Consider the following 538,573-nt stretch of genomic DNA (forward strand, 5'->3'; position numbering starts at 1 on the left):
CTCGTGAGTGGTCTAGGACAGTGTCTACTGGAAGACAGGGTCTTTTCTTAGACTAAAGGCTTGGCCAGGGCTCTGGACTCTGAAGCACCTCCCACTTCTCTCTAGCTAGGTCTTTGCCTGTAATACAGAAAGAGATCCATTGCTCCCTATCTCACCAAATGGGGCCCGAGTGAGCTTTTTTCCTAGAAGTGTGTACCTGCAATTTACAAGAGTTATCTGTAAGAAAGAGAACCACTAAGTAGTAATTAGGTTTTCTCTATTTTATTAATAAAACAGATTTTTGCAACAATTTATTAAAAATTGGTTTTCATGCAGTATAAGGGGTATACAAGAAATTCTCCATGTATTCTCTCTTTTTTTTAAAATAATTTTTGACAGTTCCAGTCTAGATTAAAGCATTTTGTGCACTATCATTGTTGGAAAATGCCATTGGGGCATAGCTCGTCATAAATTTTTACAGTACATTTTTGCTGCAGTATAAAAAAAACAGAAACATTAAATAGCTATAGTCACTTTTGTGGGCCTTATTTTCTGCAGGAAATTAAAAAAAAAATGTTGTGGGAGAAACTACAGTTGCATTGGAGACAAAGAATGTACTGCATGATTTAAACCTAAGAAACAGCACACGGTCAGTATTCACAAAGAGTTACAGACACACACTCACCGCCAACAGTCCAATACTTTTTGGAATTATTTTTTTTGATTTGTTTCCTGCTATGTTGGAATAATATTTTCTACAGAAATGTTTGTGTATACATTATATACAGTATTATTGTTCTTTTTTGAAAAGTAATATTTATTTGTATTAAATAAAGTCCTGATGAAGTTTATTAATAAATTAAGAGAATACTGGCAACACACATACATACACGCTCACACACTCACACCAGACGACACCTTCAGTGGTTAGTGCTCAAACCGAGTGATGTGTCCTACTCCCTGTGCGGTAGACTTACTCACTGTTGTCCTAACACTTCCAGGTGCCTCCATGACCTCTCAACGATACGTGTGCAGGGAGAGATTCTGTGATGCCCCCAGTGGATTAAGCGCCATGTGTTTCAAAGGTAATATAATCAGGAAGGAGGGAGCAGGGGCATCCGCAGTGACTCGGTTGATATAATCTCCTCTCTCATGCAGATACTAAAATGCTATATCCTGGGAACACTGATGGGGAAAAGATTCATTCCTATGGCATGAGAGAAGACAGTGCAGTAACAAAAGGACACGCACACACACCCTTCCCTCTCCACACTGCCCTATTGTGCTAGCTTAATTAATACAAGATTTAGAAATGGCAGCTGGCCAGTATCACCAATGTTGCATGCCAAATTGCCATCCAGTTGGAGTGGCCAAGGCTGGAGACAGCCAACACGGTTGGAAAAAAAGTGAAGGCGGCAGTAATTTCATCTCTCTCTCATCATGCTGGGCACACGGGTGTTGCAGAGTTTCGAAGCACTACCCCCCCCCTTAAAAAATAATAATGAACAGAGACAATGGTGCGTACAACACTTGGGGATTTTTTTTTGTCTGTCTCCAGCGCTCAGCCACACTCTGAATGTTGCTTCTGCGCCATTCACAAGATTTGCATATCCTGCTCACAGCTTGCCATGGGAAGGAACAAGAGCTTTACATAAGCACATTTCTTCATGAATAGGCCCGGCTCACTCAATCTAAAGATTGTGTGGGTGAGGCCTTTTCACAGAGCAGTGCTTTTCAACTGGTGGTACTTCACAGTGTGTTTGGTGGGTTGAGTACCAGCAGCTGAAAAGCACACTTGTCGGTGCATGGAAATGCAGGCGCCTTAGCTTGCTCCGAGCGTCCTATACGCAGTAAGGCAATGGGGAAGATTAGGCCTTGCTTCCATGCCGGTCCAGTGCAGAATCCACCGTGCTTGGGGTTATGTGGAAAGTGCCCTATAACTACATAAGCGATAAGAACATCAGAGAATGCAGTATCTTCAATAATGCGAGTGCTGTGCCCACAGCAAGGATCCCACTGAAATTCTCTGTTTCAGGTAATTGTGGAAAAGTTCTTTGGATCACACATGCACAATCTTAATCACTGCAGGCTTGCACAGAACCACTAGCAGACAGGCAGCACATGCTTGTATCAGACCTCTATCAGTTAGTGATGGAATCACTCAAACATTTCATTTGAGCTTCCTGCTGTTACACTCTGATAAGAATTCAGCTGCTCTTTTAGGGAAGGAGTAGATTGAATCATGATTTCTCGGGGGGGGGGGGAGACCATTTTTTAAAAAATAAAAAATGTCTTCTACAAAAAACTTAGTCACTTCTTGCCTTTAGTTTTCTAATTCGAAGGACAAGGGGGATTCCCTAGCCCATATTAGGCGAACTTGGTTCAGACTGTCTTATTCTCAACTACCACTGTCACACACGCAGATATGAAGCAAAGGTTGTGTATATACTATCTGTGCCTCTGCAAAATTCAGCTGCAGCAGCAAAGTGGTGCCTAAACATCCCACCCCCCACCCCGCCTTGCTAAATTAACTGTACTGTAATTATGTTGTGGTTTAAATCAAGCAAACTCTGGGGAGGGGGACAAGCCATCCTGTGACATTAAGACTTCCGAAGCCATTCTCAGCCTTGTGCTGTTGGACCTAGTTTTCAGTATGCAGATGGCCACCTCTGGAACCCTGCATCTCATCAGGGGGAAGGAATGGCTGCAAATAGCATCTTGTTTTCCCTACCTGGTAGCCTTTCTGAGATCCTGGCCCTGGCCCTGCTTCCCCCTTGAAGCATTCTCCATCCCAAGCGTATCTTGAGATGTGTGGGCTAAGTGAAAGTCTCAATGACACCCGAAGAACCGTTTCAAAGTGTCTCCTCCTCCCCACTGAACGTAGTCCCAGAAATGAATGTCGGCCCAACTAGCCGGTGCCTCCAGCACCTGAATGAAATCCCTGCAAAACAAAAGTGTTTCCATTTCAGTTAATATAACTCTCAGTTGATGCAATCAACTTTTTGCACGTGGCTCCACATTTTTCAGTAGCCGTATAAAGTTTAGTGACACTTGAGCGGGGTTCTTTTGTCTTTGTCGAGTCTATGTTTCCCAGCCACCCTGGCCTCTGTAGAAATCTGGGAAGAAACATGGGTTTGGTGACTTTCCTCAGGAAGAAATAAAAACGTCCACAAGTAAGGCTACAGATCAAACCTCCGGGTGACCCTCTCCACTTCACATGCTTTCCCACAGCAGTGGAGCTGGTCTTCCCTTGACGATGGCCTCGTAAAACTAGTTCCTCTGTGCTAAGAGTAAGAGAGTATGTAGAAGGCAAGAGTTTCACACAAGACGTTCGGTCCAGCCATTGAGTACCAAAAGCAAGTTCACGGAGCTCTGGTCCTCCTACAGGCCAGAGACCATCACACGGAAAGATGGCGGCACGTGCCGGTGCCTTGGACTGGCGCTGGGGCTGACGCACGGACTGGCACAGCTGGCATCGACCCCTCCTATTGATGGCAAATAGGCATGATGGAGAATGGGCAGTTGTAAGGAGAGTCGACGCTGTATGCTGCAAAGGCAGAAAGGAGAAAGATGAACAGGAAGGAAATGGAGCGAGGGCTTTGCTAGCAGGCTATTGACAAAGTGTCCCTCGTTTGTGAGATGCCTTACAGCCACAAATAAATCCAGTGGGCGGCCTGACAAAATAGCCCATGGAACGAGCAAAAGCAATACACCCAAGTTATAATACCACTTCTTTCTTAACAAACTACTGTGAGGCCTTGGGTCTTCGCTTTTCTCTTTCTTTGCTCATTTGTAAAGCTAAATGCTTGCTTGCTAGCCACCTAAGCCCAGCATTAATGCTGAGGCAGTATTTTGTACATAACAGAACACAGAAATGTCACCATGCTTGAAAACCAGAACTTCAGGTCTCCAGAGTTGGCTGGGGGCACCGTTAACAAGGCCCTCAAATTACAAAAGATTTTGTTTTACTAAATCTTGCCATAAATATGTATGTGTTCGAATGATTAACATTTTACTCAGAAAGACCAAGGGCACAGCGACAACTGTTAGCTTGTATCTCAAAGGATCCTTTGAGACATAATTTTGTAAGTAAGCGATGCACAGATTTAACAAAAAATGCTAAGGGCTGAGGAAGCAACCTCAGTTCTTGTGACCATGTAACAAGAAAGAACCATGCTACTTACTGTTCTGGGGAATTGATATCTTCTGTAAAGTCTTTGCTCGTTCTGGAGGGCTCTGTCGTATTCCACTGGGCTTGCGGATTTTGATCAAGGTGGTTTTTCAATACAGCCTTTTCACCATCTAGAAAAAGGGAGAAAAGTGTCTTATATTATCATTTTTCCAAAGTAAATTTATTTTTCCAGTGCTGCAGGGATGATTCTGTAATCTACCACAGTGCTTCTAAACTTATTTACTGAATCTACTGAATTCTTGTGATAGCTAAGAAACATACCATTAAAATAATAATAATAATAATAAAATAATAATTCTATTGTTTATACCCTGCCCATCTGGCTGGGTTTCCCCAGACCAATTAGATGTATTAAAATAATGCAAAATATAAAAATATGACCCTGACAACAGATGGTTAGTTTGCAGCATCCAATAATATCCTCAACCATCAATTAGATTTTAAACACATTGAAACATACATGCTTTTACTTGCACCCCCAATTACTAGCAACTCTCTCCGTTGGTGAGAAATTCTGGAGGGACATTGTCACTTCTTTGTTCCCAGTTCCAAAAAGCAGGTAGTCTGTCTGTCCTGCCACCACCCAAAACGAAATTGCTGTTGTACAAGTGACTGGATGAAGATCTGATCCCTTGCACACAGCAATACACAACAGTTCTCCACCTGGCCCAGAAGAGCTCTCTACAAAGCACAGTGAAGGTGGTAGCTGCAACACACACAGTGCAATCCTGTACATATCTATGCAGAACCCTCCACTGCCTTGTGAGGTATCTCTGGGAGAAGAAAAAGCTAAGGAGCAAATCCTACACAAATCTGGAGTGCAGTCCCTAAGACCGTTGGGTGGCATCTTGTACACCTCCTTCCGGCAACTCCTGCCGCCAACCTGTTGCCAAACGTATTGCTCTGCTTTCCTCTGGACCCCATCAGTGAGGCCGAGAGAGGGGTCCTGTTGTCTGGGCAATCCAAGACCTCCATACATACTGCCTAGGCATGCGTGCTGGCAATATCGTTTTGGTGCTGCTAACACAGCTGTTTGACTTCACCCCTGGAAGCACACTCCATTGTCTCTCAAGACAGGCAGATGCCAATTACGCAGAGTATGAGCCATGGAGCTTATTGTGACTTTCTGCTAGGAAGGTGTGTGAAGCCAACCCATCAGTTGCTGAATGGAGGAGATAAATTCTTCCCTGGAACTTTATTTCCTCCCCCCACCTTGTTTTAATGCCTTCCCTCCTCTCTTTGGTGGCAATGGTGGCTGCAGTGCTACCCTCAGGAACCGCTCCATCTCCCAGACCTTAAAGCAAGCAGACAGCTTGAAGACATAAGACCCAAAGTCAAAACAGCACTCTTCCTTCTCTCTTCTAGGAAAACACAGCTGAATTATTCAAGACCTAGACATTTCTATGTTTAGAAATATGTCTCAAATCCTGGGCTTGTTCCAAATGCTGCAAACCAAACACAATCTCACTCTTGGACTCCACTGCTCCCAAAGGGCTATAAGCAACACCTTTGGCAGCTCACTAGGGCCACTTCCTGCTTTGTTCTGTGTGACTCCCAATACCTCTTCTCTACGCCATGCACCCTGATCGTCCTATGGCAATAAAAAAAACAAAGGCATTTGTTTTTCAACCAGCTAGACAGAAAAACAAAATCCCACCAAAGCACCATTAAGCATTTTGTAATTTAGAACAAACCACAGAGCCTAGGGCTTGCTGATCAGAAAGTCGGCGGTTCGAATCCCCGCGATGGGGTGAGCTCCCGTTGCTCGGTCCCTGCTCCTGCCAACCTAGCAGTTCAAAAGCACATCAAAGTGCAAGTAGATAAATAGGTACCGCTCCAGCGGGAAGGTAAACAGTGTTTCCGTGCGCTGCTCTGGTTCGCCAGAAGCGGCTTAGTCATGCTGGCCATATGACCCGGAAGCTGTACGCTGGCTCCCTCGGCCAGTAAAGCGAGATGAGCACCGCAACCCCAGAGTAAGCCACGACTGGACCTAATGGTCAGGGATCCCTTTACCTTTACCTAATTTAGAACAAGGCTGTATTGCTGGAGGCCACTGCATCCTGCAGACAGCAGTCCCACAACTGGAGGCACAATTTGTGAAACCGCACAATTACCCAGGAGCGACCAGGTTCTAAAGTAAAACGGCCTTAATCCTTGCCAACGGACATATGAGTTTCAACTCCCTCCTTTAACAGTGACAGTTCTTCTGATGCCTTGTTATTTACCTACATGTCAGGTTCCTGATCATTCTGTCTGCTGCATGAACCATCACAGTACTACACAGCCCCTTTATCTGAAACCGTGTCACATTAAAATAAAGTTCATTATTCCCTTGTCCCAAAAACCTCAGATCTATTTACAGCGGCATTGTCTATTTTAACACACAAAGTAACTCTGCTAAGATAAACATTCTTTCCTGTCAACAGTTACCCTTTAAAAGATTTCCAAAGTAAACCAGGCTCACTTAAAAAAATATATTTCCCCCCCAATTTACTTTAGCATGGGGGGAGGGAACAAGGCAGGGAGAAGGAGTGCCCCTGTTTCTGGACTTGCCCAGGAGACCTTGGTAATACCCACTGAAAAGAAAGGAAGCTACACAGCAAAGGCTACTTGAATATTTCACCCCCATTCCATAATTCAGGACATTAGATTACTCCTAAAGCATATGCTGAAATGGAGTTGCTATACAGGGAAGAAAAGACGCAAATGCACAGAACAGCCCCAAAATGGCTTCTAGAGGCTGGCTATCTTAGCTAGATACAGACATTCCTTTTCAGAGAACAGAATACTAGAGTCATGTGAGGCCTGTTCAATGAGGCTCACATTTTGCTGTTTCAGATCGGTAGGAGAGAAGAGAAAGTGGCTGCAGATCAGCAATTCCAAACTGTACTCTGCCATTTTCGACTTTCATGCACCAGTAAAACTTTGCCAGTTTGGGAGATTACTATGGCCTGGTTCACATGTAACACTAAGCCAAACCATGGCTTAGTGTGGACACCACACACAATCTTCTGTTCTGAAGTTTTGATTATGGCTCCCACATGCTGCACAGTCCCTACGAAGCTACATCAATGTAGAATCTTATCAAAATACAGGGCGGTTTGGGTTGCGGAATCGATAAAATTCTGATCAATTGGGAAAAAACAATGCTGGTGTGAAGGGTTTGTTTCCTTCTTTTGTAGGGGATGACCAAAATTTCATTTTTGACCTCATTAACTACAATGTTCATATGACTGACAACAGTCTCTCTCTTGTCTATAAAGTGCCTCCAGAGCCTATCAACTTCTTAGTTTCTCTCACCACCAATTCTTCTATACCGTATGGGCCCGAATATAAGCCACACCCAAATGTAAGCTGCACCTTTAAAATTCGGGGGGGGGGGGAGGAAAAAAAAGGCAATACTCGAATATAAGCCACTCCCTTAAAATTCCACAGGCACTCACACCCGTTCCATTTTACCTTATGTCTGTTTCAGCAGCGATATCATAAAAGCCAATTTTTGTAAGGTCACAAATTTAAGCCGCACTTTAACTTTCCACAGTTGGAATTTGGGGAGAAAGTGAGGCTTATATTCAGGCCAATATGGTACTTTCTGCCATTGCTAAGTTACCAGGAAACTATGTACTCTGCAATTCTGCAAAGGCGCAACGCCTGCCCCCCTTCCAAAATGGTGACGGTGCTGTCTAAGAAGCTCAGCTTTCATATTACATGAAGGTGAAGTTAAGTTTTGAGCGTGTGGACAATGTCTGGTGAAAACCTGGTGTTTCCTTCTTAGGTTCTGTGTTAGGTAGGCAGTAACAGGTCACATAGCTATGCTTGTTAATGGAGGTAGTAAATATGAAGTGGTTTATAGAAGAGTTGACAGTGGTTTAAGAGAAACTTAGGTCCGTATGGTTAACATTAGAAAGCTGGAGGGCCAGATTCTCTTCCCCACCCCCAATTAACACTCCTCATGTCTCCTCATGATGCTAACCACCCACTGCCAGTATTTCATTTACTGGAATATATCCTAGACAGGGAAAAAGAAATAGGAGAAATGTGGAAAAAGGAGAAAATGTGGTTTTGACAAAGGATTTGTTGTCAAATCTGCTTCACTCCATCCCAAAATGCCTCGTGCATACAATGCTAGCTGACTGACCCTACCTGCCCACAGACTGTCTCGCCAAAGTGTTGCATGCTCTGGTTATATCCCGCTTGGATTACTGCAATGCGCTCTATGTGGGGCTACCTTTGAAGGTCACCCGGAAACTACAACTAATCCAGAATGCGGCAGCTAGACTGGTGGCTGGGAGTGGGCACAGGGACCACATAACACCGGTCCTAAAGGAACTTCATTGCCTCCCAGTGCATTTCCGAGCACAATTCAAAGTGTTGGTGCTGACCTTTAAAGCCCTAAACAGCCTTGGCCCAGTATACCTGAAGGAGCATCTCCACCCCCATTGTTCTACCCGGACACTGAGGTCCAGCTTCAAGGGCCTTCTGGAAGTTCCCTCACTGTGAGAAGTGAAGTTACAGGGAACCAGGCAGAGGGCCTTCTCGGTAGTGGCACCCACCCTGCGGAAAGCCCTCCCATCAGATGTCAAGGAAATAAACAACTATCTGACTTTTAGAAGGCAGCCCTGTATCGGGAAGTTGTTAATGTCTGATGTTTTAGTATGTTCTGATATATGCTGTGAGCTGCCCAGAGTGGCTGGGGAAACCCAGCCAGATGGGTGGGGTATAAATAATAAAGTTGTTGTTGTTGTTCCCTACCTTTATTTTCTGTAAAGTTCCGTATACTGAGGATGTCATTGAGCTCCTGATAGTGGTTCTGCTTAATATATGTTGTCTTGTCAGGGGTGTCTTGAAGCTGCATAGTGACTTCTTCTAAAGCTTTGTCCAACTGTTAAAAGAAAAACATGTTACAATAGCATTAACATATTTTGTAAGCAGGCTTCATTAACTTTTCTTGCAATCTTATGGACCAAAGTTATTTTTCTCCTCTGTGGGGTTGCCTCCCAGTCATGCATAAAGGTTCTAGTTATTTCTTCTAACACATTCCTGGACACCTAGACAGGCAATAGTGTCCTCTGTAATTCAGTGATACCATAGGTGCCGGCTCCAGGGGGCTGAAGCATTGTGGGGCCCCTTAATTATTATTTTAGGGGGGGGCATTATTGAGGCTGGGCACAGAGCAACGTCAGGACATCATGTGACATCACAAACGTGATGTTGCCATGTTGCATTGGCGTCCCTGATTGATAGGGTATCCACAGATGTGTCACTGGAAAAAATGGACCCATTTGCACATGGTATCCAAATGTAGGGGAAACACAGCACACATGTAACCCCCCATGTATTAAAACACTCATATAACTACACTGAGTGTATGCTTTTATTGTTTGTGCGTAGCTAATTTCCTATTGGTACTAAATGCATCCTCAGCCTGAGCGTGCCAAAAGCAGCAACTCTCAATGATGCCCGCAGATGTTCCTCCCTCCACACTGATGAATTCCTTTTCATCATTTGTCATGTTTATTAGATTGCAAGTCTACTGGTAAGGCCATGCCTTTTAAAAGAATAATAATTGTAGGCGAGTGCCAGTTTGAGCGCTTGTTTGCAGTTGTCATTTTGGTGCCCCCATTGAGATCCCTCTTGCAGTGCTGCTGCCAACCACCCGGTTCATTTGCTCCAATAGCAGCCAACTTCTAGAGGCGTGGGAAGCATCAAGGGTGAGTGGGTGGCTGGTCAATGGCGTTGAGAAAAGGTTGAGAGGATGCTTCATAGGTGACTGTAGCAGCTGTCAGAACTGAGAGCTGCAACAGACAACCAAAGACTTCTCATCGCACAGAGATTCTGTTTGGGAATCCTGTGTCATCTGTCACCCATAGTAAGCCCTTTCCATTCGGAACAGTCATAAGTCTTCAAAAGAAAACGACTTCTTAAGAAATCTCTCAGAGCTCTCTTTTATTCTGCTCTGAGAAATCTTTCTAGGGCACAGGCAGATACTTTTTTTCCTGTGATGCTCCCGAACACCTCTCTCAAATGCTCCTTCGTGTGAGGAACAGAGCACATTTCTCAACTTTTAAAGTGTCACAGCTTTGCTCTGATGCGTTTTGCAGTATTCCACCTCCTCACAAATTTTCAACCATAAAGGGGAGCATGCTCCCTCTGAAGTAAAAATAAAATAGAAATAACGCTCCGAGGTTTGAAATCCTTCAGCACACACAGCCTGTATCGCCAGCTCGTGTTTTTAAAACAGTGTTCACTGGGTTGATTCTAAAGGAAAACGTCAGGCCTGGATTTCCTGTCTCATAAGAAACTTGCTGCACTTTGTTCTCTATCTTCTTTCCTGGCTGTCCTATGAGGAAATGGAACTCCTGTCGCTCACCTCATCCAGAGGCCAGGATTTTGGCAAAGCGTGCATCTCCTGGGGGGTTCGGCCACAATAATGAGTCTATGTTCTGTCCAGGTTCCAAAAATGGAGGAGATAAGGCAGTCATTAAGTCCAGAGATTTCCCCAAAAAAGCATTCCTTCCTTAAAGCACTTTTTCATTCAGAAAAAAAGGTTTTGTGTGCAAATATGATGAGAAGGAACATTCTGCACATCATGTGTAGGTTGACTCTCACTTGCCCTCTCCCTCATCTTGGTGAAAGCGGTGGAAAGAAATGGGAGTAGCAGTCTCTGGCTCTGTCCACAGTAGGGCCTTAATGAGCACATGAGCCACTGCTTGCATGTGCCCATTTATGTGGTTTCATGCACATAAGAGCCCTTTCAGTTTTATGCCTCTGAAATCCATTTCAATGTTTCTTCTCCATATTAGTGGGCAGTGCTTGTTGGAAAGTATTTTTTACAGAGGGTTGTTTTCCACCCTCTTGAATTAGTTATTCCTTGCCCACCAAAAGTTCCAGAAATCTGAGGTCCGCTGTGGGCAAGTAGGCATTTGCTTACCTGTGCACACACACCTTTTTAAACCCTCTTTTTAAATTGTGAAATACAAGTTTTTCAATTACCAAATTTTCACAAAACAGCAGTCAAAAATGTGTGTTTGTGTGCTCCAGGCCAGGAAGCCTGAGATCTGTTTCAGGTATGCAAACAGGTATTTGTATGCAGGTATGTACACACCTTTTTAATTTATTTTTGAAATACAAGCTTTGCACAAAAGAGCACCCTTTTTTTAGTGCTATTTTGTGCAACTCTGGTATATAATCAGGATTTGGAGTTGCACACGTGAAAGGCTGCTGCTTCCTTTCTTTTCCGGCCTCCTGAACCTGTTTTTAATACAGCTGTTTTGTGCAGGAGCAGTTATGTGCAAAAGAGCTGTTTTAGAAAATTAAAGAATCTGCAAATGTGCCTTCAGCAACAACGAAAAAGGCAGACTGCATCCTTTCCTTTGGGTGGATGGAAGCAAATAGGTAGTTTGCACTCATGCCTAGAAACTTGGAGGCAGTGCCGTTGAAACAGCTCACTTCCATAAAGAGATAAATAAAGGAGATAGAATTACGTAACAAGTATACTTTAAAAGGTGGCAGATTTAATTTAAAAAGAATACATGTTCTAATCTAAGATGAAAGGGTCTAGGTGAGCTGAGAAAGCATCATCTTTTTTAAGAGATAAAACAGAAGTTTTCACATCAAACCCACAGGTTCGTAGCAGAGAGATGACAGTAAAACTCATACTATAGCGATCCCCTCTCCCTTTTTCTGTCCTGGGACACCATCTCTGAGTAAAGCCAAATTAGTGTGTAATCTGGCTAGATAGTAATATTTTACATCACACTGAGTTCAGCAAAAGGGATGTAAGAACAGTGGGATCCAAATGTGCTTAACTTTCTGCCCCAATTAATAAGCAGCTATGTGAGAGCAGGTGCTCCAGCTATAACCCAGAATACACTGCCCGAAACTTCGTTCAGCTTCATTGAATGCCCACAAATCCTAGTGTTATGAGACTAGTCACAACTTCTTCTAGTCCACGTCTTTCCATGCCATGCATAATTCTTATAAACTTCTATCTCTTTAACTACACAGTCCCAGATGCTTAAACCTTTCCTCATAGGAGAGTTGTTCCATCCCTTCGATCATTTCGTTTGCCCTTTTCTGAACCTTTCTCAACTCTTCAATAAACTTTTTGAGGTAAGGCGATCAGAACTTCACAGAGCATTCCATATGATTTGTATGGTGCCATTATGATACTGGCAAGTTGATTTCTAATTCCTTTCCCAATGATCCGTAGCATGGAATTAATATTTTTCACAGCCACCTCACACTGGGTCAACATATTCATTGAGCTACAACCACTACAACATCAAGGTGTTGTTCCTGGTCAGCCACTGCCAGTTTGACCCCTCCAGGAGCGTATATGTGAAATTAAGGGTTTTTTTTTGCTGCAAACACAGAGCATTTCACCACCACAGTGAGAGCATCATCGGGGAAGAAGCAGTTTAGATGGGAGAAATGGTCAAACTCCCTCCACACTCCTGCCCCATACTGGATCCAATACGGGTCCACGGTTGCGTCTAAGTGAAAAGCAAAACATCGAGAGATCCAGTCATGTACCTCACCTGTTTTGACACTTGAGTTTCAGATAGCTTGATGGCCTCTCAAATTGAGAATACATGCAGTGCCCGCAAGACAGAACAGTCTAACCCAGAACACACACTTAGCAATACCTCTGTTATTTTCATTCTCAGCTGGTGGTTTTCTGACTGTAGACCTTCCAACCTCGATGTGCTGGCCTGGTTGACACTGGTGACTGACGTGGATGTTTTTGAGTCATCTTTCTTCTGGTTCTGAGTGAACTGGAGTCCTCTGTTTCGGGTGGCAGCATCTGGATTTGTTCTCAGTGTGATTAGCTGAAAGTTGAAGAATATCTCATTTTATTTTAGTGTGCCTGTGCCCCAAAAAATGTTCATTGAACGTGCATTCAAATGTGTAATGCTGGATTTGAGGCATAGTCTTCAGTAGCGCCTTGCCAATTTTATCATCCATGTGAGCTAAAACTATCTAACCACTTCCCATAATTTAGCAAAGGCACCTTAACGTGCTACTTAGCTAATGTCAGAAGCTCAAAATAATGTGTAAGGGGCTGCTGATATGGCTTCTTCCCACACTAGTGTCAAACCTCCAGGAAACTAGACTTCTCCTAGGAATCACAGGTTTCTGACATTACTGATGAAATGAAGAAATGATCCCTGTGGCTTCCAAACCTCCCCTGGAAGGTAATATTTGAAGGATTCTGAAAACAACTTTTAAACACCCCCCCAATTCCATTTCTCCTTTTAGAGTTCCCTTCTTCAGTATTGAGATACCATAATTTACTAAACTTTGGCCAAAGAGATTAGAAAATTCCATTCATATGCCAATGTGGTTAAGTGTTTCAACCCAAAGTAGATGGACTTTGTACATTCATTATTATTTATTGATTAAAGTTTATTACACACCCTTCACTATAAAACCTCACGGCAGGTTACAATAGTGTAAAACGAGAATATTAAAATTAGTTTTAAAAATTTATAATTAAAGAATGGAGTGGGTCTATCTATCAATATTGATATGTATATTAGGGGTACTCCTAAAATATAGACCTTCTTCTTCCAGGGCATGGCCCTGCCCATATTCCCACCTCCCGGAGTCAATATCTTAGAACACATAACATAAGATTTTATTAGGATTCAGCATCAATTTATTGACCCATATCCAGCCTATCACTGTTTTCAGGCTGGTTAGCACCTGAGCCACAACATTAGGAGGATATGAAGTAGTAGTATTCATCTCAGCCTTTAAATAATTTGCCCATGCATGGATAAAATATAATCCAATTTAGTAACCTAACAGCAATGTTAATTGTGAAAACCTGGCCTTTCACAATAATGGGAAATCACCACGGCTCTCTCTAGTGACATTATGTGGTGGGGCAGAGCTGTGGAGCCACCTTCCTAAGGGCTCACCCAGACTTCTTTTTGCACCATGTTTCTAGGCACAGGTCTGTGCTTTAAAGCTCTGTGCTGCGTCTGCTGTCTCTTAGACCTAGCTCTCCCTGAGGTGTGTCCCAGCTGTACCACCAAAGATTACAGGTGGGGGCTTACGACTGAATAACAAACACCAAAAGCCAGCATGTAAAGGATAAGGCCAGGCTAGAAACCTTTCCCTGAAAGGATCAGGACATGATCTTTCATTTACTTCCTGCATCCTGAATAGCTATAGCTCAGGCATGGAAAAATCCAGGAATGGCAAAGATAGAGGAATGATCAATTAAAATCTGGCGTAAAGCCCAAATAGTTAAAGCTACAAATATGGTTAGGGAAGGGAGTCAAAGCAACAATATTTTTAATTGAAGAATGGAATTTGCGTTCCCGCCCATTTTTTTTACTGGAATGGTAAAATGCAGGGTGAAGTAAACCCCTATGTGATATTGGGAAAATATAATTTTTGTATCTATTAATGCTGGCTGTTTCGTTATGTATACTTTTATAAATATTCACATCTATATATTTATATATTGTATTACAGTCATACCTTGGAAATCGAACGAAATACGTTCCAGAAGTCTGTTCGACTTCCAAAATGTTCGGAAACCAAAGCGTGACCTCTGATTGGCTGCAGGAAGCTCCTGCAGCCAGCTGGAAGCCGTGGAAGCTCTGTTGGACATTGAGTTCAAAAGAGCATTTGCAAACTGGAACACTCATTTCTGTGTGTGCGACGTTCAGGAGCCAAAACGTCTGAGTACCAAGGCGTTCGGGATCCAAGGTACTACTGTATTACAAATAAGTAAAGGGACCCCTGACCATTAGGTCCAGTCCTGACCGACTCTGGGGTTGCGGCGCTCATCTCGCTTTATTGGCCGAGGGAGCCGGCGTTTGTCCACAGACCGCTTCCGAGTCATGTGGCCAACATGACTAAGCCGCTTCTGGCGAACCAGAGCAGCGCACGGAAACACCATTTACCTTCCCACCGGAGCTGTACCTATTTATCTACTTGCACTTGACGTGCTTTTGAACTGCTAGGTTGGCAGGAGCTGGGACCGAGCAATGGGAGCTCACCCCATCGAGGGGATTTGAACTGCCGACCTTCTAATCAGCAAATCCTCTGTGGTTTAACCCACTTAGTATTAAAAGAAACTTCTCTCTGACATCTAGATTCTTATGTGTAATTTATTCATAGATAACCAGTCCCCACAAGTGATACTGCCCTAGACAAAGCTTTGCTTTGTCAGTTCTAGACAGAAGTAGCTTTCCATCTAATCAAGATATGGAGGGAACAGGGCAACTACTTGATGGAATAACTGCATATCCTTAGGAAGGTGATATTTCACCTTTCTTTCATGGAATTCAATATGGCAGATGTGGACCCCTTCCCTCATTCTATTCTCACAACCACCCTGAGAGAGGCAGATTATGCTGAGAGATGCAGTGACTGGTGCAAAGCCACCCTATAAGCATCACCCGAGTCTCACCAGTCTTAGTCCAACACTGTAACCACTGAAATCACGCTGGCTCTCAACTTACGCTTTAAGAATCATGGGCACAATCCAGTGAGCAACCATGTCCTTTTGCTGTTCCAGTTCAGTTCAGTGGGGCTTGTGCAGGAGAATTTCCCAGTGCAGGAGTGAATTTAATAGTCCTACAAAAATTATATGCAGATAACAGACCCATAATGAGTCAATGTGCTTACCTTCGGAACAAAGACTAAGCAGAGCGTAATAGTACTACAAAATATAATGACTAGTGCCACAATGCAGAATTGAACATTGGGCTGGTCCCGTGTGAGAAAGGAAACAGCAGCTCCAATAATGCACATGATGCCCACATTGTAAACACTCATGCCAATGTATTTACTGTCGTTCAGAGCAGGAATGCTCACATTTCGAGTCTCCCAAGCCAAAAAGCAACCAAATAGCTGAAATTAGAAAGAGAGAAGGAAGTGATGATTGTTAACACAATAAGCACAGTGATAGGTTTGCATACCAGACATCAAAAGAGTTCTGTTTCTATTTCTATCTGCATTCTGCTTTAAGCAGCTTATCTTGACAAATGCAAGACAGGGCGAGATCCAGGCAAAGTTAAGCACATTTAACTTCCACCGAGTGATCCCATACTCTACCTCTCACTGGAATAACTGAAACTATTTAGCTCTGGCTGGATTTAGCCCACTAGTATTTCATTTAATTGGGGGGGGGGAGGGGCGGTTGCTTGTGAGGTAAATAATTACATGATCCACCCCCTAAGCACTTGGGCATGAATTACAGGTGTGATATTGTGTGATGTGGGTGCAAGCATGGGGCACATAAACTACCACATCTCCTGGGTCTTCTCTTATCGATAGGAAAGATGATATGGGAAATAAACTTGTTTGGTATTGGTAAAAAGACTAATTATGATAAATGGTTAAGAGGCTCATTTATTTTAAAAGAATTGCACTTGCTACTTTAAATATACTGGGGCATTTGTATTAAGCTGGAGCTATTTAAAATATTTATCAATCAGCATTTTTTTTTTGCTAGTAGCCCATTAGAACATGGCATCAACTCTCAGAGGTTACAGCCTACTTCTTCAGCTGGCTGCAGGGACTTAAAAGGCTGCCATCATTTCAAAGCAGACACCAACCCACGCTTATCAATGACACGGGAGAGTATGGAATACGTGATGATAAATGGCTCACTCAACTTCTTCCTCATGAGGGAGGAGTCCGTAGTCTCTATCTACATTACCATTACAACTTTGGGTTTTAATTTCATTTGAGCAAAATAGTAACCTAACATTTTAGCCATTTTAGGGCAACAATAAATAAAACTGAAAGTGTCCCAGTAGGCTTCGCGGCCAAGTGGGGATTTTCATTTAGGTCTCTCCACTCCCTAGTCCATCGTTCTATCATGACACCATACTGGCTCTGAGCTACACTTACCATTAGACTTACCATGAGTAGGCCTTTGTAGGCATAAACAATGCCAAGCCAAATGGTCATGTGAGTGTTTTCACAGTGCTCCAAAATGGGAAGAATAGAAATATCTCGGCCTGCAGGGTCAGGCTGCAAGTAAAGAGAAGAGAAGAGAAGAAAGGATTTTATCCCTGAGCTTATATACATGAAAAATGAATATTGTAGTCAGGCCAGAGACTGTTGGAGGCAGAAATCGTGGGGGGGGGGGGAATGCTAATGAACTGGAAGCAGGTTCTTAGGCCCATGCTACACTGCTCAAGAAAAATACCACACTGAATGGTACATCCGTCAGTCATATTACCGTAAGCTTCTATCCTTGTCATAAATTATATTGTAAAATAAAATATTAGAAGGTCCTCAATGCAGCAATATTATTTAGCATTTATAAGGCACTTTTACAACATTCACAGCACTTCATAGACATTATCCAACAATTTGTACAAGACCCTTGCAAAGTTGGTTTATATTGTTATCCTCTTTTTACAGGTTGGGGTGGTCTGAGAGTGACGGCGGGTGCTTTGCCTAAGGGATCATGGTATAGATGGACTTTCTGATGCAAAACCCAGTTTATAAATTACTATTCTGTACCAGGCATGCAAAGAAGTAAGGGGAATTTCCCAGTGGTTTTTGTATAATGTATTTGTTGTTTTGCAACATTTTAAACCGAAAAGTTTAGAAGATGTTGGCTTCACCAGTACAAAAATCTGGACATTATATTGCATTGGAACGGACATAAAACAAATTAAACTGCAGCTATGGATGTATTAAGCATGATATGATTAATTGCAAGTTTTAATAGGTTTATAACCATGAGTTATAGATGATAAGTTTTCTGATGAAAAGTTAAAATTATGATAAATTTTCTGGTTAAAAGATAAAATTATGATGAATTTTCTGATGAAAAGATATCATTAGCTGCACACCACCTACTCTTCTTTTGTACATTTTGATATTGTTAGAATTAACACCCAGCAGAAAGATGATGATATATTTGAACACCGGCTATTTTTTAAATATACAGCAAGTAAAATGCCCTTTGTGTTTTCTCCTTCAAAACTTAAGGATCTCTTAGCCTCTGCTGAAGATGGAGCTTCGTAAGCGCTTCTGGAACTTGATAGCATCTCTGACACTGGCAGCAGTTTCTGGATCCTGTGTTCAGCAGCTCTGCATGGGACTGAATTCATGTTAGGCTGTCATTCCCAGCTTACTCCAATTACTTCCAAATCTGCTGAGGCTTTTAGCTGTCAGCCCCTGAGGATTTCTCACAGCCCCCCACTCCCCATTAGGATACCTCAAACTTTCTTTTGTAAAGGATTTCCAGATTTCGTGCTTCAAAATGTTCACATTTCCCATCCCGTACAACAATTCTCACAAGCCAGTCAGGGGAAATAGCATCTCCTGCTTCTAGATGCCAAGAACATAACACTGAAGTTTGGGGCAATGCAGAAGGGAAGTAGAAAAAGTTAGAAAATGCAGTCCACTCTCAGTGCCCACCACTCAGACTAAGCTAATAAAAGAAGCGTATGAGAGAGTGAGGAAAGCTTACAGAGGTGCCCAAGGCACAGAACAGACAAGACCAGGGTCACTACTTTTAATATTCCTGCACTTGTGCCTCTAATAGTAGCATCACAGAGATATTTCCCCCCTCCCCATGGATGGAAATAAAAGATGGGGGAGAGCTCCAATGGCTTATCCCCCCCCCCCGCCCTCAGCACATTAGCTTGCAGTGAAAAGCATAACATCAAGTCCTATTCTCCCTGGCGCTCCACAGATTAAGGGTTACTAATTGTTGCAATCCGGAGAATTTTGAATCTCAAATGGATGTAGGCAAAGATAGAAGTCCTGATGACTTTAGCAGGTCAGATATGGTAGTAGCAATGTATCTTACTGTAGTCAAAAAGGAGTTATCTGGGTTGCAACCTGGCAATGCTGTCGTTCCTCAAACTACTGGATTTCAGCACTGAACTCCACCATTGTTCATTTTCCCAGGAAGACTTTGCTCTTTTTTGCTAATCTAAACTGCCAAAACATGAACTTTGGGTTTTCACATTTATCCTGCTCCAGCAAAGCCTTAAAACATTAAATACCTTACAGTTGTCAGTTTCCCAAAGGAAATCCACTTTGCTCAGAACTTTCAAATCCTCACTGCTAAGAAATATTTTTAGCCACTAGCGTTCATCCTCATCCAACAGGGAATCCTGTCCTGTAATACTGAGTTAACGGAAACCATCCTGCAATGAGTTCTGATAGGGTAAACAAGTATGTGCTTAGACCAAATATGTATTCGTCTACCAGGGTGGAGATGGCTTCTTTGGCAGGAGTTTCAGAAACCTTCAAATGCAGAACATGTGGCAAACTCCATTTTAACATCTTAAATAACGACGAGCTCAAACCCGGTGCAGCTTTTCACTTGGCTGACCTAGATATTTCACATCAAAAAAAGGCGGCTGCGAAAAAGCTTAGGGGATCCAACTCATGTTTTTAAAACATCCTAGTAAGAAAGTGTAACGTCATCAACAAGTGTTGTGAAACATGCTTCCAAAACAAAATTCTATACAAGCCACCTCACGTCAGGAACAGTCACACATTATTTATCCTGGAAACATGCCTTCCCTTTCCATTTGTGTCTCTGCTCAAACAGCTTCATAAAGGGACGCCTTTTTTGTTGTACTTACTGAGTTTTAAAGATGAGACAATGCTGTTAGAGCTATTTATAGAGTCATCTCTTGTGGATGCACATTTTCCCCATCGCTGCCGCTAACCAAGAAAATTTCTCAGCAAAATATATCCATAATTTATTATTTTCTCTTGTGTGGGCTTTTCTTTAAAAAGACACTGATTTTTATAAGCGTGACGGATCTGGGCACAAGTGGTGACTTGATTCTGCACTGCTGGTATAACAATCCCAACTTTACCCCGTAGTTACTGAAAACGACATAAAATTCCATCTAATTCCTTATGTTTTGTAATGATGAAAGTGGGTGGCATGTTTTGCTGGAACTCCTGCAACATTCTGCTCAATGCCAGTTCATTCCTACCCAGAGGGCAGGTTTCTACTCCAGCCGCCTCTTCTTTGCCCATCCTGTCTCGCCACCTGAGGCGAAATGGGAATTGACAACCTGTGTCCCACTTCTGTTGCCACACCCTGTCTCTCGCCAAACTTGGTGTGAGCTGGGGCACTCCTCAAAGTTTTGCAGACTGGCTTCCTCTCAGGGGCAGGGAAGATGAATGGCAATTCCAAAGCGCTGGAATGCCTCTCTCTTGGCAGCAGAAGTGGTGGGGCTGGTGTGCTTCACCCCATGTCATGAGCTCTGCCTCTTTAGATCATGGGATCATGCCATTCTTAATTAAAGAAAGGAAGTTCTCTATTTTGGGGTCCCTCTTGCGGCGGAACAAAATCCTGCTCTCCCACCCAAGACCAATATTTTGATTTTCCCAACTGAACTTCATGAAATAAGTTCAATGGGAAAATTAAGAGTAGTCTACCCCTGAACAAGCCAGTCCTGGATGGATGCTTTGTCCATGTGCGCATTCAGGGAGGAGTAGGAACTCAATAGGCAAAGTGGGATGTACAACAAAACATTGCCGTGTGTCCTGTTGATATACAAAGCCCCGAGCCACTTGGGTCTAGGATACCATAAGGACCACCTAAGCAAGGTGGTGAGCCCACTCAAGAAGTAGCAGACAAAACCTGAGCCCCCCTCCCCCAAATTTTGAGCTGATGGCTACACAGATGATGCCTTGAAGGACTTCAATTATTGGTAAGCAACTTGTCTTTTTTGTTTTGTTAAAGTCTTTAGCTCATTTGCCGTAACCAGGGCAGCCCAGAATCCTAACAATACAATAAAAAGTTGTCATACATAAAAAGCAACTGAAGCCTCTATGAAACTGATGTCATGGGCTGGTACCACAGAAGTCAGTACAGTGCACCCTGAGAACATGACAGAAAGAACCTGTTAAGTATGGCAAACAAGCTCTGTGTTACCTGCAAATTTGTAAAATACAGTGTTTCACTCGTATCACTGGCAAAACCAGTTTTTGGCATAACACCTAGAAATAGCCTCCTGCCAATCTGACAGTGAATCACTAATGAGTAATCGGCTGGAGATGACTTTTCGACTGTTTGGGCAATCCCCCAACAGTAATTCTGCCTAGCTCCTAATACGCTATTGTGCTTTTAAGCACAACAACTGCTATTCCATCAAATGCCTTGCTGAAATCAAGATGTATTACACAGACTTTGTCTCCCAGCTCTCGGCTGTGTTATTAAGCAAGGGATGTGCCTCTCTCAAATTGATTCATGATCTGTTCTAGCCACTTGAAGGGTGCTGACAAGCTGCTGGCTGGCCTCTAGTACGATGGAATTACCTTATTCACACCCTTGAAAAATATAATTCTCTTTGCCCTTCTCTGGTCCTCCGGGGCTTTGCCTGTTTTTTTTCCCTATGAATCTGAAGACGAGGTTATTTATTTAATATATCCAACTAGAATTTCATTCAGCCAGGGCCTTCCCTATTTAAAAGCAATTAGGGTTTCCCCCTCAAGCTACTACATTTCTGTTCCGATGGCCAACCCTTCTTCGAGTCTCATTAACATTCAATACATTTACCATCAAGCCCCAATTTGCCTTCTCAAATGAAGGATGAAAGCAATTCTGCTTTCTTATCGTGGACCAGCAACTACTTTCTCACCATCCCATTTGGCCTTTGGAGTAGCATTTGCAGAGGCCTGTTAAGTGAGGGAGTTTCAAGGACTGTGGAAACTGTAGCCGAGGATGAGGTTCAATAAGAAGAAGACAAGGCTCGATTATTCACCAGGGGATTTTTTTCAATACCCCCCCCCCATTCGTCCAAGGAACTCAAACCAACATACATAGTACCCTGCCTCCCTGCACACACCAATTATACTCTCACAACAACCCTGTGGGAGGTAGGTTTAAGCTTAGAAACTACGACTAGCCTAATAATGTCACAAACTCTTTGTGGCATCTGCAGTTCGGCAGAATATTCTTCTTCCCAGGCTGAGAGGAAAAATGAGGAAAACAGGTTATTTATTGGGACAGAGTGACTTTTGCAGCTGTTATTAAAGCTGCAAAACAATGAAGCACGGGACAGAGTGAGGGAGAAATTTCTGGAACAATAGGATATCAGCTCCCCCCAAGGCCTGATGGTTAACAGCAACAACCGGGAAAAGATAGACATACCGTATTTTTTGCTCTATAAGACTCACCTTTTCCCTCCCAAAAAGTAAAGGAAAATGTGTGTGCGTCTTATGGAGTGAATACAGGCTGCATAGCTATCCCAGAAGCCAGAGCAGCACTCCTAGAACATTCTGCGCAGTGATCCCTTTTGCTGTTCTGGCTTCTGAGATTCGAATATTATTTTTTCTTGTTTTCCTCCTCCAAAAACTAGGTGCGTCTTATAGAGCGAAACATACGGTAACATTTTACAAGGACAGAAAGGAACACCACAGACAGAATAATTGCCACACACAGGAAGAACAAGGATATAGTTTGAGTGCCTCACTTGTAGATTTATAAATCATTTAATGTGTCAACACGAATAGAAGTTATTAACATTGCAGTTGTTGTATAAGGGATTATTATGATGACCAGAATGTCATTGAAATTAATAGGATTTTGGAATGTAGAAATAAAGAAAATCATCAAACCATCAATTCTAGCACACCTTATCTAAATTATATAATTTGGTATTTGAATGATTGGTATTAGTAATTGTATTATAAATTGGTATTGTTATAATGAGGCTATTATTGGATTGTAATTGAAAACTAAAAAAAAAATATTATCAAATTATTTATGGCTGCATAGATGGTGCCAGGCAGGCCGTGAGGAGAGCAAGTGGCCCTTAGACAAGTCCCTCACTACTGATTAGCAGACTCGGAGCTTGTCCACACCTGAGTTTAAATGCGTATTTGATGCTGTTTGGGCTCTCATTTGAGTAGTGTCTCCCTCAAGCAGCCCCCATCCTGCTAGTTTCCTCAGTAAATTTGCATCTCTCTGATCCAGAGATAACATAGCATTTTGAAAAATGCAACTCCAAGCCAAGCTTGAAACAGTATATGCATTGCCTTGGGGTTTTGTGTTGTTGTTTTGGAGATGGATCAAACATCCATTTCTGCTACCCACCTCCACTTTCCCACTTGTCTTCCAGTGCAAAGAGTAAGGCCATCATCTTTGTGCTTGTCCTAACAGTAAAATACACATTTGGGTTGATTTGCAGAGTTTAGGGCAGTATTCTCTAACCTAGTGCCCTCCAGATATTTCTGACTACAGCGTAAGTATCATAGCCAAAGAAATTGTTTCCAAATAAAGCAGCGTGCACTGAACCCCCAAATCTGCTCCAGAAAATTACCCAACCCTTTGCAATAGATTTTGGAGGAACAGGAGGCCCTGTTGTGTGACTGGAAGTTCAGTCACACAAAGTTGTATGTCACTCAGTGACAAATATTCTTATGCATAGCTTTTTGGCCTTCCCCTATATGTCATAAGAACCTCTGACTTGTTTCAAGAGTAAACTATGAAGTATTTGATTGGTATGTAGAAAAAACCGCACACAAAAAACCACTGGTAGTTTGATTTTCCTAGGGCTTTTAAATTTTGTATATTAATTTCAGTGGAGCTTTGATTTTTGTTAATGTGAATTTCCCTGTTGCAAACTCAGTATAAAATGGTATTTCAGAAATATCTCAGAAGCGGAATAAAGCAGGTAGCTTAGCCTCTAGTATTTCACTCAGATCAGTGAATCCTTTATGCAGCATTTCCCTTAAATAATTTAGCTTCCCCCCCCCCCCAGCAGATGTCATACCACATTCCCTTTAACATAGTTTTACCGGACATATTTTCACACTGACTGACTACACATAACTCTGTCATATGAAGGAGAATATTCCTAAAGCCACTCTCTGTTCAGACCCACCATTCTTTAAAAAAAGAAATAAAAGTCTAATGAGGCAGTTTCTTATGTTCCAGTGATTGCTAAACGAACAACACAGAGAACAAGGGACGGGAATTACGCTCTGCTTTAAAGCAAACTTGCAACGATTTATTGCAGGAGAGATTTAGTAAGAATAACAAGAAACCCTCAAAGCTTTTAAAGAGGTCTCTTCAAATGTGCCACAATTCTACTGATTTATAGCAATATAGTCAATATTGAAAAATGGTTCACTAAGCACAACAGTACTAGACGTGGCCTGAAAGTTTAAACCCTTTTCTTTCGGCTCCTTGCTGCTTAGCTTTTAAAATTCTACAGTGCCTTGTCGATTATTTTAAAAGTAGACAGTGTGTATTTTAAAAGTAGACTGTGTTCAACAGCGATGCCGAGAAGGGGGTCTTGTCATCTGGGCAGCCCAGGAGGTCATTTCGCTGCTGCTAATGCAGCAGTTTGACTTCACCCCATTGTCTCTTGACAGATGGATGCCAACAATATTCAAGAAAGGACAGTATTTAGGTCCCTTTAATAACGGCACAGAAAAACAGCTGGTTTATAGCGACAGAAGCTATATGTTTCCCTGTCACTGCTATGATCTAAATTCAGCATTTACACAGGAGAGATGGATCACGTGAGATGTAACTGTACCACAGCTGCCACATTTTTATCTGACCCTGCTCCTGTACCTGTGCAATATCAGAAATGCTTCCACTTCCTGAATTTTTGCATGTCAGGTCAGGTTGCAGCCGATCGCAGCTCCCACAGCAGCAAGAAATACGGTTTGAACCTGGACATTTTTAATCTAGCTGTTGCAGCAGCAGTGGTGGTGCAGGTACCACATCTAGAATGCATTGTTCTGAGGAAGGTCAAATACACCCCAGCCCTTTATCAAAACAAGGCAGGGAAGAGAGGGAGGAAGCATTAGGGAAATGACCAATACTGCCACTACTAATGTGACAGCAAAAATAATAACAGGTCAGTTGGTAGAGAATGACTATTAATCTCAGGGTCGTACATTCGAGCTGCACGTTGGGCATAGATGACCCTCTTGGTCTCTTCCAACTCTACAATTCTATGAATAATTATGAATGGAGGAATAGGAATAGGAACTACGGGGGGGGGGGAGAGAAGGACAGTGGTGGTGACAAGAAGAGGAAGGAGGAGGAGCAGCGTTGGAGAAGAGAAGACATCACTGCCTACCCCAGGAATCTTATGGCGGCCTTCCTTGAAAGTAGGAACCCAAGGCTGTGCATTCCCTCCAGCCCCTAACTAAACCGAAGGCAAAATAACAAAAGCTGAAGGGAAAGGAAGAGCAGCCAATCTGATTAGAGTTGAAGTCATGGTTCCAGGAGAGACGCCACAAAGACTGAGCCAGGTTGGAACAATCTTAGGGGAGCAGTGACGAGGGCCTTCTGGCGATTCCCTCACTGCGAGAAGCCAAGTTACAGGGAACCAGGCAGAGGGCCTTCTCGGTAGTGGCACCCGCCCTGTGGAACGCCCTCCCACCAGATGTCAAAGAGAAGAACAACTACCAGACTTTTAGAAGACATCTGAAGGCAGCCATGTTCAGGGAAGCTTTTAATGTTTAATAGGTTCTTGTATTTTAATATTCTGTTGGAAGCTGCCCAGAGTGGCTGGGGAAACCCAGCAGGGTATAAATAATAAATAATAATTATTATTATTATATAGCAAAAAACACATGAGAGAACCAAACACTGCTCTGTTTGAGGGGACAGATCTCCTAAATATTCCATTCCAAGAGATGAGGTTTACCTAGCTGTTCTGAATTGTTTTTGTTACTGTGTTTTAATGCTGTAAGCCACCCTGGGACCTTGCAAGTTAAAGACGGGAAATAACAAGCTAAATAATAGAACGGATGGGTGGGGTCTTTTCTGGAGTACCGCAGAAAACCCAGGTGTGCATACCATTAAAAATTGCACCACAAGCAGCAAGTGCAAAGACATGTAGTCTGCAAACAGAATTTCAGTATGTTGGAAGACACTAACCTTAAGTTATGGCAATGTGTCCTAATGCGGCTACAGCTGGTAGGACATGCAGCTTCTTCTTTCAAGGCTCTAGGATTACCAAATTAGGAAGTTTCTGGGATGACTTAATTAGGCTACAGATCAGACAATGAAAGCACCTGCGTGTTCCAGAATCCTCGCACTGGTATGTATAAATTGTGAGAGTACCTAGCTGATAAATTAAAATCAAGGCCAGCAAATATCAGCTGTAGCTTTCTAGCCCTGTATGCCTAAACTTCTTCATTTTTCCTGGTCAGCATGGAGATTTCTGGAATCTAGGAGTATACTTGAAAAAACAGCATATCTGGAGGGTAGCGTTTGGCTTGGTGGTTATAAATTGGGTAAGCTTGCATTAGCAGAACTTCAGGTTATGGTAAGTGACACTAGCACAGAATTTGGTAATGATCAGATTGAAGGACTGCATTCAGTTATGGGAACCAGATCTTGAGGAATAATCAATATTTCAGAGGAGCTCTGGGCATTTTCAGGGTGGCACCTCTGCTATGGAATTATTTTCCTATAAATGCTTGCCAGTTAGCTCCCTTACAGCTTTTACAAGGTTAGCAGGAAGGTCTTCATAAAGGGATGTTGGTTCTTTGCTGTATTATTTCTGCTTTCTAAATATAGTTTATTTTAACTGTAATTCAGGAGTTTTAATTGTATTTTGGGAGTTCTTAGATACTGAATTCATTTTCTGTTTTGTTTTGTTAGCTGCCCTGGGGATAGGATATGAATGTTAGCAACAATTTTAAAAATAAGCAGTAATATACAGACAGACAGAATAAAACTACAGATACAACACGTAATTTGCTTGGAAATGTGGTCTGAGGGGAAATGTGGTCTGTGTTAATTTGCAATAAGTGAAAGTCTAGTATAAACAGAATGGTATTCTCTCCCCCCCCCCCCAGTGTACCAATTTAAACAATTGTGCAATAAAGTGAGTTATCAAAATTTAAAAACAACTCACCTTTTGTGTCACCTTTCTAATTTATATTTTCAACAATTTTTAATCTCCTACAAAGCAGGAAGCTTATATAGGAAGTTACTGAGTCACACTGGTCCAATGAGCTGAGCACTGTCTATACCAGAGATGGGGGACCGACTTCAGTCAAGGGCCAAATTCAACCTTGGCTAACCTTCTGGGGAATGCATTCCATTAGTGGGTAGAGCACAAAACAAAAAGGAAGAAAAAGGAAGACACGCACGTACCTCTACTCACACATGGTCACAAAGATACAGGCACCAAGCATGCAAGCACAAAGGCATGCACACCCACACACATCCAGCATTTTCAGCCCTGGGGTGGAGGTGAAAGGACAGATCCTTCTGCCTGCTTTTTCTACCCTGCCTGGGCGGATATGTTACCTTTTGATCTTAAAGTTCAAGCAGAAAGGTTTATCTCCCATTCTAGCAGCTGCGGGGTGCTTAGTGCTGAGATCAGAGACCCCTCTGCCTGTTCTGCAATTCTAAAAGAGCAAGCAGAGGACTTATTCCCGATCCTAGTGCACTGGCTTCATCTCAGACCTCCATAAAATTGCATGGGATGATTGGCAGGTGGGAAGGGCTCACTGGGATTGGTCTGTCAGGCTGGACTGAGGGAAGTGGCAAACTGAATTAGGACTGCAGGTGAAGAATTGACTCAGAGTGCCTCTTAATGGTTCCAAGGATGGAACCTGGTGTCTTTGGCTGCAATTAGTCCTTCCCACTATGGTGGAAAATGGGTGTTAAAGTGGGAGGGGAGGGAAAAGAGGAATCTTTGCCTGCCTGAAACCTTCGCAGGCTCCATCACTGGAAGTTACCCCACCAGGAGAAAAATGACTAAATAAAAAGGTGTGGGTGGAAGAAGAGTTTCTATCTTCCTCACTGCTGTAATTTCAATCTCTCCTCCCCACTTCCCTATATTGTAGAGATCTGGGACAATGCAAATCAGGTCATGTTACGTCACATGCCATTCGGCATCGAATACTTAATCCTCACCCCAGTTTTATTAAATTGGTCATTTAAACGCTTGTCCTTTCCCCACTCTTCTGTCGACTTCTACAACAAAATTGCCTTAAGCAGAAATCTCCATCGATAATCTATTTCTAAGAGAGAACTGAGGCAATGGATTCCAGTCACCATCTTTTGCTATGTTCTCTGTGGAAAGATCAGACCACAGACCGGTATTAGTGACACTGATAAATCATTAAACCTTTTTTTGCCAGAGTGGCTGCTGAATGAGTTTTTAAAAGACTATTATCATAAACCAGTCAGTGGCTGTATTCATGTCATTACAAGAGAGAGAGAGAGAGAGAGAGAGAGAGAGAGAGAGAGAGAGAGAGAAGGAATACCACAGGGAGGCAATAAGATATGCTAATATGTTAGAAAGAAAGCTATAAAGAATCCAGCCTCATGATGGATCACAGTTCCTTTTACAAACACTAGATGGCATCAGATTACAAGGTTGGTGATACTTTAACAAATATTCTATCGTTTATTATTACTTGCAAAGTGCCTGTCATGATGGCAAGATCTGTATGGTAGGATGTTCTCTATGTTAGAAGGGCTCCTGGGATGTTTGTGTATGCAGTGCTCTGCAGCTAGCAAGTTCTGAAATATCTAGGGTTTCTCTCTGTGTGTCATTGTTTTCTACCTTCAGTGTGTCTGGGCAATACAGAAGCTTACAGGACTCTTAGCGCTGTGGTTTGCAAACTGATAATACGGTGCCTCTAGTATATGGTAGACTAACTTCCAATTTGTAGACAACTGGCTGAATGAAGAACATGGCAAACCCTTGGTTCAAAATGCTCTGCAAACTGCTAGGCAGATCTATCTTCTATATAAGCTGTAAGTGCAGTTATTTTAAATAGAAGTGAATCTGGGTTTTAAAATTCTTATGCTTAGACACACCTCAGAATGCCTGATACTCTCTAATTAATAAATATCCTTTCCTTAATTTTATGCATTTTACTGTGACTCTTCCTGGCCAGTGACTTTAAATAAACATACAATGTAATACAGCAGTCTTGACATTAATGAAGTTCCCCTCTCTGGTAATCAAAGGGAACACTTCTCAACCTAAATATAAATATAAATCTAACAAACAAACAAACAAGCCTTTTGACAAGATGGGCCTTCCAGTTGATAACTCTCCTTCTGAATAGTGAGGAAACAGACTTCACATGTTGTGTTTCTTATTTTGGAACTGCCACCCGAATATGAAATATATGTGCACACAATCATTAGGGGGAATGTGTGTACACCAAGACATGCCAAGTAGGCAATTGTCAATCAGAAAAGAACGGGTCCCCCACTTGTGAGCACTGTGTTCTATTTTTTACAAACACATTCTTCACACCGTGACTGCATGAGCATGCGTTATAGTCACATGTCTACAACAAACAACACATGTGTGCACAGAGTGACTCTCCTATGTACACTGAATGGAGCTGGATTCTACAAAGTCCTTAACCAAGGTCTGAAACTAGTTTATCTGCACAAATTCCATGACATCATTTTAAAGCTACCTGTCCCAACGATATATTCATAAAATATATCCTGGTAGTCTAGGCCATTTCAACTGGGTTAACTTTCAATGGCAGGAGTTAAACAGGTAAGGGCACTGAAGGAGTTTTGGTAGTAGTTATGTTCAGTGTCATCTATCCTGGGGCAGATGAAGGCTCATCAACTTGAGACGGTAGCCCATCTGATCCTAAACCTCCACTGCTTTGTCGGACACCTTCAGGACAAGAACAAACTAGAGAGTTAACCCTACACAAATCCAGAGTGGAGTCCCTAAGATGGCTGGATGGTATGTCTCCTTCCAGCAACTCCTGCAGACAAGCTGGTGCCAATCGTATTGCTCTGCTTTCCTTGTCATCTGGGCAGCGGTGTAGCGTGGGTTGTCAGCACCCGGGGCAAGGCAAGTAATTTGCGCCCCCTAACCCGGGGCAAGGCAAGTAATTTGTGCCCCCTAACCTGCCGCCGCTGCCAGCTTCTTCTTGCTGCTGCCTGGTCTGGTCTGGTGTGGTTCTCTCCCGCGCTCAGTGCTGCGCTGGGCGGCCGCTGCACTGTCCCTCCCCCAGATAGTCCCTCGCTCTCTCTCCGCACTCCTGGCACCCACCCCCTCCACAGTGGGCGGCGACCCAGCGGCTCAGATTGGATTCGCACAGCCAGCACTGCAGTGAGAGAGAGTGAGTGAGCCAGGTAGGGGCAGAGAGCTGCGAGTGCGAGCGCGCGCCTCCCAGATGTTGTGCCTGGTGCGGCCGCCCCCCCTGCACCCCCCACGCTACGCCACTGCATCTGGGCAGCCCAGGGCCTCCATACACATTGCCCTGGCTTGCACTTCAGGAAGGCCACTTTGGTGCTGCTAATGTGGGTTTAAAATGCATTTTTCTTTTCATCTATGCAGCAAATACCCTTTTGGGGTAATGGTGGTTCCCGTTTGCTTTCAAAGTGACCGCTGTGCTCATTGTGGGAGGAACAAGGAGGAACCTGCAAACGAAATAATGTGGAGTGCTTGTGTCCGGGGCTTCTATACTCCATTCCGTTTCCCTTCCCTGTTGTTTTCTGTTGCCCCTCACCAAGACAATCGGTATCCTGTGCCCACTGACTCAGTCATTATTAGGTTATTTAGGTTCCTTTTCGGGATGGGGAGGAGGCTAGGATGGACGAACAATCTTGGACTGTTTCACTTATTTCTACGGGCAGCACTCGCTTCTCTTCCTAGCAGTGCAGGATTGACATACAAGCTAAACAAGATATAGCTTAGGGCCCCACTCTCTTGGGGGGTCCCCAAAAAATTTAAAGGGGGAAAAAAACCTGGTTGTGCATTTCCAAAATATAAGATAAAAAACAAATAAAATAAAACCCACATACAGTTAGAGCTTAATAATAGTATTTCACTATTAATATACTTCTTCTTAATCGTACAGTGGTACCTCGGGTTAAGTACTTAATTCGTTCCGGAGGTCCGTACTTAACCTGAAACTGTTCTTAACCTGAAGCACCACTTTAGCTAATGAGACCTCCTGCTGCTGCCGCACCGCTGGAGCACAATTTCTGTTCTCAACCTGAAGCAAAGTTCTTAACCTGAAGCACTATTTCTGGGTTAACGGAGTCTGTAACCTAAAGCGTATGTAACCTGAAGTGTATGTAACCCGAGGTACCACTGTATTTCAGTTCAACAATTACTTTGATAAAATACATATTTTGTTAGGTGCAAATGGCTTTAGATACCTATTAGGTCCATAAATAGCATATATTCAACACAAAAAACAGCGACAATTTGTTGTTGACAAAGGACAGCTGGACATATAAAGGTCCCCATTACCTTCAATAGCTTAGGGCCTCATCAAACCTAAATCCAGCCCTGCCCTAGGGACACTTAGAAACAGGTTCTCATTGTGAACCAGGAAATGACAATGTGATGGTCCCCTGTGACGTCCTTTTTATATCTATGGCTGAGTACGCATGCAACCTTTGAAGCACACAGGCTGTTTTCTTTCATACTGAATGTTTGCAATTGTACACACCTTTGTGCGGTAACATCATCTTTAGCGGCATGTTTTCAGACTAGCGCAACAATCCTATTCTCTATTCCCTTCCTCTTAATTAGCATTTCCACAGGCATTCCTCCCCAACCCCACTGTCTTTTGAAAAAGAGGGGCTGGAAACGGGTGCGTTGATATCCAGAGGATATATATTGACATACACAGGTGACTAAGTTACAGTACTGCTTCCTGTTTTGCCTACTTCATTCATACACAGGTTGGACATTGAGTGGCACCGCGCTGCAACAGCAGTAGGTCTGCCCAACAGGAAGGTGCTTGCTTTGTAAACATGTGCAAAACGGATTCTATCAGCTCCAACAGAAAGCGCTTGGGATGGGCAAATAGTGTGGGACAGAGGTGGCATGGGGATGATGCTGTGTGCATAGCAACCCAAAAAGGTGTCTGCATCCAATACTGAATGCATATGATCACACGGCGTAGAAACACCCTTCATATCTCTTCTTCCATCCTCTTCAGTGGGATGTTTTGAGGTTCTGCTTCCTTAGGTTACAGAGAGTCTCCTGATATCTGACCTTTGTACATGGCTGGTGTACGGGCCTGAGCACGAGCCCTCAAAGTCTTGGCATTAGTATATAAATTATGAGCTGATAAGAAAGTGCATCTGAGCATACACACACCCAACCCAAAGCCTCTGACATTAAACCACAGTGGCATACTCTCTAACATTTCAGCCACCGAGTCAGGATGGTGTTACAGAACAGGGAGACTAGGGTTCAAATTCACACTCGGCCAGGAAGCTCACACTGTCTCTTAACCTAACCTACATCACAGCATTGTTCTGGGAATTAAATGAGAAGGGGGAGAACCATGTATATCCTGTTGACCTCCTTGGAGAAAATATGAATATAATAAAATAATCATTAAAAAAAAATCACAGATGAAAAACAGGTTACACTCCCCTTCCTCACACCAAATATCATTGCTCAGCACACCATAGTCTGAATTTCATTCCATCTGCAACAATTTGCCCTGTAATAGTTTCCAAACCACATGTGCTAGTAATCTGATTGTAACAATTAGCCTTTAAAAAAAAAAGTGTGTTTAACACTTTACTAATGCCAATTATTCAATCTAGATTTGTTAAGTCAACCAGCCATAACACATATCAAGCAAGGAACAGGTCGAAGGAAAATGTTTGGTACAAGTGAAGGGGTGACTGACTGGGTATTTTTAGAAACAAACGAACAAAAAGTGATTTTAATGGATGGTACAGTTTGTGCCCTGGTGCCAATTTTTGTGACAATAACTCAAGAGGAAGCCAAAACTATGGTAAAAAAATGGGGTGCAAGCATGCTAAAGCCATGTTTTGATCTGACTTCTTGATTCAAAATGGTGCCTTGTGTCCAAATGGTGATAAAGTCTGTCACCCCAACTTGGAAACCCTCAAGCCAAGTTTGGTGATGATATCTCTAGAGGTATAGAGATGAGACAAGTAGACAGACAAACCACTTTCCAAAATGTATAGTGGATACTGTACACGATATCAAAAACAATTCTACGTATCTAGCATTAAAGAGCTAATGTTGATAACAATGTTTAAGAATTTAGCTTCAACTGCTTCAAGGCAAAAAGCCTGCAGTAATTAATCTGATCTATCAATACAGCAAGCGTTCATTTGTGCCCTTATAAAATTGTAAAAATAAAAAGTTATTTTAAAAAGATATCTGGTTGAACTTGCAGCACTCCAATGCACATTGAGACTGTCCATTTTAAATTGGAAGTTAGAGATTATGATACTATTGCATACACCTAGATTTCCATAAAATTTTAAGGTTTAATCTGAATGTATCTGCAGGATCCATCCTTCCATTTAGACAGTCTCCCTTCAAAGCCTACACCAATTTATTCTAATTTCCAAAGCAGTGACTCTTCACTAATGATCTATACAATCATTTCTGGGAGTCTTAATTTTAAAAGACACTAGCTTGGGAAGAAGGGGAAATCAAATTAGAAGTGAGCAAACAGACACACACAGAGAGAGCAAGATTAATAGCGTGATAAAGCTCTCTCTTCTGAGCACACAATTATTTCAGGGATGTAATCTCTTACGTAAGACCAAAGTTGAAAGCAACATTTTATGAAGTTAATGTGCTTCTGTGGTTAAGATTAGAACACAAAGTGCCTGTTCTTTGGGCTATGTGTTTCAAATGAAGCAAATCTGTTACTCCACCTTTCTGGAAACGACTCAGAATTTTCTAAAATGAATGTTACAATCCATTTTAGAAAATTCTTAACTGCCTTGCCATGTCCGTAACCTGCTTCAATTTCTGGTAACACCATTTAAATTTATTCTGTGGCTTTATGCCCAAACACGTTTTGGTGATGGTAGCCAATCCCAGTATTATCACTTCCATTTTGCTAATTGTTAATTCCAAATCAGTATAGGTGAAATGACTGTTCATGCTATAAAAACTCTCAAAAGCACATATGTATTCCTGAACATAACTATCTGTTGCTTGTTAAACTGTCCCAGGTTGGAAGAAGGCTCAGTAGGATTTCCAGAGTTCAGAAGGTGGAGCTTTGGCACCCTGGATGCCTCCTTGTTCTGCCTAGCAAAACCAGAATAAATAATGAAATAGAACATACCAGGCGAAATAATGGAAATATACTGAATTTGCATAAATTGAAGGATTTAGCCATCAAGGTAGAGAATATGGACTACTTGGGTGCCAAACACCAAAGTATAGCAATCTGAAATCCAAGTAACAGAGCAACTGACATTCACCAGAGAATGCAAATCAAAGAAAAAGCATTTACATTTGCCAATGAAAGGAACATAAACAGAAAGAAAAACAGGCCTGTATTCAGCAAATCATGCCAAATCAAAGGTACCACCACTGAGAAAGTCCTGTTCAACATCTTAAACACTTCCAAAGCTTTCAAATCACCATATGTCATATATGTGTGCACATTGCCCAAAGCCAGAAGCTTCTAGAACTTAAGACTCTAACCACAAATATTGTAGCAAGCCAAACCAAGATATTCCACCCAACAACTTCCATAGAATGTTGTGGCCCTCAGGCTGCCGTGGACTGTAAAAGGGAAAATGACTAGAGCAAGGAATTACCCTCAGCACTAAACAATGACTGCATTCCTCCATAATTCCTATGCATGAGGAGTCCATCTTGCCAGCACAACTCCGGCTGGAGGTCATGCTACCATCACCCTTCGAACCCAAAGACTGCAGCCTAGAAACAATACCAAAGCCACATTTCCCCCAACAGCAGTGGAGCCAATGCTGATAAACCAGGAGGAAGAGGCTTCTTGCAGTGGAGGTGCAACTGGCCACTGAGACTGTGTGTGAGCCTCTGGTACTGAAGCAACATTTGAGCCTATTAAGCAGGCATGTATTTCTTCAACCTGAGCTACACCCCTAACCAGAGTCTTATCTCTGCTGGAATGCCCACTTGAGCTTGAACCATTTGGCTCTCTGGCCATCACCTGAACAGAACCCACCACTCACAGTAACATCCCCAAAATGAAGTTTTTTCCATTTCCCCCATCCAGAAAGAGACCATTTGACAAAACTAGGGCAAGAGCTAGCAATCTGAACCACAGTAAGCTCCATCCCCATACACACACACACACACACACACACACACACACACTGCATACATCAAAAGGAAAAAGAAAAGCTGAAGTCATTGCCAATCAAAATTTTAGAGGAAGAATCATGGTCAATGAGGGTACATGTGACAGGAAGTACATGCAAATTAACCTAAGAGGAAATAAATCTTCATCAGAATCAACCCCAAATCATTGCCTTACTAGAGGTAGCCTACAATGGAGGTTGCAACTGTATGCATACTTTGTCAGGAGCAAGTCCATATCAATACTGGGAATTCCTTCTGAGTAAACATGCAAGCCAGTCACAGCTTTAATACAGAAGTTGTTGCAATGCAATTACATTTCAGTAAAATCAAAGTTAACGTACACATTAATTTAAAAGATACAAAAATCACCTTTAAACCAACGGATTATAAACTAAAAAAAAAAAAAAGTCCAAGATCGTTGGAACTCTAATTTATTTAAAAAAGAAACAAGAGCACAACAACTCTGTGTTGAACAATATTTGAACTGTAGTCTTAATATTCAAGTACAGTATAACAAATTTGTAAAATCTCAACTGCTTCCCTGTAGCAGAAATAGCCTCTAGGAAATGAGGCTGGGAAGATTTTGCAAGCTGGGGAAGAGCTGTTCTTTCTTTTTTCCTTCAGACTGCCAATGTGCCACAAATTACTTACATTGTTATGAGTGGGCAGGCTAGTAGGGATTTTTCTGTGCTAATAACTTTGGTAAGACTTTTATTTGCAGGGCTGCTCAGTTAATTCATATGGAAAAAGAGCTCTAATGTCTCCGTGTGACGTCGTTACTTTCGTTATTGTAGTCTTGGTTTCTGGTCAATACATTCATCTTGTTACAACTTTGCATACAAAAAAATTATAATTGCAGTTGCTAGCTGGCTACACCTGACCCTTTAAAGTATCTGCATTTTTTCCAGTTGTTAGCAACTGATCTGCTTACATGTTTTGCTATACCACAATAGCAAACCTCGAACTCACTTCAGCTTTTGATTTGTTTAAATGTTTAAATATGGACATTAAATAAAAAGGATGCCAACAGGATCAGGAGTTCCTGAGCAATCATATAAGACGGTCCCTTTGAAACTCCCAGTCTTCAGGGAATTCTTTCCCTGTTATCTTGTTTGTCAAGGGAATGTGGGTACATAAAAAAGCCCTAGCCCAGTCCAATAATACAGTTCTGCTATATTCACTTAACAACCATTGGGTTAATTCTACAATATTTGCTGTCTTCAGCTGGCATAGCTAATTCCCCTTTGAAAAGAAACTCTATACAGATCAGCCAAACTCCGTAAATAACAACAGATTACACAGCTCATTGGGAGTATTAATGTATGAGTAGACGATCTCAGTCCTGGAAACTCTGACCCTTTGCAGCAGTGGAGTCAATGTTCCTTGGGGCTTTTAAGATTATCGGCCTAAAGCTTTTTGTTAGTAGGAAACCCAATATTTAGGGGGCCATGACTGATAACAGAACTAGCTATTATAATAAGACCAACTCAAAGACCTGAACTCTGCTTAAAACTATGAATTACTGCTGGTATACTTAGAAATTAAGCCTCTGGCTTAACCAATTAGTTCTCATCCCTAGCTGAAATGAAACTTAAGGGCATGAAGCTGCATTTGCTCCTGTTCATCTCTTGTTAATTTGCCCTTTACTTTCTTATCCATTTCTTGTTACCTGTTGGAGGATGGGATCAGCTTTTTTTAAATAAAAATATTACTATTATCCTGTAAACTACTGTGGACACTGATATGTGTGACTATTTGACTGATTATTTGATTGTTGTTAGCCGCCCTGACCCCGGCTTCGGCTGGGGAGGGCGGGATATAAATAAAATTTAGTATTATTATTATTATTATTATTATTATTATTATTATTGAATAAATGAATATATAATTCTTATGTGCGCATATCCAGTCTCAAAGTAATTGCACACCTAGGGGTTCAGATACGTGGTTTCTAGGTCATCAGAAACGTTTCACTCAGTCAAGCATTAAATGGTAGACTCCAAGGTTCAAAAGCACCTAAAATTTTTTTCATGTAGTTCTTCCTCCTCTGGCGGTCTGGCACTTGCTTCCCCATGGAATTTGAGGGCAGGCAAAGGCACTGGGTGCATGGAGCATTCTGACTGCCACGACCCCCTAATCCTGTTCCTGGAAGAACAGGTTATCCTGCTAATTATTATTATTTTTTAATTGGAGCGAACTACAGGCACGTGCTAGAGACGATGAGATAAGTAACTGCAAAAACAACCCAGCTACGAGGATTTAAAAGGTTTGGATTGAGAGGGGATTTCATTTGGTGAAAGAGATGATGAGGGAAGGGGAGCCCATGGTTTGCTTATATTGAAGTTTTCTTCTACATTTATGATATGGCAACCCTCGCCGGAATGCAAGTTTTTTTTTATTTAAAAAAATCTGTACAAGTGAGGATGGAAGAAATTGGAATATAAATATGGAATTTAACAAAACTGGAACTGCATGTGTAAGAGAAAGGAACAGGGAAGCGGGGAGGGGACGCTACGCTTTGAAAATATGGAGCGAAGTCCTCCCTAAGCTCTGTTATTCACAAACAAATGTGTTTGAGATAAGGACAATTGGCCATAAATCAGTGGCAGGGAGGAAAGGAGTCTGCCAGCTGTAGGAATAGAAGCTTTTGGATTAATTATCTGCAGTCTGGATTCAGACCGTTCTTCCTCGGCTGGAAAAATGGTGAAAACAGCTTGTTTGCTGGAAGCCAAATAATGGGACATAAATGATGCAGTGACTTTGGGAAACTGTGAGATAACAGTTTCTCCCAAGGCATGATGGGAACCACCAACAGTTTTAGGAATGAAAGATATAACTGTTGGAATTCTGCCTGGGTCAGAGGAATGTGCCACAGCGTAGGCACCGGCAGATATTCCTGTCGACCTCCCCGCGTCTCCACTCTGCTGATAAGCAGGCGAGGTCCCGGCGATTCATCTCAGATGTGTGAGAGGAACACACCGTTCACCCTCTCTCCCCTTTGGTGTCCCCCAGAGATGGGAAAGAAGCAGACAGAAAACTATTTACATCTTTTATTTCTGTCTCTCATATCAGTACAGAGAAACACGTCTGCACTCGACAACAGCAAGAAGAAACTCCACCCATGTACTTCCAGTACAGGTCATATGACACACACACTGAGCTAACATCCGGTGCTCAGCACAGAATGTACTGCCCCTTTGTTTCCATGGCAACAGTCACAAACATCCTGTCTGGCTTTCCAGCCACAAGCAGCTGACTGAGCTGCTGGAGCCTTTGCTTGCTGCAGCATTGGTGCTTTATGGTAACATACTCCCCCTAAAGTATCAATGCGTGCTGCGAGCAAAGCGTCATCCAGAGAAGAAAACAAACAGTTGTTATACATATAACATTCCCCTGTTGTTTCAGTTCCACCCTTGGAACTACCCGCCACTGGTTTTACCAATGTACCTCTCTGGTTGTGTGACTTCGCATTTCCTTGGTTAACAACTCTCTGTTGTGCCTTTGTCTCTGACTCAGACACAGCTTCAATCTGTCCTTGATCGTTTACAACAGCAACATATGCAAGGTTAGCAAACTCCTTTGAATACCTCTCGGGTGGTACACCCTTCGTTGCTCTCTCAGACCTTTGTAAGATCTGCTGCTCTTCTCTGCTTTCTGGTTCAGCCTCTGAACTCTCTGGAGAACCAGTACTAAGCTTTATCAGTGGTTTATCCTCCTTTTCTGAGGGTCTAGCCATTATTTGAGATTTCCTCTCAATAACTGTGACAACTGAGCTGTCTGAGCTATCAGTGTCATCATCATCAGTACCACTGAACTCAATAAGGTCAAACTCATCATCATCATCATCAGAATCATCTGTGGAAAAAGTGTGAACAATCACTCTCTCCCGTTCAGGAGCACTCTCTAGAAACTTTGTGAGAATCACCTGACCAGATTCAGACAAAATTACTCTGTAGAGACCTTTTTCATAACCCACAAAGATGCCTCTGGCATTCTTTACCCCACTTGGAGCTTCTGTTCTCACATGAGACCCGAAAACCTTGAAATAGGCAACAGAAGGTTTTCTATTAAACAGCTTCTCAAAAGGAGAACATCCCAACTCTGTTGAGACTTTTCTCAACCACACATGAAGATAGGACGCTAGAGATTCGGCCCAATATTCATGTGGCAAATGTGAACTCAGCAATTGCGCATGCATCCCCTTTTGCAATTCTTTGTTCACCCTCACACAGACACATTTCTTCCATGCTTCTTCGGAACTAGCAAGTTTGTGTCTTATCCCTTTTCCATCCAGGAACCTCTGGAAATCCTGTAAAAGAAAAACTGGCTTGTCATCTGTGAAAAGACAATCAATGTTAGCATCATGCATACTTTTAACCTTGTCACAAAACTCTTGAAACTTTTCTAAAGTTTCCTGCGGTTTCTTCATCATATAAACCCAAGAATAATTAGTGTAACAATCAACACACACAAGGTAATATTTTGCACCGCCTCTAGATGGTTCTAGAGGACCAATCACATCAGCATACACCCGCTGAAAAGCTCTGTGGACCTTTTTAGCCACCTTCTTGGTGCTCACACTGGTCACACCTGCAAGAGAAATTTCGTTAGAATCAGAAGTATTACATTTCATGTAATCACTTTGATCAAAAGTCAACAAATACAGTCCATCTTTCTCTTTGGCAGTAAGAAACAGTTCTCCATCTTTGTAGATCTTGCATCTTTTAGCATCATAGTACAGTTTTAGTCCCTTCTTTGCAATCTGCGAAGCACTAAGCAGACTAAATTTCAGTTCTGGAACCAGGTAAACATCGCTTATAGTCAAGTTCAGACTCTCAAGATACACAGTTCCAATTCCGGTCGCTTCCAGTTCTTGACCGTTGGCTTGTTTCACAGTGAAGCTTTGCTTCTTCAACGTCGAAAACAGTTCTCTGTGTGGGCAGAGATGCTTCGTGGCGCCGGTATCGATTATGAATGCGTTCCCAACATCTGGCGTGGTTCCTTTCGTCATCATCACCTTTGCAGGTTTCACCTTGCACTTGGTACGGCTTTTGCTTGACGCCTCAGGCTTCGTAGAGCTGTTCTTGGCTCCTTTTGACTGTCGCGGCTTCCTACAATTTCGCTGTAGATGCCCAGTCTGTCCACAATTATAGCATCGGACGGCACTCAATGCTATGGCATGCTCTCCAGTAGATGCAGCACCAGTGGGAAGATTTGAACTCTGTTCTTGCCTCCCTCTGTCTTTCACTTCCAGTGCAGCAAGTCTGTCGTGTTCGTTCAGGACCACAGCACACACCCTTTCCGCGGTCAGATCCTGAGCAGGTAGCGAACCAAGCTGACTGGCAACAACCTTGTAGGTCCGGTTCAGGCTGTTTATCATCATGAAGCAAAACACTTCCTCCTGTAGACGGAAATTGCGTTCCACCATCTGTTGACGCAGAAACTTCATTTCTGTCAGGTGCGCTTGAACATCTCCATCAGGCGCTAATCTCAGATTGGTCAACTTCTCAAAATACAGCAACGCTGAAGAACCGGCATCTCTCTGATGCGTTGTACGCAGCGCGTTCCAAACCTCTTGCGCAAATTCCAAATGCTGTATATGCACAAGCTGCTCATCTGAGACACACAGAATTATAGCAGTCCTAGCCTTCACATTCTGTGACTCCCAAGCATGCGTTGGTGCTGCAGGGATGGGATTCTCAATCACCCCAAACAGTCTCTGATTCTGCAGCAGGGCCTTCATCTTTACAGACCAAGATGAATAATTGTCATTGGTCAGGAGGGGTGGAGAAGGCAAGCCTCCCCCCTTCTTGGCATCCATTTTGAGTCCTTGCATTGACTCTAAAACACAAGCCTCTAAAATCCAATAGCTGGCTTGTTTACTCTCTTGACACCTGGCAACTCTGACACTGGCTGCATTGGAAAGTCCCTTCCAGCAGTTCGTGAGGACCTAGTCATAACAAAACTTTGTTTTCGCCTCTCTGAGGCATAGTCTGACTGTCCAGCCCTCTCGAGTAGCTTTCCATTTCTCCTCTCTGAGGCACAGCCTTCTGAAGGACGTTGCTTAGCAACAGCGCATTCCTTTCCTCGGACAGGAAACCACAAAAATGCCTGGTATGCAGGCCTCTTCTAAGTTGGAGCTGCTTTCCCACACTCGCTCTCCGTGAAGCAGAGAATGAATCAATCTGCATTCACTCTTCTAAGAATTCTATGAAGACTTATAACACCTTAAAGAAATGACACCAAAGAAGGATATTCTTCTCATTATAGGGGATTGGAATGCTAAAGTAGGGAGTCAAGAGATAAAAGGAACAACTGGCAAGTTTGGCCTTAGAATTCAAAATGAAGCAGGGCGAAGGCTAATAGAGTTCTGCCAAGAGAACAAGCTGGTCATCACAAACACTCTTTTCCAACAACACAAGAGACGACTCTACACATGGACATCACCAGATGGGCAGCATCTGTCTCCTGAGAAATCTCTATATGGGACAAGAAGCTACAGTTAGAACTGGATATGGAACAACTGATTGGTTCAAAATTGGGAAAGGAGTACGGCAAGGCTGTATATTGTCTCCCTGGTTATTTAACTTATATGCAGAATTCATCATGCGAAAGGCTGGGCTGGATGAATCCCAAGCCGGAATTAAGATCACCAGAAGAAATATCAACAACCTCAGATATGCAGATGACACAACCTTGATGGCAGAAGGTGAGGAGGAATTAAAGAACCTTTTATTGAGGGTGAAAGAGGAGAGCGCAAAATATGGTCTGAAGCTCAACATCAAAAAAACGAAGATCATGGCCACTGGTCCCATCACCTCCTGGCGAATAGAGGGGGAAGAAATGGAGGCAGTGAGAGATTTTACTTTTTTTGGCTCCATGATAACTGCAGATGGAGACAGCAGTCACGAAATTAAAAGACGCCTGCTCCTTGGCAGAAAGGCGATGGCAAACCTAGACAGCATCTTAAAAAGCAGAAACATCACCTTGCCAACAAAGGTCCGTATAGTTAAAGCCATGGTTTTCCCAGTAGTGATATATGGAAGTGAGAGCTGGACCATCAAGAAGGCTGATCGCCGAAGAATTGATGCTTTTGAATTATGGTGCTGGAGGAGACTCTTGAGAGTCCCATGGACTGCAAGAAGCTCAAACCTATCCATTCTGAAGGAAATCCGCCCTGAGTGCTCACTGGAAGGACAGATCCTGAAGCTGAGGCTCCAATACTTTGGCCACCTCATGAGAAGAGAAGACTCCCTGGAAAAGACCCTGATGTTATGAAAGATTGAGGGCACAAGGAGAAGGGCACGACAGAGGACGAGATGGCTGGACAGTGTTCTTGAAGCTACAAACATGAGCCTGACCAAACTGCGGGAGGCAGTAGAAGACAGGAGTGCCTGGCGTGCTCTGGTCCATGGGGTCACGAAGAGTCGGACACGACTATACGACTAAACAACAACAACAACAATAATGAGGCTGCTATTGGAATATTGGAAAATCAATAAAAACGTATTTTAAAAAAAATAGGGAGTTTGGCTGATCCACCCATGAATTTGCCCAATAGAACAATTTCAAACTTCGCAATGGTGACTAGCCAGAGAGGCATTCCAGTGGCTGGCCACCATGTCAAAGTCATTTCATCTTTGAGGATGTGAGGGGCTTCCACGCTGGGCCACAACCACCACCCACTTTCTGACCAGGTAAATGGCCATTTTCCACACATGTGAAAGGGTCATCCTAAGAAAAAGGAACTGTGCCTTTGGCATGTACAGCTGGCATATTCTATAAAGAGTGAGTAAGCCAGAACTATAGATGCTCCTGAGAAACAATTAAGATTTTATCTAAAATAAAGGGAGGGCCTTTCCTCCATTAATTTGTGCCTCTTCCACACTAGAAAAATTCATCCCAATTCACCAAAGTAATATAAAAGCTATTAATGAGACAATGCTTATGCCACACCCACAATTAAGCAAACAGAATATTTGCTTGATGTATTCTGGTTTGCACAAATTGGATTTCTTTATTGCAGAGTCTGAAATCAGGTGAATCGTAACCTGATTCTGCCATCAGCTGTACTGGGGCAGAATCAACATACTGTACTCAGTAGAACCTACGTTGCTACTGAAGTTAAATGCTTTTTTCTGAAAAGAGGCTACAACTACATTGCCTGTTCAAGTTGATCATTGAAATATGCCTCTAGCTGGCTGGAGAGCGTGACTTAACTGGTGATCTTTCAGAGGCAATGGGAAGCAAATGAAGCAGTTATAATTCCTCCTGATTTCCCATTAAGTCAAGAAAGTTAATTATTCCACAGATGGCAGGATGGCAAATGGGATTGATGCAGCCAGCTTGCCTAGAAAGCAGAATTTTTCACAACATATGCAGTGAAATGAGACAGAAAGAAAAAGTTGGCAAAAAAAATACATTTCAGTTTCCGCATCAGCTCTGACGAGGAGGTCAGAAATAAGTCAGTGACCTGCGCGTACCCTGACACATGCCAACAGCTTCATGTAAAACATCTCACCCTGTGGGTTAAGAATATGCATTGTCACATGAAGAATAATACTAAACCTACTGGAGATGGACAGGCAGTGTCCCACGATAATCTCTCTCTTTCTCAACCACTTTAATCAGAATGGATCATTTGAAGCAAGCTCTAGGGTTCTCAGCGTTCACTTTACACTCTAGATGATAACGAAGAACATCATCGTTATCATTATCCATTTAACGTGTTTCGGGGGGCGGGTATACTTTTGAGACATTTTTCTCTTTGCTGCATGCAAAAAGGGAAAGTCTGACGAGGTGGGCAATCTCCAGCTTTGGAAAAGTGCCTCTTTCAGGTGGAAGTTGGGGTAATTTATAACTCCTCCGTCCTTACAGATTGACCTGGAACATTCTCCAGCCACTGAACAGTGAACTTCTGAAACTATAGAGCATAGCCAACTTAAGAGAAGTGCACAGATTTGAGGCCCTGTCTACTTTCCCTGCATGCTCCTCCTATGAGTTTGGCCTTTGCCCAAACACTCAGTTGAGTAGACAGACTGACCCTACAGTAAGACAGAATATCCCTTTCTTGTTGAGGAGGTTAGAGGGAAGCAGTTTTATCCCCTTGGGAGGGCCCTGTAGGCTGACAGCTGTCTCTGAGGCTGTTAATATTCTCTGAAGCTCCCATCCGAAAATGGAGCCTCTACAGAGAAGAGAAGAGCTTTATAGTGCTTCATAAAACTGTTCATCAAAGCTGCCGGAATGATGTCTCTGAGCCATTTGGACAAAGAAGACCCAGGAACTTTCTGGCTCAAAGTAGACACAGAGTGAGCATCTGAGCACCTGAGTCTTATCTGATTATGACATCAGAGGCTACCTGGCATAAAACGTGCGCCACTCCTTCTCCTTGCCATTCATGGGATGAAGACAAAATGTTGGCAGGACTGTCTCCTGTGGAAGACAGCATTATGCTGTAGCAGGAAGGATAGATCTGGCCCTAAGTACAACCTCAGCTCTGATACTCTATGAGCTGATATAACAGCTAACAACAAAATCTTACTTGCTTGTCATGCCATCACACCTTTGCCACACACACCCCTGACTGTTCTGTTGTTTAAGTCTGCATAGAATTGCTTCTCTGGTTACTCCTGAACCCCGCACTTTGCAATGCCAGCTCTGTATTACACAGTGGCAGTTGAGTGCTCTTCCTCACTCGATGTCACACGAAGTTGCTTCAGAAAGGAAAAGCGGCTCTCCGTGTGCCTGGAGGCTCCCGGGTGCCGCACACAGCTTTTGTGACGGCACTTATTATACATTGTGCTTAAATGACAATCTAGCCTAAACAATTATCTCCATCCTCTGATGTTTGTATTTTTAGTACGCGATTTCCCTTAATTAACCATGAAAAGAGGATGTTAATTACTGTTGCCATTTCGTCTTAAGCCAGTCAAATCAATTTCAAAATGGACATCAATTAATGCTGTTTAAAATACATTTCAGAATCTATCAGATGACATAGACGAAAGCATTTCAAAAGGAACACCATTCAAAAAGGCCGTCTTTGAAGCAGGTAGAAGAATAGCTTTGGTCTGCTGCACGCATCTTGTGTGTCATGTTAGCATTTGGCACTGCTTTTGTGGCAAAGAGATTAACATGTGCACAGTTGCTTTAATTTTCCACTTTACTAGTATCTTTTTCCTTTTTTTGCAATAAGACACAGCCACCACGTTGGGAAGGGAAGTCAGGGAAGGGAGGTGTCCTTCTGGCCAGGAGCATGTTCCCTCCAGAATTTCTGAGCCTTTTTTATCCTCCGCAAGCCTGTTCCTTTCGTTATCTGCATTTTGCAGCAGGCTACGAGACATTAATGAGAGATTTCATGTTCATACCAATTACTTGAAATATTTAACATCCCTCTTAAGGTGCATTTACACTTCAAAGAAATGACTCACTCTAAACATTCCACAATGGGGAGGGGGCATCTTATCCTTGTTTGCCACCATTAGAGAAAAGTATTTTCTATTATAGCCAAGGTCCTGTTATCACATTAATTTTTAACCCCTGCTTTTAGCAAAAAGGTATTCTGGACAGTTTCCAGCTTGTGGGTTTGTATCAATACTCCCAGTTGCTGATTGCCAATTAAATTTATCACAAACGTGTGTGGTTGTTCTCCATTGGTGCCTTTCCCTCAGCTAAAACCAATACTGTGGCCCCAGTTTGAACAAGCACAGCTGAAGCTGCAGGGACTGTTGAAAATGCTAATATTTTTAAAAAGTTTGCACTGAGCAGTAGCAATCAAAGAAGCCTAAGGCTGCAAACTCCCTTATCAGGGATTAAGGCCTGATGAACTCAATGGGGTTGATTCTGAGTACACATTTCCAGAATTGCACTGTAAGAAGATAGAACAACGATGGATTTGGATTCTAATGTTTAGAGCAATATTCTGTATTCATCAAGGACCAGTATTGGACCAACTTGCTGGCTTTTAAGAGAATTTGGGCCTCTTCTCTCATTACCTTTTGTAAAAAAGCAGCCCAAGTAAGCAACTTACACCTACTTTGACTTTCTTCACTAGTGCTCATTCAGATTTCATCTATTATTATACATGTGGGTTTGTTAGTGTTCGGAAAGTCCATTTATAAAATTGAACTAATTCAAGTACATCCAGTCCAAGGAGGAACGAGTTCAGTTTAAGTTCATCCAGTTTAACGTCTTAATTCATGAAAAGTTCATCTTTATGAGGAAAAAAGTATTCACAATGTTAAAAGCTACTTTGCTGGGATATAGGCTCCAAAAAATAAATCAGGGAACATAAATAAGTAATAAGATGTCTGACAGACAGATAGTCAACAAGTGAAGATTTATCATAATTGTGGTGTAGTGATTAAGAGCGGTAGCCTCGTAATCTGGTGAACCGGGTTCGCTTCCCCGCTCCTCCACATGCAGCTGCTGGGTGACCTTGGGCCAGTCACACTTCTTTGAAGTCTCTCAGCCTCACTCACCTCACAGAGTGTTGTGGGGGAGGAAGGGAAAGGAGAATGTTAGCCGCTTTGAGACTCCTCACTGATAAAGCGGGATATCAAATCCAAACTCTTCTTCTTCCTAAAAAAGGTTTACCCTGTTTACTTTCTGCCAGTCACACAGCTGTTAAAGGCAAAGGCATCATCATTCACTGTGCTCCTATACTTCTTGCTGCAAACTGCTCATATTAGAAGAGATCAAATATTTTCAGTAAGGAAGAGACAGAAAATGCATCGCATTCCTTCCAACTTTTCCATTCCCCCCCCCATTTTAATTGTTTTCCATGGGATTCCACCCCAACCACCATCAAAACATAAGTCACGCCTGCCTCCATTGACTGAACAGTTTAAAAAAAGTGGATCTGTGCTTTCCAGAGCTTCCTAGCACACAAACATCTATTCAAGAGATCCACCCCCCCCCAAAAAAAACACCAACCATCAAATCACAGGCTATCTCTGTGTCTATCTCTGTGTTATTTAATTTGTTGGTGGTTTTGTTGTCTTTCTGTGCAAAATATCATGGCGATCCATGCCATGTTTTTATGACGCTGGCTTATCTGTGATTTCTATTTTGCAGTCTACCAATGTAAGCTTCAATCCGATGGTGATTTTTAGGTGACCTTGAAGAATGCATATCGCTGAAATTCAAGATGGTCTATTTTAATTCTGCTGGATCTGACTCTTTTGCAGATGCACTGGGAAAGTGTGAGTGTGTGTGTGTGCGTCCTTTCTCTCCTACTGTCTGTTGTGTGGGGTGGGTATTGATTGGCTCAGCGAAGTGTGAAGAAAAGCAGTCAGAAGAAGAAGAAGAAGAGTTTGGATATCCCGCCTTTCACTCCCTTTAAGGAGTCTCAAAGCGGCTAACATTCTCCTTTCCCTTCCTCCCCCACAACAAACACTCTGTGAGGTGAGTGGGGCTGAGAGACTTCAAAGAAGTATGACTAGCCCAAGGTCACCCAGCAGCTGCATGTGGAGGAACGGAGACGCGAACCCGGTTCACCAGATTACGAGTCCACCGCTCTTAACCACTACACCACACTGGCTCTGCCCACAGTACTCTCTCAAAATTCCCAAATATTCCCATAGCTCATAAAGGGTTGGGTATCCCTTGGTATAAACTATCCCAGCCGTGTTTCCTCACCGCTTAAATGCCCTGAGAAAAAGGCTTCTAAGTGGCATAGGATGCTATTTCACCCAACGCTGAATGCAAAACCCATATTCTGTTAGTCGTAGCTAATATTTTATTACACAATGATTTTTCAGGAAAAGAAAGCTATTTTTATTTTTAAAAGTCTGATTTGCATCCCATTAAGAACAAACCCCACCCGCAGCAGCCATCTGTCTGTACGCGTCAGAGCTCTGTTTTCCTTGATCCAAGCTGTCTTAGGAAAAGTTCAATTCCTCTCATTTTTTCGGTTGCTTTAAAAATTTATTTTAGGAGCTCTCATTCTGAAAGAAGTGAGGCACTTTGTGGATGTTTTTCATCCTAGGAAAGCATTTTTGATGGCTGTAAAATGGAAGCTGAAGATGCAAGGCTTGTATGCAGGTGCAAATATAAGGACTGCGGTTCAAATAACTCTTCAGTGGGACTTGAGAAGAAACTCACGATAAATGATCACGTTCTAGTTACTCAGTCATCTGTAAAATTCTGCACCTTTTGTTGCTGTTGTTGGCATCCATCTGACTTGAGACACAATGGAGTGTCAAACTAAATCCAACTAAAGTGACCTTCCTGAAGTACAAGCCTGGGAGGTCTTGGGCTGCCCAGATGACAAGGAAAGCTGAGCAATATGTTTGACACCAGCTTGGCTGCAGGAGTTCCGGAAGGAGGCATACAATGGGAAACTAGGGGCATATAACTGCATATAAAAATTCTCCTCACATCTTGGCAAGGCACTATAGGCAGCAGGCCTAAGAAGCACCTTGGTAAACTACCACTGGTAGCACGTTATGTGTACTGCTTGCAGCCATGTCAGAGGATTTAAAACCATATACAGTGGTACCTCTGCTTACGAATGGGATGCATTCCGGAGGCCCGTTCGCAACCTGAAAAGAATGCAACCCGCGTCTGCGCATGCGCGGGTCGTGATTCGCCGCTTCTGTGCATGCGCGCGTTGTCATTTTGCGTGTCTGCGCATGCACGAGCGGCGAAACCCGGAAGTAACCCTTTCCAGTACTTCCGGGACGCCACGGGACGCAACCTGAAGCAAACGTAACATGAGGTATGACTGTACTCCCAAGCTTAAGGCAGCAGAGAAAGCATTTTCAAGTGAAGGCACGCACCTTATGGAATCCCCTCCCCAAAGAAGCTCACCTTGTGCCTACTTTGCTACCTTTCTGGTAGCAGGGACAATTTTAAAAAATAAATAAATCTGAACTTTAAAAGTTCTGAATGTCTGTCCTTTAATTCTGCTGGTTTTGGTCACTGATTGTTACTACACCATTTTCTCTTGATTTTATTGCATTCTATGTTGTGAACTGCCTTGGAAGGTTGAAGGATGTGCAAAGTAAACAAACAGATTATTATTACCACCATCTAAAGAAGCTTTTTGATTCTGCGGTCACTGTATGCTGCAAGAAGAGAACCTTATTTAAGGAAGCACTTAAGAAAGCCATGTAGTGACTTAGGCAAGTGAAATAAGACACATACTACTTGGAAGGAGTTTCCCTTTTTTCCCTACACTTTCTCCCAGGATTAATGGCCCCTTAACCTGAGGGAGAAGTTCTTTCTCAACTGTAATTCATACGAGCTGCCTCAGTTACTACAAAGAAAATGTCTTCATCAAATGATGACGAAGCAGATGTGGACAGGAAGGCTATTTAAACATTTACAGTGGTGCCATTCTAGCCATAGACAAAAAGGAGGTTTCTGTAGATTCCATCTGGTACGCAAGCTGAGACCCTCCCTGCCCGCGGACTGTCTCGCCAGAGTGGTGCGTGCTCTGGTTATCTCTCACTTGGACTACTGCAATGCGCTCTATGTGGGGCTACCTTTGAAGGTGACCTGGAAACTGCAATTAATCCAGAATGCGGCAACTAGACTGGTGATTGGGAGCGGCCGCCGAGACCACATAACACCGGTCTTGAAAGACCTACACTGGCTCCCAGTACGTTTCCGAGCACAATTCAAAGTGTTGGTGCTGACCTTTAAAGCCCTAAACGGCCTTAGTCCAGTATACCTGAAGGAGCATCTCCACCTCCATCGTTCTGCCCAGACACCGAGGTCCAGCGCCGAGGGCCTTCTAGCGGTTCCCTCTCTGTGAGAAGCCAAGTTACAGGGAATCAGGCAGAGGGCCTTCTCGGTAGTGGCGCCTGCCCTGTGGAATGCCCTCCCACCAGATGTTAAAGAGAAAAATAAGTACCAAACTTTTAGAGGACATCTAAAGGCAGCCCTGTTTAGGGAAGCTTTTAATGTTTAATAGGTTATTGTATTTTAGTGTTTTGTTGGAAGCTGCCCAGAGTGGCTGGGGGGACCCAGCCAGGTGTGCGGGGTATAAATAAATTATTATTATTATTATTATTATTATTATTATTATTATTATTATTATTATTATTATTATTATTATTATTATTATTATTTAATTAATTGTGCATGAGAAGCAGACAACTACCTCCCTTCATGGTCAGACTGGTGTCCCACTAATGGCTGCCATGTGGCTGGTAGACATTGCTTTACACTTACACAATGGGAACGAAGTGGTATCTTAAGTACAACTTGGGGCTGAAATGCTTCATTTTCAGGCCTGTTGTGCTTGCTGAGGGGTGGTTTGCTTTTCCCCCTTTTTCTTTTAGTGGGGAGGATGGCCTAGGAAAAGGCATCTGCTGAATAAGAGGAAGGAGCAGGAAGAGCAGAATATCCTAGTTAAACACAGCAGGTCCCCAACTGCAATTAATTTATCTTGCATGTTATTTTCTAAATTCCTGTGGTTACCAGTCTAAACCCAAGGCTCTAAGGAGGTATGGCAGTTGCTAAGGAAGGCACACGACCTTTCCAGGTTCTGCTGTTGTTATTAGCACCAAGAAGAGAAATTCTTTTTTAAAAAAAGTTATTAGCTGCCTTTCCATATATATATATATATATATATATATATGTTTTGGTGTCTTCGGGTGTCTTCCCGTGTAAGAGTTGGGGTGTCTAGGCGACGTTTCGACGAGGTCTCACTCGTCATCTTCAGGCTGGTGCTTTCGGCTTCTTGTTACTGGAACAGAGCAGGATCTCAGTGTTTGAGTTCCTATAAATACTGTTGAGGGGGTGTGGTGCAGAGAAGAAGTTCCCAGGTTATTGTGCCTTTTCTTCTTTTGTTCCTTAATTACTTGGGGGATATCTTGAGTGATATCTTGAGTGATATTCTGAGTACCACTTAGGTGGGTCATTAAGTGTGGATTAGTTGCTATAGCTTTCGTGTCTTGACCTTTTGAGCTTGTGAAGAGATTTTTCTGAGAAGATGGCTGTACTGCACTGAGTTGTGCTCTGGCTTGGCTTCGTGTATAGGGGCGAGCTGTGGTTTTGTGCCCTGTGCCAGCCAGATCTGTGTAGGGATTGCAGGGGGGTGCAGCATCCGGAGGTGCCACTATGGTTTGGCTACCGGATGGAGTCTGTAATTTATCTGTGGAGAGGGTCTGGGTTTGGGTCTGGTGTGGTTGATAGGTGATGGCGTTCTGTGTGCCTCTGGTCCTGGTGTCGGTTTTTGTGGGGAGGGCTAATTTCCAGATGTCTGGCAGGCGGGACGTGTCGTCACGCTTGTTCATGTTGTGAGGGTGTTTCTCTATCTCGATGGCTTCCATGATTATTCTCTTGTGGTGATGTTCCATGTTAAAGAGCAATTTGGAATCTGCAAAATTAATTTCGTGTCCTGTTTCTTTCATGTGTTGGAAAAGAGAGGAGGTTTTTTCTTCTTTTTTGACGGCATTCTTGTGTTCTGCGATACGTGCATTTATTCGTCTGTTTGTTTGTCCAATGTACGTGGCTGGGCAGACTTTGCAGGGTATTTCATAGACCCCTTGGTTTTCCAACTGGATTTTATCTTTGGGGTTTCTGAGGATATTGGCTATTTTTTGGTTGGTGCAAAAGGCTGTTTTGATATTGTGTTTATGGAGGATTTTGCTGATTTTGTCTGTAGTGCCCTTGATATAAGGAAGGAGGGCCATGCCATTGTTTTCTTCTGTGTCTTGGTTTTTGGGGGGTGTTTCCTTCCTTATATCAAGGGCACTACAGACAAAATCAGCAAAATCCTCCATAAACACAATATCAAAACAGCCTTTTGCACCAACCAAAAAATAGCCAATATCCTCAGAAACCCCAAAGATAAAATCCAGTTGGAAAACCAAGGGGTCTATGAAATACCCTGCAAAGTCTGCCCAGCCACGTACATTGGACAAACAAACAGACGAATAAATGCACGTATCGCAGAACACAAGAATGCCGTCAAAAAAGAAGAAAAAACCTCCTCTCTTTTCCAACACATGAAAGAAACAGGACACGAAATTAATTTTGCAGATTCCAAATTGCTCTTTAACATGGAACATCACCACAAGAGAATAATCATGGAAGCCATCGAGATAGAGAAACACCCTCACAACATGAACAAGCGTGACGACACGTCCCGCCTGCCAGACATCTGGAAATTAGCCCTCCCCACAAAAACCGACACCAGGACCAGAGGCACACAGAACGCCATCACCTATCAACCACACCAGACCCAAACCCAGACCCTCTCCACAGATAAATTACAGACTCCATCCGGTAGCCAAACCATAGTGGCACCTCCGGATGCTGCACCCCCCTGCAATCCCTACACAGATCTGGCTGGCACAGGGCACAAAACCACAGCTCGCCCCTATACACGAAGCCAAGCCAGAGCACAACTCAGTGCAGTACAGCCATCTTCTCAGAAAAATCTCTTCACAAGCTCAAAAGGTCAAGACACGAAAGCTATAGCAACTAATCCACACTTAATGACCCACCTAAGTGGTACTCAGAATATCACTCAAGATATCACTCAAGATATCCCCTAAGTAATTAAGGAACAAAAGAAGAAAAGGCACAATAACCTGGGAACTTCTTCTCTGCACCACACCCCCTCAACAGTATTTATAGGAACTCAAACACTGAGATCCTGCTCTGTTCCAGTAACAAGAAGCCGAAAGCACCAGCCTGAAGATGACGAGTGAGACCTCGTCGAAACGTCGCCTAGACACCCCAACTCTTACACGGGAAGACACCCGAAGACACCAAAACCTACATTCCTGTACCCGTGAAAATCTACGAAAGCAAATATATATATATATATATATATATATATATATATGCTTTCGTAGATTTTCACGGGTACAGGAATGTAGGTTTTGGTGTCTTCGGGTGTCTTCCCGTGTAAGAGTTGGGGTGTCTAGGCGACGTTTCGACGAGGTCTCACTCGTCATCTTCAGGCTGGTGCTTTCGGCTTCTTGTTACTGGAACAGAGCAGGATCTCAGTGTTTGAGTTCCTATAAATACTGTTGAGGGGGTGTGGTGCAGAGAAGAAGTTCCCAGGTTATTGTGCCTTTTCTTCTTTTGTTCCTTAATTACTTGGGGGATATCTTGAGTGATATCTTGAGTGATATTCTGAGTACCACTTAGGTGGGTCATTAAGTGTGGATTAGTTGCTATAGCTTTCGTGTCTTGACCTTTTGAGCTTGTGAAGAGATTTTTCTGAGAAGATGGCTGTACTGCACTGAGTTGTGCTCTGGCTTGGCTTCGTGTATAGGGGCGAGCTGTGGTTTTGTGCCCTGTGCCAGCCAGATCTGTGTAGGGATTGCAGGGGGGTGCAGCATCCGGAGGTGCCACTATGGTTTGGCTACCGGATGGAGTCTGTAATTTATCTGTGGAGAGGGTCTGGGTTTGGGTCTGGTGTGGTTGATAGGTGATGGCGTTCTGTGTGCCTCTGGTCCTGGTGTCGGTTTTTGTGGGGAGGGCTAATTTCCAGATGTCTGGCAGGCGGGACGTGTCGTCACGCTTGTTCATGTTGTGAGGGTGTTTCTCTATCTCGATGGCTTCCATGATTATTCTCTTGTGGTGATGTTCCATGTTAAAGAGCAATTTGGAATCTGCAAAATTAATTTCGTGTCCTGTTTCTTTCATGTGTTGGAAAAGAGAGGAGGTTTTTTCTTCTTTTTTGACGGCATTCTTGTGTTCTGCGATACGTGCATTTATTCGTCTGTTTGTTTGTCCAATGTACGTGGCTGGGCAGACTTTGCAGGGTATTTCATAGACCCCTTGGTTTTCCAACTGGATTTTATCTTTGGGGTTTCTGAGGATATTGGCTATTTTTTGGTTGGTGCAAAAGGCTGTTTTGATATTGTGTTTATGGAGGATTTTGCTGATTTTGAAATTAGCCCTCCCCACAAAAACCGACACCAGGACCAGAGGCACACAGAACGCCATCACCTATCAACCACACCAGACCCAAACCCAGACCCTCTCCACAGATAAATTACAGACTCCATCCGGTAGCCAAACCATAGTGGCACCTCCGGATGCTGCACCCCCCTGCAATCCCTACACAGATCTGGCTGGCACAGGGCACAAAACCACAGCTCGCCCCTATACACGAAGCCAAGCCAGAGCACAACTCAGTGCAGTACAGCCATCTTCTCAGAAAAATCTCTTCACAAGCTCAAAAGGTCAAGACACGAAAGCTATAGCAACTAATCCACACTTAATGACCCACCTAAGTGGTACTCAGAATATCACTCAAGATATCACTCAAGATATCCCCCAAGTAATTAAGGAACAAAAGAAGAAAAGGCACAATAACCTGGGAACTTCTTCTCTGCACCACACCCCCTCAACAGTATTTATAGGAACTCAAACACTGAGATCCTGCTCTGTTCCAGTAACAAGAAGCCGAAAGCACCAGCCTGAAGATGACGAGTGAGACCTCGTCGAAACGTCGCCTAGACACCCCAACTCTTACACGGGAAGACACCCGAAGACACCAAAACCTATATATATATATATATATATATATATTTGCTTTCGTAGATTTTCACGGGTACAGGAATGCAGGTTTTGTTGTCTTCGGGTGTCTTCCCGTGTAAGAGTTGGGGTGTCTAGGCGACGTTTCGACGAGGTCTCACTCGTCATCTTCAGGCTGGTGCTTTCGGCTTCTTGTTACTGGAACAGAGCAGGATCTCAGTGTTTGAGTTCCTATAAATACTGTTGAGGGGTGTGGTGTATAGCCTCTGGGCAGAGAGGAAGTTCCCAGGTTAGTGTGCCTTTTCTTCTTTTGTTCATTAATTACTTGAGGGATATCTTGAGAGATTTCTTGAGTGATATTCTGAGTACCATTTAGGAGGGTCATTAGGTGTGGATTAGTTGCTAAAGCTTTCGTGTCTTGACCTCTTGAGCTTGTGAAGAGTTTTTTCTGAGAAGATGGCTGTACTGCATTTAGTTGTGCTCTGGCTTGGCTTCGTGTATAGGGGCGAGCTGTGGTTTTGTGCCCACGTTTTGTGGTTTTGTGCTTTAGACAAGTCAGAACACAAACCCAAACTTTGGCTCAGATATGTTGACGACACCTTTGTAATTTGGCCACACGGGAAAGAAAAACTAGATAGCTTCCTCACACATCTCAACAGCCTACACCCCAAAATACAATTCACTATGGAAATAGAAGCCAACAACCAACTTCCCTTCCTTGACGTCCTAATCTACAAAAAACCTGATGGCTCCCTAGGACACACTATCTACCGGAAAAAAACACACACCAACCGCTACTTACATGCACAATCACACCACCACCCTGCACAAATAAACTCCGTAGCCAAGACTCTCATCTCCAGAACCAAACGCCTGGCTGACAAAGACCACTTGACAACTGAGTTACAGAATCTCTCAAATGTGTTAATCGCCAACGGATACCAGCAAAACAGGGTTACGAAACTAATCCAAAAAGAAACACCCCCCAAAAACCAAGACACAGAAGAAAACAATGGCATGGCCCTCCTTCCTTATATCAAGGGCACTACAGATAAAATTAGCAAAATCCTCCATAAACACAATATCAAAACAGCCTTTTGCACCAACCAAAAAATAGCCAATATCCTCAGAAACCCCAAAGATAAAATCCAGTTAGAAAACCAAGGGGTCTATGAAATACCCTGCAAAGTCTGCCCAGCCACGTACATTGGACAAACAAACAGACGAATAAATGCACGTATCGCAGAACACAAGAATGCCGTCAAAAAAGAAGAAAAAACTTCCTCTCTTTACCAACACATGAAAGAAACAGGACACGAAATTAATTTTGCAGATTCCAAATTGCTCTTTAACATGGAACATCACCACAAGAGAATAATCATGGAAGCCATCGAGATAGAGAAACACCCTCACAACATGAACAAGCGTGACGACACGTCCCGCCTGCCAGACATCTGGAAATTAGCCCTCCCCACAAAAACCAACACCAGAACCAGAGGCACACAGAACGCCATCTCCAATCAACCTCACCAGACCCAAACCCAGACCCTCTCCACAGATAAATTACAGACACCATCCAGTAGCCAAACCATAGTGGCACCTCCGGATGCTGCACCCCCCTGCAATCCCTACACAGATCTGGCTGGCACAGGGCACAAAACCACAGCTCGCCCCTATACACGAAGCCAAGCCAGAGCACAACTAAATGCAGTACAGCCATCTTCTCAGAAAAAACTCTTCACAAGCTCAAGAGGTCAAGACACGAAAGCTTTAGCAACTAATCCACACCTAATGACCCTCCTAAATGGTACTCAGAATATCACTCAAGAAATCTCTCAAGATATCCCTCAAGTAATTAATGAACAAAAGAAGAAAAGGCACACTAACCTGGGAACTTCCTCTCTGCCCAGAGGCTATACACCACACCCCTCAACAGTATTTATAGGAACTCAAACACTGAGATCCTGCTCTGTTCCAGTAACAAGAAGCCGAAAGCACCAGCCTGAAGATGACGAGTGAGACCTCGTCGAAACGTCGCCTAGACACCCCAACTCTTACACGGGAAGACACCCGAAGACAACAAAACCTGCATATATATATATATATATATATATAACCATTAGGTCCAGTCGTGTGTGTGTGTGTGTGTGTGTGTGTGTGTGTGTGTGTGAAGGTAACATACAATTTAAAATTTAAATTTACAATTTAAAATAAACCAGTACAAATTATAATGATGATGGCATTATAGGTCAGGACATTAATAGGCAAGATGTTAAATTGTTTTTATATGCAACAACTGCGGCAAGAGTATTGTTAGCCCAGAAATGGAAACGAGAAGAAATTCTGACGAAATAATAATGGCAGGCAAAATTAATGGACTATTCAGAATTGGACAAAATGACAGGAAGGATTTGAAACCTGCGGGACCAGAGATTTACAGAAGATTGGAAGAAGCATATGAATTACAGTGGTGCCTCGCAAGACGAAATTAATTCGTTCCGCAAGTTTTGCCGTCTAGCGAATTTTTCGTCTTGCGAAGCACGGTTTTAACGGTTTAACAAAGTCGCAAGACGTTTTCGTCTTGCGAAGCAAGCCCATAGGGAAATTCGTCTTGCGAGGCAAATCGAAAACGGAAAAACATTTCGTCTAGCGAGTTTTTTGTCTTGCGAGGCATTCGTCTTGCGAGGTACCACTGTATTTGAAGGGCAACTGTAATCAACAAATTACGCTAGTAGTTTTGTAAGGAGAAATATACGAAGTGTTACAAAGTAGAAAAAGATAGAGATATTGGTTATGAGTTTGAAATGTAATAGGGAAGATAAGAAATGCATACTGAGAGATTAGATTGGAAAATTTTCAGACAGGATTGATGGAAGTCAAAAATTTGAATAAGATGTAAAAGTATGTTTAATTGCTGTTGAAAATGATATGTTAAAAAAAGTAATAAAAAATTATATATATGGGGGGGGATTATAATGATGATGCAACTTACTGAGCAGGAGTCATATAACCCAGCAGAGCAGAAGAGCAAACATTTCAGCCCAATACCCAAAAAGTAAGCCTAAAAATAAAACTCTTTGAGAGGAACTGAGGTCTGTTGGGAAGCAGTGGCGTAGTGTGGGGGGTGCAGGGGGGGCTGGCCGTACCGGGCGCAACATCTGGGGGTTAGGGGGCGCAAATCCACGGGTTAGGGGGCGCAAATTACTTGCCTTGCCCCGGGTGCTGACAACCCACGCTACGCCACTGTTGGGAAGCACTCAGGCAGCAGCATCTAGGAATAGAACTGGCACATACTCCTTTTCTGGACCAAAACAAAAGATTTCAGCTGGAGAATCTTCTCGTGATTCAAAATCTGTATGCACTTCAGCCAAACACTGCTTTAGCAATTGCTTGACATATATTTGGGCCCTGAGTGATGCATTGCAAGCCTTTTTGCCGAGTGCGGCAGATTTTGCAATCGTATAGTTGTGTGAATAATTCTTCCACATTATGTTTTGCTGAAGGTTGCACTGAACCATGGTTTTGGACTTAAAGCTTCTGCTCTTCATGCTTCAAATAGGACGTAAAGGAAGTGAGGAGTAAATTTCAAAATTATAAATGTGTCTTCTTGGTATGACAACATAATATTCCAGAATCAGAAGAGATTAAAGGAAACAGTTTGCCATTTTAGAGTCAAAACATCACAATACAACTATCAAAACAATTCAGGACGTTTTTGGCTGTGGCATAAAAGCTCTATGACTCTGACAACTCTTAAATTAATGATCCAGTGGATTCCATGAAAACAAGCTGGATTACGATAAAGCTGCCTGAGTTTTGTGAATATTCTGAATTGACAGAACCACAGAATTATTTTGACAGTATTCATCAACCTCTGTTGATTCAGCAGAAAAAAGAATTACCCTGCCTGCCTTCACCTACTAACTGCCTCCCCATCTGAGTAGTGCTTGGACTACTGCAATGCGCTCTATGTGGGGCTACCTTTGAAGGTGACCCGGAAACTGCAATTAATCCAGAGTGCGGCAGCTAGACTGGTGACTGGGACTGGCCGCCGGGACCACATAACACCGGTCCTGAGAGATCTGCATTGGCTCCCAGTATGTTTCCGAGCACAATTCAAAGTGTTGGTGCTGACCTTTAAAGCCCTAAATGGCCTCAGTTCTGTATACCTGAAGGAGCCTCTCCACCCTCATCATTCAGCCCGGACCCTGAGATCCAGCGCCGAGGGCCTTCTGGCGGTTCCCTCATTGCGAGAAGTGAGGTTACAGGGAACCAGACAGAGGGCCTTCTCGGTAGTGGCGCCCACCCTGTGGAACGCCCTCCCTTCAGATGTGAAGGAAATAAGAAGCTATCCTATCTTTAAATGACATCTGAAGGCAGCCCTGTTCAGGGAAGTTTTTAATATTTAATACTATACTGTTTTTAACATTTGATTGGGAGCTGCCCAGAGTGGCTGGGGAAACTCAGCCAGATGGGCGGGGTATAAATAATTAATAATAATAATATTATAACAACAACAACAACATAGGGGCTTCCTTCAAAAAATATAAATCAGTGCTGTAGATCTACAGTGCTATGCTAATTTCATCAGTTTGGGGGCCAGGACCCGAATGGCTGTTGCACAAAATACCCATCTGTTACCATAGTTACACAGTGCTCAGACAGTCTGTGTGAAAATTAGGGACATCTCCATGGCAAAGTTTGAGAAACTCTGATCTAAGCTTTTTCCTCAAAAACCACCTCTCCCCATATGAACTGATCTGGACCCAGCAATCATAATCTGAAGCCCTTTTCTCTGTGTGTCCTCCTGGAAGTTCACAACACAGGAATGGGCCTTTCCTGCAGTGGCCCCCTGTTTGCGCAGTGGTCTCCCTGAGAAGGCTCACCTGCGTGGCACCTTCATTATACACCTTTAGGTGTCAGGTGGGGAAAAATGCTTCTCTTCAACCAGCCATTTAGCGGATTAACATTCTATGGCTTTTTAAATATGTTTGCGGGATGGAAGCTATTGGGTTTTTTAACGTATTTCGTACAGTGGAACCTCTACCTGCGACCATAATCCGTTCTGGAGGTCTGTCTGGAGGTCAAAACGGGTCGCTGGGAGAGGTGCCGTTGTGCGTAAGCGCGGGCAGTGATTGCTCACTTCTGCGCATGCGCAAACAGCGGCAAACCCACCAGTTACGTCCGTGTTTGCCGCAGACGTTGGGTGAAATGGACACAAGCGGAGGCGGACGTAATAGGAGGTTTGACTGTATTATCATTTTGTGAATTGCCCTGGGATCTTTGGATGAAGGACGGTATACAAATTTAATCAACAACAACAACAACTCGCCCCAATGCTGTCACCCCATTGCAAACACAGTGGCCTGTGCTTTCCTGTGTGCTTTGTGTGGACAAGAGGAATTGAGAAGATTTCGTTTTGTCTAACCATTTCCCCAGGCTCTCTTGTCTTAAAATTCTTAGTAAACAGCCTGCCACTAGAGTTTTCCCAAAAGGAGTTGCCTTGCAACACAAAGCCTTAGAGTTCCCATCTTCTGGGAGTATTTTGACATAGACACGACTTCAAAGGATGCCTCCTTCCACCTTCACTGTGTCTCAGATGAATCTAGTATATGTGTGCATACGCACAGAGAAAAAAATTCTACACTAGTCTCTTGATAAAGTCAGAACTACAGGATCTAATGAGTCGGAAGAAATCTAAAATCCATACCTTTACTAGCCTAAAAAAAAAAGTAAATCCATACATTTACTAGCCTACAAAATAGCAAGCAGTATACAAGCTTCTGGATCCCCCAAACTCTACATCAGATAAGTTGGTAAAAAATGCAGTGGGGTGAGGGGAAGAGAGAGAAACGCAGTCGTTCAGATGATGAGTGTATATTATGAAAGTCCCTAACCTACATGGGAATATATCTGCAGGCTTAGTAGATCAGAAATAATGGTGCTAAGAAGAAGAAGAAGAGGAGTTTGGATTTGAGGAGGAGGAGGAGGAGGAGGAGGAGGAGGAGAAGAAGAAGAAGAAGAAGAAGAAGAAGAAGAAGAAGAAGAAGAGGAGGAGGAGGAGGAGGAGGAGGAGGAGTTTGGATTTGATATCCCGCTTTATCACTACCCGAAGGAGTCTCAAAGCGGCTAACATTCTCCTTTCCCTTCCTCCCCCACAACAAACACTCTGTGAGGTAAGTGAGGCTGAGAGACTTCAGAGAAGTGTGACTAGCCCAAGGTCACCCAGCAGTTGCATGTGGAGGAGCGGGGACGCGAACCCGGTTCACCAGATTATGTGTCTACCACTCTTAACCACTATACCACACTGGCTCTCCTGAAAAGGTGACGAACCTGAAAACCTGAAAAGGTGATGAAGAAAAATACTACATCTGAAGTTAGAAGTGTTTTATAGTCAAAGTATGCTGCCTGCTTCCCCCCACATTCAGGCACCCTTCTGTCCTGCACACACTGAACTGAGCTGATAGAGTTGTTTTCCTTTGGTGCTACCCGACACAACTGCAATATGGTTGAAATAGGTAAAGGGACCCCTGTCCGTTAGGTCCAGTTGTGACCAACTCTGGGGTTGCGGCACTCATCTCACTTTATTGGCCGAGGGAGCCAGCGTACAGCTTCTGGGTCATGTGGCAGCATGACTAAGCCACTTCTGGAGAACCAGAGCTGCACACGGAAACACTGTTTACCTTCCCGCTGGAGCGGTACCTATTTATCTACTTGCACTTTGACATGCTTTCGAACTGCTAGGTTGGCAGGAGCAGGGACTGAGCAACAGGAGCTCACCCCGTCGCCTGGATTTGAACTGCCGACCTTCCGATTGGCAAGCCCTAGGCTCTGTGGTTTAGACCACAGCGCCACCCACGTCCCGTGGTTGAAATACTGCAACCCTGTTCCGGGAGGGCTTTCACATGGGGCTTTCCTACTTGACTGACATCCCGCTTGGAGGGAGATTACAGAGCAGAGGTGGGAAAGACCCACAAAATTGTTCAGTTCACCCATATGTGCATGATGGACATGCACTCGCTATCACTCTTCATTGCACGGGATTGCATGCCTCTGGTCTTGTGTTCAAAGGGCCACACATTGCGTAAGTCAGGGGATCAGTCCTGATGACAGGATTGTATCCAAATGATCTTCCCGCCAAATGCAACAGGACTGTTTTGTGTCTTTAAAAAAACCACACAGGCTATCACTACAGGTAAGAAGAAAGAGCAGGTGATAGGTAAGTTTGTTGAAATGGTTGTAAGAAGCTCAAGCTCTGAGGGTTAAGCAGGTGTTGGTGGCTATAATAAATAAATAATAACAATTGTAATGTATAAAATACACAGGAAGAGTTCTGTTTCATGATTCCATATTATATACTCTCCCACAACACACACATTGTCCCCATATTGGCTTTCTGCGAGAATTCAGCTTCCTCTGAATTTCAGTTGATTTTAAATTAAATCACCAAAGGTTTCGCACACGTGTTTTTTCTTGCGGAGACAATGTGGTATGAGTTGATAGTCTCAGTGATAAATTACCTAATACAGGCATGTTTTTTGGGGAAAGTTCTTCCTTGCTGAAGGTAAAAGTGATCTAATTAGAATATTTCCAGATTTCTGCAAGTCTTACCAACCAACCAATTTTTATTATGTGTATATAGTACATAGATCAATCCTACAAAGTGTAAAGAATAATCAGAACATCACACATAATTCAGGTAATTTGCCATTGACTCCGAGTGAATACACCCCCACCCACCTCCACATATAATGGGGCTGCCAAAAAACAGACCATTTTCTGGTACCTGCTAATAGAAAATCGACATAAAAATATTGCTCTTCCCTTAAAAAAAATAATTGTGTTTTTAAACATAAAATTGTAGTTCAGTACGGTATATTGTTGTTCGCTTAGTCTCCTCACAGGCACATTTCATAGGCTTCCTCTACCTTTTTAGCCCTTGATAAATGCTTGCAAACTTTGGAGATTTGGAGACAGAAAGGAATACCAGATTATTCTATTAGACATCTGGCACAAGGCAGGCACTTCACTTAAAAATAATACATAGAATTTATCTAGAATGCAAATTATTTCAATAATCCTTACAACAACCCTGTAAAGACTAGTCATCATTACACTTATCTTGCAGATGTGAGCAATGAGACTGGGTGGTCGTGATTTCACTAAAGCAACCCAGTACGAGTTGAGGCAAAAATTGATGTTTCCTGGCTTAAAGGTTCACTAACCACTGAACCTAGCAGTTCAAAAGTACGTCAAAGTGCAAGTAGATAAATAGGTACCACTCCAGTGGGAAGGTAAACGGCGTTTCCGTGCGCTGCTCTGGTTCGCCAGAAGCGGCTTAGTCATGCTGGCCACATGACCTGGAAGCCGTACGTTGGCTCCCTCAGCCAATAAAGCGAGATGAGCGCCGCAACCCCAGAGTCGGCCACGACTGGTCCTAATGGTCAGGGGTCCCTTTACCTTTACTTTAACCACTGAACTACACCAGCTGAAATCCTCTGTACACTTGTGGGGTGGGGGAAATTAAGCAGTGCACAGAAAGTTCTTAAAGCTGCCCCATGCTTGGGAATATATATCCCTACCATGTGAATGTGTTACAGAGATAACGGCAATGTTGAATTGCCAACAGTTTTATTCTTTACACATCTCATGCTTCTGCTATTCACCACCCAACCACCACCCGCTCAGTGAAGAAGGCAAGTCTCTGTGTTTAACTTACTACCCATTTGCCATACTCAGTTTCTCAGTCCCCTGAGAAACTACTTGTAAGCTTCATTGCTTGCCCCCCCCCCAGCTTCTCTGGCTCCTGCACCATAGCAACAAGTAAAATTATCACTAGGGAAAGGTTTCTAGATAAGCACAAGCTTGTGTCCTTGGGAAAATTACCTTTCCTCCCAAAGAAGAGGGCATTAATGTGGATTTGCGGACTAACAAAATAATGCACTTCGTGTATTATTTGTATTATTATTTGTGGGCGATTTTTGAAAGTTGAATGCTGATAAGCAAGAGTGAAGAAGTTCTTAGTCACACAGTATCTATAAAGCGTCAGCTTCAGGGTTAGCAATGGTTGAAAACACTGAAAATAATTGGAGCACTTCATATACTGGGAAAATAGCTTTATTATCTGAGATAAGACGGGAAGCCAATGTCTAGAAAGGATTTTCTCCTTCGTAAGAGAATGCAATGAAATTAGCCACTGATTCTGCCACTGGAAAAATGTTTTGTGGAGAAATACCAAATAGGAAGCAATTTTAACTCTGTAAATTGCCAGGCTGCTCAAATGCAAGCTTCCCCCCCTTTCTCCCCCCCCTTCAAGTGTAGTTATTCGCACTACGACATCATTCCACCACTGTTACACTTCTACTTTTTTATGTTTTAAGGGCTGTGACTGCTCTGTTAAATTTTCACTTCCCACCTCATCCACAAGAAGGCCTGTATGAACGAGAAGTACGTAACAAAGAAGTGTCGTTAATTTGGCACATTGCACCATAACTGCTGTAGTGCATCAAATGTGGGAAATACCCCCCCCCCATTGGAACATCTGTGGTATGAAAAGTTATTTTTCTGCAAGAGCCTATAGACCATGCACAAACTGCTTCAGTTGCTGACGTGACAGTCTGGAAAGTTCTGAAGTCACAAATCAACTAGAACATGGGTAGGCAAACTAAGGCCCAGGGGCTGGATCCGGCCCAATTGCCTTCTAAATCCAGCCCGTGGACGGTCCGGGAATCAGCATGTTTTTACATGAGTAGAATGTGTCCTTTTATTTATAATGCATCTCTGGGTTACTTGTGGGGCATAGGAATTCGTTCATATATATTTTTCCAAAATATAGTCCGGCCCCCCACAAGGTCTGAGGGACAGTGGACTGGCCCCCTGCTGAAAAAGTTTGCTGACCCCTGAACTAGAAGATGGGAGTATGCATGACTATCCTGATATTGTCAAGAGCACAAGTCACCCTGAATGTGGAATAAAAGTCCCATCTGGAGGGGCCCTAATTCACTTAAAATCTCCCACAAGTTTAGGTCTGCAGTATGTTGGGAAAATCCTAGTCAATTTTAAAAGGGTTAATATTGGAATACATTCATGATCACGTAGCAGTGTTTCCCAACCTTTTTTGGGCAAAGGCACACTTGTTTGATGAAAAAAATCTCGAGGCACACCACCATTACAGCCCCGTGACGTCAGCGCGCAGCGTCACGCCGGGAGGGACGCATGAAAGTGTAAGTTTCAATTTTTTTCCCTCCCCCTTGCCGGGGAACCTCCAAGCTTTGGGGGTGGGGGGGGAGAAGGCAGCAAAGCAAGGCAGGAAGGAGAGCGCGGCTTGGCTGGGTGAGCTTTGGCAGGGAATGAGAGCCGCGAGGCGGGCGCTGCGGACGGAGGCGCTGCCCGCCGAGCTCGCAGGCAGCCAGGCAGGCAGATGGCGAGAGCCCCGTGCTGGGCGGCCTCTCCTCGCCGCCGCCGCCCCGCCTCTCACCGCCCGACTCGCCCGCCTCCCTCCAGGCAACATCTCGCGGCACACCAGGCAACATCTCGCGGCACACTAGTGTGCCACGGAACAGTGGTTGGGAAACACTGCTCTACATCACCCAGCCCCAACACATGGTGATACAAAAGATTTTGGGCAAGAAAACCAATTTAAAAGCAATTATTTGGGGGGGGTCACGGGGGGGGAATCTGTACCCTTTGACATTGGCGTTGGAAGTAATAATGTGATGTAGCCTACCCATGTGACCAAAACTTCTGTATGCTACTTGTATGACTTGGAGCTGGATCAGGGGGTATAACTGCTTGCTTTTTTGGCAGTCAGCTTGCAAATGCAGTAAACACATTGATGGAATCTTAGAGGCTGTATTCCGCTCCACACTGGCGCATCGAAGGTTTATCACGCAATCTAACACCCATTTATCAGCTACTTGCCCACCTCAGTCTTGCTGATGCTTATGTTACTTGTTAGATCCCTCGAAAATTACTTTCCTTTCCTTCTGTAAAAGAGAGAACTGCCAGTTCTGGGAATCTAGGCAAAACATTCCAACAATTCGATCCCTTAAAAGTATTCTGCTCAAGGGACAACGCTGCTGGAAATTTTTGAGTGGGCTCTCTGTAGTGGCAACTCTGTCATACAACTATACATACAGAATTAATTTTCATTATCATTTCAGATCTTTTTTTAAAAATAATTTGAACAGCTCAGAGGATTAGTACGGCAGCTTTTTTCAGATGCCTAAGCATGCTGGTTTAAAACGATTTGCTCACCGCAACCGCCATGTAACATTTTTCTGACTGCATTTGAAAAGATGTCATATATGACATACAAAACAACATTTCTGTTTCCTTTCCAAACACAGGACAGGAATAGTAATCAAGGACAGCCTCTTCTGCATCATCATGTCACCCTTTCCCATTTAATGAGGAAATAGATGGTATTATGGTTTGAATCTCACCTATACTGTACTGCGAATTAATTAGATGCCCTTGGGCAAGTTGCTATCTTCCAAGCCCACCCACCTCCACTCCTTTTGCAACAGGAGGATAATCTTTCCATTCTATCATAGGAAAGGATTCCTAATGCATGCAAAGTATTCTGAACACTCAGAAAAGGACACCAATGCTAAGAAAAATTATAAGCAGTCATTTTCCATGTGCCATCTGAAAACTCAGCCTTTTTTTTTAAAGAAACAATAATCCTGCGGCTGGTGGCAGGTGATTAAGTTAAGTTCAGACAGGGAAGACATATGGTTATGACGCAGTTTAAAGGAGAATGGCAAAAGGTTATACAGTGCTGGGATGTATTCGCAGGCTTTGAGAGCCAATGTGGTGTGGTCTTTAGGGTGGCAAGGCTAGTAGACCCAGGTCTTTGCCTAAACTATGTCACAGGGTAGTTGTGAGCAAAGGTATGACATGCTGTACATAACTGCGGCTGCTATTGCTAAGCAAATGGTGTGCGTTCTTTTCGAGATTTTGTTTCTTGTTCATCCGTTATAATATTAAAATAAAGTATTTAAAAATATTTTGTGTCTGAACACAGATAGATATGGTCTCATTGGCACAGGCCAATTCCATACCGAGAAAGTTCCACAACAATTCAGAGCACAACCACAATTCTCCTATCATTTTTTTTAAAAAATACTGATACACAAGTTGCAACAAAACCACTGCTTCCCTGTCATTATCTCTGTTAAGGAAAAAAATTCCAGGGTGAGAGACTATTCAATAGCCCAGCTCGTCGGGGTGCAAGTCCCCTGTGGGTCTATGCGGTCAGTAAAAGAAGGAAGTTCCAGCCAAGTAAAAAAGGTAAAGGACCCTTGACAGTTAAGTCCAGTCGCGAACGACTCTGGGGTTGCGGCACTCATCTCGTTTTACTGACCGAGGGAGCCAGCGTACAGCTTCCGGGTCATGTGGCCAGCATGACTAAGCCGCTTCTGGAAAAACCAGAGCAGCGCACGGAAACGCTGTTTACCTTCCTGCTGGAGCGGTACCTATTTATCTACTTGCACTTTGGGGCATGCTTTTGAACTGCTAGGTTGGCAGGAGCAGGGACCGAGCAACGGGAGCTCACCCCATTGCGGGGATTCGAACCGCCGAACTTCCGATCGGCAAGCCCTAGGCTCAGTGGTTTAGACCACAGCGCCACTTGGAGTGGTCAGTAGACCATGATCTTTACTCCTCACAGGAGTAAGAACCCCGAGCATGGGGTGACACCCTCTTTTAAAACTTCCCTCTTTTCCCCAGAATACACTTTGAGAGGCATCATTGATACATCATCACCATATCACTAAAAGGTAAAGGTAAAGGGTCCCCTGACCATTAGGTCCAGTCGTGACCGACTCTGGGGTTGTGGCACTCATCTTGCTTTATTGGCCGAGGGAGCCAGCGTACAGCTTCCAGGTCATGTGGCCAGCATGACTAAGCCGCTTCTAGCGAACCAGAGCAGTACTTGGAAATGCCGTTTACCTTCCTGCCAGAGCAATACCTATTTATCTACTTGCACTTTGACGTGCTTTCGAACTGTTAGGTTGGCAGGAGCAGGGACTGAGCAACGGGAGCTCACCCCGTCGCGGGGATTCGAACTGCCGACCTTCTGATCAGCAAGTACTAGGCTCTGTGGTTTAACCCACAGTGCCACCCGCATGTCACAAATGGGGAGGGGTATACAAGGGTTACACAAGTCCAACATTAGGTCACTTTATCAGACACCTTTCCCAACACTTCTTAAGTACCCATCACCGAAAGAACAATAAAACTCTTTACATATCCTTGCCCTCAGGACTTGTCTGGAGATGGGCTTTCAGAACACCTGACTTGCTAAACTGCTTCTGCAGATGTTTATGGTTGCCCTTGGTCACTCCCTTGGTGGGGCGCCGTCTATGTGTTCTCACACTTGGGGAATTATGGCGGAATGCCCTGTTCCTGCTAGCTACAGTGACTTCCTGCTTCTTGGTTCATGGAGGGAGATGGAGCCCAAATTCACCTTTCCTTAAGGGCTAAAATGGCGTTGGAATGAGGGGAGCTGGTTAAAGTATGGATTTTCCACTAATTTCTAAAGCTAGGTATCTTCCCTGAGCTGTCAAGTCGAAAGGATACTTTCAGGCATAATATTTGTAACATTGTAATAACTTTAAAGATGGGGGGGGGCATGCCATTTTCATAACATCTCTATGAACATTTGTTTTGTGATACAAGGGGCAAGCAAAGCAACATTTTATAGTAAAAAAAATAAATACAATATTTTGGGTTGGAAGAAGGGTAAATTAGAATCCACCGATTGAAATCAGTGTGGAATGTTAGTAATGACTAACTTGTCAAGATATTCAGGTCAGTAGGAACTAGGTTCACCTAACTTACTCTGAATCCAAATCATTGCGTTACTTTATATCATTTTTACCCTGCCCTTCTAAAAAAATGCACGTTCTATATCCAGTCCTGGATCAATCGCTCCATTAAAATCTGTCACTAATTCCATTAAATCAGAATATTGATTTAAAAATTCAGGTTATTTGGAACATTCACCAGAGGCAGAAAACACATTCACCAATTCTTTTATAAGTCTCCCTTATAAGTAAATTGTTGCTATTTTGGACTTTCCAAGCATTGTATCCAACTAGGTTTTAATCAGAGTTGGCCCATTGAAATTAATGAACATAAGTTAGTTGTGCTGGTTAATTTCAATGGGTCTCCTCTCAGTAGAACTATAATTGGAGACAACCCTCAGTTGCAGTCTTCCTGGGTTTTGTTGAAAGGGATCTCACACTATTTTGATAACACAGAAAACAAAACATAGTTTCAGTGGGATGTAAATAGGGTTTTTCAAGACGCCGTGGGAGAATGCTGTTAACTAAACATGATTTGCCAGAGCTATTTGTTCCGAACAGAAAGATGAAGCTGAAACAGGGAGAAATGTATAGAAGAAAACAATAAAGCTAGTATAGAATGAAAGTACCATTTAAATAAGATTTCTTGGGCATTCTTGCTTAATGTTTATATTACTTACTTCAAAATGAAATGAAATATGTTACATTATTAATAGTGTTCTTTCTCTCCTCTTCTGACAAAACCATTTACCAATATTAAATCTATGATTAACAACAATAATTGTCAATGTTGTTGTTGCTGTTACTATTATTATTACTTCTATACAGCCCTCCATCCGAGGCTCACAGGGCAGTTTACAATAAGAAAGCACAAAAATGCGTACCATTGCAACAAACAAAAACAGTATTAAAGGATCTCAAGAGTTCTGCACTGTTTAGGGAAGTTTTTAATGTTTGATGTTTTATTCTGCTTTTAATCTGTTGGGAGCCGCCCAGAGCGGCTGGGGAAACCCAGCCGGATGGGTGGGGTATAAATAAATTATTATTATTATTATTATTATTATTATTATTATTATTCACCCAGTAAGTAAGTGGAAGTTACTAAACTTGCTATGGCTTTTCACAACAACTTTATACTATGGATAAGAAATGCATATTAATTAAGAAAGGATTTCCCTGATTTTTCAGGCATTTGATGGCTAAAGGCCTTTTGAAAACTGTGACCTATTTTAAAACAGTGATCTTCAGAATACTTTATTTATCCTGTTATGTTCAAAGTATTGGGCTCTAAGGGTTTGGAATTTCTAAATAATTGATGATCTCCTAACCAAAAGGGATGCACATCAAAGCAAGAAGCTGCAGCTTCTGTTCACTTGATGAAGCTACACAAACAAGCAAAACATGTGGATAAGGATGCAAATAGGAAAGGGGGGAAAAAACACAAACAGATTTCCAAAACATAAGTCTATTATGACATATTTCATGAGTTCCACTGGTTATAAATCCATAAATTATGAATCGGTAGTCAGAATTACACCAAAACCCACAATGAAGCAGCTTTCTCAAGTGTCTCCACTGCAAATACCAATCTTCAGATAACAAAGCCCTTTCCTAGTCTTATTTACTGTATTTTAATAATTAAAGCAGCAAACTGGAGCCTTGACTGTTTTTCAGAATAGATCAGAAACTGTCAATATGGCAAATACGTTGTTCTTCCAGTTACAAAACCCTTTAAGAACCAGTTTTATATGCTTGGATCAGTTTCTGTACCTCTGCACTTCTGAGTTTAATGCTGGCAGTATAATAATTTGGCCCATGCATCAAAATATGCAGGCCGGACGTAAATCATAAGAAAACAAGGCAGAGTTGAGACTAATAGCTTTTTAAAAGAACATTTGCACCCGGGTCAAAAACACCCGGTTCTGGGTGATCTTTTGGCACTTGTTGCAAAAAATTAAAAAAATAAATAAATTGGGGGTGGGGAAAACACCTGGCTCTCACTCTCAGATAGTTTTACTAGCTATCAGTGACATTATGATGCAGCCAAATATGATTAGCTATTTAACATTGTGATGCCACCCTCTTCATTATGTGATCCTTAATTAGCTGTGATCACACGGATGAAAAACTCAGGAAGAAAAAGGAAGCACCAGCCAAGCGGGAAAACATTGCCGAAGTTGAAGCATGAGCCAGAGGAAGCAGTGATGTTGAACAGGGTCAAAAACACAGAATATTTGTATGCTTCTTTTCTGTACGATTTCGATTCAAGCTGATCTTTCCCCCCATACAGAACTTGTCACCTTGGAAAAAACCCTACTCATTTTAAATAAAATATTGATATACAGGCAAATAAAAGCAAGTGATATTGGATGTATTTTTGGTCGTAAACGCAGACTTTGGAAGAAAGGGCCCATTCTACAATGTTAATACAAATAAAATTTCCCTCTTTTGTGGGGCTAAAGACAGTGTGGGAAACGGATATGGGGGAAGAACTGGTGTCAGATCACTGTGTGGCATTTGCAGCCTCTTACCGCAGTCCTTTCTAAATAATCGGGAAAACTCTCTTGCGCTCATTTGTCAGTGGTTTTATACATCAGTTCAAATGGCCCACATTAAGGGTAATGGTGCCAACAAAGGTCCGTATAGTTAAAGCTGTGGTTTTCCCAGGAGTGATGTATGGAAGTGAGAGCTGGACCATAAAGAAGGCTGATCGCCAAAGAATTGATGCTTTTGAATTATGGTGTTGGAGGAGACTCTTGAGAGTCCCATGAACTGCAAGAAGATCAAACCTATCCATTCTGAAGGAAATCAGCCCTGAGTGCTCACTGGAAGGACAGATTGTGAAGCTGAGGCTCCAATACTTGGGCCACCTCATGAGAAGAGAAGACTCCCTGGAAAAGACCCGGATGTTGGGAAAGATGGAGGGCACAAGGAGAAGGGGACGACAGAGGACGGGATGGTTGGACAGTGTTCTCAAAGCTACCAGCATGAGTTTGACTAAACTGTGGAAGGCAGTGGAAGACAGGAGTGCCTGGCGTGCTCTGGTCCATGGGGTTACGAAGAGTCGGACATGACTAAACAACAACAACAATGCTCTGTGTTGGTGGAAATACAATGAAAGAGGCTTTTATTGCACTGCTGGTGGACCTGCCCTGCTCGGCTCGAGCTAGCTGCCCAGGAGGCAGACCCTGCCCACTATCACAACTGGCCCAATCACGAGCAGGCAAAGGAGGTAGGCCGCTCCCAGCAGGTGGGCGTGGGGAGGCCAATTGGCTCCACCCTCTGGGTATATAAGGAGGGCCTGTGGCTTACCTAGGCAGCCATTTCTTCATCAGATCTCCCTCCCTCCCTCTCTACTGTATTTGGCTGACGTGTGTTGCCATGGTAGACCTTGCTATGGACACTTCTGGTCACTGTATTCAGGACCAGGTTGGAATTTTCCCAATTGGCAAATTGGCTCCAGCCCTGTGGTTTTTGCCATCCTCACAGAAATTGTCATAACTTTGGCAGTTTAGCATCAGGTAGGCGTAGTCTTGGATGGAAAGGAGGTATCCCATTAAAGTGATCCAGGGGAGATGCTTCTGTCTGGATGCCCAGGTGGGGGTTCAGGCCACAGCAATCCCCAGGTGTGATCCTGCAGAGGAGCTACTCCTTGATTTAGGTCAATAACTCTCTTGTTTCCAGTTGACCCTGAATTTAAGTCCTTCCAACAGGCTGGCTGAAAATGGTTGGTTCTACCCAATGCCTATGCCAAACTTCTTACATCTGTGGTCTGATTTGACCCGAATACAGTGGTGCCTCGCAAGACGAAAATAATCCGTTCCGCGAGTCTCTTCGTCTAGCGGTTTTTTCGTCTTGCGAAGCAACCCTATTAGCGGTTTAGCGCTATTAGCGGATTAGCGGCTATTAAAGGCTTAGCAGCTTAGCGGCTAAAAGGCTATTAGCGGCTTAGCGGCTTAGAAAAAGGGGGGGGGAGCAGAAAAAAAATCAGAACACTTGCAAGACGTTTTCGTCTTGCGAAGCAAGCCCATAGGGAAATTCGTCTTGCGAAGCAGCTCAAAAACGGAAAACCCTTTCGTCTAGCGGGTTTTCCGTCTTGCGAGGCATTCGTCTTGCGGGGCACCACTGTACTAGTTGTCATGTCTCATTCTTCACTGATTTCAAGGCAGTCCGTAGGGCAGAGGGATGTCTGGGCAGGCAAATGGAAAGATGCTTCATCAATTACTTTAGAGAGCTGGTACAAAGAGCTGTGTTTATAGCTATTTCATTATTTTCACAGAACCAGAAGACCATGTAGCAGTGTAGTGGAATTTAATGCTAAACGTGTATGATCAACCTTTCCAGTTGCTTATACCCACTAAGTATGCAGTTGTTTGTTTGTATATATATATATGTACCGTATTTTTCACCCTATAGTGTGCACCGGCCCATAGGGCGCACTTATTTTTTTTGGGGGGGGGGAAATAAAGGGGGAAAAATTATTCCCCCCCGAGCCCCAAAGAGCAAAGAAGCCATGACAGCAAGTGGGATGGTGTGCACTGACCCCTCTCGCTCTCCAGGCTTCAGCAAAAGCCTGCATTCACCCCATAGGACACACACACATTTCCCCTTCATTTTTGGAGGGGAAAAAGTGCGTCCTATAGGGCGAAAAATACAGTATATTTAATTTTATCTTCTTATTTGATTTTACCCTGACTGTATATATACAGTGGTACCTCGGGTTACATACGCTTCAAGTTACATACGCTTCAGGTTACAGACTCTGCTAACCCAGAAATAGTGCTTCAGGTTAAGAACTTTGCTTCAGAATGAGAACAGAAATCGTGCTCTGGCGGCACGGTGGCAGCAGGAGGCCCCATTAGCTAAAGTGGTGCTTCAGGTTAAGAACAGTTTCAGGTTAAGAACGGACCTCCGGAACGAATTAAGTACTTATCCCGAGGTACCAATGTACCTGCATATATACTGTATATGCATTCAGACTGTATGCTGTGTGAAAATTTTTTAAAGCACAAAACATATGCTACTGAACCTCAAAGAACTGTCACAAGTCAAATTAAGTCAAACTGGCCAGCGATTATTTAACTACTACAGTGGTACCTCCGCTTGCAGACGAGATCCATTCCAGAGCTCCGGTCGGATCCTGAGGTTTCTGCAACCAGAGGAACTGCTTGTGTGCATGCGCACACAGCAAAACACTTCCAGGGGTGCTGCTTTTGCAATCCGAAGTTTATGTTACCCGAGAGTAACGTAAGCCGAGGTGCTACTGTATTCAAATATTGTCAAATGTCCCATGAAGTCAAGAATACGAGTGTGTAGCCTATTTTCATTTCAACATGGAAATTATAACCGAAGAGTAGTTAGTAAAGCCTTTCTGCAAAACCATCTTGTCATAGTAAGTAAGTAAGTAAATAAATAAATAAACAAATAAATAGGTTTCCCCCCAAATGATAATTTTTAGTTCAAACAATGCATAGTCATTGCTCGGTTATTGTGTTGAATCCAAACATTTTAGCTAAGTGTTGTGCAGCTGCTACTCAATGTTTGCAGGGAATCCAGATGGCTTCTATGAATGAAGTAATTCTGTTGCACCTAGCAAAACAAAACTTCTTCAATATTCTGGACATTGGGAAAGCTTTCAAGGCAGACAGTGCATGACCCAACTAAAGACAAGTCCCATTGACTAAGTCAAGTGTAGGGATGGATCGATAAGGCTAATCTGGGTTTGTTCCACTTTTGCAACTTTCCTTTTTAAGGTTCTGTTTCTGTGGTTATGTGAGATTGAAAAATAGAAATCTGCATGAAAAACTGACCCTCCCAGACAAAGGAAATGTTTCTACTGATGATAACGATTCAATTTCTTCCCTGCCTTTCACCAGCAGGGCAGGTTACAACAATATAAAATTCAATATTAAGAACGGCTAAAACAAATGACAGTCACATCCTGTATAGGGTGCATCCTGTAAACACATATCTCAGGTGCCAAAGACTAGGGTAAAGAGAACATCTTCAGCATACAGCAGAACCAATAAATGAAGGCGCCATACACACCTCTATGGAGAGGGAATGCCACAATGCCACAGGCAATGTCCTCTCCCAAGCTGTTACCACATGAACCTCTGAACGTGCTGGATCTATCAAGATGGCCTCTCTGCCAGTTTCAACAGTAAGGGAGGTAGAATTTCAGACATTATTGTTGTTAGCTGCTCTGAGCCCAGCTTTGGCTGGGGAGGGCGGGATATAAATAACATTGTTGTTGTTGTTGTTGTTGTTGTTTGTTGTTGTTGTTGTTGTTGTTGTTGTTGTTATTATTATTATTATTATTATTATTATTTTGGACATCAACGTGAGCACATTGAACTGGGCCCAGAAATACACCAGCAACCAATGAACATTTATGAGGTCATTAAAGAACTGCCTTTTAATCTTCTTTTTCCTTTAATTTTCTTTTCCTTTTTTCTTGGTTTGCCATAGAGCAGTGGAATGGGCAAAGGATTCTGTTTCCAGGAAGAATGTGAGGAGAGAATTACTGTATTTTTCGCTCTATAAGACGCTCCAGACCACAAGACGCACCTAGTTTTTGGAGGAGGAAAACAAGAAAAAAATATATTCTGAATCTCAAAAGCCAGAACAGCAAGAGGGATCGCTGCGCAGTGAAAGCAGCAATCCCTCTTGCCGTTCTGGCTTCTGGGATAGCTGCGCAGGCTGCATTTGCTCCATAAGACGCACACACATTTCCCCTTACTTTTTAGGAGGGAAAAAGTGAGTCTTATAGAGCAAAAAATACGGTACTTCGGGAAAAGGACCACTTAGCCTGGAGATGCAGTTTCATTGTCCAGCTGCTCTTCCCTTTTGCCTCTGCAGTTTGGTGAGTGGCTGGAGTGAGGCACCAAAACAAATCAAAGTTTAGACAGGATCCTGGATTCTGACATAATGACAAACGGTACCTGAAACATGCCAATACAGTGGTACCTCGCAAGACGAATGCCTCGCAAGACGGAAAACCCGCTAGACGAAAGGGTTTTCCGTTTTGGAGGCGCTTCGCAAGACGAATTTCCCTATGGGCTTGCTTCGCAAGACGACAGCCCATAGGGAAATATCCGGGACAGCGGGGAAGCGCAGCGCGTCTTCCCCACTGTCCTCGGACCTCCTCCGAAGCCAGGCGGTGGGGCGGGAACACCTCCTCCCGCCGCCGCCGGGCTTCGGAACGATGCTCCGAAGCCGGGCGGCGGGGAGAGAACACCTGCCCCCGCCGCCCGGCTTTAGAACGGTGCTCCGAAGCCGGGCGGCGGGGAGGGAACACCTTCTGAAGGCGGGCGGGGGGCGAAAGTCTTTGTTCCCCCCTGCCTGCCTTCCCGGGAGAGCGGAGAAACACAGCGCGTTTCTCCGCTGTCCCGGAGGGCTTTTGAAGGCAGGTGGGGGGGAGCAAAGACTTTCGCCCCCCGCCCGCCTTCAGAAGAGGTCCTGGACCTCTTCTGAAGGCGGGCGGGGGGCAAAAGTCTTTGTCCCCCCTGCCTGCCTGTCCCGGAGGGCTTTTGAAGGCAGGCGGGGGGGGAGCAAAGACTTTCGCCCCCCCCGTCCGCCTTCAGAAGAGGTCCAGGACCTCTTCTGAAGGCGGGCGGCGGGCAAAAGTCTTTGTCCCCCCGCCTGCCTTCCCAGGGGCTTTTAAATCGCCCCGGACAGCGGAGAAGTCCTCCGCTGTCCCGGGGTTTTTTAAAATGCTGGGGGTGGGAAGAAAAGCCCTTGTCCCCCCTCCCCAGCCTTCAGAAGAGGTCCGGGGACAGACTGTCCCCGGACCTGGTCTGAAGGCGGTTTTCCTAGGAACGCATTAATTGATTTTCAATGCATTCCTATGGGAAACCGTGCATCGCAAGACGAAAAACTCGCAAGACGAAGAGACTTGTGGAACGAATTAATTTCGTCTTGCGAGGCACCACTGTATATATAAGCCAACAACAAACCACATTTCCACATTAATGGCTGTTGCTCCCAAACGACAACAACAAAACCCACAGGGCTGGTTAGGAGTCCAATATCTTGAGATCACAGGTTCTTCCACCTCTGTGCTGTTCCTCATTCCCACAGATAAAACTGCATAATTGGGACATGATAGGGTTTTTTTTAAAAAAACTGTCTTACATGTTTTCATACTAATTATGCACAGCAAACCTGCAATATTGAAAGTGTCTCACTGAAATCCATCCTTATCTATTTGACAAATTGCCTTCATTAAAATATCCATAATTAAGGAAAATCCCCTGATGTGTAATGGGAATTATTAGTTTAAAAGCTGCAATAACCAAGTCAACCTTCTTGTTTGTGCACTTCCAAGGCACAGCTGTGGGCCTATACTGTGTGTAATTGTGTGTAAGTGGACCCATCCATGAGAACATGAAACTTCAACTGACTGTAAAGGCAAGAGAAATCACTTAGCACAACCCTTCTGATACTCCACTACTTCAGACTGTGGTGTGTGTGTCTGCAAAATGCATGTCTGAATACCCCCACAAACATCAACATCTTTCTGTCCATGAAAATATAGTATGACAAGGAAAGGGCTCTATCCTGAGTCTATATACAGGAAATATTAAATACAGAATCTCCCCCAGTCTGAAACTATTCAGGAACCATTTAGCTGCATGTATAGATAAACTCTGGGATGCGGGTGGCACTGTGGTCTAAACCACTGAGCCTAGGGCTTGCTGATCAGAAGGTCGGCGGTTGGAATCCTCGCGACGGGGTGAGCTCCCATTGCTTGGTCCCAGCTCCTGCCTACCTAGCAGTTCGAAAGCACATCAAAAGTGCAAGTAGATAAATAGGTACTGCTCCGGCGGGAAGGTAAACGGCGTTTCTGTGCACTGCTCTGGTTCACCAGAAGCGGCTTAGTCATGCTGGCTACATAACCCGGAAGCTGTCTGCGGACCAACGCCGGCTCCCTTGGCTGGTAAAGCGAGATGAAAGCCGCAACCCCAGAGTTGCCATTGACTGAGGTCCTTTTCCTTTACCATTCCTTTATAGATAAATTCTAATTTGTATTTGCAGCTGTGGGGGAGAGCAGGGCAGATCTAGGGTTCACCAATGTCTACTAGAGAAATGCCCTTTTGTTTTCACATAAGCTAGTCAACCTCCTTCAGTTTGTGCAACAACCTAGTTTGGCTACAGATCTGGTGGCTGGGAAATGACAGCCAAGCTATAGGCATTAGATTACTACTGCATGATAGAGCCTCTGAAATTTGATCAGACTCCAGTATATAATCATGTCATCTGCAACGCAGCATAGCAGGGTGGGTGGGACTTTGATTTCATCTTTGCCTCTCTACGGCTGCATGAAGGTTAAACATGCTTCCATCAGAACTTTTGCAGCAGAATCAAAATGAAGTTGCTAACAACTTCACAAGAGCTGCCAACACTGCATATGGTAATCTTTCAGAAATATTCTCTGAGCTGTTAAGTACTTATGGAAATAAGGTTCTGACAGGCAGGCATTCTAGTGAGAAAACTAACTCCCCTGGTTGCATTGACGTGAGCCATTTCTGGGTGAAATATTCTTGTCAAGTCTCATGGGGCTCTATGCGTTGATTCGTCTGGGAGGTGACTCCGAGGAAGCTCTCTGGGGAAGCAAAATTAGAATCTGCCTTGGAGAAAAATGCCATATGCTGCATGAAACCTCATGTTACGGCCAGCACTGGAAACAAGATACCAGAAAGAATTCCCATCTTAATTGTCAGCTGTCCTATGGGTGCCCACAAGATGGGGGGAGGAGACATCTAGTTATATTGCACTAGTTCAAGATGTATAGTTGCTAAGAACTTTCCCTCCCTGTTATTTTCAGAGCATCCTCCACCCTAATTTGCCCTGTAGATGAAATGGGAGTTTGGCACTTCAGGAACCGTTAGAGGGAAAATGCCACCGAATTTCCTTAAGCTTAGTGGGCAGGTGGTAAAGTGAAAGCTGGGGGGCAGGTGATTCTATCTGTCAAACACAGGCATGTTCTATCTAATTGGCCAAGGGGAAGGCTTCAGTTTGATAAAAGAAAAGAGAGGTTTGGATAGGCCTTTGTTGGAAGTTTTTCATGGGAACTTCCTTTGATTGCAGGGGTGAGTGCAGAGCTTTGTGAGAAGATGGGAGGAGGGGAGTGAGCTGGTGGAATCTGAGGATAATGTTTTAGTTCTCTCACTTTAAGGCAACCACCAAATCAATATATAAAAGCATAAAAAATTAGACGTATGTCCTGTTCTATTGTACATTTCCTATTGGTCTCATGGTAGATGAAAAAAAAAATATGGGGGCAAGAAATTCTGAACTTGACAAAGGTGCCCTTTCTCTATACAGAGGTTAAACGTATTTCAGTCGCAAATAGCTCTTGCAAATATTTATAGAATACATTCAGCATGTTTGAAACAAAGCGTTAAGAGTTCTCTGGTGTACCGATGGCAAAAGTTTAGTACAAGATTTGCTTAAGCAGAAACCAAAACCTGTTTATAGAAAGCAAAAAGAAGAATTAATAGTGTGAGAAAGCAAACAAAAACCCCCCCAAAACACACACATCCCCCCCAAACACATTTTGGCTTTAAAGGTACCATGTGTGAATGATTATTTACTGAAATTGGCTATTCCTCTGCCTCTCTGTACAGCTTTTGTTCCCAGTGTCAGTCAGAAGCCAGCCACCTGCTCTTTCATATCTTCAAAGTAGGTCAGCTGTGAGCCAATCAATCTTCCATCTTCATTACTATGAAACCCAAAAGCCTAAGGCAAATGAACCATTTGAAGGAAGATGCAATGATAGCTGTGGCATTTCTCTTTCCTGAGTGTTAGCCATTTGCATCTGGACACACCAATCTAGAAGGTAATCTTTCAGTGAGAAACAGTGACAGGCATCGCTATTAATTAGTTTGTACTATTGTGAATAGCAGGCAGAGCTGCTCATAAAGCAACATTTATGCATCATTTATGCACTTGTTTATTGTTCTGGAGCTGTGATCTTAAAAATAAAAAGGGTTTGGTTTTTTTTGTATTACTCCTTTAAAATATTTCATTCCGGTCCTAAGGACCAAACTGGAAGAGACATTGACAGAATAACCTGTAGTTTTAAAAACTCAACAGAAGCCATAAGGGCCCCATTCAGACTGAGACTGTGGTCCTGGGGATATTTAACTATCATATTCTTGAGTTGCTACTTGCATCAAAGGGGGAAGTTTAAAAAATGTCCAGATGCTTGTAAGTTTTTCTCACCACTGCAAAGAGCATCTTCAAGGGATGGGAAATATTTGACCTCCTTCCTTCTGTTTCAAACCCATCCACCACACACAACCCTTTGGCTTTTTTAAAAAAAATAAATTTGTACTGAGAAATTAGTGTTCAGGTCTTTACAGGTGGCAAAGGGAATGATTTCTATCAAAAGCTTCTTTCCCCTCCCATTTTCAGCCCCCTAGATTTTCAATCCCCTAGATTCCCCCCCCCCCATTTTACACAAACTAGCTCTGAAAAGCTCTAGCCAACAGCATGAATAAGGGCTAAAGATAATGCAAGGATTCATGCAGAATTGCTCATATAAGTAACCACCCTTTCTGAAATTACTGCTGGACTCTCCTAACTTTGAAGGAGCCAACACTGCCTGGTACCCTATCCAACCTCCAGTGTACGTTTTGTCCATTGGGGATGGAGTAGCAAACACAGAGGGGTTGGCTTGAGGTGAACTGTGCTGGTAGTTCACCATACCTCAGCCAGTGTCATAATATCAGCAGAATATGCGGAGCCGCAGAATGTAATGAATGTCATGCCCTACAGACTATTATACCTGGTTTCTACATTCCTAGACCAGTGGGAGGCTGAACGACTCAGCAAATCACACACTTGACCTCGCTGGCACCTGGCACCCTTATCTCAGAACATTCAGCAGCAAAGGATGTGCTCCTCAAGACATGAGGAGGAGGAGGAGGAGGAGAAGAAGAAGAAGAAGAGGAGGAGGAGGAGGAGTTTGGATTTGATATCCCACTTTATCACTACCCGAAGGAGTCTCAAAGGAGTCTCATTCTCCTTTCCCTTCCTCCCTTCCTCCCCCACAACAAACACTCTGTGAGGTGAGTGAGGCTGAGAGACTTCAAAGAAGTGTGACTAGCCCAAGGTCACCCAGCAGCTGCATGTGGGGGAGCAGGGAAGCGAACCCGGTTCACCAGATTACGAGTCCACTGCTCTTAACCACTACACCACACTGGCTCTCCAAGCACTGTGTAATTTAGCCCATTGTTCAGATTGCACCAACAAACCGTGCTTACCTTGATTCTGCTAGCAAACAGTCAAGGAGGGATGTTTCCTTCTTGTCTGAATTCTCACAACACCCCTAACTCTAGTGGAAATACTGGAAGGAGCTTTAGGAAGCTTGTTTGTAAGAAAGGTTGTCTTCAAAGAAGCCACTGTCACCTACTACTCTGCTTCATCACACCCCTCCCCACCCTGAAAATCTTTTCCCCTTAGGAAGTGAAGGAGGATGGGACCCTAGAGCATTTGCATGGAATGATGGAGAGGGGAAGCCCTCATGCGCTTTGGAGAATCCAAATGGAACATCTCAATGACACATTCTTTTCAGGGGTCAGCAGTGGGATGTATGTGCATCTCTGGTGAAGTTCCACATGGGGACCCTGGGGGAAATGAGAGCAAGCCCTTTCAGGAACCATTTAACCACGGCATGGAAAGACTGGGACTACCCCCCACTCCCAGCTTGAAAGGATGCTGCCTGAAGCTTAAAATTGCACCACCAGAAAGTTCTGCTAGCACCATCATCGTTTATTAAATGTGTATGACTGCCCATCAACAAATATTATCCAGGCCTCTTAAAGAGTAGAGTGCAGTGGTACCTCAGGTTAAGTACTTAATTCGTTCTGGAGGTTCGTTCTTAACCTGAAACTGTTCTTAACCTGAAGCACCACTTTAGCTAATAGGGCCTCCCACTGCCGCCGCGCCGTCAGAGCACGATTTCTGTTCTCATCCTGAAGCAAAGTTCTTAACCCGAGGTAATATTTCTGGGTTAGTGGAGTCTGTAACCTGAAGCGTCTGTAACCTGAAGCGTCTGTAACCTGAAGCGTATGTAACCTGAAGTACCACTGTATGTTCTTAGAAATAATCACATGGAACCTGCCTTTTGGTATTTTATCACGCCAAGTGTAGCGCAATGGGTCAGTGTGTCCAGCTATTAACCACAAGGTTGCTGGTTCAAGCCCACTCAGGGGTGGCTGTGAGCAAGACTCCTGCACAGCCGGGGGTTAGGCTAGATGACCCTCTGGGTCCCTTCCAACTCTACAATTCTATCATTCTAAGCTGCAGTTGATGGACCACATATCTAAATGCACACTTCTTCTTCTTCGAAACAAAACAAAAGACAACCTTCTTTTGCACAGAAATCTAGATAATCTAAGAACAGGCAAAGTGCTCTGATATGCTGACCTAAGCCCCCGTTTCATTCTGAAGTGATATAACCCCAGAAGAGCTATGACCATGCCACATTTTGAATGTGAAGACTGGCTCTCTGTTTAGTTGCCTGAATGTTTGATGTGAGACAAAATATAGAGGGCATCCAATATATGGGTCAAGGGGTTGACATACCTGAATGCCCTGGTCCTGTCTTTGAGCTGGCCAAATGTCTCCGTACCACCGCCAGTGCCTTTGCCCATTAAAAGCAGGCAAGGGGCAACTAAAGACACAAGAGTCCCCAAACTGCCAGCTGAACATTTGTCAGTTCAACTCAGCTCAAATTAAAGCAACAAGCTGCCAATTTTAGATCGAATTTGTGAAAATAAGCACATTAACATTTCATAGCAAAGGTCAATTAACTAATTGAGTTTTATTTATATAAACATTGCCTATAATTTCATTTACAGAGGTAATTCAAGTGAGACAATAATTACAGAGGTCTATCTGATTAAATATGGTACCACTTTACTATCTAGGGTGTACACAGGCAGAAGATTTCTGTTCTCATCTGGGAGAGGAAATGCAGCAAAAATCCCCATAGATCAGAACTGGAAGCCGCTATACAATATTGTCATCTCAACAGAGTCGACCTGCAAATGCCCCCACCCTCTATATCATGGTCCCAATTTCAACTGCTCAGTGTAGGTCTGGGGAGATGAACAAACCCCCCAATTTCTGTGATGTAAAGGAAAGTTGTGAGTTTGATAGGGATTCAAACCTCACCTAGGTCCTAGGGATGGGAGTGGTTCTGTGGGGCAGGCTGAGGATTGGGTAAAGGACTCAGTTGGTAGGGAACCTGAGGAGTAGGGAACTCATGGGGAAGAAAGCTTGGAACTGAAGCAGAAGAAAGAGAGGCAGCCCCTAAAAGTACTCACATATTTAAAAGACTGGAGGGATTTAATGCTATAGCTTCTGAATCTGATAGAACTCAGACCTATCCCTGTCTTGATGTACCTCCAAACCATCTCCTGCTTCATCTGGCTACAGTCAGAATTCCTTTTTCCACTAACCCAACCAGTGTACCAATTATGGCATTCAAACCAGAAATAAAATTCCCCAATGTGTGCATTCTGCTAAAGATTCCCTCTGGGTTTGTTTGTTTGTTTGTTTGTTTGTCAAGAGACACTGGTCACATAGAAGTTCCCACAGTGAGAGAGTTTCAGTCTCCGTTGTGGCCAAGTCTATTATGCCATAATTGTTATTAGTATTGTTGAGTTTTCGTTGTATGGAAGAAGCTGAGGTTGCCTGGGAGCATATGTATCAGCTTCTAACAAATATGGGTCAACTGAGCAGTTAGCTAAGCTTCCATTAGAGGAATATGTAGCAAAACCTCTTACTTGTGATAAGGCATCTCCAAGCTAATTTCTCACACCCTTTTCATGTAAGGAACCAGGATTGTCCAATACAATATAAATTAATGCATCTTGCTGCAAATGCTTTGCTGTTACCTCCACCTCCCTTGCTCCAACTGCTGATTCACAATAGTCTAGCATAGATTTCTGGATGACTTATCTAAAGCTCTGCGGATCTGTGCTTCCCTTTGGTGGAGATGAGCTTACTTATCAGCTGAGTCAAAACATGTGCTCTCCCAAGCATCTGTCCTCCAATTAAAATATATGGCATTTAAACCCACTTTTTTAAAAAAGTAAAACAGATCCCTATATGTTGTAGTTAACAGTAACAGCTGAGCCAACTGACTTTAAAACTATTCAAAATAAAAACAAATTAAAGCAGAACATGGAGTTCAAGGGCAGGCAGCCTTCCTTGTCGCCATCTCCAACAGGAAGGGATGAACAGTTTTATGCAACATCATTAACTCATATCCAGCAAGGTTTTGCATATTGTAGTGTGTGCATGTACAAGCTTTGAATACAATTCAGGATTTGCAAAAGATTACATGACTTTGCTAAATTACAACCTGTAAGTACACTGAGGAAATCAGTGCTGCAAGCTATGCCTTAAAACAGAACCTTGGTCCATGCACAAGCCAATTTCCAGGTACAAGGGCTCAGCCAATATTGTTCTCAGAGGACAGATTTACTCACAATTGCTGCGGGTGCAATACTCCAACTGTTAACATGAACAACAAAGCTGCCGTTGATTTTAATGGAACAGGACTGCAGCTATTTTACACACACCTTCCTCTAAAATGACCCGGTGCTGGCCATTCTTGGAAAGCATATCCCATGCTAGAAAGAAGATATTAAGCCAATTTCATTAGTGCAATGCCTGCTGAGGGGGAGGAAACCCAGGTAAGTGACTGGGAAACGATGCCTGTCCACCCTTCATATAACTGTCTGTGTTTTGTGAGTTTATTTATGCCTATTTCAAATCTGTTCCCATGGAAACTGAAACAAAACTGGCCACCAGCTGAGTCAGCTTCTACTGCTGCCTTCCAGTTATCACAATGTCATCTGTTTCCCTAGAAACTGATGTGGAAAATGATTTTTTATATATAAAAAAATAAGGGAGAGCGATTATTTTTATAGGAACACGAAACATCTCTTTCAGCTGGTCCCAAGTCAGCTTCTATTTAAGCAACAGTGGGCTTTGAAAGGGCTTTTCGAGGGGGCAGGATGAAACCTTTAATTTCGCCCATCATGGAATAGTGCCAGTAGCCAGCAGGCAGAAGATGCTGAAATGGACAGCTCTCACTTTCAACTTCTGGCTGCCTGCCTCCTGAGTTTCAGAATGGCTGGGTTTGCAAGTGAGTTCTACCACACAGACATGTTTGGCTTCTAAAGATGGGCGTGATTAAAATAAAATAAAATGATGTAATTTAGATAGATAGAGGAAACGGAAGGATGCAGTTGCATTCAGAGCAAACTGAGTAACAAGCTCTGCCTCAGGATGAGGACCCTTAGACATTACCTTGATCAATTACATGTTTTCATAATGTGCACTCCTTCAATAATTTTTGTGTGTGTGTGTATGTGTGTGTGGCTAATTCAAGCTGTTAGTTGATAGAATTGCGTAGCAATTGGAATTCAAATTACATATATTATACATTGTTTTTTATTTAAATTTTGACCTACATATATTGAACTCAAACATGAAGAAAGGATTTGCCAAAGCAAGGCTGGGAAACTATAAAGTAATCTGTATCTGAATACAGCAATGTATGTGTTGCAGTGGCAAAACCTTTGATACTAATTGGCTAAACTGCTGTGATGGTATAGAAAGCTATTTATGATCATTCCAACTACTCAGGAAACAAAGCTGTTGGAACATCTACAGTCCGACTTCTATGAAGGGAAAGTAGTCAGTTTAGCTGAGAGATTTGTGGAAAGCTCTCCCCACCGAGGCTCATCTGGCACCTTCGTTACATAGCTTTAGGAGTAACTGGGAGGGGGCAGGGAAGAGATCATATACAGTAGATAAGCTAAAGGACAAGGAGCCAGAGACAAGTCCTATTTGTGTGCTCAGAATAATTCTGTTGAGCAGGAGAGACCACTCCTCACCTCATCACCAAATTCCCATCAGCCCCCTCCTTCTATATGTTCAGACTCAGAGGAAGGGTCTGAAGAGGGGAGCCCGTTGTATCTGCATACCTTAGGCTTCTCCTGTAATATGGAATCCTAATGGCACAGGCTTCCCTACCACAGGAGAAGCCTATGTGGGCAGAGCAGGATTTACTCTTTAGATCTGAACCTGATTTTAGAAAAGGGTTAATTATGTCTCATAGTGTCTTGCTCTCCATTTTCTGATAAGGGAGTAAATGCATAAAGTCTTGACCTCTATCATCCTCCATTTTTAACTATAGGACCTGGTCTGAGCCTTGTAAAATCAAAAGGATATTGCGAACGTGAACAAAGTCTTTATTCCATTTTAGGTTAGATATCACTATGTTTTCTTATTTCTTGTCCCTATAAAGGGTTTCATGAGGTAGGCATGGCATCTTATTTGTATTAATAAAATTTAGCAAAAAAATTTTTTTGCCAATTATTAACATGAGAGATGGGTATGCCTATTGGTAAGACTCAGAATAAGTAAAGAAGGTGTGATAATGGAATCATTTTTGTTACAGAAGCTCTGCCCATCCGTGAGAATGTTTGCTTTGACCAATTTTTGAGCTTAGCTGTTAAATCTTTTATCAAGGGAGTTCATTTTTTTCTAAGTTTAGATAGATTCTTGTATATTAACTCTCAGGTATTTAAAGTAGGTGTTGCAGAGTTCCAAGCCAGTTGTCTTGTGCCAATGAAGTTGTAGATTTGGTGAGGTGTGTGTACACATTTACTCAGATTTGCTGGAGCATGTCTAAACCAAGAAGTTTTCATTTAGCACCTAAAGAGGGAGCTGGCTGAATTTCCTATAGCAAATTGTTCTATATTCTGGGTGGTACTACAGGAATGCCCTGTCCTTCATACCAGCCAGTCACCCCTCAGGTGGAGGCAGCGTACATTGTTGAATATGTTCAACCTCTTATCTGGCGTTATCAGGCAAACGAGGCAAGACTGATGAGGAGGCTCATAGCTCCATGATCAAATGAATGCTTTACATGCAGAAAGCACCATGTTTCATCCTTGACACCGCCAATTAAAAAGGGATCTCAGCAGGCTTGAGAAATATTTTGCCTAGGACTTTGGTGAACCATTGCCAGTTAAAAGTAGACAGTGCTGGACTAGGTCAACCCGTGGGCTAGATGAATAAGAAAACTTCAAGTCCTGGAAGAGACTTGCAAAGTTCAGATGGCTGCATCCAGCTGTACATTGATTAACTTGGTATGAGAGGCATAAATTGGAGCAAAACAGCCAAGGGCGAAAGTGGATGACGGCAATGTTTGCTCCCCCTGAAGAACAGCTAATTGGGACTCTGGTGGGGATGAGCAATACAAATTGAGAAGCAGAATGAACTATTCCTAAAACAGCTATCTATAATTCATAAACGAGGTCTCGTGTAGCCCTTAATAAAAATATCCTTGGGAGTATCTAAAATTATAAACGGCCATTTTCTAAAACAATGCGTGCCTCTTACACAGGGTAATTATTTCATGTCTCATTTAGATCCCTAAAAATGCATTATTGCAAGTGAAATCTGGCAATGCTTTTGATCATATGGTCACATTAATTCATTGGCTTCGTGCTTCAAAGAGACTCATCTTCCAATGTTGCTACATTGATTGGGAGGGGATATATAGCCATAAGGTGTATAGAATCACTGACAGATCAGTAAGTTATTTGCTAGGCAGTACAAAAAGTCACCATTTTATAGCAATTATGAATAGGGGCTTGTTTTACAAATATCTTTCAATATCTGTTCAGTTATGAAAATGGGTGGCTTCCACGGATGAAAAAGAGCAGAGGCTCACAACCAATCTGCATTTGAAATTGAAAGGCAAAAATTAACTGAAGGAGAAATGGGATAGTTTACAGAAAATAAGAAGGAATATTTTAAAGTATCAGCATCAGCAGCGAAAAAGTAACTAGGACACTTAAATTAGCAAATATAGAAACACAAATGTCTGATGATTTATCTTCTGCAACTGCAAAGCAGCAGAGTGCAATGACCTAGAACCTTCTCCCTGACAGGCTAATTTTATATGAGAAGGAAGTATTTTATATAGGGAGCATTCAAACATTTGTTCCCCGCCCCCACTACAGTCTGAAATGGTACAACTCATCACCAGAGCTATCACATGAGGCCTCCTCTCATCTATTTTAGTTTTCAGGCCAAAATTCTAAGCATGCTTTAGGAAGCATGCGGAAATTGTCAAACTGAATCCATTGGAAACTTATTTTAAGGAGCTGAACTGTCAAAAGATTCCTCCTCCCCCCCCACCCCGCCACCTAATAGATCCCAGTATACTTCAGATCTCTCAAGTTGTGTGAATGGCTGCAGCTAGCCAAGCAGCCCAGATCATCCCGAATAAATGGCCTTTAAAAAGATATATTTTAGAGAGTATGATTAAATGGGCTTGATACAGTAATAACTAAAGGAAATTAAATTTGTGAATGTTATGCAACACATCAGAACAGATTATTTCAATGGCTCCTCCTGACCTTAAAATCTGTGTAGCTAAACCAGGAATACTTCAAAGGACTGAGAGGGGGAATAACTTAGAACATCAACCTTTCACTATTAATTACAATATCTTTTTCTCCAATGTTTCCACCAAGTCCCCTTGTACCATTTAAAACAACAACATGCAAGTTGTGAAAAAAGAAGACGTTTTAAATGATATTGTACCTTTTCACATATGGGTAGCACACTCACGAGAACAAGCGTAACCGCTTCCTCAGCAAATATCAGTAAGAGAGTATCTGATCTGGCCTGAATTGGACTTGTGTGCCTCATTTCTCCACAATGTTAAGACTCCTCTACTTTTTCTCTCCATTGCCCTTCCTTTCCATTGCATGTGGAGGCTGCTTGTAAGCCAGAGAAGATCTGTGTCTCTATTTTGATTAATGTGCAGGGTCTAGTAATCGTATGTACCCTTGGAAAAATCAGTGACCCTTAAAGGATGATTTTGAGAAACACTGCCAATAGCACAGCTGCAGTTGGACTTTGAGGCCAAGGTTCAGAGCCAAAGAGCCAAAGAGATTCCTGAAAGTCTACCTAGAGATCAGCAGAGAATGTAGTCAAGCTTGCAAAAATGTACAGGTGCCAGGATAAACTATGTTGGAAATGTAGGGCAAAGGAAGGGATATAGGGCAAAGGAAGGGAACTTCCTACACATGTGGTGGACCTGTGCTAAAGTTAAGGTTTTTTTTATATTATTTACAATGAATTAAAAAAGATACTAAAATATAATTTTGACAAAAAACCAGAGGCATTCTTATTAGGGATAATTAATGAAGAAATTCATAAAAAAGATGTAAATTTATTTATGTATGCCACAATGGCAGCGAGAATTCTCCTGGCTCAAAGGTGGAAACAGCAAGAACTCCCTACATTGGAAGATTGGAGAACTAAGATGGTAGAATTTGTGGAGTTGGCGAAGCTGACGGGGAGAATTAGGAACCGACCCGAAGAAAAATACCAAAAGGACTGGAGCAAATTTATTTATTATTTGAAAGAAAATTGGATTTGGATTTGATATCCCGCCTTTCACTCCCCTTCAGGAGTCTCAAAGCAGCTAACATTCTCCTTTCCCTTCCTCCCCCACAACAAACACTCTGTGAGGTGAGTGGGGCTGAGAGACTTCAAAGAAGTGTGACTGGCCCAAGGTCACCCAGCAGCTGCATGTGGAGGAGCGGAGACGCGAACCCGGTTCCCCAGATTACGAGACTACCGCTCTTAACCACTACACCACGCTGGCTCTCAAGAAAATTGCATTTATATGAAAATGTTTGTAGCATTAATGTGATATGTTTTGTAAAGAGGAATTATGATGCTGATTTATAAATAAGAATGTGATTTCTTAAGGTTAATATATGATAAAGAAGTGATCATGAGAATGCAATAGATATGTTAAATGTCATAGGGATGTCAGAAAGAGAGACGGAAGGAAGTCAAAGCTCATTTTGAGCAAATAATATAAGTTGTGAATATGTGTATGGAACTAAGATGAAATACAGAAAAAATCAATAAAAATTACGTTACAAAAGAAGAAGAGAGAATGTAGTCAATAACAAACAAGCCCACTGTCAACATCTAGCCTGGCATGGGCATGCTGGGGCCAATTCTGGTCACTGCAACATCCTTTCTTCTTAATAAGAAATGAGAAGCAGTTGCAAAGCATGGATTGGAGCTGTGGGGAAAGGTTAATTGTGTGCTTCAGAATGGAAGTAATACACATGACCATCGAAATGAAGTCTCCCATAAGAACATTAAGTCCGGGATCTAAATTTACCTAGCAGCACCGCTGATTATGGCTAATTGCTATTCATATTATTATCATCCATGACTCCTTTACAGCCATCCTACTCACATTTTTTTCCTAAGACGCACCAAATGTTGTAGCCTTTCCTTATAATAGCATTGCGCTACAAAGCCCTGCATCTAGTTGCGTGGCTTTGTCCATAATTGTGTACACCTGGCTGTAGGATGCAGAGTAATCATTTTTAACGAGTGCTGCTATTATTTGTTCATATCCCATCTATCATCCACTGTGGAACTGAAGACAAGGAATAGCATTAACAGTTGTTCTTCCAACCAGGCACTGACCAGATTCAGACCTGCTCAACTTTAGAAAAAAGGTTGCTGCATCCTAAGTCTTGAGATCATTGTCTGGGGACCAGCTTGCTAACTCCTACAGACAAGCTATCCAGGCAGAGCTTATTTATTTATACCAAGGAAGGGTTGAAAGAAACCAAGGTATGCTAATAGCATATGCGCTTATTTTCCAAGAGAGACATCTTGTGCAGAAGACAGTTGCAGGAACACAAACAGATACACAAATATGTGTGCTGTCAAAGCAAAGCAAGGTGAAAAGAGAAACACTGGAAAGAGGTGGATAAAACAGCAGCTGGGAGGCAGGTAATAAGTGCAGGAAAGACTAAAGAAAAGAGTAATTCTGGAATTTTAAATGCATTTTCTGTTGGCAGAAAGCAGTAGGACCTATAAATGGATCTAAAAAACTACATTAAAAAGAGAGTTTGGTTAATGGTAAATAACATTCCCCAATGTTTTAACACTACATACAGCTGTGAAGAAATGGTTTTGTTTTTTAAATTGTGTGCACTTTCATTAGCACTGAAAAATACCTCTTTTGTTTTTAGACAGATGCAAAAATATTTGCCTATTCACTTCTATCAAATGAATAGGCAAATATTTGCTCCCCGTTACTTGACTTACTCACAGTGATATCACCAAGTAGTTAAAACTGGGTAAACCCCACAGCTCAATGCTACGTGAATTTTAAATTTCCTTACTTGCTTTCACAACTCCAAGTCTGTGCAATGCTTACCTGCAGAATATATTGTGAGTGGATGTACACTGTTGTGTCTATTTGTGGGGGTGGGGTGCGCACATATGGCAAGGATTTTAAACATTGTTTTTCTCACTTCGAGAAGTGGCATGGATAAGAGTCTGCACAAAAGATAGTTTCTTTTGTTATTTATGTATTCATTTATTTTTAGGAGATTTATATACTACCCCCCCATGCCATAAAACCTTCAAGTCAGCAAACAAATTACAGCAAACAATAAAATCCAATATGCCAGAGATAAAATTAAAAACCACTAAATGAAAGAAAAGGAACAACACCGGTCAGTGCCAAATGGGTGACTCTGGGTAGCAAATTCCACACACACAGTACAGTGGTACCTCGAGTTAAGTACTTCATCCGGAGGTCCGTTCTTAACCTGAAACTGTTCTTAACCTTAAGCACCACTTTAGCTAATGGGGCCTCCTGCTTCTGCCGCACCACCGGAGCACGATTTCTGTTCTCATCCTGAAGCAAAGTTCTTAACCCGAGGTAATATTTCTGGGTTAGCGGAGTCTGTAACCTGAAGTGTATGTAACCTGAAGCGTATGTAACCCGAGGTACCACTGTACTACCATATTTATATCAGGGTCAGTAGCAGGGGATGCTGCTGTAGTCTTAAAGTGGTGGGGGGCACGTTACTTTTGGGGGTACCCGTCATTTTCTCTCCTCGCTTGTCATAACACGGAATCACAGAACTGTAGAGCTGGATGTCAAACTTTACACAGTCCTGTGTGTGCAGAATCCGCATATCACAGCAAATATCTATTTGGGCTAATGATATGTGATTATCAGCATTATCAGTATGTTTTGAGTGACGGTGCAGACTTCCACATCCCTCTAATCCTCTTGATTTATGTCCCAAGTTCACGTCACAACGTTTTGCAACGAAAGAGGGGGATTAAACTGGAAACTAATAGCACAGAGACACTGGAGGAGAAGGTCCTTTCCCTCAAGTGACTGGGGAAGATTAGTAAATCATTCACAACCCAGTTCTGTAACTGAGTCAAAATCAACAGAAGCAGCTGGCGACTATGGGTCAGCAACAGATGTAGTTCCTGTCATTCTGTTTTTTCCTGCCTTAAATGATAAGAGAAGGAAATGGCCAGGAACTCTTACTAAAAAAAATAATAATTCCAGAACAAAAGTGAACTAAATTCACTAAAAACACACATGGAAAGATGGCCCTTTTATTGTTAACACAGGTGATAATTCTCACTAGGAATTCTTCAGGGGAGTATTACAGCCACTGCCTTGAGCTGATTAATTGCCCATATCTTTGAATCGTTTTGTTTGTGTTTTTAATTTATCTTGAGTTGCTAATGATTAATGCTTCACCTTGCAATCTAGTGAAAATAATACGCAAACATTGACAGTTTTATGAATATGTACCAGACAGTGGTGGTAAAATAAATTTTTAAAGTGCAACCAACCTCAGTGAAACTTGGATTGGCACCATATTTAAAAGATACTGAATAAAAGTCCCACTTGCCAAGGGACAACTGGGAGGCCATCTTCAGACTCCTGTTTATTCCCTTGCAGTTGTGCCCTTACTTGCCCCACCCATGACATCATATATGACTTCAGGTGTGGGGCAGGTGGGAATGGCTTGGCCTCAGTGTCAAACTAGGAGCCACTGTTAGGCCTAATTTGGCCCAGGGGGCAGAGGTTCCCTATGCCTGTTTTAAACATTTAAAATCTGTTCATTGTCTGTTCATTCCCTTTGTGTCCCTTGACTGTCCAAAATATAGCTAGTGAGAACATTAAGAGTCTCCTTCTCTGTAGCTTTGCCAACTCTGTTTGAACTTCCTTTCCAGGAGGATACATTTGGCCACTCTCTGGCGTTTCTTTGTCATCATTTGAAGACCTTTCCTTCCAGCGAGACTTTGGTCCTCTAGACATACAATGCAACATACTCTCCTGCTTTGTTTCGACTCAGATTTTATTGGGTTCAGCTGACTGAAGTTCATTTATTTTTACCTTGTAAACTGGCTTAGGTAATTTTGTCAGGCGAAAAGGAAGAATATAAATGATTTAAAAAAATAAATAACAACTAAATGGGACACGGGTTGGTGCTGTGGGTTAAACCACAGAGCCTAGGACTTGCTGATCAGAAGGTCGGCGGTTCAAATCCCCGTGGCAGGGTGAGCTCCCATTGCTCGGTCCCTGCTCCTACCAACCTAGCAGTTCAAAAGCACGTCAAAGTGCAAGTAGATAAATAGGTACTGCTCCGGCGGGAAGGTAAATGGTGTTTCCGTGCACTGCTCTGGTTCGCCAGAAGCAGCTTAGTCACGCTGGCCACATGACCCGGAAGCTGTATGCCAGCTCCCTCAGCCAATAAAGCGAGATGAGCGCCGCAACCCCAGAGTTGGTCATGACTGGACCTAATGGTCAGGGGTCCCTTTACTTTTACCTTTAAATAAATGATGTTCCCCCCTACCTATGGGGAGAACTATGTGCACAACTTGGGACCCTTCATCATACTGGATGCTTGCTAAAGCTGCTTGTGTTAGCTGCCTGCCTGGGATTGCAAAAACAAGAGGGCTTTCGAACCCACAGCAGGCCACTATTCATTGGTGGTGAGGTACTGTGTGGGCTTGATGTGCCAAAAGTTCTACAGGCCAGTAGAATTCAAGATGCAAGGATGGATGAAGGATCCTACTCAAGCAGCAGAAACAGCTGCCATGAACAAAAGAAGTCTAATGAGGCAAAGACAGGCATTGGCATATATGTGTGTGTGGCAGGAGCCTGTTTGAACAGGGGCATGCCATGAATTGAACTGACAGCCTGCAAGGCTGGCTGTCAGACAGATATGCATTAGAACATGGGACAGCAAACTAAGGAGCGGGGGGGGGGGGCGCGCGGATCCGGCCCAATTGCCTTCTGGATCTGGACCGCAGACGGTCTGGAAATCGGTGTGTGGATCGGCATGGGGATTCTGATCGTTCGGGCTGCGCCATCCCCCCTCCCTCACACACACCACGGTGACACCTCCTCCCTCCCTCCCCCTGGCTTCTCCCCGTCCTGCCTAGAGGAGGAAGGGGGCTGGGCTTTGTTGAGCCTCAGTTGGCTGAGCACCATTTTAAGCAGCCTCTCTTCGGAGCCAGCCCTTTTGCGCCGCTCATCATCCCTCCATTGCTGCCACCGCCAGCCCCTGCCACTCGCAAGGCACAGGTAAGCAGCCACCAGGGCTCATTCAGTGCTGTGGAGAAGGGAGGGGAGAGTCATGGGGGGGTTTCCCCCTCCAAAATATAGTCCGCCCCCCCCAAGGTCTGAGGGACAGTGGACCGGCCCCCTGTGGATAATTTTTGCTGACCCCTGTATTAGAAGGCTACCTCATCCGGCTATAAAGTCAGATGGGATAAAGGAGTTCTGCCAGTCTAAGGAGATTCAATATTCAGGTGAGGTAAGGCCTACTTTAATATATTAAAGTACCAGATTTCGAAGTGACTAATGTAGGTTGAAATCATTGCACTATTATACAGAAACCTTTATTGACTGCATGTATGAAACAGTTATGGATTCAAAGAAGTTCCCTTAAAGGCTATCTCTCCAGTGAGAACAGAAATCCCACAATACCATTCTGCCAGTAATACAGTAAGTGGTCTTGCACAAATCACTGCAACACATCCATTCATAAGGAAAGGGGGGGATCAAGTTTTAGGAGACAATGAGGTTCCCAAACTCATCATGAACAACTCCCTCATTCTCTTAGAATGGTAATGGCACCCACCTGAGAGGTGCCAGAACTGATTCTGGCGAGTTCCAGATGAAAAAAAAAAATCCTTGGCTGAGTACACATCTTCCATGAATTTGCCATCCTTACTGCTAGCAGATGTCAACTTTATTGTACTATTTATTGTACTGCCCATCTTTGGCAAAGTGATCCAGAAGAACACAGAAGTTAACTATCTCCGGTTTAGAAATATAGCAGCGCGATTGTTGTCAACAGTATGAAGTACAGTTAAGCAAGCACATTTCAAAACAAGTGTCTGGCTACTTCCTCAATCCTAGAAAAATATTTGGAGTGGTCTCTTGCTCATCTCTCACTCAGATTCTATATCGGCAATATAAGTTGTCATTCAGAGAACACTGCATAGATCAGGGATAGGCAACATGGTGCCCTCCAGATTTTGTTGAGATTCCAGCTCTCTCCAGCTCTGACCAGCATGACCAATGGCCAGAGACAGCACTATGTTGGTTACCTCTGCTGCAGATTCTCAGAGAATGTTCATTTATTTATGTCTATCCTACCTTTCCTCCCAAACAAGCCCGGGGTGGCAAGCAACAAAACAATACAAAGTAAAAACACCTGAAAACAGTTTCATATCTTCACAGCCACTAATTTCAAGGTCACCAGGAACACTATATTTCAGCCATAAAATGCATGGGTGAACAAGAATGTTTTAAAATTCCTTCTGAATGTTAATAATGAGAGCGAGAGCATGAGCTAGAGCTAGAGCTAGTGAGAGAAGCTTCACCAGGGAAGGCATTTCATAAACAGGGAACTGCTCCTAAGAAATGAGTGGCCTCTTACATGCATCAAAATAGTCACAATCTCCCACAACTACCAGAGACTCTCCAAACCTACACGGTCACATTTCAAACCTTAGTAAATGCTGCCGCACCAGAACCCTGCTACTTTCGCTACCATGTGATAAGAGTTGTGATATAGTAGAAGATAGGAAGCAGCGAAGTTAGAAAAGGTAACCCTTATGTTGATGCAAAAACTATTTTTGCTCACTTGTAAGCAAACACTGTAACAGAAAAACCATTTTAGATTAATTTTTTTCAACATACTGATGCAACTGTACACAGAGAACCCCTTTCACTAAAGGTTTCCATTTCTCCTGCCTTCAAAACCTTCTACTTTCTGAAGACTTTTCTTCCAGAGAATATATCACATATAACCAGAAAGTCTGACGAGTCAAGTAGCATGCTACCAGGCCTGCCATCCTTGACCTTTATATTTCCAGGGTGACCTTTTGCAGGAGATGACATTAGAGGACCAGACATTATACATAAGTGAACTAGGCCAAGTCAAATAATGGATATTGCAATTACAATACCCAAAGATCCACAATAGCAATGGAAGCTTAGTTCTTCATATAGGGATTTTTTTTTAAGCAGATGACTTTATTTTAAGTCTTCATTTTATGTCTAGCTTGCATTAGTTCCCCATGAATTCTCCTAATGGAGTCTGAAAATCTATTATTTATTGCAACACCGTCTCTTATAGACTCTTAGCAGAGAACTCCCCTGTGTTTACAACATTACTGCATCTAAAACCTCTTAAGCATGGCAGAGATGCAGGACTGTATTTAGAGTGCAGATGCAATTTTCTTCTGTCATGAATTATTATTTTTTTCCTTCCCAGTCCACTCGAAAAATCCATGTCTGACCTCTTTCAATATATTTTCATCCATTGTCTTGCATTGCAACATCAAATGTGAAAATGGTAGAAGTTGTGATGACATACCTCCATGTTGTAATTTTCCACCGTCCTCCTCAAGGGATCAACTACTTGCCAGCAAATCAAGATGCAAAGATCTATCAGCAGCATTCCCCCAACTATTACCAGAAGCTTTTGGTCCTTAATGATCTGGGGAGAAAAAAGCAGAGAGCATAGGAGGGCATTCCCATATAAGTCTGAGATTCCTGTGGCGCCTTTCTTAAGTGCCATAAATAAAAGGTATGTAACAGTGCTAACAAGGCTTTTTAATTATGCACACAAAAAAGGTCTTTGTGATACCGGAATACAAGAAAAGGTCATCTTGCAAGCTACATTTCCTGCTTGCCAGTGCTGTCTGAAGAGCGCAAACATCTAAATCATGCAGAATGAAGATAGTGGAACAGACAACAATACTCAGAATTATATATATATATATATTCTGCATTCACAGACACATGCACACACCAATGCTTTTCATGTTCAAGTTAAGGGAACTCAGAAATACATTCGTTACAGCTTCCAGCAGAAGGTATAGTTATGGACTCAATTCAACTTTTTGAATCCAAAAAGTGAAAGGCAGAAAATATATAGTGGCATCATCCAGTCCCATCTCTAAACACTGAAACAGCATGTCAGTTTTTCAGAAGCAACATAAGGGAATGCTTTCCTTCCCTTTGAGAGGGCTTGGGGAGGGGGCAGAGATGCTCCCTCCCTTGTGCTGGGTGCTTCATACAATGTGAGGCATTATTCAGCCCATCTCCTAAGGGTCTTTTATGACACTCCAACAACTGTCAAGGGTCAAGGACTTGCTTTGTACAATATGCCAGGAAGGTCTGACTGACATAGAGTCATTTCTTGATGTCCTATGCACAAAGCAGAAAATGATTTCTTGTGGCAGGATGGGTCCTTTGCCTGTGTCTGGCCCCAGCAAATGCCCAGCTTCATCAACCTATTGCATCTGGTGGCTCTCCAGATATTGCTGGACTACAGCTCCCATCATCCCTGACCAATGGCTATGCTGGTTGGAGCTGATGGGAGTTGGCATCCAACAACATCTGGAGGGCCACTGGCTCCCCATTCTTATATTAAGGTGAGGCAACAAAGGGAAGACAAAAGAAGGTTGCTGTAATCAAGGCAGGAGAGGTCCAGAGAATGAACCTGAACTTTAGCTGAAGGAGCAAAGAAGAAAATGTCATGCTCCTAAATAAGCCTGTTTAGAATTTGGTTTAAGTTAGTTGTACTTTGTTCATATTGGAATAAATAGGATGAGGTCATGACTAACTTGCCCTATTGGTTTCAACGCCACCCACATGCAGCTAACAGTCTGGACCTGTATCCAATGAAATATTTTCACATAAGAAGTGTGCTGTTTATCTCTGTTTAATTTCCCATGGAATAATTTCCACCTGTGTGCCGCCCTTACATTGTGGCACTGTTTCACCCTTTGCTTAGCACTGCCGCAGTAGAGCCTACTTAATTGGCCTCTTACATTCTTGCCAGCAAATTGGTGATCAAAGGGCTGCTTTTTATGAATCAGGGCTACAACGGCGAACAAATTCTGCTTCTCTTCAATGGGACTTACTCCCTGGTAGGTGTGGATCCAGCGTCAATCTGGCTCCAACCCATTTTATCCTTCTTGTTCACATGTTGACAACCTCTATAAACAGATTATGACATAAAATAAAGAAACTTTATCCTGCTCATTGCTCCTTTAACTAAAATACAAATTTCACTAACTAAGCTGTATAATATCAAACCCAATACACCACAGGGCAGATTTGCTATGAAAATTCAGCTAATATACTACTAATTCCCTCATTATAATTTTAAGCAGGTTTCTATTTTTTTCTTATTTTGAAGTAAGCTACAATGCTAGAAAAAATTGAAATGCAAATCGCCATATGTTGGTTCATTTTCAGCAGATGGTCTCTTAATAGTGCACTTGGTGGTGCTCATTTTATTTAGCATGAAGATTTCTACCTCTGCAAAACACCCCATTTCCCCATTTATTTATTTAGTAGATCAGAAAGAACTACGAAAAATCCAATATTATTCTTAAGAATAAAAGTGATTGGCTTCATAGTGCTAATACATCTTTTGGGGTTGCAATCTTAAATTCAGTCCCACTGAAACCACTGGCAGTTACCTCTGAGTACAACAGTCAGCACAGGCCAAATGTCAAATTAATACAGATGAGTGAACCATGTTAGTTCCAATCCACTAGTAATGTGAATTTATCTGATTAGCTTTCAGGCTATCCATTGGATGTCTGGAACAGAGTCCAATTGTTTTGCTAGGTCCTGGCAGCTGCTTACAGACCCCATGCCTAGTTTCATGCCATTGATTGCTTCCTGCAAACTGATTCTGGAGTCTTATTGCACAGAGCCACTATATCCTCCAGTCCATATGCAGTGAGTGCACCCAGGTAAAATGGTAAAGGAAAAGGACCCCTGGATGGTTAAGTCCAGTCAAAGGCGACTATGCGGTGCGGCATTCATCTTGCTTTACAGGCCAAGGGAGCTGGCATTTGTCCACAGACAGCTTTCCGGGTCATGTGGCCAGCATGACTAAACCGCTACTGGTGCACGGAGGACTGTGACGGAAGCCAGAGCGCATGAAAACATCATTTACCTTCCCACTGCAGCGGTACCTATTTATCTATTTGCACTGGTGTGCTTTTGAACTGCTAGGTTGGCAGAAGCTGGGACACAGCAACAGGAGCTATGCAGATTCAAACAGCTGACCTTCCAATCAGCAAGCCCAAGAGGCTCAGTGGTTTAGACCACAACGCCATCTGCACCCAGGATCACACAGCAACTGTAGTTTCTATGAAAAGCAATCTTGAAGGCCTTGAGATAGGTCAAGGTTTGATGGGGATACCTGCAACAGAACAGGTGAATCCCAATTTTGTTTATGCTTCTATCCCAGGCACTATCCAACTTTCAAGATACAGAAATCTACTCCCACTATAAATAAACTGGTCTACCCACTGGATTGACCAAAGTTGTTGAGCTTCTTTTGGCGATCGATCCACCCCGCGATCGACCAGTAGATCGTGATCGACCGGTAGGGCATCCCTGTTCTATCCCATGCATTCCCAAGGCTTAGGGCAGCTTACAATTACAATTTCACATTTTAAAAACTTCAGAATTAAAGGAAGACAGGAATAGAGTGGGTAAGGCAAACCTATGGCTCTCCAAAAGGTAATAAGACTCTCATCTCCCATCAGCTCCAGCCAGCATAGTCAACAGCCGGGAAGGATAAAGAGGTTGAAATCCAACAACATCTGGAAAACCACAGGTTCCCATCCTTGTGATTGTTTCCCCCTGTGATTCACTGAATTGCAAGAGTGCCCTTCTCATGTTCTTCGGTGACTAGGGTGAGGGAAAGTAGAATAGTGGATTTAAAGAGAATATCTCTTTCCCTCCCCTCCCCTCTTGATTCCAGGGGAAAGAAGCAGGATGTAGGCACCTAGCTGCCCACTTGAGGTGATTGGCTCTGTCTGTGAGACACTAAAAGAAGAGTAAGCTTAGAAGGGGAACCTCGGAAGCTGATACACACACAATCACACCATAAAGTTTTACATTACAGTACAGTGGTGCCTCGCAAGACGAAAAGAATCCGTTCTGTGATTCTCTTCGTCTAGCAGTTTTTTCGTCTTGCGAAGCAAGCCCATTGAAGGATTAGTGGATTAGCACTTTTAGCGGCTATTAGAGGCTTTTAGCGGCTTATCTGCTGATCGGATCAGCTGATAAGCGGCTTAGCGGCTTAGAAAAAGGGGGGGAGGAAAAAAACCAGCAGGAACTCGCAAGACATTGTCGTCTTGCGAAGCAAGCCCATAGGAAATTCGTTTTGCGAAGCACCTCCAAAACAGAAAACTCTTTCGTCTAGCGAGTTTTCCGTCTTGCGAGGCATTCGTCTTGCGGGGCACCACTGTACTCTTTCTTCATAAGGAGAATGATCTACACCAGGGGTTGCCAACCTTTTTATACCTACTGCCCACTAATGCATCTTTCTTGATGGTAAAATTTCCTTACCGCCCACCAGTGCTTGATGGAAGGAGGATTCAGGTTGTGCCATAGAACCCCCTACCGCCCACCTAGAATTCTGAAACGCCCACTAGTGGGCGGTAGGGATCAGGTGGACAACCGCAGACTACACACATAAACTCCAAAACTTGTTCTTGCTTGAGAAAGTCAAGGAACTGCACACAAAAAATCCAACTTGAGTGAACGTCTGCCTTCTTGTGTCTAAACCAGCAAATCTATGTATTGTCAGGACACAACAGCAAGAAACTGTTTCTCCTTGCTGTGCTTCTTGAGCTTTTTGTAACACATCAGGCATTCAAATTTACTAGCAGTCTACTCTTCATTTAACACCTGGTAGATCTTGGACTGATAAAGCCTTTAGATAGTGGAATCTCAGTGCAATGTGAATGTACAAGAAATAAATGTATTATAACAAACAGAAAATGCCTCTGCTGCGGTAGGACATCCTATGTCATCATCACAATATACACTTAATCCTGGACATATGTGAACCACTTGTATATGGTGAATGTTAGGCCAGGAAATGCTGCTTGCTCACTTCTCTATAATTTCCACAATTTTGGCCGCTTCTAGCAATTCAACACATTGCATTACCAGCACCCACCAGAGATGGAATTTACAGTCCCCCAACCTGTGACCTGGCAAGGACACTGACAGCCTCCTTTTTTGGCTAAGGGCCAAATCTTCTCAGTGCCATGCATAACAACAAAAGCAGTGCCAACAAGTGAAATGAAAAGAGACAAAGGCTGTTGGCAATCCATAGATCAGGATTTGCCCCAGAGTAGACTGACAGCTAGATTACATAAAATGAGGACAATGGCAACATGCCCAGGACCAAACTGCACAGCAGCAGTCATATATTATACCCATACTGGCAGAACAAGTTATTTAAAATTCAGAATCTATCACAATTGCACATCACATCCAAACCAACTACCTCTGCACTACAGTGGCACATAACACAACTGGCTTCTCCATCTAAGAACTTACTATTGATATCAACCCAAAGGCAGAACACATATGGATAAAATATCAGAATTCAACCAATAATATTGATAATATCAAGTTGATCCCAATTTCATGGAGCATCATTGGACTGGGCACCTGCAGCAGAACAACAAATGTTCCTGCAATATTCCACTAGGACCTAGGGGGATGAACAGTATCAAAGCACCATCACAAAACACCCCCAAATCATACTTATAATCCCAAGCTAAGTGCCACTCAACATGACAGTTTCTAATCCATGAACTTTCATAGCACAGTTACCTGTGAGAAAACAGGCAACACAGAGATAGAAATTCTTTTTTTAATGCTTTATTGGTTTTAAAAACAAAACAAACCAAAACAAATACAGAACAAAAAAATACAACACAATCAACAAAAGGCAATCCAAAATCAACACTCATTACCAAAAAATAAATAAAACCAACAAAAAAAATAATCTCTTGTTGGAAGCTGCCCAGAGTGGCTGGGGAAACCCAGCCAGATGGGCAGGGTATAAGTAATAAATTATTCTTATTCTTATTCTTATTCTTATTCTTATTAATTTCACACATAACGAATTCCATCAAGACTTCCAATCCCCCCATTGTGATTCCTAAGTTACATTGTTTAGCTGCACACTTTACTTTATCTCTCCAAGGTTGTTCAGTTGTGTTAATTCTGTAAAATTCTTTTATTTCATGCAGAGCTCAATCCAGGCCTGCCAAAGATTTTAGCTTTTTACAACGTTCTTTTAGATATTCTCTGTAAATATTCCACCCTCTATTAAATATTTGATCTGTATGGTCTCAGAATCTTGCTGTCAGTCTTGCTATTAGTCTGAGATGATAGAAATTCTTAGTATGTAAACATCCTGCAAGCACCTACTAGGTTTTCAGTACAGTGTTTCTATCATCAGCTAAAAGGCTAGAAGAGAGAAGGAAAATGTGATATTTTTTTTTTAAAAAAAGACTCACCTTTTTCTTCATTTTTACATTTTTGAATATTGCATGGACTCTCCAGGTTTTTGCAAACATTGCACCAAATGCAGTTGTGTAGCCCACCGTCAGTATCCATGTCCGGACCTGAAACAAATGAATAAAAAAATCCAGTTTTTTTCCTCCCCATATCTGACTTTATTAACAAAACTTTATACATTAGGGTTAGACTAAGGGAAAAAAGAATAACTCCTTTATATCAGGTTTAGGGTTTTAAGCACCAAGCCCACAGTACCCAAATAGGAAAACCGCAGCTCTCCTTTCAAACAAGGTTAAAAACTTTCACGACTGCAGAAAAACAACAACTATGAACCAAGTGTAACGAGAATTGCAAACTCGTAGAGGGAAATAATGGATATTCATGGCAGGGAGCATAAAAATGTAATAAATAAATGTATCTTTTAAAGTAGGAGTTGGGTTGCAATCCAGTGAGGAAGGATAGGGTGTTCCTATGTTCTACTAAAAAAAAAAAAAAGCAGAAACATCACCTTGCCAACAAAGGTCCATATAGTTAAAGCTATGGTTTTCCCAGAAGTGATGTACAGAAGTGAGAGCTGGGCCATAAAGAAGGCTGATCGCCGAAGAATTGATGCTTTTGAATTCTGGTGCTGGAGGAGACTCTTGAGAGTCCCATGGACTGCAAGAAGATTAAACCTATCCATTCTGAAGGAAATCAGCCCTGAGTGCTCACTGGAAGGACAGATCCTGAAGCTGAGACTCCAATACTTTGGCCACCTCATGAGAAGAGAAGACTCCCTGGAAAAGACCCTGATGTTGGGAAAGATGGAGGGCACAAGGAGAAGGGGACGACAGAGGACGAGATGGTTGGACAGTGTTCTCGAAGCTACCAGCATGAGTTTGACCAAACTACGGGAGGCAGTGGAAGACAGGAGTGCCTGGCGTGCTCTGGTCCATGGGGTCACAAAGAGTCAGACACGACTAAACGACTAAACAACAACAACATGTTCTACTAAAATGAAAAGAGCAGAAGTGTAAACCCTTAGGAGAAGTCTTATGGCAAGATCCACCAGGATGAACAACCTGGAACTCCAACTCAACCATTTAATATTGGATAGCTTTAGCATACTCAGGAATCAAAAGTTTTGTGTGTCTTTTGTAGGAAATGTATACAACCCAGTGTTATCTAACCCAAGCTCAGCTCAGTCAAAGTTAACATTTGCTGTAACAGGGAGCATTCCAGGGATGTGGTGGGGCAGGACTAGAGAGCAGAGATTAGGCGCCCCTTCACCTATGTCATGTGACCTGACAACCTAACATTATTTTAAATACTTCTTTTCCCTCTTCCAGGCTTAGGCAGACCAGGAGTAGTAGCCCCACTGCTGAATGGGTTTTGGATCTGGTGTAACTGTGCGCTGGCTTAACTTACACCCGGCTTACTTCGCACCAGCTTTTGGTGCATACGAGCGCTCCCTCAACTGATTTCAAAGAGATTTGTAAATGGCAGGCCTTTACAAAGATAAAATGAAATGGTGGTAAAGAAGAATTATACGAGAGAGAGAGAGAGAGAGAGAGAGAGAGAGAGAGAGAGAGAAGGGGAAGAAAAAGGAAGGACGGAAATCTAAAGCAATGAAAAATTGTATCCTTTTTTGTCCTAGAGATTTTGAATGTGGGACAGAGTGTTCAGCTGGCAATGTTGATGATGCAGTTTAAAAAAACACACAAAAAAACCGCTGCATCATTAGCATTTATGCTGCAGTTTTTGTATTCCACTTTTCACAAGGCAGATCACCACAGACAACTCTATTGTTCCAAGTAGAAAAACTAGGCATCAGACAAATATTAGAATTAAACAGTAAGAGTCAGACATAAGCACACTCTTAACTGGGTTAATAAAAACAAACTCTTCAATCATGAGAAAGGGGTGTCTTCACCAAAGCCAACATTATGCACCCACGTATTTTAAACCTGGCTGAAATATATATTTCTACATGATTTACTTAGGCGTTTACAGTCCCAACATTTCTTTCCTCTTTGAATTTGGCCTATGCTATTGTAATTGCAAAATACAATATGTATTAAAATTAAGGAGTTATAAAACACTGCTTCTTTCTTTGTTCTTGAAATAATTGTAAAGTGTCTGGAAGTGAATTCCAAACATCACAGTCGGTGCCTAAAGAGGGTGGGGGGAAAGAAAAGAAGCCAGGAAGTCATGTGGCAGAAACAATATTTAACCTTACAAACAGCAAAACCACCCCCAACGTGTTTCCCTGCAAAAGTAAGTCGCCTACTATGTTCATTGGGGCTTATTCCCAAGTAAGTGCACGTAGACTGCAGCCTCAATAGATCAATTTCATCTCACGTACCAGAGCTCCTTATTAATAATAATACTAAGTTATGATCACAATATCATTGGAAGAAAGAAAACAATTTATTGAGTGAGATATGCACATCCCCATCTGGGACATCTGGTTGTTAAGAATGACTAACTGGATGCAACTAGAGTTTGCGAAGCAAGCCCATAGGAAATTCGTTTTGTGAAGCACCTCCAAAACGGAAAACTCTTTCGTCTAGCGAGTTTTCCGTCTTGCGAGGCATTCGTCTTGCGGGGCACCACTGTACAAACTGGTGAGTTGGTGATAGTGAGGATGTAAGCATTTGCAGTAACACAGCAAAATGTCAAACTGTGTACACATAATAATGATGATGATGATGATGATGATGATGATTTCTACCCTGTCCATCTGGCTGGGTTTCCCCAGCCACTTTGGGCAGCTTTCAACAGAACATTAAAAACAGAATAAAACTTTATTTTTTTTTAATATAAATTTTTATTGGTTTTACAAAATTTTTTAAAACAATACAAACATATAAAAAGACATACAAACACGTATAGTTTCATGACCTTTTTTTTCATAAACCTTGTTTCTCGGACTCCCCCATACCTCCCCTTTCTGCATCCCAATGTCCAAAATTTTCCAGCAACTTCTAAGTTAGTTCTGTCAAGCATATGTCTTCTTAATCTTTCCCTCAGTCTAATCTTATATCGCTGTAACCCTTTCATTCTCCAAACCTCGACATTCTAACATTCATCAAGTTTATAATAGTCCTTAAGATAGATTTTAAATTTCTTCCATTCTTCTTCCGCCGTCTCCTTCCCCTGGTCGCGGATTCTGCCAGTCATCTCAGTCCATATAGTCCATATAGTCCATCACTTTCATCTGCCATTCTTCCAGAGTAGGTAGATCTTGTGTCTTCCAATACTTTGCGATAAGTATTCTTGCTGCTGTCGTGGCATACATAAAAAAGATTCTATCTTTCTTTGACACCAATTGACCGACAATGCCCAAGAGAAAGGCCTCTGGTTTCTTAGGAAAAATACATTTAAGTACCTTTTTCATTTCATTATATATCATTTCCCAGAAAGCCTTAATCTTCGGGCACTTCCACCAAAGGTGATAGAAAGTACCTTCAGTTTCTTTACACTTCCAACACTTATTATCAGGCAAATGATAATTTTTTGCTAGCTTGACTGGGGTCATGTACCACCTATAGATCATTTTCATAATATTTTCCTTTAAGGCATTACATGCCGTAAATTTTATACCGGTGTTCCACAACCATTCCCAGTCAGCAAACATAATGTTATGACCAATGTCCTGTGCCCACTTAATCATAGCCGATTTAACTGTTTCATCTTGTGTATTCCATTTCAGCAGCAAATTATACATTCTTGACAAATTCTTGGTATTGGGTTCTAACAATTCAGTTTCTAATTTTGATTTCTCCACCTGGAAGCCAATTTTTCTATCTTGTTTGTAAACCTCCATTATTTGATAATAATGGAGCCAATCTCGTACTTTAGGTTTCAATTTCTCATGACTTTGTAATTTCAATTTATCTCCATCTTGTTCCAAGATTTCCCAATACTTTGGCCATTCGGCCTCCATATTGAGTTTCTTCAATGCCTTAGCCTCCAAGGGTGACAACCATCTAGGGCTTTTGTTTTCCAACAAGTCTTTATATCTTATCCAAACATTAAATAGCGCTTTTCTGACAATGTGATTTTTAAAGGCCCTATGCACTTTGATTTTATCATACCATAGATAAGCATGCCAACCAAATGCATTATTGAAACCTTCTAAATCCAAGATATCTGTGTTCTCGAGGAGCATCCACTCTTTCGGCCAGCAAAACGCTGCTGCTTCATAGTACAGTTTTAAGTCCGGCAGGGCAAATCCCCCTCTTTCTTTTGCATCTGTAAGTACTTTAAATTTTATTCTGGGCTTTTTGCCCTGCCAAACAAATTTCGCAATGTCTTTCTGCCACCTCTTGAAACAGTCCATCTTGTCAAGAATCTGCAAAGTTTGAAACAAAAATAACATTCTAGGCAATACATTCATCTTGATAACTGCAATTCGGCCTAACATTGACAATTTCAAATTTGACCATATTTCTAGATCTTTTTTAATTTCTGACCAGCATTTTTCATAGTTGTCTTTATACAAGTTCAAATTTTTAGATGTCAAGTGAACCCCTAGGTATTTCACCTTCTTAACCACTGTCAAACCTGTTTCTTCTTGAAATTTCTCCTTCTCCATGACTGTTAAATTTTTTTCTAAAACTTTAGTCTTTTGTTTGTTCAGTTTGAATCCGGCTACCTGGCCAAATTGTTGAATTATCTCCAACACCCTTTTCGTACTAGTGTCTGGCTCTTGTAAAGTCAATACTAAGTCATCTGCAAAGGCCCTTAACTTGTAATGTTTAGCTCCGACCTGTACACCTTTAACCTGCTGGTCATTTCTAATCATATTTAGCAACACCTCCAGAACAGAAATGAAAAGCAATGGGGAAATTGGGCACCCCTGTCGTGTTCCTTTTTCTATCTTAAGTTCCTCAGTTATCACATTATTTACAATCAGCTTAGCTTTTTGTTCGGAATATATCGCACCCATACCATTCTCAAACCCTTGGCCTACCCCCATCCCATGAAGATTCTTTTTCATAAAACTCCAAGAAATATTGTCGAAGGCTTTCTCCGCGTCCACAAAAATCAGCACTGCTTTGGTGTTTATTTTCACCTCTAGTAGTTCCAAAATGTCTATTATATTCCTTACATTGTCTGATAAGTGCCTTTTTGGGAGAAAGCCTGCTTGGTCCTTATGAATCTTCTCCATCAACACTCTTTTAAATCTTTTTGCCAAAATGTCTGCAAAAATTTTATAATCCACATTAAGTAATGATATTGGGCGGTAGTTCTTAAGTTGAGTCTTTTCAGTCTCTGTCTTTGGTATGAGTGCAATATAAGCTTCTTTCCACGACTCTGGTGCCTTTTCCCCCTCTAAAATCTCGTTGCAGACTTCCTTTAACGGTTGAACCAACCACTCCTTCAAAGCTTTGTAGTATCTGGAAGTCAGTCCATCTGGTCCTGGAGATTTGCCCAGTTGCATGTCCTGAATGGCACCCTCTATCTTTTGCTCTGTTATTCTCTGATTTAAGTCCACCTTGCTTTGATGATTTTTTGTAATCCATATTTATTAAGGAATTCATCTATGTCCTCTTCATTTTGTGGCCCTTGAGAGTATAGTTTTTTTAAAATAGCTCAAGAAACAGTTTCTAATCTCATTGGGTTTAGATATGTTCTTTCCATCCACTTCTAGGCTTGTAACTGTATTTAGTTTCTGCCTTTTCTTCAATTGCCAAGCCAGAAGTTTGCCACATTTATCTGCCGACTCAAATGTCTTTTGTTTCATTTGCTTTATCTTCCACTCAATCTCTTGATTCATCAATTCCATATATTGTGTTTGATATAACTTAATCTCTCTTAAAATCTCCTGGGACTTTGGTTTTGATCTTAATTTTTTCTCTCCTTCTTTTATCTTTTCCAAAATCTTTTCCTTCTTCTCATTCTGCTTTCTCTTTTTTATTGAATTTTGTTGAATCAAAAATCCTCGCATCACAGCTTTGCTTGCGTCCCAAATCACTCTTTTTTTCCACATCAGCCTTTAGATTTATTTCAACATAGTCCTTTAAAGTTTTTGGGGCCTTCATGTGGATCTCCTCATCTCGAAACAGGGTGTCATTCATCCTCCATCTAAATTGACCAGTTGTTGTAAGTTTCATTTCCATCTTCACAGCGTTATGGTCGGAGCAAGTTTTTGGGCAGATTTCTACCTTCTTAATCTTAGGAGCCATCCCACTAGTAATCCAAATTTGATCAATTCTGGTCCAGGTCATCATTGCTTGAGAGAAAAAAGTTCCCTCTCTCTCAAGAGGGTTCCTCGTTCTCCATATATCTATTAAATCCATATTTTCAGTCATTTCAAAGAAGGTCTTCGGAAGTCTCCCTTCCTTGGAGATTGTCAGTCTTTGTGCCTTGTCCATGTTTGTAGAAACCACACCATTCATATCTCCCATAATTATTACATTGTAATCCAAATAATCCATCAGAGTTTCATGCAGCTTCTTAAAGAATTCCGCCTTGCCTTCATTTGGTGCATAAACTCCAACTATTAGGAATTTTTCTCCTTGTGCTTGTATTTCAACTGCCAGGTATCTTCCTTGTTCGTCTTTAAACATCATTTTTGGAACCCATTTCTCTTTTACATAAATCACAACTCCTCTTTTCTTGACTTTGTCCGATGAAATAAATTCTTGTCCTAATCTTTTGTTTATAAGTAATTTCCTGTGTACCCTGGTTACATGGGTTTCTTGTAGGCAAATCAAGTCCAATTGTTCTCTTTTCAAAATATGAAACACTTGGCGTCTCTTCAAAGGCATGTTCAGCCCATTACAATTCCAACTAAGGAATTGCAGGGCCATCTTGTTACTTTTCCGTTACTCCTCCAACCGCTCCAAGTTGTTGCTCTTCCTCTGATGGTGGTGGGTTAAGTCCAAACGGTAGGTTCAGAATATCTAGTGCTCTCCTTTGTTCTGCAATTGGATCCACCGTTCCCTTCTGTAGGTCCTCTTGGTTTCTTTCCAAAAACTTCTCTTTATCTTGGATTGTCTTTATTTTCACCTTCTTTCCCTTGTAGTTAAAGGACAGTCCTTGTGGAAACTCCCACCTGAAGAGGATGTTGTTCTTCTTCAGCAGGTAGACCAGATCCTTGTAGAAGGTTCTCACCTCCAAGATATATTTAGGGATGTCTTTAAAAATTTGTATAGGTGAATTTTCAATTTCCAAGGCCTTTTGGTAATGTAGTTTTAATATTTTGTCTCTTTCTTCCTTGGATCTAAGGGTAATCAGGCAATCCCTCGGGGTCTTTCTGTTCAATCTCCTGCCCAATCTAAATGCTGTTGTTATCTTAAATTCTTCCTCCTCCAAATCTTCCCAAAAGTCAGCAAACTTTTGTGTTAGGAACTCCACCAGGCTGTCCCCTTCGCTCTCAGGAATTAATCTTAATTTCAGGTTTCTTTCCTTTCTCTGTAATTCCATCAAAGACAATGTTGCATCATGTTCATAAACCTTTTTAGCAGAATAAAACTTTAAACATTAAAACTTCCCTAAACAGGGCTGCCTTCAGATGTCTTCTAAAAGTCAGGTAGTTGTTTATTTCCTTGACATCTGATGGGAGGGCGTTCCACAGAGTGGGCGCCACTACAGAGATGGCCCTGTGCCTGGTTCCCTGTAACCTCACTTCTCGCAGTGAGGGAACCGCCAGAAGGCCCTTGGCGCTGGACCTCAGTGAATGATGGGGGTGGAGACGCTCCTTCAGGTATACTGGGTTGAGGCCGTTTAGGGCTTTAAAGGTCAGCACCAACACTTTGAATTGTGCTCAGAAATGTACTCAAAGACCATTCCTAAATCCAACAGGATTAAATAGGACATGAAAATTTGGTTGTCTCCTTACCTGCCTCAAGCATAAGTTGCTCCTGAGTGAGCACTCAACTGGCATATACAGTGGTACCTTGGGTTACATACGCTTCAGGTTACATACGCTTCAGGTTACAGACTTCGCTAACCCAGAAATAGTACCTCAGGTTAAGAACTTCGCTTCAGGATGAGAACAGAAATCATGCTCTGGCGGCGCAGCAGCAGCAGAAGGCCCCATTAGCTAAAGTGGTGCTTCAGGTTAAGAATAATTTCAGGTTAAGTACGGACCTCCAGAACGAATTAAGTATTTAACCTGAGGTACCACTGTATGCAGCACATGGTGGCTCCATGGCAGCAGCTACTTTTTCAACTAGAAGAGACAGTTCTCTTCATCACGAGGATAGATGCTTTAGATTGGTCATTGCCATGCCAGGTTGAATGAACATCTGACTCTTTCTCCTTGAATTATATCAGACCCTTAAGACAGAATTAAAACACCGATCTTCACATGATAGCATTGGGGTTGCTTAGAAGGAAACATGTTGTAATTTCCCAGTATATCATCCCTTGAACACAGGAGCCTCCTGAGTTGAGGGGAAGTAGCAGCAGGGCAGAAGACACACACAAAAGATGGGTACGACTACAATTCCATCTCTGGATCTTGTTGCAGCAGTAAACCCTGTTTAATTCACAAAGCTACTTCATTCCCTCCACCCCCAATGAGGCTCTGCCTGACTGGTGCAAAGGAAGCTTGCACAATGTGAGAACCATCAACTCAAAGGTAGGCCACCAGTGATGGCAAGGAAGCAAAAAGAGTTTTATTGGGAATTCAATGGATGACCATACAAGATGAGCAGGCTCTTCTCCTTAACGCATGCCTGCTGTAATGTACATAGTTAAATTGATTACCCAACAGCAGCCTTAAAGTTTATAATCCAAGACAGAATACATTAACAATGACCACTGAATGCTTATTTATGAAGGACGTGTGGCTAAGCATGATACAGCAGAGGACAAAGACAAACAAATAAGCATTGTTGTGGGCATACTGCTGTTTGCCAGAGCTGCAGAAAGAGCACAGAATTGAGCTTCCTGGGGATCTCAAGTTTCAACTCAAAAGAGAAAAGAAAAGAACAAGCTTCTAGTACTTATAACTGCAAAGATATGCTCAAAAGCCAAATAAGATTTTAGTGGTTGGGCTATGTCTTCTGCGGAATGTTAAATGTTTTGTATTGTGCTGTTCAAACAGCGAAAGAGCTGTACAAAGAAACCAAGTCGTCTTGTTATAATGATTGCCATTATAATCCTAGCTATGCAGGCCGTATTCAGCTGAGAGAGTCATAATATGACCAAATATCTCAATAGACATTGCTTTGCAAAGGCAGATATATCAAGTGTCGTTCATGTACAGTGGTACCTCGGGTTACATACGCTTCAGGTTACAGACTCCGCTAACCCAGAAATAGTACCTCGGGTTAAGAGCTTTGCTTCAGGATGAAGGGGAAATGTGTGTGCGTCCTATGGAGCGAAGACGCCATAGCCCCGCGCACACTCTCCCGTCTGGAGAGGTGACGCGCGGCTATGGCAGGAGCCTCTACAGCCCCGTGTCACCTCTCCAGCCGGGAGAGCGCGTGCGCAGGGCTAAAGCAGCCCCCCGCGACTCTCTCCCGGCTGCAGAGGTGACGCGTGGCTTTAGAGGCTCCTGCCATAGCCGCGCGTCACCTCTCCAGCTGGGAGAGAGCGCGCGGGGCTAAAGCAGCCCCCCCATAAGTAACTTAGGAAGCATTCCTCAGGCAATGTCACCCCCACCATAAAAGGACTCTCAGTTTACTTAGACAAAGTGCAAAGTTTCAAGACATTATTTTGGTGTGGGAAGAAACCATGCCCCACAACTACTACGTGATATGGCTCTATATTTAGCAAATTCTACATTCCTCAACTTTGCTAAAATCACATTTTTCTTTACTTCTGCTGTTTGTCTGAGTTCTGATTAGTGCTAGAGACTGGCTTTTAGCTGGCTTTTAGATTCATAAAAAGGAGAGGAGTCATTACTTCTTAAGACTCTGGCAAAGAGTTATTTGAAACTTAAAAAGCTGATCCACGGCTTTCAAGTTGGTCTTCATGCAGGTATTGTGGTTGAAATTTCAAGCTGTCAGCCATTTCCTATTTTGACCGTAGGTTGATGTACAATGTATTAGTAATATTGAATTGACCAGTTGTCCTTAATTAGACACTGGTTACTGTAAAGTATTCAAATTTCAAAATGCAACAATTATATTTGGTCTTAATGGTGGCTTATCTTAATAAGACAGATTTATCCAACAACATACGTTAGTCACACAATGGAGTCATACTCCAGATTTTCACCAAAATGCATTGATCTACCATATCAAGCCAGTGACAGGACTAGGAGACAGGACATGGAGATAAAGACATACCCTGAACTTCTTATACCTCTGGGCCCATTATATTCGCACACATCCTGAAACTAGGCCGGGTTGAAAGGGGTCAGAAAACGAAAGTCTGAAGCCAAGCTTGTCAGGGTCACATCAGCTTTCTGCTCAATCAAATGATCTGGGGTGTCCAAACTTTTTTCAAAGAGGGCAAGATTTGATGAAGTGAAGGGCCGTGAGGGCCGACCAAAGTTGTTGACCTTTTTTAAAGATTGAAGTTGAGCTTTTTTAATGATTTTACCCCAAATTTGTTGAGCTTTTTTTAGGATTGAACTTGTTGAGGATTTTTTTAGGATATTACCCCAGGAAATAAACTGCCACAGCCGAATTAGGCTCCAAAAACAGACTTTGGACATGCCTGACTTAGACCATTGCTGCACAGAAACATTTCTTGGAGAAAACATCTGATTACCGTCTTCTTGACACAGAATCCTTCCCTCCCTAAATACTACACCTAAACTTCTTCAAGACTGTGAGTTTAAACATTCACTGAAAACTCATGCAAGTGCTCCATATTTCTCAGTGTTGTGGCTGACTGGCCGAAAAGAATCCCGTTTCCTCCCAAGACCGAAAGCCTATTTTGTGCAGATTAACAGTACCGAAACCAGACTATAGTATGTGGGATGCCTTGTGTCATGTAAAGCATGAACAACAGCATCTCTGTTAAAACGTTTCAGAGTGACTTACGGTACAAAGCGTCTCAAACGTCTTTTCGGAGACAAAAGATCCATCAAGGCCAAAAAGGAATATTGATGCATAGGAGAGCATCCCTCCAAGAATTATGAGGTTGTTCATGTAGGGACTGGACATCTTTATCAACCTGTGGAGAGAAGACCGGAAGTCAGTCATGAGAAAGCAACCCAAGACTTCAGGTTCCAAGACCTGTGTCGAGCCACTAGCCAGGTGTGAAACTTCTTGATAGTCAGGAAAGCTAGGATGCCAAGACTAGTCAGAAGTGCAAGATGGTAAGGCCCAAGGCCAGTCTAGTTGCAGGTAGTTCCAAGGGTGGAACGGGTGATGCAGGGGTATACTATGTGTATGATATCTGTATGTTTGTTTCAGTTACAATGATGACTACAACACGGTTCATGAATTGGGAGAGGATGTTAGGATTCTTGCTGCGTGTTTGCAGTCATGAGATTGTTGTCTATCACATGACGGTGTATGTTTTCATTCCACAGAGTGGGAAGTGACGGAGACAGGACGTTTTTTGTTACTGTGTTCTGTGAAGTGGGACTATTGTTCTTTGTTCTTTTTCTCTTTGCTGTCTGATGAGAAAGAGGAAGGAGCTAAGTCAGAATGCTCCGAGTGTATTATATGTAAATAAACGTAGTTTAGCCAACATGCTGAGCTATTGAGTCTGTTACGCAAACCGCCAATACTCTGCAAGATCCTAAGCGTGCTAATGCCTTTTGGTGTCAGTTGCTGTGATGTTTGGACTGAGGAAAGCTTTTGAAGCTCCCAAACGATTGACCAGGAGGGAGAGAAGATGCCAGTCAGTCAGGCATGTGTCTCTACCAGGGTCCTACACGAGTGCAGAAAGATCCTAACAGATGCGACAACAATGACCACCACTATGAAATCCAGTCCTGTAACACTCTATGTAGTTTATTTCATAGCTGTCAGGGACAAGAAAGCTGGGAGGACAAAAACAGAATCAGGGTGGAGGAGATACCCTCCCCACAAAGGGAGATAAATGAGAACAAAAATGAACATAAATACATTGTATTAAAGCTGAATATCGGCAACATGAGAATACGTGTAACCCATAGTCACCAAATGTCAAATAAACAGTCACATGTAAACAAAATTAACCAGTTGTTTCTAAAAACTGTGTATGTTTTCAATTATTCATTTAGAAGACTTAACGTTCAATCATAGACTGGGAACTCAGGCTTATACACGGAGATTGAAATGTATGCCCCATGAGAAACAAATTTGGAAAAAGAAAATGATGTTGGTGGATGGAAAGATGCATGCAAACACAAAATAAAATCAGAAAAGAAAAATACCAAGGGTTGGACAGCCCCTAAGTGATTTGCAGGTGCTGGGTGCACTATTTCAGCACACCTGAATGGCTCTGTCTGGGTGAAACTTAAGAATGAACCATCTTAGGCAAGATAACTGAAGCAGCTTTATGTGCAGAATTGTAGAAATATGCAAATCTCTGTGCTGCTTTATAAATAAGTTTAGATGAGCATTATTATGGTTAAATGTCTTTGATCTCCTTCACTAAAGGAACTCCTTATGTTACACAGTGGTTTAATTAACTGGGGATTATGCTAATAATACACAGTGGAAAACACTAATTTTGATCTAACAGAATAAAAGGATTTAATAAAACGTTCCAACACAAAGATATTGTACAGTAACATCAATTAAGCAGAATTTTTAAAATAAAAAAAATAAAAATTGGGCATGATCCAAACAAAGGTAAGCGCTTCTATGATACATCAGTTTTGTAAGAAGAGATTTAAGTATGTGCTTAGTTCTTCCTCTGAAATCAAAAAGACACCCACTCCAATCAACTAACTGCATGTTTATTTGAAAGTAAGTCCCGCTGAGTTCAGTTAGACAGCCTCCCCTGGAAATGCAATACACTGCAGTCTTAAGTAGTGAGTAACTTTGAATGGATCATTCCAATTAACTTTGTAAATACTGACCACGTGATCTCTTAATGACAATTGTCCTAATTAAAAGGACTCACAAGAGAGACAATGGAGAGGGGGAAGGGAACAGGGCAATATGTAGCTGCTTACTTCTGATTTCGGTTTTTGATGTTAAAGAACAAAAAAGCACTGGCCATTATCATTCCCAGGATCGTGAGTGCTGAAAGAATACTGTAAAGAGGCAGGGAGATCTTGCGAAGTTGCTTTTGGATGATTGTTCTGTCCTTAGGTGGTTCTTTCCCTGAAATGTCGGCAAGAAAAGAAAGAGTCAACATTATACCCTTGTGAGAAATAAACCACAACCAATAATAATAACAGCAAAACCAAACCCTATTGCCATTCGATTTCTATAAATTAATTTTACTGAGGTCCTTTAAAGTTACCTTTATCTACCAAAGTGATGTACTGCAGGCTTTACAAAACAATATGAAGTATAGCAACACATATTCTGCTCCACATTATTTATGTGCAGAAAAGACACAGCTCAGCAGGACATCAGGAGTGTCACCACCTCAAAACCACATAACACCGGTTCTGAGAGATCTGCATTGGCTCCCAGTACGTTTCTGAGCACAATTCAAAGTGTTGGTGCTGACTTTTAAAGCCCTAAACGGCCTCGGTCCAGTATACCTGAAGGAGCGTCTCCACCCCCATCGTTCAGCCCGGACACTGAGATCCAGCGCCGAGGGCCTTCTGGCAGTTCCCTCATTGCGAGAAGTTAGGTTACAGGGAACCAGACAGAGGGCCTTCTCGGTAGTGGCACCCGCCCTGTGGAACACCCTCCCATCAGATGTCAAAGAGATAAACAGCTACCTGACATTCAGAAGACATCTGAAGGCAGCCCTGTTCGGGGAAGTTTTTAATATTTAACGCTGTACTGTTTTTAACACTTGATTGGGAGCCGCCCAGAGTGGCTGGGGAAACTCAGCCAGATGGGCGGGGTATAAATAATAATTTTAGTATTATTATTATTATTATTATTATTATTATTATTATTATTATTATTATTATTATCCTTCAACTAGAGATGCCAGAGGCGGAACATGGGAAATATACGAAATACATGCATGTGCTCAACCACCGAGAAATGACCTAAATATTCTCGGTTGCTTGTGGACATATATGCATTTCATTTTTCAAATCATTCCAGAGATTGACAACTGCCTTGGCTTTTAAATAAAAACCTTAGTCGGTAAAAGTCATGGTTCAAATGATTACTTTATGTAGTCCAGAGGTGGCCAACTCCCAAGAGACTGTGATCTACTCACAGAGTTTAAAAATGGCAGTGTTCTACCCCCTGTTTTGAGGGGTTCAGGTCCAATTGTTTGAGGTTTTTTTGGGGAGGAGGAAAGCCCAGTTTTTTAGGAGTTCAGGGCAAAAATGTTGAGCTTTTCTTCGGGGAGACAAACTTGTTGAGCTTCTTTGGGGGAGCCATTGATCTACCAGTGATCTACCGCAGACATCCAGTGATCTACCGGTAGATCACGATCTACCTGTTGGATGTGCCTGATTTGGAGGCGGCCAGACCTGCCTCCCCCGTGTAAGGGAGTTCCATAGACCTCACCAAACATACCTGTGTCATGTGGTGGGGCTGAGCTCAAAGTCAGGCAGGTCCTTCAGGCAGCCTGAACCCAAGCTGTATAGGGCTTTGTGCATCATAACCAGGATATAACAAGCAAGATAATGTAAGCGAACTCTTTTAAATGCTGAGTGTTTAATATAAATGTGCTTGTGAGTATACACCAGGCTTCCTCAACCTCGGCCCTCCAGAGGTTTTGAGACTACAATTCCCATCATCCCTGACCACTGGTCCTGCTAGCTAGGGATCATGGGAGTTGTAGGCCAAAAACATCTGGAGGGCCAAGGTTGAAGAAGCCTGGTATACATGCCCCCTTGATGCTTCCCTTTACGGCTGATTAAAACTAGCCCCCCGCCCCTGCAATGGGGGGAGATGAGGGGGGGTGGAGCTCTGAGTCTGGTGAATGCATATTTTGCAAGAGTTATAGTTTATGCTTGCATCTTTTGTGATAAGGATTTGAACCTAAGCACAGGTGCTATGCACAGATATGGATTTACTCAACGTCTATTGGGCTGGATTCTCTGAAAGTACCTAAGAACTGGTTTGCTGGTTGCACAGAATGGGGTGGTAGATTCCGGACTGTACCACTTCAGCCTATAGGTGCCATAAATTTGAATGTTCCTTTACATAAGAAGCTCCCAGCATGCCTCTCTCTCACGGCGAAGCCTATGCCTGATGTACTAAAGAACTTTTCCTTTAAATGTGGGATCATTACAAAATATTTCACACATACGAACCTGCAGTCTGAAGCGGCACAGTCTAAATGCATTATTGAGCCGGTTTTACTCTGTGGCAGTAGTGAAACATTTCTGTTTGCTGCATTCCATGTGACATAAAAATTATACAGAAAGCTATGGTATCATTCCTTTGCTCTCTTCAATATTCCTGCCTTACCGTGGAATTTGATGGTGTTGTTAATCATTTCCAGTGAATCAAGTATAGCATTATATTCTCCCACCTTCACTTCCTTTTTGTCTGTGGAGAAACAAACAAATGGGATTGTTTATGTCAGCTCACATATTCTTCATTTCTAATAGCTGCTATATTTACCTTTCTGTCTCTCGCATTGTTGCTGTACCTGCCATCGAGGTAGCATATGAAATGACTCAGAGAAGCTAAATGGAGCTAGAGCTGTGGCAAAATTTTAAAGCAACGCTGGTAACAATATTGAGCAGTTACTGCAATTCAAAGAACTGCAAGCTTATACTGTATTACGCTACCCCCAATGTTATTTAAAATTCTTCTGGCTATTAATTAATTTTCGAGTCTCAGGGGAACACTGGCAAACTTGTCCAGAAAACCAATGGCTGGAGTTCATTCCAGAAGGAAACCCCAAAACAGTGTGCATATCATGGGGTTCCCAAGCCATTACAAGAAAACCCACTGAAAAGGATATATCAAGAACTCTGGCCAAAAGTTTCAATATAAGGAATAATTCCTACTCAAGAGTTGAAATGAAAAACGTGTATATTCTGCTAAGAATAACAGTATGAAGCTAGTAGTAAATTTAAACACAACGTGTAAGTACAATAGTTTTAAAGTAATGGTAAGTTTGGATACAACGTTTAAGTACAGAAATAATATAGTTTCAATTATACAGTGATATAGTACAAAGGTACATGAAATACCAGTGCACAACAATTGTTTTATACAAGTCTCAATAGCAGTCAAAAAGAGTCCACATTATATATAATCAGAATAAAGAATAGAGAATAAAGGATCAAATGGAGCCAAAAAGGAGTATCCGGAGTGTGAATCAGATGTACGACTCGGTAGTGGTGACCAGGACAGGGCCCTGTTTCGGAGTACACGCCTTCTTCAGCTGGTAATATCAGAAAATATGTCAAGATAGATCAAGGTGCTTCAATTATATTTTTGGCCAGAGTTCTTGATATATCCTTTTCAGTGCAGTTTCAACAAGAACTCCAATTTCTTTAACGATTACAAGAAAACCCAACATGCAAGCAAGCCAAGCAGTAGTCCTGACAACCATTTCAAATTTCCAAGAAGGGCTAAGCAAGCAAAGAGGCAGGTTTCGAAAGTGACAGGGAGGAGTAAAGAACAAGCAAAACCCCAAGAACAGCCTAAAGCTGAAGTAATAGGCCATCATCTGAAAAGCTCTAATGCAAGCCTATGCAGTCTTGCCAGGAATTGTCATCACAGCTAGTCAGGCAACAACTGTACTAAAACCACAAGGCACTAAAACTACATGGCTAAATTGATCTAGCCAAGAGTTTTGATCCTGACATGTAGTTCCTAAGCCACAGAACTAGGAACCCAGGTTATATGGGATTTGTTCAGTGTGCATAAGTACTTCTGAGTGCATTGCTGGTGGTAAGAAATACATATATATATATAAAGGAAAATTCCCTGAATGCCAAGATCCGGGTTTGGGGCAAGTACTCTTTGGTGTGAGTACCCCACCAGAGATTTAAAATCACAACATATACAGCAAAGTAAAGCATGGAAATATAGGCTGTTAGACCTCTAAAATATCTCCTACATTTTCTTCCCCTGGCATAGAAAAAGGACTATGTATGGTATTGTCAGGGAACTGACATCAGAGCTAGAGGCGGAGGGAAGGCTCTCAAATGATGCTGGAGAAGGGCCCAGCAGGGAGAGAGGCAGCTCCGCAGATGGGGAAGCAAATCAGCGCAACACCAGGGATATAGAGGGGCTGATGGGGGAATCGGCGAGAGGGCTCCAGGACTCTTCACCGGACACCAGCGGAGAGAGCACGGGTCCTCCGCTACCCACGCCCACCCTGTGCAGAAGACTTCCGCGCAGAGAGAGTAGGAGGAGACTGGGTGTCAAACAACTTTTATGTTGGAAAAGATTTAAGAAACGCCCACTGACGGATTCTGCTAGCGACTGAGGCATCCACGAAGTGAAGGGCTGCCCAGACTGAAAGGTTTAGCAAGGCAACAAAGCCTGGAGAGGCGGCAACTTACGCACGAGCAACCCATACACATTACAGGTATGTTAAAAATGGTTTACTTACTCTCCAAAGGTCAGATTCATGCTTTCCATAGAACATTCAGAAAAGGTTGCACGAGCAGTGAAACTTGGCTTAGTTACAGTGGTGAATGTTCCTAAATTATTGGTATAGGAACTCAAAGAGAGGCTTGTTAGAGCCATGCAGTCTGAGCTTGGAGCAATCAGCTCAGACGTGTTTACACACTGAGCTTCTCAGGTAGACTGGGAGAAATCAATAGTTCCTCCCAAGGTGAGGTAAGCCTGGCGGGGCAACTTACTTTATGGTCTTAACCCTTTTCATGCAAGAATTAAGACTTAAACATGTAGGTTATATAAGGCACAAACATGACAAGACCTCCATATTCACAACTCCGTAACCCCCTGGTGACTAGAGCTTATTGTACTGTGCTGGAGGCCATTCCTGAAGGTTTGGAATGCGGCATATCTAGCAACACTTTGAATCTGGATCACAGTGTTTATTGTCTATTTGTTTGGTTGTAAGTTGCTTTTGGTCTAGGAATCTGCAGAATTCTTGTCGCCTTGTCAGATCTCAGTTCTTAATATTTTTAGTGGCACAGAATGTCTGTAGTGTGGATACAACATTCATTCCCAAGTATTCATGCTGGTGTGCAGTAAGAGAAAGGTGCTGTGATAATACATTTAATTGCTTAAATGGGTACAGTGAGCCCAAAGAATCCACCCACAAGGAAGGCTGCCTGTTGTGTCTTTGTGACTCTTAACTGCTCTTGCCTTGCCTTCTCCAAAATGACCTCAACAGGGTAAGTTCTAAACATTCTGTCACTTCTAATGAGGCAGAATTACCCAGTGGAGGCTGCCCACTGCCCTTCTGGGTGAATCACTGCTCAGGGCATCCCTTTCTCCAATGAAAAGGCATGCTCACAACAGTAAATTGTGCAGGTAAAGTAGGGAGCCTGTACTTTGTTTTCATTTGGGGAGAGATAGCATTCCTCAGTCATGAGAAGTCTGTGAAGCAGCAAGACAGGAAGGGGGATTTAAGTTGAAAACAGGGGGGTTGAAGTCTCTGCCTGGCTGTCCAGAGCTGGAGCTGTGAGGAGCAGGAGTATAAGCAAACAAGTGGGAACCCATAGCAAAATTTCACAGTCTCTGTATTCCAAACCCCTGATAGGAGTGCTTCTGTTTAGGACTTGAGTCTGGAACTGGGGCTTGCAAAGGATCTGAACATGGGCATTTGTTGCTATATAGATAGGGAGGGGTGCATACCATGAAGAGGGAAAAAAATTCACCTCTTGTTTCACTACTCCGCTCCCTGGGGTTCTAATTCTTACTCAAGCTCTCCTCCTCTATTTCCCTTATTTTGGCATATCCCTATATTGCTTCCAGAGTTACAGGCTATTATACTAGTAGATACTTCCTGTAAAGTTGCAGGGAAAAATATATCAGCTGGGATTGTTATGCAACCAAGAACAAGAACAATTGCTGGTGGGAAATGTGGCAATTCAAGGTGCATGTAACAGTATCTGGAAGCTTTCAGCTCCTCTGCAGGGCTGTGAATTTTTCCTCAGGATAATTAAACTGAGGTTTAAAAAACCTTGGTGCTTTTATTCACACTGACTAAGACACAAAATAGCTAAGTAACCTATAAATACTACTACAAAGGGAGAGAGATAAAATGTATGATAAAATTGGGTAAAAATTGCACTTCCTACCTGCCAGACAACTGATAAGAAGAGCTAAAAATATCAGTGAGACATCTGTGGCCAGCAGAGATAAGAAATGTTTAGGCATATCGAGAGGAAATAAAAGTTATTCCAGTGAGCCAGTTACTAGATAAAGATGGTAAAGCTGTCAGTCATGATAAAGTAAAGAAAGACAATAACGAAATGTATCAGCTTAACATTTTAGGGGAAAGCTCTGTGGTTTTTGTTGTTGTTTTTTAACTGAACTGAATTACTTGTCCTTCTTGCAATTAAGTGGAAACGGGGAAAGAGTTGTGGTTCGAGGACCCGACCCCCGCGAAGTGAAATGAAGACACAAGGACACGTGATATAAGGTTGATGGGCTAGAAAAGGCCACAACTTTATTGATTACAGCAATGAAAAGGTATTGGCTTAGGCATTGGATTGAAACAAGTGGGTTTATTCACCAGTAGGTGGAGCCTGTTGATGCTAATCCAACTATAGGCTCACCCCTGCTGTCACCGAGGGTCGTGCCATGGCCTCCCGCCAAGCAGGCATCGGACAGAATACACGACCGCCAGATTCCTTTAACGGAATACCCCTAAAAATTGAAGGCATAGGCGATGGCCACACCTAGCACTTCGACACACCACAACACATTATTCCAATGCCTAACCTACCCACCAATACCACAAAAGTTGTGACGATTGCTACGAGGTAGGCGAAAAAACCAAAAAGCCTAATGCCAAATGGAAAAACTCCTACCAGGCCCCCCGGGCAACCAGGGCGACCAACCTAAGGTCCATAGCAAGGCCAATGACCTAAGCCCTAACTAAAAGGGAGTGGAGGGTGGGTGACTCGCGACAAGACGACGATAAGCAATGAGGCCAGGGGGTGGCCGGCGCTGCAGCAAAAGGCTGCTGAACACGCCCCCTCCGCGGCACCTGGTTGGGTGGCCACCGGGGGGGGGGCGTGAGCGCCAGCCAGGTGAGCTGGAGGCAGGGGGCAACGCCCCCTGCTGGGCGGCGCTCGGGCTCCCACCCACAACCACTCCCCTCTCTTTCAGGGAGGAGAGTCTTTAACAAAACCAGTAAAAGTAATTCAGAAGATCAGTTTGAAATACATATGTGAATTTCCAGTGTTAATACTATGGCCATAGTCTGACCAAAATTCGCCCCAGGTTTTCTTTTCTTTTTAAAATGTCCCATTGATTTCAATAGGAAAAATTAGGCCCAAATGTTCCTGCACCTTCCTGCCACTTCTGGGAGGAGTGCAAGTATGGAACACCAAGAGTCTTACAGCTTGTGTTGCCATTCTACTGAGTTGGGTCAACAGGCTATCCTCTATTTGGGTGGGACAGCATCTCAGCACCAAACAGCTGGTCAACATAATGGACCAGAGTTATAGCCCACAAAAGAGAGATATTCTTTCAGATTATGGCAGCTCAGGCCTGGATTTTGTTAACACCCCCCCCCCCGCAGCTACCGATTCCCTTTATGGCCTAGAAGGTCCCCCCACCCTTAGATTGGCATTTTATTTTATTGGTAAAAAAAGTGGTATTCAGCCACTTTTTTAAACTCTTTGACCCTCTTTTTTCACTTTGTCTTCACTGCCAACAAATAACTCAAAACCATTTTGTTTTCCTATACAGTGGTACCTCATTTTGCGCGTCTGCGCATGCACGAGCGGCGAAACCCGGAAGTAATCCTTTCCGTTACTTTCGGGTTACCGCAGGATGTATCCTGAAAGAACGTAACATGAAGCGGACGTAACATGATGTATGACTGTACCACTTCATCTTTCAGTAGCTATAACAAGGGACGAAACAGGAAAAATGGACCACAGAGCATCTGAGTTAAAAAGGAGGAATTATCCAGTTATTGAAGCTTTTCTTGCAATACAGTGGTACCTCGAGTTACAAACGCCTCAGGTTACAAACGCTTCAGGTTACAAACTCCGCTAACCTGGAAGAGTTCCCTTGAGTTGAGAACTTTGCCCCAGGATGAGAATGGAAATCATGTGTCGGTGGCGCAGCAGCAGTAAGAGGCCCCATTGGCGAAAGCGCGCCTCAGGTTAAGAACAGTTTCAGGTTAAGAACGGACCTCCGGAATGAATTAAGTTTGTAACTAGAGGTATTAATAGAGTGCAACCTTTGTTTACTCATAAGGCTTGTGGTTTCACTTTAAATAGCACTGGTTATTGTCGCTTTCAGGAGGTTATAGTTCTCTAACCAATACCTTGCCAATTACTGTGTACCTTTGTTTCCCCAGTAAGCACAGATCTCACTACACTCCAGATGAAATTACATGTAGTCTTCAACTTGGTCTTCACTTCCTCCTCTCAGGATTACAGCTATGGTGACAATCCACCCTCTTATTTGCCTATCATAATTTTGAGCCAATAGGATGAGGCAAAACATCCATTAAATGACCAATCAATACCAAACACCCCCTTGATGCCTTTGATTCTGAATATAAAACCCGCAACTGCCCCAAGCGTAGCCACCCCCTTTGTTGACAATAGGCTACAGTGACAGTTTAACTGACACTTTGCAGCCTGCTAGTCTGCCTTTGATAAAATAATGCATCCTTCTAACATTTCCCTCCAGGAAAGAACAAAAGTCACTTTGGTTCACAGCTAACCCATTACTTGCACCATATTGTTTGAAACGTTGTTAACAACCTTATAATAAATATTACCACATAAGCAAGATATTACAAATCATTGTTTTCCTTTATGGAAAACATTTCCCATTAGATCTAATTAAACACCAATATAATGGATTATAAACTAAGAATAATGGCTGCAACTAATTACACAACGATCAGAAATACAGAACCCTTCTTTGTAACTGAAGACTCCATGTCTGCTGGTAAAAGTATTTCTACTGCCTATTGTAGATTCACTATCAGACGGGGGTGGGGGTGGGGGCTTTTTGATGAGAGAAAAAAAACCCCTGCACATTATTCTCATATGGAAAATTGTAACTTCCCTCACTTGTGTCAACCTGTTAAGTCACACACAGATATGCCAGCAATCCTGGAACTGAAATTTCCAAAACACAGACAAACCATGAGTCTGGGTTCTGATGACACACTGAGGCCACTTTAAATAGTCATGGCGTCCGCCAAAGGATCATTGGAACAGCAATTTGTTATGGGTGCTGGGCATTGTTAGGAGACCCCTATTCCCCTCATGGAGCTACAAATTCTAGAATGGTTTAACCGTCAATGCTTCTTCCTGAAGAACTTGGGGAAAGAGCTATAGCTTCCTATGAGAATTCACAGCTCTCTAGCAAAGCACACACACACAAAAATCCAATTTCTGGAGGGGTCAGGCCTTTACTCTCCTAAAGATTGTTGGGCATGCTGCCTATGTAAGAGATGGAACTGCTTGCAGAATAAATCTGCAGGCCTATTGAGATATATTTTTTAGTTTTCCATTAATATGAGTGGAAAAGACTAGCAACTGACCAGCCTTCGAGGATACAATGGTATTTGTAAAGTTCAGGATATAGAAGGCTGTAATAAGTTTTAGTTCCCTATTTCAACATTCAGTGTCACTGACATATTTATTTCAGTGATACTGATCTCAACAGATATACCCTTAAGGTCTGCTGTCTATAGAGTTTTCTGTCTTTAATAGTGTTGTTTCTCATGATTTCGCTTTAGAGAGAATGTATGATTTTTGTTTGTTTGTTTCAGGCACCCCCAAACTTGGCCCTCCGGATGTTTTAGGACTACAACTCCCATCATCCCTAGCTAACAGGGCCAGTGGTCAGGGATGATGGGAATTGTAGTCCCAAAACATCTGGAGGGCCGGGTTTGGGGATGCCTGGTTTATTTCATAAAAATTATATACTGCTTCATTGTAAAACCAATAACCTCAAAGCAGTTTCCTTTCTCTCATCTCCCTGGAAGAAGCCCACTTTTCAGAAAATCTCTAAATATTCACCATTGGCAGTGGGGTGGTTGCCATTCCCATACCCTAGGGCTGCCAAATGTCCAGATTTCCCCAGAAATTACTGTGATTTCAAAGGCGGAATTGACCCAGGGGAATTTCCAAAAGGCGGCGCTTTGTCCTGGATCTTATGCAAGTCAATAAAAAAAAATCACGTGTTTTTGGGGGGGTGTTTTTGGGGAGAGAAAAAAAAAGCTCACCAACTTTCGGGTCAACAAATTTGGGGTCTTCCGCCAGCTGCAAAACCAAAAACAACCAGGGAAGAGAGAAGCTGTGCTCTACCCTTGAGAAGTACTGTATCCCTGGAAAACGCTCTGTGGTACTGTATCCCTGGAAAACGCTCTGTGGAAGCACATACTTTGTCATTGGTTATCTCTATGGCACAATCTCCCAAACTTGTACTTGATACAATGTATGTGGAGAGATGATTTCCAGAGCCCATGGGTAAAAAATTTACAGCTGAAAATTACGGCAATGGGAATCTCCCCATCCAAATTACTAGAGCAGGACATAGTTCCAGCTAAAAGAACAGTAACCTGTAAACTAGAGGAGATGGACTTGCAGCAGAAAATGGTCTTGGGCAATGGTACCTGCTCACCTCTAAACCTTGGTTTATTACCCCTCTTAAGGCTCCCAAACTATTTGAATTCCTTAACTTCTTCGGCTCATAGATATGCCTTTGTAAAGGCAAGATTCAACACCTTCCCATCGAATGTGCTGAGAAATAGATTCTCCAATGGACAGATATCGCTCTTATGCGATTGTAATTGTGGGGCACCGGAATCGTTGCATCACATAATTTTTGATTGTGCTTTTCACTCATCGGCCAGGAGCAAGTTTCTTGCTCAATATCTAAAGGGAATTGCCGATGATACAAATGAAGCCAAACTGAGATATCTACTAAATGATGATGACCCCCTAAGATCACTCACGGTTGCCAGATTCTTGATCAGCGTCCTATCCCTAAAGAAGAGAAACGGACTCCTGTGCGGCTCGGAAAATCCCTTTAAACCATGATCTATGTTTTAGGATGTAACTAGGTGAATCACCATTGATGTCTTCTATTAATTTATGAGCAGAGGGTAAGGTTTATGTTACAAATTTATTGTAATGTATGATGTTGGTCTTTTGTTTTTGTTCTGCTTTGGTTCTTGTCTGTTTTTTTTTTGTAAGTTTTGACGGTTTTAAATTTGGAGGTTCAAGTACATTATGTTGGTATGGGAAACTGTTGTGTGACAGGCCAATGGCCGTAATAAAGATCAATCCAATCCAATCCTTGAGAAACTGTTGAGAATTTACCGTTCCCCCAGAGAAATTCATTGAAATTATAACCCTCATTTTTCTTCTTGCAAATTGAGTGGGGAATTTTCAGAGACCATTTGCTCATGGTGTTAGCTTAGATAGGAGAGAATTAGTGGGGCCAGAACCATCGCAAATGTTCTTTTGATACTCCACGACAATGTTGCCAGGTACTTTTTTGACCGGGAGATTTTTTCTACAGCATGATCTCACTTAAGTCTTCTGAATGTGGGTTAACCAGACTTACCCCACCCCATTAAGGACAATGCGATTTAAGTGTTTGTGAAAGGGAGCAAAGGAACAGACTACAGTGGTGCCCCGCAAGACGAATGCCTCGCAAGACGGAAAACTCGCTAGACGAAAGAGTTTTCCGTTTTGGAGGTGCTTCACAAAATGAATTTCCTATGGGCTTGCTTCGCAAGATGACAATGTCTTGCGAGTTCCTGCTGGTTTTTTTCCCTCCCCCCTTTTTCTAAGCCGCTTATCAGCTGATCCGATCAGCAGATAAGCCGCTAAAAGCCGCTAATAGCGCTAATCCGTCAACGGGCTTGCTTCGCAAGACGAAAAAACCGCTAGACAAAGAGAATCACAGAACGGATTCTTTTTGGCTTGCGAGGCACCACTGTACAGCTTTCATGTGTGACACAGAGCTGACTTTCTGGGCTCTGCAACCCAGAGAAAGAGCCTTCTTTCCCACCTGCAGATCTGATGTTGGGCAGTGGATTTGGCTGCCTGTTGGAAGGTTAAACTGTTCCTCCACTTATACTCAGTCTGTAAATAAACTCAAATATTTAAAAGTGCCACAAACTTCCAGTAACCTCCTTCAAAGGGAAATCTGAACCAGGGTTAAGTGCTGTGCCCCTGGAACTTCTCACTTCTTGGAGAACCAGGGGGAGCATAGCAATATGCATCCTCATACATTTTAGCCTTTAACTTGCAGACAAGGTCATTTTCCCTTAAAAAGGAAGACATTTTAGTGAACAATTCCACAAAAGTGGCAGATGGGCTGTTTCTTCATCTTGTTGCAAACTGCAGTTTTCTTTGGCTGCTGTAGTCATTCTCCGTTCCAAAGTACTGCTGAGTTATGTACCCCGTTCTCATTACTAAACTGTTGGGGATTTCATAACAAGCTACCCCAAGAAACTAGGCAGACACACTTGAATACAAATAGCTTTGCCGTAAACTAACAGGCCGCCCAGAAACAACTATTCTTCTGGCATTATTTGACCATTTTGGAACATCAATGCGCAACTTCCTGTTCAAGAGCTCTCTGAAAACAGCATTGGTCTACTTTAATGTTAGAAAACAGTGTCAGCCCTACAAAACAACAACACACCTTTTCATGCTACCATCTAAAAATCCTACATTAAATAACATCTAAGCAAGGAATATAGAATTTCACAGAGTATGATCTTCGTTATTGATGTGGGGAATGACTACAATAGTCAAAGAAAACTGCAGTTTGCAGTATTTTCTCTATTAGTATTTGGATCAATGTCATAAACTACCCTAGTTCTAGACCTAAGAAACCTAGACCTATGCACCAGATCTAAGGGAAAGTTTTGTACATATTAATTTTGAAGCAATACTGATCCTTTTTTTATTATCAATTTTTTTTAAAAAAAACTAATTAAAAATGGGAAGGCTTGACATTGAAATCACAAACTTATCTCATCCAGATCACATATTTTACACAATTCAATAGCTCTACACAATGCAGCTCTTTTCGCCTGTAAATAAAATTAACTACTTCCCCACCCGCTCCAGCACCAACTCAGCCATTGTTGATTTCCCACTGGCAACAAAGATTAAATAACGGATTTAGAAGAGAAGATTCTTGTGATCAAAATGATTAGTTATGAGAGGGTGTTTGATAGATGAGCAGCAGCAGGCAGAAACATTCCACTGCATAACTATTTCTGGCTTTAGCCTAGAAGATTAAGTAATTACAATAAAAAAAATCAGAAACAAAACAGCTTTTTTCCAGCACTTCAGTTAACAGGCAGGAAGGGAGAGTTGCAAGTGTCATCTCCTGTAATGGGAAAGATCACCCCCCCCCCCAATTTTTGTTACCTAAAGGATAAATGAATACCCTCTATTATTTTCAGGGTCTGTCTTGACTCTGCACTAAATAGTGGTTCAGGACCTTGAAGTGTATTTTCTGCAAAAATGAATTATCTAAAAAAATAGTTGATGGTCCATCATCTAGCTGTTAAAAGGCTTCTCAGAACAGAAGCTTAAGGACTTAGGTGTCCACTTTCTCTACACTATGCATAATTGTATATACCTCTATCATGTTACCCCCTTACTGATCTATACTCAAAACTAAAAATCCCCAAATGTTGTAATGTTTCATCAGAGGGGGGTTATTCCATCTCTTGATCATACTTTTCGGAACGTTTTTGAACTCTGCAATATCCTTTATGAGGTCAGGAAGCCAGAACTGTACACTGTATTCCAATTATGGTTGTGAATAACAGCATTGTGATACTGTCTTTTGTTTTCAATTCCTTTTCTATCACTTCCTAGCATGAAATCCACCTTTTCACTGAAGCCAAGCATTGGGCTGACATCGTCCTCAAGGTATCCACTATGGCAGCCTATCAGGTCCAGCCCCTCTTGCAAGAAGGGCTTGGGTAGAAAATAAATATTTGGGCATGTGGGAGGCTCAACAGAACACCTCCCTTCTCCCTGTCCAAAGTCAGGATGAAACACACAACAACATCCCCGCTTCCAGTGCTCTCCCTGCTATTAATTAACTCACCAAAGATGTGGGAAGTTGAAATATAATATAACCAGCAAGCTTAGGGCTAGTTAATGCATGAACGGGTTAAGACCACAGAGTTGTATTCCTAGACTGAGGTCACACCTCTTCACCTCTGGTGAAGAAGGTAGTAAGCTTCTTTGTTCACTCTCTGTTATGTATTGAGTTGATTAGGATCCAAAATGCAGCAGTCTGATTGGTCCTAGAACAATAGGATTCAGAATGCAGCAGCAGTCTGATTGGTCCAAGAACAATAGGATTCAGAATGCATCAGTCTGATTGGTCCACAGGAGCCACCCAATCCAGCTCCAGGTGGAAGTGAATCCGCAACCTGATTAGCCTACAGGAGAATCCCGGAATTAGCCAATCACATGGGGCCCATTGTGTAAATAATGTATATAAAGCAGACATTCTGGGGGAACTTCCATTCCTCCTCACCACTATGAGCTGAATAAAGAGCATGAAATCCACTCTCGACTCTGAGTATATTTCACTCTCTTTGATAATGATGATGATATTTATTAAGTATGTATACTGCCGTATACCTGCAGGTCTCAGGGCAGCTCACAACTCTCTTCCACCACATGAAACTGACCATGCAATACGTCGGGGATTGACTACCAAGTCCAGACTGCGTGCTCAGGGGTATTTTTCCTGTATTTTGTAAGGGGCGCACACCTGGGCTGCTATCAGGGCCATCTGTACATCAAGGCCAGATGGGCAGGGTATAAATAATAAAACTAGTTTCAATTTCAAAACTAGTTTCAATCCCTGGCACCGACAAGTGGAGCGAGGAAAGAGTCGCTTGGGAGTGGTGACCAGTCAGTAGAGACAATCCCAACCAGATGGACCAATGGTCTGAGTCGGTATGGCTTCCCACACTCCTACGGTGCATTTTATGTTTCTGTAATCTATTTTGTGTGTGTTGCTATGTTGACTCCTGACATGTAGTTGTGACACTCCCATTCCTGGCTATATGGAATCTCTTCAGCTCACACACCCCTTACTTTTCACAGTCTGCAGTAGGACTGGATGAACGCAATGTTCCCAGTATAAATACTATTTATTAGTCATTTGTAATCATATAAAGTTCACTAAAATATAGGAAGAAAAGCATTCAGGTAGTGAAGTATCTTCAGACTGTTTCCTGCAGGTTACATTTGTATGTCGCATAGAACAGAGAAGAAAAATTTTTACAGTTCACAAAAATGCTTTTTTGTTTGGAGCACTCAGCGCTCAACTGTAAAGCTAATTGCCTAGAGCTACCCATATTTAATTCTGATCATCAGCCTGTCAGAAAACGCCAGGATGCTTGCCTGCAAGTAAGATATATTATATAATATAAGGAAAGGATTCCTTGCCAAGCTTGATTATAACTTGTTGGTCGAATATTCTTAGGTTTGACTCACGTATAATGTTCCAATGTCTTTAACGGCCCAGTGATGGCCATGAAATCTTTGCTTTTCTGTGGATTTTACTACCACATTGCAAATAATATTAGAATATTATTTTTAAACTCTAAGTTGCACGATGCAGGATCTAAGTAGCTGGTACCCCATTGCTGGAAGTAAATGAATGCCAGCATAGATACATTAAAAATAAAACTACAGAGACTTTTAAAAGTGTTGTAATTATGTTTGTGTCTTAATGTGCTTAGATTCATGTTATGAATCTTTTTGGCACTTATTTGCAGTGGAGAAGGTGACACATCAAATTGAAGCAGCCAACAACATGTCAAGTCTTGTTTATCAGGATTTTTATTTTTTTTGCAATATAGGCAGTCTGTTTAGAATTTGTAAAATTTGTAAATGCCCACAATCCCCATTTAAGACCACCCCAGAATGCATACTCAAATCGAGCAGATGTGCTTAAAGAGAAATTTATTTTCAACAGCTTGTTTAAGCATTTGGAAGAACATCGGAATGTCATCCCATTGAAAAAAAATGCAATGCAGACAGATGGTATTAGCACTCAGATGTACATTTCAATGAGAGTTCAAATATATAATTCAGATTTTCACATCGTGAACTTGACGGTTCACCCTAGCAGGAACATGCAATGGATATTTTTAAATACCTGGGTGCATAATTATATTAATGAATTTTAATTAATTTTCCATGAGAACACACTAACCATTCCACATGTGCCGCTGAGTTCTGGTTGCGTGACAGAACCTTTTCCCTCCTGTCCCCCTTGCACCCTCAAAATCTGCTCCAGGGAGTTGGACAAGCCTCAGGAACAGATTTTGGGGTCACACAGGGAAGCGAGAGGAAGGAGAATTCGAATTGTAGACTAGTGCAGAATAATATACAAGCCATAGTGCCCTCAGTGCACGTAGCATATTGTAAATATTTTAATAAGAAAAATCAGAGCCTCTGTCTCTAATCTTTGAGAATTCTTGGAGAACAGGTGAGGTCCCTGCAAATTGGAGGTGGGTAAAAGTTGCATCCATCTTCAAAAAGGGGAGAAAGAAGACCCATATAACTAGCGACTGGTCAGCTTTATTTAGATACCAGGAAATGTCCCAGAACCAATAATTAAATGGTCAGTCTGTGAGAACTTAGAACAAACCATGTTAAACTCATGATACACTGGATGACATCTTCAGTTTTGCCTTTATGCACATCATGCTGACATTCAAAGAGGCATATAATGCCAAATAGGTGGATACAGCCTCATATTATCTATAGGTAAAGGTAAAGGGACCCCTGACGATTAGGTCCAGTCGTGACCGACTCTGGGGTTGCGCGCTCATCTCGCTTTATTGGCCGAGGGAGCCGGCATACAGCTTCCAGGTCATGTGGCCAGCGTGACTAAGCCGCTTCTGGCGAACCAGAGCAGTGCATGGAAACGCCGTTTACCTTCCCGCCGGAGCGGTGCCTATTTATCTACTTGCACTTTGACGTGCTTTCGAACTACTAGTTTAGCAGGAGCAGGGACCGAGCAACGGGAGCTCACCCCGTCACAGGGATTGGAACCGCCAACCTTCTGATCGGCAAGTCCTAGGCTCTGTGGTTTAAACTACAGCACCACCTGCGCCCCCATATTATCTATAACTAAATAATTAAAAAGGGGCCCCATGACCCATAGCCCTTTTGTACAGAAAGCCAAAAGTCCTTATCTCAGCTGCATGGGAGTGGAAATGGTGGAAATCTACTTTTTGCAGTTCAGAGACACAAACTCAATAATTATATTTAAGAGGAAAATTGTGGTTAGGAAGTGTGGTAGCTAGATAACCTCTTAATGAGGGTGAAAAGGGAGAGTGCAAAATATGGTCTGAAGCTCAACATCAAAAAAACTAAGCTCATGACCACTGGTCCCATAACCTCCTGGCAAATAGAAGGGGAAGAAATGGAGAGAGTGAGAGAGTTTACTTTCTTGGGCTCCGTGATCACTGCAGATGGTGACAGCAGTCACGAAATTAAAAGACGCCTGCTTCTTGGGAGAAAAGCAATGACAAACCTAAACAGCATCTTAAAAAGCAGAGACATCACCTTGCCAACAAAGGCCCGCATAGTTAAAGCTATGGTTTTCCCAGTAGTGATGTATGGAAGTGAGAGCTGGACCATAAAGAAGGCTGATCATCGAAGAATTGATGCTTTTGAATTATGGTGCTGGAGGAGACTCTTGAGAGTCCCATGGACTGCAAGAAGATCAAACCTATCAATTCTTAAGGAAATCAGCCCTGAGTGCTTACTGGAAGGACAGATCCTGAAGCTGAGGCTCCAATACTTTGGCCACCTCATGAGAAGAGAAGACTCCCTGGAAAAGACCCTGATGTTGGAAAATACTGAGGGCACAAGCAGAAACGGACGACAGAGGATGAGATGGTTGGACAGTGTTCTCCAAGCTACTAACACGAGTTTGACCAAACTGCAGGAGGCAGTGGAAGACAGGAGTGCCTGGCATGCTCTGGTCCATGGGGTCACGAATAGTTGGATACGGCTAAATGACTAAACAACAAGAGCAGCTAGATAAATAAATATTTATTCTTAATGCATGCATTGTATATTCTAAGTCGAAAAATGAGAACAAAAACAAGTTACAGGGTTGAGCCCTGGCTCAATTTATGATGTGTATATAGTCTCATACTTTTAAATTAACCATAAAAGTACCGTAAGACAACACTTTTTGTATGGAATAATCAAATACATTTTGGTATTTAATTAACAGGACCCAATTTTCCATTCATCTTTTTTCTACCTTAACTGAATATCAGTTTGCCAAAATCAATAGCCACTTCAGTTTTGATGAATGTTCTGGAATGTACCAAAAGAAAAAAGAGAAAAAAGGGGAGAGAGAAATTCTGGACATTTCGACAGATGCCTAGACACCTGTGCATCCTAATAGTAGCTAAGGCTCACTTTGTATTTTGATAGGACAAATTTTTTTTTTTTGCATTCCCCAGATTTCAATGGGAGAGATAAGCATATGCCCAAATATGTCCCTCTAAAGTCATTTTCCCACCCCTGTTAAACTACTTTCCCCACAATCCTTTATTATTTATTATATGCAGAATGGGAACAAGACAAATAATGCTATAAAAAATGTGTACACAAGTAAGCACTTCGCAATGTGATTCAAATAATAAAAAATTTATTGCTTATTTTAAAAGATATGAGGCCATGAACCTCATAGGATCAGACCACAAAGGAAAACCATTACAGCTTGCAGTCAAAGAGCCTACCTCTATGAACTACTGGTTCATGATCATTTTTGCATATACATGGGTACTTCAGCACAGTATGGGTTGCCACTGATTAAAACTAGTAAGCTGGCTTTAAAACCTTGGGTATTCATTAAAACAAATGACTGGGCAAGATTCCCAAAGGCCTGACTCACTTCCGAATTCCGCTGACCCACTTTGCTGTGATTATTTTCTTAAGTACCACTTGCAGCTGTTGATTAAATCTGATCTACCTAATAGGACAGCTATCAATTCTAAAAGGGAATGTTTGCTTCGTACAGTCACATGGCTGCAAAGGGACAAACCCATTGGCTTAGTTACCAAGTCAGAGAGAACTCCTGGCTCCAGCTGACCTATTGGGCTGACTTGACCCATCTCTCCCACCCAGTGCCAGATGTTCTCTCTCAGTAAAAGACCAGATGGTCCAGGAAGGGGAGGGAGGAGACTGTTACACACTGCTTCCTGTGGAAGACTATACAAAAGGTAGACTGTGGGCTATGCGGAAAGTGTAAGATGAATGGGGAGAAATGGAACAGAGGCCAATGAGGATTTTCTTCCCAGTGGCCTTATTAAAATTATGTATTATTTATTAAATTTTTATGTCACCCTATACCCAGTGAGGATTTTCTTCCCAGTGTCCCCATTAAAATTATGTATTATTTACTAAATTTTTATGTCGCCCTATACCCACAGGTCTCAGGGCTTCTACAACATAAAACCACAACATAAAAACACAAAATACTTAATATTAACAACAGCAACTCCCCTCCCAAACACATTTTAAAAGGGCATTAAAACCTGTCATTACTCCAGCAACCTTTTTCATAGTCTAAAGCAGGGATTGGTGAGGGCCGCCAACTTGGGCAGCTTTGAAAGGGAATTATACAAATTCATGGAGGATAAGGCTGCAAAAGGACACTAGCTATTATGACTATACTACCTTCAGCAACAGGATCTGTATGTCTCTGAAAGTTAGCTGCTAGGTGAACAGCAATGAGAGGGGGCTATAGCCCTCAGGTCTTGCTTGTGGGCTTCCCATAGACACCTGGTTGTCACCTGTAGGAAAGAGGTGGGTGTTTGGTTTGATCTAGCAGGGTTCTTCTTATTGTCAATTTGCCTTTGAGGGGGGCACAAATTTTGCAGGCTGTGGCCATGGAATTGGGAGTATATTTTACCCTGATGGAGGACAGAGTACCAGTAGGTATGCGTGTTCAGACACTCACATTTAAATATGTATTTGAAAATGTATTTTATTACAGTATTTACGCATGATACCTCAATATGCATATTACTCAACATATTTACCCTAAACAATACATATTCTAAACTCATTTTGGTACAACTTTGCAGCCAAGAACTGCTGCTAACATGTTTGGCAAAGCTCCTTTAACTACATATATCTTTTTGGATTGTGTGTATAATGTTATTGGCATCTGTCTGTCTCAAGAGATAATGGAGCACACCTCTGGGGGTGAAATCAAACCTCTGTGTTAACAGCACTAAGGTGACCTCTCTGGGGCACAAGCCTTGGCAGTGTGTATGGAGTTCCTGGGCTGCCCAGATGACAAGACCTCCTCCCCTCTTGGCCTCACTGATGTGGTCCAAAGGAAAGCAGAGCAATATGTTTGGCATCAACTTGGTCATAGGAGTTGCTGGAAGGAAGCATACAAGGCACCATCCAACCGTCTTAGAGACTCCAGTCCAGATTTGTGTAGGGTTTACTCTTTAGCCTTTTCTTCTCCTGAAGATATAGTGCCCCAGTCACATTCACGGACATAATGTGTTCCATTAACTAGGTAGCACCAACTACTATGAAGCTCTGTGTGTGCATGCAGGAATTCACACAAACACGTAAATGAAATGAAGGAGAATTTTGTTTGTTCCAAATTTTTAAGTGAACAGACCTAATTTGCACCTCTCCAAGCACTATGCATATTGGAATAAAAGTATATTTTGGATTTCACACGTCTCCGAATTTTGCAATACAGTTCTTGGCTGCAAAGTTGTACCAAAATGAGTTTAGAATATGTATTATTTAGGGTAAATATGTTGAGTAATATGCATATTGAGGTATCATGCTTAAGATGGGGGAGGGTCCCTAACTACCAACCATGGGGATTTAAAATTGCCTCTATTTTGCCTGTTCATTGTTAGAAAGCCCTACTTTGCCTTTCAAACTATGCAGCAACTGCAGTAGTTTGGTGTGTGTTTCGTTCAAAAGGTACATAGACCATACATAATCTTCTTTGTCCACCCATCCCTGTGGTATTTCCTTGGAACCAAACTATTATGAAGCTAATATTCATGACAAGTTTTACTAGATAAGAGAATTTTTCGGGCACATCTATGCCGGCTGGCACTACACTTGAAGAAAAGAATGAATGTCAGCCAGTCCTGAAATGTTAATGAATTTGCTAGTTCTAGCTATTTCTACATGAATTGCTTCCTAGTCAGATGCCTGAGAGAAAGAAAGAGAAGAAATTAAATTGATAGAGACAAGACTTGCTTCATCTTTGTAACTATTGTAAATATGTTGACTGAAGGAAAACTACTGTAATTAAATTTTGAACTATTTGGAGCATGGGGGGGGGGGCGGAAAGGGTCTTAATGAACTGTCACAATATGCTGCTGATCATGAATAGTATTAACTCTACCTGTTGGCATATATTCTGATAGCAGGACTCTCCTCTAATCAGGATCCAGTTCAATGGACACTGAATGCTTTAATACTTGGTAGCTTCAACAATGAAATCTTCCAGCTATCACCCTTTATGTTAAGTACCCAGCCTTTTCTCTCTTTGCTAAATTTCTCCAGTGATAACAGTCTGTGTGGCTCCTTGTACAGTGTTGACATGCAACACAACGGAAGTAAGAACTGTCCTGCATAGTGCTGACTCCTGTAGGATAGCTAGAGGAGTCAGGAAGTGGATTTCTGCAGATCAACAACATGCATTTAGAGAAGGCCAGAGTTTTGCCTAGTACAAAGAGCCTAAAGCCAATTCTACGAATAAATTCAGTCTGACAGGCCATTTAAAGTATGGCTGTGTTCCAGCTGGAGGTTTCTGCTGAGTAAACCCCAACACAAGAGTCCTGCTAAGAAATATATTGAGGGACTTCCAAGTTGATGGGGATACCAGCTACAATTACTATCCCCATGAACTATTTATACAGCCTGAAAACTTCACCCTAATCTTTTGAAACAATACAAGTATTTGGATATATGCAGCTAGAAAAACCCTAGCCATCTGGTCCCCATGATATGTAAAAATGCTATGCCAGCACCAATGATTTTCTCTCTCTTCTATTTCTGGCTGTAACATATTAGATGCAATGGATACTTGAGATCAAATGGAAGCAGTTGAAAATTCACAAAGCAACATCCAGGACCTCATGTGGTTGCTAATGCAGACATAGTAACTGTACATGTAGTTTATTTCTTAATTGAAAGCAAAGAAAAATTAAGAAGAAGAAAAATTCTTAGATCAGACGTCTTCCACTGACTAGATTGCACAGAAGTCATTCCCATTTAGCTGGAAATCTATCTGTTGACACCTGCTCCCCAAGTTAGATTTTTTTTTTTAAGAGACTAGGTAGATAAGCTATATTTTCTTCTCCTTTCCAAGAAGAAGGTAGGTTTAAGTGTTGGAAGAATGCAGAGGCTGCTTATTCAGACCCATAAGAAGTGATGCAACAGGACGGCAGTGATGCTGGAAGACTCCCAAGACACTCCCTGCATCTGCGTAAAACACAAGGTGTAGGAACAAGCAGAGGGAGGTCCCAGGGATATAGAAAGAGAGAAAGAAATGGAATTTGAAGGATGAGTAAGCACACTGCTGAACCAGGAGAGAGCGAGGGAAGGAAAATAAGGGCAAGGGTGAAGGAGGGCAACCACCATACTACAGAAAATCTATGGGATATAAGGAAGTGTTACACTACAGAAAAACGGGACGCGGGTGGCGCTGTGGGTTAAACCACAGAGCCTAGAGCTTGCCGATCAGAAGGTCGGCGGTTTGAATCCCTGCAACGGGGTGAGCTCCCGTTGCTTGGTCCCTGATCCTGCCAACCTAGCAGTTCGAAAGCATGTCAAAGTGCAAGTAGATAAATAGGTACCGCTCCAGCGGGAAGGTAAACGGCATTTCCATGCACTGCTCTGGTTCGCCAGAAGCGACTTAGTCATGCTAGCCACATGACCCGGAAGCTGTACGCTGGCTCCCTCAGCCAATAAAGCGAGATGAGCGCCGTAACCCCAGAGTTGGTCACGACTGGACCTAATGGTCAGGGGCCCCTTTACCTTTACACTACAGAAAACACCCACTAGGTGGTCTCTGACAGGAAGAGGCAACTCGTGACTCTGAAGTTTTTGGGGACTATAAGGAGCACAAATGTAAAAATAAGCATATGGTATGCATTGAACAGGTTGTTATGCTTTTAGCTGTTCCTGTTTTATATGTAAGCGACCTTGAGTCCCTGTCAGGGGGAAAAGGCAGGGTATAAATAAATACAACAACAACAACGTAGTCTCCTTATCTCTCTTATGGCCCGTGATGCCACAAAGAGTTGACAATATGTTTCATTCATTCAATTTTACTACCTTCACTTTCTCAATAAGTACCTGAGGCAACCAATGGACAAACAGGAAACGAAACAACAACAACAACAACAACAATTTATTATTTATACCCCAGCCACTCTGGGCGGCTTCCAACTTAATATTAAAAACAATACAGCATTAGACATTAAAAACTTCCCTAAAGAGGGCTGCTTTCAGTTGCCTTTTAAAAGTAAAATAGTTGCTTATTGCCTTGACATCTTGAAATCAAATAAATACATCAATGAAACCTCAACTGATAATACATAACGCAAGAGCACATAAAAAAGCAACAACGAGAACAAATTAAAAGCAGTAGCAATGAAAACAGAACCATGCTGATGGGTGCGCAGCCCTAGTTTTTAACCATGATATAAGACACATTAAAGAGGATGCTGTAATCAAGTGGTTCTCAAAGGTGTGCCACGCAGGTGCGACAGGAGAGGATGGCAAGGGTGGAAGGAAGATTCTAAGGCAATCAATACAGGGGTGCCCCGCAAGACGAATGCCTCGCAAGACGGAAAACTCGCTAGACAAAAGAGTTTTCCGTTTTGGAGGTGCTTCGCAAAACGAATTTCCTATGGGCTTGCTTCGCAAGACGACAATGTCTTGCGAGTTCCTGCTGGTTTTTTCCCCTCCCCCCTTTTTCTAAGCCGCTAAGCCGCTTATCAGCTGATCCGATCAGCAGATAAGCCACCAAAAGCCGCTAATAGCGCTAATCCGCTAATCCTTCAATGGGCTTGCTTCGCAAGACGAAAAAACTGCTAGACGAAGAGAATCACAGAACGGATTCTTTTCGTCTTGCGAGGCACCACTGTAGTAGCTGCACTGTTTTATACTTTCTGGATGTCCCATAATCATATCATAAGGTAGTTGTGTTGTATGTTATTAATCAAGCACTGCTAGGAGTTGTGTCTTTATGGTTTTCAATGTATTTCTTATTAATAAAAATCTGGTGTAGTGCAAGCAAATATTTATTCTGAAAGCGTGATCCAGAAGAAAAACAGTTTAAGAGTGGCTGGTGGGCCAAGATCCAATACATGCCTTAGAAGGGTCTGCTGCTCAACTTTGCAGCTACAATCACCACATCTACACAACCTGTGGGTTGGTCACTTGGAGGCTTGGTTGACCTCTCAAATACAGGAGAAGTATATGTAGTCACCAGTTCCTGAACGATCATTGACACGCTGTTACAGTAACTGCTCCCATGCAATCAGCCCATAATGCTGCAGCTAGATATGCGCATGTTAAAACAGGACTTGAGCACATGTAAATAAAAGGAAGAGTGTGTGGCTTTTTAACTCAAGGCATGGCAGAAGCACATGCATCTGAATCCAAACTAGTTTACTTCTACTAAAGGGAGAATCCAATATCAATTGGGTTGTGGCTCAAAGGGCTTCGTTTGAAGTACGCATATATTAGGATGAGCTTTTTTCTTCTCCTTGACATTTGGATGAGACTGACTGGTCTGCAAATGGCTTCCTTCTCACAGCCAGACCTCATGCTATTTGTTAATGCTAGACAATGTTAGCCTGCTGTCACATCACACTGTCACAACCTTGCTTCAAATGTCACATTAGCAAAGTCAGACAAGAACTGCTTTGTATGAGAACATTTTTTATGCTGACCTTTTGAACAGTCAAAATGACAGGAAAGGCTCCCCTCTCACGGCTCTGCATAGGGAGTCCATATTTACACAATGAGAAGCAACACAAGTCTTAATTTTTTCAGTTTGCTATTAAAATGCTCAGTGCTACATAAATAAATAAAATGCCACCATCACACACAACAGAAAATAGCAAGTTAATGGTTCGTGTGTGTGTGTGTGGTCACTTCTCTGTTTAGCAAAACCTAGTGTTTCAAGGCAGTGACTTCTCAATCAGAATTATACTCTTTAAAAAAATTAAAATAAACAACCTGCTCCTACCTAGTTGCAAAGTTTAAGTGGGAAGGGTAGGGGCCAGAAACATATTTGACTTATAAGAGTTACATTCCAACTGTTCTCTCAACTGGGCAAGTGATACAGGAATCAATCCTATACAGTACACAAGAAGCTGACATAAAGCAATCCAGTGTAAATTGAGTCAACAATTATTTTTTTTTAGAAGAAGGGTTTGGATTTGATATCCCGCTTTATCACTACCCAAAGGAGTCTCAAAGCAGCTAACATTCTCCTTTCCCTTCCTCCCCCACAACAAACACTCTGTGAGGTGAGTGGGGCTGAGAGACATCAGAGAAGTGTGACTAGCCCAAGGTCACCCAGCAGCTGCATGTGGAGGAGCGGAGACGCGAACCCGGTTCCCCAGATTACGAGACTACCGCTCTTAACCACTACACCACACTGGCTCTCGAGTTAACAATATTTTAAAATAGTGTTTGAGTTAACTTGCACCGGGTTGCCAGGTCACACAACCAAGGTGAATGACCCCACTCTGGTCTAGCCTCTGCCACCCCCCCAGAATATCGCCTTTTCAGGGCTTGCATCAGCATAAAATCTGCCAGGTTTGACTAAGCTGCCTGGATCCCAGTTGAGTTGCGATGGGAGAGATAGATTGTTGTATCTTTGGCTGAGTTGAGGATGAGGGAGTTAAGCCAGCATAGCCTGGTTTAGCCAGGAATCTGTTGCTGGATCCTAATCAATCCGCTCATCCCAGCAGAGTGTGCCACAGGATTGCTCCCCTACTCACATGAGCAAATTGCAATGTATGATCAGGGAGGTGCATTTAGCAAAGTTTCAGCGGCAGCTTCTCAGAGTGGCGCATTCTGTAGAGGTAGAGATACCCACCCCGATTTTCATGAATATGCTTATCCAGTGCTACTCTAAGGACTATTATATGCACAAAAGAGCCAGTAAATAGAATTTGTTTTTCCCTTTTCCTTTTCATTTTACCATTTTTATCAAAACAAGTTGATTGGACTCATTATAAATGTTAATGCAGCAACAGTGCATTAAACATTTATATAACATCCATTTATTTATAGAAGGCTAATGAATAATAGAATTGTGGAATTGGAAGGGACCACGAGGGTCATCTAGTCCAACCCTCTGCAGTGCAGGAATCCTTTGCCCAATGTGGGGCTCAAACCCGTCACCCAGAGATTAAGAGTCACGTGCTCTAACAACTGAGCTATCTCAGCTGCTTATACCAGTTTTTTTATTTAATTACTGTATCGAAACACTGATTATGTTTAATGTTTAATATTTCTATACCTATAGACAGACTATCTTCTCCTTAATAATTATTCTAATAAAGCTTAAAATATATTTAAGCAAAATGCTAATGCAGCCATAATACATCCACAATAAAAATAAAAAAACCTAGTGTTTATTTTTTTAAAAATATGTTGTTGTTATTATTAATTATTATAATTATTAACTTTTTTTTACCACCACCCATACATTTCAGGGCAGTATTTACATTTTGTTTTAGTATCCCCTCTTTCTCTCTCTTTTAATTACTTTGTTTTTTGAGCTACTTATTGTATTTCTGGCTTGCCGCTTACTGCTTCTGCAGTGCAAGACAAGTAATGATGGGAAAACCTCCTCTATAGTGAGCCACTATTTACTTTCCTCAACAAAAAGGCATCACTGTAGTCTGGGCTGTCTTACCCATAGGTGCTAGGGCTGCGGGGCACCAGGGCGCCGGGCTCTTGGGGCGCCAGGCCGAGAGTCCGGGGCCGAGATTTGGAGTCCGGCAGAGCCCGTCTGACGGTCTGAGCACCACAGCTCTTCTGCTGCGGGCAAGCGAAGCACTGAGGCAGCCGGCTGGCTCTGCCTTCCTGTGTGCCTGGGATTGATGAGGCCCACCCGGTTGAGAGAGGCCTTGGGCTCATGTGATGGCCTGGCATTCGGACTCGGAGGCTGAACCTGAGGAATTCCAGCCTGCACGGGAGTCCCCGCCTCCAGAACCAGCTGAGCCGGGGCTGGGGCTTGAGCCTGAAGGGTCCTCACCTGTGCTGGATCCTCAGGTGCAGGCACCAGCTGAGTCTGCTCTGGCTCCTGAGGTGATGGAGGAACCATTGCCTGCAGGTGCCCCACTCTCAGCCCCGTCAGGGGAAGCTGAGGTTGCCTCTGGGTCCAGTAACCCTCCAGCCTCTCCTGAGCTGCAGAGGCTCAGGGCAGAGAGGCGGAGGGAACTAAGCTCCCACAGGAGGAGTGCTCGCTTCCAGGTCAGGAGAGGCGAGTCACCAGAGGATCGGGGCCACCCTATGTCTTGGGGCAGATAAAAGCCAGCCAGCCCCAGTCCCAGGTTGCAGGAGCAACATTGTTGGTAGCCTGTTCCTGCCTGCACCCTGTCCTGCTTTTCTGTCGGAGCTCCTGACCTCACCCAACTCCCTGCCTTGGACCCAGCTTCAGCTTTGACGGACAGCCTCCATACCGCACCCTTGACCTCGGACTGGACCCAGACCTCGCCGCACGGTTAACCCTTCGGACCAGCACAGCTCGACTGTTGTTGTGCTGGGCTCTGCTTGCTGCCACTGCCGCCTCGGGCTCCTCTGTTGCTGCTGAGGTGGCTGGCCAGGCCAGCTCTGCCATGCGCGCCCTAAAAAAAGGTCAACAACTTTGCACCCTGGCACCGCATATGCTTAAGACGGCCCTGATTGTAGGGAAATGTTGGGCGCATAGTATGATTTCCCACATCTCAAAAAATAAACCTAGGAGGCCCAGTTTGCCACAGGGTCAACTGTGACTGTATTCTATATAACTCAATATAGACTGCAATTCCTCAAGGACCACCTCTCCCCATATGAATAGACCCAGATGTCATCATCTGAGGCCCTTCTTTGTGTCCCCCCTCCATGAGAAGCCCAGAGGGTGGCAACATACAAACAGGCATTTTATGCAGTGGTTCCCCATTTGTGGAATGCTCTCCCCAGCATAGGCGCCGACTCCATGGGGCTTGAGGGGGCTCGAGCCCCCTCAAAATTTTTTTGGGGGGGGCTCAGCCCCCCCAATAATCTCGGGCGGGCGCCCTTCCAGCAGAGCGCCGCCGCCGTCCCCCGCCTCCTCCCCACCTGCTCCTTCGCCAGCCAGCCAGCCGCGCCCTAATCGGAGAGCCCCGGCCGGAAATCCCGCGAGAACAGGGGAATCCCGACTGGCCACACCTCCCAGCCAGCCAATCGGCTGGCTGGGGGGCGTGGCTTGCCCTATTTAGGGCCGGAGCCACTTTATTTGCATATTCATGAGCTTATTTATTATTCATGAGCTTTCCCGGGCCCCCCCAATATTTTTTCTAAGTCCGCGTCCCTGCTCCCCAGCCAGGCAAAAGCATTGCTCTTCTCCCAGGTCTATGGCTAATTAAACAATTTGTGGCCTTAAGCTGTGTGGCTGTGTGTGTGTGTGTGTTTTGTTTGTTATTATGTTATGTATTTTTGTGTTTTTATATTGTAAACCCCCCTGTGATCCTTGGATGAAGGGAGGTACATAAACTTAATAAATTTAATTAATAACAACTTCCAGAATGCTTTGCAACTCGGAGGGTTCCATGACAGTCATGCCTTCAGCAGGTAGCACAATACAGAAAGAGTTTTCACATGACATGAAGTCTGAAGGAAAGTGCAGAGAAAGTTAAGCATGCTAAAAGCCCTACTCAAATCAGTGGGCAGTACATGTCTTTTGGTTTTTGTCCTATATATTTATTATAATGTAGTAAAGGCAGTATGTTGTACTTACATTGTGAAGGCATAAACTGGAGTGAGCTTTAGTACATTAGCCACAATTCAGCACAAATGAACACTTAATTCAATTTATTTCAAAGAGCTTATGCATTTCTAACTTTGTGCTGGATTGTGATCAATATGTAAAGATGGAAGAACTCAGGGAAATGAACAGATTTTTCTCCTGTTTTCCAACTTGCTAAAGAAAAAAACAAAACCCAGCATAAGTATTTGAGCCAGTGAGTGCCTTGGAGGCATTTATTGTAGGGAAGCAATGAGAGATGTAAAAAGGAGAAAATAACTAACAAAAGCAAGCTATATCATGTCTGTACAAATTTTTCAATTACAGTCATACCTCGGGTTACAGACGCTTCAGGTTGTGTTTTTTTCGGGTTATGGACCTGCAGAAACTCAGAAGTACTGGAACGGGTTACTTCCGGGTTTCGGGGGTCGTGCATGTGCAGAAGCGCTAAATCGTGCTTTGCACATGCGCAGAAGCACTGAATCGCAACCCACACATGTGCAGACACGGCGCTGCGGGTTGCGAACGTGCATCCCGCACAGACCACGTTCGCAACCCGAGCATCCACTGTAGCTGGAATAAAATCAAGTTTATCCAAATCATCTGAATAACAACTCATGCTTTTTTTCCTGATCTGCAAACTACATATACCTAGAGCTAGTGAAAAAGATGGAGCAATTAAGGGATAGTTCACAATGACGAGCAGTGTCTTGGGGCATTTGCTATCACTGATTTAGCACTGCAAAACGAACTTTCATGTCACCTCAATGGCATTGTTTTTAAATGGAGTGGCTTCACATACTGAGCTGCCAGTCACTTGTAAAGAAAACAAGTGCATATTCATGTACGTGTGAAACAGTCACCCATCCTTTCTACCTAATTATTTTCCATGCACAGAAATAGTACTCAATTTCCTCCAGGCAGAATCTACATAAAACTCTTCCAAATCTTTTGGGTTTTAACTAGCACTAATCAAAGCCCATTCACAATATTTTCATACATCCCTATCAACTTGGCTGTAGGCCCAGAAGGAAAACTGGCTTTAAAAAAAAGCTTCAAGGAAGAAATTGTTAGCGATGTAAAAAGAGGGAGGAATGAACGTCTTGGTGCAGATTTTAACATGGTGGATATACTAGCAAAGAAGCTAAGTGAGCTCCAAAGATTTCAAACAATGTAAGCTTTTTCAAAAGATTTCATTTAGAAAGCAAAAGCTGAACTATACATTTTGTTACACGTGAAATTGCAATGGAACTGCAACAACCACATCTTTGTGACAAAGTCCCACTAGAAACAGATAATAGGTAGCAGAGATACAATGGTAGGAAGCAAGTACAGTACTTAAAATTGTTCCTACCAGGCACGTGCCGTATGAAATTCTCTCCACCCCAGCCAAGCCATTCACATTCCAGCAAAGAAGGATTTTCAAATTGCCATCATTAAAAAAAAGGAATTTGCAAAGCCTACTGATGTCAGAAAGGCCTAAGTAAAATACAGTAACTTCTAACCAACCACAAACTTAACAATGAAGCGTGCATGCAATTATATACCATTGTCACCTTTAAAAGACATGGTGGATCTGTGAGTGCAAGTATTTCCATTTTCTGATAGCTGAGAAGTGCAGACTGTGATGTGGGACTCAATTAAATCATAGCCTTTGGCCATGATCCAGGGAACAGCAAGTGCAGCAGAAATTCACGGGGATGCCATGAGCACAACTGCAGATTTCCATGAAAGAGGGGCAGTCAATAGATTTGAAAACAATTGCTTCCGACTGAAGATTATATGTATACTAGATGTTTTGCTTCCTGACTGATCCTCCTCTTAGACCTGCTCCTCATATGAGATCTCTGAACTGAGCAGAGAGAGGAAAATAGGGATCTTTCAGTATCAGCGATGCATTACCCTGATATCATGCACTGGTTAGCAGCCCAGCTGTTGCATTTTGCACCAACTGAAGTTTGTGGTTGCTCCTCAAGGGTAGGCCTGTGTGGAGTGTGTTGTGGGTAACATGGAGAAGATTTACTTGGGAAAGATCACAACTGGTGCACCAAATGTAACTGCAGAAACACACCTTGCCACTGCCACAACCTGGATCAAGAAACACACCTAAGCTATTTCATTTATTTCCGGGGCAATGCAGCCACTTCCAGAACATGCTGAATCTCAGTTCCCAAGACAACACCAAACCTGCCATGCCTGGATTTATTCTCATCTTATTCACTCTCATCCAGCCCACCCGACAACATTCAAGGCTATCAACTTTGATCTTTGCACAAGGAGCAACAGAGCCAAACGTCATCAGCATACTGGCAGCTCTTAACTCCAAAACTCTGAATGCTACCTCCCAGTATATATTGTGTGGATGTTAAACAGCACTGGGGACAGGACAGAACCCTGTTGCATACCACAAGCCAAGCCTCTGGTGTCAAACAGCAGAACTCAGAACCACTTTCTGGACACAGTCCAACATACAAGACCAGATCCCCCGAAATACAATTTCCACAAGGCCCAACCCAGCCAGGAAATCAAGAAGGAAACCATGGCAGATGGTACTGAAAACCACTGAGAACTCCAAGAGAACTAGTAGAGCCACACTCCCTGCATCAAAACACTCTCAGGGGTTATCCATACTTCGTCTTGCCTGCTGCTTCCCCCTGGGGAAAACCATTCTTTGGTGCTTAATCAGAGGAGACAGCAATTCAGGTTTTCTCCAGGTTGCCATTTGTTCCTATCTGTCACTAAACAGAAAGGAGCAGGAAAGGGGAAAACCCCTCAGACCCATGTTTCTAGGCAGAAGTGAGGACAAGCACATAGTTCCACATCCCAATTGAAGCCCAATTGCAATGGGTCTAAGTTTTGTTTTGTTTGGCCTTTGATATTTTCTTTCAGAGGGAAGTGTGTATGCATAGGATTGTGTTCTCAGGCAACTAAAGGTTATGTAATCAACTGACAGCCCTAATGATCTGATCATAAAAAACCCTTCAGTACAATCTTTTAAACATGTTGTGAGAATGTAACAAAAAGTGTTTTTCCCCACAGTAATCCAAATGTTATGAAATGTTTCAAGGAATATAAAGCTTAATAGGGAAGACATGAGGAAGCTGGCTGATCAAGTTTGGAGCATGAAAACCCTCTCTATAAGGGAGGAGTTAAGCTGTACGCCTGGAACTAACCCAAGTCACTGCACTGTTGTAATTCCTCATCAATGATTAGGTTTCAAAATATATTTAAGTAAGCCAGTAGAAATTGTCTTATTAGAACAGCTGTTCTCATTTTCTAAGTTCTAAATATGTCTCACTTTTCAGGCGGGACAAGAGGTTAGCACATGTTATTTCTATAAAATACATTTTCAGCACACTTATCCAATCTGTATGGCAGATCACATGTAGGATGCCATGTATTTTTGTAAGCAAAGAAGGCCAGCCTCAAAGTAGAGAGTTTTTCACACAATGCATTCCCCCGCCCCACTGACAAAAAGGAGAACCCATTATTTCTGGGCATTCTGCCACGTTTTATTACCACATATTCAGTTAATTTCCTTTCAACCTACTATACAGTGCAAAGTGGCTATTAGGACAAATGCATCTCATATTCGCATGCTTTACAAACCGTAATAATATAAATGCAAATGGATAAATAAATATCTGTCACCTACCTTGGAACTGTGTAAATTTGATTGTCCCCATCCTCTCTCCATTTCTGAACATAACTTGACCCTAAATAAAGTAAATAGACAACCTTATAAAGCTACAGTTCACTCTAAATGACAATGAGATCAACTATCCAATCTGGACTTTTCTTATTAAAAACCCACTTGGAAATCAGAGACCTTGATGAACTAAAGAGAATTACACTTACAGAACCCATTTTATAAAGTAACCTGACACTTGTGCAAGGCTGTGCTGGAGCAGTTATGCAATAATGATGATATAGGGGCAACTGCTGGCGAAGACCATTGGTCTTTTTATGCTGAATAGCTGCCCAAAGCCAAGTCTATCACTGCAAAGATAGATAGATCAACCGCCCACCCCCCACCCAAATCACAGGCACTATCTATATAAATAAATGTTGCATTCTTGCAGGGCTGACAAGCAATTAACTTAAAGGTCACATATAGACACAGGGAGTCAATTATTTTATCAATTCCATTGCAGGCAAGGAAACACAGAAAAGAAAGGTGTAGATTGCACATAGTTAAGCTGAAAGCCTCAATATAGGCAGACCCATCCAATATATAAGACATAAGCACAGGAAATGTACTTGGGTGTGAATAACTGTGGAGATTTCTTTTGGTACATGCCCCAGCCAATTAAGCTTGTGCCTGTGTTAAATAAGGAAGCAGTCAACAAACTCCACATACAGGAAGCAGAACTGAAAACACACAAACTTGGGAACGGTGTGAGGCAGGAGCAGTCAGCAGGGGAGGGCAGCGGTGCTCACCTGACTGACTGCCACCTTTGTTACTGCTGCTTACAGGGTGGTAGGTGTGTGTGTGATACAGCAGCAAAGTCAGCATAGTGCAAAAGCACCAATGGAGCTAACCATGCTCTCCTGCCAGCGTGTTTGCACCACACTGACCTCGCCACTGCCTCACCCCTCCCTGTAATGAAGGAAATGGGACAGCCAGAGAACGCCACCCTGCCAACAGCTGCTGGTGTAGGTATATATTGGCAGGGGGGCATTGCCAAGCACCACCCTTTTACATACACAGAGAAAACACCTGAGATCCAAGTCATAGCTATTGAGTAATTACAAAAGTTGTATCTTCCATTCTTCATAATGCAAAGTATTCTAGTGTGGGGTCATTGCTACTGAAAGCCACCTCCTTAATGTGAATTTTGGGAGAAACTAGTCCATACATGTATTATCTCACTGGGTTTCTCATCCTTTGGTTGGTGGTTCAACACTTGATGGATGGCAGCTGGATGTGTGAACTGCCTCCATTGGGAAGCACTGACTAACATTGAAGTGTTAGCTCTAATATAGCTCTTCTGTGCAAGGGGACCATCACCCAGTGCTGTACACATCAAAGGACAGACATGAATGTTTGAAGCAGCCCTGAGTGAAGCAGCATTCTGCTCCAGATTCAAAGCTAACCAGAGTGGCAGCAGAGTATAGTGACAGTGCTTAGGGTTTGGTTGTACTTAAGGGCTTAAGCCTCTCGTGGGACCATAGCTGTTAACTTTTCCTAACAAAAGAGCCACTGGCTGCTAAACTGAGATCATAAAGTAACCTAAAAAAGGTTAAATCCAGTTAAGTCCAGTCATGAACGACTCTGGGGTTGTGGCGCTCATCTCGCTTTATTGGCCGAGGGAGCCGGCATACAGCTTCCGGGTCATGTGGGCAGCATGACTAAGCCGCTTCTGGCAAAACCAGAGCAGCGCAAGGAAACGCCGCTTACCTTCCCGCTGGAGCGATACCTATTTATCTACTTGCACTTTGGTGTGCTTTAGAACTGCTAGGTTGGCAGGAGCAGGGACCGAGCAATGGGAGCTCACCCCGTTGAGGGGATTTGAACCACCGACCTTCCGATCGGCAAGCCCTAGGCTCAGTGGTTTAGACCACAGCGCCACCCGCAACATAAACAAACAAACAAACAAACAAACAAACAAACAGCCTTGTCACTTGATTTAGTGCAGGCACAGGTTCCAAGGTAAATCAAGTGGGGATCTGAACTCTGATCTCCCAAGACTCTAACCCAGAGGTCAGCAAACGTTTTCATCAGGGAGCCGGTCCACTGTCCCTCAGACCTTGTGGGAGCCAGACTATTTTTTTTGGGGGGGGGGGGGAGGAATGAACAAATTCCTATGCCCCCAAAATAATCCAGAGATGCATTTTAAATAAAAGGACACATTCTACTCATGTAAAAACACGCTGATTCCTGGACTGTCCGCAGGCTGGATTTAGAAGGCGATTGGGCCAGATCTGGCCCCCGGGCCTTAGTTTGCCTACCCATGCTCTAACCACTGCAACACACTGGTTCATCAGGTGGGGAGGGGCAGAGGATAGTCTGAAAGAGTGGCTTGCGTAAGGCTACATAGTAAAATCATGTCAGATGCAAGATTCAGGGACTTCCTGATTTGTAGCAGTGACGTAGCGTGGGGGGTGCAGGGGGGGCCGGCCGCACCGGGCTCAACATCTGGGGGTTAGGGTTAGGGGGCGCAAATCCACGGGTTAGGGGGCGCAAATTACTTGCCTTGCCCCGGGTGCTGACAACCCATGCTACGCCACTGATTTGTAGCTCTGTTTTTTAGCCACTGTGCTACGCCAGTCTGGGGTATAGCGGGGAGGGGAATGGGAATGGGTGAGTCTTACATAAGGTCCTCAGCAAATGTAAAAGCAATCACAACAACTTCTGAAAGACAACATCCTAGAAATTCTTCATTATTATTTCCTGAAGTAGCTTTAGATATACATTTTCTCATGTCTGCTAATAATATAGAAATAACTTTTGCTTTCTGCAGTGTGACAACGACAGTACTGTATGCCAGAGCAAAAGCCCACATCCACAAACACCAGGAAATGTATTTATTTGTTTATAAAATGCATCCCACCTTAATAGCAGGAGCAACCAGGACTGGAACTAGAGGTATACCGTGCCTCTTAGAGTGATGGAAAGTTAATATGGGTATCACTTTATTTATCTTCCCATTTTTACTTCCTTTTTTCCTCTGTGCCAGTCCAGATAGGCCACAGTTCTTTAGCTGTGTGCAAAGCAGTGCTATTTTTCTAGAAAAAAGAGGTTCCAGAACTCAGAATGAACACCTCCCTTGTTCTCTTAGAATGGCGATGGGGCCCACCTGAGAGGTGCCAGAACTGAGTTTTGGTGAGTTCCGGCTGAAGAAAAAGCCCTGGTGCAAAGTATTTCATCATCAACAACCTTTATTTTGGTCCAGAGACCCAACAAATCATTACAAAGCAATACACAATTCATACAGCCTACCTCCAGGTTAAACAAGCATTTCGTTCAGAATATAGGGATCACTGGTTCTTGCAACCACCGATAAAAACTTGGCCACTGCTAATGTTCTAGCATTTGTCCGGTCTTCCAATAGGAACCTGACATAGTGAGCCTCTGATTTTCCCGGGAAAGGTACCAGCAAGGGTAGTATCAGTTCAACCCTGGCTTGCTCATATTTTGCACAGTGCAACAAAATATGTTTTATGGAATCGATGTCTTGAGCACACGAGCAAAGTCTGTCCTGGTAGGGAACTCCTCTCAACCTGCCATCCAACACTGCAGAAGGAAAGACGTTTAGTCAGGCTTTGGTGAAAAGCCTTCGATAATTTGGTACTGTCAGGTTTTTAATGCAAAGTATTTCTATAATGGAGCAGAATTGATGTAGCTAATGAGATGTTTCCTCTGGTCTACTTATCTCAATGTGCAAAAAAGGGGAGATGGGGAAAGAGATAAATTTCCATCCCTGGCACTGGGTGTACAACAAGCATTTATAATGCTTTTTATTATGCAGCAGAAATCTGACAACATTCAGTTCTAGAGAGAACCAAGGTCGTAAGAAGCTCACAGAGATTCTGTCCCACTTTGTACTCTTATTCACAAAAGATAATTCGTACTGGTACAACATCTAACGCAAACAATTACTGTTCAAATTAGATCACATTTCATCGTCATATTCCAAACGAACCACGGGAAAAAATGTCGCCTATGTCTAAAGAACACTAATAGGAACTCTGTGTGCTCTTAATAGTGATGACTAATCAAAACGTATTTAATTAAGTGAACAATGCCAAATATTTCCCACTCTCACTCTACCACACTGGCGGCGGCTGATAGGACCAGGGCAATGGTCCGCATAAGAGATCTGTGGAGGGATTAAAAAAACAACAACTTGCTCTTCTTTTTTACTCTCCTAGTATTCCTCAGAAAAGGACCTTACACAGGGTAACCGCGAAGTAAGTCAAAGCTCCTGTGTCTTTGTAGTTTTGCAATTGCGCAGATATGGGTCATCATGCAGGGGCATGAAAAGCTGCAATCTTACGCTTAATTCCACGATGAGCCACTTTCTCAGGGCTGCTTCTCAGCATGAGCCTGGGAGTCAGGCTGGCAACACTCAAGAAGCCATTAAACAATTACAAGTCAATGCGCCTCCCGTAGTTTGCTCTCAGTTTCCAGAAAATAAGAGAACCGGCGAGTGGAGACACCTTAAGAACAGAGATGCACCCCCATGTTAACAGTTAATGCATCTCAGCTGATCAGTATTGATGGACCTGTGCTTCGTTAATTTAATACGATCCTCTTCTGAATCCATTTATGCTACTATCGTTTGCAAAATAACGAAAAATGTGGTGACTTGTGTGCTGAATGAAACATTATTTCTCTCTGTCAATTTTAAATCTATGAAGATTTTTTTATATATAGGTTTCAAGAGAGTTAGTGGCATATCTGTGATTTCCTCCAACACAGATGAACTGATATAGTTGTACAATGCCCACACCCACTCATTACAGTGGTACCTCTGGTTACGTACTTAATTCATTCCAGAGATTCATTCTTAACCTGAAACTGTTCTTAACCTGAAGCACCACTTTAGCTAATGAGGCCTCCCGCTGCTGCCATGCCGCCGCCACGCAATTTCTGTTCTCATCCTGAAGCAAAGTTCTTAACCCGAGGTGCTATTTCTGGGTTAGCGGAGTCTGTAACCTGAAGCGTATGTAACCTGAAGCGTATGTAACCCGAGGTACCACTGTATCTTCTTTTTAAGCAAATGAATGAGTTTGTCAAGTTGCAACCTGGAAAACTCTCCTCTCTTTATAAAACCGTGCAGCCACAAAGGAGAATGCAGTCATTTGTCTGAGTATTCATCTCTGTATGAGCTCCCAACAATGTCAGTAAGGGTGGAACTATACATTATGAAGCAAGGGTGGAATTCCCTTACCTCCATGTCTCCAATGCAGAGGGTAACCAGTGAGCCTGAATGGGCTGCTTACCCATTCCTGCACCCACCAATTCTCCTCTGCAAACTGCCCCCTTGTATTCACAATAAACAACAGTGTGGGAACTGTGTGTTTGGCCCTAAGAATGCAAGCCTTATTATAATGGACCGCAATATCTCAAGGACCGCCTCTCCCCAGATGATGTGTTCATCATCTGAGGCCCTTCTTCGTGTGCCTCCTCCTTGAGAGGTCCGGAGGGTGGCAACACAAGAAATGGGCCTTCTCTGCAGTGACTCCCCATCTATGGAATGCTTTCCCCAGGGAAGTTCGCCTGGCACCTTCATTATACACCTTTAGGCACCAGGCAAAAGCGTTCCTTTTTAACCAGGCCTTTGGTGAGCTCCCATTGCTCGGTTCCTGCTCCTGCCAACCTAGCAGTTCAAAAGCACGTCAAAGTGCAAGTAGATAAACAGCGGGAAGGTAAATGGCGTTTCCGTGCGCTATTCTGGTTCGCCAGAAGCAGCTTAGTCATGCTGGCCACATGACCTGGAAGCTGTACGCCGGCTCCCTCGGCCAATAAAGCAAGATGAGCGCCGCAACCCCAGAGTCGGCAACGACTGGACCTAATGGTCAGGGGTCCCTTTACCTTTACCTTTTGGTTGATCTTATTGACATCCAACACCCTTTTAGAATGTGGCTTGAGCGGGGGGAGTTACTGGGTTACTGCTTTTGGTGTGATTTTATATGTTGTGGTCTTGTTGTGAACCACCCTGAGACCTCCAGGTATAGGGCAGTGAATAAGTTGAAATCAATCAATCAATCAATCAATCAATACTGGGCTGATTTTACAGACAGGAGTAACGATACCAATCACCAATCAGAGACTGATATTGACCGCATATTAGAGGCCTCTGAATAATATATACATCACATAAAATGCATCAAAAGAACAGGAAGGAGGTCCCTGTCAGCAGAAACCTCCTGAGCTGACCTCTGTTTGTGTGCTTTATCTTTTAACTTTTATAGGCTGCTGTTCTGTACAAATACTAAACACTGCTTACTAAAATAAACAAGTAAGAAAATGAGATACAGCAATGAAAAGATAAAGGTGTGACATGAAATTATGTTTAACAATTTGCCTCCAAATCTTCAACAGTTTTAGCCTCAAAACACCCCATCACTAGATTATTCCAATCTCAAAATGGCTGCAATGAATATGGAAAAGGTCAACAAAAATAATCACGGAGTGGGAGCATTTTCCCTAGTGAAGTTTTCCAGCTTCCAGAGGAAAACAAGGGGCATGAATATTGTGAATGAAAATGTTCTCCGTCACTTATACTACCCAAAATACCCAATGAAGTTGGGACTGAGAACTTTAGGTCTGATGAAAAGAGCTATTACTTCATGCAGCTCATAATTTACACGTAATTCATGACTACAAAATGTGATTGTAGATTTTTTTTTAAATGTAGGCAGCTGCTGAAAAATTGTTAGACAAATTTATGGAGGGTATGTTTATCCACGGCCATTAGCCATAGCATATAAATGAAAGATCTGCCTGTTTCTAATATTTCAGCCTCCACCATTGTGGCTTCCTTGTAGGAGGCATCTAAGTAGCCACTGTCAAAAACAAAATACTGTCATAGCCTGATCTACCAAGGCAACTATTATCTTCATCTACCCATGGGGAACCAAGGCAAGAGATTTGCCCAAGGCCAAACGATGAGCAAAATTCATACTGGAATCCAGTCCTTCCTGGTGCAAGTCTAACAGGACCTCATCATATCATTTGGTCTTCCATCCCTGTACCTCAATTCCCTATCCTGCTTCCTCACAGCAAGAAAAGAGAAAAAACTAAACGGTAAAAAATCTGTAAAAAACAAAACAAAACACCACCCCCCAAACCAAGTAGGCCATCTCCTTTAAAAAAAACAAAAAAACAAAACGTTGTTTCTCCTCCTAAAGCTCCTGCGAACAAGGTCACTACATTATCGCCAGATGCAGATGAGGAAATGAAGACAACAAAAATGACTTGTTCTGGGCAGTCCATGAATCTATGACCATTTTAAAAAGAAAACCTCATGAGTAAGGCAGGGAGTGCAAATAGCCTATGAAACGGTAACTGAGTGGGAAATGGGTGAAGGGTAAGAAAACATGGGGTGATATGGAAATGTTGGGTGGTGGGTAGACTCAGACCAGCGAAAACACAATGGCCCTGCAATAATAACCCATACATAGGTCGTTCAGTTCCAACTCTCCTCCATCTCCTCCCATTCCACTTCCACAGCCGACCACTTTCTCAAAGGCATTGCCACGGGACTCATGACAGAGGAGAGCAACACTATGTCCTTGGGTTGGTTGGTGATTCTGGTGCATCTGGGACTACCTCTGAGAGCCATTCCCTCCCCCACTTGGAATACCTGACCATTTAATTGATTCACCTTCTCAACGATTTTATCACATTAACTATATCAATTAGCTAACTACCTGCCCTGTGATTTAGTGAACCTTTTTCATTTTACATTTTAAAGCCACATTAACCCTACACATTTGGTGCTGGAGGAAACTCTTGAGAGTCCCATGGACTGCAAGAAGATCAAACCTCTCCATTCTGAAGGAAATCAGCCCTGAGTGCTCACTGGAAGGACAGATCGTGAAGCTGAGGCTCCAATACCTTGGCCACCTCATGAGAAGAGAAAACTCCCTGGAAAAGACCCTGATGTTGGGAAAGATGGAAGGCACAAGGAGAAGGGGACGACAGAGGACGAGATGGTTGGACAGTGTTCTCGAAGCTACCAACATGAGTTTGACCAAACTGCAGGAGGCAGTGGAAGACAGGAGTGCCTGGCGTGCTCTGGTCCATGGGGTCACAAAGAGTCGGAGACGACTATACGACTAAACAACAACAACAACAACAACCCTACACATGAGAGACAAGGCTCTAGCTTGAATAAAAGACAATAAGCACAATCATGTTTTCTACAGTATCCTATTATCATTATTCCTCAACAAGTGATGAATTCTGGGGCTAGCTGAATTGAGCTGTTACGTGTTCCTGGAAAAGCACTGTGGCAGTCAGCAGGATGGCGTCAATACTAGTAAGAGGTTTTATTATCTCAGCGCTTGCCTCCATTTGTCAGCCCTGTTTTTGACTATTAATATCAAGGAAGAACTATAACCCAATAAATATAATATGTTCCATGCACTCTAACACTGTGCAATTAGAGCTGCAGTATTTCCTGGCATGTCTCTTTGCAGAAGTGAAATGCATATCACAAGCTGGATTAACAGCTGCGACAAGGCCCCAAGGCTGCGGCATGCCTCAATTGGTGGGGGCGAGGAGGGGTAGTATGCCTGTGACATGCCTTTCCATTTCATTAAAGCACACGCCACAAAAGTGTACAGTCTCTCGGATTTTGTATAAGTCATTTCCCACCCTTAAAGGAGGCTTCTAGTTGTGTATAGAAGAAAATTAAAAAGTCGGAAAGTGTGCATTCTGCATCATAACTTGCTAAATAACCAGGGGGAGTGGGCTTAAACCTGGCAGTTTATTGAGTGCTTGGGTGCGGCTCACGCATGAAACGTTTTTGTGTGTGTTTGCAGCATCCATATAACACTGTCCCTCATCAAAATGACACCCTTTCCCCCCCTATTTCTGTGGGATTTTCCCACTTACTGAATGTTCTGTGGATTAAATGGGGAAATAGCCCTTCGATGCAGACACCATGGGGACAGTGTGCAAAACTGGACCAGACCCAAATGTGGAAATGACCCCAGAGACAATTTTAGTTAAGAGAAACATTTAAGTAAACTATACCTAAGCACCACGGACCTTTCCTAGTGCTAGAAATAATCAGTTGTGCACCTAGTGTAGTCCTCCAGTTATGTGCTTTCCTCCCTGTATTATCCTCAGACTTTGGCAAAATTTGGCAAGGTGAGAGTCATGCTTCCAGTTTCCTCCTCCCCTGCCACCACAATTTACTATACTGCAGGCAAAGGTCCAACACGAACTTCAAAGCTACCACTCTGCTTGGGCTCCTGCTTTCATATCTAGCTGATTCATCTACCACCTTGCGGGGTAGGGGTGTGCCACGGGGAGAAGGGATTAATTATTCCAAAAAAATAATAAGACGTTGCATTTATAACTGCCAATATTGCACACCTACTGCCTATCCTTGTCCAAGTTGTGCCTCTGTCACCCCACTACTATATACTACTTTGTGTGCAGGGACTAGAATGCATCGCAGCACCAGCTGGTTAGAGTCTGGTGCTGATAACCCCAAAGTTGCAGGTTCGATCCCTGTACGGGGCAGTTGCATATTCCTTGCATATTCCTTTCGCTCACAAGGGTCAGAGGAACATGCAAGCCCACTCACCACGACAAGGTGATGATCCAGCGAGTGGGATCATCTTCCAAAGGAACTACTCTATTCCAAACTTTAAAATGGAAAGCGTAATGCCGGTGGTCAACAAAAGAGGTTTAAAGACTGTCTCAAGGGAAATCTAAAAAAAATGTAGGATAAACACTGACAACTGGGAAACACTGGCCTGCAAGCGCTCCAGTTGGAGAACAGCCTTTACCAAAGGTGTCATGGGCTTTGAAGACACTCAAACTCAGGACGCAAGGGAGAAACGTGCTAAGAGGAAGGCACACTTGGCAAATCTACACCGTGATCAACTCCCGCCCAGAAACCAATGTCCCCACTGTGAAAGGATGTGTGGATCCAGTATCAGCCTCCACAATCACTTATGGACCCGTTGTTAAAACCGTGTTTATGGAAGACAATCTTACTCGGCTACAAGTGATCGCCAAAGAAAGAAGATATTCCTTTATTGCAGGTAAAAGGTAAAGGTAAAGGTACCTCTGCCCGTACGGGCCAGTCTTGCTAGACTCTAGGGTTGTGCGCTCATCTCACTCTATAGGCCGGGAGCCAGCGCTGTCCGCAGACACTTCCGGGTCACGTGGCCAGCGTGACAAGCTGCATCTGGCGAGCCAGCACAGCACACGGAATGCCGTTTACCTTCCCACTGGTAAGCGGTCCCTATTTATCTACTTGCACCCGGGGGTGCTTTCGAACTGCTGGGTTGGCAGGCGCTGGGACCGAACGACGGGAGCGCACCCCACCGCGGGGATTCGAACCGCCGACCATGCGATCAGCAAGTCCTAGGCGCTGAGGTTTTACCCACAGCGCCACCCGCGTCCCATTTATTGCAGGTAGCATTGTAGTATTGCAACACTACCATTCTATTATTGTTATTAATTGGCCACCTGCCTAACTCTCAGTAAACTTGGCAGCCTGTAGAATCTTTTAGGGGGAGTCTGTAGCTCAGTGACAGAGAATGCAGCTTTGATTCAGTTCCCAGCACACCCAGGTAGAGATGGGACAAGACTATGTCCAAAAACCTGGACAGCCAGTCATTGTAAACAATACAGGTGGACCAAAGAGGCTGACTTGATAAAAAAAACAGCTTCCTATATTCCTAATATCCACACAAACATCACCAGAAGGAAACAAAAATACATTACTCCATGAGCACGCTTTTCTCAAAAATAAAGGCAAGAAGAGCTTGAAGTGTAGAGAAACTGGATCAGGTGTGGTAGAGCGAAACAACCTGAAAGGCACTCTCGGGAGATATCAGAATGGAATGGAATTGTGAACATGCAAAATCAGGTTGTGAGCATCCATTGGAAGGTTAGCCTACTCTCAGGATACAGCATGGCATCTAAGACTAGAGGCAGATGCCGCAGAAGAAGGCAGCAGAATTTGGAAGTGGAAAAGAGGGTTTCAAACTGCGGGTGAGGGATTATTTAGATGCTTCTCTAGGTACAAATACAAGTAAAAATAACTTTCTGCAAGCAGCTAACTAGCACAGCAGGGAGAAAATCAGTATGTAAACTCCCTGATGTGTTGATTTTCTATTTGAAGGAATGTTTTTTAAAATAATAATAATATTGTTTACATGAGAGCATTAAAAAATGGCACTCCTGACCTGCAGTCGATTCTATCAGCTCAAGGCTACACTACTTCATTCTGTTGCATGCCTGTTCTCAGCCATAGTGTCATCGTGTTTTTAAACAGGTAAACTAAAATGTTAATTGTCTTTGCATGCATGCTTTCAGCTCCTTGTGCATTATATTTTCTACAAATAGAGTGCCTTTTGCAGCGTGTGCTCTGCAGGCCCTGACCACATGTCCTAAGCCAGAAAGGAAAGCATGAGTCACAGTTACAGCGTGGCACCCACTGATCAGGACAAAAAAGAAGCCGCAACCCTAATGCTTCTCTGACAAGAACACTAAATGCCACAACATCGCTGTCATTTACATGGTACCCCAGATTATTGGCGGAGGTGGTGGTAGGGGGAATGACTGAACTGGGACAAGATTTCCTTTTAACCCTTGTTAACGTTATTGATTTGATTATGTCCCTTCAGATAATCAAGAGAAGGAAAAGCAGTGTTTTTATTAACCATCTAAAACTAACTCATCTGCTGCATTATATTCTTGGAAATTTTGCATTGCTTGTTGTAAGCTCTCCTGGAAATGTTAATTAGAACTGAAGGGCAGGGTATAAATTTTTACACCCCCCCCCAAAAAAAAAAGAATTTGCTGGAGCAAAGGGAGTGGCACAAACATGTTCTCCTGAAGTCAAATGGCCCTAATATGCTCTGCAGAAAATGTCCTGTGTCCCTATGAGCCAATTCACCCACGACACTCTCTGTTCTCATCAACGGAGTCCCATCATTTCTAGATAATCCAGAATAAAGCTTTTAAAATGTCGCCTAGTTCTCACCGAGCTATCTTTTGGCTGCACTACCCTCAGATTGTACTACCTGCAAGTTCAATGCTTCTCCATACAAAATAAAAATAAAAATCTACACAGATAAAGCTTGCATGTCAAAAGAAAGGTTAGATGGGAATCCTGGCCTTTGGCATTCTAGTTGACATATGTGGGGAATTATTTTGCATGGAAGAGCATTCATTCCTGCCAGCCGCCACCTGCAAACGGAAGTTGCGCAGCATAGATACAGGTTTACTACCTCATTGAGAAAATAAAAAAAAATCCTTCTAGTAGCACCTTAAAGACCAACTAAGTTAGTTCTTGGTATGAGCTTTCGTGTGCATGCACACTTCTTCAGATCTGAATTGGTATCTTTCGTGCATGCACACGAAAGCTCATACCAAGAACTAACTTAGTTGGTCTTTAAGGTGCTACTAGAAGGAATTTTTTTATTTTGACTATGGCAGACCAACACGGCTACCTATCTACTACCTCATTGAGAATTAGGCCTAAGATCCATTGATTACTCATTTCTCAACCATCATCAGGTCCCAAGATACGTTGCTCGAATGACTAATAGCCCTCACCATGAATAATGTGTGGCCTGTTCCAGTTTGAAATTTGTCTAGTTCCAACAGCAGATCTCATTATGCCTTCGTTTGCTACATTAAAGAGACAGCTCCGTACTATGTAGTTAATTTTAGATGATTAGTCAAGACACTGCTTTTCCTTCTCTTGATAATATGAAGGGGCAGCTTTCCTTGGAATGGAGAAGGAACTGTACAAGAATACAAAGTGAGTAGAATTTGTACAAAACCATGGCGAGATCAGCCAAGTGATGACGTGACAGCAACATCAATTCACTAGTGGAAGATTACTTTTTCCATGACTGCCCACCGTGTTCCAGTTCTACTACTCTTTATTGTCCTCAAGCCTCCTGCATGCTATGCCTTCCTTTTCCCAGTGCTCTCTTCCAGAACACTTACTTGGAGCAATTTTTCTCTCTTCCTTCAATTGCCTTCACAACAAAACCCTTCCTCCTCTATGAAGGCTATGGCTTGTCCCCTTAGAGACCAGCCTTAATCTCTCATTTCCTTCTATGTTTTCTTTCCTACAGTTGAAATTTGTTAGCTCATCAGAGCTGGTTTTTGTGGGGATGGCAGTGATGTTTTTCTCGAAAGTGCCATGTACACTGATGGTGCTATAATAGCTTATAATGATTCTAATGGGTCGTCGTCCCCCCCCAAAAAAAAATTCTAAATGGTTGGGAACTTCCTTTCCGCAGAATAAAAACGGATCAGTGGTATCCACGACACATGCATTCATCAGAAAATATTATGCCCTTCAAAAAAAATTAGAATCGGAATACAATCCAAAATGATTTTCTAGTGAAAACTGTGTCCTGAACATTACCCTCCAATTTAAGATGAAAATCAGACCTGTGATGTACAGATACAGTGGTACCTCGGGTTACATACGCTTCAGGTTACATACGCTTCAGGTTACATACTCTACTAACCCAAAAATAGTGCTTCAGGTTAAGAACTTTGTTTCAGGATGAGAACAGAAATCGTGCTCCGGCGGCGCGGCAGCAGTGGGAGGCCCCCATTAACTAAAGTGGTGCTTCAGGTTAAGAACAGTTTCAGGTTAAGTACGGACCTCCGAGGTAAGTACTTAATTCTGGAAGACAGAATGTTGTGGCATCTTAGGTAAACCTTTTTAAACCCATGGGCACATATGAATTTTTGAGTGCCATCAGAACCACCCTTTCTGGCCACTCCACTCCTTCCTTCCCTAAAGTAGTCCCCTCCCAGAGACAGAAAGTGTGCCTGCATGGGCACATAATTTAGAAGAATTAATCTGAGCCTTGAAAAATGAATGGGAATTGGCTTTCTCCTTTGTTTCTGTGTACTTTTCAAGGGAGAAAAGGGTAACAACCCTTACCACTTCATGAACAACAGGGAAGTGTGGTGGGGGCTCAGAGACTTCATAGGGTGCCAGGGGGAGATTTCAAGGATGCAACTCCCGAACTATAGAATTAAGCGTATGGATAGTCAATATCATGTTATGTAGAGAACTACACATACTCTGTTGTAAGCCCTGAGAATTGCTGGAAAATCTACTCACATCATAAAGAGCTCATAACCTACCTACTCTCAGCAGCCAGAAACATCATAGCCAGACACTGGAGAGACCTTTCAGGAGTAAGCATGGACTCATGGTACCAAATAGTATGGGAAACAGCCTTATTAGAAAAACTAACCAATAAACTGAAACTGACATGGGTACAAATGGAAGAAGAAGCCTTCACCCCGGTATGGCTCCCCTTTATCACAAACACAGCCCAACAAGACAATGACAAGAATCCACCAACAGCATACAAATCAATATGGCTAACCTGATCAAAAAACACCCACCCACCCCACTCACACACGAAAACGAAGTTCACCACAGCCAATCACAAACAACCACACCCTGGGCCAACCCCAACCTCTCTCACCACCAAAGGAACACAAGCGAATAGCACAAGTGACACTGACACAAAACCCCACACATACTTTAAGTAAAATACTTCCTAATGTAACACTAATGTCTCAACAAATGAAACTGATCTGTAGAAAATGTAACTTGAAAAAAGAGACACTGCACATACTTCTGTAAACCAAGAAATCTTTAATAAAAAAATAAGTTTTAAAAAATAAAGTAAGTAAAAGCTGGATCTAATAACTTGTTCACACACTAGTTAGGTACACACATAACAGGCCATGAGTGCAACCATGAGTTGTCCTGCAGGTGATCAGGCAAACCATCATCTCTCCCAGTAACTGGTACAAGGCCTTTTAAGAAAGAATTGCATCATGGACTATTCCTATTCTGGATTTATAGCATTACCAGAGTGTTGCTGCAGCAGTTCCTACTTGCTGGACTAATTTCAAAAGAGGAAAATTAAGAATGCCCCCCCCTCCCAGCCCAGAAATGGAAACAAGAAGAAATTCTGATGAAAGAAGAATTGCAGACGAAATTAATGGACTATGCAGAATTGGACAAAATGACAGGAAGGATTCGAAACCTGCGGGACCAGAGATTTACAGAAGATAAGAAGAAGTATATGAATTATTTGAAGAGCAACTGTAATCAACAAATTATGCTAGTAGGACTACAAGAAGTTTTGTAAAGAGAAATATACGAAGTGTTACAAAGTAGAAAAAGATAGAGATATTGGTTATGAGTTTGAAATGTAATAGGGAAGATAAGAAATGTATACTGAGAGATTAGATTGGAAAATTTGCAGACAGGATTGATGGAAGTCAAAAATTTGAATAAGATGTAAAAGTATGTTTAATTACTGTTGAAAATGATATGTTAAAAAAACTAATAAAAATTATATCTAAAAAAAGAATGTTCCCCCCCCCAAAAAAAATAACCTTTAAGATCTGTACAAATAAAATGAACTGATAACGGTATGCAATGTTACAGGCTCGTATATTTCCTCCTGCATCTAATATCCCCAATGGGCCCATCACAGCATCTCTTCTTCCAGAATTTTGATGGCTATGCATGCATTCCCCAACCCCCAACTGCAAATGAGTTGCAACTATCAGCACAAATATATGCAATATGGGAAATGCCTTATTTGAAACATAAGTTTGTGTTAATAATTTGGAAAGATAGAAAGGGAACTTTAATGTCTGGTATTTCACTGCTAGCCCCGCTGACTTCTCATCCAGAGTTTATCAATAAAGGTAAGGATCGTGATTTGATTGTGCCTTATGGGGAAAATTGGTATTTTTAACTTTAAAAGATTTCTGCAACCTCTGACTGAAAAGGAATACTAATTTGGCCGGGATGCAGAAATGTTAAATGCCATTGTTCATAACAAAAGCCAGGATAAGAGAACGAGCAGCAAGTGCACTGACTCCTGGGTATACAGCTGTATTTTTTTAAAGCTTATTAAACCTTTTCGTGGAAAAGTTGACAAATAAAATTGGCTTGGGGCGGGGTCTAAAAAAGAGAGATAGTTTTGAATCAGAATGGTTTGATTTTGTAATAAATGTGAAGAAGAAAACGGGTGTTGTGATGCCACCATCTCAGTATGCTACTTTGTGGAACCCATTGCTTATTTTTGCTGTAATAACATCTAGAAGAACAGTGGCATTTATCATGTTTCCACTGTACTTTGCAGAGAGTAATTATTGTGTTGTTTTTGCTGTGCCTAATAATGGCGCTGTGGGTTAAACCACAGAGCCTAGGACTTGCCAATCAGAAGGTCACGGTTCGAATCCCCGCGACGGGGTGAGCTCCCGTTGCTCGGTCCCTGCTCCTGCCAACCTAGCAGTTCGAAAGCGCGTCAAAGTGCAAGTAGATAAATAGGCACTGCTCCGGCGGGAAGGTAAAAGGCATTTCCATGTGCTGCTATGGTTCGCCAGAAGCGGCTTAGTCATGCTGGCCACATGACCCGGAAGCTGTACACCGGCTCCCTCGGCCAATAAAGCGAGATGAGCGCCGCAACCCCAGAGTCAGCCATGACTGGACCTAATGGTCAGGGGTCCCTTTACCTTTACTATAATAATCTTTGGAAGTGAGTTTTTATTTCAGTTGTGCTCAGAATATTATTTATGTTTTAAATTCTGTTATTTGTATGGGTGAAATCGATAAATATACGAAAACCAGGCCCAAATAATTCCTGTAATACTCTTAAAAATGAAAATTATTACAGATAATGCCAATCTATTTCAAGCATGCACACATGCATGCAACACAAATATGCACAACAGTGAAGTGGGGGGGGGCAGATTCTGAAATCCGAATTAAATTATGCATCAAAAAGGACAGGGGTGGTGGGGGACATATGATGCTTCTTGGGTAGTCTGTCCACCTTTGGTCCTCACCCTGAACTCAGCTCTCACCTGTGGCTCCTAGAAGCTGTCAGAATGCAAAAGCGGCCACACGCCCAGGAAATGGTTTTGGCTGGTTGGCTACATCAGGTAAGGGCAGCTGATGGGCCTTAAACCCTCAGTGAGTTAAGAAGAAGAAGAAGAAGAAGAAGAAGAAGAAGAAGAAGAAGAAGAGGAGGAGGAGGAGGAGGAGGAGTTTGGATTTGATACTACCCGAAGGAGTCTCAAAGCAGATAACATTCTCCTTCCCCTTCGTCGCCCACAACAAACACTCTGTGAGGTGAGTGGGGCTGAGAGACTTCAGAGAAGTGTGACTGGCCCAAGGTCACCCAGCAGCTGCATGTGGAGGAGCGGAGACGCGAACCCGGTTCCCCAGATTATGAGTCTATCACTCTTAACCACTACACCACACTGGCTCTCAAGGACTTCACCTGCATGCAAAGAAAGGCTCTGGCAGACTGAGTGGATGAGACCAATAGTGGGTCCAATGGGCAAGAAGGCTGTTTCTGCATGTGCTGTAGAGGGAAGTGAGGGGCAGATGGGGCTCGTCTACCTGGAAAGGTAGCCCATCTAGGAGAGCGCAACTCTGATCCTAAACCTCCACTGCCTTCATGAGAAAGGTTTTCCTTTGAACCACATCAGCAAGGCCGATAGGGGGGTCTTGTCATCTGGGCAGACCCCCTACACACAGCCCAGGCATTTGCCTCAGAAGAAGAAGAAGAAGAAGAGTTTGGATTTTATATCCCGCTTTATCACTACCCGAAGGAGTCTCAAAGCGGCTACCATTCTCCTTTCCCTTCCTCCCCCACAACAAACACTCTGTGAGGTGAGTGGGGCTGAGAGACTTCAGAGGATGTGGAGGAGCGGAGACGCGAACCCGGTTCCCCAGATTACGAGTCTACCGCTCTTAACCACTACACCACACTGGCTCTCAGAGGTCACATTTTGCTAATGCAGCCAAAACAATGTGGGAGGCAGCAGTTATGAGTTACCAGTCACTGCAGCCACAGAAGGTGCTATGATTCTCCAGCGGTTAGACTCCACCCCTGGAAGTGCACTCCATTGTCTCTAGAGATACAGTGGCGTAGCATGGGTTGTCAGCACCCGGGGCAAGGCAAGTAATTTGCGCCCCCTAACCCGTGGATTTGCGCACCCTAACCCATGGATTTGCGCCCCCTAACCCCCAGATGTTGCACCCGGTGCGGCCGGGCCCCCCTGCACCCCCCACGCTACGCCACTGTCGAGATAGACAGGTGCCAACAAGAACAACAATAAAAAGGACAAATCACAAAATGTAATGTTGCTAAGAACAGGATGGTATTGAATAATGTTGGCACAACCAGCATGGAAAATCATTGAGAAGAAGAAATCATTGAACTGAGAAGAAGGTCACAAGAAACCTGACTTGTTTTTTGAGCTCCCAAATGATGCCTGGGAACAAAAAACCAAATGCAGATTTGAAACCGCAAAATGATACTTAGGTGTTTAAGGAGCAAGGGGGAGAACAGGAAACAGAAACGACGGAAAAAACCTGAAGCATAAAGGTCTCTGATCCGGAAGATGATATTACATGCACATTTGATCTATAAAAGTAGTTAGTGACCCAGATCAGAGCCTGAACAGGAAAAGAGAGAGAAAAACCAAGAACAATGTAAACTAGGGTGACAATGAAAAACAAAAGTTCTACCAAAAACTGCTTCCATAAATTCTTTCACTGCAAAAAAAATTAAATACAATATCTTTCAGAGTATAAATTGATATTTTCAAGCATAGCATAACTTGAAAAGTAAACTGAGTTGTGATACTTCTTGACACTATTATTTGGAAATGAGGTGATACCACATTAAATATAGCAGGAGAAAGTTGTGCGATGAAGGGGATTAATTTTTACAATATATTTTAATCGCAGTCCTTCCCCCATCAAATGACAGAATCATGGTCCCAGAGCTGGCCTATGGGTGGAAAAAAATGAATTTTTGCATTCTTGACTGCAAGATTTGGAACCAAAGACAAATGATCTGGGAAGCATGTGGGAATTGCAGTTGTATTTTAAGAAGACCAAACAATACTAATTCCCCTGTGTCCAGGAACTCTTCACCATGTTCCACTGCCTGATGCATAGAAAAACATAAGATATATATGTGCCAGTTTCCAAACTGCTCATGGGTAGGTTTCTCCAGGGTTTTCCCAAAGCTGCAGACATATCCTCTTCTCTCCTCCCTGTCCTTCTGAGCCTCCTGCTAAAGGCCACTTTCTCATTAGAATTTCCATTGGTGGGACCAGCGACCTTCAGTGTTGAAAACCACTACTTTCAGGAAAACCCAGCTATACCACCGCTGGGGATTTGACTTCTGGCGGTGTGGTGGTGATGCTGGTTACAGTTGATTTCCCAGATGAATTTTTTTTAATCATCGTTTTTACATCGAACTCATTCAACTGTTCTGTAGATGTGGATTTTGTGCATGCCCAAGGTGTCTGATATCGTGCAAAATACCATTGGCAAGAGTAGTCCCTAACTCACTGAGGATTTGAGACCCGTGGTCTACCTTCACCTGGTTTAGCCGGCCTGTCAAAGCTGTATCACATGCTGACAGCTTCTACGAATGAGAGCTGGGTGCAGGGTGGGGACCAAAGGTGGAAAAACTACCCCAGAAGGAGCACAACATGAACCCCCACCAGAAGTACTACTCCTCCCCTAACATCCCACACACCTCAAATAGTTTATAATACCATCAAAGTGAGTGAACCACCACCCTCAAACTATTTAATACAGTGGTACCTCAGGTTACATACGCTTCAGGTTACATACGCTTCAGGTTTCAGACTCCACTAACCCAAAAATAGTGCTTCAGGTTAAGAACTTTGCTTCAGGAATGAGAACAGAAATTGTGCTCCGGCGGCACGGCAGCAGCAGGAGGCCCCATTAGCTAAAGTGGTGCTTCAGGTTAAGAACAGTTTCAGCTTAAGTACGGACCTCCGGAACAAATTAAGTACTTAACCCGAGGTACCACTGTACATCCAACTCAAGTTGTGAGTTACAGGCAGGAACCACAACATGTAACATGGGGGGGGAGTTGTGGAAAATGCATTTTGGTGTGGTATTCCACCCCTCATCCCTACCCTCCCAGTCACACTACACTGTTCACAGTCAAAACATTTTTGGGAAAACTAGTGGCTGTTTCTTATTTGAACAAACAAGGCGATACTCCCTTAAGGTGCTAAATCTGAACTGTGAAATGCAGGCTAAATACTGCACTGAGGACAAATGCCACAATGGATACCTGATGTCTACTTTATTGCTGGATTATTCAGCGCCAGTTTAGCACCTAGCACACTCCATCTGCTTCAGAAATGACTTTCTAACTCAAACAGTCATTGCTATCAACAAACGTAGGAGGGACTCCGAGTTGCCATGGTGAGGAGGCGGGGAATTAAGAACAGAGACTGTTTGGAACACAACACATTTTGCAGAACATGATCCAAAAGTACCAGGGATCTATTTTAAAAAAAGTAAAGGCATCTTCTTAAATCACAGAACAAATCATAACGCTGGGAATTCAAGTAGAAAGCAGCTGTCCTTTTGTAGCACACTGCATGTAACCAGTTTGGGAAAATTAGGAAAGATGGCAGATACTAGAGATTCACAGCCGATTTGGACAAAAGGGGATCTGTCCCAAGTGCCCCAAACAGAAGCAGGGACATCCTGAAGTGCTTCATGGCACCGTGGTAGTTCAGACATTTAAAAAAACCACCAGACTTGCTAAAACAAAACAGCTTGCCATATAATGAATTGTCGTGTGAAGGAAGAGGGGAGCTCCATTGTGACTGATGGGTCTACCTTGAAAATAGGAATGATTTTGTGACCAAGCCTCTCCAATTCAAGTGATTTGCAGTGAGGAGGGGAGATGCTAAATTGCTTTGATCTCTGATGCTTCTTGCTTCTTTGCAAGTTCTTGCCTCTGAGAAGCAGTAACGTTATTACTGTTCCAACACCCATTAGAGCAAGGTTTTCATTTTGCTCAAGTTTAATGCAGCCCATCCCTTTCCTTTCAAACCCTTCTGTTCTTTTTCATTTAATCCTTTTGAGTTCATCTTGCTGTTGCCTTGGTCTTGAACTTGATGGGAAATTCTAGGTAAATGGGTGCTGCAGGCCATAATTCCCATTCTCAATCCAACAGCTGGGACATATCCACCAAGCCCTTTTAACAATGCTGAAATCCAGCTGATTGGCTGTTTTGAAGGGGGAGTAGAAGGCTAAATTGCGTCCCCTTGATGTGTTACCTCTTCCCCACCAAAATGCTGATTTGCAAGGTTTCAGCTATATATATATATTTTTAAAGGCTACACTTGTATGGCCACAGCTGTTCCTTGTGCATGCAGTTGGATTGGAACCATTGGCTGCAGTACAATACAGCTGCATTCATAAAAACAAGGGCACTTAACTATGTGTATCTGTGCCGTGCAATCTTATCCATAATTCCCTGCACTTAACTACCATTGATTCCAACAGGACTTTACGAAACTATGGACTGCGTACGAAATTGTACCTTAATGGTCTGTGTCCTTGATCTTTAGGAAAGCTTATGGCCCATTTCATATTGGAGGCCAAAGTAACTGATATCTGTAACATTTCGTGACTGTGTAGTCTATGAATCCATATAAATTAATCATGGCATTTAATTTTCCTCTGTTTTATGAAAATTCTTCCATGCTTCATGAGAACAGTTCACAATTAGAGCATCTCTCCAAGGGGAAAGTGTGTGTGTGTGTGTTGACTAGTTCATTGCTGAAATCATGTTCGCTACAGAAGAGGGGGCACTGATGTATGAAGAACTGCAACCCATTCAGCATCAGACCTGACAACCACAGAGCATTTGCAGACTAAAAAAAAATCAAAGGCAGCATTGTTAACAGTACAGGTAGGATTATACAATATAAGAAATTTATTTTACTTATTTCAGCAAATGTCTATGCCCAAGGTGGAAATGCTGCATTTTAAGTTACTGAATTAAGCAAAACACTGGTGTGTGTATGATTTTTAAATATATATTATGGTCATTTCGAGAGCTGGACCATAAAGAAGAATTGATGCTTTTTTTGAATTATGGTGCTGGAGGAGACTCTTGAGAGTCTCATGGACTGCAAGAAGATCAAACCTATCCTTTCGTAAGGAAATCAGCCCTGAGTGCTCACTGGAAGGACAGATCCTGAAGCTGAGACTCCAATACTTTGGCCACCTCATGAGAAGAGAAGACTCCCTGGAAAAGACCCTGATGTTGAGAAAATAGGAGGGCACAAGGAGAAGGGGACGACAGAGGACGAGATAGTTGGATAGTGTTCTCGAAGCTACCAGCATGAGTTTGACCAAACTGCAGGAGGCAGTGGAAGACAGGAGTGCCTGGCGTGCTCCATGGGGTCACGAAGAGTCGGACACAACTAAACGACTAAACAACAACATGGTCATTTCACATCCTTCTTAATCATTTACAGTATGTGTGTATGTAAGTATGTAAACACTGCCGACATCGTATGTACTGTAACATCAGGTGCTCCCTAGAAGTTATTTTCTGCAACTACTACTATATGACATTAAAATAAACTCCCGAACAAAACGGCTCTCAATGGAAACAGACCCCAGCGGCTTCCAAAATGGGATGCTTGTGTCACAAGTCTGGTTCAACTTGGACCGTATGTGTTGTGACCCATCATGTTTTCATACCAGAAATAGTACTAGATGAAGGAAGAGGTCAGTGATGCTTAGGAAGACTGAGACTCAAGTGGAGTCAGTGGAAAAGGACTAACTACCTGAGATTGCCACTGAGGAAGGTGCTCAGAGAGGCCACAGATTCAGGCCTTGATATGAGTCCGTTTGCTTCTGAATGATGGCAGGCAGCCTGTTTGGTGGAATAGATTATATCACAGCAAAAAGAGGAGATCAATGAATGATGCATGCCATATGACAAAAGGCAGGAAAGTGCACTAGAAACCGCAATATAGATTTCATATAAGTGCCTCCTGATATAATGCATCTTAGCTCACTGAATAAATATTTAAAAATGAAATACATGTACCCAATTCACTTAAAAAAAAAAGGAAATACGGTTTTGAGGGCAGAGGCAAAGGAAATAGGTTTTTGAATCAGCGCCATGCTTACTTCAACTGCTGGCTGTATAAACACAGTTGTGCATTTGTTTTGTTAAAAACACTAGTTCAACCTACCTGTCTAGAACAGGTGCTCAGACAAGCTGGTATTTCCTGTTACTATTAAATATGCAGGATGCAATACTCTACTCCATGTTTCTACCCAGGTGTTTGAGCTTTTGTTTCAGAATCCACTTGGAGGAATATGACTCCGAGCACATTTTGGAGCACTCTCCCCCCCCCCCCGGACCTCTCACCCATTCTTGCTTTCACAGCTTCTGCATTACAGGTGCTACAAAAAACCAGAGCTGCACAATTTGTGACCCATCAAGCCAAAGGCAGTTCAACAGTAGCTCAACAAATCTCCAACTTTTTTGAAACACCAACATGAGGCAGCAGAAATCGGGATGGGAGAGTCAAGTGCTTCGTGGGTTGCATTCAGCTTGATGGAAAGGTTATACTGCTGGGATAGCTCATCTGATAGAGCAAAAGACCCTTAGAGTCATGGGTTGGAGCCCCACTCTGGGCAACAGATTCCTGCATTGCAGTGGGATTGGACTAGAAGACCCTCTACAAATCTCAGATTAGACAGCATCTTAAGAAGCAGAGACATCACCTTGCCAACAAAGGTCCGTATAGTAAAAGCTATGGATTCCCCAGTAGTGATGTATGGAAGTGAGAGCTGGACCATAAAGAAGGCGGATCACCGAAGAATGGATGCTTTTGAATTATGGTGCTGGAGGAGACTCTTGAGAGTCCCATGGACTGCAAGAAGATCAAACCTATCCATTCTGAAGGAAAACAGCCCTGAGTGCTCACTGGAAGGACAGATCCTGAAGCTGAGGCTCCAATACTTTGGCCACCTCATGAGAAGAGAAGACTCCCTGGAAAAGACCCTGATGTTGGGAAAGATGGAGGGCACAAGGAGAAGGGGACGACAGAGGATGAGATGGTTGGACAGTGCTCTCGAAGCTACCAACATGAGTTTGACCAAACTGCAGGAGGCAGTGGAAGACAGAAGTGCCTGGCGTGCTCTGGTCCATGGGGTCACGAAGAGTCGGACACAACTAAACGACTAAACAACAACAACAACAACAAGTTTCTCCCTCACTATCAGAGAAAAGAAAGGAAGGATGATCTGTTTTCATATCTCTCCTGATTTCTGTGAGCGTCTGCTGCAATATTATATTGGCACCTAATAACAGATTACACAAGCAATATAAGCAACATATTTAACACATCAACCACAAGGTGGGAGAGACAAAACGAGAGCACTGTCCTGTGTTTTCCAAATCAGAAGGGATGCGGGTTTAAAAAGGAGTCTGCATTCCAACCCAGATTGCCAACTGCAGAAGGATAACCAGATATTTTGATTACATACTTCGGTTCATCCAGTCATTATACAGTATTTTCTGCTCAACCTGTGAACTTCTGAAAGGAAGATTTATTAGCCAGGATCATCTCACACATGCACAACAGATATTGAGGCAATTTTAATCTGGGGTTTTATTTGCATTCAGAAAGTTCCAGATTCAATCCCCACTGTTTACAGGAAGAGTTGTCCAAGCATAATTGTGGAGTACACATTTTTCAAGCACATCTCTGTGACATTCTCACTTCACATATTCAGATGTACACAGAAAGATCTGTATAGCTAAAAACAGGTTAAATCCTGTGTGTGCATAGGGAATGTTTTGCAGCTGCAGGCTATGCTAGATGGGGCAGGATTGGAAGAAGGACACATCAGAAGGACGGACCAATCCGTCAGTGAAGAGGCAAGAGTTCACTTTTATTATGCATTTTCATAGGGAAAAGAGGAGCTGTTTTGAGGGGGAAATATAATTTTAAAGCGAGGGCTACACTGAGGCTTACATTCCTGTTTATTGTGCACTCACTTCATGGACTGGGATTTTAATGCATTTGCATCCTATGGTTGGTTGTAAGATAACACATAATGATGTATTGTTTCTCAAACCAGCTTCACACTGGCGAGAGTCCTTAAGCCATTTCTAACGCATCTCTTGCCAAGTGTCTAAGGCGGTATTGTGAACACACCCTAAGTCTTAGTGAGTAAATCGTGTAAGACAGGGGAGCAAAATCTGATTGCATCTTTTCAGGAACACACCCATAAATTGTGCTGGGTTAATGCTATATAGCAGTAATTAAATCCATAGTCAACTTTATGAATACAAATGAATTGTCAAGAAAGGATTAGAGTTGCCACTAAATTGAACTAAAGTGTTGTTGTTGTTTTTAAACCAGTGAGGAAAATCTTCAAGTTTTTGCTGGAGCAAAACATCAAGGAAATTTCTGAGGGAAGTAAAAAAGAGTTTCAATAAGAATTTCAAGTAGGGCACTTAAGCGCAGTCCCTCATGAAACTGCACAGTGCACAATTAACACACCTAGTAATTAGGAGGCAAAAATAATAATTAAATATATTACTAATAGTGTAAGACATTAAAAATATACGAGCAACTACTTTCAAACTCACATTACAGCTTTTTTTTCAGCTACACCCTTTATATGTTTCTTGTGACATTATGTTCCTCCATTATAAACAACTCCCCACTTCTCTACAGAGCTCAGCCAAGTAATTCTTGGAGCTTCTGCTAATAACCTTGTGTTGGGGAATCAGAGAAGCCTTTCTGACATTCTTCTCCTTCTAACCAGCAGTTCCCTATGAGACAGCGGAATGTGGCTACAAACAAAATCTTTGAAACTGGCGGGTTATTCCGAAGGCTTATGAAAGCCGTGGGAACAAACTGAAAAACAACAACCCAACAACCGCTGGCTACTTCAGCTTCCTAATTTCAGAGGCGGCGGCAGCCTCTGTGTTATGGGAGTGACATGGACTTCATACAACCAGGAAGCGAGGCCACAAGCAAAAGGTATTGCTCACGCCAGGGAAGGGTCAGCGCTGTATTTACATTCCCACAGGAAATAGCAGAGAGCAGTGTTAGCACAGTAGTTCTTTGTGCTTTTCACTGGTGACAGGGAAGGAAGGCACAAGGGAAAGAGGATGTGGAGGTGATCCTCCTAAATGCAGGGCAGCCTGGCATGTGTAGCAAGGTCTCCTCCGCAACCTTTTTTTATTGCAACTCTTCCTCCCTTGCTGTACAAAAAAACTACTGTGCCCACAGACACTCATGCCAGCACACGCAGAAGGGTTGCACTTTCCCCTGTGCCCCAAAAGAAAGGAAGCAGGAACACACACAATCACACACAGTGAAGCAAATAATTTGTGGGGACTCCAGCTCTCCAACTGCAAGCTTCAAGTCAGCACAAAGGCACCCCAACACCACTACCCTGACCTCAGCTGACCTGCCAATTCACATTAGCTCTTTTATACAGCTCACTGGACGGGAGCGGGGTGGTTATTGTTGAAGGATTAACAAGTTCACATGGTTTACAGTCTCCACTTCTAAAAAACACAAATCATAGGACACATCCACAAATGAATGTAACTTGAGAGGAAGGCAGCGCTAAACGGAATCACAGCTACAAGAAGAAGCACACTGAAAATAGGGATCACAGTACCTCTTAACAACATCAATGCAGTAGTACCTCTGGTTATGTACTTAATTCGTTCCAGAGGTCCGTTCTTAACCTGAAACAGTTCTTAACCTGAAGCACCACTTTAGCTAATGGGGCCTCCTGCTGCTGCCGCGCCACCAGAGCACAATTTTTGTTCTCATCCTGAAGCTAAGTTCTTAACCCGAGGTACTATTTCTGGGTTAGCAGAATCTGTAACCTGAAGCGTCTGTAACCTGAAGCATATGTAACCCGAGGTACCACTGTATATAAAAGTATCTTACCTATGAACACACATTTAAAAATTAATATTTTATGCTTTTTGAGCAGAGGCTACTGCAGAATTTGAAAAAGCGCAAAATCCCGAAGGATGGCTGCCTTCCGATCCATGTGTTAGTCTGGGAGGTGGAGATCAAGTTGGTCTGTGCCGGAATTCCCTGTGCAGAGAACAAATTCCTCAACGTAGGTGCCAACTCCCTGGGGCCCTGGGTGCCCAAGCACCCACAAAATACCCCATGAAGAGGCTGGGCACCCACCAATTTCGGTGCCAGGGCCATGCATATTGCATGGCACCCACAGCCCTGAGCACCCACTGCCATGGAGCCAAGTTGGCACTCCTCTTCCTCAAGCAATCCCCTCTACCCTTGCTAAGAGAAAGACATGCATATAGTAAAGGTAAAGGGACCCCTGACCATTAGGTCCAGTAGTGGCCGACTCTGGGGTTGCGGCGCTCATCTCGCTTTATTGGCCAAGGGAGCCAGCGTACAGCTTCCAGGTCATGTGGCCAGCATGACTAAGCCGCTTCTGGCGAACCAGAGCAGCGCACAGAAACGCCATTTACCTTCCCGCCGGAGCGATACCTATTTATCTACTTGCACTTTGACATGCTTTTGAACTGCTCGGTTGGCAGGAGCAGGGACTGAGCAACTTGAGCTCACCCCGTTGTGGGGATTTGAACCGCCAACCTTCTGATCGGCAAGTCCTAGGCTCTGTGGTTTAACCCACAGCGCCACCCGCGTCCCCGAGATGCATATAATTTTATACTATTTTAAAACACATGTTACTACCAGATGCATTTGTATTTGGCTATTCTAAATGCCAAATTGTTGCTTCATCTACCGTAGCCGTATTTCTTTGTTATGATGTTTCACTGGAAGAAGAATGCACTTCCACTAGAAAACTGGCCAAGCATGGAAAGCTAAATGCAGTCATTTGAAACACTTCTCTTGAATGTCTGTCTCCCCCTGCCCCACTGCACATTTAACTGTGATCTTACAGCACTCTCCTAATATCAGAGCCAGCAGGGAAAGGACAGCAGGATGGAGAAAAGGGGATTGCTAAAAAATGAAAGTGGTGGAAGGCCTTAGGGAGACAGTAAGCAGTACTAGGGCATGCTGTATATAGTGGTTCAATCTGTGCATTTGTTCCACACACATCCTTCCTAGAGTTTTACCAACTAGAAAAGACACATGGAATAAACTGGGGGGGGGGGGAGTTGTTCTAATATACTGGCATTCAGGTTCACTGCAAAAAAGGGGGGATGCGAAATGCCGGCTTTATGCTTGTCAAATAGGAAGGGAAGTCAACTTTCATCATTGCAACTATTGCGAAAGCCCATTTAATTCTGCCTCTTGCCATCAAATGAACCCCAATCTGGGAAAGATTCTGTTTGTTTAATATTTGTCACATTTACTGGTCCATTTTATTCTTACAAGAAGTAGGTTAGGTTGTAAGACGCTGATTTAACCAGGGCCACCCATTAATTGAACAGGAACTGGAACTCCAGTGTATCAAAACTAACACACACACACACCACTAGCTCTCAAAATCGCTTTCAGGTTATTTATTGATTACATTTAAAACCCACTAATTCTACAGGATACTCAAAGGCAGCTTCCAGTCCAAGACCCTAACCACAAGGAGACCTGCTGAGTTCATTTATTTTAGCAGGTGCCCTTCAACCATTTCCCAGGCATATTGAGCAAGTTCTTTAAATTTGAAGAATAGGCCTGTCTAGCAAAACTGCCTTTTTGGGGACTGCCTTCATTGATACTTAGGCCCATTAAAATATATGCACTCACCACACCGATAGCATTCAGCACCTAGAGAACTTACCCTGCCACCAAACCCCTCCCTCCATTGTGAGGGTTTTATTTGTGGAATTTAATGTCCTTAGTAGGATGTTCCCACTAAACCCTGCTATTTTATTGGTAATAACAATGTGAAACATGGTCTGCAAAAGTATGATAACATAAAAGTTCAGAATCTGCAGATCAAAATATTGCTGTGCAAAAATGGGCTGTAATTATTAACTATATATATGAAAAGACACTGCATAATATGTGTGTTGCTGAAGCCCATGATTCAACATACGACTAAAATATCACCACAGAGAAAAAGGCTTCATTAAGCAAAATCTCTCAAAAGTGCTCAGAAGAGCTGATGACTGCAAATGTGTCCTCCTCCCTTCTCTCAAAGCAAGGTTCACATGCGTTTTCTCTCCTTTGTTATCTTCTCTGAGAATAATCTAAAAATTAACATGTCATGTTTCTACATCTCAGACTAAATATTTGCATTTGACAACTAGGACGGGGCTGATAAAATCCATCACTTGGATCTTGACAGACTGTCAAGTCTAAACAAAAGGTAGAAACAGGGAAGGGGGGAGAGAAAACAAACGCAAAAGAAAGTGTCTCATTTCCGAAACGTCTATATCTCCAGTAATTATTTTAACCCACAACCCTTTCTAATGCTTTCCCAACATCTCTCTCAGTAAGAACTTCTTTTTGTGCATTGTGGATCTTCGTTCTTAAATCTTGGGAAGCTGGTAGGTGGATTTTAAACACACAACATGTGAAAAACACAAGACTGACTCCACACCCCCAAACCACAATCTCACAGCGGGGGTGGGGGGTGGGGAGCTGTTAGCAGGAGGTGACCTGAGTCCACAGTATTTTGCAATGGGCTTTGGATTCCTTGCCCCTTCCTCCCTTTTTTAAAGCCCCTCCCCCACTTAAGAGGGTGGCTGGGAACTCTGCAAGGACCCAGAGGTCGCTCTCCACCTTCATTTCCCTGTTGTTGTTTAGTCGTTTAGTCGTGTCCGACTCTTTATGACCCCATGGACCAAAGCAAGCCAGGCACTTCTGTCTTCCACTGCCTCCCGCAGCTTGGTCAAACTCATGCTGGTAGCTTCGAGAACACTATCCAGCCATCTCGTCCTCTGTCGTGCCCTTCTCCTTGTGCCCTCCATCTTTCCCAACATCAGGGTCTTTTCCAGGGAGTCTTCTCTTCTCATGAGGTGGCCAAAGTATTGGAGCCTCAGCTTCACGATCTGTCCTTCCAGTGAGCACTCAGGGTTGATTTCCTTCAGAATGGATACGTTTGATCTTCTTGCAGTCCATGGGACTCTCAAGAGTCTCCTCCAGACCATAATTCAAAAGCATCAATTCTTCGGCGATCAACCTTCCTTATGGTCCAGCTCTCACTTCCATACATCACTACTGGGAAAACCATAGCTTTTACTATACGGACCTATGTTGGCAAGGTGATGTCTCTACTTTTTAAGATGCTGTCTAGGTTTGTCATTGCTTTTCTCCCAAGAAGCAGGCGTCTTTTAATTTCGTGGCTGCTGTCACCATCTGCAGTGATCATGGTAAAATCTCTCACTGCCTCCATTTCTTCCGCTTCTATTTGCCAGGAGGTGATGGGACCAGTGGCCATGATCTTCGTTTTTTTGATGTTGAGCTTCAGACCATATTTTGCGCTCTCCTCTTTCCCCCTCATTAAAAGGCTCTTTAATTCCTACTCACTTTCTGCCATCAAGGTTGTGTCATCTGCATATCTGAGGTTGTTGATATTTCTTCCTGCAATCTTAATTCTGGCTTGGGATTCATCCAGCCCAGCCTTTCGCATGATGAATTCTGCATATAAGTTAAATAAGCAGGGAGACAACATACAGCCTTGTCGTACTCCTTTCCCAATTTTGAACCAATCAGTTGTTCCATATCCAGTTCTAACTGTAGCTTCTTGTCCCACATAGAGATTTCTCAGGAGACAGATGAGGTGATCAGGCACTCCCATTTCTTTAAGAACTTACCATAGTTTCCCTAGAGGCAGGCAAAACTGTGTCATTTTAAGTACCTACAAACATCCCCACAGTCTCCAGTGTTGAGCTGACAAAACAAAACCCCAAATTCTATCGCATGGTTCAGCTTCACAATTTCTGTGCAATAATACTGCAGTGAATGTTGCCTCTGCCCACAATCCCCAGACTGAAGGAGAGAGGGAGAGAGAGAGAGAGAGAGAGAGAGAGAGAGGGAGGGAGAGAGAGGGGGGAGAGAGAGAGAGGCTCTGCTGGTGCGGTTCTACATGTTAACATTTAAGACAGAAAAGCTGCTTGCTCTTTCAGGAGCAGAAGAGGATGCAGTGAGAACTTCAAACTTCCATGTGCCCAAATATTTTCATCCTATACCGCCTTCAAATTACATCTGCGAAATATAAATGTGAAAGCTAAGTTTAAACTGGTAGCTGTTCCAGCTACGTTAGAATTCTGCACGGTGTCAAACTGACCACTGCCCCTTCTACACCTTCCATCACCTTTCCTCCCAGTCCTCACATAGAGCTTGTCAAGACATCATGTGTGTATAAATATATATATGTTTATTTATTTATAAGGCACCTTCACAGACAATGCATTGTGTGAATCATTTCATGTTACACAATCACGTTTCTGCTCATACCAATTCCAATGGAATACCCTGCGTGGGAATCAACCAACCAACCAGCCAATCAATCAATTTATTGTGCATAGCCAAAACAGTATAGCAGAGGGCATGGCAAGGCTTTCCTCTGAAATTGCACAACATACTCTATAAAAGGTTTATAGCATAAAAAGTTTACAGCATAATTTTTTTTAAAAAAAATGAAAACATTAACATATCTGGAACAGAGTTTCTTAGCTGCCAGAGCAAATTTGGCTACCAGGTGTGTAATCTGTAGATCTTTATTAGTTAGGAGCTTGACTGTCACCTCCTGGGGGATTGGCCTGAGAGACAGTCAAGAACAGGTGATAAATTTCTCTGGGCATTGAATATAAAGGGAGAAGTAGCAGGTAATGCATGACATCCTCAACCTGATTGCATCCATAAATCCATTTGCTTCCCATATGGGGAATTCCCAGGTATGTCCCCTCTAAATATGCTGAGGGCATCTGTTGGAACCTTAGTTCAACAAACACCCTATGCAGCTGCAGGAAAGTCAGTGTCTCAAGGTAATGGGGCCTTGAGTGGTTGATCTTGATTTGGGGGTACCAAATAGAATAACAGTACCCTGCATGGAAAATCTAGGTTGAAATACTCTACATGGAAATCTGCAATTCAGATGACGAGATGTTATTTAATGATTTGGGAGCAATCCTGAAGTAGATTCCACCAGAATGAGTGGGGCTAGAATTCAGGGGCTCTGGGGCTGAGTAGGAGTTTCCTGCTCAGGGCACAAAAAGGCTATGGGACATAATTCTCCATTCTCCACTGCTCTCCCCCCACCAATTCTGGCTCGGCTGGTATGCAGTTGGTTGAACCAGTGCAGGTGGATCTTAAATTGACCCAAGCCCTGGAAAAAGGCATGAATTAGAGAGAAGGGATTTAGGCTGTAACTTAAGCTCGTTCATCTTGGTCACATGACCCCCAGGGGGTGGGGAGATGGTTAGTGTAACTCAAATGCTATCTAGAGGCAAGTTTTTTCAGAATGGAGTCTGGATCTGGCATACTTTACCCCAGCTTAACTTAATTTTACATCAGCTTCTTGTGTACGGAATAGCTCTGCTAGACAGTACAGTTGAACCTCTGTCTTCAAACACTTCAGAAGTCGAACGTTTTGGCTTTCGAACACCGACAACCCGGAAGTGAATGCTTCCGTTTTCGAACGCGCCTTGGAAGTCGAACGGCTTCCAAGGCACATTTCTCCATTTTTTCAATGGATTTTGCCAACTGGCAATTGCGCCTCGGTTATCGAACGTTTCGGAAGTCAAACAGTCTTCCGGAACAGATTACGTTCGACAACCAAGGTTCCACTGTAATTCACTTGCTTTTTGCTAGAATTTAAAAGATTCCACACTCTCTTGTAAGAGTACCACTTAGGAAACAAAACAGCTGTCTTAACATTTTGCACATTCACAGTTTAGAAAAAGATTAATTTTAAATGCTTTCAAAACCAATTTTTTAAATATTTTTGAGGGGGGGTTAATAAAAAAATTCTACCAATATTTACAATAATCACCACAAAGCATATCATTTATAGTTCTCTGGCACAAAGTTAGGAGGTTTAAGTATCAGTGTTAGAAAAGGTGCAGAAGATTGCATCTGAGCCCATTTTGAAGCAGGCATCCAAACATTTGATTTTATTTTAGTGAAAAGCTGTCAGTTGCTATCATTTTTACATTGAAAAAGAACGCTTTCACAATAAACTCCCCTTGCTGCAGAAATCCCCAGCAAAAGGTGCCCCTGGGCAGAACTAGGCACGAACGAAGAACTTGGGACTGCGGCCATATTATAATATACCGGTGGCCCAGTTTCCACTTCACACATGAAGGATGATTTCACACTAGAACTATTTAGCACTTTGCTTTCCTGGAATCAGCTGGGTGGTAATAAAATGGCGGTTCCATGCTGCATTTTTTTTTTTAAATGTAAGGTAAAGGTACCCCTGCCCGTACGGGCCAGTCGTGTCCGACTCTAGGGTTGTGCGCCCATCTCACTTAAGAGGCCGGGGGCCAGCGCTGTCCGGAGACACTTCTGGGTCACGTGGCCAGCGTGACGAAGCTGCTCTGGCGAGCCGGCACCAGCGCAGCACACGGAAATGCCGTTTACCTTCCCGCTGCCCTGAGGAGGCTTTGCGCGGCTATCCCAGAAGCCAGAACAGCAAGAGGGATCGCTGCGCAGCAGAAACAGTGATCCCTCCTGCTGTTCTGGCTTCTGGGATTCAGAATATTTTTTTCTTGTTTTCCTCCTCCAAAAACTAGGTGCGTCTTATGGTCTGGTGCGTCTTATAGAGCGAAAAATGCGGTAAGTGCTGGAGATGCAAAGAGGTGGAGGGAATGGTCTTTCATATGTGGTGGACTTGTAAAAGGGTAAAAGAGTATTGGGAAATGATCCATAATGAATTGGAAAAAAATGTTTGAAAGTACTTTCCCCCCCAAAACCAGAGTCCTTTCTGTTGAGGATAATTTAGACTGAAATCCCCAGGAGTCAAAAAAGGTGATTTATGTATGCTACTACTGCGGCCCGTGTTTTGCTGACCCAAAAATGGAAAACGAGCCAAGTCCCAACCAAAGAAGATTGGCAACTTAAGTTGACAGAATATGCACAACTTGCAGACTTAACATGCAGAATAAGAGAACAAGAAGAACGTACGTTTAAAGAAGACTGGACAACGTTTATTGAATATATGGGAAATAATTGTGTACAGTGGTACCTTGGGTTAAGAACTTAATTCGTTCTGGAGGTCTGTTCTCAACCTGAAACAGTTCTTAACCTGAAGCACCACTTTAGCTAATGGGGCCTCCTGCTGCCGCCGCGCTGCCGGAGCACGATTTCTGTTCTCATCCTGAAGCAAAGTTCTTAACCCGAGGTAATATTTCTAGGTTAGCAGAGTCTGTAACCTGAAGCGTATGTAACCCGAGGTACCACCGTACAGCTAAAAATGTTGGCAGCATTAAGATAAATTCAACAGTGTGGATAAGTTTTGATGGATGCAGTAATGGAATACTGAATGGTATAGTTTTTGTAAAATATGCAGTGATGTAAAATGAACCATGGAAAGAGAAGAAGGGAAGTCGTTGATATTTTAAGGATGCAAAATGAGTATTTTAAACTGCAAAACACAAAATTTAATAAAAATTATATATATAAAAGAATCAGGCCATGGGACTCTTGGTCCAAAGCCACTGGCATCGGGGGCCCCCAACCCCGAGATGCCCACAATTCATAGCTTTCCACAGTCTACCATCAGCAAGGGAAGTACTGACAGCCATTTAGCACCAGATTTGGTGGAGAAGGGCCTCTGTCGCTTTGAAGACCAACCCCCACCCCTCCACCAATGGGGTGACTGTGCACCATTTCAACACCCACCTGGTCATCAACACCATGGGGCTACGATTGGCTTGTGATATATGCTTTGTAATCCACAAAGACCCCACTTATCACTCCCAACTTTAATATATAGTTTCCTCTGATGCTCCTTTCTTCGAAAGCAGCTTCTGTTTTTCAGCTACTGACCCTAATTAGTTTCTTCCTGTTCGTTCTTGTGACAGTGGCGTTCATGAATCAACATTTTAATTAGAGCGAGCTCCTGTTTTCTTTGGTAGGGGAGTTTTAATTACTGCTTTCCTCTTTGCAGAAGGAACTACTACCAATTAATATTTTTTTGTTTCTTTTTTTATGATTTCTTCATGGATTACTACCACGAAGGTGGCGGGGGGGGGGGGGAGAGAGTGTGGGTGATTGTTCAGACTACCCCACCCCAAGCCATAGAAACCTACTGGAGCTGATTCAGGAATACCATGTAAATGACAGTGAATAGGAAGAAACCAAGGCTGTGTACACACATACATTTAAAGCACATTCCCTCTCTCAAATAATCTCAGGAACTGTAAGTTTATCCCTTGGAAAGCTGCAAATCCCAGCAACCGTAAAACACACACACACACACACACACACACACACACACACACACACAACACCCTATGGTTCCCTGGATCCTTTGGTTGAGGGGCGGACACTTAAAATGTGCTTTAAATTTATGCAGTGTATGCAGCCTCAGTAGCTAAGAAGCAGGAGCTGCTTTCAAAGGAAGGGACAAAGAGGAAATTACTAATTCAAGCACCACTTTAGGGAGAAGCCTCAGTAAGTGGACAAGCCGATACTGCATTTTCAGTCTGAAAAAAATCACCATGAATGATCACCCTGGACAAATAAGACAGAGTGACAAACAAGGACAACACTGTGTTTTGTCGTTTCAATTCTCTGCAGCAACAGTAAATGTACAATGCTCATTCTGGAGAAAGCTTCAGTGTAGAAGCCCAAGAACAGGTGTAGAGAGTTTTACAACTTGCCAAAGGACGGTGGTGGCAGACAGTTGCTGCCTCTCCCAATACTTTGTTTTGGAACACCTGTCCATATGCCGCCATCCATTCCCATGGCAGCTTCCCACCTACCCTGCCACTTCCTGTGACATTTGCATGGAGGGCCCCACCAGGGCGACATTGCCCAAGGTGCCCTCTAATCTAGCCCTGGTTCTGAAGACATATAAGAACTAGGGAAATTTGAGGTTAACTGGAATAATGGTCTAGCATTATTTACATAGTTGTAACCATATGTAAAAGGGATGCGGGTGGCGCTGTGGGTTAAACCACAGAGCCTAGGACTTGCCAATCAGAAGATCGGCAGTTCAAATCCCCACGACGGGGTGAGCTCCCGTTGCTCGGTCCCTGCTCCTGCCAACCTAGCAGTTCAAAAGCACGTCAAAGTGCAAGTAGATAAATAGGTACCGCTCCGGCGGGAAGGTAAACGGCGTTTCCGTGCGCTGCTCTGGTTCGCCAGAAGCGGCTTAGTCATGCTGGCCACATGACCCGGAAGCTGTACGCCGGCTCCCTCGGCCGATAAAGGGTCGGTCACGACTGGACCAAATAGTCAGGGGTCCCTTTACCTTTTAACCATATGTAAGTGGAAGTAAAATGCCCTGAAAACAATTATACTTCTGCTTAGCAGTGCTTGTTTCCCTAGCTGTAAGCAGTACTGCCACCTTTTTTTGGGGGGGGGGGGAGGAGGCAGGAGGGCTCTTGGATCTTCTCAGAGCATCACACCTCCTTTCTTAAGCTGGGCAAATGCTTCCTGGGCTTGGGGAAGGAGGTGTGAGGCTCTGACAGGATCCTGGAGCCTTGCTGCCTCCTTTCCAAAACCAGGCTTGGATGGTATGACCCTGTGGTGAAAAAAGACAGGCACAGTCAAGGTACTGAGAGTACAGAAAGAGGTATGGTGTTTCAGCAAGTCATTTAATTATCACGCATCATGTAACAACTATATACCAAGATCTTAATGAAGTTCCATTAAAACATGTACCGTAGTTTTTGCTCTATAAGACTCACTTTTTCTCTCCTAAAAAGTAAGGGGAAATGTGTATGCGTCTTATGGAGCGAATGCAGGCTGCACAGCTATCCCAGAAGCCAGAACAGCAAGAGGGATTGCTGCTTTCACTGTGCAGCAATCCCTTTTGCTGTTCTGGCTTCTGAGATTCAGAATATTTTTTTTCTTGTTTTCCTACTCCAAAAACTAGGTGCGTCTTGTGGTCTGGTGCGTCTTATAGAGCGAAAAATACGGTAATTGTTTTGTATGTAATTGTTTTTCCTGGCCCCAAGGAAATTTTGCACGCAGGGCAACTGCCCAGAGTACCGGCATCCTTTTTCCACAAATAAACCACTGCCACTCAGTAAATGAGCATAGGATGGCTGTGTTATTGTGCATTTATACAAAGGTCCCCTAGCCATATTACACTCCTACAAAAAAAACCAAAATTGCTGTAGTGTAGTGGCTAAAGCAGGCACCCCCAAACCCGGCCCTCCAGATGTTTTGGGACTACAACTCCCATCATCCCTAGCTAATAGGACCAGTGGTCAGGGATGATGGGAATTGTAGTCCCAAAACAGCTAGAGGGCCAAGTCTGGGGGTGCCTGGGCTAAGGTAGAAGATGAGTCTCCAAGTCCTGTCATAGCCACATCCTTATTAGATGGTTTTAAGAAAGACACTGTTGTCTCAGCCTCAACCAGCAATATAGAGATAAATAATAATGACCTGTCTTACAGGGTTGGCATAAGGATTCTATAGGTAATGTACACGACAAACTTGGAATGCTACACAATATGCTATATGCTAAAATATATAGATGTGAGTGCCTAATTCATGGGATAAGAATAATCTGCAGCACCAGAAAACAACTACCGGATTATGAAGGCAGGGAAGTCAGTGCTATGCACATCACCAAATAACCTAAGAGTAAAGGCCCAGTTTAGTATGCAAATATCCTAGCATCCAGCTTTCGGCAAAAACAAAAAAAAGTGCACACTCATTTAAATGAAACTTGCATCCCACATTTTTCTGCAGCTGTTTCTTGGCAGTTAAGGCAGACCCATAATGTATGTACCAGACACCATTTATTATGACACTAGGAAGTGTTGGGAAACAAGAACTCTCAGGCTGTTTCATAAATTACACAGCAACAGACCCTGGTTTACTGCTGAATGTAGACTCAACAGGGAGTTGTAGCCAATCCCAGGGCTTTAATAATTGGACCAATACGAGTTTGCAAATCACTTGTCACATTCACATTTTTAGGTATATACGTTAGGAATGTGGTATGTCAACAGCCCCGTATCTTATCCAACCACTTTAATGCCATATGTGCCACAGAGAAAACCTTCCACTAGCTTAAACATAGCCTAAGATTCTCAGAGGCTATGTTAATGTATTATAATGCAATCGGCGATTAGAATTCCTTTATGGTTGCGACAAAAAAATATTTCCTACAGGCTACTAGCTTTCCATTCATTAACAAAAACACACATATAAGGCACACAGAATTTATAAAGCATTTCAGAATATACTAATAGCTCTTGTACCTCAGGCAGTTCTTGAGCATCCAAGTGCAGATAAATGTTTGGTTAGCAAATGACTTAGCTGCAAGGATTGCTGCTCTGCTGAGGGACAGATCATGAAATTACTCTAGGGTTAGAAAAGGTCTCATCATAAACAGACTGCAAAAAAAATATCTGCAAACTTGCCAGATGCTCTTATTTTAAATGATGTCCTTTATTTGAGCGCGCTGAAGAAGAATTAATCTGCTGCTCTGCACATGAGATTGCTAGCAGTCTTTGCGGAAGGGAAGAAGCCATTTGGCTTCAGCAGAAATGCATTGACATGATAGCAGTGATGGGCATTATAATTCACAAGCCTTTCCTCTGCAGCTGCCCCTGAATGCATTACTTTGCCGGCACTGGCCACTGGTTCCAGGTTTTATTTTTGGTCATTGACAACTTTGACAGGAAGATGGTGTTGAGCCTCAGTCCGCTGACCTCAGTGATACTGACCACTAGCCCGGATCATCAGCCCAGGACCCCTCACTCATCAGACTCAAGAGAAATAATCTTCCCATAGGCTTGTTGAAGAGGAATTAGCTCAGAATGGCAAAATACATTTTGAAGGCATGTTTTGGCACCTGGTCATAAGATCTTAATAAGTAGAGACATCACCTTGCCAACAAAGGTCCGTATTGTAAAAGCCATGGTTTTCCCAGTAGTGATATATGGAAGTGAGAGCTGGACCATAAAGAAGGCTGATCACCAAAGAATTGATGCTTTTGAATTATGGTGCTGGAGGAGACTCTTGAGAGTCCCATGGACTGCAAGAAGATCAAACCTCTCCATTCTTAAGGAAATCAGCCCTGAGTGCTCACTGGAAGGACAGATCCTGAAGCTGAGGCTCCAATACTTTGGCTACCTCATGAGAAGAGAAGACTCCCTGGAAAAGACCCTGATGCTGGGAAAGATGGAGGGCACAAGGAGAAGGGGACAACAGAGGACTAGATGGTTGGATAGTGTTCTCGAAGCTACCAGCATGAGTCTGACCAAACTGCGGGAGGCAGTGGAAGACAGAAGTGCCTGGCGTGCTCTGGTCCATGGGGTCACGAAGATTCGGACACGACTAAACAACAACAACATCAGACTCTCAGAATCACTTTGTTGCCCCATGCCAAAACAGCCAACCCTGGTCTCCATGAGATTTGTATTGGCGCTTGCTAGGTGCCAGTCAGTGCCACAGTTTTAACTTGGTCTTAGTCTTATTGTATAGGGGCTCTTTTGCACTGCTGTGATTAAGCATTATACAAATTCTTGAAATAAATAATGAATTGATACAAGGCTCTGGCCCCAGGCACAGGGATCCCTTGTGTCATCGGGCCGTGCTTCTCAGCACAGCACAGAAACTGGAGGGATGATCTCTGCCCCTTTTCCATTCCGAGCTAGAGAGGAAAATGTGATTCTTCTCATCACTCTTACCAAAGAGTATCAGCCCATGCACCCTGCCAGAGACGCCAGCTTCATTGAGGTGGCCCGACGCAACATCACTTGACATCCTGACATCGCATGATGTCCTGTTGTACATGCAGCCCTTAAGGGGGCCCGGGGCCCGCAAAAAAACATTGGGGAGCCCCCAGAGTGCATCATTCCCCAGGAGCTGGTGCCTATGCATCCCACCCAAGATGCTATTTACGAGAGGAGAGAGGCTGTTTTTAGTGCCAACGGCCACCTCCTCCATGCAGTAAACAACAGCTAGTGAGGATGCAGTTTTAATTCGATCCATGGCATGGGGTGAGAGGATTAATTTGCTTTCCTGTGATCCTGATCTGGCTCCCCACTTGCTCCCTAAAAAAATAACATCCTGTATGTTAAATGTGACCACCCATTTGATAGAATGTGTAAGTAGCTCTCTATTGCACTTCATATTTGGTAGGGTCAACTTCCTCAAGAGTTTTCCCAGGTTTTGCAGTATCTGAGCTCTCTGTCTTCTGGAAGTGTTTCTCAGACTTGGGTCCCCTGCTGTTGTTGGGCTACAGCTCCCATCATCCCTAGGACCAGTGGTCAGAGATCAGTGGAGAAGAAATCCCGCAACAGCCAGAGACCTAAGTTTGAGAAAGACTGTTTTTGTGCCTTGCTACTGCATCCTGCTGCTGGCTGCCCTCTCCTCCTAAGTTAGTTCTTCCTAGATCTTTCCCCAGCACAGCAGAGACCCTCTTATCCTAGTTGGAACAGGAGAGCGGGGAAGCGTGGCGATTATTCTGAACTTCTTCTTATGAATTTCCTCAGGGATTTCAAGCATGTGCACATTTCTCCCAGAGCATGCCTGCTGTGTGGCAATACTGTTCCTTAAGCAAAGGCGTGGTCTATAGATGCCTTGTTGTTTTCTCTCAGAGAAAAAGCCAAGCCAGGAAAAAAATTCCCCTGGGGAATTGTGTGCATCAATGTGGCTATTTAAAAGGCTTCTTGCATGCTTTAAAACGGATGCACTTCCTAACCGACCTTTACAAGGAACCGAACTGGGAAGCCCATAAAATATTTACATCCCTTCTGCTTGTCAAGCTCATTAGCTATCGTAAAGGTTGCTCCCTATTTAATTTTTCTTTTGGTTGGCTTTCCAGAAGATCACCAGTGAGACCGATTTTTTTGCCCAATGCCTCCTTTTTTCTGTTTTGCAGTTGACGCGAGTGTAGAAATGTAGAGAAACTCTACCATGAAGTCCAACAGCCTAGATTGATTAAGGGATATACCTAAGCACCTGTTAAAAGCTTGAAAGCAGATTTCCCGCTTCCTTAATTGCTCAAGCTGGCAGTTGTTGCAAAAGCAACTGTGGATAAGTAAAAACACCGAAAAGTTTTGCCAGGGAAAATAATTCAGTGCTGCTGCACTCTAATTTCAAGAGTGGCTAAGCCTGTCTGAGCATGCCCAGAGGCTTCTAACATACTGAGAAGTTCAGCACATCACAGGTCTCTGGGTATTTCCAGACATTAGACGGAAGTCACCTAGATCCAATCCATAAATATTTCTGCTGGTACCAAGGGTCCTAGCCCCAGTGAGATACGGTAGCACTTCTAAAGGCACAATTAACAACTTTTTCGAAAGGCATTTTAAGTGAAGACTTTCATCCCAGCCTACATCTGCACTAGATTTGGAACTGTTCTTATATATGATATTCATATATATAGGACTCGTGTATGGTCTAAGCCTCTTGGGCTTGCCAGTCGTAAGGTCGGCAGTTCGAATCCGCGCAATTGGGTGAGCTCCTGTTGCTCTGTCCCAGCTCCTGCCAACCTGGCAGTTTGAAGGCATACCAGCGCAAGTAGATAAACAGGTACCACTGTGGCGGCAAAGTAAATGGCGTTTCCATCCACCAGAAGCGGTTTAGTCATGCTGGCATGACCCATAAAAGCTGTCTGTGGAGAAATGCCGGCTCCCTCGGCCTGAAGGCAGAGATGAGCAGTCGAATTTGACAGGACTTAACCGTCCAGGGGTCTTTTACCTTTTCCTATTTCATATATGTAATTGCCATAACTGCTTTTACTGTTAGATGGCTTCCGAGACAGTTTACAGGAAGTGGTTTATAAATAGAAATCGATAAATTGATAAATAAAAAACATACAAGTGATCCCTGTTCCCATGTAGTAATACAAAAAGAGCTCTTATGGATCAGACCATCAGATCCAGCATTATACGTTCACAGTGGCCAATCAGATGTTTATGGGAAGCTTAAAAGCAGGACATGGGTGCAACAGTATTAGTGATCCCCAGCAACTGGTATTTGACCAGAGGTCATGTTTATCCATAATGAACAGCATCCACAGACAGCCTTATTCTCCATGAGTTTGTACAATCCCCTTTCAGACCTGTCTAAGTTGGCAGCCATTGCTACAATTTGCGTTTGTGAATTCCAGTCTAACTATGAGCTGCACAAAAATCCTTATGATATGAACTGCAGCAGTTGCGTTGCATATCACCTCTTTCCAACTGGTGGCCACCAAGAAGGGGGCAGAGATCCCTAGCACATGGTATATGGGTCTGCACATTATGGCTGGGATGCGGGTCATCTCCGCACAAGGAGACCACATTCAACTGCTCCCCGTCATTAATTTACATAGATTATTATTGTGCATGTGTTTATTCTGCCTTCTAAATGAAAGATGATCTCTGAGGGGCCTTACAAATTTAATGTTCCAGCATATATTAAAATGATGAATGAAACAAACCCCACAGCCAAACCATAAAGACAGAAGCAGGAACTAGCGATAGCATTCCCTCATAGATAGTCCCAGAGACTGTCTTCAAAAGCACAAGGTGCTGAAATGCTAACAGACAGTGTGTGGACTGAAGTTCCCCTCAGAAGAGATATGATGTCTAAGAATAAGGAAGAAGAAAACCCCTGATGTCTTCTTCCTCTCAGGTGGTGAGAGGAACTAGGAGACAACCAAGTCCAGTTTTACCACCTGTTGGTGTACTCTCAGCAGACTCCCTGACGAACGTTGATTACATTTTGTTTATGTGTTTTTAAAATGTGTATTTATATAAACTTAGATGTACACCTCAAATATATAGTGCAGAATGGCTCTAAGGATCAATGACCAGGTTAGTCTAATACATGCTTACTGCCAATTAGTTTGGAAAAAGCAATCACCTGAGTTGCAGCTGGAGAAAACAATTCCCTAATTCTATATGCACCTTTTCAAGCTGCAGTAAGACTAATCACAACCCGCTAGCTCTGATCATAGACTCACAGAATTGTAGAGTTGGAAAGGACCACAGGGGTCATCTAGTCCAACCCCCTGCCCAACTTGGGGTTAAAACCCACTACCCATCTATTCCCTAACTTTTTACAAAAGCCTAGGAGAAAATCCATACCCAGTTACTCCCTAATACCCTGATTATCTTGACTGAGGGCAGATTTTCCCTGAAGGCCTTGCTGGAATAAACACCCACAAAGCAACTAAACTTTGATTCAGCACTCAAAATATTCTTTTCCGAAGTACTTTTCACAACAGACGTTTCTATTTCTAATAACCGGCAGCTGATATAGTGCCCAGGGAAGAGACTGCTACCAGACTTCAGTTTAAAATAATGAAGGCAGGCTTACCGTTACACCAAAGAAGCTGGTCTGATTCATTGCATCTAGGAAAATTTTTCCAAGTTCTTTGTTGGTGTAGTTAAAGTCCTCAATTTTTTGGTTTCTGTTGGTGGCATTGAGAATCTTCATTGCTTGCTGAAGTGTTTTGGCAATTACCCAAATTCCATCATAAGCAAAGCCATGGAACTTACTTGGCTCAACATTCCCTCGCCTTTGATCATACTCCTCTTCATACTGCTGTGGTGTCTGTGTAAAAGAATACAAGGCCAGTTCACTGATCAGCATGTTAAAATCTGTGCCCAAAACGTCAAAAGCCATGGAAGCCCTTAAGAGACCTGTGGAGCTCAAGAAATAATGAAAAGCATTTCAGGGCAGAAAAATACAATTTTATCATTCATCGTGTAATATCGTGCCATCAAGGCAACTAGTGACTCAGGTCGTATCCCCACAATATGTTTAAAGCATATTTAAAGCATGTGGTTTCCTGAAAACAATTCTGGGAACTGTAGTTTGTCCCTCACAGGGATAAAGTACCCCGCACTCTTAACAAACTAGTTCCCAGGATTCTTTCAAAGAAGCAATGTGCTTTGAATTTATGGTGTGGGTGTAGACTTGCATTAAAAATGACTTGCCTAGACCTACCAAACTAAATTACTTGCACTTGGGTCCACTGAAATCAATAGGACAAGTTAGTAATGAAGGAAGTTCAAACGAAGTCTGGTTCCAAGCAATTATTCTTAAATCAGTTTTCTCCAAACTAATGATACCAAAGGCACACTCTTTTTTCTGAATTAAAATGGGCACATGCTTTATTTTGGCACCCAAAATATACTTTCAGAATGTAAATGGGTAACCGAGGGAACAACCTCAGGCTTCTCAGTGGGCTACTGTGGTGGGGGTAGTTCTTGATTTGAAGGAGATAAACCCACGGCAGTAACTCATTCAGGTGCTCAATGGACACCCCTCCTCCATGGGCAAGCAATTTTGCAGAGTCTCTCCACCAAGAGTGATTGAATGGTCCAATCACGCCAACTCCAGAAATGGCACAACATTGCAAGTTCTAAACTCGTTACATTAAGTGTAAAATAAGCAAGATCTTCCTCATGTTGTTTGGGGCACTGTTGCCATGGTGAAATTCATTTGCTAAACAGAGGTCAAAATAATTGTTTGTGTTTACTAACAGAAAACGATTTAATAATATCCATGCGCCATTGAGGTGCATATGTACATGCTTTTATAAACAAGAGTCAACATAATTTTTTTCTCTCCCTCTCCCTCTCTGCTTCAACCTTTGCAGCACCTCTGATAGAACATTTTCCAAAAATTACACCTGCTGACTTAAGTTGCCTTGCCTTGCCTTGCCCCTCCCCTCTGCCCATCTGAAGTGCAAAGGCTTGAATCTTTTCTAATTCCTGGGTCCAACAAGGTTCCAATTGCTGGAATGGCCAGGCCAGCCACTACTTAGGTAACATCCTAAGTATGGGTTGTTAAGGAAGTAAGGAAGTAGCTCTGTGCCAGAAGAGCAAATGAGCACCCCACTCCCTCAACTGTCTGGTAGTTAGAAAGTCAAAAGGGAGAGAGTTGAGGTTGTTCCCTCGGTTACCCATTTACATTCTGAAAGTATGTTTTGGGTGCCAAAATAAATCATGTGCCCCATTTTAATTCAGAAAAGAAGTGTGCCTTTGGTATCATTAGTTTGGAGAAAACTGATTTAAGAATAATTGCTTGGAACCAGATTTAGTTTGAACTTCCTTCATTACTAACTTGTTCTGTTGATTTCAGTTAGAAGCTATAAGCAGGCAGAAGCCAGGGAGAGATAGAGCCATGCCTGATTTCTGGTGGAATCCAAAGCTGTGGCTATGGGAGAAGCAAGACACTTTGGAGTGTTAATGCTGTGTGCTGTGTAAATAAACCATATATCCTAAAGACACCAGAGCCTCAGCTGTCCCCCATTCCAAGAAAACCGAACTCTGAGTAAGTGCCTGGAACTCCTGGCCTCTCTGAGATTGGGGTGGTGTACAACAGTACTTTAAAGTGACGCATAATGCTAGAGGGTGTTGTTTTTCCCCTGGATAACTTTAATATTTGACAGGGGTTTTTTTCCCTCCCAAAAAGCACCCTGAAGCACGTTGGACATCGCTGCCTCAGTTTGAAGAACCTCAGGGAGATCCTGCTTCCGCTCTGACAAACCCTGAATCTGGCCAAAGCAGCCCTGCTGTGGTTCTTGATCCAAGAACCTTTTGCAAAATCCCATTAGAAGAACCATGCTCTACCCTTAAGCCCTGCTTTTGCGCTGCCACCTCAAGGTTTAAGACTGGGCTGTAAACCTACTATGACAGAAGTTTTTTGCATGCCTTATTATGCTCCAAATGGTAAAAAGGAAATCAAACTCACCCTTCCTGAAATGGTTTTGATCGGTTTTGAACTGAGAGGTTCAAAATCCACTCCAATGTACCCTTCCATGGCGCCAAGAAGGTTCATGGTGAGACAGTGAGATGAGTTAAGCTTTGGAATAGCTTTTTCCCACCAGTGGCTCTGATACCACCCAGGAATGATCCACTGATATTTCGGGCCGAACATCTTTTCATTAAATGCCTACAGTGGAAACATAAAAGAGGGGAGAAAGAGTTACAACATATATAAAAATCTTGTAGAGGTTTAAATAATCTCAGCTATGATAGCCGCTCCTTAAAAATAAACACCGTTCTTGGGGGGGGAATGAACCTAAAAGAACACACACGTTTTAACAAGGGAGACCCTAAATATATACTTATACGTAACTTAGAATCTGTACTGGATACACAAGAAGATGCCATCAACTGAGGACTGCTATAATACAAACAACTTCATAATTAATATGCCTAATGCAGAAGCATTAAGAGCTTCCATATATAGGCTTGATGGCCAAAAAGAAAACAAGAAGGAATAGGGCTCCAAAGTGAGTAAAAGAGTAAGACTGAAATTCTGCTCCTTCTCAGTCACTCAAGCTGAGCCATATGGATAAAGATAGTTGTTAGTTGGGATCTGGAATACTCTTCCCTCCCACAGCATGTGATAGGGATTGTCTGGATGACAAGGAATGTTGGGAGGTACCATCTGGGGAAGCCTCAGAAGAGGGAGGGTCAGAGCCCGGGGAGTGGTGGTGGGACCCTGAGGACAGGTCCAAGGGTGAAGTGGGGTGGGAGGATGGTTGGATGCTGAAGAAGCTACAGGCTTTGGCAAGCAAGAAGAGCCAGGTGCAGAAAGCAGTGCAGACTCTGCAGATGAAGCAGAGGAGGAAGCAGCAGAGTCTGCAGAAGCAGCCCAGGAGCTTGCCATCCCTACTGTACTAAGCTCCCCTCCCCCTTTGCCTCCGAGGACACAGAGGGCTATGACTGCGGCAGAACAAAGAGCACAGTTCCCCCAACATCTTAGTTTAAGGCTGCTTGGGAAACTTCTGGCTGAGGAGTCTCAGGGGGGAGAAGAGCGCAGAGGCCTTCAGTCCTGGCAACTGCTTAATGGGAGCAAGTCCGGCTGGGAAGCATTGCCAAGCTGTATGGCATTTACCTAAATAAAGAATTAAATACACTGAGTCTTGTATGCTGAGCTGCATCTGAGCCAGCATGCCACCCTCTCTCCTGGCATGTGTAGTTGCATAGCTTCCTGCAAAATGGCCTGTCCGTTTATTTCTAGCTAAGGCCCTCTCAAAGTCTTCTGCCTTGTCCAAAAGCCAGCATGTCCTTTCGTCCATCAGCTGGGAAAATTTATTGCTTTCCCTTCAATTGTCACGGTGGCATACATAGAGTTCCCAAGTTATCTCCCACCAGGGCATTGGCCAAACCCAAGTTTGCAGAGATCCCCTCTTTTTCTCCCTCTCTTTTTTTCTTTACTTACACAGCAGAATACTTTTGCCGCCATTTCCTCATTGAACTGGCCAAGGATAATTCGGACATCATTTCCCTGCAGAATACAATAAAAATTGACGTATTAGTGAAATCACCACCTTCTCCTCCTCTCACAGGTGTGAGATAATTAGTAATTATTTAATAATAATTAGTAATTATTTTTTATTGCCACCAGCTCAATACACAAGGCACCGTAAAAAGCCTGAAATGACTAGCTCATCAAGAAAGTTTAAACAGCCATGTGGGCCTGCTCCCATAAAATGGCCTTCAAGAGACACCTGAAAACAAAAAAAGTGAGGATAACTGCCGAATCTTTGCTGGAAGGGTATTTCACAACACAGGACTCATAACACTAAAAGCCTGACTTCTGGCAAAAGCCAATCAGGGTTCTGTAACATGGGGGGCAACCAACAGTGCTCTTTCAGATGAGTCTATTAATTAAGCTGAGGTCCAAAGGCTTATGTGGTCCATACAGCATCCTTTATAATGCCTTATATTACTGAAATGCTCTTTGTTTATAGAAAAAATTAATTGGTGCTTCATATTTTACACCAACAAGCACGTCCTGGGTAGTCTAGGATTCAGATATCACCAGAAGTGGCACCATGTGTTGAGGCAGAACCACAACCAACCAGAACCAGATTTGCTGCTGCTTAACCTGGACGGGGGTTGGGGAGCAATGAGTTTGGGGCTGTATGGCTGCACCAGTGGAGCAACCAGATTCAGCCCACCGGTGCAACAATGTGGACTATATATATGTGCTTTTCACTCACAACAAAGGCACATTAGTCCTAGGTATAAATATTTTTAATCTCCCACCAAATCGCAATCCAGTTGGGATTCTAACCCAGTCAAGTCACAAGACTTAACAGGCGTCAGACCCTTAGAAGGATTTCAAAACCTTCAAAAAATGTTTCAGAGGCACCAAGGCAATTCATGGGAACAGGGCTTTAGGATTAGCTTTCTTGCTATCCCCACAGGGGATCAAATGCTTATCACAATTTTACCGATAAATCATTAATTTATTTATTTGTTAAAACTATTAATAATCTGTCCTTCACTGGGAGATGCTAGGCAGCAGATACACACAAACCAAACCCAAAATTAAACAGTAAAATAAAAATACTGTAAAAAACAAAATACAGAATTCAATTACAACTGAAACCAGCAGCAGAAACAAAAATTCAGCTACCCAATGCACATCCCCTCTTGCAGATAGGCTAGGCAAAGAGGTGTGACTTCACCTGCCAAGGAAAACGACACCAATGGCATGGTAAGAAACACCTCAGAGGGGGGGAGATAGTGAAACTCAATAGGCCGAATTCTGAGCAGTGTCTGGTATAGCCAAGTTCACCCTTAAAAGAAGATACAGAAAGGGCAAAATGGAAATATTTTGAAATGCCAACACATTGCTGAGTGCGAAAGTATCTTTGCACTGCTTTTGGGGGTGTTTTTTTAGAGATTAATTGTTGCTCATGTGGATAGTGTGCTAAGCAGCCATCCTGTATTTTACTAAACTTTTTTTTTTTAATTATTAAAACATTTCAAAAATGTCTGCAGGCACAAGGGAGTGGAAAACACGAACACAGTGCAGGGGCTGCCATTGACGGTCTCATCAAAATGATTACTTCTGTATTTTCATCAGTGCTGGCTATCCTTCTTGGGGATGAGTTTGTTTTTTCTAGGAGACAGCTTGGGGAAAACCCTGCATAACGAATTTCAGCAGAGACCAAGGCAAGAGACCAAAAATTAAAGTGCAAAGGGTAACGACAGCTCAATAACAATGTCTCAAAATCTCTAGAAAGCTTCAAGCAATGGTTTTGTTTTGTTTTCTTCGTAATAGTACTGCCATCACCATCTTTTTGCTGCCCATGGCAGCTTTTGTGTGCCAGCACCCTCGACACTTTTTATCAAGATTTGAGTACCAGTACCTCAATTTTTACTAAAGAAAGTCCTGGCTTCAAGGTATACACACACAAAAAGGTGGCAGTCTTTGGTTTCCATTGTTAAATTTCTCCATCCATTACCTGTGCAAATTAAGTTCAGGGAGCTTTATTAGAAAGTAAAAATAAAATAAAAACAAAAATCAAGGTATCAAGGACTGAATTTTTGACACTAGAATGAATTACTTAAAAAAATCACTCCGCATGGTCACTGAAAAACATGCATTTCATCAGATTTTTGAGAAGCACACACTGCCCCTAATGGATTAATGTCTGGTTTTGCTGAGGAGACCAGAATATAAAAAGATAGAAAGATGGGCATTAAGAATTTAGATGTGTATGCCCTACTTTTTATCTGCAGCAATTCACACAGAAGGTATGAAGTGTCAATCAACTGGAATAGCATCTGCTTCCTAGCAGGGAACCTTTATCTCCTACTACTTTTGGTCAGTCCTGAAGGGCTAATGTAATAAACATGAAAATTATAATCTACTGTTCAGCATCTAGGCAGCATACATCATAAAGAGAGATAATGGCAGAGATGCGGGCAAGACCCAACAGCAGAGCGAAAATCTCACGCACAGAAGGCTGCATTCAACTAAAGCAAATAACATAAGTTCATTTATTTCCAGTGGCTTTACTCTGATTATTAGTTAGCTGGATACTAGAGGGGGAAAACATTAGTAAAGTTAACAAATCACACAAGTGCAATCACCCATGTTTAGTTTTCTCATGCAAAGTGGGATTTTACTGTTGCTTCTTGTGGAAAGGGGGAAATAGTTTGCACACTGGTACGTGGGTCAAGGTCCACATGCATTACCTCTAGGCTCATCTTGCCCCACATGTGCACACATTCATCACAGCATGTATATGTTGGATACATATTGTCACACACAGAGAATCATCGAATTGTAGAGTTGGAAGGGACCACAAGTCCAGCCCCCTGCAATGCCCAATCTTTTGCCCAACATGGGACTTGAACCCACAACCCAGAAACTGAAAGTCTCATGCTTTACCGACTAAGCCACTTACCGTATTTTCCGCCATATAAGACGCACCCAGCCATAAGACGCACCTAGTTTTAGAGGAGGAGAACAAGAAAAAAAATATTCTCTCCCTCTCTGCGCAGCGCCCCTTCAGCGAAGCGGCAGGAGAAACGGAGCCCCTTCCATTTCTCCTCCCGCTTCGCTGAAGGGGTGCTGCGCAGAGAGGGAAAGCTGCGCAGCGTCTCTCCAGCGAAGCGAAGCCAGGAGAGCAAGAGGGGTCGGTGCGCACTGATCCCTCTTGCTGTCCTGGCTTCAGGGATAGCCGCCCGAAGCATCCGAAGCACAGCGGGAGCGCTCCCGCTGCGCTTCGGAGGCTTCGCGTTGCTTTTGCTGAAACCATGGAGCCTGCATTCGCTCCATAAGACGCACACACATTTCCCCTTACTTTTTAGGAGGGGAAAAGTGTGTCTTATAGAGCAAAAAATACGGTACTTTATAAGGTAGAACCAGCTCATATTTCTGTCACATGTGTTTATATGTTAAGCCAATGCTATAAAGCAAGGACCAATGAGTTTCCCACTTTCGCAAAAAATGTGAAATTTATCAATGAACTCATCGATATTTCCCTCCCTTAGATAGCAGCAGGAGCCCTATGCCTAAATGGCACTCTATATTACAAATGACTAACTTAGTTCTATTAATTTTAGCAGGTCTTCTTTGCGTAAGACCAGCATTAAATACATCCCTATTTTTTTCCTATTTGACACTCAGTTGGTAACTTAGATGAACATTTTTAGAAAGAACGTACCTAAGGGTGAGAGAGTGCAGCATTCACAGCTTTTCTACTTTGCTCCATCTGACTCTGCTAGTGCATTTTAAAATGAGCCACAACTGCTTTTAACACATCCAGTATTATATTACCTCCAATATTAATTCTTGCACCATTACAACACAGCATCCTATACAATACGATTTACTTCTTTATTACAAACAGCACTGCATGGATAATTTATCAGCAAAATGCCAAGGATTATTTTCTTTTCTACTGCCCAGTTTGCTTCAATAGCTGCACCCACCTTGAGTTTTTTGACACTTGTGCAGGGATCATTAGAGAAACTCTCTGTGTCTGAGATTTCAATATCTTCCCCATACAGGACACCAGTCAGATCATTCCGTACCTGTTGCAGGTTGGGAAAAAAGGCAAAAATGAATTCATTGGTACCCACCACTGAAAACGCCACTGTCTCGCAACGCCATAGCATGATTCAAACAGATGCCAAGTTAGTTACCCTTCCGTACAGGTGTTATATTAAATCATATGGAGTGTGGGAGTGGGGATTTCCTGACAAGCATTCCAGGTTTGAGACTGTAATATCTGCTACACTGAAAATAACATGCTATGCTGTTACAGACAAGCCAGCCCATACAAGAAAGCAGCTCCTCTTCAATCTGCAAGACCCTGATTGACTCCTAAAACCTAAACACAATTCTTGAACCCCTAAAATGCAACATGAAGCTGGATCTTACAATGTGAACATTCTTTCTAAAGTTTTCTCACATTTTCTAATACATACAAACTGATGCCAATACTTCCTTTTCTGTGGTATTCATGTATAGCACCATGAGCAATCTTCTCACTAAATACACAGATGCATTCTTTTTAAATTAACAACAATAATAAAATAAACTGGAAGTCAAAGAGAGTATAAACTACTTGTAATGGTGCAGTTCAAGCCTTGCGACTCAAAACTGTGAATGTATTTATTTATTTTATAAAAGCACAGAATCACAACAGAAGAAATAAAATAATTTGTATTGTTCAGAAATTTCATTTTACAATCTCACACACACCATGTTTATATAAATGTAGGTAGTGTCCCTTCTCTTCAATGCAAAAGCATTTTGCTCCCCGTTAGCTGACATTTGATGGAAGTTGATATTGACATGTGAACCCTGACCATCTCAGGGGAAAAAATTGAATGTCCAAAAACCTCAGATGTAAGCCAGTGAATGTTAATAATAATAATATCAGTATTCACTTGGATGTCTGGAAAACAGTGAAATATACAGGGGCCATTCACAAAATTTATCTGGGATTATTAGCACCCAAACATCAATATTGAATTTCTGAGATCCACTTTCTCCAGGGTCCCAATTCCATGACATGACTCCCAATCTAACAGCAGTGAATAAAACCTCTATTTTCCTGTCAACATGCAAGAAGAGTAATCAGGAGCTTTGACAATCAACAGCAGAATAACCAATCCTCCCTTTCAAAAAACTTACTGGCATATTCACCTGAGATTTATACCATATTGTATCCCAAAAGTTCCCACATAAACAAAACCACCTTATAGTCCAAGGTATGGCAATGCCACACTTTTATTACTAGGGAAGCAGCAGGAGGAAAAAAACTAATTAATTTGTTGGAATGCTCTGCAATGCAAAAGAAGTATTTCCATCATTTATTCAATAAAGGATCAAAGACTCAGCTATGGAACAAAAGAAAAATTAAGTCCACAGTCAACCAGCTAGACAGCAAAGATGTTATGTGTTCTGAAAACAATGGCAAGAAAATTGGAGACAGAAGCATTTGCAAAACGCAGAATGAGCAAAGAGCAGCTGCTAGAGCTTTGACAAACTGGACAGAATCAAAATAATATTTTGAAGAAAAGGGACAGGACAAGACTAGAAGTGAGAGGCCATAAACGCAAGTATCAGTTCTAATATTTTTTTTTCATTCTAAAAACATTCTAGGGTAGAGGGCCATGGCATACCAGCCACCGCTGCAATGTCAAGTGCTTCTTGGAAAACAAGCGAATGTCTGCTTAGCTAACATGCCCACAATAGTACAATCTGTGCACAGCTCTGTTCCAGTATTTCCACTGTTGCAGAATCAGTTCTATTCATCACTACTGAAATCTGGTCTCCAACTCACACTGGATCCAAAAAGCTACAAAATGACATTAGCATACAATGGCAAATTCATGATAGGCCCTGCCGCCACTGCCACCCCTACAAAACTGACAGGGAGCTTTCTGACACCACTCTCTAAATGACTACCAGAAAGTCAGCCGAAAAACAGAAAAACGGCCTCAAAACACACCCTTGTCCATTGTGAGGATTTCGAGCTATGGAACAATCTGCTCCCCCAGTCATGCTAGTTCATCCAACCACAACTTCTGAATGCGTATTTTTCAGGTAACTGGTGCTCAGAATCAATGTGTGACCCATCAAAGCACTGTAACACCTGGGAAATAAGGATGACTGGAAGTTGTTTTCATGATCCTCACAGTATTGTTGGGTTTGGGCTTGGGTTGGAAGGCTCTGATGCTGGAGGAGGAGGAGGAGGAGGAGGAAACAGAAGGGAGATGGTGGGAACCTCGGTTGGAGCTGGGTGCACCTCTCTCTTCAACCCCCAAATCCAGCTGCTTTGGAAGGGGAAGGTGGGTTGTCGCCTCTCCCCTCTGTCCTTTCTGTGGAGCAGAGACCTCAGTGGAGGCTGGGAAGAGCTTTGATCAGTTGAGGAGGGAAGATGAACAGAAGATGGCCATGACTAAACAAGAGCCAAAACAGGAGGGTGCAGCCTTGTCCCTTACAACTAGGTGCTGCCTTCACAGATGGGAGAGTACACATGCAATCTTGACATTCCCAAAAGGCAAGAGAGTATATCACAAGTGAACATGCCCTGTCTTTAAAAGCTGGTGGAAGGGGTGGTGAAACTTCTTGGGACATCTTCATTGCTTCTATCTGTTTCTGAACTTCTTACTCTTCTCCAGAACTCCTGTATCATGACTCCTCCTGACCCGTTACCTGCCTGATTAAGAACGTTTCTGACTTACAAGGAAGAGCCTCTGTCTGTGTGCTTTGGGTGGGAGATAGGTCATCCTACCATAGCTGGAGAAGTGTCCCTTATTGTGAGAGATGAAAACAGCAGCCTCTCCTCCGACACCAAATAGTTCTAAAGGCTTACACGCTCTTTGCAAATGAAAGCTCCAGATAGTCACCACAAAGAGGGTTCAGGTTTTGCTAACTTCAGGATAGTCATTAACCAGCTTATCTCTTATGTAGTTTCTCAATTAAAATTATATATCAGTTATTATTAATTCAGTTTTGTGTGCCATATATAAGTGATAAAATGGCTCACTTGTTGATAACTTGCTAGTAATTAGCCTACATTAACAACACTAATGATTCCATATGAAAGCTAAAGCATTTCTCCAACAGCTAATGTTTATACTGCTAGTTCTAAGCTAAAATCCACAATTCCAATAACATTTCTTGTTTCATCATATTATCAGTGACTCCCCAGTGAACCAAAGCTGCATGTAAGTACTGCTGGATAAATCCTTTGTTGCTGGAGTATATGTGTGTGTGTGTGTGTGTGTGTGTGTGTGTGTGTGTGTGTGTGTGTGTATATAGATGTATGAATGGGGGGGAGGGCATAATCCCACCAGATGTTGATCATCAGAGATTCATAATGAATGAGAACTGGACAGAGCAGATGGCTCATACAATCATACATTTGCTGAGGTTTTCTCCATTAATGATTCCTATGCAAAGTTCTTTTCTTTAAAAAAGAAAGAAAGAAAGAAATGTTCAATGCCAGATTCCTAAATTTTATTGAAGAAATAAATCTAAAACAATGACTCTTTAAAAATGTATACACATCTGAGAGGAAGGGATTATAGCTTCTGGGATTAATAAAGAAGTATGTCAGTAGGAAGAGTGCTTTGAATCTAAAATTGTAAGCAAGCAAATTTGTATTTTCGGGCATGTGACTTTCTATAATTACAGTGCATGATAAAGGCCTAGAACTATAAGCACTGTCTATTGTCTATACGCAGAGAGCTAAGATATAAAAATAGAAATGCTGGATCAGATTTTTTACTTTATTACAAAAAGAGAGGCACTGACGTCAGCAGGATTGCAAAGTAGTGACACAGAATGGCACAGTCGTTGGACATAGACCCAGGGTGGCAGAGAACACAGTGGTGCCCCAGATGGAAAAGAATCAACAAGAAATATAGAGGAGGCAATGGATTTTTCAAAACCTGTCAGCAGCAAAAGATTACATACAAGAGAAAAGAATCAAATAAAGGGGAGATGGGGGGGGGGAATGGATACAACAAAAGATATTTTTACATGTATAGAGACTGAATTAACTAATTTTTATTTTAAAAGAAATCTTAGTTCATCAGTATCAATACAGCACAAAGCCAGACATAGACGTTCTAAGTACAGGAATCAGTTATGAGCTTGGTATTATTCTTTTTATCTGACAAAAAGAGTCTTTGAAGTTTTTTATCTGTTAACATCTTTGAAGTTCAGTGCTCTATTTAAAGAACAACCTGTAAACCAGGCACATAAAAAAATAATCCAGAGAGTTAATGATTCCAATGTGTGGAGCAAACAGAACACAGTGAAAACGGCTTTTGCTTTCACTGCCATTCTTGAAATTAAAATAAGCTGTGATTTGGGGAGCCAAACAATGGTGTCTCTGCTTAAACTATACACCGCATGATCCATTATCGACATCCAAGTCCTACTATACAATGATAGTTACTCTGTTCTGCAAGGAGGAAGGTGGGAAGGTAAACGGTGTTGCCGTGCACTGCTCTGGTTCGCCAGAAGCGGCTTAGTCATGCTGGCCACATGACCCGGAAGCTGTACACTGGCTCCCTCAGCCAATAAAGCGAGATGAGCGCCGCAACCCCAGAGTCGGTCACGACTGGACCTAATGGTCAGGGGTCCCTTTACCTTTACCTTACTTTGTTTAATATGGCTCTGCTTTTGAAAATATCCCAGAAACATTGGCTATATCAGCCATCTCTCACTAGTTCGTAAAGAGCTTCAATGCTCACCACCTCATTTCTGGGCACAATCAGAATTGCTGGTGCTCACCTGTAAAGCCCTAAATGGTTAACAATTCTTTTGTATTTTATTCTGTTACCCACTTTGACTTTAGGAAAAGTGGGATGGAAATACATAAACAAACAAAAGAAAGAACCCCACCTCCTGGCAACTCTCCTCGCAAGGCAGAAAGGAAAGGTTTAGGTTTTTTTAAAATGGAGAACATTCTGTAGAATACAATGCTTGTAAAGGAACAATGAGATCTACACAAAACGAATAAGAAGCTGGGGTGCTGGCACGGTAAGAATTAGAAATGGTTCAAAGAAACTTCTGTGTCAAGCACTGGAGGGAAGCCAAGCATACAGAGCAGACAAAGACATGCTCCAGGAATGCTGTAATGAAAAAACCCTTCATAAACGCAAAACTATAATTAGACACCCAAAAAGGGAATTTGAAGAGCAGCTTCTTAGACAAAAGGAAAAATGTAAAGTACCTAAAGAAGCAGGAAGTCTGCAGAGTCAAGACTGATTCATTCACCACCAGAGCAGCATGGGGGCTGTTTCCATGTGTCTAGAGCCCCATGGTATTCCGGCCTCATCTTTAGGAGGATACCAGAATACAGAGCAATCGCCATCACTTTCTTACTCACACTTGAATAGCACAGGGTTCTCTTGGCTTTTATTTACCTTAATTGTTAAATGACGAGGCTTTTTAAAGGGGCATTGATGACTAGAAGCTGCTTGCTTAAGTGTGCATTGAAGGCTTTCGGTGACTGGTGTCTAAAAGCTACCACTTCCCTGTGGGAAGGAAACAGTCCTGGAAGTTGGAATGTAGTCCACAAAACAGAAGCAAGACTTGAGTTCTGCAAGTGGCGAACAAGCAGGGTATCCAGCCGGGAGGGATGTTGGCTTTATGTGTGGGCCTAATAAAAAGGTAAATTAGAGTGAGTGAGGCACCTTTCCTGTGTGTCAAGGTATGTTTTCAATGTCGGTGATTGGATTGGAGACCCCACAAAGTCATAGAGTGCTCTGTTTCTGTACTTATCTGTGCGCCAATATAACATGATGTTTTTCTATATAATACCTCTGGGTAGAATTCAACATTGCGCTACCGTATTTTTTGCTCCATAAGATGCACCTTTTTCTTCCTAAAAAGTAAGGGGAAATGTCTGTGCATCTTATGGAGCGAATGCATTTTCCCTGGAGCCAAATTGCCCAGGGGCAAAAAACAGATCATGCTTGCTTTTTTAAAAAAAGGAAAAAGAAAAGAAGAGGGAAGTGGATGTTGAAACAAAGCTGCAGATCAGCAAGCGATCGGCAGTGAAATAAGGGATGCTAGCAATAAAGGAGGCTGCCTGGGAGGGGGGAGGTAAAGATAGCAAACTTGCAAAGGGGGGAAACAGGAAGACTAAAGCAATAAGGAGAGAAATTAGAAGAAAAGGAGGAGTAAAAAACTGCTCCAGCTAAGGAACAGACACTAAGGCAAACAAGAGGGAAGGGAGTGTTGAAAGGAAACAGCTGATCGGTGGGATCAGGAGAGAGATAAGGGATGCTAGCAGAGGCTGCCTGGGAGGGGGGAGGTAAAAGCCCGTGGATCCCCAGGATTTTTGCATTGGATCACCCCAAATTCACCATCAGATCACATAGCATGTCCATGACTACAGCCTGCAGCAAAAAAATCACGCACCCACTGCTGCATGGGGCCACAAAGGTGCAAAAACGTGGTTACAAAGCACGGATCCACATGGATCCTCAGGATTTTTGCATTGGGTCACCCCAAATTCACCATCAGATCACATGTCTGTGGCCACAGCATGAACCACAAAAATCATACATCCACTGTTTCGTTCAGAATATTTTTTTTCTTGTTTTCCTCCTCTAAAAACTAGGTGCGTTTTATGGTCAGGTGCGTCCTATGGGGCGAAAAATACGGTAATACAATTGTTCCATCAGTGCAAGCATTTCTGTTTGCCGGACAGAATGATCTGCCCACTCTTCCCTCATGCCCTGTTCTGCGGTGTTCTCCCAACCTGTCAGAGGAGACTTGGGGAAAGAGATGGGGGAGGGTGCAGGGAAGGAAGGGAGGAGAAACCCTGTTTTGCTAGCAGAAAACCTGGCACTAGATACTGCTACCACACCTGCTGAACGTCCACCACCAGAGGGTGGCATGGGTGGGCTGGCTCTGGTGTGTCCCTCAGAGTCTTCTGCACAAGGAAAGTGGAAATACATTTTTTATGGAAATACCATAAAAAGCCACCTCCTGAAAGCCCTGCTTTCCAGGGAGCTGCCAAACAGTATGGAGCTGAACCTCAGAAGAACTGGTGGACCATTTAGGTAGAAAATTAGGATTCGGATTGTTGCTGGTGATTTAAAAAACTAATATTTCACTACAGAACACGTTGCAGATTTACTAACATTTGAACTTTTATTTAAAGCAATAAATCTAAGAAGCTATGGCAAATTAACATTCGAATAGTTATTTCCAGGTAGAACATGTAAATCTAGATTATTATTTTTTTAAAAGAAACCAACTTCAGTGACCATGCTCTAAAGCAGCAATGACAGGCTGGATCTAGCTACACCTTTTCAATTTCCCACCATGGCCCAGACCAATTCTAGGTTGGGAGCACTACAGGAAATTTGGGTTCCATGATCATTGCAGATGGCGACAGCAGCCACGAAATTAAAAGACACCTGCTTCTTGGGAGAAAAGCGATGACAAACCTAGACAGCATCTTAAAAAGCAGAGACATCACCTTGCCAATAAAGGTCCGTATAGTTAAAGCTATGGTTTTCCCAGGAGTGATGTATGGAAGTGAGAGCTGGACCATAAAGAAGGCTGATCGCCAAAGAACTGATGCTTTTGAATTATGGTGCTGGAGGAGACTCTTGAGAGTCCCATGGACTGCAAGAAGATCAAACCTCTCCATTCTGAAGGAAATCAGCCCTGCGTGCTCACTGGAAGGACAGACCCTGAAGCTGAGGCTCCAATACTTTGGCCACCTCATGAGAAGAGAAGACTCCCTGGAAAAGACCCTGATGCTGGGAAAGATGGAGGGCAGAAGGAGAAGGGGACAACAGAGGATGAGATGGTTGGACAGTGTTCTCGAAGCTACCAACATGAGTTTGACCAAACTGCGGGAGGCAGTGGAAGACAGGAGTGCCTGGCATGCTCTGGTCCAGGGGGTCCCGAAGAGTCAGACACAACTAAATGACTAAACAACAAAAGCTGCTTGAGACAGAGAGAAATATTAAGGGGACCCAAGGCAGGTACCAGCCATAGGCCCTGCTGACAGTTGCCAGGTCCTGATGCTGACCCTGATTTGATACAGCAAGCTGGAGCCTTAGAATCATAAAATCAGAGTTGGAAGGTACCCTGAGATCATCTAGTCCAAACTCCTGTAATGCAGAAATATGCTGCTGTCCCATATGGGGATCGAACCTGCAACCTGGACGTTATCAGGACCACACTCTAATCAACTTGAGCTATAAAGGGGATTCACTTGACAGAAAGAAGACTAAGACTACAATAGAATGTTCTTCCACTGCAGCAACAGGTTCATTCTTGAACGAGCACCTCAGTGAGTACTTACTCATAAGTAATTTGAAATATATATATATATACATACATATATATATATATATATATATATATATATATATATATATATATTTGTCCAGTAGCACCTTAGAGACCAACTAAGTTTCTTCTTGGTATGAGCTTTCGTGTGCATGCACACTTCTTCAGATACATTGAAACAGGAGTCACCAGACCTTTATATATAGTGAGAGGGTGGGGAGGGGTATTACTCAGAAGGGTGGTGGGAATGGGTGATTGGCTGATAGGTGTTCAGGTTTCTCTGAGAAACGAGTAGGAGAACTCTTCAAACTCCCAGGACATTCTATACAAGATCTCAAAGTAGCTGTCATATTAAAAAAGAATTTCAGAAATAGAGTGGAAAGAGAAGTTGCTGAACTACAAGAAAGAAGATTCCACCTAAACATTAGGAAGAACTTCCTGACAGTAAGAGCTGTTCGACAGTGGAATTTGCTGCCAAGGAGTGTGGTGGAGTCTCCTTCTTTGGAGGTCTTTAAGCAGAGGCTTGACAACCATATGTCAGGAGTGCTCTGATGGTGTTTCCTGCTTGGCAGGGGGTTGGACTCGATGGCCCTTGTGGTCTCTTCCAACTCTATGATTCTATGATTATTACCAAATTGAAAACCACGGAGAGACCTGGTCTGAATAGAGACATTGGATTCTTATCTCATTATACATGATAAAGCTATTTTTCACCATCTCATCCCTTGCTTTTTCCTGTAAGACCAATTGCAGTCGTCAACAGGTTTACCACACCTATCAGCCAATCACCCATTCCCACCACCATTCTGAGTAACACCCCTCCCCACCCTCTCACTATAGATGAAGGTCTGGTGACTTCTGTTTCAGTGTATCTGAAGAAGTGTGCATGCACACGAAAGCTTATACGCAGAACAAACTTAGTTGGTCAGTACGGTGCTACTGGACAAATTTTTTTATTCTTTTTATATATTTCTACTGCGTCAGACCAACACAGTTACCTACCTGAAATAAGCAATTCGGTTGCTGCTCTTTTTAATATATATAGACTGCATGCAAGCTGAAAGTGGCAAAAGAACATACAAAACGGGAGTCTGCCTCTCTTTGTCCAGGAAAGAAAACATGCCAGTATGGCCACAACACAAAGCCTGACTTGATTAGATTAGACTAATTAAAAAAGAAAACAAATAAATGTGAACAACTTGACAGCATCTAACTTGCATTATGCCTTCAACTGAAAACATTGGGACACTAAATTCTGAGGGTTTTTTTCTTTTCTTTTTGACGCAATGAGAGGTTAGGCTTTAAAAGAACAGAAGCAGCAAGAGACAAAAGAGAAATAAATCGTTTGACGTCCATTTTAATACGTCCAACATAATTTATTATTTCTTAGACTTTCATTTTCTTGATTATTGCAGTAATCCATCCAGTTGTCTAATAATACTGAAATCAATGAGACTTCATCATTTAACTGCGCAATCAAGACCCGCTGCATTCAATGAAACTTAAACATGGTCGGTTTCTCTCTCTCTCTCTCTCTCTCTCTCTCTCTCTCTCATTCATATTGGCTAAAAAGCTCTAGTCCAGAGGCTGCATTCCCCCCCCCCCTTCCTTTTGCATTTTATTCTATTATAATAAAAATGTTCTAAAACACAACATATAAGAAATAAAAGAAGAAATGCAAATGTAGCTAAAAACCACACAGCATCTAGCACAGTTCCTTTCAATTGCTACAACGGGCAGAAAAACCATTAAGTGGTCCTCCAAGACCCTAAGAAATTTCCACGTGGTCCATAAGGGAAAGAAATTTGAGAACTTCCGCTCTAGTAAATTCAACAGCATTAGCTCAGTTGAGGGACTGAACTCAAGAATTGCAAGAAGTTGAATGTACTTGGTATTATATCAGAGGTGACTAACTCTGGGCCCCACAATCAAATTTTCCTCCCTCACCTAGACACCCCCCTTTGTGTGGCCCCCAGAAGGTTGAATAAGGTTGAATGTGGCCCTCAGAGTAAAAAAGGAAAAGGGAAAGTTGGTCAGCTTGTATTATATAAAAAGTTAGATTAAAGAGGCTAAGGCTACAGTTCTACCCTGACACACCTATTGAATTCAATAGGACTTGCTTCTGATTAGACAGGGTTAGGATTAAGCTTCTTAAAGCCAGTTCACCTTATTTTGACTTCTTAAAGCCAAGTCACCTTATTTTGAGCTTGGTTTCCAGAAAACCTGAGTAAATTCTGCTTTTTCAAGTGTTTTGCATGTTTCCTGGAATGCACTGTAAACTCTCGCTGACCCTGTCAACACATAACACCTCTGGCTCAGAGATCTGCGGTTGTTGCTGGTTTCTAACCAGGCCAAGTTCAGTGTGTTATTGTCAGACAGATCATGCTGCAAGGCTGCAACGCACTTACCTGAGGATAAGCCCCACTGAGTACTGGCAAACTTACCTCAGAGTAAACATGTATAAGACTTCACTGCACGTTACTTAACGCTTCATTGACAAATGGCAATTTTTCAAGCCGTATTTTTTTTGGGGGGGGGTGGATAGATGAGAACCCTACCCAGACTTTCTCATCATAAATTGAGGCCAACTCTTGAATATAATATCTCAACACTTTCATATTTCACACCCTATTAATGACTAAATGCCATTGTATCTTATAAAACAAACATTGAGGCATTACATTACAGTACAGTACAGTATTTTAGAAATATTTACTTTGGGTCATATGAAGAACATATTATCACTGTATGCCACTAACTCTTTAAAGCTGTATACCACGTATTTGATTTGTATTATTCTCTAATACGAGATTTACAAAAAAGGAGGGTTAAATTCCAATAATCCGGCCTGATTTAAAGAATGCTTACAATGAAGGCCTGAATAATTAAGATAGGACATGTTGCAATAGACCATAGTTGTGGTTCGAGGACCCGATCCCCGCGTAGTGGAATGAAAACACACGGACACGTGATATAAGGTTAATGGGCAAGAAAAGGCCACAACTTTATTGATTACAGCAAGTGAAAAGGTATTGGCTTAGGCATTGGATCATATCAGTTGACTCCACCCACTCGGAGAGGGGTGAGTCAGAAAGGGGGTTTATTCACCAGTAGGTGGAGCCTGTTGATGCTAATCCAACTATAAGCTCTCCCCTTCCAAGGCACCTGGTTGGGTGCTTGCCCGTGGGCGTGGTGCTCCAGCCAGGTGAGTGAGAGGCAGAGATCGGCTCCTGCCCACAACCCCTCCCCTCTTTTGCAGGAGGAGAATCTCTGTCAACATTTTCCTTTTTTTAAGGGAAATTCCCTGATTCCGAATAGGATTCCACACAAGAAAAGGGAAAAGTTGACAGCTGTGCAATAGGCATGCACAATGCTGAGGTTAATATATGATACAGAAAACAGAAATATACACAAAAAGTTGGCAAACAAAGGTATCCATTAATATGCATGTTTATAACTTTCTCAACAGCTTGATTCATGTCATTTCAATCATACATACTATGCTTTATATTTAGGACAAGATGAAGCTGTAGAGTTTGCACGTTTTAAAATAAGTTTCAATTTTTGAAAATGAAAGAAAATCTTAGCTGACATATATACGACACTGTGAGTGGTAGTGGCTCCCAATATCTCAAGCAAGGGTCTTTTCCATACTCTTAAGCAGAAAGACACATAACAGGGATGCAATGCATATGTTCTATCTACCTTTAGTGAAAATTTATGGTTCATTTATTTTTTACCAGTCTAAATGCTTTTTTTTAAAAAAATTATTGTTAAGTAGAACTTTGCTATTGCAAGTAAACAAATGACGTCATTTTAGTTTCATGACAATAACACAATTCTGCTAAAATAAAACATAAAAATAGTAAGTTGTTCCACATGCATGAGTAGACACAGTTCCCAGGGTTCCCTGGAGAAAGAAAATAACTATGAAAGCAGTTTATGTCTGTGTTGTAGATGTCTCTTAATGTCTTTAAAGACATTAAGGTGGCAACCCTAATCACCTTTTCTACTAAGTATGGACCAATGGGGCTTAATTCTAAGTAAGCATTTTTAAGATCAGGTGGTAAGGTGAAAAGGTGAAGCACGGAAGTAAGCTTTTAATTACAAACAAAGTTTGCTCCTGCCAATTAGTGTAATATCCAATGCAAGTGCTTTCAAGCTTGGATCAATTCTGCTTTTTTCAATATGTGTTGATTCTCCCTGAGCGAGGCTGATTAGCGGTCAAGTACAGAGAACTAATTTTGTTCCATGTTATTCTTGCCTACAGTTTGGCTCTTGTTCAGTTTCAGCGAGACCATTATTTAAAATAGGCACAAATTGCAATCTACTTCATTGAGGTGGTGTTTAATTTAAGACAGGCTATAAAAAGAGTTGGTTTAATCAACATAAGAATGGCTATTATCAACATTTTTAGACTAGATTCCTGTTGTGTTAACTGGAGAGTAGTTTGAACCACACCCTTGCAAAATCTCAATGTTCCCCCTGTTCAAGCAGGCTTTGTTGTTGTTTAGTCGTGACCGACTCTTCGTGACCCCCTGGACCAGAGCACGCCAGGCACTCCTGTCTTCCACTGCCTCCTGCAGTTTGGTCAAACTCATGCTGGTAGCTTCAAGAACACTGTCCAACCATCTCGTCCTCTGTCATCCCCTTCTCCTTGTGCCCTCAATCTTTCCCAACATCAGGGTCTTTTCCAGGGAGTCTTCTCTTCTCATGAGGTGGCCAAAGTATTGGAGCCTCAGCTTCACGATCTGTCCTTCCAGTGAGCACTCAGGGCTGATTTCCTTAAGAATGGAGAGGTTTGATCTTCTTGCAGTCCATGGGACTCTCAAGAGTCTCTTCCAGCACCATAATTCAAAAGCATCAATTCTTCAGTGATCAGCCTTCTTTATGGTCCAGCTCTCACTTCCATACATCACTACTGGGAAAACCATAGCTTTTACTATACGGACCTTTGTTGGCAAGGTGATGTCTCTGCTTTTTAAGATGCTGTCTAGGTTTGTCATCACTTTTCTCCCAAGAAGAAGCATCTTTTCATTTCATGGCTGCTGTCACCATCTGCAGTGATCATGGAGCCCAAGAAAGTAAATCTTCAAGCAGGCTAGAGGATGCTATTATAGCAGAGATCATGTGACACAGCGTGACAACTGGTCTGCTAAAGCTATTAACTCTAGCATGGTTCCTCAGACTGAACAGTACATCCCTGAGGCACAGACCAAGGTGCTTTCCCATTGAGCATCATAACATGTCTGCTTGACCACCTCTTTGTTTCCAGAAAACCAGACCTGACAGCAATATATGTGAAATAGTTCTGCCAAGTAGGTAAAAGAAATACACCTTCAGCCTCTGGACTGCTTACATGAGTCAGGCTAACAGATGCTGGGAGTAGCCATCTTTTAAAAGCACAAACAGGTGGAGGTAAAGCAAAGACTGAACACATTCCCCCCCCCAACAAGTAGTGATCATTCTGCCAAAATTGACCACAATGACCATCTGTTCAGCATATGCAATTCCTCCCAGTGCATGCAAACAGCTCGACATTCACAGAGTCCACCATTGTATCTGAGCATCTTTTGACTGGACTCAGTTTAGAAGATGCTATCACATTAGAGAAGCCAATACTCTAAGTTTCATGCTTTGGGCTTCCTGTTTTAAACACATTATCATAAAATGACCAAACCATGGATACTCTCATATTTCTGGCTGTTTGGAATGCACTGAATAGCACTCACGACTAGGTATGCCTACATTACAGATGTGATTCTTCTGCTCCAATTGGCCACCAAGACACTTTACATCTGCCTAATATTTATCAAATATGTTGTATGCCACCTTGTTCTATTTCCCGTAAAAGTAGGTTTACAGATATTGTGATTTATGAAAACATAAATTCAATGTCTACTTCAGAGGCCCTCCTCAAAGTATCTTATGCCTGGGAGGGGGGAGGAAATAGCCATGTGGTGATCAAGGAGAAGGTTTTTTCAGTGGTGGCACCTGGATGAAGGAATACCCTCTCCTAAAAGGTGAGGAAGGTGCAAATACAAAGATTAAGATATTTGTATTATCTAAGTTGCTCAGCAGTCAATTTTATTGCTTTTTATACTGGTTTTATGGATTTTTCCCCCTGCTTTTAAAACTTTTGATATTTTATATTTCTATTAGTTCATATACAGTGGTGCCTCGCAAGACGAAAATAATCCGTTCTGCGAGTCTCTTCGTCTAGCGGTTTTTTCGTCTTGCGAAGCAACCCTATTAGCGGCTTAGCGGATTAGCGCTATTAGCGGTTTAGCGGCTATTAAAGGCTTAGCGGCTAAAAGGCTATTAGCGGCTTAGCGGCTTAGAAAAAGAGGGGGAAGCGAAAAAACCGCAAGACTCACAAGACGTTTTCGTCTTGCAAAGCAAGCCCATAGGGAAATTCGTCTTGCGAAGCGCATCGAAAAACGGAAAACCCTTTCGTCTAGCGGGTTTTTCGTCTTGCGAGGCATTCGTCTTGCGGGGCACCACTGTAATGTTTTGCATTTTTATTATTGTTTTTATTATTTTGGTCTGCTTAATGGAGAACGGCTCGGGACCGCAATACCTCAAGGACCACCTCTCCCCACATGAACCAACCTGGACCCTGCAATCATCATCTGAGGTCTTTCTTTGTGTGCCTCCTCCACAAGATGCCTGGACAGTGGCAGCATGTGAATGGGCCTTTTCTGCAGTGGCTCCCCATTTGTGGAATGCTCTCCCCAAGGAGGCTTTGCCTGCCACCTTCTTTACATATCTTTAGGCACCAGGCAAAAAACATTTCTCTGTAACCAGGCGTTTAAAATTCTATGGCCTTTTAAATGTGTTTGTGTGTAGGAGTTTTATTGGTTTGTTTCAGCTTTTGCTTTATTACGTATTTTGTGTTCTCATGTTGCATTTTCATGTTGCAACACCCTGTGATCTTCAGGAGCAGGGCGATATACAAATTTAATAAATAATAATAAGTGAAGCATATAAATGCTCTAAATAACATTAAAAAGAACAATGTTTCACCACTTCTCCAAGCTAACTTTGCACATGATTGGATTTATTGTACAAATTGTGAACTATAGGGAGCCAACTTCAACAGCTGCGCTGGCTATTTATTGTAATCATTGGTATGGATTTAATAGATTCTATATATGTATATAGTTTTAATTCTATCAATGTTTAATCGCTTCATATAGATTTTTCTATGCTTTTAGCGGTTCTTATTTTTATCTGTAAGCCAAATTGAGCCCCATCAGGGAAAATAGCGGGGTAAAAATATAATAAATAATAATAATAATAATAGCAACAACAAGTTGCTTTTTGCCTTTCATATCTCCAAAAAGAAAAAGTACTCATTCCAAATAATGAATGCATTAAAAATAATAAAAGGTGACCATGTTGACATGAAAGATAAGCATCTCCCACCATTCAGTGCATAGCCCTTTAGGTCTTGCCATGTCCTTCTCAACTTGCTCCTGGGGCAACTAAACCAGAGGCAACTGCCTTTATTAATCTGCCATCCTTCTCTTGACAGATAAGCTGTCCTAAAGTTGTGGTTCGAGGACCCGATCCCCCCCCCCAAGTGGAATGAATACACAAGGACACATGATATAAGGTTAATGGGCAAGAAAAGGCCACAACTTTATTGGTTACAGCAAGTGAAAAGGTATTGGCTTAGGTATTGGATTACGTCAGCTGACTCCACCCCCTCAGAGCGGGGTGAGTCTGAAACAAGGGGGGTTTATTCACCAGTAGGTGGAGCCTGTTGATGCTAATCCAACTATAGACTCTCCCCTGATGTCACCGAGGGTCGTGCCATGGCCTCCCGCCACGCAGGCATCGGACAGAATACACAACCGCCAGATTCCTTTAACGGAATACCCAAAAATTGAAGGCATAGGCGATGGCCACACCTAGCCCTTCGACACCACGACACATTATTCCAATGCCTAACCTCCCCACCAATACCACGAAAGTTGTGACGATTGCTACGAAGTAGGCGAAAAAACCAAAAAGCCTAATGCCAAATGGAAAAATTCCTACCAGGCCCCCCGGACAACCAGGGCGACCAACCTAAGGTCCATAGCAAGGCCAAGGGAAACTAAGCCCTGAGCTCAAAGGGAGTGGAGGGTGGGTGAACCGCGACGGGACGACGAAGAGTGAGGCTGAGGAGGGGCTGGTGCCGCCGTATTAAGGCTGCTATACACGCCCCCTCGGAGGCACCTGGTTGGGTGCCTGCCGATGGGCGTGGGCGCCAGCCAGGTAAGTGGGAGGCAGGGGGCTAACGCCCCCTGCTAGAGGCGGGGCTCGGGCTCCCGCCCACAACCACTCCCCTCTCTTCAGGAGGAGAGTCTTTATCTCGCAGAAATGAAACCGACATTGATGGAAAACACCAAAGGGAAGAAACCAACACAAATACCACTTCTGTACACTTTAGTAAACTTTTTTTAAAATAATAATAATAATAATAATAATAATAATAATAATAATAATAATAATAATAATAATAATGGTGCAATGGCTGGAAGGTCAGCCATGGCTGGAAGGTAAGTGCCATGGATAACCTGCAATCATTTTTCCTTTCCACCCTCTATACTGGTTTAAATCTGCCAGAGACTAAATAATTGTTTGTTTTTATCTTGCAAGCAAATTAAAGAGTTGTTTGACAGGATACCAGGAGGACAACACGGGAATTAAAATTAATCCCCCAACTCACATAAAAGGAAACAATGGGTGAGTGAAAGGAGTGGAGACTACATCATGACTTAGTATTAAAGCGAGACGAACTGCACCTCAGTGTAACTCAAGCCAACGTAAACTGGAACATATCGAGCACAAAGTTCTTTCTCTTTTGTCTTATAAAAACAGAGCACTGGAACCAATGGCTGAACTAAGTTAGCATTCTGCTGTTCAGAGAACATTAGTAATGACTTCCTGTACTTTGCGGCAGCTTCCAGTAAGGGACCCTCGTTGATAGGAGAAATCTGCTGGGGTTGCGGCGCTCATCTCGCTTTATTGGCCGAGGGAGCCGGAGTACAGCTTCCGGGTCATGTGGCCAGCATGACTAAGCTGCTTCTGGTGAACCAGAGCAGCACACGGAAACGCCGTTTACCTTCCCACCACAGTGGTACCTATTTATCTATTTGCACGTTGATGTGCTTTCGAACTGGTAGGTTGGCAGGAGCAGGGACCGAGCAACGGGAGCTCACCCCGTTGCAGGGATTCGAACCGCCAACCTTCTGATCAGCAAGTCCTAGGCTCTGTGGTTTAACCCACAGTGCCACCCGCGTCCCTTTGGTGAAAGTAGCATACAAAAATTTTTGTTTGGAGAAAGTAGCATACAAAAATGCATTACAAACAGGGGAAACGTTTCCAGAGATGTGTGTATATTAGCAAAAACGTGAACTTGAATGCTGACAACGTTTTTGCGAGAATTTATTATTATTATTGTTGTGAACTGTTGTGAAAATGTGAGCTGAATTTAAGCCTGGAAAATCAAGGCACTGAATTTAAGAGATCCACCCTTGCCAACTCCCATCAACTTTACTTCAAGCAGTGATCACAAAAAGCATGTGTTTTTAAACATTTGTCACATTTTTGGATATTCACATTTTACATATTTAGGTGTAGACTTAAAAAAAAAAACAAAACCCACAGGTATACAAAACTTTAAAAGGATATCACATAAACCGTAGCCAGCTTGAGGCTGTTCATGCACACCAAGAGTTGTTGGCAGCGACACAGCTGCATATGCTGTTTACATTAAAAGATGATGTGTTTCTACTGCAAACACTGGCTACAAGCAAGGCAGCCTTACGCTGAAAGCTGCTGCTGCAAAAATACCAAAATGGGCTGGGTTTTTTGGGGGGAGGGCTTGCTTTGTGTTTTTTTAACGTAGCTCATTCCAATTGCTGGCAGTTTGGGGTCTGCATCAAGTTTCGTTTTCCTTCTCAACGTGGATTATCACTGGGAATAACAATTCTGCAGCCTAAATTAGGCCCTGAGCGAGACTTGTGAGCTTTCCCACCATCGGCAAATTAAGCCCTCCGGGGTGCAGAGGAAGGCCAATTACCTCCTACAGAGATGCCCAGGCTGGAACCCCAGTTGACTAAAACCTTGTAAACAGCCTTGTGAGAGAGACAGCCCCTCTTAGGAAAACCGGTTATTCTCCCCAAAATGGAGAGGATACTTACAGACTCCCAGCTTCACACTGGCTAAGCAAATACGATGTGGTTATTCAAAGACTGGTGCTTGAACTTCAGACACAGCTGTGACAAAGGCTGGTTTTGTGCCTAAAGAGTAAAGCGGCCCCTTGCTAAATATGTAAAGGTCCTAATTAAATCATGTCCAGCGGTGATATATACGGAGAGTCCTCTGCAAAGTGTCTGCCCATCTCCCCAACCACCAGCAGATGTCGAAACTTCTTCCTGACAAGCATGAATTATGATTGGCTGGGTGAGGCACTTGTCAGTCAATACCCACCTGGGTCAGATACCCCTTAAAAGATGACAACTGTGTTGCAGTCTTTGTCTTTTCTGAATCCCCTCCCACACTCCAGTAACCAGCAACTGATGCCTAAAGCGGCCTATGCCACAGGTAGCCACAGAGGGTAAGTGAAGTTTGGATTAAGTGTAGGGTTAGTTATACCAATATTGTGGCACAGTGCTTTATATCTATTTGGAACTGCATGCAGTACTTGCTATTCCTCCCCTCTTCTTCCTTTTTCCTTTTTCCATAAACTGCTTCATTGGATTTCTGTACCAGTTTGTGAACACACTCAAGGGCCAGTTAACCTCCCACATGGCTTAGGTTGCTGGGATCATGCAACTGGTTGTTAGAGTACAGTACAGTGGTACCTCGGGTTACATACGCTTCAGGTTACAGATGCTTCAGGTTACAGACTCCGCTAACCCAGAAATAGTACCTCGGGTTAAGAACTTTGCTTCAGGATGAGAACAGAAATTGTGCTCCGGTGGCGCGGCAGCAATGGGAAGCCCCATTAGCTAAAGTGGTGCTTCAGGTTAAGAACAGTTTCAGGTTAAGAACGTACCTCCAAAACGAATTAAGTTATTAACCCAAGGTACCACTGTACCTGGAAAAGTGGCGGGGGGCAGACTGGCATTGCCAAGCTGGAGATCTGGAATTTAGCGGGCTGCTCCCTTACTCCTGAGGTGACCACTGTAAGGCAGTAGGAATCCTGCACCCCTGGCTCTATGTGTGTATGTGTGAGAATGTAGAGGCTCGTTCCCATTATCCAGATGGTAACTGTGGCTACAGCAAAAATAATGGCTTGTGCCCAAGGCTGCATACGAATAGTCTACCTAAGCTAGGTGATTATTATAGATTCTGTACAGCTACAAGGTTGAAGGCAAGGTGAGGCTCAAGACAAGCTTTTTATTCAGTCTGGGGAAACCAGACAATAGATGAAACTTGGATGCATCTCTAAGGATGTCACAATAATGCGTTTTTTGGATGGGTGAGGTCAGAATTGGAGCTCACAACAACACTTTAGTTCTATTACTGCTTCTGGTACGACAGATTTATTTATTTTTTTAAAAGAAATGGAGCATATTCCTTAACTAGAGTCCTAAAAGACATATAGTGGAAAAATAAGACGTGGAGGATTTTGTCTGTGTTTATCTTAAAGTAAAAAACTATACAAGGAATGAGAGAAATCCTCTATTTGTTTGTTGGAAAAGGAAATGGGATAGCTGTCTTATTTTCTTTTTCTCTCCTCCTCATGAAAATGATTCTTCTTCTTTGGCGATCACTCGTAGCCAAGAAAAATTGTCTTCCATAAACACGGGTTTAACAATGAGTCCGTAAGTGACTGTGGAGGCCAATTCTGGATCCACGTGAACAGGGGACTCGACTGAATATTGGAAAAGCAATGTATTGGACATGTTGTGCTGCCTGCTTCTATGACCACGGAGCTTTTTGCTGCTGTTTGTGTTTCTCCAAGCTCAGTTCTTCAGTCTCACTTGAAACCGTGTGGAAGAGAAGGGAGGAAGCAATCAGGGAAATCTTTCTATCTCTCACTATTCTTAGATAACAGAAGCACCATGAGAGGAACAAGATAATAGAAAACCTACTTAAGACAAGAATCTAGTAGAAGCACTTTCTGTTCAGTCCCTACAATGGGAAGGACAAGCATGAGTATGAAAAAGCAACAACAGTTTGCATTTTATTTGTTAAAGCACCCATTTTGCAAAACCGGTTCATTTAAGAAAAAGGCGGAAAATAAATTATCATTAAACCATGTGTTTCTATAGAAAGATGTTAATTTTACTTTGTGAAATTGCATTGTAAATGCAAAGCTCTAGATGCAAACAATTATTTATCTGTTTACTACCTTCAGGCTACCGTAGCAGTTGCTGTTTCTTTTATGTGGGAGGGGGGAAATCTGTGTAAAATTTAAACACAGGGGACTAATTAGCAATTTGTCCAGAAGAATCATAGAAGACTGAATTCACAACAAATGAGGTATCTGGATATCTTTCAGTATTATAAGGATTTTACATGCCTTAAAAATAAATAAATATGTATATCCATTTTGTAGCTTACTTGGACAAGGAATTGCCATACTGAATCAAATTTGAGGATAGAACTAGTTTTGCTTTTACAATTTGTCATAACTGCTTTTCTACATACTGTGCTTGTCAATAACCCTGGAAAATTGGCGGTGGGGGAAGGCAGTTTTCCATTTATCTTCTCATTCCTGCCCTCCCCCATGTAAAATCTGTATATTGATTTCCATTCTTAAATGAAACAAGTGAATGGGGATTGGCTCTGCCAGCAGAGAGATCAAAGGACTCTCTCATTTTATAGAGAAATAGAATATCCTTAGAGTTTGATTGACTAGATTACTGCATAAATGATACATCCTGCCAGCACAGAAACTATCCCCCCACCCTCACAAGCTTGGTCATTCTTTGTAACGCAAAACACACCAATTCTAAAATGGATTAACTCTTTATGTACTGCCCACAACTCTTTAGGGGAACAGCGGTATACAAATGAAATAAAATACACAGATAAATGTTTGAAGTCTCATAAAAATCAATGGGGTTTCCCAGTGCTTTTTTTCTTAAATCAAATGTTTAGGGGTACTCTAATTTTCCTACTCATATTGAAATACTGTCTCTCAATGAGGCCAAACTTAGATTCACCAAATCTACCCCTAGATTCACAGAGGTATGCGGAAAAAAAGCACTGGGGTTTCCCCACCAGTAAATGTGCTTAGAAATCGGGTCCTCCCTTAAAGAGGACATGTATTGCGGTGAGACCTGGAAACCGACACCTTGTGTTGTGGGTGGGTATGATTGGTCAGCCACAACACCCGATTGGTAGGTCCCTCGTAGCTGGGTGTAATCTGGCCAATGGGATGCAGTCCAAACGGTTCGAGGGACCTATTTATGCCCATGCACGTGACCCAGAGCTTCCTCTTTTGGCTCTTGCATTCAGAACATCCGCCCACCTCTCCCTACTTTTAGGGGTTTGCGCTTGACCTTGCTATGCCGTCGTGTGTCGCCTGTCATTGGGACAGGGGCACGGCAGGAATTTTCTCCACTTGGCTGATTGGCTGTTGCCATTTGGGTTCCGCCTGCTGCGTAGCAAATCGTCACAACTTGTAAGGTTGCAGATAGGCTCTGGTTCATGTGATAGGGATGGGAGAACGCTCTCACCATCCCTATGTGTAGGGTATTCTGTTAAAGGAATCCAGGGACTTGATGGTTTGGTCAACCCCTGAGAGGGGGTTGTGCCCGTGCCTGAGTCCAGGGGGACATTTGGGTGGCGGAGTTAGCCCGTTCCCAGCTTTCCGCTTATCCAGGTGTTCACCCTTGGCTGACCTATGCTGGAACCCTGGGTCAGCGCTACCTGCATGGCAGGGAGCTAGTCGAACCAGAGCCTATGCAACCAATCACTTTCTGTAATCAATAAAGTTGTGGCCTAAATTCTGCCAAAAACCAAAACCAAAATTTGAGTCAAGTGTGAATTTATTTAGGGGGGAGGTTTCTGGGTCTGAACATGCAAATGGAGTTTCAGTATTTTGCCGTAACTTGAGGCACTTAACATCTCAAACTAAGCTAGTATATTAGACAGAATGCTATTTTTTGTTTGCTTTTCATTTTCTGTTTTTCTAATGCCATCTCACTTTTGTGTAATAGCTTTGCCTTAGGTGTTCAAAAACTCTTGCCAAATACCCACTAAGCCTGCAGCTGCTTGAAACTAAATTACTTTTGATACAGTGCAAAGAAGAGATAAACGGTACAACTGAAAATCAACCCAAGTTAAATAAGAAAGGTGTGTACAGACACATATCTGCTTTACTCTTGACGGCTGTTATCATGGGTTACTGTTTTACAGTTGCTACTGCTAAACAGTGCCTAGTAACTACAGGTAAAGGTACCCCTGACCATTAGGTCCAGTCGCGGACGACTGGGGTTGCGTGCTCATCTCACTCTATAGGCCGAGGGAGCCGGTGTTTGTCCGCAGACAGCTTGCGGGTCATGTGGCCAGCATGGCTAAGCCGCTTCTGGCGAACCAGAGCAGCACACGGAAACGCCGTTTACCTTCCTGCCAGAGCAGTACCTATTTATCTACTTGCACTTTGATGTGCTTTTGAACTGCTAGGTGGGCAGGAGCTGGGACCGAGCAACGGGAGCTCACCCCGTCGTGGGGATTTGAACCACCGACCTTCTGATTGGCAAGCCCTAGGCTCTGTGGTTTAGACCACAGCGCCACCTGCGTCCTAACTACAGTATAGGTAACTTTAAAATGGGAATGAGAAGGAGAACAAACCCCATCTGTCTGGGTTGAAGGAACTAGATAATGATAGCTAGGCTGAGTTTGATGCCACTGTTTGACACTTGTTTTTTCATGCTAGACGTTGGCAATGAATAATTCTGAGAGCAAGTGTGGAGGAAATCCAGTCCCCAGAACCATCACACCTATCACATGACAAGGCTGCCTGTATGCAGGTAATCCAGCACTTCAAAATCAATCTAGCTCTTTCTTCCCTCGATTGCCATTTATGGAATGCTCTCCCTAGGGAGACTCACCTGAGATCTTGAGGTGCCAGGCAAAAACATTCCTCTTCTCCCAGGTCTTTGGCTAATTATTGTTTTTGCTTGTTATTATGGTATGCATTTTTGTGTGTTTTTATATTGTACAGGAGGAGGAGGAGGAGTTTGGATTTGATATCCCGCCTTTCACTCCCCTTCAGGAGTCTCAAAGCGGCTAACATTCTCCTTTCCCTTCCTCCCCCACAACAAACACTCTGTGAGGTGAGTGGGGCTGAGAGACTTCAGAGAAGTGTGACTGGCCCAAGGTCACCCAGCAGCTGCATGTGGAGGAGCGGAGACGCGAACCCGGTTTTCCCAGATTACGAGACTACCGCTCTTAACCACCAGCTGCCCTGTGATCTTCAGATGAAGTTCACATTGACATTTAATAAATAATACATTGAAATTTAACATTAACATTTAATAAATAATAATTATAACTATGCACAAAAATAGCTGTATATTTATTTGGATATTGGGTCATATACATTACTCCGGGAACGCCCCCCTCAAAAGTGAAAATCACGTTTGACTCGAAAAGTTTGCAGACTATTCAACACTGTGGGAAGAAAGCCTACAAGATACCTATCTTATTATAGCTTCACACATTTCACACCAACACAGCCTTTTGTCTTAGGACTAGAAGTACAGAAAGCTAAATTTATCAGAACCAGTTCATACAATGCTTTTCCCTATTATTCAAGCCCTCTTGCATGTGAGCTTGAATGTTGGGCTCATACAAGCTCACATTGCAGGGACAGGTGGAAGGGTTCACACAGACTGCATAAAGTCTCCTTTGAACTCCTGACTCAAAGCATTGGCATAATGAGATCCATGCTCTGACTTAGAATAAAGGTAAAGGGACCCCTGACCATTAGGTCCAGTCGTGACCGACTCTGGGGTTGCGGCACTCATCTCACTTTATTGGCCTAGGGAGCCGGCGTACAGCTTCCGGGTCATGTGGCCAGCATGATTAAGCCGCTTCTGGCAAACCAGAGCAGCGCATGGAAACGCCGTTTACCTTTCCACCGGAGCGGTACCTATTTATCTACTTGTACTCTGCCATGCTTTCGAAGTGCTAGGTTGGCAGGAGCAGGGACCGAGCAACAGGAGCTCACCCTGTCACGGGGATTCGAACCGCCGACCTTTTGATTGGCAAGTCCTAGGCTCTGTGGTTTAACCCACAGCGCCACCCGCGTGCCTTCTGACTTAGAATAGGAAAGAAACAGGGGAATTGTTCAGAGTTCTTGCTAATATGTCCAGGTGTCAGGAATAGAAAGGGTTAAACCAGAAATCGCAACCTCAGACTCTGTTCTGAGAGAAGAGGCATAGGGCAGCCTGACCTTGCCTCCGCACTCTTTCCCAACTCTTCTCACTAGCCTCTTGACCCAATCAGAACAAGCCTTTCAACCATGCTATTTGTGTCCGATTATGCATCTGCTTTGCAGGGATAATCCTTGTTCATAGCCTGACCCTTGGAAAGCCAAGACTTATTCATGTGAATAACCAACCTAGTACAGAAAAATCTCATCTGAACAACAGAGGAAGACTGCTATTGTTGCACTCATGCCTTCCTTGTGATCATGTTGTTGGTCAGTGTGGGACACAGGGTACTGGACTAGGTAGGACTTTGGTTTGATCCAACAGTGCTTCTCTTGTGTGATTCCACCTCCCATATTCTGAAGTGAGATGATCCTGAAGTGACAACGCTTGAAGTGACTTCTGCCACTTTGAGCCAGCACCCGCTGAAATGCTTCTTTGAAATACAAGTATCTCAACTCGCCACCACATGCAAAAACATGCAACCTTTGCATCCGGTTTCTAGAACAAGAATTTAAGCAGATCTTACCTCAGAAAATCTTTGTATGTCTTGGGTCAAAGTCCCCACCCTTTTCCATTTGTAGTGTTTGAGCAACTTCAGAATTGCAGGGTTCACAGCGTTATCGGATGGCACTGTCCGGAAGAAATAAGGATACTTTTTCTTATCAGCTAGCTCTGGTGTCGTTGCTGCGAAGGAAAGCTGAAAAACAAAAACCATTTTTCAAAATATCAGCTTAATCTAATAGTCTGCAATATGTGTGTGTGTTATGAAAGATTAAAACAAAAACCAATTACATACATGCCTGTTATCCAAATTATACATATGCCTGCCCCAGAACATGGCCATAGCTGTAAGTAATGCCAATAGGAGGATTCCTGATAAAAATAGCTGCTCCAGGGGTCAGGTGCCGCTTTGATGGGAGATGGTGGTTCAAGAGTTTGGGGTGGGGAGATCTCTTTCTATTGATGGGCAGAAGGGCTCTCATGTGACAGTGAAAAGATGTGAAAAACACTGATCCACACTTGCTTTCCCATGCAACCAATTTACCAGATGCAAAACATATGCACATTGATTGGTCCCGAGTTGCCTCCTCATAGATTCTCAAGTCCATACAGAAGGTCATCCTTGAAGCCAATGGATCAACTGGCCTCATAATATGAATTATGCATCTATTAATGTACATAGATATGATAGATATGATACTAGTTAACAGGAAAACCAGGTTGCATTTATTTGCATGAAATTAATTCAGCGGCGATTTAGCTACAGTTTCTGTAATGCTTTCAGTGGTTTAGGCCAGAATAAAGCTCCCACTGGTGGTAGCTTCCTGTGAGATGAGTTCTGCTAATGAGACTCCCTCCAATCCTGTAGCCCCTTAAAAATCTGTTTCAGGGGCTGTGAGGGGGGCCGGGAATTCCACACACAAAAAACTGCTCTGCCCCATCCTCTAGCAAGAGCTTTCAATCCTGGATAGTAGAAGGAGTCCCACCTCACCACTGTTCCCCATTCATAGAGGGCCAGTGAGGATGCAAGCCATTCATAATACAGTGGTACCTCGGGTTACATACGCTTCAGGTTACATACGCTTCAGGTTACAGACTCTGCTAACCCAGAAATAGTGCTTCAGGTTAAGAACTTTGCTTCAGGATGAGAACAGAAATCGTGCTCTGGTGGTGTGGCAGCAGCAGGAGGCCCCATTAGCTAAAGTGGTGCTTCAGGTTAAGTACAGACTTCTGGAACGAATTAAGTACTTAACCCGAGGTACCACTGTACTGTTGCTTGATTCTCCCACAGCCCACAGCAGCAGCCTTGTATTCAAACAGAAATTAAACACTGCTCCCAAACATTGCTCTGACTCACCCTCCAGCTTGCTGATTTTCTTCTAGGTCACATCACTGCTACCTCCAAACTCTGGCTTTTTTCTGTTGAGGGAGGGGGCCTCATCCATTTGACATCTTGCACCAAGCCCCTTAATGGCTTGCTATCCAGGCTATCACCTCACCAGGAGGGTAGCCCGGCTATTCCAAGAATTAGAAGCCTGGATTAAATTCTAACACTTGCTGGATCCAGAGTTTAGAGGGGTCTGGCGCACCATTTTAACACCCCGAACTCCTAACAATATAATTCTTGTTAAAAGTATATATACACAAAATAAATATCTCTTGGCACTTATAACAATTCTACATACAGTGGGTACAAACGCTTCGGGTTACAAGCACTTTGGGTTACAAATTCCACTAAACCGGAAGTAGTCCCTCGGGTTGCAAACTTTGCCCCAGGATGAGAACGGAAATTGTGCGCTGGCAGCAGGAGGCCCCATTAGCAAAAGCGTGCCTCAGGTTAAGAACGGGTTAAGAACAGACCTCCGGAACGAATTAAGTTCGTAACCCGAGGTACCACTGTATTGAGTACTGACAATTGAATCAATCCACTGCTAGCAACAATGAATACCACTAGAATTTCTAAATCCCAATCTTGTTATTCAAACATACATAAAACCCTATTATTGATATATTTTAATAGACATATAGTTTTAATTCTATCGATATTTAATTGTTTTTAAATAATTTTTAAATGTTTTTAGCGGTTCTTATTTTTATCTGTAAGCTGTTGGGTTCCCCTTCAGGTGGGGTATGAATGAAATAACAACATGTCCCATTAAAGCACATATTTTGTTTTATTTTTTATTTAAAATCGTTTTTATTTGATTTTACAAACATAGAGTTAAAACAATACCAAAAACCTATCCATATATGGAGATTCCTCTGAATCTTCAGATTTCCCACCATCCCCTCCATGGGTCCTGTTGTCAACATTTTCAACTGCATATTATTTTGTAATCTATATTTGAATCTGTCCATATTGTCCATAGTGTTTGTTACAAGTGTTATAAAAATCCTGCTAATTAAAGTACATATTTTAAATACATATTAAATATCAGTGGTAATTTAATTTCTCCAGCAAACATCATAAAATTTCCAAATGCTAATAGCATTTTAAGACTTCTTCTTTTTCTAAAAAATCACATGTAATATATAATTTGGTATCTGAAGAAGTGTGCATGCACACAAAAGCTCATACCAATAACAAACTTAGTTGGTCTCTAAGGTGCTACTGGAAGGAATTTTTATTTTATTTTATATAATTTCAGTTTGCAATAAGCAAATGACTTGTGAACTGGGATGCACTTATTTGGTTAGGAGGTGAGAAGAGCTACAAACCTTCCAAAGTTTCCTATTAAAGGTATTGGAACTTTGTCCTAATGCCAAATATTTGCACTAGCTAGTAGTTCCAAATCAAGATGCACATAGACTACATTGTTCAGACAGTGGAGATTAGCAGTCAGCACTTCCTTCACTCCCCTGTATTCTACCCATTATCCATCCTGCCGCTTGCAGCATTTCCGAGCCACTAAACATTTCATAATTAGAGGATTCCAACAGGCAGAATCCTCTAATTATAGCTCTCTATAATTTGAAACTTTCCCATTGCTATTCTAAATACATGAGAATTATAGGGTCACAGGCATGCCTCTGTGTTAAGAGTGAGTTGGCCAAATCACATTCTGCCATTATTATGAGAAATTGTGAGGGCCAGGAGGTTTTATGGCTTCTGGTTAGAAAATGGTTCAGTGGACTGAGATGATACTTGGCAGAGTGTGAAAAGTAAGTTTGAGGATGGTCCTTGATGAATTTGGAGTAGAAAGGATAAGAAATTGCTTGTTTCCAAGGAGGTAAAGACGTCTGTTGAACAATTAAGGGTTTACAGACTGAACTAGATAGCCAATGTTCTACTGTCAGAACACCAGCTGCTAGGATTTGTGTAGGGTTTATTTCTTGCCACCTTCTTCTCCCAATGATAACCCACAATGAAGGGTGGTGCTGTGGGTTAAACCACAGAGCCTAGGACTTGCCGATCAGAAGGACGGAGGTTCGAATCCCCATGACGGGGTGAGCTCCCATTGCTCGGTCCCTGCTCCCGCCAACCTAGCAGTTCGAAAGCACCTCAAAGTGCAAGTAGATAAATAGGTACCGCTCTGGCGGGAAGGTAAACGGTGTTTCCGTGCGCTGCTCTGGTTCGCCGGAAGTGGCTTTGTCATGCTGCCCACGTGACCCGGAAGCTGTACGCCGGCTCCCTAGGCCAATAAAGTGAGATGAGCACCGCAACCCCAGAGTTGGTCGCGACTGGACCTAATGGTCAGGGGTCCCTTTACCTTACCTTTATTCCTTGCCCTCTTCTTCTCCCAATGATAACCCACAAGGCAGCAGATATTTCCTCCTGGATGAGATGCCTTCCTCCCAGGTTAGTGAGCCCCATCTGCCCCTCACTTCCCTGTACAGCACATGCAGAAACTGCCTTCTTTACCATTGGACCCACTTTTGGTCTCATCCGCTCAATCCACTGGAGCCCCTAACTCACCAACGTCTGCCCTCACCTGGTTTAACCAGCTAGTCGCTGCAGGGTGTGGCCATTGCCGCATGCTGACAGCTTCCAGGAACCACAGGTGAGAGCAGAGTGCAGGGGGGGGGGGAACCAAAGGTGGACAAACGATCCCAGAAGGAGCATGACATGTTCCGCACCAGAGGTACGAATATTCCTTTTTTAAAAACCCCTTTGAGATGTTTTGTCAAAACAAAAAAATCAGCTCAGAAATAAAATACTGGAGAAAACATTCCAGATTGTGTTTTTAATATTTTATGATCAAATGTGTGTCTCAGTGAAAAATGCAATGTAATTAGCTGCCACCAATCCTTTGTCACACTGTTAACAAATTAGCAACTTATTCAAGCGAGCTTTTAAAATTATTTCATTTCATTTACAGACAAGAAAAAAAACTGAACAAAAAACATGGTTACTTCCTAACTTCCATTCTTCCCTAAGACAAAAGTTCCATGATGTGAAATTACCCAGCTTTAGACATGAGTGACAAGTATTTCTTACCAAATATCCTAAGCTGTCAGAAGAGCTGAAGGCTCTATATGGGAAAGGAATTTTGCAATCTTCTGTTTCTACTTCATTTTCGGTATTTTTAAAATCTTATATACACTTCCACTGACACTAGTGAAAATCCCAAACCATCCATTCACTAATTAGCCGAATTTTACTCCATAATCTTTATGTTACACCTATGCTTTTCGGCCCATACCAATGAATGTTATTAATAAATCACACTATTCTGGAATGATCCTTCAGCCAGGATCAAAAAGCAAAAGAAAGGAAAGAATAACAATGCTGAAGCAAAAATATATGGAAAATTGCTCGTCCAAAGGGCATGTGGGGAACTTGGCAACATGTAAAGAGTTACCGGGGGCAAATTTGAAGTGGCTTGTTTGGATGGCAGAGGTGGTAAACAAACCTTGGCAAAGCTCTTTGTGAAGGAAACAGAAAGCAAATTTCCCTCTGCTTTTCATGACAAGTTGCACTTCTCAATACTCAGACATGTTCTACATAACTATTAAAAAAGGATGGGGAATCCCCAGCCAATGGGCCAGATATAGCCAGCAGGTGAATTTACATCAGTCTTCTGGGTTTTTTCCTGCCCATCAGCTGTTCAGTGACAAGAGATGATGGCTGTGCAAAGCATGCAAACCAACTCCTTCCTCTGCAATAAGAACTGCTGGAAGAAGACCAAAGCAGGGCCAAAATTGTCTTAACAGGCAGGAAGACTTGTGCTCTGTGCATTCTGAATACAGTATATGGTTCAAAGGTCCACAAGCAGAGACCTAGGAATAAGCAAAGCCATTATCCTGACATGCTCCTCCTGCTCCACCTTTGAAGAGCGGGAAGGAGCCTGTCATTCATGCATTTCTCATCCTAATGCCATGGATTGGCTGGAGACAGAGGAGTGGTGGGAGGCACCAGCTGGGGAACTCCCAATGGAATAAGGCTCAGAGGGAGGGCAGAGGGGAAAGAGGCAAATTATGTAAAAATTTAATGGTGAACAAAAAAAGGTCATATATATCTTAAAACAGGCTTCCTCAACCTTGGCCCTCCAGGTGTTTTTGGTCTACAACTCCCATGATCCCTAGCTAGCAGGACCAGTGGTTAGGGATGATGGGAATTGTAGTCTCAAAACATCTGGAGGGCTGAGGTTGAAGAAGCCTGTCTTAAAAGGTGAGCAAGCACATATACTGATTGACACATCTCCTTGGGGCAACCATTGGAAGAACCCTGATCTGTTCATTGGAAAGGTTTGAAGTCTTTCCTGCCAAATCTCATTCAGGGGAGGCCTCAAAAGTGGAAAGGCTGCTATTTACATTACAATATTCATGTTCAATGTACTCATGCAACAAATATAACATCTAGTATAACTGCCTGGTTCAGGCCCAAACTGTGAGCTTTATTAGAGTTCAGCACAAGCACATTGAAATGAGCTCAGAGATTTGCCAAGGAAGCATGTTATAGCTGCAGTACTTTGTTCAGTATAAGGGCATCTACTGAGCACATCTCTGTGCAGGTGATACAAGCAGAAAGTTTAATTACCCTTAAATCCGCTTTTTAACTCTCAGTTTTTCTTAACACTCGCACTTAAATGTTACACATGGCTATCAGCTGATGTCTTTAGAGCTGAGAGATTGCAAGTGTGAAAACAGCTGTGACAGTAACTGCTTTATAATCACAACAATCGGGGTGTCATGTCAGTTTTTCTACCTCTAATTTGTCTTAAGAGAGCATGGAGCACAGCTAACAAAAGATCATGTTAAAAAAAAAGAGTAAATCAACACAGGATTGCAATATTTCATCAAACAATAAACGAAAATGATATTTCTGAAAATGTGATGTGTATTCAGTTTCTTTGTCATATCATTATTAAGAGCTCCCTGCTTCGGATAAACTTGAAGATTTCTCTGTATAGAATCTATTATATTTTGTTATTGTTATAGCGATGTGTAGGCAGTGCTGTTCATGATCACTTTACAGAAGGAAAGGCAAGCGTATGATAGCAAACCTGCTAGAACTGTCAGTAGCAGCAATGCTGCATAATGGAGCGGTGCATCCATTTCATTGTGTTCCATTTCTATGCAGAGGGGGGAAGCTAACTGGAGGGTAAAGGTTTGCCAAGTCATGCAGGTGTTAAGCAGAAACCCACTCGCTGGATCATCACCTTGTTGTGGTTAGTGGGCTTGCATGTTCCTATGACCCTTGCGAGCAAAGCCGTCGGGAATCTCCTACTCCAAGCAGGTTCACCCAAGGCGGTAAGGTCAAAGGGAAAGAGCTAGACAAAGAATGATCCAAGAAGTCCTCAACGGCAGAACAGGCGGATGATAACAAGCGGTATGTTACAATGACTGTGAAGGCGGATGAAGGCTACAGCAGATAGGAATCTACCGGTTTGTTGTGACTACTTCATGCCATCGGAACAGAGCCCTACTGCGAAGACTGTGCATTGGTCAGCGTGAACTGATCTACACACATAAAACAAATTCATGCACAGGCATCTTCCATAAACCCAACCCAAAACCCAAAAGTCCCATGGTGATTGACAAATGGTAACAGGGGCAGGATCGTGAAATCTGGAAGCCCCTAGTCATGAACCGGCACATGGGCAGTGGATACAGATTCAGTCGTTCTGACTCAAGGAAAGAGGCAGTTGAGCAGATCAGCAGCTGTATCTATGACTGAGCAGCCCTTTTTAGGATCCACTCTGCTCACCCCAAAAAGGGGAAGGCCTAGAAAAGGTGCCCTAAACATAGTCTGCCTCCCTTTTTCCTGACTGGATTACCGCGCCCAGTGGGGTCACCACCTAGCAGTCGTAAAAGACAATTGAACTTTGGAACATGGAATATACGGACTTTGTCAGATAACACAGTCATCAGTGCTCGTCATAGCTCTGGTAAGGAATCTTACTTTTGACGATATGTGCAGTGCATAACCTTGTTATTACCAGCACACTCTTGCGACAGAAAAATAAATTTAAAACTTCATGGAGGCATCATCAGTCAGACCACTGGCACCTCTTAGACTATGTTATTGTCCGTGCTAAAGATCATCATGATGTGCTCCTTACCAGAGCTATGACGAGCACTGATGACTGCTGGACAGATCACCGACTAATACACTCCACGATGGCTATCAAGATTATACCTCAACGCAGGCTTCAAGGAAGGAAACCAAGGCGCAAAATGAACACTCAAGCCCTTCAAGATCCCATTAGGTGGGATTGCTTCCAAACAACTCTTAAGGACCATCTGCTTTCAGAATTCCCTGATAACATCGAGGAACACTGGACAAAGTTAAAAAATCCATTATTGCAGCCTGTGAACAAACAAATTGGACACCAAACCAAGAAACACCAGGAGTGGTTTGATGAGAATGATGACAATGAGATTGAACGCATGACTGACAAGAAAAGGAAGGCTTTTCGGATCTGGCAAAGAGACAGAAACTGTGCCACTAAGAAAAAAACCAATGCCAACGCTAAGGCTGAGGTTCAAAGAAGACCCAGAGAACTAAAAAACACCTAGTGGATAAAAAAGCTCAAGAGATCCAGCACTTAGCCAACACTCATGGTGCACAGTTTCTTTAAAGCCACAAAGACCATCTATGGGCCAATAAATCATGGCATATGCCCCCTATGCTCAGCAGACGGTATCACACTTCTAAAAGATAAAGAAGCTATTGCACAGTGCTGGAAAGAACATTACCAACATCTCCTTAACCGCAACTCCCCCATAGCTGCTGAGGTCCTCTCACAAATTCCACAAAAACAAATTAGAGATGAGCTTGCAGTATCTCCAAATCTGGGAGAGTTGTGTACAGCTATTAACCAAATGAAGAACAACAAAGCCAGCGGACCTGATGGGATACCTGCCGAAATCTTCAAAGTAGGCGGGATTGAATTTACACAACAACTTCACAAGCTCACCGAAAAAATCTGGGAAAGAGAAGAAATCCCAGCAGACTTTAGAGATGCCAAAATTATCAATCTCTTTAAAAAGGTGACAAAACTGATTGTGGAAACTATTGAGGCATCTCTCTATTAGCCGCGGCCGGCAAAATTCTTGCAAGGATCTTGGCAAACCGTCTCGTAACAATATCCAAGGTGACTCTTCCTGAATCCCAAAATGGTTTTCGGCCTTCTAGGGGGACAGTGGACATGATTTTCACTGCTCAACAGCTTCAAGAAAAATGCAGAGTGCAAACCCAACCCCTGTAAATGGTGTTTATTGACCTGACTAAGGCTTTCGACACTGTAAATCGTAATGCCCTGTGGACTGTCCTTCTGAAAACTGGCTGCCCAGATAAATTTGTAAAAATCATTTGGCTCCTCCATGATAATATGACAGCAACAATAGCAGATAACAATGGCTCTCAAAGTGAACCATTCACAGTGGGATCAGGTGTTAAAATGGGTTGTGTTATTGCCCCAACTCTATTCATTATTTTCATTGCCATGATCTTACACTTTGTTGAAGGGAAACTCCCCACCAAAGTAGAAATCATATATTGAACAGATGGAAAGCTCTTCAAACTGAGCAGGCTGAAAGCAAAGAGTAAGGTTACTGTAACTTCTGTTATAGAGCTTCAGTATGCTGATGACAACGTAGTGTGCGCAAGCTCAGAGGATTACCTCCAAACCATCCTAAATATCTTTGCAGAAGCTTACGAAAAGCTTCGCCTATCATTGAACATCCCAAAAACCAAAGTGCTGCACCAACAAGTACAAAATAACCCCTCTGCAGCACCCCAAATCCAACTCAATGGTGTAATGTTGGAAAATGTCAATCACTTCTCCTACCTAGGCAGTTATCTTTACAAAGGGCCAACATTGATGCTGAAATCCAGCATCGCCTGAGCTCTGCAAGTGCAGCTTTCTCCCGATTGAAGTGCAGAGTGTTTGAGGACCGGGACATTCGCAGGGAAACCAAAATGCTTGTTTACAAAGCTACTGTACCACCAACCTTACTATATGCTTATGCTTGTGAAGCATGGACCACTTAAAAACAGCATCTCCAGCTCCTCGAAAGATTCCATCAACAGTGTCTCCAAAAAATTTTACACATCACTTGGGAAGACAGACGAACTAATATCAGTGTACTAGAAGAAGCAAATATCACCAGTGTTGAAGCAATGATTCTTCAACATCAACTTCGTTGGACTGGTCATGTTGTGCGGATGCCTGATTATCGACTTCCAAAACAACTACTCTATTCCGAACTTAAAAATGCAAAGCGTAATGCTGGTGGTCAATAAAAGAGGTTTAAAGACTGTCTCAAGGGAAATCTGAAAAAATGTAGTATAAACACTGACTACTGGGAAACACTGGCCTGCAAGCGCTCCAATTGGCGAACAGCCTTTACCAAAGGTGTCATGGGCTTTGAAGACACTCAAACTCAGGATGCAAGGGAGAAACGTGCTAGGAGGAAGGCACGCTTGGCAAATCTACACTGTGATCAACTCCTGCCCGGAAACCAATGTCCCCACTGTGAAAGGACGTGTGGATCCAGAATTGGCCTCCACAGTCACTTACGGACTCATTGTTAAAACCGTGTTAATGGAAGACAATCTTACTCAGCTACAAGTGATCACCAAAGAAGAGAAGAAGAAGCAGAAACAGCCAGGGGAAAAGAATTTGCGACATAGGAACAGATTCTTAGCCAGCAGTTGCATTGGACCCAGAAGTCAAGAGAATATATTGGTGGCGACTGATTCTTGTATTCAGTCCCTCCCCTCACAGGGAAAAGGGACAGGTTTGCCATTGGTGCATAAACTGAGGTAAGCCAGTCAAGGTTCCCCTTAAGGCAGTATGGAGGCAGGCAGATGCTGCAGCCAATCCCATGCACAGCTCAGCTTGCACCTCTTGAAGCCATGAAGAACTAGTGACCCTCAAAGCTATAAGACTGAAAGCACTGGATTTAAGATGGTGCAGGCAGCTCCCCAACATAGGATACCAAGATGACGAGGCACAAAATAATAAATAAATAAATAAATAAATAAATAAATAAATAAAGGCAATAATACAGTGGTACCTCGGTTTTCAAATGTAATCCTTTCTGGAAGACCATTCGGGTTCTGAAACGTTTGAAAACCGAGGACTCAACAGCTGACAGCTAGGCCTCAGGATCCTGCACTCAGCGGAAGCCACATGGCATGTTCGACTTCTGAGGCATGTTCAAAAACCGAAGCATTTATGTTGTTCAAAAACTGAAATGTTCTTCAACAGAGACGTTCGAAAACCAAGGTACCACTGTACTTATATAGGTAGCTACCAAGAAGAGTCATTTGAAAAGCAACTGTAACAAAAGGAATTATTGTGAAAATAAGGGGGGGAATTGAGGGTGGTGTCCTTGTTCAGGGTATAATATTGCCAAAGTCTGCTCCTGCTCCTGCAGAGCCCCTTAATCCCCCTTAATAGCTCATCACCCAGGGTATCACCTCACCAGGGAGCTAGCCTGACTATTCCCAAAATAATAAGCCTTTATTAAATTCTAACACTTGCTGGATCCAGGGTCACACCCCAAATTCATAACAGTATGTCCCAGACATGGTGTACTGTTTTTTGTGAATACTGCTCACCACAAAGAGAGCACCCAAGTCTTACTGAACAAACATCCATACAGCGTTCATAACAATATGAAATAGAACCCAGGAATGTATTTTGAATGAGCTGAAAATAATATTATTCTGAAGGACTGTACTGTACTAATGTCTTCTAGCCACACCACTGTGGTTTCCAAACTCCATTTCAACATCACGTTTGCAAGGTGGGAGTACTCTCCTTTGACTGAGTGGTAGACTGTTTTCCTTCAAATCTAACATCTTAATGAGGAGCAGGAAACAAAAACTGCTGGCCTTTGGCTCAGCTCTGTTCATTAACCAAGTGAAGATGACTACAGAAGTAGAAGCAGTCATCAATCATTGCTTTGAAGCTTCTCCAGCAGCCTAATCAGCACCTCTCTGACTTTTGTTCCTGGGTCTGCCAATTCAAATGCAGCCGGTTAACCAGTCTACTTGAAAGGTACAGTTTCAAGCTTATTTCCATCTGCATGGTGTTTCCATCCCAGGACATACACTGCATAGTCAACTGGTCTGGATTAAATGCACATCTCCACATGCCACACCAGCAAACAACAATGCTATCAGTGCGACTAAGGGCTCACCCGACAATTAATTCCTCCAGGTCTGAGAGCTTTTCTCATTGTTCCATGGCTTTTCCTTGCAAAAATTGGATCTTATCAGGTGCACAGAAAAAATGAAGAGAGATTCTGCTTAGCCAAACTTTATTTCAGAGGGTAAGAGCAGATTTCGCAAGGTAACGCCATGGAATAAAAAGGAAAGTTCTCTAACCCAGGGAAAATAATCATTACACAATATGACTCAAGCAGAAGTGTGGATGAGCTCTAGGTCTAAAGGACATCCAAGATGGCACCTGGAACACCTGAATGTCAAAATCAAAATCACTAATCTCTTCTTCTACTGTTTCTTGGGGAAAGAAGATGAATTCTAGTTACTACTTTCTCAGCTGGGAGTGATGAGAATCACCTCCAAATGACCTAAAAGGAAAGTTCTGCAAAAGGCGCTCTCATTTTCTACAGAAAGCCTCCAAATAAAGCATTTTCACATGGTTGTATTGGGCCCAGTCTGGGCCTGGTCACTTTGTCAGCTCCAGGCTTCCCCCACTCTACCCCAGCTAGCAAAGCCACTTGATAAAGCTCTGCTAGGCATCATTCAGGATTAGGATTGCATTCTAAATGTCAATACAGTAAATATGTAAACAGGCTGATGTCAGGGACTGGCTGGACGAAGTCTGGTGGGAGGCATCAGCTGGGGAATCCCAGAGGAAACCCCAGAGGAGGAAGGCTCAAGAGCCAGGGGATGGGTGGTGGGACACTGAGGAGAAGTCAGAGCGAGGAGTTTGGGAGGAGGGCCTGGATGCTGAGAGGGCAACAGGGTTTAGTGAGCAGGAAGAGCCTGTGACAGGGAGCAGTTCAGACTCCAAGGCTGAAGCAGAGAAGGGGGAGGAGTCAAGAAGCCGTTGAAGAATCCAGGAAGAATCCCTCTCCTGCTGTAACAAGCTCCTCTCCACCCTGGTCTCTATGAACGTGCAAAATGAGGAGAGCAGAACTGAGGCCAGAGGTCCCCAGATGCAGTTTGAGACTGCTTGGTAAACATATGGGGGGGGGGAGCCTTAGAAAGTGTGGAAGGCAGGGACCTTCAGTCCAGGCAGCTGCTGAGTTCTATGTTAACTCCACTGACAACAGAGCCCTGTGTCTTTGGTGCTGACCTGTGTCTGACTCCAGCCTTTAAAACTGGCTAGATGATGCTTTTAGTGGGCTATTAGATGTTCCTTTGGTGTCTTGGTACAACAGTAGGGGAAAGCTGAATGCCCTTCAGTGGGCTTGCAGAAGGGGTTCCTATCCCCTGGTCTCATGAATAGCTGAGAATCTGACCTGATAAGGGGTGCTGCCAGATTTAATGATTAATAAATTTCTGGAGACTTGGTCCATCTGGGAACTTCGTCTCTACTCCTGGTGGTGGGGGGACCCTACAGCAGGGGTGCAATCCAGATATTGTTGTACTACAGTATCCTATGACCCATGACCACTGACCATGTTGGCTGCAGCCGATGGGAACTATACACAGTAATTTAAATATTTGTACAAAAATCCACATGAAAAATGCATATGTGCTTTATCACAAAGTGTACCCCCCCCAAATAGTTTTTATTCATCTTGAAAATATGGATAGAACAATAAATATAGCATAGGACAAGAACAACAGTGAATGCAAGGCAACTACATTCACAGGAAAATTAGAATAAAGAGAAAAGAGGAGAGGGGGAAATTAAAACAAAAGGAACAGAAGTTATTCAGATGCATATTTTATCTCAATGTATGCATTTCTGAATGTATTATATTCTCAAAACTGCATTTTGGTACTTTTTTGAGCCAAGACCTGTGTTGCAAAATTTGGAGAACTGCAACATCTGATGGATAATTACCTCCCAATATACTCATTAGTGCGTAAGGTGTTAATCAGGTCAATTTACAGTGGTACCTCAGGTTACATACGCTTCAGGTTACAGACGCTTCAGGTTAAAGACTCCACTAACCCAGAAATAGTGCTTCAGGTTAAGAACTTTGCTTCAGGATGAGAACAGAAATCGTGCTCCGGCGGCGCGGCTGTAGCAGGAGGCCCCATTAGCTAAAGTGGTATCTCAGGTTAAGAACAGTTTCAGGTTAAGTATGGACCTCAGGAACGAATTAAGTACTTAACCTGAGGTACCACTGTATGTTGAAAGAGAAATCAAATTCCTCAAATGTCCATGTCTGAACTCATTACATGCACCACTATAGAACACACCTGGACTGCTGGGCAGAGCTTGTGGATTTCTCTTTTTAAAAGCTGCATTCACTATGGTCCTTACTCAACGTAAGGGAATATGGGATCACTGTTATTTTTCTTCTCAGCATGCGAGCAAGGTCAAGAGCATAACAGGCGAAGTTTAATCCCTTTTGAAGAGGTAATGTAGAGGGTACTGAAGTTAATGGGGGAAGGGGAAGCACTGCTGTTTGAAAAAGAAGGGGACAATGAAGAAGTTTCACACTGTGGATGCAACAACTATTCCTCCTTTTAAAAAGAAGAGAAGCCTTTCAATAGATTGACACCTTTGTTAACTGTTCCAGCTAGGAGGAGCAAGGGAAGCATTTATTTTAGAACACCATTATGGGAATGTGAAGGGAAAGATTTTGAAACAAGATTAATAGCAGAAGCACCCTGTTTGATAACTCCGCAGTGAATGTCTTCAGGATCCTTGGAACCTAATGGTCTTAAAATCAAGGAGTAATGCAAACTGTGAATCTTCACCAGGGATTTTAATAAATTAAATATAAAAAGGGATGGTAGTGCAACTATTATGCGCATCTCCCAGGATTTTATAGACAGGGTCAACAAAAGCTTCTGCATGTTAGAGGAAATGATCTGGAGCAATGGCACAAGAATACTAGACAATTTGTACCTTGATAAAGCAGTTTGTGCTTTTTCTAAGACCTGTGAAGTGCTGGTAGCAATGACCCTGGCATTGGTACTAGGTGCTTTTGTTATTTAGTTTATGTCCCTTCCCTCCTTCTCTAGGAAGTTGCTGGGCTCAGTCCATTTGAGCAGTAAACAAATCTCAAAAATGGGCTGATTTATTTCACAGAAGAAAAACAAGCCTACCTGTGAACAGACTAAGGACAGTAATTGGTAAATTCCCTATTCCCCCTAATGAGCAGTCCTGTTGTATTGTTGTCTGTGCTTTTAACTTTATTTCAGAATAAAATGCCATGTTAAAGGAAAAGACAGCTAATTAGGTCTTTTTTCTCTATTCACTAGCTACAGGCTCCTAGAGGAGCTGGCATACGCAATGTGAAACATAGCCTACATTCTCCCATGCCAGCTCCAAAACACCATCTCTATTTCATTGGCACTGAGATAATAAAAAGTCTACAGAATATCTAGCTTATGGATGTTGTTTCCCATCTTGTTTCAAGACGATTATATCAAGTTATAGTGTTTCTTTGATGCTCTCTACCTGGTAGCAATACCAAAGGATGCCTTGAGGACATGTAACACTATAAAGCCATTGGAAGTGGTAGGTGTTGCTTCTTGTGTTGACAGGGAAGGCAAAGGACTCCACTTCTGCAATGTGATTTAGGCACAAAAGTGTACTGATTTAAAAAAACCTCCTCACACCAGCCATAAACTTACTAGGTTTCTTCAGGCAATCACGCCCTCAACAGAAGAATTTAATACTGTTTGCCCTACTGCAACTGAGAGGATGTATGTGAACTGCTTTGAACAGCCTAAAGCAAGTGTAACTCCTAGGAGCCCAATATCTACTTATATTTACTTTGAAATAAGTTGGCATTAAGGGGCACGGGTGGAGCTGTAGGTTAAACCACAGAGCCTAGGGCTTGCCGATCAGAAGGTCGGCAGTTCGAATCCCCGTGACGGGGTGAGCTCCCATTGCTCGGTCCCAGCTCCTGCCAACCTAGCAGTTCAAAAGCACGTCAAAGTGCAAGTGGATAAATAGGTACCGCTCCAGCGGGAAGGTAAACGGCGTTTCTGTGCGCTGCTCTGGTTTGCCAGAAGCGGCTTGGTCATGCTGGCCACATGACCTGGAAGCTGTATGCTGGCTCCCTTGGCCAATAAAGCGAGATGAGCGCCACAACCCCAGAGTCGGCCACGACTGGACCTAATGGTAAGGGGTCCCTTTACCTTTACCTTTAAGTTGGCAATTGGTAGCACAAGAAAATAGGCCTTGTTTTTTATTAGCAAGATAATATTCTGAACACTAAAACAGTTCTAGAATTTGCTTACAGTGTGGATGTTTATAACATTATGCATACTTGAGGATATTGAGGTAAAATTAACCATACCTTAAAATGAAAAATATATTTACGAATTCTTGGCCAGCATTAATGGATTGGGGGTGAGGATAGGAAAGTCTGCATCAAATAAGGAAGCCTTTCCAAACTGTTCTTTAGGAGGAGGAGGAGCTACAGACTTTCAAACTCAGCCTCTCAAGTTTGCATTATTATCAGAACACATGTCAGGAAATATTGATTACACATAAGGTACTGTCATTGCCAATAAACTTTTGCAATAGGTTTGAAGTGCTTTATAACATTCCACAGATTAGGTTGCTGAAAATGTTATTGTGGAGTCCCCCCCATTCTGTAAAGCATCAAGTAAAAATACATCACAAATAATCATAAGCTGAAAAACCCATTTGTTTTTCTTCTGCTGTTTTGAAGGCAGCTGCCAAACAGGCAGAAAAATACAATTCTTTTGGACATTCCTTTAGAAAATTAGTAAATGATGTTAGTGCCAAGATTGAAGGTTTGATTGCCAAGATAACAAAATTCCTTGCTTTGGGGTATCAACAATCCTTTAAAAGCTGGGCCTAGTGATCATGGAATCATTGGACTGTAGAGCTGGAACGGACCCCAAGGGTCATCTATAGTCCAGCCCCCTGCAATGCAAAACTAATAATCATAGAAGCTAATCCTCTCAATTCGCATTAAAATATTCTCAGATCCCAGCAACACACTCACATAATGTGATGACCTCCGCCTTGGAGTGGGTTTACATGAAAGTAGCTCTTGGATGCAGTCCTGACCCCTGGCCAGCAGCAATGGGTGTGTGTGTGTGATGGAGCTGGCCAGGGCAGAAGGTTGGTGGTACAGGGGAAATAACCCTTTGTTCTGCCAACTCTCAGGATGGTGAAATGAAGAAGCCCAAATCTACCAGACTTTTAGAATACACCTGAAGGCAGCCCTGTTTAGGGAAGGTTTTAATGTTTGATGGATTACTGTATTTTGTTGGAAGCCACCCAGAGTGGCTGGGGAAGCCCAGCCAGATAGGCAGGGTATAAATAATAAATTATTATTATTATATCAGGCACATCTCCATTGGATCCCTTGTTGTCCCAGCCCTGCTTCCTCCCCACCCCATTTTGGGGGTTCCCACCATCTGCCAGGATGCTGGTGGCTACAGCTTCCATTCACCCATTATTTGAGGGGATGCACCTGGGTGAACCAGTGGGGCAGCCCCATGGACAGCGGGTACTGCAGTCAGGCATGGTTGAGTGGAGGGACACCTCCTCCCGACCCAAACCTCCTCCAGTGTCGCGGATCATGGCTTTGGATTGCTCTGCTTGTTCCCCCAGTTATTCAGCTCATATATTATTTATATCCTGCTTTTAGCTTATTTTTATGTATTACTTATTTTATTGTAAGCTGGCTTGACTCAAGGGCAGAGTACAAATTCCTATGGCAAATCAAATCAATAGAAGTGCTTTAACTAGGGAGCTTTCGTCTATGTGATCATCCCCCACTACAGAAAGATGTGGTGCACTGCAAGGACAGTTTTACTACTTCGCCGGCTCTTGCGAGATCTGGCCTCTGCCAGCAAACCATAAATACAAGCAAAAATGCAGATTATAACCTTTCTAAGGGTCAAACTAGGTAAAACAAGGGAACTTCATGTTTGGAGTACCCAATTTATTTATCTTTCTTAGACCTTCCTACCTGCCCCCCAAACCTCAGTCCCCTAATGGGCTGCTTTTGGTGGGGGGAGATATTAGGCACTCCAAACACAGAGCTCTCACATTGTATCTTATTTGACCCTTGCATGCGTCTTTGGTGCTTCATACTAGGCATTTAGAATGGAATTCATAGAATCATAGAGTTGGAATAGACCACAAGGGCCATCGAGTCCAACCCCCTGCCAAGCAGGAAACACCATCAGAGCACTCCTGACATATGGTTGTCAAGCCTCTGCTTGAAGACCTCCAAAGTAGGAGACTCCACCACACTCCTTGGCAGCAAATTCCACTGTCGAACAGCTCTTACTGTCAGGAAGTTATTCCTAATGTTTAGGTGGAATCTTCTTTCTTGTAGTTTGGATCCATTGCTCCGTGTCCGCTTCTCTGGAGCAGCAGAAAACAACCTTTCTCCCTCCTCTATATGACATCCTTTTATATATTTGAACATGGCTATCATATCACCCCTTAACCTCCTCTTCTCCAGGCTAAACATGCCCAGCTCCCTTAGCCGTTCCTCATAAGGCATCGTTTCCAGACCTTTGACCATTCTGGTTCCCCTCTCTGGACACGTTCCAGTTTGTCAGTGTCCTTCTTGAACTGTGGTGCCCAGAACTGGACACAGTACTCCAGGTGAGGTCTGACCAGAGCAGAATACAGTGGCACTATTACTTCCCTTGATCTAGATGCTATAGGAATTGCCATGCTTTGTTCACTCACTTTTTACGGGTCATCCGCACAATGCTGTTTTCTAATTATTATTGTTCCGTAAGATCAAACCTGATGGTTGGATGGTGTCCTTGAAGCTACCAGCATGAGTTTGATCAAACTACGGGAGGCAGTGGAGGACAGAAGTGCCTGGTGTGCTCTGGTCCATGGGGTCACGAAGAGTCGGACACGACTAAACGACTAAACAACAACAACAAAGATCAAACCTATCCATTCTTAAGGAAATCAGCCCTGAGTGCTCACTGGAAGGACAGATCCTGAAGCTGAGACTCCAATACTTTGGCCACCTCATGAGAAGAGAAGACTCCCTGGAAAAGACCCTGATATTCGGAAAGATTGAGGGCATAAGGAGAAGGGGACAACAGAGGACAAGATGGTTGGACAGTGTTCTCGAAGCTACCAGCATGAGTTTGACCAAACTGCGGGAGGCAGTGGAAGACAGGAGTGCCTGGCCTGCTCTGGTCCATGGGGTCACGAAGAGTCAGAAACGACTAAACAACAACAACCGTACCCATGGTTCTGACGTCTTTTCTCAGACCACCAAAAGTCTGACTTTTCCTTCAGAAGAAAAGGAGTAGCACGATCTCCACAGGTATAAATGCCCTCAGGAGTCTTTCATCTTTTTAAAAGGCCAAGTGATGTTGTGGGTGACATATGAGGCAGATGAACCAATCACAGCTCAGCTCAGCACACAGTAGAAGGAATTCATCGTAGCTCTAAGGAGACTGCTCTGACAGTGCAAGCATTTCTGCTTGTCTGATGGAACAATGTCCCCTCTCTCCACCCTGCACTGTTGGAAAGCCCCATTGCATAAATCCTTCCATGGCTATTAGTTGAAACCAGCCCATTCACGCTAACATTTGCAGTGCTTGTCATTTTAACATCCTGATTATGTATTTTTAATTGATCGTAAGTACTAAACTGCCTCCCCTGCATTTTTATTATTACAAATATATTTTATTGTGCTTTGTTACAATCTAAATGGTAAAGAGTAGCAATAAAACCAAACAAATACCAGTGGCTCCTGCAATTTGTTCCATAAACCAATACTTACATTGGGAAGACTGAAAACAAAGTTACAGAGCTCCAAGATAGTCAGGAGCTCAATTATGGTGGGAAAACCGAGCCAATTCCTCAGGCCGTGTCGAGTAATAATAATAATAATAATAATAATAATAATAATAATAACAATAATAATAATAATAATTTATTATTTATACCCCGCCCATCTGGCTGGGCTTCCCCGGCCACTCTGGGCGGCTTCCAAAAGAATATTAAAATACTATAATACATCAAACATTAAAAGCTTCCCGAAACAGGGCTGCCTTCAGATGTCTTCTAAAAGCCTGGTAGTTGTTGTTCTCTTTGACATCTGGTGGGAGGGTGTTCCACAGGGAAGGCGCCACTACCGAGAAGGCCCTCTGCCTGGTTCCCTGTAACTTGGCTTCTCGCAGTGAGGGAACCGCCAGAAGGCCCTCGGTGCTGGACCTCAGTGTCCGGGTAGAATGATGGGGGTGGAGACGCTCCTTCAGATATACTGGACCAAGGCTGTTTAGGGCTTTAAAGGTCAGCACCAACACTTTGAATTGTGCTCGGAAACGTACTGGGAGCCAATGTAGGTCTTTCAAGACCGGTGTTATGTGGTCTCTGCGGCCGCTCCCAGTCACCAGTCTAGCTGCTGCGTTCTGGATTAGTTGTAGTTTCCGGGTCACCTTCAAAGGTAGCCCCACATAGAGCGCATTGCAGTAATCCAAGCGGGAGATAACCATGTAGAGACATGCAGATCTTCCCCCTCACTTACATCTATGTTTATGCATTTCCATGGCAGTAAATAACCAATAAAGCCGACTCCCATTTTTAAATCAAGTTTGAATTCCGCCTACTTATTACAATTCTGTAACAGAGCTTTGCTTGCAGATTGACATGGTGAAGCCAGGAACCCTGTCTACTTCTGTGATCTGGGAATCCTCAAGCCAACTATTTGTGCTATGAAATCACAATAATCTTCTTTGAAAGCAAGAAGAGCAAGGGCAAAGAGTCTACATTTGACCAAGAATGAGACCTGCCAGACAACATGAAGATAACAGGTTCTCCAAACCCATTGTAACATTAGGGGATTTATTTCAAATACTGTATATGAGACAAATAATCAGAATGGCAACATGTTTCCCACAAGTCATTCGCTAACAACTGGCTGCTAATTCGTCTGAAATCATGTCATCTGTATATATTTGTTTATCAGGTTTTCAATATATAGATTACACAGTGGGGCGGGGAGGATGGTTTGCTTATTCTCAGCTGTTGGCAGTTAGAATGAGCCTGCACCAGTCGTGAACATCATCCGTCCTTTGCTTCAGAAAGACACATTGAATTTCTATGCTGCACATTTCTATCATGCAGTTCAAATGCAGCAAAACATCCCGAGAATTTTCCTCCCATCTTCCTATACCACCTAAGTTTGCTTGCAGCCAGCGTCCCCCCATCAAGAACGAATTAAAAGACTTACAGTGTGTAGAGTTCATCTTACAACCAAGGGGGGAAAGACACAGGTGACTAAAGTGTAGGCTTCCAAACTAGGTCAACTGAAACAAATATGTAGCCTTTGAGACTTAGGACACCAAGATGCTCTGGGGCAGCGACAAATTCTCTCCATCTCCCTGACAAAGAAGGCACATGCAAGGCCTTTCAAGACTATCAGCTGCAGATGGGGGGGGGGGATGCAGTCAAGGTACCTAGAAATCATGAATCAAATTCTCATTAATAATAAGCTCTGAAAATAGACCAGCAAATAGGCTTAAGAAAGAAGTATTGCAATGTGAGGGGAGAGGAATTAAGACACCGACTTCCATAAAACTCACGTGAGCATGGCCAATTGTTGAGGATTATGGGAATTGTAGTCCAACCATATCTGGAATGCCACAGGTTTGCAACCCTGTGTTTATGATAGTTTAGTGCCATGGAAAAGAGCTTAGGTGACTCTTGAGCTCATGTGCTGCCTTCTCCCTTCTCCTCTAGCATGGCCATAAGGAGGTAGAAAACTTTGGCTTCCAATTTCAATTAACCACAATTAAACTCATCTTAATTAAATTTCAACTATGACTGTTGAACCAGTACCCAATCTATGGTTTGAAATTAGCTCGTTTCAGACAAACCATAGTTAAGATTAACCACCATTGTTTTTTTTTTACTTAAAATGAGACAGCAAACTCTGGTTAACCAAAAAGTGAAACAAAAACTTCAAAACCTGACTTCATGGCCACACTGGAGAAGAAGTTGGGAGTGTGCAAACTCAGAGCTTCTCTATGTTACTTCTTGGTTTTGTGTGACATCCAAAATGGGCCATCTGGATAACAAGAGCACAAGAACCACAAGTTATATGAATTGCTTACTGTTCAAGAAGCACATTCTTGGTGTGTTTCAAATAAGGATACTGTGAATGTCCATTATTTTCCACTGCCAATGTGAAGTCAACATATTCACCGTCGCAAATTCATGTCCCAAACAGACAACAAATTCTGGAATATAGTTACAGCTGTACAAAAGAGGAAGGGAGGCTACTGTACGTTAACGTCAATGCACAATTAAGTCAACTACAGACAATAACATGCATGTGATACACAAGAATGATATGGACTGAGAAAACAATATATCCACTTTTGCAGATCAATGTCCTGAATCTGTGATCCCAGCAGATGGAAATATGAGAATATCTGAATAAAGAAAAAAGGTTCTGCACATCCCTCATTTGAGGCAAGGCTCTTTCTCAGGGGCAGAAATCTATACTCTCATTCTCAGAAAATGAATGTGTCTAAACTCTGTTATAGACAGCTTCTTCAGTCATTGTACAAGGATGATAATATGGATTCTACACGGACAAAAGCTTTGCTTGAAAGCTGCGGGGCACTTGCTGGTTTATTCAATATGAATGACTAAACCATTCATATTACCTGAAGCCTTTTTGCAGAGTTTTATGTCAGTATTTCTTGTGTGCTGCGAGAACAGGCCCTTCTAGGCTTTTGTTGTTTCGTTTTGTGCATGAAGAGAATGAGGTACAAAGAGGCATGGGAGTTAGACATCCCGGCCTGTAAGAGCAGAAAACAGTGGTGAAACTTCAACTTGGCAGGGGAGAGGGCAAGTCAGGAACATTCTTCCTTAGCAGCCCATAGATGACATACTAACCCAATCGCAAGCTTAGTACATAATACATAGACTAGAAATCGCTTCCTAAGGCAGCTCAAGACCACCAAGTATAGATTAGGGCAGCTTCTTACATTATGAAAGCATCTTCCGTGCTTCTCCCCACTTGCGCCGATTCTATCATACTCTGATTCAAGTGCGAATGCAGAAATCGTGTGAGATGAAGGCATCACATGGAAAGAACCAAGGGAGAGGTCTCTACCTGAGATTCTTTAATGCAGAGACTGAATGTGGGACCTTCTGTATGCACAGCGTGGTCCTACCATTAGGCATCCTTCTCCTTCAATACATGCTTGTGGTGGCGGCTCTAGCTATTCAGAATGAATTTGCTCTGATGAAGAGGAACAAAAGACCATTTCAGTGTATTCCCAGCCAGCAGAAAGAGAAATTGCCACAGAGTTTTCAGTTACTTCTATTGCCAGCAGTTTGCCTGCAATGACGTTCATTATGACACATCTATTGTTCCTGTGCTGACTGACAACCTTCACTTTTTCAGGCTGCATCTCCCTTCAGGGACTTCACAAGACTTTGCAGAAATCAGCAAGGTGGAGTTGCTGTTCCTGGTTCCAGGATCGCAACACAGAAGGGCTCAGCAGAGGTGGAACTGTACTGCACAAAGCTATCAGCCAATTAATTTAAAAATAACTTTGCGCTGTACTATGGGACAAGGCAAACAGTAGCTCAAACATACACATATTACTATGTGCCGTGTAAGTCTGACTGTTCTGCAAGCTTTACAGGGGAATCCTATGCACCTTTACTCAGAAGTAAGCCTCCCTAGCTTTAATGGAGTTTACTTCAATCTTTGTCTTAAACAGGGGCATGCACTGATCATAAAATCAATTTGCTCCTTCAAAAAACAGCCCAACTCAGTTCAAAGTGCTCCAGAGGCTTCCTGATTGGGTTTGGGTCCAAATCCAAATCCTGAAACGCAGGAAAACAAAGCTTTGCATCTCCCCTATTTACTATTATGGAGGAATTTTTAAAACGATTATAAAGTTTTTGTTTTCATTTTGAGAGAACTGGATGGTATTCTCAAGCACAGTAGCCCCTCGTGAGTGGATAAATCCTACAAAATTACAAATAGGTCCAGTGATTTTTGTGCTGGTCACCTTTAAATTAACTTTTTGGCTTTGGTTTTTAAGGAATCATCTACATTTAAAAAAAAACAAAGACCCAAAATTATTTGGCAGAAGTGGAAATTTAGATTTCTTTGCTTCTTTTGGAGAGTCCGATAGTGCTAAATTTCAAAACTTTAGCAGTAACTTTCCAGCAGGAAAAGCCTTTCCAAGTTCGCAGTGATTAAAAAAATGATTCACTTAATGTGCCCCCTATCTGCCTATAAAGAAGAAACCAGCAAAAGTGCAGATAAATAAGTCCAGATGGGGTTTGTGTTAGCATCTTTTAAAGTTGATTTTGAGGTGAAGAACTAAATAGGGCTTTGCTTCCCTCGTGGTAGTTTTGCAGGCAGCAATATTATTATAATGCCATATACTGTAGAGGGATGGGAGCAAGGGCTATGGTGTTATTTAACAAAATAAATCAGGTTTGTGTTCTGCCCACAGAAACTATGTACAAAGCCAACTTGACAGGTGTGTGTGAGAGAGAGGAGAGAGAGAGAGCGCAACTGGCACAGCTGCATAAAAACTTGAATGCCCTGCATTTTCCTAGCTGACTCTCAGATACACACACACAACCACCTCCTACAAGACCAGAGTAGCCAGGCAGGAACTTCAGAGACACTCCTGCAGTGACCAGCTACCTGCACGTGAGGAGGGAAGCGATTCTGCCTAGATCAGGGGCAGATCTACACTCATGGTTTTTAACATTAAGGAAGAGTTAAGGAAGGGTTTTGCTGACACATGACGTCCTACTTTTAATGTTCATAATGTGTTACTAAAATGTGACACCAGAGGGCACGGTAGAGCAACCAGCAGCAGAGAGACAGTCTTTTGACAAAAAAGGTAAAAAAAAAACCAGTTTAATTTACAAGTATGTCCTGTGATGTTTTAGAACAACGTATCTAATATCATTCTAATAACGTTAAACAGGTCAGTGTAGATCCAGCCCAGGTCCTGACTGAAAGCTTCTATACAATCTCCTAGTCCAAGCTGCTCCATTGCTGAAGCAATAGCTCTCTTTGCAGCTCCAAGATTCAGCCAGCCTGACATGGGGAAATGAATACTTGAATTTTAATAAGATCCCCTGTCAATCTTGGTGCCATCTACTGGGGCATTCTTCTGCTGAAGTGCCACGAAAAAAAAACAGGAACTACTCTGCCACTTAAGATGTCTGGAGACCAGCCACTAATATAATCACATAGTTTTTTTCATTTGTAGGGGGCTTGCACAAGAGAACAGATTGTACAGTCTGCAAGCCTGTCCCTGTGTTTTCATTTCATGGCATGCAAGCACACTACCCTTGACCTCCTTTCCATTTATGCCCATCAAAACCACAGAACAGCAAACAAGTGGTTTTCATGTACTTATCCCTCATAATGTTACTAATGATTCTGTGTGAGCACTGTTTTAGTTCAATTGCAATTTAGGAACCCTGCACAGCACACAAGCAATACTGTTAGAGAACAATGAGTAATAGACTCTTTAGATAGTTCCTCTCCTGAAAGCAATAAAGAGAAATTGAATGCAGCCCTATCCAAAATTACTACTCTAGGAGCTAAAGAGGCAGTGAAAAGTATGCTGTTGTCAGCAGTGAGAGAGAAAGCAGACAGGCAGTATTCATTGAGACATTGTCATGCTCTCTTGTCACTGAATTAGGATTCTCTTTGCAGAACTGCCTCCTCTGCAAGAAGATGAAACTCAGGCAAAAGCTTAATCAAAGTGATGAACCCAGGCAATCCCAATACGTCACTGAGCAAAGTTGAATTATACACTATGGCTAAATGATGCAAACTGAGCAAATTTTGATTAATTTTTGCTCAATTTATTCTGGTTTTGCTATCAATAGGGAAGGAGCTATACAGAGCACTGAACATCCCTCCCCACAAATCCTTCTCCCTCTGAGATTTCAGCAAGCAATTCACACACATCCGCAAACTTATCGCTAAGTTATAGAAACTTGGTTTTATTTTAAATGTAACTCTATCACAGGAAGCATTGTGTCTTCTTCACCTCTCCTGTTACAGCATACAGTGGTACATTGGTTTACAACCATAATCCATTCTGGTGGTCCATTTGTAAACAAAAACAGGTTGTAACCCAAGGCGCGCTTCCGCCAATGGGGCCTCCCAAAAACATTTGTTCGTAATCCAAAAAATAAAATAAAAATGGGTTGTAATCCAAAAAAAGGTTGCAAACCGGGACACGCACTTGCGGGTTAGACTAAGGTTACCAGATGTCCCTGTTTCCCAGGGACTTCCCCAGATTTACAAATCATTCCCCATACAAAATCCATTGAAGTTGAAAAGTGTCCCCAGATTCATTGAGAAAAATCTGGTGACCTTAGGTTTGACGTGTTTGTGATCCAAAACGTATACAAACCAAGACGTATGCAAACCCAGGTACCACTGTAGACATTAACACAAGATGTAGCAGAAGGCCATTTCAATAAATCTTTCCTTTGTTGATTTACACTGAAAATGGAGATCTCAACACTCTTGCAAGCATAAAAAACAGCAAACATCAGCTCAGAAAAACGGGATCCTAGGACAAGGATGGGTGGCATGGGGTATTTGTGACATTTAATCCAGTTACTATAGAGCAACTTTCTTAAGAATTTTTGGATACTTAGAAATGAGGACGTCACACACTCAATGATTTCATTTTCAGATTTAAAATGTTGGGGAATGAGACCTACTTGACCTCAGTTCCTACCCATAAGTTTTTAAAGACAGCTGGAAGATTATTCTAGCTCCTTTCACAGTATTCCTTATCTTTTGCAGGAGAATTTCCATTGCTTTTAACAGTAAGTCAAGTTCTGAATCAGTCTGGCCAGAAACATTCAGACTTCCTTCCACAATCCCGGCTGCCAGGAAACTCAACTGACCCTTCAGTACATCCTTTTTTTTTTTTAATGGCTCTTGCTCAGGGTGGATTGATTTGAATTAACACAATTTAAATCTCTCTCTTTCTCTGTTTTACACACACACAATCTAAACCATTTATTTCCATCAAATGACCCATTTTGAAATTCATATAGTTCCTGAAATGCAAGCACACTAACAGCTTGCTAGAACAATCAAAGCATATTAGCTTGCACCAAAGCCACTTGCGAGACATTTGAGCTAGTTTAAACTGTGGTTAGTCAACGCGCCAGGATTATAAACACGGTTCGATCTCAGCACTCCTCAACCTCAGATGTAGTCCAAAGTGGGGCAATATGTTTGATGGATGCAGATTAGAGAATACAAAGACAGATTTTAACATGTTTGTGTTCAATTTAGAGTTCGTTTCAAAGATTGACACTGTAACTTAAGTTGCCTCACACTATTTCCTTGTCTAGTTCCTGATCCCAGGGCAGAAAAGACAATGACTTCTAAAAGCCATCTGACTTTGTTTGGAGATACAGTGGTACCTCGGGTTAAGAACTTAATTTGTTCTGGAGGTCCGTTCTTAACCTGAAACTGTTCTTAATCTGAGGTACCACTTTAGCTAATGGGGCCTCCCGCTACCGCCGCGCGATTTCTGTTCTCATCCTGAAGCAAAGTTCTTAACCTGAGGTTCTATTTTTGGGTTAGCGGAGTCTGTAACCTGAAGCGTCTGTAACCCAAGGTACCACTATACCAGGAAAGCACTTCCTCTCAGGGCCCCTGCTCCTAACAGGTGAAATCTGCAGGTTATTGGAAGGCCTTCCACTTTCAGGGTCAGCCTGGACCACAGCGTTTCTGTCTCTCTTCCCCTCTCTCTCCAGTTCTTAGGACTCCCCGACTTCTTCATCACTCCCTACCCCTTCCTTTCCCTCCCCACTTGAAAGAAAAGCCTGGTATTTATTCCTGTTGCTGTGGATCCCACCCTATTAAGCCATGAGCTAACTGTTTGCCCCTTACCCTAGTTACCTGAGCTTTCCTTTTTGTTTCCTCTGCTCCACCACCTAGGGCTTGCTCTGGCCTCTGCTCGGTCCTAATTCCCAGTTCACAGGATAGATCACCATGCATCTTTGTCAATCACCTACAGGTTCCATTTCACACAGCTGTAGGAGATTAGGCCTTAACTAATTACTCTCTGTGCAAATGGTCTGTGCTTTCATGCTGCTGCAGCAACCTGGCACAAAAGCTATCAGTATTGTTGATGGTGATAAGAACCCCTGACAGAAAGAGGAAGCATGTCTTAAGATGGCTGTGAGGAGGCAAGGAGTTTTAGACAACTGATTTTCATGGAGTAAGACCACCAGGAACGAGCTTCTCTGCTCATTGGGCCTGACACTCAAAACAAGTCTGTGAAGGTGGTACCTTCCTCACCAACCAAAACGTCACGCAACAGTGTGCATCAAGTTCACCACATCATCAGGCTAGCTGGTAAACAAAGTGGACGGGAGGGGGCTAATGGTAAAGCCATGAAGTCTATATCTCGCCAATCTCAAACTGGAGTGTTGGGAGGAGTTTGCAGACTTGCAAATGAGACTCTGTGAGGAGATAGGCAGGTTTCAGGTTACATCAATGGTTGCCCCACCATTTGGGGAATATAAAATATAGCTACAGTGGTACCTCGGGTTACATATGCTTCAGGTTACAGACTCCGCTAACCCAGAAATAGTACCTCAGGTTAAGAATTTTGCTTCAGGGTGAGAACAGAAATCGTGCTCCGGTGGTGCGGCAGAAGCAGGAGGCCCCATTAGCTAAAGTGGTGCTTCAGGTTAAGAACAGTTTCAGGTTAAGAACGGACCTCCGGAACGAATTAAGTACTTAACCCAAGGTACCACTGTATTACATAGATCTGTCTCCATCCTTAGACAAAATAGTCATGGCAGGTGGAAAACAGGAATAGGCCGTTTGTGAAACCCTTAGCCAGTGTGGTGTAGTGGTTAAGAGCAATAGACTCATAATCTGGTGAACCGGGTTCGGGTCTACGCTCCTCCACATGCAGCTGCTGGGTGACCTTGGGCCAGTCACACTTCTCTGAAGTCTCTCAGCCTCACTCACCTCACAGAGTGTTTGTTGTGGGGGAGGAAGGGAAAGGAGAATGTTAGCCGCTTTGAGACTCCTTCGGGTAGTGATAAAGCGGGATATCAAGTCCAAACTCTTCTTCTTCTTCCCTGCTTAAGTATGAAATCTTTACAGTAGTACCTCAGGTTACATATGCTTCAGGTTACATATGCTTCAGGTTACAGACTCCACTAACCCAGAAATAGTGCTTCAGGTTAAGAACTTTGCTTCAGGATGAGAACAGAAATTATGCTCTGGCGGCACAGTGGCAGCAGGAGGCCTCATTAGCTAAAGTGGTGCTTCAGGTTAAGAACAGTTTCAGGTTAAGTACGGACCTCCAGAACGAATTAAGTACTTAACCTGAGGTACCACTGTACTGTTAGCTAATGCTAACTATATTGAAGATTTCTTCTCCTATTTGCAAGGGGTCAGTTTGTGAGACAAAATCTTCTTCTGCTTTGGCGATCACTCGTAGCCGAGTAAGATTGTCTTCCATAAACACGGTTTTAACAATGAGTCCGTAAGTGACTGTGGAGGCCAATTCTGAATCCACATGTCCTTCCACAGTGGGGACATTGGTTTCCGGGCGGGAGTTGATCACGGTGTGGATTTGCCAAGCGTGCCTTCCTCTTAGCACATTTCTCCCTTGCATCCTGAGTTTGAGTGTCTTCAAACCCCGTGACACCTTTGGTAAAGGCTGTTCTCCAACTGCAGTACTCGCAGGCCAGTATTTCCCAGTTGACAGTGTTTATACTACATTTTTTTAGATTTCCCTTGAGACAGTCTTTAAACCTAAATAAAGCCTCAGGCACCCAGACCACTGCCCAGGGAACAGAATGCTCCTCTCATAGTGAAGCTGAAATTCTTGATCTAAGAAGACAAAACCATTGGATAGGAGGCACCTAGAGAGCGCCATTCCTTTTGATGCAAACTATATTGATTTTCAGTTCCTTGGTGAGAGAAGAAGCCCATGTTGGAGAATGTCCTAGGAGGCAAGGCAGCCCAGGTGAGAGATAAGCTGTTGTCAGTTATTTGTATTCATGCATTGCCTTGGCATGGAGGTTTCAGGGACTGAAGATGTCAGATCATTTTCTGTTGCTGTTATGCTGATTGAGATTAGGGCACTTGTACTCTGCTGTTTTACTGCATTACTTTAATAGACTTTGATTAATTTAATTGGCTTAAACTGCAACATATTTTTATATTAATGTATTTTTCTGTTGCTGATATTTAAGCGATAGGGATTAGTTAGTGAAAGGTTTCCTAAATGTGTTGATTACTCTCATTTATGGGAGGAATTGTGTTTGAAGTTTAGGGGAATTTAACTGATGGAATGCTACTTTTGTTAACCAGCTAATATGCATATTTTTTTTAAAAAGGAAATTAATAATAATAATATTTTTAAAAATTTATATCCCGTCCATCTTGCTGGGTTTCGCAGCCACTCTGGGTGGCTTGCAACATGTATGAAAACACAACAAAGCATCAAACATTAAAAAAACAAAATATCCTGTACAAGCAACGAACAAACCAATAAACCAATAGGAACCAATAACAACAACAACAACCACAACAACCACAACAACCACAACAACCACAACAACCACAACCAGTTTACAGTTATACCCAAATTAAAATAATCGCAGAAGTAGCTGGGAAGAGAGGAATTCAGGGATAGTTTTAAATAATTTTATAAGTTGTATGTCCTTATTTCACAATTTTCCTAAAGAACATGAAGTACTGGAAAATTGCAGGGGGGGCAGGTTGCAGGGAGAATCCTATTACATGGAAATAATCAATATGTGACGGAGGGCAGGTAGTTTTTGTTTTTCATGTAAAACCTTCTAGTCTCAGGGAAATATATTTGCAGCCCAGTTAGCTGCTGGAGAGGTTTGAGGGCATATATTCATTTTGACATTTCCCTCCCCCCACCCGCAATTTTTACTTTTTTATGTGGCATATTAAGTGTATGCTTTTTATGTAATTAATAATAATAATAAATAATAACAACAAATTTCATTATTTATACCCCACCCATCTGGCTGGGTTTCCCCAGTCACTCTGAAGTGTTACATCGCCACAGCCTTCCATCAGGCTACAGGAGAAGGGTCCACAGTTCCTCTGTTGAAAGGGTAGCAACATTTGACTGCTCTCCTTGAAATCTTTCCATTTCAGCTAGTCATTTTAAAAACACTGTAATCAAGGAACAGTGTCTGGCTTTTATTTTCTTCCCCCAACCCTCTTCCCTCCCAATACCCTTTTCCTTTTGTGTTGCGTCTTAGATTGTAAACTTGAGGGCTTGGAATAACTTTGATGCTTGTAAGCTACTCTGACAGCTTTCTTTGACCAAGGAGTAAGATAAAAATGCTTCACATAAATAAATTCAGTTTTATTGCACGCTTATATGGTCTGCAGACCAACTAAATAAATAAATTTTAACTCCTTTGCAGTGTAATCCTATACCTGACCCCTCAGATGCCAGCCACATTGTTTAAAATGGGACTTACTCCTAGATAAGTGTGTATAGGATTGCAGGCTGGTGTCAAAATGACACACAGGTGGAAAAGACTCACTTGGGCACCGACCTCCAAGGAGATTTTCGCCTGTTTAAACAACAGCCTAATCCATTATACAAATTACCACTTTAGATTTTTCATAGTCTAGTTGCAACAAAACACATTTTCACTTAACAGTTACATATTTACAGGCAATTACACAAATACGACACAAAACACAATCCTAAATTATTACTAGTCTTGAACTATTTTCAGATTTTAAAGCCTAGGGCCACAATTCTGAAATTCAGTTACCCAATTAGGCCTACCCTTTTACAACTTATTAGACTACAGAACACTATTTTGGCTCAGCCTCCACAAACACACAGGAAATTGGAATCTAAGGTTGGTGCTTTAACAGACATGCCCCGGGATCAGAAATGATGTTGTGTAATGTCACAAGTTGCGGTTCCTTACAACCTATCCTCCAGGCATTCACATTTTTTCTTGGTCTTTCAGGCAATTCTCCAGATGATGAGGACGGTTCTGTATTGCTGTATGAAACACCTGAGCTGTAGTGTGCTGCATGGGGAATCTTTGGGAAACTTGATCCATGCCTGTTTAGAATTTTAGGCTTATAAAGGGTGAAACCATGTTTTTGCTACTCGCCACAACTACAGGAGCACTCCCGTGTTCCTAAAACAGCCTTGTTATTCTCATTTCATTGGCATAACTTTGTCAACAGAATGCCATCCTCGCTAAACAATGCTGGATTCTACCCTGACCAGCCTACATCTTCCTCCATCAAACAAACAAACAAACAAACAAACAAACAAACCCAGCTATCTGTTTCTCTTGCATTCACTGTGCCTGCAGAGGATCCTGAACCAGGTGAAAGCTCTACCTACATGTAGGTACCAAGCTATGGCCATAGGAGGAAGCTATAGGGAGGCCAGGCAAGACAGTCATCTCTTAACAACAGTACGTCCGAGTGTGTGAATTAGTACTGCCTGACTGGTACCAAAGGCTCCAGCTCAGATCTTCTCACTCATCTGACCATCACGTAGATTTTGGTGTTATGATAACCATTTGCTTCATTTTTGCCTTACTCTTCCGTTTGACACAAGGTGGACCTGATACTATGGCACTTGTATTACTTCCCATTACATCACACACCTCACTCGCTCACCTTGTTGTGGTGAATGGGCTTGCACATTCTTATGACCCTTGTGAGCAAAGCCATCGGGAGTACTGTACTCCCAGCAGGGTCACCCAAGGCAGTAAGGTCAAAGGGGAGGAGCTAGACAAAGAATGATCCAAGAAGTCCTCAACAGCAGAACAGGCGGAAGATAACAAGAGGCATGTTACAACAGCTCTGAAGGTGGATGGAGGCAGCAGCAGATAAGAATGTACCAGTCTTCATGATACTCATGCCATCGGAATAGAGCCTTACTGTGAAGATTGTGCATTGGTCAGCGTGCACTGATCTATACACAAAAAACAAATTCACATGCAGGCATCTTCCAAAAACCCATCCCAAACCCAAAAAAGTCCCATGGCAATCGGCAAATGGTAACGGGGGCAGGACCGTGAAATCTGGAAGCCCCTAGTCCTAATGGGCAGTGGATACAGATTCAGTCGTTCTGACTCAAGGAATGCGGCAGTTGAGCAGCTCGGCAGCTGTATCCATGACTGAGCAGTCCTATTTAGGACCCACTCTGCTCACCTCATAAAGGGGTGGGGCTAGAAAAGGTGTCCAAGGAAGGCACGTTTGGCAAACCGTCACCGTGATCAACTCTCGCCAGGAAACCTATGACCCCACTGTGGAAGGGTATGTGGATTCAGAATTGGCTTCCACAGTCACTTACGGACTCACTGTTAAGATTATGTTCACGGAAGACAATCTTACTCGGCTATGAGTGATTGCCAAAGAAGAAGACAACAACATCCACACATTTGCTTATTTACAAACCACAGCACCCAGGCAGAGAGTAAGGAGATTGATAAGGCATATCAAGCAGATGAAACTTCACAACTAAAGGTCAACACTGGCCATTTCACTATGTCATGCTGCTCACAGCTGGCGGGGAGGGGAGGAATATGCCTGCCATTAATTCCTGGAGTGCACACTCAACAGCAAGTGTTTACCCTCACAGTACAGTGGTACCTCGGGTTACAGACGCTTCAGGTTACAGACGCTTCAGGTTACAGACTCCGCTAACCCAGAAATAGTACCTCAGGTTAAGAACTTTGCTTCAGGATGAGAACAGAAATCACGCGGCGGTGGTGTGGCGGCAGCAGGAGACCCCAATAGCTAAAGTGGTACCTCAGGTTAAGAACAGTTTCAGGTTAAGAACGGTCCTCCAGAACGAATTAAGTTCTTAACCCGAGGTACCACTGTACTAAGGAAGCCCTGATATTGGTAGTCTGACCTTCATCCCTCCAAAGGCTAACATTCTGGATTTAAGGGTGGGCTCAAGCCATGAACCATGCACTTCCTCCCTCATTTCCTTGAGTCAATAGCTGAAGACTCAACCCATTACCTTTCCAAATAATCCACCAATGTCGCCTTGAGTTCAAGCTACAGTTCATTGGCAGTGATACAGACAGTAGGCACAAAAGAACAGACATTTTATTTTTATCAGAACTTAGTCTTTGTGACAAATACAACCATGTGTCAACGTTATTTCCAATGTCTAATGAATTACTACAGGCAGACGGCAGGCACATTTTGTCACAGAGTTAACAGCTGTTTTTAAGCGGCAGCAAAGGCTATATAACTGCTAACTTTCTAAAGATGTAGAAGGCTAGCACGATGGCAGGCAGAGAAATAGCACTGTTACCTTGTCAACTTTAGCAACTTCTGTGAAGGATCTCTATTAACACCAAGGGCCATGATGTTGCAGAAATGAACACACTTTGTGAATGCTTTCCCAGCTGCCCTTCTGTACATCTGTACATCAGTCAGGTTAGAACTCCCAGTGGGTTTGCACAGTACTGCTATGATGAAGCCATAAGGTAACCTATTTAACAGGGGCGTAGACCCTGTCAAAGGAACCAAGCAGCTCTGAGGTCTCCCTCCTTCAAATTACGGTTGCCAAAGATCCGTTCTTGAAAAGGGGAAAGGGGGGGAGCTGCAAAGCACAGATTCACCCCCTCCTTTCCTTCCTAGCTCTGTTTTATAGGCAGCAAATGATCCCTCCAAGCTCAGATTTGCTTCCCCTGCCTACTGGCTCCATTTTATTTAGACTTCTACAAGAACAGGAAATGCCTCTCTCATCCTTAAGCTAAATATAACACTCCATAAAAACAGATTATAAACTTTTTTTTTTTTTTTTTAAAGGGTATCATAAACCAAAGAACCAGCAACCATTTCAGACATTTATGGAAGCACTAGCCAGGAGTCCAAGAACTGCACAACTTGTTCTGCATGCCCAAGGGAGCTATGAGCTTATATTTCTCAAAACCGTAGCCCCACAATGTCACATATCAAGCCACTACTTATTACTAAGCATTTATTAAGCTGTATCCCAACCGGCAGCAACCTAGTTTCTCAGCATTAACTGCAAAATAACAATAGTTGGCTATGGGTATTTCTAGCCGACTTTCCAGATGAATAGGTATGGCCCAGCTTGGTCTAGAAGGGAAGTGATTTTCTGTTGTCAAATATACAACAAGCTCCCCAGCTCACCTCACCTCTCTTTCTTAATGTGACATGGAGACACAAGCTTTTTCTCACACATGCCTGAATGTGGAAACTCATGGGCAGTTGACGTTCATAGTTTCTACCACATCTGCATTCGTGGAAGCACTGGCCAAGATTCAAATAGGACAAAAATTAATTTGACGTAGTAAATAATTTTAGCCTTTTAAGTAATTTCAAAATGCACTGTTATTTAACAAAAAAATATGAATGATATCCCCGTGCCTTTGGGCTTATTCACCACAAAATTGGAAGTCAAGAGCAGACTTATTTCTTGGCAGTAACTGAGCAGAATACTGTCCGCGTATTTTCATCTTGAATGCCCATCAGTAAGAGAAAAGAGACTTTAAAAAGAATCTAACATTCAGGGAACAGCCTGGAATATCCCTGAGGAGTTAAGTCCCTGCACTGCAAAATAAAAATAAAACCACCTCTCTCATTGCTACAATCCTACTACTGTATAGCACTTCCAAATGAAGAGGCTAGGTAAAGACCACAATTCAAAGCTGCATGCATTTCAGCAATTTAATGCTAGAGGTAGCTTAACCAGCTACTCTTTCTCCAACTTTTCAGTATCATGTTATCAATGCACTTCAAAAACATCCTTTGTTACATCTCCATTGCCTTCTTTTAGCTCTTTTCCCTGCCGATCAGGGTTCCCCACCCTCCCAGCAAGATCACTATGTTGTATCTGTCGTATCTGGATGCCGTCATCGCGTGCTAAAATCTGCCAGTATGCTGCAATATCAGTTTTCAAGAAGATGCAGCCTCGTGAGTATGCAGGATTTGTCCTTTGTCTGTTCTTGATACATAATTGTGCAATTAAGGCTGCATTGCTATGGCAATATCACCATCACGTCACATCGTCTGTCAAATTTATATATTCATTGATGCCGCATCAGTCACAAAGGTTTAAGAACTCCCAGTTCTGATGTCTTTTGTAGTAATTCATAACATTGGACTGACAGTATAATTCCTAACAGGTAACAGACATTTGCCAGGTAGTAATTTAACTTCTAGGGCACTATGTTAAGGTACCAGTAACTATGGCTTCCTACATACTGGGACCCTAAAATAAATTGAAGGTAGTCAAGGCCTACTTATGCAAGCCCACAGCAAGAATCACAGACTTAGAGTACCATATACCCTATGAATTGTGAATATCTAGGACACGGGCATTTTAATACACCTCCATTTCCCACAAGATACAAACTGGCCATAGTTATAAGAAGGCTTCTGTTTAGCAATGCCAAATGGCAGTGATAGCAGAGGTAACTGTTGGTTCAAGGAAAAAATAGGTACTGTGTATAGAAAGGAAAATTCCCTGGATGCCATGGAATTATTACTATTGGCAGCCCTGTATAAGGATTTTTTAAAAAATGTTTCTTATTATATATTTTTATATGCTGGAAGCCGCCCAGAGTAGCTGGGGCAACCCAATCAGATGGGCAGGGTACAAATAATAAAATTATTATTAAGAATGGTTAAGATCCAAGTAGGGGCAAATAATCTTTGGTGAAATAACCTTCCAGCAGAGATTTAAAATCACAAAATATTCAGCAAAGGAAAGCATGGAAATATAGGCTGTTAGACCTTTAAAATATGCCCTTCTGAGTTCCAAATCTTTCCTCAGGATAGGAAAAGACCACACAATTAGACAAAGGTCAAATATTTAGGAGTGTGGATAATGCCCAAGCATATTAATGTTTTTAAGGACAATAACGAAAAAGTATGGAAAGAGATTCAGAGAAACACTTCCAACACTTCCAAGTTGGGGAAGGATGAATTTGGGAAGAATATCAGCCATAAAGATGAATGCACTACCAAAAATGTTATTTTTATTTCAAAGAATTCCAATGATCAGCAACACAGGATGCTTCAAGGAATGGCAAAGATTTTAAGGGGCAACGCAAAGGCACTGCGACCCCAAAACCTTCAGGGGGGCCCCCTGGAGGGAAACGCTTCCAGCAGCGTCGGAAAGGTTCGAAGCTTTTTGGAATTTTCCCCTTCTTTGGGAGGACTCCGGAGCAACGGGACCGAAGACGCAATTTGGTAAGCTCTGCGACCCCGCGCAGTTTTGTCTCAAGCTCCCACTGGAAAGAGGCGACAAATTTCCGAAATCTTCCAAACTGTCGCTTCTGGAGCTGCCAAATAAATGTTGGAGTGTAAGATTAGAAGAAAAGACTCCAAGACGCGACAGAATTTAACGGAAAAATTTTAAGGAGCCCGACTGTATCTCGGAGTTAAGATGGCGCTGGGAGTTAATTGGAAGAGTGAGACAAAGTAACTAAAACTCACCCGCTGTAGAACTAAGAGAGGGAAGCCCCCGTTGGAGACTCCGCGGGGCAAAGTAACTAGAAAAAATATATACAACGAAATGAAACTTTAAAGACTTTGTATCTGCGACTTTGTATCGAGAAGCGGACTGTTGGAGAGCTTGAATAGAAAGCTAAAGGCTGAAGAGAGAATCAGGAGGAACGAGCGGAAGTGGAGAAGACGAACGGAGGGGGAACGAGAGTAAATCGGCTCAGGGAGACGGCGAGGCAAAGCCCCCCCCCCCAGCCCCTGCGACGGGGGTTTAAGAACGACCCAGATTCTCCGCACTTACCTTCCCAGGTCTTTTTCCTCCATTTTTTTTCTTTTTTAGCTCTCCAGTCTTTTCTTTTTTCAACTTGTTGCCACTTTATCTCAACAATAAAAGGGACATAGTACACAAGCTCGGACGGGTGAGACGAGACAGTTTGCCTTTGAGGGCAGAGGTCCGGTTAGCGGTTATGTGATTGCACGCGCCCGAAGCTCGTGTTTCCTGAAGGATTCAGAGACTTTGAAAGATCTTTCCACCTCATTTCGGTTTCTTTTCTCCTCTTGGACTGATCTTGCATTGTGGGGCCAGACCCTTTTTTTGGCGCTTGCACCCTCTTCTCTTTTTGGAACGGGAATTGGACCCTTATTCCTCTTCTGGAATTGGAATTTAGACTTTTACTCTCCGAATTTGAATCTGAGACTTTTACTCCTCAAATTTGATTTCTCTACCTCCTAGTGAGAAATCCACCCAGACTTTGTTGAGCAGTTTCAAAGCCGTTTGGACCTCCACCTGCATACCTACCCGGCTGCCCTTCCCGGCTGCCCTTCCTGTTTGCTCTCCCCCCCCTTTTTTCCTTACCCCACCTTACCTCCCCAGTTTCATCGGTGTCCTTGACCTCCCTGATCTCGGACTGAACTTAAAGTAACTTTGGCAGGACAGGAGCCCGCAGTACAAGGGAACGGACTAAGTCAAACAAGTAGCGGAGATTTAAAGAGAAGCCCCCGCGTTACTGGTGTCATCTGGACTGCACTATTCTTTTATTGCTCCCCTTTGTGTTTTTCTCCCTCTATTTTACTCTTTCAGTACCTCCTAATCCTTCCCCCCTTCTTTGTTTTTGGTATCTTGCATATTATCCTCCTAACTGAAATTTGTCTTGGTTATTAGGTAACCGTAAAGATCCCCAAATTAGAGGGGAAGGTCTCTAACACGGTGCAAGGGAACAAATTGTGTACGGTTTGTGGAAACAGACGGGGCGACTGTACGTTGATTCAAAGGATAGCACAAATACTATTAAAACAGGGAGGAGAAATAAGTCAGAGAATATAGAAAGAGTGGGTAAATTGAATTAAGGGGTGGGTTATAACCCACCCTGTGACAATTATAAGATTTAAGATTGTATGTTTTGTTTTGGAAAAGCTACAAACCTCTAGATTAATTGAGTGTGGAAGGGAGGGGGTGAGGAGAGCAGGAGGGTGAACAGATGTCGGGGAAAGACGGGAAGAAATCTGCGGGGACCCCAATGGACAGAAGAACCTCAAGGCAAGAGGAAATAAAAGACCTAGATGCATTATGGTTGAAAATAAAAGAGGAATTTAGGCAAAATGAAACACGCATAGAAAAAAAGTTAGGAGAGATGCAAGAATCGATTGATAAAAAGATTGAAGTTGTTACAGGGGAACTCTCAAACAAGATAAAAGATCTTACAGTTAGAACAAAGTCTTTAGAAGAAATAAACAAAAAAATACAGAAAGATTTGAGAGACCAGAGAAAAGAAGCTGAAAAAGCTAAAGAAAATTTTGGAGAACTGAGTAAAACCCAAGATCAGGTCTTGGATAATTTAGCCTTGATGGAGATGAGACAAAAGCAGCTAAATTTAAAATTTAGAGGGATAGGGGAAGAAAGAGAGGAAGATATAAAAGGAAAAATTGTTAAAGAACTTGCGGCGTGGCTCGTACTGAAAGAAGAAGAGGTCGCACAAACGATAGAAAATGCTTTCAGAATAAAAATAAAACCCAAACAAAACAGACTGAAAAAAGCCCCAGGTGACTGCTTAGTGATTTTTAAATCGATAGAAATGAGAAATATGATTCTGAGAGAAAGTTACCAGAAAAAATTGGTAATTGACGGGAAACCAATTATTATTTTGAAAGAAATACCGATCAGACTCCTCCGAAAAAGGGAGGGTTATAAACAAATAGTTGGTATCCTAAGGAAAAACGGCATACAACATAGGTGGGAATTCCCAGAAGGGATATCCTTTTTTTATAAAGGGAAAAGGTTTAAGATAACAGAAAACCAGGAAATCAGTAAATTCCTACGCAGATATGAAAAAGATCTCGGGGGGGTAGGGGAAAGATGTGGAGAGAAGGAAGGAGAGAGAGAGGAAAGAGGGGAAGTGAGTTTGAAGGAGAGACTAGAGAGGGAGGGAGGAGCAGGGGGTGGGAGAGAGGAAGAGGAGGGTGAAGAAGGGGAGGAAGGGGAGGAGGAAGAGATTGAAGAGCAGATAGAAGATAAAACCAACCGAATTTAAACCGGTACAATCTAGACTGGGAACTTACTGATCTATTGGTAGACAAAAGTGAAAATGAACCTTAAAATTGTATCATGGAATGTAAATGGTTTGAATGAAAAAGTTAAAAGGAATAAAATTGCGAATGTGTTAAAAAAGAAAAAAATGGACATAATATGCATCCAGGAAACTCATGTAGCCAAAAAGCACAAACATGTTTTAACAAACAAGTATTTGGGTATGGAATTTATAAACTCTACAGAGGAAAAAAAAAGAGGAGTAGCAATATATGTGAAGGAAAAATGGGAGCCAAAAATGATATATAAAGATGAGGAGGGGAGGATATTAGGGGTTCAAATTAACTTCCAGGGAGAAAAGATTAATGTAGTGAACATCTATGCCCCAAACACAAACAGACCTGAGTTTTTCAAGAAATTAGAACAAGTTCTAATAGAGTTAGATGATAACAAGGTGATATTATTGGGAGACTTTAACGCGGTGCCGTTATTAGAAATTGATAGATTAACCGAAAGCAGAAAACGAAACCAAGGAAAGCTGCCGAAATCATTTCAAGATCTGGAAGAAAACCTAGATCTAATAGACATATGGAGATATCTACATCCGACAGAAAAACAGTTTACCTTCTTTTCAGAAGTGTATAAAAGTTGGAGCAGAATAGATCAAATATGGACATCGCGAGCACTTACCTTAAGAGCAACAAGCTGTGAAATCCATCCAAGAACCTTTTCAGATCATAACCTGATAACTCTAGAAATTAAAGGCGTCACACAGGGAAGCTTCAGGTGGAGACTAAATGAATATTTACTAGAAAACGATGACGTTTTGGAAAAAGTTAAAAAGACCTTAAAAGAGTACTTTGATTTGAATCTAAACACAGGAATAAACATAGAAGTGGTGTGGGACGCCAGCAAGGCGGTAGTAAGAGGCCTATTCATTCAACAAAATAACTACAAAAGGAAGATAAGACAGCAGAAGAAGGAAGAGATACTTAAGCAACTAAGAGAATATGAGAAAAAATTAATAGACCACCCGAAGGACGAGCAAAGCATCCGAACAATAAAACTGCTACAAACACAATACTCGATGCTGACGAGTCAAGAAATTGAATGGAAAATCAAACTAATGAAGCAGAGATACTTTGAGTCAGCGAACAAAATAGGGAAATTTTTAGCCTGGCAATTGAGGAAAAGACAGAAACAGAATATGATAAATAAAATAAAGGTAGAGGAAGATCTGATAGTAGACCCCATAAGAATACGAAAGAAGTTTCTTGAGTTCTACGAAGCATTATATAAGAAAGGGGAAGAGGACACAACACAAATAGATAGATACTTGAAGAGTCATAAAGGGAAGACCATTACAGAGGATGAAAGATCTCAACTAAACAAACCCATTAGTATAGAAGAGGTCCAAAACGCCATAAAAAAGATGAAAATAGGAAAAGCTCCAGGCCCGGACGGTCTATCGGCCAAATACTATAAAGTTCTGGAAAATCAGCTATCATCGACGCTCCGTGATACCATGAACAATATCTTAAAAGGAGGGAAAATACCTGAGTCGTGGAGGGAAGCCTTTATAACACTAATCCCAAAACCAGATACAGATAAAATGTGTATTAAAAATTACAGGCCAATATCTCTATTGAACAACGATTACAAAATATTTGCCGACATTATGGCAAACAGATTAAAAAAATGCTTGATACATTTAATACACAAGGACCAAGCAGGCTTCTTACCGAACAGATTTCTGAAAGATAATGTGAGACATATTATAAACCTAATTGAATATTTGGAAATCAACAACGACATACCAGCGGCCTTGATTTTCATAGATGCAGAAAAAGCGTTTGATAACGTCTCTTGGTCGTTTTTACTAAAGACCATGGAAGAAACGGGGATAGAGGGTGAATTCCTGAAAGGAATACAGGCAATATATTCAAAACAATCAGCCAAACTGGTGATAAATAATAATCTTACAGATACATTCCAAATCGAAAAAGGAACCAGACAAGGCTGCCCCCTCTCCCCGCTTTTGTTCATCATGGTATTGGAAGTCCTAGCAAATAAAATAAGATCGACATCGGACATCCGAGGGATAAAAATAGGACCAAGGGAGTTCAAACTAAAAGCCTATGCAGACGACCTAATGTTGTCTTTAGAAGAACCGCTAAGAAGCACTGAGAAGGCATTGGAAATATTAGAAGAATACGGCAGGCTTGCTGGATTCAAATTGAATAGATCAAAGACCAAGATCTTAACAAAGAATCTGAGAAATGAGATAAAAGAGAAATTAGAGAGACAACATGGAATTGAAGTAACCAAAAAAAATAAAATATCTAGGTATTTGGCTCACATCTAAAAATATAAACTTAATTGAAGATAATTACACAACAACCTGGAACAAAGTTAAAAAAGATCTGGACGTCTGGAACAGAGTAAACCTTTCGTGGCTTGGCAGGATGGAGGCAATAAAAATGAATATTCTTCCTAAGATGCTGTTCCTCTTCCAGAACATTCCGGTTATTAGAGGGACCAAAATATTCAAAGACTGGCAGAAAGTACTCTCTAGGTTTATATGGCAGGGAAGGAGGCCAAGGATTAGATATAAACTACTAACAGATCGAAAGGAGAGAGGAGGACTGGCGGTACCCAACCTAAGATTGTATTACGAAGCGGCTTGCTTATGCTGGGTGAAAGATTGGATAACCCTGGAAAACAAAGACTTATTGGAACTTGAAGGTGTAGAAAACAGGTCTGGATGGCATGCCTACCTCTGGTCAAGTAAAGGAAAGGTACACAAGAGTTTTACGAACCATATTATCAGAGGTCCGATATACGAAGTTTGGGAAAGAAATAAAAAACTGTTAGAACCTAAAACACCCTGGTGGCTATCCCCAATAGATATTTTATCATTTAAGAAAACAAATTTGGACGAGCAAAACCTAACATATGAAGATTTATTGATAAGATCCCATGAAGGCTGGAAATTAAGATCGTATGAGGAGTTGCAAGGGAAATTGAAAGGCTGGATACACTATCATCAAATCAATGCAAGATGGACGGAAGATAAGAAAGCAGGAATGAGTGAAAAGAAATCAAAATTCCAAATCGAAATAATTGAAAGTAGGTCTAAGTTGCTATCTAAAATGTATAATATCTTACTAGAATGGGATACAAAAGAGGTAGAAATTAAAGAAGTCACGGTAAAGTGGGCAAGAGACTTAGGATATAATATAGAACAGGAGAAATGGTTGAAATTATGGAATGAGGGAATAAAATTTACAGCAAGTGCTGCTATTAGAGAAAACTTAGAGAAAATGATATACAGATGGTATTTAACCCCAGAAAAATTAAATAGGATGTATAAGACTGGTAACAAGGCCTGCTGGAGATGTAAAACAAATGAAGGGAATTTCATACATATGTGGTGGACATGTGAGGGAGTAAAAAAATTTTGGAATCAGATATATGACGAATTAAAAAAAATATTTAGACTCACATTCCCCAAAAAACCAGAGGCCTTCTTACTAGGGATGGTGGGAAAAGAAATACCGGAAAAGGACAAAACCTTGTTCCAATACGCAACAGCGGCGGCTAGAATGTTAATTGCCCAGAATTGGAAAAACCCAACTTTACCAACGGTGAAAGATTGGCAACTGAAACTTTATGGCTTTATAGAAATGGCGAAAATGACGCAAAGAATCAGAAATCAAAAAAATACAAAGTTAAAAGAAGACTGGAACAAATTTATGGTTTATTTCGATAGTAATTTTAGCAGCTTACCAACTACAGTAGGTCTGACCTAATCTTCCAATGTTACAATCAAAGATCCTATACCAGCTGTTTGACTGAAATCATTAAAGACAGGAATCCGAAATCAGAAGGGAAGGAAGTTGTTATTAGTAAATTGTTTGTATGTATCCTTTTTTTTTTTTTTTTTCTTTTTTCTTTTCTAATCGTCTATTTTTACTTAATGTTTTTCTGTAATGTGTATTGTTTTTCTTGGAGGGGTTTTTCCCCTTTTTCTTTGGTTGTGTATGATGAAGAAAATATAATAAAAAGTATTTATACACAAGGAATGGCAAAGAGATATTATGAGATTTATCTGGCAGGGAAAGAAACCAGGAATAAAATATAAATTACTAGTGGAGTTGAAGGAAAGAGGTGGCTTCTACCTGCCAGACTTAAGATTATATTATGAGGCATCCTGTCTTTGCTAGTTAAAGCAATGGTTGACATTGAATAATACACAGGTTTTGATTTTAGAAAGGCTTTTAAAAGCTAAGGTACACAAAAGTTTTACAAATCATACTATTAAGAGAAATTTGTACAAGGTATGGGAGAAATACAAAAATTTGTTAGAAAGAAATACACCTTGGTGGCTTTCCCCACTCGAAGCGATAGCAATGAAAAATAGGAGGGGGGACGACTGGGTGACATACAGGGATTTATTAACAGAAAAGGACTGGGAAATAGCATTAAAGAGGTTTGAAGAATTAGATCGACAAGTAATTGATTGTTTACAATATTTTCAACTCAATGAAGTTTTCAAGGCGGATAAAATGATTTTTAAAAAATCAAACCTCGCAATTTGAAAGAGAGTTACTAAGGAATAATGATAAAAATTATTTCCAAAAATGTACAAACTATTATTAGAATAGGAGACAAAGGCGAGCAGGTGAAGTTGGCCATGATTCACTGGGCAAGAGATATATCCCATAATATTGAAATGGCTGCATGGGAGAAGTTATGGAACGTAGATCTTAAGTTTACAACATGTTATACACTAAAAGAAAACTACATGATAATGATGTAGAATCTTTATTTGCTTAAGCCACTAGCCATAGCAATAGAATAAAATAAAATAAAATATACCGAAGATAGAGGTAAAAACTTAACTATCCAAAATACATTTTGGAAGTTTACATCAATAATCAAATAACAGATGATAATGATGTGTAGATGGTATTTAACTCCTAGCAGATTGGCAAAAACGTATAAATCAAAATCAAACACATGATGGCAATATAAAGAAAAAGAAGTTATTTTTTACCATACGTGGTGGTCTTGTAAGGGAGTAAAGGTTTTCTGGGAAATGATTTATAATGAATTGAAGAAAATGTTTAAGATAATTGTTAATTAAAAAAACAAGCTTTTCTTCTAGGGATTGTAGGTACTGAGATTCCAAAAGACAAAAAATAGATTTAAAAAATCTGCTTCTTCATGCCCAGCCCTGCAGCTCCATCAGAGAGAGGAGGGTGAGTGGCAAGGCTGCCGCCCACTCTCCTGGACTGCGGCACATGAGTGCACCCCCTGTGCCATCTTGCAAGGCGAGCCGCAGGGGCTCCCTCCGCACCCCTCACCCCCGGTGGCACACAGCATGTGGTGTTTCTTTACACTCCGCCGCTGGGGAGTGATAGGCAACATTATGATGTAGTCTTCATGTTGTGGGTTTTAAAACAAACACGCAAAGAAGTCCCCTTTTCAGAATTTATTAAAATAGTCCAGGGTGTCTTGGGCTACGAGCTGAAAACTGATAGCTTACCTGTTGTGAAGGTGCCTTAATTATTATTTCCGTGCCTTTTGAGTCAGCAACTAAGCAAGTCCCATAGATTGATAGGCATTTTGCATTACTGAACTTTTAGTAGAAGCCCCACTGTAAAAGTCCTTTGTTCCCCCACCCTACTTTTAACTTCTAAGGTTCCATTATGCGCACAATTGGAGTAGGTCCCTTTGAAGTCAGTAGACCTCTCTTCTGAGCAAGCATGCATAGGATCAGGCCGTTCGTCTGGTTTTCTTACTGATGCGATGTGATAACCAAGCCTATGCATATTCACTTGCCCAGTGAAATATACAAAAAACGCCTTATATTAAATTGCTGCCATTGTGCTTATCTCTCTGCTTTAGTGCCCACTACCTATGGGAAGCGGGTGGTGTTGTGGTCTAAACCACACAGCCTAGGGCTTGCCGATCAGAAGGTCGGCGGTTCGAATCCCCGCAACAGGGTGAGCTCCTGTTGTTCGGTCCCTGCTCCTGCCAACCTAGCAGTTCGAAAACATGTCAATGTGCAAGTAGATAAATAGGTACCGCTCCGGCGGGAAGGTAAATGGCATTTCTGTGCGCTGCGCTGGTTCGCCAGAAGCGGCTTAGTCATGCTGGCCACATGCTCCGGAAGCTGTCTGAGGACAAATGCTGGCTTCCTCAGCCAGTAAAGTGAGATGAACGCCACAACCCCGTGACTGGACTTAACAGTCAGAGGTCCCTTTACCTTTACCTATAAAACACATTAGTTGCTTTCGTCCCTCTATGCTGACCAGTTTGGGAGGTTGATGCTAGAATTCTTGATCTGTAATAGATGTACATTTGTACTTTTAGATGGAGGCCATTTCAGTATATGGTTCATAGTAACCTGTAGGCAACTGGTTCCTTGAGCCACCATTTAGATTCTGACTCCATCCCAGTCACTGTTTCCTGTCAGTAGACCTTTAGGTTCTTGTGAAAAGCAGCTCATACAAGCCTAAGGACTGCTCAACCCAGTGCAGAACTATTAATAATAAAAACATCTACATAGTTTTCCAAAGAACAACCTAACATTTTAAAGGTATCAATCAACATATCTATAAGGAGTTGTTCTTACCTGTACCAAATTCCATCCTATTAGGGATTCAGCAATGATGGATGTTACGGTTGTACATACTCCACCAAAAACCATTAGGTGTGTAGGTCCATATTTTATTGCATCATAGAAGGCTTTAAGTCCCTTTGCATTGTCACACTGAAGGGGAGAAACAAAAATAGCTTAATCACTAAATGCAATTTAGTATTGGCAACATTAATATTTGATCAAAGTTAAGGATTTAGCATAATAAACCACAAAGATGCAGCACAATACTCAACAAACAACAAACTTAAAAGTGTTCCTATTGGTCACTTTGAAAGGTACTGATGCAAATGGCTGTAGCTTGCCCTTCCACGTACTAAAATTGAAATCTCAACTTCACAACTAAAGGTCAACACTGCCCATTTCACTACCACATCATACCTTGGGGGGGTATTGTTTTTATTTGTTACTAGTTTTGCGTATTATTTTTTTGTTACTAGTTATGCATTTTTGTATTTTTATATTGTAAACTACCCTGCGATCCTCGGATTAAGGGTGTCATAGGAATTTGATGAGTAAATAAATTAAACAAAGGAACAGGCAGAGAATAGGCACGTAAAAAGCCAAGTTCTATACGATCAAATTTAATTTTGTAACCAGAATCCATCAAAATAAACCACCACCCCCACCCCCAAGTTTTCCTCCACTGCTGGTTTCCATAGCACTTTCAATGCTGCTTCAGGCTGAAGGACACTCTCTTCAGACTTTTGCTGTAACAGTTCTTATGTCATGTCTGTAGCTGGGTGAGGTGTTAGGGCATAAAATGCAAAATAATGTCCCAGATGCCTTTGGGGCATCATCTCACTATCAACGGAGAAGAATGACCAAACTGCAAGTGGACAGAGACACAGGAGCCATCACCAATATGGCCACAACTCCTTCCTGCACAGACTTTACCTTCGTCCATAGCCCAAACAAGGAGAAGAAAAGTGCAACCCTCTGCCCTCAAAACCCTTAACCCAAACGTTACAGCTGACCTACATCTCAGGCAAAAGATCTTGAAGTTAGGAAGCTGCAGGTAGCTCGCTGAAAATTTTAAATGTCATCATTTTAACAGAATACAGAAAAGTTTCTTTAGGCTAGGTGCAAATAGGATTCCAAAAAGACTGCACTCCTTTACAGTGCAGACTGCACTAATTTCAGCACTGATAAAGTTAAGCACCATTATTCTGGTTCTGATATGAGCTCAGGACAATTTATATCCACCTGACAGTGTCAGAAGCTGACAGATCTGGTGCAGCCACTCATTGAAAAATGCACTTAATGCAGAAGGATTATCCAACCGTGCTTTAATGTCTGCAAGAGCCACTACTTCGTGTTCTGTGCTACCAATATATGAGTTTCTTCACACATTGCTTCTCCTGAATCATATTCCAGAGATTTAAGCACACACTTAAAACATAAAGATGATCAACAGGTGCTGGAAAACAATGCGAGTCATTCATGCACATACATCAGAGAGCTAAGACTGGCTGCAGCTCTCTTTTGTGTGTCGGCTCAGGAATAAATCTGTAATGTGTGGAATAGCCCCACGTGGAATGAAAAATTAAATATACACAACCTAAAACAGTTGTAGTAGCAATGCTCGCATCCATGTAGCTCTTCCATCTCATCCAAAATATTTTTTACTACTCTATATGATTTGATAATGTAGTGAATAAGTAACAAAATAATAATAATTTAATGTGTCTAATTAAATCAGTCACCTCACTTTAGTAGTCCAATCTCTATTAGTTTTAGGTTGTCCTGGTGTAAGAGGACAGGACTCCTGCGCCTTTAACATCTGTGCAGATGAGGGGATTTCAGAAAGTGCAGCTAGCATGTCAAGTTATAACTGCTGAAATTCTCTCTTCTGTACAACTATTAAATGCGCAGGAACCCTGTCCTCTTTTTCAGGCCAGCCTAATTACAACCTGCGATGTCAAAAGGAACCACATTGTTGTGATTCACAAAATAATATGTTCAGATTTGTCTCTGTCTCTCTCCCCACCCCCACCCCCCACAGACCGTTTACCTCAGGAGAGGCCAGCTGGCCAGGGAGATCAGATGTTTCATATTCAGCAATTACACTAATGCTTTTGCTTAAGCCATATCCATTCACAGAAAAGAGGACAACGTGAATATGTCAGATTATTCAGATTAAATAGGCAAATAAGTAGGGACTTCTCTTTGAATTCAAAACAGTGCTATTTCCCACATTAGATACTGTGACAACCATATTAACAAGTTCAAAGCAGACACATTAGCAAGGGAAAAGTGTTTTCCCTGTATCTCTTGTGAAAGTGTTTGAAGTAAATTAACACATATTTGCATCTTACCATTCTTAATTAAGCCAATGCTTCAACTACCACCCCTTAGGGGTGGTCTCTACATCAGCACAGCAGTATTTCTCCCTGACAAGACAACTAAAGTGGGGGGAAACAACTCACTCAAACTCCTCATACTTCCATAGACTGGTGCAGATGCAACATAAATAATTCCTTAACCATGGTTAAGGAACCAGAAATACTTGGGAGGATTGCAAGCTCCATTCACCTGCCCCATCCTAAAGAAATTATGCCACCAGCCTTAGCCGTGTTTAAGAGGATTGTGTCAACAGTAAAATTAGTGCTGTGTAGTGTTCATTCTTAACTACGCTGGCACAACTAGGATTAAGAGGGGTGTGTCAACCCTTGGTTAGTACTATGTAGACTTCACTCTTAACTATGTTTTAACCAGCATCAAGTCTTACTTTCAAAATAACCCTGGCTAGCATTTACCATGGTTGATGTCAAAGCTAACATAAACCTGCGGCTGGAGGGAGGGGAGGATACATGAAAGACAGGAGACAAACTGGGGAAATCATTGAGTTCACCATGCTTGTTCCCAGTCCCTTTGCCTGTGGTTTTAAGGTGAACCCTGTTAAATCTGCACTGGCCACATGATAATTCATTTACTCCAAAACAAGACAGGAACTACTCTTCCTTCTTCCAATACAACATTCCTAGTTATGTTCACTCCAGAAGCAGCCTAGTTCCTGGACACGAGGTCACATTACATTTTAGAATAAAGTTCTGCTGATGTATTGTTTCAGACTCTAGCAAGAAATTTTGGGCAGTGGAAACCAATAATATAATGGGTATCCCCTGATAGATATGGCCTCCTTATTATTTAAGTACCGTATTTTTCGCTCTCTAAGACGCACAAGACCACAAGACGCACCTAGTTTTTGGAGGAAGAAAACAAGAAAAAAAATATTCTGGATCTCAGAAGCCAGAACAGCAAGAGGGATCGCTGCGCAGTGAAAGCAGCTGTTCCGGCTTCTGGGATAGCTGCACAGCCTGCATTCGCTCCATAAGACGCACACACATTTCCCCTTACTTTTTGGGAGGGTAAAAGTGAGTCTTATAGAGCAAAAAATGCGGTAAGTCATAAAACAATGCCTCTCTGTTAGAGGCAAATTGGGGGGGCATATTTATCAAAAACAAAGAGCAAGAATCCACAGCTCTTATCATTTCACCAAGGCCCCTCCTTGCTGTCCCATAAACTTTCAGGACATAAGATAGAGGACATACCTGAGGGCTGCCAATCATTGTTAAATGCAAGCCTTAAAAGTCTGCCTCTGCACCTTGTGCTGTTTCTTAGCTTTGCAGATTAATTGCTTAAATGAAAAAATAGGAATAACTGTTTCTCATTTAGATCAAGTAGATATTGTTCTTCCCTGGATTTCTACAACTCCCAGCTCAACACTTTATTTTTCTTTTTTTCAAACCTAATTCTAAATTTCAATCTCTACCTTCAGTCTCACAGTAATGATAATGGGACTGCTGATTGCTATCACTGAGCGCCAAGAACCCTCAAAAGGAAAATATTTGGCCTCTGTGAATAGTGGATCTTGAAAAGGATTGTTCAAAGCAAATAAGTGTCTTCTTGTTCCGTTACCTATTTTAGTGACAATAACTATTTGATTTTCAACGAGAGACACCATAAACATAAGAAACTACTGAAGTGAACAAATATAGTCTGCCTGTGGGGTTTTGCCATAGAAGTGTTCTAATATGTACAAATCATTGGTGGAGGAGGTGGCCCAAACCAGAGGCTCTTAATTAAGTCCTCAAAGCAGGGTTGGTCAAACGGCCAAACCACAACCCAGTGGCCCTACAAAATCTATGTTTTCACAGTAAACCAACAACAACAACAACTCCAAAACACCTTGTCTACTCTGCAACTTAGCTAATATTGTACAATCGGGTGGACACTGTGAGAACATAATCAAGGAGAGATCAAAGCATGAATGAATAAAGCCACTGTAAAAAGCACCAAAACTTTACAACCATCCCAAGCACAGGCATCGCAGGCCTAAATCGGGAGCAGCCTGCTGATTGGTGGATGGTGAATCTCTGGCTTGGCAGGTTATCCCGCCCACCTTTGCAGCTGGCTGTGGGAAATCCTCAGTGACTGGCCACAAAATGAAGAGGCCTTTCTTCTGTGAGGGAGGGGGTCTGGCGTGACGGGCCGCAACCACAGCCCAACCTTATACTGGGTAAGCGGCCATCATAGTCCTGCAGCAAGTAATTTTCAGTACAATTCACATTATGCCTTAGTACCTTACAAAAGGCCCCAAGCTGTTGTTGTTTTAAACATTCTCAAATAGGTTATAGCAATTATGAACATAGTTGGTCTATTCTACCAATGTTTGTATGTATCGCTTCTTGCTAAGTTTTTCTTTTGGAGAAAGTCCCCATTTAGAAGCTACTAATTGACTGCTGATTCTGCTTAGCTGAATAAAGCACTACTGGGTCACTGCCACCAAAGCAGAGACATCACCTTGCCAACAAAGGTCCGTATAGTTAAAGCTATGGTTTTCCCAGTAGTGATATATGGAAGTGAGAGCTGGACCATAAAGAAGGCTGATCGCCAAAGAATTGATGCTTTTGAATTATGGTGCTGGAGGAGACTCTTGAGAGCCCCATGGACTGCAAGAAGATCAAAACTCTCCATTCTTAAGGAAATCAGCCCTGAGTGCTCACTGGAAGGACAGATCCTGAAGCTGAGACTCCAATACTTTGGCCACCTCATGAGAAGAGAAGACTCCCTGGAAAAGACCCTGATGTTGGGAAAGATGGAGGGCACAAGGAGAAGAGGACGACAAAGAACGAGATGGTTGGACAGTATTCTCGAAGCTACCAGCATGAGTTTGACCAAACTGCGGGAGGCAGTGGAAGACAGGAGTGCCTGGTGTGCTCTGGTCCATGGGGTCACGAAGAGTCGGACACGACTAAATGACTAAACAACAACAACAATTGACTGTTGCCAATTTATGTTTCAGTGAGTGAGTATGTTTTCGATTTTTTTAATGCCATGGGGGGGGGCTTTTAACCTCCACCATTATAGTCCTACAGCACATTCTAAATACAACAACCAATGCCCCCCAAAAAACAATTCCCTAATTCATTTAAATCCTCACCCTGAATTCTAATTCTGACAAAGCTCATATTTTTTTCTTCACATATTGAACAGTGAAGAAAACCACAAGAACCAACATATTTCATTTAATCCAGAAGATATGAATGCTGCTCAGTATGTAAAGCCATGATGTGTTGGGATCCAGTGTGTGTAATTTTCATCTTGACTGACTGGAATTTGTGATGCTTAATCCATATAAAAAAAAACCCCCCAAAAATCTCCTAGAATATGACCACAATCCAAGAACTGTTGCATTACAGTTGCATCCCTAATACGATGTCTGCTTTTGTTTCTATGCTCAGTAATGTGTTTTCAGAGACCTGTTTGTCTTTCCCTGTGGGGGATTTAAAGGAACGTACAGTGGTGCCCCGCAAGACAAATGCCTCACAAGACGAAAAACTCGCTAGACGAAAGGGTTTTGTGGTTTTTGAGCTGCTTCGCAAGATGAATTTCCCTATGGGCTTGCTTCGCAAGACGAAAACGTCTTGCGTTTTTTGCAAGTTTGTTTCCTTTTTCTTAACACCGTTAATACAGTTGCGACTTGACTTCGAGGAGCAACTCATAGAACGCGGTGTGGTAGCCTTTATTGAGGTTTTTGGTGATTTTTGAAGCTTTTCCAAAACTTTTCCGACACCGTGCTTCGCAAGACGAAAAATTCGCTAGACGAAAAAACTGGCGGAACGAATTAATTTCGTCTTGCGAGGCACCACTGTATAAAGGAATTCATACTATTGAATGTAATGAGTTAACCACATATAAACCATTTGACTTTTATATACAAAATATCAACAAGAGACTGGCAGGTGGCTGAATGAATGGCTAACTGTCAAATTGCATTATTTCCAAAGAAGAGCAGAGCTGGGAGCAAGGTACTTTATTTATATACAGACACAGGAGATTCAGAACTAGTGGGGTTTGATCGGCCATGTCAGCAGACATTCTACTTCATCCCACTAGACCAGAATAGTGGTCTGATAAGGATGGAGAAGTCCACCCAAAGTTTAAGTGACTATCTGCAGAGAGCCCAACTTGAAATAAAGGGGCAGCCTCAATCCAAAATCAAGGCCAGAGGGTGGAACAACCAAAAGAAACCAGCCAGTGTGTTGAAAAGGGGGCAGAAGCAGCAGCTGTGCTGGAAGTTTGAGCCAGGCAAAGGACATCTAGACTTGAGGAGCCTAAGAGAAGCCAAAAGTTGGAACCACTGGCTGGAGCTGAGGTGGTATGTGGAGGAAAGCAACCAAACACAAAACAAAGTACTACCCCCTTCGCATCTAAAATGGTTAGAAATAGCAACAGTCCATTTAGGTTTGGAATCTTAATGCACACATTTTTTTCAGGCATCACAGACTCTTATCGAGGTGGCACAGAACAACCTGGAACGCATCCTGCTGGTATTTAGTACATAATAATTTACACTGGGGAACTCAGGTGGCGCTGTGGGCTAAACCACACAGCCTAGGACTTGCCAATCAGAAGGTCGGCGGTTCGAATCCCCGCAACGGGGTGAGCTCCCGTTGCTTGATCCCTGCTCCTGCCAACCTAGCAGTTCGAAAGCACGTCAAAGTGCAAGTAGATAAATAGGTACCGCTCCGGCGGAAAGGTAAGCGGATTAGTCGTGCTGGTCACATGACCCGGAAGCTGTATGCCGGCTCCCTTGGCCAATAAAGCGAGATGAGTGCAGCAACCCCAGAGTCGGCCACGACTGGACCTAATGGTCAGGGGTCCCTTTACCTTTTAATTTACACTGGATACAATACTTGACTTGGAATTAGGGACCCTAACCTAAAACAAATTCATTCTGATAGTATAATTGGCACAGGTCAATGCTCACCATGTGATATGGTCCAGTTTCTCCTCTGATATAGAGATTCAGAAAAATGTCTGTCTTGTACATTGTTATCTGAGGGATCAGTGGAACTGAGCTTTAATCATAGAAATTGTCTTACAGGCATCTTCCGTTTAAAATGAATTTGATTGTGATTTGCAGAATGTAAAATGGTATTCCTACTAGCACACTCAACAAAAACTGATTAATATGTATGATTTAAATGTACACGGCACTATGCTGTCCCAGAAGGCATAGAAAATAGAAACAGAAGCAGAGTAAGAAGGAAATTTAACATGGTAATGTACAGGATTAATCTCAGGGGAGAAATATTGGTAAGTTTTCAATATTCCCAAATGCCAGAAAAATATCATCAATTATAATTAAAACACAGGATAATGTCATCATAAAATAAATTATAGACATTTAAAATGCTCCTCCAAAACAGTAATAACATATTGGCCAAATTAGGAGCAAAGAGGCTGTCTATAGCAGCTCTCTTAAAACTGATTACTAAAGCAAGTATTTTTTCAAAATTATGTGAAACATCAGTACAAAACAAATGAGTGGGTGAAAATGGATTTTCATGTAAACCCACATAATGCTGCAACTCAGAATGGGCTCATCATGGGGAATCTTGATAGAGAAAAACAACATCCAATGAGATAAATACCAAATGCTCATCAATTACTTGGCCTTCTCTTTAAGAAATAACTTAAGTTTTGGGGCTCCTTTATGCTGAACGGAAACAATATTATGCATTAAATCCCTCACTACTTTACAAACCTGCGGAGTACTAAAGGGCACAATAAATTAAATGGAACAAACTCTCAAGCAAGTGTTCTTAAAGCTTGTTGCTGCTGAACAAAGAATGAGGCTATATCTATCTCTCAAAAGACATAGCAAGGGGATAAAATATGGGCTGGGCTTGGAGGAGACTCTCCTACCTCCAGGCTGAGATAGAGAGGAAAAAGAAAGCATTTTACGTGTCTTCTCGCTTTTGAAAAGGATCCCCCTTGCCTTTGGTGCCTTTGGCTATGATGCCACTGCCAGGAAGTGGTCCTTTTTCAAAGGTGAAGGGGGAGAGAGACTTTCTGTTCTTCATCAGGCAATGTTGTTTTCACCTGCCTTGCCCCACCCTCCAGCCCTGGAAGCCTTTCCCAGACCATGACATTAAGAGCAGCTGGGAACAGAGGAGTTCAGGGAGTGGGTGTATAGCTAGATGATAGATAGATAGATAGATAGATAGATAGATAGATAGATAGATAGATAGATGATAGATAGATGTGTGTCCTTGCTTCTCAGTTTGATCCTTTTTATATGGTTTTGCATGTGTTGTGGTATTTTATGCATTGTGGTTTGCTGTTATTTTTATCAATTATAGATTGGTAATTCTTGTGGTTGATAAGTGCAAACTGTTTAATTATTATTTGCTGATGTTTTAATTTTACTGTTTAACTATTAGATTCCAATGGATTATTGAATATTGCTTTATTTGATATAAGTTGTTTATTTTAAAGTTATTGTGACTTTTTTATATTGAATCAGATTGTTGCCACTGATGTTTGATGTTTTATTGTGATTTTATATGTGCCGGAAGCCACCCAGAGTGGCTAGGGCAACCCATCTAGATGTGCGGGGTGTAAATAAATAAAAATATTACTATTATTGTTGTTATTAAAGAGACATCCAATATGGGGAGAGGGTGGTGGTACGCTAAAAACAGCTTCCTGCCTGAGTGCCTTGGACTTTTCATTCTTGCTTGAGCTCCAATTTTACTGTGAGGGTTGTTCTACAGGGCATAGTATCCAACCATCCCTGCCTGTGATATTCATTTCTTGAAGCAACGTTCTTTTCAGTTCAAACAGGAGTCAGTAATAGACAGGAGATGGTCTGTTTTTTCATCAACTGATTTCATAACTATACCTTCAATTTAGTCTAATCTTTTGGGAGGGAACAGTAGAAAATCATATAATGTTAACATAATTACACAAAGTGATTCCAACATAACTACATTAAGCCATTTCTGTCAAAGTGTTTTTCCTGCTTTGATTATTTGCATACTTTTGCATTAACAGAATTGCAAAACACAAGTTCTGGGACCTTATTTTGCATTTACAGACGAGACATTAGAAGAGGCTTGGGAAATATTGACGAGTGCAATCTTTTTAGTGTTTACTTGGAAGTACTTCCCATTGAGATCACTCATTACATTCAAATCTGGCCAGCATTTGATAAAAAGCAGTAAAATGTGATGGTCCCAGAATCATAGAGTTGGAAGGGACACCAAGTGACATCTAGTCCAACCCTCTACACAGTGCAAGAATCACAGCTGAAGAATCCCTCACAGATGGCCATCCAACCTCTGATTTGACTGTTTATCCTCAAGACTCGAGGCCTAATCACACTTAACTGGGAGAAAGCCCCATTGAACTAAATGGGTCTTACCAGTTCTTACCCAGGCCTACTGATACGTAGGCCCTATTGAATACAATGATGTTTACTCCCAGGTAAGTGGGGTTAATGTAACAGGGTTATGCACTGGGTCCACATACTATATTATAACAATACGTTGGAGCAAGTTGGTTAAGTTACCTGCTAGAAGTTTATCATATACAGTGGTACCTCGGTTTACGAACTTAATCTGTTCCTGAAGTCCATTGTTAAACCAAATCTGCTCTTAAACCAAGGCACGCTTTCCCTAATGAGGCCTCCTGCTGCCAGTACCCTTCCACCATTTGGCTTCCATTTGTAGACCGAGGTAAAGTTCGCAAACCAGAACACTACTTCCGGTTTTGCGGAGTTCGTAAACCGAATAGTTCGTTAACAGGGCTGTTTGTAAACCAAGGTACCACCGTACTGCCAGAAGTCAATAAAATAAATAAAAGGCAGCTTTTATGAGCCCATGGTATTCATCAATAGAAAAGGCTGCCTGGCGCACCTCTGTGGAATTAACTTACTTGCCTTCTTTCAGTTACTTAATTATGCTATATCTTTCCACTGTGTGACTGGACTGTTTACTGTGTGATCCTATGCATGCCTAATCAGAAGCAAGCCCCATTGAGTTGCATGGAGCTTAATTTCAGGCAAGTGTGCACAGGATTGCAGGCTCAATCTCTCCTGCTTTACTGCTGGTATACAATGGTCTTTCCAGCATCCCATTCAGTAAGGTAAAGGGACCCCTTACCATTAGGTCCAGTCGTGACCGACTCTGGGGTTGTGGCGCTCATCTCGCTTTATTAGCCAAGGGAGCCGGCGTACAGCTTCCGGGTCACATGGCCAGCATGACTAAGCCACTTCTGGTGAACCAGAGCGGCGCACGGAAACGCCATTTACCTTCCCGCCAGAGCGGTACCTATTTATCTACTTGCACTTTGACGTACTTTCGAACTGCTAGGTTGGCAGGAGCTGGGACCGAGCAACGGGAGCTCACCCCGTCACGGGGATTTGAACCGCCAACCTTCTGATCGGCAAGTCCTAGGTTCTGTGGTTTAACCCACAGTGCCACTCATGTCCACATCCCATTCAGTAGGCTTGTTCAAAAGAGTATATTGCGCGAACACACAGGGAGTAGGCAGGCTTCTTTGAGGGTGGGTAGCAATTCTTACTTCTTCACACTCTGAAAGAACTTTTCGGGTACAAGAATGGTGCGTCCTGTTTTTATTCGAGGAAAACATGACTCAGAAAACAATATTTGGGCAGCACTGTGACACTGGAAAGACGACCACATGAAAACCACAATTCCCTGTTTCACAGTGTTGAACTAACTTTAAATGGGCCTTTGACAATTAGCAGGAATATACACATTTATTTCACACACACACACACACACAAAATGTGGCTGCTCCATGAATGATACTTTATCGTTGCAACTCTGTTCCTTCCTCAGTTCAGGCAAGAACACATTAAGCTAATAATCCTCTGTCATACTTACACTGGGAACTTAATGTCAGAATGTACTAACCTAACTGTAAATATGTTTTGTGATGCAAATAATGATGAAGTGGGGGGGGGGGACACCCAGCTGGCAAGTTACTTTTTATGCACAGTTCAGGAAAACATAAAAATGTTGCACTGAAAAGTCGGGCTTTAAACTGATTTGCCCCATGACCTATTTAAATAAGCTTCTAATTGCTTTATTCTCAATTTAATTCGATAACTGATTGCTAAGACCAAAGATGCTTGCTATTTCCTCAACAATTCTGATTAAGTTTTATGCCTTTCACACTCTACGTAGATGAAAAGGATGAAATAAAAGAGTTTTCTTAGTTTTAAAAAAACAATGTGAACGAAAGAAACAGACACACACACACACACACACACACACACCTGATTCTGTGCCCTGATGTAGCTAGTGCAGGACATATACTATGAGAATGAGGAGCTGAAGGCTGATTCTGACATCTCTGAGGGGTATCTCCTGGCTTGGATTGCCAACTCAGAGCAATGAGGTAGGGGCATGTGACTGGAGGTCTTTAGGCAACAGCAGCTGTGGGTTTGGGGTTTGCATGCAGTTCACTGCGAAGAATGGAAAACACACACAGCCAAAAGACACACACACTTCCTCAGTGATCATCTAGTAAAAGCAGCTATAGATCAGTGGAAACGAATCAAGTCTGGGGCACCTAACGCATGAGCAAAATACCCTTAGATGTGGAACTGAGAGTTGGTACACACACACTTGCCGCAAGGGGCCATGGGCAATACCAGCAGTGTAAAAAGAAGCAGATGTCATCCAGGACAAGGCCGGTCTTGGCATTTTAAGAACCATCCTAAGACCCTCTAGCATACACAACTGCAGCTTTCCATCGGCTAAGATAAATATGGGGTGGAACAAGGCTTGCCAACTCCTTAAATAGCCCTGCTCCTGTGCTATTAGCAGCATGGCACACATAAATAGATGGGATTCTCCTACCAAATGAGGTGCTATGAAGAGCTACTTCCTTTTGCTTAATTTCTACCTGTGTCAATGCAGGGTTAGGGTTAAAAACAAAGAAGCAGGGCCATTAAAAAAAATGTCCTTGCTACTCTGCAGTGCAAGCATCAACTTATAAGACATAGTCAGTGGCCTTGAAGAAACCAAAGCCTAGTTTTTAATGAGGTGGTGCAACCAATGGCTGACTGGCAGCATTTCATAATTGCAGGTGGGGGCTCACAGAATGGAATGCTCCTTGATACAAAAGAATAATTCAGGCACATAGAAAATTAGCATTTTGGTGGCGGGGGAAGAGCCCAGTCTAGTTTTCTATGTGCAGGTTATAATGTATCTGTATACATTCGAAAGCACGTCAAAGTGCAAGTAGATAAATAGGTACCACTCCGGTGGGAAAGTAAACGGCGTTTCCGTGCGCTGCTTTGGCTTCGCCAGAAGCGGCTTAGTCATGCTGGCCACATGACTTGGAAGCTGTCTGCGGACAGTAAAGCAAGATGAGCCTTACAACCCCAGAGTTGTTCGCAACTGGACTTAACGGTCAGGGGTCCCTTTACCTTTTTATACATAAAAATCATCATCATCATCAATCTTTATTACGGTCCAGAGACCCAACAAATCATTACAAAGCAATACACAATTCATACAGCCTACCTCCAGGTTACACAAGCATTTTGTTCAGAATATAGGGATTATTTGTTCTTGCAACCACCGATAAAAACTTTGCCACTGCTAATGTTCTAGCATTTGTCCTGTCTTCCAATAGGAACCTGACATAGTGAGCCTCTGATTTTCCTGAGGTACCAGCAAGGGTAGTATCAGTTCAACCCTGGCTTTCTCATATTTTGCACAATGCAACAAAATATGTTTTTACATAAAAATAAGTTGGCTTCTTCCTGACATGGTAGTTTTCTATGTGCAGGGAATCCCTTTTTATGTATAGAAGAATTCAATCAGGTAAACCCTCACCTTCATCCTCAAGTAGCACAGCCCAAACACAGGACTCAGTTCAGTACAGAAAGAAGGTAAGGTAAAAAGCAAGCAGACATCACAATTTTGTCACATGTTAATAAATGAGCAAAACACAACTGGCAGCACTATTCAGCTAATTAACTATTTATAAAGCTTATTAATTGCTATTCCATTCCATTAAAGCACACAAAGCAATTTTCAATTAAATACACATAAGAACAAATAATGAAAACACCTGAAAACCAGCCATAAAAAATGCTGAGAAAATATCGCTGCTCAGAGCACAAGCCCTACAATGCATTCCTTAATAAGGCGGGGGGCTGTCAGAAAAACAGAAAACAGCAGAGAAAGGCCAGCCATGCTTCCCCAGGAAAAAGAAATCCAATGGGCAGGGGCTGCCACTGTAAAGACTCTGCTTCACATTCTGACCAGAAAATAAAGGAAGAGAGAGCAAGCCTCTGTAGGATGAACTGATAAGGCAGAATACTTGGGAGCAGATGCTCACTAACATAAGAAGCAGAGTATTGGATTGGCCTTGGAAGTTAACAGGAAGCCAAGGCAATTATGACCATAATCCTATACACTCTTACTGGGAGTAAAGACCATTGTACTCAACCGGGATTAATTCTGAGTAGGCATGCATAGGATTCCACTGTGTTTCAGACTACTGTAAAGCTGACAATACAGTAGCATCATTGGACTTTGGACCAATGCAAGTGGAATGCTTAACACGTGTCTAACGCATTAAAAGCGTATGTCCTTTCCTCTCCTTAATATGTAACAGAATATGCCCAGCGGTAGCAATAGCCAGTAATATGGAACAGGAATGGAGACACACAGCAGTGCTTCTCAAGCTATCGTATTTGGTTCCTGAAGCATCCCACCCAACCTGAGCTGTGTCACTGGGGGCCACTAGCTGGTGGATTGTGGATTGGCACCAGTCCATGGACCACCACTTTTGAGTCGCACTGACATACAGGACACAATGGTCAAAATAAAAAAAATCCTTCCAGTAGCACCTTAAAGACCAACTAAGTTAGTTCTTGGTATGAGCTTTTGTGTGCATGCACACTTCTTCAGATACACTGAAACAGAAGTTGCCAGATCCTTCTATATAGTGAGAAGGTGGGGAGGGGTATTACTCAGAAGGGTGGTGGGAATGGGAGATTGGCAGATAGCTGAGATGAGCCTGTTGACGACTCTTAACGACTGTAATAGGTCTTACAGGAAAAGGCAAGGGGTGAGAAGGTGAGAAATGGCTTAGTCATGTATAATGGGATAAGAATCCAATGTCTTTGTTCAAACCAGGTAACAGGACACAATGGCATTAGGATACAAGCACATTTTTTTCAAAAACCCAATACTTTACAGAGGAGCGTGCAGAAACTGTTTTCAGAGGCAGGTGTGTATTCATCATCACGTCAAGTTTTGCACCCTTACGTTGCTACCTAAAATTAGTGCTTACTTATCTTGTCCTCCCTATTTTTTCGTAATTTTTATTACCTGCCCCACACTTCATACCTTTTAAATTAGACAACAGGTCCAATTAAGCCTGTGCAAATATATACTCGGGAACATACAAGCTCCTTGGAAAATGCTAACCTTTTAAAAATGTGCTTGGTATAAACATGACACCTGAAAAGCTTCTTGTGAAATTCACCCCACAAATAAGATTAACTGTTAACGCCGATAACAAAGGAGTGCCCTAAATACTATTTAAATAGTCTTCTAAATAGGTATCTTGTCCGTGGAAGCAGTTATGCTTCAAAGTTCTTGAAACTGCTCCATATAATGACTGCAAAAAAAAAAAGATGGGGAAATAGTCCACGTTTTGTACAAAAGAAATATTGCTGGATAGAAAGCAAATCTCTCAGCTCACTGTTCAAAGGTACAAGAGAGTTTCCGCTCAACAATCACATGCTTCTGTCTTATTTTCAAGTACGGTAGTCTTTGGAATCTCAGTAGTTTGTGCTTCTTTCCCTCACTATCAACCAGGTTGTATCTATCTGTGGTGGGTCTGTCTAAAATCAGGTACTCCCTAAAAGTGTTTTGTTTTTTTCGTTTTGTTTCATTTCGTTGCAAATGCTACTACACAATAATGGTCTGTGGGAGTTAATGAATCCTCTCCCCAAGTGGTAAATGCAAAAATTTGAAAAGTTTGCAAAGAGGATTAGGCATGTCACCTGTTGTCCAGGAGCTAATGCCCAGGCACTGTCCTGACTTCCACCCAAAACAAGATATCAGAGGCTCTTACTTGCATGTATCAGAATCACATTCTTCCATCTGCACAAATGTTTCAGTTTGACTAAAGGGACATTCTCCCCTCTCCTCCCCCTGTGTGATGTTCTGGGGGTTCTCCAGATCCCCCATAGCATAGGAGTGCACAGTCGAAGAGAGGAGAGAAGTCCCATTGCACTAGCTGGACTTGTTGCACAGGCTCCTGCTAGCACACCTACTTAGACGAATTTGCTCCTTTGTGTTCATGGCAGGCATTTTGCAACTGGCACCCTTAGCACTCCCTCAAAGTTCAAAATGTGCCCACATGCCCAAAGAGGCTGGAAACGACTATGTTAAGGATAGCAAAACAGATATTTCATGGTGAACCCTTATATAAGTGTGTGGTGGTGGTGTCATGATATTTTAGTTGTGTCCCCTATAATCATATGTAGCAGCTCAGCACAAGAGAATACAACAACCATGGACTGCCAGGGGCAAGATGAAATGCAGGAAACAGCGCTGGTCAGCAGAAAGACAGGCAGGTTTAGGAAGGAATATGGCCAGGACAACTGAGACTAGACAGATGGGGAACAGGCTTGGGAAAGGATCTAAATGAAGGCTGAGGACAGGGTAAAGGAGGCCAAACAAACAGTCCAGTCCAGTGGTACCTCGGGTTAAGTACTTAATTCGTTCTGGAGGTCCGTTCTTAACCTGAAACTGTTCTTAACCTGAAGCACCACTTTAGCTAATGGGGCATCCCGCTGCCGCCGTGCCGCTGGAGCACGATTTCTATTCTCATCCTGAAGCAAAGTTCTTAACCTGAAGCACTGTTTCTGGTTTAGCGGAGTCTGTAACCTGAAGCGTATGTAACCTGAAGCATATGTAACCTGAGGTACCACTGTATTGGCAGTCCAGGAACTGTCAACACAAGCTGCTGACTAACCTTACCAGCTGCATGTTCCTGCTTCCTTTTATACGTGCTGCTGATAGACTTTGCCCCTTCCTCAAAAAAAAAATAGGGATCCTCCAGTGCCCTTAGACGAGCCTGCATCATAAACACACTTCAAAAGCATTTCCTGATCATATTCTTGGGGGGGGGGCTGTAATTAAGAGTCGGCTTTCTTCCTACTTCCATATTCAGAGAATGACACCTCCAGCAGATTCTGCACCATTAAACCCGATGGAATTTTATCATTCGCTCCAAAACGTTCAGGTCAAATCTGTGGGCGGAGGATTTGACATAGGGTTTCTCAAAGAGCAGAACATTTAACTTCTCTGTAAGTAAAATCCCTGGTTTTTAATCAGAAAAATTAGTCATGGCACCTATTTACCTCACAGCAAGAAAATGTTAACATTTGCTTATTAATGCTTTTGAAGCGTGTTCAGGGTATAAGAAAACACTTTAAATGCTAATGTTTGGTCTGTTGCTGCACTGAACTGTTGCCACTGTGGAACTGTACATTCTTGCTTAAGCAGTTTTTAGAAATCAAAGAACCGGTTGATTTTTTTATTTCTGAGAATAATCCATTTGTTTTATTTATAATTTATATGCTGTATTTCTTCCCAACAAGGGTTTCCATGTTTGCTCTGTATAAGCCTCCTGTTAAAAATAGCATTAAAATGGGGAAAGAGCATGACACAGTTAATAATTGTAAGGCACCACTCCACAAGACTGGCAAGCTTAAGTGCACGTAATGAGTCCAGAACCATCATCTTTAAACGAGGTCAATTGTGACAGCAAAAAAAAAAGGCCACCATCCAATAAGACTTTGCACATGTCAGCAAAGTAAACTGGTGAATTGCCTCCATCCCTTATTCATCTGCTCTCTCACATCAGCCATGACAACCAAGGTTTTGAATTCTATTGGGGATTTCATTTGGCAGTGAGGGCCAATTCACATTTTAGATGGAAAGTATTTTTGCTGCATATGCATCAGCATTCACAGTGACAAACATCAGCAAAGCACAACACTGAGATGTGGATTTGTAAATACAATAGTCAGTGTGGTGTAGTGGACAAAATCTTGGAAGACCTAAGTTCCAACTTCACTTGCACACTTCACTGGGAGACCTTGGGCCAGTTACTGTCTTTTAGCCTGAAATACCTCACAGGCTAAGGGACGCGGGTGGCGCTGTGGGTTAAACCACAGAGCCTAGGACTTGCCAATCAGAAGGTCGGCGGTTAGAATCCTCGCGACAGGGTGAGCTCCCGTTGCTCGGTCCCTGCTCCTGCCAACCTAGCAGTTCGAAAGCATGTCAAAGTGCAAGTAGATAAATAGGTACCACTCAGGCAGGAAGGTAAACAGCGTTTCCGTGCGCTGCTCTGGTTTGCCAGAAGCGACTTCATCATGCTGGCCACATGATCCGGAAGCTGTACGCCGGCTCCCTCGGCCAATAAAGCGAGATGAGCGCCACAACCCCAGAGGCGGTCACGACTGGACCTAATGGTCAGGGGTTATTTGGCACTGGGTGCATGGAGAAAAGACAGGATTCCAAATCCGATGGAAAATAAAATAAAACTGACATGGGGAACACACACTGGGATTCCCAAACCAACTGGGGGCTCTCCACTGCATGTTTACAGACGCCCAGCTACATTTTACACTCTGCTGTCTACATCAGTATATACATAGCAACCACCCATAGTTTTAGTATAATCCTCATATGCTCCAATCTGAAAATCCTTTGGCAACGGCAGAGTAGGGTAGGTGGGACTTAGCAACTGAAATGTCATTTGCAAATATGTGAGGGTCGTTGTTCATACCTGATGCCTATCTCCTCTTGACCTGATGAGTCTGTGCCTGTCCTTGCCCAGGGGACTCACACCAGAGCTTTGTTGTGGGGGGGAGGGGCCGAGTGTTTTCGGGCAAGTGGAGCAGGCAGGTGACTTTTGGACAGCGTGTTGAGTTGGGTGTTGATGCCGCTGGTCCCAGTGCCATCAAGACATTTCTTGTAGATGACAGGGAATCTAGGAAAGCAGCGAGTAACATGGATATCAGTCTGATTGGCAGGCTGGGATTCCTTCGCTTTCTCCCCACCTCCCCTTGTGTTAATGCATTGCAGGGCACACGTCTATTCTAGGCAAACTGAATAGCCTTAGTAATGGATATGTTTAACTCGCATGAACTCAGCCTGAGCTGAACAGCTTGTTGAGTCTGTATTGCTGAGAGATCACATCTCTTGAAGGACAGAGGTGTGCTTTATCCCTTAACGGTTTTACACACTAAGTGCTAGTACTGAATAAGGTGGGGGAGCAGAGATTTGAAAAGAAATGTGCTGTTTAAAATATGTATTTATGGCATACGGTGGTCCATATACCTGAACTTCTAACTTATAGCACTTCGTATCACAACTTGAGAGACACAATGGTTTGATCTTCTAGTGTGTTGTACTGCTGACTATGTAGATCTGTTGCGCCATTTTGACATGGAATAATATATGTGACAATGCTCTTGGTTCCTTTTTCCCATCAGGATTTTGGAAAATCCTAAAAGGTTTGTACAGTATATGGAATAAAGCTAATAGTTCTGCAGCATCTTAAATACTTAACAAATTTATTGCAGCAGTAGTTTTTGTGGATCAGAGCTCACTTCATCAGAATATAATGGCCAAGTTCACAGTAGGACGGTTCAGCTGCAGTTAACATAACTCTGGGGAAATATTGGAGATGTTCTAAAAATTAGTGGTATCAGGAGAAAGGCTGTCCTTCCAACAGCCTGGGAGGCTGCTTCCACACAAGATGTTTAGTGCAGAGTTGTCATGCTTCAGTCATTCACATTTTATGGGGCATCCAATTACCATCATCCAGCATTATCCCTGTGGTTCTTGTGTCTTTTCTCAGACTGCAGGAAGCCTGACTTTTTTTTCCAGAAAAATGGAAGGGTAGCAGTCTCCATAGGTGTAAATGCCTCTAGCACTACTCTGACATATTTTTAAAATGTCAGAGTTTCCATGTAGGCAGTGATATATCAGGACAGTTAACTTATTGCAGCTTACCACACATTCATTATAATTTTTGTCACGGGTGCCATTTTATCACTCTAAAATGCACCAAAAACAGTCTTTCGTCCATATACATATTTAAAATTAAAATAAAATGCCTCATAATACTATGACATAAATCTTTTTTAAAAAAAAGATAATAATAAGTATGATCACTTCCCAAAACCATGACTGGAAAGTGTTTTTATTTTAGCCATATTGGTCACTAAAAAAAATTTACTTTAACATTACAGCATTATAGCACTACCTTCATCTTTTATTTAAAACAAATGCATTCCAAGTCAAATATAGTTCAGCTTCCAGTGATGCGGTATGATTCTATGCATGTTTACTCCTATGCTCTGACTTCATTTGGATTAACTCCCAAGCAAGCACAGGATTGCAGACTTAGATCTTCTATTATAAAAAAGGACTGTTTTTCTTCACTTAATTTATATCCCGCCTTTCTGATCCAAAGAGTCAGCAAAGTAGATTTCGAAGTTCTAAAACTTAGCTGACAATATTGCTGCTTCATCCTCCTGATATGTTTAGCTTTCAAGAGATGCGCTAACATTGTGTTGTATATTCACATTTTCTTTATTGCTGCCATGGTGGTTTTCCCATGAAAGAACATTAACACTGTCCGTAATTTTGCATACCTATTATAAGTCCTCTCAATTGTCTTTTCACTAACCAAAAAGTCACAAATATTTTAGCCTTTGCTTGTGGAATGAACGTTAACCAGCTTCACATATATATTTTTCACATTTAATATGAGCATTAAAAAAAATAAATCTCAGCATCATTCTGTCCAGTATTCAGAGGGAAGATTAGGGAAACCTATAGCAGCATTATACCTCATAATCAAATAAAGACTCTGATTATGAAAGAGGTTAACAATTGTTCATTAACTTTAAATCAAAACCAGGTAAGCAGCTCCCAGAGAAATTCTAATCACCAAGAGACATGAATACAACAATTTTACAAAGCACAACAAAGCCTTGGCTATCGTAGCAGATCATGTTTGGTTACTTGACCAGTTCTCCATTTGAATTTCACAGTGAAAAGGAGAGGGAATCCCTGCTGCTAGCTAACATCATGTGAATGTACTGATGGAAACAGAGAGAAATTTAAAATATCTCTGATGTTCCTTTCTGAGTAGACTAATACAGGGAGACTAAGAAATATCACTCATAAAGCTCTTAAGAACCTGTGTCTTAAGTGACAAGGACCCATGGCAGCTGATGCATAAGCCAGAGACCAGTCAACATGTAAGCAAAGGAGAGATTGTGTTTACTGTAAAGCAATTGTGTCTGTCTTCTGGGTACGGCTTCTCCTGAGGACAAGAACCCCTTGCATGTCTGCCACAGAAAGCTGCAGAGGTGGGGGTGGACAGGGACGGGCATATATATCCATGATTTTTTCAAACTGTGTTCTGGGGAACCTGCAGAACTCGGAAACTCATCACAGGTTCCTCAGTTACGTGAACAATGCCGAACCAAAGCTTGCCCCGCACAGCAAATCTTCCATGTGATGCGCAGCCACGAGGGAGGGAGCATTTGGGTATGTTTGAGGTTGCACTCTTGAGTTCATGCAAGGTAACAAGGAGACCCTTTATACCTGCCCAGTGCCATATGTGAATTGAGGGTAAACTCAAGAAAGCACCCCAGAATCATCCACAACGAACACAAGTTCCACAGCAAACATGCTGATGTGAAAAAGGCCTCCCTCTCGTGACTGAAAGCCTCAAAAACTTTGCTCTTGTCAAATGAAAGACACATTTTCCCACATGTACTTAGATACTATTTCTTCAGAGGGTGAGCTGCATACAGACATACTAGGGACCAAAATACAGGCAGAAGTGGAGTTAGTGTGAGATGATGAACCTGCGTAGTACCCAGGAAAATCCTGCTGTTATTTTTTTTTTTAATCCCACCTCCCAAAAAACCTTTGCATGCATGTTGCCCTCAAGATACTAACAAACAATGGTAATAGAGAACATCTTATCAACAAGAGTGCCCTGGAGCTAGACGTTTATCTGAACAGAAGCAAACACCTTTCTGCTCCCCGCTCCCCTCTTGATGGCTGAAACCTAAAGTGAAGGGCAGCATTATTGGGGACTCCAGGGGTCACATACCAGCAGTGACCTTTGCCAAAACAAAAGTAGCCATTGTCAAAATGACCCTCCAGGCCTCCTCTACTATCAAAAGTCCTTTCCCTCAACCTACCATAAAAAGCCATTCAGGTACAGCCATGTCTCGCAGAATACATTTTGTCAGTGGTTCTAGCACCTGACAGTTACGTTGTGCAATGTAATTAGAATGAGATATTTAGTATCACGCTGCTCCAGCACCGACTAATAATCTGTTGTGGTTTTAAACATATGAATTTCTCATTTCATAGCACTTTCCCATCAATTGCCTGCTGAAAACAAAAATGAGCTGCAACCAAAGTTTCCAAAGTGAGCTTTAATGCATACCTCCTGAAAACCAAATCAGGGCCTACACAATCATCTATCTGATAAGATTTGCTAGTAAAAATAACAGATGCAAAAGAGGGCAGTGTTCCTGCATATATCTCAATACGCGTAGAAAAGAAACATTCAACAAGCGCAGCTTCATCATGACACGTTGAACCCGCCAAAATTCACTTTTCTATACCAGCATGAAAAGACAGACTAGCCCTGTCTGTCAACTGCATCCTGATCACTTCTATTTCCGAAAAGCTACAGAGACAGTTGTGGATCAGATTTAAAAAGCAATGCTTAATTCGGTCTATAACTACCACTGTATATTATTATTATTATTATTATTATTATTATTATTATTATTATTATTATTATTATTATTATGGATACATATGAAGCTGCTGTGCACTGACTCAGATCACAGACCCATCTAATCCAAAGTCTTTTCCTGGTCCTTTTTTTTACCTGAGAGCTTTCAAAGTTTAATTAGAGGAGCTAGAGACTGAATCTGGGACATTCTACATATTTTCCCATACCACATTTGCTTTTTGTTCCATGGGCTGATTCCTAAGTAAATGTGCACATAACTTCAACCTTAATGTATTAATGTCTTCCTCATTAAGGGTGCCCTTGTGGGAGGCAATCATCCCCCACCCACATGGTTCAAACCCCATCTTTAAAGGGGGGAAAGTTTGTGTTCATCATGTACGGTACTCATCACATTGCTTTTAAATACCATTTTTTTTGCTTCTTCTTTTTTTTAATACATCCAAGAAACAGACCTTCGAAACATGCTGTAGATCTTGTGTCCACCAATCTCATTGCTCTCCTTTCCCACAAATGAGGCAATGCACATAAATGATTTTTAAGGCACACTTGAGACATTGAGACATACAAACTTGTATTTCATTGAGTAGAAACTGTGCAGTGGTGCCATTTTGATAAAGTACCTCACCTTGTCCTTTGATATGACATTTATATACCACTAGGATGGAAAGAAACTATAGATGAAAAGGGCCCCTCTGCTTTCAGCTGCGTGAAACAAAGAATTCCACACGGCACAAATGCTTCATATATAGAAAGTCTCAGGTTCATTCAGTAGCATCTCTGCGGAAAGGTATCTCAGGTAACAGTGCTGAGGGGTGGGTTGGGGGCAGGCCCTGTGAGGAGCTGCTCCCTGGGGGTAGATAATTCTAGATTAGACGGATCAATAGTCTGACTTAAAATTATGAAATGTCATATATTAGGAGACAAACAGGATAGCTGTGGCTGTAAAAGAGCCCTGCCCCATTTTGCATTTGATCATCCTAGATGCTATTTAAAAGTATCTCAGGTTCAGGCACCACTGTAATCCACAACAGAAAGTATGAGAGAGAAAATTAAGGACTCTAGAACTAATTTGCCTCGTCGCACAATCCCCTTGTATATGAGGGAACTGTGGGGGAGAGGGACAGTAACAAACTCTAAAGGGTTTCGAAACAACACACAACCAAAATGTTTTTAACAAGTGCATTAGAATTTACCTGAGTGTCCTTTAATGTTACTTGGAGTTCGTAGTTCTTCAGAATCCATGAGTGCCTGCGTAAATGTTGCAAGGCTATATGAATTGCAGGTAATACACCTGCTGTTAGGTTACCATGCCCTGTAAAATGACTGACAGGTAAAAGCCCAAGAATGGATATGAGAGTGCGAGATCGAGCAGTTGGTCGCTCCTCAGAACATCTGATCATTAGCAGCGTGCAAATTACCAGAAGGCCCGTCCTCCATTTCCAAGTAAACATATTCCTCAGACTTTCTCTCTGACTTCCTTCCTCCCTTTAGAGCTTTCATCTCTAGAGCAAACAGGCCCCAGCTTGTCTGTCAGTCTGACATTTTGAAGTTGCTACTTCCTTGGGCTGCTGTGTCTCTCTGAGAACAGAGCTAATTGTTATTAAAGGATAAACTGCTCTCCAAGGCTGGATTTTCCAATTTGGACAGTAATCCTACTCACAGCAGTGCTGCTGTGAATCAGTTCCTCACAAGAATAATTCTTGAGGCAAACTGTTCTGCCAAGTCTAATTTTAAATATTTGTCATTTTGGACATTTCGCTAGCACAATTCATCACCCCCTAGTTGACAAATTTATAAACATATTAGAATAATAATTCTTCAGGATACAGATCTGTCTGTTCATGGGAATTTTCATATTTTAAAATATCATTTTTGATGTTTCTGCACATCAGCAGGCGTGCAATATTGTACGAAAATGTGTGCATACCACCTGCTGACTTCTTCACATCAAGCTGCTGCTAATATTTCTCTAGCTCCAATGGGAAGAGCTCCGCGCCAAACATGGCAGTCTCAAGCCTTTATCTTCCCTCTTGCTGCTGCCAGTAAGCACTGCAGCTCATCTGTGCAGACTGTTTAATGGCTCAAGCTTCCAGCTTGCTAACAGGAGAATCTTATTTCCCACATGGTCACCATTTACTTTGGCCTGTCGTTTCCTGCTTACAAAAAAAAAAGTATAAGGAAAGGGGTTGTTGGTTTGTTTTTAAATGCCTTGGTGAGAGAGCCTGAGATCTGCACTTGCTTGTGTGGCCATACGCTGCTTCTTTCTTCTTCACAGGCATTATGAAACATTCCCTGGTTACATGACTACATACTATTTTTCCCATCAGGATACTTGCCTCAACAGAGAGGAGAATTAAAGTTGCCTGGGAAACCACACATTTAGGACATACAGGTTTCAAGCTGGCTGGTTTTACAAACTCAATTATCTTCTCTTAGTATTTAAGGCAACTGCACTCCTATACACACTTACCTGGGAGTCCGTCCCAGTGAACTCCAAGGGGAATTCTTCTGAGGCTGTGCACATCCTACTCTGAAGCACATTCTTTCCCCCAAAAGAATTCTGGGTACAGGAGTTTGTTAAGGGCTGCTGGGAACTGTAACTCTGTGAGGAATGAACTACAGTGTCCAGAACACTTTGAGAGAAAGATGTGCTTCACAGGTGTTTAAAGGTGTACTGAGTACATGGCCTGAGTGGGCATGTATAGACTTCCACTGTGGACAACTGAGACCTGATGAAAGGCATGCAGAATAAAGTCACCGGTACTGGATTCCACATAACTAAATTCACACGGTATTGGTATGCAAGCCATCCGTGGCCCTAGAGCACTTTGCACAGACTTGCTAACACAGCAAATGTAAGAACCAATAGCCTGACTTATGCATGATGCCAGTCAGAGAGAATTCCACATGGATAAGTGTTTTGTTAAGTTTCCCTCTTTCTCTCACACTACCACACACAAAATCACTTATAAACTGTGCGATGATGTGGCATGGAAGATTTTCTGTTTAGACATGCATAGGCTCATAAAATTAATTAGAAACATAATGAATAGATACACTACCAGTCAAGTTGGGCATTGGGGATTTCTTTTAGCTGTCAGGTTTCAGTATCAGGGTCATAACTGTATTCAATTACGTATTCAATGGGCAATGTTGTCATAACTATTAAAGTTTTCAAGCAAATGTAATTTGAAGTTTGCCAAGCAAGATAGGATTGTGACATCACAGCTTCTCTTTCAATGCAGGCATTAGTAGAGATGTGAGGTGCTATCTGGCATGGATGTATAGAAGAGACCAAATAACTATTTCTTCCTATATACATAAAAAGGTAAGGCAGTCATCATGCAGCCTCCATTGGAGGATTTGTAGTGCCTCATCAAAATCCTAGAGTTGCATGAACACAGGGCAGGCAGGATTGGCGAGAAATGTAAGCAGATGCAGTAGCCTACCATAAATTTACCTAGTCTGCCATACATCTGCAATAAAAGAGAAAGAAAAGTATCCGCACTCTTTACCCATACAGTGGTACCTTGGGTTACAGACGCTTCAGGTTACAGACTCCGCTAACCCAGAAATAGTACCTCTGGTTAAGAACTTTGCTTGAGATGAGAACAGAAATCGCATGGTGGCAGCGCGGTGGCAGCAGGAGGCCCCATTAGCTAAAGTGGTGTCTCAGGTTAAGAACAGTTTCAAGTTAAGAATGGACCTCTGGAACGAATTAAGTTCGTAACCCGAGGTACCACTGTATTCCTGATTGCATGGATGGCAGTTCCCCCATCCCTCCACTGATATTCTGTGCCTTTAGCAACTGGATACCAAGTTCCTACCTGGGTTTTGCCATACCCTCAGGGAATACCTTGGGCAGGCTACAGCCTTCCCAGCTGTAATATGGGGATAGTAATTATAGAGTTGTTTTAACCTTCACTGAAATAATGTGCATAAAGCAATGGAGCACTGGGAAGGGAAAATGTACAACTGTTAAAAGCAGCATATCTTATGGGGAAAAAACTTCTTATCCTCAAAAGGCCTGTTATGTCAAGACAAGATCTTTGTGGCCTGCAGAAAATGGCAGGAGAGAGAAAGTCCAGTTCAGAAAGGAATAGAGTCCCCATCTTCCTCATATCTAATACTTCAGGTTGCACACCTTAATGAACTAACAGGTGACAACAGAGCTAACCAAAAGGCAGAAAACAGAACAGAATAAACAGCAAATGGATCAACAATGGCCACAGCATCAAAATCATGATGCCAGAAAAAAATGTTTCAGTCTTTCCTAATCTGGGAGCCTCCACATGTTTTGGACTACAATTCTCAACAGCCCCAGTCACCAAGCTAGGCATTACTGACCTGCAGCAATTACAGTGGTGCCTCGCAAGACGAAATTAATCCGTTCCGCGAGTCTCTTCTTCTTGCGGTTTTTTCATCTTGCGAAGCACGGCTATTAGTGCCTTAGCGGCTATTAGCGGCTTAGCGGCTATTAACGGCTTAGCGGCTTTAAGAAAAAGGAAACAAACTCGCAAGAACTCTTGCGAAGCAAGCCCATAGGGAAATTCGTCTTATGGAACGACTAAAAAAACGGAAAACTCTTTCGTCTTGCGCGTTTTTCGTCTTGCGAGGCATTCGTCTTGCGAGGTACCACTGTATTCTTTTTAGTACAGGTACTGACTGGATGACTGTTGGCAACATATTTGATTCTGAAATTAAAGAGGAAACCCTGTTAGATTGAACAAAAATACAGTCAAATCAAAACTGGAGGGGATTTTTTTTGTTCAATGTCAGTCAGGCCGTATTGGGATGCAGCCCTGAACTTCATTTTAGAACCCTATCTAGGGACCCAACTACATTTATTTTACCTTATTTCATTTATACCCCACCTTTTCTCCAATGAGCTCAAGGCAACATATATGATCCCCATTCCCAGTTTTATCCTCACAACAGCTTCATAGCCAAGTGGAGTTTGAACTTGAGTCTCCTGCTTGCTAAGATAGTTTTTCTCCAGTTAAGAGAGAAAAAGTGCAAGCAGGCATGTACTTCATTAACCACAGGTTTCTCCCAAAGAGCCAGCACCAGGCATCATGGGTTCCAGGCAGGAATGAGCCAGAGCACCCCTTTATAGATACTGTACTAATTCCTCCCCAAAATGCATGAAATTTTGCACATAAGCAAAAACAGTGCTAATATGCGCAACACCATGCCCCTGATTCTAAATATGTACGGGCTTCTGTAACTGTGCTATAAACATGAGACCAAATCCTCCATTTACTTTTCTCTCCAAATGGTGTACAGAATTTTCATAAGGCCCTAATCATGCTTTACAGAGAAATTAAAGCAACTGCAATAGATTAGGTCCTGATTTAGAAACATGGCAGTATTGTTTTAACTTTCTTTTCAGTGCTATTGATTAGTAGAAATACAATCATTTGTAAGCGCGTGCTAAACTTATTTGCTTGCAAGATGAAAAATGCTGGATTCTGTTCCTCGTGTGCTGCTAAATTTAATCTCTTTCATTAACACATTTGTTACTTCATTAATTCATTCGGGCTTGTAGCCCATCCCACCCCAAAACCTTAGGATGGATAACTTTTTTTAAAAAAAAATCTCTGTACCTCTTTAGCCTTGCCACCAAACATGACCCTGAACAAAAATGGTGTATAATGCTTTTGAATAAAAAATTCACTTTAAATATTGGGTTTAATTCACGGAAATGGAACAACTTCAAATTCAGGCACCGCACTGAAAATAACAGCATGTCACAAATCATTTTTAAGATAAATTTATTTCACATTCAATATTTTCTGCACAGTGTTTAAAAGATCCTTGCCACAACCCTGCACACATTTAGGGTGTTTAAATCCCAGTAATTAAGAGCTAAGCAGTCTGTATGCCGATTTCAGCCTTTGAGTTCAACAGCCCAGTATTAGAGCACATTAAAGGTAAAGGGACCCCTGACCATTAGGTCCAGTCGTGGCTGACTCTGGGGTTGCGGTGCTCATCTCGCTTTATTGGCCGAGGGAGCCGGCGTACAGCTTCCAGGTCATGTGGCCAGCATGACTAAGCCGCTTCTGGCGAACCAGAGCAGTGCACAGAAACGCCGTTTACCTTCCTGCCTGAGCGGTACCTATTTATCTACTTGCACATTGACGTGCTTTCGAACTGCTAGGTTGGCAGGGACTGGGACAGAGCGACGGGAGCTCACCCCATTGCGTGGATTCAAACCGCCGACCTTCTGATTGGCAAGTCCTAGGCTCTGTGGTTTAACCCACAGCACCACCCGCGTCCCGTATTAGAGCACATTACTTCAGGGGAAAGAGAGCTGGTGCGTCTCTTTTCTCTTTCCCCCCTCCAAGTGTCCTCCTGAACTTTCCTGGAAGGAAGATGATCCAGCCACCACTTCTCCTGAGCAATGAGCTGTCATTTCCAGGGCCCACCCACTGCTTGTCCCATTGGCTTCAACCTATTGAGCAGGGCGATGCAACACTGTACTTGAAGTTCCCGTGCGGGTAGCCTTATGCTCTGTGAGTAGATACACGTGAATTACTACCAAAGTCCTAAATTCAAAGCCTAACTTTTTGTTCCCTAACGTGTTAGCACACAGAAACTGTCACGTGATGTACTGACAAAATTGGACCTGATGACTCATAAGCCAGTAATAGATCATTCTGGCTATCAACCACACTTTCAAATAATGAGACCAATGTTCTCGAAACTATGGAATGTAAGCCAAAATTTGTCAGGCAACAAGTAGGGCCACCATAGGATCTTGTTATCATCCCAGGAGTGCGGGAGAGAGCGCTTGTGCTGATGCCTCAACAGCACCTTTTCAGAACAATTTTTATTTAGTATTTAAGAAATAATCTGTACAATTTACCACTCACAGTGCAGTACAAGGCACCAAACACACCCATCCATTACAACTCAGTTCAGGTAAGCACAGCATATCACTTCTTCATTCATTCCTTATGTGATGGAGCAACTAAGAAATGGACGGTATTAACCTTTCTGCACATAAAAACCTCTGACAGACTTCTGTTAACAGCAATCACTATATATCGAGCAATTTATAATGTTTAATAAATGAACCCTAATGCAATAAAGCAAGAATATATTAGCAGTATGTGATTTTTACACTGCTGGGCAACTCCACTTTGCAGGCACAGGTCTCAAGAGATCTAGCACCGCGGACAGCTCCACGGCCAATACTCTATTTCTTTTTGCATTTGCTTCTTATTTCCTATATGTATATCATTTTTTGCCTTGAAAAGAAGAAGGCGGCAGGATTCAACTAAGTTGCTGCATGAGCAGAATGAGGTGTGCTCATGCAATGGGGCTTTCCCCCTTCTCCTCCGCCTGCGCCCCCTAAATCTGTTCTGGAAGCCTGGTGAAAGTCCATCATGGGTTTGGGGGCACACATAGGAAGAGAGTGGGGGAAAGCCCCATTAGGCAAGTTGACCTTGTTCCACTCATGCATACCCACTTAGCATTACACTGAAACCCACCCATGGTGTCAGATGTTTTAGCCACAAGATCTGCCTTTAACCCTAGCCTGCAGCAATAGGACCGACATTTTCTGTTAGGGGGCATCATTTGGTATTGTTCATATTACAACACAGTTCAGTCAGTAGAACACAAGGCTCTTAATTTCGGGGTCATGGGTTCGAGCCCCACGTTGGGCAAAAGATTCCCACATTTCAGGGGGTTGGACTAGATGACCCTTGTTGTCCCTTCCAACTCTACAATTCTAGGGCAAACAAATTCATTGGGGAGGAAATAAAGGATACAGTCTTGTTCTTGGCCGTACCCGAGATTAGACTGTAAAATACAATGTGCACTTTAAGAGCAATTGTTCTGAAAATAAATCTATACATTACCTATATCGACCCAAGTCAAAGAGTCACACCCTTTGGTTGTTTTATATCAGGGGTGACCAGCTCTCAAGAGACTGTGATCTACTTTCAGAATTAAAAACTGGCAGTGATCTACCCCCGTTTTCAGCTGAAAGTTGAAAACGGAGGAGGAGTCCCGTTGTTTTTTAGGGGTTAAAAAAAGCTTTTTGGGGGGACTTCTGTTTTTTGGGAGGGGTTAAAGGCAAGGGACAAAGGGGTAAGGTCACTCACAATAAGATCGCTATGGATGAAAACAGCAGCACAGACAAAGCTCCGTCTTCCCTTCCAGAGATCAAACAACAATGGAGGGTGGGCCGAGGCAGGAGTCAGTTTTAGTGATGCTAAGGAAAGGGAGCCAGAGATTGACCGCGATCTACCAAAACCTCACAGGGATCTACCAGTAGATCATGATCGACCTGTTGGACATCCCAGTTTTATATAAATGGGATTGTGCCCTTGACATAGACACCTATTGAACAGGTTCAGCCGATAAACCTGTTTAATAGGTATCTATGCCAAGAGCACAAACCCATTCAGAGTGAAGTACAAGTGAGTTAGCAAGCAACAGTGCGTTCCTGGGAAGTAATTGGTGGAAAGTAAATACAATGGAAGGCAACGCCCCCACCCATGTCATCCATTCATATACACAACCTCTTTATGTTAGAAAAAGGTTTTACCAAAAGAAAAGAATGAGACATGCAGTGCTGGGTGTCACTGGTTTGTGCTAACACCCCACCAGTTGAAGACCAATGGTGTAAGATTGTGCATGCTCCCCTACAAGGCCACCAATCATGGTAAGCCATTTATACATGGAGAGACTCACACTCATGTGCTTGTCACATGTGACATGGCTCTCAGAAACTATACAGTTCCGTTTCCTACATCATAACTACAGTAGCTTCTTATAGTAAAAAATTCATGTGGCAAATACTGAAAAAGACGAGATAGCTACATCTCTTCACAGATGCAAAACCTGCTTAATGCCTAGAACACATGCTTCCTTCCTTTTCCATATTTCCATTAGCTCAACTTGTACATTTTTTGCTATTAATAATATCTGTTTAACATCAGTAAATGAGTGAAATGTATGTTAACAAGCATGAAACTACTCAGAAGATCAAAGTCTGCCTTGGTATTTTACAGGATTTCTTCCCTGGAGTACAAAAAAAGGTGCTTTTTTTAAAAAAAGGATGTTACTAAATCTTCATGCTCCACTTGGAAAAAGGAGATCCACACACAGAAGCATCTTCCATGCATGGATCTCTGTCAGTGGATCGGGAACTTATGGGTGAACATGAACATACATTCAGATGCAGATGTCGCCTCATTGCATTTAGCAATACACGCATTCAGATGTGCAACCCATCCACATTCTACAGCAACTAGAATCAGAATTGCAGAGTTGGAAGGCAACACAAGGGTCATTTAGTCACATAACTACCTGTATACACAATTAAAACTGGAATGGGAGATCAACAACAAAAAATGCATTTTCCTTAATATTGAAACATGACAGAAAGATTATATATACTTAAACGTCTCAAAGATCACAATTAGCTCAATTCCAACAGTAATCATTATCTGTTCATTAGATTCTATGAATCTATGAATGAATGCATCCTAAACTAATGACTGGAATCTGAATGTGTGACCCACTCCAGGGGCAGCCTCATCTGAGGTTGATGTCAATAAGATATTTAAGTTCTGCCTGTGGTGTTCTGTCTGTGATGGTACATTCACATGTGCACACTCTCAGTTGATGCTACAGTTATCAACCAAGGACTACAGTCTTGGGTCTCACTTTTCCAAAACTCCACATTTTGTAGATTGTTTAATAGTGGGAACCTATGCATGACACTCAAAAGTAAGCACTATTAAGTTCAATTGGATTTACTACCAGGCAAGCAGGTCTAGGATTGCAACCTATATCTTCTCATATATGCTTGCAAATGTAACCTTATAGAAACAGATTCCTCCTTATTTGAATTTTAGGTTGTAATGAATGTTTTCAAAATCCCAAATGCTTTTCAAGTAAATTTGACTTTTCTTCATCTGACGTATGAAGAAATAAGCACTGCCTGCCTACTTGTTACCATTACAATCTCATTTTCAAGCCATTCATTCAAATAATTCACACCAAAGGTGATAATTTATAGACAAATATTTATATTTGTACAAAAATAAGTATCATAATCACCCTGCCTTCAGTTTTCTACAGATAAGGAATTACAGTCTTGCTATGACCAAAGCTGTACCCTTGCTCAACACATAAATTCCACATAAAATGGTTATTTTAAATGCTGCTGTCCCTTGATTTCCTTCCTAAGCAAATGTGGAAAGGGCATTACGTTGAACGATGCAGAAAATATTTAAATAAAACCAGTAATTTAAAAACCAAAAGGTGCAATGAAGTATATGACAGCGAAGCATGTTCGTTTGCTCCTGATTTGTATTTTTACCAAACACCAAGTGCAAAATGGAAGAAGCCTACATGGTGTCACCTTAAGACAAATTTTGGACGAGGACAGTTAACCTTTCTTCTCTGTAGTCACTCTTTACAGCAGGGTTATCTTGGCAGTGATCGTCAGGCATAAGTATTACATAAGAAACTGCTGCCACCTTCAGGAAAGGGCCAACATTGAATCAGCATTTATTTGCCGCAAACACGTTTGCTTGAATTGTGACCAAAAAATCCAAGCACAAAACAATAAGCCTCCAACGTGTCCGCAACAAAGCCCCTCGATAACTTCGTGTGAATGATCAGGAAACGAAAACCGAACAGCCTAAGGAATTCTCCGCTGAGCGCTCTGCAACGGTCCCTTGCCCTTGGCCCACCCAGCCTAAGTGCACAAGATGTGTTACCCAGCATTAACAGGAAGAATTATGCATGGCAGACAAACGACGACGAGGGGGGAACTGCAAAATTAACTCTTTCTGGGCACTAGCTGATTGGTTTTGCACAACCGACTGATGAAAGAATGCCAGCCAAATCCTCGCGCACTTTTCTTCTTCATCCTTTCCCCGTTTCCCAACAAGCCCCTCTGTGTCTTGTGTGCCACCGTACCTGCCAACCAGCTAGCGCGAACTGAGACAAGAGAGGAGAGTGCGCCAAGAGGAGCGCAAAGGAGAGGACGCTCCGAAGGGGGCAGCGTGTCCACGGATCACAACAGCTGCTCCTGAAAGACGGAGCCGCCGGCACCCTCCTCTCTTTGCCCCCTCGCATCGCTTGAGGGGGGAGGGCAAGCCACCCCACCCGCCGCATCCCTCTGCTGCCTGCCTTCCCTTTCCCCGCTAAGCGCTAGAAATCCGACTGGCCTCCCGCTCGCCCTTCAGGAGTTCACGGAGAGCATCAAGTGGCGCTCCAAGTACGCAAACGCTGCAGCTCAGCTCAAGCTCAGCTATGCGGGTGGCCAAGCGCCTGCTCGCGGCTCGCCAACCACAAATCCCTGACGCGCATCTGTTGCTTAAATAACGGGCGGCGCTTTCTCGGCACGCCAAGGGCTGCAGGTTTGAGCCCAGGCTGCTGGGCCAGGAAGCAGCTGCCCGCGGGAAACCAGCTGCAAATTCGCTAAACACCAGCCTCTGGTGGCGTGGTGGAAGCCAGGCCACTGAGCATGTCAAAAGGGGTGGGGGCAGCGAGAATCAGATCCGAAGTGATTCCATTCCAAACAGCTGGAGTCTCTTCGAAATGCCTTTTTTCCGCCTCGCATCGTTTCCATCCAAGGCCAGCCTTTGCTGCTGCTGCAGACTGGCAGCGGGGGAAAGGGATCTGGAGAGATACACAAACACGGATCGGAGTGATTCCCTTTGAAACAGCTGGAGTCCCTTCCAACAGGATTTCCTCTTTCCCTTTTGGACTCGCACAGCTTCTGCCCAAGGCCAGGCGCTGCTTCTTGCAGCATAGCATCTAAATTATATATGCATTTATAAGGAGGAACCCAAACAGGAACTCGAGTGACTCCATCTAAACGGGTGGCCTCCCCTTGGAAGCACTCATCCTGCCATCCCATGCCCAAACAGCTGGCTGCAGGTCGGCATCCAAGGCTCTGGCAGCGGCAGGTCCCACCTTCTGCCCCATCCATCCGGCGTAAAGGCAACGGGACTGTGTCGCCCTCCCGCCACGCCGAAAGGTGCCCGGCGCTGGCCACGCCGAGAGAGCCCCCTCCCGCCCCACTCACCTCGGTGTCGTAGTAGCGCAGGTCCAGCGAGTAAGGGTCGAGCAAGGACTCGTTGAGGATCTGCTCCATGGCCAGTTGCATGGCCGGCAGCACCCCCCGGCCGATCCTGCCCTTCTCCACCGAGTCGCTGAGCGGCATCAAGCCCATGATGGCGATGGGGGTCGTGGCGGCGGCGTTGGGCAGCGACCCCGCCGGCGCCCGGGAGTTGCTTCGCGACCAAGCCGAGGAGACCAGCGGCGGCGGCGGCTGCAGGAGCAGCAGCAGCAGGAGCAAGGCAGAGGTGGTGGCCGCGCTGGGCCGCCGGGGCAAGGCAGGCATCCTGCGGGAGAGGTCAGGGGGGCACATGCACGAGGGCGCCCGCTGCCCTCTGCCAGGCAATGGCCCCGGCAGGGAGGAAGGGGCGCGCACGCTGCGGCCCCCCCGGCTCTAATCCTCCTGGCAATGGCGCCGGCTCCTTCCTCGGGGCGGCCAAATGGAACCACTAAGCAGCAGCAGCAGCGACGGAGCCGCTGCCCGCCACCCCCGTTTCCCACCCACCCCACCCCCAAGTCCACAAGCGGCGGGCGAGGGCGCCTCCTCAGCCCCTCACTCAGCCGCAGCCAGGCTGGGCGAGGGCGCGCGCTTGCCTCCCTGCTCCCGTGCAGGTTCCGGAGGCGACGCGTAAACGCGACGAGGGCTGAGGGGAAAACAATTGGGGCGGGAGGGGGGTTCTCGGCTCTTCCACAAGGCTGGGGACGCTAGTGCCGCATTCCCCCGGAGCCCTCCCGCCGCTGCCGTGCTTCTCCGTTGCCGCCGCCGCCGCCGCCGCCGCTGCTGCAAGCAGACACCACGCCGCGCCACACAGCGCGCGCAGAGTGGCGCGCACAAACCGGCCAAAAGGGGGGAAACGGCGGCGGCGGCGGCGGCTGGATGCAGGAGGCGAGAGCCCCTCCGTGCGCCCGCCCAAATCCTTCTGCCACCTCTCGGCTCCCGCTACTGGGCTTCTTGGCTCGCTCGCCCGGCTCCTGCCCTGCCTTCCTCCCCGGCGGCGGGAGAGGGCTGGTCGGCTGCCGCTGGGGGACGGCGGCTCTTCTGCCGAGGAGACGACGCACACCAACGCGAGACGCAGGAGGAGATGGAGGGTTTGGGCACGTCCAGCAGCCCATTGGAAGGCGGGCCGGGGCGGGTGGGAGAGGAAAGAGGGCCGCTGGGGAAGGCGGGAAAGGGACGGCGAGGCAGGGGGCGCAGCGGCGTCTGCCCCTTTCCTCGAGGCGGTGGCGTGCTCAGGTGCCCCTCTCTTTCCCACACACGTGACGCACGGATTATTCTTATTATTATCATTTCTTTGTTTTGGTTTTTCAAAGTTAAAAGGTTGGCTGGGCACAAGCCGAGGGGCCCTTGGGAAAGACTTGAGGCGTTGGGCTGGGGCACTGGCTTCCAGTGGCGTAGCGTGGGGGGTGCCAGGGGTGCCGGGCGCAACATTTGGGGGGGGGCGCGTTTGGCCGGCCCTCCTCGAGGAAGCAGGAACCCCACTGTCCTCGGACCTCCTCCGAAGCCTGGCAGTGGGGCGGAGAGACCTTCTCCCCGCACCAGCCTTCAGGTTAGGGGGCGCAAATTACTTGCCTTGCCCCGGGTTAGGGGGCGCAAATTACTTGCCTTGCCCCGGGTGCTGAGAACCCACGCTACGCCACTGCTGGCTTCACGTTCAGAGTTCCACCACCTATTCTTTCGTTTCCCTCAGGAACGATGCACTTTTCCCCATTAACTTCCTCTAAACACGCAGAGGTGAACCTGTGTGGCTGTCTTACTCTCATTTATTCCGATGCCTTGCTCCTAGTCTCATGGCCTAGCCCTCAACTGTCTCCTCCAGGCCTGCGCAAGGCAGGGCTTGCTAAGCCAAAGGCAGCCCACCAGCCATGTTTTGAGGCCTGGCAGCACCTCCCTCCTTTCTTGCTCTCTCTCTTCCCGCATCTGAGGAAAGTAGCAAAAACAGGAGGCAAATCGAGCCCTGGCAAGGCGCCACTCATACTTGGGGAGCTTGTTTGGATTTGTTCTGGTTTGGGCAGCAGCACCAACTCAAGTTCTGTCACCTGAGAGACTTCAATGAATGAAAGATAGCCGGGGCTGAGCCTGGAACCGTTTTTCCATGCCAGGCATGTGCTCTCAGCCTCCAAACCAATGTCCCTCCCACATGTCAAGTGTCCTTGGCAATGTGTCTTTGCCTACACCAAGCACAGCATCACTGCACACCATCTGTGTACCAAGGAGAGCCAGTCAGCTCTTCTTCTCGGAAGCAAAACTAGAAGGTTTTTTTGTAGCCCCTGAAAAGCCGCCAGATACAAGCTGGTGGGCTGATCTCAGGTTGTTGGGTCGGAAGTCCCCATTTACTGGGCCCTTGCTGCCTTCCCAGTGCTGGGTTTTATAATTCAATGCATTATATCCCAAAATGCTAACGAATCCTGCACTTTGCTATTAAGATTCCACAGTTTGGAGCACTGTTTCTCAAACCAGCTTCCCACCAGTTGGAGCCCTTAAACCATTCGCAAACAGAAACGAATACGACACTAAAGAAGCCGTGTTGACGTGAACAGCTGCCTGGAAGGGAAGGAGAGCTGTGAAACGCACCAGGAAAAAGCAGCAACTTCGCTGTGTTATTAAATCATAGAATTGCAGAGTTGGAAATGACCCCAAGGGTCATCTAGTTCAACCTCTTACAATGCAGGAATCTCAACTAAATAATACATGAGAGATGGCCACCCAACCGCTGCTTAAAAACCTCCAAGGAAGCAGAGTCCACCACCACCCGGGGGAGTCCATTCCTCTGTTGAACGTTTCTTAGCATCAGAAAGTTCTTTCTGCGGTTTTCTTGCAACTTGAAGCCATGGGTTCGAGTCCTACCCTCCAGAGCAGGAGAAAACAAGCCTCATCTTCCATGTGGCAGCCTGGTAGAGATTTGAAGATGGCTATCGTATCTCCTCTCAGTCTCCTTTTTACCAGGCTTTACTTTACTAAGGCAGTGATGTGAACATACGGTCACTGGTGACATTTTGCCACGTTGAGAAGGGGCTTTTGCACACTTTAGCCCTTCTATTCACACAGGAGTTGTATGTCCCCACCTCAAAAACACTGGTCTCCAACCAACAATGTACCATGAAGACGCAAGCCGCCATGCAAAACCGATCCATCCTGTAAGCTCTATGCCCATTGCTTGGCAACAATAAATAATTAGCCTGTGGAATTCAGTGCCATAGGTAAAGGTAAAGGTACCCCTGACCATTAGGTCCAGTCGCAGACAACTCTGGGTTTGCACACTAATCTCGCTCTATAGGCCAAGAGAGTTGGTGTTTGTCTGCAGACAGTTCCCGGGTCATGTGGCCAGCATGAATAGGCTGCTTCTGGCGAACTAGACCAGCGCACGGAAACGCCTTTTACCTTCCCGCCAGAGTGGTACCTATTTATCTACTTGCACTTTGACGTGCTTTCGAACTGCTAAGTTGGCGGGAGCAGGGACCAAGCAACGGGAGCTCACCCCATCGCGGGGATTTGAACCGCCAACCTTCTGATCGGCAAGCCCTAGGCTCTGCGGTTTAGACCACAGCACCACCCGAGTCCCTCATTCAGTGTGATAGCATGTGGCAATTGCCACTGTTTCTTTTTGCTTCTTAGGGATAGTTAAGAGAAATTCACAGAGCATCTAGGGAGTTGGAGTGGGGGAATAGCAAAAACAGGTGGCAAATCAAGTCGTGATAGCTAAATGGATACATGTCCATAGAAAATAATGCATGAGGCATTTCCTCTGTACATGAGTGTTTCATTCTTCCTATCTACCATGGCAAAAAGCAATGGATCAGATCAAAGTCTGATAAGTCTAGCATGTGTTTGCTACAGTGGCCAAATAGGTATTTCTGGAAGTTCATAAGCAACATGTAAAAGCAATGGCCACTCCATTGTTTGTCTTCTGCAACAGTATCTCTTTGCAAACAGAATGCTATACTGATACTGTTGTTGATCGGATCCAGCAAGGCAATCCTTAAGTATTTAATAAATAAATATGTTTCTTACAAATGCAGAATGAGTATCTGTAACACTGCCAGTTCCACAGCCAGTTCTGTTGCCCTCAAGACCCTTCCACTTAACATATGTCCTACATTAAAAAAAATAATTATGAAAACATTCCTGCATACACTAATTCACACATCTGTGCACAAAATTAAAGATTGCCTAGATCCCATTATCTCACAGGTCTACTGTTTTCCACTTTTCAAGCTGACTTTTTGATTCAGACAATATATTTCACAAACAGCCTGGCTTGTTTACAATTTGATATTTTTAAAAGATTTAATTTCATTTTTTCCCTACAATGTATGCAACCAGACAAAGTAAAGCTGCAGGGGGGAAATGTTAATAGAACATGGCAGAAGTTTAAAAGGTAGACCAAAGAGTTGTAAACTATGTCGGTTGTACTACAACTGCCTCGACATCAGACTTCGTTCTAATATGGAATTCAAATTAGAAAAGACAGAAAAATATAATTAATGCCATAAAATATAGCTCTGTGAAAAACAGATTGCGTCAAGAACTCTGTTTTTTAATATAAAAAGTATAAATTGGTAAATTAATGTGGCAGAGTTAATTTGTTTGTAGAAAAACCATTTTGTTTCTATTTGGATTTCTTATGAGTTAAGTTCTAATGGGTGCTGATAAATTAAAAATGATTGAAGGTAGAATAGGACTGTCAGTTCAACTATACCAAAAGAGTTTGAAATGAAAATAAAGGGAGTATTTTCTGTTTTTATTAGTATTAACAAGAGATAAGGAAGGGTTCGGTTTTAGCCAGGAAGAATGTGAAAGAGGGGGTTAAAATCCTAACAATTAAAAAGAACAAAAAGTTTAAAGACCAAAACATTTGTTATGGCATAAGTTTTCATGGGATAGAGTTCACTTCACCAGAAGCATGTTTAAGCACAACAAGTAAATTGTTATAGAACTGTGTCCTTATAAAGTTGAAATGGATGCTACATTGTCTAAGTCTGATTATTTTGTGGAAACGTTCCTTGTTCAGGCTCTGTGTGGTAGAACATAGCTACTCCTTAATCTGGCATTATCCCCAGCAATAAGACTTCACTATTGGGTCATAACTAATAGGCCTCATCCTTTATTTATAGTAGTACCACTATGTGAATGTATGCTGACTCATTATTTTTGCTTCATTTCCGGACATCTTCAACACGATATAATGGATGCATTCGTGTTGCAGTACTATGTCATCATTCTGTTGACAGTTTGGGAAATGCCCATACAATGGGACCAGGAAGGGTGCTGAAGATAATGCTTCAATAAATATTAGAAAAAGCATTCAATAAATATTAGTAAATAATATTTTAATTAAAATATTTTGTCTTGGAGAAGCAGTGGAACAGTAAAAAGAGATAAAAAGCAAGGTGGGAGAAGGATAGAGACATTGTGCTCATCAACATGTGGCAAAACACCAGAAAGCAACCAGAATCTTTAGCCAGGAAATTAAGTGGCACCGAATGTAAAAATTGCACAAGTGGACATGACAAGAAGGAAGGGACTGAGGAAGAAGTGTAGGTAGCTGTGGTCTGCATATTGATTGTGGGCTTTTAACAGGAGAGAAACCAGATCTGTCATGACTTCACCAATTCTGCTGAATTGGTGGGAAGCAAAAAGAAAGGGGGGGTGAGTAACAGTGGGAGCCTAAGACTTGCCGATCAGAAGGTCGGCGGTTCGAATCCCCGCGGCAGGGTGAGCTCCTGTTGCTTGGTCCCAGCTCCTGCCAACCTAGCAGTTCAAAAGCACTTTAAAGTACAAGTAGATAAGTAGGTACCGCTCCGGCGGGAAGGTAAAAGGCGTTTCCGTGCGCTGCTCTGGTTCACCAGAAGTGGCTTAGTCATGCTGGCCACATGACCCAGAAGCTGTATGCCAGCTCCCTCGACCAATAAAGCGAAATAAGCGCCGCAACCCAAGAGTTGGTCACGACTGGACCTAATGGTCAGGGGTCCCTTTACCTTTAACAGAGGGGGGCAGAATCAGGTTATTCTGTAGGTCTCTGAGATTAAGTCGATGGTATCACGATGCCAGCAAAATAATTTATAGCTGTTGTCCTTTGCTTCAGGAATGCTTGTCCAGCTCCTTTTTGCTTAGATTTACATGCTGCTTTCAGTCAATTTTGAAGGTGGCTTACATTGCAGTCATACACTATCCCTCCCCCAATATGTGCCTACTAAACACTTTGATCTTGCTTGATATCAATCAATGAGGAGGTCCAAAAAATAGGTCTTGTCACACTGAGAGTTTGACTCCTTGTGAATATGGAGTGAACAGCATATGGTATTTGTGCTTTGGACCTCCTCACCTGTTAATATCAAGGAGAAACCCATATTATATTATGGGAGTGGGGAATTGGATATGATCAGAAGGCCAGATCTTTATATCCCAATTGTATCACCCGACTGTCAATCAGCAGCTGTCATAATGTAGTGAATGATGCCTCTCAAAGTTCAAAGAAGATAACTTTAACCACTGATCAGCTGATTGAGTTGCAGCAACCCACACTGAAGACATTCTTTAGCACACTTTCAAAGGAGCTCCCTATAACCTTCAATCAGCTGCAAGACTCTGCACGGGGAAAACTGAGTGTTTTCCTCTTCCCAAATGAAGCAGCTTGGATTTAAATCCTTAGAGGAAACACATGGGAAGCTTTCTCTGAAGAATTATGCATTTTTAGGAGCACTTCTGCCTCTACAGAAAAAGCAGTTTGAATCCAAACCATTTCCTCCACCCCAATGGTAAACTCCTTAGTGGAGCCAATGCCACCTGATTCTTGGGGCTGTGCTTTGGTGGCTGGTTGATTGTCAGTTGCGCAGGACTCTTTGCAAGCACCAAAAATGAGCTGATTGTTGACATTTGCAGATTGTTAATGTTTGCACTGCGCTCCGAAGGCCCGACAATCAGCTGATAGTCAGGAGTACAGTGGTACCTCTGGATACATATGGAATCCGCTCCGGAGCCCTGTTCGCATCTTGAAGTAAATGTAAGACGTGTCTGCGCGTGCACGGGTCGCATTTCGCTGCTTCTGCGCATGCGCGTGACGTCATTTGAGCGTCTGTGCATGCGCGACTGGTGAAACCCGGAAGTAACGCGCTCTGTTATTTCCGGGTTGCCGTGGAGCTCAACCCGAAAATATTAATCCCGAAGCTACTTCAATCCAAGGTATGACTGTATAAACTGCCTTGCAAAAGTGTTTGCAGGTGCGACCATATTTCTATGCCACGTGCTAAGAAAAAAATGTAAAGAAACAAGTCTTCTTTTTTATTCATACAATTTCAACATTTAAAACATATTGTTTTTGAAAATATATATTTTAAAGTTAGATATTTCATTATGGAACCAGCCTTATTGAACATAAATCCATCAGAATTTATTCTCCACTGCATCAGTAAAACACATGCAGGGACACACAGAGACCGACCCCCCAAGCATTGTTCTTTAGCAAGTTGTTAACGCCAAATCAAATGTGCAAAGATTTCATTTCAGATAACTCTACAAAATGTTAGCTCTCTGACTATATTCTGCTGGAGTGTTTTATCAAATTACAGAGAAGTCTGCTCAAGGGAATTGGCTGAAACCTCATCACATTTATTTTAAATCGGCAAAGGAAAAGAGGGCATGAAATTTGAATCACGGCCTATCCATCTCTTACAGTTTGCACAGAAATAAAATTCTTGTCACTTCATCATTCACTCAATGAATCTGTAAGGCTATAACATAAAGGTTATTAGAAGTGCAACAGATCCTATATTATTAATGGAATATTTCAATTAAAACAACAGAAACTTCCAAATAAATATATTTGGGAACAGGATACCAGTGATTTTAGGTTATCTGAGTTTTTAAGGAAGTTACACATACGCATACAGACATATATAATTTATGTAAACATATAGGAACACTGTTTTGAATTGCTCTTGGAGTTGTGCCAATTTCCCCCCAGAGATAACTTAGATATTCACTATTAGATGACTGCAACCTCAAGTAATGGGCCACAACTGTGTCCTGATCAAAAGAACATTTATCACATAGAGATAAATCAGACATATATAACTAAGGTAATGAGCCTTCTGCGAAATGTGCTCACCATATTACAAAGTGGAAGACAGTCTGTCTTCTCTTTGGACTTGACCTTCATTTCCGCAACGAAAGCCAGCCATGCAAGGTGCTGGCTGCCCGACTCTTGTGAGGTTACAACACACACACACACACAATACACATTCACACTTTCCTGGAACAATTTTTCAACTTATAAAAAAAGTGTGGCTTTCCCCCATCCTTAAATGAGGCGCCAAACAAACTTTTGAGTCAGTGAGCATACATGCTACACTTCAAATGGATGCTCCACTGGAAAAGCTGCCTACAAATATTCAAAATAAAGAAGTGTGAACTGCGACAAAACATTACAGAGTAGGATGCTCCAATTAAGAATGTTCTAGTCAGCTGGCCATCCTGTCTTACACAACACTCTATTCTATTCCATTCCTCAGCTCAATGGACATCATTCCATGGCCAATGAGCATGCTCAGTCTCCATTGGATTGTTTCAGGTTTTTCCTATCTCTCCTATCTACAAACCTTAAGGGTTCCCCAAGCCTACAGATACCTCTCTCATGCATTGGTGGTACTGTTTTGGCTGCATAAGGATTGGCTCTCAAAGAATTGCTATTTGTATTTGCAAGTGGGTACTGTATGTGCAGTGTTCCTTTCCACTGCCCTCTTGAATACTTCATTCCATTCTCCCTTCACCTGGTTTTCTGCCCCACAACCCAAGAGTTGGCCACTAAGTGTGCTTTGCCCATACTGGTTGGGATTGGGTTTCCTCAACACCACTAGTTCAGGGACAGGGAGAGTCAAGCCCCCAGCTAGCAGGGAGAATGGTTGGGGATGATAGAGTCGAAAAACATCTGGAGGGCCACAGGGCTGTCATTCCTGCACTACTCACTCTACAGAAACAGCCTTGCTGTTTCTTTGAACCTTCAAGATACAAAACTATGTGGAAACACAATTTAAAATACACAATTTACACATGACCAAGCTACTGATATGTGAACCCTTTCATGGCAATCTCAACATTACAAACTTGTGGTCTTTCTCATATGTGCGTTTCAGATACGGATGTATTTTTTTGGGACCAAACAATTATTCTCCAGCTGGTTAATTTCCCCAGCTCCATGGCCTGTTGCTCTGTATTAAGAGCACTGGCATTGAGAAACCCTGGCAAAGTCTGCTGCTAGGGAGCAGGTGCCTTGATAAATGCTAGCCTCCTTATGTTCCCAGAGGATCGAGAGATGCACCTGCTTGTTGCAACTACACCAAGCAGGCATTTGTAACAGATATTGTATGGTGAATGCTTTAGAGCTAGCTATTTTCACCTCTACGGTTCTCCATACCCGTGGTTTTTATAGCCTTATGGCTCAGCTTTGCAGGGCTTCTGAAATCTCTGGTTTTCCACCAAGAACTCCCCAGAGAACTTCTTCCCAAGCAGTGTTACTCAGACAGGCCATAGGTAACTGCTTGTGTTTCAGGTAACAACAATGCTTCCTTGCTGGACTAGTAGTTTCAGTAGCTCCCTGCTTGTGGAATGCCCTCCCAAGGAAGGCTTGCCTGGCACCTTCATTACATATCTTTAGGTGCCCGGTAAAAACATTCCCCAGGCCTTTGGCTAATTAAACAATCTATGGCCTTGTAAATGTGGGTGTATTGTTTTTATTTGATATTATCATATGTATTTTTGTGTTTTTATATTGTAAGCTGCCCTGTGATTCTCAGATGAAAGGCGATATAGAAGGTTAAGATAACCAAACAAACAAAAATAATAGAAGGGTGCAATGTTACACCTAGAGATAATCTAACATACAAAACCATCAAATGACAAAGATACAATGTTAAAAAGTGGCATACATATATTAATATTGGGGAGGGGAATCATCCTGAAACCTGTCAGACCCCAAAAGAGATGATGTACACTCTATAAATATTGATATGATATGTTCCAGCATTTCACCAATAAAAAGACACAGAATGAGGATAAAATGTGTAAGGCTAAGCAGATGAGTTGGTTTGGTTCTCAGTGGTTCACTTTAAATTGCATGGGTCAAAACGATGAATATAACTTAAGTTAAAAAGACGCAAAATCTCCTATCTGTCCCAGATAATGGAGTAATCCAATAAATTTAACTGCAACTCTTATGGCATATGAGTGCACTCTTTTACTTTCTGCCACTTAATCGTATGTGAGGAAAAATAAAGTGCTGCACTTAGGGGACAAAATGACTGTCGCAGCAGAGCCATTTCTACTACCATTGAGATTGAATTGCCTGGGCTACACCATCAAGGTTATCTGTGCACACAAAAGAAACACTACAACCTGCAAGGGGTCTCTGCAGGTTACAAGCATTCCCCCAGATGTATCTGACCTACCATCATGGCAGGTGTTTTTATAATGTATTTTGTAAAAAATGCCTTTATGAGATTACTGGGTTCCAGGGTAGTGAGCAAATTATCAAAATAATAAAAATAGCAGAAAGTCAAAAGCATAAAGAATGCACACAAACATGCAGGAGAATCATTTTTTAAAAAAGGTTCAAAATAATAAAAAAATAGGACAGACTTTGCTGGGCAAAGCAATGACAGAAATGAAGTTCCACAATTAAGGTGCAACCACAGAAAAGGCTCTGTCTCTAGTAGTTACCTGTCTAATCTCTGCTTTAAGTAGCTAAGTGGAAAATATACAATCAAGAAATAATGTTCAGTTGTTTCTATTGCTCTATTACCAATACTGACATTCCAGGGTATTTTTCGTGTGTGTATATTCGTAACAAAACTCTTATCCTATGACTAAAACATTTTAAATGGCATCAGAAGTGCCTATTTACCCTTCGCACTGCAATGACCTCTCATGTCTGTCTTAAAGACTCCTTAGATTTCATGGGTCAAAATCCAGCAGTTATCTAAATGCAAATGTTGTAGAATAAAAAGCAGGTATTTTGTGAGGTAGTGCAATTAATGTCAGTATTAGATTCAAAAGAATCTTCAAAGTATAGTCTTTTAGGAAAGACTATACTTTCAGAAAAAGGAAACTGGCAGTCAACGTATTTCATGTTTTACTTGCCTGCTTCTGGCAGATAAGGCCTGTAGGAGATTTTAAAAAAAAAGTTAAAAGGAAAAGTTGAAGGACAAATCAACAAATAGTTTATTGGCTTTTGTACTCGCTACATTAATTGAACACAGAACTTTATACAGTCTTAGACAAACCTCCCACCTATGTTCACATTCCTAGGAAAAAGTTGGATATCTAACCAGTATAAAACAGTCTCACTATCATTTATAAAGTTACTAAACAACATTTATCATACTTTTAAACAGTTTCAACAGCCATGTGATAACACGAATCAAAGCATAAGGTGAAGAAACCTCCCAATATATCCAACAGAACAAGACTGCTTAGTTTTTAAGGCACTTAGGAAGAAGCAGCCTCCAAGAACTATGTAATTTCATAGCACATGATGCATGTCAACAGTGTCTGATATGGATCAGAATTATAGACCACTTTGAAAAGCAACAAAAATCATGCAATTTTGGTGCTGCAAGAAAAATACCATCAGTGATGCTATGCTACTGCTTCACCCCCTTCCCAGGTTTGCAGCATTTCTTCAGATGCCATCTTCCCTACGCTTTCATGTTATTCTGCTTCCCATATATTTGTCTTCTTCTTCTCTGATATACCCAGCAAGCACCAGGGGAGGTGTTAATGGTGGAAAATGGTACTCCTGAAGCATATTTCCCAGGGAGCATAGTGTATACCCGATGAAATAACAGACAACCCAGGCAGGTGTTGCTTTGGGCTATCCTTCATGAGACACTGAAGAAGTTGATGAACCTCAACTGAAGCACAAAGAGGTATGAGATGATGAAGCTTGATCTGTGAAAACTGGCAATGTATCAATTGTTGTTGCCTGAAAAATTCCAAGACTGGTGATTCAACACTGACTAAGAATTGTTTCTGATTAAGCTCCAATCCTCCACACTCTCTCAAAGTAAGTTTCACTTACTCTGTTGAGAAATATTTCAAGTGAGGAAGCGACAATAAAAGTATCCCTATCTTCTGTTTAAGCACACAAACAGAAGTGTAGGAACTATCTGGGGGGGGGAGAGAGAAAGTATAGATGCTGTGCAGGATTCCTCACACCGATATCACACCTCATCTTTTCTGTCATGCAGATAAGTGGAGTTATCATGTCAAGTGGGACTTTGGCACTGTATGGCTTGAAGATTGGTTATGCCCTAAGTAGAGCAGCCAAAAATTTGGTACATGAATGGCTCAAGGCAGAAAAATCCCTTTGTGTTGAAGTGCCAACCACTACAGTTAGTTTTTCTTCTCCGTAGTAGAGAACCAGTGATGGAAGCTGGCTACTGAAACTTAGTATTAACATAGTATCAATTGCCTAATCTGGTATACTTAACTTTATGTTAGTAAACTGGTACCCTCTGGTATAATGCAATATTTGCTTTATTGAAGTTGGCTGCTATGTGCTAGCAGAGCATGGGGACATTTCCTATCATGTTTTTCAAAAGGAAAATCCTCACACTTAAAAGTATCATAAGATTAAAGCCCAGTTCAAAATTTGTGGTCTGAGGTAGTTTTGTTGGTTCTTTAAAACCCAAGACTCTGGGTGATATTCAACTAAGTCATACTCAAAGCAAACCCATTAATAGCAATATTTCACTTACTTAGGTTCACTGATTTGCATGGGACTATTCTGAGTATAACTTGAACGTGCGAAGTATAGAAAAAGTTTCAAGTTATTTTAAAAGCTTTAAAACTGAATGCTTTCCTTGGTTGCCTTAATTAGCAGGGGCAAACTACCCTGCTAATTAACACAGTCTTACAAAACAAACACAACGTCTCCTTCTCCACTGCAAAGCACCTTCCAGAGGTGGAGATCTGCATTAGAAAAAGGCCAGGAGGAAATGAGAGGCTTAACCCTTCCCTTTGCAGCAACTCTCCTCCTGGAACATCCCACCCCTGCAGCTGCCTTTGTACCTAGAGGGCTCCAGACCTATTTGTGAGATAAATGCAGGTTCTGAATACTAAAAGCACATTGGAAGGGGAAGCTTCAGAGGAACAGCGCCCGGCAAGAAAAGGGTTAACTGTTCACCTCTCCTCAACTGATGCAAACTGCCCCCCCACCTGAATGTGCTTTGCGACATAGATGGGGCTGTCAGCGCTTTGTGACACATGGCTGCAGTGCAACACATAGTTTCCCCCTTAGTAAATCTGCTCCTGCAAATTCTTTTCCCCTTCACTAATTTTTCTGTATGCCAGAAATAGGTCCCCAGTACATCTACTTCACCATTTTTTTGCCGAAATGTGCTTTATTTTAAAAGGTTAATTTCAATCATTAAATGGTTAGTAATTTTAACCTAGTATGCCATGACACAGCATGATTGTTTGATATTTTATATTATGATTGCCTATGGTTGAATTTCCAGTATGTACTATCTGTATGGTTCTCCAGTGTCTGAGCAAATGTACCAGCCCTAAAGCAGGGATAGCCAACAGAGTAGCCTCCAGATACTGTTGGACTACAACACCCATCATCCATGACTATTGGCCATTCAGGCTGAGGCTGATGGGAGCTAGATCCAACATCAACTGAAGGCCACCATGTTTGCTACTCAGTCCTAAGATGTCAGGTGTACACAGAAAATAAATCTACTTGAAATCTCCTGTAATCACACATTTCACAGCAAAATTTGGCCCATTTTAATATCTCTTAGAGAGGCACAACTGCAGAAACTCTTGCTAAAAAAATAAATATTTATGTTGTCAAATGTTAGTGCAATCGTTTGCATTTCATTACCATACCTAACAGGTTTATATAAATACATGGCCTTTTGGCAGGGGCAGGGGTGGGATTAGGACACTTTTGGAGAAGTCATATAGCTGCCAAGTAAGGTACGGATTTCTTTTGTAGGAAAATCTGTACCAATTTAATATATACATTACAATGCCTGCTAGTATTCCAGGAAAGTAGAAAAGGAAAAGTGCAGCCCTTCTGCATAAAAAAAATAAAGTTTTTCTTTCTTCCATTTCAATTATTTTCTTGCATAAAATAGTGGAGTTCCACATCAGCTCCTTTCTTCGAAAAACCACTTCTGGTATTCTGAATTGGAACACGGCCGTAATAAAGGTGCTGAATTGCCATCATAAGCATTAGATTCTGCTTGTAAGCACTTCTGGGTCTGCACATGGAGTAACGTTCCATCCTACAAAAGATGGTACAGAACACTTTATACTTTACAGTAAAGACAGTACAATAATATTTGAGAGTCCAGCTGATAATGCACTTATCAACATCGCTTTTTAGCTTTTTATTAGTCGAACTGAAAGAAGGAAAACTAACAGAAAAGCAAAGAGGCGTGGGATTCTGTCAATATTTTGTGTGTGCAGATTCAGAATCTGAAGATTATTTAGCAACTGCAGTCACTCCTAGTAAGCAACTGACTCTCTGTCAAGACAATGGTAATTAAGGAGAACTCTTTTTCTTGAAACCCTCCGAAGGCAGTCTTTGCTGATCAGTGTAGAAATTAACTTTAACACGAGTTCTGGCAAAACTATTTCATACTTAAATGCTGTTTATAAACATTAGGAACAGACTCCCATGAGAGGTAGTGCACTCTCCTTCCTTGGAGGTTTTTAAGTAGAAGCTGGATGGTCATCTGTCATGGATGTTTTAGCTGAGATTCCTGCTTTGCAGGAAGTTGGACTAAATGACCCTCAGGGTCCCTTTCAACTCAACAATTCTCTGGAAGTTCTGACAAAGTTGTTGGTAGTAATTATCACAATGTAGCTGAAGCAGTCTATGTAGTAAGGGAGCAACAATTTAAACATATACCTACTGAATAAAGCGAAATCAAAAAAGGATTTTAATCTGATATGAAGTTTAAAATTTGAGGGTACGTCCTCCTTTTCCTTAGTTAATCAAAAAATATTTTGGTGAAGGGCTGCAATGGCCTGGATCTGCAAATCACCAACCGTATACAGGGGTTTCAGATAGCATATCTGCCTTAAAAGAGGAAGGCATATTATCATTCTTTACAGTCCAGTATCAACTGGGGTTGCGCCGATCAAGTGGTGCTGCAATCTACAGTGGAAGCTTATCCAGGAAATCCACTCAACACTGTTGTAAATATATTTCCTGATCTTTCAGGTGCGGGGGGGGGGGGCGGGCGGACACAGATGGGCAACAGCTTTCAGACACCTGACCCTCACATTGTACTAAAACCAACCTTCTTCTGAAGCATGAATACATTTGAAGTAGTTTCAGTGAGTGAGGGGAAACAAGCAATGAACTGCCACCCCACTATTCTAGAGAGCAATTCTGTTTGAAGCTTCTTTCGGGGACCCATTAACTCATTGCTAATGGCTGCTGGCTGTACAATACAAGCAAAAAGACTGTGCTGCATCCTTACCTCTCTAAAGAAAATTTTCTGATTCTCAGGAATGTTCTGGATACCTTCTTGGCACAAATACATTTTCAAATAATCAGATCCCGGATCAACCGCTGCACAGACTTCAGGTTGCCGTGTGTTGTAACGAATTTCATTGTGGGAGGTGTATTCAAAAAACTGCAAACCCCAAACGGAAATATAATCTCTACTAAAACTTTAGGTATTTATGTGTGACATTCAGACAGACAGCCTTCTAGAGCTTAAATGCAAAAAAAAGTCGTATTTTTTTTGGGGGGGGTCCTCCAGACAAGGAACTAAATTAACATATCCAGTAGCGACAACTGTAACCTTTCTGAATTGCAGCCCCGACATAGATTGTTTTTGGTAATTCGTTCATCAGGCACTAACTACTGCCAATATGTCAAAGAGAACAACAACTACCAGACTTTTAGAAGACATCTGAAGGCAGCCCTGTTTAGGGAAGCTTTTAATGTTTGATGTATTAGAGTATTTTAATATTTTTTTTGGAAGCCGCCCAGAGTGGCTGGGGAAGCCCAGCCAGATGGGCGGGGTATAAATAATAAATTTATTATTATTATTATTATTATTATTATTATTATTATTATTATTATTATTATTACTATGTAACAGTAGTTAGTGGTAATGAATATAAAGGAACACATATAAAACTATCCAAGAAAATGACAGGGAAATGGGTAGAAAGAGGATTAATGAAGGACTAGTCAGGGGCAAGTGGTTAGTGGTATTTTGGCAGCTTACAGAGGAAACCTATGCATGTTTACTAAGAAGTCCCACTGTGTTCAAAACAGCTTCATCCCTGGCAGTAGGGTATATAGGGATGCAGCATTTTATATTTTTAAAAAATACTATACCCTGCCTTTCTACCAGGTCTTCAAGGTGGCTTACAATCCAAGACAAAATATAAAATTCACACAAGTTTAAAACACAAACAGATCAGTAACAGAAACTAGCAGCAGGAAAATTGGCACACAACAAACGACCAAAGGATTGTGCTTTTACTTACCAAAAGCCCAAGGGAAGAGAATAATTTTAACTCTGCACCTAAAAGATAGGATGGTAGGTGCCAAACAAGAATCTCTGGGGAGGGTATTTCATAATCAGCTAGGACCATGAGAAGAAAGAGGAGGGAAAGAAGGGGTTGTGGGAACTGGGGCAGGACAGGAGGTTTACAGCGTTAATAAAGGTTTGTTGGTTTGATCCACCGAGTACAGAGCCGAGAGAAAGCAGCTGAAAAGGCAAACACCTTCCTCCTCCATTTAGCCCTGAGTGAGTTGGAGGACCTCAAATGTGAGAGCAGCTGTTACAGCAGAAGAAGCTGTGGGGCTAAGAGCTTCAAACAAAGTCTGCTGCAGGCTCTGCAACAGCAGTGAAGAGACATGCAGCCAGCTGGGAAAGGCGAAGTGCACACCAATAGACTCACTCTGGCGATGCCCAGGAGATGAATGCCACCAGAATTTAGATCTTAGACCATAAAAACAAAGCCGCCTGCGGTTGCAATCAGTGAAGTGGGTTTTGCAGGGGGGAAAATTATAGTGGAAAAAGTTGTATGCAAATTTGAGTAATCTGCATCACCCTAGAGAGCGATCCAATTTAGTACTTTGAAACAACTTATTTTACCAGTTTGCATGTCACTTTAAACCACAGTTAGGCTTAACTATGGTTTAAAGGTGTATACCAGGCATAGGCAAACTCAGCCCTCCAGATGTTTTGGGACTACAATTCCCATCATCCCTGACCACTGGTCCTGTTAGCTAGGGATGATGGGAGTTGAAGTCCCAAAACATCTGGCGGGCCGAGTTTGCCTATGCCTGGTGTACACAGCTTTCTGGTGCATAGTGCTAAAACTACAGCTGCTGTGCTCCCCCACACCCCCTGCTGCTGGGAACATGCTTCATATAATATCTGTATGAGGCTGCTCCCCAAGTTAGGGGAAGTTGTGGAGTGCTAGATCGGTGTCTGCATATGAACTAATAAACAGACCGAATCCCAACAAGACAGAGGCCTTGTGGGTTGATGGTTTTTGTGAATGGGAATTAGGCAAACAACATGGAAGCGTTTTGACACACAAAAGACACCCTGCCCCAAAGGAGCAGGTGTATGGCTTGGAGTCTGTTTGGCCAACTTCAGTTTGATCTACCAGCTACAGTCGTTCTTGATCAGGGATAGCAACTCCACAGTAATTCATGCTCTGGTAGTCCCCAGTTCAGTGACTGTAATGCACTCTATATGGACTGCTCCTGATGAAGACATTGAAGTTTCAGTTAGTGTAAAATGTGGCAACTAGGCTGCTAAGTGGAACTACATATTGAAGCCAGAGTTAAGATGCATTGCATTGATTGCAAATACACCTCTGGACCTATTTCATAAATTTAGAGTCACTAAAACCCTAAAGAAATGGGAACTTAGGGTATTTGAAGCAGCATCTCTCTCCACTATGGTGTTAAATGGTTGAATTTATAAACAAACAAACCAACTGCCTGAACACTGAGATCGGCTCATTAAGATACCATCTGTAGGAGATGCCCATTATGTCAAGATGCAGAAAATAGGCCTGATGGAACAGGTTATGGAAAGGCCTCCTTTCTGAGGTCTAGCTGGAACAACTTCGGCTTTGTTTTGGTGCCAGGTTAAAAACTGGTTATTTACTTAGGCATTTGTGCACTGTCAAAATTTGCTGCCTGGTTCTACAATTCGCCAATCAGAAGGCTGGAGGTTTGAATCCCCGCAACGGGATGAGCTCCCGTTGCTCGGTCCCTGCTCCTGCCAACCTAGCAGTTCAAAAGCACGTCAAAGTGCAAGCAGATAAATAGGTACCTCTCCGGCGGGAAGGTAAATGGCATTTCCGTGCACTGCTCTGGTTCACCAGAAGCGGCTTAGTCATGCTGGCCACATGACCCGGAAGCTGTACGCCGGCTCCCTCGGCCAATAAAGCGAGATGAGCGCCGCAACCCCAGAGTCGGCCACGACTGGACTTAATGCTCATGGGTCCCTTTACCTTTACTACAATTTGCTTTGTGCTTTAAGATTAGTGTTCATTGTTTATTGTTTTGTGTGCGTTAATTCATTAATACAACGCTTCAATATACAAAGTAGGTGTCCTGCCTGAGATCAAGCAGGGCGGAGTGGGTTGTAAATATTTTAATATCAAAAAACATGCACAAAGAAAGGGCAACTACATTTCGACCCTCTAATGGAAGAAAAGAGGAAATCTTACCTGATTTTGTCCCATGCCATGACAAGGATATAATATGACTACACGTCCTGTTATATCATGGTCATCAAGAGGATTATAATCAAAACAATAATTTGCCATCCCTCTGTTCTTTAGCTGAAAGGCAGCAGAAGGCAGTTAAGAGACACCAGCCCACAATCCAAACATCCCATCAGTCACTGCACTTTAAAAACTATTAATTTAGCAGCTTATAATTCAGTATCACATCAGATGCAGCAATAAGAATATATTTTTTAATGAGAAACCATCAAAACTAAATAGTAGGAACCAATGATCTTAAATTAGTCCTGACTAGTAACGTAAGCCTACTGATTTCAGGGGCTCTACTATGAATATGACTTAGTCAGGTACCACACACAGAATGCAATTATATTTTTTGGGGGGGGGGGGATTTCCTCTCCAGATTGTGTTGGTAACTGCCTGAAAATATATGCCCTGGAGCTTTTTAAAACATGCTGACTGTTCTTTGTGCCCACGTTCTATAATTGGTCTTGAAATGTCAAATATGAGCTGGTGATGAAGACCAATGATCAAAATTCACTCGGTATATGGACTATTTTTATAATCTAACTTTATATTCACTATTTTACGAAGAATGAGGTAGCAAATGAGAATTTGCTGTTGAGAAGTGTCATGCTGTTGAGAAGTGTCATGAATAATAATAATTTCAATATGAATTACTATTGACCCTAGCTCCAAATTTCTTTAGGCCAGGTCGAATATAATGTGACTGACTCCTCATTGGAAGGACTTTCAGGTCTTCTGTGTACTAATTTGCTGGGAAGCTGTATGTGTCGTAAACATAGTTCTCCCCAGTGAAAACAAGCATGGAATGAACTGATTCTTTCTTTATTTGCATTGAACTCAAAATGTCAGACCCAAGAGCTACATAAAAAGAAGAATAATTTTCCCTTCAAGGAAATTCACAGCAGTATCACCAAAAAAAAAAGGATTTCATAAAGAAAGGATCTGCCAAGAACTAATAAAACCAGTAGAGGGGAGGAAATATAACATAAAGCAAGCATGACTGGGCAAGATGTTTTTGGCTACGGGGAAGACAGCCCAGACAATACAGTGGTGCCTCGCAAGACGAAATTAATCCATTCCGCGAGTCTCTTCGTCTAGCGGTTTTTTCGTCTTGCGAAGCAACCCTATTAGCGGCTTAGCGGATTAGCGCTATTAGCGGTTTAGCGGCTATTAAAGGCTTAGTGGCTATTAAAGGCTTAGCGGATTAGCGGCTAAAAGGCTATTAGCAGCTTAGCGGCTTAGAAAAAGGGGGGGGAAGCGGGAAAAAATCGGAACACTCGCAAGACGTTTTCGTCTTGCAAAGCAAGCCCATAGGGAAAATCATCTTGCGAAGCAGCTCAAAAATGGAAAACCCTTTCGTCTAGCGGGTTTTCCGTCTTGCGAGGCATTCGTCTTGCGGGGCACCACTGTACTGGATAGGTATCCTCTTGGTAGGCAGCAAAAAGGAAGCCACTGGAGGAACATTTGTTAGCCAGTCATCTGATATATTACATAATACACTTACACATGACATATGGTAAATGTTAACATGTTGTGGTAGTGGCACACATGTGAAGGGGTATTGCCAGAAAAAAAGCATGGCTCCCTTATAGTGGCATTATACCATGGGTAGGCAAACTAAGGCCCGGAGGCCGGATGCAGTCCAATCGCCTTCTCAATCTGGCCCATGGACGGTCCGGGAATCAGCGTGTTTTTACATGAGTAGAATGTGTCCTTTTATTTAAAATGCATCTCTGGGTTATTTGTGGGGCATAGGAATTTGTTCATTCCCCCCCCCCCCAAAAAAATATAGTCCGGCCTCCCAACTGCTGAAAAAGTTTGCTGACCCCTGCATTATACCATCCCTATCATAGGATCTAATTAGTGGGAAGCATCTAGCTGATTACAGTGGTACCTCGGGTTACATACGCTTCAGGTTACATACACTTCAGGTTACACACTCCACTAACCCAGAAATAGTGCTTCAAGTTAAAAACTTTGCTTCAGAATAAGAACAGAAATCGGGCTCCGGCGGCACGGCGGCACCAGGAGGCCCCATTAGCTAAAGTGGTGTTTCAGGTTAAGAACAGTTTCAGGTTAAGAACGGGCCTCCGGAACGAATTAAGTACTTAACCCGAAGTACCACTGTATTGCTGCAAATACGATTCTGGACCCTTGATGAACTCCAGAAGAACCTAGTTATACAGTGGTACCTTGGTTCTCAAACGCCTTGGTTCTTAAACGCCGAAAACCCAGAAGTAAGTATTCTGGTTTTCAAACTTTTTTGGAAGACGATTGTCCGATACATTGCACATTAACAGTACTTCTTATAATAACTCTGTACAAGGTAGATGGTATTATTATTGACACGGTGTCCAGTGCTGAGAGACAGTGGATTACCTAAGGCTACCTAGTGAATTCATGGCTAGGGTGAGATTTGAACTTATTACACTTTCTGCTGATTTCTGCCTTGCCAAACTATCCTGAAGGAGAGATGTCAGTCTTACAAAAAAAACCTCTTAAAAAAAACATTTTACTTACCATTCCAAAAAAGCCAGGCCTGTCCTCTGGCACATGGAGTTCTGGGTAAATATTATCCAAGTACCACTTGAAATCCTTGCATTTCAACTTCTCTCGAAGAAATCTTCTTTCTGTCACATCTCCATAGGGCTCCTAAAAAGAAAACCGAAAGTAAATTGAAATTTCAACATAAGGAAAGCTACAGCATAAACTTTCAAATGTCAGGAGGGAAATGGAGTCCATCTGCGTGGAATATTTGTCAGGTTTGTACAACCTGTGACCTACCAAGCTGAATTCAGCCCACCAGTCATATAGTCATAACGTTCTGCTACTGGGTTGAAATGGCAAAAATGGGATAGGGATAGGGGAAGCTATTAGATTCTGGCAGGCCACAAAACATGGCTGGTACACCATGGTTTTTTCCCCTGGCCTGCAGGCCTGAAAGTACAGATAAAATGTAATGCTAAGTATATAAATCTCCTCCTCCAGCATTTTACAGTGTGGTCAAAATAGGACATCAACATACAAACACCATTAAGTTAATATTCTATATGCTTTTTCTACTTGGATGTTCTGATTTCACATCCAAACTTTAGTTTTGTTACTGCAATAAAACTGATGCACATGTTCACAGCAAGTCACTGACCTTCAAACACTGTTTCCTAATACTATCCTGATAGAGCAAAGACCATATTTAGTATGACCCAGGGATGCCAGCTTGAATTAAATATTGGGGGGAGGTAAGCCCTGCCTTACGTAATCAGTCGCATGACATGGCCCCCCCACACCATTTGAATGGCAATGCACCTCAACTTGGGGAGGGGCTGGTCCCGTCAAATATTTTATGGGGGGGTAAAAGGGACCTCAGCCCCTAGGGGTTGGCTCCTATGGTATGACCACAATCGAAAGAGGGTTAGTTACCAGCAAAATTCCATATAGGCAAGCATCATAGCTTATAGTGAAGGACCCAAACCCAGACAAAATCTGTGTGAAGTCTCACAAAGGTAACTCAGTACAAACACCATAACCCCCCTTTATCTGTAGTACCAGTACATATTACAGATTTCTAGATCAGGGAGTTTGTGTTCTTACTTTCATTAAAAATGTGTGGTATTTTATTGTATCCAGCCCATTAACTGAGCCAGATTGTTTGGTATCTATTTAAACATATCCCAACCTAGCCTCAACATTTTTAGTACCAGCTGTAACCTTGACTGTCTGCAATATTACTATTCAAAATCATTAATAAACCTACTGGACTAGACACAGGTTTCCCCTTCCATTTGCAGAAGAGACAGAGGTCCAGTGGAGGCTCTTGCTGCAGGAGGTGGGGACGGAAGGAAACTATTTTTGCCAATTCCCCCTTCCTAGTGCTCCATGTATTACCTCCCACACTGTTTCAGAGGGTTCTCTAACCATATGGAACAGCTTTTTTGAGGATACTGGCGGCTTTGGCAAAATTGCCTCTCCCTTCTGTAGGACTACCTGATGGTAGCAGAGATCCAACCTATGGAGTTTTGAATTAGAAACCCTCAAATGTCCTGGCAGAAGGACCCTCTTGATTTCATGTAATGCCACCAGGAGCTATTGGGTACCAGAGTAATCCTTTTTCCTGCGATCCTTCTTAAGTTTTATCTCTTCTAAATGAAAATCAGATTACTAGAACCAACTATTTATAGTTCTCCAACTGATCACATTTTCTCAAGATTATAAATGTATTTGGTAATACTAATCCTGAAACCACATTGATTGGCAATAATTATAATTGTAATAATTATAATTCTACCATCAAAATCTTTCCTTTAATGTAGAGTTATGTATTTATCAACAGTTCAGTTATTCTAGTCAGGATAGCTAACCTATAATTATCAAGATTATGCAGCCTATTCTTTTTCAAACTGGCAAAACACTAAGGGGCAGTATCCAACAAAGTAGATCCACTACTGCACGGGTTTCCACTTGTGCAATGGAATTTTCCCTCTCTGTCCTCTCCCTCTGTACCTTCCCCAAATTTGCTCCAGGGGGGTTGGGGAAAACATCAGAACAGATTTAGGGAGGCAGAGTGTGGGGAGGAAAGGAAAGTCCCCTTGCACAGCCGTAAGTCAAGAAAGAAGATTCCACCTAAACATTAGGAAGAACTTCCTGACAGTAAGAGCTGTTCGACAGTGGAATTTGCTGCCAAGGAGTGTGGTGGAGTCTCCTTCTTTGGAGGTCTTTAAGCAGAGGCTTGACAACCATATGTCAGGAGTGCTCTGATGGTGTTTCCTGCTTGGCAGGGGGTTGGACTCGATGGTCCTTGTGGTCTCTTCCAACTCTATGATTCTATGATTCTATGATTCTAAGTCCTCGTGCTAGTAGATCTACTTCATTGGAGACCGTTTCCATTCTTTAGGAATTTTGTCACTTTTGTGAGATGAATTAACAGCCCTGCAATAAGTGCTCTGTGTTCTCAGCATGTTACAAAAACAGACAAACACCAAGGCAATTCAAATTATGTCCCTGGCATAAATAATACCCCTTGCTGCCTTACCTCTCCCCTTTTCCCTCTAGAGTCAAAATTTAGGTGACAGGCTCCTCAGAAAAGTGATCTGAACAGTAAGCTTACCTTGCGTGCATATGGATTTCTGTGGTAATAAAGCTCTTTGTATGCATCCATCCACACTTCTGCAGCACGGACAGAGTTAGCCAAAGCCTTTGCCCTTGAGTAGGGAGCTTGCTTTGGGAAAACATGTCCCACGTGAGAACAAGGATGGATCTCAAGACTTCCTCCACACTGCCAGATCTAAATAAAATAAAGAAAAACAAACAAAACAGCCTGTATTATATGCATGCAATAATGCAGCCCTATCCTATGAACTGGCTTAAGCAGCAGCTGTTTAAGAAGCTACTTGTACCACTGAAGCTCAAGGTAATGCTTTAGAAGTTGAGCAAATACTCCTGCCACGCTTCCTCCCAAATCCCTTTCCATTACCAGTTCTGGCTAGCTCTGTTTTGTGTCAGCCTCTGTAGCTTAGATTAACTCCATGCATATTTCAAGATCTATTCTATGCGTGGTATTCAACTAAGTTGAATGGACCTAGCTTAATTTCAGTGGGTCTACTCTGAGTAGAACTTAATAATAATAATAATAATATTTTTATTTATTATTCAACTTAGTAGAATACCACCCAATATTTATGATTCCTCCCCTAAAAATTTGCCTAAAGTTTGATCTCTCATGCCGTGTGAACACAATCAAATATTGCAAGTACCTTATGTCAACAGTCTAGCACAATTATTATTGGAAGCATACAACATTGATATTTCCTACATTTGGATTTCTTCCTTGTGAACTTTGAGCAGATATGCACTGGCCTTAACATTTAGGGAACAGGACAAATGGGCAGAGTCATTGAGTATCTTTACACAGGATGTAATTAGTTGAAGAATGTATTTTATACATGGAGTCAGCGGGTGGCTACGGAGGACACTTCAGCTAAGAGGATAGAAGAAATGCCTGGGCATTTCACAGCATGAAATAATTATTGGCTCATTTGTGCATTAGATCCGTTCAATTAGATACTCTATTAAGATCAAAGAGTATATAATTTAAGTAGCGGTATTAGACTGAAGCATTACAGTATGTACGTTTTCTTTATAGGTAGATGTAGTACAGAGTGTTTTGGGAAGTTTAATCTACAAGTTCCATACTTAGTATGACATCTATATTCTCAGATGTTGCTCCACTCTCTAAACAGTGACGTGGAGGCAGGAACTACCATGCAACCTACACTATTTACATATAACCAAGCTTGATAATAACATGTGGTGCCACCAAGAAGAATTGACTTTGCAGTTATGGATCATACGCGTATGACTAGACATTACAATCCATACAAAACCCAAACACCCCAGTCCAAAGAAAGCTTGCAAGTTTATGTGGCATTAATTTTAAGTAGGGAATATGTTCATATATTGGGGGGAAATATTTAGGGACGCGGGTGGCAATGTGGGTTAAACCACAGAACCCAGGACTTGCCAATCAGAAGGTCGGCGGTTTGAATCCCCATGATGGGGTGAGCTCCCGTTGCTCGGTCCCTGCTCCTGCCAACCTAGCAGTTCAAAAGTACATCAAAGTGCAAGTAGATAAATAGGTACTGCTCCGGTGGGAAGGCAAACGGCGTTTCCGTGCGCTCCTCTGGTTTGCCAGAAGCGGCTTAGTCATGCTGGCCACATGACCCAGAAGCTGTACGCCGGCTCCCTCGGCCAATAAAGCAAGATGAGCACTGCAACCCCAGAGTCGGCCATGACTGGACCTAATGGTCAGGGGTCCCTTTACCTTTATTTTCCTTATATGGGGCATAGCAAGTACAATTTTACTTCCATTAACGTTTGGTAGGACTTGCCTGAAACTACGGAATCACCAGCTAGTTATCCATCAGAGCACTGGACTACAAAATATGAATGTTACAACTACCTAGTTCTGGATAACAGAAGCAGCTCAGGAGAATGAACTAGGCTTTGTATTCATAATAGCACTGGCAAGGACTGGTTTGATTACCAACTTACACTACACTACTCGCATATTTCCTTTAAAAGACAGTTATTCATGCCGGAGACATAAGGAGCTTAATAGGATTTGCGTGGAGAGGAATGTTTCAGGGCTACTTCCTATAACGGTACTTACCCGGAATGAAAATTCAAGGTTTTCTCCTCCCCAGACTTCCATTCCTGTGTCATAAGAGCCGAGGTAGCTAAAATAATGCTTACTGACTGCAAAGAGCCCACCAGCCATAGTAGGAGACCTATGAAAGGAAAATAACTCTGACATTAGGGAACACATTGTTTTTCTGTAACAAGCATCATTATGTGGCTCAACGTTTCAGTGCCATATTATTAATGGTACGCCTTTTACAAAAAATGTCCATGGCCCAGAATGCAACTTATTCATACGTTACCAAGAAAACAAGGAGGGAGATATTAACATTTTACAAGACAAGTTTTGGTTTCAAGAAATGTTTGTGATAAAATACATTCTGCTTTCACAGGCTGCTCAATTACAACTAGGCTAATAAATCCACATTATTTAATACTTTCAAAGAATAAGGGTTCAAAGGCTGTGATAGATGATAGATAGATAGATAGATAGATAGATAGATAGATAGATAGACAGATAGATGATAGATAGATAGATGATAGATAGATAGATATAGATAGATGATAGATAGATAGATGATAGATAGATAGATGATACATAGATAGATAGATAGATAAATAGATAGATAGATAGGCAGGCAGACATCTTCTTGAAATAAGGTACACACATATACTGTATCTACTCAAATCTAATGCTCACCTTTTTTGGCCAACTTATGTTGCAAAAATTAAGGTGCACATTAGATTCGATGGAACATTTACATTCTCCAGCAAATACTTTTTTTGGTTTCAAGGTTCTAAAAATTGAGCTGCGCCTTAGAGTTGATGGCACATTGGAATGTTATTGCACATACATTTACTGAATGGTATTACTTAAATTCTAACTGACCTCCAGGAAAACTAGAAAGATTAAGGCTGCAACCCTAACCCCATTTACCTGGGAGAAAGTCCTACTGCATTGAGTAGGACCTACTTTTCAGTAGACACTGTTAGGATTCCTCTTTAATCCAAGCACATTCACAGCTAATTTACAAGATCCAGGGGCCAAATGTGGTCCTTCATTCTCTCTATCCAGCCCTCAGGACTCTATGTAGGCCATGCCCCTCACAGGCCCTGCACCCTCCTCTGATGATTTTAGGATGGAATGTGTCTTTGAACTCTTGCTTGCCTGGATTGAGGATTGTATATTTCTGGCCACACACACTATTGGTATGCAGCCCCTGGAAGGCTGCCCATGAGGGAATGTGGACCTCGAAATGAAAGGGGTTTCCCAGCCACCCTCTGATTTATAGGTAGCACTGTGCCCAAAATGGCTAGCGGGCTTTTTTGTTTTTTGTTTAATGATCAAACTACAAATACAAGACACCAAAACCCATTTAGAGAGAAGGGTGAAGATACCAGAAAAACAATAATTTAAACTAATGTGACAGATCCAAGAGCGAAAAGGGCAGATTGTATTGATAAAGCATATCTAGTATGAATGCCCGCCATTTTATCCCCCATTGTTATTTACTGTTATCACAGTGTACTGTTTTATTTTGTTTTTAAGCTGCCTTTTATTATATAGAAAGGTGGGACATATATTTTGAAATTAACATTTAAGAAACGTTCAGAATGATCCTATGAATAAATTAGATATAGACACAATTATTAGCCCATGGTGACCATTATGACTGGCTTTGGTCACAGTCCAGCCCTCTAACCACTACACCACATTAGCTCCTAGAAAAGGCTTTAAGTGCAATCCTAACCATGTCTATTCAGAAGTAAGTTCTGCTGAATTTAAAATGGTTTATTCCCAGGTAAGCGGAGTTAGGATTACTGTACAGCCTAAATCCCCAAAAAAGAAGGCACTAAATGAGTTGCAGATAGACAAAGACACAACCAACACAAAGGAATTTGTATTAGATATGTTAGAAAAGGAAATGGAAAACAAAGACAACATTGGATATTTCCTCAATACAAAAGAAGGCACAGTGAGGATAAAGAGGCAGCTGAAGTAATCAAAGCCTATTTGTTTTGGTCTTTACTAAAAATGAAAGCAGTTCTGGGTACTCTAGTTCAAGAGGGATGTTGAAAAGTTCTTAACGTTTCAGAGAGCTACAAATCATACAAGGAAAGTTAAGGAAACAGGCACGCTCAGCCGAGAAGAAAGAAAATTTGAGGAAAAAGAAAATAGGTTGACAGTTTCAAACGTTTTTAAAAGAATCTCAGAAGGAAGAGGGGGGATAATTATTTACCTCTCTACTAAGGAAAGGATGAGAAAACCAATGACTTCTAAGCAACAGAAAGGTATAGTAATAATGCATGTTAAATAATTCGGTATCAATTTGAAGAATGTTTCAAATTTTATTTATTTATTACCTTGTTTATTTAATCTACTTTTACTCTGTTATTCAGCCATGTCTCCCAAAATAGCTTACATCAATCCATACAACCAACCAGCCAATAATCAAGATTGATTACATAGCATTTTATCACTGGACAAACAACCATTTTCACTTGGCACTTAAATACACGCAAAGGAGGCACATGACAAATAGATGTGAAGAAGAGTCCTAAATGGGATGCCACAAAGGAGAAGGCCCTCTCCCTGACAGCCCTGATGATGGGGTACCTAAAGCCATCCCTCTGCTGAAGATGTTACAAGGGAGCAAACAATTCTGTTTGGTGCACATTACAGTAATCTAACAGGGATCTTGTCAGGGCATGGAAAACAGTGGCATGATATCTTTTCAAGTAGGACTGCAGCTGACACATGTAACAGAAGTTGATTAAAAGGCACTTTGAGAACTACGTCTCCTGCAAGGCTGGATCTACGTAATAGCACCCCCTACCTATGGTCTTGGTTCTGTTTGAGCAGTGCAACTCCATCTAAAGGTAAAGGTAAAGGTACCCCTGCCCGTACGGGCCAGTCTTGACAGACTCTAGGGTTGTGCGCCCATCTCACTCAAGAGGCCGGGGGCCAGCGCTGTCCGGAGACACTTCCGGGTCACGTGGCCAGCGTGACATCGCTGCTCTGGCGAGCCAGAGCCGCACACGGAAACACCGTTTACCTTCCCCCTAGTAAGCGGTCCCTATTTATCTACTTGCACCCGGGGGTGCTTTCGAACTGCTAGGTTGGCAGGCGCTGGGACCGAGCAACGGGAGCGCACCCCGCCGCGGGGATTCAAACCGCCGACCTTTCGGTCGGCAAGCCCTAGGCGCTGAGGCTTTTACCCACAGCGCCACCCGCGTCCCATCTAGAACTGGCTAAATACTAATTCCATGGTCCATCAATATGCTGGTCTTGCATCGATTGAGATCCAGTTCTGCAGGGCCAGCCCAGGATATTTTGCTGCTTCAGACAAAACTGAAAATGTTCTCCACTTTGCTGCCACTGCCTCTTCCACACACATGTGCTGCCTTTGCCTTCTCCACACCTGGCTGCCCCCTTCGCCACCTCCTCCTCAGCAGCAGCCAGTGGTGCGGAGGTCAAGGCAGAAAAGGGAGCAGCCAGGCACACAGCCATGGTGGCAGGCACGCATGGAGGAAGCCAGATCTGCCCCCTGAATTGACTGCCTCACATTGCTCACTGATGAGCCAGCCCTGCAGTAACTCCAGACACCTGCTCAGAACATGCACATCCTCGCCTATAAACTTATTTTTGAACTACTTTGCTTACACTTTGGATGCAACACCAGGGAAAACCATGGCTTGCTTCGCTCCACACAAAGAATGAGTCTGGGTTTGGATGTAACATGAAGCCAAACCATAGCACAACACTGAGTAGAATGGCAGAGCCAGAACCAGGGGAGGAGCACAGTGGCTACAATCATACTCTGGAAACTCACACGCTTGTTTGTTCACACAAAGCCACTGTTTGGCTTGCTATTATGTGTAAACTGGGTCACCACAACGCTTGGAGATGCAGGTACTCCAAAATCCTAGTTTGACACTTGTTGACAATTTTATTCGGGAATTGGGCCATCAGATAGGAACAAAACTTCCATTGCACAGTGGCTCTAATTTTCAATTAGAAAGAAGAATTACCGTACGTTATTCTTAACTATCTCCTAAAATCTTGACATTCCAGCTTGTTCTCCGCTAGTAACCAATACATCTTAACCTATTGTTTCAGTGTAAAATTAATCCCACGGAGATAGGTAAAGACTAAGCTCATTTTATATTAGCTTTAACATTTCTGAATTTGCACTAGGAATAGCTATCTTCAGTGCGATATTACTACTCTTAATACTTTGGGTTAGAAATTAACACTGCCTTCCAAAAAAACTAGCATGTACATAATTCTCTTTAATTGTTGGTGTCTGGATGAAAGTAGAATGCAACTACCTTAACTGTAAAGGGGAAAGGGGGTTTAAATCCTGTACAAATTACCAGCACATAGAAGTAAGATTTTGCATTACAATGGTACCTTGGTTTGCAACCGTTTTGGATTACAACCATGTCAAACCCAGAAGTGCGTGTTCCTTTTTTTGGATTACAACCCTTTTTTTGGATTACAACCCCCCCCCTTTTTTGGGGAGGCCCCATTGGTGAAAGAGTGCCTTGGGTTACAACCTGTTTTGGTTTACAACCGGACCTCCGGAACGGATTATGATTGTAAACCAAGGTTCCACTGTACTATTTCTGTATGAGTTTGTTCAGCCTTGTTAAAGTGTAATTTGGAAAGAACATTTTAGTATTCAGTGAAGATGACTGTGAAAAACCCGTTCCAGATATGCCATAATGCATTTGTAACCAATATTCCGTTTGCCATTGCCTTGTGAACTGAACAGCAGTTGATCTTCTCTTTGTGGCCGATTGATATGTAACACACACACACATACACAAACATATATGTACTGGCTTCTCACCTCCACTACCACTGGTTAATCTCTCTGTGTTCTGAGAACTGTACAGTATAAAACTATGTTTACAAATGAGGAAAGAGGAAGATTTACATATGTGATTTTAAAAGCAGAATTTATATGACAACCTACACATTTATATTATGTATTATAGATAGAACATTCAGAATCCTTGTTGAGAAGCAAATTTCAGTTTACTAAGCCCAGTGGGTTTAGCAGTTTAAAATATATTTCAAAGAAAGTAGAAATCAGTCTGACCTGATGACATCAACCTCAGATCTCCTCTGTTTTTGTTCCCTTTCGGGTACTACATGCCAGGTGAAGACCAGTCTCCAGTCAAACCCACCAATCTGTGGCTCCCCAGGATTTCCCAAATATTCAAAAGTGTTCCAGTCAATCACATCGATCACAGGGCAGACAACAGCTGATGGCTCTTCTTTAATTCTAAGTAAGTTAATAAAGAAATAATATTTGCATGATGTTCACAGAAGCAAGAAATATCAAACAACATTATAGAAGCACACTAGAGTACGTATGTTTATAAGTTAAATGGTTTATTATTTTCCATTGTGCGGCAGGAAGCTTATATAACTTTTTAAAATAAAAAATAAGTAAACATAAGCTAGCTCAATTTCCATGAAACCTCTTGAATCCATCCCCTTCCTGTACTTATTTTGCCTTCTGGTCCAACTTCTGTTTGATGGATGAATGTAAACAGGTTTGGAAAACAGTTGAGAACATACAGCCCACTGGTGGCATGAGGATTTATGGAAGGGAGTGAAGGAATATTAAGGATTTTTGTCTAAAAAGACAAAGCAGGAGTGTTTGTCCTTTATCTTCCTCACCCCATCCTCTTTATTCTTTTGCCCAGCTGCTCTAAGAATTAACACCAAAGCACAACTAAGCATTTTCTGCCCCTACCTACTGCTTGCAGAGTTCCCACATAGCATCTCAAGCAAAAGAGAACAGTGGTACCTCAGGTTACATATGCTTCAGGTTACAGACTCCACTAACCCAGAAATAGTACCTCAGGTTAAGAACTTTGCTTCAGGATGAGAACAGAAATTGCGCGGTGGCAGCAGGAGGCCCCAGTAGCTAAAGTGGTGCTTCAGGTTAAGAACAGTTTCAGGTTAAGTACGGACCTCCGGAACGAATTAAGTACTTAACCCGAGGTACCACTGTATTCAGAGTCAGGATTTTTCCTCTTTGTAGTTGAGGTAATATTTAGCAACTTAAACATACAAACAACGAAACAACGAAAAAGAGGGGGGGAGCTTATCTAACTGCTTCACAGCATCTTTTTACAAAGTCTTTTGGTAATCTTCTTCAAAGAAAGTGATGGTAGCATAAGGAAAAAAGGCATGGCGAAACAGATACAAAGGCAAAGCTGAAGCACAACAGAACCACCACACACACACAGAGCACAAGCAAACTCATTTTACTCACTCTCCAGTCCCAGAAGCTTCAAGAGTTCAGTGACCAGTCTTTCCTGACTGGGTCTGTCAGTGAGATGGGCACAATCCAGGCAGACAGGCAAAGTGCAGGCTGGTTGCCAGACAGCCAAAGAAGAGAAAGGAGATGAAGTCAGAGAAGACGAGGAAAGGAGAGCAAGAGAAACTTAATAGCAGGAGTGGGTTACTTACAGATATTAAAGCCAAGCGGTCAAAAGATGAAAACCTGCACCAACACATGCTCTACAATGTGTTAGCTCTCCCTTTCCCCCTACCCTACTGGCCATCTGAAAGCAACAACCATGATGAGCCGTAGTGTGCAGTGGCGTAGCGTGGGGGGTGCAGGGGGGGCCGGGCGCACCGGGCGCAACATCTGGGGGTTAGGGTTAGGGGGCGCAAATCCACGGGTTAGGGGGCGCAAATTACTTGCCTTGCCCCGGGTGCTGACAACCCACGCTACGCCACTGGTAGTGTGCACTGTGATGCCATAAATTGGGGAGAGTTGGCACAATTATTTCAATTTATACAATGTCAATGCACCCAGCTATGTCCCTGTTCCCCATTTCTAATTTTTAATTGCCCCTTGAGTCATATCAGGTCATTTGCAAGAAAAAACGGCATGTCCTGAACTCCTGCAATAGTGCAGTCAATTCGTTTATAAACAAGGTTTGCAAGGGTGGAAGAGCAGCAGCTTGAGGACAGGATAGTAAAAGCTATGACTGGGCCAAAATATATAATAGTATAGTTAATATTATGCAGGAATACCCTATGGCAGCAGTTTGCACGGCTGCTGGTTAGTTATGGAGGCTGCTGCAGCTGAGACCACATGAGGCACCAGTTCATAACAATCTTTTAAAGTGAAAATAAGAGATCAGGAAACATGTGAATCATTGCTAAGACTACACACAGTGTATATACAATAAACAGACTGCAGTAAAATTTGAGGGAAATTATTCATTTTCGGTCTAAATCTTGCCCCACACTGCCATCTGGTGGATTAACCACACTGTTAAAATTGATAAGCATGCCTTTGGTTACTTCAAAAGAACTGAATAAATGTGGCAATATAGGCCTCTATAACCTAATAGTTGAAATTATTAAATAAAGTCAAAGCATTAGTTTTCCCTTCAAAATGTTTCCCGTTAAATATTAATTACATTCCAAGCATTATTACATGTTGTTTTTCACATCTTCATATTGCTTTTGGTGTTTAGGCAAGTGTTCTGCCTAAAATTCCACTTCCCTGAATTATTTTTAGAGGTTTCGTTTTTTATTCTTTCATTCGCAATGCAGAACCACAACCTCTGACAGCGGGGTTTGTGCTCATTTGTGGGTTTCCTTATATTTTGGTGTTAAGAATAGTCTTAGTCTCATACCACAAGTATGCTTTTAATGTATGTGGGAGAGGGGTTGCCAGTAAGTTATTATGCCACTGATGGTATTCAGTGCTTGTATAATGCATTTATGACATCGCAAAATACGTAAGGGCAGAGTTTGCATGTATCACTAGGCAAAACTGTGACTAAGAGAGCATGTGGGTATCCACAGCAAAAACTGTGTCTACTCTGCTCCTCCTCTGGTCTTGCTGCTACTGCACTGCCCAGAACTAAGCATTGTTTGGCTTAGTGTTACATCAAAAACTGGACTCATGGTTTGTCTTGCTCCAGATGAATTGCAAGTTGTAGCCAAAGTTCATTTAATGCTTGCTACTCATGGTCTGGCTATGGAACACACCACATAGCAGCAGAGTGGAAAACCTGGGCGTTGATTTTTTGCTATGAGCACTTGCATTTTTGCTTTTTTGTGTTGGTTGTCAGAAACACATTACACAGCACAGTGTACCATCAAGCATTTTCTTCCCTTGCCATTCTCATCGCTAGAAAAATCCCACATCATCTCCATCTTGCAAGAATGTGAAAGTAGCTCACATCATCAGGCAGTCTCAGCGGCATCATCTCAATATAAGCAATATGTATTTTGAAAAAAGGAGGGCATACCAATAAACAACCTTTTTATCTACAAATGTAAACACAATCAATTTAAAGCCAGCCCTGACTCACTACCGCTACAAAAACTGAGATTATTGAAGAGGCCAGAGACCATCTTGGCTGACTCTTGCTGCAGACCCAGGGTCATCCACATTCCTGCTGTTGGAGGATTGGCAGCAACAGCAGCAGGTACGTTCTATGTTTAAGATAATATTTTGTTCTTTTGCTAATTATGCTGTTTTAAATGTATATATTTGACTTTCTTTAGTAATGTTTTCTAAACCGACTCTGGGGTTGCGGCGCTCATCTTCCGGGTCATGTGGCCAGCATGACTAAGCCGCTTCTGGTGAGCCAGAGCAGCACACGGAAACGCTGTTTACCTTCCCGCCAGAGCGGTACCTATTTATCTACTTGCACTTTGACGTGCTTTCGAACTGCTAGGTTGGCAGGAGCAGGGACCGAGCAACAGGAGCTCACCCCGTCACGGGGATTCGGACCTTCTGATCAGCAAGTCCAAGGCTCTGTGGTTTAACCCACAAGTTTTCTGTTAATTATGTTGCTTTGAAATTATACTTTGTAGTTGACTTTATTCTATAATAGTTTATTCTGAATTGTTTTATTTGATGTTTTAACAGAGGTTGTAAACCACTGAGATTTTTTTCTTAAAAATATAAAGTGGTGTAGAAATGAAAGGAAAAATAATAATAATGAATCCAAGGGATTTAGGGCTTATATTTTTTAAACAGATGTCCTTGATACATGGCAATTTCTTCTGAACTGTGGGGGATTTTCAAAAGCAGCAATCTATGGTTGAAATATATATATTAATCCCATTGGGCATGCATAAAGCAGCTACATGAATCTTAGTAAAGTACTGGAGGTTTACACATTATTTACGTTGGTTCTAACCAACACATATTTGTTGAAATGAGAATGTCTTAAATCATTTTTAAAGTACTATTTGGATTCATCTAAAATAGCAGGTAGAAGAACAGAAAATATAGAGTGTGAGGCAAATACTCTGGCTCTGGTTGCCACTGCTGAGAAACAAAATGAAAATCAAATGCCACTCACTTTTTTAATGCATATAGAAAGTATTTGACTGAACATTACCTTTCTAATAATGGTTCAAGCCATTCTTCATGGCATTCACAGTGGCAATCAAGAAAGGTTAGAACATCCCCTTTTGCTATAGATGCTCCCAGCAGTCTTGCTCGAACCAATCCTTCTCTCTTGTTTGCCCGGATAAGCCGTACCTTGCGCAAGTTAGCCACATAGTTTTCCAAAGCCTCCTTTAAGTGCTCTGTAGAAAAGAGATGAATGAACTGCTGTCGTACAAAGCAACTGCTAGCAAAACGGCTTTTCATCAAAACATATCCAGCAATTCAGTGTTTAAATCCATTTTCAGTTCACCAAAAAGTGAGCTATGGTGAAGGTGTGTTCCAGATTTGCGATGCCACAACCAAAAATACCTACCTTGCATGTTCATTTGCCCCACCTCTGAAAGCAGAGCAGTGCAGCGCCGAAGATGCTGACCTGAACATATTCCAACTTAATGTTAATCAGGGTTTCTGAACGGCCTGTACTCATTAAAACCTGTCTGGTTTTTAAGATCATCATTGGAAGTCTGACTCTGGGTGTTCCCACCTTCCAAGATTATGTGTGTGGTCATCCAAGATTGGGTTTTCTTGATGTACCTTAGTTAATCAACCCACTCTCCTTATCTGCTCATCTGGCATTAAATTTGAGGACTTTGAAGTCCTCTTTTCACTGAGACGGCCCACCCATGAGGCAATGTGAGGCAACAGTAGATCTGGCCTCCAAGGAATGCATCGCCCACTACTGCTGCCAAAGCGGCAGCGATGGCCCCAGTGTGCTCCATAGAGACTGCCACCTCCTTTGCGCCCCCACCAATGCCACATCTACAGCCAGCTCTTGGTGGAAATGAGGCGCTGTCAGTCTCCTCCCAACCTTGTTCTCAATGTAGATCTTTGTTCCCTATGTAGATTTTCCTTCCTCCCCTTGTTCCCAATTTAGATCTTCATTCACCCCTTCTTCCCTGGCTGGGGGAGGTGGCGTCATTTTGTAGTTCGCCTCAGGTGTCAAAATGTATTGCGCAGGCCCTGCCTTTTCATGGTAATTTACAGGTTTAAAGCTCTGTATTGGTCTCAAAAGGTTCTTCAATATTCTATTACCTTTGAAGACTGCTATTACATTTACTATTTTATTGTTTCAATTACAGTGGTACCTTGGGTTAAGAACTTAATTCGTTCTGGAGGCCTGTTCTTAACCTAAAACTGTTCTTAACCTGAAGCACCACTTTAGCTAATGGGGCCTCCTCCTGCTGCTGCTGCACTTCCACTGCACGATTTCTGTTCTCATCCTGAAGCAAAGTTCTTAACCCAAGGTAATATTTCTGGGTTAGTGGCGTCTGTAACCTGAAGCGTATGCAACCTGAAGCGTATGTAACCCGAGGTACCACTGTATTTTATTGTTATAGATTTAAAATACGTTGTAATCCACACTGGGGGATTAAAATGGAAAGACAAGATAAAATAGTTTACTACATATACAAAACAGTTCCGTTGTTTTTCAGATATGGTCCTCAAAATGGTTCTGAACTATTGTGTGCCTCCCTTTCAGTGTCTCTGTTATCACCCATATGCTTACATCTCTGTGATCTCCTCATACAGGACATGGAAGATAACATTAAGTTATTAATCTTGTTAAGGAATGACTGTATCTGTGTAAACTACCTAGGGACTTTAAATTCTCTTTATTGAGGTTTTCTCCCATTCTCCTTTAATTTGTCTGTTTTATAAATAAGGTTTGTATTCTGGTGAAGCACTGATAAGGGTGAAGGCAGGGTAAAAATATTTTTAAATACAGTATAATAAATCAGTATTTGAGAAAGGTACTACTCAAACTACATATTAGGGATGGCATTCAACAAAGTTTGACTCAGAGGAGATACAGTGAAATTAATGAACATGACTAAGTTAAGCCAGTTAATTTCAGTGAGTCTACTTTAAGTAAACCTTAGTTGAATATCACCCTAGGAGTTAGATTATACATATATTTTGAGAACATTACTATTCTGAGAGTGGAATAAATATCAGACTAACAAAAGATTCAGGTGTGCACAATCACTATTACCCTGTTTTGGTCACAGAAGAGTACAATCCAAATATTCTAGGCTAAAAATAAAATTAGAAAACATTAACTGATTAGGTTTCCACACATCAAAATACATATTGAATAGAGTTGTAAGGAGTGATGTTTTTTCTTCAAATGAAATGTGGGCTAAAATTTATACAGCAGAAATATCCCATTCTGCAGAGACCCCTATTCAAAATCTGACATCCCTTTTGCTTTGTTCCACTATTAGATTTATTAAATAGTATGCAGAAGAGCCAAGCAAATGTCTTAAAATTCAGTGTTACCATTCCCATTTTATTTGGTACGATCATTTTAGTTATTCTAGTTATAATTTTACATCTGTAAGTCTTAGTTTTATATAACAGTAGGTAGACCCCCATCAGCTGTAAATTTTACAGTAGCATTTTGTGCATTGATTCATTAATCTCATTCATCCTTATTACTGCAAAACTGAGATTGCTGGGTCTTTGGTTACTTGATTTCAGCAGACAGGATAGACTTTGCCTGATATCACATAACTACAGTGGTGCCTTGCAAGACGAAATTAATCCGTTCCGCGAGTCTCTTCATCTAGCGGTTTTTTCGTCTTGCGAAGCAACCCTATTAGCGGCTTAGCGGATTAGCGCTATTAGCGGTTTAGCGGCTATTAAAGGCTTAGCGGCTTGGCAGCTAAAAGGCTATTAGCGGCTTAGAAAAAGGGGGGGAAAGCGGGGGGAAATCACAAGACTCGCAAGATTTTTTCGTTTTGCGAAGCAAGCCCATAGGGAAATTCGTCTTGCGAAGCGCATCGAAAAACGGAAAACCCTTTCGTCTAGCGGGTTTTTCGTCTTGTGAGGCATTCGTCTTGCGGGGCACCACTGTACCCAGTAGCCATCTGGACAGGGTACCTGGATATATTTACAGTGGTACCTCGGGTTACATACGCTTCAGGTTACATACACTTCAGGTTACACACTCCACTAACCCAAAAATAGTGCTTCAGGTTAAGAACTGTGCTTCAGGATGAGAACAGAAATCGTGCTCCGGCAGCACGGCAGCAGCAGGAGGCCCCATTAGCTAAAGTGGTGCTTCAGGTTAAGAACAGTTTCAGGTTAAGAGCAGACCTCCGGAATGAATTAAGTACTTAACCTGAGGTACCACTGCACTTGCATACCAAGGAGCTCAGAGCAGCATTTTAGCCTCAAACCCACTCTGTTGAGTAAGCTGGGATGAGAGGTAAGTAATTTAGCCAAGCATCACACAAGCCATTTGTAAAATGAGTACAGCTGCTGCTTGAACCAGCAGGACTGAACTGCAGCTTGCCTACCTATGTGCATCAGGGCCTGCCTGCTAGGTTCCCCTCGGCCTAGCTTTTTATTCTTGGGGATCCCAACCTGTGCAATATTCCGTCGCTTGGTAAACCATTCCCAAAGATTATTAGTCAAGTCTCCTCATCCTGTGGTGGCTCACATGTCCGCCAAGATTTTAAGAGAGGTGGGAAACAAACAACATTGTGCTATACCAACGAGATAATCACACTACGATTACAGAGAAGTAATTTTCAGGAGTATAGACCAAACATTAGAACACAGGCCACACGCAACGCATCTCTATGCAAGCCAGTTTCAGTCTATGTTGTTCCTTGAAAATACTTCCTGCTAAGTTGCACTCTTACACTAATTATATCCTAAAAGGGCTACGCTTGCCTCCAAGTGTAGTAGCTACTAAATGCCCTATTCATTTCACAGAAAATCCTGTGCCAGCAGGGGGGTTTGTGGAGACACAGCTTACCTTTATCACTGTAATCATCTACAAGGATGACTTCTTCCAGAAGGATGTCAGGAGAAGTCTCAAGAACACTATGAACTGTTCTGAGAAGCGTTGACCAAGCCTCATTATAAAAAGCTATTATAACAGAAGTCTTTGGAAGGTTATAATAATCATACTTCTTTTCTCTGCATCTGTAAGAAAAGCATACATTTTAATTGAAAAATCAGATACATAATTAAGCAATACTCTGCCCAACAATTTATGCAGAAGTGAGGTGAATACACAAATACGTATCGTAATTGTGTAGAGTAGGACCTGCAGCAAGGAAGTAATTTCTCCTAGATTTTCATCTTGCAGTTTCAAAGAGCGTATCAACTCCATTAGGAATAACATCCAGTTTGTGATACGCTACGTACTACATTAAATATATTAAGGAATTCAATGCTACTTCCAAGCACACATCAGAATGTATATCCAAGTGTCAATACCACCTATTCATGATGTATTATTTGCAAATACCATCCCACTCCCAATTCTGCTGCTACTAATTGCATGTAAATATCTCTTCTAAAACATCAATTAGAGTTGGATCAATGAGAGCTTATTTTTAATATCTGCAGAGTTTAACCATATAGGTTTATTATTATTAAATGTTAAGCATATTTTCACAGAATGCAGTAACTGTTCAGATTCACACGTGTTTTTCATTTGAGCTTCATTCTCCTTTATTCAAGCAGTTCAAATATCAGCTTTGAAAATCTGTGATATTCAATTAACTATACCAATGAATAGATTAAAACCTTACAACGAATTACTGAGGCAATTGTCACCCACTCTTCTATCTCCCTCGTTTACCAAACTGGGAGAATGCCAGGCACAGGGACTTACCTACAGAGCCAAAGGCAATTAAAGTAGAAGTCATTATGTTGCCACCATGTCAAGATCTTGACCTGAAGTATCCAACATGGTGACCTACAAACGTTGTTGGACTCCAACTTCCATCAACCCCAGACAGCATGCCAATGGGACGGAATGATAGGTGTTGTAGTCCAGCAACATCGGGAGGCCATTCAGTTGGCTACCCAGATCTACTGCCTGTCTTCATTCTGCTATGAAGAAACTACCTGATTGAGGTTCTGTAGGACATTAGACATGAATGCTTCAGAAGACTTCCCTTCCTTGCCCCCACCAAGGTTAATCACAGCCAGCTCATATAAAATTCACTTGCTCAGTTTTCTGGTTTCTAGGAAATATATTTCATCAGATCATTCACTTACACCTCTCTCCTACCCAAAGGTGTTCCCATTTTGCTCACTAATGCTCCTGCTGCTCCCTTCAAGGGCCAAATCAAATGACTGTTTTTGCGGTGAAAATTTCATCATGCTGATAACTTTCTCAAGTTCCCTAACACAATAAAATTGCATGATACTCAAACCAATTTCTGAGAAGTTATTAGTAGCTAATAGTCAGGTGTATAACCAGAAACTGAGCTTCACTTGTGTGGTGGAAATATATACACCATTCAGTTACGCTACACTCACAGACATTGCAACGTCAGCAATTTACAATCTCTCTAGTCCAGGAAGTAAAGTGTAGTATTTTTTACTTCTTCTTATGAGCAATCTTGTTAGAATCTTTTGTAAATAAAAGACTTCAGTTTCCTCCAACAAGCAGAAATGAACATGATAAGGCAGCTATTGGCAATGTCCATGTGTACTGTACAGGGCAGTTTATTGTACAGGTTGGGGTGCCAAGAATGAAAGGATTATGAACAGCTAGCATAAAGAAAGAGTGGAACTACATCCGGCTTAAGTCAGTTGAGGGTGCCTCGCTTGGAAAATTCCCAGGAAGAAAATATTGTCAAAGGCTACCACTGTGCCTGATTGAGAACAGGCAGCAATAAAAGAAAGCAACTATCTGTGTGATCTTAAGCATGGGACTGCAGCCACAGTGATAAGTTTGGTTAACTATACATGTAGGACTGGGTTCAAAGAAAGTGCTCAACTGAGTAATGATCATGGCCGAAATATCTTAACATGATATCAAACTTCCAAAAATGGTGGAATATAGCTGTGTGAACTCACATATTTTTGGATAATTATTGGGGAGGCAGCAGGATGATGGTGAGAGATGGGACTCCCTGAGAAAATATGGGAAACAGGTTGGGCTGCAGCAGAACTGGAAGCAGCAATGATTTTGAGAGGCTACAAACATTCTCACCAACTTGCAAACATCTTCATTTGGGACACAATTTTCAAGTGGAGATGCTCTCAAAGAGGTGACCCTTTACATTAAAGCTAACCTGGCACAGGTCCCATTCACTGCTTCTGGCGTGGAGTTTGCTGGTTGCATTAACTTCCAGCCACAGGTACCACATACCATGACATTTGTACATAGGTTGGCATTATGTATTGAATTATCCAATTAATTAAGGATTGGGTTTTCATATGCATTCTAGCTTATGGTTACCAGATTTTTTTCAATGAATCCGGGGACACTTTTTTTGTTGTTGTTGAAGCTGAGTAGCAACAGAGAGTCAGTAGTGGGGATGGTGAGGCAAAAGACCCTGGGCCCAAGCACACATGCATATTGTATAAACAGCGGCGTAGCGTGAGTTGTCAGCACCCGGGGCAACGCAAGTAATTTGCGCCCCCTAACCCGGGGCAAGGCACGTAATTTGCGCCCCCCCTAACCCCTAACCTGCGAGTTGCCGCTGGCGCTGCCGCCCAAACGACGCCGCTTGCCCGGAGGAGGAGGGGGGCAGAGAGGCGAGGAAAATGCAACGGCCCAGCAGCTGCAGCAGCAGCGGCGGAGGCGGGGCTGTGAGGAGGGGCTGCCTGGCGCGTCCTCCGCGGCGAGCGCTGAGAGCCGCTGCCTGCCGGGCACCTTCAGCCCGGACGCGCGCACAGCTCGTCGGTTCCGCGAGACATGCGGCTCTGCTACAGCCTGCGCCCGAGGCTCTTCGGTGACTCCGGAGGCAGCGAGCGCGCCCCCCCAGATGTTGCGCCCGGTGCGGCCTGCCCCCCTGGCACCCCCCACGCTACGCCACTGTGTATAAACGTACAAAGCCCTTCTTTCGCACCCTATGAAACATAAATGCGTAGTTTTTAAAAAACTGGGCAAAAGCGCACGACCCACCCGTGACTCCTGAGCCTTCCCCAATCTCCTCCCTCTTCCCCCTTTGTTTTGACTGATCGGGGCGGCAGCTCCTGAAGCCAGCCAGAGCCGACTGCACTACCAGGCTGGCTCCAGGCTGCTGCTGCCACATTTCCCGGGGTGAGATTTGAAAATCTGGGGACATTCCAGGAATAGAATTTGTCCGGGGACAGATTTGTAAATCTGGGGACTGTCCCTAGGAACATCTGGTAACCCTATTCTAGCTATTTATGCCACAAGTGACTTGTTTTTTTATGTATGGAAACACAGGCTCTGAAAGTATGGGACAAACCCTTCCAGGGAACCTAGGATGAGGCAGTGCACTGTTCCAGGAAGTGAACAGGTGAATGTAGATGGATTAAATACCCACAGACAGAAGTCTTTCAACGAACCAACCTTGTATCTGTTGGGTGACAGCTCCCCCTCTGCACCATGATCCCATTCTGACTTGAACAGGCACTGAAAGAAAGGCCACAGGTTCCCCCCCTCCAAATGTTGTTTCGCTGTTTTCAGAGCAGATCATAATTGCCTGCTCTGTTCCTCTTCTGACATAGTATTTACAGTAACACGCCAATATTTGCACACAACTGTATGGAAAGATTGCCTTGTGTTCACCTGTAAGGCGGGGGACGAGTTGCAGTAGGCAGGCCAAGTTTAAGGAGGGGAGATTTTAAAATGTTGGAGAAAAACACAGGCATGATATACTGTTACAACTGAAGAGTATAGCTGGGCCCCTATGAATCTGCTACCGAAAGCAAACCCTCTCTCCTAGGCACTCATGTACACTATACAGTACAATCTTGTTTTTGCCAACACTTCCCCAGACAGGCAGTAGCTCATATCCACTCTGAATGGGTTTTACTCAGTGCTGCTTCTTTTTTTAATAGAAAAAAAATGTGAAGTTGTTACAGTAAGTTCCACAATTTTAACATTATGGGTAAAATGGGGACTGGGGGGGAGGATTCATAACTTACGTACTTTAAAAATCATTGCAAACTGTTAAAATCGTTAGTTGGATTGTAATAACACTTGTAGTCTAATGGTGATATTTGGATACAGTGGAGATGAAAAAGATTTGGATTACTGTATTATAAAAGATGCAGGAGCAAATGATTAACAAGAGGGACCCAAAAAGGGGAGGAGAGGGAAGTCCAGGAGATCCTTTGGGGTCTTGTTTTTATGGTGCATGTTGGAAATCTGTTTGTTAAATTTTAATATGAAAACCAAATAAATAAATATTTTAATGCTGGTACTGAGTACCCTTGAGTATCCCCAGGAAAAAAGAGCACTGGTTTAGATTTTGTCTGGAACTCACCTCCCATACACACACACACACACACACACACACCCCTGTGCTCTAAGTAAGGTGGCCATTTCAGGTGCCTGAGGAAGCAGACTCTCCAGTGCAAACACGGAATTGTAAAGTTGGGTGGGTCCCCTGAGGGTCATCTAGCCCAACCCCGGGCAACGCAGAAATCTCAGCTAGATCATATATTGACAGACGGCCATCCCGGCTTTCCCCTGCCCCACCTCTGCCTCGACTCCCCTGCTTCCTTCGGGCACTGCCCGTCCCTTCGCCGCCCTCCCTCCGCCTCACTCACTGGGGGTGGCGGCGCTCCGGCAGGCGGCGGTGCAGCGAGATGCGGTCGCTGAGGTAGATGTTGATCTGGTGTCTCCGGATGCTCTCCTCCTGGAGCCGCTGCTCGGCGGCGCTCAGCTCCAGGCGCACGGGCCGGCCCAGCTCGCCCAGCTCCGCTTCCCTGCCCAGCGGAGGCTTGGCGTACACGGGCCTGCGCAGGAGCCGCCGGGCGAGCTCGGCGGGCTGCTGCGAGGGCAGCGCGACTCCGCCGGCCTCGCCCAGCTCCGAGTCCGGCAGGCCGCGTTGCCACAGCAACAGCCAGCCCAGCGCCCCCGTCGCCGCCACCAGCAGGGCCGCCGCCGCCAAAGCCAGAGGCCCTCCCGCTCGGGACACCCGCGACCGCCGGACCCGCCGCATCTCTGCAGCGCCGCCGCCCGAAGCCGGCGCTGGCCTCGCTTGAGGAGCGCGGGGCGGGACCCGAGGAGGAAGGGCCGCCCCGCCGCCGCCGCCGCCGGGCCCGGAGCGAGGAAGCGGCCTTTTTTGCAGGATGAGGCGGCGCTGAGGGAAGGAGCAGCCGAGGTGCCTCAGAGGCCGCGCGGCTCCCGGCCTCGGAAGTTTGACAGCTCGCCACAGAAAAACCAAACACAAAACACGCAACAAGAAAAACGAACCAGACTTCTTCGCCTATTTGTTTATTTAATTTTTATACCGCCCTTCATCTCAGGGCAGTCAGCGACAGAAATAATAATAATACATGAGACATAATAAAAACCCAACCAAAAACTCCGTACCCCACCCCTCCCACAAACACATTTAGAAAACCAGATTGTCAATTGGCCTGGTTGAAGAGAAAGGTTTTTTCGCCAGGTGACTAAAGGCTTGCAACAAAGGCCTCAGGCTAGATTCCCCAGGGAAAGCATTGCACAACCAGGGAGCCACTGCAGAAAAGCTCCTGCTGCCCTTTGCACCTCTGTCAAAGATGAGGGTGGAATGATAGTTGTTGGGGGTAGTGGGGGATGCATGCGGATAGTTTTCAGCACAACCCGGAAAAGAGAAGTGAAACCCCACTATTTTCAACAGGGCCTGTTTCCTGACCAAGTGTGTTTGCAATCCTATGTACCCCTTGTTAAGTTGTGGGTGAACATATCAGACGACACAGCAATTCTTCAAACAGCTGTTTATTCACAGGCCAGAACAGAACTGAACTGAAGGGTTCATCCAGCCTGCTTATATAGAGCTCCACTACAACGCAACAGTAACCATTTTCTGTAACTATCCAATCACTGAACGTCACTTTCAATCCCTTATTTGCATATGTGGACCTGAGTGAAAACTATCTACAGTATCCCCCTGCTGGCCCAGGGTGAGAACTTCAGTACATAACACCCCTAGTTCCAGGGACGGTTTCCAAGGACTCACTTCTGAGTGGAAAGGAGTCTTCCAGATATTTATTTAATGGTGAGGAAAATCCTGGAAGGTTTTGACAAAAAGCTGTTTCCCCAGTTATCCATACCAAGCCCTCCTGTTGCCTTCTCCTGGAGGAGTCCGGAGGGTGGCAACACAAGAACAGGCCTTCTCTGTGGTGGCTCCCTGCTTGGGGGAATGCTCTCCCCAGGGAGACTCACCAGGCACCTTCATTATGTACCTTTCAGCGCCGGGCAAAAAACGCTTCACTTCAACCAGGCGTTGGGGCTGATGGACATTCTGCGGTTTTTAAAATGTGCTTTTAAGGAGTGGGCCAATTCTTGGTTCATTTTCGTTGCATTGTTTATTTTGCATTCTCATATTGTATTTTTTTAATAATAATAATAATTATTATTATTATTATTTATTTATACCCCACACATCTGGCTGAGTTTCCCCAGCCACTCTGGGCAGCTCCCAATCAAGTGTTAAAAACAACACAGCATTACATATTAAAAACTTCCCTAAACAGGGCTGCCTTCAGATGTCTTTTAAAAATAGGATAGCTGCTTCTTTCCTTGACATCTGATGGAAGGGCGTTCCACAGGGCGGACTCCACTACCCCCTGTGGGTTGCTTTTCTTCTGTTGCAGACAGCCCTGGGATCTTTGGATGAAGGGTGGTATACTAAATAAGTAAATAAATAGACAAATAAATAAGGCATTGGCCGTGGGAGGGTGGGCTTGTTGGGTTGTTTTCCTTTTTTTACATACAGTGGTACCTCTGGTTAAGAACTTACAGTGGTACCTCGGGTTAAGTACTTAATTCGTTTCGGAGGTCCGTACTTAACCTGAAACTTTTCTTAACCTGAAGCACCACTTTAGCTAATGGGGCCTCCTGCTGCTGCTGCGCCGCCGGAGCCCAATTTCTGTTCTTATCCTGAAGCACTATTTCTGGCTTAGCGGAGTGTGTAACCCTGAAGCGTATGTAACCCAAGGTACCACTGTAATTCGTTCCGGAGGTCTGTTCTAAACCTGAAACTGTTCTTAACCTGAAGCACCACTTTAGCTAATGGGGCCTCCTGCTGCCCCTGCATGATTTCTGTTCTCACCCTAAAGCAAAGTTCTTAACCTGAGGTACTATTTCTTGGTTAACGGACTCTGTAACCTGAAGCGTATGTAAGCCGAGGTACCACTGTACTTTGCATTCTCCTTTCATATTTCTTTCTGTTGCGGGCCACCCTGGGATCTCAGGATGAAGGGAGTTTACAAATGTAATAATCAATCAATCAATCAATCTGGTGTTGGCTGTGAGAAGGGGGGTGTTTATTGGTTTGCTTTTTTATTATTCTGCATTTTGTGTTCTCGTTTGTTTGTTTTCTGCAGCGGACCGTCCTGAGATCTCCGGATGAAGGGCGGTATACAAAGTTTAATAAATATATTTAAGCAGCAGCAGCATAGCGCTGGCTGTACGAGGGTTCTATTATCCCTCTCGGGGATGGAAGGCGCTCGGGCGCTATGCCAAACTTAACAAGCCAAATTAATGAATAACTAAAACCGGCGTCGGCGTCGGGCTGTGCGAGGCTCCTTTCACCCCGTGGCGAAGCGAAGCCCCAGTCCTCGCCCGGAGGCCTCAGCCCAGCGCCGCCGCCGCCGCCCTGCCTGCCTCGCCTGCCGTCCCTCCCTCTTTCCCTTCCCGGCCGGACTGTGCGGAGAAGACGGCCTGCCTCGCTCCTCCGCCTCCTCTGACGAGCGGAGCCGGGGAGCCAAGAGAGGAGGACGGGCGGCGGAGCGCGAGGGCCGCGGATGGGGGAGTGCGGGGTGGCGGCCGGCGCCCAGCTGCTGCTCCGCGCCTGCGACCAAGGCGACTGCGAGGGCGCCCGGCGGCTGCTGCTGGGCCCGCCGGCGGCCTCCGGGGCCGGCGATGAAGCGGCGGCGGAGCCCGGCAGCTGCGCCGCCGCGCCCGGCGGGTCTGGAGCTGCTGCGTCGGGCCTGCCGCCGGGCTCGGTGCCCGTGGACTGCGCCGACGAGGCCGGCAACACGGGGCTGCAGTTCGCGGCGGCCGGCGGCCACGAGGAGCTGGTGGGCTTCCTGCTGCGGAGGGGAGCCTCGGTCCAGAGCCGCAACCACTGCGGCTGGAGCCCGCTCATGCAGGCGGCCAGGTCAGGGCGAGAGCAAAGCCAGGCCGGGGTCTTGGGCAACGTCGGGATGCGAGGGAAGATGCTGGCCGGGTTTCCCGACCCTTGTGAACATAGGTCCCAACTCCCTGGGTGTCCCGGCACCCACAGAATTCTCCAGTGATGGGGCTGGGCACCCACAGATTTTGGTGCCAGGGCCTTGCACGTTGCATGGCAGGGTCAAACTGGCACTCCTGCTTGGGTGCATCGTGTGGGTTAGAAGGATCATAGAACTGTATGGAAGGGGCACGAGGGTCATCTAGTCCAACCCCCTGTTGTCCGCATCCTTCTGTCTCGAAAGACGGCGGAATGCACCTCCAAAAGTGAAATCAAAACTGCTGTGTTCACAGCACCAAAGTGACCTCCCTGAGGGGCACGCCTAGGCAATGTGTATGGTCTGGGATGGGCCAGACAACAGGACCCTCCTCTTGGCCTCGCTGATGCCAAAGGGATGAAGAAAAGCAGAGCAGTACGTTTGGCACCAGCGTGGTTGCAGGAGTTTGCCAGAAGGAGGTGTACAACTCGCCATCCAACCGTCTTAGGGACTCTGATCTGGATTTGTGTAATGTTTAGCACTTAGCCTTTCCTTTTCCAGAATATGTCCCGCAAGGCAGCGGAGGTTTAGGATCAGAGAATTGGAGAATTGCAGAGTTAGAAGGGACCACAAGGGTCATCTGGTCCAACTCCCTGAAAAAATTGTAAGTGCAGACCATAACGAGAGGTTTGCCTCACTTAAGAGGTCAGAAGGAGATTTGAACTGAGCAATTATCTGCTCAAATCCCATTCTCTGACCATGACACCACACTGTTTCTCTGCATTGTTAAGGCAAGAGTGCCTTAAATCCAAACAATGTCATTTCATCCTACTGGGTAACATAACGTTTTCTCTCTCGTTTTTTCCCCAATCAAAGGTTTGGACATCTGACTGTGGCTCGCATCTTGCTAGAAAACGGCGCTGACCTTAATGCACAGAACAAACTAGGAGCCAGCGTACTTACAATGGCTTCTAGGGGTGGTCATGTCAGTGTGGTGAAGTTGTTGCTGGAATCGGGCGCTTACGTTGATAATTATGACCACTTGAGTACTAGCTGGGATAACAACAAAGAGGAATTGCCAGCCATCACCCCCCTTATGGCAGCTGTCCAGCACGGGCATGAGGCAGTGGTCCATCTTCTGTTGGACTGGGGAGCGGATTGTAATTATACCGTGAAAACTATGGGTTGGACTCCCCTAATGTTGGCGGCTGTTAGTGGAAGAGTGAGCTTGGCTCAGCAGCTTATGAACAAAGGAGCCAATCCTGATCATCTGAACACACTGCATAAAACACCATATGAAATATCTGTTGACTTCAAACATGAAGATATGATGGATTATTTGGCACCTTTAACAACAGTTAGACCTCAAACAGGTATGAGCTGCTTTGCAGTTATGGGTCTCGCCATAGTTATTTTCTTGATTGGGAAACTCCCTGACTACAAAAAAAAGGAAAAACAAGGGTGGTTTTCTTGGCAGAACTGATGGCTGATAGCAAAGAGGGGGGTCTCTTAGGTCTTGTCCTTATGGCCATATTATGCCTACTAATAATGTCAGGAGAGGGGTGTTTAGCTCTCAAGACATTGAAATGCAAGGGGTAAGCAGTCAGTTCAAATAATAAAGTTGTTTATAAAGAGGAATACTAGCGGTCCAGTTTCTCAGGCTCACAAGAAACCTTGGCTTCTCTTTATGGGACCGTCTACTGATCCTGTGTGATACATAATTTGTTATTCCTAATAGAAAACAAACAAGATTCTGGTTGTCAACCTTTTTGTACCAGCTGAATACCTTTGTATTCTTCCTGGACTTTCAGAACTATGTTTCGGTCCTTGGAACAGATTATTGCTGCCAGTTTTTAAATGCTGCTATGCTACTTTTAAGGCAATACATTGACTTGATTGATTCTTAATATTTTAGATGCTTTAATGTTTTAGTTGTTGGAATTTTGTGCAAACTGCCCAGAGGACATTGTTGATTGGATAGCCAGCAAATATTAATTGATTATTTGAATTAATCAATTCATTTGAAGTATGTTTACATGATGTACAATCAACTAGATAGTTATTTTCCTTTTGTAGAAGTGACCACAGTTTTTGTACACAATGTGCTTATTCATGAGGGGGCTTTGTCACTCACTATAATGGAGGGGGCCATTTTATGATCAGTTGAGTCCCCTTCCTTAAAATATATGATGATGCTTCTGGAAAAGGGGAAGCGCCATGTGAGCTTCATAGCTCCCACACTTGCAAGGAATTGCTGGATCAGAGGACTTGGGCACGGAGTTTATTTAAGTCCATAACTGATGAACTTAAATTGTTGCTTTCAGCTTCCAGTCTTTGCTTTTATTTCCCTTTTGTTCTTTTCTGTATTTTAGCAACCTCTCTTTTCAAAATCTTCATACTTTTTTTTTTTTAACCCAACTTTTTTCCATGGCAGAAGAACTTGAGAATTTCTTGAATGAACTTTAACGGAGGGCGTAGTAGTATTATGCCAAGGGAGTAGTTGTCCTGGGACTGCATCTGTAGGAATGTACATAAGCAGTAAACAATATATGATTCGATCCAAACCGTGATGTAAGGAAAGAGCAGAGCTTTGCATGCAAAATGTACCAGGTTAAACCTGTGACATTGCCATGTAAGGCTTGAAAAGACATCTGTCTAAAACCCTGGACAGCAACTGTTAGCCAGTGTGACAACACTGAGCAAGATGTGTGTCATTCACCATAGTGCAGCTTCTTGTGTTTCTGACAGCAGAATCTGGACAACAGACTTAAGGTGGAGAAAAACTGTACCAACCTGATTTATGTAGAACAGCCTTTCCAAAGCTAGCACTCTGTAGATGGTTTAGACTCTAACTCTCATCATCCTTTACAGTTAACCATGCTGGCTGAGGGGCGTGTGTGTGTTGGAGCCTAAAACATCTGGAGGGCAGTATTTTGGGAAAGACCGGTGATGTAAATAATCAAATCTTAGCATACAATAATAAGCACCACCCTCCATCTTTTTCTCCTCCCTCCTTCAGAAGGGTACTGGTAGCCAATATATTTTTAACCTTTTATTTCTTTTTCTCTTTCAGCTAGCTCTTTCATTCTTTCCATCTCTACCATCAGAATTTCTGCCTTCTTCAATACTGGTATTTCCTCTCCTTTTCTCCTGTCTTTTCCCTGATCCAGCAAGTCTGACGTCTCACGGGCTTCATTAGTACAAAAGATGACTCTCAGGAGTATAGGACCCAAGTTCTACGTGGGCTGCAGGCTTGCTATGCTGGTTTCTGGTAAGGCTTGTTACGCCTTGGGAAAAGGCACATCGCTACTAAATTCAGAGTGTCGCTCTGTACCCTGCCATAGAGCATCCACACCCCTGTGAGTCCTTGTTGGCCTAGACCCACAAATTGCTCTGGGACAGGCTGCATATAGGACGCTGCCATACGCAAGGCTGCAGTGGTGGGGGAGCTGAGACTGGAGTCAGCCTTACAGCTCCTCCCAAGCCTTCTGTACTTAGTAGAGTTGGGTCAGGATTATAGGAGAAAGGAGCGGGCTAAAATGGGTGCTCAGGCCTCCTGGATCCTCAACACTTGGATGGAGGTGGCCAGAGTATGCCATTCTGCTGGATCCTCCCTCCCCGCCTGCCTGCCTCACAACATACAGCTTGAGGTTGTTTGTACACTCAGGGTGCACTGAATGATCTGGTGTAGCCTGGCATGGAGTCTAGAATGTACAAACATACCTGTGCTATTTCCCCTGGCATGTGAAGGGCTGAATCATGTCCTAAGGTTCTGTTGTTCAAGGCTACAAATATCTGTCTGGGGAGACAGTGAGGAGTGCGCCTTTGTGGATGGGGTCAAACTGTTGGAAGGTTACAGTGCCTGCTGTGGCTGTAAAGGTCGATGCAGGAGAAACATGTTTTGTTGCAGCTGGGGCAGAGGAAGGCGTCCGGTTGTGCTGCTGCAGATGCGCCATGGCGTTTCTTCCCTCTGTGCTCCTCCCAGCAATCATTCCTCCACCAGTCACTGCTATAGATGCACGACCTGACTGCCTGTCTCCAGGCACTGTGGTTGTCTGCAAGGGATTGATGGCAGGGTTGATGCTGCTACTAGTCACTGAGGCAGGAGTGTGAACATGCTGGGAATGTGGATTTGGGAGAGTGCATCTTTGTTTGAGACTCTGTCCTGCCATGGGATGCCTAAAATCTTGTGGAAGGCATTGAATTTTCACTCCTGGCGGGTGTAAGTTGCCTATGACTTCCTTCCATAAAGCAGCGTGCTCAGCATGCAAATCTGGTAGACCTTCATCTTGGTATTGGACGTTAGCATCCCATTCTCCCATACCCTTTTGGAGAGAGGCAAGCCATTGCTGTAGCTGCAATGCCAATAACATGCAGCTATCAATATTTGATAGCTGCACATTATTAATTTTCTTGTTCTTGTGACTTTTCACCTTATGTTTTGGGAAATGGTACCCCAGTGCTCCTTTGGGTCAAATGAACATCACTACAGCTTTTCACACAGCAAACAATCACAGCCCCAAGAGACCAGGGGCGAGAGGAGGGTAATGGTACCTCAACAAACCTTCTCGCTTCAGAGATGAGCAGCATCACAGGACACAATCCCAAGTATTTCTTCATTAATTTGGGTTGTTGTTTTTTAACCATTTATAAATCAAAACACAAATTTTGAAGTCAAACGATTTACAGTGGTACCTCGGGTTTAGTATTTAATTTGTTCTGGAGGTCCGTACTTAACCTGAAACTGTTCTTAACCTGAAGCACCACTTTAGCTAATGGGGCCTCCTCCTGCTGCCGCGCCGCCGGAGCACGATTTCTGTTCTCATCCTGAAGCAAAGTTCTTAACCCAGTGGCGTAGCGTGGGGGGTGCAGGGGGGGGCTGGCCGCACCGGGCGCAACATCTGGGGGGCGCGCTCGCACTCGCAGCTCTCTGCCCCTACCTGGCTCGCTCACTCTCTCTCACTGCAGTGCTGGCTATGCGAATCCGATCCGAACTGCTGGGTCGCCGCCCACTGTGGAGGGGGGGTGCCAGGCTTGCGGTGCAGGTTAGGGGGCACAAATCCATGGGTTAGGGGGCGGAAATTACTTGCCTTGCCCCGGGTGCTGACAACCCACGCTACGCCACTGTCTTAACCTGAAGCTATTTCTGGGTTAGCAGAGTCTATAATCTGAAGCGTATGTAATCTGAAGCGTATGTAACCCAAGGTACCACTGTCCTTAAAACACATCACGTTATTTGCTGTTGCAGCATCAACTGCAGTTGTTCTATAAACTTTATACTTTTCTCCCCACCCCCAGATAAACAGAAGAGGCAGCCAGATATCTTCCATGCCTTGAAAATGGGTAAGGTCCTTAAAAATATTCTAACACATCTGATGTATTCCTGGGTGTAGTAAATAGAGGCATTCTAGTAGGAAAGAGCCCAAAGGTTTGGCTATTTCAAATGACCGCTCATATTGCTGTAGCTCAGTGGACCTCTTTCAGGTGCACAAAGCAGCTTAGTTCAGTCTCACCCATACAGTTAGAATTAATCCCTTCGGCACTTAAAAAATAAACCTTTTAACTTCCTGAGCTCTTCCTTTGTTAACCATGTTAACCATCTCCACAGGGAATTTTCAGCTGGTTAAAGAGATTACAGACGAAGACCCTGCACAAGCCAATGTAATTAACGATGATGGTGCTTCTCCACTGATGATTGCAGCTGTAACTGGACAGTTGCCTCTTGTACAGCTGCTTGTTTCAAGAAACGTGGATATTGACAAGCAAGATACTATCCATGGCTGGACAGCACTTATGCAGGCCACATATCATGGGTAAATATCCTTCTCCCACCCCACCCCTCCCAGTGTGGAGTATGATAAGTCTTGTTACCATTGCCAAGGAGGTGTATTTGCGTTCTGTTTTTTTGTTTCCTGCCCATGTTTAGGTATAATATTACAGCCCCTGAAAATGACTAGGAGTAGGTGGGCCAAGAACTGGGGGTGTTTTCCTGTCCCACCTACCTATGGCCGTGCATTGGACATAACATTATTACTACATTTGAAAGCATGTAGGCAGGAACTGTAAGGTGATGGCATGGGGAATGAAGGTTAGCCAGCCAGCCATCCCTTCCTCATCCCTTCCACCCAATGGATATATTTTCTTTCTCTGTCTGCCTCCACTGAACAGCCCTTTTAACATTTTGGACTTTTACTAACCCAACCTATCATTCTTATGCAGGGAGCAGAGTGTTAGGGCATCTGCTTGTGGGGTGAATAACAGGGCCTCAAACCAGTTTCTCCCCCCAAAACAAACAATGCTTTTACTTAAAGTTTTAGTAAGATAGCATGTTACTAGTTTTAGACAAAACGGTTTTAGGAAGAGAAAATATTATTACTGTTTAGGTAGTCACACATAAGCGCAAATCAATTTAACCAACAGTTAATTTTAGACACTTTCCCTAGCAAAGCCAACATTTATCAGTTTGCATCATTCCTGACCATTGGTCATGCTACCTGAGCCTGATGGGCATTGGAGTCCAACAATTTTGGGAGGGCTATAGATGTCCCATCTCTGGTTTAGGCCATGTCAAGGTGCATTGCCTAAAACCAAAAATTCATCACTCTGTTCAGTCTTCTTTACTCAATCTGTTCTTTTCTGCTAGCAACCCTAATCTTACTTTTGAGATAAATATTTTTAAAGGAATGGATTGGGGTGAAATCATGGAGGGTCACTAACTTACGCCAATATTAGGAGTTCTTCACTCTCTTCTCTCTTATCCTCGTATAAGCAATCAGGTACATAGTACCAGGGCTGTTACCTCCAGAAGATGGAACTCACAATGATCTGTGGGTGATGCCAGAAAGTTAACAAGAGCTGTTGTCGGAAAACTGCAGGTGTAGATAAGGGTTCTTGTCTCAACCAAACAGTATAGGTACTAGGACAACAAATCTGGTCTCGAGACAGCAATGTTTGGATACTGAGTGTGTTGCAAAAGTACCTAAAATCTTGATGACCACTCTTGAGCTGAATTGCAAACCAATCAGGGCTAGATTAGTTGGTAAGTAGTGGGCCATATAAGGTGGCCTTAGCACAAGAAACAGTTGTTAATAGAACACAGGCAAATGTTTAAGAGAAATTAGAGGGAAGAGGCAGGCAGGCAATTCTCAGATCTTTCTAGTACCCTCTTCTAACCGAGCCTAGTATGTACATGTAACTTACCTTCTTTTTTCTTTGAAGAAATAAAGAAGTTGTTAAGTATTTATTAAATCAAGGAGCTGATGTCAACCTGCGTGCCAAAAATGGATATACAGCCTTTGACCTGATAATGCTGCTGAACGATCCAGGTACTTCTTTTTCTAATGGGGTATCCTTCTTGAAGTCTTGCAGCAAAAACAACAGAGAGTCTTTTGGGTAGAGTACCGTATTTTTCGCTCTATAGGACACACTTTTTCCCCTCCAAAAATGAAGGGGAAATGTGTGTGCGTCCTATGGAGCGAATGCAGGCTCCTTGGCCTTTTCCCTCTCTGCGCAGCGCCTCTCCTGTGAAGGAGAGGCGCTGCGCAGAGAGAGAGAGAGAAGGCGCAGCGCCCCTTGAGCGACTCACCTGTCATGCGAAGCCGGAGGAGGAACGGAAGGGACTCCTTCGGTTCCTCCTCCCGCATCGCAGCGACGCGCCTGTCCTGGAAGCTGAAGGAGGAACAGAAGGGTCTCCTTCTGTTCCTTCTCCAGCTTTGCTGAAGGGCGCTGCGCCTTCTCCCTCTCTGCGCAGCGCCTCTCCTGTGAAGGAGAGGCGCTGCGCAGAGAGAGAGAGAGAAGGCGCAGCGCCCCTTGAGCGACTCACCTGTCATGCGAAGCCGGAGGAGGAACGGAAGGGTCTCCTCCTGTTCCTCCTCCCGCTTCGCAGCGACGCGCGCTGCGCAGAGAGAGAGAGAAGGCGCAGCACCCCTTGAACGACGCGCCTGCCATGCGAAGCCGGAGGAGGAACAGAAGGGTCTCCTTCTGTTCCTTCTCCAGCTTCGCTGAAGGGGCGCTGCGCCCTCTCCCTCTCTGCACAGCGCCTCTCCTGTGAAGGAGAGGCGCTGCGCAGAGAGAGAGAGAAGGCGCAGCGCCCCTTGAACGACGCGCCTGCCATGCGAAGCCGGAGGAGGAACAGAAGGGTCTCCTTCTGTTCCTTCTCCAGCTTCGCTGAAGGGTGCTGTGCCTTCTCCCTCTCTGCGCAGCACCTTTCCTGTGAAGGAGGGGCGCTGCACAGAGAGAGAGAAGGCGCAGTGTCCCTTCAGCGACGCGTCTGTCCTGGCTTCTGCTTTAGCCCTGCGCAGCCTCTTTGGGCAGGGGGAGCCTTCATCCCGCTGCCCTGAAGAGGCTTGGCGGGGTTACCCCAGAAGCCAGAACAGCCACACGGTATCCCAGAAGCCAGATCCCTCTTGCTGTTCTGGCTTCTGGGGTTCAGAATAATTTTTTCTTGTTTTCCGCCTCCCAAAACTAGGTGCGCCCTATGGTCCGGTGCGCCCTATGGTGCGAAAAATACGGTACTTCCCATAAGATAAGAACCTGATTTTTTGCTGATGCACTTGTGGCGTAGATAATTCTTTCCAGGAAACTTGTGTGTGATTTTTTTTTTTTATTCAGATGCAGAACTCGTGCGGTTGCTAGCCTCAGCCTGCATGCAAGTTGATAAAGAAAAGAGCAAGCAGAACAACAAATCAGCTGTGACTTCTTCAAGAAATAAGCAAACTGTAGATATCCCAGTGTTGCCTGATGACAAGGGGGGACTGAGGGTATGCAGATTTTGTTTATTTCAGTAAGGCATTGTTTTCAGCTGGGAGAATCTAGCAGCTGCCTTACTTTTGCCCATTGTGGAAATTTGTTTGATGAGAAATCTGTTGACCTACTCTCTGCTGCACGGTAGCACCACCACTGAGTGTAGCCAAAGATCAGGTCTCACAAAGTGCCAGTTGGGTTCCACCTGCTCCTATAAAGTTGCAACTCTGGTGAAACTCCTCATCCTGAACAATTTGTTAACATGTAGATGAAACCACCCTAGAACTGATGACTATCACAAGTGCTTCCTGAACAATGTTCTGCTGCCATACCATTGTGGTTATTCATTGTTCTTGGCTCCTAGGGAAAGTCTCCTCTTCTTCTTCATGAGCACTAGTCCAAGGAAGGGACTCTGCAACAAACTCTTGCATTAGAGTTACACAGCAGGAAAAAGGGATGTGGATATGTCTAGACCTTTTGGAGTTTTGTTTTGTTTTTAATTTTTAAAAACCAGCACCAATAAATTCCAGGTCATTTAATAATAATAATAATAATAATAAATTTTATTTATATCCCGCCCTCCCCAGCCGAAGCCGGGCTCAGGGCGGCTAACAACAATAAAACAGTACAAAAGTACAACATAAACAACATTCTAAAATCATTCATTATAAAAATTAATTTAGCGCATTATTTATCAGTGTTTAAAATATATCATTATGCATAATTATTTGTCTTTTAAAAAAACACCCTTATCATTATCTTTTATTATCTAGTCATGGTGGAACAGGATGTCCAATAGATTTCGCAAGCTGAAGTTGACCCAAACTTTAAATCATGGATTCTCCATCAATCCAGCTGTACCTTTTCCAGAAGAGTCAGCATCACCATTTGATTGCACAATGAAGGCCCCGTTACCAAGTGATAACAGTGTAAATTATGATGCCATTACAGCTTGGGCAACAAAGAGCAAGGCTAATGGTAAAGATTATTCAACATTCTTTTCAAACAGATGTGAAGTTGTCCAAAACTAGGGGAAGGTTTTGGAAACTTTTTAAGGGGTGTTTTTGCGAAAGCCTGTTAAAAAGATCTTTTTTGTTTGGTGTCGAGAGACAGGGGTTGAACGTGTATATTGACTATTAAGCTATCACACTGCCCCAGTTAATTTGTAATGGACAACATGGTTTCTCACTGTGTGAATGAACTGCAAACAGAGATGCATTCTCCTTTTTCACATCCACAAGTGGCAAATTAGAAGCTTTTCATTTCCAGCTAACCATACTGTAGTTCAAATACTTCCAAATGCTGGCTTTTTCAGAAATGCTAAACTTTGCATGGTTTAGTCATTAGATTCAAAATAGCATTGTTTATATGTGAGGCTTTCCCCCTTATTCAGGTATAGGAAGCACAAAGGGAGGAAAGGATGACGAATTGCTGACAACAGTGGTAAGTCAGAGTATTGCTGGTGCTTGGTGTATTTTCTAGCAACTCTTGCCCTAAAACAGATTTGAACCAAAAGGAATCAAGAATGTCTTTCTCTCTGCTATTATTAACAATTACTTTATTGCCAGATACGTTATATAGACCTTGCCCCAAAAAGAAGCCACAGCGCTGATCAGTATTCTCTGAGTATTTTCATTTTTGTTTATTTAACAAAATGTACATCAGAAGGTCGGCGGTTCGAATCCCCGCGACGGGGTGAGCTCCCATTGCTCGGTCCCTGCTCCTGCCAACCTAGCAGTTCGAAAGCACGTCAAAGTACAAGTAGATAAATAGGTTCCACCCTGGCGGGAAGGTAAACGGCATTTCTGTGCACTGCTCTGGTTCGCCAGAAGCGGCTTAGTCATGCTGGCTACATGACCCGGAAGCTGTATGCCGGCTCCCTCGGCCAATAAAGCGAGATGAGCGCTGCAACCCCAGAGTTGGCCACGACTGGACCTAATGGTCAGGGGTCCCTTTACCCTTTACCTTTATATACCGCTTACTAGAGCAAAAGACCTCTAGGCAGTTTGCAATAAAGAGTCGAAAACAGTCGTTTAAAATACCAATAAGAAAAAACATTACAGACAAGTCACATAAACATGAATATATAAAATGAAATCTTTAATGAACAAGACATGCTTATTAAAACCATGTATCAAGATTACATGTTAAAGTTACACCGCTGGGTGGGCTTCCCAGAAGGAAAAAAAAACCCAGTAGGTGCCGAAAAATGTACAATGAAGGCACCTGTCTGATTCAACGGGCATTAAATTCCAAAATGGAGGTCCTGCCACCTTAAAGGATTGGTAAAAGTGATAAAATGGTGTTCAGTTTCATTGGTTCAGTGTTTATGTTGCTGGGTCTACTTAAGTTGATTAATACCTATGTTTATGAGCAGCATCAATAGCTAAGAATGCAATCCTATGCCTGCCTGCTCAGAAGTCAGTTCCATTGAATTCAGTGGAATTTACTTCCAGGTAAATGGGATGTTGTGTAGGGGATTGCAGCCTAAATTCTAATTTATTGGATGTAAATGCTTGATTTAAAGTTTATTTCCTCTCTATTTTTGTTGTAAACAAAAGTACACAGAATTGCCTTCTTTGTGATTGCCTTATTTTTCTTGCTATTTTAAAAAAACCCCTGCTTTCTTTATTCCTCCACCCCACACCTCCGGCTTAGCTAAGAAGTGGGGCTCCATTTACAAGGCTGCCTAACGACAAACTGAAAGCTGTCATTCCACCTTTCTTGCCCCCATCAAGTTTTGAGCTGTGGAATTCTGACAGGACGCAACCAAGCAAAGATGGTAGCAGAGAGCAGACAAGGCTTGGCCTTCCACACCGAGCGACCAGTCCTGACAATAATGGCGGCGGAAGTTCCGACAAAGGAAGAGAAGTAAAATAATACCTTACCTGGTTTCATTTAATCATAAAGAGTTGTTCAAACACATTGTTGTTGTTTTTTCTCCTTTAAACCAGAGGGCCTGTTGATGTTTTGTAGTGCGCTTGAGATTTTTAAAAACAAAATGCTTTTCTTCTGCTTAATTAAATGTAGGGATTTAGGTTTGCCCGAATGTACATGGAAGTGAAATAGAGTGGGTAATTCTATTTTTCAAATATTAGTGAACAGCTTTAGTTAAAGCTGCATCTCATTTCTTTTTCTAGGCATCCTTAAGTAGAGGTACTATACCCATTAAACTATCAGCCTTTGCAAGAAGACCGCCTACTCCCTCCACCTCAAGCAACTTCAACCATTCCCCCCACTCTTCTGGTGGATCTAACAGCATAGCCGGAGTAAGCAGACATGGGGGAGAAATGCATAATAAATCAGGTGCTTATATTATATATTTGATTCTTATCTCTTTGCCTGACAAGTTTTTGTTCAAAGCCTGTAAATGAACATGAAATTATTGTGCACTTATTTTGTCATGCCCATAAACAGACCCATCATTATCTAGGTGGATAAGTACTAATAATAATAATAATAATAATAATAATAATAATAATAATAATACTGTAATACATCAAACATTAAAAGCTTCCCTAAACAGGGCTGCCTTCAGATGACTTCCAGAAGTCTGGTAGTTGTTGTTCTCTTTGACATCTGGTGGGAGGGCGTTCCACAGGGCGGGTGCCACTACTGAGAAGGCCCTCTGCCTGGTTCCCTGTAACTTGGCTTCTCGCAGTGAGGGAATCGCCAGAAGGCCCTTGGCACTGGACATGGTAGAGTTTCTTTGTATGTAAGAACTTCAGAATAAGTAGAAGGCCAGCTGGTAAAACTTTACCCAGAACCTCACCTGCTGAAACTCATGCTTGTAAAACTTTTCGTTAGACAAAGCTTTACTTGCCAGCTTTGTGCTTGTTTAAAGGTGCACCCCCCCACACACCAAAACAGCTGGGCAACGTCATTCTGATCAGGCAGGACTTGAAGACTAAGGAAAGCTGAGAAGTCTCAAATATAATTGCAGAAGGGTGTGGAAGATGGCAAGGGAACATTATGAGTATTGAGGCTTCCTAGATCATTACACTGCAGCAACTTTTTCCACCTTCTTCATTCCTGATCATTTTTGCTCAAAGCTCTCCCATCTTCTGTGATGTAAAACATAAGCGCTGTTTGCTTCAACAGGTAGGTGGGTGAGGAAGGTGGATGATGGGATCTGGGCCGAGGAAGGGTCACAACAAGAAAAGCTGTGGTGGCTTCCTTTCCACAGCTGTCAAGCTGTTGATGAGTGATGGTGCTTCTACTAGAATGCTCTTCTGTGAGCCCTAACTGCAGAACACGCCTTCAAGGCCTGAACTTGGTCAGAAACTGCAAAAAAACCAAAGGAGGCCAGTGAATCAGGGAGTAGTGATAGCACTGTGAAAGTGCTGTACATACCACCATGCTTGTTGAATAAAGTTATTCAGTTAACTTGAACACAGCATTTCAAAAATTACATGTATCAGGCTCTTATTAGCCTCAGTGCCTCTGTCCTTCTCATCCTCAAAGTAATTTGATATTTATTTTCTGGTTGTTGTTTTTTAAGAGCTCAGATTTGATCACTCTTTAGCAAACTAAGGTTCTTAGTGCTAACAGGATTGTAGCCAAAACAGAGTTGCTGAGAAACAGGATGGGGGTAACAGCAAGATTTGTAAAAGTACATTTTATAAACAAAGAAACAAACACTCCCTAAATACCCCAGTGAAGACTGAGCATGCTCAGAGCATGCACATGTTGACTATTAGTGGAAAGGATGGAATGGCCTGATGAAGGAAAGTATTGGTGGTTGACTGGCTGGATACCCCGAACCACCTAGTAGGAATACATTCTCATCTTCTGTTGCAGGTCCCTCTTATATTGCCTAATCTCACATCTCCAAAGCTCTGCATGTCTGCATTCTTTTCAAATCCCATGCACAGAATCACGCAAATGTGATGACATCAATAGATTCTCATTAGCTTTATGAAACAAGCTGTCAGGCTGTTTACAGGAGCTAGCCAGATGGCAATAGTAAAAATAAAAAGCACTGATTTCAACTGTTGAATGCCCTAGGATGACTTTGAGAGGCGATCGTTGCACAGAAACGTAAAGGGTGAATAACTTTTACATGGTATTTTATTCAGTACACATTATGAACGGTCTCAGACTAACAGGGAAATCCTAACCGCGCTTACTCAGAAGTAAGTCTTTTCAAATTCAACAAGGCCTCTGTTCTCAACATGGATGACTCAGAAGGCCTCTTGCCTTCTTGTCCTCGCAATAACATGATGTGTCTTTTCTGATATATTGTTAACAAGCTAGTGTGGTGTTGTGGCTAGAGTGTTGGACTTAGAAGACAGGGGTTTAAATCCCCATTCACTGACTGACCAGTCATTGGCTCTCAGCCTAATCTTCCATTCCTGCTCTGCTCCACCACTGCCTCCTCTGCCCCCCACATTGCTTGTCATTTCACAGGAAGCCCCTCTTGGTTGCATCACCCTGCCACTCACTGACCTCACTGCCTGCCTGTCTCCTATGCTTCCTTCACATTGCACAGTTCATCATCAGCATGACGACAGACTAGAACAAATACAGTATAGAGAGAAAACCTCTTCTTCTTTTTAACGACACTTCCTTTGTAAACAGATGCTTTTAATGTTGCTTGAAAATGTTGAAATGAGATTGTTCTCAGTCTAGAATAATAAAATTGCTATTACATTCTTGACTTATGTAAGATTGGAGTTTGTGTTTTCGTTAGGTGGCAGTGCCGATAGTGTTTTGTCTCAAATTGCTGCTCAGAGGAAGAAAGCTGCTGGTATTCCTGAACATAAACCAAGCCAACAGCAAGTGCCAATAGGCCCAGCTCCTTCACCCTGCCCTCCTGACGTGGAAAGTGCACAGACCATTGGCAATGGACACATTTTAAAGGTTTTTGAGTCTTTTAAATTTCTCGTAGCTTAGAGCTGAAGTAGTGAAGCATGCTTGATTTGCAGACTTCCCGTCTCAGTCACATGGCATATATGTACCGTATTTTTCGCCCTATAGGACGCACTTTTTCCCCTCCAAAAATGAAGGGGAAATCTGGGTGCGTCCTATGGGGCGAATGCAGGCTTTCGCTGAAGCTTGGAGAGCGAGAGGGGTCGGTGCGCACCAACCCCTCTCGCTCTCCAGGCTTCAGGAAGACATCCGCAGCCTAGGCAGCCCACAGAGTTCCCGCAGGTTGTCTAGGCTGCGGATAGCAGCCTGCTTCCCAGAGCACCGGGCGCGCTGAAAGTAGAGCACCCAGCGTTTCGGGAACACATCTGCAGCCTAGGCAGCCCTGTGGGAGGTCCCGCAGGTATGTCTAGGCTGCGGATAGCAGCCTGCTTCCCGGAGCGTCTGGCGCCCTGAAAGCAGAGCGCCCGGCGCTTTGGGAACACATCCGCAGCGTGGGGAGCCCTGCAGGAGTTCCTCGCAGGGCTCCCCACGCTGCGGATAGCAGCCTGCTGCCCGGCGGGCAGGGCGCCCTGAAGCAGAGCGCGCCGGGCAGACATCCACTGCGTGGGGAGCCCTGCAGGAGTTCCCCGCAGGGCTCCCCACGCTGCGGATAGCAGCCTGCTGCCCGGTGGGCAGGGCGCCCTGAAGCAGAGCGCCCCTCGCGCCGGGCAGACATCCGCAGCGTGGGGAGCCCTGCAGGAGTTCCCCGCAGGGCTCCCCACGCTGCAGATAGCAGCCTGCCGCCCGGCGGGTGGGACGCCCTGAAGCAGAGCGCGCCGGGCAGACATCCACTGCGTGGGGAGCCCTGCAGGAGTTCCCCGCAGGGCTCCCCACGCTGCGGATAGCAGCCTGCTGCCCGGTGGGCAGGGCGCCCTGAAGCAGAGCGCCACGCGCACCGGGCAGACATCCGCAGCGTGGGGAGCCCTGCAGGAGTTCCCCGCAGGGCTCCCCACGCTGCAGATAGCAGCCTGCCGCCCGGCGGGTGGGACGCCCTGAAGCAGAGCGCCCCTCGCGCCGGGCAGACATCAGCCAGCCCCACAAGCTCAGGGGACAGCAGGGAGGCGCAGCGCCGCCATCCCGCTGTTCCTCGACCTTGTTCGGTTTCCCCGACCTGCTTTAGGGGGGGAAAGAAAGGGAATTTTTCCCCCCTTTATTTCCCCCCCCAAAAAAACTAGGTGCGTCCTATGGGACGGAGCGTCCTATGGGACGAAAAATACGGTATATTGCTACGATTACTGAAGTCTTTTGGCCTGTAGACATAAAGCTAATATCTGTTTGTGAGAATGTCCTCAAAATGAATATAGGGAAGAAGGAACAAATAACATCTGAGTTTTAGCATTTTAAGCAAATTGATTATGCCAGCGGTTCATCAGGATGCAAACTAAGGATGTAATCCAGGACTCAGCGATATCAGCTGGATTGTGACCTGGGTTCATCAACACAACTAGTGGAACATCCTTGGAAGGGCTGCCAGTTATCCAGTTACTAAGAGTCAAACTAAACGTGAAGGATACCTGAAGGAGTGTCTCCACCCCCATCGTTCTGCCCAGACACTGAGGTCTACTGCCGAGGGCCTTCTGGTGGTTCCCCTGCTGTGGCACCCGCCCTGTGGAATGCCCTCCCACCAGATGTCAAAGAGAAAAACAACTACCAGACTTTTAGAAGACATCTGAAGGCAGCCCCGTTTAGGGAAACTTTTAATGTTTAACAGACTGTTGTATTTTAATATTTTGTTGGAAGCCACCCAGAGTGGCTGGGGAAACCCAGCCAGATGGGCGGGGTATAAATAGTAAATTATTAGTATAATAATAATAATAATAATAATTATTATTATTATTATTATTATTATTATTATTATTATTATTTACCCAAAGTGGCTACAAGAAGTTGTAGAAGAATGGGGACAGGGATGTTGCGGTTTTTCCCCCTATGGGCTATTTGTCCTACCAAAATCAGTCTTTGAGACCATGCCCAGCAGAAAAAAGATACAAGTCCTCACCATGGAGATGAATTTCTTAGGCAAGAGTAGCAAGCATGTTCTGAGGCTTATACTGCAAAGTGAAGCACCATTCTGAATTTGGCCCATCTGAACACCCCTCCAGATAACATTTAGGCATACTTAGCCACTTTTGTTGGATCCAGATTAAATTGTGTTTAAAGTAGACCCTTTGAAATTAATTAGGACATGATTAATCATGTTAGTCATGATTAACTTTAAGTCCCATTGATTTCAGTTAGCCTATTCTAAGCCTTACCCAACAGCAGTAAGCAATGATCTGGACTGGAAGTAGGGAAATTCATGATGTGATGATGTCATAAGAGGGCAGAGTGCTTAGATATTACTAGAAGAAGGGGGTATCTCAACATGGGAAATCCACTGTTATTTCAGGGTCAAGTATAGATCTAAAGCTACCCTCTCAGGCAGCTGATTTACTGGTAAAAAGTTTAGACAGGTCAAAAGCTTTCCAATGTTAGAAATGGGGTGTTTTCCATTCGTAAATGCATTGGATTCACTGAATTCAATTTGGCCAACTCCTTGAGATCCTTAGAGTAATTTATATGGGCGTTTCTGGCACTAGTCCAGAAAGGAAACTGTGTGGGTCATTAGAGGGAAGTGGCGAGATGCTTGCGAGACAACATACATGCATGTTGTGGAACATAACCTCTGCTTTAAAGCACACACAGCTTTTTCTGTGAAAGGTTATAACCAGATGTCTTCATATTCCAACCGTGTGAATCACCCCAATACGCCGTCGGTAAGGCCAATTGCCAAATATATTTTTGTCAGGAGGAACATTTTAATTACCACAGAGTCTGCTTATGTAAGGAGATAAAAATACCCAAGTAAACATGTGCTAAAGTCCTTGTACTTCATGTGAACATTAAAATAAAACAGAGAAACATTCCTGCTACCAAAGCCTACCACTGATGTTTTATTGTGCTTTTAATACAGTGGTACCTCGGGTTAAGTACTTAATTCGTTCTGGAGGTCTGTACTTAACCTGAATTTGTTCTTAACCTGAAGCACCACTTTAGCTAATGGGGCCTCCTGCTGCTGTTGCGCTGCCAGAGCACAGTTTCTGTTCTCATCCTGAAGCAAAGTTCTTAACCTGAAGCACTATTTATGGGTTAGCGGAGTGTGTAACCTGAAGTGTATGTAACTTGAAGCGTATGTAACCCGAGGTGCCACTGTATTCTGTTAGAAGCCACCCAGAGTGACTGGGGGGGAGCCCAGCTAGACAGAGGGGGTATAAGTAATGAATTATTATTATTATTATTATTATTATTATTATTATTATTAACCACATGATTATTTATTCTTCTGTTCATTGTTAACAAAAACAGAAGTTGGATGTGAACAAAAAGCCTCCATCTGAAAATTCGTCTACTTCTAAAAGCACATCCCCAACTCTTACGCCATCACCGTCACCATCGGCATCCCCCAAGGTTCAAAGTGCAGAGTCCTCTCTCTCCTCTTCTCACAGGCAAGGGAAAAGTAGCGGTGGCTCCAGCAGTGGAACTCTCACAGATGAAGGTAAGCAGTCCCCGGCTGCAGCGTCAGCAGGATCTCGCTGGACTGTACTACTTAGAATGTGAATTGTGCATTTGGATGTCCTCCTGCGTCGAAAACGCTCTGCAAATAGAAACCAGCACGTATGGGGCAAGGAACTGCTGCAGCAGAAGGGTTGTCACAGAAACGTGCAAGTTTTCAGTATATAGGAGCTGGTTTTTTAAAATACTGTTTTGCTTTCAAACATCCTGAAGTAAGTAGGTAGGACTTTCCCATCCAGCAAAAGGAAGAGAGAGGGGAAGACAGCTATGCAGTAATTGCTGTGTGGTTATCTCCTACTCATCTATCCTTTATGTTATGTACTGAGTTGAATAGGATCCAAAATGCAGCAGTCTGATTGGTCCTAGAACAATAGGATTCAGAATGCAGCCGTCTGATTGGTCCTAGAACAATAGGATCCAGAATGCAGCAGTCCGATTGGTCCACAGGAGCCACCCAATCCAGCTCCAGGTGGAAATGAATCCGCAACCTGATTGGCCTACAGGAGAATCCCGGAATTTGCCAATCACGTGGGGCCCATTGTGTAAATAATGTATATAAAGCAGACATTCTGGGGGAACTTCCATTCCTCCTCACCGCTATGAGCTGAATAAAGAGCATGAAATCCACTCTCGACTCCGAGTATATTTCACTTTACCTCTCAGGAAGCCTAGTTTAGCTCTGAAAGAACTGGGGCAGTGCTGCTACAGACTTGGAGAACAATCACCCTCCCTGGCTCTTAGCTGTGACACCCTACTGCCTTTCCCAAAAGTGTTAGTACTTGGAGCAGGCCCCAGTAATTTCAGGGGTAAACTAAAATCTTCAGACTGGCCTTTCTTCTATAAATACTCTGTTTATGTGTATGTATGAGAACGGGCAATCACAAGACCTATTATGCTTTGCATTGCATAGAAGGTTTTGCATGGCTGAATATTTTCAGGGTTACAGGAAAAGTTCAGTGACAAATCGCTGTTCAGACTACTTAATATGATCTTTGCATCTGCATGATTAGTTTGAAATATCGATAAAGATATGTATTCTCTGCCCTTTGTCAAAATGATTAAAAATATTTCCTTTTTTTATTTAAAGATGAACTCACAGGCATCCTTAAAAAACTCTCACTGGAGAAGTATCAGCCTATTTTTGAAGAGCAGGAGGTAAAGTTTTGTGTTTTTATTTGTTCTTTTCCTTAATGCTTTCTGTGAGGCTGGCTGAAACTTTCAAATCATGAAGAATCATTAGGCCATGGAGGCCAATAAGGAAATTTATTTACAGAATTATGATCTCAGATTTTTATTATCTGGCTTTTCAGAAACAGTGTTCTTAAAAGGGAACACAGAGCAGGCACCAACAATGCAAGGCTGTATTTTTGCATATTTATTTGTTAAGAATACTTATATCTTCCTTATAGCCCAGAGAAGCTTTTAAGGCAGCTTAGAAGAGATTCTCAAAATGGAATCACACTCAAATTTGGTATAAGAACAAAAATTACATCATGACTGTATGAAACCAGGATTATTCAAGCTCTTCTCTTAGTTTCATTGATTAGGGCTTGTCATTTTAGGGAGTGAAACGTAATTTTTGCAAATTTCTTCAGTAAGGGAGCTTTAAAATATGTTTTTTCGGTGTGAGGAATTCAAATCTGCTATTATTTTTGTGATTGGACAACTAGGCCCCCTGAGAGGTAAAGGACAATAATATCATTGGCAGTCTCCAGATTCCACAGCTTCAACAGCAAAAGCAAACTACCCAGTATTTCTGGTCCAGCTATCTTTGGTTACGCTCCATTTTCACCACATAGCAAAGGGAAGTGGCTTTTCAAAACTTACATAAAGAATTACACCCATTTGCTTGAGTGACTTCTATTGACTGTAAGTGATATTTTATGAGCATAAAGGAGGAAAATATAATATATATATTCTGGGTCGGTGCCCCCAATATGAAAGTGAAAAGCTTTGGGCATAAGTTGCTTTCTGCCTTTGAGCTCAGATAGAATAACAATTTAGTGTTCATTTAAGCATATTCCACTGCTGTGTAAACCTTTTAGAATTACTTAGAAATACAGTTGTGTTTTGCTATTTTGCCTGCTGCTACAGTTGTGATATCTTTTCATGCAAATCTTGAAAGCTAGTCAAAAGTAGAACCTGTTCTCTATTTCAGTGAGCCACAGACATGCAATGGCGTTTAAACATTCAGTCAATATAACTTTTTGATGTATGTTCCTAGTTTTTAAGTGTCTCGATACAAATGGCAGAAACGTATTGACCGTAGGGACTTAGAAAGCTGCCTTATATTGAGTCAGACCAGATGTATTTCCAAGGTTTGACGGCTCATAACACCTGATTGGCTCTCTAAACACTCATGCTCATTGGCTACATTGTAGGAAAGCTACTGCATATATCAACCTAAGCAAGTTGTGCTTTCTTTTTCTGGTTATTTGGCTATAACTTTTGATAGAATACAGATAATTGAACCAACTTTGTTGCATTACATTCTTCGTTAAATTATCTTTCCATTGATGTATAATTTTATGGTGTTACTAAAAATAAAAAATGGTTTCCACAATTTTGGCCACTAGTGTAGATAATGATAGTGATATAGTGCTTTAGGGTGTTTAAAGTATTTCACATACATTATCCATGACCCTTATAATATCTCTGTAACAGGGTTATTAACTCCGTCTGAGGCCGAGAATGACTTCCATGAAGCCACCTATGTAATGAATAGCAGAGACAAGTTTTGATCCAGAGATTCCTTTGCTATTTTGCAAGGTCTTCAGACTAACACTTCACACAGTGCTAAAATTAGTAGCAGCAGTTCCTCAGACTGTTAAGGGGACTTAGGTCTTGCTGGAGCCAAAATGGAGGGGAGAGTGTAAAATGCTCTCTCTGCCTCTTAGCTCAGTGTCTCCTTCATAAATTAGAAGAGAGAAAATGCATTTACGGATTTCTGTTTCGCAGGTGGATATGGAGGCTTTTCTCACCCTCACGGATGGTGATTTGAAGGAACTGGGAATTAAAACTGATGGTTCTCGACAACAAATTCTGGCGGCTATTTCTGAGCTGAATGCAGGAAAGGTATTTCAGAATATATTTTACTTTCAAAGTGTTGTTTTTCTCTGCTTTTAAGAATTTGATTTTTCAACATCTGATAGAGAGTGCTCAGAGAAGATGATCTTGGCTTCAGGACTGCATAACTCCTTTGCTTTCACACCAAAGAGTTTTGCCCTGGTGGGCTGGCTCAGGGACTTTACAGTTCTTCTGACTCCAGCCTTCATTGCCAACAATTTGTATATTACTGGGGTTAGTTTGGCATATTGGAAATCCAGATTTGAAGCTTCTGCAATGTTTCAAGGCTCATTACTGTGTGGGCAGGGCCGGTTACAGAAATCCTTGCCACCCAGTCATTACTCTCAGTTCCTGCTGAGCAACAAGTGTATGGAAAGTGTTCTCTCCAGGTCAACAGTTTACCCTATTAACATGATTCTGCCACTGCAGAACAAGATTGTTGTTGTTTAGATTTTTCCTCCCAAAGGAGAACCGGGCAGCAAACACCAAAGCAATACAAAACATTTGAAAGCAGTTAATTATCCCTGCAGGTAAATTATTGAAGGTTGTCTAAAACAGCATCTTTCAGCCATCAGGTGCATGGATGAGTATGAATGCTTTAAAATTCTGCCAAAATGTTACTATAGAGGGTAGCAGATGCATCACAGTATAATATATAACCAGTGGGCTTTGTTTAGCTTGCTGGGTCACAAGGTTGTACAGTCCCAAACCAAAGTACCTTGTGCCGGAAGCAGACTGGAGCAAACAAGGTTATTTCATTGACACCATTACCAGCAAACATGAACGCCTTTCCTGGCATGCATTCCTAAAGAACCAAGCTGAAGTTTCTCTTACTAATGATTGCATTGATAGATTTAAACATGGAATATGCATTTGGTTCTTGCTCTAACTATGGTTTTCAACAGGGCCGAGAAAGAAAAATTTTACAGGAGACCATACACAACTTTCACTCTTCGTTTGAAAGCAGTGTTAGCAACACTAGCCCTGGAAAACCTCAGTGTAAGTATAGGATCGTGGTTTATTTATCTGCTATATATTTCGGAAAGTTGTTTGCCTGTTTGCTCTGCATTTGGACACCTCTTACGATATCATAACCAAATTTTGCATGATAGTTCTTGAGATGAAGGAACAGTTTTCTATGTTTGGGTTCAATTAGACACCATTTTGAATCAAGATGGTGGACTGAACCTTTCAAAACTACAGATTATTATTATTTTGTTTCTTACAATTCCTCATCAACACTGGGGATGAATCTGATACAGTGGTACCCCGCAAGACGAATGCCTCGCAAGACGGAAAACCCGCAAGACGAAAGGGTTTTCTGTTTTGGAGGCGCTTCGCAAGACGAATTTCCCTATGGGCTTGCATCGCAAGACGAAAGCCCATAGGGAAATGCTGGCGGTCAGGAGCAAAGACTTTCGCCCACAGCCGGCCTTCAGAAGAGGACCTCTTCTGAAGGCAGGCGGGGGGCAAAAGTCTTTGCTCCCCCCCCCCCTGCCCCGGGCGATCTTAAAATGCTGGCGGGCGGGAGTGAAGCGTTCGCTGCCGACCCCCAGCATTTTAAAATCTCCCCGTGTCCTGGGAAGATTTTAAAATGCTGGGGGTCGGGAGCGAAGCGCTGCAGACCCCCAGCATTTTAAAATCTCCCCGTGTCCTGGGAAGATTTTAAAATGCTGGGGGTCGGGAGCGAAGCGCTGCAGACCCCCAGCATTTTAAAATCTCCCCGTGTCCTGGGAAGATTTTAAAATGCTGGGGGTCGGGAGCGAAGCGCTGCAGACCCCCAGCATTTTAAAATCTCCCCGTGTCCTGGGAAGATTTTAAAATGCTGGGGGTCGGGAGCGAAGCGCTGCCGACCCCCAGCATTTTAAAACCTCCCCGTGTCCTGGGAAGATTTTAAAATGCTGGGGGTCGGGAGCGAAGCGCTGCAGACCCCCAGCATTTTAAAATCTCCCCGTGTCCTGGGAAGATTTTAAAATGCTGGGGGTCGGGAGCGAAGCGCTGCAGACCCCCAGCATTTTAAAATCTCCCCGTGTCCTGGGAAGATTTTAAAATGCTGGGGGTCGGGAGCGAAGCGCTGCAGACCCCCAGCATTTTAAAATCTCCCCGTGTCCTGGGAAGATTTTAAAATGCTGGGGGTCGGGAGCGAAGCGCTGCCGACCCCCAGCATTTTAAAACCTCCCCGTGTCCTGGGAAGATTTTAAAATGCTGGGGGTCGGGAGCGAAGCGCTGCAGACCCCCAGCATTTTAAAATCTCCCCGTGTCCTGGGAAGATTTTAAAATGCTGGGGGTCAGGAGCGAAGCGCTCCCGACCCCCAGCATTTTAAAACGCTGTTCCGAAGTGGGGAGTGGGGGCGGGGACACCTGCCCCCGCCGCCCCACTTCGGAAAGCTGTTCCGAAGTGGGGCGGGGGGCGGGGACACCTGCCCCATCCGCCCCACTTCGGAAAGCTGTTCCGAAGTGGGGCGGGGGGCGGGGACACCTGGCCCCGCCGCCCCACTTCGGAAAGCTTCCGAAGTGGGGCGGGGGGGCGGGGACACCTGGCCCCGCCGCCCCACTTCGGAAAGCTGTTCCGAAGTGGGGAGGGGGGGCGGGGACACCTGGCCCCGCCGCCCCACTTCGGAAAGCTGTTCCGAAGTGGGGAGGGGGGGCGGGGACACCTGGCCCCGCCGCCCCACTTCGGAAAGCTCTTCCGAAGTGGGGCGGGGGGCGGGGACACCTGGCCCCGCCGCCCCACTTCGGAAAGCTCTTCCGAAGTGGGGCGGGGGGGCGGGGACACCTGGCCCCGCCGCCCCACTTCGGAAAGCTGTTCCGAAGTGGGGAGGGGGGGCGGGGACACCTGGCCCCGCCGCCCCACTTCGGAAAGCTGTTCCGAAGTGGGGCGGGGGGCGGGGACACCTGGCCCCGCCGCCCCACTTCGGAAAGCTCTTCCGAAGTGGGGCGGGGGGGCGGGGACACCTGGCCCCGCCGCCCCACTTCGGAAAGCTCTTCCGAAGTGGGGCGGGGGGGCGGGGACACCTGGCCCCGCCGCCCCACTTCGGAAAGCTCTTCCGAAGTGGGGAGGGGGGGCGGGGACACCTGGCCCCGCCGCCCCACTTCGGAAAGCTCTTCCGAAGTGGGGCGGGGGGGCGGGAACACCTGGCCCCGCCGCCCCACTTCGGAAAGCTGTTCCGAAGTGGGGCGGGGGGGGCGGGGACACCCGGCCCCGCCGCCCCACTTCGGAAAGCTGTTCCGAAGTGGGGCGGGGGGGCGGGGACACCTGGCCCCGCCGCCCCACTTCGGAAAGCTGTTCCGAAGTGGGGCGGGGGGGCGGGGACACCTGGCCCCGCCGCCCCACTTCGGAAAGCTCTTCCGAAGTGGGGCGGGGGGGCGGGGACACCTGCCCCATCCGCCCCACTTCGGAAAGCTGTTCCGAAGTGGGGCGGGGGGGCGCGGACACCTGGCCCCGCCGCCCCACTTCGGAAAGCTGTTCCGAAGTGGGGCGGGGGGGCGGGGACACCTGGCCCCGCCGCCCCACTTCGGAAAGCTCTTCCGAAGTGGGGCGGGGGGCGGGAACACCTGGCCCCGCCGCCCCACTTCGGAAAGCTCTTCCGAAGTGGGGAGGGGGGGCGGGAACACCTGGCCCCGCCGCCCCACTTCGGAAAGCTCTTCCGAAGTGGGGAGGGGGGCGGGGACACCTGGCCCCGCCGCCCCACTTCGGAAAGCTCTTCCGAAGTGGGGAGGGGGGCGGGGACACCTGGCCCCGCCGCCCCACTTCGGAAAGCTCTTCCGAAGTGGGGAGGGGGGGCGGGAACACCTGGCCCCGCCGCCCCACTTCGGAAAGCTCTTCCGAAGTGGGGAGGGGGGGCGGGAACACCTGGCCCCGCTGCCCCACTTCGGAAAGCTGTTCCGAAGTGGGGCGGGGGGGCGGGGACACCTGCCCCATCCGCCCCACTTCGGAAAGCTGTTCCGAAGCGGGGCGGGGGGCGGGAACACCTTCTGAAGGCGGGCAGGGGGCGAAAGTCTTTGTCCCCCCTGCCTGCCTTCCCAGGGGCTTTTAAATCGCCCCGGACAGCGGAGAAGTCCTCCGCTGTCCGGAGCGATTTTAAAATGCCGCCCGCCAGCATTTTAAGATAGCCCCGCACAGCGGAGAAGTCCTCCGCTGTCCCAGGGTTTTTTAAAATGCTGGGGGTGGGAAGAAAAGCCCTTGTCCCCCCCCCCCCAGCCTTCAGAAGAGGTCCGGGGACAGACTGTCCCCGGACCTGGTCTGAAGTCGGTTTCCCTAGGAACGCATTAATTGATTTTCAATGCATTCCTATGGGAAACCGTGCATCGCAAGACGAAAAAACCGCAAGACGAAGAGAATTGCGGAACGAATTAATTTCGTCTTGCGAGGCACCACTGTAGTTACTAATAAAACAGTATTTGAGAGACCTGACTCCTGGCCCTCTTGAAACTGAATCTAGAGCTGAAGATGGGTTTAAATTTGAAATCCGGAACACAAATTTGAAATTCAGAACACATCTTTATCCAGAACACATGGGTCAAATTTCATGCCAATATCTCATTTTCAAAGGAAATTGTGCTTTGAGTTGATTTTTACATATTTGCTACTCTCCTTGAAAACAGGTGTGATCATGGTGGGGTTTGTCTTTGAAAGACAGCCCTTTATGTGCAAACTGTCTTCCATTTGATAACTCACTCTTCAAAGGAGATATTACATAGCATTATATCTTATATATTTCCTGTCTCCCTTGCAAATAGGGGGAATTTTTGTAATTGGATAGGGGACCAGGTGTTGAGATTTCGGCATTGCAGGAGGTTGAACTAGATGACGCTTAGGGTCCCTTCCAGCTCTACAATTCTGTGATTGAAATTGAATGAATTAAAAACCAGAAAACATCATGGACAGATAAATTCTTATCCAGGGAGAGTTCAATGGCTTGGTTAATTCCCCCCCATGGTCATATTTAAGGGGAATAAGAAAAAAAGTCATTTCAAAAAAAATTATAACCAGGAAATATTATTGATATATGGAGATACAGTACGATCACATCTTACGTGACAGTTCACTTCCAAGGCTTCCACATATACATGAAACCCCATATACTCAAACCTTCCCTTTGGAACCATCCCCATGCCAGCATCCCTAACATTCCAGATCTGGCATACTAAGTGGGGTTTGCTGTTTTGGGGCTGGCTGAGCAGTTCAACGAAGTCTCGATGCCCCTCTGGCTCATGTGACCCAGAACGGTATCAGGGCTTGCTCAGCTGAACAGTTTAAGGAAGCTCCGTGCCCCTCTGGTGTGTGTGAGTCAGAGCGGTATGGGGACTTGCTCAGTAGGGCTGGGAAATGTATCTCGGCTGCTTGTTCCTCCACTATGGAAGAAGCAGCTGAGATACATTCCAGACATACCAGCATATTGCAGTATTTAGCTGCTGATATATCACAATGTTGAAAACCAGGCATCGCCCATCCTTAATGGCCAAACCTATAGAGAACAGACAGGTGGACAGACAAACCACTTTCCAAAATATATTTGTAAATATTTGTTTTAAATCTAGCACTTCGTGCATACTTTATGCCTATCTAGCAGCTTCTGCATTTTAAAACAAAACAATTAATGATGAATTCCTTTCTGTTTGCAGCACCTGGTTGCTGGGTGAGGCCACAAGAACCTTCTCCTACTAAGAGGTAGTTTTTGAACCAAGGTGTCCCACTACCTCGCCACAGTGCCCTGAAGAAAAAGCATCATGTGTACCTGGTACAGCAACATCTTTTCACAGAATGCACAGGAAGGATTGTTTGTTAACAACTTAAAAAACCCTTCATTCTGCTAAGTAGCTGTTCCCAAAGCCGAAACTACACATTAGGTAGTTTGATACTTTGAAGGCCGTGAAAGACTTTCAAAAGTGAACTGTAATGCAAGAACATGTATGGGTCATTTCACAGAAGTGCAAGAATGAGAATCTGAACCAAACCCCTGTGGCTTCAGCAAAAAAAAAAAAAAAAGGGTGTTGAGGAAGGACACAACAAAGTAACTTCAACTCACTGGAGTCTGCCATAGTCACCTGAGACTTGACTGTGCATATTGTGATAATGCAGGCATCTAAATTTAAAAGAAACTGCAAGTGTTTTGTAAGGAGTCAAGTGCACTGACGTGTTCCCAAGGCGTGTTTTTGTGAAGCACCAAACACAATTTGTATTGATGAGCATTCAAATAAGATTTTTTTTCCTAACTAAAGAAAACTTATGATTTGTAACCAGCCTTTTGTATTCATGCTTGGGAAGTTGGTGTTTGAGGGTGTTGGGCTTGCGTACACATTATTCACAACTTCCAACACATCTGTTGTAGACAAAGTCTAGGGACAAATGCATCTTGAAATCGAAATGCTGCTCTAAGCTCCTTGGAGAAAAGGTGTGATGATGATGGTGGTGATAGTGCTGTGTGCTTACTGAAGTTTACCAAAATATTGTAGATAAGTGAAAACACCATTTCCCTCCCCTGCCAGTAGGAGGCCCATTGAAGCCCAAGGGGGTGGGGGAGATCACCTGCCACATTTTTAAAAAATAGTTCTTACCTTTTAAACTTAGGTTAGTGTGTATAGAGCTGCAGCTTATCTTATTTCTATTCAGAAGAAGACAGGAGTGCCTGGCGTGCTCTGGTCCATGGGGTCACGAAGAGTCGGACACGACTAAACAACAACATTCAGAAGAAAGCCCCATTGAGTTTAGTAGGACATACAGTGGTACCTCGGGATGCGAACAGGATCCGTTCCGGAACCCCCTTCGCATCCTGAACGGAACGTAAAATGCGTCTGTGCGGGTCGCGTTCTGCCGTTTCTGCGCATGCGCGTGACGTCATTTTGAGCATCTGCGCATGCATGAGCAGCGAAACCCGGAAGTAACACGCTCCGTTACTTCCGGGTTGTTGCAGAGCGCAACCCAAAAGCGCTCAACCTGAAGCACATTCAACTCGAGGTATGACTGTACTTCCAGGTGAGTGTATATAGGATTATAGTTCCCACTGATTCATTGAGTAGACATGCAGTGTTAGATGCTGTTCTAGAGGCAAATATGGAATCTTGCCCACAGGGGTTGAGAGAAATTACTAATCTATACATGACAGTAGGTAGAAACTGGCAGTAGCAGGCAGAAGACAGAAAGTATAGTTTGTAAAGCTAGCATACCTGGAAAGAACATGATTGTAGACTCTGCAGTTTAAGCGAGCAACAGCTCTACTTGAGTTGGGCCTATTTCCAAGTAAGTATGCTTAGGACTAAAAGCCAAGACCAGGGCTCAGTAAATTGACTGGGAGGGAACCTTAGAGACTGCAACATTGCTGGAGATAGCAGGTGTGAATCTGGCCAGTTCTTTGAATGAAAGCTGCATGAAAAAGAAGAATATATCTTGAAGAAGATTACAGCCAAATATCCATGGTTGGAAAGGATTTGGGAGCAAAAGTCTTGGCCAGGTTGACAGCATTGATGGGAGGAATACGTAATTAATTTTGATTTGGGTATACCTTGCAACTACTGACATTACTTTGTTTTAAGACCACATTCAGCATCATGTAGGTAGCTGTTACTTGCTTCCTGTTATTTGAAATAGACAGTGTCTATTTCTCACCCATCTCCCCAAATAAAAGATCATGTTGACAAGTGGAAGGGATACATACTTCACACAAAAATACATTATATGCTAAAGAGGTGTTAGTGAGCCTCTTTTAGACCTATGACCAGATTCCTACCTTGCCAGCTTTCTGGGGGCCGCATTTGGGTGGTAGGTGGAGCCAGAGGCAAAACAAAAAAACCCACAGGCTAAAAGTGGATTCCAACATGAACAAAATAAAAATATTGTGCAAAATTGTATGGATCTTACATATATATTTATATATTTTACATTCAGCTCCCCCTTATTCTTTGGAGGAATTGTATAGAGAATAAGAGAAAGATATATGAGATGTAAAATTTTATGTCTAACCCTATGACTGACAGATGTCAGATGACATCAAGTGATTGGCAGCTGAGAGGACTTTGCCGGAAACGGCTTTGTGGACCATTTGAAGGGGCCTGGCAGGCCTGATGGTTGGAGATTCCCTATCACTGTACTAAGGGAAACTGTTCTGCTGAATTGAAATACTTTCTTTTTTATTGTTTCCTTCCATTACAAATGGCTATCCTCTTGGAACTGAATTCATCCTTAGCCCTGTTTCATACTAATAGCCAGTACACAGAGCTAATAATTGCATGAATTCCACACAGCCATCATGCATGGTGAGCAGTTCTCACACAGTGTGACCACTGTGTGGAGCTCTTACCACACAGAAGGGTTTTTAATCAAGGGAATAGGGTAAAAAAGTGATTTTGTGCTATGCTCCCTTACTCTTCTTTAACTGAATGAAAAAGGTGCTGATTTTCTCACGTGGCCAGTCTGCTACCCCTATGAAATAAGGAGGCTCTCTTAAACAGCCAGGCCACAATCCGGCTAAATTATTATTATTTTATAAAGTTAGTTGTGTGTCTAAGGGTTCAGTCCTGTTTTTCCTGTCGCCTAGGAATAACTCCTGGTGAATTCAGTGGTGCTTACTTCTGACACATAGAATTGTTATTGACCCTTTGTAAGTTTATCTAAATGCTTTAAATAAACAATTATAATGTACAGCCACATTAAATCTTACTGACAGCCACGATACTTTAGTTGTGATGCACCTGCTCTATTGGTTTCACTGCAGGAATTAATGTTCCACAGCAATATGTATCAATATATGATTGTTTCAATTAATAAATGAAATTGTTTATAGTGTTTTCTAGTAGGCCATACATGCCAGGTGGGAAAGTTAAGCAGGAAAATGAAGGAAGACTTGGTCTTTCTACAACTCTCAGAGGTTCAAGGTGGGGTAGCTTGTGAGAAAGTCTTATCAGTTGTGGCCCCAACAATGCTTGGATCAGTCAGGGCAGCCACTTGCACTCTGGACCCTTGCGCCTCCTGGCTGATAAAAACTAACAGGGAGGGGACAGCTTGCTGGGCCATGGAGGTGCCTTGCAAGAGGGCTTGGTCCCTGCCAGCTTGAAGTGGGCAGTGGTAAAAACATTCCTCAATAAAACCCTCAATAAAACCTAAATAACTGCTGGCCAGTTGCTAATCACCCCTTCTTGGGCAAAACTATTCAACAGGTATTCACAGACCAGATCAAGGGGCTCTTGGAGAAAATTGATTTTCTAGGTTCATTTCAATTGGAGTTTAGGCCCAGTTTTGACACAGAAACTGCGTTGATCGCCCTGTTGAAGAAGAAGAAGAGTTTGGATTTGATACCCCGCTTTATCACTACCCAAAGGAGTCTCAAAGCGGCTAACATTCTCCTTTCCCTTCCTCCCCCACAACAAACACTCTGTGAGGTGAGTGGGGCTGAGAGAGGAAGCGAACCCGGTTCACCAGATTACGAGTCCACCGCTCTTAACCACTACACCACACTGGCTCAGTGTTGGGAGAGAGGCGAGGAAATATGTCCTTGTTAATTCTCCTTGATCTCTCAGTGACTTTCAATACCATCAACCATGGTATACTTCTGGAGTGGCTGTCTTAGTTGGGGGTTGGTATCACAGCTTTGAGGTGGTTCTGGCCCACTTGGTCATTTCCAGAGGATGACACTTGGAGAGTGCTCTCCGGCCCTGTGGAGCCTTCATTGTGGGTTTGGTTTTATCCCCCATGCTGTTTAGCATCTACCTGCAACCGCTGAGTGGGGTCATCAAGAGTTTTGAAGTACATGGTCAGCAATATGCTGATGATACACAGCTCTTCTCCTTTGCATCTGCAGGTGTGGCAGCGGATGTGCTAGACTGTTGTCTTGCATTGATAAGGTACTGGATGAGAGCCAATAATCAAGCTCAAGACAGAGGCAATGTTAGATGGTAGTTCCCTAGACCAGATTGCTGGGAAGCTGCCTGCTCTTGATGGGATTACACTGCTTCTGAAGAAGCCGGTACGCAGCTTGAGGGTCCTTCAGGGTCCGTTGCTGTCGTCTGAGGCTCAGTTTGCTTCAATGGCGCTGAGTGCCATCAGCTTTGGCTGAATCCCTATCAGGGCAGGGATTGCCTAACTTCTGCTGTCCATGCCCTGGTAACCTCCAGATTAGATTCCTGCAATATGTTATCTGTAGGGCTGCCTTTGAAGATGTTTCAGAAACTTAAGCTGGTGCAGAATTCAGCAAACAGGTTGAGCATATAACATTGTGTGCTGGCCTGACTGCACTGGCTGCCAGTTAGTTTCTGGGCCCAATTCAAAGTGCTGGTTTGGACCTATAAAGTCTTAATCAGTTCAGGACCACAATATTTCAAGGACCATCTCTCCCCATATGAATCTACCCAGACCCTGCGATCATCATCTGAGGCCCTACTTTGTGTGCCTGAGGTCCGGATGGTGGAACATGAGAATGGCCCTTTGCTGTGGACTGCTTCACTGGCATAACCTCCATCTTGTCTGGATTCAATTTGAGTTTGTTCATACTCGTAAGCTTTCATTGTCTTCTTCTAGTGAAAATGTATTGACATCCTGGTACAATTAGGATGAGGGAAACTGTTAGTGCCATCTTTGCAGCAATCTGCTCCTAATTCTGTAGACAGAATACGGAAGTTGTCTTGGCTGAATACATCTCCTGATATGTTGTTATTAAAACACAGACCTTAGTATTTGGGAGGCCAGAGATTTTTCACTCAAAACAAAAGATTTTGTGTGGGTGAATGTAGTGTGCAGCTTTTAGAGAAGGGTTTTTACTTGAATAGTTGATTACTGCTCACACTGCCACAGACTTTGGTAATATGAAGCCCTGAGTGAGGGCAAAATTTGGTTCCTCCTAATATTTCTTCTTTTCACAATAATTCCTTTTGGTACTGTTGCTTTTTTGTGGATACTCTCAGTAGGTACCCATATAAATATAAGGCTTTTATTATTATTCTTATTTTGCCATCCCTTGACTTGGGACCCTGTGCAGGGGAACTGCCCACAACACAGTAAATTTGACACGGTTGAATTCAGTGGAGCTTACTCCCAGGCAAGTGGGTATATGACTGCAGTCTTAAGTTGTTGGTGTGATATGACAACTGGGGAGCCAGATACTGAATCCAAATTTGTACAGGCTGAGAGATAACACTCTTCCTCATTACTTCAACATATCTTAAGACTCCTGAATCCTAGGGCTAAATGCTGTGGACAGCTGCATGAAAGTAAAATGGCCAACAGGTGGCAAATCTTCCATTTCCAAGAGAAGTAAGGAGCAGAAGGGGCAGAATTGATACAACATATAAATCGTAACGGTCCTGGCATTATAAATACATTCCACCTTTGCTCAGACATAGCTGACATTAAACCTTTTGTCCTTAGGACGAATGGCATGATAAAAGCTGAACGGCCTCCTCTCCAATATACTCAAGATGAAATTACAAAATAAAACAAATAAATAATGAGGGGTGGGGAAAGCCAGGCAAAAACTTTCCTCTGTAACCAGGCCTTTGGCCTTTTAACTATCAGTGGCTTTTTAGAAGTTGGTGGGATATTTTTAATGTGTATTTTCTCTTTCCTCTTCCTTTTAATATATCTGTGCGGGGTTTGTTGTCTGTTTGCTTAGCTGTAGATCGCTTTGGGTTATGCTGGGCAAGATAAAGCGACTGACAAATTTAATAAAGAAATAATTTTCGAAAGTGTCTCTGGCACCATGTGATTGTAGCTTGTTGATTGATGAAGACAGTGCTTTTTTTCTAAAAAAAAATGTTTAGGGGTACTCTCATTTTGACTCAAGAAAATCACCATTTTAAAGTTCAAATTGGGAAAAATAAATACAGCAAATGGACAAATGGACAAAGATTCACAAAATGTTTAGGGGTATGCGTCCCCCTGCGTCTGCCCAGAAAAAAAGCACTGGAGACATCTTTACCTTGACCTTTAAAAACCAAAGACCTGATCTTACTATCCTGTAATGTGTTGTATGGAATTATTGTTTTGGAGGATTGTTGTATGTTCTATGTTGTAGTTTCATATGACTCGGGGACCTTATTTTTTTTTTTAATGAAAGGCAGGCAAGAAATGACAACTGCCATGACTTTTGTTTGCTTTCAGACCTGAATACCAGCTACTTAAAATAATGTGTGTGTGTGTATTGTTAAGAGCATAATATATTTTGGTTGTCCCAACCTCAAAGACAAAGCAGGGACTATAAGTTCTCCTGAGGAGCAACTATCATTGCACTGAAATGCTCCCTCTCCATTTCCCCCGTCTCTTTTCTGAGGGAGACTGTATTAAATATATACTGGTGCCCAGAGCTTTTTCTCTTTTTTTTTAAGGATACTCTCATTTCTTACTCATATTGGCCCCTCAATGAGGCCAAACTTAAGAGTCACAAAATGTTTAGGGGTATGCGTCCCCTCGGGGGGAAAAGCACTCCTGGTGCCTATTATTGATTCCTATTGTTTCTACGTGGGTAATATTCAGGGAGGAAAAGTCGGCAGCCGACTTGGATTTTGGGCGCGGGAGCCTCAGCAGGGCCTGCGCTTTCTCGTCAGCGCTGTCCTGACGCGGCCTCCTCCCGCCTGGGCCGGCCTGCATCAGGTAGTTGTGGCAAGAGGAAGAAGAAGAAGAAGAAGGGGGCGCCATCGCCCGTGGGGCGGCGCCAGGCGGAGGCAGTGGGCGGTCGGTCGGTCGGAGCGCGGCGCCTGCGCGCCTTCTTCCACAGCGGGGCAAGCGGGAGCTCCTCGGGGCAGCGTCGCGGAAGGGAGAGGCGCGGAGTTGTGTGAGGGGCGGCTTGGCCGGCGTGGCGCGGGCGGCATGGCGGAGGCGGCGTTGCCAAGCTCAGGTAAGGAATGGCTAGAGCGGGCGGGCGGGAGGCCGAAGCCGCCGCCGCTGCCGCCGCCGGGCCTGGATGGTGGTGGTGGGGGGAATGAAAAAATGCGAGCCTCGTGTGTGACAGGACCCGACTTGGGAGGCCGGAGGGGTGGGGAAAGGGGGGCGAAGGCGCCGCCTGGCTTCCCGCTCCTGAGGGGAACTCGTCGCCTCCTCCCGGGTTAGCCCCTCGCCGGGCACAAGGCCTCGGACGGGAAAGGTCGGAAGGGCGAGTTTTCGCCTTGCTTCCGTGAGTGCAACCGGAGAGGAGCGGCGGCGGCGTGTGTGTGCGGGCCGGGGGGGGTGTTATACAGGCGGCAGTAGCATCGGTTGCATAAACGCGCTGCTCGTGCTACTTGTACGCCGGGCTCTCCGAGCAGCTTGGAGGGAGGGCGCACCATCCGTGATTCCCAAGCGCGAGGCGGCGAGCCTGGAAGAAGTCTGCAATATTGCATGGTGGTGGTGGTGACGGTCCTCATTCCTCAGCTTTCGCCGCCGCCGCTGCTGCAGTGCATCTCGCATCAACAGATGTCGTGACGCTCATGCAAAAAGCGCGGAAAGGAGCATCCACACAGCTCCAGGAGCCCCTCGGTGCAGGGAAACGCCGGAGCTCGGGAAAGGGCTCCGTTGAAATGCCCCATGCGGGAGCAGATCATCCCGAAATACCGTGAAGCCGAATATGATTACCCGTGTTTGCAATGCAGCACTGAGACGTTGATTCTTTTGGCTTGCCAGTATGTACTGCGGGGATGCAGTTTGGGGCGGGGGGCAGCGGCAGAATTTAATTTTAGCAGAAGGGCTGTTGCGATAGTTGTTTTTCTCTCTCCCCCTTCTCCCCTCCCCCCCCCCCGCCGTCCACTTTTGTAGTTGACCTTTACGGTAAGGTTATTTGAAATAGGCATCTTATAGAACGTAATTTGTTTGCAAAATGTTATTTCCTGAGTAGGGTACGGAGATGAGCTGCCGAATTTTTTTTATTGCTGAAGCAAATAAATTCCTATCTGTAATAGTAACAGCAAGATGTGTGTTGAGACTCTTGGTTGCTGCACAACAAGCAGTATAAGTCATGCACACCAAAGGATATTTGCTTATAAAATGTAGCTGATAAATTATTATTATTATTATTTATTGAATTTATATACAGCCCTGTACCTGGGGGTCTCAGGGTGATTCATATAAAATACCCTGACAATATATAGAATGTCATAATGGTATACTGTGTGAGAAAAGCACATATACCTCAGTGCTTGTACAGTGGTGCCTCGCAAGACGAAATTAATTGGTTCCGCAAGTTTTTTCTTCTTGCGAGTTTTTCGTCTTGCGAAGCACGGTTTCCCATAGGAATGCATTGAAAATCAATTAATGCGTTCCTATGGAGACCGCCTTCAGACCAGGTCCAGGGACAGTCTGTCCCCAGACCTCTTCTGAAGGCTGGCGGGGGAAGAAGGACTTTTCTCCCCACCGCAAGCCTTCAGAACAGCCTTCTGAAGGCTGGCGGTGGGAAGAAAAGCCCTTGTCCCGCCGCCAGCCTTCAGAAGAGTTCCCGGAGGGCTGCCTAGGCTGCGGATAGCAGCCTGCTGCCCGGTGCGAGGCAGACATCTGCAGCTTGGGGTGCCCTGCAGGACTTCCCCGCAGGGCTCTCCAAGCTGCGGATAGCAGCCTGCTGCCCCGCACGAGGGGCGCTCTTAAGCAGAGCGCCCCTCGCGCGGGGCAGACATTCGCAGCTTGGGGAGCCCTGCAGGGCTTCCCCGCAGGGCTCTGCAAGCTGCGGATAGGCGCAGCAGGCTGCTATCTGCAGCTTGGAGAGCCCTGCGGGGAAGTCCTGCAGGGCTCCCCAAGCTGCGAATGTCTGCCCCGCGCGAAGGGCGCTCTGCTTAACAGCGCCCCTTGTGCGGGGCAGCAGGCTGCTATCCGCAGCTTGGAGAGCCCTGCGGGGAACTCCTGCAGGGCTCCCCAAGCTGTGAATGTCTGCCCCGCGCGAGGGGCGCTCTGCTAAAGAGCGCCCCTCGTGCGGGGCAGCAGGCTGCTATCCGCAGCTTGGAGAGCCCTGCGGGGAAGTCCTGCAGGGCTCCCCAAGCTGCAGATGTCTGCCCCGCGCGAGGAGCGCTCTGCTAAAGAGCGCCCCTCGTGCGGGGCAGCAGGCTGCTATCCGCAGCTTGGAGAGCCCTGCGGGGAAGTCCTGCAGGGCTCCCCAAGCTGCAGGTGTCTGCCCCACGCGAGGGGCAGCAGGCTGCTATCCGCCGCTTGGAGAGCCCTGCGGGGAACTCCTGCAGGGCTCCCCAAGCTGCGAATGTCTGCCCCACGCGAGGGGCAGCAGGCTGCTATCCGCAGCTTGCAGAGCCCTGCGGGGAAGTCCTGCAGGGCTCCCCAAGCTGTGAATGTCTGCCCCGCACGAGGGGCGCTCTGCTAAAGAGCGCCCCTCGTGCGGGGCAGCAGGCTGCTATCCGCAGCTTGGAGAGCCCTGCGGGGAAGTCCTGCAGGGCTCCCCAAGCTGCAGGTGTCTGCCCCGCGCGAAGGGCGCTCTGCTAAAGAGCGCCCCTCGTGCGGGGCAGCAGGCTGCTATCCGCAGCTTGGAGAGCCCTGCGGGGAAGTCCTGCAGGGCTCCCCAAGCTGTGAATGTCTGCCCCGCGCGAGGGGCGCTCTGCTAAAGAGCGCCCCTCGTGCGGGGCAGCAGGCTGCTATCCGCAGCTTGGAGAGCCCTGCAGGGAAGTCCTGCAGGGCTCCCCAAGCTGCAGGTGTCTGCCCCGCGCAAAGGGCGCTCTGCTAAAGAGCGCCCCTCGTGCGGGGCAGCAGGCTGCTATCCGCAGCTTGGAGAGCCCTGCGGGGAAGTCCTGCAGGGCTCCCCAAGCTGCGAATGTCTGCCCCGCGCGAGGGGCGCTCTGCTTAAGAGCGCCCCTTGCGCGGGGCAGCATGCTGCTATCCGCAGCCTAGGCAGCCCTCCGGGAACTCTTCTGAAGGCTGGCGGGGGAGAAGGGCTTTTCTTCCCACCGCCAGCCTTCAGAACAGCCTTCTGAATGTTGGCGGTGGGGAGGAAAACCTTCCTCCCACCGCAAATCTTCAAAACAGGTCCGGGAACAGAGGAGAAGCGCTGCGCGCCTTCCCCTCTGTTCCCGGACCTGTCCTGAAGGCTTGCGGTGGGAGGAGGGCTTTCCTCCCCACCGCCAACATTCAGAATGCTGTTCTGAATGTTGGCGGTGGGGAGGAAAAACCCTCCTCCCACCGCAAGCCCCGGGAACAGAGGAGAAGCGCTGCGCGCCTTCTCCTCTGTTCCCGGACCTCCCACCACAAGCCTTCAGGACAGGTCTGGGAGATTTCCCTATGGGCTTTCGTCTTGCGAAGCAAGCCCATAGGGAAATTCGTCTTGCGAAGCCTCTAAAAATCGGAAAACCCTTTCGTCTTGCGGGTTTTTCGTTTAGCGAGGCATTCGTCTTGCGGGGTACCACTGTAGTTATTTGGCTTTGGCTTAATACTGCAATCAATCAGTTAATTGTGATAAATGTAGTACTGTGGTCTTGATCTTTTTACCAAAGAAACAAAATGAAACAAAAACATGCCAGTGTGTCCTGCATTGTTTCCCAGCAATTTCTCCCCCAAAACCTGAAAGGTACCCAAAAGAGGCTACAGTATTTTGACATCACTTGGCCAGTTAGTTCATTCTGGGTTTTGCTGAACAGCAAAATGCTTTTTTTCAATATATATTCCTTTTTCCTAGGTGTGTTAAATCCAGATGCAACTGACTTCATTCCAAGAGACAGGCAAACTTTCAGTCTGAACTGGAACAGTCAATCCAGATTGGAATCAAATCGGGACAGAAAGGCTATACCACCTTCTGCTCACAGTAAATATGAAAATTCTCCTGTAGATCAGCATACTTTTTATAGTCTAGAGAGTCAGCATAGAAGCCAACCAGATTCTTCATTGTTCAACAGTATGGGTAAAACAAAGGGCCGCAACTTACAGAGTCAGCGATGGCTGAGATCAAGGAATGATAGAACACATGGCAAAAATCAGGCAAAGCAGACAAATGCAGGGAATTCAGAAGATCCTCAATGTTTAGATAGCAGATTGATTCCAGGACGAAGGATGAATCCAAGAGAATACAGTGATTTTTCTTCAGACAGTGAAAAGGAGGCTGCTACTGCAGATAATAGAGGAGCAAAGCCAAAGAAGACATATTTGATGCATTCACGTGGAAGAGGATTGAAGGAAAAGGAGAAACATCCTCCTGAAAGGGATAAAAGAGTAGTTTCTAAATGGAGGGACAAGCCCTTTGAAAATATACCAGCAATAGATCTTACACAGTCGGACTCTTCTGACGCATCACTTGGAAAAGCAATATCTGATGGCTTTTCTGACAATAGCATTGCCCGGAGAAAGTACCCCTTTGCAAACAGATATTTTAGGGAGCCTATGTGGAATAAAGAGACTGGCAAAAGGCAAGATACATCTAGGAGCAAACATGTAAGACATGTTAAGAATGCGTCCCTTCCGCATCCTCCCAAAGAACGCACCAGTGAGAAGAGAGAATCTGTGCTGCGTGAAAGGGGTTCAAACTTAGTGAGTGTGGCACAGGCACAGCCAGCGCAGGAATCAGGTACACGTGATGGGAGAAAACCTGTCCTTCAAGATGGATATAAAAGTAGGCGCTGGAAAAAGCAAAATGATGCACCAAAGAGCAAGGAAACTCATACAGGTAAATTTCTCCATTCTTAATCCATTTGAGGACCTGAAAGTCCACTTGTGTGCTTTCCTTTAGCTTTTACAAAAGTGGTTTTCCTTGGTGCTCTGCTTTGTTATTCAAAATGCTAGAAGCTGGCTGTATGGATGAGTGCTCTGGATGTATATGTAGGAAACATCTGAGAAAAAATAAGTTAGGGTACATGCCTTATGATTGCAATGTTGGAACAGGGCAAAAAAAATGAATGTCAGAAAGATGGGTGGATATAGTGTTTACAATGGGAACTTTTCAGCAGCAGGTGAATGCCTTAATTGTTTCTGGCCTTTGAAACTTTGTTGTTGTTGTTGTTGTTGTTGTTTGAACTTTTCAGAGATAGGAAACTTGTGGATCTCCAGATGTTGGTTTTATGCTGATTTTACGCTTATTTGTGTGCTGGTGCAGCTGCTGAGTCAATTGCTTACAGTACTTGTTATTTATTTGCAGTTGATTGTATATATTCCTAGGTTTTCAGTTGTGAACTTGATTAATTGTGTGGTATATAATTGCACCAGGCAAGCTTTTAATTTCCTGGGTTTAGAATAGGGTGTGATATCAGAATAGTGATCCTAATTGATCTCCAAATGGTATATTGGTGATTTTGAGGAACGCTATGGAAGTTTCCCTGGAACCACCTCAGGAGTTCCTCAGAGGAGAAAGACCAACAATGTCTGATTTCGCAGTCCTAGCCCCATGCACCTGGCATTCAGTAGGGCTTACCTCTAAGTAGACATGGTTAGGATTGTGCTGTGAGAAGCTTTTCTGAAACGTAGCTTGCTCATCATAACAATTATTTGTGCACTATCAAACCACCAGGGTGTTTTGGTGCACATGTGGCAAAGTGGTGAGGCTTAACATGGATGAACTAGAATTTGCCTCAGATTATCTGCAGCAGTACAGTGGCACCTCGGGTTAAGTACTTAATTCGTTCCGGAGGTCCGTTCTTAACCTGAAACTGTGCTTAACCTGAAGCACCACTTTAGCTAATGGGGCCTCCTGCCGCCGCTGCGCCGCCAGAGCACGATTTCTGTTCTCATCCTGAAGCAAAGTTCTTAACCCAAGGTACTATTTCTGGGTTAGCGGAGTCTGTAACCTGAAGCTTATGTAACCCGAGGTACCACTGTAGTTGAGTCAGTGTGTGAAGTGTTCCTTAAAGATAGAACACGTTTAACCACTAAGGTTATAAATGACATGCTCTGTTTGTAACAAACAAATAATGTCCTGAAGTTCAACATCATGTTGCTTGGAAAGGTGTGCCAGTAGTACTGTAATGTCAGCAGCGCTTGCTGTGCAAAGTCTCTCATCTTTGTAGTACTGCTGAGCAGACTGGTGTTTTGGAGTTGCCTGCTGTTTCATGGCAATTACAGCCACTCTGCATTTGCAAAGTCGTACCTACAGAGAATCAGGACACCTGCTGCACTGATGAGATAGTGTTGATATTTAGATGAAAAGATATTCAGTGCTTGAGGGAGCGTCACCTTGCCTATTGGCAATATGACACTTTTTGCTTCTCGTAATGTACCGTATTTTGCACTCTATAGGACACACTTTTTCCCCTCCAGAAAATTGAGGGGAAATGTGTGTGCGTCCTATGGAGTGAATGCAGGCTCCTTGGCTTCAGCGATAGCAACGCGAAGCCTCCCAAGCGCAGAGGGAGCGCTCCCTCCGCGCTCCAGAGGCTTCGCGTTGCTTTCGCTGAAGCCTGGAGAGCGAGAGGCGTTGGTGTGCACCGACCCCTCTCGCTCTCCAGGCTTCAGGGAAAGCCCCTCCGGCAGGGAGAGGCTGCATGGGGCTATGGCTTCTTTAGCCCTGCGCAGCCCCTCCCAGCAGGGAGAGGTTGCGTGGGGCTAAAGAGGAAGCCAAAACAGTGAGCGGGATCCATCCTGCTCACTGCCTTGGCTTGTGCCATAGCCCCGCGCAACCCCTCTGTAAGGGAGAGGTTGTACGCTGCTCTTTGGGGCTGGGGGGGGGAGAAGTTGGACGCAGAGGAATGGTGGGAGGAACCAGCTGGGGAACCACCAAGGCAAGAAGGCTCAGAGCACGGGGATTGGTGGTGGGATGACAATGAGTGGTCCGAGGGACAAGATGGGAGAGGAGCTGTTGGATACCTTTGTTCATCAAATGGCTGGAATGGCTAGTGAAGGTGTTTGATGTTAAATACAGGTATGGGCCTTGGGTAGGGTGGGGAGATGGTTATGCAAGATAAGATTCAAAAATAAAGGAATATGTCCTGAAATACCATTCACAAATTGGTAACTGAAGGCAAAAGCATTGTTATGCCGCTGTACATTTGTTTAGTATGCCGCAGGACTTCTTTGTTGTTGGAATAATGTTTGTATATGTCCTAAAATATCTTCCTTAGGGTCTCTGATAGAGCAGCTTACCTCAGAAAAATATGAATGTATGGTATGTTGTGATGTGATCCGTGTGGTGGCCCCAGTGTGGAGCTGTCAGAATTGCTATCATGTGTTCCACTTGAGCTGCATTAAGAAGTGGGCAAGATCACCAGCAGCACAGACTGAAGGTCAGTATTTCCTCCAACTTGCTAAATGTATTGATAAGACCCCCTGTGCTTAACTGCTTTTAGATAGTTGTACATAATCTTGTGTGACAGCCTCAATTAACTTTATGTAAAACAAGTTTATTGAAGTACTGTATTATATGAGACTTTTTTCAAGAAATGGTTTTTCCTATATTTTATTACTTCAGGTGATCAAATACATCCTGAAATTGATTGAGAATTATAAAGCCTCCTCATTTTTTTTGCAGATGGTAATAGTGGCTGGCGGTGCCCTGCTTGTCAAAATGTTTCATCCCAAGTTCCTAATATTTACACCTGTTTCTGTGGTAAGTGTCTTTCAGAGTCAGGAATATTGAATGTTTTTTAAAGTTTCATCATTCTGATATGGGTTCGTTTTGATTTCATTTTTCCAGCTTGGCATAACGAACCTTCCGGTGCATTTGTAACTCAATATGGCTATTGTTTTCATTTTGTTTTTCAACAGTAAACATAATCTATTATACTCCACTTACTTCCCATCCCATGTTATTCAGAAGCCCCTCTTCTCTGAAGAGGCTTTTCAGAAGGCAGGTAGTTGCACAAAAGAGAAGGGCACTTCCTTAAGTTAACTAATATTTTTAATGTTAGGGTTGTTTGTTTGTTTGTTTGTTTACTGTTTTCACCTAAAAAACTAGAAAGGATGGAATTTACACTAGGGGATTTGCCCAACGTATTACATGCCTTGAGAAAAGCAGTACTGAAGAGTAGCATATAAATTTAATATACAGTATATATTTGAACATTTTAAATATATACATACATAAATATACACGCCCCCATACATACTGACACAAGCACACATTTCATTTGCTTGTCTTCATAAAGATCTTTAAGAAATACCGTTTGCACCTTCTGGTATGGATGCTGCCATCATGTCTGCTGCTGAACAGTTTGCTGTCACTATGGAAACATTCAGCTCCATCTTTTAAAGCATAGACTGAATCACATATGTTTAAAATTATAATAGGATGTGAATGATTATGGCTGTAGATGATTGTTTCCAGTTCTTTTAATAGCTGGCAGGTGTGTTGAATGAGCCTGTAGTGGGGAGAGGGGTGAGGGGATGAAGTTGTAGGGCTAAAGTTGCAAGGAGCATGGAAACCTTAATTGTATTTGTAGGTACATGAAATGAAGTTCTGTGCATACTTCTTGAATGGATATAATACATATTATGCACAAACACACATATATACATAGACAAAGAATGGATTAGAGACAGAAGAGAAGGGTGATGTGTGCTGGAAGAATTTTGTCATATTGTCCTCATGTAAGTTTAAAAACCTGTTGTAAAATGTAAAAGAGGATTGAATTAAAAAAAACTTCATTAAGAGTAATCACAAAAAAGGAAATCTTTGAAAGCTTTAATATAGTTCTGTCTTTGATTGATTTTAAAAATGAACATTCTCTGTATTGTTTTTTTTCCCTATAGGTAGGGTAAAAAATCCTGAATGGAATCGAAATGAAATTCCACATAGCTGTGGAGAACTCTGTAGAAAGAAAAGATCAGCTCAAGATTGTCCACATTTATGTAATATGTAAGTATTTTTTCAATATTCCCAGCGCATTAGATTATATGCCTTAACTCTTGAAAGATAAGCAGGGCTTTTTGCTTTAGTTCTGCAAAAGCATGTGGTGGGTAGAACAGTCCTAACCCTTGATCCACTGCACTGAAGAAAGCTAGGATGCAGCTGACTGTCCAGGTGCCACTGTGAAGGTCTTTGCTGCACTGGCCAAAATGGTGGGCAGAAGCTATCACTGGTGGTATCCCCACTAGTGGTAGCTAGTATCAACTCCCCAAAATGGAGCTTCAGGGTCAGCGGATGAGGAGAACACAGAGCTTGACTGGCCAAGAATCCACCGGGTGCTAAGCTGGTCCAGCTACTGCTAATGGGCCCAACCTTGGCCTCTTGGCTATACCACCCTGGAGCTTGTGCAGTGAAAAAGAACAACTTCACTGGCCTCCCCGTTTGCCTGCCTAGCCAGTGTGAACGGCAGCATTTTGGACACAGCAGTGGTTCTGCTGAGATCGTAAGCGGGGCTTGCTGAGATGGTGCAAACGTTTATGGTGGGGTTCACTTAGTTGCATGTTAGAGATAAGCAGCTGTAGGGTCATATATTTCCTTCCCATCCAGCCGCTTCCTTTTAGGGTGTGAAATCCTTTTGCCCTTTCCCTGTTAACTTTCACCATGGGTGAGTGTTAAATGAAAATTGACAATTAACTAGAATATCAAATGATTGTGCTCTAAAATAAATAACTGCTCCTGATATTCTAAAGACAGCTGGGGATTTGTTCCTCATCTGTCAGGGAACTGACATCGGAGCTAGAGGCGGAGGGAAGGCTCTCAAATGATGCTGGAGAAGGGCCCAGCAGGGAGAGAGGCAGCTCCGCAGATGGGGAAGCAAATCAGCGCAACACCAGGGATATAGAGGGGCTGATGGGGGAATCGGCGAGAGGGCTCCAGGACTCTTCACCAGACACCAGCGGGGAGAGCACGGGTCTTCCGCTACCCACGCCCACCCTGCGCAGAAGACTTCTGCGCAGAGAGAGTAGGAGGAGACTGGGTGTCAAACAACTTTTATGTTGGAAAAGATTTAAGAAACGCCCACTGACGGATTCTGCTAGCGACTAAGGCAGCCACGAAGTGAAGGGCTGCCCAGACTGAAAGGTTTAGCAAGGCAACAAAGCCTGGAGAGGTGGCAACTTACGCATGAGCAACCCATACACATTACATCATCATTATATCTTAACTAGGCTTCTGTGTTGTGTTAGGCATGGTAGTATTGTGTCCAACACTGCAATTATTAAATTACGTTCCGTGTAGTAAAGTTCTGATGATGCCTTAACTTCAGCGTACAAGGATAACTGCTGACTTTTGTGAATCAGATTGAAATGAAAATGTTACAAAACTTAAATTCTGTTGAATACTTCCATTTTTCAGACTCTGCCATCCAGGACCTTGCCCATCATGTCCTGCTTTTATGACCAAAAAATGTGAATGTGGACGCACAAGGTGAGATCATACTTAGACTTTATTGCAAAAAGCTTAAGATTTATTTGCGGCCTGTCACAGAATAATAATTTAGTATTTTATTTTTTTTGTAATGTCTCCGAAGAATCTGAAAAATTTAAAATAATACAGTATTTATTTAAAATAATATTTTTAAATGGTCCATATAATTAGGAAATTGGCTGGCTGCCATTTTAATGGCATGTATCTCCTAGTATACATGCTTCTTCCATGTGTAGATGCCTGTGTAGTTGGATTGTCTACTGCAGTGCCCTCCTCTGGCTGGTGGCCAGTGTTTTTAATGGCAATCATTCTTCTTACCAAAATTTGAAAATATGGAAGGGTGCTGTTAGGGAAGAAAAACAAAATTACTTGAGAAGGAAAGCATGACATAGAAACTAATATTATATGAAGCTTCAATGGGATATTGCAATAAGCAAATCTTTCTGTACGTGGTCTCTCTATGTACAGTGACAAGCTCTTACAGGCTGTACAGCAAAATGCATCAGAAATAGATGCCACCCTCTCTGCTGTGATTGCCTAGCAATTGCCTGCTGTCTTTATGATGTACACCACAAATAACTCTTCCTATTGTGACTAATCGTGCCCCTGCTGTGTGAGATTCCTGTCAAGTAAGAATTTCCAGACAATTCATAGATAATTTTGATACATCTGAAATAAATGGAATGTGATTTATGGGCTGGCCCTCGAGTTTTCTTTGTTCATTGCTGCTGCTAATGTAAAAATGAAGTTGCCAATATTTGGTGCTATTGTTCTTAAGGTGTTTTTTTCTCAGGTTGTCCCACGAATTAAAACTAAGAAAAATAGTAAAAGGTAAATATAGTAAGGCCCACTAAGCTCAGGTTTTCAGTTTTGTGTTGCTTCTGTGTGTATCATAGTATGCTATATAATCATTTTGTGTATGATTACAATTCAGAGTTGTAGATTAGATTGTCCTGTTGAAATTGCATTAAACCCTCACCCCCCATTTCCTTTTTAGACTTAATTTCCCTTCACTTTGAAAATAGTCTTATCTGGATAGACTCTTGTTTGGTTATATGGAAAAGGGCATGCACAATGGTACTTGAATTATAAATCAGCATGGCTACTGAGAGCAGCCTTAAAGAAGAAAAAGATAAACTAAAACAATGCCAGGTCAATTTCCCCCTGCAGCATCAGAAACAGGGTGTTTGGGGTGGGGATGAGAGAACCACCAGTACTTTATGTAGGGCTCTCCTGGCTGGAGGACACAGCCCTGCCAAAATGCTCTGACCTTTGAGATGAGTTCTCTGCAGTTCCACTATCCTCCCAGGTACACAGAAACCAAATACTGCAAAATGAGGTCAGGGCCAGATGTATAGCTATTTCAGAATGCTCCAGCTAGCAGACCTGCCTTGGACTGATGGGAATCGCAGCCCCCATCACTGAGAGACAGGGATGCCTACCCTGTCTCTTGAGCTAGTGGTAAAGTCTGTTGAGGAGACACTTTGCTCATGAGCAAGAAGACTGTAATTGCCAGTGTTGCTTTCTCATCACAGTAAACCATGGCTGATTCCTACAGTTCAGCCAGTATGTGAGTAATTGCGAATTAGCTGCAAATTGGCATATGAAAAAAAAATGGTTTGAAGTTGGCTTGGAAAACATGGTTTAAATTTTAACATATGTACTGGGCAAAACACTCCAATTTTTCTACTTGCAAGATGGCAAGCTGAAATCTCATTGGTATATTCCTATAGCACCCTCTGGAGGGCAGGCTTAGAAGAGCCTGGTTCACACATCATGCTAAGCCAAACTTGGGCTAAATGAGAATGTGTTAGGGGCTTGGAGAGGAACTCAAAGCTACTTTGACCCCAAATCTCTGGCCAGTGCTGGCTGGTGCTGATGGGCACTGGAGTTCAGTAACACCTGGAGGGCAACATATTCCTCATTTGGAGTTAAATAAATAACTTCTAAGCTAGATAACTCGTCTGCTTTACCATTCTAAGAGGTTTTCTTATTATCCACCCCAACCACCATGATTTGTATGGATTTCATGTACATATGAATTTCTAATTCTTTTGTGTCAGGTTTGCAAACTACCTTCTCAGATTGAGCTGACGCCCTTTGTTATAGGTACAAATGAATTAACTGAAATGCTGCATTATCTCCTTTTGTTTGCATAAAAGCCATTTGAACTACTTCACAGATGACAAATAGAACCAAATGGAAATGGTCCCCCCCCAAAGTATTTTCTCTTAGATAGCATATGCCCAATTGTGTGAGCAGATGAACGCTTCTTTAGACACACAGAACTCAGACTAATTGTATCAAATTTGCATTTGAGAAAGGGTGCATGGGCATTTTATTTGAGACAAAATAACTGCCACTTTAAAGTTACATTTTGGTGTAACCTGCTGTGTGCTGCTACAACTGTATAATTGCAAAGAATAGTTTTGCATTTTCAAATGGTGCAAAAGTATATGCTTTAAGACACGCTGGTACTGCGGGTGCTGGAAGCATTTTTCCTGTTTAAATAAAGATCTCTGTGGTTTTCACTATTATGGAATTATTCTCCCTTTAATTTAGCAAAACCCTCAATGGAGCATATATTAAAGCCTAAAGGGACTTGCCTGTTAATATTAACAGCTCCTTTACTAAATATATGTAGTCACATTCAGAGGGAATGTGGGTGATAGCCTAAACTATAAACACAGTATTCTAATCTTGCCAGCTGCAACTGATGACTGACTGAGTTTTCTTCTACAGCCATTCAGTTCGCTGTGGGCATTCTACTGCAATTCAGTGTACTAATATATGTGGGAATGTTTTGAATTGTGGTACACATAGCTGTGCCCAGATATGCCATTCAGGAAAATGCCAGCCGTGTGAATTGACTGTAAAACAAGGTGAGTGGTGTGTGTGTATGTGTAAAATTAAATTTCTAATAAAATAGTACTAAAACTTCCAGGAGTTGTTGATTATGTAGGACCAACATGCTTCAGAATTCTGTTAGGCTTTCCTGAACCTTTTCATGGATTGACATGAAGAAATAGAAGAGCTACTGAAGTACAGTAACAAAATGATGTAGTAGCAACAGGGCTGGAGACACCATTGTTCCATCAGGAAAACAGAACATAGCTAGGGAATTGGGAGTATTATCAGAAGAATAGTGTTCTCCCTCTCCCATTCTCCTTTAGTTTAAGTTAGTGATGAAGACTAAAAAGAGCAGCTGGTCACTAAAATGACTCAAAACATGTTTTTCTCCTCTGAAGTTAAATGTCCAGTCACTAAACAGCTGCATGCAGTTCATAAGGTTGCTATTTTTCTTCATCTTTTAAGGCTACAGTATTTGTACACACTCCTAGTGGTTCAACTTAGTAACTTTAAATCACACTCTTACATGAGAAGGATGAAACAATCCACTCATACACTGTGCAATTTCTTGCGGTTCCAATTGGGGATGGCGTTTTAATTGTGCCGATTTCTGGTGTGGCTGCAGAAACTGGTAACTCGTAACTGCTGCCCCCCCCCCCCCACGTTGCTTTTGCTGCATTAACAGCACTGAAGTGACCTCCCCAGGGCACAAGCCTGGGCAAGTGTGTATGGAAGTCCTGGGCTGCCAGACAAGACACCCCCCCCCCCAGGCTTGCTGATGTGCTCCAAAGGAAAGCAGAACAGTACGTTTGGCACCAGCTTGGCTGCAGGAGTTGCGAGAAGGAGGTGTACAAGGTGCCATCCAACCGTCTTAGGGACTCCACTCTGGATTGGTGTAGGATTTACTCCTTTTGTGGGGTGGGTCAATCCAATTGATCTGGCTAATCTTTGTTTTGGCTCATGTGTTGTCCTTTCACTTTATGATAACCCTTTCTGTTTCTCTTTCTCCCCAATTGCTTTTTTCTGTACAGTGTGTTACTGTGGGAGCACCTCTCGAGAAGTGTTGTGTGGGACAAGTGAGGATCATTTCTCTTGTCTGAGAACTTGCGGCAAGTAAGTTCTGCTTAGAACCTGAGCTCAGTTTTGTCAACGTTTGTGGATTAACGTAGCCTTACGTGGGATAAATTGTATTTCTTTAATTTCAGAAAACTATCCTGTGGAATGCACAACTGTGCACAAGTATGCCATCCCCAGTCTTGCCAGCCTTGTCCACGGCTGCCACAAATAGTGCACTGTTGCCCTTGTGGGCAAACGCCCCTTAATAAATTATTAGAGCTGGGGTGCACAGAACGTAAACTCTGCACAGATCCCATCCCATCGTGCGGAAGAACATGTGGAAAACCTCTGCCTTGTAGTAGCTTTGGTAATTAGAATGTTGCTTGCTTGTCTATGTAACATTCATTTGTGTTGAATTTTATTGCCACTTCCAGAACGATTAAAAAAAGGGTGAAATAAAAGTGCATTTCTATGGTGGCAGTTCAAGTTGATAGAAAAAGCCTATATAGATAAGAAACTTTTCTTGGGGGAGGAAGACGGAAAAGAGGTTGTAAGCTGCTCTGTGTTTTACCAAATGGTTGTACTTTTGCGCAGCCTCTCACCTCCAGCCACCAGGATAAAAAGGATCTAACTGCTGTAAGAAAGGCAGTTTTTCCAAGCTGGTGAATCCTGCACAGGAGCAAATGAACGGAGCACCGTACCTTTGTAATGTATAGACCTAGTGCAATGTAATACACAGAACACCAGACTTGGGCTAGGAACGCCTGTTTTCAAATACTTGCGTGACTGAGCTTGGGTCAGCCATTATCTGTCAGTCTAACCTACCTCACAGGACCTAGTGAATGATATATTCACAATAAAGTTAAAAGTTTCAAAATTTGTTGCAAAAGCGGTAGCATGGACAACTAGTGTTATTGTTTACTGTAAGGAATGGAATCTGTGATTGCTTATTTTGCTCAGGCAATACATAGTTACTCTGGGTTGTATCCAAATTAGCATTACCATGCCCCATCAATGCAGTAATACCTGGCTGTGCCACAATACTTTCCGCCCACCCTCCTCTTCCAGCAGGCCTCTAAATCTGTTCTATGGATTTGTCCAACCCTCTGGAGCAGATTTGGTAAGGGTGTAGGGTGAGGAAGGTGAATCCAATTTGCTGACAGGACACGTTAGTTAAATACAACCCAGTGTATTAAAGTTTCAGTTGACCATATTCTCTTAATTATGCATAGATGCTGTTCATACATGCGAAAACCTCTGCCATGAAGGAGAATGTGGACCATGTTCTCGCACATCAAAGATTTCCTGCAGATGTGCCTTAAAAACAAAGGTAATTCCTAAAAATAATAAAGAATGAATATTGAAAGTAATAGATAGGTAGCCGTGTTGGTCTGCCATAGTCAAAATAAAAAAATTCCTTCCAGTAGCACCTTAAAGACCAACTAAGTTAGTTCTTGGTATGAGCTTTCGTGTGCATGGTATCTGAAGAAGTGTGCATGCACACGAAAGCTCACACCAAGAACTAACTTAGTTGGTCTTTAAGGTGCTACTGGAAGGATTTTTTTTATATTGGAAGTAAAACAGTCTTGTGGCACTTGAAAGACTGAAGCATATGATATCTACTTTTTATGTTTGCATGGTTATCTTCTAATCTGAGCTTGCAAAACTGTGTTTCCGTTTCTGTCCCATGTGATGTGTTTTTTCCTATATAAAGATATTTGTGCCACAATTATTGAAGGTTCATTTATTTTTGGCAGTGTTACATAGCATTTTAACGAAAGTATTCAAATATTTTTAAAATAGATGTGCTATAATGCTTACCCATGGGCTATTTGGCTTCCCTTCCCTCTTGTTTTGGAAATGTGATGGTGTAAGAATCCCCAAGTGTAGTATTGATGAGGTGAATTGGGCTTGAACCAATGAATTCCAGATCTCTCGATTCCTCCAGCTTACCCTAAAATTGGGTGATTTTTAAGGATCAGCACCCTAATGCCATAAGCTTTTCAGTATTTAATATCTTGATACTTGATGTGGAGAAAAGAGGAGAGAGAGAACTTTTCCCCCCTTCTCTTGTAACACTGGAACCCAGTGTCATCCAATAAAGCTGACCAGCAAGAGATTGTTGTTGTTTAGTCATTTAGTCGTCACTGTCGGAGGAAGAGGGGGGCGCGGGGATCGCACCACCCCTGTAGGCGGCGCGCCCCGCCCCAGAATGCGCACCAGCCCTGCCCCCACCTGCTCTGTACCCCTGGTGTCAGAGCATGAAGCTTCGCCACCGTTAGTCATGTCCGACTCTTCATGACTCCATGGACCAGAGCACACAAGGCACTCCTGTCTTCCACCACCTCCCGCAGCTTGGTCAAACTCATATTCGTAGCTTTGAGAATACTGTCTAACCATCTCATCCTCTGCCGTCCCCTTCTCCTTGTGCCCTCAATCTTTCCCAACATCAGGGTCTTTTCCAGGGAGTCTTCTCTTCTCATGAGGTAGCCCAAGTATTGGAGCCTCAGCTTCAGGATCTGTCCTTCCAGTGAGCACTAGATCATACTCTCCGGTGAGAGATTATGGATGGACAAAAGGAAGTGTTTCTCACACTGCCTAGCTAAACAATGGAATTTGCTTCCATAGGACATGATGATGCCACCAGTTTAAGACAATTTTAAAAGTGGATCATTCAAATTTGTGGAGGATAAGGCTATCAGTAACTCTGGTCATAATGGCTATATGCTACCTCCAGGATCAGAGGGGCCAGGCCTCTGAACACCAGCTGCTGGGAGCACAAGTAGGGAGAGTGTTGTTGCATTCCTGTCCTGTTTGTGAGCTTCTCATAGGCACTTTGTTGTCCTCTGTAGAAAACAGGATGCTGGACTAGTAGCAGGGCTCTCTATACAGTGGTACCTCGGGTTACATACGCTTCGGGTTACAGACGCTTCAGGTTACAGACTCCGCTAACCCAGAAATAGTACCTCGGGTTAAGAACTTTGCTTCAGGATGAGAACAGAAATCGTGCTCCAGCAGCGCAGCAGCAGCAGGAAGGCCCCATTAGCTAAAGTGGTGCTTCAGGTTAAGAACAGTTTCAGGTTAAGAATGGACCTCCAAAACAAATTAAGTACATAACCAGAGATACCACTGTACCCAGATCAAGCAAGGACCATTTGGCCAGCTCAGAAATACTCGGCTAACTCAGCCCCAAAGGTCTGTGACGCGGACAGCAGACGCTAGTCCCTCAGAAACTTGGATTTCAAATCAGCTTCCAATAAACTGTCGCCTGTATAGTGCAGCAAATGTACTTTATGGTAGTGTTGATTTCAAAGGGGAGTTTTGCAGTCGCTAATGCAGCCACACAGAGTAGATCTCTTTTTAAATTTTTTTATAAACTAACCCATGAGACTGATATTTTCAGTCCTTCAGGAGGCTGCCTCTAGACACTTTTACATATTTGAAATTCTGCTTGTTGATTGTGAAATACATGCTACTGTCCTGAATTGTTGTCCCCTCCTGTTGGTTGTAAGGTGACTGCTTACATGATAGCCATGTTCAAATATATAAAAGGATGTCACATAGAGGAGGGAGAAAGGTTGTTTTCTGCTGCTCCAGAGAAGCGGACACGGAGCAATGGAGCCAAACTACAAGAAAGAAGATTCCACCTAAACATTAGGAAGAACTTCCTGACAGTAAGAGCTGTTCGACAGTGGAATTTGCTGCCAAGGAGTGTGGTGGAGTCTCCTACTTTGGAGGTCTTTAAGCAGAGGCTTGACAACCATATGTCAGGAGTGCTCTGATGGTGTTTCCTGCTTGGCAGGTGGTTGGACTCGATGGCCCTTGTGGTCTCTTCCAACTCTATGATTCTATGTGTGCTTCTGGAATAATTCAGCCTTCACACAGTTCACTGGATTCATCCATCACAGCCAGACTTTTCAGTTTTCATATGCTGAAAATCTAGGTGCAGTGAGAACATGTGGCACTGAGAATTTTTGCAATGGTTAAGATGCAATATTAGCTGTTGCAATGTGTTTTTCTTTAATGTCAGTCTGGTGGTAGAAATAATGTGGCTATAATCCAATCAATTTTCTTTTCTTTAGGAAGTTCCCTGTGCCTCACTCAAAAATCAAGGTAACAAACACGTTCATGGCTGTTATATGCTGGTACCCTTGTGAAATAGCACTACGTGTGCCATGTAAACACAGTGGTTGCAACTCACAAAGTTAGTTCGGCACACTTGGCTGAGGCTTTCAGTTACTGACTATTGAAAGAGAAGGAGACGCCTTGCAGACCTTTGCCTGTTACAGCCAATTCTGGGAGCCCCATCTGTATGAAGAAACGTTAATGATGGCTGCTTGTTGTCTGGCTCCTTGACACCTCAGAAAGCATAAGCATTTCCTGAAATGTCATTGAAAGCACATAAGCAAAATTCTTGCATATATGCCCACATATGTATACAGTGGTACCTTGGTTTGCAACCGCTTTGGATTACAACCGTTTTGGATTACAACCATGTCAAACTCGGAAGATAAGTGAATTTTCGCATAACAAGCAGGCAGATAACAGAACCTGTCTGTGTATATATATTAAATATGCAAATATTCCTCAAGGTTTGCCTGCAATTGATATACTGCTTCTTACACAAGTAATCATTAACTCCCACATGGCTTTGGCGTTCCATACTTGTCATTCACTGAAGCCATATAAGCTAAATTAAGTTTTAGGCCTCATGGTTGAAATGTTTAGTAACTTCTAAATAGGTCTTCTGCTAAATGCAAAAGCAATTTTGTTTTGTGAGTTATGGTATTGCTTTTCCAGTTACTTTTTATAGGTTGATACAATTCTTAAAATTGTAGCTTAATGTTTCCTGTAAGCTGCCTTGGAAGGGTCCTGAAAGGCAGGATACTAATAAGATTTGCCTGCGTTCTTTATATGGGTCTTGCAAGGGCTAATGTCTTATCACAGTTAATGCAACATGGAGCCTAAGGGTAGGTGCAGTAATTTTCAATGAATAGCAATCATGTAAATGGTATTTTCTCATTTGTAGTTGAAGTTGTGTTCTTGTGTGACAAGAGATGCAACAAGAAGCTGTCATGTGGACGACACAAGTGTAATGAGATTTGCTGTGTGGTGAGTTCATAAATATAATGAAATATTTTTTTCCAGCAGAAAAAGAAATTGTTTTTTCCTTTTATTAGTTGTTTGAACTCTTAATTAACATTTAGAAGGCTGGCTAATAATAGCTATAAGCAATCATCCTGGTTTTGATCTTTAAAAAAATCTGCTTGAAGCCATTTTGATTACTCTTCGTTAGAGGCTGAAGCAAGGAACAGGTTGATGTGAAACTTTGTGGGTTTTTTAAATTAATGTTCATTCAGAAAAGGAAAAATACATATTCCCATATTCTTAGTTTATTTCCTTATACATAATTTCTATAACGACTTCCCATCACCCCATTGTGGATCCTAAATGCTTTAACGTGTCGCACTCTTCTTTATCAGTCCAAATCATTTAGAAGAAAAACCGAGTATTAAGCATAAATTATTAATTTGATATAAAGGAAAGAGGGGGCGCAAGTTTCATTTTTCACATCACACATAAAATGACAGAACTTACAACCCACCCACCAAGTTTTTTCTTTTGCAGGACAAAGAACACAAGTGCTCTTTGATTTGTGGACGGAAACTCAATTGTGGCATCCATAGATGTGAAGAACCTTGCCATCGTGGCAATTGTCAGAAGTGCTGGCAGACTAGTGAGTGCACATCAGAATTACAGTGGTACCTTGGGTTAAGTACTTAATTCGTTCTGGAGGTCCGTTCTTAACCTGAAACTGTTCTTAACCTGAAGCACCACTTTAGCTAATGGGGCCTCCTGCTGCTGCCGTGCCACCGGAGCCCGATTTCTGTTCTTATCCTGAAGCAAAGTTCTTAACCTGAAGCACTATTTCTGGGTTAGCAGAGTCTGTAACCTGAAGCGTATGTAACCTGAAACGTATGTAACCCGAGGTACCACTGTCAATTCGCTTCACTCAAGTTGTTTAAAATTAATTAGTTTGTTTAAAATTATGAGTACAATCCCAATCCTCGATCTGTGCTGCTGGAGAGGGTTGGGAACAGGTGGCAGTATCGCCCATCCTGGGGGCTCCCATTCAGCTCACCAAAAGGGTAGGAAGTTGGGAAGCTACGGTTGCCAGTATTCCTGCTGTGGGTAGCTGGCGTAAGTCCCCAAAATGAAGGTTTTATTGGGGCAGAGCAGAGCCGCCAATGGATCTGCTGGGTACAAAGCAGATCCATGTCCCAGAGTTGTGCTTAATCTGAGTCTCTGCTGGGGCAGCCTTGAGCTGGGGCAGCAAAATTGTAAAAACAACCACCACCACCACCATCTTGGAGTGAGCAGCAGGATTGTTGAATGTGGCGGTGGATTTCCTACTCTTTCCCACCCTGCTGTTTGTGACCAGGGCTTTGGATTGATCTACCCCTACATTGAGCACAATGCAATACCCCTTAGTTTCAATTAAGTCCCATACCATTTTTTCCCCAGTTTGCTTTCGTGCCCACTTTTTTTTAAAAAAAAGAAAGATAGTAAAGGTAAAGGGACCCCTGACTATTAGGTCCAGTCGTGGCCGACTCTGGGGTTGCGGCGCTCATCTCGCTTTATTGGTCGAGGGAGCCGGCGTACAGCTTCCGAGTCATATGGCCAGCATGACTAAGCCGCTTCTGGCGAACCAGAGCAGCGCACGGAAACGCCATTTACCTTCCCGCCAGAGTGGTACCTATTTATCTACTTGCAGTTTGACGTGCTTTCGAACTGCTAGGTTGGCAGGAGCAGGGACCGAGCAACGGGAGCTCACCCCGTTATCTAAAAAATAGATAAGTGCCCGCTACCTATAGATATATCAGTTATCAGTTGGATAATAGGTCAGTTATTGGTTATCAGTTGGATAATAGGTCATGGAAGCTCTTTCATTGCATATATGAAAGTCTGTTGTGCCAGCAAAGCTGTAGCATTGGTTTATGTCTGCAACCTATTTTTTTTTTTTATTTTTTTTTAGGCTTTGAGGAATTAACGTGTTACTGTGGTGAATCAGTGATATACCCCCCAATACCTTGTGGTACTCGACCACCAGAATGTAAAAATTCATGTACTAGACCTCATGAATGTGATCATCCCGGTAAGACTTACATACAAAATGCATTTAACAACTACAACTACTACAACAACCGTGCCAAACTAAGATGATGAATCTATTAAATTTTCAAATGTATGATGTAACAGTGCAGATTCAGGTGTAGGTTTTGAACTTAAATCTTAATATTAATTTCTGAACTCCAGAACATTTCTTACTGTAGTAAAATGCAGGTGTAAAAGCCTTCAAAGCGTTTTCTTAATTCATAGAAGAATAAATAGGGCATTCACTTCAAATAAAAGTAGATTCAAATACTCTTCATGTGATCAGAGACCTGATAAAAGAGAATTTGGTAAAGTTTCCTCTGTCTTGCTAGTAGAATAACTGAGGCAGTGGTTATTTTTTCGATTAGCGTGGAACAAAATAGCTTGAAATACAAGGTTGCGTCTGTTGTTGTTATTCTGCTTGCACAGCAGATTCTACTGCACAATGGAACTTCCCCCTCCTTTTCTCTCCTCTGTTACACCATTAAAATCTGCTCCAGGGAGTTGGGAAACCCTCTTCAGAAGATTTTGGCGGCATTTGGGGAGAATACATGAACGGGAAGTCCCATTGCGTGAGTGGAATTGCACTCACATAGCATTGGATAAAACCTAGTAGGTTTGCGAGATGATCCCTCACATGGAATGAATTAATTTGATTAGCTATCAAATACCTTCTTACAATACAGTGTAGAGGGAGGACATGCTCTGGCAAAGAATAATGTCATAGTTTGCACTGTGAAGCCTATTTTTTGTGCACTAATATAGGAGTCCTCTTTTAAGCTCAGAGGAAATCCATCTTGAGAACTGGTAAAATGATACCACATTTAAAATGAGAGCAGACCAAGTGACTTAGATGAGGCCATAATTGATGTACCAATCAGGGGAGCAACCATGTAAAAATTTGCTTGCCTGATTGCACTGAGCAATAGAATGTAAAAATATTAAATGCTAAAATACATGGCTTTAGAAGGACATATTTGAATTTGTTTCATTAAAGAAATTTCATCTTGAAACATTTCCTTACGTTATTTGAAACTCGTTTTCCCTCCTTCTGTGGATGCAGTGTATCATTCCTGTCATAGTGAAGACAAGTGTCCACCGTGTACATACCTCGTTCAGAAATGGTGTATGGGAAGACATGAGGTAAGTGTGACTGTTTAACTTCCCATTTTTAGAGATAAAGCATAGCTGTGTTATATTTGTACATGTTAGTGGAGTTGCTCATATCTGCACACTGTACAGCTGGGTCCAGATCATGTATTGATTTATTAAGCTAAGATTTAAATGAACCTTTTGTCTGCACACACAGCCCCTTCTCTTCTCTCTTTGCAGTACACCTGGGTCAAATACAGATGACTCCAATTGACCACAGTGTCCTATTTCATCTGAACCAGGCTTATCGTTCAGATGAAATAGGTTCGGATTGAATGGGAAACCATAGTTAATTGTATACAGTTGTACCTTGGATCCCAAAGGCCCTGGAACTCTGATGTTTTGGCTCCCGAACACCTCAAACCCGGAAGTGATTGTTCTGGTTTGCGAACGTTCTTTTGGAACCCAAATGTCCGACAGGGCTTCCGTGGCTTCCGATTGGCTGCTGGAGCTTCCTGCAGCCAACCAGAAGCTGCGATTTGGTTTCAAACGTTTTGGAAGTCGAACGGACTTCCAGAACGGATTCTGTTTGACTTCCAAGGTATGACTGTAGATCTGTACTTCATTTGGGTGCAGTGTGAAAAGAGAAGAAAGTCTGCATGCATGGGCAAAAGGGATCATTCATATTTTGGCTTACTGAATAAAAATGTGATTGTCCAAACAGAACTTAGGTTTTTAGATGCTTTTTTAAAAAAACAGGCCAAACCAGTTTGTTTCCTCAGTGACAAGGCTCTTAAATTTTTGCTGATGCAGAGAACGGAGTGGGAGTTGTGTTTACCTTTTTTGTGGCTCTGAACTGACAAAGCTCTTTAAGTATTTGGCAGCCCATGCCCATTGGGGGGGGGGGAACTCTGTGAAAAATCGTATTAAAATATGTGGGCTTAGACAACCATTTTCTCACCATGAGTTGACTTTTGGATATTCACTTTTACAGTGAAAATCTGAAGATAACTCTGCTTTATGAAGGGGTTCATCATGTGTCTCACTGCAACACAGATGCCTGATGAACTCATTAAGCCTTTAATAAGCACAGGTCCCTTCATATGTCTGTCAAAAAAGTTCCTCTACAATGAGAGATGGGCCCATCCTATGCTGTTAGTATATCTGCTTTTAAATATTAAGACATTCTTAAACCTTATTTCTTACAAGGTTGTCCAGTATCCATCTCTTTGTTTCTTCTTCTTTTTTCCTTCCTGGCTTAGTTGCGGAGCAATATTCCCTGCTACCTCACTGACATCTCCTGTGGTCTTCCCTGTGATCGAATGTTAAAATGTGGAATGCACAAATGTAAAAGGATTTGCCACAAAGGGGAATGCCTCATAGATGAAGAATGCAGGCAACCGTGTACTATTCTTAGGCTTCACTGTAATCATCCATGTATGTCTCCATGCCACCCATCTTTACCATGCCCCACAACGTCTTGCAGTGCAAAGGTAGGTGACATAAAAAATAATCAGACATTTTTTTCAAAAAAAAAATTAAATATTTTCATTTAATGTCAGCTCAGTCTGCAAATATAAAAACCGCAGCCTTTCTTTTTAAAGCTGATTTTGTCAAATGGGTTTGTACAGATGTCATGAACTTGCAAGTATTGAAGTTTCATTAGTTTGTGAATGATACCATTGTTGAGCAGGGAGGGGAGCATTAATTGGTTTGTGGTCAGTTCTTGTTTTTATTATGTGTTTTGTGTTTTTATATTGTATCTTTATGTTGTGAACCACCCTGATATCTATGGATAAAGGGCAGTATACAAATTTAATAAGTAAAATAATAAAATAAATAAGAGAGCCACTGAAATCTTTGATGTATTGCATTCACGAAGAATGTTCTGTGTGAAGCTGTCCTGAACATTCAGCTTCATTGAATGGCCATGGGTTCTAGTATTATGAAGGGGGGATTTCTCTATACAACACTGATGCACTGTATATGTTATTATAGTAGATATAACCTTGATACTCTTCCAGTAAATCAAGCAGAGTGTTTGGCAGATTATTTGGATTGCTACTGTTATAGTGTAGTGCAGCCTGTTGCCGTCCATATGTTTTAGATTACATCTACCATCAGCCTCTGGCAACACAGCCAATGATCAGGAATGTCTTGGAAGTCGTCTAAATATCTGGAGGGTACTAGGTTGGGGAAGGTTGATTGCAGTAGCTTGATTTTCACTTAGAAAGCAGCAAATGAATCCATCGTATTTTAGGGAATCAGGGAATTCTCACCTGTGTTTTCTTCAAATCATAAAATACTTCGGAACGTTAGATTCCTGCCATATTCCTGTTTTTGTGCCATTATAGGTTGAACTTCATTGTGAGTGTGGGAGAAGAAAGGAGACTATGATTTGTTCAGAAGCATCAAGCACTTTTCAAAGGTATTTACTGGCTCTGACTTCTGTAGTACAGTAGGCCTGTCCCTTGCGTGAGGGTTCAGTTCCTGGGAGGGGGGTACGGTCCACACGTGCAAAGGCAAAATTGTGCAAAGTCGGGAACTCCCGGAATACCTCCCCCCCCCCAGCAAGTTGAAGGACTGCTTATTGGGGTCTGAGGTCACAGGGCAGGTGGCTGTGAGCTTCCCAGGGCTGTCCTGCAAGCTTCCCACACCCTGGTAAGCAAGGAGGCTACTTCCTTAACTGGCCTCTGGGACAGTCCCAGAGTTGTCACACCTCCTTTCCAGAGGCCAGTAAGATAGGTACCACCATGCTTACTGGGCTTTGGGAAGTCGCCATGATGGCTCTGGATGCTTTCAGAGCCCTCCTGCTCCCTTCACAAAGCTTGGTAAGTAAGGAAAACCTGCTGGGTGCACAGGGGTGGGTTGTGTTGGGAGAAATAAATGGAGAGTTAAGAGCAATGGGGTTCCCCAGTTCTCCATTTACTTACTTACTTACTTATTTCTACCCCACCCGCATACGGTTGCGATTGTGTAAGCAGAGTCAGCACAAGTTGCAGACTTAACGTGTGTGTGTGTTGCTGTTTCTGTGCAGTAATCAGTCATACACAGCCATGGCTTTTCTCTAAAATTTGTATGTCCTAGAAACAGAAAATTAATTTACTCACTTGCTCTTTCATACTGAGCATTGTAACGTGTTCTCCTGCTACTAACAGGAGGTAGCAGCTCTGCAATATACGTCACCTGTGTTTCAATTTAACAGGAAGTCTATAAATAAATAACTAGACATAAATAAACTGTCGGCAGAATTTTTTTCTTGTCAACTATTCTGAGTGGGAAATTATGATAATTTTTCCTACTTTTTATATTGAATCGTTTTTTGTAACTCCTATCAGAAATGTTACATTAAAAAAGCACCATATTAATCATGGTCTAGCTTGGGTATTTAAGACCACTGGTGTCTGAATTGAGTAAGGGATGCTAATTTAAGTTTTTCAGATAGCATGCCAGTAATAATATACATGCAAAATTTGGATGTAATCACATAATATCTGCTATGTATTCTTCTTGCATCATTGGTAGGAGAGATTAGCTCATTCCATAATGGAAAAGACTTCTAAGGTCTATGTTTCGCTCATTCAGGTGCATTCCATCATTGCCCTCAGCTTCATAGTTTCCCTGACACACCCACTCCTCTGTGTACCCTCTAAACTAGCTCTGGAGGGTTGAGAGATGATGTGGAGCTGTTTTGGAGGTTACAGGGCAGGCCATTGCGTCAGCAGAAAGCTGCTGGTGCAGGTTTGGGTGCCATCCCCTGGGAATTTTCTGTTGCCTCATTTAAAGACATTTTATGTCTCATAAATATCATTCTCTTTCAGAATAGCTGCTATTTCTATAGCCTCTAAGTTAACCGATCCACACCACGGAGATTCAATAGAGATCAGCAAATTGATTACCAAAAAGGAAATGAAGCAAACCAGGTAATCAAATTATGAAACAAATACTTGAATAGACTCAAATTACTGCTGAACTGAGGAGCTTAACGACTTTTAAAATCAAATGATAGCTTACCTATCAGTTGCTGCTTTGATTTGGGGGCCGGAGATGCAGAAGTTGTCCCCTGTAATCAGTTACCATTGTTGACTGTTCACTAACTATGAGCTGTCCATAGTTTCCTGTGGAGAGTGAGGAGTGGAAGCTCAACATAGAGTTATTCCAGTTAAGCATCAAGTCCGAACACTATTGAATACTAACACCTGAAATCTTTCTATGCTATGTCCAGCTGCTGGTAAGACAAGGCAAATAGGAGCTTCTGTTTCACTGAAAAAACTAATTTTTTCTGTATGTGAGGGAGAGAGGATTTTACAAGGAAATGTAATTTTGTGCATTGTATCTTGTTTGTGTAGGCTGCAGTGTGATGATGAATGTTTGGCTCTTGAAAGAAACAGGTAGGTAATAATTTTATAATTTAATTTAGCAAGACGGATTGTGTGCTATAGCAGTTAGAGTGTTGGCCTAAGACCTGAGAGACCAGGGTTCTAATCCCCACTTAACCACAAAGGTGACCTTGGACCACTCATTGTCTCTCCACCTTAACACAGGGTTGTTATGAGGATAAAATATGGAGAGGGGAAACATGTTCGCCACCTTGGGCTCCTTGGAGGAAAGGTGGGATATAAATGTAATAAAACAACCATCTCTTTATTCTAGATTGGGTGGAAATATCGTGGAATTAAATTACGTAAGATTAGGAGGAGGTAATCTGAACAGACCGGAATTTATTTGTATTTCATTTATTTGACAAACTTTTGTTCCTTCCATTAGAAAAAAAAATGCTTTGTAGGGTAGCTTGCAGGTACACAAAATACAAAACATTAATAAAATCCAAAATAATGAGAAGCAAATAAAAAAGGAGAGTGATAAAGGCAATATAAAACTAGCCACATCCTGGGTTTAAAATGTTTAAAGGCCTAGAGTGGGGAAAAAAATTTCCCTTGACACTGAAAAAGTAACAAAATGGGGACCAGGTGAGTTTCTTGACCAGGGGCACTAATGTCAGCACTGAGGAGAGCCTCTCCAGAGTAGCCAGTGGCACCCAGAAAAGGGCCTTCAGAGAAGACCTCACTCTATGGTAGGCTGATGATGGGGCAAGTGAGTAATCTAGGACCACTCTGGTCTCAAGCTGTGTATGGCTTTGAAGGTAAGCACTAGTACTTGGAATTGTGCTTGAAATGGACTGGGAACAAGTGTGGCATCACCCATGCCTGTGGGCAACTTGGAATTCCGTTAACCTCTGGAGGTGAACTGTTGGAAAGGGTCTACCACACCTGTGGAGGGGAGCAGTCTTCCCCAGTGTAAATGGCAACAAGAAGTTACCAGACCATGATGAAGCCATAAACAGGAATTCCCTACTTGTGTAAATGAGAAGCATTTATTTGGCATAATCATGGGTCAGTAGCAATGTTAGAAACAGAGATGAAAGCTAGGAGCTAAATGGCGCCTTAAACCTAGGATATGGGCACAACAACAGAACGTCTAGGTGCGCTTTTTTATAACGAACGCAAAGCTGAAAATGAATTAACTGCAGCTGAGACATTATGTTCATTTTTCACATGGTCTAGTCCTTCCCCTGCCCACCCCCCTAATATTCTTAAGTGTATTGGATCTCTTCTTCAGTTTTCAGAGAGTAGCTGGAAATGGGGAGGCAGAAAAAACTCCTTTCCTTCCACTCTGCAGTTTTAATCTGAAATCCTAGGCCTAGTACTGTGCCCAGAGCTCAGAAACTGCTCGCGCTAATGAAATTTCCTGTCGCAAATGCATCTAGAACAATGGGAATTTCTAACACTGGTCAGTCATGGCTTAAAAGACTCTTGAGCACCTCAAATCATGTAAAAGAAAAAAATCCCAGAGGTGAATCGTGATTCTGTAGTATAATGACTGTATAAGAAAGGCTTGAAATCATGTCAAATATTGGGGTAAAACAATTACTTTTTAATATTCATTAATTAGGCGGTTTGCTGAGGCTCTTCATATTGATGACAGTTCTGATCCTTTTAATGTCCGTGCCTCTGTACCCAAGTACAGTGATAGCTTGAAAGAGGATGCAAGGTATGTATCATTGTTACTTAGTGGTTTGTGTATTCTCCAGGGACACATTGGTAGCCCTTTGACTTCAGTGTCCAGAGGTTATAGCTGGAGAATTGTTTTAATGTTAAAATTCTAGTTGGTCTAATTTGCAAAGGTTTTATTAAATGCTCATACTGATAAGTGCCTTTTCTCCCCCATACATGATAGGGAAATTTGTTTGAATGGTTCCCTCTTTTCTTGCGAGTTCTCCAAGAAAATAATGGTGGCATAACTATGTTGTTAGTAGCATGTTTAGTACAGTTGTACCTTGATTCGCAAATGCCTTGTTACTCGAACGTTTTGGCTCCCAAACTGCAAACCCGGAAGTGAGTGTTCCGGTTTGTGAATGTTCTTTGGAACCCAAACGTCCAGTGTGACTTCTGATTGAGTGCAGAAAACTCCTGCAGCCAATCGGAAGCCACACCTTGGTTTGCAAACGTTTTCAGAAGTCGGATGGGCTTCCAGAACAGATTCCGTTCAAAAACCAAGGTACGACTGTATATTGAACATAAACTGTGGGTGGGGGCATAATTTCATGCCTCAATGGAACACATGGGCAATGGAATTCTGAACTCTTCCCCTGCCTAGAGTTTCCCTTCTGTAGCTGATTTTTCTTTTATGCATGTTCATTTCCAGTATTTGAGCTGATTTCAGCTAGGAGGAGGACTGTGGAGAGAGGAATCATGTGGAGGAAGGTTCAGACTCTCCATTTCAAATTGATTTAAGATGTCAATGCGGTTTATGGCAGCTATGAAATTGGCAAGTGCCATATTAGGGATAATTAAATAATTAGGGACAAATTCGTGGTGGAGAAATCTCTGGATGGCTGGTGTCCACAGTGGCTTTGTTCTTCCATTGTTGGGCAGAACAATCTTTGGGTACTAGTTGCTGGGAATCACGAGGAGGGAGAGTGCTGTTGTACTCAGTCCTGCTTTGGGGGTTCCTGTAGGCATCTGCTTGGCCACTTTGAGAAGACGATGCTCGACTAGATGGACTGTTAACCCAATCAGACTTTTATGTTCCTAGAGAGCCAGTGTGGTGTAGTGGTTAAGAGCTGTGGACTCGTAATATGGGGAACCAGGTTCGCATTTCCGCTCCTCCACATGCAGCTGCTGGGTGACCTTGGGCTAGTCACACTTCTTTGAAGTCTCTCAGCCCCACTCACCTCACAGAGTGTTTGTTGTGGGGGAGGAAGGGAAAGGAGAATGTTAGCCACTTTGAGACTCCTCTGGGTAGTGATAAAGCGGGATATCAAATCCAAACTCTTCTACCTGGTGCTTTATTTGTGATTCTCACTGACCTCCATTTGAAGGCACAAATCTGCCCACTGGTGCAAAGAGGTTGGTGACTTCTTGGGGGAAAAGCAGTAAAAAGATATGTATGATGCTTACTCTATCAGAATTTAAATGCAGTGGGAATGTTGAAGCTTGTATATACTTTTTTTTTAAAAAATTGACCTTTTAAAAAAGCAGAAGATGTCAATTGTGGCTTTAAAATGAGGCATAATGAAATTGGATTGCAAGTGAGAGTCTGAAACCACTCACAGTGTATCCTGTGTGATTTGTGCTGGGAAAACACTGGTGTATTTCAAATGCTATGTATGGATAGCAGCAGTCCTCCTCACATTTGTCACACAATTCTTCATTATTACAGGAAAGATTTAAAGTTTGTCAGTGAAGTTGAGAAAGAAATGAAAGCCCTTGTAGAAGCAGTAAATAAGGTTAGTAACGGGGGAACCTTTTATTTCCTGTTAATTTTTTGAAGTGTATATACGTTTAAGCCATGAACAAAACTAAAATTTATTTTGTAAGATTTCTTAAACTTACGGGGCAGAGAGAAATATGTATATATGATGCACGTATGTACATAAACTTGGATGCTATAGATATTTTTATTATTGCAATTAACAGTTGTGATTCAAAGAAGTGATACATATTTATTGTAGATAGTTCATTCTCTAGTCTTTCAGATTAACACATAAAAGAAGCTAGAAACTACATGCTTCATTCTTCTCCAACCTTCATGAAAGAAACATATAAAATAAACATCTCTCTGTAATCCAGAGCAAGCATACAAAGAAGAGCCATTGCTTCCCGCCCATGAACAGAGAACACCGCAGAATCATCCATGAGCTTGCTCAGGCGTACGGCATAGAGAGTGTGAGCTATGATAACGAACCAAAGCGCAATGTTGTTATCAGTGCGGTGAAGTATGTTGTTCCATTTTCTTGTTATAAGTTGCAAAATAACCTCCTTAACAGACACTGTAATATTTGCATTTGTTAAGCCTGTTCTGTTTTTACATTTGCACTGTGCAAACATCTCGTGCGTTCTTTGTGTGCCACGTATTTCAAAATAGCGTTTTGTGTTGTGGAGAGGAATCTGTCCTCATGAACATTTCTGTTGTTGAAAACGTTCCTCATTTATATATATTTTACATATTTGAATTCTGTAATAGTTGGCATCAAGTCAGATTTTCATATAGAGCAAAAGTCAGCATAAGCACCATTAGTTAGTTAATCAGTCTTCCTCCCAACCCCCATTTTTATAGACTTGTAGACTTGTGTGTGGCCTTACTGTGGGAGCAGAGAGGAGGGACACTGTTTCTGTCCATCAGTATTAGCTTGGTGGATGAGGGTTTTTTTGTTTCTAGTTTTCTCTGTATAACACAACTACTCACTAGTATTTCCAAATAACGCAGGACGTTAAATGAAAGCATTATCCTATCCTGCTGGGGTTCTTGTGTGAAGCGAGATCTATACAAAGGACGTGCTTTCCTCCCTTGCTTTCAAAACCCATTTCTTTTTAAAATTTTGATATAGAAGTGGCTGTGAGGGAATGAGAGAAAGGGAAATCTAGTCGCAGCCATGTGGACATCCTTTGTCAAAGCTCATTTATATTATGGCTCTCTTTCTCCAGAGGGAAATCAGTTTGCCCAACAGTTACTCTGACTTCGCTGCTTACCAAGGAAAGGCAGACGAGGCCCCCACCACCTATTCCTCATCACAAACAATCAGAAAAGTAAGTACTATTGCTTTGAAATATTTGTGCTGTATTTTTTATCAGTGTGTTTTCTGAAATAAGATACATACACTTACAAATGGGCAAGCTGGCAATGCAGCCTAGTCTGTCCTACTGCTGTAGAAGATAGAATCGGGATATAAAATGATATTAACAGATTGGAGAACTGGGCCCAAAATTAATTTCAGTAGGGACAAATGTAAGGTTCTGCACTTAGGCAGGAAGAACCAGATGCACAAATATAAGATTGGGGGCACCTGGCTTACTAGCAGTACATGTGAAAAGGATCTAGGGGTCTTAGTGGACCACAAGCTTGGCATGAGTCAACAGTGTGATGCAGCAGCAACAAAAGCTAATGCTATTCTAGGCGGCATCAACAGAAGCATAGTGTCCAGATCAAGGGAAGTAATAGTACCACTCAATTCTGCCTTGGTCAGACCACACCTGGAATACTGTGTCCAATTCTGGACACCACAATTTAAGAAAGATGTTGACAAGCTGGAACGTGTGTAGAGGAGGGCAACCAAGATGACCAAGGCTCTGGTAACCAAGCCTTATGATGAACAGTTGAAGAGCTGTGTATGTTTAGCCTGGAAAAGAGGAGACTGAGAGGAGATATGATAGCCATCATAAGTATGTCAAGGGCTGCCACATGGAAGAGGGAGCAAGCTTGTTTTTTCCTGTTCTGGAGGGTAGGATTCAAACCAATGGCTTCAAGTTACAAGAAAGGAGATTCCGACTAAACATTAGGAAGACCTTTCTAACAGTAAGAGTTGTTGGACAGGGGAGCAGTCTCCCTCGGGAGATTGTGGACTCTCCTTCCTTGGAGATTTTTTAGCAGAGGTTGGATGGCCGTCTGCCATGGATGGTTTAGCTGAGATCCCTGCATTGCAGACAGTTGAACTAGATGACGTTTGGGTGTACTTTCCAACTGTACCATTCTGTGATTCGATGAACATCTGAAGGGCCACATCTTCCTTCCCTTTGGTCTAGGGCTAAACACTGTCTCCCAAAACCTTGGAAAGACTCCCTCAGTTGATGCCCCAGTCATTTCCAGCCATAGCCACAGCACAAATGTCTTATCCTGCACACGCATGTAGTTGCACAATCAGGAAGTGGACTTTGATTTTGAATCCTGTCTTTTTATCTGTAAGGCTGCTAAGTATCAGTGCATTGACTTGTATTCTTCTGATGCAATATTTGGCAGAGTGTTCCAGAAGGTAGTCTCAGTATGAATCCCACTATAGTAAACATTACTGGAGAAAGCAAAGTTTAGTTTCAATTAAGAACGGGGTAGGGCAGCCCACCCCACACTTAAACAGGAAGCACACACGTTTGTGTTGGTTGTTTGGGAAGAGCAGGACTTAGCATTTTTTGTGCAGTCCACACACCCTCACTAGGTGTCTTAAAATGCTTAATTTAGTGGGATTACCTTCTTTCCTTTTGTCATCTTTTCGTTAGCTCACCTTGTTACCTTGTTGTAACAGTGCTTAGTCTTACTCTTCAAATTCAAGAGCTTCTCCAGGTTCCAAGCATAGTCAGGGAACGGAGGGGAAGCCCTTCCCTTTAACATACCGTATTTTTTGCTCTATAAGACGCACCAGACCACAAGATGCACCTAGTTTTTGGAGGAGGAAAACAAGAAGAAAAAAATTCTGAATCTCAGAAGCCAGAACAGCAAGAGGGATCGCTGCGCAGTGAAAGCAGCAATCCGTCTTGCTGTTCTGGCTTGTGATAGCTGCGCAGCCTGCATTCGCTCCATAAGACGCACACGCATTTCCCCTTACTTTTTAGGAGGGGAAAAGTGAGTCTTATACAGCAAAAAATATGGTAATTTGTAAGGTGACTGTGCCTGCTGACCAAGATCAAGGTGCTATTGTGTCAGTCCAGAATGGCCTGCATTACTGAGAACCCCAAAATTTGATTTTTACCTGAAAGTATCAAATTTTTATTTCTCCTTCCCCCCATTCTGTTTTAATTTCAGGCACGGGAATAGCAGCACAGAGAGAGGATTCAAAGAGGAGCCTGTGATTGACTACTTTGATGTACAGGACTGAAAAGATGAATGTGAAATTTGTGCCGTTGAAAAGTGGAAGTGATGCTACCAATCATTTTTCCGTTTAAACGCTTTGTACTCGTTGTATTCAAAGTACATCCTAGAAACAGCAGATGAAAAGAAATATCTTGTCATTCTTTAACCCTCTCTCTGTGTGTAACCAGCTTTGGGGTGGGGGGAAACGAACATAGAATGTAAGTGCAAGTTGTATGTACGTCTCAACAGCCTGCGTCTGACGCTGCAAAACCTGTAGTGGTTCGTAAGGAGAGAAAAATGCAACAAGTTGGCATCTAAGGTAATCTGCTATAAAATATAAATGAATTATATCTCCTATGTAAGATAAACTTTTTGTCTGGGTATAAGGCACAATGAAACAATAGCCCTATGCAAGCTGTCTCCCCTCACTCATGCAAAATTGCACCCACCTTGTGTGATTGGCAGTCCTGCCCTCTGCCATCAATGAGCTGGGGAGAGCTCAGAAGCAGGAAGCTTGTTCCCTGTATGATCAGAAACACCCTGCGCAGTTGGGGCCCTAAATCATTCTGGGAGTATAAACCTATAGTGCTGGCTCTTTGTTTTAGACCTTCCCCCAACCCCAGTATGGATACAAGCTGGAAGGCAAAGACTCAGGGATGGACAACAAATGCATCTGCAACAAATCCTTAAAGGTTTTCAGCTTAAGGAGACAAGTTAATTGAATTCGTGAAGTACGAAATTAGGGATGCTGATGTATCCAGATGAAATGATGAAAGCCAGCTTTTCAGTCAAAGCATTAGGAGGCTTAGCCCCATAGCAATTTGAACTTTGTGCAGCCTAGAAACAGTAGGATTGGTGAGTCAGTAAGTTTATACTTTTTGTATCTAAACTTGAGTTGCCTTTGCCATAAGTCTAATGCTGGATATTTTCAGGTGGTAACTGTATGGAGCTGGGGATTTTTTATGTCATCTGTAGGTTCCTTTTTGGGTTTTTTTTAATGGAAATGAGCTTATCGGTTATTCTTCAGTTAGGGTAGCATGTAGCCTTATGCTTTGTGTGTAGCGGTAACAAATAATAATTATTTTTTTGCATTTTTATCAGTGGCCAGACAGCAATTGAATATGGTTACTGTACTTGAAATGAGATATAAAGCCACCTTATTATTTCTCCTCCTCTTCCTCTTTGCAAACTGTGACCCATATATTTCCTTAACATTCTTCCTGTTTCATACCCCTTCCTTTTGTGGACAGCTTCCAAGCTACAGGAGTGCCCACATGGATGCACCTTACTAAAAATAATAGTGTGTAAGGATTTTAGATGAGGGTACTGTTTAGTCAATTTTACCTAATTTGTACCCTGCCTTTCCATTAAATATGTGTAACGGCATTTTATCAGTATGCAGGGGAATCCTGAAGTGGCTTGGACTATCTGTATCTGCCTTGTGAACACGTGCAAGTATCCATTCTTGGTGAATTATGATTTAAATTAGTGGAATGATTTGTAACAAGAGAAGAGGCCAAACCCACGTCCCTAGTAGAATTTTTAAGTTCCTGTCGCACAGAGACATTGGGTTAGTGGCCCTGCAGCACAGACAAGTGATTGTTCCTTATATTACACGTTTATTATTTAAATACCAAAAAGTTGAGCACAATTGCGCCTTTCCCACAGAACCTTAAAGTAAAATGCACTTCCTTTCTGTACATGGAGTGGAGCTGTGCTTCTGGCACCCCTATCCAGTGGTTGGTTTCCCTGCATGGTAGGGATTTTGCACTTGGTAAAAGTTCTGATGCCCCCACCCCAAAGACATACACAAAATAGGTGCTATGTTACAGCTAAAATCACATGAATGCAGAAGGGATTGATCAAGACTCAAGTGGAAGTGCAGCTCTACATTCCTCCAACCAGTACAATGTACTTCTGCTGCATCAATACACAAGAAGGATGTAGCTGAAGATTTTGAACAGAGCCCATAAGCACAGAAACGTTTATTCCTTTTCATTACTTAGCCGTTTTCATTTATGTGGATAGTGTTTTTTAAGTGACTGGTTCTGCTATTGCTTGGTGAAAAAGTGCCATGTATACATTAAGGGATTAAACTGGTGTTTCTCTTCGTTGGTTTTGTAACATCTCAGCTTTTAAAAAATTGCCATTCTCAGTTTATTCACTTCTCATTCGGTTTTTGCACTTTTTGGTGATCTGAGAGGGAAAAGTCTAATTGGAACAAGTTTTTCAAACTTCTCTTTTGCAATTATAAACAGGGCATTTGGATCCATACATACAAACAGTGCAGGCAGAATTTTAGGACTGAGGCTTAGTAATAATTACATATTCAAAACTGCTGAGAATACTCAGTGCTTTGTGTGCATCGATTTGTGTGTAATCTAAAGTTGTGAAAATTGCTATGGAAACCATTCCTAATGGCATTTCTCTTGATGTACTTCATGATGAATTAAGTGAATTGATTTATGTTTGGTTTTTAATAAGTTATTTGTCAAAACTTTATATATATATATACATACACACACACAACTTGCTTGCTTTCAATTCAGTGGTGTAATAAATGACTGACTTTATAAATTTGTAATATAAAACTGTAATAAAGTTCAAATGGATCTTGTCCGTCAGTGTTCTGACACCATGCAAATGCTCCTCCAGCTTTAGATTAATATCTTCTATCACCATTTGCAGAAAACATAGCAATGGAGGACTTTGGGCTTTCTAATTTCAGCAGTGCCCTGTGCAAGGCCAAAATTTGGCACCCTTTCCTCCACCTCTCGCCTTCCACTCCAAGTCATTTTTGCTGCACCCTCTCAGCTCGGCACCCAGTGCAGGCAAACCGGTAACACTCCCCTAAAACTGCCTCTGATCATAGTTCAGACTGATTAGCAAAGCCTAAATTCAATGCCTCATTTGTCCTGACAGCACTTCAAATTTAGCCTTCAGGAGCTGCAGAGCCTCTGGCCACTCCAATGCAAGAGCCGTTCGGATTTTATTCATCAGGTTCCCATGTCTTGTCCGTTTCACACCTTTTTAATTAGGGAAGACTCGCCATGCTATGCCAGTTTGAACCGCCTCATCCAATAGCACAAAAAAGTCTGTGTCTTTTGCCTCTTTTAGATCATATTTGGCCAATTTGTCCCTTTAGGTGCCATAGCATTATCACTTTACTAGTAGCTTTTCACAGTTTATATCAAACTGTTTGCTTGGCGAATATAGTAATATTTATTTATACATACATACATACCCCGCCCATCTGGCTGGGTTTCCCCAGCCACTCTGGGTGGCTCCCAACCAAATATTAAAAACACAATATTTTAAATATTTACCCTTGGTTGCTGGAGACGTGGTTTCAAGCTGCCATTGGGCTTTCTGGCAAGCCATACCATTTTTGCATCATCTTAAAACATTCATTATTTAATACTATCCCGTTGATTCTCCTCTGGTATGATATTAATCTATCCCAATAATATTTATAAAATTCTGCAGTTGTACCCATTGCAGCAATTTCTCTCATAATAATTGGTTCTTCCAGGAAGGACTAATCCTCCTTTGTTGTAGATAAACCGTTTACATTTTTCTGATAGTTAGAATTTTGCTTCATTGTGTTTTTTTTAATCCCTATATCTTTTTCCATAATAAGCAGCAGAGTTCTATTTCCTAATTATCACAACTCTCTGCATTTGTGCCGTACCTCCACCTAGTGGTCGGTATGAAAGTAGCAAAGAATCTGCACTAATTTGTTGAAATTTGGATGACAAGTGAAGTCACACATAGCTGCAACCCTGGATTCAAACTGAAATCAAACATTGCTGTGTGTCTCTTGGTTCCCAGTTTGATGCTTAGTCTCCAGCTCACATCACTGCAAGCTCTCAACTATGGCTTTGTCCTTCTAACTATCCCTGAGTTGAGGGCGGGGGGCACCCATTTGCAATCGTGCACAGTGCCCCTTTCCTTAGATCCCTTTCATGCCCCATCAGCACAGAAAGCTGGCCTGGCTTAGATTTTAACACTTGCTGGATCCAGGGATGGAAGGATCTCACATACAGCCTACTTCACCCCCTGCAAACCATAACACTTATTTCAAATTCAAGTGATACAGACTAGCATCAGCTAGTCACCACAGCTCTCCAACACCCCCAAAGAAATTTTGGGGTGGAGGTGGATTGCAAACTTTAGACAACCACCTTAGGAGGTGGGCAGGTGTGGAGGTCCTGAATGGGGTAACTGTGCCCCTGAAGGGCCAGGTGTGCAGCCTGGGAGTCATTTTGGACTTGCAGCTGTCCATGGAGGCGCAGGTCAATTCTGTGTCCAGGGCAGCTGTTTACCAGCTCCATCTGGTATGCAGGCTGAGACCCTATCTGCCTGCGGACTGCCTTGCCAGAGTGGTGCATGCTCTGGTTATCTCCCACTTGGAATACTGCAATGTGCTCTACGTGGGGCTACCTTTGAGGGTGACCTGGAAACTACAACTAATCCAGAAAGCGGCAGCTAGACTGGTGACTGGGAGCGGCTGCCGAGACCACATAACACCGGTCTTGAAAGACCTACATTGGCTCCCAGTACATTGCCAAGCACAATTCAAAGTGTTGGTGCTGACCTTTAAAGCCCTAAATGGCCTCAGTCCAGTATACCTGAAGGAGCGTCTCCACCCCCATCGTTCTACCCGGACACTGAGGTCCAGCGCCGAGGGCCTTCTGGCAGTTCCCTCACTGCGAGAAGGGAACCAGGCAGAGGGCCTTCTTGGTAGTGGCGCCCTCCCTGTGGAATGCCCTCCCACCAGATGTCAAAGAGAAGAGCAACTACCAGACTCTTAGACATCTGAAGGCAGCCCTGTTTAGGGAAGCTTTTAATGTTTGATGTATTATGGTATTTTAATTTTTCTTGGAAGCCACCCAGAGTGGCTGGGGAAGCCCAGCCAGATGGGCGGGGTATAAAAATTATTTATTTATTTATTTATTTATTTATTTATTTATTTAATATGTGCGCCAAGTTGATCCAGTTTGAAATGCACACCGCAGAGTTCTTTGTGAAAAGAGGATGCAAGGATGCCAGGATAAACAGCCAAACAAAATTTGAAGCTTTCATTTGCAAACCAGATGTTACAAAAAGGTTCTCTCCCTCATGAAAAAAATAACTCTGGGAATGAGGAATAGAAATTGGAGTGAAGGAATTAGCTGACCTAGGCTGACTAAACCTTAATTGATATACGCAAAGGATGGGGTATACTCTGTCACACATACACAATACCAAGGAACCGGGCTACGGATCTTATAAAAAGCAACAATAGGAAGAAGGCGAGGCCTTGGAGAAGGGGGGGGGGGGCTTTCTGAATTTGCACCGTTTCAGTCTTCTCATGTAGTTGTAATCCTTTTTGTGAGCTGATCCTCTTGGCCCTCTCAAGTGAACGGATAGGTTTCCTTGTACTTTGCTCCTTCAGGGCACAAGAATACAGTGGTACCTCGGGTTACATACGCTTCAGGTTACAGACTCCGCTAACCCAGCAATAGTACCTCGGGTTAAGAACTTTGCTTCAGGATGAGAACAGAAATCGTGTTCTGGCAGTGCTGCGGCAGCAGCAGGAGGCCCCATTAGCGAAAGCGGTGCTTCAGGTTAAGAACAGTTTCAGGTTAAGAACGGACCTCTGGAACAAATTAAGTACATAACCAGAGATACCACTGTACCCAGATCAAGCAAGGACCATTTGGCCAGCTCAGAAATACTCGGCTAACTCAGCCCCAAAGGTCCGTGAAGCGGACAGCAGACGCTAGTCCCTCAGAAACTCCGCCTGATTTGGCTACCAAGCAGGATGGAGCAGCACTTCGGGATGGAGAATAAACGGAGCCGTTTCTGAGGGAGAGTGATATGATTTGAGGTGGGAGATTGGGGTGAACACTGAGTTTGGCTGAGGGAGAACCGGTTCTGATTTGGGTTGGACATCCGTGCTGAGGAGACTACTGATAAGCAAGAGGAACGAGCCTTGCAGCTTAGATAGAAAGTTGAGTGTCTGGGGAAGGTATACAGACAGGAGTTAAATGGAGGGTGTGCCAGAAAAGTTGTCTTTTTCTTTTTCCCTCCCAGCAAATGGTTAGCGGACAGCAGCTTATAATCGGCTGGGGTTCCAGCAGGAGGGGTAGTTGAAAAGGAGAGGATTTGGAGAGACAATTCATAGTTTTGGGAGCACGTTGGGATTGAGGTTGGGAGAATAGATTGGGAGATAGGAAGCAAGAGGAGAGAGAGTTGGTTCTGGGTAGAAACATCCACTCTGAGGAATATATCAAAAGCTAGAGAAAGGAGACTCTGAACTTAGTGTGAAGGACAGTGTGTGGTGTCCTGTAAGAGTAATTAGGCCAGTAATTAACTGGGAGGCTGAGACTGAGCCAGGAGAAGTAGAAGCTGTGAGGATACAGTCTATTTAGGACTCATTCCAGCCAGGAGGCGAGAGATTATTCTACAAAAAGAGAAGATCCCTTGGGTCTGTTACTTGGGAATACCTCAGGAGTAGGGTTGTCTAACAGACAGGAAGTACCACCTTGTTTAAGAACGATAGTATTAAGCGGTAACAGCTGCGCAACAACTGAGGAAACACATAAGCTGAAGTAATAATAATAATAATAATAAATTTTATTTATATCCCGTACTCCCCAGCCGAAGCTGGGCTCAGAGCGGCTAACAACAGTAAAATGATAAAACATTCTAAAAATCATTTCATTATAAAATTAATTCCAATCAAATTAATGGCAACCATTTGGGCTAGAAATTCTGTGAGGATTGCCATGGTATCCTGTGTTTTACCCACTTGTGTCATAAACTTCCTTTGTTAAATAAAATCTTTATTGTTTATTTGAACAAATCCTGCCCGAGACTCCAAATTATTAAGTTTTCCCTGACACAAGTCCGCCCACAAGACAATATGAGGTAGTTTGTGGGAATTCGTGTTCTGTGAGGTGGGTGCACTATATTTAAGTGAGGGCGGGCCCAACAGCGCCAGGGGGGAAAGTGCTGTTGCGCCATCTTAGTGGGCTGAGTCTGAGGAGAGGTAGAACCTGTGGGAATACAGGCTACCTGGGTCACATTCCTGTCAGGAGGGGAGAGTTCTTCTAGGTAATGGAGACTCCTATGCCAGTAACAAGGGGTGAGGCGATCCTCTGGGTCTGTTATATTCATCCGAATACCTCAGGAGTGGGTTTGCTAAGAGAGTGGGTAACTTGACAAAAAGTACTCCTCACTTGTGAACAGTATTAAGCTGTGAAGGAAGCTGCGCCGTGTCAAAAGAAGTCCACTGTAATAACGAAGTGAACGAACGAGAGTGAAGCAGCAGAAACGGAGTCAAGCATTTCACCACCTATTCTAGAAACCCCTCTGTTCTCGAACCCAATTAATAAACCGTGTTAAAACCTGAAGCACCTGCCCAAACGAAGCGTAAGGACATAGAAAGGAGTAACAGAAACTGAAGAGTAACAACTAATTTTGAGTAAAGGGAGTTAAAAAGAGAAGCTGTGCCTGTACTATCGTGTTTAAGCCTGAGACATCCTTGTATTTAGTTTAAGTAATTTAGTTCTACCTGAAAGAATATGTCTCCTGATACAACTTTGTTTCACCAACTTCTTTTTTTTGTAAATAAAACTTCCCTTGTTGGATTAGCTCATGGCTGAATCGCGGATTCCCTCACACAACACACAGACACACACCCGCCACCAGATAGCCTGAGGTAAATTGTAGACATTCATTTAATTGGTGTACCATGAGGTGGGCAGTTAGCAGAGAGAGTCGGCTACAGATTAGAAAGACGAAGGGAAACAGTGCCAGATTTTCCAAAATTATGAGTATTGCCAGAGGCCTGTAAAAATCAAAACAGGAAAGGGACTATCTCTTATTCTACCAAGTTTCCAGAGTGCATCTTTCCTAGTTATACAAAAGGCTCCAAATATGGTTTCAAAAAGTTCCAAAGAAGTGTAACTAGGGAAGTTTATTCATCAGCCTCACCTCACAATATTTGTAGTGCTGAGGTTTTTGTGCAAACTTCCTTAACCACAGCTAAGGATGAGCAAAGCTATCAATTTCTGCGTTTCATTTTTATAGCTTTAAATTCTGTATGTCACATTTCTGCATCATATATATATAGACTGCAGCATAACAGTACTGAATAACAAAAGAAAAAAAATGTTTATTTGCATATATTTCCATTCATTTGCATATCTCCCATTTTTTAAAGAAAGTTTTCATGAAAACTCATCAGCATTTGATCTTTTATCCTAATAAACATATTTTGTATGCAATTTTGTCTAAGATATATTTATTCAAACAAGTTCCCCTAATATAATGCGCCTTTTCACTTATACAGTGGTACCTCGGGTTACAGACGCTTCAGGTTAGACGCTTCAGGTTACAGACTCCGCTAACCCAGAAATAGTACCTCGGGTTAAGAACTTTGCTTCAGGATGAGAACAGAAATAATGCTTTGGCGGCGCGGCAGCCCCTTTAGCTAAAGTGGTACCTCAGGTTAAGAACAGTTTCAGGTTAAGAACGGACCTCCAGAACGAATTAAGTTCTTAACCTGAGGTACCACTGTATTCATTTTTATATACAGCTGGCGACCATTTTAGGCATATCCAAATCATGCACGATCACTGACGTGCTGGTCCTTTTGCACCTGGAAGAGGGTGGAATGGAGATAGAACAGAATGGGGTGCACTTATGAAAGCCCCACTGTTTCGTGTGGGGTCTGAGAATGGAACCCCCATGTGAATTGGTCTCAGCCTGTACACTTTATATACATTTTCCCCTAATGTATGCATCATGTACACCTTTTCGGACTGAAGAATCATAGAGTTGGAAGGGAGCCAAGCGTCATCTAGTCCAGTGTTTTTCAACCACTGTTCCGCGGCACACTAGTGTGCCGCGAGATGTTGCCTGGTGTGCCGTGGGAAAAATTAAAAAATTCGAAAGATTTTTTTTTTAAAAAAAGTCAAATTTTCGATTGGGGCGCCGTCCCCGGAGGGAGGCGGGCGAGTCGGGCGGCGAGAGGCGGGGCGGCAACGGCGAGGAGAGGCCGCCCAGCGCGGGGCTCTCGCCGTCTGCCTGCCTGGCTGCCTGCGAGCTCGGCGGGCAGCGCCTCCGTCCGCAGCGCCCGCCTCGCGGCTCTCATTCCCTGCCCCTGCCAAAGCTCACCCAGCCAAGCCGCGCTCTCCTTCCTGCCTCGCTTTGCTGCCTCCTCCCCCCATCCCCAAAGCTTGGAGGTTCCCCGGCGCCGACCCGCAGGTTTGACCCCCTTCTCACACCTGTTCGCGCTCCTTGCACGGAATGGGGCGGATGGGGAGGAATGGGGCTCGCCGCTGCCTCCGCTCGCCCTCCCCCCCTCCGCCGGCGGTCCCACGATTCTTGGCTTTTTGGCGGTTGGCACAGAAGGAAGGCAAGGGGGAGGGGAAAAAATTGAAACTTACACTTTCGTGCGTCCCTCCCGGCGTGACGCTGCGCGCTGACGTCACGGGGCTGTAATGGTGGTGTGCCTCGAGATTTTTTTCATGAAACAAGTGTGCCTTTGCCCAAAAAAGGTTGGGAAACACTGATCTAGTCCAACCCCCTGCAACGCAGAAATCTCATCTAAAGCATCCATGACAGATGGCCACCCAATTCTTCATTCAGAAGCGCACTGCAAAAATTTGGAGAAGCAAATTTCTAAGGATAGCTGCAATTTGGTTCACATCTTGCTTTGGGAAGTATAAAACAGATAAATTTGCAGGGAAATATGTACCGAACTGAGTTTCTCCCCTATCGCTAACCACAGCTAATGGACATATTCCCTTAGGCACCCAATGAATGCAATATGATGCAATTCAATGTAAAACTTTATTGAATAGAGGAATCAGCATAGAAAATTTATACCAAACGTTATTTCTTTATGTTTCAGGACTATGTTACCAAGGAAAAGAAAACAGCTTTTCTGCCCCTAACCAATTACTCGGTCAGTTTATTTATTGGTTGATTCAATTGGTTTTGCCCATGAGTAGTTTGTGGTTAATGCACTGTACTCTGGTAGGGGAAGACCAAGACCTGCCATTTGCAATAGCTACTGTATGTCTCTCACACACTTTCTCTCTACTTGGGCACGGTCTACTTGTAAGCAGTGGCAGTAGCTCAGCTCATGATACCTCCCTAACTAGCTAAATCTACAATGGCTTGGTTGAGTGGTGATGGTGAATCAGGACTAGGAAGAGGCAAAACAATAGGCGAAATGTTGTTCATCTTTGGCTGGCTGAGAGATGGGTAGTGCAGCAGACACACTGAAGTCTACTCCTGAGCATCCTAGTGCCTAAGGGAGAAGATTAGTGAGTAGTGAACTGCTCAGGCACAGGTTGCTGAATGGAGCAAAGTCAGGTAGCTGTTGCTATCACCACCAGCAGATGGGTCTGTCTGTGCATTTGTGTGCATGAGGAAGGATGTTTTGGGGCAAACAGATTAAGTCTGTGGTATATTTTAATGTTAAATGTTACAAATGTTTCCTTCTGGAAATTTTAAAAGCATATCCTTGTCACTAATTTTTCCATGATGCGTTTTTGGATGAATAGACAGTTAGATGTATCTACTCAGCCAATTCAGCATGTCCTTCCTTGCTTCTTCAATGTAAGGTCTGTCTTGAGGGTTAATATCTTCCCTTTTACGATGTACAAAACCATGAGTTTGTCCAGGATATATTTTCACTTCATGCTCAACTTTGCATTGCTGTTTCAGCTTCTGTTCAAGGGCAGTGACCTGCAACAAAAAAATATACCCTCACATTACTGGTACTGAAATAATTTATTTCTTTATGAGATTGCCAGAGTTCACTTGTCACATCTTAGAACAGAGACAAAAAAAATGGTATAAATGTATGACCTTCAGATTTCCAAGAGAAATATCAACTCAGCCAGCCAGAATAGCCAACATACTCTGGATTTCGGATAATTGTAAGCCATTCCCCACCCCCAAAAAAGCATTTTCTTCAGCAAAATTTATACACCAGGAATATTGCTCTTGATTCAGGAACTCAGTTTTTGAAATAATGCCTTACTTGGTCAAGAGGAATTACTTCATCTTTCTCTGCAAAAATGAAAAAGGTGGGGTTCATCAGGTTGCAACTGTCCTCTGTAAATTTGATCACTCCTAGAATGTATTCAACAATAAAAGTTACATTAAAATGAAGCACGCCAAACACTTTCTGTAAGAGTGCAATATTTAACATTTTGCATGCAAATCCTTTCATATATCTTTATTTTGCCAAAGGTTCAAAATCAGGGATGAGCAACAGCATATTTGTCTCCTTAAAGTGAATCCCATATAGACAAGGACTTGAAGAGCAAAAGGACTGGTCAAAGTCATATTGATGTTGACAAGTTTGACTTGCAGGTAAATTCCAAGTCAACATCCCATGAAATATTTTGATCTGGTTAAGTTAGTAAAATGCATCCTTTCATATTGGTGCTCATGCAAAGCCTGACATTAAACACCAGTTTATATGTGGTGAGCTATACAAAATAATAGGCTCCTAATATTGACACATGCTCTAATGGACGAGTCTCCATTAAAGGAAAGTCCTATTGAATCAAACAACAGCCTATCTGGTTCAACATTCTGTTTTTTAAAGGTGCCTCTAGAAAGCTCATCTGCAGGATATGGAAGTAATATCCATCTTTGATTGTTGCTCCCATGCAATTGTTATTCAGCGGCATGCTGCCTCTAAACATAGAAGGTTCATCCAAGCAAACAGGCTCTTGGATATGCCCAATATATCTCTTGCGATCCTCAGAAAGATTAAAAATAGCTTAAAATTCCAGTCATTTAACAGCACATATGGAGCCAAAGAAAAGACAAAAATGATTTCTGGTGCCTTTCAGGTACTGAATGAATGTAATTTCAGAGAAAAATAATAGGATCTTATAATAATCAGAGGTCTGTGGTTCCTTCAATTGTTCTGGCAGCTGTATCCCAATAAAACCTCCTTCTAAAAGATTTGCTTTAGGGTGGAGTGAAAGGAAAAAAGTAATCACTGAGCTAGCCTAGAATAAGTTTAGAGTGGTGATGAAAAACCAGGCATAACTATTTCAGATGAGGAAGTACAGATTAGGTGATACGAGTTGCATGTGAACAGCATCTGTGCAAAGTATATCAGGGATATATTTTCTAAAACCTGGTGCAAGTGTCAAAAACATTCTGCTGCAAAGAAAAGCATATTCTGGCCATTATTTCTAACGCACACGGTGATATCAATATTCTTATTGTAGCTACACATACCATAGAGGGATACGCCTGCCTTAAAGATAGAATATTTCAACATCAGATGATGTACTGCAGCTCCACCCCAACAAAATCCAATGACACCTATCTTCTTTGCATTACATTGTTCCTTCAGATACTGCAAGACAACATCCGTTTCCCTAAAGCACAGAAATATAAGTGAACAAAAAAGCACCAGTGAAAAGACACCCTTACAAATTTGCACAATGTTGAGAATTTAAGGGTATAAACAAAAAAAAAAGGCTTAATGGGGCCAAAGGACTGCTGCAAACTTCCATAGTAAGTATTGGCAAATTTGCCAGTAAAATCTTTTGTTAGGGAAATTATAGTTAATTTGCCCACAGGCTTAAAAAATGGCCAGAGAAACATTTAGAAAGTGAGAATAATATTGGCAAAAGGCATTTGTTTCTTCCTTATCCTCTTTGTGAGGGAAACTGCAGTTTTTTAATGGAACAGAGAAAGTTGCCCTGTTGAAAGCTCATTTTTTTTGTATGTGTGGAGGGTGCTTCTTTCGACATCTGATTTGGGACAGAGGTTTGCTTTTTGTAATGTTTAAACTCTTGGTCTCCACCTACAGTCAATATTTTTTTAATAAGTCAGATATTGCAAAGCTCCTTTAGGACTTTAGGACTCTCTCTTCATCCAAAAGAAACAAAACTCCGGCAATCGTCGTACCCCGTAAGTTCTCATGATCACTTGAAAAAAGTATCATTGCAGAATCCAGCTGTGTAGTTCAGGATCCAACTGTCATTCAGTGATTTGATGGAAAGGAAAGACAAAGCTGGGTGGCTATACTTTTATTCCAAATCTACAGATGGTCCCACCCAGTGGTTGTGTGAAGATGCAAAACAGCATGGGAAATGGTGCAACGTTGTGACACCTTTGCAGGCCTATGAGCATGGGAAAACAAGCACAGATTAGTGCCCTTTAAACACTCTCAACCCAAGAGGTTGGTAGAGGATAATTCCACGGCCAATGTTTTTTGTATAGATTTTAAAATTTCATTTTATAATGTATATAAAACAAAGAAAACTGTTATGAGAACAGATGAGAATTAAAAGCGGATAAAGAATAAAAGAATGAGTACAGTTGCATATGGGTAAAAAAATAACAAGCTCCAAGTAAAGAATATTAGGGCTAAAACCCAAAAAATCTTGCCCTAATTTACATTCCCACCATAAATGATAATATAGCCAATGGTGCCGAACAGTTTTATCAGAGGCCAAAATCTGCAAATCCTCTCTCCACGTGTACAGTTTAATCTGATCAATCATATCATCAGCCTCAAAAATCCACAGCAGGAATCAGTGCTTTTTATCTGGGGGTACATGGGGGTACGCATGTTGGGAAACTGCCAGGGAGATATAGTCCATCATGGCCCCAAGCCGTGTGCCGGACGTCCATCAATCTCCCGTAGTCACGCAGATCCAGCAATTAGCGACACGAAGCCACATTCCAGGGCTCGTGCACACTCCTCTTTATCAGCAGAAAACACAGCCAGAAAGTTGCACCGCAGAAGAGCATATTTACAGACTTTATTTAGCGTTGAACAGAACAAAGAAAAACATGACCGTTCTGAGTCAGTGTCTCCGACCGACTGCAAAATCGAAAGGAATAGCAAACATAAACATCCTGTGAACAGGACATGAGCAGACTCTGTGACTCATAAAGCCTGCTCCCTTTTAAGGTGGAACGGAAATATCCTAACAACGCATACCCCTAAACATTTTGTGAATCTAAGTTTGGCCACATTGAGGGGCAATATTTCAATATGAGTTGGAAAATGAGAGTACCCCTAAACATTTTTTAAGGAAAAAAGAAATTAACTTAAGCCCTTACTTGTTGATATTCTTGGAATCTCGTGTTTTTAGCCAGTCATCAAATGTAGACCAATCATTAGATAGCTTCCAAGGTTCTTGTCCCTTATAAAAGTCTGGACAAATTGCTCTGCATAGAAAATAAATTTAAGTTCATTTTTCAAATATCACAGCACTGGTATAAATACAACTAATCCAGAATATGACAGCTAGACTGGGAACAGCCACTGGGTCCATATAACACTGGTCCTAAAGGATCTACACTGGCTCCTAGCACGTTTCTGAGCACAACGTGTTGGTATACACCTTTAAATCCCGAAGCAGCCTCGGCCTTGTATACCTGAAAGAGCATCTCTCTCTCTCTCTATTGTCCAGTCTGGACACTGAGATCTAGCTCTGAGGGCCTTTTGGTTGTTCCCTCATTGCGAGAAGTGAAATTACAGGGAATCAGGCAGAAGGCAACTACAACTAATCCAGAATGCGGCAGCTAGACTGGTGACTGGGAGTAGCCGTCGAGACCATAACACACTGGTCCTGAAAGACCTTCATTGGCTCCCAGTACATTTCCGAGCACAATTCAAAATGTTGGTGCTAACCTTTAAAGCCTTAAACAGCCTCAGCCCAGAATACCTGAAGGAGCGTCTCTACCTCCATCGTTCAGCCTGGACAATGAGGTCCAGCTCCAAGGGCCTTCTAGCAATTACCTCACTGCGAGAAGTGCGGTTACAGGGAACCAGAGGGCCTTCTCGGTAGTGGCACCCTCCCTGTGGAACACCATGCCACCAGATGTCAAGGAAATAAACAACTATCTGATTTTTAGAAGGCACCTGAAGGCAGCCCTGTATAGGGAAGTTTTTTTAATGTTGGAGGTTATAGTTTAAGAGAAACAGTGTGATGTAACCAGAAAGCAGGGAGAAACTGGAATGTGTCCTGCAGAGCAAGAGAAGCTGGTGCCTTTGGTGGTGGTGCTGCTGCGAACTCTTCCATTATAGGTTTCAGGTTGTTTTTATTTGTAAATCAGGGTGGCCCAATGTGTATTCTCACTTGCTCCCCTTGCAATTTCTTGTGGGTCTCCAACATATACTATTAATCAGAATAGGACAGAGAGCCTTCTCAGAAGGCAGAGGGCCTTCTCGGTAGTGGCACCCTCCCTGTGGAACGCCCTGCCTTCAGATGTCAAGGAGATTAAGAGCTACATAACTTTTGGAAGACCTCTGAAGGCAGCCCTGTATCGGGAAGTTTTTAATGTTTGGTGCTTTATTATGTTTTATATATATTCTGTAAGCTGCCCAGAGTGGCTTGGATATAAATAATACACATTTACTACTTCAGCTAAAGGTAAAACGTTTAGTCAAGCAAAGTATTTTTGAACAACTACATCAGCTTGCACTTTGCATTCACAATTCATAATGCAGAAATATGTCAACTGAAAGAGATAAGACTAAGAAAAATAGAGACAATTTCTCACGTATATCCATGGGATGCGAGCATATCTGCTATGTATCTTGTGTTTGGTAGCTGCCATCCAAAAATGTCATGAATCACAATCACAGCTTTGTCTGTGCTGTGGGAGGGCTTGTTGATGTAGGCCTTGATGTGCCCAACAGAAATTTCTTGCCCGTGCCCTTCATATTCAAATTTGTCTCCAATGTCACAAGGGCATGGTTTTTCTTCATTAGCCATCTGTAAAGTTTTAAAGATGCATAAAGGTTAATGTAACTAAAGTTTAATAGAAAGTCTGTATACTCTACAGTTGCTGCAGGGGGTTGCTGTGAGTCTGCATGAGTGCTCTGTGATGCATAAAGGTAAAGGTAAAGGAACCCCTAACCATTAGGTCCAGTCGTGGCCGACTCTGGGGTTGCGGCGCATATCTTGCTTTATTGATCGAGGGAGCCGGGGTACAGCTTCCGGGTCATGTGGCCAGCATGACTAAGCTGCTTCTGGAGAACCAGAGCAGTGCATGGAAACGCTGTTTACCTTCCCGCCGGAGCAGTGCCTATTTATCTACTTGCACTTTGATGTGCTTTTGAACTGCTATGTTGGCAGGAGCAGGGACCGAGCAACGGGAGCTCACCCCATTGCGGGGATTCGAACTGCCGACCTTCTGATCGACAAGTTCCTAGGCTCTATGGTTTAACCCACAGCGCCACCCGCGTCCCACCTGTGATGCATAGAGTCAGATAAAAACATATCAGATACATCAAAATTATCAAAAGATCAACTCACGGATTCCAAGAGGAATCGCTGATTTTTAATTAGGGCCACCATAAATGGCAGAATGATTTTCTTGACACTGTGCTTTTAACTTTTCTTAAAGAAATCTTAGGGGCTTGCACCTTAAATCTCTTTCTGTGAATGGAAAAGTGTTCACCTTCACGGAATGAGGCGTCCCCCATCTCCCCTTTCCCTTTGTTGTCTCTTGCAACCTCGGTTAATTAGGTCTTCTTTAAACTTATTATCTGGGTTCTGGGGTCCTACATGGAAGGAACAGTTCCACTTATTGTATGAACCAAAGTTTGGTTTCAGGAAGCCATGATGATGATCATATGCCTAAGTCAAAGGCTGGAGGAGCAGAAAAACATCCTTGAACACATGAATCATTCTTCCTAACACACACAAAAAAATCTTAGATTTTTCTTAGGCTTGTTTCTTTCCCCCTTTTTTATTTTTCCTAATCCTAATGGGTTGCTTTTGCTCAGGAATCTTCCACTGGAAACCTCACTGGAGTGATATGGACCTTTGATTCATTATTCCACAAAGCCCTAAGATTTTACTTTAAAATCTTAAGTACCTTTTTCTATGTTGTTTTAGAATATAATAATGCCTTTATCATATCATGATAAAGTACAAAATCTTGGTACTTTTGCTCTTTAATTACCTGGACTGGAGGGAGGATGCTAGGAAAATAATTACTTTCTTATATACCTTACGCGGCTAATGCAAATATCTTTATATTTTTCTACCTAGTGCTTATAATGGACTTATAATGGTTTCATTTATTCATGTAATTCGTGTTATATAATTCTATTACTTCTATATCAATTACTATTTTAAATGCATATTTATTATTTTTCACCATTTGTCACTTGTTTGCAGATAAATTTCTAATTCTTTCTTTTGGTGTGGTTCTGGCTTTTTGGTCACTATCCATATGCTCATTGGAGTCAATTAATGCAGTCTGAATTTAGGACCTGTTTTTCCACACAAGTTTGGGGACCCTTGGGAATTGTTTCTGTTGGCTAGAAATGCAAGGAAGGAGGGTGAAAATGTGAATGGAAGACCTGCCAATGTGCATAAAGTGAACGGCAATCCTAAGATTGCAGGAATGTACCGCTGAATTCAGTGGGGGTTACTGCCAAGTACTTACAGCCTAAATCATACCAAGGGTAGCAAAAGGCCAGGGGAAACACGTCAACTGTTATGCTATCTGGGGTGACTTTATTGATTATGCAAACCATGAGGCATATGGTAGAACAGTGCCTATGGTCTTTAGTGCAGTTTGGCATTCATGAAGCACATATTTTAATCACTATTTTTTTCTCCTTTCCTCATGCCTTTGTACAAAACCCTGCATACCGGAATTGCTGCTGATGCAATCTATCTTTTTCTTTGTGGCCAACAATAGATGTTCCTATGCATCATTTCATGTTAAGATTGTGATGGTTTTACCATACAGTGGTACCTCAGGTTACATACGCTTCAGGTTACATACACTTCAGGTTACAGACTCTGCTAACCCAGAAATAGTGCTTCAGGTTAAGTACTTTGCTTCAGGATGAGAACAGAAATCGTGCTCCGGCGACGCGGCAGCAGCGGGAGGCCCCGTTAGCTAAAGTGGTGCTTCAGGTTAAGAACAGTTTCAAGTTAAGTATGGACCTCTGGAACGAATTAAGTACTTAACCCAAGGTACCATTGTATACACTTCGGCAAAGCTCTGTTGGTGTACTTGGGGATGACTCTCTGATGGTAGTTGTTTCCTTTTCCTTTTTGATTTTCTGTAATTGTGTAACTGTTACTTGAAAGTAAATACAGTCATACCTCATGTTACGTCTGCTTCATGTTACATTCTTTCAGGTTACGTCCCGCGGCGACCCGGAAGTACCAGAAAGGGTTACTTCTGGGTTTCGCCGCTCACACATGCGCAGAAGCGCAAAATGAGCCATGCGCATGCACAGAAGTGGCGAATCGCAACCCGCACATGCACAGACGCGCTGCTGCAGGTTGCGTTCTTTTCATGTTGCGAACGGGCCTCCAGAACAGATCGCGTTCGCAACCAGAGGTACCACTCTCTCTCTCTCTCTCTCTCTCTCTCTCTCTCTCTCTCTCTCTCTCTCTGTGTGTGTGTGTGTGTATTAAAGAAGTCAGAGATGCTAAAGTGCAGAATCGGATTATTTATCTTTGCAGTTTGTTCACGGCAACAATGGAACAGCAGTTAATGAATAACCCAAGATCTTGCTGGTGCTGGTCCCATGATGTCCTTGTGATAATTTTAATCTCTTCGCAGACATGGTCTTTTCTCACACAGTTAACAGTCACCAAACAACATTTCTTGGGGTTTCTCCATAGTGTTCAGAATTCTTTATGTCTTTGCACAGGGGTCAGCAAACTTTTTCAGCAGTGGGCCAGTCCACTGTCCCTCAGACCTTGTGGGAGGCCGGACTATATTTTGAAGGGAAAAAATGAACACATTCCTATGCCCCACAAATAACCCAGAGATGCATTTTAAATAAAATCACACATTCTACTCATGTAAAAACACCAGGCAGGCTCCCAAAATAACCCAGAGATGCATTTTAAATAAAAGGGCACATTCTACTCATGTAAAAACACGCTGATTCCTGGGCCGTCTGCAGGCTGGATTTAGAAGGTGATTGGGCCGGATTCGGCCCCCGGGCCTTAGTTTGCCTACCCATGTGCTTGCACATTGATTTTGGGAAATATACTGGAGCCCTTCCACCAACCTTAAAATGGGTTGTACCGACATGCAATGAGGAAAATGGGACCCCTAGCTGAGAAAGATGGTGCGTCAGATGCTGTTGCAAAAGCCCCCAGCTACTCTTATTATTACAGAATGCTTCATCGTGTGGCCACAAGTTAAGTCTGGGGCCAGGGCAGGGGGTACACTCCAGATCTAGCTCCAGAGGGTGGCAAGTGTGGGCATTTGCTCCAACTCAACAGTGATATAATTTTCGCTTTGCAGAAGAGTTCCCCAAAATGTCAGGATCTATGTGAGATAATAAGGGACGCGGGTGGCGCTGTGGGTTAAACCACAGAGCCTAGGGCTTTCCAATCAGAAGGTCGGCGGTTCAAATCCCTGCGACGGGATGAGCTCCTGTTGCTCGGTCCCTGCTCCTGCCAACCTAGCAGTTCGAAAGCACGTTAAAGTGGATAAATAGGTACCGCTCCAGCGGAAAGGTAAACGGCATTTCCGTGCGCTGCTCTGGTTTTGCCAGAAGCGGCTTAGTCATGCTGGCCACATGACCTGGAAGCTGTACGCCGGCTCCCTCGACCAATAAAGCGAGATGAGCACCACAATGCCAGAGTCGGTCACGACTGGACCTAACGGTCAGGGCTCCCTTTACCTTTTTATGTGAGATAATGCATGACCTCCATGCTTGCCTTTTTTAAAGTTAAGGAAGCTCATTGAAAATTCCAAGTCCGTGGGTTGCCAAAATCCTGGAGCTGGCGCTGCGTCGCTCCGCCAATAGAGCTACACGTTTTGAAATAGATGTGGGTAAATCGAACCTTACTAAAAGTGCAGGAGAACCGATGAGCAAGCTGTTGCCGTCAGTTATTTTTATCAAGGCACCATACACTCATGAAGGCATCTCTGCCTCCCTCCCACTCAACTTCCTGCAGAAAACTCTTTGGCATATCACGCTGGGACTCTTACGTACCTGGAATTCCAAAGTTCTCCGTTTTCTTTTCTTCTGGGAGGTTAGAAAGGGTTATTTCCCAAAGCTGTGAAAGATTTTTAAAAGGGAAAAGAAATCAGCTTGTCTGCTAACGGGTGCTGCGGCTTCTCCTACACAGCTTCCCTGAGTGGGACTGCTGCAGCCTTCATGAAAAAGAAAAAAGAATTTACTTACTGTATTACAAAACAGCACCAGAGGTGACCCAGAATAACCCAGCTAGGAAGTGGGAGGAGGCTTGAACTCCTCCTCCTCTGCTCTTCCAATCGTGCTTCTTTAGCATACACTAGTCTTCTCTGTTTCCTTATTTATTCCTAGCCCATTCAACTGTGCACACGAAACGTAAGAAACGACATCTTGCCACAGCTCTGCTGTTTTGCTGTTAAAAAAAAATCTACTTTATTCTATCTCACATTAGTTGTGAACATGTGTATGAGCTTAACAGTGCTTAGCTTATTTTTTTAGTTGCTCTTCTGCTCACGTTAATATTGTTTTATAGATTATAAATGCCACATTGATTTGTTAACCGTATAACCTTTGCTGCAATTGTGATGTATAGCTTATTTTTTAAGTTGCCATTTTGTTAATAGGGTTTTATAAATTGTGATTGTTTCATTGATGAGTTGTTAATTACTTTATATGATTCATGCTATATTTGTTCTTTATGTTTTATTATGTTATTGTTATTTATGGTTTGCTTTGAGATTCATTGGAATGAAAAGCGGCATAGAAATGAGATAAATCCAATCAAACAAATCATTAATTAATGATTGCTTAAAATATATATTCATTACACATCATTCACACACTGGAGTACAAATGTTGGTAATCAACAGTTAGTGCTCTCCCAACATTTGGTAGTTCATAGCTCCCTTTGTATTTATAGCCTGCTCTTTACCATGCAGTCTCAAGTTGGGTTAAAGGTAAAGGTAAAGGGTCCCCTGACCATTAGGTCCAGTCGTAGCCGACTCTGGGGTTGCGGTGCTCATCTCGCTTTATTGGCTGAGGGAGCCGGCGTACAGCTTCTGGGTCATGTGGCCAGCATGACTAAGCTGCTTCTGGCGAACCAGAGCAGTGCATGGAAACACCGCTTACCTTCCCGCCAGAGCAGTACCTATTTATCTACTTGCACTTTGTGCTTTTGAACTGCTAGGTTGGCAGGAGCAGGGACCGAGCAATGGGAGCTCACTGTGTTGCGGGGATTCGAACCGCCAACCTTCTGATCGGCAAGCCCTAGGCTTTGTGGTTTAACCCACAGCGCCACCCGCGTTCCCAAGTTGGGTTACATACAGCTAAAATCAGGCATTCCCTGTTAGCTAGGGATGGTGGGAGTTGTAGTCCCAAAGCATCTGAAGCGCCGAGTTTGCCTGTGCCTGGCTAAAATGCAAGTAAGCCACATAGTGCACAACAACTCTAAATGATCAGTTACACCCAGTACTATTTTTTATAGAAAAAGAGGTGCCAGAGACTGCTGCATTGTTCTAGGACCAATCAGACTGCTGCTTTTTGGATCCTATTCAACTCAGTACATAACAAAGCAGTTAAGCAGTTCAGTCTGCCGACCTGTCAGATGACCGGCAATGGCGGCAAGGAAATGAGGTGTGAATGCAGAACAGCCTATCAGACCTCCCTTTATTTATTTATTTCACATATATGCTTATCGGGTCTGAACTGGAAGTGACTGATCAGGAATGAGACCTTGGGGTTGTAAGTAGATAGAAGATGTCAACCCAGCGGCACCTCTGAAGAAAAACAGATTCCACGCCAGGGGTCATTAGGAACATAGCTGTCAACTTACAAATTTGAAAATAAGGGACCAGCAGCCTCAAAAATAAGGGACCAGCAGCCAAAATAAGGGATTTTCCTAGCACAGGTATGTTCAACTTCTGAGCCCTTCCGAGCCAAAGGCAGAAAGCCCAGCCAGCAGCCAAACGAAGCCTCCAGCCTCCAGGAAAACCACCGTCACCTCTCCGCTGGGAAGCGCTAAGCAAAGGCGAGTCCTCAGGCAATGCAGCCGATTTGATCAGCACAAGGCATGCAAGCTCTACCCCCCAGTCGTTCTTAGACTTATTGGGTGAGCAACGCAGCCAAGCAACACAGTTGGAGCCTCCCTCCTCCCTGGCCGGCAAGGAGGGAGGGAGAGGAGCTGCTTCCTTTGAAACCCGGGAAATTTAAGGGACATCATCAATAAGTGACAGCAGCGGGACATGGCGCTAGGATAAGGGACTGTCCAGCCAAATAAGGGATGCTCGACAGCTATGGTTAGGAAAGGAACAGAAAACAAAACTGCCGGTATCATAATGCCATTATACAAATCTGTGGCGAAACTTAGGCATTTGGAATACTGTGCACTGTCCTGGTTGCCTCAAATAATGTAGTTGGAAGATTCAGGTAAGGTGAATCAGGTGAAGACATCTCCACGTCCTTCCTGGTGTATACAGCAATGTAGAAATGTGATTTGAAACTTGGTGTGAGTGTATGGGAAACAACCTTATTCCATTTTAAGCTGCTAGTGTGTACATAGCCTAAGGCCCAAAATATGGCTAGTATATAGTGCATTTTCAGATCCTGAACATTTTTATTTTCGGGGGGTGGGAAGGTAATGGGACACATAAAATGGGGAAAAAGAAGAATAAGTTTTAAGGCAGCCTTAGAATATAAAGTTCATTATAAGGCATGCACACTTCCAATACCGAATGCTCGTATCTTTGTGTGTCAGACAATGATTTCAAGAACCTTTCATTATAAATCTTTCATAATTTATTATTGAAAGTTTTCTAAAGTATATCTTCTCTTTTCTCCGATAGATAAATATTTTAGAGGGGGGAAATAAATTGCATTGGGGGGGGGGGCCGAGGAAATAATGCAACATATATTTATTCAAGTTTCAAAACATAATGTATCTGCTTAGCCAGTCAATCATATCCATTCTTGCCTCCTCTATGTAAGGCTGATCTTCAGGCTTCATGTCCTCAGGCTTTAACTGAGCAAAGCCATGTTCTTGTCCAGGATAGACTTTGACTTTAAAGGGCACTCTACAATATTCTGCCAGTTTTTCCTCCAGCAAAGTGACCTGTAACACACAATCAATTTCATTAGATATCTACAAAAGTTAAGAATCAAAACTTCCAAATTTGCTCCCTTTTAATCTGAATTCCTTCAAGGTTTTTCTTTAAATCTAGTGTTGCCATAACTACAATTAAGCAATAATAAATTCTACCATGCCAGAGTGCAATTATTATTATTAATTTTAAAAAAATAAAAACATCCATCATTTTAATGCCAAGGCACCCAAGGCAGTTTACAACTTTAATATACTAAAACAAATAATATAAAATGCGAACTTTGCCCAGGGATGGGGTGGAAGAGGTGGAAGATGGAGACACTCTCACTGGAGCAGACCTAATGTTGTCTTTGCCTGCCTGTCTGCCTTCCTGCCAGCCTGCCTCTCTCTCTTATTCTTTTCCACCTGTATCAAGTATGGTTAATCTTTCATTCTCTGCCCTGCTCCTTTAACACACCAGTATGGTTCCTTTTCCATTTGTGGCAATGCCTCTTCTTGACAGAAACAGATGCAAAATAATATTAAATCAGAAAAGTAGTGTACATAGAGGCTGCCTGTCCCTCATTACAGAGGAATTGCAGCTTGTACTCAAGAGGCCATGGCAAGCATCAAGAAAGTTTGAATCGGAAGACAATGGACGCTAAACTGCCAGCTGGAAAGAAGCAGTGGTTGTGGTCCAGCATGGCTGTGGTGGTATTGGGCGGTCTTCCAGCTTTGGCATAGCCACTTCCTCCTCCACTGGCTGCGCTCGCGGCTGGGTGGTTGCAACCAATTGCAGGAGAGCTATAAAAGCCAGCTGAACCCAAGCCTAAGTCTCAGCTGATGTTGGATACACTACACTTTCTGAGGGTAACCGTGCATAAGACCTTGCTATGGAAGTCTTCAGTCGCCATATTCAGGGCCAGGGAGGAATTTGCCTTCAGACAAATAGAACCTATATGAGTGTGTTTATTTTTTTTGCCTGTTGTTGTTTAGTCGTTTAGTCGTGTCTGCCTCTTCGTGACCCCATGGACCAGAGCACGCCAGGCACTCCTGTCTTCCACTGCCTCCCGCAGTTTGGTCAAACTCATGTTTGTATCTTTGAGAACACTATCCAACCATCTCACCCTCTGTCGGTCCCCTTCTCCTTGTGCCCTCCATCTTTCCCAACATCAGGGTCTTTTCCAGGGAGTCTTCTCTTCTCATGAGGTGGCCAAAGTATTGGAGCCTCAGCTTCAGGATCTGTCCTTCCAGTGAGCACTCAGGGCTGATTTCCTTCAGAAGGAAAGGTTTGATCTTCTTGCAGTCCATGGGACTCTCAAGAGTCTCCTCCAGCACCATAATTCAAAAGCATCAATTCTTCGGTGATCAGCCTTCTTTATGGTCCAGCTCTCACTTCCGTACATCACTACTGGGAAAACCATAGCTTTAACTATACGGACCTTTGTTGGCAAGGTGATGTCTCTGCTTTTTAAGATGCTGTCTAGGTTTGTCGTTGCTTTTCTCCGAAGAAGCAATTGCCACATCTTGATGGTGGATAAGACACTGAGTTGAATTCTTAGTCTAGGTGGGCGAGGGTGTCCAGACCCACCACTCCAAGGAATCAGGGTATCCCATTAAAGGAATCTGGGGGAAGCTGCTTTTGTGCAGATGCCCAGACAGGGGCTTATGGCCCATAGCACTCCCAAAATGGTAATTTTGGAGGCGTCACTCCAATTTGATGCACAGTCCTTAACACGGCTGGCGCTGTGGGGGACGCGGGTGGTGCTGTGGTCTAAACCACAGAGCCTAGGGCTTGCCGATCAGAAAGTCAGCGGTTCGAATCCCCGCAATGGGGTGAGCTCCCCTTGCTTGGTCCCAGCCAACCTAGCAGTTCAAAAGCACGTCAAAGTGCAAGTAGATAAAAAGGTACTGCTCTGGCGGGAAGGTAAACGGTGTTTCCATGCGTTGCTCTGGTTCGCCAGATGCGGCTTAGTCATGCTGGCCACATGACCCGGAAGCTGTCTGTGGATAAATGCTGGCTTCTCGGCCTACAGAGCGAGATGAGCGCTGTAACCCCAGAGTCATCTGCGACTGGACAAAAGGTCAGGGGTACCTTTACCTTTTACCTTAACCTTACCAAATAAACTACCAGTAGAAAGGGTTGTTTGATTCAAGATATACACCTGATGTCTGCGCCAAAACCTGCTGACACCTGTGGTTAATAAAGCCATAGCCTGTTTAAATCCCAAACGATTGTGTTTATTGTAATGTCACCATGCCTTGGCCCCTCTGCCAGAGACTTCACTGTGCAATAGCTTACCTGATCAGAAGAAATGGTGTGATCTTTTCCACCAAACATGAAAAAGGTAGGATTCAGCAACTTATACCTACTTTCAGAGTCTCTGATGATTCCTAAAACATATTTAAAGAAAGAGGTTAAATCAAGTAATATGTTCTTCAAGGTCAATAGAGAACAAAGGCTTCTATTTACTTCAGCTGTATGTATCTCTCATCCGTTCTTTCTCATGTTCTCAAGGGCAGTAGTTAAAAAACAATAATGCCCCCTCAGCTTAATTAGCAGTGTTATAGGTAATGATTTGTGCCACTAAAGCAATCAAATGCCAGGAAAATCCTGTATTTTCCTTGTAGGATAATTTTTACTGTTTGATGGTTGAGGTCCCAGATAAGAGGCACACTTGAAAGAAAAAGTTTATTGAGTTAGTGTGTTTAGCGACTAATCACTGTTTGTGGCAAATCAGCAACCCTGGTTCATATGTGATGCTAAACTGAACTTCTGTGAAAGTGGAACTCAACTCAACAGAACTTCCCTCCAGACATGTGGAAGAAAAAAAGGTGTTGTGGGCCGAACCCTATGGAACTCCCTCCCACAAGAAGTTAGGCAGGCACATAGGATTGCATCCTTATCCCTCTTGTTTGAACAGTGAGAGAACGAAGCATATGTTGCTGAAATAAATAGCCATAATGAATGCTGCAGCTCATCCTTACACAGACTTAGACTATAAATGTTTCAGTGCACAAAAACATATGAGCCTGCTCAAGTTTACAAACATTTGTCATTACCATAGAGGGATACCCCAGCTTGAAAATCAGGATTTGTCAACATCAAGTGATGTACAGCCATTCCACCCCAAGAAAATCCAATGACACCGATTTTCATTGCATTGTACTGCTCCTTAAGATAATTCATGAAAATAGCAGCTGTCCTACAACATATGAACAAAAGGGAACTAAGACATCTACATACAATTGCAATATTATCAAAACTTGCTTTCCCACCTTCACCTGCTGTTATAAAAGCACTGACCCACTCAGGAAGATGCCGGGTTATCAGAGGGCCACTAAATTATGAGAACTGATTTTAAATGAAACCATTTGCTTTGAATGGCACATGCCCTTTTAAAAGTGTGGGCTTGCCCACAACTGGCGACCAAGAGAGGCACCATTTGGAATTTTATAGAAGTACAAACACAGGAAATAATGCTTAATTTATCTATGAAAATGGATATCTGGTGCTATTCCTTATTTTTTACACACTTGTAAGAGGAACAACTGAACATGGAAGAGTGACAAGGATTGATAATACTAAATTGAATGTCAAAAGAATGTGTAAACCATGAAGGGGAGTTAATAAGTCTGTTAAGGAATAATAGAGGTGGGGCATGTTGAATTACAGCTACGCGCAGGGTGCTGCTGAAATTTGAGAGTCTCAAGTCTGCCACTGTTTAGCCTAAAATCCTATGCAGACTTTCTTGGATGTAAGTTCCATTGATCTCAACAGGATTGGCTTCTGAATAAGTATGCTTAGGATCATATTGCATAGCTCAATCAATACAGACCCTCCAAGGGATGTCCCTGGTTTAGAGAAGCCTTCCAAGTTTCTGATTTGATCCTGGAATTTCCCACTTTTCCTTAGAATGTCCCTATTTTCATTGGAGAAATATTAGAGGGTATGGCGTTATCCGACTCCTGAGTTGTCTGAAGGCAATCCTGTTTAGGGAAGTTTTTTTTAATGTTTTATTGTGCTTTTATATATGCTGGAAGCTGCCCAGAGTGGCTGGGGCAACCCAGTAAGATGTGTGGGGTATTAATAGTTAAATTATCATTCTGGAATGGGACGTCCCTATTTTCATCGGAGAAATGTTGGAGGGTATGTCAATGCCCCTCCCAAAATTCAATTCTCCTGTCGATGCTGAATTAACCTTATGTTGTCCCCTTAGCTACATCGATTAGTTATAGCTTTGGAATAAATGTTAGTCTTACTTGTCCACCTTCGTGGGATCTCGGTGCTTTAACCAGTCCGCAAAATTCTGCCAATGATCAGTAGTTTTCCATGGTTCTTTTCCCAGGAAGAAATCTGGGCATATGGTTCTGTATGGAATAGCAGACAGATGTTACCCATAACCTGTTCAGCCTTTTAAAAAAATATGTCATTTTAAGTCTGCGCATAGAGATTGCAGCATGCAGGAAAGTTTTACCCTTATCTCCCCAGTGACAATCTTTGCAAAAACTCCCTCCCTGTGTGCTGTGATTGGCGATAATGAAATCATTTTCATCAACACCACCGCAGATCATTGTGGCATCCAGCCAGCATTCATCCAATGTACAGCAGTTAAGAATTCACATATTAAAGGCATTTATTTTCATTAAGTTGTTTAAACCTAGAGTGTTTGTGCTTCAAATTCTTATTCTAGAATCTAGATCATTACACAATTGGTGTGTGACTTGCACTTGCAACAGTTCCATATCCAGGAAAGGAAGAGGCAGTGTCACAGTTCAATGACACATTCCAGCAAGGCAAAAGGACTCAATGAAAAGACAGGGCAGAAAGTTTTTGGCCTAGGGAGGGTGTCTGGTCTAGGAAGTGTCCCAAGGGATGGGCAAAAATACCCCAATCCTGCCTGCACTGTCTGTAGGCAGGTCCACTCTGAGACCCAGAGATGCCTGGGCCACTTCTACCTTTTGAGGCCCATAGTCAAAATAATAATTCAAAAAATAACAACACAAAAACAAAATAAGGCACTGAAAAAGGAGTGGTTCATATATATTATCAGTTGATTTGTGGCATAAGAGCAGATACATTTTTATTAATACAGTGGAACCTCGGTTGTCGAACGTAATCCGTTCCGGAGCACTGTTCAACTTCCAAAACGTTTGACCGCTGAGATGCAATTGCCAGTCGGCAAACTCCTTTTTAAAAATGGAGAAACGCACCTCGGAAGCTGTTTGACTTCCGAGGCGCGTTCGAAAACGGAAAGCATTCACTTCCGGATTGTCGGCATTCGGGTTCCGAATTGTTCGGCTTCCGAAGCGTGTGACAACCGAGGTTCCACTGTATGAACGAAAATTTTACATTCTTTAATATGACACCACACCATCTGTATCAATTAACAATTTTGCACTTCTAAGCTGAGAAGGTGTGTCACGTGTTGCTCCATTGCACATAAAAACAAGTTGTGAAACTTGCCGAATGCCAAAAAAGTGAGGGTCCTCTTGATAAGGCCCTCATGAGTCACCCTTCAATTCATCTGTTGCTAAACCCTTCATATCTAGACTCTGCAGCTAACTCAGTGCTTTGCTATATGTTTAGCATGGATATTAGTAGTCTAGTAGTTATTGGGGGAAACATCCTCAGTGGGACCCCTTCACCCAGAAGAGCATATAAGCAAAGAGCTCCCTCACAGTATCTGAAATATACTCGGAGTCGAGAGTGGATTTCATGCTCTTTATTCAGCTCATAGTGGTGAGGAGGAATGAAAGTTTCCCCAAAGTATCTGCTTTATATACATTATTTACACAATGGGCTGCATGTGATGGGCTAATTCCGGAATTCTCCTGTAGGCCAATCAGATTGTGGATTCACTTCCATCTGGAGCTGGATTGGGTGGCTCCTGCAGACCAATCATATTGCTGCATTGTTCTAGGACCAATCAGACTGCTGCATTTTGGATCCTATTGTTCTAGGACCAATCAGACTGCTGCCTTTTGGATCCTATTCAACTCAGTCCATAACACCGTATCTTTGAACTTTTTGCATACTCTGTGCTAGGTGAAAACAGTGTTGTGGTGGTGTTTGAAGTGGACCTTTGCTGGTCAAGGCCCCCAGCAAAGCCCAGCTTCACCACCGACTGGAACTCACTTTCTCTGAGGAAGGGACAGGATTATGCAGCACTGCTATGAAAAACCCTGCTGAACCCTGTTGTAAACAAAAACCTGCCCTTTTCCCTTATGGGGTACCCAAGAGCCCATATAGAGTCCTTACATAGGTTCCCTATTGGTAGGAGAAAATAACAGAGGCCAACCAGAGAATATTGAGAAGCAAAGCAGCTAGTAAGCCTGATCTTTATTGATCTGTTGCAACAGGGTCCTCACTCGCCACATCGCAGGAGGGAGGAGGAACCCCGAACAATGGCGCGGCAAGGCCTTATATAGACATTTTAAATTCCCTGCCCTGGAGCTCAAGACCACCCCTCCATACATCATACATACATCACAGAAAAGGCGGTCTAAAACAGAAAATTTGAATGTTGTTTTTCTCCTGTCATTGTTTATCTCCTGTCTGGCAGGTTACTTGATTGGATTGCCTGGGAAGCCTGGCCAGTCTTTTGTAATTATAAATAATTAGTTCCTGGGCCAGGTCACAGGCTCACACCCTATTCATATCTTAAATGTGCCCTTAAGACAGGAATGTGCCCTTAAGACAAGATTTTTGAGGAAAGAGACATTGGGGAGGTTTCCCACTTTGACCTTGCAGAGAAAACATTTGCTCAGTGTAGGAATCAAAATGGTTTCAGGTCGGTCTTCCTGTGCTGATCAATGTACGTGCTTGGTTGGTATACTTATGAACTTTACCATATATCAAGACCTCAAAATTCCTATCACAACCCATCAAATTCTTTATTTGTAAGCCATTTTATTTCCAGATCTGTTGTGAAAACAATGCATTAAGTGCCCACATTTCAGGTAATATTTCTTAATGTACTTTTTTAATGAGACTAATGCCTTTCAGGAAGACATTCAGACAAGAGGTGACGGATAACTTTTCTGTGTGAAAATCACAAGCCAGGTCAAATTTCTGGCCTTGCAACCATAACGTAGAGTTTGAGGAAGGTTAAAAAGAACCAATTGCTCACATGTATCCTTTAGCTGCGACCATATCAGCAACGTATCTGGTATCTGGGAATTGCCATCCATATATGTCGTGAATCACAATCACAGCTTTGTCCGTGTTGGAAGGAGGTTGGCAAACATATGCTTTGATGTTATCAACTTGCACATCTTGGCCACGCCCCGTGTAAGTGCTTCTTCTTCCAACATCATATTGGAAAGGTAAATCCTGACTAGTCATTACAAAAAACTGAAATGTAAACAAAATGTAATTAGTCAAATATAAACAAAAAGAAGCTATTGTTAAAAAAACAAAAATGACCCACATGGAGCAACAGAAATATAGTGTTCCACGCCACCCTAATCTCTTGAGTGGTGTGAAATTCCAGGGGTTCCAGGATTTGTATTTCCTTTGAAAATGAGGCACAGCAGAGACTGTGGTAACTTTATGACATATGGTTTATTTACACATAGAGTTGCAATCAAAATTATTCAACCCCCATTTCAAATCAGTTTTGTTATCAAAATTTGCAGACTTTCAGCTGTTGGCAATGAGCAAATCGGAACAAAAGCAATTGAAATAGCTCAACACAATAGATGCTTCAAGTGGTTCCCCCAAATTCAGCTGAAATTGCAACTTATACTGGCTTCTCCAGTCTAACTACTGCATTTTCTCAAATGTAACGCATATCTTTTTTGGCCAAATTACTTCATAAAACTAGAGTGCGCATTAGATTTGATGACACATTTACATTTGCCAGCAAATACATTTTTGGTTTCAGTGTTTTGAAAATTGAGGTGCGCATTAGATTTGATGGCGCATTCAGTTCACATAAATATGGTATTATTTAACCCCCTGAATAGAACCCCTCACAACAGCACAAATACAACAGGTGTTGTCAGTGTTTTTCTTTCTAGAAAAATAGGTTCCAGTACTCACCAGGAAGTTGTCACAGTAAGTGCCACACTTTTTAACAACAACAAAAATAGGTGCTGGTACTGAGTACCCTTGAGTACCCCCTAAACACTTTGTGTTGTCTCAAGCACATCTGACGCAACTAATCAAGGGCTTTATTAGATTGGAAAAAAAGAAGAAAGCACAGTATGGGAAACAGAAGTTCAGACCAAAGTGCCAAGGACAAATTTAAAGGGACACCTTGAATACTGTGCCAGCAGCAACTCATGTAAAAGTAAAAAATGAGGAAGGGGGTTGTTTTTTAAAGCCTCCTTCTTTCAGCATAGTTCTATACACACACCAATATTAAAACAAAGATTACTAGTAGTTGTAGTGATTGTGAAAATTGATGAAAGTAAGTTCCAGCGTCTTTGAAGTATATAAACTGGGAACAGACAGAATGAATAACAGAATAATAAATAATAATAATAATAAATTTTTATTTATACCCTGCCCTTCCTGGTTTAAAAACCGGGCTCAGGGCGGCTAAAAACAAATATAAAACATTGATTAAAATGTGACTTAAAAACAGCATAAAATGAATCATCAATATCAATAAAATTCAGGAGCCTTTTTTGGGGGGGGGGGACCCAGTCAGTAGACATCAAATGATCACCAGGGCTAACTGACCAAGTTGGTCCTACTAGGGCCAGCAAGGAGACCAGGGAGGAATTTAAATGTGGGGTTCCAAGAAAGGGTTTCTTCATAGAAGAGGAAAGGGAAAAGGGAATAGAGGATCAGGCTAATTCAAACTGAAGGCCAGGTGGAATAGCTCTGTCTTACAGGCCCTGCCTGTGGAAGGAGATCAAGTCCTGCAGAAAACTGTAGTTGAAAATCGACATGCCAACCTGAGGGCCTGTTGAGTGGGTGGCCAGAGGACAGGGTGCATCAAAGCAGCAATGCTTGAAAAAACATTGCACTTTAATAAGACTGAAAGGCGGGGTCCCACTTCAAAGGCAGATGAGTGCTATTAAGCAAATGATGAAAACTTGGTAATTGTCAATTCAGCTGCCTCCAGACAGCAGGCCTGATGTAAGAGACCTTAGTGAAAAAGTTGTTGTAATCTGCGCTAATAGTAATTTGAACACTGAATACCTTGGAATTCATACAAATTGCTGACTAGGAATACGGGGCAAGGCAATTGCAATTAAGAGAGGCATATGCTGGAAGCAGGCTTGTCCATACATTATTGATGGCTAGTTGCTACATTCTTGCAGTTGTTTTTGCAATTGTGATAGTTGCCATTGGAAGCAGCTTGTTGTTGTTGTTGTTGTTGTTGTTGTTGTTGTTGTTGTTGTTGTTGTTGTTGTATTCAAATTATTTACCCGCAGATCTTAAGGTGACCACAACATAAAAGCATAATGTAAAACACAGAATACATAATAAAAACAAAAACAAGAACCCTCAATAATCCCCCACTCCACAACACATTTTAAAAGGGCATTGGATGTCAATCAGCCAAACGCAAAGGTAAAGGGACCCCTGACCGTTAAGGGCTCCCCCAAGTTGATGGGCATTGCCATTCAGATGGCGTGCGTGTGCCACATCTTGTGATCACAAACCCTCCAAGTGTCCCTGTTTTCCAGGGACAGCCCCGGATTTACAGAAGCTGTCCCGGTTTCAAATTTGATCCTGGAATGTCCCACTTTTCCTTAGGACATCCCTATTTTAATTGGAGAAATGTGGGAGGGTATGGAGTTATGCCACCCACAAGCCAATGAGATAAATAACTCTACAACCTTTAGAAGACATCTGAATGCAGCCCTGTATAGGGAAGTTTTTTTTAATGTTTAGTGCTTTATTATGTTTTTATATATGTTGGGAGCCACTCAGAGTGGCTGGGACAACCCAATGAGATGGGTGGGGAGGCTCAGCCAGATGGGCAGGGTATAAATTATTATTATTATTATTATTATTATTATTATTATTATTATTATTATTATTATTGACGTTCCTGGTTTTATCAGAAAAATGTTGGAGGGTGTGTTTATACAGGGTGGGGCTTACATTGGCACCCCAATATTTAATTCTAGTTGGCATCCCTGTGGCCTGGAAAGGCTCTTCTATAATGGCAAGTCCCTGATTCATCAAAACAAGATTGTTGGTGCAATCATTTCCTCCACCATTTCCTCTTACAGGATTTCCTCATTCTCACACCCAGCTAGCTTTGATGTGGTCTGCACCAAAGACCAAGCAACTGGCGAGTTCAACAATTTCAGCGGAATCCTGTTTTGCCAGATGGGCATTTGAATGAATCTTGCGTTGCCACCCTCATTGCAACCCTCACTGTAGATGGAACTGGAAGCACCAAGCGTTCCTCCTCATTATTCCCAGAACCTTCCATCAGCAATTATTTGCCAGCACTGTTTGTCCTTCCCACCTACATGTCATGCTGGAGAACAAGGGTGGCAAAGGTCTGTATTTTGGGGAGCGGCTCCGAACTGAAATTCAAAATGCCAGCATGAGGAAGAAGAAAATTCAGAACTGGGAAATTTATACAGACTTTTGTTGCTATGTTGTTTCTCGATACACATTCTTTTATCGCTGCTTGGTTTATTATTTTATGTGTGCTTTATTGGGCTCCTTCGGGGGAAAGGATGGGATGGAATTTGAATTAAGAATTGCAGCAGTAATAATTCCGAGCTGCCAGCTACTCATGCCTGGCACATTGTGCTGGTTTACAAGAGATGGGTGAAATAACTTAAGTCCAGTGCTAGAGGACAACTTTGATTTAGGACAAGATTGGCTTGCGCCAGAAGGTCTTGTGGCATTCCGTAGTGTCATTTGACCTTCTGTATGTGTTTAGTCTTAGGGCAGAAGGTCAGGTGAATGCACAGAAGTCAGGCGTGGGTCCAACTGGTTGAGCTGATCCCCTTGCACATTTTTATTCTCCCTGGCATGTCTACCAGCTCCATCTGGTATGCAGACTGAGATCCTACCTGCCCGTGGACTGTCTCGCCAGAGTGGTGCATGCTCTAGTTATCTCCCGCTTGGACAACTGCAATGTGCTCTACGTGGGGCTACCTTTGAAAGTGACCCAGAAACTACAACTAATCCAGAATGCGGCAGCTAGACTGGTGACTGGGAGCGGCCGCTGGGACCATAAAACACTGGTCCTGAAAGACTTTCATTGGCTCCCAGTACGTTTCCGAGCACAATTCAAAGTGTTGGTGTTAACCTTTAAAGCCCTAAACGGCCTCAGCCCAGAATACCTGAAGGAGCGTCTCTACCTCCATCGTTCAGCCCAGACAATAGGGTCCAGCTCTGAGGGCCTTCTGGTGATTCCCTTACTGCGAGGAGTGAGGTTACAGGGAACCAGACAGAGGACCTTTTCGGTAGTGGTGCCCACCCTGTGGAACACCCTCCCATCAGATGTCAAGGAAATAAACAACTACTTGAGTTTTAGGAAACACCTGAAGGCAGCCCTGTTTAGGGAAGTTTTTGATGTTTGATGTTTTATTGTGTTTCAATTTTATTGTGTTTTCAATATTCTATTGGGAGCCACCCAGAGTGGCTGGGGAAACCCAGCTAGATGGGTGGGATATAAATAATAATAATAATAATAATAATAATAATAATAATAATAATAATAATAATATTACCATATAATATCTGAAAGGCCTCCAAATTTATCATAAATAAATTAACCAAATAATAATAATACCCTAGTGAGGTTCACATATTATGTTACTAAGAGCAATTTAATTAACTATAGCACACAGCATGCTTGTACAATAAAGCGACTGCACTTAAAGAAACATTTAAATTGTGGGTCATATGTATGAAGCAAGGGTGAAGAGAAAGAAAGATCTAAACCACCCAAATAGACTCCTATAAAACTAAATTTGACTCAGAGGCCTTAGTACTTTTTTCCAAAAGGAATTAAAAGCACATCTAAGTAATACTGTACAGTAGCCTGCCAGGCTTTCCTTGGGAAGTCTATTCCATAGTCAGTGTCATCACTGAGAAAAGTTGTTAGCCTCTGAAAAATATGGGAAAAGGGAGTCTCTGCAATTAGGGCAGTGCACAAGAGGAGTTTGGAATATTCAAGAAGTTTGGTTGGGAAAAGCCCAGTTCCTAATTAGTTCCATTGCACCCTGTCTCATTTCAGCTATTCACTGACATCAGGCTACAGATGAGCAGTTTTGGTTTCTCTCAATTTTCCCAATTAGTTCTCCACAATCTTATATCAGGAAGTCATACTGAAATGCAACCAGCACCTTCCAGCAAATCTCTCCCACTGTATGCAGTTTTGCCTAATATATTTATCATTTATTTCTAAACTGCTTAATATTCCAGAAACCTCTAACCAGTGCTCAGCTTGTACTATATAAAAACAATGTTTTTGCCAAATATTTTCCTTGAATAGAATGCAATTTTTTATGTTGAATAATATTTTATGTCCACTTTGTTGCAGTATGTGCATTTTTGTACACATTGCTTGGCCACAGAACTGCATGGCAAAATTCAGAAAAGTTTGAATTTTGAAGGATGTCTGGGTTTCAGTTCTCATGTTGTTTTGGAAAGAACAAATTCAGGAGCTTTGCTTTCAAGTGAACTGAACCAAATTCCTCCCCTGTCCCTACATCTGACATCATAACTTCACAGCGCATAGCTGTCAATTGTCCCTTATTTGGCGGGACAGTCACTTATCCCAGCGCCATGTCCCGCTGCTGTCCCTTATTGATGATGTCCCTTAAATAAGCTACTGAAGGTAATGGGGCCCTTCTATGTCCAGCTGTCCTTTGTCAACATCAAATTGTTGCTGTTTTTTGTGTTGAATATATGCTATATGGTAATTTATGGACCTAATAGGTATCTAAAGCCATTTGCACGCAACAAAATATGTATTTTATCAAAGTAATTGTTGATCCCTTATTTTGGCTGCTGATCCCTTATTTGTGAGGCTGCTGGTCCCTTATTTTCAAATCTGTAAGTTGACAGCTATGCCACAGCGTATGCACATTAATGATTAAATGCAATTATCCCTGCATGGTGGACAAATATTTTCATGCCCATTAAAAGGGAAATGGGCCAAAGAGCAGCAGATGATAACAGCTGTGTGATCCATATTTGAATCAACCTAGCTTGGGGCTATTCCAGCCTTTCCTTAAGCTTTTTTGTATTTATTCGGCTAGTCAAACTCTTTGCTGCCTCTTCCCTTTGTACTTCTATGCTTTTAGATGCATTGAGTTCCCTCTAGTGGAAGAAAAAATGGGATAAAGGTATCTAGAACAAATAAGCACACAACCCGCGGGTATTTATACAGTGCTTTCAGGTATAAACATCCCCACAATTTGAATCAATTTCTTGTGGCTCTCTCCTGATCGACTCCAGCAAAAAATATGCCATCTTCTTTCCTACACCGGTTACAGTGCAAACTTATTTATGTGTCTTCTCCGCAGAAGTTTGTTTCACTGAGTACAGTGCGGCTTCTCCCCTGGTAAATGTTAATGGGATTGCAGCCTCAAACTGAAAATGTCAGCTGTGTGAATTTCCTTTCCCCATTGATCACAACTCAATGATATTTTCATTTATAACTTTTTTTGCAGCGCATTTTCAGAACTTTTTTTTATAGCTGTGTAGATCTAGTCTGGGACGTGGGTGGCGCTGTGGGTTAAACCACAGAGCCTAGGTTTGAATCCCCGTGATGGGGTGAGCTCCCGTTGCTTGGTCCCAGCTCCTGCCAACCTAGCTGTTCGAAAGCACGTCAAAGTGCAAGTAGATAAATAGGTACCGCTCCGGTGGGAAGGTAAACGGTGTTTCTGTGCGCTGCTCTGGTTCGCCAGAAGTGGCTTAGTCATGCTGGCCACACGACCCGGCAGCTGTACGCTGGCTCCCTCGGCCAATAAAGCGAGATGAGCGCCGCAACCCCAGAGTCGGTCACGACTGGACCTAATCATCAGGGGTCCCTTTACCTTTACCTTTTTTAGATCTAGCCTTAGTATCCTTTAGCTGGGGTACTATTAGCATTAATTTTTACATACAAAATCACCTCTCACCCCCGCAACAGTCACTCTAAGAGACTGATAATGGGCTTTGTGTCTGCACACCCCTCCCTTTGTGCACCTGGCTTCAGCACTTCTGTTATACAGTCACAGAATCATAGAGTTGCAGTGTTGAAAAGGTCATTTAGTCCAATACAGGAATCTTTTGCCCACCATGGGGCCCCAACCCGCCAGTGGTGTAGCGTGGGTTGCTGGAGCCCAGGGTGTGGGGGGCCATGCTGGCGGGCAGGCATGCTGGCTTCCTTGCCGCAGTTCTGGCCTCAATGAGGGAGCCTGTCCTGGGGGCACTTGATTGCCCCCTCCGAATTCTGTGCCCAGGGCCATGGCCCTCCTGCCACCCGCCACGCCTCTGAAACGCATGACCCTGAGATTAAGAGTCTCATGCTCTACCAACTGAGCAATCAGCCAGTTGTGAGCTATTAAGCCATATTTGCCTGTTATGTCCAAACTAATAAACTTGGAGGCAAATGCTTGTGCTGACAGTGCAGTCTGCTTAGTGCTACGTTGAATTCCTCTGTGTGGTTCAGCAAACCACAGAACTGTTCTATTATGGTGCATGAGTGAAGCAAGCACAGGTCACAATGTTCCCTCTTGGTCTAATAAATTATGATTCATTAGTCCGATATTGCTGCATTTGAACTGGGCCACAATTGCTTAGTCAAGGTCAAAATACACTGTGTGACCCTGGGCGATTTGCCACCTCCCACATTAGCCTGTCTCCCAGGCTTTATTGTGAGGGCGAAATTGAAGAGGGGCCTTGAAGAAAGGGAAGGGAGAAAAAAATCTATATAGTAACAGTAGCCACCCTGTGAATTTGGTAGCCAAGCAGATGTTTGAACGTACATTTCTGAAACTCAAATGTATTCAGATACTGTACACAATGGCAATTTATTTTACATGTACTTGGGATAATTGCAGACGGGCTTAATTTGCAGGTGGGTTGGTTTTGTTTTGTTTTTTTTACTTATAAAATTCCCTCTGGAAAGAGTAAATCCAGCTTAAAATCCAGATACAGTGGTACCTCTGGTTAAGTACTTAATTCGTTCCGGAGGTCCGTTCTTAACCTGAAGCACCACTTTAGCTAATGGGGCCTCCCGCTGCTGCTGCGCCGCCAGAGCACAATTTATGTTCTCATCCTGAAGTAAAGTTCTTAACCCGAGGTACTATTTCTGGGTTAGCGGAGTCTGTAACCTGAAGCGTATGTAACCCGAGGTACCACTGTACAGGCATTTTGGTGTGTACATGAGGATCACCATTTGTACAATAAGCATCTATCTGAAAGCATGCCTTATCTTGAGTCCCTCTCTTGATATTTGCACAGATATCCTGCTAATTTCAGTAGCAAATCTGCTATGATTTGGTGGCAGCAATTCAAAAACGATGTTCTCCATACAAAACAGATAGGACTTGAGTAACACTAGCTGAAGATTGTCTTAAGCACTTCAAAGAATATTAGTCATATTCCTTTATTTCTTTTTATAGAATACAGTATAGAACTCTATACTCAAAAATAAAAAAGGATTCTTTTCGTTTTGTTTCCTACTACGTAATATATAAAATCTAGCATCTTAATCCCTTGCAAAATATGTTCCAGTAATTTAAGTAACAACACTTTAGCATTTATGTAGCTCTTCCGGGTGTTCAGAGCACATACATTATTTTGTAAAAACAACAGCAACCATGTAAAGTTGATTATTATTGTTATCCGCTGACCGCAAGTGGGCTGGGTGGGTGTTAGGCTAAGAGAGAGTGGTCTGCCTACAGTCGTGTAATGAGTTTGAAGCAGAGGTAAGATCTGAAGCCAAGAGTTCCTGATGGGTAGCTTACACTCAAAACCACTAAAATACACTGCCATTATTTGTAACACCTGTCACTGCTTGGATCTCCATTTCTCCCCCCTTTGCTCCACGGTTTTATAGAACTGCAGCTGTCCTAACCTCAGGATAAGGTAGGAGGCATTCTTGCCCTACCTGAACATACCTGGATTGGAGGGGTTGTGATCTAAACCCAACGAAGATTCCTTTGGCGATGAGGAGAAACTTGCAGGTTGTCGGCTGATGTAAGGAAAATAAAATGCAGCACCAGTAACAGTTCTATAGCTGCTGCTCAGATTCCATTCCAGTGCTGTGTTCCTTTCAGATGTTATGGGAGATATGAAGTTAGGAGAAGAAGGTGGAGGCTGCTTTGAAGACAAATGTCTAATCCAGAAAGACAGGAAAGGGGATGGGACGTGGATTCAAAGAGACAGGCTTCTCTTGTTCCCCAAGGCTGATTTTTAGAGTGTTTTTTTTGGTGGGGTGGGGGTAACAACTGAAGAACAGAGAGAAGCTGCTAAGGAGAACGCACTATGCAATTTCCTTGCAGCCAGCTGTCTAGGTTTCTGTTTAAGCTAAAAAAGGACAACCCTCTGGCAAGATCTCTGGCTCTGAACGTATAATTTAGATTGCTTCATGTATATTTGCTGCTTCTTCCTGTGGCTATTGTAGAAGAAACTTAATATGTGGCAAAAGTGTAGGGAGAGAGATGGCCAGTTCTAAGGCTTTTTGCAGGAAGGGGGTGGTGGCTCTAGGAAAGGGATGTGCTATGTGTCCCCTTCCCAATATTCCCTGCTCCAAATTTGAGGATCAGGATTTTACAGTTGTGGGACGCTGCTGTAACCCCAGCCACATGTTCAGTCATGCAAAGTTGGTGCTACTTAGGCACTTACTCTCTCAAGTCAGCTTTAGGCTCCTGTTGTTCTGTGGGTCTGACAAGTTTCCAGCTGGCTACAGTTGACCCTGGATATGTGGTTAGCATGTCTTTCATAGGGATAGGGGATAATATTTATTTAGTTCACACTTAACAGTGAGCTGACCTAATTCACGCATTCTGAAGCAATAGGCAAACCGAAAAAACAACCACTCTTTGACATTTGCACCTCCCTGAATATTGCGGAGAATGTACACAGCCAAGTAATGTCTGCAAAAAATGCATGTACAGTGGTACCTGGGGTTACATATGCTTCAGGTTACTTACACTTCAGGTTACAGACTCTGCTAACCCAGAAATAGTACCTCGGGTTAAGAACTTTGCTTCAGGATGAGAACAGAAATCGGGCAGCGGCAGCAGCGGCAGCAGCGGGAAGCCCCATTAGCTAAAGTGGTGCTTCAGGTTAAGAACAGTTTCAGGTTAAGAACAGTTTCAGGTTAAGAACGGACCTCCGGAACGAATTAAGTACTTAACCAGAGGTACCACTGTACTAGGATAAAGTGTGCACATAACGAAAATAGCACACAGAAGTCGAAGGAGCGAAAATTGCTTCGTGACAATCACATGTGTATGTTCAGATAAATATGTACTGAAGTGCTGCTGAATTTTTGTGAGGATGTGCAATCATTCTTCAGAGTGCCCTCCAAACTAGCCAAATTTATAATCTGGAAAAATATATCAATGTTGCAAATCTATGTACGTCTACTCAGAAGTGAGTCCCATTGAGTTCAGTGATGCTGAAAAATATATCAATGTTGCAAATCTATGTATGTCTACTCAGAAGTAAGTCCCATTGAGTTCAGTAAAGGATTGCAATCTGAAGGAACCCTGCAACCAACAAATCTCCAATGTCAATTCTGTACAGAGATGTAATACCAATTTAGTTGTATTTCTGGCAGTGTGCTTCTGTTCACCATGGGCCTAATCTTACAGTCTAGATGCTCCTGTGTCTGTTATGGACTGTACTACTTCTTACTACAGGGGATCACTAGTATTGTACATACTGATACATTTTAAAATTTCATTCCCTCCCTCCCAGGGAAGCCAGAAATTGTGCCGTGCCACAACAGATGATACATCCAGTCACTCTGGTAATCTTGCATTTAACCTCTTAAAAATACCGCATAATATGTTCAATTTTAATCTCCTTTCCTACGGAAAGGAAAATCTACTACATCTGTACCTTGACTCCTTTTAAGAAAAGTTAACTTTTAAATAAAAAGGTCAATGTGAAACTGATAAGTTTATTTCTGTTTGGTTTGATTTTGCCACCTATGTCAACATTAAAGAACACAGTTGATCTTTGCCAGGGCTTTATATATTTTTTTCAGCCAGAACTCACTGGAACTAAGTTCTGGCACTTCTCAGGTAGGCGCCATTGCCATTAAAAGAGAACAAGGGAGGCGTTCATGGTGAGTTCTGCCACCTTTTCCTAGAAAAATAGCAATTTTTGCCCAAAACAGATATGACAGGTTCCTATCCAAAGGGACTTAAGAATCTAAAACAGATCTAAAATAGACACTAGTAAACAACACAGGAAGGGGTTGTTCAGCCGCATAAGCCAGGGGTTAGCAAAGATTTGGGACATGGGCCGGTTTGTGATCCTGCAGACGCTGTAGTAGACCAGAGTGCGCATGCACACACAAACGCTATTTCCGGTGCTCCTTCCGGTGCAGAGGAAGCGTACACAGCTTCACATTAGCTGCAGGAGCTTCCTGCAGCCAATGGGAAGCTGCCCAGCGTCGAAGAAGGCGGTTCCCGCTCAACTCCATGCCGGTTTAGCATGGTGCACAGGAGCCAACCAAGCGGGTTGGGGAGGGATCCCCGAGCGGGTGGTGGGGGTCCATGGACTGGTTAAATGACCGCTTCCGGCCCATGAGCCTTAGGTTGCCTATGCATGGTATAAGCTCTGTAAAAGTAGCTCTCCAATTCTGGTCTTAGCATGGTGCAACTGAAGTGTTTCTGTGTGTCACTTATGGTGTAATACTCCTACTGAACCATTGAAAAGATAATAGGATTTGCTGGAAGCCCTGCTATGCTACCTAAGGCCGTGATGGCCACCACAAACCTTCAGGGTGGCTTAAGGGGTATGATTAAGTGCAACATCACAGGTATGCCTAAATGATGAAAAATGACCTCTGGTGATTTAGCCAGTGGTGCTAAATAAATGTGAAACAGTAGATGTGTTAATGTGGAAGGCCTTTTCCTGGTTTATGGATCTGGCAATACTGAACAGTGATGACTCTTTACTTGCTTCCCAATGTCTAGTTTACTTGCTCCCAGTGTCTACATTTAGAATGTAAGAATCTCCAAGTTGCCTGCCTTTTGCAAAAGAATTCTGTGGTTTTTCCCCAGTATTAAAAGGGAAAAAAGGAAATACCATTATTTTGTTACAATTTCCTTCTATTTAGGTGAGATAAGGTTGACATGCTTCTTTCTAATGTACTAGGTTAACTCTAATAAAATATGTGTTTAGTCATCTCTTCTTTAGAGGAAGAAAGGCCATTTGGGAATATCAGAAAATGGGTGTAGCCAACCATTATAAATTTTAATTAGGTGCCACTGTGATTACTACTTAGCTATGAGGCAATGGTGTAATTATACCTGCTTGTTACTCTGTGCTCTTTTTCCGGGATGTTTTGAAGTATTAAAATCATTATTGTGTTGAAGACAATACTTCCAGCAGTGAAGCATTTGACATCAGCTGATCTGCCCTGCCATGCCTGCTATTACGCATCAGCCAAGCACTTCAAAGATAAAGTTGCTTGCCTCTGTGGAGATGTGATGCCATAGTTGAAATTGGTCCATTTTATCTAGTCTCCTGCCACCTCCACCTACCCTGCCACATTCACCGCTGGCAGAGTAGCGCCGTTGACATTGGTGGCAAGACTGCACTGATTTGGGGTGAGATCTCGACCCAAATTGCAGGTCTCGTGCGCTCTGCTAGTGTTATGTACTGAAGTTCTCACCCTGGGCCAGCAGGGGGATACTGTAGATAGTTTTCACTCAGGTCCACGTCAGTTATTTTAGGCGGGAAACCCTGGGTTGTTGTTGCTACAGTGTTGACAGCCGGCTGCCTATAAAAGCAGGCCGGCTGAGCTGTTTGCTGTTCAATTCTGTTCCAGCTTACAAAATAAAGAGCTGCTTTGGAGAAATCGCTGTGTCGTCTGCCATGTCTACCCACTATTCAACAGCTAGATCTCGCCCAAAATGGATGTGATCTTGCTGAGGTGGAAGTGGGGGGCAGGCAGGGTAAGCATGGACGTTCTTCCTGGGGCATTTCTGTCGCCTGAGGCAGTGGCCTCACCCTGTTTAATGGCTGGTCTGCCTCAGTATCTGCAGTGAGTGTGACATTTAGCTTAGAATCAGGCCTGCAAAAAAGTCTACAAGAGTTACTAATCCACCTGCCAGCAGGTGTTTACGTTAGCCATTTGCAGCCTAAGAAAAAAGAAAGTTCCAGCTCTGCTCTGCTGAGCCAAGTCAATTTGTGCCATAACTTTGGGGGGGGGGGTGAAGTGGCTGCAATCTCCTCTCCCAAAGCCTGCACACTCATGTGAACTTGGCCACTATGTCACTTTTGCGTGACAAATGCTGTAACATGAAGCTTGCTGTAAAATAATCAATGGACAACTGATACCATAGCTTTATTTCAATTATGAAACATGGGAGTTGGAAAAATAGTTCCATTAAACAAGCTAATTGCTAGCTGCCTTTGTTCTTTGCTGCCTGCAGAATTCAATTTCCAACACTGGGCTGCCCCATTTCTGCTGTGGTTGTAGAGGCTGATACAGGAGAGACATGATTTGCTGCAGCTGGGGCTGAGGAAAGCACCAGGCTGGGATGACACAGGCGCGCCGTGGCATTTCTTCTTTCTGCACCCACACTACCCTAAATCTGGCACTGCCTGCAGCAGAAACAACGCAGGCAAAAATCTTCAGTAAATAATAATAATAATAATAACAATAATAATAATAACAATAATAATAATAATAATAATAATAATAATAATAATAATAATAATAATATCATCTTCAAGCTTCAGTTTAGATTCCTGCATTGCTGGGGGTTGGACTAGATGACCTTTGGGGGACCCTTCCAACTCTACAATTTTATGATTCTAGAAGTACAGAGTCTTGGCTAGGTCATGCGGCTACCTACACGGTTCAAACAGGAGAAGGGGGGGAGGACCACAGAAAACATTCCCCCACCTTCCCCGGAAGCTGAGGGGGGCGTGGCCTAGCCGTGCCTTCTCTAGCAACCCACCGCTCTGTGGTCCTTAACCCCTTGCTTCACTACCTACCCAAGACAGGCTTGGCTGCGGTTATTGTACGCCGCGCTCCCCAACGACGCACGCGCAGCCTTTACGCCGCGCTTGTGACGCGCCGCGCCGCGCTCGGGGAGAACTCTTCTCCTGTGACGCTCCCCTGGCGAGGAGGCCGCTGAGGGGACGCGAAGAAACCTCCAGGGGGAGCCCGCGGCAAGGCCGCAGCGGGCCCTGGCTACCGGGAGCCCGCTGGGCCCGTTCCTTCTCTCTCTTCCTCTCTATCGCTCTCTCTCTCTCTCTCTCTCTCCCTCCGCCCCCAGGTTCTCCGGCTTGCGTCACGCCCCGCCTGCGTCACCCGGACAAGATGGAGACCGCCGAGGAAGGTAACGGCCTGGAGCCTCGGGCGGCTTGTGTGAGGGGGGCGGGGGGGGGCGAGCGGAGGGGCGGGGAGGAGCCCGGGCCGTCGGCCTGAGGGTCGCGGGTGGGGGTGGGAAATAGCCTGGCCTGCGCCGGGGAGGCGTCCCGGGGGGGTTCTGCGCGCCTCACCTGAGCTTCCCTCCCTTGGCCCGCTGGGGCGCCTCAGGTGCCGCTTCGGGGACGGTTGGCGTCGCGGGGGGGGGCTGTCAGGGAGGGGTGTCTCTCTCTGTGTATATATATATATTTGGTATGCGTGTGGAGGTGTGGTGTTGTTGTCGGTCGCTGTGTGATTTGTGTGTGTCGGTGGTGTGCATGGCAATTGTGTGTGGTCGTGGTTGGCAAAACCTTACAACTGAACATCGGGGTGCCGATGGTTGTCGGTTGTTGTTATTTTGTGGGGGGCATGTTGCTCCTCTCGTGTGTGTGTGTGTGAACTTAGCACGCGAGGGGCGAGCGATTTCATCTGGGCAGATGCGCCACGGAGGGTGTTTTGTGTGTGTTTATTGACAGCTGTGTGTTGTTGTTGTTGTTGTTGTTGTTGGAGGTGGGGATGCTGGTTCGGGATTCTCAAAAAAGACCCAACAAAGACCCCATCAGAAACGGAACGCTGTGTGTGTGTGTGTGTGTGTGTGTGTGTGTGTGTGTGAAAGGTGGTTGTGATTGTTGACATTTGTATGCCCCCCCCCCGTCTGCAGATCTCGGGTCCCTTCACAGCGCAAAAACATTCTATTAGAAAAAACCAACCAACCAACCACAAAATACGTACATAAAAACAAGAACAAATCAATACCTCCCTGCCCTGCATCCCCTCCTTGGTAGGGAGGGAAAGGCAATGTCCAGTAGGGTTGGATTGAGCTAGGTGTCAGTCCTCTGGGATAGCTCAGTCCGTAGATCTTGAGACTCTTAATCTCAGGGGCAAGTAAACTCCTGCATTTCAGGGGGTTGGACTAGATGACCCTCATGGTCCCTTCCGACTCTACAATTCCCTGATTCTATGACTGGGGGTGATGTGTGTGAACTGGCTACACACCCCTCCCCTCCCCCCATGGTAGTGTGGATCTTAGGTAACCTTTCAGAGAGGTGAGGCTACAGTTGTAGGCAGCTGCAGTGAGCTTTGACAGCTGCTTGGTTTTTGTTTTCTTTTTCCGCTGCAAAGTAGGGCATGCTTTTTTTACAGCTCACCCTCCAAAAGCTGCTGGGTGGGACATGTTCCAGAATAGTAGGTGCATAGCTGTCAACTTTCCCCTTTTCTTGCGAGGAATCCTATTCGGAATAAGGGAATTTCCCTTAAAAAAAGGGAAAAGTTAACAGCTATGAGTAGGTGTGCTAAGCATTTTCTTGTAGGAAATGGTAACAGGGTCCTGGGGTACCTTAGAAGACTAAATGGGATTAGGTTTTATAAGTAGGAGCCTACTGCATCAGAAAGTTTGTGCCACAGTAATTCCTTTGCTGCTACAGCTATAGGCTTTTGGTAAACTTTTCTTCTTTCACTTCGTAAAGGGAAATAAGAGGCATAACTCTGTGTTGAAAACATGGCGTTATTTCCCATCTTCTGTTTCAAAATATGAGATGTTTGTTGCATACTTTTCATAATGTTTGCACTCCTGGGCAAATTGTGCATCTTTGCATTGTTCAGCTTGTTGTGGTAGAAAAATGATAGTCTCACCGTAAACTTTTCTTTTTTCCTATTGATTTCTCTTATCCCTTTTCTCTGCTAAACTAGTTCTGAATTAAAAATGTCATATGCTATACCTGCTTATGTAAAAATCTTAACAGTCACAAGGGTAATTGGAAGAGAAAGGTTTGGATGCTTATTTAGGTAAAAGTTAGACAAGCAGCACACGTCCTTTAAAAAAACAACTTTCTGAACATCTAATCCATATCCATGTCACCACCCAAAAGTGATCAATAAATTAAGAACATTCTATGGTGTCACAGAAACATGTTTTGCTCAGATGAGATTTCCTTTAATTGGAAAAAAAGAGTACTGAAATTGTATATGTTTTTAAATACAATTCATTCTATGTAAAATACAGCAACATTTGCTCATAAGCCAATTGAGTAGTTCCTGATTCAGAAGATATTAAATTAGATTGCTGGCACGTGAGCTTTTTGGGGACATGTATCCCCAGAACCTCTTACTTGCTGTATCATTGCTCTGATAATTTATTCTTGATGTCTGATTTACTTTTGGGCTTAGGAGGGGTTTTGCTTACCTTGAGTATGTTATACAGTATGTTAAGTATACAGTATGTTAAGAAGAGACCGGAATGAAGCGTAAATGAACTGGTAGTGTTGGCACCTATGATGTATTCCTAACCCCTATTTGAAAATGTAAGCTGCTACAACAGCCCTCCAGGAGCCGCAGTGCTAAAATTGGACACCCAAAAATCTTGACAGATAGGTCTGCTTTCCTTAAAGTTGTTGTCTGTTTAAAAATATTTTATTGTTTTTAAATTTATGGTAACAACAATAATAAAAAGCATAATCAAAGTCTTCTTAAAAAGCTTGAACAGTGCAGTCTTCTGATGATTCTGCAAGTCTGTGCCAGGAGTTCATCCTAACATTGTAAAGATTGTAACCCAAATGAATCTGAGACATTTTGTCCCAGTTATTGGTCATTAAGACCTAACTTCATTTAATTGCTGAGGTGCTGAGGAGGGTAGAAGAAACTGCAAAGTTAGTGTTTAACATTGCAGCATAGTGAAGACAATAATGGACAAAAAGGAGTGTGGTGACTTGAAAATTTAGCTGAAGGCCTAATCTGCACTTTCACAGTTTCCCTGGACAAGTAGAAAGTCATGTATGCCCAAACCCTTTCTTCAACAAGGTTTGGCCAGATTGTTTTCCTTGCTGTCTCACTAACTGAATGGAGGCCCACAGAATGAGACTCCAATATCACTCACTCTACTATAATATTAAAAACAGAGGCCTAATAAGCTGACTCGTATATAAAACCCAATATGTAGATTTTGGGTCTCTGCAACTTGGTCTGGCAAATCACCACCTTGAAACGGGTTCAGCTGTTAAAAGAACTCAGTGTACACTTTACTGATAGACTGGACCTAGAGAGCTTGTCACTGGCCTTGGAGAATGAAGGCAATAAAATGAATCCTGATTTGCTCCATGTGCAGTGGAATAGTCCCTGTAATTATTGTGCGTCCTTGTGCTTGTAAGACTTCAAATCTTAATAATTTTCCATCTTAAATCTTATTTGTTAGCTCTACAGGAACATTGTGGCCTATAATATTTTTTCAGTTTAAGAGTTGCTGTTACCAGGTTTGGAATAAGCCAGGATATTAAACCATTTTTTGTTTTTACATCCTGGCTTGTTTCAGAGCTGGTTACCATACTTCCTCAGTTCAGATGGAATGGGACTGTATGGTTAATCGAGACATTTATTGGTTTAACTGCAACCCAAGCAAAGCAGCTATGTGTGTGAGGGAAAGGCCCGTGTATATCTTGGCATAGTAAACTCAGGCATGTTAGTCCATTCTTAGCATATGTTAGCTACAATTGCTTCACTTCATGCCCCTTTCAAAAATGTTTAAATGTATATTCAGTTGTATTTTCTGACTAGGATTACCAGGTTAGAATTGTTCTTGTGTATTTGAGCAATAATAGTTAAATAACTATTTTAACCTGTATGTTAACCCAGAGCCATAAAATTCACATTTCCCCCATTTAATGATTTCTTCATTTAAACTGTATTAAATTTTAATTTTAAAAACATTCAGTTAACCCCTCCCACCACAGTGTTAAAGGATGTATTAGAGCTGGGGTAGTTAATTGTTTTTGCCCACCTTCACGTTTGTTTATCTCCCTGGAGGGGTTATATACCACCCACTTTTTCACAAATCCTGTCTCATACATTCACATACTTGGGACACACAACTCTCTTCTTCAGTACAGATCAGTCAAAAAGTGGCTTATCATCCCATGTCTGGTGACCATGAGGTTGAGATTCTCATCCTCATTAGGGTGTTGTGTTTAAACCTTTCTGCCTACTTCATTTTTTTCATGTTCCCTAGTGCTGCCAAAATTGGTGAGGTGTTAGGGTTCAGAAAAATTTGCCTGGGGAACTATTAGGTCTTCTGGTTTCCCACTCCTGTACTGGAGAGTAATGTGGACCTTTATCAGAGAGCACTGTGAGATTTTCATGCTCCAAGAAACCTGTAAGATACCACAAACCTTGTTTCAAAGAACAATTTGTTACTTCTGGAAAAGAGAGTGGTGACTGTTATACTCGCTGCTTCTCTTAGATTCACAGTCCAGTATATTCTAACAGATGACAGAGACTGATTTCTCTTGTTTTGGATTCCACGTAGGACATTTGTAAATGTTTTATAGCTACTGTTAATGTTTTCACTACCAAATGGACATATTCTCTCCCCTCTCCCAAACATTGGAAGCCTTTAGGTGAATGTATTTTAATTCTTAGACAATATTTTAATATAGTTTTAGATAATTCAGAAGGTAGGTCTTAGAGAGGGAACATGTTGTGTGTTCATGTGCTCCCTCACATGCCAAGCTTAATTAAACTGCTGTTGCTTTAATGTCCAAACCTGGTTACTGTGGTTTGAATGCCTCTTACAAAGCAGGATTGTGTACCAGGATCTGGCTTGCAAATCAGTCTCAGAATGTATCTGGGGTACTATGTAATTTTGTTTCTTTGGCTGAATTGCAGCTGGGGGTGTAGGCAAGGTGCTTGGAGTGTAGCCGACTACCTGTTTATGCAACCCTTGCTCTTTCTGGCTTACAACACAGCAGCTAAGGGAGGAATGGCCTCTTGGATTTGGGAGATGACTAAGGCCTTGTTTCACAAGGGAATTGTCCAAGCTTCCTTGAAGGAGGTATTTGCAAGATCACACCTAAAGAAACACTCCATTAACCTGAAGATAGTGCCAAATATGACCAGTTGCAAATCTTACCTTTTTTGGCAAGATGCTTAAGTGGTTGGTGACTGTACCAGGCATTTTTGTACAATACTAATTTTCGAGATCCATTTCAGTCTGGGAATTTTCTGTGATTTTGGAATCCCTCAACATGAAAAAGCATGGTGGAAGAGGCAGGTTTTCTACAGTTGCCTGAAGATAAACAACACTGCTTTATTGTTACTGTTTTATCTTTTTTTGTAAAATGCTTTGAGGTTGTTTTTTTTACACTCAAGCAGTGTATACATTTAATGACCTAAAAAATAATAATAAACTGGTGCCAGCAGAACCTCCAGGAGGAGTGTACCCAAGAACCAGGGTGCTATTACTGAGGTAATCATCAGCAGGTGATGGAGCACCAAACTTCCTTTGAAGTTGGAGCTATCAGCAAGGCCTCCCCATTAGATTTCAAATTCCAGGCAGACTGATATGGGGAACAGCTTCCCTCAGACTGGCCATCACCTACTTGGGAGGCGAATCAAACACTACAAGAATATCTTATCTAGATTCATTTTCATTTTATTAGCTCTCATTAGCAACAGATAGAGAGGAGAAACAAAGTTGGCTGACATCCGCATACTGTTAACACTGCGCTCCAAATCTCCCTATGACCTTACACAGTAGTTTCATGGAAGGAAGGAGGTCCAACTATCTACTCCGGATTTATGTAGGGTTGACTCTTTAGCCTTTTCTTCTCCCAAGAATATCCTGCAAGGCAGCAGGTATGGATTCCCCCCAGGGTTTACTCCTGAAGCCTTTCTCACAAATGAGTATAGCTGTAAGGCAGCAGAGGTTTAGGACCAGTTTTCCTTCTCCTAAATGAGCTATTTTCCCTGGTTGATGAGCCCCATCTGCCCCTCGTTTCCCTCTACAGCGTGTACTGTAACTGCCTTCTTGACTGTTGGACCCGCTATTGGTCTCATGCGCTCAATCTGCTGTAGCCTGTCTTTGTATGCAGGGGAAGTCCCTAACTCACTGAGGGTTTGAGACAGTCAAAGCCATATCCTGGGGGTGTAGCTGCTGTCTCATGCTGACAGCCTCTAGGAGCCACAGGTGAGAGCTGAGTACAAGATGGGCAAACTACCGCAGAAGGAGAATGAAGTGTGCCCCCCCGAAGTACAACCCCTCCCCTGCACTCCATGCATCCCACTCTTATCAGTACTCCTAAATCCATTTTTCCTTGTAAGGGGACAAAAAGTGGGCATGTGTGGGGTAAGGAAACCTTGTAGGTAATCTGGTCCCCCAAGTTATTAAGGGCTTTGTATACCTCATACGCCTTGAACTTGTCCTGGTAGCATATCAACAGCCAGTGCATAGGTGTTACGTTTCTAACTTCTGTCGGAAATCATACTGAATCCAGAATAGGCAATTGATCGGTTTCTCAGTTGTAGGAGCTACTCACAGTGCTTCTGTCTTGCCAGGATTCAAGCTCAGCTTATTTTCTCTCATCCATTTCACCACTGCATCCAGGCAGTGGCTTCTCCTGAGTAAGCTTTTATGGAGAAACAGAGCCGAGTGTCATTAGCATACTGATGGCACCTCACGGTGAAACTTCTAACATCTGCTCCCTGCAGGTTCATGTAGATTTTAAATATCGCTGGAGATAGTAGCCTCCAGGAGGCCGAAAGGCACTTGCCCCAGGCTACTCTCTGGACTCCCTTGAAGATAGGATTGGATCCACTATAATACATTGCTTCCAATTCCCAATCCCTGAAGCTGTTCCAGGAGGATACCATGGTCAGTGGTATCAAAAGCCAATGAGGGGATCAAGAAACAGGAGTAAAGTTGTGCTCCCCTGTCCTCCCTCTGCAAGTGTCATCCATCAGAGTGACCAAGGCTGACTCAATTCCGTGGCCAGACCTGTACCCAGATTGAAATGGATCTAAATAATCTGGGTCCTCCAAGAATGCTTCCACCACATCCCTCTCCACCATATTCCCCCAAAAAGGGGACATTAGCAACTGGTTGATAGTTGTTCCAATCCAAAGGTCCAGAGGTGGTTTCTTTAGGAGTGGTCACATCAGTGCCTTTTTCAGTGCAGCTTAATAAGCCAGGAGGAACAGGATTTGATGGGGCACATGGTTAGATGCATGGCTGCCGCCACCATGTCCACATCAGCTGATTGCCTAAGGTGAAACTGATCCCACAAAACATTCTCAATACTGACACTGGGTACTTTATTTGGAGCTGCAACAGGTGCAGAGTGAAGATCACTCCAAAGACAAGTGACTTTATCCTCAAAGTGTGTTGTCATTTGGTCACAGCGGGTCTTTGAGTGCTCCAGAGGGTTGTGTTGAACCAATGGCCATCTGAGAGAGACCCACAGTTGTCATGGAGGCCATGTTGTCTTAAGTTGGCCCGACAACAGCCTCTGCGTGACTATTGAAGTCACCCAGGATTATTGTTTTAGGGTCCTCCAACAATACCCCAGAGACTACCTTGGCAAGCTGGATCAGGGATACCATTGGGCAACAGAGTGGTTAGTAGCCCAGCAGCACCCCTGACCTGTCTCTCTGGCCCAATACCAGGTGCAGACCCTAAATGGGAGGGGTATAAATATAATAAATGATGATGATGATGTCAAGAGGCTTCCTGATCAAGGATATGGTACAGTGGTGCCTCGCAAGACGAAATTAATCTGTTCCGCGAGTCTTTGTCTAGCGGCTTTTTCGTCTTGCGAAGCAACCCTATTAGCGGCTTAGCGGATTAGCGCTATTAGCGGCTTAGCGGCTATTAAAGGCTTAGTGGCTATTAAAGGCTTAGCGGATTAGCGGCTAAAAGGCTATTAGCGGCTTAGCGGCTTAGAAAAAGGGGAGGAAGCGGAAAAAAAATCGGAACACTCGCAAGACGTTTTCGTCTTGCAAAGCAAGCCCATAGGGAAAATCGTCTTGTGAAGCAGCTCAAAAACGGAAAACCCTTTCGTCTAGCGGGTTTTCCGTCTTGCGAGGCATTCGTCTTGCAGGGCACCACTGTATTCTTATAGACAATAGCAACACTCCAACCCTAGTCTAGCCTGGTACAGTACTGAAAATCCAAGTGGTCACAGCTGAGTAAGGTCAGGCCCACTTTGCATTTCTGTACTGGGATTGAGGCAAGGCCAGGGAGTCATGCAGTAAACAAGAAGCAGCAGAAGTGAAACCAGAAACAATAACACTGGAAAGAAAAGAGTGCAGCTGTTTTCATGCTTTGCCATACAACAAAGCAGACATGGCTGCTGCAAATGAGTAGCTGCCTTTTTTTTTTTTAAAAAAAAGTATGAGTCTTATACAATGCGTACTGGCCTGGATTGTATAAACGCTCTATTAAATTCTGAATTAATGAACAAGTTAAACTGGTTAGACTAACCTTTTCACTTGTGTCACTGTTTAGGAAAATACATGAAATGCCTACAGGCAACTAGATTTAATCCAGCCTTTCTGTCTTTCCCTTTTTCTTTTCTTGGTAATGTAAATTCCCTTGGTTTACATTACATAGCTTTTCCAGGGTGGATTATAGTCCCTTTGGCTTTCTCCCCACATATATTTTCAGAACGTGAATAGGAAAGATACATGGGTAAAGTGCCCTTTCAGAGTTATAGTATGTATGTTGTGTGGGACTGAGAGTGTACAGTGGTACCCCGCAAGACGAACGCCTCGCAAGACGGAAAACGCGCTAGACGAAAGGGTTTTCCGTTTTGGAGGCGCTTCGCAAAATGAATTTCCCTATGGGCTTGCTTCGCAAGACGAAAGCCCATAGGGAAATCTCCGGGGACCTCTTTTAAATGCTAGCAGTGGGGAGCAAAGCCTCCCCCCCCCCTCCGGCCTTCAGAAGAGGTCCAGGAAGGCTGGCGGGGGGCGAAAGGCTTTGCTCCCCAGCGCCAGCATTTTAAAAGCAGTCCGGGATAGCAGGGAAGCGCTTCTCGCTATCCCGGACGGCTTTTGAAGGCAGGACAGATCCGCGAAGCCTGGGCGCGCTGATGTCAGCGCGCGCAGGCTTCGGCATGCCGGCAAGTCTCCGCCAGCAGCGGCAGCGCTGCCGCTGCTGGCGGAGAGGTCCGCGAAGCCTGGGCGCGCTGCGCGCAGGCTTCGGCATGCCGGCAAGTCTCCGCCAGCAGCGGCAGCGCTGCCGCTGCTGGCGGAGAGGTCCGCGAAGCCTTGGCCGGACAGCTTTTGAAGGCAGGCGGGGGGAGCAAAGACTTTCGCCCCCGCCAGCCTTCAGAAGAGGTCCAGGACCTCTTCTGAAGGCTGGCGGGGGGCAAAAGTCTTTGTCCCCCCTGCCTGCCTTCCCAGGGGCTTTTAAATCGCCCCGACAGCGGAGAAGTCCTCCGCTGTCCCGGGGCGATTTTAAAATGCTGGGGGTGGGAAGAAAAGCCCTTGTCCCCCCCCCAGCCTTCAGAAGAGGTCGGGGGACAGACTGTCCCCGGACCTGGTCTGAAGTCGGTTTCCCTAGGAACGCATTAATTGATTTTCAATGCATTCCTATGGGAAACCGTGCATCGCAAGACGAAAAACTCGCAAGAAGAAAAAACTTGCGGAACGAATTAATTTCGTCTTGCGAGGCACCACTGTACTGGCTTTCCTGGAGAGCTGCCACATGATGTGATGCCAGCAAATAGGTCAACCTTTCTGTTAGTGCATGCATTTGCTTCCATTTTTTCAATTTCTTGCCAGGTAAGCCAGGGATAGTGATGTCTATCCCCTGCCACTCTTATGTATATCTTTTCCATGCACATTATTTCATTTTTGTCACAGCTGTTGGCTATCATAGAGCTTTCATATAAAGGACACGTTTTCCTACGGTTCTGCTATGTTACACAAAGTGCTGTTCAGCATCCAATGCATGGTCAAGAATTAAAAACACTTAAATAATTATAGGTTTTCTTGTCACCTATGAGGATGAGCTAAGGAGATTTCATTTCTTTTTTAGGTTAGCTACAAATTGTGACACCTGAATCTGGACAAAGTTTGGTTAATCTTAATAATGGTTTTCTGAAACAAGCCAACTTCAAAGCATTGTTTGTGAAGCTGGCTTGTTTCAACAAATGGTAGCTAAGATTGCATTTAAGGTCTGAATATAATGCTAAAGGTAAAGGTAAAGGTAAAGGTACCCCTGCCCGTACGGGCCAGTCTTGACAGACTCTAGGGTTGTGCGCTCATCTCACTCTAGAGGCCGGGAGCCAGCGCTGTCCGCAGACACTTCCGGGTCACGTGGCCAGCGTGACGAAGCTGCTCCGGCGAACCGGCACCAGAGCAGCACACGGAATATAACGCTAAACTGCAGCTATTGTGAAACTGAAGTTTACGACCTTTGACATTTTGTGGGGAGCGTGTAAACTCAAGGCTCACTTTGGCTTGTCTACCCTAATGCTAAACCATGGCTTAAGTTAGCATTACATATGAATGCAGCCTTGAAAATGGATATTGGGGCTGTATTCCATTGATGCCTGTTACAAATTAAACCCTGTTATTAGGGAAACTTGGATCTATACCAGTCTTTGCCAACATTGAGGAGACTGCTGTATTTGGGAGTATTTTAATATTCTTCCTGTGTTAGTGTTAGATTAATCAGGGCCATGGCTGAATAGTAGAACACTTTCTTTACATGCAAAAGATTCTAGGTTCAGTCCCTGGCATTTTCAGGTAGGGCTGGGAATGAGCCCTGCTGGAAATGCTAGTGAGCAGCTGCTAGTCAGCATAGAATGCTAAACAAGGTGGACCAGTGGTCTGACTCAGTAGAAGGCAGCTTCCTATGTTCTTGACTGAAGCCCCATGCAATGTGAATTGCTGCAGTGTTTTTCAGATTATAGGAGAATGCCCAATGAAGCTTCTAGGCTTCAACATTGGACTGGTCAATATAAGAGCCAGGAGTAGAACTTGCTATTGTTACTTCCTTTGTGGTTTGTTAAAACATCCTGCATTTGAAGAACACACTTGCAAAATTGCTTGTTTAAGAACATCTGCCAAAAAGTATTTTTAATGCTCTTGCTTTAAATATAGTATTTCACCTATTTTTGTTATCTTAAAATAACAGTAGTGCACCAATGTCAGATTCAAGGGATAAAAGCTGACACTTATTGATCTTCCTTTGGCACTTTTTTTTTTTTACTATTTAGGAAAATTTGATACACCAGGAAACTTAAAGAAGTATCTCATTATAATGGAAAGCATTTCTATTAGTTTTATTCTGTATTAATTCTATTTATGTTTAACAGACATATGCAGGGTATGTCGATCTGAAGGAACTCCTGAGAAACCTCTCTATCATCCATGTGTATGCACTGGCAGTATTAAATTCATTCATCAAGAATGGTAAGTTTTTTCCTCCAAAATATGTCAATGCCTATTCATATATGCTTACGGCATGTAATCGTTATGAACATTTTGGGAATCTGGCAGATAAATAATGCTTTGTGGTTCCCAATTGGTGGACCACGAACCCATAAGCATAGGTTTACATGTTAAGGAATTATCAAGGTGTGGAGAAGAAAAACTGCATATATTATTTTTAATCCCTGTGTAATTAATGGGATAATACAAGAAGTATCTGAAACCCCTTTATAGAATTTCTGGATATTAAGGGTATATTGTTTTTTATTAGAAGGGTTAGATCTATGTATTAATAGTGTTTAGTGTTTTAAATGCTTGCTCCTTTTTGTCATTGACCCTCTGGTGTAGATTTAGGGGGGCTTTCAAGGTGCTACAGGGATGAGAAGAGGAAGGTGAAGGGCCAACTGCAATAGTAGAAGACATGTAATGTGGTGTGAGCTTCTGCCCTGTAAATTTACTTTGTATGCAATCCAAAGAGATATGTCAGTTTCTCCCTTGATGGCATAGTCCTTTAAGTAATATAAGAAGCCTCTACAGAGGGTCCCTTCACATTTGAGAACAGAGAAATGTGGAGCAGAAGCCTGCTTCTAGAAAGGGGTTGCTGAAGAAAGCCTTGCACGTGTAGCACATGGTCCTTTGCCCTTTGCATTAGTCTTTTTTTATTTGAAAACTTACATGCTACCTTTCTGCTCTAGTTGGCATTTAAGAATGCCTTTCATAACTGTAGCCAAGTAGCTGTATTTGCGGTTTCTGGAGAGCAGTGCTCTTGAACTGTATGCCTATGCTCTTCAAACATGTTCACTATCAACAAAACAAGAGTATTTAAAGAAAGGCATTATCTCTGTTTTTCTATCCCTCTGAATTTGAATTATTGATGTTTTTCTTTATATTTTACTGATTATTTTGCTGCATTTTCTTAATTTCTGACACTCAAAAAATAACTTGTAGATTTTAAACTGTAGATACACTCTACTCATGTTTCTTTTTAATTGCAGCTTAGTTCAGTGGCTCAAACACAGCAGAAAAGAATACTGTGAATTATGTAAACATAGATTTGCTTTCACACCAAGTAAGTATATGGTGAGAGTTTGTGATGTGTTTAAACAAAGACTTTTCTTTATGGTGGTTTTAGGCTACAGAGAGTCTTCATGTGAATTTGCAGGTTCACCAGCAGTGTGCTTGTCTCCAGTAAACTAAATATTGTAGGCACTGCACTGTCTCTAAGCTGTGTATCTGAGATATGGCCAAGTCATTGTAACCCCTTCTGAAACAATGGTTTGACTGGCTTGGTTGAAATCCGACAACAGCCCTAGAAAATCCTTCATGTAAATAGCATCCCATATGATACCACATTGTTTTCATTTTAAAATAACACCCATACCGCTAGTGAGCATTTTGGAGTTTATGGATGTGCCACCTGACACAGCAACACTTTCATAAGCAAGGCACATTGCAGACTGGCTTTATCTAAATTGGTCTCTGACATTATTTTGCTTTAAGAAGTTTTTATCCTTCACTTGAAAAGGTTGGCTTTAAAACTATAATGATAGATGACCATGTAGTATTTTCAGTTCAGTGTCATGGGAAATTTTGCAGGAATACTATGATGTTTCTCATAAAAACAATTCAGAGTGGTAGAAGTAAAATTGCAATCCTTTCTGTTCTTTCTTTTCTTAGTTTATTCCCCAGATATGCCTTCTCGGCTTCCAATCCAAGACATATGTGCTGGACTGGTTACAAGTATTGGCACAGCAATACGATACTGGTTTCACTATACACTTGTGGCCTTTGCATGGTTAGGAGTTGTACCTCTTACAGCATGTAAGTATCTCATTTTGTGGACGTATAATATGCATATGGCAGAGCAGTACAAGAGGGAGGGGAAACGTTTTATTGTCAGGGGGCTCTCAGAACCATGGTTAACAGTAAGCTAGTTAAGGGGGAAAGTATTAGAAGCTCCAACCTTCATCATATCCGGTTCTTAATCACTGAATTTCAGAAAAAGCAGCTATGAATGCTGTGTGCATAATTCTTCAAAGGTGATTGGAAAACACAAACATCACTAGTGCTTGCACAGAGAACAATGCTACACCTGGACCTTTTAAGCTGCCTTCTGAGGCACTTTGTGTAGGAGTTCCCAGTAAGTTTCCTTTTCTTTTAGTTTAGCCATGTTGGTATTATAGATGCTGACAGAATGGCAAGAGCTGGATTTCCTCTTGCCTGTGTTCAAATTCTTATAGACCGCAGTCTTAGATTTTAATTGGCGAAAAGATGGTGAAGGTTATTCTCTGGCTTTCATGTGCCTTTTAATCCTCACAGCTTTAACAGTTTCTTCTACTGTGGTCTGTTTGCCTGCATCTCTTAGAATCATAGAGTTGGAAGGGACCCGAATGGTCATCTAGTCCAACCCCTTGTGATGTAGGAATCTCAACTAAGCCATACATGACAGATGGCCACCCAACCTTTCCAGTGTTGAACAGCTCTTACTCTCAGAAGGTTTTCCCTGACGTTTATACAGTGGTGCCCCACAAGTCGAATGCCTCGCAAGATGGAAAACTTGCTAGACGAAAGAGTTTTCCGTTTTGGAGGTGCTTCGCAAAACGAATCTCCTATGGGCTTGCTTCGCAAGACGAAAATGTCTTGCGAGTTCCTGCGGGTTCCCCCCCCCTTTTCTAAGCCGCTAAGCCGCTTATCAGCTGATCCGATAAGCCTAAAAGCCGCTAAAAGCCGTTAATAGCGCTAATCCGCTAATCCGTCAATGGGCTTGCTTCGCAAGACGAAAAAACCGTTAGACGAAGAGAATCACAGAACGGATTCTTTTCGTCTTGCGAGGCACCACTGTATCAGAATCGCCTTTCTTCAAACTTGAATCAATTGGTTCAAGTCCTTCCCTCCAGAGTAGGAAAAAACAAGCTTGCTCCATTTTCCATGTGACAGCCCTTTAGATATGTTTAGATGGGTATCATATCTGTTCTCAGACATACTCAACTGTTCCTCATAAGCCTTGGCTTCCAGATCCTTTATCATCTTGGTCACACACACACCCTGACCACGTTCCAGCTTGTCAATATCCTTCTTAAAATGTGTTGCCCAGAACTGGACACAGTACTCCAGGTGTGGTATTTGCATATGTTCCCGTGTTATACAAGAAACATTTGCAACAACTCTGTTATAGTTGAGAATAGTTTGGGTAATTGGATCGAATATGATTCTGTTCCTTTGAAATCACACATAGATGCAAATGCTCACAGATTCTAAAATATTCACTGCTTAAGAACCGAGGAAGTTTGGAGCTTTTGATGCTTTTCCCCTAAAAATTATCTTAACGTGCTATTTGAAATCAAGGTCTGAAGCAAATGGAACTTTTTCCAGACTTAAGGGATGAGGGATTGGTCTGCAAGAACACACTCCTCTCCACCCCAAACCTGGTTTGAATTCCCTCATCTTACTAGGCTTGTTACTGAAGCATTGTTAGCCTGTTAAAATGAACTTTAGGATGCTTCTAACTCCCCCCAAAAACCCAGGTTTAATTAGTGGAAATTGCATATATTATAATAATAATAATAATAATAATGTCAATTTTTACTCCTTTAGGCCGTATCTACAAGTGCTTGTTTACTGGCTCTGTGAGCTCACTACTGACACTGCCATTAGATATGCTGTCAACGTAAGTATCAGCTAATACTACAGATATTTCTACACATTGTGTTCTAAACAGCTTGCTGTTTTTCTCTTACAATGAAAGAGATAGGAGATAGGGTTGAAAATTAAAGAATGTAGCATTATTATTATTTATTCCTCTTTATGGTCCAGTCTGTGTGTTTTAATATACTCTAAGTGAACAGAATTTAATAACTAGCCTGGGAATAATGCTTCTGGGTTATTCAGTAATAGAGAAAGCGATCACTGTACAAAATAAATATTTTCCAGTTTTAATATGAATAAAATATGTTTTTGTATATAGCCTCTGCTTTAATCTATCTGTGTGAAAAGATACCACTTTTGTTTTGTGAAAATGTAAGTGTTCACATGTAGGATCCCAGCCTAACTTGTCTTAAGATGAGACTATCTGCTTCTCTGCCTGGCCAGTACAGCAGTTATTCAGCTTATACTTGTAAAACACACTACATTATTATGTACATTTTAAAAGTATTGTTTATTTTAATTGTTTGAGAGCCTGTAGCAGAAAGGCAACCTTTTAATTAAAAATAAATAGTATATTGGAATGGAATAGAAAATTCATGCAGAAATTTATAATTTAGAAATAAAATGAGATGCATTTATTTATCAGTGTATTAAATAATTGAGCTTAATGCAAAAATATACAGGGAAGCGATCTATGGCCTGTAATGATCCCCAGTGTTAATTCCTACAACATCTCACCAGCTCAAAACCTCCAGGAGGTAATAAATAATAAAGTAAAAGAAAGTAAATGTCTTACACTGCCTTATTTTAAATACTTCATCAACAAAATAAAGGATCAGATTAGTATTGTCAGGTGAATGAAGATGCTGGAGAAACTTTTAATTAATAATTTTGTGCAGATAGCAAGCAACTTGAGATCAACATGATGATTGAATAGATTTAAATTGAAATATCTAAAGGCTTCCACAGCGAGATCTTCTACTGGAGATCTTGACTTGTTCATTTGTTCAAAATCAGGTAAATTTGGTACCGTTAAGGAGGTCTTACCTAAGCATGGGTGACTGATTGCAGAGTGAGTCAACAATGATTTTGCATTTGGAACGTAACTGTTGTGATAATGGGTGTAAAGAATGTGTTGGTTGTCTCTTCAATAGAGAGAATTTACTGGCAGACTGTTTGCAAGGTTGTTTTGTGGTGACGTGCACACTCTGTGCATTTATCAGCCTTGTATGGTTACGTGAACAAATTGTCCACGGAGGAGCACCACAGTGGCTGGAACAAAATCAGCAGCAAGCCATCAATGGTGTTGGGCAACAGAATGAGGTAATATGTCCTTCAGTTTTTTGGTTGCAACTTTCAGCTTGAATTCCTGTCTATTGCACATTAGCTTGTTCTCTACTCTCCCCCCCCCCCCCAATATAGAATTGTCTAACACTAGGTAGATAAATACACATATCCTGTTGCATAATGCATTCTTCTGGCAGAAGCTTCATTGACTTGTGGATTGCACTTAGTACCAGCAACTTTCCTACTGCAGTGGTACCTCGGGTTACGAACTTAATTTGTTCCAGAGGTCCATTCTTAACCCGAAACCATTCTTAACGTGAGGTGCAATTTCGCTAATGGGTCCTCCCACTGTGCCACCACCGCACGATTTCCGTTCTCATCCTGGGGCAAAGTTCGCAACCCGAGGCAACTACTTCCAGGTTAGCGGAGTTTGTAACCTGAAGCGTTTGTAACCCGAGGTACCACTGTATAGTGTTTTGTTCTGTACCTTTATCAAATATCTTAAGAGTCTTTGAATGGCTGCATTCAGATAGATCATTAAGCTGTGCAACACTGTTTGTGAAACGGACATAGCAGCTGTAGTACCAGAAATATTTAGCGGGATACTTGCAACAGGAGATCATGTGCCTTATTTCTACAAGAAAGATCCTAGCGTGGGAGGCTGATATTACAGAGGTGTCTGTAGAAAGTTGTGTAGTGTAGTCTCCATGGTTTTACTTCTAAATGTGCATATGTTACAGGTTCTATTTCCTGTCCTGTTTTCACAGTAATGATATGAGAGCAAAAAGGGAACACGTTAAACTCCTTGTTATAGCCTCAAAATCTGAGATCAACATCTAAAGTAGCATCTGGAAGCTAATCTAAAACATGGTTCTTCTCAATTATCACAGTGAAATGGGGTTCCTTCCCCTTCAGCCTGCATCATCTTTCTTTAAACACCCAGAATAATTTTCCTATTTGAGACTGTACCTGCCCAGTCTTGATCAGATTGAAAAGACTGGCATCCTATGAATTTTTGAGAATAGATTTATTCCAGTTGCTCCTCTTCACCTCTCAGTTTAAGATACTGTTCCCCAGGGAAGTCACTCAGGTATATCCTGAGAAATGGACTTTATTTGCTGTAGCTAATGTCTCATACGGGTATGTATTTGTGTATATCAGGGAGACCAAGCTGCAGACGTTTCTGACAAGCAGAAGATACCACAATGTGTTGATATTTTAAGAAGCATCTTGCTCTGGGGCAAGGCAGTCTTTACAGTCTTTACTAGATTCCTTGTAGCCATCTTTCTAGATAGGATAAAGTTAGACAAGAAGGAAATCATACTTTTTAATGGACATTAGTTTTCACTCCATGGCAGTAGAGACCTGCCACACACTCAACCATCTTTGTTTTATCTAACAATTTTCATGCACACGAAGCTGACGCTTACATGCTTTATTAAAACATTTCTTTAAATTCTGAAGAGTTGTATCATTCTCACCTTCTATTATTATTATTATTTTTGCAAATCTATGATAAAAACAATTTAAATGGATTTTCTTAACACTCAAGTGTGTTGCCTGACATTTCTAATGATGGAGGAACTCATCATAGTATAGCAGAACTCTTTAAGTTGTGTAATTATTTTTTTCTGTGCCAGGTTCAGGGTGTTGGAAATGGTGGAGCTGAAAATGCTGCACTTGACCAGCCTGCAGACCAGCCAGCTGAGAATGCAGTTGTAGGTGAAAATCCAGAAATCCAGGAAGAACAACCAGATGAAGAAGAGGAAGACAATGAAGATGAAGAAGATGTTGTAGTAGAAGATGCTGCAGATGCCAACAATGGAGGGCAAGGTATATTACTTACTTTTTAACGACCATATTTGTACCCTGTTCCAGGATAATAGGGTTGTGTTTTGGCTATTTGATTTCATGACTTGCTTCCTAGAAATTTGTAAAACCTGCCACACATCAGTAAAACGCAAACTTGGCCTTATGTTTTCTTATGTGAACCTTAAAAAACCAATCCATTGTAATTTGGTGAATTGTGGGAACAATGCATTAGGTTTTCAGGGCGGTTGGTTACACTTAACCTACTACAAGCAACAAACTTGGCGACCATTTTATCTGAACATGCAGAACATATTTTATTTTATTGTTAGAACACTTGTGTACCTTAAATTGGCCGCAAGAGGCCTGTCCAGTTATTCAGTGTTACTACCCTGGTTGAGCTTTACTTCTAGCTATTTTAAAATTTAATTATCTATTTAGATGATATGAACTGGAACGCTTTGGAATGGGATCGAGCAGCAGAAGAGCTTACATGGGAGAGAGTGAGTAAGGACTATATATTTTGGAAATGCTGTTTGCTTTGAGTCATTCAGACATGGTATGGCTTTAATAATGTCCATAATCTTGGTACCAGTTTAGGATGCTTTTCCGTACTTTGACCTTGGACAGATATATCTGAACCAGCATCCGCTACCGTGGCCTTTCCTCATAGCAGGAAACCATGGTTGTTGAATGATAGGATGATGGCTCCTTTTTAACAAGGAAAGCGTTCTGTGGGGTGGATGTGATTGAAATGGGTATGTTTGAGAGGAGAAATATATAGTGTGAAAAAGCTGCTTGTGAAGACAAATTGGGAATTGGGAAGTGGTGAACAATGACAAAATTGAGTGTCCCCTTCCCCCATGCTGCTTCTCTGATCCCAGTTACCTCTTGAGGTTACAAAAGAAAAAGAAAAAGAGGTTTCAGAGGTGGCATGGCATGCTTTGTCAGAGTAAAATTCATTTTTCTTGCGTAACTAGGCAACTGTGTTCCTAGTTCCTGTGTATCACTGCTTAATACAGTTTCTTAAGGCAGTGTTTCCCAACCACTGTTCCGCGGCACACTAGTGTGCCGCGAGATGTTGCCTGGTGTGCCGCGAGATGTTGCCTGGAGGGAGGCGGGCGAGTCGGGCGGCGAGAGGCGGGGCGGCGGCGGCGAGGAGAGGCCGCCCAGCGCGGGGCTCTCGCCGTCTGCCTGCCTGGCTGCCTGCGAGCTCGGCAGGCAGCGCCTCTGTCCGCAGCGCCCGCCTCATGGCTCTCATTCCCTGCCCCTGCCAAAGCTCACCCAGCCAAGCCGCGCTCTCCTTCCTGCCTCGCTTTGCTGCCTCCTCCCCCCCCCCAAAGCTTGGAGGTTCCCCGGCAAGGGGGAGGGAAAAAAATTGAAACTTACACTTTCGTGCGTCCCTCCCGGCGTGACGCTGCGCACTGACGTCACGGGGCTGTAATGGTGGTGTGCCTCGAGATTTTTTTCATCAAACAAGTGTGGCTTTGCCCAAAAAAGGTTGGGAAACACTGTCTTAAGGCACATGGCAGTCCTTGGAGAATATAGAAAAAATATTGTCAAGGTTATTGTGAGAGAGATTTCAAAGCCGGCAGTCATGAATGATTTCTGTCGGACATCTAGAAACTCATGTGAGCTTTCACACACACACACACACACACACACACACACACACACACTCATTTGTGTGAGCTGTTATACCTACCACTTAACATTTTATTCTGTTGCACTGCAGAGAACATAAAAGTAACACATTTCCTATATGTGCTAAATTCTTTGAACTTGGTCCATAGTTTTAAGCTAGTTATATATTTAGGGAATCCCCTAAGCACCAGCTGTTTGGCAGGTGTGTGCAGGTTCATGTAACATCTGACTGGTGGATCTTAAAGCTTATTCTTATATGAGTTTGACTCATTCTTCTTATCTGTTCTTTGCCACAGTATTGCCTGGCAGCAGATCCAGCCTGACATTGTCAAGTTTGAAAAGCTGCTGCCTAATTGTCCCAGTTGGATGAACTGGCTAGATAGCCATGTAGTGAGGAATGGCATAAGGGCAGGGCTAAACACACCATGCCAACCTGCTCTTCACTAAATCCTCTTTCCAAAAATGTGAAAAAGTGAAAGAGAGCCTAGGGGACTTTGTGGTTCTCTGCAACCTCTCCCACGTATTGTAAAAAATGATGGGGGATAACAGGTCCTTGACGCTTCAGAGACTGCTGAATCTTACGTGAATGTAGATTATCCTGGTTACTGACAGCAAAATCATCTCTTACTTCTAGATGCTTGGACTTGATGGATCCCTAGTTTTTTTAGTAAGTGAAGCTTTATTGCACTAAAACTCTGTAGTTGGATTGTGTCTTGCATCATCTGTTTGTCTTGTTGATCTATAATCTTCGGTTTATTTTCTTACTATATCAGATACCGTATTTTTCGCCCTATAAGACACACTTTTTCCCCTCCAAAAATGAAGGGGAAATGTGGGTGCGTCTTATGGGGCGAATGCAGGCTTTCGCTGAAGCCTGGAGAGCGAGAGCGGTAGGTGCGCACCGACCCCTCTCGCTCTCCAGGCTTCGCGGACCTCTTCTCAAGCAGCGGGAACGTTCCCACTGCTTGGGGAGAGTTGCCGGCATCCCGAAGCCTGCAAGCGCTGATCCCAGCACGTGCAGGCTTCGCGGATCTCTCCCCAAGCAGCGGGAACGTTCCCACTGCTTGGGGAGAGTTGCAGGCATCCCGAAGCCTGCGCGCGCTGATCCCAGCACGTGCAGGCTTCGCGGATCTCTCCCCAAGCAGCGGGAACGTTCCCACTGCTTGGGGAGAGTTGCCGGCATCCCGAAGCCTGCAAGCGCTGATCCCAGCACGTGCAGGCTTCGCGGATCTCTCCCCAAGCAGCGGGAACGTTCCCACTGCTTGGGGAGAGTTGCAGGCATCCCGAAGCCTGCAAGCGCTGATCCCAGCACGTGCAGGCTTCGCGGATCTCTCCCCAAGCAGCGGGAACGTTCCCACTGCTTGGGGAGAGTTGCAGGCATCCCGAAGCCTGCAAGCGCTGATCCCAGCACGTGCAGGCTTCGCGGATCTCTCCCCAAGCAGCGGGAACGTTCCCACTGCTTGGGGAGAGTTGCAGGCATCCCGAAGCCTGCGCGCGCTGATCCCAGCACGCGCAGGCTTCGCGGATCTCTCCCCAAGCAGCGGGAACGTTCCCACTGCTTGGGGAGAGTTGCAGGCATCCCGAAGCCTGCGCGCGCTGATCCCAGCACGCGCAGGCTTCGCGGATCTCTCCCCAAGCAGCGGGAACGTTCCCACTGCTTGGGGAGAGTTGCAGGCAACCCGAAGCCTGCGCGTGCTGATCCCAGCACGCGCAGGCTTCGCGGATCTCTCCCCAAGCAGCGGGAACGTTCCCACTGCTTGGGGAGAGTTGCAGGCATCCCGAAGCCTGCCCGCGCTGATCCCAGCACGTGCAGGCTTCGCGGATCTCTCCCCAAGCAGCGGGAACGTTCCCACTGCTTGGGGAGAGTTGCAGGCATCCCGAAGCCTGCAAGCGCTGATCCCAGCACGTGCAGGCTTCGCGGATCTCTCCCCAAGCAGCGGGAACGTTCCCACTGCTTGGGGAGAGTTGCAGGCATCCCGAAGCCTGCCCGCGCTGATCCCAGCACGTGCAGGCTTTGCGGATCTCTCCTCAAGCAGCGGGAACCACCGCTGGGCTCCCACGGCTTGCAGAGAGCTGCCTGTTTGGGGGCTGGGGTCGGGGGAAGCTCGGGCTGCCCCAGCCCCGCGCCTGGGGGGGAAATAATTTTTTCCCTTTATTTCCCCCCCAAAAAACTAGGTGCGTCTTATGGGCCGGAGCGTCTTATGGGACGCAAAATACGGTACTTTCAGTTCATTTTATTACTGAATCAGAAGAAGTAATAGCACCTTTATTCCTGTGTGATTATGCTAGGCACTTTTGGAAAAAATGTGCTTTATATTGTGTCTCTGTGAAAATTTGAACCTGCAATATCCTTTGTCCTGTTAGGAGGAAAACTAATACACATGGGCCAAAAATTATTATTAATTTTTATTTGAGAAAATCTTTAACATTTCATTACCTACAAATTAGTGGCAAAATGGGGTGATTGATGAGAACACAAGATAAGAAATTAAAGTTACTTCTCAAATACTTTGATATTGCCATTTCTGAAGTGTTCCTCTCTTTCTCTCTTAGGAACATGTATTCTGGGTGGTGTCATTAAACACACTGTTCATACTTGTCTTTGGTAAGTGACTGCATTTACAGTTCTTTCAGGATAATTGCTGTGCATATGGGCCCAAATTAGAGTAGAGTTGGATTAGTTTTAAGCAGCAGTTCTGTAATATTCTGAAGAGACGAAATTCTGATTTTCTTTGCATGCGTTTCCCAATGTGCAATGTTTCCAGTAATCAAACTAAAAGTTTGGTTGCCTGTGAAAAGCATTAAAAAAGCACTTGAAATATTTCAAATTTCTTTGGTTTAAACATGTGTAAGTCTGTGTAAATGACAGTACACAATGGTATCAATTTGACATCACAGCCCTAACATCTTAGATTTTTTAAAATTTTATTTACCAGAGGTTTATTTCTGTTCACTCCCCTATCCCTTAGCTGCACAAGTGAAGCATGGAGTGCTTTTGTAGTGTTTTATAGATGGATTAGATAACGGTAGAAGATGATTTCAGTAATGGCCTGCTGATTATGTCAGTCTGCCATCATTTTGTGACTGGTGGGGACCTCAGTAATTTCAGCCGTCTTGTGGGCCCTAGGGGTATAATGATGGAAAACTTTTTGTGTAGCTTTTGTGTAGCTGGCTGAACGGATAACACATAAAGATTTCTATCCTTTTGCTAGCTCATTAAAAATTATTTTAAGCCACACATTAGAGAATTGTTGAAAAGAGTAAACTCCATTAGGTTTTTTTTCTTCCTTCTCCCTTCTAGCGTTTTGTCCCTATCATATTGGTCACTTCTCTATTGTTGGGCTAGGCTTTGAAGAATATGTAAGTATATCATTTATTTGTTTATTAAGCATTTATTTAAAACTTAACATGCGGGAGACAAACTACACAGTTTGTCCCACAACATGACTTTTGCAGAAAGCAGCAGCAGGGTTTTGCTGCTGCTGCTGTCATTGCCCAGAAAAGCTCAGCAGGAAGGGATAGAAATCACCCCTAGTTGAAAGGAATAGTTTATTTCCTTCCCAATGAGAAGGCAGCCACAGCAAGGTGCTTCCACCTTTTGCAAAAGTCCAACCCAAAGCCTCCCTTACTCAAGTTCTCTGCATATACTATAGGACTTGGGAAAGGGAAGAATTGGTGGAAACCACAAAGTATGGCTTAGCCAGTAAACCAGGCCAAAATTTGTGGAACTGTATATGGAATATTAAATCCTTCTTCATGTGTGAACCTGTATTTTAAGCCAAGCTTTATTTCTGAGACTTCTGATTCTATCTCGTTCACAGTAATATTTTCTGCTCCCCATTAACAGTGATCTTGTTATGTTGGTAATATGTGACTCCTTCATAGATAACAGTTAAAATTTTTGATTGATCCATGGTAGCTGGCTGGGGATGATGAGGTTGGAAGTATAAAATAATGATAACTTGAAAATATCAACACATTTTGGTAGTCACAAGTGGTATTGAAATATTTTATTCTACCCTATCAGTGTACAGTGGTGCCCCGCAAGACGAATGCCTCGCAAGATGAAAAACTCGCTAGACGAAAGGGTTTTGCGGTTTTTGAGCTGCTTCGCAAGACGAATTTCCCTATGGGCTTGCTTCGCAAGACGAAAACGTCTTGCGTTTTTTGCAAGTTTGTTTCCTTTTTCTTAACACCGTTAATACAGTTGCGACTTGACTTCGAGGAGCAACTCATAGAACGCGGTGTGGTAGCCTTTTTTGAGGTTTTTGGCGATTTTTGAAGCTTTTCCAAAACTTTTCCGACACCGTGCTTCGCAAGACGAAAAATTCGCTAGACGAAAAAACTCGCGGAACGAATTAATTTCGTCTTGCGAGGCACCACTGTACTTGGTGCTTTACAAACCTTTGAAAGCAAAAATGACAGATTTTTACTCCAAGGAGTTCACAGTCTAAACATGTTTTTGTTTTCTTTAGGTTCAAGCATCTCACTTTGAAGGCCTAATCACGACAATAGTTGGCTATGTACTGCTGGCAGTATCACTAATAGTTTGTCATGTATCCTTTCATAAGTACTGACGGCACATGTTTTCAGTGTTTGATCTATGGATGGTCATTGTTAAGTACACAGGGTGGAATTCAGTGTTGCACTATGATGAACATTTTGTCTCCACAAGCATTTCATCTTGCTAGATGGTGCAATCCCACGTGTGCTATTCTTTGGGTTCCCCCAACCCCCAGAGACAGTCTCAGGTACGTGGGGAGGAGAGGGAAGAAAGCCCCTTTGCATAAGTGGAAGTCCTCATTCAGGGCCTCTGCTGATGGAGCTGGGTAGGTGAATCACGACCTTTGCCTAAGAAACAATGATTTTATCGTCTTTATCTCTTTATGGGAGCAGTGTGGGCACACCATTGGGAAACTCATAATTGCAAGTAAGATATTAGGATCATGCTGTAGGATTAGAGCAACCTCATTCCTGTTGAGGCACCAATTCCTTCTACTCTTGCCCTGATTTCTTACATCAGTAGCAATGTTAACCACTGTCAAGCTTACCAGGGTTCCTTCTTAAGAAGGCTTTCGTACTCACTTCAAAACCTGATTCCAAGTTTTAGTTAAGAAGGAACTCTTGAAAACTTTTATCATTAACAATGTTGGGGTTGATGTAAGAATTAAGAGCGGGACATTTGCTGCAGAGAGAGGAAGGTCTGGGCAAAGGAAATGTGTGTTCCTGTGGTCCATTTCAGATCTCCCAACTGTAGTTAAGGGGTACCAAGTGTTGGGTCCACAGTGACCGTATGTGTTTGTGAGGAATATCTTACGGTTTTTAAACATTGCTTAAATCTATATTTAAGTGAATACTTTCCCCTTCAACCAGTTTCCTATTTCCAGGCTTCTAGTTGCTCAGTACTCATTCCTATGAACTTCTTCTGCCCTCTGCTTCACAAATCAGTATTTCACTTTCCTTGACCATATTTATACAGGGCTTGGCAGCACTTGTAAAATTTCAGAGATCACGTCGCTTGCTTGGAGTGTGCTATATAGTTGTCAAGGTATTCTAGCCTTAAAAAGCAGGTCTATTTAATAAAACAAATCAATATTCAGTAGTTGGTCCAAATTAAAAAACCTGTCTTTCCCCCTCTGCAGGTGTCATTGTTAGTGGTGGTAGAGATTGGTGTTTTCCCCCTCATCTGTGGCTGGTGGCTGGACATCTGCTCTCTGGTAAGATTAGCATTTATTAGGCGACAGACATTTATCACTGCATTCTCAGGGGCAGTCAGGAGGAGGGTTGCTTATGTAGGTTGTGTCTGTTAAATAGGACCAGTAATGCAAAAATAAGTTATGACTATTAAGAACTTATCTTAATAGTTTGCAGCGGAAGTGCTGTTCTGCTGGTGGAGGAAAGAGGGCATCCACAGGATGACACCTAATGCAGGGGTTAAAGGGTCCACTGCTGTCCTGCTAGTGATGGAGGCAAAAACCAGCTGTGTAAAGGGAGGTAGTGGGTCCACAGGATCCTAAGCCTCCTTGTTCTCCAGGCATAGTTCAAACAGGTTATTATGACTATTATGAGATTAAAGGGACAATCCTATGCTTCCCAGGAAGGATGCTGGAATCGAGGTAGTTGATCCCCTCCCATTGTATTCAGTTTGGCAGAGGAGGAGGGGTGGAAGAAAATGGAATATGACAGCGGGGAATCCATCCCTATCTCCTGGCCTGGCCTCATTGAGCCTGCAAGACATAGGAAGTGGCAGCAGCCCTGTCACAGATTCTCCATCTCCCCCTACCATCTCCATAAGGTTGCTGCACCTTAATCTTTAGCTACTTTTGCTGCAAATGTGGTTGACCATCTCCAAAGACTACGAACCCTCCATCTCCAATGGCTCTCTTAGTGATTTTATACCAAAGGTGATTCATTTTAAAAGGCTACAGTTCTGTGCTGAAAACTGACATATATAAGCTTTGGAAAATCTTATAGAATACACTGCTGTCTGTTAAGATTTATTGTGCGAGGGCTGCATTATTTTTTCACCTTTGCTAAATGCTGCTTACAAATATATATTTAGAACTTCGCTGTTATGTACAAATAAAAGATGACACAATTTTACTAGTTGCTGAGAGCTAAAAAGAATTACTTCCCTGTTTTAACTTTTTCATAGGAAATGTTTGATGCTACTTTGAAGGATAGAGAATTGAGCTTTCAGTCAGCCCCTGGCACTACAATGTTCCTACACTGGCTAGTGGGAATGGTGTATGTCTTCTACTTTGCTTCCTTCATTCTCTTGCTGAGAGAGGTATGGTTTGACTGAAGTGTGATTTTCTAAAACCATATGTTGAAAGAATGTGGCTCTGGAACGGCTAATGTCACCCGCATTTCTATTTTTGTGTTCACCTCTGTTCACCAGCCTTTGCTGACAGGAAATAATTGGTAGGGTGGGACAAGGTGTTGCCCTACAACTTGTACTGGCTTAATAAAGAGTGCCTGTCTTGCATATGCTTGCTATTCTGCAGTGGAACAAGAGCAGTCCAATGGCTGCTGCTTGAAAATTCTATGTGTGAGCGAAAATTGCACAAATTGCTTGTAAGGGCAGGCAGCAGAGTTGGCTGCTGGGTGGGGAACTGCAGGGTACCATCTCTTGCTGAGCCATGGCCGGCTGTATAAGAACATGCATCGTATAGCTGAAGGGGTAGGGGGTATTTCACTGCTTCTCGGAACTGAATGTGAGAACTGGGAACCCTCAAGGTTCCCCCCCCCCCCAATGCATAGAACCTCTGCACCTTGTGGTCCATGTGCCATTGGTTGAAGGACAGGAATGGGCCTAGTAAGCCATGGAAGGGGGGGGATTGACATGAACAGAGGGAACATGAGAGCCATGTGCGACACAATTCAGCCGTGTAATTCTCGTGGACATAACTCAGCTGTTACCTCCTCAGGTAACAACTGCCTCAGTTGTTTTAAACCAGTTTGAGAGGAGGTAGGTAGCGTTTTGGTTAACCTGCAGACCATATTGAACATAAAATAAGGAATCTTTAAGGTCTCTATAATGTTACCGTATTTTTCGCTCTATAGGACGCACTTTGGCAGGAGCCTCTATAGCCACGCGCCAGCTCTCCAGCTGGGAGAGCGTGTGTGGGGCTAAACCCCCTAAGAACCCATAGCCCCTCGACCCTCTCCCAGCTGGAGAGGTGACGCGCGACTATGGCAGCAGCCTCTCCGCTGTGCCTTTCCACTGCTCCCTGACCTGCTCTTTGGGGCTGCTGGTGGGCTTCCCCCGCCAGCCCCAAAGAGCAGGTCGAAAGGAAGCTGAAGCCTGGAGAGTGAGAGGGGTTGGTGCGCACCGACCCCTCTTGCTCTCCAGGCTTCCAAGGTAGCCACCTGAACGCACCTTAAACGGCACCTTGTTTTAGAGCGGGAAAACAAGAGGGGGGGAATTCTCCCCCTCTCTGCGCAGCGCCTCCTGCCGCTTCGCTCAAGGGGCGCTGGGCAGAGAGGGGGAGAAATTTTTTTTTCTTGTTCTCCCCCCTCTAAAACAAGGTGCGTCCTATTGTCCGGTGCATCGTATGGTGCGAAAAATACGGTAATTTATTGGGGGGGGGGAATGTCAAAACTTGTAATCCTTCAAATATCAACCTACTTATACTTATTTTTCTTTCAAATGTTAATATTCTCTTTTCAGGTACTGAGACCGGGCGTCCTCTGGTTTTTGAGGAACTTAAATGATCCAGACTTTAATCCAGTTCAAGAAATGATTCACCTGCCTATTTATAGACATCTCAGGAGGTTTATTTTATCAGTGGTAAAGTCATGTTTCCAGTTTCTCTTCAAAAAGTTGATATTTTTATAGCAACTAATGTTTTTCTGTTCAGTTTCTATTTAGAATTTAAATGTTTGTTTCTCTGTTTATTAGCAAACAAAGTAACTAACTGCATGTAAAGATATTGGGTTGTATTCAGTTCATGTTTACATAGAACAGACACATTGAAATAGGCCTAAATCTTGGTAACAAATTTCAATTAATCTATTCTGAGTTAAAGTTAGTTGAATACAACCCATGGGGGCCAGAAGTCTCTTTTCCTTTCTATAAATATTTTCTGGTATCATAGTTTTCTTCTGTGTAACTTACTGCTGAAATAAGTTACAGAAGTATGATGATTCCGCAAGAACCAGCTTAGACTGTTCAGCAGTGCCAAGGAAAAGTAGATCATATTACAGGAAAATAATGTAAATGTTACTTAAAAGCAAGTATGTGTGGCTTCTTGTGTGGAAAATGTCTAATCTTCAGATCACTTAGATTACTAGCAAGCATACAATTGCACAGAATGATGTTTTGTTACAACAAGATATTATATTCTAAGCAGACATGCCACAAGACATTTTTGTTCTTGGGGCAAAATATCCAATCCTTTTCAGCTTGCTGCCCCAAAAATTGATGCTGGGAGAAGAGTCAGAAATAAATCCAGTGGCTTCAGTTTTGTAGATTGTCTAAAATTTAGCGCGTACATATCCCAGGCAGAAGTGACAACCCAGCCTAAATAGTAAACATTCCTGATTCATTTTCCAATAATTTTGTATCCGGATTTTGATGTAAACACGGTAGGTTTTTCCCTTTGATAACCCACATCTACAGGTAAATTATCCAAGTGCCAATGCAGACATTATATTTAGCTGGTTCTTTTTCTCTTTGACATCTCATATTAGTAGCAGGCCCATAATGTAACTTGTGAGCCAGAAAATTCCAAAATGTACTTTCAGGTTGTTGCAATGGAGCTCTCATTTATTGATTCATAGATTATGTTGCTTAGATGTGTGAACAACTTGTGCAAACTGAAAAGAAAAGAAGAAGAAACAAAACAGTTTTTTGATGCAGAGAGTTATCAAAACCATAGTTTGCAAGACTAGAAACAATCAGTTAACTAGTATGCTCCCTCTTCTCCTAGCTTCCATGTCTTGTGCTAACCATGGTTTACCATGGCATCCAGAAATTAAGACATACTAAGCTAGAGTATGGCTTACTGTGAATGTGTTGCTGTGCTGGCTCTCAGACAGGAGCTCATACTTGCTTTGCTCCTGCTTAGGCTTTTTAGGTCATCTTGGGGCAACAGTTAAGCCAAGGGATTGTGGTTAAGGTCTCTCCTTCCTAGCACCATCTGTGGCCAAGATTTGTTCTATGGTTACAGGTTTTGGATAATGAGGAAAGGCCTTAACCATCATGCCAGGTTTGGACAACACACTAAGCCAAACCTTTGCTTAACTGTTACCTAAAAACCTCACGGAGGAACAATCCAGTTTTGATCTGCTCCTCAAGAACCAGCACATTCACTCTGCTATGGTTTGGCCTAGCACGATGTGCAGATGTGGCCTATGGCTAGTTATCACTTGTTCACAACAAGAATTGGAAATCATAGCTTAAAAATGGTTGCTGAGTCTTACTGTTAAGTTCAGTGCTGACCAGATTGTTCTGATTTCAGTGTCATGGCAAATTATGATTAGCAGCAGATAGGAACAGAAAATGCACAGAGCAGAGGAGGAAGTGCACAACCCCATAACATGTTCATGATTGTCTAGTCCATGAATTTTGCTAGGGTATAAATAGACTTTAAGGCTGTAACACAGAGTATATTCCTTGTTGCAGATTGTCTTCGGGTCGATCGTCTTGCTCATGCTTTGGCTTCCTATACGAATTATTAAATATCTGCTGCCTCATTTTCTTCCATATAATGTAATGCTCTACAGGTAATTTATTTTTTGAATATTTTCTGTCTTCCATAGTGTGTTCTGCAAATGCATATGTGCATATTTTAAACAAACCATTGGCTGTGTTTGTTCAGTAAACTTTGTTCCAGTATACCAACTATACAAGGATCTTGTTCAGACATAATGCTAAACCTTGGTTTTTCGTTACATGAATGGTTCGTAGGTTTGCAAGCTTTATTTCCACTCCTCCGGCATGGACATAACCACTGTTTGTTATGTCTGAATCAGGACAAACTGTTATTAGTCTTAACTGTACTTGAACTAAACAGGCCGTAGTTTACAATCCTAGCTTGTTTTCTAAATTACCATTAGGATTAACCATAGTTTTGAATTTGGACATAATGATGAAACAGATGATAGCTTCTGATCTCCTAGTGGCCAGATCAGTGGTGGTAGAAGAGAATATGGAGAGCACAAAGCTTCTGCACATAACAGCAAACCATAGTTTAGTATTGCTTTTCAAACCAGGCAAGAATCCTTGCTATAAAACAGGTGAACGACCTTTTTTCTGTTGAGGGCATGCATTCAGATGGTGGTGGAGCCACCAAAGTGCTTTGGATTAACTAATATGGAATAAAAACCACCTTGCTTCAGTTTTCGCTATGGCCACGTCAAATTAGAATTTCCAGTTCTACTCGGAAGTAAACCCTACTCGGTTTGATGGGGTTACTCTCAATAAGTATGCAGATGATTTTAAAAATACAATAGCTACTGTTTTGGAAAGCAAGTAATGCCTTTCTGACGTTAGTGTGCTACCCCACCACCTTTCCCTCCAAGTTATAAAACCAGGGGAAACCATCAATTTATTTTTATTCAAATAAAATACTGTCCTTTACCATTTTCCTGAAACTAGTAAAGGGAAAAGACAGGGGGGAAATGAGGAAACAAACAGGAAGAAAGGAACTCTTAACGGGATGGAAGAATGGGGCAACTTTGGGGGTTGCTGGGGCTGCACAAAATGGGGTTGGGGACCAACTTGAGGGAAAGGTAGGATATAAACAAACAGTGGCCCTAGGCTGCAGGTTGTTTAATGCCTTACAAAGTACCAGTTTTATATGTATGTAATGGGTATTTGTTCATGACATCCCTGCTTTATTTGTTTTCCAGTGATGCTCCTGTGAGTGAACTTTCCCTAGAACTACTTTTGCTTCAGGTGGTGCTTCCAGCTTTGCTTGAACAAGGACACACAAGGCAGTGGTTGAAGGGTCTTGTACGAGCATGGACTGTTACTGCCGGGTACTTACTGTAAGTGTAAAGAACCCATAAAGCACAAATAACCCACATGTCTTTAATGTTTTTTGTTGACTAGACATAAAAATGGAATGTTTAGATACTGCAGAATAAGTGTTTATAGCAAAAATTCAGAGATTTGTAATGACCTATATTTAAAAAAGCTAGTCTGTATAAGTGTACCAATGGAAATTGTTGTGCAGCTTTACTACTATTTATCTGTTTGATGGTTATGCAAGAGGGGAAATAGTTTCGTTAATTAAAAACCATAATAATTTTGTTTTTGTGTTCTCTACTCTTACCTATAATGCCTCAGTTAGCCTGGGCGCAGCTTCCAATGTGATCACCCCAGGTATAAGAGGCTAAGCTCTTCTAGGTGTCTTGCTCTTCGGAAGTCCATTTTTGGGGGTGCTCAGTAGTGTCAATTATAAATCTCACTTCCACAGAACTTCATGACACCTTGAGGGACCTATTTTTCTCAGGCAGGGAAGGGGGAAGCAATGTGATTTTTTTATATAAATATATATCAAAATTCTGCTGTATGATAAAATGAGGCTTTTAGCTGGTTTCAATCTGTGAGGGTAGGAATGAACTAGTAATTTATGTTCATAGGATGTTTGATGTCAGAGCTTGGTGTGAAAGCTAACCAACTCCTGAAGAAACTTAGCATGCACACATACAGATGAGAGGGAAAACGATCATCTGATCCTAAGATTTGCTGAATCTTAATTATTTTATGCGAATGGCCTATGGCCAAAACATTAATGAAGTACTACCACTACTAATTATTTCAAGACTTCATTCCATCGGGCTGAAGCCAAGGAAGAACAGGACTATTTCATCTTTGGCTCTTTTACTCCTTCTTTCACCATCTATCAATGGCTATTCCATCAGGCTACCAGAACAGTTTCCCTCCCTGCTGTAAGAACTGTACAGTAGGCCCTTGGGTTACGTTACTCTCAAGTAACGTAAACTTTGGGTTGTGAAAGTGGCAAACCCGGAAGTATTTTTCCAGGTTTTGCTGCTTGCGCATGCGCAGAAACAGCGCTTCTGGATATGGATTTTTCGGGTGCGCATGGACCCCTGGAACGAATTAAGTTTGTATCCAGAGGGTCCACTGTACCTTAAAGAACTGGTGCTTGAGTTTGTTTTCCTTCTGTCCTCCCCATCACTTTTACCTTTTGTTTCTGTATTTTTTACCTTTTATATTGTAAGCCTGAGAGCAGGAACTCTTTTGTTTTTTACTGATGTGCTAGCCGCTCTAGGCGCCTTTTTGGTAGGAGAAGAATTTAAAAATGCTTAAAATACTAATAATTAGGGCAATACACTAGTTATCCTGCCCTGTAATGCTTGGAATTAGAGATGTCACTCACATCGCTTATTTGAATCCTATTTCATGTAGGGTGTGTGGTCATCTTCATTCCAGATCTGCGTTTAGGGCTGTTGTTTTTCTTTTGATGTTCCAATCAGTTAATAATGAGACGTTTGGTTCTAGAACCATGTAGCATGTTAAAAACAGTGAAAGCACAACAGTTTTCAGTGACCTTTGACAGCTATTCTGTGTCATTACAGTGGTACCTCCGGTTGCGGATGGGATCTGTTACGGAGCTCTGGTCAGATCCCAAGGTTTCAGCAACCGGAGGTGCCTATTCTGCGCACTCGCATGGCTTGATAGACTGCTACTGCGCATGTGCGTGCGGCGAAACCCGGAAATATACTTCCAGGTTTGCTGCGTGCGTATCCCGAAGGATACATAACAAGAGGGGCACATAAGTAGAGATACCACTGTATTATCGTGCTTTTAATCATCATACCTATATATTCATTAAACACTAATAGGAACATTTATGGTAGCCAAGATGGTTCACAATTTTTTAAAAAAATGTTTTTTCAGGGATCTGCATTCTTACTTACTTGGAGACCAGGAAGAGAATGAAAACAATGCAAACCAACAGCCTAATAACCAGCCTGCTCGCAATAATAATGCCATTCCAGTTGTGGGAGAAGGTCTTCATGCAGCCCACCAAGCCATACTACAACAAGGAGGACCTGTTGGCTTTCAACCTTACCGCCGGCCTTTAAAATTTCCACTCAGGGTGAGTTGTTCTAACTGTCCATTTAAAGCAGGGATGGCTAACCTGTGGCCCTCTAGATCAGAGCTTTCCAAACTGTGTGTCATGACGTGTTAGTGTGTCGGGTGCAGTGTGTAGGTGTATCTTGCGAATGCTTCTGGGGCTGGAAAGGGGTTAGTTTGACCTCCAGTTGGCAAGTAAAACGGAATTACTGTGTCACGAAATGATGCACGTCTCAAAAGTGTGTCACCAGCATGAAACGTTTGGAAAGCTCTGCTCTAGATGTTGGACTCAACAGCCATCAGTCCCAGCTCAAATGGTCGGTAGTTAGGCATGATGGGAGTTGTAGTCTAGCAACATCTGATGGGGGCACAGATTAGCCAACCCTGCTTTAATACAGTGGTACCTCGAGTTAAAAACGCCTCAGCTTACAAACGCTTCAGGTTACAAGCTCCACTAAGCTGGAAGAGTTACCTCGGGTTGAGAACTTTGCCCCAGGATGAGAACGGAAATCGTGTGCTAGCAGTGCAGCGGCAGCAAGAGGCCCCATTAGCAAAAGCACACCTCTAGTTAAGAACAGTTTCAGGTTACGAACGGACCTCCGGAACGAATTAAGTTCGTAACTCGAGGTACCACTGTATGTAATTTAGTTCACTGGCATCTGGTTAATTAATTCTTCATTTCTTTTCAATATCTGGAACAAGTAATTCTAAAGGCAGTATTTTTGTGAGTGTTCAGTATCTCGTTCCCTTCGTTTGCCCATTCAGTACTTGCAGAAAGGAATGGCTTTCCAGCACTCGGGGGCTTATTGGCATCACATAAAGGAACAACGATAAAAGGGATGTGTGACTTTTATTTCAGGAAGTATATTATGGAAGCAGTCTGAAAACAAAATGTGTAATTGTAGGTATTGGTATGATCCTTCACTGTGTGGCTGTCAGACCCAGTTGCAGAGGAAGCCACTTTATGTTCAGTTAGCCTTGAGGTCTGCCTCTCCAGGTTGAATGTATATGTGGAGGTCTAAAATTCTGTATCTCATGGAGAGAAAGCTAACATGATTCTCTGAATACTACATACAGTAGTTTTCAAGTAAAAAAATAAATGCTTAAGATCCGGGCATTAGGAGAACCAGAAATGTTAATTACTTAATTCAGACACAGAGCCTGTTGCTTTGTCAAAATGCTTTCAGTGACTTCTAGGCACACAGGGTATTTCACGAATATATTTTCTACTTTTGACTGCAGGCTGTCATACAATTGGAATAAAATTGCTAAATTTTAAGGTGTCTTCCAAATGTCCTTTTTGTTGCTTTTTTCTTTGTAAATAGATTTTACAATTTTTCCACATCGTTTTTGTGTTTTTCAGATATTTTTGTTAATCATTTTCATGTGTATAACACTACTGATAGCAAGTCTTATCTGCCTAACGTTACCAGGTATGTATTTCACAGTAGCAAATTGCTGCTGCTTATTAACATGTCCTTGTTTATTTAATTTTAAATTGCTGGAATGGAAAAATAAAATAGGAAAACGTAATGCAGAAAACAGTGTATCTTCTGTTGTGTGGACTTTGAATATGCTGATCTTTTTTCATAAATCAATATCTAGACCAGTGTTATTTCAGTAAAAATGAAAGTAAATGGTCATTTTGGCATCTTTCATATTTACATTTGGCTGTTACGGTGTGTGCTTACTAAAATACCATGTTGACACCTTAAAGCTTTTAGAAATTGCTTCAACTTGCTGACTTCATATAATGTGAATATGAATTTTTATTGGGCCAGCTAGTTAATTTAAAACTACAGTCCTAGGTATATTTACTTGGAAGTAAGTCCCATTTAACATGGGCAGATTTAACATCCAAGTAAATATATGTAAGATTGGGCTTCCTGACCACCCAGTGCCTTAAATAAGCTTGGTCAGTAATTTGAACCCAGATCTCCTAATGCAAGCACCAAATAACCACCGTCCACATGTATTTTCTAAAGAAAAATGAATTCAGGCACTATTTGTTTGGTACACATCATTTTAACAGTTATCACTGTCTTTGGATGAACTTACAGCAGGGGGTGTTTTTGACCTGACTTCTGTTAGCTCCTGAAAAGTGGGGCAAATGCTTTGCAGATTTTAGTTGACTTGGTTTTTCTTGGTGCAAGGTGGTTGATAAATTTAATATTGGGGTTAAAACAAAATTGGATCTAATCAAATTAGTGGCTGGGATGTAATGTAACTTTTTACTTTACTTTCTTTGAACAAGTGGTTCCCATTCAATATTACGAATTGCTTTTTAAACTGCCCTCCGTTCAAAAGCAGTTGTCATGCACCACTGGGGGCTGCAATTGAGTGCGAGTAAACTCTGAAGCTACTTTGCTTATGAGTTCTCTGGGCCCATATTTTATGGCTGTCTGGCAGTGTGTGTTTCTTTTAAATATTCATTAATCTTTCTGGTTTTAGTATTCGCTGGCCGTTGGCTGATGTCCTTTTGGACAGGGACCGCCAAAATCCATGAACTGTACACAGCTGCTTGTGGGCTTTATGTTTGCTGGCTTACCATTCGGGCGGTGACAGTGCTTGTTGCTTGGATGCCACAGGGCCGCCAAGTGATTTTTCAGAAAGTCAAGGAATGGTCCCTCATGGTAAGTCATCTGAAAAAATGCATTTTTTTAAAGTTTCGGGAAGCACTTAATTGATGTGGAGGGAGTGTTTGTCTAACTCAGGGGTCTGCAACCCGCGGCTCTGGAGCCGCATGTGGCTCTTTTACACCTTTGCCGCGGCTCCGGGGCGGATACTAGCGAGGGGAGGAGGCGCATTGTGCGCCCCGACACTCCCCACTGTGGCGGGCGCTGTACTGGCTGTGACGTTGCATGGGGGCGGTGCGTGCGTTAGTCACGCACCGTCCCGACGTCACCTTCCCGCCCGCTGTCAGATCGCGGCTCCGGAGATATATTTGTTTTAAATGTGGCAATGGTTTTGCGGCTCCCAGTTTTTTTTTCTTCGGAAACGGGTCCAAGTGGCTCTTTTTGTCTTAAAGGTTGCAGACCCCTGGTCTAACTATTCAAGAAGCAACGGTGACAAATATGTTTCCTCCACTATGGGCCTTCTCTAGAAAGAGGAAATCAAAGAAATAATTATTTGTAGCATTTCCCCCCCCAAACTGCCATAGACTTCATGGCCTTCAGTTATTCACCAGATCTGGGCAACCAAGGCTGGAGGGTAATGAATGACCAGAGCCACTCTTTAATTTCTTGAAGGAAAGAGCCTAGGTCTCTCAAACCTGCCTTTGAACTCTTGTCCTCTGAGCATAAGCTAGAGTGGAGAATTTGGCAAAGAGTATTAGTGCTGGACCTCAGCACACGGTAGCACAAACGTCCTTACTTTGCCTTCACTTTGGGGAAGAGTTGTAGCATTGACAACTGACCCCGGGTATGAACCCTAGTGAGCTCTCGTTCATATGTGCCAGCTGAAGGAAAGTAGACTTCCTTTCCTTCATTACTCTCTTCGCTTTTTCTGATATATTTTGTCAGAGGGGACCCACTAAATATTTTCTAAATCTGGTTCTGCGTATTTGTTTCTCTTTGCACTCCGTTTTATTGTGATGTTGTGTAAGTACAGCCACAAGGTTTTGAAGTGTCACTAAATTAAGTTTTCTCTCTCTTCTTACTTTTTAGATAATGAAGACATTAATAGTTGCTATATTGCTGGCAGGTGTAGTTCCACTTTTGCTTGGACTTTTGTTTGAGCTGGTTATTGTTGCTCCTCTGAGAGTTCCCCTGGACCAGACACCGCTATTCTACCCATGGCAGGTTAGCTCTGTACTTTTTGTTTTGAGTGCTGTTGTAGAAGTTAGGCTTCTCAGCTCCGCCAGGGAAAAAGGCGGGGAATGAATGAATGAATAAAACTTCAATAGTTCCAAATGTTGTCTTTTGCAGGAAATTAAACTAATGAATGTGGCCTTAGAACTGGCTGGGGAAACTGGATGGGCGGGGTATAAATAATAAATTATTATTATTATTATTTATTACTACTACTACTACTACTGTGAGCTTCATTGTAACTGAAAGCAAACTGAAAGTGAACATAGGGCTATTTTTATATATTTCCTGCCTTTTCACAAAAAAATATTCAAGGTGATTTACATAAAATCAGTACAATACAAATAAGATAAAAAATCAAGCGACATTCACAACTTAACTCTTAAGTATGTGTGACAAAAATAACACATTCATTTCATATATGTCCCTGCATCTATTTTCCTCCCCTTCCTTTGTACTAGCAAATTCCCTACATTAGCAAATTATAGGCAACAATTTGGGGGGTGTATGTAAGAGCCTGCCCCCTTTTACTCTACAATCACTGTGCATATTGACGATGGTATAGAAATAATCATTGTTTTCGTTTTGACTTAGGACTGGGCTCTTGGTGTTCTGCATGCCAAAATCATTGCTGCCATAACTCTGATGGGCCCTCAGTGGTGGCTGAAAACTGTTATTGAACAGGTAAGAACTGCTTCTTTGGTGCAAGGGAGGCAAACAAAACATACAGACCATTAAATTGCCCATACTAGGGAACCTGTGGCCTTTCAGAGCTTGTTGGTCTGCAACTTGAACCGTCCCTGACATTTTGGCTATGTTGGCTGTGGCTGATGGGAGTTGGAGTCTAATAGTATCTGGAGGCCTCTAGGTCCCTTATCCCTGGTTTATTCTCTTTTCTTCTTCCTTAGCTACCTCTAAAACTTAGCATCTGTCCTCTCGCTTGGGAGACTTTGGCTTGATACCCATAAAGTATTACTGAATTTTCAGTTTGGAATTGTGTTTTCCTGACCAAGAAGCTACAAAATAGCTGTCATTTCTCCCCACTCCCCAAAAGCATAACCTTACAATGGGTTATCACTCAGAGGAGAATGTGACAAAAGCTGACAAAGGTTTTGCACAGAAGGGATGTCACTAGTGTTAAGGGAAAAAGCAGGGAGAAAATGTAAGTAAATTTTACAGGGCTACTTTTGGTTAGGTTTTTTCAAAGCAAATATAGCAAACAAATTAAGTGTTAAACAAATTGCAACAAATAACACTATAGAAACCTTTCTTATTATATAAGGCACACTTTTATCAAATCTTTCCCCCAAAGGATGTTTCTTATTGATTCCATGAGTTGAACATGCCTTGTCTCTATACCTTCTAAGTTTTATTTCTGCTTTTACTGTTACCTTGTTCAGATGATCATATCCTGGCTCAATAAGATGCATTGTTCCTCAGTATAACCTAGCAAACAACTGAGGAAGTCTTAAGTTACCTATAATTTCCGTTTTGTCTGAACTGGGAAACTTTGACAAACAATTTTGGAATAAGCTAGAAGCCCACTTGAAACCATGACTTCATATTCTGCCTTGCTGCAGTCATTAGCCACAGTTTCCTTCTTCAGATATAACAGGAAACTAAATATCTGTAGATTTCCTGGTTTGGTTATGGGACGGTTTATTCACCTCTGTTAAGCCATTATCATCTGAACATGGCAGATGTGAAAAAGATCACCCTTATGATAGCATCTTTAAAATATAGTACCCTTGGTTGTATCATTTTAAAAACTGAAATGCCAATATGGGTTAAATCCAACTGTATTGTAATTTTACAATGGTTTTCTAATGGCCACATGGTATAAGCCATAACCAAACCTTGCACACACAGTACAAAACATACTTTCCTTTTTTTTTTTACATATGCACTATAATGGAGGCATCTACAGTACCAAGAAGCACGTATTATAGACTTAAAAACAACTTGAAATTACTAAAGTGTATTTATTTTATTTGAACAATTTATATACTACTTAACTACAGTCATCTCTGAATGGTGTGCAATGCAGAAGGGTAAAAGTCAGTTAAAACTATAAAATAAGACTTCAATTAAAATCCCTGCTGGAATAAAAAAAGACGTCTTCAGTTGGTGTTGGATGATCAATAGGAAGAGGAGCTGTCTGACGTCAACTGGGAGTTCCACAGAATTGGGCCCATAATACAGAATGCACAGCTCCTTGGAGACACATGCCTGTTTCCTTGTACATTCCCCCCCCCCATTTATATAAACAAATGATGCAGCAGCTAACACATACTCTGTTCCCAGATGTCCCCCCTCCCCCAATTTTGGGTTTCTATCTGTGTTGAGCTTTTCATTTAATTACAGTATATTTTTATTTCTATATATTGGGAGAAAAAATGATCTTGATTATTAGGACATAAATAATGGGTTGTGTCCAGCCAGGTTGTCCCATTTGCACAGAGGTTTCTGCCTGTGCAACAAAACCTCTCCCTCTCCTTCCCAAATCTGCTTTAGTTGATTTATATACTAAAACACCTGTTTAGTGATACAGTCATACCTTGGGATGAATACGCTTCAGCTTAAATATTTTTGGGTTGCGCTCCGCGGCGACCCGGATGTAACGGAGCACGTTACTTCCGGGTTTCGCCGCTCGCACATGCGCAGACGCTCAAAATGATGTCACGTGCACGCGTGGAAGCGGCGAATCGTGATCCACGCAGATGCGTCTTACGTTCGCTTCAGGATGCGAACGGGGCTCCGGAACGGATCCCATTCGCATCCAGAGGTACCACTGTACGTGGAAACTCACCTGTGGTTTAGCTCTATGTGGATGAGATACAGTGTGCCCAAGCAAAGTGTCTGCAAACAATAGCTTTGCTTTTAAAGAATGAAGAATGCTGAGTCCTATGAACCAGGGATACAGTTCCTGGCTTGCAGCAAACTGTATTAAGTTTCAAAACAAGTTAACTCATGGGTTATGAAACTGGCTTCATAAACTAATAGAGTTTGTTGTAAGCCAGGATTCCTGGTTTGTAGGAGGCAGCAAGCCAACCTTAATTTGTAAGTGAAACTACTTTTTGCAGAACTGCTCCTGGCTGTGCATGGAGGGAGAGATATGCAGGCGCAGTAATTTGTTTGGGCTTGCTTCAGCCTGCAGCTCATCTAGATAGCACTAAACCATCGTTTACATGCTAATGCTGATATTAAAATATTAACTGCCACATTTAATGCTAATATTTTAATGCTATAATGCTGTCATTCCTTCTTAATCATAAATATGGAGATTTTTGTATGTAATACGTTTAATGGCAGGGGCCGGGCAGCCGTCCTTCATGCATCTTGACTGTGGTCTTATTTTTTCAGGTTTATGCAAATGGAATTAGGAATATTGACTTACACTTTATAATACGGAAGCTTGCAGCGCCTGTTATCTCAGTTCTGTTGCTTTCTCTTTGTGTACCTTACATCATAGCTTCTGGTATTGTACCTTTACTAGGTAAGTGCAGATGGGCATGCAGATTTCATTGTGTGGGTCCCAGCTTAAAATACGAATCGGGGAAAATCTTTTGTTAGAATGTCAAATGAGTGTTCTGTCAAGCATGTCCATTAGGTAGCTGTACTTCATTTACCACATTTTGCATCTTGCCCAAAGGTTCAAGAAGTATTTCGTTTGCTAGCTTCAGTGAAAACCATCATGTTACATCATTTGGAGAGTTACATAGTTTTGGCCCACACATAGATCCTGAAGCTGTTTATCAGCTGGTAGGCTTTAGCTGAAATTTAGAGATTACCAGCTTTTGTTTTCAAAGAAATGTACTTCTAGGTCATTAAAAATGAAATAGAAATATGTGTTAAATTTGAAGGTGGTGGCTAAAATAGCACCCTAAAAAGAATCATTTCAGGTAAACAGAAATAGCCTATTAAATATGTGAATATTTATACAGAAGAAACTGTACAAAATACAGTGGTACCTCGCAAGATGAATGCCTCGCAAGACAAAAAACTCGCTAGACGAAAGGGTTTTTTGTTTTTTGAGCTGCTTCGCAAGACGATTTCCCCTATGGGCTTGCTTCGCAAGACGGAAACGTCTTGCAAGTTTGTTTCCTTTTTCTTAACACCGTTAATACAGTTGCGACTTGACTTCGAGGAGCAACTCATAGAACACGGTGTGGTAGCCTTTTTTGAGGTTTTTAAAGACTTTGGTGATTTTTGAAGCTTTTCCAAAACTTTCCCGACACCGTGCTTCGCAAGACGAAAAAAACCACAAGATGACAAAACTCGCGGAACGAATTAATTTCGTCTTGCGAGGCACCACTGTACATAAACAACATTCAGATGGGGAGTAGGGCTACCACCACGAAATAGCTAGTATTTTAGAGTCCAGGGACAATGCAATATTGGGCAGCCCTACTCAGAAAAAAGACCTAATGAGTGGGATTCACCAAACCAGCATCGTTGGTGGGAGCTCTGCACAAGGGCTTCCGCTTGTGCAACTGTGCTCCTTTCCCCCTTACCCTGTGCATTTCTGAAATTGGCTTGGGGTGGTGGTGTCAGGAGAACCCCTGAACCACACATGGGGGGAGGAGACGGGAGATTGTTCCATCTGGCAAGCTGAAATGCTTGTGCAGATGGAAGAATTGGAAGAGTGTGATGTTGAATTCCACCCATCGTCATTTGTCACCTTGGAAGTACCGTATTTTTCCATCTATAAGATGCCCCCATATATAAGACGACCCCCAATTTTAAACTTAAAAAAATTGGGGGGAAACAGAGTCTTATACACCAAAAAATACGGTATATCTAGGACATAATGAGCTTAAAGGTAAAGGGACCCCTGGCCATTAGGTCCAGTCGTGGCCGACTCTGGGGTTGCGGCGCTCATCTCGCTTTATTGGCCGAGGGAGTCGGCGTACAGCTTCCGGGTCATGTGGCCAGCATGACTAAGCCAATTCTGGTGAACCAGAGCAGCGCACGGAAACACCTTTTACCTTCCCGCCGGAGCGGTACCTATTTATCTACTTGCACTTTGAGTGGGACCGAGCAACGGGAGCTCACCCCGTCACGGGGATTTGAACCGCCGACCTTCTGATTGGCAAGTCCTAGGCTCTGGTTTAACCCACAGCACCACCCGCATCCCATGCATAATGAGCTTACAATCACTCAAATAAAAACATGGCTACAGCATTCAAGATTGAATTATTGATTCAGAATTATTTGTATTACGAATTCTCCATTTCAGAGCTATTCAGGTTAATCATACAACTAAATTACAAATACCAGTTGGAAGACTTTACAGCGTTTACAATGTGGCTGTAGTCAGTGGCTTCTCCTTGTAGATAAGCAATGTGTCCTTCCCCAGAAAACACTGCATTACTTATTTTGTTCTGTAGGTGGCAGTAGCTTGCTAGAGGGTAGTGGAGAATGGCTTATTGAGCAACAACAAATGTGTTCATGTTCTGAGCTTCCATTATAAAATATGGTTGTCCCTACCAAGGGAGAATATGTGGGGTGTGTGACGCGGTAATAAACCAAACATGCAACTGGATATTAAACAGGCCATAACTTTATTAGCTCCAGCTTCTATGAATTCGGCTTTGCAAAGACAGAAATGTTCTGATACTCTGGAAGCCTATTTGCTGACAAAAATCCGAATACCAGTAAGCAGAAGAGGTTTCAGGAAAAATTCTTCTCTTTTCACATAAACCAGCAGCCCCTGAGCACCCATAGCAAAGAGACAAGCCTTGCAGCATAATGCAGTATCACTTGGTGAGATGAAAGGCAAGAATCAAGAGGTTGATATTGGTAGAGTTTTGCTTGTTGGTTGCTCCAGTTCCAATATTTGAAATGTAAAGCCTTTATTTTAACCTTTAGCTCATTTGCTCTTGTTAACTTTTTTGCAGGTGTCACTCCTGAAATGCAAAACCTAGTGCAACGTCGAATTTATCCTTTTCTGCTCATGGTGGTGGTTTTGATGGGGATCTTATCTTTCCAGGTCCGTCAGTTCAAGCGCCTTTATGAACACATTAAAAATGACAAGTGAGTACCTACATTAGTAAAGTTCATCAGTTCTGGGGCAGTAATATTAGTATGCTAAAGTTTTAGGAAGCTAGAAGTGATGGATAGATTTTGGAGCATTATGAAAGTGTTACAGTGGTACCCCGCAAGACGAATGCCTCGCAAGACGGAAAACCCGCAAGACGAAAGGGTTTTCTGTTTTGGAGGCGCTTCGCAAGACGAATTTCCCTATGGGCTTGCATCGCAAGACGAAAGCCCATAGGGAAATGCTGGCGGTCGGGAGCAAAGACTTTCGCCCACAGCCGGCCTTCAGAAGAGGACCTCTTCTGAAGGCCGGCGGGGGGCAAAAGTCTTTGCTCCCCCCCCTGCCTTCCCCCCGCCTGCCCCGGAGATCTTAAAATGCTGGCGGGCGGGAGCGAAGCGTTCGCTGCCGACCCCCAGCATTTTAAAATCTCCCCCTGTCCCGGGGAGATTTTAAAATGCTGGGGGTCGGGAGCGTTCGCTGCCGACCCCCAGCATTTTAAAACGCTGTTCCGAAGCGGGGGGCGGAAACATCTGCCCCAGCCGCCCCACTTCGGAACGCTGTTCCGAAGGGGGGCGGGGGGGCGGGAACAGCTGCCCCATCCGCCCCACTTCGGAAAGCTGTTCCGAAGTGGGGAGGGGGGGCGGGAACAGCTGCCCCATCCGCCCCACTTCGGAACGCTGTTCCGAAGGGGGGAGGGGGGGCGGGAACAGCTGCCCCATCCGCCCCACTTCGGAACGCTGTTCCGAAGGGGGGAGGGGGGCGGGAACAGCTGCCCCATCCGCCCCACTTCGGAACGCTGTTCCGAAGGGGGGAGGGGGGGCGGGAACAGCTGCCCCATCCGCCCCACTTCGGAAAGCTGTTCCGAAGGGGGGAGGGGGGGCGGGAACAGCTGCCCCATCCGCCCCACTTCGGAAAGCTGTTCCGAAGGGGGGAGGGGGGGCGGGAACAGCTGCCCCATCCGCCCCACTTCGGAACGCTGTTCCGAAGGGGGGAGGGGGCGGGAACAGCTGCCCCATCCGCCCCACTTCGGAACGCTGTTCCGAAGGGGGGAGGGGGGCGGGAACAGCTGCCCCATCCGGCCCACTTCGGAACGCTGTTCCGAAGGGGGGAGGGGGCGGGAACAGCTGCCCCATCCGGCCCACTTCGGAACGCTGTTCCGAAGGGGGGAGGGGGGGCGGGAACAGCTGCCCCATCCGCCCCACTTCGGAAAGCTGTTCCGAAGTGGGGCGGGGGGGGGGCGGGGACACCTGGCCCAGCCGCCCCACTTCGGAAAGCTGTTCCGAAGGGGGGAGGGGGGCGGGGACAGCTGCCCCATCCGCCCCACTTCGGAAAGCTGTTCCGAAGTGGGGAGGGGGGGCGGGAACAGCTGCCCCATCCGCCCCACTTCGGAACGCTGTTCCGAAGGGGGGAGGGGGGCGGGAACAGCTGCCCCATCCGCCCCACTTCGGAACGCTGTTCCGAAGGGGGGAGGGGGGCGGGAACAGCTGCCCCATCCGCGCCACTTCGGAACGCTGTTCCGAAGTGGGGCGGGGGGGGCGGGGACACCTGGCCCAGCCGCCCCACTTCGGAAAGCTGTTCCGAAGTGGGGCGGGGGGCGGGAACACCTTCTGAAGGCGGGCAGGGGGCGAAAGTCTTTGTCCCCCCTCCCTGCCTTCCCAGGGGCTTTTAAATCGCCCCGGACAGCGGAGAAGTCCTCCGCTGTCCGGGGCGATTTTAAAATGCCGCCCGCCAGCATTTTAAGATTGCCCCGGACAGCGGAGAAGTCCTCCGCTGTCCCAGGGTTTTTCAAAATGCTGGGGGTGGGAAGAAAAGCCCTTGTCCCCCCCCCCCAGCCTTCAGAAGAGGTCCGGGGACAGACTGTCCCCGGACCTGGTCTGAAGGCGGTTTCCCTAGGAACGCATTAATTGATTTTCAATGCATTCCTATGGGAAACCGTGCATCGCAAGACGAAAAAACCGCAAGACGAAGAGACTTGCGGAACGAATTAATTTCGTCTTGCGAGGCACCACTGTATTTTAAACCTTTTCTGAAGCATCTGGGATGAACGGTGAGGTGACAGACTACTGGATCAGATTTACTGAGTCTAAATAGAGATGATAATGTCACTGCCGCTGGAAACACTGAAAGCTTTTCTTCAAAACCAGAAATTCTGTGAAGCGATTCGTGTTGGTATGCCCATGGCCTGCCCATTTGGAATTTGCAAAGGGGATAAAGCAGGTGTTCAAAATAAAAATATTCATAACTTTCTGTACTTTGAATGTCCATTCCTTTTATATAAGAAGCTTTAAAAATGTATTCTATATACTTGCTATTGGGATCTTAATGACTGCAAGCAAATTTTCCACCAGCAAAGTATTTTAAATAAAATACTTCCCCATTTACTCTGCCCACTATTTTTTTTTTGAACGGCATGTGATGACCAAACATAATGGTGTGTTTGCTTGTTTTTTAAATCATAGGTACCTTGTTGGGCAGCGACTTGTGAATTACGAAAGGAAAACTGGAAAACAAGGGACACAAGCCCCACCCCCTCAGTCTTCACAAGAATAGAAACGCTCACATGGAATTACTTGATCTTCCCTTGCCTTTGTGTCCTTTTTCATTGACTGGTCTTCATTCTTTGGGTGTCCTTCCCAACAATCCTCTCAACTGGGTTTTTATCTTTTAATTTTGGCTTACTTTTTTCATGGCGTTCAGAAAGCAGTCAAGGCTGTGCACCTTTTACCTGCAACTTCTGAAGTTATCAGCGCTGAGATCTGTAAATGTGTAAATAGCAATACCCTAATACCCTGAATTAAAAATGAATGTTCATTGTACATCTTTAAAAGAATATTAATTTATTAAATCTAGTTGCCACTTTGTTTTGGACTGCTGTTCTGTTGACATATGTGCCACAAAGCAATACTGCAAGAGGCAAGACACTTTTTAAAAAAAAGAAAAGAAAAAGAGAACAGTTGCATTTTTATGGTGGCTCTGGCCATTTCCCAAATGTAATTTTTGCAAAGCTGGGGGCTCATCAATATAAAAACAAAATGACCATTACAGTCAGCAGTGAAGTGGCTGTGGCAAGAACACATAAGCTTCATTTTTTTTATCATTTTATATAACATCAAAGCTGATGTAAATTTTCTATTGCCTGATTATCTTTTTCCATGTGTAAGTTTATAAGATTGTACAGTAACTGGTAAATCAAGATGAATTTTTCTCCTTCAAGCAGTTTTGGCATTGCTTGTTTGGCTGGAAGGCATTAATTCCTTGGCACTGAAAGACAGAATTTTAATGAATTTCTAAGCACTTAAATCAAAGTTCATTAGAGCTAAGTGGCAGGAATACTTAAATCTGCTAATTGAGAGGTTTGTGGAAGAATGCATTTCCAATGCATAAGCCAATATTTCCTTTTTACATCTTTGAAGCTATACAGTTTAAATGCTTACAAGGATTTATTTACTTTCTAGAGAATAGCGCAGAAGGTTATCTGACAAGTTTATTCAAGAGCGCAGAGAACTTAAAGGCTGGAACATGTTACGAAAGACCCTCCTTTTTTCTTGAGTGGCCTGAAACCTCCTTACAACCAAAGTTGCAATTTGTACTATGGACTTTATACCATATCATATTAAAAATGAACATCTGTAATTCTAGAAATGGTTAGCATTAATTTTGCATGGCAGTAATGCTAGAGGTTTTGGGGGGAAATTTGTAGATTCTATGGGAGAAAACCTTTATAGTATTAACAACAGCAGAAAGAGAACCAAAAATAAACTAAAGAGCTGATCTTTACAATGATAGCGCTAAGGAAGAGGCCCCCCCCCCAAATCAAGTTCACCAATTCTCATATTTTTATACGTGTACTTATTTTCTGCAGGTAGATATGCATTTTTAATGTAAATAGTTCTGAGACAGACAAATGGAACTATGCCGAAGCTTTAAGTACAGTTTAGTTGTGTGCTTAAAACACACAACATCCTATTCAAAAACAGTGAGAAATTGATTTAGGTTTATTGTATTGAGAAATTAATGCTATGCAGTTGTGTGGCCACTCAGGACTGTGTCCTTGAACATCATGTATATTTAATTATGTGTGTTGAATAGATTACCAAGGAATTTGTCTACTGTCTTCAGGATATGTCTTTGTGCTTGAAAGAAAAAGCAGAAATATGTCAAGAGCGGTTCTGGTTCCATGTTTGGGGGGCAGAGGCGGTGGTTAAGATTTCTGACAATCTACGCTCATGCCCAGTAGAATAGTAGAATTGTGTAATAGAAGATGAACTGGACTATCCAACTGGACTATCTAACAAGAGGTCCATCTTTGGTATTTTGCAGCATCACCTCATTTTAGACATTCTGGGCTATAAAATGTGTTGATACACGAGGTTTATTTCTAAATAAATATTTCACAAAATTCCAAATAAAAAGAGCATAGTAATGAGAGATGGCCAAAAACACTTCTAATTCACTGTACAAAGATCTTAATTTTGAGTCTTTTGTGCCTGATCCTCTGGGACATGCAAATATTACACATTTCAATATTTATAATGGTGTACTTTTCTGTACAGGAGCATATTTTACCCCCAAATACTGCATTTTCTGGTAATACATGTGTTTGGTTGCACAATTATGTCATTGATGGTCTTTGTTTTTGTTTTTAATATCCAAGCAGTCTTACCACTGGGATATTGCCAGCGATGCTGTGCTTTTTCCTGTAGCATTTTGCAGAAATGCAGTATCTTGTAATTTTTGTTTTTATCCCGGACAACCTGATCTTCAAAGATTATTAAAGTTTATTAAGAAAAAGCCTTGACACTTGCTATCTTATTGCAGCACAAAGCAGGGCTGTGTGTATTCTGTTCTAAAGGGAGTGGAGCGGGTAGAACCAAAGGCTGCCAGCATGAAACTGGATTCTGTTTACTTGTATCAATTACACAAATTAAGTGCACTTCAAGTTTATTTATTGTTCTTCTATTAGTACAGTCATACCTCGGGTTCAGTGTGCTTCAGGTTGAGAGCTTTCGGGTTGTAACGGAGTGCATTACTTCCGGGTTTCCCCGCTCATGCATGCGTGGAAGCGGCAAAACGCGACACGCGCACCATCACGTCTTACATTCTATTCAGGATGCGAACGGGGCTCCTGAATGGATCCTGTTCGCATCCTGAGGTGCCACTGTAATGGGAAAGGAAGTATGTGGGGTTCTTCATACTTGCGATCCATATCTCACCACCCATTTCCTATATGTTTCGCTGTTGCCTCCAAGGACTAGAAACGTACTTTAAAATGAAAAAGAAGAAAAGCCCAAGTTTGCAAGCCCAAGAATACTTGCCAAAGGAAGGTGATATTTGTAGGGGTTTTTTATATAGCCATAAACAGTGGCATGGGACTGACATCTTATCAATAAATCAAAATATAAGGTAATACTGTAGGAACAAAACAGTGTTCAGATTAAGCTGTTCAGCTATATATATATTCCAAGTGCAAGTAGGATGGTAACTTTCTGTGGTGCCACGAGAACATTATTACTCAGTACCTGGTGCATGGAGTGTCTGAGCGAGTTTCCAGTCTTCAAGGCTGTAGAGATTAGTTTTGAGACACAGTGCATAGTTTTGAGACACACACTGCATTCTGACTGAATCCAGGTCTCTTCTGTGCAAGTAGCCGTCCCCATTAGTTTCAGTGGAGACACCTGCCTATGTCTCCCTTTCTCTGCTTGGAGTTTTTCCATTCTTTGAAGCAAGAGATCCTTGTGAATGGATGAGTTTTGTGAGCACCTCAGAGAATTCCATACCTAAAAGCGACAGCTGAAAGGCAAACCAGGATTTACGAGGTGCGGAAATTTATGTGCCCTGTCATAGGCTTGCTCCAGTAATCTCTCCTTAGCCACCCAACTCTGGCACCGTTTTGGGATCTTTAAAAGTGTGCATCTCGTTACAAGTCTCTGCTGTGAACACCATTAATGTGAAGATTACACACATCAAAGTGCAATGTTCAGGTCCAATAATAATTGGAATAATAATTATTCTGCCTTGCAGGAGGTTGAACTAGAATAGATGCTCCTCAGAGTCCCTTCCAACTCAACAGGTTTTCTATGATCCTAAAATGTGCTTTATTTACTTTTTAAAACAAAAAACTGGCCCTTCTTAAAGATCAAAGTAGTATTGAAAACGTGAACAACTGCTTGAATCTCTGTCTTACTTCCAAAGAATGGGGAGAGCGCTGATTGATGCTTTTGAAATAGCCCCAATGCACCCCATTTTTTTTAAAAAGCCATATACTGTATACGAGAATATATAATATAGTACATTATTTATAAATATATAAAATATGCTATATTTAATATATATGTATTTATATTATGCGTTATTTATACCCCGCCTTTTTTCTCTGACAAGACTCGAGGCGGCTTCTATGAACACAATCCCCCAAAACAGGACCCACCTTGGTAGCTGGGCGACCTAAACGCACCTTCCCTTCCCTTCCTACTGCGCCTGCGTCCCCGACGTCCCTGCCCACAGAACGTCGAATCAACACAGAGACTGCAGTTCCGGCCCGAAGCTCGAAGGCCTTTTCTATCCCAGCTCCCACAGCGAAGCACCTGAGGGGTTTCCACCATAGAGTTTTCCCCCCTTCTCCCCCGCTCCTTTCGCGTCCTCGCGGAACGCGTCTTTTCAAGTGTCGCTCTAGGCGTTCCGCCGAACATCCATCCCCCCCGACACGCGCTTCTCTATGGTTCTCGCGGTTGCTAGGAGACGGCGAGGCGCGAGCGCGCTGCCATAGCAACTCAACGGCGGCGGCGGCGGGCCGCCTCGTCCCTTTCGAGAAAGAGCGCGAGGGAGGGCGAGGGGTTTAAAAGCCCCGGCGAGGTAAATGGCCTCCGCTTCTGCCGCTTCTTCTCGAGTCGCCGGGGGCTGTTTCAACCTCGGAGGGGGGGGAGCACTCGCGAGGCAAAAAACTGCATATATACAGTATATCCATTTGTGATAATTCATTGTGGTATTAATCCTGCCGTCTCTTTCCCAAACTCTGAGGGCACAATTTGTTGGTGTGGGTATATATATATATGTGTGTGTGTGTGTATATATGTGTGTGTGTGTGTGTGTGTATATATGTGTGTGTGTGTATATATGTGTGTGTGTGTATATATATATATATATATATATATATATATATATATATGTGTGTGTGTGTGTGTGTGTATGTGTGTGTGTGTGTGTGTGTATATATATATATATATATATATGCACGGAAGTAGCCAAGGGGGGCAGCGACCCTCTTCCAAATCAAATAAATCAACAGAAATCCTTAACTAACTGAGGTTCTGCCCACCCCCAACATAAATCCTGGCTATGCCTGTGTGCAGAATCTCTTGCACAGCCAGGATTAATCCACAGCCCTCCCCGCCCCATCGCGTACAGTGCACAGTTGTACACGGGTGAGCTTTTACCACTTTTTTGTTGTTGAAAGTAGTATATGTTAGATGCAGAGAACAGTCCATAACCTACACACATACATAAAGGTAAAGGGACCCCTGGCCATTAGGTCCAGTCGTGGCCGACTCTGGGGTTGCGGCGCTCATCTCGCTTTATTGGCCGAGGGAGCCGGCATACAGCTTCTGGGTCATGTGGCCAGGATGACTATGCCGCTTCTGGCGAACTAGAGCGGCGCACGGAAACACTGTTTACCTTCCCGCCGGAGCAGTACCTATTTATCTACTTGTACTTTGACGTGCTTTCGAACTGCTAGGTTGGCAGGAGCAGGGACCGAGCAACGGGAGCTCACCCCGTCGCAGGGATTTGAACCGCCAAACTTCTGATTGGCAAGCCCTAGGCTCAGTGGTTTAACCCACAGCGCCACCCACGTCCCATGACACACATACATACTCATTTTAAAAAGCCTGCTGGATGTGTGAACAGATCCCCCCCCCCCCATGTACAAGCAGGGACATTTTCAGGATCAGCCGTCTGCTTTAGGCTCCTGTAGTTGACACTCACTGGTACCCCATAGCCCCATGCTTCTCTCTCTCTCTCTCTCTCTCTCTCTCACACACACACACACACACACACACACACACTTCAATTCAGACTTCAGGTATGTTTGCTTGAAAACAATTCCCAGTGAATTCAATAGTATTCATTCCTAAGAGATGATGGCAACAAGCCTAACACCTCATTGAACTCAGTGGGATTTACTTCCAAGTAGGTAGGCATGCGATTTGAGTTTTATATGTAGGATTGCAGCCTAAGTAGGTAGGCATGTGATTGAGTTTTATATGTAGGATTGCAGCCTAAGACAAGCATCTACTTGATTAGCTATGCTTCTTGACCTTTGGTGACTTTTTGTCTCTTTTTGCCTTAGTATTGATGCTTTAGTATACAAATTTTGCGCTGAGAACAAATCTGAAGGAAATGTTCTAGAAAGGGAAATTGTTACATATGTGTGGGGAATTTTGACCAGGGAGGGAGGATCGACAAACAGTGATGATGATGCTACAATGTTCAAGAAGATCAGGCGTTGTGGCAAGGCCAGTACATGTCTTTTGAGTTATCCAGGTAAATCTTCGTTATCCAAAGTAAGACAGCTTGAAATAGCTTCATAGAATTGTAGAGTTGGAAGTGGTCTTGAGGGTCATCTGTTTAGGAATAATGTTCTTTTTAGTTCTCTTAGCTTTCTGGTTTTGGACCTAGTACAACCATGCCTGTTCCAGATGTTATGTTCTGTGCGCAGCAGATCCATGTTCCTCCTGAACTGCCAGATATTATGAAACAATTTACCAAGGCTGCTATCAGGACCCAACCGCGTGATGTACTTCAGTGGTCTTATGCGTGAGTAGAAAACTGAAACTAATGGCACTGATCCAGAAGTCTTCACATAACAATCACTATTGGATAGCATCTCTGTGGGAGTGGCGAACTGGCAGCACAGGCAAAGCCCCCTTCCACAACTTCCAAAGTGCCCAACAGCCAACTGGTTGTCAGGAGCTTCTGAAGCTTTTTTGCAAAGCAGGATTGTACTTTGTGGGAAAGTCAGTCTTGCTTGGTCCAGTGCATAAGAATGCTTCCTGCAAATAACTCTCACTCACCTGAACCCAGCGCTAATCAGGACTGACCTCCCCATGCATTGCCTGATGCAGGGGGAGGTCAATCCAGCTAGATGCAGGTGTGCTAGAGAACTCTTGTGTGTACAGAAACCTGCTCAGTTTAGCAGGTTATGAGCCAATTTGGCAGGTTTGGCTCATGAATGTTACTGTCTTGCTTAGACAAAATGATAATAAAAACAGTGAGTTGAAAAAAGACGGTTCCTGAGGATGGAGAAATGGCAGTCCACTCAAAGTCCCAACCAAATTGGCAGTCTTGAGCATTTTGGCCTAAACAACATTAATGCCTTGGTGTGCAATGGCAGCTGAACAGCCTCTAAGAATGAGAAAATAAATGTTTCTCAATAGGTAGCAGAATTGTGGCAGCGAGAGATGCTTAGTTATTTTACCATTAGTAGTTTTCTACCTGCAAGGCCTCATCCCATGGGATTTTAAATCCATGTTTCCCTGCATTATGGGAGGAAAAGTCTCCCTACTCCCTTCCACCCTAACAGGAAATGGCTTTTTCTCCCTGAAACGGCCTATTGGGCCACCATTACACACATCTGACCTTTAAATTCATGTACTGATTTTGAATATTTATTTATTTGACCTGAACCATATTTTTGCATTTGTGCTATCATAGGTATTTCTATGCTTTGTCAAAGGGAGAACCTCTTCCTGTGAAGGACCGTCTTGAAAGGCCAGTAGCCACACAGAAAAATGACACTGGTCTGACTCCAGGACTCCTTAAAATTTTGCATAAACAGGTAAAAGTCTTTGCAGAATGTGCCCTCAGTATTCCTATGAAACATCTTTAATTTTTTTTTTTTAAACAGCTCGCAACCTAGGGAGAATGCTGTATAGATTTTAAAATGATTTAAACATCTAATATTAATGTTCTTTTAGAAGTAACTTTTCGTGCTGTTTTCTTATGGTTTATTTATGATGTACATGTGTTTTTAAAGCTCTCTGAAAAGGAAACTGTGGAAATATCGGACCTTCAGAGAAAGTGGAAAAACCTGTGCTTGCCAATGGAACAGCTCCGCAACCTTCTTCGACTGGGCAATTTTGCAGAAGGAGTGGAATGGATGAAGTTCTTTGCCCTTGCATGTAGCGCTCTTGGTGGGGTATGTAGGCCTGTCAAACATAATGTGTACCTGCTTGCAGTGTTTAGAATTTTGAAAGATCAAGATTCCTATATTTATGTTCTCTCTCTCTCTGGAGTTTGAGACATGGCTTAGCTCACAGTTTTTCAACTTTTAAATTTTGTATTGGAAATCTGCTTTTCAAAATTTGGAAACAGTTTCACATTCATCATTCATTACAGAGGTGACATGTTTCTTAACAGTATCATTTATTTGGTTCCTAATATTCACCAAGAGCAAATTATCTGAAATTTTCAGTTTGAGTAGAAATTAAGAGACCAGGTCATAGCAGAAATTAGGAGTAATGTGTACCTGAACTGCAGATTCATTTCATGGTGCCATTCAATTATGCCTGTTTAGTTGCACTGGATGTAATTATTTTTTTTAATGTTATACTGAGTTTCTTTTTGGTTTATAAACAGATTACCTATCACCTTTTAGGATTACACTAGTAAACTGAGGAGTGCTTCAGATTTTATGAATGCATTAATCAGAAAACATGTAGAAAAAAGCATGTGAATCCTAGTAGATTGTTACAGCCTGGTGATGGCACATGCTTCTGTGCAGTTTTCCAGTACATCTCTGTGCAATTAGCCATGACTTCCTGGCAGATGCAATAAATTAGAAACATGCAGCATCATCACACATGATAATTTCTACACAATTTCCATACTTTTTGCTAATATATCATTGGTGTTTGATCCGGCTCTTGCAGTGGCTATGCACAGATCACTCTGTACTTTCATCACTTCACTTTATTGTAGCGTATGACTGCTAATGCATGCTTGCCTTTTATCTTTTTCAGTCCTTACTCAGTTCTATGAAACATGCCTGTGAAATTCTTACAAATGATCCAGAAGGTGGAGCAGCCCGCATTCCATATGACACTTTTGCATTTATCTATAGCTACTTGGCTAGCTTAGATGAGGAGATAGCGGAGGAATCTACTGAGAAATTCCTCAAGGCTCTTAAAGAACAAGTGTAAGTATTAATTGGATGTCTGAATGTAATACAATCCAGATTTGGCTTGGAACTGCATTTTAGTCAAGCAGGCTATTTTTATTTGTTCTTCTGAAGCTATGGTTTTCATGAGCAGATTAACACATTATTTTTTTCACCAGTTTTGAAGGAGAATTGCTCTTTGAAGTTTCCTCTGTAGCTGCTTCTTGCAGCTTCTTACAATGTAGGTTGTACAGTTGAGTTGAGAATTTGGTTACCGAAAGAAAAATTAAAACAGCAATAAAAAGTTTAAAAAATATTAATAATATTTGCCTGTTTTAAATTGAGAATTAAATTAGAGTGGAAAATATTAATCTGCACTGAGGCTTATGCTAACCATGGTTACCTTTAATCCTAGCTTGCAAACCAGTTTCAAATTCTGTTTAAAGTCAGCTAGGGTTAGGCTTGTTGCAAACATAATTCCACTCAATACTTTAGGCTGAAAAATGAAGGGATAATGAGATTAATGTGGCAGTTGAGAGGAGAAAATGTGCCTTTGTCCTGATCTTTTAACCATGGTTAATAGATTGGGAAACTGGCTGTAGTCAGATCTAACAGTAAGCAGTGGTTCAGTGTAATGAAAATGTGCCTAGCCTCTCCCATGCTTGTGTAGGTTCCCTGCACCCCATCCACTCCTCCAGCATGACGATAATTATGACACTGGAAGCTTAGGTTCATAGAAAGCTGGGTCCTACTGGGCCATCTAATATTGTCTATACTGATTGGCTTTGGCTCTCAAACACTTCAGGCAGGGAGTCTTTTCCTACTTGGGTATGCTTCCCTTTTAGATTAACCATAGCGTAGCATGTGGTCCAAACTCTTGTGTGGTTAATTTTAACTATGGTTAGTGAAAACAAGCCAGCTTCACAAACTATGGCTTGAAGTTGGCTCATTTCCCCTAGCTGTAGTTCAGATTAACCAATTTGTCTGGATTTGGATGACATGGCAAGCTGCACACAGTTAATCTAAAATAGTGAAAGTTTCTAAACTCATGTCAGAGAAAATTGAGTCCATGTGTGAGCCCAGGGGCAGGCTGTTACATTTGCAATGGGTCAAGGTGTTAGACTATTACATCTATGCAGTACTGTGGTATCTATCATATAATTATGGCCATGCTTAGAGAAATATATTCAAACTACTTTTCACCTCCAAATACACACTTTCTTTTAGTAAAGGCTGGATATGATATGACCTTAACAGTTCACTACATTATAACCCACCTTATTAATAGGGTAATATTAATATATTATTTTGGCTGTTATATTATAATGCTGGTATCCTAGCTTATGGATAATGTACACAATTTAAACAAGAAGGTACATACATATAGAGATTTGGGATCTAGCTTGTGGAATAGAAATATCCCTATACATATCTCTGAAAATATTACCGTGAGTTCCTCTTATTTTATGCAAATGTTTTCATGTTAGAATTGCATCCAAATGGGATGAGAGGAAGTACCACAGAATGAATGTAAACTGAAATTAAGTTTCTTTGGGAATTAATAATGAAAAGTAATACCTTTTCTTGTAATTTAGGTCACGCAAGGAAGATATGGTTGGAGTTGCAGATTTCCGTCCGCTAAAGAAACCTTAAATCAGGACTTAAGAGAATGTGGAATAACATAACATTATCTGACATAAAGTACAGATTTTTAAAGTTAATAATATGCTACCTGTAGTAGTGTCCTTTATGTTCATGAAATTGTGAAGGAGTCTCAAAGCGGCTAACATTCTCCTTTCCCTTCCTCCCCCACAACAAACACTCTGTGAGGTGAGTGGGGCTCAGAGACTTCAGAGAAGTGTGACTAGCCCAAGGTCACCCAGCAGCTGCATGTGGAGGAGCGGGGAAGCGAACCCGGTTCACCAGATTACGAGTCTATTGCTCTTAACCACTACACCACACTGGCTGTCTTCAGATGTCTTCTAAACGTCATGTTTATTCCTTTGACATCACCAGCTCAATATATATTCAACTTTGAACTTGCACAAGGCTGTCTTGAGTCAGCTGATTCAGACCTTCACTCTCATAAAGAAATGGATTAATTGCTTTAGAGTGCAGGTGATTTAATTTAGGGGAAATAAGATGACATGTTTCCTGTTTTTGTAGGATCAGCAAGTTAGTAATTAATAATCTTGAAAAGATGCTGACTTGGTTAATGATCATATCTGCAAAATACATAAGCCTTGTTTTCTTCCCAAGTATTTCAACATGCTAGCCCCAATCCAGTATCATTAGCATGATGCCCTTCATGTTCTATTGAAGCAGGTCTAGGTGGGAAGAGGAGAGTATTTGTTTTACAAATGAGGGACATGTTTGTGTCTCCCACTCTTTATGAAAGAGGAAACGTGTAGTAAGATCCTATGTGGCACCCCTGGAAACATTAGCATCCAAAGAGACATAAAAAGACATTCATAGAATGGTGGAGCAGGAGTAGCAGAGCTGATTCCCCCCCAAACTGCTATTATGTTAGTAAAAGAGGATGGGTGCTCTGTGAACAAGCCCCAAAGGGCCTCTGGCCTCATGTACTCTAGTCTCCCACCCTTCTTCACAACTTCCAGGGTCATTATGGGATTTGTGTGCAAGTGCAAGCCAGTTTGCTGGTTTTCTCAAATTGCAAACTCTAGTTTGCTACAGGTAGACGTCTGTGAATGTTGTCAATTTTGGTTTTTCATTTTTCAAATCTTAATCAGTTCTTCACATTTCTGCTCAGCCCCTCCTGTGGTTGCCCATCCAGCTACCCTCTCCCTCTGCTGCCACAGGGCTATCTGACAGACTGCTTCATCAAATTTAAGAAACTACCATCTGTCTTGGAAGGAAGAAGTGGCTCTCAAATGTTCCTGCAAATATACTTGAGTTAATACATGCAAGTTTTATGTTTTGAGTCCCGCAAGAATTTACATTCTTCCAAGCTACTCAGAACTCACCTGAATGTAGTAGTAGTAGTAGTTGTTGTTTGGTAATATGAACATTCTTAACTCTGCAGGGCTGCTGCCATCTTTTAATAATCCTGTATCTGTAAAATAATTTCCAGATGCGACTTTGGACCTTTCTGACCATCATCTGAAAACACGAAAACCAAAGATGTTCTTATATACAGTGGTTCCTCGGGTTACATACGCTTCAGGTTACACACTCCGCTAACCCAGAAATAGTGCTTCAGGTTAAGAACTTTGCTTCTGGATGAGAACAGAAATTGTGCTCCAGCGGCACAGCAGCAGCAGGAGGCCCCATTAGCTAAAGTGGTGCTTCAGGTTAAGAACAGTTTCAGGTTAAGAACGGACTTCTGGAACAAATTAAGTACTTAACCCGAGGTACCACTCTCTCTCTCTCTCTCTCTCTCTCTCTCTCTCTGTGTGTGTGTGTGTGTGTGTGTGTGTGTGTGTGCATGCTGGGTGAAAAATAGCATTGGCTAAGATCAGCATAGGGCCACAGTTTATACTGCCATTACATCACGGTAAGTGTTCACAGGTGGGACTTGTAGCACAATGCTACAACTTCTTAGCAATGGAACCAGGCCTGAAAGCAGTTTCTTCTCATCATAGGTGACTAGATAACTGCATAATTGCAATGTCCACTGGCTGTAATTCAGCCCAGAGCAGCCAAATCCCAATAATTGTAATGCGACTTAAAACAAGCAAACATAGGCTTCCACCTTTTTGCTAGCTTTACACAGTCTTTAATCAAAGGGTGTCATCATGCACAAAGCAATATGTGGAGTGGGGGAAAGGGTGGAGTAATTCAAGATAGGAGGGAGGGGATGAGGATGCCTCAGCAAGAGTACCAAATCATTTCATATGTTTTGTGATTTTCAAATATCACACAGTACAGCTGTAACAATTTTCTTCAGACCTTAGTTGACTTTTGCTGCCAAATCTGCAAAGCGATCACTCATTGTCTGTCAGCTGGGATCTTGACCTCTGTTTCTTTGTTTCTGCAAGGACACATCATAAATTGCAATATTTGTGTTAGGTCACAGATGTAACATGGTTTTTTGGACATTCATGTGGTAGGGAGGAATAAGCCCATGAAGCATGCAAATGATCAAAACAAACGAGTGTTCCAAACCAGAGAATCATGAAGAACATAAGATTTATTTAGACCAAGGCAATTTAGGCTACAATCCTAATTCCACTTACCTGGAGAGGAAGGCCCATTGATTTGATAGAACTTATACATGGTTAAATTTTTGCTGTTAAACTATGACCCAACCATGTTTTAAAACATCAAGAAACTAATTAATTTTGAGTTCAGCCAATTATCTATTTTGAAATTATTTTTTTCTTTTTTTAACAAGTCTGCTTACTAACCAATTCCTATGACTCGGGGATGGGAAATGATCCGGCCAGGTTAGATCCTTATCTCCCCAACCATGTGAAGTTTGACAAGTTATGGGGAGTTTTACAACATTTGAAATTGGTGCATGGTCTCAAGGTTTTGGTAGATGCACAACATATAATTTAGGGCTTCATAAAAGCTGCACCTACTGAAACTCCTACACAACAGCAGTAGAGGAGACAAATTCTCCTTTGCATACCTTAATGCAGGGGGTAGTGAACCTTTAAAAAGCCAGGTGGGCCAGATTGTTGTTTATCCCCACCCCTGTGGGCCAACTGATAGGTGGGCCCACCTGTCAGTCACAAGTCAGCTGGATGTCAGGCTCTTGGCAAAGCATCTAGCATAGAGCTGCCAAAGCCTCTTTCTGCAGGAATCAGCAGTGTGATTGACTTCCCCATTGATTCAGCTGCATCTCTACTTGTCTCACAGCTGGCATCACATATGACATCATGATGGCAGACTTGGCCTGTGGGTCAGAGGTAGGAATGGACAGGTATGCCAGCTTGGGTTTATCCTTACCTCATTTTTCCAGTCTTCAGTTCTCCACATTTTGTGATGGCTTGGGATTCAGATTCAGATGCTGAACCTGAGGAATCCCAGCCTGCACAGGTTCCCCCGCTTCCAGAACCAGCTGAGCTGGGGTTGCGGCATGAGCCTGAAGGGTCCTCACCTGTGCTGGATCCTCAGGTGCAGGCACCAGCTGAGTCTGCTCTGGGTCCTGAGGTGGTGGAGGGCCCATTGCCTGCAGGTGCTCCACTCTCAGCCCCGTCAGAGGAAGCTGAGGTTGCCTCTGGGTCCAGTAACCCTCCAGCCTCTCCTGAGCTGCAGAGGCTCAGGGCAGAGAGGCGGAGGGAACTAAGTTCCCGCAGGAGGAGTGCTCGCCTCCAGGCCAGGAGAGGCGGGGCCGCCCTATGCCTCGGGGCAGATAAAAGCCAGCCAGCCCCAGTCCCAAGTTGTGGGAGCAACGTTGGTGGTTCTCAGTCCCTGCCTGAACCCTGCCCAGCCCCCAGCTTCGACTTTTACGAACTGCCTTCATATTGTTTCATCGACCATGGGCTGGACTTAGACCTTGCCTCTTGATTAACCCCTGGGACCAGCACACATTTCTTCATCTGTTTGTGATTATATCTATACAGTGGTACCTCCGGTTGTGGACGGGATCCGTTCTGGAGCTCCGGTCGGATCCCAATGTTTCTTTTTTCTTTTTTCTAATATATTTTTATTGCTTTTTTCCAGTTATCATATCAAACAACAAAAGAAAAAAGAAGAAAAGAAAAACAAAAGAAATCCAACTTTCAATTACATTTTTCCATGATTTACTGGACTTCCCCACGTCTCCCTCGCCCTGCTTTCTTAACAATAAAATGTCAGCAAATTAATGGCTTGTTTCGTGTGTTATTAATATTTTCAAATAATTCTCTTTTAGGTTCAAAATACTTATTATCAATTTACTTTAACTTTAAGCTAAACACAGTATTATTTTAAACTTTAGTCCTTTCCAGATCATATCTTAATTTCCAATATACAAAATCTTATTGCTGGAGCCTAGTTTCCCAAATCATGCAAATTATTGGCATTCATATAACTTGTAATATTTTTGTAAGTAGTCTTTGAATTTTTTCCAGTCCTCCTCCGTTGTTTCTTCTCCCAAATCTCGGATTCTGCCAGTCATTTCGTCCAGTTCCATATAGTCCATCAATTGCATATGCCACTCTTCCAGTGTGGGCAAATCTTGTGTCTTCCAGTGCCTTGCGATAAGTATCCTTGCTGCTGTTGTTGCATACATAAAAAATACTCTATCCTTCTTTAACACTTTCTGGCCCACAATGCCCAAAAGGAAGGCCTCTGGTTTCTTAGGAAAGGTATACTTAAATACCTTTTTTAACTCATTGTAAATCATTTCCCAGAAAGCCTTTACCCTTGGGCAGGTCCACCAGAGGTGAAAGAATGTCCCGTCCGCCTCCTTACATTTCCAACATTTGTTATCAGACAAATGGTATATTTTAGCAAGCTTGACTGGGGTCATGTACCACCTGTATATCATTTTCAGGATGTTTTCTTTCAGGGCACTACATGCCGTAAATTTCATACCGGTGGTCCATAACCTTTCCCGGATCCCAATGTTTCTGCAACTGGAGGGACCGCTTCTGCACATGGCAAAACCTGGAAAAATACGGGTTTGCCGTGTTCACATCCTGAAGGATATGCAACCGGAGGTGTGCGTATCTAGAGCTACCACTGTATCTCTCTCTCTAAATGTATTGCCAGTAAAATATTTTGAATTTCTCCTAATATACACATTTCTGTATGCAATTTCCCCATATGTAACTATGTTTGAATGCTATTTTTATGCATACACGCGCAGTTTACCTTAGTATATGCATTTTTGCACACATTACTTGGCAGGAAAACTACATTGCAAAATTTGGAGAAGTGAGAATTTCAAAGGATGATCGTGTTCCAATTAACGTATGTTCACCTTTAATGCAAACTGAATCAAATTTTGCCCTGCTGAATCTCTAAATGCCTAAGGAGGATGGGGAACTTGTAGCACTTTTGACATTAGACTGCAATTCGCATCATGCCTGACTGCTGGCCGTGCTGACTGAGGCTGCTATGAGTTGGAGGTCATTAGCATCTGAAGGACCATAGGTTTCTCCTCCCTGCTATAAAAAAAAGTGAAGGTGAATGGATGCCCCAATGATGATAAACCTCTTGGTAGGAAACCTGGATTTCCAAGTCACACAGCAAAGGAAACGGGCATTTTTTTCTCGGGGGTCCCTATACCAGCAGCAATGCTTAGTAGGTACAGCCTCACTTCTGTTTGCTCTGGATGGATAATTTTGTGAAGTGATACCATTTTTTGCTCCTGGCAAAACAACGCCCTAGTTCCTGAGTTTCATGCAATAACAGAGTGAAAACTAGTTCATATAGTCTCAAAAGGTTTCAGATAAATTAATCAGCAGCCACCATAACTCAATCAAGGTAGTTGCTATTTTTTTTAGCAGGTAGCAAAGTCTTGAGATACCTGTGGCTTCCCCTGTAGACCCGCAAGACAGAAAACGCTAGACGTTCTGCTGGCAGGATGAGGTACTGCAGGTGACTCCAGAATATTTGCAACTTCACATCACTACAATTTTCCAGCACAGCCAGGATAACAAATTATCAGCTTGTCAAAAATGTAAGAAGCTATGGTGTTAGGTCAGTGGCATTTTCTGTGTGGCTACTGGGATTCGAAGAGGACCCTTTACAGGAAGAGTCTTTACAGAGTAGCCAAATAGCTAAGGTTTGCCCACTCCCTGATTTTCATTTTCTTTAGACATTAAGAATCAAAAGCATAAAAAGATATCCTGAAAAGTCAAATATTAATGTTTTCTTTCAGACTTCTGAGGCAGATAACATTATCTTCACTAAGCAAGTGTGCATGCATAATTTTCATGCATAATTTTATGAAAAAAATGCATTTTGTTATATTGAATTCAACTAAAAAACAAAAGTGAGAGTCAGAAAGTGCATTTAAAAAAAAATAAACACTGCTATCTGATTTACATTTATTTATTTTAAACTGCACTTAGCTACCAGCATTCATACACGCCCGTAGGGATAAATAAGTGTTTGTCAAGGCCAGGGAATCCGGAGGTGAAAAAAGAAAGACAATGCTCAGAATACCTTACATAGTTTCCTAGTTTTCACTCTGTGTTAATGTTTAAATGTAAAGGTACCCCTGCCTTTATGGGCCAGTTGTGTCCGACTCTAGGGTTGTGCGCCCATCTCACTTAAGAGGCCAGGGGCCAGCACTATCTGGAGACACTTCCGGGTCACGTGGCCAGCGTGACGAAGCTGCTCTGGCGAGCCAGCACCAGCGCAGCACACGGAAATGCCGTTTACCTTCCCGCTATAAAGCGGCACCTATTTATCTACTTGCACTTAGGGGTGCTTTCGAACTGCTAGGTGGGCAGGAGCTGGGACCGAAAGACGGGAGCTCACCCCGCCGCGGGGATTCGAACCGCCGACCATACGATCGGCAAGTCCTAGGCACTGAGGTTTTACCCACAGCGCCACCCGCATCCCTGTTAATGTTTAGGTGACTGTTAAAAGCAGTCCTGCTCACACTTGAAGGCTGCTATCCTATACATACTTACCTGGAAGTAAGTCTGATTGAACATAGTGTTACAAAGGTTGCATGCCATGTCCAATCTCTGCTGAGATTCGAGGCATCTTACCCAGGGTCATGTTTCTGTAGGCAATCAAGATGTGGTGGAGACTGTCGTGACTTTATGGCAATTTTTCATATATTTACACCAGAAGCTTTCAATGGAGGGAGTGCAGCAGTTATAGCATTCACATCTCAATAGGGGCTTGTTCACCCAGTAGTACAGCACTAGATACTCAAGGCTTCTCAAATGCCATCTTCGTGGCTTTGTCCCAGCCTGACAAGATGGATCTGATCTTCAGCTCCCGCATGGAGTTCTGCCTTCCTCCTCCTTCCCAGAAAACCCTTTGCAAAACAACTCCTCCCCTTCTGTCTGCTCCCCCCCCCATTCTCACTATTCCAAGCCTACTTTTAAAAGGTGACAATTTTTCCTGCAGCCTATATCGTTGCTCAGCGTAACTTTGGCAACCTCTATTGGCAAAGACCCAATGATTTATCTGTGATGGACCATCCACACCTCATCCCAGGAGAGGCTCTGGCCTGGAAAGGAAGCTTAATCTGTATTTTGTCCCACTGGCCTGGGATCTTGACTGTGGTTTTCTTCTGGAGTGCCTTGCCAGGAAGGGGCTAGGGAGCACAATGTTGCAGTGGTTCTTGTGTCATCAGAATGCTAATGATCTCCAACTCTGTCCTTCTTGTCAATTAGATTTTAGGGAGGCAATGGAGGTCCTGAACTGTTGTCTGTCAGTGATTGACTAGATGTGAACTAACAAGATAAAACGTAATCCAGATAAGACAGAAGTGCTTTAGGTCAGTAGGAAAGCTGATCTCGGATTAGGTGTACAATCTGTTCTGGACAGGGTTGCTCTCCCCTTGAAGGATCCAGTTCACATCTTGGGAATGGGCCTAGGTCTAGTCTTGTTAATGGATGATCCATTGACCACTGTAGCCAGGAGTATATTTGCTCAGCTTCTGCTAATGCACCAGCGGCCCACTTTTGCTGGAGATGTCAGATCTGGCTACTACTGGGCAAACTGGATTAGTACCACACAGTACCTTTGAAAAGTATTCATAAACTTCAAGTACTTTGAAATACTCCAATTAGAATGGCAATGAGGGCTAGTTTCTCAGAGTACAATATTTCAATATTATACTCCCAATATTGGCTTCTGGTCCATTTCTGGGCTTAATTCAAAATGATGGTCACAACCAGCACAAAGGAAGGATGGTAACTCAGTGGTAGAGCATCTGTGTTGCATACAGAAGGTCCCAAGCTCAATTTCCCAGCATCTCCAGGTGTCCTGAAGCACATTCCCAGCTGGGAGTGTCCTGTCTGAAACTTTGGAAAGTCATGGCCATTTAGTGTGGGCAATACAGAGCTACATGGACCATTGTTCTGAGTCAGTGTAAGGCAGCTTCCTGTGTCCCTAACCTTTGAATCCCTAAACGAGTTGCAAACAGGATTTTCAAAAGACCTAATTCTCCCACATGATTCTGCCTACCCATTTAGATATTTGACAGTGGCCTTGCTTCACATCCCTCTGCCAACAGAGACACGGTTGGTAGGTATATGGGGCAGGGTCTTCTTGGCTATAGCATTAAGACTTGGGGGTGGGGGGAGTTAGTGAACCAGGTCTGGTTTTAATTAATAGAAAAGCAGTACTAATTATAGAATGATATAACTAGAAAGCAGGTAAAGATAATCCAGTCTAGCTCCTAAATTAAGCAAGAACACACTATGTTGAGTTAAAGTATACCCAACCAATATATTTGTACTTGTCAGATTAATCTGTTAAGGATAATTAGCTCAATCATGTTGAATTCCCAATGTTTAACTGTTTTTAGTCCCATTTATAAGTGAGAACAATCTGTTTGTTGTTTATACATGTGTGTGTGTGTGTGTGTGTGTGTGTGTGTGTGTGTGTACGTATGTATATGTATGGATAGTGTTGACCCTTCTGCTGGAGAAGTAATTAAGTATTATACTTGTTTCAGGATTAATTCCTCATGAGACTGTTTCTGTACTTGTTTAATTTTATTACGGTAGCCAATATGAAACATATGAAGGACGTCTCGCTATTTCAACATAATGTTTTCAGTCTTGTAATTTCCCAGATGGGGATGTAGCAGATGTAGGTGAAGGCAGTTGGCGGATGGACAGACTGGACCACGTCTGGAAATGGTACACCCACACCTGACAGGGGATTTGTTTCCTCAAAGCAGTGATCTGCATAAGGACTCCTGCTGGCAGCCATCCAGGTGTAGATAAGGTTCCAAATGCTGAAGAGGCAGAGAATCTGCTGTAAAAATGACACAGTTCAGCAGGACATTCTGCACAATTCCCAGTTAAATCAATAGGAACTCCATGAGAATATTGTACGTTTTGTTGGCATCCATCTGTCTCGAGACAATGGAGTGCACCTCCACGAGTGAAGTCAAACCGCTGCATTAGCAGCACCAAAAATGACCTCCCCAGGATGCAAGCCTGAGCAGTGTGTATGGAGGTCATGGGCTGCCCAGACAATAAGACCCTCTTCCCAGAATACGTTTGGCGCCAGCTTGGCTGCAGGAGTTATCAGAAGGAGGCGTACAAGGCACCATCCAACCGGCATAGGAACTCCACTCTGGATTTGTGTAGGGTTTATTCCTTAGCCTTTTCTTCTCCTGAAGATATGCCGCAAGACAGTAGAGGTTTAGGATGAGTTTTCCTTCTCCTAGATGGGCTACCTTCCCAGGTGAGTGAGTCCCATCTGCGCCTCACTTCCCTCTACAGCCCATGCAGAAACCATCTTCTTGACCGTTGGATCCACTATCGGTCTCATATGCTCAATCCACTGGAGCCTGTCTTTGTATGCAGGGGAAGTCCCTAACACACTGAGGGTTTAAGACACATCAGCTGCAAAAATCAAAGGCTCACCTCAAAATCAGTTAGTTCTTGGTATGAGCTTTCGTGTGCATGCACACTTCTTCAGATATGCACACGAAAGCTCATACCAAGAACTAACTTAGTTGGTCTTTAAGGTGCTACTGGAAGGAATTTTTTTATTTTGACTATGGCAGACCAACACGGCTACCTATCTGTAACTCAAAATCAGTGTATCTTACTTCCAGGTTATTATGTGATTTGGCTTTTATGTTATTGTTTAGATATTTTACTTGTCCTCTCTAGAAAATATGAAAACTACACAAAGTATACATATTTTGTATACTCTAAATATATATATATATATTTCTGGTTTAGGGGTTTCTGTGACTGTGAATTGGCAGTACAGCAACAAAATCTGTTCCAGGAACAAAATGGGCTTCACAACCTCTGGAACTTCAGGGATTCCGTTCAGGTATGGTTGAGGTGTGCCTGGGTTAGCTGCCTGTATCATGGATATAACAGAATGTGTGGGATACTGTACCCTAATTTAATTAATTCAATATTTGCAAAGTACATTTTACCTCTCCAATCATATTTTTAAAATAACATTTTAAAGACAAAACCATGTAAGTGTGCAGTTATCAAATCAGCTTTGATGCCTAGTAGTTTGCATTCTAACTTTGATGGAAATAAGGTTGGGTTTTTGAAAATTGCCTTTGCTACACCTGTTGTTGACAGTATCCCCTTGTCCCGCCATTAACTATTCAGGCCAATTTTACAAAGCAAAAACAGTTTGTAGAAGCAGCTGGATATTCATGAAATAAACATATTTTGCAGTAATTATTTTAATTAATGTTAAACTTTGTCTTACTACTGAGTCTTTTGGTGTTATCCGACACCCCTTGAAGTTCCGTGGTGGAGTGCATCCAAGACTGCCTCTCTAGGGCACAGTCTCACCATATTGTCTTGGAATGAGACAAAGGTTTTCTTATGCTCTAGGGTTTATTTTTAAAACACTCTCCTGCTTGCAGAAATAATGAACTCAGACAGCTCCATCTGCATTGGATATATTATCAGTAAAATTCTGTCTCATTATAAAATTGGGCAAGAGCATAACTGGTGCAACATCCCAGAGGCAGAGATTCTCAATAACTCACGCTGTCTCCATTCTAGGTCTGGGTCCTAGGCCGGCTAAGGGGGAAAGGAGAATATTTCCTTCAATAAATGTTCCATCTTCTTATGTTCTTACTGCTGGTCCTGCTTCTGCTCTTTCCATTGTTGTGGGCTTGGAGTACTTGGAGGACATATACCATACCATACCATACCATACCATACCATACCATACCATACCATACCTATAAAGGTCCTTGGGATGTTGATTACAATATAGAATCTATATTGAGTCTATACCTGAAGGAACATCTCCACCCCCATCGTCCAGCCCAGACACTGAGGTCCAGCTCTGAGGGCCTTCTGGAGGTTCCCTCACTGTGAGAAGTGAAGCTACAGAGACCTAGGCAAAGGGCCTTCTCGGTAGTGGCACCTGCCCTGTGGAATGCCCTCCCATCAGATGTCAAGGAAATAAACAACTATCTGACTTTTAGAAGACATCTGAAGGTAGCCCTGTTTAGGGAAGTTTTTAATGTTTGATGTCACTTTTTTATTATTAATATTCTGTTAGGAGCTGCCCAGAGTGGCTGGGGAAACCCAGCCAGATGGGTGATGTATAAATAATAATAATAATAATAATAATAATAATAATAATAATAATAATAATAATAATAGTTGTTGTTGTTGTTGTTGTTGTTATTATTGTTATTATATAATAATAATAAAGGGTCGCATTATTAACACTGCCCGGCACCTTACATTTTATATTACATTGGAAAGAGGGGGGTTTTCTCAGTTGCCACCTGCAATTCTGGTTCCTCTTCTCACTGCTCCACTTTGAAATATGGTTCATAGCCTTAAAGCCTTTTTTCTGTATTATTTCCTGCCTGTTTTGCATTTTCTGGATATTTTATACTATTTTTAGATGGTAGAGGGAGGATATGTTTATTGGGTAAGAGGGACTAGGCCTCGCAATTATGAGTGTAGTGGTCTGAAGGAGATGGCAGTAAAAGGTTAGGCTCTTCCAGGGGAGCAAAGGTTAAGAATGTAAGAGAATTTCCCTTTCCAATTCTTCTCCCAACCTATGGTGACTTCCCTCCTAGCCTACTGTTGAATGCCTGGTCACTAAATGGACCTTGGCCAACCAGGGCTTGATCTTGAATTAGGATGCTGATGGAGACACTTGGATCAAGTAGGAGAAGTTCACTTTGTGTGCCTGCTCACTTGCTGAGAACTTTGGAGGGGGCACTGTTCTATATCCTACCATTAGGTTGGTGGGTATGTGAGACTAGACTTTCTCCATGGTGACTTTGGAATTGCATTCCTTAGGAAACACATTTAATTTATTCATTCTCTCCCTCGTGGCAGATGTTAAGCCTTTTATGAGAACTGAGCCTGTTGCTACTGACCTCTTGGCATTGTGCATTTTCAGTCTTTTAAAAAACTGTGCTGGTAGCAGTATATTAAAATGCAACATATATTCATTTGCAATGATTTGTATTTTACTATGCAATCTGTGTTTTAATTTTTGTTAGGCGCTTCAGGGACCTTTGCCTAAAAAGTATAGAAATAAACTATGACATGACATAATGTGTAAAAATGTGGGGGAAAGACAGTGACCATTCAGCTCTTTCACTCAGTTTCTCATTTTCCAAACATTTAACAGCTCTCATTTCCTATGAGACATAAATTATTTGAATTCTTGACTAGGCTCATTTATGGTTACATTTAGCACACCTGCTGATCATGGCAGTTGCTAATTATTATCACTATGTAATTTTTGTTACTAAGTGGCTCATAGGTTTTCCCAAGACTTTCTCTACTTTGGCTTTTCTGCCCACCAGTCAGAGTTATCACTTCTTCTTTTAAAAAAAGGAAAAACTGCTCCTGCTCCTATGGTTTTAACTACAAGCCCCTATACAAAAATTCACCAAACAACTGAGTTTTTTCAGGTATCCTTCTACTTATCTCCATTCCATACCTTTTAAAGCTTTACTTACATGTGAACATTTTAAGGAAAGAAGCATTATCTAATCCCTGCGGCTTACATCGAAAGAGCTCCTAGTAGTGTGGGAGGAAGAGGTTTACCATTTCCTGCTGATTCTCCCCACCACCCTTCAGTTACAGCCTGTGTCATGCTGTTCAGGAGGGTATACCAACCCAGGGAACAGATTTCAGCAGGCGTAAAGAGTTGAAGCAGGAAAGGGAGCAGCAAAAGCTCTTTGCATGAGCAGAATTCCTCTTGCTGTTCTTTGGATAGTAGTATGTGCTGGGCTGTTGTTAAAGCATGTGAGCGAAAAAATGCCAGTCCTCCTACCAGTTAAAATAATGCTGTTGGACTAATCCAGAAAAGGGTTTTCTAAAATGCTTGGATGTGTTTTTTTTTCTGAAATCAACTGGCAATGCTTCATCTGCTAAGGCTTAGCCTAACTATGTTCATTGTTCTTGGAGTATTTGATTAAAGATACACCTGCGACTACAACCCTGAGAGTAAGCCCCAATGACTTAAATGGGACTCACTTCTAAGTAGACACATATAGGATTATTCGATGTGTCAATGAAGATTCACCCAAATGCTCTGCGTATATATTTTATACTAGCAACCTCATACCTATCGTTGCTTGGGCACTTGATAAGAAACCACAAAATCAGTGAAGTTTTGAAATAAGTGGTTAAAATCAATTCAGATTTGGAAGATTCACTTCACCATCTTAATTCAAGATGAAAGCACAGAGGCTCTCTTAAAGCGGCAAAGCAACCTTTGAACCAGCTTCTCTCTTCCTTTAAAGGCGGAGGGAGCTTGGTGGAAATGGTGCTTAAAGGCAGTCTCTGTGCTGTGCTTCCATTGGAAGCATGGAGACTGACTTACAGTGGCAAAGCATCCTTTGAAGCAACTTCTTTCCTTGCCTCCACCCCAAGGGAAGAGGCTATTTCAAATAGCACTTTGCTCTGCTTCTCCTTTAAGCAGGTAGGCAGTAGCATTGGCGCCACCCCATTACCTGCTGAAAGGAGAAGACAAATGACTTTAATCTCTGCTCATCAGCTGAAAAGTGGAGATTAGATCCTGCTGCCTGGCAGCAAGATCCTGTTCCCTGCTGGGAACACTGCCAACTAATGATTAAACCCTGTCTTCCTACCCATCAGCTGACAACAGTGACACCAGCTGGTGGGTGGGTAGGCGTGGGACTTTTTTTGGGGGTGGAATAGCCTGGTGGACCAAAGTGGAACCCCTGGTTGGTCAAGTTGGCCTGTGGGCCAAAGATTCGCCACCCCTGCAGTTAGAATTTATATGATCCCGTTTTAAAATAGCCACATTAGTTACCTGTTTGTTTCTAGGACCTATTTGAGGTGCTCACATTAGTGTCTAAAAGTCCCGAATAACAGGTTCCAAACATGTGAAAGACTGTCTCCATCTCGACCAATACTCTTGGGTGTTAAGATATGCACAGGGGGTTCTATTGGCAGTTCTGAGACACCCTCAGAAGTGTGGGGCATGGCAGTCCAGAAGAGGGCTTTATCTGTGGAACTCCCTCTCCACAGAGGTGCTTCACTGTACGGCTTTCACTATATGCTGAAAACGCACTTATTTACCCTGGACTTTGACATCCAAGGTATATTGCTTTGTGGGACCCCCCTCTTTTGCTGAATGAACAGCATCTGAAAGTGATCACTATGTAATAATCCACAAATAGTGCAAATCTCTCTGTTGCAGTTTGTGCAAGAAGTGTGTGATTGTTGTGAACAGCTGAGCTGTGCCACAGTACAATACCCAAGGCCCAGAGCTCAAACAACACTCCCACAACAATATTTAACATCAATGCTGTTGTAACCTTACTGAACCCAAGGGAACATACAGTTTTATGTATACAATAAAAAAATTAGATTGTTACTCTGAAAGCACAGTTCACTTCTTTTAAGTAATGTCATGAAATTTCTGCTGGATCCTGCTTCTCGTCTGCCAATAATATTAATGTCAAAACATCCAAGCATTCTTATAAAATACAGTATTTTAAATGTTTGATCATCAAGAATGTTTGCAGAGCTTGTTATTAAATGGGATCTTTGATGATAGGGATATTATTTGTCTGTAAGAGATCATATAGGCATGAGTAATATTGGGTTCATTTAACTATTACAGTATATTAGTGTCTTCCTTGACAGCATTTATGGAGTTCCAAGCACCCTCCCATTTAATTACCAGTCAAGGCCAGTTCTATTTAGGTGGAGAGAGAGAACCAGAAGAGCAGCTTTCAGACTAATAATAGCAGATCAGTATTTTGCCACATTTATATTCACCGCTGCTTGCTCATTTCAGAAGCTCCAGAAACCATGGAACACTATCATGCTATACTTTCTATAGACACAGGAGATGGAAAGTCCTGCTTAAGGGAACCATGTAGTCTGACAAGCCATACTGAAGAGATGTTATTATCTTTGCTATTTTACAGAGGATGGAATGAATCCAAAACTAAGTGAATGGCAGAAGTAGTAACTTACATCTGTTCTGTGCACCCCAACGTATTAGCTACCTTACAAGGGAAACAACTATTATATATTTTCCATGGTCCTCCCTGACTGCTCACCTTAAAGCTTTTACTAGTGGCATAAATAGATAGCTCTAGTTACAAATGTTGTTGACTTTCAAAAGTACTGTTATGTTTGTGTTTTTTAATTCACCGAATGCACACCTCAATCAATAGTACAGAAGGGAGTGAGGCCAACTGGCAATGGGTTGTGTCAGAGATGAAGTGGAATTTCATAATGCCAGTGGATAATTTAAGAGGTGTAGTAATTAGTTGCACACGGAGTTCCCTGTACAGGGAATTGATACATCTAAAGTCTAAGAGGGCAGAACTGAGGCTAAGGATCCCCTACTGGTGGAGCCATTGCACAAAGCACATTGCTTTTTGCCTTCTTTCAAGTTTTATTGGAAATCAATACATATTGCGAATCCCATCCATTTTAATGAAATCTGTATGGGAGAAGTTCCTGGTGAATTGTGCCCATATCATTAAGGATAATGAAAAAAGCTATCTAAGCTTCACTGAATGCAGGAGTAATTAGACTTCCAAATTTATTTAATGATGCTTGGCATCACACTGCAAGAAGAACATGTGCATCTTGGAACATGGAAATCCCTTCAGTGAAAGAACTGATGCTGCCTGAGGCTTTGTTGTTCCTTCATCATCCATACTTCAAACTTAGGAGTGCAGATAAAACACCATGAGAATGACAAAACATAACAAATATATTTCTTTAGAATGTAAACATGCTTCCAAAATACTCACCTGCTAACTGCTTTTTTTTGGCGCACCCTGACTATAATGCTAAAACAAATTTCCATTGATGGCAGATCTTAATATAAACTAGTTAATCTCAACACTTAAACCTGAAGCATATGAATCACAATAAAGACAGCACCTCTGAGCACATGCAGAGTGATTTTCACCTCTGAGTAACCACAGCCACGTGACCCATATCTGGGATTAGTGAAGGATTTTCAGGTTAAATGTTTTGAATTCTACGTCAATATTCAGCTCAAGCACATTCCGCACTACAAATTAAGCATATCTAAAAGGCTACTTGGATATAGTGGTGGCACCAGGGAGAAAACTCTTTTCTTCTCCTGCCACAATCTGCCAACACCACTATCAAATGCTCATATCTAGATCAACCAATGTGTATGGTCCTAAAGAAAAATGGAAAGCACAACATGGGAAGTTCTCTTTTACCTGGTCTCACTCCATGTCACAAAAAGTAGGACGTAGGGTATGCTTTCAAAATAACTTTTGAGATTGACTATATTGTTGCAAGACACACTGTTACAATGAAAACAATAATTAAAGCAAACGGGGTATCCGGATACAACATTTCACTGTCAAAAGCGGAGAAGCTGGCAAGTGTTTACTGTATAAGGCAACACACATTTGCTGCTTTTCTTTTAGATTATTTTCCCTCTTCCTTGGCTTTACCTTGCTGTATTTTTTGCTATACTGTATTTACCGTATTTTACCTTTTATTCTTCACCAATTTATCCCTTGCTCCCCCTCCAATGAAGTTCCCTTGATAGCTTTGTTAGAGCACACATAAATGACAGATTCAAACTAGTTTTAAATTGGTTTACTGTTACAGCTTCTTCCAAAGAACCATGGGAACTGTGGTTGAGTGCAACACTGGGATTCCTTTGATACAGAACAATCCTGTGGTGTTTACTTAGTTTCCATTGTGTTTAATGGGGTTAGGGATAGCCGACATGATGCTTTCCCATGTTTTGGGACTACAACTCCCATCATCCCTGACCAATGACCATGTTGGCAGGGGCTGATGGGAGCTGTAATCCAACAGCAGTATAGAGCACACCACGTTGCTTACCTTGTTTCCAGGCAAGTCAAGCTTGAGGATAATAAGTATAAACTGACCATGTCACGAAAGTACTGATCACACCAATAAATGATGGGTCATATTTGGTAGTAGCTCTGGCAAGTTGCTTGCAGGGAAGGAATTGTTACTTACCCTGAACAAGTTGTGCAAATAATTATTTGCAAGGATGATCTAAACTTACCCTGGAAATCCATTTATGTATATGTCTTCCTTACAGCTTTTTAATATGGTTATGAAAATACTAAAATTCCTGAATTTTAAATACGTGCTCCCTTTCCCTTCACTCACAAGCAGCAGCAGGGATAACAAGCAGGATTGAATCTATGTCAATCTGCAGAAAAACTTGCAAGAAAAAAAAGGTCCATTGGCAACAGACAAGCATCCAATAGAGAGTTCTAAATATAGATCACTCAAAGACAAGATGAATGGAACAGATCACAGGCATTTAAAACTATAATCCTATTAAATAGCTATGCTTGAAACTGCTACCTTGCAACCCTACAAAGGTCTTTACTCTGACGTATTTATTACACTGCTCCCTTTGAGAAAGGTCATCCTACTTCTGTGATTGTTGTTGTTCTTGGTATTACTTTAAAAAATGCCACAGAACCACTGCCTCCTTGGCGTAAACTCAATTGACTCTTGTCTCTGTATTGACTAGCTCCTGCGACTATTTCAAGGGATTTACTACATTCAAATAGGCGATTCCAAGAAAGCAGGTTCCGTGTGATTACTTTTCAAACGCATCTTTCACTCTTAAAATATACCACTAAAACATGTATAAAATGTACTTGTGTCTCTTCATACAATGGATTTGTACTTTTCCCGCAGCGATGTTAACTCAAAAGTTG

The 538,573-nt window shown here is 43.0% G+C and overlaps 8 protein-coding genes and 1 long non-coding RNA gene across 13 annotated transcripts; 4 read left to right on the plus strand and 5 right to left on the minus strand.

Moving 5' to 3' along the window:
* Positions 1–245: 245 nt before the first annotated feature.
* Positions 246–306,133, minus strand: GABBR2 (gamma-aminobutyric acid type B receptor subunit 2). The gene is made up of 19 exons (XM_081206236.1): positions 304,935–306,133; positions 270,683–270,820; positions 224,485–224,655; positions 199,212–199,313; positions 195,196–195,261; positions 193,717–193,917; positions 191,332–191,568; positions 148,021–148,081; positions 117,648–117,728; positions 115,265–115,415; positions 113,193–113,325; positions 102,258–102,365; positions 96,275–96,397; positions 17,063–17,173; positions 15,821–16,045; positions 12,820–13,002; positions 8,924–9,053; positions 4,164–4,281; positions 246–3,526 (listed from the first exon to the last, which is right to left on the minus strand). Exons 1-19 carry the CDS (start codon positions 305,277–305,279, stop codon positions 3,361–3,363), a joined length of 2,850 nt encoding a protein of 949 aa, XP_081062362.1. The 5' UTR covers positions 305,280–306,133; the 3' UTR covers positions 246–3,360.
* A 10,021-nt stretch (positions 306,134–316,154) lies between these two features.
* On the minus strand, positions 316,155–349,239 carry GALNT12 (polypeptide N-acetylgalactosaminyltransferase 12). Its single transcript, XM_081206420.1, has 10 exons — positions 348,830–349,239; positions 344,094–344,263; positions 340,278–340,467; positions 335,984–336,169; positions 330,907–331,024; positions 328,846–329,022; positions 326,262–326,393; positions 323,697–323,810; positions 320,462–320,617; positions 316,155–319,255 (listed from the first exon to the last, which is right to left on the minus strand). Exons 1-10 carry the CDS (start codon positions 349,222–349,224, stop codon positions 319,118–319,120), a joined length of 1,776 nt encoding a protein of 591 aa, XP_081062546.1. The 5' UTR covers positions 349,225–349,239; the 3' UTR covers positions 316,155–319,117.
* A 2,170-nt stretch (positions 349,240–351,409) lies between these two features.
* On the plus strand, positions 351,410–379,930 carry ANKS6 (ankyrin repeat and sterile alpha motif domain containing 6). The gene is made up of 16 exons (XM_081206250.1): positions 351,410–352,371; positions 353,297–353,793; positions 357,719–357,763; positions 358,029–358,233; positions 359,639–359,745; positions 361,031–361,179; positions 361,936–362,140; positions 362,556–362,605; positions 363,821–364,033; positions 364,303–364,468; positions 366,855–367,024; positions 370,418–370,607; positions 371,712–371,779; positions 373,583–373,699; positions 374,596–374,689; positions 379,316–379,930. The coding sequence occupies exons 1-16, from the start codon at positions 352,016–352,018 to the stop codon at positions 379,363–379,365; spliced, it is 2,682 nt and encodes an 893-aa protein (XP_081062376.1). The 5' UTR covers positions 351,410–352,015; the 3' UTR covers positions 379,366–379,930.
* Positions 379,931–385,609: 5,679 nt separating this feature from the next.
* Positions 385,610–422,715, plus strand: NFX1 (nuclear transcription factor, X-box binding 1). 4 transcript variants are annotated; one of them, XM_081206173.1, is made up of 24 exons: positions 385,612–386,511; positions 390,250–391,230; positions 393,614–393,775; positions 394,021–394,098; positions 395,241–395,346; positions 396,751–396,822; positions 399,565–399,704; positions 400,704–400,785; positions 400,878–401,095; positions 401,961–402,058; positions 404,811–404,841; positions 405,758–405,840; positions 406,357–406,465; positions 407,765–407,884; positions 408,947–409,026; positions 410,238–410,468; positions 411,330–411,403; positions 412,797–412,898; positions 413,325–413,366; positions 414,928–415,026; positions 416,698–416,764; positions 417,108–417,203; positions 417,963–418,064; positions 420,049–422,715. In XM_081206173.1, the coding sequence occupies exons 1-24, from the start codon at positions 386,037–386,039 to the stop codon at positions 420,058–420,060; spliced, it is 3,660 nt and encodes a 1,219-aa protein (XP_081062299.1). In that variant the 5' UTR covers positions 385,612–386,036; the 3' UTR covers positions 420,061–422,715. The 4 variants fall into 4 exon arrangements, 3 of the variants coding, with proteins under 3 accessions (XP_081062299.1, XP_081062298.1, XP_081062300.1); XM_081206172.1 differs by having other exon boundaries at positions 385,615–386,511; positions 417,108–417,253; XM_081206174.1 differs by lacking the exon at positions 385,612–386,511 and adding an exon at positions 386,973–387,271 and having other exon boundaries at positions 417,108–417,253.
* Positions 422,716–429,923: 7,208 nt separating this feature from the next.
* Positions 429,924–440,262, minus strand: LOC308593860 (carboxymethylenebutenolidase homolog). The gene is made up of 6 exons (XM_081206628.1): positions 440,081–440,262; positions 435,652–435,866; positions 434,206–434,313; positions 432,364–432,506; positions 431,144–431,235; positions 429,924–430,845 (listed from the first exon to the last, which is right to left on the minus strand). The coding sequence occupies exons 2-6, from the start codon at positions 435,864–435,866 to the stop codon at positions 430,666–430,668; spliced, it is 738 nt and encodes a 245-aa protein (XP_081062754.1). The 5' UTR covers positions 440,081–440,262; the 3' UTR covers positions 429,924–430,665.
* Positions 440,263–442,978: 2,716 nt separating this feature from the next.
* LOC308593858 (carboxymethylenebutenolidase homolog) lies at positions 442,979–459,509 on the minus strand. Of its 2 annotated transcripts, XM_081206625.1 has the most exons (7): positions 459,189–459,508; positions 451,186–451,265; positions 450,272–450,495; positions 447,402–447,509; positions 446,202–446,344; positions 445,441–445,532; positions 442,979–443,168 (listed from the first exon to the last, which is right to left on the minus strand). In XM_081206625.1, exons 3-7 carry the CDS (start codon positions 450,484–450,486, stop codon positions 442,983–442,985), a joined length of 744 nt encoding a protein of 247 aa, XP_081062751.1. In that variant the 5' UTR covers positions 450,487–450,495; positions 451,186–451,265; positions 459,189–459,508; the 3' UTR covers positions 442,979–442,982. The 2 variants fall into 2 exon arrangements, with proteins under 2 accessions (XP_081062751.1, XP_081062752.1); XM_081206626.1 differs by lacking the exon at positions 451,186–451,265 and having other exon boundaries at positions 459,189–459,509.
* Positions 459,510–464,438: 4,929 nt separating this feature from the next.
* Positions 464,439–512,456, plus strand: MARCHF6 (membrane associated ring-CH-type finger 6). The gene is made up of 26 exons (XM_081206240.1): positions 464,439–464,603; positions 475,762–475,858; positions 476,872–476,945; positions 477,554–477,697; positions 479,471–479,543; positions 480,676–480,844; positions 482,449–482,641; positions 483,059–483,120; positions 484,896–484,928; positions 486,815–486,866; positions 487,563–487,621; positions 488,737–488,817; positions 489,741–489,809; positions 489,904–489,978; positions 490,917–491,051; positions 492,435–492,554; positions 494,391–494,491; positions 495,620–495,757; positions 497,637–497,838; positions 499,180–499,249; positions 500,268–500,449; positions 501,482–501,616; positions 502,220–502,309; positions 504,989–505,121; positions 507,526–507,661; positions 510,125–512,456. The coding sequence occupies exons 1-26, from the start codon at positions 464,585–464,587 to the stop codon at positions 510,213–510,215; spliced, it is 2,733 nt and encodes a 910-aa protein (XP_081062366.1). The 5' UTR covers positions 464,439–464,584; the 3' UTR covers positions 510,216–512,456.
* Positions 507,525–514,247, minus strand: LOC308593945. The gene is made up of 3 exons (XR_014011122.1): positions 514,093–514,247; positions 513,185–513,455; positions 507,525–507,635 (listed from the first exon to the last, which is right to left on the minus strand). It is a non-coding gene; the product is annotated as an uncharacterized lncRNA (long non-coding RNA).
* Positions 514,248–514,386: 139 nt separating this feature from the next.
* On the plus strand, positions 514,387–520,543 carry ROPN1L (rhophilin associated tail protein 1 like). Its single transcript, XM_081206657.1, has 6 exons — positions 514,387–514,517; positions 516,310–516,476; positions 517,374–517,497; positions 517,696–517,857; positions 518,681–518,856; positions 520,413–520,543. The coding sequence occupies exons 2-6, from the start codon at positions 516,346–516,348 to the stop codon at positions 520,468–520,470; spliced, it is 651 nt and encodes a 216-aa protein (XP_081062783.1). The 5' UTR covers positions 514,387–514,517; positions 516,310–516,345; the 3' UTR covers positions 520,471–520,543.
* Positions 520,544–538,573: the final 18,030 nt, after the last annotated feature.

Source organism: Podarcis bocagei (assembly GCF_964188305.1).
Source record: "Podarcis bocagei genome assembly, chromosome: 8".
NCBI lineage: Eukaryota > Metazoa > Chordata > Lepidosauria > Squamata > Lacertidae > Podarcis > Podarcis bocagei.

Bases quoted from the DNA above. Each gene is read 5' to 3' on its own strand.
- GABBR2 (XM_081206236.1), bottom strand. From the start codon at position 305,279: ATGTGCCCCCCTGACCTCTCCCGCAGGATGCCTGCCTTGCCCCGGCGG. The intron at 224,656-270,682 runs GTAAGAACAACT...TTTGTTTTTCAG, and splicing joins TAGGATGGAATTTGGTACAG to CTTTCCTTCGCAGCAACGAC. The intron at 199,314-224,484 runs GTAAGATCTGCT...AACCTGCAACAG, and splicing joins ACATACAAAGATTTTCTGAG to GTACGGAATGATCTGACTGG.
- NFX1 (XM_081206172.1), top strand. From the start codon at position 386,037: ATGAGGCCAAACTTAAGAGTCACAAAATGTTTAGGGGTATGCGTCCCC. The intron at 405,841-406,356 runs GTGAGTTCATAA...TTTCTTTTGCAG, and splicing joins GTAATGAGATTTGCTGTGTG to GACAAAGAACACAAGTGCTC. The intron at 418,065-420,048 runs GTAAGTACTATT...TTTTAATTTCAG, and splicing joins CATCACAAACAATCAGAAAA to GCACGGGAATAGCAGCACAG.
- LOC308593860 (XM_081206628.1), bottom strand. From the start codon at position 435,866: ATGGCTAATGAAGAAAAACCATGCCCTTGTGACATTGGAGACAAATTT. The intron at 431,236-432,363 runs GTATGTGTAGCT...AATACATTCTAG, and splicing joins GGCAGGCGTATCCCTCTATG to GAGTGATCAAATTTACAGAG. The intron at 430,846-431,143 runs GTAAGGCATTAT...TTTTTGTTGCAG, and splicing joins AAGTAATTCCTCTTGACCAA to GTCACTGCCCTTGAACAGAA.
- LOC308593858 (XM_081206626.1), bottom strand. From the start codon at position 450,486: ATGACTAGTCAGGATTTACCTTTCCAATATGATGTTGGAAGAAGAAGC. The intron at 447,510-450,271 runs GTGAGCAATTGG...TATTCCATACAG, and splicing joins GTCGCAGCTAAAGGATACAT to AACCATATGCCCAGATTTCT. The intron at 446,345-447,401 runs GTAAGACTAACA...CATATGTTGTAG, and splicing joins GATCCCACGAAGGTGGACAA to GACAGCTGCTATTTTCATGA.
- GALNT12 (XM_081206420.1), bottom strand. From the start codon at position 349,224: ATGCGGCGGGTCCGGCGGTCGCGGGTGTCCCGAGCGGGAGGGCCTCTG. The intron at 340,468-344,093 runs GTAAGCTGTGTC...TCTTTTCTACAG, and splicing joins AGATGATTACAGTGATAAAG to AGCACTTAAAGGAGGCTTTG. The intron at 323,811-326,261 runs GTAAGTAAAATG...GCTGCCTTTCAG, and splicing joins GGCCTGGCTTTTTTGGAATG to CTAAAGAACAGAGGGATGGC.
- ROPN1L (XM_081206657.1), top strand. From the start codon at position 516,346: ATGCCTGTTCCAGATGTTATGTTCTGTGCGCAGCAGATCCATGTTCCT. The intron at 516,477-517,373 runs GTGAGTAGAAAA...GTGCTATCATAG, and splicing joins GTACTTCAGTGGTCTTATGC to GTATTTCTATGCTTTGTCAA. The intron at 518,857-520,412 runs GTAAGTATTAAT...CTTGTAATTTAG, and splicing joins AAGGCTCTTAAAGAACAAGT to GTCACGCAAGGAAGATATGG.
- MARCHF6 (XM_081206240.1), top strand. The intron at 482,642-483,058 runs GTATATTACTTA...TTATCTATTTAG, and splicing joins TGCCAACAATGGAGGGCAAG to ATGATATGAACTGGAACGCT. The intron at 489,810-489,903 runs GTATTCTAGCCT...CCCCCTCTGCAG, and splicing joins TGTGCTATATAGTTGTCAAG to GTGTCATTGTTAGTGGTGGT.
- ANKS6 (XM_081206250.1), top strand. From the start codon at position 352,016: ATGGGGGAGTGCGGGGTGGCGGCCGGCGCCCAGCTGCTGCTCCGCGCC. The intron at 357,764-358,028 runs GTAAGGTCCTTA...CCATCTCCACAG, and splicing joins CTTCCATGCCTTGAAAATGG to GGAATTTTCAGCTGGTTAAA. The intron at 374,690-379,315 runs GTAAGTATAGGA...TTCTGTTTGCAG, and splicing joins TAGCCCTGGAAAACCTCAGT to CACCTGGTTGCTGGGTGAGG.